Consider the following 475,347-nt stretch of genomic DNA (forward strand, 5'->3'; position numbering starts at 1 on the left):
TTCCCAAGTCCATAATTAATTGTTACTAGAGAGGCCTAAGCCTTGTGGGGAGTCTGTTTACTTGCTGCTTCCTGAGACAGGTCAGCTTTCAGGAAACAGCAATCTGTAGGAATATGCAGAAAGAGGACAAGACTCACAGAAACAAGGTGAGGTGGGTTGTTTTTCCCCAAAAAATTTTTATTTGAGAAAGCTGACAAAAAGTCCCCCAATCAGTCATTACAGGTAAATCCACACCAGTCCCCTGCACCTGCTCCCCAGTAACTACACCAGTACAGTGAAGATCAAAACATAACACCAGAACAATGAGAGTGTAACAGTCACCTGGGGAATGTAAGGCCTCATCATCATTTTAAGATAACTTTGTCCTCAGATAAGGATGGGGAGAGGATATCAGACAAGACTGGAAAAGCCTCTTTCTTGTACTATCTTTTCAAGTTATATAAAAACAAAAGCAAAACCTTAACAGATCTACAGGCTTCAAACTGTAGGACCTAAAACTACCTTCAAATGACTTCTGTAATTCAGTCCTGTGGTACTGCTGCTGTTCTGCACTGTAACTTTCAAAAACATACAAGGATAAAATGGATGCAAGGGCAGAGGAGTGGACTTAGGATCCTAATATGGCTTTATCAAAAACCAAACAAATTAAAAGCAATCAAAGTACTTGCAGCGGAACTAACAACTCCAGGAACCTGGGAATGGCAAAGAACTAATACATTTACATGTCAGGAGACCATCTTTACATCGTCTTTTCCACTGCCTCACCATGGACAACTGTTTCCTTCCTAGTAATAGATCCAACTCAGGTCACAAACTATAAAACTGTGTTTTTCTGAAACTGTTAGGCTGGGTCCAGGGCCATGACAACCCCATCCCTACCCAGAAGTATCTAGACACAGGACACCAGAAAGCTGTGCTGCTGAACCACTTGCTCTGAAGGAATGCAGAGATGATGAAAGAATTGTAATCACTGCCTAAAAACTGCAGCAAGTCCAGGAAGTTAACCTGTCTGTTTTTTCCCAGCTTGGTTTATTTAACAGTGCCATTGGACATCTGAGAAGTGGCAAAAATAACAGTTCTGTTGAGGGCAGACTGCCCCCTCAGATGTAGACTTAGCCTGTTCCCACCCTGTATTGCCTTTTTTCATTCCATCCACATTCTTCCAACTCCTCTGCTAACCTGCACAGTACTATTGTACTGAGACCTCAATGCAGGGTACAGGCCCTCATGCCTCATGTGAGCATCAGCTCACCTTGCTTTGAGGTCTCATAAAATGACATTCAGCCAGCTGCTTGGGTAGATGAGAAGTCTTCTGCCCAATGTAAGACCAAGTTTCCTAGCATGACCTGCTCCCATCTGCTCTGTGACTGTATCTAACCAAGGCCTCCTGCACAAAAGGCTGTTCCCAACCAAGGTTTTCAGGAAAGCTGCTGCGCCATTTCAAAACAAGAGAGGCAAATCCAAGACAAACATGTGGGGGAAGGGTGGGACCAAGGCTGGATAGTTTATTTGAGCAAAGCAGGCTTCTTTCCAAGCTCAAATACACTTCCAAGCCTGCCTTAGAAGGCTCCCCTTCCTCCAGGCTGAATCACCATATGCTCAAGCGCTCTGACCTGTCAGCACAAAGACACCAGCTCCCACAGGGAGAAACACAGAGGTCCACGACAGGGACCAAACCTTGGAAGACTCTCTATTCTCAGGCCCTGCTGGAATGATGAATCCTATTGCTTTGCACTCATCTCCATTTGCTTAGATCCCAGCTGGTGAGGACAGGGAATCTCCCTGCTCTGCCCCAGTGTGACCTGCATGCCACCTAAAGAGTGCAGCAGGGTCAGGTGGCTCTGAGTAACAAACACTGCAGTCACAGACAGATGGGAGACATCATCAAGCCATGATTATAAAAGGAGAATAGACAGCGCAAAAAACTTGCTGCAGCTGTCATGGAAACATCTTTTTTTTATTTAATCGCTGCCCCAGGAATATCCAAACCCATCATGACCTCCCCCACCCTCAACATCCAACAGAATTTCACAAGTCCCCCATTGCCTCTGATGTTCAGGCTCCCCTCCCCCTTTAGGGTCCAGGTTCCTCCAGAAAAGCTCCAGTCAGTGGGTATCATCTGTAAGATGGCTCCAGGAGGCCATGGCTAGGTCCCAGAGGTGTCCAGCTGGGTCTGAGAGAAGGGGGAAGAAGATTTGCTCCTTTACTCAATCAGCTTCTTGGCCTTGAAGAAGCGGCGCAGGTAGAAAACCTGCCAGGTGGCCAGTCCGATGAGGCAGCACATGGAGAAAATGCTGAAGTACAGAACCCGGGTGTTTGTTGACTCTGAAACAGACAACAAACCATCGCACCTGAGTCTGGCATCACAGGATGCACCCCAAGATGGCAAAGTTCCCAGGACTACTTCTTCTCTCCCATGCAAAAGCAGGACAGTATGACAGCAAGGGCACCTGAGAATCAGCAGCACTTGAGAATAAAAGCAGAGGGAATAACCAGAAGGATAATAAGAGGGAACAAGGTGAAGCTGTGGTTAATGGGCAACATTGAATGGAACAGAGTAACTCACATTAGGAATAGAGACAGAAAGAAATGATTTCTAGAGACAGAACAAGACTCAGTGACTGCTTCAGGTTTCCCTTACTAGGAACAGAACAGGCAGAGACTACTAAAATTGCTAGATCTCCAAATGCTGCCCTAATAACACATTTAGCAGAAATGAGGGGTTTTAGAGTTCCATCCCTCTGAAAAGACACACAGTCTCTCACCATTTGTGTCCCTCATCTCCTCTTCTCGTTTCTTCATATAGGCAAAGTCGTTAACAATGGACTCTGAGAGATCTTCCAAACGCCTCAATTCTACTTCCAGGGGTTTCAACTTCTCCACTTTAGCAATCTAGAAAACAGAAGAGTCAAATCACTGAACCAAAACCAAAAGCTCCCACGTGGGATTTTACTGCCAGTTTGAACCGCTCCTCCTCACACATTATAGATCTGGGGCATCCTTCCCCTCGGGAAATACCTCTGCAAGCCAGAAACTATCATTGCATAAAACATTATCACTTCTCCCACCTGTTTTCTGAAACACACTTTCCTACTACTCCTCCTACACAACGGAGGAGCACAGCATGCGTATGAGCACACTTCTTCCTTATTGGGCTTAATGTTAGCTTATCACAGTTGGCTTCTGAGGAGTGGGTAGAAGATGTCGCCGCATGACTAACCCACCAGCGAGTGTAAGTCACAGACTGAGATACAGGTGACTAACTTACATACGTGTGCGATACAGTGCCATAGGCACACGGGCTATTGACACTGAGACTCCCTTCACTAATGCCCCAGAAAGCCCAGGCAGCCGGTTCCCAGTAGCAGCGGCTCGATTATCCCAGGAGAGCTCGGGGCTTTTATCCCTCAGGCGGAAGCCCCAGGGCAGGGCAGCAGAGGCTCCCGGCAGGGACCGGCACCACCGGGTGTCGCTGTGGGGCCGCAGCCGGCCCGGCTCCGTGGGGAGCGCCGCTTCCCGCAGGAACACGGCACATCGCCCAGCCCGCGGCCCGCAGCCGGGTATCCAAAAACAAAATCCCACTGCAAAATTCAATTAGAAAGCACAGCACACAACAGCAACTACTTAAGTTGAATGTGTAGACGTGTCTCTGCCCCAGCTGTGGCTACAACCTGACACAGGCGTTACTGTTACATAAAACCTGTGACACAAGGACACTCAAAGGATTCCTGACACTTCTCCAGCGTGGTAACTGTGGGTCTTGCATAGAATTTGTCACTATTACCAAGAAGTGACAGCCCCTGCCATGAAGGTCAGATGCTGAGTTCCCAGGTAATGCAGCAGAAGAAGGATGAGCTAGAGAAAACACACAAAGCACCTGCAGTTCACCAGCAGTTTCAGCTTCACAGGATTATTCAGATACAAGCTGCATGATGGCCATCTCTCAGCGATCCATGCTGATAGGCAGGCAACAGGGCACCCAGTATGAAGGTATCCCCAAAATGCAACTTCCAGAGGCAGCTGCCTGGGCATCAGAGCCAGAGCTGAAGAGATGCTCGTGACTGAGCCAGTGCCAGCTAATCAGCCGCTCCACTGAAGGGTCTCCACATGACACGCACATCCTGGCAAGCAGCAAGCCATCCAACAATCATCTGAGGATTTTTATGCTGAGGCAAGCTGTATATTATAGCTCTGCCAGCACAGCAGTGTCAGTTTGAAGTGTGTTTGAGAGGAGGGGTAGGAAGGAGTGGTTAACCCCCTCCTGCTTTCTAGCTAATAGTTTGTAATAACAAAACCATGGCCTGCCCACGTATCTGCCAGCAGAGAGCTTTGCTGGAAAACTGGCACCAGTGTCTGCATGCCTACAGCCCAAACTCTGCTGACACTGCTAGAGCAGCAGGTCTGTAACACACACAAGGTCTTGGGCAGCTGTACTGACAAGCTAGCCTTACACTTACCAGCTCCATTATCTTCCTTGAGGACTCATTTCCTCATTCACAGAAGGCTACAAAGATTCCACAGGGAAAAACCAAAGTTCATCTGCTCTATCTGCATCCCTTCAGCTGCTCTTAATAAATATAGCTACTTCTAGTCCTGTATGTATTCCAAGATGTGTATCCTGAATCACAGAATCAATTAGAGTGGAAAAGACCTCTGAGATTGAGTCCAACCTAAGTCCTAACACCACCAAGACCATGGCACTAAGTACCATGTCCAGTCTTTCTTTAAAGACCACAACCTCCCTGGGCAGACCTGGAACCTTTTACCCCCAAATAATGCAATATGCACAGCTGCTTCAAGATATTTTGTAAAAAAGCCCACCAGCATTTGTGATGGTGGAACATCATCATCCTAGAATGAACACCAGCACCAGAATAACAACTCCAATGAGCTTCTCAGTGATCACTTAAAGATTAGTCAAAGCCTAACTCTTCATAGCATAGAAAGAGATATACCATAGCCAAAAATTGACAAGGAGTAATTGATGTGGAAAAAAACCTAGATTATCAAGCATTCTTAGTGCCATCAGCAATCTTTTCACTTTTCTCTACCTTCATTTATACTTCTTAAATGGATAAACAAACCCAGATAACTAAGGTATGACAATGCAGCTAGATCTTCTAATACAGCTCACTATTCCAGCTGCTTTGCTCCAAGAATGTCTGAATCTATAAAAGTTCATGAATCCAGACTTAGATTGTATCAGTGACCCTCATTAAACTCCCTGAATCAAGTCTCCTTGCAGTAATCCAATAAGAAGAACTAGGGCTGTACAATAGGTCAGTGGTACCCAACAACAGATGAACAAAGGCTCAAAAAGGCTGCAATTCCATGAGAGAAACCCAAGCAATACTCCTGCCCTCTGAGGCCTTAGAGCAACCTGTCAAGTTAAAACTCACAACTACCACAGCAAACTGAGAAGAGAGATGGTGAAAAAAGAGAACACACACTGCAAAGCTGGGTGGTCAAACATCTATAGCAGCTGTACAAATAATAAATCAGTTTCAGTTCTTCGTAGACATGCTGCTCAACAAGGCTCAATACAGTCTACCACTCTAAGAGGTCCTCACAAGCCAAGGATCCTTGCCACAGCTGCCAAGATCTGGTATTTGGTATCAAGTGAGACAGCAAGTCTAAATTCTTCTTTTCTTGCATTTGTCCATGGATCTTTTCCCTCCACGAGCATAAGAGATGCATTTATTCCAAGACTGTTCTATCACTACAACCAGTGAGTCTGTAGATACACAGGCGTAAGAGAACCTTTCTGCACAGCAACAGTGCTTCTAGGTAGCACTACAGTAATGTAACTCTAGAGCTTGCTGTGGGGAGGTATTTAAAGGGATTCTGTAAATATAGCAAACATAATCCTCCCAGTTACGCTCTCAGGGATTCAGCCCATAAAATTTCAACAGCTTGCAATCCCTCAGTAGCAGGTTGACAGACAGCTGACCCTGTGATTGCTCTGCTCTTCCCTGACCCCAAGCACCTCCTTACAGTCCACAAAGGAAGTGCTCCCAACCAACTTAAATCATGGAAGACCAAACAGCCCAAAGTTTGAAAGGATATAAAAACACCAGCATGACCACCTCATAAATGTGTTAGTTTTCTACCTGAAAACACACAGAGCCTCCTCTGCTACCCACTCTCCTCTCTATGGCATCCCCCATGCTCTTATGCACAGTGAACACAGTAATCATTTGCAGGACTCTTCCTCCATCAGTAATTCTCATTTTCTCAGGCACAGGCTCTGTACTGGGGGGTGACTGATCCCAAATTCTAGTGAGCCAAAAGCACAACAGATGCCATAAAAATTCAGCATCCAAACCAGTCAGGACTGTCGCAGCTACAAAGTAATTGCTACTCTACACAGTTTGCTCTTGCAAGCTGTAAGCAAGCTATGTCATCCTAAGATGGAAATGTTTAGGCTTTTATGCCTATTTCCAATGTCACACCTTCAAACCAAACATCCATTCCACAGCAGCTACTACTCTGCCAAACACCTTTAAGTTGACACACTGCCAGATCTTAGAAACACATAAGTGCCATTTCAGGCCTGCTGAGCCAGTACATCTTAAAGGCTGGAAGGTAAGAACAGTAACATTGAAACTTGACCTTTAAGAGGGGGTCTGATATTAACTTAAAATGACCTCTGCTGCTGGGGAAACTTCACCTCTCAGTGTCTTGCTGCCTCAAATGTCTATGCCCAGAAGCTGGGTCATGCTGTCCTAGTGAAGAAATTCACACATTAGGCTCCAGTTCCCAGCGTACAATCAATTCTAGTTGATGTTTATCTTTTTTTTTTTTTTCTCCCGTAACACACAAAGCCTCACTGCAATTGTAGTTTGCAGACAGGCTTTCATCACCACTGGGAAAACAGCTTCCCATCACGAGCCCAGATCTACAAAAGGCATCACGTGAGTGCTGGGAAAGGGGAGCCTGCAGAGCAGGCAGCCAGGGGACATACCTCCTCGTAGTTCTTTGCTTCAACGCCATGCTTCATATCCAGAGTCACGAGCTGGTCCGGCATCCTCCCTGTTCCTGGAAGCATAATGAAAGGATTCCTTGTGTGAAACATTCAGCCTGCCAGGAAATCACCAGCTCTTCCCACCAGTGAGAAAGAACTCAAATCCCTCCCCTCCCTCCATGTCTGCAGCTAACTGCGGAGGCAGCACAGTCCAGCCTAAAAATACAGACTTCACAATAAATCCTGGCTGAAGGAGAGCCTCCCAAAGATAATGAGAACAAGCTGTAACTAAAAGCACTGACTGTCTACAGGATGCAAATCACTGTAAAAACTGCAGAGGATTAGAACAGAACACCAGCTGCTATGAGACAGCCTAGTGAAAGACAAGTCCCTGGAGGGACAAATATTCAACTGGGAAGCCCACGTTCACAGGAAGTGATCCAGCAACTTGTCAAGGTTACTGGGGCTGTAAATGGCTTTACATTCAAAGGAGCAAATGATAAACTGCTCCAACTGAGGAACATGGCATATGAGGACTACTGACCCTCAAATTCTGGAATGTCTGCAGAAACCAAGGCAACCCCTTTATCAACCATCTCAGATAGCCAAGAACCACACTGCTGATGCAAACCCCAAGAGAGCAAGAGGCGTCTGAAGCTGGGAAAACACTGCCTCAGCTGCCAGCTGGAGCTGCACAAACAGCACATAAGGCTGCAGTCACCAGCAGAGTAGGTATTTTTCAAGGCTGTAACCCCCAGGCTACGGAAACCTGTGGCTTTATAGCTGGTTTCAACTGCTACAAACTGTCACATCTGAGAACATTCACAAGAGGAAAAAAATATTATCTAATATAGACATATCAGATACTCTCAAAAATGCTGCACATCAGCTTATCTGAGTATCATTGTCTACTATACAACCCACTAAGAAAATGTCTGTACATAAGATATTTCCAAATTCCAGCATGTTGGGACACACAGCTGTCCTCAACTGGCCACCAGCAAAACACAAAGTCTGAATTTACTTAAACTATGAATTTCAGAGTCTGTATTCAGGAGCACGTCCAATATTCACATTTTGTCTCAGAAAGCTGCCAGGTGGGCATTCCCTCAGTCCACAAACAAATTCAATGTAAGGTTATGCTGGGCCACTCCAGCTGGAGCTAGGAAGATATTCCAGATCTCTAATACAATATCCCCAAATTTTTTCTCTACCCACTCACTGAACATCTCTTCAAGACCAGGGTAGAATCACCTTCTACTGCTAGCAGGACAACGAATAATCCACTGGTAAGATAGTGCATATCAACTACAAACTGCTTCTTAAGTTTCTTTATGGGAATGCACTATATAAGAGTCCAACATATAAATTATTATTAGGGTGGAATTTTGTTATTTTCTTATAAAAGACTGGTTACTGTAATAAACCCCTGAAGTCTCAGCACTGTTCTTTAACAGACAGGCTGTATACAATCCCCAGAACTCCTTTGCCCAACCACAAGTTTTGACTGCTTATGCCACACACGTTACTGGCATGCAGGGAGACAGGTAAGTAGGACAGACTACAGCAGCTGTAAAAAAAAAAAAAAAAAAATCACAGCACACAGTTCAGTGAGAGGTTTTTTTAATGGTGCTCAAATTATAGCAACTTGAGTTGAGAGCTGAAGTTTGCAGGAAGATATGAGAAAGATGAAAAGGCCAGTGAACAGAAGAACAGAACTAGAAGAATTAATTTGCTAGACTGGAAGGGAGAGCTGCCAAGAGGCAGGAAGAAACCAGAAATCTTAAAGCTGCCAGGTGCAAAGGGTCAGAGAGCAGACATCTTGCAAGAGGTTAACATTGTCAGAATCTGGTAGGAAAAAACTCAAGCTGCTCTTCTATAAGTTTACTAAGCCCAAGGCAGCTCCCCTCACACTTATCAGATCCTCAGAAACCCCTTGCTTCTCCTGCAGCCAAGGCTCACCACAGCAGGCTGGATCAGCAGCAAAGAGAAAAACAGTAGAGATTCAGAGATCATGAATTAAACCGATACCTACATTCCTCAGGTCTTCAAGAGGTCATCTCACATGAGCACTGACCTGCTTCCTGGGAAATCAGGGGAGCTCTTAATTTGCAAAGTCAGTGGAAAAGCAGGATGGTTGAACTGAACATCAAAAAGTTTTCCCACAGGAATTACCGAAAAAAGAGAAAAAGGAGTCCAAATACTCTTAAGAATGCTTGGGAAGAGAAGGATTACAGAAGGAGCATACAGTTAAAGATTAGCACACAAAGAGCCCTAGAGGGAGAATGCAGTGAGGCCAGGCTGTTCACCTGAGATTAGCATATCATGAGAGTAAACATGCCTGGGAGCACAGCACTGGTCAGGAAGACAGCACTATTCCACCTGGAAGAGAGTAAAAAGCCCATCATGCAAACACCCACAGCTCCAAGAAGCACCCTAAGAACTCATCCACACTGATAAGGTGAACCTTCAATATAGGATCTCCTTCTTACTTCCTCTTCCTCATTTCTGTGGTTAGGGATTGAGAAATCCCAGTTGCTTGGACTCCTCAGATCTAACAGCTCCGGGTTTCCTCTACCAACAGTTTCCCTCTTTCAATACTCCACAAACATTCTCCTAGGCTGCTGTCATAAGTCTTGATTACTTACTTGGTGAGACTGGGGAAAAGACCCTAACCTTGAAAGAGAAACATGGGAATTAAACAGACTTGTTAAATTGGCCCACTCCCATGCTGACCTTACAGAGGAAACAAGGTACTTCCTTATGATGTGGTTATTTCTTTCCAAGTACCTTAACCAAGTGCTGCAGATGATCAAGGCTCACAGTGTCATGTCCCTTACTTTAATACTTCCTTGACTTCCAGCACCAATACGGGAAGTTAGGTGGAATCTGGGGACCTGGGTCTAAAAAGAAAGCCCTAAAAAGAAAGCCTCCAGAAGATGATCCGAATGCTCAGTTGATGAGCTCTAGATTTTGTCAGTTCTGTGTCCCACAGGTAATCAAGGTAGAAACTGCATTAAGAAATACTTAATCCTCAACCATATTGAAAGCTATAAAACAAACTTGCAATGAGGGAGTCAGGGAACAAACATTTGCTACAACCAAAACAGTTGTAAGGGGCTCAGTCTAGGCAAGAAACCTCTGCTCAAAAGCACTGAATTAAGAGTCTAGACACAACTAAAGAAAGAAACTTTTCCCACTTCAGTGTGTGATCACATGGAAGCTATGAAAAGATCTGCAGGACTGTCTGGAGACTTCTCAAATACCCAGGTGTTGGAAAGTAAATAGAATGAGTGACTCCCAGATGAGTCACCAGTGCCTGCATGTCTCAATGTGTTAGGGAACATCTGGAAGTCCTACCTTTGGAGTAAAACAAAAACATAATCCTGAGCATTCAGAGTCACTACTTTATCTGTAAAACACCAGAAGAGGTGTTACAAGCCAGACCCATCCCAATCCCAGCAAAGAATACAGCCTTCTTGTTCTGTAAAGTTTGCTTCAACTTGCAAACTATTTGTATCTTATACATGGAGCAGAAACAGCAAAACAGCAGCTGTCTTTCAACTAATTTGAGGAATGCTGTTAGTGAATGCTCTGTGAAACACTCCGGGATCTTTTAGGATAAGACCTAAGAAAAACTGGGCCTGAGGACCAGAACTCTGATGGTGACCATGAAAAGATCTAGCACCTACAAACTTGCATGTTGGCCACTTGCAGCACGTTTGTCCTGAAGTTGAGCTCAGGCATTCAAAGCAGTACATGCGTCACACTCACAGGAAACAAGCCTCAGCATTCGTTAGGCAACCATCCTTGTAGCACAAATGCAGAGCTGACATCCTGCTCATTTCCCCTTCCCTTTATTGACCACTTCAAGTTGTGGGTGCAAATCAAGGACACATTCCCTACACACACACAATCCAATCTCACTAAACAGTTGCCAACCTATCGCAGGATTGTTGCCAAGAACACATTGTGCATAGATCACATTCTACCAAATGAGGAAGAAATGGCCTGCTGGGGTGAAAGAGAGGTCCTGGAGATCATGGCACCCAGCTCTGCCCTGGCTCAACTGCAAGATTGGGAGAAGCATGAAACTGGCAAAAGAAATGTGGTTTGCTCACTGGTACTGCCACTCATTGCAACTGTGGTGACCTCTCTAAGAGAAATGCTCAGTTCCCCTTTCAGAGGAAACCCAAGTGCTCTACCCAATAGCCACAGAGGATTACTTCAAATACAACACACAGAGCAGATGTTCTGCAGTGAGACTGGCCACAACCTCCTGAAGATCAGCTTTAAAAATCAAAAAGTGTTCTGTGGACCACATTTGGAGGATGACTTTATTCGTATTCCTAATCCACATAGCTACACAAACTTGATCAGAAGTTATAAACAGCCAGCACACCTTTAATTTCACTTACCCACAGGAAGCTTGCTCTCAAAGCAGGCCTCAAACATATCATAGTCTTCAGTGGTGAAGGCAAACTTGCCCTTGGTGGCATCCTCCTTGGCATACAGGATGTGCCCAGCCGAGTCAGTTATCTGGAAGAGGGACAATGAAGGTAAGAAACACGATACTTTGCTTCCATGAGCTCATGCTGCCTGTGCAGCAAGAGTTATCCTAGCCTCCCCTTTGGATCTGCTGCTTTTTCCTTTCAACAGCTTCCCTCCTTCTTTGTGACTACATCAATTGCTCCCCTCCTCATCTACACACCAGGAGTACAGAGTGACTACAAATTATTGACTCTTAGATCCAAGAAATTACCAACCAACCAACAACACCACCACCAAAAAACACCATCAAAAAGCAACTGACTAATGAATAAAAAAAAAAAATCGAAACTGAAACCCACACTAATTTCTCTTCCTCCTATGAATCCCAAATACAGAATACATGTAAGAACTATAGCTGAATGAAATTGTCATTCATTGCCTTTATTTTGCAAGCAAAACTCTTGAATTCCCACAGCAACAGAGACAGGGAGAAGACTTATAGGATAAAAGAGTCACATTCCCCAGAAGATGAAATGGAGAAGGGTACATCTATTCCTCTAGAAATGAACCATGAGTGTGGCCCTGAGTTACACACGGTTTGGATGCCAAGATCCATGAAAGTGGCCACTTCAGAGGACAATTCAGACTACACAGACAGAATAATAACTGCTTTGCGCTCACTCTGAATAGGCAAAAACTGTGGAAGGTCCACAAAAATGCTCCAACAAGGAGTATAAAAAGAAAGGACACGCATTTCGTGACGCAGACTTGGGAATAATTGTGCTCAATTAAAGGCTCCATCCAGCTGAAACACTTACTGGAGAAGGGGGTGAAAAAAACCAAAGGTGTTACAACACTGCATGAAAATGAACAGTGTGTATTCCACCGGAATGCTTCCCATTTCCCCTCGATGCTAATTTTTAACTGTATGTCTGAAACAGCACAGACACTAAAGTTGGTAGGGGTCTTTGAAAGTCTCAGAGATGAAGAAAGTAAAAAAGCTTAGGAATAACTTTAAAGGTACGTAAGACCAAAGTACACAAAATAATTTGTGGCATGGAAAAGGTAAGTCAGACATTCTACTTTACTTCAGTCTCTTCTCCTGTACAAAGGCTGTGCTAAAAGGTTATGTACCCAGAACTATTCTAAGGAAACATTCTTTACTCTTATTAGAGCACCTAATTAACTCTCTGCACTGGATTTGAAACAAGTGTGGACCTACTTATGGATAAGAGTTGCTGCATTAGGAAGGAAAAACAAGTGCATAAATTATCAGACTTTATGGTATAAACCATGGCAGTCAAGACTTTAGGAACAAGCTTCCTCTATATACAATTATCCCACCATGGCCTTTTAGAGGATTTGTTGTAGCTGCCCCTGCACCATGTGCTGTCAGTGTCTGAGAACAATGAGGAGCACTGTTCATGCAGCAGCTCAGAGCTGTACCTGTTTCCAAGTGGCAAGCAGATGAAAACATGCCTGTGCAGTCAGGTGCAGGCAGCTGTGCTGCCATCCCCTTGCCACAAGCCATCAGGCACTGGGAAGCACTGGGCCCAAGTGAGCAGGCCCATCTGCAGTAGAAGACTCTGCATGTTTGACCATGCCAACATAAAGCAAAAGCCTGTGATCTGGCCACCACATGGCATGTGCTGTTTAGTGGAGCTGTCATGATTAACCAAGCTGCCTTATCAGCATGACACCATACATTCTGCTCACTGGGTTGTCCATCACTAAAAGTAATCAGAACATAGCTCTCAGATGCCCCTATTATTTTGAGCACTATTTTCCTATGCCTTTGTAGGCACCAGAGCTAATCTTTATGCAGCTTGATCTATTTTTGCCCTTTGCAGCTCATGAACAGCATTCTGGACAGTAAAAGCTCTGCTATCTGCTTTCATCAGAACTGAATAGCATTACCCAAATCAGCCAAATACACTGCCCATTGAGCCGGGTGTGCGAGGGCGGAGAAGCTGCGAATAGCCCAGCCAGAGCGCTTGTGGGGGAGTCGGTCTGAAAGGGATTTTTCATGCTATTCTAACGTTATTTACGGTAAAGCAATCCCCTACAGACAGGGCATTGTTTGCCCTTGACAAACAGCCCGATAAGTCTCTGGACAATGGGGCAGAGGCATGCGGCTGCCAAAGGAGAGCCCAGGCGCCCGACGCCCCCCCTCCCCGAGCAGCCAGCTGGCAGAGCCCGCGGATTGCTCCAAAACAGAGGGTGCCACTGTTAGCGCTGGGCTATCACACACACAAATCTCAGCTCACCGGCAGGAACCGAACTGAGCCTGGACTGAATTAACCACCAACCTCTTCCCCACTCTGTTCCGTGGCCCAATCCGAGGGGCCAAAGCAGAACATCCAGTGCAGAACAAGAGAGCACCTGCAGACATGTCCTGAACTGACCTTTCCCACACAGACCACAGAGAAAGCAGGCACCTATCAGAGAGGTTTCAGCACTTACAACAAGCCCAGCATATTGGGAGAACACAGCATACCTCAACAGTAAGAAGGAAAGCAAGAATTGCATACATTATTTTTTCTCCTTTGTAGCTTTTCAAACTAGAACTACAGAGTTTTTAAAAATTACTTCATTTTATGGTCCGAATAAAAAAGAACTTCTATAAGCAGTACCACCCAGATGTCAGCTTCAACAGCAAAGCCAACCAAGACTCAAACATGGGATTCACTGGTTCACCATCACCTCCCTAGATAAGTTCTGTGTCATAAAAGTGAGTTTTGGAAGAGACCCTGATGTCAACTGACCTAAGAGTGGGCAACCTGAGAACCAGGAGGCCTGGATACCAAGCAGGAAGAGACAGATGGGAACATGGCACTCCATCTGAAGTACATGTGCCTTACCAGGGAAATACTACATCAACATTTTAAAGCCTTAGTGCTGCTTGACTCTGCCTATACAAAGACAAGTTTCCTTTTACAAATGATGCAAGAACAGAAGAATGCGATTTTTTTAAAAGTAAGACTCCAGAAGGAAGCCTTCTCTAGTAATAACCAAGTACAACTGCCAAAAATGCCACAGTCTCAGGCATTGATATGGAGATGTTATAAAGGCAATCTGATCTCAGGACATCTAAAATAGTCAAGAACACAAAGTTCAGAAACTTCTAAGCAGACCATTCTGTCTCTGTGTGCTTACTATTGAAACCTTTGGGAATGCAGACAGAAATAAAAAAGGAGACAGAAGGCTGTTATGAACCGACTATGTAGAAACAGACCTTATGCAGCTAGGTTGGAATTTTAAAGAAAGCCTAGAAAAGGCAGATTGTGGGCAGAATTAAAGTGAAGCTGTTGAAGTATTATAGCTGTATGTCACACAGGAGTATTAGTCAGGTATATTCTGCAAACACTGTACTTCCTGAAGATCCTTCAGGACCATTTTTTCCCCTGCAGCAAACATCTGCCTACTAAAATCCATGCAAGCCACGGCAGAGCAAGATGAGAATAGCCATTCTGTGCACCAGCACCTGGTTTCTCAGTCCCCATTCCACAGTGCCAGGATCCCGCTGTGCCAGGCCCTAGGCGTGGAGGAAGCCCTCGGAAAGCCACGTCACCATAACCCTGCAGCTCACACGCTGTCAGCAGCCTTGGAACAGCGTTATTGTAGCGGCCCATCTCGCCAGCCGCCGGATAATCTGCATCGAGTGCGGATTAAATGCCGGACTGCGGGATGGGCCGCCGGAACTCGGTCTTTGGGGAGAAAAAGCTCCTATTTGGCTCAAGCTAAAGCGCTGCCCTGGTCCCTGGCTGCCCAGCACGCGGAGATGCCGGCCGGGCTGGTGGCCCCCGCACAGGGCGAGTCCCGCGGCGCAGGGCCGGGGCCGGGCGGTGCCGGCTCACGCGTGGGCCGCTGTCACGCGTGGAACACGTCACCCCATCCTTCCTTCCTTTCTTCCTTCCTTCCTTCCTTCCCCGCCCCGCACGGCCGGCGAGGGGAGGCGGGGCCGCGCCGCCCGCCCCGGCCACCCCCGCCCCCCCGGCCGGCCGGGGCCGCACCTTGAGGTTGGCGGAGGGTCCGCTGGACGAGCCCGGCGGGGCGCTGATGTCGTACTCGCCCGTGACCAGCGTGTCGCGGTGGATCTCCTCCCGCAGGCACTTGCGCGCCTTGCCCGGCAGCTGGAAGGAGATGGGGCGCGCCGGGCCCAGCAGCAGGAGCAGCAGGAGCAGCGGCGGGAGCGGGGCCCGCCCGAGGCGGGGGCGGCCGGGCAGCGGCGGCAGCGGCATGGCGGCGGCTCCGAGTGCGGCGGGCCGGGCCTGCCTCCGCCGCACGTGACCGCCGCCGCCGTGCGTCACCGCGGGGCGGGGCCGCGCCGTGAGGGAGCGCGGGGCGCGGGCCCGGCCGGACCCCTCGGGAGGGTGTTTCCTTGTGAAACAAATGAGTAACGAACTTAAACCCCTAATAACGGAGGGAAACAGTAATGATGCTTTCGCTCGTTAAAGAATTGGAAAATTGGAACAAAACCAACCGTGCTCTTAGGCAGAGGAGCATCCCGGGGATGTACAAGCAGTCAGAATTTCTGTGAGACTGCCTCGCGGCCGAAGTCCTTCAGTGGGAGACGCTGTTTATTGTATAGCTTTCTTCATTCTTGAGGAGTAACTTCCCTCTTGACTTCTTCACTCCAGAAAATTCCATTTTGTCAGATGTCTCTCTTCTTTGCATCAATGCCTTGTGAATACAATGAAATAGGAGCATGCAAGTGTTTTTAACAGCAAATAAAACTGTGAGGATTTTTGAAGAAAGAGCACTACTTTTTTCTCTCCTTTCCCAGCATATACTCAAATCTACTTATTTATTTTTTTCCCCCTCTTAATATATTTTACTCTTTAGGAAGATGGCATCAAGTCGGCGCTGCCCTGCTTTGTGCCGCTGCTTCCCCTGGCAGCGATCCCCTCCATTCCCGGCTCCTGCCCTGGCGCTGGAGCTGCCTGGAACAACACGCGCTGTGGGAGCAGCGGCTCCTTCTGCAGCCCAACCTGCGAAAAGGGAGGAGGAAAACTGCACAGCTCTGTGGTTAAGGTCACCACAGTTGTAGCCAGCTCCTGGATCAGCTGCAAATATTTGGTGTGCTGAGATGTAAGGAAAAGCAGGAAGAAAGAGGTGGATAGTAACTTTGCTAGAAAGCAAAATATCTTTTTCTTTTTTATTTCTGTTAGTTTGAGTAAAAAAAAAATATACCACTGTTCCACTTTTATTTCTTAAACATCACCGGCTGTGTTCTTTCTCTGGTCCAAACATCTTTAATGACAAGCAATAACAAGGAGTCGGCACAAAGTTCAATCTAAAGAGGCTTTAAGCAGCAAATTCCATGCCTGGATATTCACCTGCAGAGCATTTTAAAGAACAGTTCAGCGCTTTTGCCTGCTTGTGCTCATACTTACTGAGAAAATATGCTGAAGCTCTCCTGCAGGAACAGGCCTTTGAGCTAAGCCCAAATGCACAGGGGTGAAGTGATCTCATTGCTTGGAGGGAAATAAAAAGAACCTTCACAAAAAAAAAAAACCTTCACAAAAAACCTTCCAAAACCAACAAAAATCTCCCAGCACTAGCCCTTTGCCCTCACTTTAAGCTCCAGTTTATTGCTTGAAGTGGGATTTACAGTCACATGATGGACATTTCAATACATTTTTATTTCTCTTACCAGTTCATAAACCTTCCTTTACTTGGACAATTAAACTATTTGGAAACGTAACCATAATAAAATAAATATTTTGCTCTTTCTGCAATATGTCAAAGTATATTTGCAAACGAAAACATTCTTTCCATTGCAGCACTTAAGGCATAAATAGCTACTATTTCATAAACTTTAAGAAACACAGATTACTAGAATATGAAGATATGAAATATTGTACCATAAAATCCATGATGAAACAGGCACAGCATGACAAATTTCTTCGTGCACAACATTCCTTAAACCAATTATATATATCCAGCCTTCTGTTTAAAAAATTCAATAATGCCTTATTTTCCAGAGAAAGTGGCTCATTCATGTTAAAGTAGCCCTGTTTTCTAAAATCATTGTGAACTCAGCCATCAAAAAGCAAATACGTGACTGACTACAATCCCTTTCTATTGTCATGGTACATTTTTAGATGAGTTACATTTATTACCAACAAATTTATCCCCTGCTTTCTGTTGTAGTCTCCTCCTGTGGATGCATTATTCTAGAAACTGCCACACAGGCAAGTTCAGATCTAATTATAAAACCCCCTCAGAGATCCTTCAGTGTGCTATGAAATAAAGTAGTACAGAGCTGCTGTGAGTGTCTTCACAATCCCCAGCTTCTGGCTCTTTAAAGCGCTTAAACATGCAATGGGGCAATCTCCCTTGAGTGTGCAAAGTAACTTACAGCAGAGGGAAAGCATTTGGAGATCCTTTCAGCTGCAGGTTAGGAAATAACACTCTTGCAGGGACATGCCTTAATGTTTCCACATAGTGGAGGCTAACAAAATGAAATGCTTCCTGTAATTCAAAAACCCTGAGCAGAGGTGAAGGGGAGATTGATAACTTGTTACACAACTTTCCAGATGAAGCAATGACCCATTTTAGCTTAATCTGCTGCTTTAAGCGTTGTGGGAGCTCAGCAGTCAGCTGGAAGCAGGTATTTGTTCTCACTGCCACCAATCCATAGACAAATGGTATTTGTTCTCACTGCACCAATCCATAGACAAATGGGTGTATCCCCAAAGTAAACATTGATATCAGCTGCCAATCACAACACAAACCATTTTGTTTGTGTGCTAAAACATACCTTTTGTCTTTCCAAATATCCCTCATGCAGTTCTATTGCTGTCTTGAAAATGATGAAGAGAGCAATGAATTATTCAGCTTTCAGTTCTGTTTTAGCAGAAGAGCAATGGATGCCTATGGATGTCTCTATAGTCTAAGACAGCAAAGCCATTGAAGAAAACATGCCATTTCCCACCAAATTTCTAATTTTTTTCCCAACTGACAAAGTTTACAGAGTGTTAGCAGTAGTCAATTCCTGCCACACCAGAATGTATCTTCTATCTATGGTAAATGGCAGAAAATACTAATTTACTCTCTCTGTGAAACAATGGGTATGGATGTGTATGAATTATGTAATTAGACGGGTTTTTTTACTACTTCTGCGTCAGCTGTGGCATTGTTTCATTTTCTTCTTTTGGACAATAAAAAGTTGAAACAATGTTCCTCTTATACACTATTCTAGACTTACTTTTATGCTCTAATCCTTTTGCATTCTGCCTCGCACCTGGCAATCCACTACAAGCTGCTGAGAAAATTCTATAAAAATTACATATGCTAATCAGTGTTTTTACTAACCATTCAAAATTATCCATCCATTGCTTCTTGAAAGTGCAAGGCCACTACTTTTAAGGGGCTATATTTGAACTCATTGCTGGAATATCACTCTCACAGTCATCATCGTGATCACAATCCAGATAGAGATGTCATTCAATCAACTAAAAATAAATCAGTGGCTAAACAGCCATAAAACAGCATTGCACTGCTTTGTCTCTCCTGTAATCTGTCCCAGAGATCACGTGTACTGTGTGCTGGCCATATACCTAAAATACATAGCATTTGGATAAGAGGCATGGAACAAAACAACTTTAGATATCAAGAAACATTTAAATTTAATCCTTTGAGGAGACAAACTATTGTTACAGTATATGTATATGTATCTGCTTCCATTTCACCAAGTGACTAAAGTTATTCCTACAAAGTACTTCAAAATCCTGCATGGATGTGAATTGCTTGAAATCAAATGTATGGGGCTTAATCTAAGTTATGAGTTCATTTAGGGAAACAAAACATCCTTTGTCAAAGACAGCCCAGATTCAATCACAAACCACTTTAAGGAAGTGAGCATTCATGATTCTTCTCTCATCTGTCCCCAGAGTTTTTCCAGCTGCCAGGCAGGTTTTCAGCTTTTAAGTAGTAGTCTGACAGCCCTCCCATCTTTTAGAAGAAATGTCCCAGTTCTCTTCCCAGCAACTTCCACCTACTGCCCTCCTGGAGCTCAAGGGAAGCCCATATCCCTTTCCATTCCCAACGGATGGCTCCAGGCAAAGCCCTGCTTCTCCCACAGCCCCAGCAGCATGAACCATGCCAGCTCCCTGTTCAGCAGAGGTCTGTGGCCTTTCCTGCTCACCAGCAACAGTGTTGGGATTAACTTTTCCAGTAAACACCAATGCAGAGTTCACCTAGAAACCCCCAGCCTCTGCAGGAAGCAGCTGGCTTTTTGCCTCCTCTCAAGCCCCAGCCCTGTCCTCCCATGACCTTTGTGATAAACATGGCTCTGCTCAGGGAGGGTAACAAATTGCTGTTTACACAGGCTTTCAAGAATCTCTACAAAAGATGTTTTGTTACCTAAGCCTCAACTCTAAAAAAATAGAAGCTCGGGGTATTGTCTTGTCTCAACAGGCGAACTCACCAGTCTTATATCATACCATTATTTTTCTTTCAGTTGTGAATCACAGTGCAGGCTCAAAACAACACACAAGAGAGTTAATTTGGTATTTGGGACATAACTTTATAATTACTTTTTTTTTTAAACCCCTAACTGAGATCCATCTGATTGCATTCATATCTCTGCATCTCATAGGCCATGGGCCTGTGTCCCCTTTCCAAGCAATGGAGAGAAAGAAGTTATTCTAGAGAGGTCTTCTCATCCTGAACCAGACATCAAACTCTGGTGAGATACATATTCTCTGGTGAGAACTTATGCTGAAATCAAGGTCCTATCAGAATTTACATTGTGTGTTGATGCTTTGCACAAGTCTTACTGAGCTGTGTCCTTACCTGGTGTACAGCATCTTAAATAAGCATCTTAAATAAGAGGTGGTTGGCCAGGTCCACTCCCTGCAGCTTGGCTCGAGTCCTCACTCACTTCATCCCTAGCCACTGATGGGGACTCCCAGGGCAGCTTCCAGACCACTCAGACCAGCTCCTCCACTGTCCTGTCTCTGCTAAAGGCTGGAGATGGCATAGGACAATGGAGAAGTCCACAGCAAAAAGACAGGACATATTTACTCCAGCATCAAACAACTGTGAGTTAGACCCAACCAGAGGCTCTCAGAAGACTCACTATCCTTTTTAAAACATATGCTCACTTTTAAAAATTTATATATTTCTGCCATACATATAAATTTCAATGCTTTTTAATATCTCTTTTGAATTCTTTAAACAGATGCTTTCCAGAGCTGCTGTCCAATGCCTGTAAAGGTATTCCTTAAAATCAATTTCAAATTTTGGTAACTGCAAGCCTGTCACAGAACCTGTCCTCCATTTGCACCTGATGGAACATAGTTGATTTCACTCTCAAGGAAGGTGGCTGCCTAAGCTGTGAAGAGACAGCAACTGAGGGAAATAGATGAGGAAAAGTATAGGTTAGGTACCAGGGGAGGCTTGAGTGTAAGTGTGTCTAACAGCAGCTCTTCCAAATGATTCTCAGTTAAGATAAGCTGTGACTTCAGTGGCAGTTTTGAAAGAAAAATTCTGAACTGAATTCTTAATTTAACCATCCAGAGAGACTTTCGCATGTCAAAAGTAATGTGAAAAATACTCAGGAATTAAAAAAGTAAATACTCTTGTGTAGGCTTTGCACATGACAGCAAGAAGCTTTTATTGTGTAGGAAGCCTGAAGTCTTTTTATTATTCTATGACAGTGATGATTAAATGTTGAAACGTTTTGTTACTAGAGGCTGTACTTCTTCAAGGCTAATTTTAATTATTTTTAACTTTTCAGATATTTAGCATTTTCATCTGCCTGTTCTTAGACCTTTCCCTCTTATACAGAGAGAGTAAGTGCAAGAACACTGGGGAGGAAATATCAACACAATAGAGAGCTTGTATTTCTAATTTGAAACACGAAACTAATCTCAGCTGTAGCTATGGAGCCATGATTTCTGAATTATATTATCCTCATATCACCTGGAAAGAATAAAAAGAGGACATCTATGCACAGCAATGCTATCTATTTCAAAGATATCTTCATGCTAGATTTAATGGAAAGTACCAAGCCGGGTTCCCCACTGAAAAGAACACTTAATGAATTCTTCCAGACTGACACATTTTTTTTTCAACTCAGAACAACCTTGCTGATTATTTGAAGATTAACATGAAGAAATTCCTTCCTGCAGCTCATCAGAATGACCAGCACCTAACAAATGGCATAATGAATCTTAGCTCTTGTAAATCAATGAGAGCACAGCTGAATGCTGCTCAAGTCACCAGTTCTTGGGAGGAGGTTTGGCAGCAAAAGCAGCAGTTAGATGGGATGTTTATTGGATGTCTTCCACCAGCTGCACTGCGTGGTGGCTTGACTGTTAGATTATAAATATTTCCCCTTGTGAAAAAGGGAAGTTGGCTGGATGAACACTGATTCAGCAGGACATATTCATAGCCTCGACAGAGATTGGTGTGTAAGAAAGTAGGAATGGGAAGCATTGAATTAGGCATGGGAAGTCCCCTCTCTCCACAGGCACATGAGCAGAGCACTTATCTCTGGAAGATAGTCAGCATGGCACGTGGGCAATAGGAATATTAATAACTCCTCTACAGCAAGATTTCTGGGGGCAGGATGGCTCACCCAAACCACAGCCTCCGTGGCCACTCAGTGCAGATGGGCAACTTCTGCATTGAGGAGTTCCTTCTGCAAAGGCAAACTGATCTGCTGGGCTGGGTGGGGGTTCAGGAGGCACCCCAAAAAACAGGGAAGAGGTACTTTGGTGGTACTGCTTTACTCACCATTGGCCATAGGCAACAAGCACCTAAGTCACTCCTAAGCATCGTACCCAAGGCCAGAGGGCCATGTGAGCATTGCCAGTGTGCCTGTCTCAGTGAGCACCAAAGACCTGGCTGGCCATTGCAATGTCTGATATGGAGAGTATCAGTAGACAGGCCTTTTGGAGAGCTGCACAAGGAATGCATTCAGCTGGAGGGAATGGAAAAACACCCAATGAAGATGGATAGGATGTGCAATCACAGGTTCTCATCCATCCTGCAGCATGGCCATGAAGACTGATGAGGATGAAGTGATAAGAGCAAAGTGGAAATTTCCTTTGCCCTGCAGAAGCTTTCCCCAGAGGTATCAGAGTGGTGGGATAGCTCTGAAGTTTGTCTCGGTACTGGCTTTGTGCAAGTGGCTCTGACTCACCAGAGCAATTCTGGACCAGGGGGTTTTCCAGGAGTCAGGGGCTGAAATCCCCAGGGATGTTGGTCTAGACAGGGTGCTCTTCCCTTTGACCTCATAGAGGGCCTCAGCTTCCTCTTTATGCAAGTAACACCGACTGCCAGGACAGGTTATTTTGAGCTACAGAACAGTTACGAAAGAGGAATATGCTGAGAGTTTGAGGAAAAAGATGCTCCTGTTGTAAGTATCCTTTTCAGACCACAGTTGTGCCAGGACACTCATTGCTGCTGCTCACAGGAAACAATTTTTATTCCTGACATTTAAAGAGCCTCAAACAGCCTGAGAATGGCTCTTTGCCTGACACTGGGCGAGAGCTCCTAGAATGATGTCCATTTCCCCCAGGATAATCAGAGGGAAATCCCAGTCATTAAGTCTTCTGTCAAGTGTTGACGTAAGAGGGATTGCAAATTAATCCTGCTTCCCATTCATCTCATCCCAGCAGAGAGCCCGCTGGTAAAACCAGTCCTCCAACAGCCTCAGGGAAATCCCAGACTGTATCACAATGCTCTCCTGCCCTTTTCTGCAGCAAATATATCCTGATATTTCATGTGCATGTGTTACATCTTCCAGTCCTCAAGAGCTGTTTGTAGGAGAAAGCACAGGCAAGGTGTGAGTGCATCAGAAACACAAAAGGCTTCCAAATTTTTGGAATTCTGGGCTGTGGAGATGTGTGACCCTGTCTCCATTTTCCCAGCAGCTGGACCCTGGCTGCCTTACCTGCCTTTGGTGTCTCATAACTCTTCAGCAACAGCCAGCCTGGCTTGAGCAGGGCTGACTTGTGGCTTGTGGGGAAAGGACATGCTTTGTGGACCCTCCTGGCCTGTGCCATCCTTGCTGGCCCTTTCCACTTCTGTGTTCTCTGCTCTCTCAGAGGCTTTCTGCTACAAATTTCAATGGAATGAAAAGCAACCTCAGTGGAATGAAAGAACCTGAAAATGTGGGCAGCCAGAAGATGAATGCTCCCTGCCTAGTAGAAGGAAGCACCGGGAGCTCTGCTTGCATATGGGGTCATTGTCATGAGCAGCACTGGGCAGGACCCACTGGGATTATCATCCCAGGGACATGAGGCTGCACTGAGTTGTGCACTGAGGAGTTTGTGACTGGGGGGTCACACAGACCTTGGTACCAAACCAGGGAAGATAGATTTTGCTATACAGTCCTTTGATTCCCAAACACATTTTCTGAACTGCCTCACTGAATACACAACACCAGTCTGAGGCACCCCATATGGAATTGTCATGGGCCAAAGGAGAAGAAGATAACAGAAGACACGGGACACACCAGGTTCTGCACAGTACAGCTGACATTTGGATTGCAGCAGGGCAATTCCTCAGAAACTGGGGAGGCAACAGCCATCAATGGATACTCAGCAATGTCTTCAGGGACACAAAAGCAACTTCCAGCCGGCCTTGCCAGGCTGAGGGCAGGACTGAGGAGAGACCTCACTGTGTGACACAGATATTTCTCCTCTCATCCAGCCACTTCACTCCTGTTGAGCTTTCACCTCCAGGAACTCATGGGGAAGATGAACAGACTTCATTTGTTCTGAGTGGTTTGAGGTTTGGGGTTTTCTGAGTCCAGCATGAGGAACTGCTCCTGCAGCTGCCTCACTCACCTCTTGCCATGCTGCTATATATATCAGTGATTCCTGTCTCCAGGATTTGTCTGGGATCCGAGCCACCTCTCCAAAAAGAGATGTATTCGGCACTGTCATATGACAGAGGTGGAGGAAAAAGGTGGCAGAGGTCCAGGGGACACTGCCTACATATATTACCTTCAGAAGTGGGGACATACCCCTCAGGGTAGGAAAAACAGTTTTAAATGTTTTGTCCCTTTTTTTTTTTTAGATTGGGTTTTTTGGGGTTTTTTTTTCCATAAATAAGGAAAACCACAGCAATTTTCTTCAGGGTTCTTGTTTTCTTTAGTGTCTGACATTATATAAGCTTGCTCCCCTTCAAAAGTCTTCCACCTGTGAGCTGAATGAGAATGGAGAACACTAGAATTCAGGATGGGACACCAAAGCACCCATACAGACACACTGACACCAGGGAAGGCTGTGCCCAAAGTTACAGAGCACAGCAATGTCACTGAAAACAGAATAACTACATTCCTGGCCTCTCTTCTCTGTTCAGATTAGTAAACCAGGCAAAAAAATATCAAAGCAAACACATCCAAAAGAGAACTTAGACACCTTCATCTGTGTGTGCTCTGACAATGACTCTATTAGTTTTACCTAGTAATCAGGATCTTTGAGCAATTGAGATTTCTCACATCAGCAGGAAAAGTCTCAGACCTAATCTATGTGTCTATACAGGAGTGTGAGTGACTGTTTCCCAGCTTCTTTCTAGGCTTTTCTCCTGGCTTTATTTTCCTGGTTTTTATTGGTTTTTTGTTGGTTCGTTGTTTTTTTGTTTTTTGGTTTTTTTTTTTTTCCTTCTTAACACAGTCTGAGTCTCCAAACAGTGTTTTCTGACTCAGCTTCTCAGCTCCTTTCAGTACTACACAGCCTATGGCTCTACCAGGTTGCAAATTCAGCTGACAAGGGGAGCTGGCCAGCTCTGCAGGTCACCTCCCAGGGGACGGCAGCAGCTCTCTGTTCCAGCCCACAGAAGCAAATTTGCTAGAAAGCTCTGGCAGAAGTATTCCTCTGCTCGGGAGTTTGGCCTCAGACGTTGTGAATCCAGAGCCCTGCCCACGGTGGTGTCCGTGCTGGAAAGGCGAGGATCAGCACAGCTCTGAAGCCCAGCTTGCGTGTGAGCGCTGAGCCTGCGCTCCCAAAAGGCAGCGATGAGGCATGGAGCCGTCCCCGCGAGCCTTCGGCAGCCGTGCTCCCCCCCGCCGCCTCCTCTTCCACACATCTCTCCCCTGCGGCCACACACCAGACTTGCTGACAGATCTTACTTGAAAGCTCTGGCAGGCTGTGCCACTAATGGCAGAGCCCTGAGCCGGCTCCCTCCGTCTCCCTGGAGTCCCTGCGCAGACGTAGGTGCACGTCACGGCCTGCTCTAATTTTATCCGTGTTTGATGGAAGAGACGAACTGAGCAGCAGGGAGGCAGCTATTTTGGTTTTCTCTGTGGCGGTGGGTTATATAAAGCATCTTGCCATGACCCGCGTCGCTTGGGAGCTGCTTCTCTTTCAGCCGCTACAAACCAGAGGCTCGGACGCTCGGTGCGGCAGCGTGGGCCAGGGTGTGCCGTGTGTGTGCCGGGCGTGCCGTGTGTGTGCCAGCGTATGGAGAGGGACAGCGTGCCAGCGACACTCAGGGGCGACCATCTATAGGGACAGACCGACTCTCCTTGCCGTGCGGTGTGACACACTCTCAGGGGTTTCACCCGTTCCAGAGCCAGCACACCACAGGCGCTCCCCCAGCAGCGCAGCGGGCTCGGGCACAAGCGGGCAGCGGGCTGCCCGGGCTGTGCGGGCTTCGGCCGGCAGGGCACTGCTCTCGTCTCACCCGGGCAACGGGAGCGGCTCCATTAGGTGGCAGCAGCAGCAGCAGCCACAGCAGGAGGAGGCTGCTCTCCCGATGGGACCTGGGCGGGTGTGCAGGAGGCCCATGGGGCCGCAGAGGTGCCTGGCAGAGCCAGAAAAGCACTGGCACTGGGTGCTGGGCAGCTTACTGCTCTGGCTCTTGCCCTAGCTACCTGTGGTTCCTGGTACTCTGCGACACCTCTGTCTGACGCTGGCCGAGCCGCTGTGACACCCCAGGGGCCGCTCCCTAGGCTGCCCTCCGCACGTAGGGCACTCTGCGGTGAGCAGCCGGTGCGGATCCTGTCCCCTGGTGCTGACGGCAGCGCCCAGCCTCCGCGCAATGGCCATTTCCCAACACGGGCAGCGGAGGCATTACGCAGGGCTTCTCGCCCATGTGGGCTGTGGCTCCTCCACGCCTGGCCCTCACAAGTGGTGTGTTCGTCAGCGATGCTCTGGTGCTTGCCCCCAGGCTAGCGAGGCAGGGCAGCAAGCTTTGGGCTTGCCGGCTTGGGAATTTTTGGCAAGAGGCGGCGTGACCAGGACTCCTTTCTGTGTTTAACATAGGAAGAGTCTGCCAGCATCTGGGTAAAGTGCTAGAGCCCACTGCCTGGAGGAAATTTTGGGGAATGCCTCTTGCTTTTGTTTCTTGCACAAGCAAGCACATTCAATAGCACAAACTAAAGTAATTAGGACGTGTCACGATGTTGCTTGGCACCTCATTTCTTCTTCCAGTCTCTGGGTACTGCTTACCCTGTGCTCAGCTCTCCTGCTGAGTCATGTCAAAGCCGCCTTCTCCCTAATGACCAGGGGTCAGGCTAGGACCCAGCCTGCTCCGCGGCTCTCCTCGCTCCCACGCAGTTCCCGCTGGGCCTCCCGCCGTGGCACCGGCAGGACGCACCCACTTCCTAAAGAGTCACCTCCTGGGAACACCGCCGAGCCTCTGCGGTGGCCACGGCATCCGACTCCCTCCCCCTCCGGGCATGTGCCTGCCTGAATGCCCATTCCTTCTGTCTAGCTGCTCCCGAGGAGGCACTGCCGGGTGAGGGATAACCCGCAGGATAAGGGGGCTGTGTTCCATGCGCAACCACCACCCACCCACCCAATCTGCAGATGGCTGGGGTGGGAGAACTACATCCTTGGGGTGTTCCCAACAGGACCCATATCTGTCTTCCTCATACATCCCCCACAGGCGCCAGGAGCCCCACCCCCCCAGCACAGCACCGCATCCCCTGTGCTGGCACGGTCCCCGGGGAAAGCGGCGGGCGCAAAAGGCATGCCGGAGGAGGGCCGCGTGTGCGTGCAGGAGCGTGCATGTGTGCACGTCAGGGAGAAGGAAGCGGGGCTGTGAGTGCTGGAGGCGTTCTGAGCGCCAGGCACAGGCTGACAGGCAAGGGCTGCCGCTCCCGTAGGAAGATAAACTGTTTCACAACAGTCACGATCGCAGTGAGTAGCTCACTCCAGAGCGCTCCTTCTTGCTGAAGAGGAAAAGGATAATCAGAGCCGAGAGGAGGAGTGTAGGATACGGGGGAGCATCCCAAAGAGTATGCGTGTGTGTGGAGGGAGAGTATTTGCGTGGAGAGTGCAGCAACTCTGTAAACCCCGACAGATGGGGTGTGGACACAGGAGAGGAGCAATGCACAGTAATGCAGTAACACAGCCCCCTCCAATACTGATGTGGAATGCTGCCCGGGGGCAGAGGTCACTAAACCTGCCAGAACTGGCACCTGAGCAAACACGAAATGCACGAAGAAACTAAAATACTTCAGGAACCGAAAATGTTGAAGACTTGGAATATACTGGAGTGGGAGAGCAGCCAACTAGCCTCCTCTCAGTTCTACAGAGAAGTGCAAATATATTCAAACATTGTGTGAAAGGACAAGCCCTGCTGCAGGAGCTCAGCTCCAGTTCTCCTCTCCTAGTGCAGCAATTCTTGTAAAGATGTGTCCTAGGCTTGGACTCAGAGACTCTGCTGATAACTGGAGCCCAGTTATCTTGAAGTCAGCTCTGTGGCCATGCTTACATTTTTTTGGTGCTGAGGCTGTTTGAAGTGGTGTAAGCAATGCCAACTCCACAGAGCTTGCTCAGATCCTCCCTGTTGTGCCAGCGCAACACTATACACAACCAAATCCAGGAGCTGTTCTGGCAAAGAAGCCACCAGCTTTTGTCTTTGTGAGGTTAGTTGTCTTCCAGCACAGCTCATTGCAAGGCTCCAGAGCAGCACTGTGCACCCCAGCTTGGCTCCCAGGTTTGAATCAGCTGATACAGAGAGAGCTGGGTAGCTGCCAGCACCACACCCTGTGTCATGCCAGCACAGGTGAGTGCCCATCCACCCAAGTTGCAGCTCTGCAGCAATGCAAGCTGAACTGCCACAGTCTGGCTTTTCTCACTCCTGGCATGGGACCTAACCTTCTCCATGCACTGGCTGACTCTGCTCTCAATTAGTTCACCATGACAAAATGGCAGAGGACAGATTGGCAAAAGACAGCGAAGAGTTTTCTCTTGGGGTAGCACAAGAGGGCAATCCCCTACCCCACAGCTGAGAACTGGACCTGGCAAGGAGTGTGTATGGGGTCCCCACAGCAGTTCAGCCCATGGCAAACCTGAGCAGCAAGAGGCCTGAGCTGACCTTCAACCTGCTGAAATTAAGTGTTTTGTTTCCATACAGGTCAGCTCTCTTAGCTGGTTTGCCACATGCCTACATGCTTCTATGTCTAGTGCAAAGAAATTAAATACATGACTCGAGCAGGAGGGGACTAGCACCAGAGGGCTACATTGCCACCCTCTTCATATCTCAGGTGTCCAGCTGCTTGCTCTTGTCCCACAGCATCACTCAGCCAGGCCTGTATGATACAGGGCAGGACAGATTTGGGATGGAGCAGCAGGGGCAGGGTTGGGCAGCCGTACTTCTGGGCATTGAACTCTGTCCTCTGCTCTTCTGGTCCTTCCCTGTCCTCTGCCCCACTGCTCCCTCCCTTCCTGCAGGTGAGGTCCTGTAGTAGACAGGGTGGCAACCCAGTGGCAGCCCTGTCTGGCAGGATAGGACACTGAAAATATCCAGTTGACTGCGACGAGGCATGAGCAAATGAGGAGGACACTGGGCTATTGTGGCTCCTTGCAGCCCAGGAGCTGTGAGCACCTGTGCGAGCAGCACTGTTGTCTATGCCCTCAGGTGGGCTGAGATGCAGAGGGCTGACAGCCTGTATTGGGACAAGAGCAGCAGGAAGAATAATTGGAGTAATGAGTGACATTTTTCCTTTCTCATGTCAACGTGAAACATGGAGGAGAAGCCCTCATACCACGGGCACCAGCTGCCTGGATACATCAGCAGCATCCGCCCCGTTTGGGTGTCAGTAGCAGGCACTGTCCGGGGTGGAGGCTGTGAGAGGGTATGTATCCTGGTGGGACATCCCTCCAGCCCGGGCAGGTGACTTTGGACACGCTCTGCATTGCAGCCCCAAACTCCAGGCGCGATCCCTGCTTGGACCACCTACCCACGCTTTTCCACACGGCCAGCGGTCCCCGGGAGCAGGTGACCGCGTACCCGCGGAATGCGGGGAGCTGCCGTGACCGTGCGGAAAGCCTTTTCTCACGCCCGCTGATTACCTTCCCGAACACCGGCACTTCAGGCTTGCCCTTGAGAAGCAAACACTAATTTCAGCCGCACCCTTTCCTGCCCTGGGGCTGCAGGGCGAGGGTATCCTCAATGTACGCCGTGTTCCCCACCGAGGGGTGTGGGACAGGAACCAGCCCTCGTAAAATCGCCCGGGTTGAACCTGCTGCCCTCAGCCTGCCAAACTAAACAGAGCTGATGTAAAGCAAATAGCAATGACAACGGCCTGGCTGCTGGCGAGGGTTGGGCAAGCAGCTGGTTTCCAGTTTGCTGGCCTCAGCAGATGGCGGCGGCGGGAGCAGTCGCTGGGAGTTCCCACCCCGCAGGCACCCGGCTCAGCGGCCGAGGCCGGGGCGGGCCCGAGGTTCCCTCCTCTCCCGTCTGCCAGCAGTGCCTGCGCAACTCCCAGGGCAAAGACAGCTTTTGGGATTTCAGGGAGCCACCCAGCCGGCCCTGGCACGGGGAAACCGGGGATGCCGCTGGGTGGGTCCCTCCTCCAGCCGCTCTCTTCGGCGGGTGTTTCACCGAGAAGGGCTCTGGCCGCCACGCATTGTAAGGGAGGAAGCTGATGTCAGACAGAAAGACGCCCGAAGGAATACCCAAAGGCCGGCTGCAGGGGAGGAAACAGGGCACCAGGAGCATGGCTCTTTGGAGCAGCCCCAATGCAGGGAGGAGCATTTGGTCTGTCTGGGTGAGGTGTCACCAGCCTCTGCTGGGCGCCCCCGCTGCTGGTGACAGGGGCATGGATGGCACTGGGTGATCTGCCGGCCAATTTTGGCAGAGCAGGCTTTTCAGAGGATGCTGCTGGCAAAGGACTCTGAGGGATCAAGCCGTGGATCAGTAAATACTGTAATATCTCTGGCTCGCTTCATAATTACTTTCCACTTGTTTCAAGTCTAGATTTATCAGGTTTGCTGGACATGCGCTTTACATCCACACTCCACTCAGCAGGCTGGATGATGGGCACAGCAGACCTGTGGCACATGTGCTGGGGGTGCTCAGTCAGTACCTGCAGCAGGGCAAAGGCTCATGTGCACTTCTCTCAGACCAGTGCCCACATAGCGGCCTCTATGGCCCGCCCCACCATCCATCCATCCATCCATCCATCCATCCATCCATCCATCCATCCATCCATCCATCCATCCATCCATCCATCCATCCATCCATCCATCCATCCATCCATCCATCCATCCATCCATCCATCCGACCCTCCCAGCTCTGGGCTCTTCCCGGAGCTGGGCTGTTCGCACTGCTGGTCAGGCTTCTCAGTGCAGAGGGCTGCACCGCTGACCCCAGTCAAAAATAAACCTTCCTTCTCAGCGTCATTATTTTTAGCCCTGGGCCCATCTCCCCGCTCAGGTTACCAGCGGGCGCCCAGCGGCCACAGGCCGCCCGTGGGGCAGCCGGCCGGCGGGGCCTGTGCTAACCCACACCGCGGGAATCCCGGGCCCGGCCAGGCCGAGGTGTCCCGCCGGCAGCCGCGTGGGCAGGAGGCCGGCGGGGGTTCGGGGCCGCCGCAGGCCCCGCGCGCCCCGGGCCGCCGCCTCCCAAACAAACAACAGCCGCTCCCGCTGCCGTGGCGACCGCGCCCCGCCCGCCGCCGTGCCGACGGGGCCCCGCCCCTCGCGCGCGGCTGACGCGCGCTGCGCCGGGGGGAGGCGGGAGGGGGAGGCGATGACGTCGCCGCCCCGTTTCCACGGGAACCACGCGCCGACGTCACGGGTTTGTGTGTTGTCAACGTCCCGCCGTCTCCCGGGCAACGTCAGGCGCCAGGCGCGGCCCCGGCAACAGCGCCGCGATTGGCCGAGGGGCCGCGGGGCGGGGCCAGCGCGCGCCGACACCGCCCCTGCCCGGGCCGCGCCGGGGACCGGGACCGGGACCGGGACCGGGACCCAGATGTGTCCCTGGTGCCCCCGGGCCTGAGAGGCCCGGCGGCAAAAAAAAGGAATGTCGGGGCTTAAGCCCGGCTGGAAATCAAGCACCACGCAGCCTCTCGCTTAACTCCCCTCTCCCCGGCATCCCGGTGAAATGGGGAGGAGGTAAAACTTGGGGAGGAGGTAAAACTTGTAGGTTGAGATGCGAACAGAATAATAATTGAAAAAAAAGTAAAATGCAATTTTACTTTACTCTATAACGGAAAATAATAGTAATAATAATGATAATAAAAGGGAAAGGAGACAAAACCAAACAAGTAATGCATAATACAAATGCTCACCATTCGCCAGCCAGAGCCAGACCCCAGCACGTGGCAGTGATTTGTCTCTCTGGGGTTGCCAGGTTGACAGCACAGATTTTTACAATATTTTACTGGTTTTTTTTCTGTATTCTGCACTTGTCTGGGTGTAAGGTGCAAACACATTGAATGTGTCCATTGCCCTATGTACTTATTCATGCAATCCCAAACACACTACCTGCCACTCTGAACCTGCAGGCTGCCAGGGTGGGGAGATCTAGAAGCCTGGCTGGAATTAACAAGGGTTCCAAAACTCCAGTGTCTCGTCCAGGTAGGTCTGGGAACCCGGAGGGGTCCTGCACAGCTGTGCCACAGGGCAGGAGGGAGACACGGGCCCTGAGAGGGTGGTGTGTGCTGGGTGGGGCCAAGTGCCTGGTGCCCCATTTCAGCTGCATGAGCTCAAACGCGCAGCTCCACACTCCAGTTCCTCACCAGCACCAGGTGAACACAATTCTCTCCAAGCTATCTCCAGATCCCTGGGAGATGCTGGGTTTGCCTGGAGAAGGCAGGAGGGAGCCCCTGTTTAGAGGAGCCGGGGATGGGGACACCTCCAGGCTCTCTTACTGGGGCTCTGTGCTGAGGCACAGGATGCCTTTCTCTCCAGGCTGGTGCCTGCCCACATCTGCACTGGCACTCAGTACCCAGGGAGGCCAGCACCTTCAAGTAGTGTCTCATATGGGTGTGTGGTGCCAGTTTTGCAGCCCACTGAGCTCTGTTGAGATCCTAAAGCAAACAGTGACAAAGCAAGTTAACCTGACCCCACTGGTTTGTCAGTTGTGCCCCTGGCAGCCAGGCTCCCGGGAGGAGAGTACAGAGGACATGTCCTCTGTGTACAACCACCAAGTCAAACAGTCCCAAACTGGACTGCTGTGCCTCCTCTCTGAAAGGTCCTTGAGTTTCCAGCCCTAGACTCTCTGACATGTTTATTGTCTACTTGTTTCACATATGACCTTGACAGAGAAGAAAATGGACAATCTCTTCAGAGACTGGTATGGACCTGGATGATAGCAAGAGCTTTTCTTGACTTGGGACAAGCTGTGAGCTGCTAGCAGTGAGCAAGAGACATTCTCCTCCAGACTCTGTTCACTGTGCTGAGGTGGAGCAGAGCACACAGATGATCTGTATATGTCCTGTTCCAGGGTCTCTCTGCACAGGCATATACTTAACTCTGGTTGTGCAGATACTTAGGAATGGGTTAATACAAAAGATGTTTCCTCTTCCAGCAGCTGCTCCCTGCCAAACCAAGTTGCTTGGCAGATCTGGATGCATGGGGAGGATCAAAGCCTCGGGGCTGGGCTGGCAGTGCTCCTCACTGTTTACATGTTTATATATTCATGACACTGTTAACCCCAGACAATTTAATAATATTGAATTTTGTATTTGTTACATTTCTTAAATACCATCTAAGGAACCTCAGCTTCCTGGGATATTCCCAATGTTTGTTCCTAAGGCAGAAAAGAGCAACTCACTGCGTAGATATGCCTTATTTATTTTCTTTCTCTGTTACTGGGGTCTCTATTCCTGCAGTGGCAGCATCTTTGCATTGAGCTGACTCGTCCCTTTGACTCTGCCTTGAGTGCAGCCTGGCTGTCCATCCAGAGGCACAGCTGAGTTGGAGAAGGGTACAAACACCTTGCTTTCAAGTCTTGCCATTCCTTTCAGCAGCAGCAACTGAATGTGACTCACCCATGGGCCAGGGTGGACTGAGTCTCTGTGAGTCCCTGTGACAGCCCCGTTACTACAAGAGTCAAGGATTCAAAAAGGAAGACCTTACTTGTGTTCATGAGTGTCCTCCAGGGCAGCCAGCCCACCTAGCATGCTGCTCTATGACATTGAATGGCACAGGAGAAAGGTGACCTGGAGACTGTCACCAGTGAACAGGGCTGTTGCTCCAGGCAAAGACAAAGGCTCAGAGTATCCTTTTTGCTCCCAGATGATCCTTTGTGATCCCTTGTTTGTTCTGAGTCCCCTTCAGCCTTTCTTTCCCCACAGCACTTCCCAGTCACAACAATTAGAAAGTTTCTTTCTGTCCCGTGCTAAATAATCTTCAACATCCTGTCCCTTCACTTCAACTGCTTTGTTCTGCATCTGTAACAAAATCTCCTTAGCTAAGCACAGTGGCATTTTCCTCCTTCTTCACAGCACTTCCTTCTTTGCTACCTTTGACCCATTTTACTCAACAGCCACTGCACCAGCAGAGCAGTGGTTTTTGAGTAAAATGATAGAGGAGCGGAATCCCCTTACTCAGCCCCCAGCACAAGCATCACTGTCACTGCCCAGCCACACAGAGGTAGTTCGTGCAATGTGACCACCCAGCTCCCACCTCCAGAAAGCTCTTGGACACAACAGGAAGCCCAAGCTTTCTCTTGATTGTGTGGGTTTTTATTGCAGGCATCTATCTCCCAGGGTTCCATCAAGGAAATAAATCACAGCCGTGCTCACCTCGTATGGCTCTTGTCTGATAATCAGAAAAGTCCTGCATCATCCTGTCTGTCACTGGCTTTGAACATGCTGCTTTTCGCTGAGCACATTTTCCTGTCCTCCCAGCTGATCAGTGCCCTGCAACTATAACTGTGAGCATGCACAACGCCCTGGGATGGGCCTGTGGTGCTAGAGCTGGTGGAGAGATAAGAGGCCAGCTCGGGCCGTGGTGTTCCGGCTTTGTCACGATGCCATGGCATACATGGCACCTTGGTGACAGCAGCAGCAGGAGTTTAGGAGTTTTATCTGGAGAACTTTGTGCTTGAATTACTCTAGGTTATGAACCCAGGGTCATGGACTGATGGCTGCCAGCCTGGCCTTAGGGAAACAGAGTGCAGAAGAAGGGCTTCAATGAGCGAAGCTCTTTCACACCTGCTGGCTGTGAGCAGTGCAGGGGTTCCTCAGAGTGTGCATCAAGGTCCAGCCCTGCCTGGTGAGTTAGCATCCAGCATGGTGCAGGCAAAGAGTGGTGAAAATAAGTGGGATGGCTTGACAGCATCATCTGCAGTAATTGGCAGCCCATGACACGCGGCTGTGCGACCACGAGATGCCAGGATGTCTCTGCTCGTGGTGTTTATTCTTTAGGATGTCCCCATCACACGCCCAGCTGCTGTGATTATTAATTATTATTTATACTTTGCTTTGGGTATACAGTGTACCTTTAAGACCAGCAGAGGTGGGAACCCTGCCCTCCTGGAGGCTCCCCGGCTAGGTGAGAGTGTGACAGCTGCAGCATGCCTTGGGGGAGATCAGGCCACTCAGATAACATACTGTGAGCTCTTCCTCCACCCTTTGCTCCCCAGCCACATCAACAGAGGGGGCAGGCTCCCACCATCAGTTTTTCAGCCCCCTTTTCTGTTCTTCCATCCTGTTTCTTCTGAGCTCTGCAGCCTCTGCCTGGCGTTTTTGGCCTCTCTGGGGCCAAGGAGAGGGATGGGATCCCTTTTGCTATACTGGGAATGAATGCATTGAGGGGACACCTGGAGCAGTGGGTGTTCAGGTGTGTGCAGGAAGAATTTCACAAATGCCCCTGGATCCTACCCATAAAGTCTGTACCACAACATGTTGTGCAGATCCTCTGACAGTGTGGGCAGGATGCTTGGTCAGGCAGTGATGACTTCTCAGTGCAGGGGAGCTATTTCTTGGTGTCTATAACAGTGCCCCCTGCATGCCAGCCCTGCTGCTGGACTCTGGCTGTCTGGTCTCCTTCCCAATGAGTCCCTGGTTAGCTGGAGACAGGTCCATCATGCTGTGTGCCTAGAGAGAGAACATGGAACCATGTCAATGCTGCTGACAGAGAGTGAGTTGACACAGTCATGAGACTACCAAAGGGCCATGTTGCTGGCATGAACTTTCCCCTGGTGCATGGCAAAATTTAGGCACAGCAATCTCTTGCCCCTGAAGTGGGTTTTGGCTGTGCAGTTGCGCTGGCCCACATGCCTCAGGTGCTTTTCTGCTGCGGTTTTTCAAGGCCAGCCTGAGTCGCAAGCTCAGATAAGGAGGGTTGTGAAAATAGGCCCAAGTTGTGGTGCTGCCCTCTGAGGCCTAGGAACTCGCTGTTCTGTTGTAAGCCTCAGAGCTGCAAGATTTCCCATCTCCCTGCTTGATAGGAGAAAAAGTGGAGGCCATGAAGGTGAACGGGTTCTGTTGTATGCAGGACAAAATCCTCATTGGATAGATGCTGATGGATGCTGTCCTTCTGCCCTGCTGGCACCATTGTGACGTCCGAGACGTGCAGTGAGCATGGCCTCTGCTGTCTGGCCAATCATCTGGGAAGAGCCATGTTTCTGCTGGTGATAGTGAGCAGCCACCTCCACCTCACCAGCATGGGATCCAGAGGTGCAGTGGGCTTGTCTGAAGCAAGGGAATAGTCCCTAGAGGAATGTGTCCCTGCAGATGAGGCTCAGCAAGCACCACCAGAGCCTGGCAGAACCCTGCTGACCCTGGTTGTACAGGTTTAATAATATTGTAGTGTTTACTGAACTCATGGTCTGCTCTATAGATTGCACTAATTTGTGAGGGTCTAATGCCTCTTCCCATTCCCAGCTGGCAAGGGAGGTGAGGAACTTCCATCAGCCTGGCATGTTGGTTGAGGGCAACCCTCTCACCCAGGCACGAGGGTTCATGCTCTGACTCTGTTTTGTCCCTGCGGTACCGCTGCTTCCTTTTTTTGTTCTCACACATACTGTGGTAAAACGTGTGCACCCTGTGTTTGGAGCAAACAACAAACCCACGTCATGTGTTTTCGCTTTCTCTGTTTCATTGCCTCCACGTGTTAGAAATGTGTGGCATCCGTGCACTTTCCGTTTGGCACAAACAGATCATGCTTGGTCACCAGTGGAGATGGCAACCGATGGTTTGCATGGGCACCACAAAAATACTGTGGGCTTTGGTGAAGTGGATTCCCTCCCTCATTTCCAGGGAAGGTACTTTGGGTAGAAGAGCCCTGGGGCAGTTTCTAGACAGCAAGGTTAAACAGCGTTTTTCTGAAATGTGCAGATGTCTGAGACTGGAAACTGTGTCAGAGGCTCTTGCCCATGCTGGGCACCAATGTGTCGACCTAGGCCCTGCTGGGGCGGTGGCTGCAGAGGTTTGGCCTGTTACTCAGCACTGGCAGGGATGGCAGTGTTGTGGCTTTGCTGATTTGCTGGCACATCCCTCCTCTGGGCAGTGCTGAGGGCCTCCTCACCTGCAGCCTGAGGCTGCCAAAGGGACCATGCTTGCCCCACTATTTCAGTAGCTGGCAGGAGGGGAATGCTGGCCGGGGCAAAGAACCCCTGGCAGCACAGGAACCCGGGGTCACTGATGCCTGCCCCGAGATGGAGTAGCCCACAGGCCAGCAGTGAGTGGATGAGAGCAGCACGGGCCCCCGCAGGTCCTTTCCCAGGGAGCGGTACAGGCCCTGAGCTGCGGCAGTCCTTGGCTGTCCCCTCTGCTCTGACGGGCAGTTCAGAAATAGCAGCTGGCCCAGTTCTCCCGCCCCCGTGGCCCAGATCTCTAAGAACGGAGGTTGCTCGCGCAGCAACAGCAACAGCAGCAGCATCAAGCGCTGCATTTAGCCCATGAGCTCAAACAGAGGGAGAGGCTGCCAGCAGGATCCCAGCCTGGCTGGGTGACGCTCCTGCCTAGAGACTGCGCTGCAGGCTCTGTTTGTTGCTGTAAACACGCTCCCTGCTGCAGCTTCCCTGTTACTATCTATAGCCGCGATCTCTTGGCTCCCGTGCAAGGCGAGTCTGCGGTCTGGCTCCCACCTTAGCCTGACCTGAGCCAGGGCTGCCTGACATCCCCGTCGTGGGTGGGTGTCTCCGGGCTTCGCTGCAACAAGGATCAAAACAAAACCCAAACTGGAGGAAAGGACGAGCCTCGCCCCTCTTTCTCCTCGTCGGTGGTTTCCCGGTGGCCTCTTGCCCATGCTCTTGGCAGCTATCCCAACCCCCCCCGAGCATTGCTCCCAAGCTCTCCCAACCTTCCCGGAGGGCTGCGGCCCCTCAGGCTTCCCTGGCAGGGCTTCCCACCGCCCTGTGCCATTATCCTCATTCTCAATTCAACAATTACAAACATACATTATAGACAAGTCAATAGTGATACACGAGCGTAACGCGCTCCTTGCTGCAGGGAGGGGTGTAAATTGAGCTTTCTGTGTGTAGGGCCCGCAGAGTACCTGCGCCCAGCTACGGGCAGACCCCGCTCGGTGCTGGCGATGGGGCCTGGCTTGCAGCGCAAAGCGCACCTCTGGCCGGCCGGGCCCCTTCTTCGCCTCCGATCCTTGGAGCAGCTTGCCCCGCGGCAAGGCTGTGCGGGGTCCCGCTGAGGGGAGGGGGTCACTTGCGGCGGCACGGCTTGCCCGGGGAGGGGTCACCTGCTGCGGGACGGCAGCCCACGGGCAGTGCCGGTCCCCAGAGTCCCCGCAGGGTCTCGCCAGGACGGGGGGGGAGGGGCCGTCACGTCCCGAACCGTCCCGTCCCGTCCCGCGCGCCGCCCGCCCGCCCGCCGCACTTGGCTGCAGCCTGGAGCGCTTCCCGTCAGTCACGCCCCCTCGCACAGGATGTATCCCATATAAGGATATCTGCGTCAGTGGGTTCCCGAGCCCGGCCGTACCACTCCGCGCGGGTGGGAAGCTCCGTGGCCGCTCCCTCCTGCTCTGCCCTGGGGCCCCCCCGCCCCTGCGGCCGCTCCCCGCCCCGTGCCGTGAGTCTGTGCCGGGGGGGAGGCGGTGGCAGACGGCGCGCGGGGCGGCCCCGGGGAGGCGCGGGGCGGGCGCGGGGCGGGCGGCCCCCCCCGTGGGCGCGGGTGGCGTGTCCCCGCTGACGTCGGCGGGAGGTATAAATAGGAGGCACGGCGCGGTACTCCAGCAGCTCAGGCAGCTTCGGCGGTGGAGCGGAGAGACGCGCGGCGCGGACCGGGCACAGGGACGCACGTAGCCGACCCCTCCTCGCTTCGTCCCCAAGGACGCTTCGCCACCGGCGCATCACCTCTCACCTCCGGCTTGCGCACATCGAGCCGACATGATGTACCAGGGCTTCGCCGGGGAGTACGAGGCGCCGTCCTCCCGCTGCAGCAGCGCTTCCCCGGCCGGGGACAGCCTCACCTATTACCCCTCCCCAGCGGACTCATTCTCGAGCATGGGCTCGCCTGTTAACCCGCAGGTGAGTCGCCGATCGTGCCGGCTGTGCTCTTGTCCGGGGCAGGAGCACTTAGGAGGGGACGGGACGGGAGCGGGTGGCGCGGGGCTGGCCGTGTCCGCGGAGGAGGTCAGGTCGGGGGCTGGCATGGGGAGCGGCCCCGGTGCCGAGGCGGGGCGGTCGGGTGGTGCCGTAACCCGGGCCGCGGTCTGCGGCGGGTGTGTAAAGCGGCTTCATTGATAAAACGCGAGTTCATTGAGGAGACTCCGGAGCAGCGTCTGCGTCAGCGCGGACGTCAGAGATATTTATAACAGGCCGCTCTCGTGTGGAGCCGGCGCTGGCAGCGCGGCGCCGCGGCCCCGGGGACGGCGGGGAGCGGCCCGGGCGCTCCGCTGACGGCAGCCCCCCCCTTCCTCTGACCTACAGGACTTCTGCACCGACCTGGCCGCCTCCAGCGCCAGCTTCGTGCCTACGGTGACGGCCATCTCCACCAGCCCTGACCTGCAGTGGCTGGTGCAGCCCACTCTCATCTCTTCGGTGGCCCCCTCCCAGAGCCGCGGGCACCCCTACGGCGTCTCGGCGCCCGCCCCCACCACCTACTCCCGCCCCGCAGTGCTGAAGACGCCGGGCGGCCGCGGGCAGAGCATCGGCCGCCGGGGCAAAGTCGAACAGGTGAGCGCGGATTGGAGTTGCTGGGGGGACGCGCCGCCGGCCGGTTGCCCTGGTCGGGGGAAACCGGGCTGGCAGCGGGACTGATCGGCCCCTCTCTGCCCACAGCTGTCCCCGGAGGAGGAGGAAAAGAGAAGGATCCGCCGGGAACGGAACAAGATGGCAGCGGCCAAGTGCCGCAACCGGCGGCGGGAGCTCACCGACACGCTGCAGGCGGTAAGTGCTGCCCGGGAGGTGGCGGGGAAGAGGGAGTACCCGGGGCGGGGATGACAGGAGGAAGGGGACTCCAGCTGGGAGTGATGCCGGCCCTGGCTAACAGCCCGCTCTCTCTGCAGGAGACCGACCAGCTGGAGGAGGAGAAGTCCGCGCTGCAGGCGGAGATTGCTAACCTGCTGAAGGAGAAGGAGAAGCTGGAGTTTATCCTAGCGGCCCACCGGCCCGCCTGCAAGATGCCCGAGGAGTTGTGCTTCTCCGAGGAGCTGGCAGCTGCCAGTGCCGCTACCGCGCTGGACCTGGGCACCCCCAGCCCCCCCATGACCGAGGAGGCTGCCTTTGCTCTGCCGCTGATGCCTGAGGCGCCGCCGGCCGTGCCGCCCAAGGAGACAGGCAGCAGCGGGCTGGAGCTCAAGGCTGAGCCCTTCGACGAGCTGCTCTTCTCCACGGGGCCGCGGGAGGCCTCCCGCTCTGTGCCCGACATGGACCTGCCTGGGGCCTCCTCCTTCTACCCGTCGGACTGGGAGTCGCTGACTGCCGGGACCAGCGGTGAGCTGGAGCCCCTCTGCACCCCTGTGGTGACCTGCACCCCGTGTCCCAGCACCTACACCTCCACCTTCGTCTTCACCTACCCCGAGGCAGACGCCTTCCCCAGCTGCGCTGCCGCGCACCGGAAGGGCAGCAGCAGCAACGAGCCCTCGTCTGACTCGCTCAGCTCCCCCACCCTCCTGGCCTTGTGAAGGGCTCCAGCACTGACTGACCTGCTGGGCCCCCTCCCCTGCCCACGCACCCCCACGGACTTGCAGCTGTGCCCATGGGGCTCCCCAGGCCTGGGGAGGGCCCTGCCACCGCCACCCCCTGTCTGGCCTGAGGCCCCGGGGCCTGGCAGAGCGTCATGCACCGAGGTCTCTTACCTCTTCCAGAGATGTAGCAAATCGCATGGAGTTTGTCTTGTCCCCAGTGGCCCATCCATGAGAGCTGGTAGTCTGTAGCATGTCCCACATGGCTGGGTAGGTGACTCCCTCCCCTCCTTAGTATCACTAGCATTATCTAATTAATCTCTTGGTTTTAAATGATTGGAATTTAACCTGGTGCTGGGTATCTCCAACTCGTATCTAGTGCAGCTGATTAACAATAACTACTGTGTTCCTGGCAATATCGTGTTCTGATGACTTAGCAATGACCCATCTTACGTGGGGGGAAAGAGACTCTATTTTATTTTCTAGTAGGTAGATAAATAGCTATATCCATGTACTGTAGTTCTACATTGATGTTCATTGTAACTTTACTGATCATGCATTGTTGAGGTGGTCTGAATGTTCTGACATAAGTTTTCCATGAAAACGTTTTTATTGTGTTTTTAATTTATTTATTAAGACGGATTCTCAGATATTTATATTTTTATTTTATTTTTTTCTACCTTGAGGTCTTTTTTGACATGTGGAAAGTGAATTTGGATGAAACTTAAGCATTGTTTGCTTATTATTGTTCAGAGACATTGTCAATAAAAGCATTTAAGTTGACTGCTGGAGCTGTCCTTGTGTTGCCTTTTGCACTTGTTTTCCTGCGACCTCAAAGGGGTTCCCTAGCCTCTAATTTTGTCTGGGCTTTATAAACTGTATATATAAACTGCTATACCAACTTCAGATGACTGCAATGTGCCTGAGGCTTAGGGTGCATCAGGGTAAGAATACCTTTTAGGCCAGCCCTGTCCTTGTCCTGGTGCTAGTCAGGGCTGGCTGTGGTTACACCCATCCTGGTAGGCAGCAGGGTCACTCCCTATGGACTTTCCCAGCTGATCTATCTGGGTCTGATCCCCTCCTGTGTCTGTGTGTTACCTGCTGTGGCCTTTCACCAGCTAGCTGGAGGTTGTGCTGGAAAGGAGGTGAAAGGGCACCTCTGGGCTGGGGCCCACATGACCATTTCCACGTGCCTAACAGCCCAACTTCCTTCTCCTGGGTTCTGGGTGCCCTGGATGTGGTCTGGTTCCTCTAGGAGTAGCTACAGCCTATCCTCTTTGGACATGAGGGAAAGAGGAAGGCTTGTACACCCCTCAGTTTGGGCTGAGTGGTACAAGGTAAACCACTCATTCTTCAGTTTCTACTAAAGCCAGCCCAGTCCTTGAATGAATGAGTTATTGTAAATGGCACACACATTCTAGGAATGCACTGCCTCCTTTTGGGGTCTCTGAAAATATCTCTCCTGCTTAGTTAGTTGTGAGGGGCTGGTGGAAAAAACCCACTGTGACAGAGAGACCCCCAGAGATACCCTCTGTCACCCCTGCTGCTTGTGCAGTGAATGCACTCTGCTGAAACAGCAGCTGGGCCAGGTTATCCCTGCATGCAGAGCAGTGCTCTGCTCCCTCCCCAATGGCTACACGTGAAGGCAAGGCCTCCCTGACAGCCTCCAGCCCTGTGAGCCCAATTTGAGAACTCCTCTCCCAAGGTGAAAGCAAAGAAGTCTCCTGTGATGGCATGTGTGTCCAGCTGAAGACCATCCTGACACCATGGTCTCAGAGAGTCTCTGTAGGCTGCTGTTCAGGGTTGGGTTTCTCTAAATCCACATTTCCTGGTCACTGCAGCAGGCTCTGCTTTTTCCAACTTCTTCCCTAATCAGAACACACAGAGGATGTATCTCATCTCAGCAGTGAGTATTGCAGCTCCATGACTTGCTCAACAAGGCCTGCCCTGTATAAAAGCAAATATTACAAGTGCAGTTTCCCATCTTTCAACATTAATCTGTAGGCAGAGCTGACAAGTGATGAAGACTAATCCCACTTGCTACTGAGAAGCAGCTACTTTCACGTTGTCACTTGAGTTTACACGGGCAACACCTGGGTGCAGCAAAGGCACGGTAGCACTGAACCATGAAGCAGTCATGTAGGTGGTAGGTGACACTCCAAGAGAGTCAGATTTATGTGACAGGTAACCCTGTGAAGTCAGTAAATCTGGAATCACAATGAGCTGTCTTGCTGAAAGACCACTGAGTTCAGAGCTGAACAATTCAGGTCCCTGGGAGTCCGTGCATGCTGCTGAAATCACCAGGCATTCAGCAGAGGCAGAAATGAACAGGGATCCACCAAGTCTGAAAATACCACACAGTTCCCTCAAAGTAGGTGGAGTGATCCTGGCCTCATAATCTCTCATGAGCATTGGACAGACTAAAGCAAAATCTAGAGCTAAATTCAGAGAGACAGCAGTCCTGCAGCCTAACCAAGGCTTCTTTTTAACAGAAGTGTCAGTTTTTACATTTGTTTCACGAAGATGTCAAATTCAGGGGTGGCACTACATGAGATAAATTATGTCTAACTCCAGGTTCCAGCCTTACTCCTTGCCTTCAGCCACAAACAACCCAGAATTCATAAAATTCATGCTGTGCTATGAACGTGATTTATCTGCTTCCTAGCATTTGGGAATTACATAGTTAAGTTACACTTAAAATAGGGGGAACCTTGCCACTATCTTCGACTGAGGAATAATGCAACAGCCTCTGCCTGCAATGTGTTATAAGCATGTGCTTCAATTACAAGCTGTATCTGATACATCACACAGATACCAGCACAAAGCTTTGTGAAACACAACAATGGAACGAGATAAGACACGTAGGGAACGCTGGTGTTATTTCTGACGCCTCCTGCGCTCCTGATCCCTCTGAGGGCAGCAGTGTAATTAATTCTTAGAAGTGCAACTGCAACACAACGCGAGGCACGGTGGAATTGTCGTTACGAATTACAGAAAGCAGAGCTGTAAAACAACGTGAAGATCCTCAGACGCGTTTATGGTAGACTAAAGCAGACTGCCCAGCCCAGCAGTACCCGGGTACGGGAGGGTGTTGCGGTACTCGGTGCTGAAGCAGCCGCAGTCCCGACACGCTCCTGTGCACACCGTCCCCCCGGGCCGCGGCGGGGCGGCCGGTGCCGGTACCTGCGACCAGCGCGGGGCTCCCGGGCCGGGCTCGTCCCCGCGGGCCCCTCACGGCGGGCAGCGCGCGCCCCGCGCCGCCCCGCCCCGCCCCGCGCCGCCGCGCCTGCGCGCGCCCGTGTTTACTGTTTGGTTGCCGGGGCGCCGCGCGCGGGCGCGCCGGGGACGTGACGTGACGTCGCGCTCCCCGCGGGGACGCCGCGAGCCAGCGCCGTGACGCGCGCGCTTCCGGCCGTGCCCATATATGGCGAGGCGGCGGCGGGGGGCGCGCGCGGTGGGAAGGATCCCGAAGGAGGGCGGGACAGGCCCCGGGACGGGCGGCAGCGGTCCCCGCCGCCCGGAGCACCGCTCCCTGCCTTGCCCCACAGGGCTGCTCGCAGGTGGTGCCCCGGTGGGCTGGCAAGGCGGCCTGGCCTCCGTTCCGCCTCCTCGGCGCTCTCGGGGCGAGGTGTCGGGACAGGGAATGGGGATTTCACGCCGCCGGGTGTTGAGGCCCGGGCGAGCTCACACGTAACGGTTTGCAGCTCTCGCCGTCCCTAACTGCGCTTCCGTGGCATCACCCCTCCCCCTGGAAATCTCCGCAGTCAGCTCTGAGCTGGCAGAATTGATCCGTGATGGTGGGAAAACAAAACAAAACAAACCGCCCCTCTCTCCCCCCCCCCCCCCCTCAGTTAACAACTCGCTTTTATCTCCAGTAGGTGGAAGAAAATAAGAAAATAATTAGCCCTGCCTTTTTTTTTTTTTTTTTTTTTTTTTTCCCTTTTCCTCCCTGCAGGTGCAGCACAAGTTCTGCACTATGAGCGTGGCTGCAGTGTAGCGGCTGACCAGGCACCTACACCCTTAAACACTCGCTCTGCCAGTTCTGGTGCCGTTTGTCTTTTTGTTATATTTTTGTTACCGTTTTGTTACATAAATCCGACTCTTCTGCTTTCTGTCAAAATAGAACAGGAAGCCTAACCGAAAAAGTTATCAGAACAAGTGGACAGTCCAAAAATTTTGATTATTCAGAGGGGATAAGGTTTTGGTGAAATATTAAATCAATATTTTGCTCTGTGCTCATTGTAAAGTGACCTAAGAATATTCCTATATTATACTTGATTTTGTGAAAGATTTATCAGAGGATGTTTCAGGCTGAAGGTCTGCAGAAAGGGTAGTGAAATAAATGGCTAAAATGAAAGGCATTGAACAATTAGACTGCATTATGTTCATCCAGGAGTTCTAAGAGAAGTCAAGACTTAAATAGCTGAGCTGCTTACTAATGTTTTTTGTGTCGCATTGCATTTAGAAGGGCTTTGATAGCAGAGAATGGGAAGACTAATGAAAAAAACAGCCTGAAAAGTACTGTAGAGCTGCTTAGCAATGAGCCTGTTCTCTGTACCAGCCAAGTTCGTGAAAACTTTAAAAAGATCAATAGAGGGGCAGAGAGAAAATGGGCTACCATGAGAGCTGGCAGAGCCTTTCTCATGAGAACTCCTGGCCTCACAAATTGTTTGGAGTCCTGTGAGGACTCAGTAAAACATGTGGACTAGAGACATTCAGCTGACATTTCCTACTTGGGTTTCTAAAAAGTATTCAACTTTTGAATCAACATAGATTCAAAATCTATGAGCAAAATCTTCTGAACAAATGACAGAATAAGATAAGTTTTCATGCCAATAGATGACACTGCATTAAAGACAGGTCTCTGGAACATGGAGTAAAAATATTTCTCAGTAGAATGAGTCAGTATGTAAAGTTTCACAAGGATCTAAATTGGAGCCTGTGGACTGAGAGCAAAGGTAGTAAAATGTCACATTACAAAGTGAGTGGGTGGTACAATTTGATGTACATACATGTAAAGTGTTTTAAATGGGAGATAAAGAATCCATTTCAATCATGCAGAAACAGCCTAGAAGCTGATTTATCACTTGGGAACAAGATCTTGGCATAATAATCGTTCTGTGAAAACCTCAGTTCCAGGCGTGGTAAATGAGCAAAGCGAGTGTTAGGAGATAAGGAATAAGAGCAAGAGGATAAAAGCAGAGAGTGCCACTGTGGCACAGGATAAATCCATGGTGTGCCAGTGCTTTGAATGTTGTGTACAGTTCTGATCTTTAGAAGGACATAGAGCACCTTAAGAGGTTCAGACAAGCAGATGTTAGGAAGTGTGGGACAGCTTCTAGGTCAGAAGCAGGTAAGTTAACTAGGGCTCTTCAGCCTCACAAACACAAATTAGGGGAGGTTTCTTCAGTATAAGAATTATGAATAACAAGCAAAATTTGGGGAAATGTGGAATAAAACCAGACTTGACAAGGCTGCTCTTTTTTGTTTGTTTGTTTGTGTTTTTTTTAGATGAAAAGTCCAGAAAATGAACAGAAAAGCTATTGAGGACTGTTAAGTACACATATATCCCCCTTTGTCTGTGCAAGTTCTGATTTGAGATTTCTGGGCCCTTAGGGAATATTGTGGTAAGACAGCACTACTCACTGACCACTGACATTGTGTGGTCACTTACTACTTTCTTACTACTTTCTTCAAGTGGTTGCTACCATGTCAGAATACTGTGTCTGATAACAGAGAGGAGTAAAAGCTGTGCTTGATTTAATCAAACATGACCATTTATATGTGGGTTTGTAGGGATTGAGCTGAACTTTCGCTCTTTCCTGTGCTTCCACATTATAATGGTGTTTGAAATTTGTTCAAATTACCAGAAGATGTGATCTCATATGTCCGTGCACCTTATCTGTTCAGATCTTTTGCTGATAAGTTTGTTCTTTGGAGCTGCATCCGGCAGCCTTTCCAGGCAGGGATAGGCTGGTGACCCAGCGAGGTGCTGAAGTGAAACCAACAACACCCATTCTTCTCATTTGGAAACAGCGGATGTCCACAAGGGACCTGGATATTGTATCAACAGGATGTCATGGGAAAACAAAAGAAGGCTGTAACTAGCATGTGGACAATGTATCTTTATTATTTCCAGTTAAGGAGTTCTTGTTCTGTGGTGTGGTGTCCTGGCCCCTGCCACCCTCCTGGCTTCTTTAGTCTGTACAACAACAGATTTTCAGCTCTTCTTCACTGATTTGATTTGAGCTCTGGTTTTGTACAAATGTTTTGTAACTTGTTGGCCACGGACAACCAGCTGCAACGTGAAAGGAGTGATTTTAATTCTGATTGCATCGCATCTTCCACTTGATAAGGATTGAGTGCTTTTTAAATAGCCCATCTTGAATCTTCTCATGTTTGGGAAGAAGGGAAGAAAAACCAACTCATTAAATAGTTTTTATCAGGTTTTGTTTGCAAATTAAATATTTCCCCTGAATAGGTAATGGTATTCCAAAGGCCATGAAATATAGTAGCAGTGTTAGTCTTAAAGCATATAAACTGAAAATACATGGCATTCAGATATTGCAAGGGTATTTGGGCTTTTAAATAAAACGTTATTTTGACATGTTTTGAAGTATATTGGGTGCTTCAGCATGAGAGAGATGAAATTCCTGCTATGAAGCATTTGAATTCTAATTGTAGGAAAAATAACAGTTGCCAGTAGCACATGTTAGAGAAAGACAAGCTCTGTTGCAGCATTTAGACATGTGGTATGGCAGTTGAATTAAAATAGTAACGTAACCCAATGGTGATGTGTCACTAACCTCGAGGACACCAGGGAAGATAAAACAAAGTAATTTGCCGTCATTACATAAGAACTGAGTACAAAGCCAAGAATGGGGTTTGGGCACAGATAAGGATTTCACTCCAAGATTTTCAAAGAATTCAGCTCTTCAAAGCTTTAACTATCCACGGGCCTCTCAGATCCTCCCATCCTCTTCATTCTCTTCCCTCCACCCTCTCCACTCCCCACCCTTTTCCCCTGGCTGTGGTTTTTTGCTGCTATTTGTCAGCAATTTCCAGGTGCCACAAGCTTGAGTCCCTTGGCCATGCCTGTACTGCTGTATCAAAGAGGGTAGGGCTTTTGACTCCTGCTTTTCCAGTAGGCTCTACTACACAGTAATATTTCTGGTTTCTGGAAACAGTTTTGGCATGTGTCAACCAGCAGTCTCCAAGATGATGGCTGGGTGTAATTCAGAGGGTTGCAGGTGTCCAATGAGCAGTGAACTCTGAGACTGGACCCCCTCCACTCTTCTGGGTGATCTAGCAACATCCCAGCAGGTTTCCTACTGTCAAACACACCTCTATGCTGTGGAATAAGTCCTTTAGCTCATGCTGTAAATCATCCCTCTGGGCTATGGCACAAGCTCTCTTTTATTAAAATCTGCCTGTTTGGAATAACACTCCTGAAATAATATTTATTTAAGACCACGTGTAGTTCAGAGGTGACCACCAGCCAGGTGCTGTGCACTGTGAAAATGGTGAGTGACCATCCAGCCCTTCCACCACAGAACAGCTCCTGCCTCAGCTTCACTTGGCATTGCAGATGCTGCCTGTGTCAGGCTATAAAAAGGCTCTGGCAGGTTAGGGGATTTACTTTGTTGTAAGGGTTGTGTGACATGTTCAGCACTCCAAAAGGAATCTCGATGACTACAATGTTTGATAAATTATCTCCAAATAATCCTAAATATGGGGTGGGATTTAAGGGAAACATGAACTGATGTTTTTCACTGAAAGGCAGATATGTAGCTGTAATTGGTGGGAACCATGGTGAAATAACACACATGGAAGGAAACACGTTATTCTACCTGGATGTGTATTTTCAAGATCTTTGTTTCTGTCTGGGAGCTAAGTCAAGGGACATGGTGAGCTGATGGGATGGTTCCTGCACTTCAAGAACCACAAAATAATAGTCTCATGAGCTACCTATGCCTCATCCCTCAGAACGGATGATCCTGATTAGGAGCACTTACTTGAGAAAATTTTATCCATGTATATTCTACACACCTTTATGTTCCAAGGGCAAATGCTTCACTGAATCTTAGTCCCAACATTTTGTCAAGACCTAATGAAATTCTTTTTGTTGTTTTAGTCCTTGTTGCAGAAAGTTGCTGCAGGAATGCAAGACTCTTTCTCATTACACCAGAATAATATTAACATGATTTCTTCATAAACCTGTCATATAGTCATATGTCATTAACGTAAGTCAAGATTTGCCAAGAAAACTTTAGCACTTTAAGAAAAATTTAGAAATGAGGGGATTTTTTCATATCTTTTAGAACCTATAATTGGAGAAAGATTTACTGTGCAAGTATTTTCATTGCCTATTTGTTATAGAGTAGGTAAGGATGGTTCTGGAGCCAATGAGATGGTTCTGGAATGGTGATACTTCTGTGTTTTTGGTAAAAGTGCCAACCTGTTCCATTTGCTGGATATATGGAATAGAGTTTAACTCCATGCAGTCAAACCAAGCAAAATATCTTTTTTTCAAATCACTTTATGACCAGAGTTGGCACTGTTTTTCCACTCTCTGCCACTTTGTCACTTGTTCTTGTATCATGGCAAAGTAACTGTGGCTGAAGGCCTGAGCATTGTTTGGGTGCATGTGACAATGATTATCATAGCTAACTTAAGGCACGTGTGGTAGCACAGGGAATGATCTCACAGCTTCCAATCTTGTAATAAATATAGCTTAATTACTGGATATTGCATGACAGCTTGTGCCCTGCAGGTGATTGGGCACAGAATGTGATAAAGACCAGCTCTGACTCTTAAGCAAAGGTTTGTATTTCCTTTTAAGATACATTATGCAATGAAATAATAATCTGTCTATAAGAGAATGAAGTATTTATTATATAATGATTTCCATCTGAGGATCTTGGAGCTCCTTATGGGCACTAATGATTGAAGTGTTCTGTTCTAATTTTCAGCTTACCATGAACCATTCAAAGCAGTATCCGAGCACTTTCCTATTAGCCTCAAAAGTGACTAATACAGATGTGTGGCTTGTTCCCTTCTCCTCTTTCCAGTGGATTTTGTGTTGTGATGTGATTATGCTACAGGTGTAAGCAGCATAGCTTGCAGTCTGAACAGGCAGGTACCAAAGGGTCCTTAGATCTGAGGGAGCTCATTCTCCAAATTTTGGACAATTGCATCCTTTGCAAAGGCCAATATTATATTGTTGCAGAGAAACTAGTGTTTCAGGAGATCTTAAGTCAATCCTCATGTGGGGTCCTGCTGTCTTATCTGCTCCCATTCATGTCATTCTGTTTTAATCCTGGCTTGTACAGAGTTACTTACCTGACCTCTCAATTAAATGGTTCAGGAAGTTACAGTGGCACAATGAATGTATTTATGTGGGAGAGTTAAGCTGCTCTGAATTCCTGACCAAAGTTACTGCAGAACCAGTCAAGTGCTGCAGCTGACAGAACTGTATAAACTCCTGTGGAACTGCATATCTAGGATCTCAGTGATTTGCCTAAGCTCATTTTGGGGTGTTCACTCTTCAGACCATGCCCTAAAATCCTTATGTTTTACCATGAAAGTGGTCAAACACTGGAGCATGTTGGCTGGAGAGGCTGTAGAACCTCCAGCCTTGGAGGTAATCAAAACTTGGCTGGCTGAGGCCCTGAGCCTCCTGCTCCAACTGACCCTGCTTCAAGCAGAGATGGGAAGGGTGCCTTCAGAGACCCCTTCCAACTTCTGTTGATGCACTGAGTGCATGAATGTCTGGATCAGTTGCATCATGGAGAGCCAAGTAAAGCCCTGGTGGTGTGTGTGAAAGCAGCTGAGTGCTAACACCCAGGGTTTGTGGCAAGGAGATACTCCAGATGTATGAAATGTCTCTATGTGTATGTATATCTCTAAGATCTGGATGTCATGTTCTGACAGATCTAACTAGCAATTTAAAATACTATCTTTGCTGTCTACAGTGTGTTGCTAGCTCTCCTGGGTGACAGCCTGCACTGTACCCTTGCCCATGCCCAGAGCTATTAGCTAACCAAGTGACTGAGGAAAGGGGCTTGTGCAGAGCTCTCTGGCGCCCAGTGACAAGGACTGATATTCCCATTCTTCCTCTGCCTCCCCTAGAACGAGTGTGTTAGCCTGGGACAGGAGAGCAGGGTGGAGAGACTTAGATGGGAATACCAGCAACCACCCCAGTCTTAGTCTTCCATCCCAGAGTTAGACTCCTGAGGCAGCACTTCTGAGCTCAGCCACCTCTAAACCCAGATTTTTGGGGTCCCAAGACATCCATTTGCCGGGGTTTCTTTCTGTCCTGTGCCTGATTTTCTGTAGGCATCATTTGTGGATAAAGTTCTACAGCTTAAATCAACATGCTATAATTTCTACTGGAACTGACAGCAGCATGCAAATGTCTCCGTGGCCTTGGTGCTCATTTACACAACGGAGGTGAGCACTATCCTGAGCTGTAGCAAAGCTGACCAGATAAATGGCCCGTGTCTCCTGGGTTTTGGCAGGTCTGTTGTCAGTGGAAGAGTATTGATGCTTCTTGGGATTTCATCATCCCAGTGCCTGGAGTCATGTGGTTATGTAGGAATTTAAATTTCGGTTTTTGTTAAGCATGTGTTTATATCTCGAGATCAAGGAGGACAGTTGGGCAATCCGAACTTTGTAGCCCCAGACGCTTGAAGCAACATGCAACGTCCAAGGCTGACAGCAGCAATATCGGAAGATCTCGGGAGCTCTGGGATCAGAGCTGGCACCCGCGGGTGCGGCCAGCTGGGCAGCCCCTCCGCCCGACTCCCCGGCTACAGAAACGCCCCCGGCCTCTGTGTCCCTTGGCCGGGTCCCCGAGAGCCGCCACCCGCGCTCCCCGTGCTCTGCCCGGCTCTCGCTCCCGGCCGTGCTCCGTGCCCGGGGGCACATCCCACGATGTCCTTTCCCGGGCTGGCCGGAGCCCTTTCCCGCTCCCCTGGGCTGGGCGGGCCCGGCATGTGTCTGCAGCCAGGAATGCTGCTGGTCTGGTGGGTAAGTCTTCATTCCTCGCCTTTCACTGCTCCCTGCTGGTCTCCGGGAAGCTGAGCACCGGGGGATAAAAGCAGAGGCGACTAGTCCCAGCTGAGGAGTATTGAATCAGGGTGCTCTGACCTTACTGCGGGCACGGGCTGAAAGCAGATCCGGCAGGAGTGTGTTGCTCACCGTGCTGTCCGGGTGGATTTTGGATATCCCTGGGAATGGGGTTTCTACAACATTTCTAGGTGACTTTGATCTAGTGTTTGATCAGTCTTATGGTAAACTATAAGGATCTTGGGCGCAGGTTCTGAAGAGTTAGTATTTCCTTGATGCTTTCCCAAACTTTTTGCAAATGCCAAACAACTTTTCAGCAAAGCAGCTCCTCAGTCAGGTGGCACCCAGCACTGTTTTATGGAGTTATTCTCTCCCAGGCAAGGGAGTTGCATTTGATTATTTTTCTCATGAAATTATTATCAGCCATTCCTCCAGCCTTCCTCCAAGTGGTAGCACTGCTCTCTAAGCATGTCAGACACTACCCCTGACCTGGTGTTGTGCATCAGTTTGCTGTTTGTAAGCTTTGTGACACCATTCAAGATGTTACTAAGGGCATCAGAGAACTCACCCTTAAGAGATGCCACCAGAATCCACTAGTTGACACTTGGGCTTCATACTGCTGACTGACTTTTAGTGTGGTGATCCAGACAATTTCCAACCCACCTCATTATTCATGAGGCAAATATGTGCCTTTCTCACTAATCTGTCTCTAAGCTTAGTTGATGGGATAGATGGCATTGCGAGCTTAACTGAAGTCAATTACTGGCTCAATCAGAACCAAAGAGCTGATGCTCCATCCCCAGTGCAGCAGTCTGCTTTGCAAGGACCCTCTAGTCCTCTCCACAAACCCCCTTTCCTAGTCCCTCACCTGATCCCATCTCCCATCTACACTGACCCTGCTCTCAGGCTGCCTCTTCCTCTCACCAATCTGCTTTCCCATGACTGTCAAGCCTTACAATGGTGCTTCCTGGGGCAGGACCAAGTAGGCAGGCAGACTTTTCATGGGATGCACAGGTTGTTGATACATGGCCAGACTTGCTTTCAGAGTCCTTTGCCTTGCTGTGTATCTGTTGTGGAGTCTGGTAATTGAAATACCTTTTGATGAAATCTTGTTCTTAATCCTCTCAAATATGTACATGTGCCGATATTGAGTCTAGTTTGTCTAATGAAGCTTTGGATAGAGTGGCCGGTTCCTGTAAACACCATACAGACCAGGGACCTGGAAACTTCTTATCAGATTTTGCCCTAGGAAATAGTAAGAAGTCAGAGAGACAGTAAAGTGGGATCTGGCACTTGTAATAAGTGCTTGAGACTCAAGCACACCACACAAGGATCTTGGACTACCACAGGTTGTGCTAGCCAGGGGAAGAGTCTTGCTTTTGTTTATTTTACTGTTTTCTGACTCTTTGAGCTGTGTTCTGCAGGAAGAACTTAGATTATGAATTAAGCTTGTCTTGGGCCAGTGAGAGAGCCCAATACTGAATAGCTGATAGAGACTAGATCCTGAAGGGGTGTCTTGCTGTAATTACTGTGCTGGATATTCAGGTGGCACTGAGGCAGAAGGGTTCACAGGAGGCTGTTGGGTCTGCAATTTCTAAGATTGTTCCAGAAATAGTCTAGAAATGCTTCTAGTTGTTTTTCTTTTCTTGCTCTCATCTAGGAAACATGTATAGGTTTAAGCTAATCTGATCTCTTGACTTCCCTTGTACCTAACAATCTGCTATGTCCAGCTGCTCACCATTCCAGATCAGAGAACTAACCCTGAGCATTTTGAGATACAATCCCTTTGTTGCACTTGCTTGGATTGATTGGCCATTTGTGTCCTGTATCCAGAGAGGCCCATAGAGGTCTCTCTTCAAAAACATGACCACTTTCATTGCTTTATTTTCTTGCTGAAAACTATCTTTCTTCACTCCTGCTTTCTGGCATTCTACATGTTGATGGCAGAACAGTGTAAAGTCTGATCATTGCAGTAAGACAACCACTGCAGTCCTTGCAGACAGAAAACCATTGCAGCAGTTGCAGCTGTGCAATAAAAATTGCCCCTTTTACGACTGTAGTGGGGAGTAATTACCTGAGCACTTAGCTACAGAGTTTCACCTGTCTTACACTCTGCTCTGTTCTCAAGTCCTTCAGAATAAAAATGGAGGCATAGTGAAAAGTACAGGCAGTAAATCTGCCTCTTGTTTTGTTGATGCTGGGAGCAGGGCCATTTTGTTGTGCTGAGTGTCCTTGTGAGGGTGATAGGCATTTAGAAATTGTCTTCCTCTCCTGAGGAATGTCAGGCATATTCCTGACCTTCCCTTTGGGAACCCTGTCATTGGAATTGCTGGGCTATGTATGCAGAATTATCCCAGTGACTGTGAAGGAGCTGGCTTTGCTGAGCAGGTTTAATAGCTGCAGTACCTAAGGAGCCTCCTCTGTTTGCTGAGCCTGACAGGAAGGTCCTTCTGCCTTTCCTAATGGTCTCTGCCCAAATCTCTTGGTACATGAGCCAGCTCCTGCCAGACCTGGAGAGGCTGGATGAGTCCAGCCAGGTGTTTGGCTGATGCTTTACATGGAGCAAGCTTTTCCTTTGCTTCCCTCTACCCCACAAACCTTCTGCTGACAGGCAAGGTATTAAAATAAAGACTGTGTGGCCCCTATCGATTCTACACGAGGCTTTTTTTTTCCCCCCTGTGGAAGTTTGACACGCAAAATCTTGCACTGTGCCTTTCAAATCAGGCTCTGGATCAAGTCTTGCAAAGATTGTGTGCAGCTGCAAGATTGCTGTAGGGGTTTTTATCCTCACATCATATGTAGCTGGGGCAAAAAAAAAAGCCAAACCAAAACAAGGGTAAATCACAGAGCCAGCAACTTTCTTGGCATCTCTGGGATTGTGGCTCCTCCTGCCCCTCCGGCCTTCAGAAATGTACTTGGCAGAGCTGCCCACATAGAAAAACAAATGTTTCCCAAACCAAAACAGAGTTGGGTGTTGGTGGAGAATGGGCCAACACTGCGTGCTGGCGTCATCTCTGCCCACTGCCAGCATGTTGTCATAGGAACAGCTGGATTATTTTACAATCCAGCTGTGGAGCCAATTTCTCCAAAGGAGTAGCCTGGAGGGAGGAGAGAGGGGCAGGCAGAAGGCAGCACTGCTGTATTTTCTGGTAACTGGAGGGAGGAGGATTATTAATGGAGAGAGGGAGGGAAGGGTTACCAGTGAGTGCCATCTATCATAGCTTGAAACCGCAACTAGTAATTTCCAGCTAGCTGACTGCTGTTAGGTGCATCTGGGAATTACAGGCTGCCCTGTGGGAGAGGGGTGGTGAGGAAAATGGTAAATCTTTTTGTGTTGAGGCTGATAATGTGTCTCACAGCTTGCCGTCTTGCAGAGACCATGACTTGTCAGCTGTGGGGAGTGCTGTGCACCTGTACAGGTTCTCATCACCCCAGAAATTTGTAGCTGACCAATTAATGGGTATTAGCTTGCCACAAAAATCATTCATCACTGTTTCCCTTGCCCTCTTTGCAATGTTTGTTGCCCTGTTTCCTTTCTGGAAGCTCCTTTGAGCTGTTTTGAGGCTGCAGAGCACTGAGGGCATTGTAGATGCCTAAGAAGAGGTTTAGTCTTTGTGCTGGCAGGGGCTGTCATATCAAGGTGAACACACTTGGTCCGATGGCAGAATGTTTGCACTTCAAGTGAACTCCAGGCCTTGCGGTTTAGCAAATCACACTGGTTTGGGGCTTGATGAGTACCCACAATGAAGATTTGATGACAAAAGCCAGGAACCTGCAGCGGCTGAGAGAACAAAGCCCTTTGCTCTGATACAGCTGGAGCTGCTGTTCTTCTGAAAGGGGAGCGCAGGCAGAAGGAATTTGGCTGCAGAGCGCTCCTGGCCCAGGGAGAAGCGAGAGGAGGCAGGGAGGCTTGGCTGGAGGCGTTATCATGCCGTTCGCACGCTGTGCCGTGTCCGGGGGTGGGTATCGTGCCGCCCGGAGTGAGGCCGCCCCATCCCGCTGTGTCCCGCTCCAGCGCCCCGGGACGCGGGCGGAGAGCGGCCGGCGGCGCCTGCGAGCGTGGCCGGCAGAGGGCGCCGGGCCCGGCCCGGGCTGGCCTGCGAGGGGCCGGAGCTGCGGCTGCCGGGCACGGCCGGGACACGGCTGGGACACGGACAGGGGCAGCCGCCCCAGCCGCTGCACTCCCATAGCCCGGGGAAGCCCGGGGCGCTCAGCTGTCCTTCAGATCCAACACACTCTGCAGCCTGGCTTGGCTCGAGTTCTCCTCCCGTCAGTCACAAGGAGGGATGCTCGAAGCAAGAGCTGACCATGAGTCATTGCCAGGACAGGTGAATTAACCTGACTTTCGCCTTGCCAAACCATCTGGCTGCTCTGATAGGTCTGACTGGCTCTGGAAATCCCTTGCCTCTGTTTGCAGAGGTTGGGAGGAGTGTTGGTTTGCTGCAGGTTAGGAAGGTGCTGCAAGGGGGATTGAACAGGCTGGATCCATGGGCTGAGGCCAGTGGTAGGAGGTTTGACAAGGTCAGGTGCCAGGTGCTGCACTTGGCCCACAACAACCCCAGGCAGTGCTACAGGCTGGGGACAGAATGGCTGGAAAGCTGCCCAGCAGAAAAGGACTTGGATGTGCTGGTCAACAGCAGCTGAGCATGAGCCAGTGTGTGCCAGGTGACCAAGAAGGCCAGTGGAGTCCTTTTCCAAATTTGGACCCTTCACAGCAGCAAAGACATTGATTGAGGTGCTGGAGCATTTCCAGAGAAAGGCAATGGAGCTGGTGAAGGGTCTGGAGCACAAGTCCTATGAGGAGCATCTGAGAGATCTGGGGTTGTTTGGGGTGGAGAAAAGGAGGCTCAAGGGAAACCTTTTTGCTCTCTGCAACCACCTGAAAGAAGATCATAGTGAGATGGGAGTCAGTCTCCTCTCCCAAGTAACAAGTGACAGGACAAGAGGAAACAACCTCAAGTTATACCATGGGAGGTTTAGATTGGGTATTAGGAAAATTTCTTCATGGAAAAGGTTGTCAAGCATTGAACAGGCTGCTTAGGGAAGTGTTAGAGTCAGCATCCCTGGAGGTATTTATAAGACAGGTAGATGTGGATTTTAGGGACAGAGTTTAGTGGTGGACTTGGCAGTGCTGGGTAAATAGTCAGACTCTTAAGGGTCTTTTCCAGCCTGAGCAATTCTGATTCTCACATGCAGTTTTTGCCAGAGCTGGAAGGGCAGGTCCAATTTTATTTCTTGATTTTGAAGTGCAAACTGTGTGACAGATAAGAACCACAGAATGCCAGGGAGCTTAGAAGACTCACATAGTGATTTTGCCCTTTGTCAGAACTCAGAAAAAATACTGAGCCTTTTTCCATACTTCACTTGGCTTTTTTTTTTTTTTTTTTTTTTTTAATCCCTTGTATGGGTTGATGCTGTACATATGGATTAGGGTCTAGGAGAGATTTGAAAGGGCAATACCTGTCCTGTACCTTATTGATTCTTAACATTTTAATTAAATACAAGTTAGATTTGCAAATAAATACTTTAGGCAGTGCAGTACCTTCTTCCATCCCTCTTTTCTTCATTCTTCTGGCTCCTCCCAGTGGTCTCTGTTGACCCTGCCAGTGAAGATTTGAGGGGCACAGTTGATAGGACCTTGAGTACTTACATCCAACACACAGCTTTCAGCATGTGTGCCTCTTTACCAACACATCTTCAGACTTGAGAGAAGCTCCAGTGGGAACTGGCAGCTTTAAATTATTTTCAGAATTTGGATGTACTAGTGAAGACACCTGTTTGTAGAAAACTACTTCTGGGCCTTTTTAGTAGTGCAGTTCTGGACCTGGCTCCCATTCTAAAGGAGTTATTTGCAGATTAAAATATTGTAAAATATACATGTAAAAATGCATGGTATCTAAACTGCCATTCCAGTTAATTCAATATTTTTGAGGAGATAGAGAGATTCCTCTTTTCTCATTTTATTTTTGGTCTCTGCTGCTTTGGGGACATGTTTAAGGAGTCAAATTGCAGGCAGTGACTAATGAAGTCTCAGATGTCTTTCCATGATAAGACAGTCACCAGTGTGGAAAATACTGTACTTCTTCTGAGGGGAATTTTGTCTCTTCCTTTCTGCTATAAGGAACCCACTTTCCTGTTGTTCTTTATTTTAGGCTTCAGCAGAGAAGGAAGGTTTAGGGGGTTTTAGGCAAGTCAGAATGACCTTTTTTTTTCTAGAGCTTCAGCAGCTTCTCATCTCTGTGGTGCTGAGGTAGACTTTCTTTCCAAGTTATCCCCAGTCTCAGCTGTCACATATTTACCTGCTTCATCTCCCATGCAGCCTGTCACCCTGGCACTGTGCCCTCACTTGGTAAGGCTTGCCAGCTGTGTGGCTGTTGTGGCTAATCTGTTGAGCTGAGTGGTTTGGCCAGAGCAGTAGCACAGGTCAGTGCTGTGCAACAATAGCAGCTCAGCCCCAAGCCTGCTGATATGCAGAAAGGCAGCTGCTTCCAGTGCATGGATCAGCTTCTGTGATGTGTGTAATGCCAGCAACAACTGCTGCTCCCTAAGTTTTGCATGGATGCAATGTAGGATCTCTGGTTGCTTGTGATATAGCTGTATGGAGATTTTACTTTTCAAAAGCTTGGTTATGATAGGTAACAGGACTGTCCACCAGTAATTACTGAAGAGGAAATATGGAAGCTGGGCAGAATATGGGAAGGAAGCAGAAAGAAGAAAATTAAATTGATAGAGGGTAATTGTGGGAGGGAAGGGGAGGTGGGACATTGGTTGTTACAGGGAGTTATTAGTGTGGATCTGGAGAGGAGTAGCTGAGAATTATCCTGTGGAATTACTTGATCCGTGTTGGCACTTTGAGGGTGCTATGTGGTGGCTGGAATCCAGCTCTGCTCTAGAAGCTCCCCTGCAATTATAGGTCCCTGGTAAGGTGAACTGAGACCTTTAAATGAGGCAATATTCAGCACCCAGGCTGCTGTGCCTCTGCTCCTGCCAGTGGTGATGCCAGTGTGGGAAACATGCAGCACTTAGAGTGTGCTGCTGCCCAGCTCCTTCTGTCTTTCAGGTTCTTTCTCTTCTTAAATGGTCCTGTGGGGTGCACTCATGGCCAATGATGGATCCTATGCTTAATGCTACATTCCCAGAAAATAAGCAGTTCAGCACTGAACCAGTGCTTAGCTGCATTCTCAGACAGAACTGCCCTTGCAAAAATGAGCTTCAGGCACTTGAGTGCATTGTTTGACTAGGGGTTTCCCAGACTCCTTTGTTTGAGACTCTCTTGTAAGGAGTCCAAATGGTATTTTTTTTTTAAGGGTCATTAACAGGCAGTCCTGCAGAACCCCTGTGTGCTTGCTGCAAACACAGATAGGTGTGATGTTGCTGGGTCTTGGTATTTGGTACCTGTCCAAGCATCAAGTATACCACTGACTTTTGAGCAGTAAGGCATTAAAAAATAATAATGTGTCATGTCAGAGTTGATTCTTCTTCCTCTTACTCCAAGAGTTTTTCTGCTTGTAAGTATTTCAGTTTCCTAAGCTAGGCCTCAGGCTTTTGGTTTTAGTGGGTTTTGTTTTGTTTTGTTGATTGTTTGTTTGCTTGTTTTAAAAGGAAACATCATCAGGTCCGTTTTGACCCTCTAGCGTAGTCATTAGCTAGTAGCAAACTTATTGGAATCACTTGATGATAAAAAAAAAGTGATCAAGTAAAGACTTTTAAACTTTTCCCCAAAAAATCAAACATGCTTTTGCTTCTCATACTTATTTGGTATTGCAGTCATGAAATCCTGTAAAGGAGAAAGGCTTAAAAGTATGGACAAATATGAAACTAATTAGCTTGCTGTCATTGTCCAAGCTGAATGAAGTGCTGAAAGAGAATAAACATTCATAGTGAAACACAGCATGGATCTAAACAAATTCTTTTAGCTTTAGTAATAACCTCTACTAATAATCTAAGGACTTCCTTACTAAACTAATGACTGGAGAATTTTTTATTGTAAAGCTGGGTTTGTGCTCTGACACCATCACCGCTGAAGTTGCACAGTTCAGCATGGACCTGCATTCACCACAGAGGTCCAGCCAGAATCTCTTTGTCCTGTCAAAGTGTTTCTTTTTGCAGACAATCATTGTAGCTGCATGTATCTGCTAGGCATGCAGCTGCACACATGGTTTTTGATTTGGACTCCTGCCTCTTAAAGATCAGGCCATGAATAATTATGGTTTTAAAATTTTCTTTGGAACTAGTACAGTCCCTGAGAGTACCTTCATTTCCAGAAGTAGCTGGTCAATGGATTTGTCTTTAGATAAAGAAATTTCTATGCTCTGGCCTAAGGAGAACTTGTCAGCTACAGGAAGGATTGTAGCTGCAGTTATGTGTGCTGTGAAGTTCCCAAGATTCCCATTGCCACCCTCCTTTAAACATCCCCCAGCCCTGCTATAAACAAGGGAGAGACACTCACACTGCACCCTGGCTGTGAGCCAGCAATATCAGAGCTCTGGCTGGAGACAGAAGGGGAGAACAGAAAATAGTGTCAACCCATGAATCATCTCAGTGAGAATCGACACCCACCATTAGTAAAACCAGACAAACCTGGGGTTGCTGCTTAATAAGCAGTTCATTTCTTGTCCCCGTTACAATGTGCAAGTGAGCTGGAAAGGCAGCAAAGCACCAGTGGCAGACAGCTGCTGTGCTTCATGCACAAAGGGCACCTTGGTCTGCCCTGTTACTGCAGGGCTGCAACCTGTAGGGCTGTGGATGTAGCGTATGAGGTTCTTGGCTGGTTTTGGATGATTTCCTAAGGTGACAAAGTTTATGTAATCATGCTGTTTACCATGAGACCCTTCTGGCAACTTTTGAACATGTGCAACAGTTTCAACCAAATCTGAGAGAAGAGCAGAAATTTCCAGGATTGTTACATTTCACTGGTCTTATGTGAGATTCTACAGAAGAATCGAGTCTGGTTCAGTGCCATGCCATGCAAGAGAGTGCAGCTGGTTTGGACCCTGGTCTGGCAGCTGTGTCCAGGGATGTACAGACAACCTGTATATGCAGGGAGTGTGTGTTGGTACCACAGCCAGCACACACATGCACCAGAACTAGCCAGAACCAGGGATGGGAGAGGGGGGAAGAGGAAGCCAGGATTTACATTGTGTGGGAGAGGTGTTCAAAAGCAGGGCACAGCAGTGTGAAAATTGGCTCACCTGCTGTTTCCTTCTGTTCCAAGATCTAGACTGGCTTGTGCTTCTTAATGCTGGAAAGAAATCTTGAGAGTCTGTGCTCATGAGTTAAGATTTACATACACCTCTCTGTAGCTTCATGCACTTCAGTAGAAGACTCACTTGGCTGCATTTTGTAAGCTCTTCTTTAAGCAGTCTTGAAGCTTGAAAGCAGTGCCTGCATCCTGAGGGACTTTGCAGGGATTTAGGTGCAACTCATCAGCTCTTGGCAGGTTTTCTAGGTGACATGGCTTCTTTTTGTGGGAAGACTTCACTGCCTGGTCTATGTATGCTGTCCCCTTGCATCAGGCATATGGGTCAACAAAGACTAGGAGGGGGGTGCTATGTAGCAGCCAAAGTTTCTTTTTCTGCTTTTGCAGAAACTTCATGGACCCACAGCTTTATATCTGCCTTTTTATTTTTATTTTTATTTTTGTTTTTATTTTTATTTTTATTTTTGGGCAGGGTGCATAAACAGCCTCATACCCAACCAGGAACCATAGTTTTTGCCTTATGGTGCAACTTATTACATTCCTCTGGGAAGGCTGTAGCTCAGCTTTGCAAGGTGATCTGCTGTACAACTGTTGGATCCTTGAGATTATTTGCATGCCTTGGGAGTTCCTCCTTCATCTGTGCCACACTGCAGTGCGTGTTATCTGAGCTGATTTGCTGAGCTGGCCGTGTGCTCTGTGACTCTGGGGTCACCTTGACTGTCCACCCTCCTCTCTGGATCTGGAGCTCGGGGCCTCCAGTCTGTGGTTTGAGGGTGTAGCCAGCCCTCTCTGGTTGCCATGCTCCCTGCTTCTGCAAGGTTATACAAGGAAAGCTGAAACTTTCTTGCCAGAGGCAGGGGAGCAAATTCAGTCTCTGGCAAACCTGAACAATGAACAGCTTGGAGAAGGTGTGCTTCCAGGACACATGCCAGCACTGAACCAGCACCAGTGGCAGGTTTACAGAAATGCCACAGGCAAAACGAGAGCTCTGGCAATTCACAAGCTCCCCAGGTTTGACAGGCAATCATCCAGCCTCACCTCTTGTGTAAGACTGGCCCCTTCATTTCAAGCAGTTACCTCTGTCCCACACCCAATAATATGGGCTTGCTAGCAATGCTTTTGGGAGGTTAACCAGTCTCAGTGCAAAATCCAATGGAGACAGAGAATCTACCCTGTGCATGGATTGAACAGCCACACTCTACAAAACAGTGTTTTATTTCTAATCAGAGGTTGCCTGGTAATGGCATCCGGCTGTGGTTCCCATTCTTCCTTTCTTCAGGAGATTAAGGACTTTTTGAGTGCTCCATGTTTACTCCCTGGGATTACATTGGCATAATGACACTTTCTTCTGGTGTTCAGGATGCTAAACAGGCTGAGTTTACCATGTGGCAAAAAGTGCACTCTCAGCCACTGCAGTCTCTCTTCCTTCTCCATTCCCCAGTGGTCAACATCCCTTTTAAAGTAGGGAAGTGATGCTTTTGCCAGTGCTGTACACTGGCATTCATGTACTTTCCCTTACCCCTACCCACTATGTTCTTCTCTGACTGTCTGCTGTGAGGACTCAGGCTGGATTTTAACTGATATTCCAATGGGAAGTGCTTGGAGCTGTTTTATATGATGCAAGGTGCATGTTGAATCAGAGAAAGACAAAACCAGCAGTAACAGAAAATCTCTATTGAGTTGTAAAGGCCAAAATAAATTAATCACTGCAGGGAAATGGGCCCTCTCATCTACACAGAGGGTGGGAGAGAGAGAAAAGGAAGTGCCTTAGAATGGAGAAAGGAAAGAAAGGTCCTTGCAGTGTCCCTGTCAGTACTAAAATAAATCTCTGAAGAGAGAGAGGGGTGAAACAATAGCAGCAGAAAGCTGCCAGAGCGATGGGAGAGCAGAGTCTTAGGAGCAGATCTTTTCCTGGTGAAAGACTGCCAGCCTTTGTGGTTAGTTTGCTTTGGTGAACCCAGTAACTTCTGGCATGCACTTGTCTTTTTCATCCGTGGACTGCTTGTAAATAGGCAGAGTGGTGATACTGAGGGCAATATCCTAGCAGGAATGTAACTGAGCCATTGAATCAAATACTGGATTTGAACTAACCCAGTCAGTCTTGTTTTGGAGCAACTAAACTGTCTGGTGGGCTGGAAAAAACTCTGGGGAACCTTGACTAAGGTTGCTAGAGAGCACTGTAGCAGAGAATTTCCATCCAAAAAGGATCCAGGCAACATGTCCTTACAGTAAACAGAAGAAAGCCTTGCAATTCTGTGATCCTTCAGCGTAAGGGGGAGTAGATGAGGCTGCTGGGAGCAGGCTGACAGCCCTGGGATGTTTTACACTGACAGAGCACATCTGTAGAGCAGAGCTGCCAGGCTGTCATGCAAACCCACTGGGGGACACTTCAAGCACATGCTGTCTGCAACTCTGGGGCTCCTCACACCTTCCTGGGCGTGACTGCAGGCAGGGAAACAGGTCAAACCATGGGCATTATTCACAGCAAATCTGACATCTGTGCTGGCCAGTGGAACAGCCCAGGCATTTGGTTTGTTTATTTTTCTTCTGCCTTTGGCACTTTTTCTCTCTCCAGAAGGCACCCTGAGTGCGTTGCTAACACACTACTTGGGGTAAGCACTAAACGAAACTTACACTATTTTGAGGAACCCAGCTCAGGCATTTTTTTAAATGACTGCTGCTTTTTTGTGATTCTTGGACAAATTGAAACTAAAACTTCTTCGCTGACATGCTGTTTTTGTCTGTTGTGCTGGTAGGCTGCTCTCTGGCTGAAAATCTCCACCATATCCAGATTCTGCTCTCACTTGGCCTAATTTGACATTCTGAGCTAATTTCACGAATGTCAGTGGAGACATTTCCTCTTTATGCTGGTGGAGAGCTAATTTGTACATGAGCCCCACCATACCTAGAGGAGAATTTCAACTATCAAAATACGTGCAACAGAGGTTCTGTAGTGCAGAATGTGAGCACACAACTTTTGGGGACAGCTCTCCTTCCTCCAGCTTGCAAGTAGCTTTGCCAAGAGCAGGTTTTCAACTGGGAAACTTTAATTTGCCCAAGTCTTGCTCTGCAACACTAGGGAAATGGACTTTTGCATTGACCTTGGCCTGGTTGGAGATGCCCTTCAGAGGCACTTGCTCTCCTTGCTTTTCCTACTTCCAAACCTACCTGTCAGCATCCTGGTGCCTGGCATCATGACCTACTTGCTTTCTTGGTCTTAAAAACAGTGGGACTCAGAATGTTAGGCTCTTTAGAGCAATTGGAGTCTATTTTTAGCCAAGCTGCTTTTGAGGGCATTGGTGTAGGTATAGGCACAGTGTCCAGGGATGAGAGGCTTGTGACTGCTAAGATGCAGAACAGAGGTCTGGTGAGTCTGCAAATGGGGGTTCACTGGTCCCTCTGGGGGTGTTGCAGGGAGGGGGCTGGGGTGGGTGTAGCTGGTCAAAAGTATCAGCAGCCAAAACCTAGTGTTGTAATGTCTGAGACACTCTGAGTTTGGAAAAGGCCTCGATGATATCACCCTGCAGAACTGTTAATAATGCAGGAAAGGAAATGTTCACAAGGCTTTTCCAGATCTTTAATGGAGAGGAATTAATACTCTCTCTTCCTATGCCCATTGCTCTGTTTGGAAATGACTTTCTCTCACTACCAGCCATCAAAAGGGATGGTTCTTTCCCTTTTTTTGCTTCTCTCTGCTGTTGCAATCTCCCTACCACATGTAGTAGAGAGTGTTGAGGGCAAAGAGTATGAGAGCAGTAGCTGTTCTGCACAAGCTCCCTGTGAGGACGCTGAACTCTGCATACCATCCTTCACTTTTGCTTAATCCACTTCCACAAGAGATAAACAAGCAATGGTGCTTTTAGTGCTGCCATAGATTATGCAAAAAAAGAGATTTAGTTCTGCAGGAGCTCTCCCATGCTACTTCTCCTTTATGGCTCCTCTGTTTCTGCAGTTCTCCATATCCCACAGCAACCCAACATGACCACCAGCCCTCATCAGAGCTTATTCCAAATTCTGCAGTGGAGACCTGCTTTACTGCAAGACATTCCTTGCTCATCGTGGATGTAGCCTGCTGTTTAAGAAAGGATCTCTTTCCTGGAAGTGGGGAGTGATACCATGCACATTGCTTAGTTGCTCTCAGCTCTGCTTTTTTATCATGATCCACACACTGTCACAAGATCCTTGGGAGAGTGGGAAGTGGAAATCCAAAGCTGGAGCCAGTTAATGTGAATTCAGTGAGCAGTACTCCACATGGCACAAGGAGTATGAAGAATGATGTCAGCCAGTGACTGCATGAACTAGGCAGTTATCTCTGTGATTTTTCTCAACCAAAATGTGAAGAAGAACTTAATGCAATAAGTCTTACAGACTGACTGGGCTGGTGTGTCGTACTGAGAACAAGTGAAGAAAAGGCCTGTTAATTTGCTTTGCTAGGGGAACTTTCTCTTGTAACCAGCTGCTCATTGCCAATGCAGAGACTTGCTTTCCCCCTTCCCTAGTGCATGGGCTGGTCTTCCTTCTGCCATCTGTGATGGATGAGATCAATGTGGAGCTCCCGCCCTTCTGCATGCAAGAGACCAAGTCGTGGGCAATTTGAGAAAGGGGCAAAGCAGGTAACAACTGTGGCTTTCACAAAACTTCATGTCCTGGACTCATAGATTCCAGCGTGGACTTGCCTGCCAACTGGCTGAAAAAGGACTGTGATAATTTGTTTATTCTTGTGAGCAGCAAGAAAGGTCCTACCCTTATGGAAACAGAAAGATAAGAGATGGAATCGATTTTCTAGTAACTTTCAATAATTTTTGGAGTGCAGCCCAAAGGACAGCAGTGGGAAGCAAGTCAGGCAAGGGGTCTGTGTTACGGTGATGAGAAAGGCCAGTGTGATTTTCCTCTTGAGGAGGGGAGTGAGGATCTCTCTTGAACAGTTTACCAAATATTGTGATCTGAACTGGGGGCAATTGGAGGTGTTGACAGACAGGGGAGACAGATTGAGCACAATGCTAACCAGTTTAGCCAAAAGATGACATAGGTGGGGGAAGCATTGCTGTCTCCAAACATCTGTGAGGAGATAGGGATTGCGTTAGCGAAAGGGAAAAATTTAGACTTAGCATCAGGAAAGTACTTCCTAGAACTGAACTGTGTCTCCACAGGGAGGGGGTGGGAGTCCCATATCTGGCAAGATGGAAACAGCAATAATAACGAATCTGATTACTGGCTATGTAATGATAACAAATAATGTAAAATGAGTCTTGATAAAGAGCTAGATTTCTCGATAGCAACCAAATGCACAAGTCAGGGATGAGCAGGGTGGGACTTGGCAGGTGTCTGGCACTGACAAGGGTGCACCTTTGAGTTCTCTTGACTCCCTTGAACCACAAAGCCTGTATTTACATTTTTGTTCACTGAATACTTCAGACCAGAGATAAGTTGAATTCCTGGCCCTTTCTCTGAGGTTTTTCATTTGAATGAGAAGTCTGGTATAGCTGTGATCAGTTTGTGATTTATTTGCTGGAAGTGGGATCCCAGAGACCTGCCCCCATCAGCTTGATTAATTCACATGCTGTTTGGAGTGCAAGGATCTCCCAGCAAAGGATGCAGAAAGGCAAATGCACATTTTGATTGGGGGCTATTCTATGAGATGAGCCAGGGGCTGGAGTGGGGTCTTAAATGGATAATCACATCCAGAAATATGTGAGAATCTTCTTCTCTGATATGTGGCCAAGATCCTAGATACCCTGGCAAAGGGAGCTGCCCCTATGGAGCAGGCAGAGTTGTAGGTGGGGAGAGCAACTTGGTTTATGGACCCAAGAGCCTCAAACACCCAGACTAGAGAGCCAAGCCCTGGGGTTTCTCTGCAGCTAGTTTTTGGGAAACAGACTATCAACAATCTCCTGTTAATGCACCAGTTGAAAAGGTGGGGTTAAGGCCAGTGTTTGGAGGCTTTTTTTTGGTGACTGATGAGCCCTTGATTTGTTTTGGTAATCCAGGAGCAAGATGGCAGCATTTAATTTGCTTCCGAGTTACCCTGATGTGCAAACCATTCCTCCTCTTCCTCTATGGCCTTTCCTCAGTTAAAGGGTCTCTTCCTTGTGCTGTGAAGGGTTCAGCTCCCTGTGTCCTTGAAGCTGAGATGATGGAAGTAGTACTCAATGCTCTCAGGTCTGTTTTCCATCATAAGAAGCCATGTGGCTTACCCAGAGCCAGCTCAGTATGTGGAAATGGATTGAGTGGCCAGCCATGGGACAGAGCCAGCCTGCAATGGCAGCATACCTCCAGTGCAAAATTTGGTGATCAGCTTTTCTCTCAATAGTGACATATAGATAAAGGGAGGCTTGGTGGCAACATGCACACCATGTGCAGTATGAAAGGAACCTCAGAGCTGTGTGAAATTCATTAGCAATGTCACCTGTCACTTTTGTCTGGCTCGTGGGACTGGCTGAGAGCTGGCCAATTGTCACATCAGGTCCAGCCCTTTCCTGTGATAGAGGTATCTAAACCAGGCAAGCCCTGAGCTCACTTGTATTGAAAGGGCTCCCACATTTGTCTCCTGAGCTGGTGTGGCACTGCTCAGGAATGTTGCACAGTGGGAGGCCAAACTGATCCTGTTATGAGGAGCAGCCAGCACAGGCAGCCTGGTTTTGCACAGCACTCATGAGGACAAGCACTTGGGTCATCCCTCCACCCTCCTCCAAGTCTGCTGCTACAGCCTGGCCTGGTTAAAACCTAGATACTAAAATGTCTAAGGAATGAATGGAGAGTCCCATGAGGCCAATACTGGGAATGGTCTGGAGTGCAAATTTCCCTCATTCCCTCCCTAAAACAGACTTGCCCTGGGCTCCATGAGGGCCATGGAGAAGTTAAGTCTGCAGCTGGGGAGACATCTGCAATTCGGTGAGGATAGGTTCTTTCCACAGAGGCTGCTAATTCTGCATGACCTAATCTGGGTTTGCTGCTTCTCTGCACTGTGAGTCACAGTGTGCACAGTCCTTTGGTCACTGTGGCAGGCTGCAGGACTTCACAGTGGCCTTTTGCTCTTCCTACAGACGATGACTGTCTTTGACTTGGCTGTCATGTGCTGTTTGATGCTTTCCATTTATATCTAATAAGAGCACCATGATCTGCAGCAAGTGTAGGTTTTCATACTAAGATCTTCTCAACATATTCTCTGGTCAGGAGTCACACTGGTCCAGAACAAAGCATGCATGAAAAAAAATCCCCAAAGAAGCCACTGATAACTGTTAGGAATTGCAAGCCTTAATGTGGCTGCATAGTGAAGGTAAAGCTTTACAGAGCTGGGTGGACGCGAAAAAACTTTTGATTTTTTGGTATTTAAAATAAAGCAGAAGTTGATCATTCACTGAAAGGTGTTATGTTCCTCACCAGCCTGCCCAGCACCCATGGGAAAGCTGATGCCATCAGTTTCTTTGACTGGAGTACCCTCTACCCTGCCCTATACCTACTGGGACAGCTGAGCCCTGAGACTCTGCAGATTCCCAAGCTGCAAGCACTGGGATGTGGGTACCAGATTAGCTCTTTTTATTTCCTTTCATTTAGCAGGATCCTGCAGAGCTGGGTAGCTGCCAGTCAGTCTGTCAAGACGTGAACTATTTTGGGAGTTTTTATGATGGAACAATATTTTTTTGGTAAACAAACGGAAAGCTGTTAAACAGGGACCTTCACCTCACAGCTCCCGGTTCAGATCCCTCACTGCTGCCATGCCACAGTGACTGTACTGTCCACTCTGCAGAGCTCCTTCATGGCTCCTGCAGGGGCAAAACAAATAGCAGCTCTTTTTTATTTTATTTTATTTTTTTTCTTTTCAAAACTCCTAACTCCTCAAAAAAAAAAAAAAAAAAAAAAAATCCAAAAAACCCAAAAAAACCCACACCACAAAACAACAACAACAACAACAACAACAAAAACCCACAAAAATCAACCCCCCCCAAAAAACCCAACCAAAACCAACAAAAACAAAAAACTCCAAACTACCCCAAAAATACAAAAAAAAAAAGAAAAAAAAAAAGAAAAAAAAAATTAAAAAAAAATTCAGAGAGAGAAGAAAAAATGCAAATTTGGTTTAAGCAGCAAAAGCACTTTCTTGGTGGACTTAACCCCTAACACACCTGAGGGCAAGCTGTATATTGTCTCTGTGTCATGGTATATGACCATGTAGCAACTAGCTACATTCCAGGCTGGATTTCCTCAGGGTTACTGGTGACACATGAATCCAACCAGCAGTGACACAGGGCCCACTGTGTACAATAGGAAGACTTCCTTTTTCACAATGTCTGTTAATAGGAAGCCCTGATGGAGTCATAGAGTGCACAGAGGAAGATGTTTGTCTGGAAGAACTGAGCAGGAAAAGAAAGGGCAGAAACATTCCCCACTCTAAAATGAATGTAAAGTGTTGCTCAGGGGAAAAACCCATAAGTGGCCAGTGAGTACTTCTTGCTGCCATAAGCTAAAATTAGTTTCACTATTCCTAGGTACTGGTGGCAGTGGAGAATCTAGTCTTACATGGGCTATACGTGCCCCAGCCTTTGGGGCAACTGATTGATGGCTATCAGTTGGAATGAGCCAAGCCATTTGTCTGTTCCACACATTTTGTCCATGTCACAAAGGAAGCTTGTGGTTTTTCTTGGTTCCTGGAAAGTCCAGTCCAGTTTGTACAACAGTGCTGGCTCAGAGTCCCTGCTGGCAGCCATTAATTCCAGAGCATGCAGATCGCTGAAGAATCTCCAGGGATGCCATTCTTCTTCTCTCTCTGCCCCTTGATCTACTCTCAGACTTACCAAGGAGTTGTAGTTTGCCTCACTGACAACATGCACGATGGGATCTTTTTCTTTCACCATGCTGATTCTGCCTTGGGATCTCCTGTAACTCATTAACTATTCTTACTCTCAGACTCTGCTACTAATGATTTTTCTGGAGGAGCCTTCAGTAAAGATGACTGTGGGCAAGTGCACCTCCTCCCTGGCCAGCTGTCCTCCCTTCTCAGTGGGCAGTTGCAACCCCTGCACTTCCCTCTCTCATTCTCCAGTTTCTAGGGTTTTTTCTTTGCTTTTTCAGCCTCAGCAGATCAGCTTTGGCCCTCAGCCTTCTCCATTTCGTTCTGATGCTTCCTGGGATTCTTCCTATGTCCATGTGTGTGCATGAACCTCTTCTCACCTGTAGGTCTTCACCAGCCTCCCAGGGCAGCTTCTCCAACCTGCAGTTCCTGCTCTTCCTGTCCTCTGCACAGAGTGCCTTCCTTGGCTCTGTGGTTTGCTCTCTGCCATGTAGGAGCTCACCTCGTCCCACTATGAGAGTGCTGTGCTGTACATGAGGACTGAGAGTCTCAGGACTGCTGGGGGAACATGGGTTGAACATCTTTGGGAACTGCAGCAGTGATGCACACCAGTCCTCAACCTCTTTGGCATTTAAGGTACCCCCATTCTGCAGCTGAATGTACAGAGATGGATTTACTCAGGCCTTTTGTATCCAAAGTCTGCATTTTAAACAGATATCTAAGCTGTCAGGAGTCCTGCAGCTCATGTCTTCTGTGACTAAAGCTTCTGCCATCAGCTATTGTAATCTCGCTCCTATTTCCTCTTCAACTGGCTCCTCTGTCTTTACCCACTAACATCCCCTCTCTTCTTTGCACCCCACATTTAGCCCCATTATGTGAACTTCAGTGTGCTCAGTTGGTCCATCTGCCCCACAGAGAACATACTTCATCATCATTAAATAGCTCAGCTCTCTTCCTTTTGATTTCTTTTCTCCCGAACTGTGTATGCTCTTTTGTGGGGCTTTATCTTTTAGCACTCAATGGCTTACCTATGTCTGTCACTCCTGTTCCTCCTGCTCAGCCTCATTCCTTCCTTAAAGAAGGTTTATATTTCTGTTGCAGCTTTATTTCTCAAGCTTTTCCCCATCTTGGTCTCCCCCAGGTTCAAGTGCACTTAGTTTTCTATGTAAGTCAGGGAGTTATGTTCCAGAAGGATCACCACACGGGAAAGGGGACAGTCCTACAAGTCATGGCAATCTAATGTGTTTCACTTATGTTTATATTGTGCCTCTTTGGGCCTTAGCCTATAGTTGTCCAGCTCTGTCTTCTTTGTATGAGACCACCAGAGCCAACTTTAAGATCCTCTGCTTGGGTCTGAGCACTTGTCTCATGGATGTGAAGCAGAAGGCACGGGTTTTGTCTCAGCAATGCCTCTGCTGTGGTTTGTGTCCTAGACCTGGGGCACCAGAAGGATGCTCTGCATCTCTGGTTTTTATCTGGTTTTTTTTCTTCAGTCAGGTTGTAGGTAAATATACCCACAAAGCTGGAAGGCAACCTAGCCCCTCTGCAGCTGTGACAACATCCAGCTGTACTACTGGATGGTCAGGGTGCCTTTTACTTGGGAGGAGCAGGGAAGATGTTTCAGAGTCTCACTGGCAAAAACAGCCCCCTGGGCAAGAGCTTGGAGTCCTGCCTCATCAGACCACCTATGCCTTCGTGAAGGATGTTCTTTCTCTCAGCTTCCAACCTGCAGGCATCTCCTGGTCCTCTGTTGTTTATGATACTGCAATTTGTTGCCTTGGAAATAAGTGCTGGTTTATCCCAAACAGAGCTTACAGTTTCACAGTGCAATCAAGCGAGAGGAGCAGATGGCTACCCCATCTCTTCTGTTGTGTTTCCCATTATCCTCATCCACAGTTGGATGACAGGAATCTATGATTCAGTGCAAGTATCTGTGGCCCGGCTGCATCTACCCATGCTGTGAACTGGGGAGCCATGTTTCTGCTGGGATATGACATGCCTTTGTGTCTAGCATCACTGCTTTGGCTTCCCGCAAATGAAACTTGACCAAAAAGCAAAAAAACCCAACCTTCTTCCTTACTTCAGTGGGGCCAGGGGGCAGAAGGAAAGATCAATACCTGCTGCAATTTCTGTTTCCCAGGGCTTCGTAGTATCTATCCTTAAGCTTTCAACCTTCTGCAACCTCATTTTACTGTTTTATCTGTTGAACTTTGGACAATATACACCTTGTACTCTCTGTAGACACTGGCATTCTCCTTTCCTGCAGCTTTCCTGGGCTGAAGCTGCTGTCTGGCAGCAAAGTGCTAGGTAGGACTCAGAGAATTGCATGGAGGCTAGATCTTCATGCAAAAGGCAAAATGCCTTTGCTTGGAAGCAGTTTTCAAAAGAGCTGGTGGTCCAGAGACACAGTGGTGTCATGGCCCTAATATGCACTTGGAGAATGGAAGGGATGTGGGGATTCTACAGGGCTGAAAAGTTTTCAGGATCTCAAATGGCTGGGGCAATCAAGCCCAAGATTAATTGCTTTGCAGACAGTTCTGCTTTCATTCCTCAGTGCTATTCTTTGCAATTTCATCTGATGTGTTTGAATTCTGTTCTGAGGCTTATGTCCTACTCAGCGTTTTGCTGCATGAGTGCTGTCTTTCCTTGCCTGAGCAAATTTAGGCTGGAGATTAACAGAATGTTTTTTCCTTTCCAAGCAATAAGATCCTTGGGCAGCTTTCTAGTGAGAACAGGGAGAGCAAAATTCCAATTGGTTTCGAGATTGAGCCTGGTTAGTTTGTGAAGGGAATTACATAAGTAACGCTGTTAGTGCTTATGGCTGAATTTAGTGATTTGGTGTCTCTTCTAGTTCTACCTTTCTGGGAGACAGCTATGTTTAAAATTCATTTGAAGAAGGGAAAATTATCCTCCAGGTTCAAATATTCTGCATTAAAAATGGAAAATGGAACAGAGGAGATTGAAAACTGGTTCTTGCCTAGCAGCAGGCAGGCTGCAGAGCCAGGTCAAGAAAGGAGGTTGGATTGTGGAAAGAAACAATATTGCTCTAGTTCAGTGTAGAGATGTGGCTTGGGTGCTGGGGTGGGCAGTGGTGGGTGATGAGGCCAGGAAGGAGGGCCAAGTGCAGCACTGCAGTGTGGGTGCAGGCCTGTGAGATACTGGAGGAGGAGAGGGAAGAGAGTTGCTTCTGTTCTTTCCTGCACATGCCATATCTGGCTCTTTTGCTTATCACTGAACTTACCCTTTCTGCAATGAGTAACTGACTAAGGCTCCTTGTGCTGCTCCATTAATCTGTGGCTTTCCATTAACAGGCAGGTGCTTGTACCCAGGGGACCACCATGCTGACTGCCAGAGATTCCTGGCACTGGGTACTACAGAGTTAAGCAGCCAGGCTGGAGTGTGCAAACAAACAGTGAGACCTGTACTAACAACCCTGCTTTGTGTTAGTGGGAAGCACAGGCTCCAACTTCTTCCGATTTCTCACCTGTCCAGACTGGTACAGAAAGAAAATGCCTCTTGGAGTTTCAGAGAAAACCACACCTATTTACAGTGGATTCCCCAGGGCCCTCCTGTGGGGTATTAACCCTTCAGCCCCAGGCCCACAGTCTGCCTTTGGCAAGAAGAATTCCCCAACATCCCTGGGGAAGTTAGTCCTTTTACTTCCACTGCAGGGATTGTCCCCAGGGCATTGGCCCATTCACTCCCTAGAGCAAGTCACTCATTTCTCCCATCTGTACAGCTATCTCTGTCCTTAATACATCTGTATGCTGAGCTCTCTCTGTGTGAACTGGGCTTCCTGACCCAGCTCTTTCCCTCAAAAAGCAGAACTTGCTCTTCTGTGTTTGGGTTGGACTTGTGATCGTGTCTCTGTGTTTGTCTCAAACCCCACCAAGTTTCCCTGAGATACCAGCTCATCCCTCCCCCTTGAAATATCCATGTTTTATTCAGATTTCTTCCTGGTCTCAGTGTTTGCTTTCCCTCCTTTCCCTGGTTTCTGAGTTTTCTCGGAAGGAATCCCGTGCTCTGGCCTCCTCAGGCTGGAGTGTTGTGTTGTTGTTTTGCCTTTCGTCGCTATGGGCAGGGATTTTGAATACTGAGCCAAGGAGAGGGAGGGAAGAAGAGAGGCAGTGAAAGAAGGAGGGAGTACAAGAAGGGGGGGGAACTAAGACAGAAAAGTGAGAAAGTAAAGTGTTCAGGGGAGCAGGGTAAGGAAGAGATGGTGGAAAAATAAAATGGGGAAGGAGGATAGGGGGCACTGAGGAGAGAAAGAGTTTTGGATAAATATCAGGAGATCTTTTTCATTGGCTCTTTTAATAGTACTATTGCTGTAGACAAAGAGAGCCAGAGGAAGGCAAGGAGTCCCCACCTCCCCCTGCCCCAAACTCCTCTAGGACACAAGGCATGAGAGATCCTTAAGAAAATGAACACTTAAGTCTAAAGCAGCCGGTAGGTGCATAGGGCTGCAGTTGGGAATATAATAGATGTGAATCTGGCAGGTAGGGAGAGAATGCAAAGCACAAAGACCTAGTAAAAATTATAGGACCTTCATTCAGCCTGTTGAAAGGAGGAAGCCTGGGAGAGGACTGACATGGTTTGGGAACAGGGAAGAAAGTAGAGTAGCTAAGGAAGGTTAAGACACAGCAGAGAAGCTAAGTAATTCCTACCTTAAAGAAAAAGAGACAAACCCTCCTAATAATGCTTCTCAATTGCTGCAGAGAAGGCACCTTTAGGCAGCTTCTGGTCTGGGCACCAGCACCTGAGGAGCAGAGTGCTAGAGAATGGCAGCTGTGTGCAGCCATAGGGGAGGGCAGGCAGAGCTAAGGAATTGCACTTAAGTCTTATTTCCATCCCTGGTAAATTGCTGGATGCTCATTATGGATCTGCAGGCCCCCATCTACCTGATTGGCCACACTGCAGCAAGAAATCTACAGTTCACTCTCTCTGTTAAAGAAAATCATATTCCTGGAGCTGCTAGAAGTTGTGGAGTGTTTCCTGCTGTAGGAAATAACAGCAGGACGTGGATTTTTAAAAAGCTAGGGAGCACTGACTTTCACAGGAACTTCTTGAGCAGGCTAAGTGGCCACAAGGTGATTTGTGCTGGCACTGCTGAAATACTGCAAAGCAGAAACTGTGGGCCCTGAAGGCTCAGAGCAGTCTGCCTCTGGGAGCCATGCAGGGGTGGCTTTATAGTAGAATGGAAACTAATTCAAACTATAGTAAGTCTGGGGTAGACCTTTAGCTGGAATAAACCTCCATCTGGAATACACTGTATGCTTCTCATCATCCATTTTAGGGAAAATAAGGCAGATAAAGAAAGTTACTACAAAGATTAAACTCCTTCTACATGGACAGGGACTGCAAGGAACACATCAGTTTACAGAGAAGATACATGGGGAAGCATATGAATTAGATAGAACTGTAACTTTTTAAGGAGACATATATATTTCAAAGTTTAGGCCAGCATCTAACTGACAAAGATAAGAAGGAAATTCCTTTTTGAAGAGATTTTTCCACAACTGTCCAACATAAAGACTATTTAAGGATCTGACACTGTAAGAGACAAGCTCTTGCACAGCATTTTCTAGCTCTGGTGTTATTTTATCTAATCTAATCTAATCTAATCTAATCTAATCTAATCTAATCTAATCTAATCTAATCTAATCTAATCTAATCTAATCTATCCTATTTTTATAAATAAGCAATGTGGGGATCAATCAGCCCATCAGCCTCTGTGGCACTGTCTGACCATTGGTAGTGACCACTCAGACTTCAATACTGCTACCAGCCCAGACACAGCTGCTTTCCCTCAGTGACTTAGGGGCAATTTACCATCCTCTCACTCCTACTGCTTGTGTGATTTTTCTTTTCTCATTCCATTTCTGGAAAATGACTGGAAGTAATGGGTTTTTTTAGTAAGACTAGAAATGAGTTAGGGATTAATGAAGGAAGCAGTTAAATCAGAACTGAGTTGTGGCCAAGGGGACAGTGTAACATGTAGCCAGAGGTGGCCAAATGGCAGCCACATCTTGTCTTGTATCAGCACTGTTGCCTCCTGCAGGGCAAAGCTCTTTCTTGCTGCAGGTAGATATTGTACTGTGGCTTACAGGAGTTTGAATATACAGCTCCTAGGTCACATCCTTCAGTGAATGCTTTTCAGAGTTGGCATCAGGATTGCATACTATTACTGAAGACAAAGATCAATAAAAAGGGAAGCAGTTTCATGAGGATTTGGGTGATTAAAGTGGATGGGTAACAGATGTAATGCACTGTTTCATATGGCAAATATTGGATGGCAGGTGTGAGAGCAAACGACAGGTCTGAGGTATCCCAGTTAGGCAGAGACACAGCACGGCTCTGTCAGCCTCAGTGGGTGGGAGGGCACCATTAACTCTGTCAGCCTGCACTGAAAGGCAATGCCAGAGAGAATTTTACATGTAGGACATCAATGTGGCTTTATATATGCCAGGCATGTCCCATGTGCATGTTGTGCTAGTCAGCCCTGAAGAGATTGCAGAAAGGAGGTCAACTGGAATGGCTAACATCCTGATTAGACTTAGGGTATTGATTAATTTCAAGCACATAAAACTGTGCTTGGTCATGCAATAGAGATGTTTAGGTCTATGTGTATCATAGGCTTTCTTGGTCAAGAATGGTCACGGGTGGTCACTGTGAGCTCATCACTGCTAACGGTGGCATCAGGAGGGTGCAGAGGGCAAGTGAAGGACTACATTGCTGGGGTACCACATGTGCTCTCAGTGCATTTGGACAGGGCACATTAAATATCAAGGATGCTCAGGAGCTTTGTCCATGCTGTGGCTCTTGTCACTGTGCCACAGGCAGGGCTGTAACAGGTTTCAGAGACAAACCTGGCAAGAGGGACCAGTACTGGCTCTGCCTCCCCTGCCCGCCTCAGGAACACACAGGTCTGCCCCAGGGCAGCGTCTGCTCCTGCTGTGAGAGAGCCACCAGACAATCCAGAAGAGGGGTGAAGGAACAAGGGTGGTTGTGGAGCTGTTCTGTGGTGTCCTGGCCTAGGCCTAAATCCAGCTGATGAGCTGCACAGTTCATCCATGTAGAGAGGGCAGAGGAATGCATGCTGGCAGGAGAAAAGCAAAGACTTTCCTGAGGATTGAGAGAAACTCCTTTGCAGTCAAACTTCTGTGCTGGTGCAGCTCTGTTTTACTCTAGAGTTCTGTCTGTTCCTGATAACTTTCTAGCCCTATGTTGTGTTGCAGGGGCTGTGTTTCCACATCCATGAGCCTTCACCTTCCACACACTTTATTTTGGACAAAAATATGCAAATCATCCCTTTCATCTGAAGAGAAAGCCATCTGCCAGGCAGCAAGGTACTGACAGCTTTTTATGTTCTGTGCAGTGGAAGTTTTGCTTTTTTTTCTCAACAGCTCCTGTCTCCTTTGCAAATGCTACCATTCACATTTGATTAATTTGACTTTGTCAGCACATGTTTCCACCGCAGTGGCAAGACTGACCAGCCCTGGTAGGGCCAGACATGTTTATCTGCATCATTCAGCAAACAGCCTGTTGTAGGTGACTTTTTTGTTCACTTTTACCCACTGAATCCACACATTCTCAATTAATTGTTATGCCTTTTCTAGCCAAAATGAAATGATCTGAAAAGTAAACATATTTGGTGTTTACATGAGGCAAAACCCAGCTTGGGTAAAGAGCAGTTCAAGCACAGGCGGCTGCAAGAGCAAGGAAAATTCCCCTGTGAGACAAGAGTTCCCAAGTCAAGGCAGAATGATGCAAGTTTGTCCCTTTAAACATGTGCGTAAGCACTGTCCCAGACAAGGATTGTTTCCCTGGAACTAGCTCTTCAATAGTTAAGTTAAATAAGCCCCAGTTAGGACTAACTTGCATTATAATAATGGGGGCTCAGCTGCCTCCAGAACCTGCAGTGGGGAAGCAGGGAAGGAAAAAAATTGTAGGCTGGTGGGCTCTCCTTCCCACTTCCCAACCATCTTCAGCACAGTCTTGAAATCAGTGCACTGCAAACATGCTGCAAGTGCTGGTATTTTACAGAACAGAGGATGTTGGATCCCTGCTCCCATCCTGTGGAAGCTATCTGGGACAGAAAGAGCAGGTACTCAAGGCTGGGGCAATAGATGTTTGTGTTGCAATGAGATCCCCAGCTCTATCCACCAGTGAAAGGGAAATAAAAAAGGCAAAAAATGTGGAAGACAGAGCAAGCAGAGCTCTCTTTCTTCCAATCCCCCGCAAAGAAGGGGAAATGGCACTTTCCCACCTTCCCCAGCATAGGGAAAGGCTGCAGGAGAAACCATGTGCTGGACTGAACCTTGCTCAACCAGGTCATCAGCCTCTTCTGAAATCCCTCCTGTTTGTCCTCTTCCCTTCCCTCAGGATGCAGCAGTTCTGAGAAAGCTGCCATGCCCTGAAGGCAACGTGTCTGATTTGCTAGAGAGGCAAACTGTTTGTCAATCCCATTGGGATACCAGCAGCTTAAGGCAATATAAAAGTCTGTCCTATCTGATGCGGAAAGGAATGCATATGGAAAAAAGTACATCTTGGCTGACATTTCTCCTCTCCCCCCAAGATGAGGTGCCAAGATTAAGGAAATATTGGGGTTGTATGCAAAAGTGTATAAAAAGTATTCTGCCTCTCTGAGAACAAAACAAACAACCAAAAAAACAGTATGAGAAGATTAGTAATGAAGATACATATGCAGTGTACAGCCAAGCCAAGATGTCACCTATTTCTGTAGGACAACTTGGGCAGGTTGTATCCTATATTTCTGATCTCATGCTCCTGCTCGGTCCCAGACCTCTCCAACCGAATTTTCTTTCTCATGCTGAGGTACAGATGAAGAGGACAAGGCTGGAAATGCTGATTGCAAAACCTTGTAGATGATTAATAGTGCAAATCCTCAGCTGTAAAGCAATTAAATTGGTGAATGCTGCAAAGAAACGACTGACAAGTCAGGGGAAGGAAAACAAGGTAGGGTGGGTGGTGCCTCTCTGTGGAGCTAGGTGGGTCAGAGGGTTGGCTGTCACTTAGCTGGGTAGTGCCGCTGCGCCCTATGGTTTTGCTAACTACTCTTAGGATGTTGTCTTTCCAGAGGAAAAGGAGACTTTCTGTCCTGAAATGCTTTAGGACCAACAGCTCTGGAGCATCCACTATCTGTGGCAGGTCCAGCATGGTCCCAGTTGTTCAAAGCTTTGCTTTCCCAGAACAGTTTGGCTGTTGCAGCTGGGAAGAGGCCAATTTAGAGAGAAAGAGGAAAGAAACAAACACAAATCAGTTATCAGGAAGGACCCAGTCTGTCACCTGTTCCACGATCCCCACCTGACATCAAAATGCTAGAACGCTGGGCACCAGGAGTGTGCCTGTGCTTCAGGCAATGTCCCTCCCTGATGTCCCATTGACCATAAGAAAACAAAACAGCTGGGAAGAGGAGCCTTGGCTGACAGCCCTTGGCCCTTGTATGAAGGAGACAGCGTTGTGTGGGCATGAGGAGGCCGGACTGCAGGAGGGATGGGATGAGAAGGTTCTTGCCTCCCACGGGACAGTGGAGTGACCCCGCAGCTCTCCTTGCCCTCGTGCCTTTGCTGCCCCGGGGTGAGGCGGGCTTGATGGTGGGGAGCGCCGGATACTCTCTCAGGTCCTTTTCTCCTTCTTCCCAGCTCAGGACTGAGGAGCGGAGGCTCCGCACTAATCGGGCTAGCACGGGCACGGCTGTGGCGGCTGCCGGGACGGTGTCCTGGCGTGCGCCGGGGAACGAGAGCGATGCGAAGGGAAGCAGAGAGTGGAGGGGCGCAAACAGGAGCGCGGGGAGGACGCGCACCCGGTGGAGGGTTGCGAGGTGCCGGGGAGCCGTGGTGCGGAGGGGTCAAGAGGTGCCGGAGATGCCGGCTGCTAGGGCAGAGGGTTGCTGAGGGGTGGCCGGTGCGGAGATGCCGGGCCGTGAGGTGCGGGATGCCGGGCGGGGGGGTGCGGGATGCCGAGGTGCGGGATGTCGGGGTGCCCCGGCTGGTCCCACCCCTGCGCGGCGCTCCCCGCCCCGCGGCCCCGCTCCTCCGCCCTCCCTGACGTGTGGCGCTGGCAGCCCGGCCGGTTCCGCATTCCCGACCCCTCCCCGCAGCCCAGGGGCCGCTATATAACCGGGGCTGATGCAACCCACCCCGCCGCCTGCCACAGCCTGCGGGAGGCGCGCACCGGGGCGGCGAGCGGCGGCGGGCCGAGGCGCCCCGGCGGCGGCCGGCACCGACATCGGCACCCGGCGGGGCCCGGGGGTCGGGGCAGCGGCGGAGGCGGCGGGGCTGAGCCTGCAGCCCGCGCCCGGCCCCTACGGCCGGGCCCCGCGGTCACCCCGGCATCCCGGGCGCCCTGCACGGTGGGTTGGGTGCGGGCGGGGGACGCGCCGGGCGGGCCGGGACTGCGGCAGGGGGCGGGCGGCGCGGGGCTCCGCGGGGGTGGCGGACAGCGGGGCTGGGCTGGGGGCGCCCGGAGCAGCATCCCGTGCGGGCGGCAGCGGGCAGGGCGCTGCTGTGCGGGCGCTCCGCGGAGATGCGGGCAGACCCTCCGCGGGGGCGGGCACAGCCGCGTGGGAGGCTCGGAGCGGGGCTGCTACCCCCGCACCCGGCGGCGTGCGGGGGCTGGGGCTGCCTCTGGGGCTGCCCGGCTCCGGGCTCTGCCGCTCTGCGGGGCGGCGGGGGCGGCCTCCCCCCCTTTCGGCGCTCGCTGCCTCCGCTTCACCTGCCGGCCGGGCGCGCAGGTGAGGGGCGCGGGCTCCCTGCCGGCCGGGCTGCTTGTCGCCAGCCGTGCCTCCAGCCCGGGAGGCCCGGGGAAGGAAAGGGGCCCTGGAGGTGCCCCCACCGCTCGGTCCCAAGTCCGCTTTAGCAGTCAGGCATGGAGTTGAATGGAAGTTGCATTCTTTTGCACGCTCTGCTCCAGGAGGTACTTTTCTTTTTTCCGTGGAAGGGAAATAGGTTTGAGAGCAAATTGGGGGAAAGGGAGAAATACCAGGGGAGCAAGAGCCACATTATGTTTCCATTTTCCTTTAATGAAGGCCCTGTGGAGGTGTATTTGAAAACACAGGGTCTCCTATGCCTTCAAGGAGGGTGAGAACACTGTGCTGGCTGGTTCCAGGGCCATATGCAGCGTATGGTGGCCAATGAAACGGGGCCTGGCTCGTTCTCTTGCTTGTCTTGGCAGCCTGCTCCATGGCTTGCATTACCAGCCCTGGAACACAACCACTGCCAAACTGTGTGTGTGTGTGTGCTTGGACTCCAAGAGCTCAGCAGAAGCAAATGCTTCTGCAGCTCAGACCAGGATTTTAAAGTTAGTTTTGAGAAAACTTGCATAAAAAACTCCGTCTGGAGGCTCTTGACAGAGTCTGCCCTGGGAATTTGTTGGTAAAAGCTTGTGTGAGTGCATCTGTGAATGCCAGTCTTTGGAGTTCAGATTCTTAGTGTGATTCCTAGTGACGTAAAAATGCGAAAACCTGCCCATCTAAGGGGTGAGTGTGTGGGTGCAGAAGCTGCCATCCACACCATTACTGGGTCTTGCAGCAATTGGTTGCTCCTGGTGTCTGGGGAATCAACAAAATCTGCTGAGTTAGTGTGCAGGTTATTGCCTCTGCTTCCTCACTGAGACACCTATGGATGCTTTCCCTGCATCTTCACAGTTGAGTATTTCTCTCCTTACAGGATGCAAAGGTCTCTGTGCTACATTCCTTGTCAAGGAAGAGTAAATACTCCCTCAGACCTCCTGCCTCCTCCTTTCCTGTCCCTCTGAGCATTGTGTCCAACTGCTCAAGCAGCACTGAGCATCTGCTCTGTGGTCTCCTTCCCTGTGCTAGCATTTGCTACTTCAGCTGCATTGCCTGGGCCAGGTACTTGGCAGCATGCAATGCCTTGAATGTGAAGCTGTGAGAGGCTCTTTTCACTGCAGTGGCTGTTCATAGTGGGCCTGGCCCCAAGTGCAAGGGAGGCAGAGCTGTGGTGAGGCATGGGACCCCTTGCCAGCATGTGTGTGTGTCCTGCAGTGCCAGTGCAGCTAGGAGGGGGCACTGCAAACCTGATGCCATCTGTCTTTGGCTGCATTTCTCAGTTGCTTGGACTGTCCAGACTATCAATCCAAACATTGCAGGCTATTTTAGCATGCAGCCAGGGAGCTGAAGGCACATATGGGCCTCTCAGCTGAGCAGTGCTGTTGCAGAGTAGCCAGAGCTGGTCTTTATATGGATTAGAGGTCTTTGTGGATGACCCTGGTATTCAGGGCATAATTTTGAGGAGTTTGTAGAGGGGGGTAGGGCTGTCATCTCTGAGGCTATCCTTGGCCCCCGAGGGCAGAGCTTTCTGCTGGAGCAGGATTGTCTTCTTGAAGAAGATTCTAGCCTTGACCACATGTGGTTATGGAAGGTCCTGGGTAATTTCAACAAGCCAGATTTTAGGCTGCAGCTCAGACATTGTGGTTTTTTCAGACCAGGATATTCCTTCCTTCTCGAATCCCTTTGAGCTGCTTCAGGTACAAATAGGATAGCTTTTACCTTCCTGCTCTGTACTGCCATCCTGGTGGATGGCAACCACTGGATGGTACAACCTCAAATAATTAATTGCAATATTAATACTGTGATAATTAATAGCTTTTTCTTGCAGTTATTGCAATTAACTACTGCAGTGAGGGAGCCTCGCTGTGGTAAGTGCTGTACAAAACCCTGCTGTCACAGGTTGCTTGGAAGTCAATCTCTGCATTGCAGTGGTGGGAGCAGCTAAACTAGAGCTTTTTGCTGCCCTGTGAGGGTACAGAGGGAAATGCTTAGGGAAGAAGGGCTGTGAGGTGACTGCTTTGCTAATGCCAAATGGAGATTATTTCTAAAGCTGAGCACTAGAGAACCAGTATTCCCCCCTCTCCTAAAAGGGACAAGAAGTTGAAGCATTAGACAGGCAGGTGTGGAGGCCTGATGGTGAGACTCAGTTGAACAAGGAGCTGCAAAATGGCTTTTCTGCCAAGGAGATACTGCTCTGGGCTGTCCTATTTGCACAGTGTAGGAAGCTTTGAGCTTGCCTGTTGGAGAAGAGGAGGGAGGGCAGCAGGGCTCTTTACATTCCTGTTTTTAGAAAGCTTTTCATAGCCCTCTGTCTGTCAATGACTCGGATGTTCCTTCTGCCAGCTAGATGTGCAGGACTGAGCCAGAATGTTCCCACTCATGAAGTAGGTTTAGAATTCCACCTTCTGAGAAGCAGCTCTTCATAGCTCCTTCCTCTGTTCAGCACTGTGGCCCCCCACTCACTTTGTGAACTGGGGGTGAAAGGTTACATGTATGCGTGTTCACATACCCTGCAAGTCTTCTTCCCACACATGGGGCTGCCTGTGGGAGGAAAGGAACAGCAGGAATGGCAGCTCAGAGTGTCTGTGGAAAGGGCACAGATGTGTCTTTGGACCTGCAAACCTAGAACCCAGTTATAGGAGCTCTCTCCCTCCTGGGATGGAAATGGAGTGTGGAGGTGTTAGTGTCCTGCATTCTGAGGTGATGTGCTCCACCTCAGTGCACTCGATAGGCCACGCTGTGACCATGCCTTTAACTGGTCTTTAAACAAGGGGGGATTTCTGTGATGCCATAAAACAGTAAGTAATATTAGGTGTTCAGTAAAGAGAGAGCATGCACATTTTTATCCCAATTGGTGTCACTGCAGCTTTTCAATATGCTGTAGGTGGTGGGTTCCTTGGCATCTACAGGTGCAGCAACTGAATGAATGAATACACCATGGCTGTTGTTAAAGATGGTTGCTCCATGTTCAGAGCTACTGCATAGGCATCTGAAAAGACTGGTTACCCTCAAAGGGCTTGTCTGCTGCTGTGTTCTGATGTTTGGTAGGTAACTTTGACACTGATCGCTGTGGTGTTTGGCACTGGCCCTGCAAAGTACTGCTTTTAGCAGCAGAGCAGAAATAACTTGCCAGAAGATATGACTAAAAGGTGCTACTCAAAATGAAATACATCTAGAGCAGATAGAATTGTGTGGCAATGGGAGAGTATCTTGTTTTGGACAGCAGAAGAAAGCTCTAATTGCACAGTAAGGTACTTGTGGCACTAGCAATATGGAGTAGTGTCCTGCCTCCATCTGTTCCCACTGGGGCCTGAAAGTGGAAGTGGAAGAAGGTCTGTAGACTCCAGACCATCAGCACTCTGCAGTCTTCTCAAAAGATGGAAGAAAAGCAAGTGGCTCAGAGCTTGAGAGGAGTGATAGCCAACTGCCCTGCCTTTGTTTAGGAAGATACATTCTTGGGGCATGAGAAGTTGGGTATGTCAGGAAAAGGCTTTCATATAAATCATCCTTCTGCTCACAGAAGGAACTAGATAGATTCAATGTATGACCTACAGACTGAGGTAGCTTGAGAGCCAGGAGCTAAAAAAATTTTTAAAATGGCAATAAAACCAGAGCAGAATCTTAAAGAACTAGAAATTGGTAGCACTGCTTCTGATGTCCAAAGCAGAATTATTATTCCCTGTTATCCAGGAGGACATGAAAGGCCAGTTACTGCAACTTGGGTGCTCCAAGACAGTATGTACAAATGGCAATATTGTGCTAGGTGCTAACACACTGATAAAGAGATCAGATTGCTTGTATGGTGGCTTAGAGACGAGCAGTGCTCTGATGTGTGGCAGCTGACAAGTAATGGCAGGCACCCAGGCTGAGTCTGGTGAGAGAATACCAGGCAAGCATGGCCTTTATTCTGCAGGCAGCATGGACAAGGGCTGGTAGGACAGACTATGCTCTAGTGCAGTGCTTAATATAGGCAAAATAGAAACATGCTGGTAGGTACAGAGTGTCAGAATCTGCTGGCTGGCAATATTAGATGCTAGACTGGCTCTCTGAGCATCTGAAGGCTACTTGGATCAAGCATTATAGATGTCAGCACATGTGAAACAGCTTGTGTTGTAAGAAACTGTGATTGTATTATAGACAGCAAGATTGAAAATAAGGCTGCAAATAGCCCTTACTCTCACCAAGGAAGCTGACACTGGAGATAAGGCAGTAATAGCAAGTTAAATGGAAGTGTGACTGTCAGAGCCTGCTTTGGGATGTCATGGTTGTCTCTGCAGAATGATGCTCTTGATGCAGCAGTAGCAATCACACTGGGTTTATAAAGAAACAAACAAGACATCTAGATAAGTGGGGATGCATAGGATAATGGATACAAATTGGGGCAGTCTATGTGCAGAGAATTGAATATGATTTCAGTGAAGGTAGGCATTCCTGTGCCAGTTTTAGTCTGTGGGTAAGAATAGCAGTGAAGAGGTGGCAGGAGGGGTGTGAATACAGACTAGCAACTGGAGTACAAGCCCCCAGGGATACTGGGTTATATGAATTATGCCTGCACACATTAGATTTATGCTGTAACTGCTGAGAAAACACCAGCTTCTTAAAAAAAATAAACCCAAAGCCAAACACAGAGTACCCTGAAAAAGCAGCAACCAAATCAGTATATGAAGAGAAAACCCAACCCATTAAAAAAAAAAAAAAAAAAAAAAAGCCTGAGAACATAAAGATTAGAACTGCAAGAGAAAGAATAGAAGAATATGTGGGAACAGTGTCACTGAGGAAGCTGAGCAAATGTATGGGACAGAAACAACTTGGTAAACCTTCTTCCCTCTAGGTTGTGGTTTCCAGAAGATAACAGACTCTGGCAATAGAGAGCAAAACTAAGGGTAATGGGTGCTGCCATTAAGAAATGCTAAATCAACCAGTGTCACAGACTGCTGACCATAAGGATAGAATTGGGGAACAAAGCACACAAACACTTGAAACTGGTGGGAAAGATGCAGCAAAACCAAGGTGAGCAGAGAAAGCTACTGCTGTCAGCTTTTGGGGTATGAGATGCTGATAAAACAACTGAGTTGATTGAAGCCACTGGAAGAGTAGTGTCAAAGGAAGGATGCAAAAGTTTCTGCAATTATCAGGAGGGTTTACAGACATTTTGGCAAGAGGTCAAGTCTTGTGTTACAGCATTTTAGCCAGAATAAGGGAGTGTAGAGGCAAAGCTAAGGAAACTTGAATCTTGACCTGTGAAATCATGTGTTGACCAGATTTGTGCTGCAAAGATAGTTGCTGAACAGAGCAATGAATGGCATAAGCTACTCACTCATCATTGAACTGGAGTTGTAAGGAAGCCTTTTCTGTTTCATAATTCACTCTGGAGCATCTTGATGTCATGGCACAAAATTATGAATAATATTGCTGCAGAAGGCAGAGTTATGGTGAATGTAAACTCAATAAGTTGTGTCATACTGATCCAATGTTCATATGAAAGACTGTATCCCTTACTGTGTTGCTGTTGGTTTCATTTTGTGGAAAAGCACAGCTGATACATGCACATACAAAGGAATTGTATGATACAAATGTAGGACACCAGAAAATTGGGTTTTACTGAAGACATGACTTTTCCAAGCTTGAGTAAAGAGATGTTGAAAGACCACCTGGCTTTGAGGAAAAAAAGTCTGTGTTATTAATCAGTTCTGAAAAGAAAAAAAACACTAATAAGAATCCCAACTAAAGCACTGTATGAGAAAGTGAAGGAATACAGAGGTGAGTTGGTTCATGTGCCTTAGAAATAGCAAATGCTGCAAGGGAATATCCAGAAAGGAAATAAGAATTGGCAAGGCACCAGCTGTATTCACCCCATCCAGCAAGATGGGACTGTTGAAGAGCTGCAACTTCAAGGTCATGCTCAGATCCTGAATTTTAAGTTCTTCCCTACTCTGTGAATGCAGTACAAATGTGCTGGAGCTGTAGGTAAGCATGTCTGTGTCTGCCAGGGTAACAGCTTTGGGAGGAAGATTGAAGTATTAAATAGAATTCCATAGTCTGGCATTTTTTACATGATCCAAGTACAACTTACCTCTGGCACTCACCAGAAAAGAATGGGAAAGTATCTGGGACTTGAGATGAAAAGAAAGTTGTGCTTATATTAGGAAGAAGCAAGTTTGAGTTCCTCCAGCCAGTGGGAGTGGCAGTGCCCGGGGCTGAGGGCCCTCAGGTACAGGGGAGGTGATCTGTTACTGCACCCCTGCTCTGCAGAGAGGGATGGCACCTTTCCTTTTCATTTCCATGGTTATAGCCCTGATGGGAATGGTGTAATGTGCCCCTCCAAGGCCTAATTCAGCTTGTCTCTTGACAGTTCTCAATGTGCTCCTGACCCTTCTGACCCCTGAGCAAACTCTCATTTGTAGAAGACACTTTTCCCCCTTTCCACCTAGTTTTCAGCAGGTTTATGGTTTTTCCAGAAGGCTTCTGGCACTTTGGTTTGATCAGCTTAAGAAACTGTTTACACTGATGCAGCTGTCACGTGGGCTTTGGCACTGTGCTTCCTGGATCCAGGATAAATTTTTAGAGCATATTGGATACTGGGCCAGCCCCTTCACTCTGACCTGTTGTGTGTTACACTGTTATAGAGGCTATTTCAAGGTGCACTAAGCTACCAGAGCAAAGATGCAGAAGGAGACGTGCTGGAGAAAACACAGCATTTTCTCAAATCTTCAGCCACTTGTCCCCAGGGAGCAGTTCCAGGCTCAGGACTGCATGGGGGAGGGTGATGAATGGTCAGGCTGTCCCACAGTCTGAAGAATGGATTTCTCCTTGCTCCTTATTTCATAAACTGCAGTGACCCTATACTCAGTCTGCCTGAGCACCTGGACTGTCTAGTCTGGGTGCTGTCAACTGCATGTCATGATGAAATTAAGCACAGCATAGCCAGCCAGTCAAGGGAGGGGATTGTCATGCTCTGCTCCACACGTGTGGCCTCACCTTGGATACTGTGAGCAGTTTGGGGCACCTCAATAGAGAAAAGAGATGAAGCCATTAAAGACCATCCAAAGGAGGACCATGAGAATGGTGAAGGGCTGGAAGGGAAACCACATGAGGAGTGGCTGAGGTCCCTTGGTGTGTTCAGCCTGGGGAAGAGGAGGCTGAGGGAAGACCTCACTGCATCTACAACTTCCTTGTGAGGGGAAGAGAAGGGGCAGGCACTCTTGTGACCAGTGACAGGATTCAAGGAAATGGCATGAAGCTGAGCCAAGGGAGATTTAGGTTGGATATCAGAAAAAGGTTTTTCATCCAGAAGGTGGTTGGATGCTGGAATAGGCTCCCCAGGGAAGTGGTCACAGAACCAAGCCTGACAGAGTTCAGTAAGTGTCTGGACAACAGTCTAAGGCATATGGTTTGACTCTTGGGCTGTCTTGTGCAGGGTCAGAAGCTGGGATTGATGATACTGATGGGCTTCTCCAACTCGGCATATTCATGAATAAATTAAAACCAAGTCCTCCAAGTCCAGAATGGATTTTGGCATCCAGTACTGGATCCAGAGTCAATTCTCATCTTGAAGCCTGTGAAAGTGTGAGTCAGGGCTCCAAATCAAGTCTGTAAGAGACTTCAAGTGGATGCTCATATACTTTTGCTACTGATTGTTTTTCTATTGGGGATGGACATCTGTGGGATTGCTGGTGAGGGGTGTGCAGCAGCTGGCCTGGGCTGTGCTACTGTTGGCAGATATGTTCCCCAGTGCCACAGCATGTCACCTTGGTGGCAGTGTCAGGGAAATGGCCAGCTCTGCAGTGTATACATCTCTCCCAAAAATGTGGACTGAATTTAACTCCATACAGCTCTGTCTTGTGGCAGGGGGTGCTGGGAAGAATCTCTAGATTCCCTCTCCTTTGTCATGTTACCTCATTGACCCAGTGCCTTGCTGCTGGAGAGGGACATCTCTGAGGAAGGTGATAGGGATTTAGCCCCACTCCCTAAACAATTCATGTTTTCCTGTCTGGAGCACAGTCTAAGGGTGTGATGGTGGTTGTTTCTGGAGGGATGAAGCATCTTAGCCATGTGTAGGCCTGAAAGGAAGGTGAGGGAGGTGGTTGCAGCTTCAGAGCCCAGCTGCATTGGGCATCTCTGGACATCTTACAAGATGTTGGTGCAGATTGCTGTACAAGATGTCAGTATGAGATTCCATTGCAGATGTGGAATTACAGTTTTCTAGTTTAGAGATCTCTGTGGAAGAATGAATACTTTGCATCAGTTTAGGTCCTTGCAATCTCAAGGAGTTGGCCTGTAGTCTTTTCTGAGGTCAAGTATCATTACCAAGTATCTTCTCTTTCTTTTCTGTCACCAAATGGGAAGGTGTCCATTTAGTATCATTTCTCTTGAGAAGTTACTTGTCTGTCTTCTCTGTCTTCTCTTCAGGCTTTAATGACCTTGTGCAGCTTACCTCCTCCCTGCCCAGCTTCCTCTCCCCACAGCAGTGCTCTCAGCACTGCTGAGCACTGGCTTGCTTTCCTTTCTGGTCTCCTAAAGGATGACTGGAACAGGGGACTTGATTCCTGCTTGCCACCTCTTTATGGTTTCTCTATTCTTTCTCAAGTCTTTTTGGTCACAGCTGAGCAAATCCTGCCAGGGGACATCTCGTGCTGACACCTGTACCTCTTCATTGGCTGAGGAGACTGTATGACAGCTCACAGCTCATTGCAGCTTGTAGGCACTCTCTGCTGCAAACCATTCTGTCTGTCACACCAACAGAGCTTGCACAGCACCCGTGCTGGACGCTGTGGAGCTTGCATTAGCCTCTCTGCCCTTGACTAGCCCTCTATGCTTGTTTTTCCTTCCCTTCTGCTGCTTATCTCTGGTTCCTTCACATTAACAAATATATTAAATAATCTCTTGGGGAAAGAGATGTGCCAGCGCCAAGAAATCCTTAACTTCACTGTTTGTCATGATTAACCCTGTTCAGCCTGCTCCCACTGATTCCACCAGAGCAGGGCAGCTGGACCAGGCAATCTCCAGCCTCAACTCTCCTGTGACTCTGTGATCCAGCAGATCTATCTCACATGCAGCTTTACTCAAGTTTTCAGCCTGGTACTGGCATAGATTTGTCACCCTGGGATGGCAAGTGCTGAGCAGTTGTGGCAGCTGGCTTGGCTCTGTGTGTGTGTGGGTTTGCACTAGTTGTACTCCCTGGGCCAAAAGTCTGTATTGCCTGTTACCTGGTCTCTCAGCAGATGAGAGTGGATGCTTTGGAAAGTGCAGGGCAAATGCATGTTATCCCTCATTTAATGCTCCTCCTTTCTCCAACACTTGGTGCTGTGAGAGCCTCCTTGGGTTTCTCCAACTGTTGAATCCTGCTTTTTGACTGGCTCTTGAGGTTGGAGGAAACTGCACAGTGATGTTTTTGTCCATTCCTTTAGTCTATTTCTCTCTTGGCATTGCTACTCTTTGTCCCTTCTGTATTGGTGCCCCCTGTGTAGGGGCAGAATGGGGTGGATGCCTGGAGACTCCTACAGTGTGCTAGGACTTCTCTGGATGGGCAGGGCAAGGAGAGCAGAGGCAAATGGCTGCTGTGTGGACAGAATTTGACTCTGAATGTTGTAAACAGGTAACTTGTGATTGTCCCAGGCCAGTTACACAGCAGGGATGCATCTGCATTGCAGCCAACAACCATCTGCTCCCATGACTTTTGGACTAATGTAACAGCTCCAGCTCTATAGACTTACCATTTTAGGTTTAATTTTATTATCTCATTGCTGCTTGTTCTTCATGCTTATTGATAACTCCCTTTCTCCTCCCTGTAAGTGACTTGCTGAAGTTTGCCCTGACCCTATTCTCACTTTTTTTTCATGATAGAAGAGGACTTTTGACCCTTGCACCATTTCCCTTCCCTTCCAGCCTTTGTTTCCTCATGTCTGAAAGATGTTTATACAGTGGCAGGTTTTTTTCTTGCAGTTTTATCCATGGTCTTTGAGTGTGCTGTGTCCTGGTCCTGATCAGTGGCTTAGCCTGCCCAGAGGAAATCCAGCCTAGGGCATTTTATGGTTCTCTTTGTGCCACTTTCTCCTTGTACTAATAATCCACACATTAATTAATCAAAACTCAGTTAAAAGCAAACCTTGATCTGCTGTATTCCAGAGAAGGGTGTCCGTGGCATCACTATCATTGCAGGCAGCTCCTGTTCTGGTGCTTTGCCTCTCGGGTCTCTTCCCTTCCTGACCTACACCCCAGTAGCCTATTCTTCCTGACAGGATTAATATAATTTGGTTTCTGTCATACACATTGTGCTTATTCTCTGCCTTTGCCTTTCCTGGGGGAGAACATCTGCCTTCCTCGATTCATGCCCCTGTAGGTGACGGCGCTGTAGCACGAGTTTGTCCTGTGCTGTGTCAGGGTTGTGATGGGCTGTCTCTGTCCCCTGCAGCCTAGGAAGCTGTTTGCCCTGCTATGATGCCAGGGCAGATCCCCGACCCGTCGCTGACGGCCGGCGCGCTGCCGGGGCTGGGCCCCCTGACGGGGCTGCCTGGCTCGGCCCTGAGCGCCGAGGAGCTCAAGTGCGCCGACATCCGCAACATCGGGGCCATGATCTCGCCGCTCCAGTTCCTGGAGGTGAAGCTCGGGAAGAGACCCCAGCCTGTCAAGAGCGAGGTGAGTATTGGGGCCGCTGGCTGCAGCGGCCCTGCAGCGCTCTTGTCTGCACTTGCTGGGTTTGCGTGCTGCCTCACTGCCCTCCAGCCCTCACAGCAGGGTGGCCAGCAGTGGGTTTTATAAGCTCCCTGTTTGGTGTTGTGCATGCATACTGCCAGCCGCTCCACTAGCTGCCTCTTCTCCCAGCCTGATTTTGTCTCTGTGTGTCAGTGGTATCCTCAGCATGCCAGACCTGGCTGGTCCAGTGCAGCAATTGGCAGCCATCTGAACTCAAACCCTGCGTGTGGAGTGGGGTCTGCTGCAGCCAACGTGTCCCTAGGCTGGGGTGTGCACCCGGAGTAGCAGTCACACAGCATTGTTGCTTCTGGTATTGCTGTTGCCTCTCCAGCAGGGATGGGGTGTGAGGACAAGCAGTGTGGAGCAGTGACTCAGCCTGTGCCACAGGTGCTGCTGCCTGGGGGCTGCCCCTGCCCCATTGCTTGGGGTGGGCCCTGGCTTCACCTCAAGTTTCCTGGGATGGGGAAGGTGGGTAGTTTCTGCTTGGTACCACAGGCTGTCAGAATCAGGCTGAAAGGGCTAGGGAGGTGTTTGGGCAGTGTTTTGCTCTCATGGCTGTCCCATGTGTTGGTTGTCTAGTGTCTGGCTGAGCTGGTGGTGGGTGTTTGCACCTCTACTGCCTGCAGATGGAGCTGGGAACCCACCATTTGTGAGGTCCCACATTGGTGAGGGTGCTGGCTGCTGTTAGAAGGTCCCATGAGCAGCCTTTTGAGCAGAGCATTTGCTCTGGGTGGGTTACCACAGATGATGCCATATGAGGATGAGGTGATGTGTCTCTCTGGAAGTGTGAACAATGAGATGCTAGATGATGTGAAAAGCTGCCTGTGATGAGCTGTGAGCTGAAGGGAGGAAGATAAGAGTTCCAGGGAGCAACCTGCTCTCCAAATGGTACTGACACTTGATTTAGCCCAATTTTTTGGCAGAAGCTTAGCAGCAGCCAGGCCCACCTGTGCAGAGCAGGTTCTTTCCCCCCAGCTGTTTGAGGTGGACTCCTGTGGGTAGAACTGGTATGATGTAGTCAATCTGATCTCCTTGCAGAGGAGCTCTGTGCCCAAGAGAGTGTCCAGTCTGCTTGTGCAGCCAGCCTGGAGGCTGGGCAGCTCTGCAATGGGAAGAGCTGAGGCTAGGATACTGTGAGAGCAATCATAAGGCCTTGGGGGATGGTAATGGCTTTCATTCCTCTGTGGGCAAAACAGTCATGGATTTGCAGCTGAAGCCAAATTCTCTTCTAAGCTCTTGGCCTGGTTATTAATGCAGCAAATGACCTGCATTGCCTGCCTTCCTGCATGGGTTGGGGAAGGAGGGTGAGTCTGTGGCCATGCTGTCTTCCTGGGCCCAGCTCCTTTCCTGGGGCATCTCAGGCACCTCTGGGCTGGCCCTGCAACTGCTTTTGCTTTTTGTGGGCATGGGTTTGTGATCTCACTGGTGTCTGTGTAACAGGGACAGGGCAGTTCTGCCCCATAGGAGGTGCTGGAATTGCTGAGTGTCCTCTGAGTCAGCTGTTGAGGCACCATGTGGAGGAAGAATAAGAGAACCCACTGATAGCCCCTGCACTGCTACCTTCCATGCAGGTGGTTCCTCCCGTGCATGGCCTGTGAAGCTGAGGAGCTGAAGACAGCAAATGGAGCTGCCCTTGGCAAGGCTTTGCAGCAAAAGCCTGAGGGAGCTGAAGCAGTAGCTGCTTTTCCCATGAGTAGCCAAGAAGCTGCCCACGCACCGTTTTGCAATGCAGCCTGCAGCTGCTTTCCTCTTGCAGGGCGCTGGAGCCCAGGAATGTTGGGTGCTGGCATGCCACTCTGTGCTGCCTGGGAGCACAGGCTGCTTGCCATGAGCCTGGCCAAGGCAGCTGGCTCTGCTCTGCTGGGGGCACCAGCATCTCCTGGCATTGGGGTGTTTGTGCACACACAAAACCCAGCCAGTAGGTGTTGGACCCTGGCCTATCTGCAGGGTGATGGAGCCCACTGGGAAAGCTGCTCTCCTCTTGGACAAATGTAGGCAGATGCTGCTGGGATCCTCCACCACTAAATCCCACCTGGGGTGCTCCCTCTGGGATTGAGCCCTGCTGCTGAGGCAGAGGATCACCTCAGTCTCAGGCTGCTGGCTGAAGCAGTTCAGGAGGCATCCCCCAGAGTTCAACCCACAGGGATCCCCTGGAGATCAGCTGCTGGGACATGCTATTGGGTGATACATTATCATGGTCCCATGTGCCTTTGAATAACATCCTAATCCTGAGCACCAGGGCTGTGTTACCTTTTTGAACTGAAATCCAGCAGAAGCAGATGGGGAAAACTTGCTTTCTTGAAGAAAACTTCTCTGCCCAGTGAATAGGTGAATTCTTCATAGCTGAAAGTGTTCAAGACCAGGCTGGATGGGGCTTTCAGCAACTGCTGTACTGGAAGGTGTCCCTGCCTGTGGCCCCTGCCTGTGGCAGGAGGGTTGGAACTAGGTGGTCTTTTAGATATCTTCCAAACATTTCTATATTTTTATGAAGGTACAGGAGCTGTGGTCAAAAAGCAGAGCCAAGCTTTCAAGCTGCTTCTGTCTGTGTTGAACCACCTTCCTTGGGCATCTGTTGTCCATCTAAAGGACAAAGACCTTTGCTGGGCTTTTCTATGGTAAAGGCAGGGTCAGAGACAGGCCATTTATTCTGTAATTCTAGTTGAATGGACCAACAGGGCATGGAAATGTCAGGTGGTTCCCAGGGCTGGTGCAGTTGCTGATTGCTCTTCCAGTTGCTGTTAGACCCTAAGATGGACTTTTGAAGCCAAATTTGGGGGTGGTTTTTGAGCTTTGGAGCTGTCTCTCCACATCCTCCTAGTAATCCTTGAACTAAAAGGCCAAGAAGCTGTCTTATGGTTAGATTAGTAGTTGGTGAATATGCAGAGGGGAATTGTATCTACCTTGATGTCCACCTCTTAATTTCTGTCAGGAAATTTTGTAAGACCTGGCAGTGGAGTGTAAAGTTAGTGCCTTGCAGATTACTTCTGCTAACCTGCCACATCTAAGTTACATGGGTGCAGTGCAAGCTGTCCATTTCTGACTGGATTTGGGGGTATCAGTGCAGTTCCCATTCTAGTTGTCCCAAGTGTGATGCATCATGAACACTGTCTTGGCAAAGGAATGGAGGCAGCCTGGCACTATGGAAATCTGTGCATAGCTTGTGCTGATTTTGCTTAATATTTTAGCGCCAGCTAAAATAGCAATTTTGGTATAATGCTTGCAAAGTAAGGTAGAAAAGATGCAGAACTCTTAGTGCTATAAAGCTTGGATGTTGCCTTCTACAGCATGCTATGTGCTGTGTATTGGACATGCAGCTTATTTAAGCTACCCCTTCACCCTACCTTTGCTAAGTCCACTTTTCATCCAGTCCTTGTGCATCACACTGGGATATTTTGATTAGTGAGTTTTGGACTTGGTGACTGTTAGCAGTGTGCACAGTCTACTGTGGATGATGGCACCTGCAACCTTCATTGCCATCAGGCACTACTGGTGTGTCTACATGTGGAATGATCTTGTGGCCACTGGATATCAGTCAGTAGGAATCAGGCAGCTCAGTCTGACACCTCAAATTTCAGAGACCCAGGCCAAATGTAAATGAAGGTGCTGGGGACCTTTTCTTCTCTATTCATGCTACAAAGTAACTTCACAGGGCTTTCCAGCACCCAGATTTTTCTTGAAGGAGTTGGCTTGTATTCTTGGATGTGGGCATGCCATAGGCTATTTACACAGGCTTTGCAACATATATCCACACATAATTTGATTATGGGTTTCTAACCCATAGGGTTACAGGTTATAGGGTGTAGGTCTCCCTCTCTGTGCTCCCACAAGGTGGAGGTAGAGGCTGTAGCAGCAGCACACATGGTTCCAGTGAGGTCATGGTGCTGGTGGCCTGTGACCAGGTGGCTGCCACATTGCCCTGCCAGGGGTGGGGCTGCAATGTGCTCACCCCTACCTCTGCCCCAGCCCACACCTGATGGCTCTGATCTGGGTTTCTCTGTCTTCTTGTAGCTGGATGAGGAAGAAGAGAGGAGGAAAAGGCGCCGAGAGAAAAACAAAGTAGCAGCAGCACGATGTCGTAACAAGAAGAAGGAGAGGACGGAGTTCCTGCAGCGGGTGGGTGCCCCAATCTGTCCCAAGGCACAGCAGGGACCTCCCTAGAACAGTGCTCCAGCTGAGGGCAACATTACCTCTTGAACTGTCCCTCTGCTACCCCTTGCTCCAGTGCCTTTCTCTGGGAACATACAGCCCCTGCTTTTCGTGAGGCTGTGAAGGTGGTGGCCGTGTCCATACTCAGGCAGAGCTTACGCCTGGTACCATGGCTGAGTGGGCTGTAGGCTGGCTCTGGGCTTGTGGTGAGAGAGGGATGGTAATGTCTCTGCCTCAGTGCTGGAGCAGAAATACCTATATGAGTGTTGCACAGGACAGGCTGGCAGTGTGCTGGCCCCTTGACTGAAGTCCTAAAGATTTTCTCACTCAGAGGCTAAATGCCCATTCCACCCCTAACCCCAAGGCAGAAAAACTGTCACAGCTGTTTTTCTGCAAGCAGTGGGGAGACATGGGTAGATGACACAGCATGAGACAAGGAGTCATTTCACAAGGACGTGTCCTTACAGATGGGCTGGGTGAAGACACATGTGGGTTTGTTCACAAAAAACAGCCAGGCAGAGGTTTTGCTGAGTGCAGCAGAGACTTGCCCCAGGTGGTGGCTGTGTATTTCTGTGTGATGGCACTAAGTAGCACAAGGCATCAGGGCTGGGGATGAGCTGCCTGGAGGGAGGTGATGCCTTGGCAGGTCTTCAGTCTGCTCCCCTGCTGCAGGGGCTGAGGGACAGCACTGAGCAGAGGTGGCATGTTGGCCAAATTGTGTCTTGTATCTTGTCCTGCTAGATAAAGTCACATGCGGTTGTGTTCCTGTCCTGCTAGGAGTCTGAGCGTCTAGAGCTCATGAATGCTGAGCTGAAGGCCCAGATAGAGGAGCTGAAACAGGAGAGGCAGCAGCTCATCCTGATGCTGAACCGGCACCGTCCCACCTGCATCGTGCGGACAGACAGCATCAAGACACCTGAGAGCGAAGCCAACCCCCTGCTGGAGCAGCTGGAGAAGAAGTGAAGGTGGCACAGCGCCAGGAGGAGGAGACAGTGGCACAGGGTCTTCCAGGGTTTCTAATGTATGTACTGTATGAAGAACTGTGCACCCAGGCCTGGTGCAGCCAGGACCCAGTGGGCTTCCTTGGGAGCTATGGACCAAACATGGGAATGGAGAAGATCAGGAACCTGCCAACCATGTACTCTGAGGCTGGACCTGTGAGCAGAGCTGGTGGTGCAGTGAGGACAACCTCCCTGTGATACCTCATGACAGCCCTTCAGCCTGCTCTGAGCCCTGGGACCCACAAAGCCACAGCGTGTCCTGCAAGGACCACACAGCCTGTGGGTAGCGGGGTCTGCAGGCTGAGGTGTGGCAGCTGTGCAGTGCCCACCAGCACCCTACCAAAAGGCTGCCACTGCTCCTGGCACAGGCTCCAGAGGGAAACCCAAACCTAAGAACCACAAACACTTGATGCAGCCCCATCTGGTGGGCAGGCCTGTCGGGGCTCGGTGGCGCAGGCGCCCCCCACAAGCACACTCAGTATAATGTTTACAGCCCAGCTGTCCTTGTCGGCCGTGCTTTTGAATGCACATTTTTACACTTTTTTAAAGTATTTTTTACAAAGTTTTTATACAGTGATCTCTATATGGATTTATATAATCACTAGATGTGATCCCATAGAAATGTATGTTATAATGGTCTGTTTGTTACAAACACATATGCCACAGTTATCTCCATTGTGTTACTTGTCTGGTAGCATCCCGCTCCTTTCCTGGCCTGCTGGGAAGGGGGTCCAAGCTGCTCTCTGCAGTGGTGTTGCTACCCTCTCCATCCATGTATGTCCTTCATAATACTCAGTTCTGTATCTCTCAGTAAATGTTACCTTTGCGTATGCTCTCCTCCTGTAGCTCTGTTTGGGTCAGCACTGTGGCAGGGCTGGACAGACCAGGTGCTCCTGGCTGAATGGCACAGTGGAGCAGATCCCAGAGCTGGTTTTGGTGCTTGTGTTAGCAGCTGTGGGCCAGGAGAATTCACCCTAGAAAACTGGGAACTGTGGAGGCAGCCCTGACTATTGTCAAGCAAGAAGTAGATCAATACTGCACCAAACACAATAGGCAGGCATAGCTTGCCCCTTGGAAAGGCAGAGGGAGACCATGTCATCCTTAACTGGTCCTTTGTGTTTCAATCCCAAATACATCAGTTTGAACTAATTTCAGGGATGAGAAAGAGACGGGAACTATCACAATGTCCTTGTGCTGGTGATCCATTCATGTGCCTTTGTGCTTCCTTTTGCCCAGACTGTGGAGTTCATGGCTCAGATCTGACCTATTCCTCAGCTGCTGTACGGAGCCAATCTCTGTTCTTTGGAAAACATGTTACCTCTGCCTCTCCTTAAGCTCTGCTGAAAGGGTGCAGAGCTCATGCTAGGCCTCCTTATCTTTTCTCTTATTTTCCTCTCTACAAAGTGTATATGGTAATAAATTCCCTCTTTCAGGGTCAGTGGGAGCTCCCTGTGGATACCAATGATTCAGGCATCTTATCCACAGGCATCTAGTACTTTTTGCTCACCTGGAGAGCCTGTGTGCCCATCTCCTCTCAGGAGGCACTCACTCATCTGCTACACAGCTTCCAGCAGCACTGGCAGTGCTGTGGGTGCAGGTGCTGGCCTTTCTCTGCCAAATAGACACATTGCAGTAAAAATTTCTTCTATGAAAACAGCTGGCTTGGAAGAGAAATAAAAGGTGCCCTTTGAAATCCAGCATGCTAGAAGCAGCTAGCAAAGGTAGTGGCAGTAGAGTGATGTATCTATATCAGTTTAATGCTCAGCTATGCCAGCCAAGGCTTGGGCAGGAGCTGAATCCTAGTACTGCCCAGGGGTTGCAATGAGATTATCTTTAAGGGCCTTCCTAATCCAATCCACTCCCTGATTTTGTCACTCAAACAACCTTCTGCTATATTCCAGATGGTACCAAGGTGTTTGACACTTGAAGTTTAGGGCATTTCTTTTTCAGGTGACTTGGTTAGGCTGTAGCACAGTAAAGTTAAAGCAGAGGGTTTGGGCCTCTTCCCCTTTATTCCACAGCCTATGAGTGCTGAAGGGGAAAGGTTCCAATCTCTGTGCAGTGTGCTATACTGCAAACCCCTCCTGGGTCCTGTAGGAGACAGGTTATTTAATATTCTTGACTCCGGTGGCACCTGTCCTCTCAACCCCCAGCTCCCACCTCCTCAGAATTAAAAATTTTGCTGTAGGACAGCAGCTCCAGTGGACACGCTTGTACATTACAGTGACACGGCATGGGCAGGAGCAGAGGGCACATGCCAGGCACAGCCTGTGTTGCCACATGCCAGAACATGCTCCCAAACCTACAATGCCATGGTTCTACCTGTGGCAGTGTCCTTATGCTTAGATCTGCTTCATGCACAGACTGCTAATGTGGAGTTGTTGGAAAAGTCAACTGACACTTCTCAAAGGCCAGGCACCCACCCCAGCCTGAGTTAGGAGCACTGTGGACCACTACTGGAGCAGAGCTGAAGGGATCTCATATTTCTGGGACAGGGCCCGGTGCCGCTGGTGCTGGAGCTGGTAGCCTGCTATTTGTGGGGCTGTTGCAGCTCCACGTCCCGGTCCAGCCAGCCGGGCTGCATCCCTCATCCTGGGGACACACGCACACGGATCCCTCCCGTGCACAGCTGCAGCTGGCTGTAGCCGCAGTGGCTGGCCCTGGGTGCAGGAGCCTGAGGACGGCAGTCGCTGCTGGCACCAGCTCTAGTGTCGCTCCCCGCTCCAGCCCGAGGCCCTCCCGTGCTCACCCAAACCCGCACACGAGGCGTCGGGAGACAGGCGCGCAGCGGCCCGCCGGCGGGCGGGATGCGGCAGTGCCCGAACACCGGGCAGCTGCGGTCCCTCTGCCGTTCTGAGGCCTCGCACCGCCCGCAGGCGCTGCCGCCGCCGGCCCCGCCGCTCCTCGGGCGCAGACAGAGCCAGGACCGTGCGCGGACAGGGCTGCCGTGCGCTCGGCGGGGCGGGCGGAGGCGGCGGGGCCGGGGCTGCCGGCAGGAGGCGCCGCGAGGCCGCGGGAGCGGCGGGGCCGGGCCGGGTCGTGCTGCCGGACCGTGCCGACACCGCTCCCGGACCGTGCCGACACCGCTCCCACTCGGCCGCGGCCCCGGCTCGGGAGAGCGCCCCGAGCCCAGACCGCCCCCGGCAGCTCTCGGAGCAGCGGGCAGCGGGCTGGAGCATCTCTCCTGCGAGGAAAGGTATTGAGAGCTGGGGCTCTTCAACCGGGAGAAGAGGAGGCTCTGCGGGGACCTCAGGGCACCTTTCCAGTACCTAAGGATCTCTGGAAAAGCTGGAGAGGGACATTTCATCAGGGCTTGTGGTGACAGGACAAGGAGCAACAGTTTTAAACTGAAAGAGGATTTGGATTTAAGAACCTTATAAGAACCTTTTAAAATTAGGTGTTGAACGCCCCATCCGTGGAAGTCTTCATGGCCAGGTTGGATAGGACTCTGAGCAACCTGGCCTAGTGGAAGGAGTCCCTGCACATGACAGGAGGTTGAAATTAGATGACCTTTAAAGATCCCATTCAATTCAAACCTTTCTGTCATTCTATGGTTCATAGTGCCAACCCACACTTCCATCAGATGGTTCTTGTTAAGCATGTGAGCCCAATTGACAACACTGCTGCTTCTTGGCCATTTCACCTGCAGCCTCTCTGCTTCTGAGACACCTGAGGTAGCTTAACAACCAGGACCACCTGCAGGAATTTCCAGGGTGCCAGCGAGCCTCCTCCAGGACACGCCCATCTTCTGTTCTGTGAGACCATTCAGGTCATAACTCTAGTGCTCCTTCTCACACCCACTAGTAGTTGAGGCCAGAGCTCTCCCCAGAGTGATGTGATACCATATTTTTCCTGAATCATAGGCAGGTGAGCCGCATCACTGTTTCATTGTTTAGATGCTTGCAATAGCTCTCTGGTGCCCTCCACATGCTAGCCCTGTTCCCTCTGCAAAGCCACCCTTTCCTCTTCACACCTAAGGAAAGGCAGGTACCACTTTGCCCAAAATCACCAGGCCTGAGTCAGTGGGGAATAAACTGCCTGGGACTCCAGCTACAGTCGTTTGGTGTGAGTGCGGTGTACAGCATGCCCAACTCTCCTTCTTGCTGACAAGAGTGAGGGCCCATGGACAGCTAGAACTCAGTTTACCCAGTTGTGTCTTGCCAGCTCCTTGCCCTCTCTCCTGCAATCAGCTCGTCCCAAACAGGTTGAGCAGGCCATCATGCTCCTAAAGCTTCATTGTGGCCCTCTTCCTTTCCTCCTCATCCTCACCCAGCCCACTGCCCCACCCCCTTGTAGACAAGGTATGTGTGCAGTCCTGGGGACAGGGACATCCAGCCCCTCCCTCCCTTGGCTTGCAGCAGAGGATGCTTAGGGGTCATTACTTTGCAGATTTCACAGTATTGTTCTCACTTTGTCTATGAAAAATTACCTCCTCTGCCCTTCTTGTCAGTTGGCTGAGGGTGACTCCATAACACTGTGGGAAGTGGTATTAACTAACCTTTGCCAGTGACCTGTCTCTCTTGTTTCATTTTGAGCCAAGGGCAACAGGTATTCATTTGTCTTTGTCTTTATTGGTTCTTCTGCTCAACTTGCTGGAAAACAAGCCCCAGAAATCCCCAGCCTTGATATTTACCAAGAGTCACGGAAACTGCTTTGATTACCATGGGTGCTGGACTCTGCTGAGCACTACTGGCACCAGTATGGCCCATGGCTGGGCACAGGAACAGAGTTAGGGAAAACTGTGCTGCCAGGATGCTCACAGAGAAAAGAGAAAAACCAACTTCTGCTTTCCTGAGCCTGGAAGCATCACCTGGCTCCCCATGGCTTTGCACGCTTTTTGCTTATTTGTGATCAGTGGTTGCTGGTGATTGAAATGGGGAGAATGGTGGGAGACAGGCAAGGGAAGCAAAGGGTCCGTGTGCATCCCATGCTTGCATGGAGGCATCATGCTCCTGCTGGGCTTAGGAAATTGCTCTGTGCACAAAGATGGATGGCTTACCTCTCCCTGGTTAGGGGCATGAATCTCCACACACCATGCAGCTGGTGGGGTAGCCAGGGTCATTTCCTAGGTGGGTGATGGAGGCAGGCAGGGCAGCTGCTGTCAGCAGTATAGCCAGCCCCATGGGCAGGGAGCTTGCTGCCAGCAGCTCAGTCACCAACATGTTCTATATCAGGAAAAGATCCTTCCCTGCAGCCAGGAGGTTCTTGCTGGTCAGGGCCACCAGGAAGGGCTGGCACGCATGACATCGTGGCTGGAGTTTGCCTTTTGTCTGCATCTGAATCCCCAGGAGCAGAAGTCTTGGGAGCACTTGTCAGCTCAGGCTGACTCCTCCACTGCAACCGAGTTGTAATTCCAGGCACAGCCTGTGATGCTGTGATGCTTCCCCAAGCCTCAGCACCTCTGACAGCCTCAGTGGCTCTACCTGCATGTAGCTGTGTTGCCTGCCCAGCACACACATTTCAGCTCCTCAGCACACACCTGGGGGGAAGGTGGTGAAGGAGCTGGTGCTGAGCCTGGCAGGGAGACAGAGCAGCTCAGAAAGGCCAGAACCAGCCTTTGCAGCCCATGCATCATCTGGGGCTCACTTTGGGCTGAAGATGCAGTGTGTGGTGTGTGGGATGAGAGAGCTTAATGACGCTGAGCCTTTGATTTGTCTGTCAGGGTCAGCAGGAGGTTATTCCCAATTAGCTAAAGTTATGGGCTAATTGGGTGGTGAAAAACCCTCCTCCAGATGCCTTACTGCAGAGTTTTTTTGCCGCAGGGTTTCCTTTGGTTTGGCTTTTTTAAGTGGAGTGATCAATTCAAGCAGACTTCGGCCCAGGGATATATTTGGTAGAGCAGTCAGTGGTATGACTGCCTGTGCTGATAATTTCTTTGTGAGCAAAGCCTACCCAGGGAGTAGGGAGGGAGCCCAGTTGTACTAGGATGACTTCAATGCTGATTAAGAACACCTGCCAAAGGGTTTATTGAACTTCATTCTCTTCCAAGAAGGAAGGAAGGAAGGACTTTCCTCTCTCCAGTCCTGTGTCCTGCTGTGCTTGCACAAACTGTAAGTGGGGTGCTATGGGGACTGGAGAAAGGTTAAACCCCATGCAGAAGGAAAAGCTTTTGCTGCTCAAGGCAGGAGGTGGGTAACTGTGGGTAAGACTGACAGCTCTGCATCCCTGTCTAGTTCAAGGGACTCTGCTAAACAAAAAGGCCCTGTGTTAGCAAGGTGATGGACTTTTCCAGCCTGGCTCCCGGCATTGCAACCTGGAGCTCCCAGGAAATACCAGCATGAAACTACTTCCAGAAGCCCACGTGGGTTTTCAGCAAATGCAGTTTGAGTCTGTTTGACAAAAGGGTTTCTCTGCAGCCTGTCACGTCTCAGATGAAGCTTCAGGAACAGGATTGTTTGCCAGTAACCACCACCTTGTGTTGATGTTATCTAGTTTCTGCAGAATGAACTTGCTGAGTTGTCATCTGTGACACCGTCAGGGGAAGTCCTGACTCCTGACACTGCAGTTCCTGCCTCTGCTTTGCCATGGCCCCAATTCCAGCAGCATCATCTGGGCTGGCTGGATTTGCTGGATACCTGCTTGTGCTGAAATGTCACGGGGTTGTCAGAAAGAGCTGGGCAGCAAGACTGTGCTGCAGGCCTGTGGGATCCCAAATCCAATGGAGCCACTAGCAGGATAACGTGATTTCTGGCAGAGGATAAAATGGCTACTGACAGCTTATCTCAAGGTGGTGCTGAATGCTTGGTGACCAGACAAGCAGCAAGAGGGGGTTTGCTCTACAGCTAACCTGTGGGTATTGGCAAGTGCCTCTCAGTACGTGGGCTACTGACTTCTGTGACAGAGGCAAACTCCGTGGGTGCCAAGCAGAGGCACTGCTGCATTTTGCAGGTGTTTGCCAAGTGAGGCATCCCTTTTCTTCTGTGCAGACCTTCCCTGGAGGCAGTGACCTAATTCACTGTCTAGCTCCAGACAGCAGGTAATGGATGAGTGTCTAAGGCAGTCAGGTGCTGGTGTATGCTGGCACTGCTGTATGACTGGGCAGCATGATGGCACCCCATGCAGCCAGTGTAACAGGCTGGCAAAGCCAAACTCACTGCTGCAAACAACCCCCTCAGCTGCAGGTGCTAGGTGTTCTCTGTGTCTGCAAAGTGGCTGCAGGCACCTGTTCTGCTGTCTGTTGAATACCTGCAGGTTGCAGCATTACATGCACAAGTTTTAGGAGCAATGCAAGCAGTCAGTGTACCCTGTGTGCCATGGAGCCTCATTCAGGCAGGGCTTTGGAGCAGCACATTTCTTCACCTGACACCAACCATCTGCTGTAGCTGCAAGGTCTCACTCTGCTTGGCAGCTGAATTATCATACTGGGGTAGCAGCACCTCTGCCTTTCTCCCAGCCATGCTCTGGTGTGTGCCTAAGTGCCAGCTGACACCTGGGTGGTTTAGATGTGGGTGCCAAAGGGTTCAAGGCTGTGCTCCAAATTCAAGATAGAGATACCATGTGGATCCCTCTCACTGTGCAGCAGTGGGAAAGGAGGAAGGCTGCATGAGGAATGGGATGAAGAAGAGTGCATCCATTCTTTATAGCTGTGATGTCATGGTAGGTGCAGGCAAGCTTCCCTGGGCTGCTGTGTTTGCTTCTGTTTCCCTGCTGTGAAATCAGTAGACATCCAAAGATGGTGCTGACCTAAATTAGGGTTGCAGGAAAATTTCCCTACGTAGGGACTAAAAGTCCCACTAGTTTAGAGTGGAAACTAGTGAAATGCCGCGTGATAGAGATGTGCAGAGCAATTCCTGGCTTAGAGATAAGTCTGTTCCTCTGCTCACCCCCTCACAAGATGTTCAAAGAAATGGAAAGACAAGTCATTTCACACTGGTAAACTGACACACTTCTCAGAGAGCCAGAAAACTGGTTTGTGCAGGTGGGCAAGATGTCCTGCTGGCCAACAGTTTCAGATGGCTCATAAAGGATCAGGTATTGATATAAAAAACAAGGATATCCAAAACTGAAGTAAAAAATTTGGCTTAAATAGGATAAAAGATGGCATAATTCTTAGACATCTACTTTGGGATTCAGGTAAAGAATGGTGGCAAGGAGTTTCTATTTTCCTGTCCCTCCTTTCAAACCAAATTTGGCATTATTAGTGACACCAGGAGGACCAAGTCTCCAAGTCAGGGCCTTGCACCATCACTGCTGGCATGGCTTAGGGTGTAGCACCTCTCCCTCATCCTGCCTCCAAAGCACTATGAGGGTTGAGCTGCCATGGGAAGCTGCAGGTCTAGGCACTGGTGTTGGCAGCCACATACAAAGCTGTAGGAAAAGTAGCCATGTCCCAAGGTTACAGAGCACCTCTCTCTTGCCAGGGTACCAAAAGGCAAGGATGAAAAGCACAGGATTGATGATCATTTGAAATTGCTCCCTCTCCCTTCCTCCATCTGCTGCTCCAAGCCCCCTGGGGACACCTGTGGGACTTCACAAGCCCTCTGAAAGAGCCAGCACTGAGCAAATCCTCCCGTGGTGTTTGGGTTTTTCACCATGGATCTCCTTCCTTGTGTTTCTCTAAAAAAGGCATTGAAGAGCCCTGGCTGGGGGTTCTGGGGGATGGACCAGGTTTGGGTCAGGGGCTCAGCCCTGCCTCCCCAGCAGCCTGCTCTGGGACTCTGGGTTGTGCCCCAGAGAGCTGGCATCAGGCAGAGCTGTATGTGCCAGGTGTGACAGCACGTGCCAGTGCAGTCCAGGCTGATGGGGCTCATACCCATTTGTGTGTTTGGTTACTCTGCCAGTATGGTTCTGCCACTCAGCACTGCTTGAACAGGCACCATGTGCACCTTCTGCACAGCTCCCTGTCCCTCCTTCACAGCCACCCTGTCCTCCCCCACGCTGCCTCTGACTTGCTGAGCTCCAGCACTGCTTGTTCAAGCCCCACACATGCCTGGGCACAAGCTCACTGCATGCGAGCCTGTTGGCACAGCTTGTGCTGAACACCTCCTCCAATCATGCTGTGTGAGCTGGAGGATTTGGGAAGCTCCTGCTCTTACCAAATGGGGTGGAGAGAAGGGAAAATCAGTGCACACACCCCCGTAATCCAAAAATGAAGCGGATCCCATTGGAGTGAAAGTACAGTACTAGCATGAGTGTTGTTCACAGCCATCTCCTGCCAAGGTGGGTGTCTCAGAGTCTGTCTGCAAGAGCATACCCTAAATAAGCTGTACTCAATCTCTGGGTGTCTTAAACATGTTTTGTGGTGATGGGTGGTGTTGAAGGACATTTTCCTCTGAATGGAGTAATGAAGCAGCAATGTAATGTTAACTCAAGAGTCATATATTAATTTGAGACACCATCCACTCCCATGCCATGGATCATGGCTTCAACCAAAGCCCTGTGAACATCAGACCCTCCATCAGGCATTGCTCATCCCCTGGGAGCACAATTTTTGCTCCTTGGTTGTTGCAGTTGGATTCACTGCAGTAGTAGCAGATTCCCAAGGTTGAGTCCTGCCAGACTGAACAGCCACCTGTACCTGTCCTGCTCTTGTACTGCCTGGAAATGCACATGCTGGGAAGCACAAAGGAAGCTGGGGGCATGGCCCCTTACCATCAGCAGCAAGTCTACCCCTGGGTGGATCAGCCCTTCTGGTTAAACGGGTCACTGCCCTTCCTCTCTGGGCCTTCCCCATCCTCTCCGAACGAGACTGCCACCGAGATGAGTCAAACTGTCAGACAACATCTGCAGCCTCTGCTCCATGCGCTTGGATAGTTCAAGGTGGGCTCAGCCCAGCAGCGGAAGCACAGAAACCCTGCCTGACTGGGGGGCATCTGGCAGCTGAACCTTTTCAGTGTCCCCAGCACAGCTGGGTAATCTGGTTCATTTTTGACTGATCCCAGAAGGTAGACAAGGCCTGTGAAGACAGCAGTGAGAGGAAGTTTGGCCTTGAATGGATGTACTCTACCAGGGTTTGAGATCTGCTGACCTGGAGACTCTTGTAAGTGTACATCTGAGTGCTTGCTCATGAGCTGCTGAGTCCTTGCCAGGAACAGATCAGAGGTTGCTCAACTAAATACACAACCCGTAGATCTGTACAGGACAGGAGAAGGAGAATGTGGTTCATCCCTTCAAAATAGCTTGGGGTGAACTCTAATAATTGGTGTCTTGAGACTGAAACTCCAGGATGTGCAGGAGGTCTGACCCTGCCAACCTCCTGTCAACCTTTCAGCTCTAGCCAGGCTTGCTCTTCCTCTCCAGTGGAATCAGAGGGAGCTTGGTGTCCTTATCTGGAAAGCTAGGATATTTGGCATTTCCTTCTACAGTTTCCTTCTTTTAAAATATGGACCATCTCCCCCCCCCCCCCCCCCCCCCCCCAAAAAAAAAAAAGCATTACTAATGACATTCAAAAAAACCCACATAAATGACAAAGCCAAGTACTGAAGACCTAGAAATTGCCGGAAATGGGTTTGCCTGGGCAGCCTAGCTTCAGCTGCCTTGTGCATATGATCACTTCATGCATTTTGCCCTGGATTGCCACCTCTTCAGCACCCAGACTGGACCTTGGGTGGAGGCAGCTAAAAGCTAGACAGCTAGGCTGCCTCATTTCTTAGCAGGGCTGGGAAACTCCTATCAAGTTGGTGAAGCAAAAGACTGCAGAAAGAAAAGTGATTCTCCTGGGCAGACAGCTGATGCCTCCCTGGAGAGCTGGGTCTGTGTCTACCCCTACCTTGAAGTTACTCTGTGAGTTGATGAGCCACATAAGCAAGAGATTCATAGGAGCAGCTGCATCTTCCTCATTTCCCAAGCTGCTTTAGAGAAGTGCTAAAGATTTGCAGATGCAGTCACAGACATCAGGATCTGGGGTTTGACTAAACTAAGTGCTATATAGTTCTAAAACCATTCAAAAATTAGATCCTAGTTGGTTCAAAATGTATATCCAAAATGAATGAGTACTTATGACCTAATTCTCTTTTGTCTCTTATTTTATTCCTGTAAAATAGGTATAACTCCATCCCCTCATCCCCAGCTCCAGACCTGAAAAGATGGCTTAAAAAACAGCTTCATTTATTACCCTGAAGCACTCAATGCTGAAGTGATGAGCATTAGAAAGAGTCTTTGAAGAAATGGAAAAGCAGGATGTTGGAGCACTCTGACTGCAGGACAAGATGAAGGTAACTCAGCCATCCCAGGGAATAAACCCTTGTGGATCATGCAGCTACAGAGCACAGCATGTTACACAGCATGAGGGCATAAATGCAGTGTCCTTTAGGGGTTAATTATGGGATTTCCACAATTTTGAGTGCTTGACTTACAGCCCTTGTAATTTATCAGACTTTCCGGGTGTAAAGTACCTGTTTCCTGTGCATTGGCTGGTTGCACCCAGTAAGGACTGAAAGTGTTGGTGTTTGCTCTGTGCCAAGTGGGATGAATTTGGTGGGACTGTGCTTTGGTTCTCCTGGCACAACCTCACTCCCAGACTCAGCTCAGTCAAGGTGAAATATCACTGGTGACAGAGACTGGGGAAGCTGCCCACGTTACAGACAGGACAACGTGCTGGCAGAGCAGGACATGGCAGAAGCACCTGCTGGAGAGCAGGGACTTTGTTCAACACAGCCATTCACTTAACATCTCAGCACTGATTTCTATGCAGGAGTCTTCAAACTCATGAGAAATTACAAACAAGTTGTTGCAATTGTCCAAATATTGTAGGAAATTATTTGCATAAAATGCTGCATGTGAAGCAGAAACAACCTCGGTGGTTTATAGGAGGCTGAAGTTGGTAACTGGTCTAGGCTGGATTTTTAAATAGCACTGAATGGCTGTGCAAATGAGATGAGTGAGGTGGACGGGCTGAGATGCTGTTTTGAATGTTGCTGTCATAAGCCTGCTGCAGGCAAGAGCTCTGGAGCAGCAGGTTTGCAAGAAAACTCCAGCACCCACCTGTGCTGAAGGAAGCTGGTTGCACAGGTGGGGCATAGGGAAAGAGGCTTTGAAGCAAAATTCTGGTTGAAAAATACCTCATGTGCTCTCTTGGTTCTGAGGGACCCATCCCAGTAGTGTTTTTTTTCTCCCCCTTTTTATTTTTTTTCCTAATTTAAACCCTGGGAACATAACTCATAATATAATCCATCCAACAGAAGCAGGATTCAACCTGGACTTCTTTTGAGAGAGGTTTTTACCCAGCCACTTCATAAAAAAGGGCTTGAATTATGTTCCTGAATTGCCTATCCCAAGGTCTTCCTAACCTCATCTTGCTTTGAACATCAGACCTCCACCTTTCCTGCTGCAGTTGGAGCCTGTTGCTTCTTACCCTGCTTTGGCAGCCACAGGAACCAGCTGACCACCCTTTCCATTACAACATATGAAAGACTGTTCCTTCCTCACCCACTTCCCACCCCCAAGACTTCTCTTTTCTAGGCTGAATGGGCTCAACTTCTTTACCCCTTTCTCTTAGGGCAATATTTCTGTGTGTTTATCCTTTGTTTTCTTCCAGACTACACTTGTTGGCTGGGACTCTGAACGTGTCCTGCACAGGCAGCACAAGGCAGTCATGTGCTCTGCCTTGCCCCAGAACCCCAAGTCAATACCTGACACCTTTGTTGCTGGCTAAGCTTTGGTTTTCAGTGCTCTGTAACCCCTGGATTTTTCCCTGCTATTCTGCTGCCCCATCAGTTATTCTCCAGATCTGCTACCTATCAATCACTTTGCTTTACATTTGCATTTGTTCTTGCTGAACTGCCTCTTGCTGCTTTCAAATCATTTCCCCACAGTTGAGATCACACTAAGTCCAGGCTCCAGAGTCCCTGCAGCCACTCTGTCCTGGACAAGACTCACTTCAGCATTGCCTGCTGTAATTTGCAAGGGACAAGTACAAGACTGCTTGGTCCTGTCCTTCCCCTAAAAACATCTGGACCCATCCTTTCTCCATCAAGCTGCTGGTATGGCAGTAGCCTAGTGAGTTTTTCAAGTGCCACTGACAGTGATTTCACAGCTCCTGTGATCAAGATCAAAGAAAATTACCCCAGAGAGAAAGTCAGGGAATGTTATTCACAGTGTAAATTTAGTCACCTAAGCGAAGCACAGAGATTAGGAGACTGACTCCTGAAGCTCCCTCTCATAGAGGGGAGGAGACTGGGCAGAGGCAGAAGGAAATCAGTTCCCCATGTTGTGCCTGCAGCAGGTGCCCAGGTCAGTCCTCACTAAGCTTTGAGCAGATGCTGGTGGAGCCACATTAGTGGTTTCTGCTGTTCTGGGTTGGAGGATCTCTGACCAGGGAAATGAGAGGGGGCTCTCACTGCCCATGAGGAGACAACATGAGTCCTCCCAGCCCAGAGAAGCATTGTGAAGGCTCTGCCCATCTTCCCAGCAGACACTTGTCTCACTTACAGATGCTTATTTGTTCATAAGTGGCAGGAATTCATTAACAACATGGTCAGTTCAAGGGAAAGGAATGTGTTTGCACAAAGCAGGAAAAGGGATGCTCTCCTAGTCCTGCTCAGAAAGACCAAGTGTCCAAACCCCCTGCCATGCTGTTGCTCTCTCCTGAGGTATCTTCATCAGCTGCTAATAAAAGCCCAGCTCTGAGCAAACCAAGGTGCACTCAAAACCTTCCTTCAGTGGATCAAAGAACAGCCTTTGCCATAGCCACATTCCAGTTTTGCACTGACCATCCAGCTCCTGCCAGGACACTCAGCTTCCCTCACCACCTTCTGCCAACAGCCTCACCACCCTCCCAGCTGCCTCCCAGACACTGGCCCTGCTGGGTACAAAAGGAAGACGTTCAGCTAATCTGTCCAATAATGGAACAAGGATGTTTTTCTCTGGGGAAGGAACTCCCTCCATCCAGCAGCCTGCAGAGAAGGCAGAGAGACTTGCTCAGCACCAGAGGAGTGTGGTTTTCTCAGGAAAGTGGGAATCCAGCAGAGTGCTTACTGGAAAGAAGGAGCCACACTGGGCTGCACAGTTCAGAGGAAGGGTAGCAGTGCAGTGAGCTGATGGATCCTTCAAGGGCTGTGCTGCCAGCCAGTGCCTTGGGACACCTGAATTCAGCACCTCTCACCTCACCAATGCCTTTGGCTACTCTGTTTCTGGAGCCAGCTGCACCAGAAGAGCCCTGTGTGCTATAGGGGGTTGCAATTCCAGGAAACTGGGTCCCTCGGTGTGGGTTGTACCAAGCAAACCCATGTTAAAGAGTGTGGTGGATCCTAGCATTTCCATATAGCACACCAGGAGGAAAAACACATTCAATGCTGTGAAATGTTCAGATAAAAGGGCTAAGAGTGGAACACCAGTGCCACAGGATGTTTCTAAAGAGGGAAATGGGTCAAAGTGGAATAGTTTCACTAGCGCAGCTAAGTCAGATTTCCCTGAGCCACCCAGCCTGCAGCCAGCCCCATGCAGATCTTGGTTTTGGCCATGTTTTACTCCTGTGTTGGCTCCATGAGTGGTGAGGAAGAAATGTTAGCAGAGCCCATGCAGTCTGCACTGTGTTCCAAGCACGTGCGCTCTGCAAGTGCATTTTCTGTGCTGCAATACAGAAATTATTTCCAATACTCTTTGCCAAATGATAACTGTGTCTCAAGTGCCCTTACCTATGTCCTGCTGCTGAGACTTGATAGCTATTCCTGCCTGAGGCAGGAGAAATTCAACCAAAGGACCCACAGACAACAAAAAACAGTAAGTTGGGAACTGGGAATTGCTGTGTTCTTCCACAGGAGTGGGTTACTGTGCATGGGTTCATGCCTGTTTCTGGGTTTGCTCCTTATTGCACATGCAAGAACTTAGCAACTCCAAAGTCTTGTGCTCCTGTCTGTAGATGGAGAGCCTGTTGGCATGTGGCCCTGGTTCACCCTGCTGGATCTGGTGACTTGAGCAGATCAGAAAGCGAATGGTCCTTGCTTTGGCCCTTTGTGCTCCTGCATTGACACCTCCAGAGCCACCAGCATTGGGTACTCTGAGGATATCCCAAAGCACTGCTGTCCTAGAGGCTGATTGCAAATCTTTAGTCTTCTAAAGCAGTCCCAGAGAGCACAGACTGGAGGATGAAGAAGGGGATCCAAAGTAGATTCTCCTTGTTGCTGTCTGCATGGGCTGACCCATAGATTCTCATATTTACAGCACTTTGTCTACCAGGGCTGATATTCCTTTATGGCCAAATGGTGACATAGTAATGAATGCTTTAAAGTGCTATATATCTTTGCTTTATAGAAAATACTAGTCCTACCCAAGCCAGTCCAAATGTTCTGTGGTGCTGAGCCTTTCTTCTCCCCCAGGACTGGTGCTAATGGAGCCCTCGTGAGGCCCCTGCACAGGCAGTGTTTCTCTGGCACCTGCTGAGGGCACCCGCCCGCTCCCCGGGACCCACGTCAGCGCTGTCGGGGGCGGCAGCAGCGGGTGGGAGGCTCGTGGGGAGATATGTGGCTGCTTGGGAATTTCCTCACTGCTTTGGGGTGACTGAGGTTGCCTGGGGCTGGACTCACCTCCTGCCTGCATAGGGCTAGCATGGGACGCAGTGCCCCTGGAATTTCTGGGGCTCCCGGTGTCACCTCCTCCGCAGTGCCCCCTTTAAGGGTCCAAGTTTCACAGGCAGAGCTGGGGCTTTTCTTCCTTTCCATCTCTGCTGCTTGTCTCAGAGAAAACCCATCGCGTTGTTTTTCAACTGCCTGAAGGTGTTTTTTGGGGGTTTTTCAGGCTATTTTGAAGCTCATTTTTCCCAGATGTGCTTTTTTTTCTTCTTCTTTTTTTTTTTTTTTTTAATTGGTTTTAAAAATTTTTTTTCTTCTCTAGGTTTTCTTCTTTGCCTAAGTTTCCGGCCACGTGACTTTCAGCTTACATCCCTGAGGTTCTGAGAAACCACAGGAGGCTGAGCCCTAAAGGGAAGGTGCAGAGGCTTTGAGAGGAGAGGCAGCGAAAGTGTCGGAGTGCTGGGCAGGAGGACAGAGTGCTTCTGGCACAGGTGAGAGCAGGGAGCCAAGGGCCACATCAGAGGTGACAGAGGAGGACAGAGGAGAGGCAGAGAAGCAAGACAGAAAGCAGGCACACCAAGAGCACAAAGGAAGCTGAAGAGACCCTGGGAGGCAGAAACAGCAGCCATGCCCCACAGCTCCGACAGCAGTGATTCCAGCAGCTTCAGCCAGTCTCCCCCTCCCAGCAAGCAGGTAAAGCAGGGGCCCTTCCCCAGCTCTCCCCAGCTATTTCAGGGTGGGCCAGGGCTGAGGAGGAAGTCGGGTGGCACCCACTGTCGATGTTCTCACAGTGCAATATGGCAGAGCTTTCTAAGAATGGCTATGGGGACAGAGATGCAGGGCTCAGCCAAGGGCCCTGGCAGAAGCTCCAGCCACTGAGCTGGGTATGGGCAGAGAGAGATGACCTGATTACCTGGGGCTATCCCAGGGGCAGCTGGGGGCCCAGGACCCCCGGGCATTGTGGATCCTGTGATGCATTCCAGACAGGCAGGAAACTTTGGCATGACTTGGTGCTCTGGTGAGGAGCCTGAGCAGGCAACTCCTGGCCATGGACCAGGGCAGCTCAGGGACAACCTGCCTGCTTCCTGCTTCTGTGGACAGCACTCAGGACCCAGAAAAACCCTGCTACTTTGGATCTGCTTTCTTTACTGTTCAGCATCAGCAGTTTTTAATGTCAGTGATGTTCACAGTGGGATTTCATTTTGTTGTGTGGTGTACCTTAATGGTAGGTCTTTTGCTGGCAGATAGAGACACAAGTTGAGGTATTCTCACTGCTTTTCTGGCTAAACTTTATTTTAGCTGTCATTTGCCACTTTTCTAGGGCTGGCAACAAGAACAAGTGCCCGAAATTTGCTCAGAAATCTTGGGGTTCATCTAGGCAGATGATTTTTGGATTCCAAACAAGGATGGGAATGCATCCTGGCTTGCATCCTGGTAAAGACAGAGATATAGCACAAGGTTTTCCAAAGGATAGAGGCTGGACTTGATGCAGGACATGGGAGCTGCTGTATCTGAGACATTTTCAGGGTATTGAAGGCAGGGATAGAACGGTTAAGTTCAAAGAAAAATATCTTGGGCTGGGGGAGGAGGGGAGAGGATGTGGACAGATATATGGGCTGGGAAGATAACTTTTGTGGCTGAGTTTTGTAGTCCTGTGGAGAAGCGGTGGTGTGAATGTTAAGAGTCCACAAGAGGGGCAGTGCAATATGAAAACAGAAGACGAAAGTCTGTGTGACAGTTTCAACTGTCACAAGGCTGCAGAAGGACCAGATCTCAGCAGAGAATGGCTGATGCATGAACCTCTCTACCTGAAACCTAGAGACCTCTGTTCTCCCCTGCCTTAAGGGGCTTGGGGGTGTTGCAGTCAGCACTGCAGGCATTGCTAATGGGGGACTCCAGAAAAGAATAGGATAGAGATCAGAGAGGTGAAGCAGATAAGATCCCTGTTAAAAACAAAAGCTCTGACTCTGTCTAGTTAAACAAAGCAGGGGCCAGATTGTGTTGTGAGGGTCTGCAACAAATAAAGCCTGAGGCAGAAGGGTGATGGAGAAGGGAGGGCCCTACAGGGGTGAAAAGAGGAAAAAAAGGCTGAATATCTGAAAAAATGGTTTATCCAAAAAGTTGGAATGTCTGCAGTGCCATTACCCTACAGAGTGACAGGGAAGGAAAAGGTTTTCTGTACAAGAATTCAAATTGTCTATTTTTCCAGAGGGAAGTCTTTACTCTGGTCCATCAAACTATATCCCTGGCCAGTGTGTTGGTGAAGGGGAAGTGGTTATTTCCCAGCTGTGGTGGGATCCCTAAAGATATCAGATGTGTCCTTCCTGGCAGCAGGGGTACTAAAGCCATCACACATCCCCTGGGCTACAGCTTTATCCTGGTGTGGAGGGTGTGTCCTGTGCTTCAATGTTATCTGCTGCATACCTTTCCCAGCTACTGCCCTGCAGGGGAAGCGTGAGGGAGAGAATTACCCAGTCATTTCCATGCCTTGTTTCCCTAGGACTCTTCTGATGACATGAGGAAAGTCCAAAGGAGGGAGAAGAATCGAATTGCTGCCCAGAAGAGCCGCCTAAGGCAGACCCAGAAAGCAGACACACTGCACTTGGTGAGCACTCCCACCCTTTCTCATCCCTGGTGTTGAGGACTCGTAGGAGACAACATTGCCTGGGACTTGGAGCAGAGATGCTCAGTGGAGGCAGGATAGGAGAAGTGAGGCCAGGGCAGGATGTAGAAATCAGCTCTTGCAGTGAGAGTACACAGCCCGGGATGACTACCACTGAAGTGTTTAGTTTTACACCTAGTTTTGAGTTAATCTTTATCTCTCACTCTGTCATTACTGATTTTCTTTCCCAACCTCTTCTGACTGAGCTCTTTGATAGCACAGTCTCACATGGGTTGGCTCTCCCCAGGTTTGACATTCATTGACAGCAAGCTAAGATACTTTTCTGTGGTACTGTGGGCACTCCAGCAGCTCTTCCTGCTGCAAAGAATTAGATATCTGCCTTTCAGGAGGGATGGTCACTTCTGGCTGCGTGTATTTGGGCATATGTAGTCAGTGTTGGAGCATAAGGGCTGGGGTGCTCTGCATTTTTCACATTGATAGGTGCCATCCCATGTATTTTGAGCCACTGGTGGGAAGCATGAAAAACATGCAGCCTGCCGTGGCCAGAAACCATCATTATCCCTGTGCTGGGCTTGGCTGGCCTTTGAAAAGTGGTAGTTGAGCTCATATTAAAAAAAAAAAAAAAAACAAACATCCTTTGATTTAGCAGTTTCCATATTCCCATTATTGAAAATAATTCTTGAGAATCCATTTCTGAATCTTCCTCCTTACACAGTGTCCTTAGTTCATGGTTGGAGCTAGGTTTAAGACAGAGATTTCATTCTTTTCTCAGTAGCTGATGAACCTTCTAGAGCTGACATGGCTCTAGGCTGATTGCATTACATCAGCCAGCAGCAATGGCTCTGGGCAACTGTATCTCGGAGAGGTGTGAAAATATCCTTTCCCTGGGGTCAGTGCTCTCTCCACAGTAATCCTGGAGGTAGGTATGGGCTCTGAGCTTCCCCAAGGAAAACCCTGCCTGGCTGTGCACCAAGCAGGATTGGACTGCTTTTCTTAGGGCAGAGAACAACCATTTGCTTGTGAGATTACTACAGCTCAGATAGCAGTGGGGCTAAGTCCAGTTTGGATCCTGATAGGCAGATGAAAAAGTGCAGGGAAGCAAGTAGATGATGGATGGTAAATTTCTGTTTGTTGTTTGTTTTTGTTTTTTTTTCCCAGTGGGCAGTGACCCCCTGCTGCTCTTGGGTCAATTCCCTGAGCACTCTTTGCCTTTGGTCAATTCTGCATCAGGGACTTTGTTTTTCTGACGTGGTTCTTCACAGAAAAGCATGGCTCGTTTTGAGCTATGGTGGTATGAAAGGAGCCACCAGCTCCATCTGCCCCAGGGTTTTCTAGCTTTAGTTTTGAGGGGAATGAGTCATGGGAAAGCTGGGACTCCTGGCCCCGGGGTGATTCCCATCAGTTCCTGAGTTCAACAACAGTCATGATTTCAAACCATTTGGTCATGCCTGAGAGATGCTGTTTGCTGTGTGAGCTCCTTCTGTGACAGCAGCTGTAACTGCTGGGTGCATTTCAACCCGTGCACAGACTGGGCACCACCAGGAATCAGCGTGGCAGCAAAAGGTTTGCTTTGCCAAGGTGGTGGTGCAGCTTTCCAGAGCCTCCAAGTGCTGAGTTTTGCTTTAGCTCTCTCAGCTGAGTTTGCAATCCTCTGGTCCTGCCCAGGCTGCTGGCTCCACGGTCAGTTGATGCCTGCAATGCTTCAGCCTGGAGCTGGCTGCACTTCAGCAGAAGCAGAGGTAGCAAAGGCTTTGATGCTCTCAGTATTGAGATGCTCTCAGTTGAGACAAGGCTGAGCATCATTACGAACCCCTTTGTTGTTATTCTCATTAATACCAGTATTAATTCAGTTCTTCTGAGGCCTTAGTTTCTCTTTTCTTCTGACTCACGCGTCTCCCCTTCCTCGCCGCGGTGCTGCTGCTTTCCTCGGCTGCTAGCAGGAAGCAGTGAGTCTCTTCTTTCCAGGGCCATGACAGGTTTCCTGTGGCAGGTGGTTTTCTGGTTAAAGACGGCGGTTATTCAACGTGCTCTCCCCGGGGGCTGGGCTGCCCGGGAAGCGCCCGGAGCTGTGTGTGTGCATGAGAGGGAGCGAGAAAGCCTGGGCGGGAGCAAGCCACAGCCAATTCTCGTAAGCCGGAGCCGGGGAGCGGGGCTGGGGCTGCCGGCATCGCACCCACACCCGGCCCGGCCAGCTGGGGGAGGAGGGTTTGCCCAGGAGTGGCTCTGTGATGAATTTACCAGAAATACATCATTCTGGAAATTCTGTGGGGCAGAGAGGTGAAGGACCACAGCCCTCATATCTCTAGCTCATCCCTGTGGGTGCCGTCCTGAGGAAGCCCCTGTGGTTTTGTCTCCTCAGGAGAGTGAAGACTTGGAGAGACAGAATGCTGCCCTGCGCCGGGAGATCAAGCAGCTGACAGAGGAAATGAAGCACTTCACCTCCATGCTGAACTCCCATGAACCACTCTGCTCCATCCTGACATCCCCTCCACCACCTCCAGAAGTGCTTTATGCCACACACTCTTTTCACCAGCCCCACATTAGCTCCCCACGCTTCCAGCACTGAGCCAGCCAGCAGGACAGCAACCTGCCAGCTCCACTGATGGCAAGAAGTAACTTCGTGGGGCTTGCTTTTCCATCCAAGGGAAGGAGTTGGACAGATGGACATTCCTTCTTAAAGTATGTATTCTGACTGATTTGCCTAGGACTTGCTCCCTGTGCAAAAATGGCAGTCACCATGAGGCATCTTTGGACAGATTCCAACTTGGATTCTGGGAGGAGGAGGCAGTCACAAAAGGTCACCAACCCCTTTCTCTGGTCCTTGTTTGGGGAGACTCACAGGAGTGCAGCACCAGCAGCCTCCATAAGAGCAGCTGGCTGTGGCACACAACAGCCAGACCTCCAGGAAGAGGAAAGGTAGCAGGGTGGAGGGGAAGGTTGGGGGCCACAGATTGTCAGGGCAAAACTGGTTTATTTTTGTAAAATAAAGATTGAAAATGCTTAACTCTTGGTTTCGAAAATAGGATTTGAGTCACTCCTAAGGCCTGGCATGATACAAAGAAGACACAGGCAGCAGGAGGGGAGAACTTGGAGCCCAGAAAACAGCCCTGCATGCACAGCAATCTAATCCAGGGCCAGCAAACAGAGCCCCACAATTAGAAGGGGGAGATATGCACGTAGGCTGGTCAGGCTGAGGAACAATGGTCTGTGGGGTGATGGGGTCCCTGGGGAGGATCTGTCCCTCCTTGCTGCAGGGCTGTACCTGGCTAATGAGTGTGACATGTCATAGGATCACAGGTCTCTTCTCTGCTGACCCTCTCAGTTCCCTGCTGCTGGTGGCTATGCCTCCACGTGCTCCCCTTGCATGTGCCCAGGTGCACTGCCATGTTGTGTCAGCTCACAGGCAGCTCTTGGTGGGCTGGTGGACCCTTCAGTCTGGCCAGCAGCATAGCTGGGAAGGAGCATCATGGCATGGAGGGAGCTGGTGGTGTTTTCCTGGAGTGCACAGGAGAGGAGCAGGACATGGTAGGACTCTTGGTGCAAGGCATCCTGCTGAGGCATGTAGCTGCAGCCTACATTCTTCTCCCTTGCCCATCAGTCACCGCTCCACAATAGGCTGCTGCACTACCTTATGCATTGAAACAGATGAAACCTGAAAATCAGAGAGCAGTAGATCAGTACTTCTGATTTATTGGAAACACAAGCCAGTCCATGCAGGCAGTCTCTGCACCTTACACACTGCACCACACCAGCCCAGTTATCAGCCCCACTCTATACACAAGGCTGAAGCCCACCTGCCAGTGGTTCTGTTGCTAACAGTGGCTCATGACTGCTGCCATCTTCAAGGAGCATCCGCTGCAATCTTTTCAGCATAGAGTACCATAAGCAGTACTGCTGATGTAGGGTTTTAAATGAGGGAAATAGACCACATTTGTAGATATCCTTCTTGCAGGCACAGAGAAGCAGCCTATTTCCAGATGGGTTTTGGCCCATCATCATAGCCCTCAAGAGTGACTGGGTAAAGTCTGTAAAGTGCCATGCCATGTGCATTTTCTCTCTCTGGTTTGCACCAGCAAAATGGTAACCAAACACTGCCATGTCCCAGCAAGCTGTCCTCAGGATAGGTGAGATAGCACTGTGATTGCTCCTGCCATAGTCTGTTCAGAGGTTGGTGAGCCTCCTGCCTCCAGTTTCTGTGCCAGCATGGGAAACACCCTGGTCAGAGATGCCTGGTGTCAGCACATCAGCCTGGGAGACACCATCCTACAAAAGCAGTGCTGAGGCAATGGGTGATTGCACTGGCCCTCCCTGTCTGTGTGACTCTGGGATGAAGGATGAGCACATTTAGGGAAGGACAGTAATTATTCCAGCCACAGAGCTGGATTTCTGCATATTTGACAGGCAGGATACATCTACAGGAACAATTTCAGTGTGCCTTACACCACCCCTCTATGCTAGATCTCTCACCAATAGGCTTCACTCTAACCATTGGTTCAACAAACAGCTGCTGACTCCTTGCACAAGCCATGTTTTGAGCCACTCAAGCTACACAGGCTTTTCCCAAGGTGCCTTTCTCTGGAATTTGTCCCTTTAAGCCTGAGAGAGAAAACTGACTCCAGCTCTAGATGAGCTTGTCTTTACAGGCTCTATTTCTGCTCCTTGAGTTTCTGGTGGATTTTCTCCCAGATTTTTCACTTTCGATTTTTCTGCTCCTTAGGGTTCTGATGTTCCTATGCCTCCTGGTTTGCAGCCAGAGAAAAAAGCTATTCTACTTTGATTGGGGTTTGCTGTGGAGAGCACTGGAGGCTCACACTCTTCACTGGCGGATGCAACAGAGTCCTACTGAAGTTTGCACTGTTGCATACAGTGAGAGATCTCAATCCTTGCTGAGACCTTTGTATTTTCTCATGGTTTTAAAATGCCAAGCTTGGTCTTAGCTGCTGATGGAGAAGGTCCTACCATGATGTGTATGTCACCTATGCTCACACAGACACAGAGCCAATATTTTTGCTGCAAAGCTGTCACAGTCTAGATCCTTCAGGCTGGGTGGGGTTCTATGTAATTGGTAAACCCAGTCACTGGTAACATCTCAGACATATTACTGCAACTCAGAATGAAAATAGGCAGCAAGTGATGAGACTGGGACATGGGTTTGCAACAACATCCTCTGCAAAACCTAAACAATACTCTTGGCATCATCAGTCACTGTGTCCTCCCTCTGCTGGCTGTGAGCTGGAAGCCTGCTAGCAGTGCTGTGCTCAGCCGTTCTTGCCATTCTGCTGTTCGCTGGTGCTAGCAGACACATCTTGCAATCCGACTGGGCTTTGCCCCGGCCTGGTCTTGCCTGCAAAAACCTGATCACAGAACATGATCTGAATGGATCAAGCTGGTTTTGATCTCTGCTTTCTTCTGTAATTGTGAGGTATCTGGGAGGCAGCCTCTCCTGGTGTGAAGAACGATTCTCCTGGGAGGATGTCCTTATCACCCAAGCATCAGGGGACAACATATTTTTTCTGCTCTTTCAAATATAGTGTAGGAAAAAAAGATCTTTTCCTAAGGCTATTTGCAGAGCGGCACAAACTGCTTGTTCCAGCTGTGTGAGGAGATTCCTTCACTTCTGTACTGGTGCTGTCTCTTGCTTCTCTTTCCCGGGGTCCCGGCCTCTCCCCACGACTCCTCACACAACTGCTTTTGATTTCTAAGTAGCCAAGTGTCTGTCCTCCGGTGTGGCACTCACTGTTGTCCGTAAATGAGCTGCAAATGAGCCTAACGAGGAGCAAGGTGCAGGGAAGCTGCCAGGGCAATCACTGCCGATTGTTTTCGATTGCCTGCTCCTCCCAACAACGCGATTCCTGTAGTTTTCATTCCCTTGGCATTTCTCAAGTGTTGTGTGAGGTATCTGGCCATGCCCAGCTCTCAGGAGCACTGAGTTACTGGTTGCTCAAGGGAAGGGATAAACAGTTCGAGCCTGTGGAAGTCCGTCCCTGTCCCAATAGGATGTCAGCACCTTTCTGCTACGCTATACAGTTCCTCACTGAAAACCTCTCTCCAAGCAGTACATAAACGAGGGCTCGCAGGAAGCTGAGAGACTTTTCCAGCCGGGGAAGTCCAGAGAGGAGAGAAGCAGCTCTGCGCTGCCAGCACAGCCTGCCGAACACTGCGTGTGTGCTGGCCTCTGCTGGGCGAAGGCTGAGCATCCCTCCTGGCAGGGCAAGGCACAGGCTGAGCAGCTCCGCTGCCCATTCCGCTGCTGCTCCAAAGCGTTTATGCACCTGTTTCACAAATCCCATCTCAGAATTCGCTTCTGTTACTTTGCTGAAGCAAGGCAGCAGCCCACGAAAGCGACCCTCTCTCTGCTTCCTGCAAGTGTACATATCATAGTTTACAAAGCAGTACTAGTAATACAAAAGTGCTGCCTGGATGCTAATACTTCAGCACACAGAGATCAAAGAAGATCAAGAATCACTGCTAAGAGACAGAGTATTTTTATAAATCACAAGCTGTAAAGAAGAGAAAAACCAAAGCATGGCCTGAAATGATAAGACTTTCTCTGAGTGAACAGCCCCGTGCTCACTTTGGCTGTGTTCTGCTGTGTTTTTGCCACCTTATTGAGTGCTGATCTGGAGGAGATTTGAGCAGTGAGGCAGAGTTATATGTATCCATTAAGTTTGTTTAGGTTACTCAAAATCCCTACCCAACTAAATGTTAGGGAGCATATGTTCATTGCTTGTCAGGGCAGAGAGAACACACCTTCCCTCCAACTCTTGAACCATTCTGTCCTTTTTGCTAAGATACTACCAATTTTTCTCCCCTCACAACAGCTGTGGTTTGGTGCTGTGGTACTCAGAACGCTTCCCGTGTTACTCAGAACTCTTCCCATGTTTCTTTCTTTTTCTGCAGTGTGAATGGGATAAAGAGGAGGGACATGCCTGAGTCCAGCAGTGAGGCTATGCCCTTTTCCAGCACTCTTTTATTATTAATTAATGTCTGCTGCTAGCAATAGAAGATTAAAATATTTTTCTCATGTCATAGCCATGAACTGGTATGACTCACTGAGATGGAGGCTGGAAGATGCTGAGTAAGAAGGGCTTATATACTTCAGGCTTTGGTATTTGGGGGTAACCTGTGACCCCGATCTGATCTGGACTGAGCATGGAAATCTAGACTGTGGCCAAGTTTTGAGGCTAACTCAAACTTTTTTCACTTTTATTCTGAGCTGAACAAAGAGATCTTCGTATCTCATGTGCATGTCTGATGCACAGCAGAGGAGTGAAGCGAGTCTGCTCCAATAACTGAGCTTATGCACAGCTTTCCTCACAGCTTTTCACAAGCAAAGGTTGAGAGCTGGGCTTAGATACTCAAGCAGCACAGCAGGCTAACCACAGTTACACAGTTTTTGGATTAGAGCCGGTTCTCATCCGGCCTGATCAGAGAATGGGGCAGAACAAGTTGGTATGTTTGCAGAAGGCCATGCAGAGGTAGCATAAACACCCTGTGTCTGGAGGGGTGTGCACTAACCAGAAACTGGCACCTTTGAGGTACCTGGCATGCAAGTGCTCTTCCACTCCTTTTACATCTTTTTCTTGCTGCAAGGAGGCAGCTGTGAATATTAGCACTTCAGCCATGCCCTCCCATCCACTCTGCACAGTTCAGACTTACATGATTCATCCACACAAATGACACATCTGAACTGGAGAGGGTTAAACTAAAGCCATTGCTCTGTTCAAGCCACGCTTTGAAAATGGAGATTGGATTTGCAAAGACATGGCAAGTTCAAGCCTCTCTTGGGCAGCCAGGCTGGAAGGTGTCAAACTGGAAAAAAATCCTGCCCCTGGCAGGGCCACAAAAACCACCATAATTCTTTGTGCCCCTGTAAAATAGGCAGAGATGATGCATCCTCAGTGGAGTTCCCAGAGAGTGACAGCTACACATGAAATGTACTGAAGTGGAGCAAAACATTATTTCCCTTCCCCAAATGTATTTTTGAAAGGCCTAAAGCTTTGGGCAGTACAGGTTTGGTGTTCAAAGATAGCCTCTGCACAGCTTTGGTGGTGCTAAGGTCTGCAGGTTTTTCTAAATGAGATTTTAGACTGCGCTACTAAGCCTTTGTGTTTTCTGTATAGGAAGATAATTTTTGCAAAATTTTGAGTGCTGCAGAGGTTGTCTGCTGCACTGTTATGAATGGAGTTCTCCACCACTGTTTATGTACCCAGATCTTCACACTGAAAATGTAACAGGAAAGATTCTTAAGGGTTTAGGGCATCAAAATAATTGTGTATCTAAACTATAGTAATAAAGTAATCCATTGCCTTTGTGAGCTGTATTCTGGGTGGCTCTTGGGATGCAGAAATCTCTGGGTGCCAGCAGAGGGCTTGCAGGGTTCCCTGGTCCATCGGGGAACACCACTGGCTTTGTCAGAGCAGCAGCCCTGCCAGCCCACGCTTCACTGTGGGTCTCCAGCTCAGCACTGCATTCAGGTGTGACCCTGAAATGAGTGGTTCTGCCAGCTATTCGAGTCTTGTCATTTGGTCTTATGATAGAACTACCTGACCTCTGAAGAATTTCATTAAAACAGTTTAGGTACTGAACCCAAAATAAAACCTTCTACCTCCACTAACAAAGATCCAGCAATCTTTCCTGCAATGTCTATTGTGAAAAGCTGTGTGGGATATCTGCTGACAGTTCTTCTAGACCTAAATGCTATCAGTCAAAATGTGATAGAGCCACCTAACAGGTGAGCTAGTTAGGCTTTGTAAGTGCAATGATGAAATTTAGAGGCACAAATAACAAGGCTGAGAGTGTGAAAACAAGGGACATCCTGTGATCTTTTGAGGTTACTTTCCATTTAAAGGGAACCTAAAAGGATGTAAGATCTGGTAGATGCTTGAGTACTTGCTTTTCCTTGTCAGCTTTCTTCTTTTGTTCACCTACTCCTTGAATCTCTGAACCAATGTGGAGAGAAAAGACACTAAAGAATTATACTTTTCACAATAATGTTCTACAATACCTTTTGCACACTCTCCAAGCCAATTTTCCTCACCCATTCCTATTGCCTTGCTTGTCATTGAGGTCAGTTGCCATCTGGATTATCATTGCTGTCACCATCCCTGGCATTTACATTTATTGGGTGGACTTTGAGAATAGCAAGCTAGCTGCAAGGCTTTATGAAACATAAAGGAACTGGATGTACTAATTGGTTGTAAAGCCAGCACATATTCCAAGACTGTCAGTGCTGGATTTCTTGAGATCAGCAGGGAAGATTACAGAGGTTAGGCTCTACCTGAATGTCTGTACTTCTACACTTAATTTGGGTCCTGCTTCTTCCTCTGATTAAGGAAGCATTCCAATCTTCACACATACTTTTGGCTCTAGGATCCTATAAGCTTTTTAGCACTTCTGTTAATCTCCATGTAAAGGAGATTTCCCTCTTGCTTCAAAATCCACTTCAAGGGGTTGTCCTGAAATATAAATAATTTTTCATGGCTAAGAATTTTTTTAAATAAATATGCTGTGATGAGGGAAATCCAAAAGCAGCTGCTCTGTTGCTTCAAGAAGGGAAAGAGGCATGTGAGTAGAAGCAGATGCATCAGTAGAAGAGGAAATGCAAAGCACAGGGGTTTTATTTTAGCATTTTATAATTAGAAATTGGCAAATTATATAAATGGGTGATTGAATAGTTCACAGAGTTAGTAGCAAAACAGCCCTGAAATCCAAGGACAGGAGTTCAAGGAAGTATGGGCCTATAGGTATGAAAAACCCTTGTCTGAGTTGGCTTTGAGGAGTCAGTGTTGCTTCCCTGCCTGCCTCATGTTCCCTTGACAGGCTGCAGTCATCAGAGGCTGGACACTGCTTTCATGCATCTGATTCCAGCTGTTATTTTCAGCAGAGTCTGTGTTTTAGTAATTCTTGACTTACCATTTGGCTTTTCTGACAGGACTAAGACATTGGAACAAATGGCTCCTTGCTTGTTCAGACTTGCTACAGATCTTATGTTGATGTTGAGTAAACCTGAGGATTTTTGAGAAAAATTTAGAAGCTGAAGTTGGGACAAAAACAAAACTTTGGATGACAGACTGTTTTTGATGCCAGTGTGGAGTAGAGCTGGCATGTCTTCCTGATGTGACAGTATTTCCTCAACTCCTAATTTGTTTTCTTTATATTTTTCTGCTTGTTCTTTTTCTGAAAACACAGTCACTGATATCTTCCTCTTTGCTGCCCCGAGACCTTATGACAGCAGATGGTACCTAATTCCATTATCCTGCATTTATCTGAGTTTACAAATTAAAGATGCCATGGACTGTGATAATACTTTCAGTTACAGACAGCTAAAGCTACAGTCCTAAAGGAATTTCAATCTTAATACAACATATAGGTGACATATTTAAGTTAGGCTTGACTAGCTCAGTGATATTTTAACCATCTGCAAATTTTATTCCTTACACTGCTAAAGGGATAATAAATGATGGTCCTCTGAACAAACTCAGATTGTCATCCTAAAAATGCATTTCTTTGCCTGACTTCATTTTTCTGCTCTTTAATCAATGCTAGTGATTACATCTGGGTAACTCTGATTTCTGTATATTGTGGAGAATTTTATAAAGATATTTTTAAATCTTATCAGCCTAGAAGTTAATCTTCTGTACTATCTCACTTTTTATCTCTGGAGTTCTCAGACTAAGCAGTTTTTGAATCATGATAGTCTTTTTCCTGCTCCATTTCACCTCTGCCCTATCTGCACTGCTGTCACTCATTGCATTCCTGATAACATTTAGATTACAAATTTGTAACAACAAATTCCTCTGTTCCTTCTGTTGTCTCAGTGCAGAGCTTCCTGTTAACTTTACTTGCCTAATTTAATAATAAATGGGACTGAAAACCTCTTTTCTGGCTTTTGTTTCTGAATTTGCCTTTCTTATTTATTATGTAAAAAGGCTACATTATGACCATGTTGTCCCATTGTGAGAAGCATCCCAGGTGAGGCTGGAGGTTCATTGGCAAAGCTGTGGGCTGAGGAGGGACAGAGTAGAAGGGTTTGCAGCTCTGCCCTGTGGAACTTTCAGCAGAGTACATAGGGAAGAGTGCTGTCTCCAGCTCTGCTTCTGGCCACTGCTGGGAGTAAGAAATCCAAGCAGGTGACAAGAAACAAGCTCTGTGAGGATACACAGCAAGAACCACTTCAACTGGCATTGATGCTCCTTGGAATAATTTGTGGAAAGCTTTTTTGTTTGGGTTTTTTTTTTTGGTTTTTGTTTGTTTTCTTTCATGGCAAATAAGAACTTAAAGGCATCAAAGCTGTCTGTCTTTGCTCCTGACAGTAGGTAGATAACTCAGAGAACAGCAGCATCAACTTCTGACAGTGTTCCAAGTATGTAAAAGGGCTATGTAATGATGCAGCTCTCAAGTAAATACATGCCAGAGAAATTTCACCTTTTCATACGCTGTATTCCTTTGTTTCAGGAATGTAACATCCAAAAGACACCGCTCCCATTTTTCCAAATGAATTTTGACCTGTGTGTTGAATGCTGGAAAAGAGCTGAACACCACCAGCAAACTTGCATCCTTGTGCTGAGGAATGTTTATGCAATTCAGGTAACATGATGCTAATTAAAAGAACTGTAGATCATAAATGATCTCCAGGCAGGAATCTGCCAGTGGAGTGTTGCACAAGTAATGGCAAAACAAGCGCTGACTCATTAACTCCCAATTCCCCATGAGAATGGAAACAAACATCACTTTTGGCTCTTTTACTTCAGTGACGCTGAGATGTTTTAATTTTTATTTCACTGGATATTTTCACTCTCTAGTGTGCCATGTTGTGAAAAAAACCATCAGAGGCCAACCCAAACGAAACCCAAACCGGTTCCTCCTCCAGGACTCCACCCTGGCATCTCTGGCGGCGCTGGGCATTGCCCGCTCGCCCCCAGCCTCCCGCAGGTCACAGTTCCGTGGGGCTCAGCCCACGTCCCGTTCACACCGCGGCCGAGCCCATCCCGCCCCCGGCCCCGGTAACGCCGGGGGCTCTCGGCGGGGCCGGGCAGTGCCGGGGCGGCCGTGTGGAGGGGTGGCGGCCCCTCTGCTGGGGGCGGGCAGAGTTCTGCGGGACGCGCCAGGCCAGGCCAGGCCAGGCCCGCCGCCCCTCAGCGCCCCCGCGGAGGGCCCGCCGTCCCCCAGCGCGGCCCGGCCTGCCCGGCTCGGGGCGGGGCGGAGGGCGGGCAGGGCCGGGCCCGGGGCACCTCCCCGCTCGGCGCCGTCAGTGAGCCCCGTGGGGACGGCCGGAGGGGCGCTTGGGCAGGTGGTGCCGGCGGGGAGCCGAGCCGGGCAGGGCAGGGTGCGTCCCGCGGTGCCGGCATGGTGCTGCAGGAGCCCGCTGGGGCACCGGCTCTGTCGGCTGCGGCGGGAGGGGTCGGTGATGCCGCCGCCGAGGTGCAGCTGTCCCGGCTTCGCTGGGCCGTGCTGCTGCTCTTCAGCAGCTACTCCCTGTGCAACGCCTTCCAGTGGATCCAGTACGGCAGCATCAACAACATCTTCATGCGCTTCTACGACGTGAGCCCCTTCGCCATCGACTGGCTTTCCATGAGCTACATGCTCATCTACATCCCCCTGCTCTTCCCTGTCGCCTGGCTGCTGGACAAGAGGGGCCTGCGCCTCATCGCCCTGACTGGCTCGGCCCTCAATGCCGTGGGTGCCTGGGTGAAGCTGGGCAGCCTGAAGCCGCACCTCTTCCCCGTCACTGTCCTGGGACAGGTCATCTGTGGCCTGGCTCAGGTCTTCATCCTGGGCATGCCCTCGCGCATCGCCTCCGTCTGGTTTGGCTCCCACGAGGTCTCCACCGCCTGCTCCATTGCGGTCTTTGGGAATCAGGTAATGGCAGCTGCACCCGGCTGGCCACGCGTGTGGGGCGGGCGGCCACCCGCCGGCCGGAGACTGGGAGGGGTAAAAGGTGCACATGGCCTGAAGGGCAGCCGCAGGGATAACACGAACTTACTTGAAATTCCCTCTGGAAAACGCAGCTGGTATCTGGAAGAATGCCACTGGAGGGCTGATGGTGGTGGCAGAGGCAAGTGGGACCTCCATCTACAAAGTTTGGGGCATGGGGGTTAAGTATGATTCTGACTTTGAGAGGTCTTTGGCTTAGGCTCTCCTCCAGTGCCCTGCACTTCTTGTGTGTGTGAATCTCCAGTCCAGGGTTGTGATTCTGTAGAACTATGATTGGCCCAGGAGGGAAACCCCAGTGCTGAGAAACTGCTTCAGGTAGAATGTTCTTCAAATCTTGTATCTGCAGTTGCATCTGGACTTGACACTGCAATATCCTCTTCCTGCTGACAACTTGATGGGACAAAGGAGATTAGCTGTCTGCTAAAAACATTGTCATTGGCCCCTGGAGGAAAAGGACTTTAGCACTTTCATACCTCTTAAAAGTAGCTACATAGTTTCCACAAGTAATTAATTGCTTTGAAAAATAGAGAAGTTCCATCAGGCCAGTGTCAGGTCAGCTCCCCGAGCACTCTTCCATCAATGCAGGTGCCGGAGGCCAGTGACCCACATTTGCTCAAGCTGTGACTGTCTTTTCTTGTAGCGAGAGGAGATAAAGTTTTACACAGCTTTGAATGGATCGGGGAAATAGCTTCTTGACCCTTGCACCGGAACACCAGCTCATACCAATTGAATGAAGTGAGTAAGCCAATACTAGTGCAATGGGACATAAGTGAAGTGAGCCTGGCTCTGCAGCCCTGACACAAAGAAGAGGAAAGTGGAATGTGACATTAGCTGCTAGGCTAGGCCTGTGCCCCTTGCTTTAAGATGCAATTTACTCCCCTGCATATGATTGTGCTGCACCCTGGACCGTGCAGCCTGTGAGTGACTGCTATTCTGATTTCAATGGTTTTCAATTCAGGTAGCTTCCAATGCAGGCTGCTCCTCCATGTGTTTATTTATTTAGATACTGCTGAGGCAAAAAGAGGTGAATGCTTGGAGATGGTATTTGAGGAACAGAAGTTTGCAGAACATCACTAGGGAATTAAGGGAACAATTTTACATCTTTTGGAAGGAGAAAACCTCTTTTCTTGAGTGCATCTAAGCTTTCCTTTTTGCTCTTATAATCCCTTCTAGTGAGCTGTTTTTTACGTGTTTTTAAATGAATCTTTAGAGTGGAAGGTATCTAACTTGGCATGAGCAAATAAGGAACAGAGCATTTTGCTGTCAGATTTTTAAAATATTATTCAGGTGGAGTTACTCAGCAGAGTGCATTAGAAATCCAAACAATGAGGCTGTCAGCCTATGCTATATGGCTGTGTGGAGTCACCATCATCCCAAAAGGAGTGGCTTACCATAACGGTTGTGAAAAGCAAACTTTGGCTACCCTTTTGGTGTTCCACACTGCTCTGGCAGTTGAACTGACATGACAATGAGACCTCAGTTCAGTACATAGTCTTTGCTTTGTAAGCCCAGACTTTCCTTTTAGAGAATTGGAGAAATCAGAAATGGTAGTGGCTAAAGACAGAGCATACTTCATAGGGAAGACCTATTTATTCTCATAGTCAGGCATAATCACAGTGAATGAAAACTAGCTATTTTGTTCACTGGTGAGGTTGGGCAGGGGGAAGAAATAGAGGCATACATTTTTCTTGACTGCAGTTAAAGACTGTCTTAGGGAGTGTTAGCAAAGGGTATAATGCAGTGGTTTTGTAATTGCAGTATGGTAAATTATTTCCTATGCTTGTTTCTCTACAACTGTATGGTTTTCTTTCCTTTGCCATGTCACTTAGTTTAATTATTATTATTGAATACCAAGCACTTGCACAAGAAATGCAAGCAGCTGCATGAAGAAGCAGGGAAGTGTCACTGCTTCTTTATTTCTTATACCTGCCCTCCTTCTGCTCTTGCTCTCTTGGCCTCAGGCTGCACTTAGCAATGCTGTCCTGAGAAAAGCCCTGTCTGCTGGTTCATCTTGGTCTGCCAGGGCTGTGTTTGCTCAGGACACCGCCTCTGCTTGCTGACTGATGGTAACCTTCAAGTTCAAAGTTAGCCCTGAAGAGTAAATCATTGAATCAATCAGACCAGGTATTAAACACCCTTTAAAAAAAGCAAACAATCCCTAGTAAGGCATTAGAATCACCTCACTTGTTTCTAGCCATATGTTGGCTGTGGTATCTGAAGTGCAAAAAGAGGTTAGATCAAGCACCAGTGTAGAAAAGTGCTGGAGAGCTTCTAGAAGAGTATGAATACCTGTGGATGTGAACACATTCTCTTGTTTACTCACTGCTACTTTTCATGACATTTTACTTTTCTGTGTTTTAACAGGAAGGTACATTGGTGTTTTTCCATTCTTTTTTCCTTGTCATGGAAGTTCGTGTGTGGGGAGGTATAGAATGAAGTTTGCATGTTGGATGCTTTGGCATTAATATATTAGTATTATCGAAATACTACTGGCTTCTCATTGCTTGAAAGACTAGGAAAAATCTATGTAGGGACTCTTCCTCATACTGAAGATCTGTTTTGTTTTGTTTTAAGCAGGGCTTGGAAAAAAGTCATGTGATTTGAGAGGAAAGAATTTTAGCCTCATATTTAGCTCTGCTTTAGGGGAAAAATCATGCAGCACCTTACTGATCTTAGAATCTGTCTCTGTTCTGATGTAGCTTCAATGTGATTTCAGAGATTTGGGGTTTCCATAACAGAAACAGCCTAAGGCAGAGATTTTTAGGTGGCATCTGCAGCCTGTTGGCAGTGCCAGTGCTGAAGTGATTAGGTGATGGTTTTTGAAACCTGGTGATAAGCTGTGAATGAAATTCAGGGAAATGTTCTCTCTCTCACTCCTGGAGAGTCCTTTTCTCTGTTTTGAATTGGGGGAAAGAGTCTGCCTGAGTAATGGGAGAGGTGAGTTTTGCCATGTAAATGGATCTGCAGCATCTGACTAGCAATTGCTTTTGACCTGGTGATCCTACAGTGCTGTTTGTGCTAAGCATGTGCCATTGTTTCATGCCCTACTGATAGCTCTGTTCTGTACCTTTTGCCCTTCAGGGAAGGCAGCATCTTAAAGTCTAAGAAGTATTGTGGAAATGTATCATGTCCTGTGGAATCCTTGTCTTCCAGTCTTTGAGTGGAATTCTAGATATTCTTTGGCTGCTCTGTCTCTGCTGAAGGATTCCTATCCCTTCAAGTGATTCCCTGTTAGAAATATGGACAGGTGGTGGGTGATCTGTCACACAGTCCTATAGCCTGGCCCTGTACCTCTGAGTTTTAGCTATCAGAATAGAGAAGATTTTAGTAGCAGTGGCTAATGGTTGACAGTAGTTAATGGATGACATTCTCCAGCCCTGTCTCCTTTCTCTCCCTGAAAAAAACCAGCAGGGTGGATTAGAGCACTTGGATCTCAAGGAGTGTTATGTGGCCAATTCTCCAAGATCCTGGCTCAGTGTGGCTCAGTGTGGGAGGGTGTGCTGACCAAATAGCAATGTGGCTTTTGCAGGAATGCCTCTCTTTCTATAAATGGACATGAGAGCCTGAAATGAACTTTTTCTCCTCATTTCATCTGGTGCTTCCTTCCCAGGCATACACCCAAGGCAGCTCCCCTTCCTCTCTCACAGAAGGTGGCTTTTTGGGTTAAGTTCTGCATGGGAGTTTCAATTAATGTCTGCAGTGTTTCTGATGGGAGACCCTATTCTACAGCAAGCACCCTTGGCACTTGTCCTGCAGGATAGCCAGGATTGTATTAGGTAACTGGAGTAGGTCCTTGACCAAAGCATTTCCTCACTGAGGATTCCAGTAGCAGCTGAGGTAGCTGTCAGAGCTGAAACTCCTCTGTTTTATTCTCTCTCTTGTCTACTGCTGCTGTTTTGCTGTGTTGCATTTCTTTCCCAGCAGGCTGGGGCAAGGTGCATTCAAGGCTGACAGGCCCCAAATGACACACAGGGGAATAGTCTTCACTGTGCAGCATTGCATCATATTAAGCATTGTGGAATGATGCCACAGAAGCAGAAGTGTTATGTGCAAAGGAGTTTCCTTTATTTACAGATGAGCTTTGGTTGTGCAAGTGCAGTTAAGAAAAACAAAAAGTCTCCCACATTACTGGGAAAGTGAAATAGAGATTAAGCCTGTCTTTTCTGATCACAATTGTTCCTTTCACAACTTGTGTACTTACTTGTTTTTTCTTAAAACACTGCAAGAAAGTTATGTTAACTGTTAACTGTTGTCTTCCTTACTATCTGGATTTCAATAGGCTCCTCTAATTTTACTGTCAGTGGTATGGAAAAGGCATATTTTGGATACCAGTTAGTACAAAAGTTTACTGTGTAGGAACTGGCAGCTTCTGCTTAAACAGCACCTTGGTTGGTAATTTTCAATTTTCCTGCAGCCTTTTATATGGAAAGACAGCTGGGATCCGTGCTGATAGCAAGGGATTGGGAAGCCAATGTGCAGTTGGAAGGCACAGGGTGTGAGAAGGGGGTAGCTGTCTGCTCTCTGCAGATTGTGATATATGAATTACAGGGATCAGAAGGTTCAGCTGCTCTTGTGAAATGTCATGGTTGCAGTTGTAGTTAGAAAAGGAGGGAGGGTCTAGAAGAGAGCTTTGATACCCAGAGAAGAATAGAAGAGGATGTTGAGTTGCCCAGAGCTCTGGAAAACGCATCTCCTCAAAGGAGTTCCCTGGGTGAATCCAGAGGGAATCTGAAGTGTGTGCTCCTCACTCTCCAAATTCTTGGCTTGGGAACTTGCTAAGACCATGTTGAAATCATGGTGTCTGAAAAACCAATTGCATTGGTGTTTATCAAAGATCTTGTGATTGCTACAAATTCTGTCACTTGGCCAAACCAGCAGACTGCTGGTCTCGTGATTTCCTGGGACTTCTGCTTATGATGAGCCTCCTAAGAACTAGCATCACTTTTCCCTTCCTCCATTCCAAATTGAGTATTTGGTAATAGACCATTTAGTATGTTGGTGTACAAGTAGTGTGAATTTTCTGTTGACTTGTTCTTTTGGGCTCCTGCATGAATACCAGATGGTTCTGATGCTTCATAGAAGAAATTAGTTTAAATAAATTGAGTACTATCTTCCTCTTGTAATGCATCATATAATGAACAATGGTCCAAGACCTCTTTCTTGAATGTTCTCCTTCCACACTGATCATCTTTTGACCCTTCCTACAGGTTTCCTGATTTTGTTGTATTTGAAGAGTTTTTACTTATTTTGTAAAGCTGTTCTGGAGCCTCTTTTGGCATATTTATGGTTTTACTTTAGCTTCGTCCAGCTTGCTGTCGTTTTTGTTTGCATGAGAAAAAAGAATAATGTCCAGTTTTAGAGCTAGGTGGTTTATATTATTGTTGGTGGGGTTTGGTTTGCTTTTTGTTTGTTTTTTTTTCTTTCATTTTTGTTTGTCGTTTGTTTGGTTTTTTGTTTGTTTAGGATTTTTTGTGTTTTTCTTTTTTACTTAACTGTGATTTCTTTACTGTATTTGAAAATATATTGCTAATATTCTCTAGGCTTACAGTGAGCCTCTGACTCAGTGTCTTTCCATAATTTCAATGCCACTTGCAAGCCTTAATTTCTTAGGCTTTTCTTCTTCATTTCCATTTAACACACTTCTTTTCTTTTAGGCAGCTTCCTCTTGTGAGTTATATATTGCTGTAATGTTTTGGAGGGTGTTTCCTTTTTTTTTTTTTTTGTCAGCTGCAAGGAAGCTGAATTTCAGTCCAGTGCAAAACCATTCTGTAATATTGGTCATAGTCACACCATGCTGTTCTGGGTTGAAATCATAAATTACGCTGTCTCTTATAAGTTTTCCTCAGAAAAGAGTATTTATGGAATCTAAAAATGCAGTCTCTGCATCATCACTGTCATGACACTTACTTATCTTGCAAGGGCATTGTCAGAATTTCTTACTGTTGTGTATTTTTGCTTTTGCAGCATCTCTCTCTCTCTGTCTTTTAACATTATGATTGACCTTCTGGATTTGGTGGTTCCCTCTGTCAACATTTATACCTACTTATAGAATTTTACAGGGCTTCTGTATTGCTGTTGCTGACTCGTAGTTTCCTTTGAGGTGAAGGTCTACTCCTGCACCCTCCATTGATCATTCATTTACGTTTTTTATGCTGATACACCACTGCTTATATTCCTTCAGGAGACTCTTAGCAGCTAACCTTAGGCATGTCATTTTCTATTTCAAAACTTTGTGTACATTTATACCATCTTCTTAGCTACTTGCTCTTGGTTTTGTCGCTTGTTCTTTGTGCACACTTGAATGTTGAATATGATGTTGTTGTTGTGACTGGTCCTTGGCAAAATTCAGGTAGGAAACTGTGCTGTAGTTGTTGACTTTCCTGGTGTTGTGTTTAAAAATTACCCCAAAGCCTTTTCAAAATAAAGCACCAGCAGACTGATGTCCTGGAAAGATACTCAGAGATCAGCACAATGCTGGGTGTTTTGGTGAGATGATTCTGAGTGATGTACCAAATTTTGAGAACAAGCTTATCTATATAAGTATTGGACTCCTATTTGCCTGTATAACATTTGGAGATGCAAATTAAATAAGAGGGTCCATTGTGATCCATTATGACTGATGGTGTCTGTAAGGAGGGTAGCACAGACTTTTGCAGAACTAATTTTATTTTTACAGTTGTTTTATTTTCTCTGATGTGCCAGGTGTGGAGAAGAGAAAGAAGTTTTTTTTCCCTTTCTAAGGCATCTTTTAAATTTTCTGGTTAATTGGTTACTGTGTTTCTGTGGGCTTATGGTAATTTGCGTACTGACCTGCTGAGAACCAGGTTAAAAATCTCCTTGTGAGAGGTAAAGTATATGCAGTGTAATAGTCATAATGTTGTTGAGAGCTCGTCTTCATTACTAAAAATGGTATGAATAATCCAGGGTCTGTGAGTGTCATTCAGGAAATCTTCAGTTCTAGTCAAGCCAAGGGGCCTCATCTTCACAGAATTAATAGAATAAGTTGCTCTGAAATATAAAATGTAGCTCCTATTGCTATGATTTTTTTTTTTTTGTCCATTCTGCTACCTGGTTCTTATCAAAGGTATAATTAACTCCTAATGGATAAGAGTTGCTTCTTTTTGGGGGAGGAGAAGAGAAAGGACAAAACATCCATTTATGTTTAGAAAAGTTGTTCAGGAAAATTCTTCTGAAGAGGCAACAAGTCATTCAAGAAAGCTGAGTGAGTCTGTGACCCATTGGGTAAGTGATGACTGTAGGACTGCCCAGTAAAAGATTTCTAAACAATTTGCAATACAGACTTTCAGTATCTTCTTTGCTAGGTATATCAGATAGATCCTTTTTCAGGGAGGAGCAGCTGGAAAGAGACAGGTAAAGATTGAATCTCAACTGTGGTCCTGGAGAAACTTATGTCAGAAGTCAGAATAAAGCTTGGATCTCTCCTCTCCTGTTGTTTTGCTGCTGTTCAGCAGCTCATGTGGCTAGCATGTGATTGCAGAGAAAAGGAAGCTGAGAAGTACCTACCTAGCACAGAAATCCAGCTTAGTTCTTCCAAGAATGAAGCAATGGTAAGACAAAGAGTCAGTTTCCAGTAAGGTGTTTGTAAACCTTCCTTGGGAAAGGGTGGAGGGCACATGGAAGATCTGATATATGAGACTCAACAGGACTCTTCTCTCAGATGGAAAGGAGCAATGTTGAGGGTCTCTTTCTCAGACGTTAAATTTTCTAAATTTTTAGAAATGCTGTGGAGATAGGAGTGAAGCCCAGACTGGCCTGGGCTGATTAGGTACACCAGAAGCACAGGCCTGCACTTAGCCACAAGGAGGGTAAAATAAATGTGTTGCAGAAACAAGCAGGCTTCTGCTCTCTACCAGAAATCTCTGTGAGCTGTGTTTGATGCCATTATCTTTCCTGTGCAGCTGCATGCTTGTGTAGGGAAGGGGAGGCATGCAATTTGATGGAGATTAGAGCTTGAAGCCTCTAAACCTCACTGTAGTGAGTGGGCAGTGCAGAGGAGGACAGTCAGCTAACTTGCTGTGATGAGAGGCTGGGCATAGGCCATATCTGAATAAAACTGAGCTCTGGCAAGTTTAGTCCTGTGTCAGAGTCTGTCTGTGCCATGTGGGTGGGAGGGAGGTTTATCCTCCCTAATGGTCTTTCAAGTTTCCTGCTAAACTCTTTCAGTCCTTGACTTGCTATCTGGGATGGCATAGCTTCGGTTTGTCTTCAGTGTATGTAACCAAACCTCAAATATTCTTATTCTTGACAGTGCCTTGAACTGATGGGGCACATGTGTAATCTCTTGGTAGCTCTTCTCACTAGCTCCCTGTGATGTCTGAGCACCAAGAATGAATTTAGTGTATATATCTGTTGCTGACCCAGGATATGCCAGGTCCCTGTGGAGGCCACTGTTTGACACAGAAGTTTGGCCAGACATGATGGAAAGTCACTTGTTTGTAAGCTAAATAGGGCACCTGAGGATAGCAGATAGCTCTGTTTGAATTCTAAGCATTCTTCCTGTCTCAAAAATACACCAGCTGGATGGAGGAATAGGGATTTTGTGGACAGTTTTCTGGGGCTGGAGGGCACAAGCTGATTTTTAGCCTAACTACCAGATATGGCAACTGGAGTATATTTGTTCTGAGATCTTTGTCTTCACCAGTAAGTCAGTCTTCCAGAATGAGTCTATCAGCAACCCAGCACCATTGAGAAATGTCAGAGAAAGCATGCAGAAAGCACAGGGAGATTTTGCTAGAAGACAGCCCAGGAAAGTTGTCCAAGCTGATGCCTGGGCTACAGGGCTCTTGGGTCTTCTGCTCTGTGCTGACATGCTTAGAGGTTTATGAGCTGCACATAACTTGTCTTCCTTAGTCCTTGCTTTCTGTACACTTCAGAGCAGTTTATCCAGGGACAGTTGCAAAGCTCCATTACAAAAACAACATTGACATTTAGATATGTGCCCTCAACACTTCGCTTTCAACTTGGTGCCCTTCTAGATTCTCCTGGTGGTCATAGGGTGTGCCTTGTCTTGGGAGGCTGCTCATTTGAAACTGTGTCAAAGTTGGCTGAGCCAGATTACTATCTGAGTTAGGTGGAGTGGTCAGGTGTCTCTGCCCTTGAGTGGCTGGAAAATAAATTGGTTCAACTCATTAACCTAGCAGATATTGTGGTTGGTTTTGATGGTCTTGTTTTCTGCCATTTTTAATGAGCAAAATTGGATTGCCAGGTGACCAGGCCAGTTCTAGGGCAGGGGCAAGGTAAGGAGTGGGATGTGTGTGTGAACAGGAACATATATTTGTGGGGGAGGTCATGGCAGGCAAGACCTCAACTTTGACAGAGCCAGTTGTAAAACCTTGCCTTGAATATCCTGACAGTTGTAAATGCATTGGGGAAACTTCTCTTATGGCCTAATTGCAATGCTTATCTGACTTTTAATTTTTGGGTGGTAAAGAAGATTTTCATTTTGGTTGAAATTTGGGTAGGCTCAGTTGAGCCTGTACTGAGGTGTAGGGTGGTGGCATTGTTGTGGTTTCATGTCATGCCTCTGTTTATCACCTCTCTCCTCAGCTTGGCATTGCTGCAGGCTTTGTGGTTCCTCCAGTTCTGGTCCCTAATGTGGAGGATGTGGAGAAGCTGGCCTACCACATCAGCATCATGTTCTTCATGACTGCAGGTGTGGCATCAGCCCTGTTCATCCTGGTCATCATAGGTAAGGAGGTGGGAGTGTGCACACAAAACCAGATGGGACTGAGATCAGCTGATATGTGATGGGGGCCCATGTGCCAGGAAATGGGCTGGGCAGGCCCTACCATGCAGCTGACAGGGTCATGCTATACTATATTTTATACTATATCTCACTGCTTCAAACCCTTGATGAGCAGCACATGTAGAAGGGAGGTTGTCAGTGAGCTTGCCAAATTTTTAGTTTTGTCCATTGCCTGAATAATAAATTCCAGATATGAATAAATCCTTTAAAAAACAACAGAAATCTTGCAAGTTTCATAATCATCTTTTCTGCGAACAGGGTGCTGGGCCTTGGATTATGTCTGGGGCCTGACTACCCCTTAAGAGTAAAAAGAGGCAGATTATATGGCATCACAGTTATGAGTGGAGAGAATAAAGCATGAAGGACAGTAGCAGGACACAAGAGATGCAGTTCCCCTGCTTAACACATGAAGTTGAAGCCAGATCTTTAGCATAAAAGACTGGCATGCTCACTGGAGAGCTGAGTTTTAGTTGCTGAATTCCATGCAATTTTTTGATAGGCTCCTCTTGCCAGTTTGTTCATGATGCTGGTGTCTGAATCAGATGTAGACTTCAAATAATGTGGGGCAGGGAATAGACAAGTACAAAAATGCCTGTCTAGCACCTGGTAGAGCAGTATCACCTGTGACTGGGATTCTGGGTGCTACTTTAATGCTAGTAAGGGGTAGCAGATGGCTTGGCCTGAAATAAAAGATGGCAAAGATTATTGTTCCCTGGGCACTGGCCACGGCAGAGCACTAGGCTGTCTTTGTCAACTGACTTGTCCCATTCTGCTTTGTCACTTGTAAAGCCACATAACACTTTTGCACCTGGCTGGTCATCCTTCTAGAGACAAAGGCATTATTATTAGTCCTGAGAACTCTTGGTGCTGCAGGACACTGCCTACACAAAAAGCTAATTGAAGGCAAGATGTTTCTCTTGGGAAGGTGACAGGAGTTATTGTTGAAAGAGAGCTGTTCTTTCCTGTTCCTGGCTAAGTTCAAACATGGAGATCAAAGCTTAAGGAAAATGGTGTGTTTTGTACAGTTGGTTATACCAGCCCCTCTGCCATCCCTCAAATGGTGCAGTGTGTGCTCAGGCTCCTCAATTGCCCCATTACAAACAGATGTACTTTGTGTCTGGTTTCAGTCTTCAAGGAGAAGCCCCCGAACCCTCCAAGCCGAGCTCAGGCCTCGATCCAGTCCAGACCGACTGCAGAGTATTCCTACCTGCGATCAATCCTGCGCCTGCTCCGCAATACCAACTTTTTACTCCTTATGATCACTTATGGTAAAGTCTGGCCTTTCCTCTTGTGCAGTTATCACAGTTTCTCCCTCCCTCTCTATGCTCTGCTGGGGCAGTAAGTTGCTTGAGTTGTTTTAGGGGAACATAAAAATAGCTCTCTTGTGCTGCCAGACTAGGAATCCTTATAGCCCAGTACTCTTCAGCAGTGGTTATCAGTGAATGCAGTGGGAAAGAGCAAAAGTAAGGCAAGCACACAAAGGTTAATATGCCCCTACAACTGTTCTTCAAGTCCTTGACTGTTTGCTGTTCAGGGGATTTCCTTATCTGTTCTTTTTTCCAGTCATTGGGTTAATTGCAGCAAACCGGCCTGAATGCTTACATAAGAATTACATGGAAATGCCCGAGTGCAAGTCACAGAACTGAGGGAAAGTCATTTCCAAAGGCGAGGATATGAACATGACTGTCAGGGATCTCTGTAGAGGTAATGTGGAATATGCAGATGTGAAAACCTTTATCAGCTTTCTAGGCAGTCCCTGTGAAGCAATCGGAAGGAAGGACTGGAGAACAACTTATGCCATCTGTCCTGGCATGCTGAATTTGCTGCTTGCTTCTCTTCAGCAGTCTTGATCTGTTTGTTTGAGGGCACTGTGATGTGTTGAATCTATTCCCTGATGCTGAATTGGCATATGGAAAAGTGTTTTTCTTATTAGCAGAAAGGCCATTTTGTGGTCTGTGACTGGCTGCAAAACAGGGTATGCTGTAGCCAGCTAGTCTGTGGGTAGTTTTGTCCTCACTCTTCCTACCAGCTTGCTATGGAAGCTTCTCAGGGGGACAGTTAAATATTGCTGAAAATTCTGCACGTTCTGCCAGCAATTGTATCCGAAAGACCTTGTGGATGAGTAGGCAGATTGGAGAGAGTCAGATGGTGGCTTTGTACTTGCTGAGGATGTTGTTGGAATCTCTGCTCCCTTCCTTCTCAGTGCAGTAGACTTCTAGAAATGCCCCTCTCAGATTGCTCTTAAACTCTCCTGGTTTGCATTGCAGCTACTGGGTTTGGCTTTTTTTTTTTTTTTTCATAGTACATAGTGTCCTCTCAGAAAGTGAAGACAGAAGAATCTGCCAGGCAGACTGTGTCTGAAGTTGGATTTTTTTCATCTGCTCAGTTCACACTTACCCTTCAGGAAAAATTAAGGGGAAAGCACTTGCTCTAATAGGTGCAAACAAGTCCTAGAGGAGAGCTGAGGGCTCTCAGTACAAAGAACATGTTTAGAATCTTACCTTCCTGGCGTTATTCTTTTCTGGCAGTCAAGTGTGGAAAATCCATTCAGTGGCTCATAATTAATTTTCTCTTGCTGCTGGTCTGTGCGTTTATTCTCTTCCTCTCTCTGTCAGCCTCATGCCAATCTCCAGCTTTACTTGAGATGGTGACTGTTACTCAGAGAGGGAACTGTACTGTGAAACTTTTTTTTTTTTTTTCAGTTTGTCTGGGTTTAAAATGGTGACAGTTTTTCCTACTCAAGTCAAAAGTTACACTGGCCAAGATTTAAGACATCTGGAGCCACATGGGTGCAACTGAGTCATCCTGCCTACCTAACACAAAGATATGTGCAGCTTGTCAGCTTTTGTGTTAGCATAGCATGTGTCAGGGGAGAGAGGGGCAAACCTGCTGTTTGTCCATCTCTCTTGTTTATAGAAAGAATGGGGATCTTTCCACAATGCCAGATCAGAACAGGTCTGCAGACCTCTAAGGTCTTGGTGTTACCAGGAGCCAATGATTCCTTCTTGTGGCAAGACTTGCAGTGCTGGAAACAGTGGTGTCACTGCTGCTATATCAGTGCTGGTGAACTGTTTTTCAGGAAAGCCCTCAGAGAACCTTTTCCCCAAGGCTGCTGACATTCCTTCAATAAAACTGACGCATAACATGGAATGGACATTAAGGAATTCCAAGTCTGTGGGGTTGGGCTTTGCACTGGAGAGCATGTTGCTAGTGGGGGGAGGGGGCAGTGGGCAGGAAAAGGGTGGGAAATTCTGGGAAAAGCTGATAGAATGTGACAGTCTTAAGAATCAGCATTTGGAATGGTGATGAGGCAGTGAAGAGAAGGCAGGGCAGTGAGAACTGCATAAGGAGCCATTGTTGGGGAGAGTTACAAGGGTGAACGAGAGAGACCAAAAGTCTGGCATGTAGGCAATAGGCTGCCTACCTGTGGGAGATGTGGGTTGTAGTCTGAGGCTTAATAAGGGCTCCTTTTAGAGCTGTAGACAATAAACTTCCCTGTTCTGGCCTCTATAAAATAGAGGAGACACTGAGGTATCAAAAATGTTATTCTACATTACAAGCAAACCATGGTAAGTAGCTAAAGAATCAGGTGGTGCTGGACCTTCAGATGTTCTGCTCCCAGCTACTAGTTCTGGTTTCCCTCTTCTGGGTGGGCAAATGGCCACTTTCCCATTGGAAACTACCATTACCTCTTTTATGGACATTCAAACATCTGTAATTGTCAGAAAAGCTTCACTGAGCAACTGTGATATATGAAGTGCCTACAGCTTTTCTCAGCCCTCACATATGCTAATTTGACACATTGTCTTGATTCTTAGAATGTTTTGCCTGACTTTGGTGCCAAGTATTGCTGCCAGCTCTTACTATCTGCCCAGCTTGAGAGCAGGGGCCCTTCTCTGTCTTGGAAATCACATGGATCAGAGAGCTCCTGTAAAGCTCGTTTACAGGCAGCATTAGGTACCAGAGCAGCATCTGGTTGTCTTCACAGGGCTGCTGTCCTCTTGGCTGTGTGAGAAAGAGAAGTGCACAAATGAGTGGATAATGTTTATGCCCAGCTTTGAAGTGAAGAAGCAGAAGGACTGATCTGTGCTGATCTGCCATACTCCCGTGTCCTTGCACTGCAGCTTGTGGTGTCACCTAGTGAGCGGGGTGCTCCAGAGGTGGACATAGGATGAAGCTGATTTAGGGTATGTTAGCTATTCTGCCATAGCCAAGTGTTGCAAAAAGACATCTTTCAAAGCTGGAGGGCGCCTCCTTGCTGTGACATCTCCAGTTGTTCTCCCCTATCCTTGGCTACTGGCCCTGCTGGAATTTCCAGCCTTCCTGAGTAACTTGGTGAGGACTGAGTAGATTCTTCTGTCTAATGAACATGTCACTCAACTTACTACCCTCTCCTGTAACCTTCTGACACATGATTTTGAAGTGAGAAGCATTATCACTGACAATATTTGGGATCACTTGCATAAGAGTGTTTCCTGGGCCACACAGCTGTGGAGTGAGCTTTGCTTGATCGTAGAATGGTTTGGGTTAGAAGGGCTCTTAAAGATCATCTAGTTCTAACCCCAATGCCATGTGCAGGGACACCTTCCACTTGACCTGGTCACTCAGAGGCCAGTTCAGCCTGGCCTTAAACACTTACATGTATGCTTTTGGGCAACCTGTTCCAGTGCCTTACCACCCTCACAGTAAATTGTCATGCTGTCAGAGATGCTGTGTGAAGGAAGTGTGATGCACCCTCTAGCTGCCAATTTTGTGGCTCCTTATAGTGCTGTGTACTTCAACAGGTATCCAGTCTTCAGTGGAAGACTGGGCTAGGTACAGGATTGCTGAGTACTTAAGGGGAGCTGGGAGACTTCAGGATTAGGAGAGCTCAGGGCTTTGTTTCCTCTGTCAAAGCTCTGCCTGCTAGACTGCACTTCTGTATCCTGTGCTAAGCAGGCAGCAGGTGTTGTAGTTTCTGCTTTTAACTGAGGCTTAGAGAGGAAAAGTAGGAAGGGGGAACTTGACATGTATCTGTTTTGTCAGGATTTCAGGCATCTGTGCCAGACTTTTTAAACCCATGGCTCCTTTTGGAGCCTATAGATGGGTGAGCTGCAGTGGTGAAATCTGTCTGCTTCCTTTCACCCATCAGAATCACTGAAGCCTTGAAGAGAAACCAACTGCAAATGTAAATGACTTTCTGAGAAGAAAGTTATGTTGACTGTTACAGACCTCATCCACCTGGGGAAGGTTTCTCAGTATCACCCAAGGTGAGAGTGTAGCCGTTGCAGTACTGCTGGTCCAGTGCACATGTGTATGTTCTTGCCTGCTGAACAAAGCTGTTGGGTTTTCTGCTCCTTTGGGAAGGTATTTAACCAATGAGAATTGCATGTAAGATGGAGCAGTGTCTGAATAGCGCTTGACCAGTATCACCTCAGCAGTTTCATTCTCACCTTGGGTGATACTGAGAAACCTTGTTACAGTTAATATAAGTTGTAACAGTTAATATAAGTTCTCTTTCAGAAACACAATTACTTTCATAGTTTTTTTTTCAGGCCTCAGTGATAGCTTTTAAAATGTAAAACTTTTCCCATGCAGGTACATACTCCAGGTGCCTGAGGATAATGCTGTCTGTGCTTCACCAATCAGCTCTGCTCTTACTTGTCTTCTGGCATTTCTTGGATTGGAGAGAATGTTATTTACTGCCAGCAGGGAGAATGCTGACAGGCTCTTCTTTGGGAGGGTAACGAACAGGTCAATGACACTGTTGTTAATTGAATCTCAGGTCCTTGTTCAAGGTCTGATGCTGAGGCAGATGCTTTTCTAGTGTTCTGACTTGGCCGGGGGCAGAGGAGAAAATTGGAGTGCTAAAGATGGATCTGGCTGTGAGAGAGGGTTGAGACCCTGTGAAGGAGTTGCAAGACATTTCAGTACCAGAAATGTGCACAGTCCTTCCTCTAGCTGCTTAGGTAAGAGCCATCCTGAAACTGCAGGGTTCCTCCTCCTATATGCCAAGGCCTGGATGTTGATCTGCATTTCTTTCAGTAATCTATGTCTAGCCAGTCTGACACACTCTCCTGAGGCTCTGCAGCCTTGTTCTGGACTGATGGTCCCAAAGATTTCTCTCTGCATTTCTACTCTTTCACAACCCAGCAGGAGAGTACCAGGCTCTGAAAGTGCTGCATTTTTATCCCCTTCTCAGGTCTGAATGTAGGTTGTTTCTACGCCTTGTCCACTCTGCTGAACCGCATGGTCATCTACCACTATCCAGTAAGTGCATCCAACCCTCATGGCCCTCTCTGATGCTTGCTGTTGTCCAGCACTGGCTGCAAAAGGAGAGTCTGTGAGAAAGGCAATGTCACAGCAGTCCTGGCTGGCTCTAGCACAGGTTGGCTGTTCCTTTTTTTCCTTTACCATCTCATGCAAAAGCTGGTGTACTCTAGAAAAGATGGCTCCTTTGCATCTTAAATGAAATAATTTACTTCTGAGAAAATCTTCTAGCAATTTTCCTCTTCTTATTTCTGACTATGGTTTCTACTGGGACATCTGTTCCAAGAGGCTGTCCATGCTCATGCTCTGGTGGCAGAAAGATGGGGTGCCTCAGTACTTGTACAGCTTACTGCTGGTGCATGTCACAGAGCTCCTTTCTGTGCTGCTTTACACTGAGTCCCAATATTTCCTAGTCAATCTGGCCCAAATCCTAACAGTAAGCTTGATAGTATGCTAACTCCTCTGAGAGTATCTGCTCACACTGGCCAGTGCACAGTTTTTTCTCAGGGCTGGCTCAGACACAATTGCCAGACCATTTTTTTTTTTAATGGACCAGAAAGCACTGGCTTATGTGGGCCCAAAAGTGTTCCTGCAAAGGCTAGTTCTGGTTAGTGTGTTACCAGCAGTAAACATGTATGAAGACTAACTTTGGTGTCTCTTCCTCTCTGGGTTTTCTGCACTTTGTTTTTTGTTGGATATGAGTTAGCTCCTGCATTTGTGTGAGTGTGTATGTGTCTCACCACAGGGGGAGGAGGTGAATGCTGGCAGGATTGGACTCACCATTATACTGTCGGGGATGGCTGGGGCTCTGATCTCCGGCATCTGGTTGGACAAAACCAAAACCTACAAGTAAGTCTCTTGTTTGCCTCTGTGCCCTGGTGACTGTGCTCTTCCTCCATGCTGTGCAAGGAGCAACCCTGTGCAGTTGCAAGTTGGCAGTCTAGAGACTGAATCATAAGGAGGATTTGCGGGGAGAAAAATGGGATTCTTCAAAACTTGATTAGTCTAAAGTGAAGTTTGGAGCTGCACATTAGCTGGCATGGGCGCATACAAGATCTGGTGTCAGTGGTCCCTGGGAAGGCTTACAGAGGAGATGGCCCAGTAACTGCTTTGTCAGGGATGAGAGAGTTCTTGGCACGAGCAGAATCAAGACTGTACCAGACCATTTCTCAGCCCTTACAAACCAGCCTCTGTGAATTTTTGTCCGGCGTAATGAAAGGCACATTGAATTCAGTGCCCAGAAGCATTGTGTTGATAGCGTGTTGCTGTATTTAGGGCAGGCATAAGGGTTATTGGGGTTATGGGTGGGTGATTCTGTTTGTTGCCCACTGAGTTGGGAAGGCAGATCTGGCCAGCATACCTGGCCATCTGCAAAGGGACAGCTAAGAGTCTTTGCTTGTCCTATAGTTCCTGGTCCTCAGAAATTTGGATCTCACTGAAACACCTCTGTAGGATATCCCAGGGGATACAGAGAGACTCTTGTGTCTTGTATTGGAGTTCAGCCAGCTTTTGGGTTTCTCTACTGGCTTTGAGAACTGTACTATAACCTATTGTCTGAGCAGGTTGAGTGAGAGAGGGCTTTATTGGTGATGTGCTGGTAATGACTTGAAAGTAATTTCAGAGTTTTGTTCCTTGCAGCAGCTTTCCATATGGGGGAGTCCTTCCGTCATTATCCTACATCATATATTGGGCCAGAAATGCACATTCTCATTGCAGACAGCTTAGATTAATCTGGCTAGCTGTGAGCTTGCAACTTCTGAAATGGCCTCTAGCCCTAGCTCCCTATAAAGTACATGGATCAGAAATATAAAATTAGCTTCTCTAGTAAGAAAGAATGGTAGGTGAGGACTCCTGGGACTGGCAGGTCATTTGCTCTGTGTTTATGTGGTTGTGTGGCACTGAGTAGTTTCTCATACGGGAGTCCTGGGAAATAGAAATAAGACTGTTAGAACTGCACTGCTAACAATGCAATGTGATTTGTATCTCTTTCCAGCCCATGGCTAGTGATAAGGTAGCTACAGCTGGCACTGCTAGACTGGATGATCTTCCTGGTTCTCCATAAGTGGGGTTAGGTTGCAGCATGAAGGCTTGAAGAGATTTGTGACTCACCATGCAGAGCTGGGGCTTGAAATCCAGTAGAAGGGGAGAGCAAGAAAAACCACAAATCCTGTATTTGTTCCATGTCGCCTCCTTCTTTGGAGGAATCACATAGGTAGGCAGGGCTGGCTAACAGTGCAGAAAAAGAGGGACTTATGTCATCCATGGAGTTTATCCTACAGACCCCAGGGACTGTTGGGAGATAGTTTTAGCCTTAGGTGATGGAAAAACCCTGCTAAGAATTTGTTCTCCGTTGCAGCCTACAAAATGGATTTCTGTGAAACTAGCACTTTTTTTTTTTTTTTTTTTTTTTTTTTTTCCTGAGTGCTACATAGTCTTTATTTAGCCCCATTTAAAAGTCTATTTAAAAAAAAACCTGCCAAGATGCCAGATGTTCTAGGTGGGTATCCTCCCCCTTCCCTCTGTTGCTGAGATAGTGTCAAGAATAAAATGGTAAGCACATGAAAATCAGGAAGGAAAGATATCAAGTCCTTTTTTTAGTCAGCTTGGAGAGAGAGGAAAGCAAATGAATGGGATCCAGCTGTGAATGAGGGGAGAAGGGGAAGGCTAATAACAGAAGGAATTGCAGAGCTCTACATGCATGTTTGATCTTTACTGTACCATCAGCAGTTCCTTGAAAGGGTGAGACTGTGCTAAGTCAGGCTTTCCCCATCTGTCATGCTTGGGCACCAAATGGCCTTGCACTCTTGCTTTTATTTGGCAGGCAAGTCCCTGCAGCAGCTCCTGCACTCTTCTTGTTTTTGGAATAGCAGGTGCAAATTAGGTCCATTCAAATAAATACATGAGTTGTGTAGTGACGAGCAAGCAGTGCAATAACTGGGGTTGTCTTTGATGGTATGACTTGTTGGGAACAGCCCATCTCTTTGAATCATAGAATCAGGAGAAGATCCTTAAACTTTTGACATCACGCTCCTGGCTCAGAGGACAGATGAGGCCTAGAGACTGCTGGGTGTATTGGTAATTGTAAGGTAGTCTGGCTCAGAAGGAGGGGACCAAATAAATCATCACTTCTTTTTGGCTGTGCTTTTCTTTTAAGTGCAGTGTTCACATGGCCTCAGGTCAAGCTGGTTGCAGTCAGCATCCTCTACTTTCATTGCTGCATTTCTATAAGGCAAGATGTCAGAAACATTTATCTCTCTCCTTTGACTAGGCAGAGGACCCCAAGTGGTGTTTTAGGTCTGTACAGATGTAAAGTACAAAAATTTGGGGGAGGGAGAAAAGATAGTGAAGGATGGGGCACTTGGGTCTCTTCCACTGAAAGGTGAGTACTCTCTCAGCCTAGCCTTACCTGCAATATGAGCCTTCTTATTGTAGCCCTTTTTACACAAGGTTAGTCCTTGTGTAGTGAATGTCTTCACCTTGTCCTGCCATATGTCTTATATAAATAATTTACCAAGACTGTCCTTTCTTCTGACCTTCATACAGGAAGAAAGTGGCATAAAACTGAATGCCAAAGAATAAGGGTGTGGTGAAAGCCAAAGCAGTCTTCTCTAATTCATCCATTTCTCCAGCATCTGACACCTCTGTGTCTTCAGCGATGAAATCTTCTGGGAGCATAGGAACAAGGCCTTTGTTTAGGCTTGTGTGCTGTCCTCATGGCAAAACCTGTGGAGGTCATCTGTCATCACTGTCCGTACAGCAGAGCATGCTGGAGCTGCACACAACATCCCTGTGAGCAGCTAAAACTGTTTTATGTGGCTGTTCCCCTCATCCCACCTCCTGCTCCCAGCTTGTTCATTTGTTGCCTCAGATGTTGCTTGACTCTAGTGTTTTTGCAGCTGCAATCCCCTCTGAGTCGTCCTGTCACTTTTGCCTTCCTCATCCAAGTGACCTTGTGAGACAAGGCTGGGTGGGCCATACCCATTCCTTACTCTGAAGCTTCTTCTGGAGCTGACTGAACAGCAGGAGATGTGTTCTTCATTTCAGCCCTGTTCCCTGCTGTGCTGGCCCTGTCTGGCTTTTTTCCCCAAGGTCTCTTTTTTTTTTTCTCACAGTCTCTTGTGTGAGCTCTTTAATCTGCCTCTTCAGAAGGTTTGGGAATGTGCCTGTGAGGGCAGATGAATGTCAGGGCTGGTTAGGTTCATCTAAGTGACCAGCGTGTCAGGTGCTTCACAGATCTGCCTCTCCCTCTGCCGCAGAGATTTGGCAGTGGTGCCTTTGTAGCAATGCTTCCACATGGATGCAGTGGGCTTCCTTCCCACACCCCAGAGCACAGGTCTGGCTCAACCTGAGTTTTTCTAAGGTGATGTGGCAGGATGCCTAACTTCCAGCCTGCACTCACTGCACTAATCACCCTGTTAAGTAGATGGTCTCTGTTCTCTGTTCCAGACAGTGAAAATTGTCAGTCCCTGTAGAGCCTTCATGGGAGTAGGTTGCTAAAAACACCAGAATGCTGTCCTAATGTGCTCTGTGAATCTGCTTCTCCTGCTTTGTGCTTTTATTGCTCCCATGAGATTTATGGCTATGATAAGAGGCTTATTAAGCTAAAACTGGGCATTTTTCCATGCCCGGGTGCCCCTAGGGACACAGAGTGTTCTTGTCCCCTGGTGAACAGGGTGTCAAAGGCCACTTCCTGAGAACACCCTGCCTCTGTGTGTTTCCCCAGGGGTTTTGTTTCCCTATGCAGCAGTGTCTACCAGTATTTCAGTTAAACCTTCTTCAAAATTTTGTGTCTTTATTCTTTTTTGTGACTGCTGAGTGCTAAATCTCCTTTCCTTGTCATCAGGGGGAGCAGGGTTTTGCTGAAGTCTGGTTTAGAAGTCTGCTTGTGTGCTTAAGGCTGTTTCCTGCAGCAAGATTTGCATTCACTGCAGCCTGTTCAGATCCTGTGAGGGTCTGTGGTGAGCAGGCAGCAGTTCATGGCTTCAGGGCACTTCTTGGTCTGTGATTCCCACAACACTCAAGCCTGTGGTCTTGTTCTTTCACAAAGGTCTGTTGATTAATTTTGTTCTTCTGCAGCCTAATGATTCAGGGAGGTCAGTGCTAGATGAGGTACCCATAGCAGGATCAGTTTTCTCCATTTTGTCCTCTACATAGTTCTGCAGTTTCAGTGAAGAACACCTTCAAGAGTTTGCCTGCAGCTGTGAGTCTGTCTGCTCTAGTTCTCAGTGGGACACAACATGTTCTGGGAACTCCTCTCTTGCAGCTTGACAAATGACACAGCATCAGTGTGAAACAAGAACTTAACCGCATCTGGTCACTATCTCATTCTTCACCTTTGTCAGGAGATGAGAGGTGAAGTGCAACACTTAGCAACTGTCATGACACTGAATAAAATACAAATCACTTGGAATACTTGAACGGTAAGCCTGGAAAACTGAGTGAGATTTTGTGTGATTATTCTGAGACCACTGCACTGAGCCTGAAATTGGCTGTGGTGAGAAAAAAATTATAAAACTCTCCATGGGCTCAGTGTCTCTGCTGGCAGTGACTAAACTTCCAAGGGCTGCAGCCACCTCTTGGAGGCCTGCACAGTCTTTTAGGACTGACTGCTATGTAGTTTTGTGTCTGCTAAATGATAGAAGGGGTACCTAGTTCAAACTTGATTAATGTAGCCCAAGTACAGAACTGTAATTCTAGCTTTGAGCTCCTTTTCTAATTATCTCTTTCCTCCATGGCTGCTTGTCAAGGCATGGGAGGCATAAGAACTATGGGACATATCTGTATTGAGCAGAGAAAGGATTTTACTTGAATCTCTTTCACTCTCTAGGACTGCTCTCTGTTCAGCCAGTCTTTCAGCTCTTCTTCTGCAGCCTCCAGGCTCTGTGCAACCATGTGGCAGCTCTCTGCAATGGATTATAACAGAAGTAAGCAGTCCCTTTATGCTGCCTTCACATATCAACTTTGCTCTCAGGGAAAACTTTGGAAAGAACATACTCAAGAAATGATACAGCATTGGAGGTTAAGGGATTTAACTATTTCTTTATTACACAACAAAATTACTTGCCATAGCATGTTGTTTAGCCTTTCAATGAGCCTGGTGAACCTTGTAAGTATGCCTCAATAGCTGAAGCCTGAAATTAGCTTCTCAGGCCTATAGTTGGATAAGAATTGACATGTGGGCATGAGCCCCAGTGACTGCAGTCATTGCAGAAGTAAGGGAGGACAGAACCTTAGCTGGAATAGTAATTCAGTGTACTGGAAACATTTTCTTACACATTATAATACTTATTGCTTACTTGGGTTGGATTTTTGATGGTGATCATTTGCATTAAAAAGGAAAAGTGAAAATAGTTTGAGGTTTAGTTTCTTCAGTAGAATTCTAGGAGCTGATATCAAACACATTCTTTAATGGATTAAGGCTTAAGTTTTGGAGAAAGTACACAAGAAGCTTGTAGTAATACATGTAACTTCTTCCTAAAATACAATGATCAATGATCAAAAGTTTTTATAACTCTGGTAACTGTTCTGCTTTCAAAATCCTGGTGGGAGTTCAGTCAGGTAAAGTATTTACCTTTTCCTCCTTTCCCTCCTCAAAACTCTGTACTGTCAAAACTCACTGCTGCCTTTTGTACTAGAAAGAGTCTTTTCTTTTTTTTTTTTTTTTTTTAAGTGGGAAGGGTTTTCTTGGTGTGTAGTCAAGGATGACAATTGCTAAATGTTGCGGTAAAATCTGGCCTGGGCTGCTGCCTGTGTCTCACAGTACTGAGTCCACTGATGATCCTTGTGTGGCCTGGCTGCAGGTTTGGCTGTTCCCAGGATCTGACTGGCATACTTCCTGAGCATGGGATGTCTTTGTCTCCTCTGCACAGAGACTAGAGTTTGTGGCTCAGCTGCTGTTGGCTGTGGAACTAACTCTGTCCCTGCTAAATGCTGACATGGCTTAAGGGTGAGGCTGTGGGAGCAACCTGGCTTGCATGTCACCTCTCCAAATACAGCAGGTAGTTTAAACAACAGAAAGGGGCAGCAATGAAAGCTGTTTCAGAGACTGAAAAATATAGGCCCATAATACTCTAGCAGTGTTGACACCTTTTTCCTTTTCATTCCTACTTGAGAATGCTGGATCTCCTTGGCTCCTGCTTGTAAGCAAGCATCTTCAACTCACTATAGTACAGAGGATGCCCAAGGAAGGTTAATGATCTCTTTAATTGGCTCTTGTTCTCCTACTCAAGTGGCATATATTGTATATGACCAGGCACCTGTCAACCTGTGATGGGATCTTTCTTCTGCTGCTCTGCTCTGTGTGCAGGCACTCCCATACTATCTGTCAGTCCACATCCTCTGTCTGACTAGGGTTGTCAAGAGACTGTGTAACTTTTAATTTTTTTTTATTTTTTTTTTTATTTTTTTTTTACCCATGTGCTCCAAGCTATACTAAGATCTTTGGGCAAAAAGGAGGGCTGGATTAAATAAAACCCTGATTCCTTTTTCTTGCAGGCAAACAACGCTAGTTGTCTATATCATGTCTCTGGTGGGAATGATAGTCTATACCTTCACTCTGAGCCTGAACCACCTCTGGGTGGTCTTTGTGACTGCTGGGTTGCTGGGGTAAGTTCGTGTGCAGGCTGCTTGCCTTAGCATGTGAGACTGGGGAGACCCATAGCATCTGGATGGCTCCTGCATGGTTTAAGGACAAAATTATGTGCCCTTCCCATCTCTCACTTGTGTTTCATTAGAGTCAGGGACATTGTTGTGACCCTGCTCAGCTGCAGCCACCTTAATTGTTCCAGGCAATCAAGTGGAAGCTTTTGGAAAGCAAGTGGTACCCACAGCCCTATAGATGACCAGTGGACAAGAGTGAAAAGCATGTGGGCTGGCATGACTGTTTGACTGTGTGGAGGTGATGCCCCTTAGAGTTATGGTCTATACCTCTTCAGTCTTCCTTCTGGCAGTTGCTGAGTCTTCCTTTCTGTGTACTTCATTATAGGTTTTTCATGACAGGATACATTCCCCTGGGCTTTGAGTTTGCTGCAGAGTTGACATACCCAGAATCAGAAGGAACATCATCAGGGCTCCTTAATGTCTCAGCACAGGTAGGTGTGCTGTTTTCCCTTTGCTTGCCTCTTTTTAGGCAAAGAGATTAAATTGTAGTTCCAAGCCTTGAGTCCTATTTGTTGTCCATTTCTGGTGTAATGTACTGCATAGTTCCAGTCATCGTTGCCTTTTCCAACATAGCTTCTAATAGTCCTGGCTCATGTCCAGTGAGAGATGAGATTCCAGCTGTTAGGGTCATCTGTCATTCCATTAGCTGCAAGGAGATGTCTCTGGACGTGTTTATAACCAAACTTTAGCCTCTCTAGGCCAACTGTTTGACTGGCCTATATGCTCTGATACTTTGTTAAACACTGGAAAGAATTTGGGCTGCTTTATAATAACAGTACAGGTTGACATTACCTTTGTTTCTTTGTAGATTTTTGGTGTTGCCTTTACCATTGGCCAAGGGCAAATCATGGATCGCTTTGGGACAAAGGCAGGAAACCTCTTGCTTTGTTCTGTCCTGTTCCTGGGGACCGTTATTACAGGTAATTAAAATTTTCAGTGTTCTTCTGCTCTGACTTTGCCTTGGGCTTGGCATATTAATTGAAGGCTTTTGTGTGCAGTGCCTGCAGAAAAGGGCAGAACCTACACAGCAGTTCCATAGCAATGCTGTTCCTCTTTAAGCATCTGGTCTGCATTACAAAGCTGAGGCTTTTTGCTCTGGCTGGGGTCTCAAAGTTGCACCTGCAATAAAGAATTTATATCCTGCCTGTTTCAGGAGTGTTCTCAACCTCATCCAGGAGAGTGGTTTTGCTTGCTCATTGTAATGTGTTTCTGTCTCTTCTGGGGCTTCTGCTGCTCCTTTGAGTTCTGGGTAAATTGTCTTGGCACTGCATGGTGACTTGACTGCCTTCACACCTTTTTTTCTCCCTCTGTTCCAGCATTCATTAAGGCTGATCTCCGAAGACAGCAGGCCAATTTGGAAAATGAACAGACAGTGAGTAAACCTCCTTCAATCCCTACTGTGCCCCTGCTATTGGCTCAGGACAGTACCCAGCCTCTCTCCCCTTTCTAGGAAAGGGGGTGGCTTGTGGGGAAGCTCCTTGTTGACGTTTTTAAACTGGATGTAATCCCAGCTCTGCCAGCTGCTGGGGCCTCTGTTTGCTCAGTGTTAGTGTCATGCAGAATCTATAGGCACTGGTCCTCAGGGGTTCTGCAGGGCTTCACACATCTTTATACTGGCTAGAGCCAGATGTAGGGCAGTGCTTGCTTGCTTCTCTCACTTGACAATGTGTTGAAGCCTTCAGTGCTTTGTTCATTTTTAAAGCTGAGTAACTATTATTCTAGGCCCCTAGGCTGGCAGGTTATTCCTCTTATTCCTTGACATCAGCAGCCAGGCAGGACTCAGTGCATGTGACTGAGGGAAGCTAAGGTGACAAAGCCTAAGTGAGGGCTTGAGCAACCTGGCTGCTCACACTTTGCACAAGTGCTGCTGACAAGGCTGCTAGCTCATACTTGCACACCAGTGCTTGAGGGGTGATATCCCTGTGGTATAGTGTGCAAAAAATGCTGCTGTTTGCACCTGGGAGAAGGCCTCTGGTGAACTAATTGCAGTGGATACTGTCAGAAGCCCTTTCTGCAGAGAAAGGGAGAGGGGACTGGTTGCTTGGGGCTATTTTCCATATTGCTCTGGGCTCCTCTTCTAGGATGTTAGCAGAAATATCCACTCAACATTCAGGCAACCAGTGGCAACCATGACTAGCAGAGTGTGAAAATCTCAGTTCTCTGCTGTCTTGAGTCAGCTCTATTCAGAAGACAGTGCTGCCCTCTTCCAGTGCTGGTGGCACTGTGAGTTAAATTCATAACATGTATGTGGAAGGCCCAGAAAAGGGCCTTTGGCAGTGAAGGTGATGCCTTCTAGTAGTACGATCCTTTCCCTTTTTCAGACACTTCTCTCATCAGATGAACTGTACATTTTTGCCTGTCATTTTTACTATAAGTCTTTTTCAGTCTAAATACTATTGTAAGAACTTGCTGGTGCATGGGGAAGAGCATTGCAACCAGAGCAAAGGTGGTGCAATGTCATTTTTGTAATCCTGAAACTCTTCAGAATTGACTGTAGTAAGAACCAGAGGGATATGTGTGTGAGATAATAGGTCTCAGCCAGTCAAAAACTTCACTGACAGCTCCTTCCCCCTGAGGACACATGCTCTGAGGAAGTCATATTGCACACCCCACCACAGCCCCAAAGGTGTCCTCCTCATGGCTGAGCTCACCTGAGTATTCTCAAACTTAACAACCAACCGCAGGTGCTCGACTGACTGAAGGTAGGCTGAGTCTGGTGTTCTGCACTAAGATGGATGCCTCGGCCAGGGGATCAGCCATCTGGGCTTGGGCATTGTGTGCTGCCTTTGTGGAGAGCTCTGATGAAGTCAGGTACTGGAGCTTTTCTATGTGACACAGCTGCCTTACACATGCTTGGGTGATTTTACTGCTCTCTTCCATTGCCTGTTTCCCTTTCTTATTTTCATCCGCATTCATTTCTCTTCCTACTTGCCTCCATGTTTTCTGGAATGGTGACTTGTGACTATCATTACAGAGACTCCAAGGCAGCAATCAGATCATGGATTATGGGACTGTAGCTTGTAACTCTAACCCCATCAATTCCCACTCCTGCTCACTAGCTTAAACATACCAAGGTAGGAGAATTGTACTAATCTACTTCTCTGAACACTCACAGGGTGGCACAGGCACCAAGCCAATGGCATTTCTGGGATGACTGCAATGGCTGTAGAGTATTAAGAATCCTTCTGGTCTTTTCAGGTACTCAGCTGAGAGGAAAGACAAGACAGCCTCCAAGAAGAGAGTGGAGATCCCCCCCTAGACTCATGCCAGATAGAGATGTAGGGATTCATCTAGGTGCAGCAAAGCAAAACCTGGTGCTGGAGCAGATGGAGAGCTGGACTGTCAGTCATTTGTTAGGGAGAGGAGGTGCAGACTTTTGGAGCCACTTCTCTGGCCTTATTTTTACAGTCCAGATTCTTGGCTGGAAGGGATACCAGGAACCCTTTGGCTTTGATCACAGCCAAGGTGTATGGCCAACTTCAAGGAGGAAATTTAAAAATGTCTTGCAAGAGCAGAGTCATTGGGTTGGTGCCTTGTGGTATAAGAATGCCTGAAAATTGTAAAGCTATGTGCATGTTGATCTGTGAATTTTCACATTTTCTCAGCTGTTGCTTGGGGTGGTATGATTTACTATGCACTGTCCTCTGCTTCACACTGACAGGCTGGTCTACTAAGTTATCCATGCTACTCTTTGCTTTTCAAAGTGTGAAAACTGTGTGCATCATTTAGTGCCAGAGCCAGCAGGATTAACAGGCAAAAGCAGAGTGAGTCAATTGGGAAAACCAACCTTAACCCTGCCAGGATTAGGGCATGTTCTACAGGGACCATGAAGCTGCTATGCTTTGATGGAAGTATGAGGAAGTGTCTCATGGGAAAGGAAAGACTGATGGTATGTGGAGTTATATCTAGCTGGCATCAGGTCACCAGTGGTGTGCCCCAAGGCTCAGTACTGGGAACAGTCCTGTTTAATATCTTTGTGAATGCTCTGCATGAGGGTGTAGATACAACACTTATTCAATTCACAGACCAAACACCAAGTTGGGCAGGAGTATTGTTAGAAGGTTGGAAGGCCCTGCAGAGGGATCTGGATAGGCTGGATCCATGGGCTGAGGCCAGTGGTAGGAGGTTTGACAAGGTCAGGTGCCAGGTCCTGCACTTGGCCCACAACAACCCCAGGCAGTGCTACAGGCTGGGGACAGAATGGCTGGAAAGCTGCCCAGCAGAAAAGGACTTGGATGTGCTGGTCAACAGCAGCTGAGCATGAGCCAGTGTGTGCCAGGTGACCAAGAAGGCCAGTGGTGTCTTGGCTTGTGTCAGAAATAGTGTGCCCAGCAGGACCAAGGCAGGGATTGTCTCCCTGTACTTGGCACTGGTAAGGCCACACCTCGAGTCCTTTTTCAAATTTGGACCCCTCACAGCAGCAAAGACATTGATTGAGGTGCTGGAGCATTTCCAGAGAAAGGCAATGGAGCTGGTGAAGGGTCTGGAGCACAAGTCCTATGAGGAGCATCTGAGAGATCTGGGGTTGTTTGGGGTGGAGAAAAGGAGGCTCAAGGGAAACCTTTTTGCTCTCTGCAACCACCTGAAAGAAGATCATAGTGAGATGGGAGTCAGTCTCCTCTCCCAAGTAACAAGTGACAGGACAAGAGGAAACAACCCCAAGTTATACCATGGGAGGTTTCTATTGGGTATTAGGAAAATTTCTTCATGGAAAAGGTTGTCAAGCATTGAACAGGCTGCTTAGGGAAGTGTTAGAGTCAGCATCCCTGGAGGTATTTATAAGACAGGTAGATGTGGATTTTAGAGGCAGAGTTTAGTGGTGGACTTGGCAGTGCTGGGTAAATGGTTGGACTCGATGATCTTAAGCCTCTTTTTCAGCCTGAACAATTCTGTGGTTGTTGCAAGGGGAAGACTCAGAGTCAGCTGTGAGCTTCCAGAGCATGCAGATTTCCACTTTCCATTGAAGTACTATACCACTGGCTGTGTAGCAGTTTGTCTTCTATTGGTGCTCTCATCTGCTATGATTATAATTAGGCAAATGTTGCAGTTAGTAGATTAAATTAGGCAAATGGCATTGTGTACACCTTGTCTCTATTAATTAAGCTGTAGTAGTGTGGTCCCAACAATCCTTCCCACTTTTATATGCCTCAGTTGCCTGAGCTCTAGCTGGTTTAGCTTTCTGTATCTCAGGACACTTGGATCAAATGCCTGTTTTACATGATAATGAGGCTCTTTGTGTGCTGCCTTTGTTGTAAATGCATCTGAAGCCATTCCAGTGTTGTGCCTTAAGATTTCATAGTAGTGTCAGTTGATCTAGCACACACATTATACTCACAAATATGCTGTGTAGTGTTTGTGCTCATTTGCTTTTGGTCTTCAGCATCCACGCAAACCTTTTTGTATTGTTATTTTGCATTAAGAAAAAGCATCTTTGCTCCTCTTCCATAGTTCATTTAGGACAAGCACCCACCCTCAGTAACTTACTGGATTCTGTTGGAAGCTGCACCATGCTTAGCCTCTAGTGAACTACTGCTAGTAAAAAAATGCTGGAATTTTGTGTAGTAGGCACAAAAAATGTGTCTTTGCTTCCCAAACTTCCCTACTCAATTTTTGTGTTTACTGCGTGGCAAGCAGCCTTTTCCTGTCCCAAAGCCATAGGCAGGCCATCTGTGTGCCCTTTTCCAGTACTGTGACTCAAACCTGTGAGAGCAGCCTTCCTATCCAAGGTGGTGGAGTCCTGCAGACTGTCTGATCTAAATCTCTGTTCCTGTAGCTCCACGGCAGGTGACTGGTGCTGAGACCCCAGAGATGCTTGGAGAGCCAGTTCTGAGTTGCATGAATGCTCCCATGGTGCATTCTGGTGGAGTTTCCAAAGTCTAAATGCAGATTTCCCCTTATTCCTACCTGTAGCACTACTTCATGCACTCCACTACCCTTTCTGCTTGTTCAAGTTCCCTCTTTGCACTTCTTGGCTTTTGCTTCCAGGCATCTCTTTGAAGCTTTCCTTATCTCATTCCTCTGCTTTGGGATATTGCTGTTGACTTCTGTAAAACCTTTTCACCTACAGATTGTGTAAGAGCCTGCTCAAAATGAGACTGTTTCATATCTCTTGCTTCCATGCTGCCTGAATTTCTCTTGAGCTGCACAGGGGATGTGAACCTCTTTCATGTGCACCTCTGATTTCTGCCTCAGATGTCAGTCTTGCCCTACAGTGAGTAAACTCAGAGCCCAGGCTGCAGAAAACTCCACATTCACCCTTACAAGTCTGTGTCCTGTCTTCTGAATTTGTGACAGCTGGGCTGTCTCACTGTAAGCAGAATCAGAATTTGAGAGATATCAGAATTCCACTAGGGGAAGAAGTCTCAAGCTTAATCCTAACACACCCCAGAGCTTGTCAAACTTCACCCAGGAAAGCTGAACTGGAATTGCTACAGTTTGGTTGTTTCATGAAGCTGAGGATAGGGTGGTAATTGGGCAGCAGTTTCCATATTACTTGCTTCCTCTGGGAAAAGCTCCCTCCATTTTAAGGTTTCCAGAAATTAGGCTAGTTCTTCTACAGGATTTATGGTGGAAAAAAAAAAAAAAAAAAAAAAAAAAAAAAAAAGTATGTTTGCCTCTTATTTCTTACATCTCTTTAAGATACAAGTAGTGAATTTTGAAGAAGGCACTGCTCTGTGGAATTATCTCAGCCATAAATCCAAGTTGAGGAAAGGGAAGAAGCAGCACTTCAATGGGCAGTGGGGGTGGGGGTGAAAAGACTTGAAGATGGGCAAAATAAGCAATGTGTCTGGGAGCTGAAAAGGCCTCTGACATGCTGGAGTAAGTGCACAGGGGAACTAGCAGTTCCTGAGCCTCCTGATGATGTAAACAAAGCAAATTTTCTCTGGTATTTGCACAGACACAGTGTTGTCTCATGGCATGAAGGTGTTCCCAGCACCTTCCCTTGCCCAAGAAACTGGCCCAGCAGCTTCATGCTTTGAGGCTGAACTTGAGTCACAGTGAAATGTTGGTGAGCTGGCTGTGGGTCTGCTACCTCCTGTGTATCAGCCCCACCATGAATTAGAAATGGTGTGAGGACTACAGCACGTAGCTTAAACAGTTGGATGTTGCACTGCCCTGCTGCCCCAGTGTCCCTTGCTCAGGCAGTGGCTAGAGACGGAAGAGGGAGCCAGCAGCACTCTCTGAGGATGGCAGTTCTTCTTTGTGGATTTCTGCACTAGCAGGGAGCTACAAAGTACCCAGGGTCTGACCAGCCAGCATCCTAACCATATTATTTTTCTCTGACTTGCAGAAAGCGTTTCCAGAAGCCTACGCTAATCCTATAGTCCTTGAGGAATCACGGCTGTGAAATGAAGGGGTGGCAAAGCTGGGAGATACAGCCCCCCTCATTCCCATCTTTTTTATGTGCACTATCCTCCTGTGACATGCACCCCATGGGAGGGGGCAGCCTCAGGACAGGAGCCCTGTGAACTGCTTGAGGAGTATGAAAGAGCAAAACAAGAAGTGGGGTTGCTTTCCTCAGTTTTATCTTTGCATCTGGCTGTTTTGGTGTTTGGGAGGAAAAATTGGGAAAATCTGCTGTGTCCCCCCACTCTTACCATGTATGCTTGGAAAAAGCACATGTGCTGAGAGAAAAGCCACAGTACCAGGCTGACCCTGAGCATGATGGTGGCAGCTTGCATGTGGCTGTGACATGAAAGGCAGAAGCTGGACCACACTTACTCTATGAGCAACCCTGGAAGAGCTAGCTCTAGGGAAAAGGGATTGCTCTGCCTTGGTTCCCATTATGCTCTGTGTTGCACAGGTAGTAGTAGAGGCCTCAGTACATTACCAGCAAGTGCAAAGCAGTGCACCAGCTACTGCCAGCTCTTATTTTATTATTTGGCTTTCCCAGATGAAGCACTCTTTATCTGGATAAACCTCTGCTCAGAATTCACTGGGGTTGCCCTGATGTTCCTACATAGTAGGAGATACTTTTAGCTTGAGGCAGGGACTGGTTCTGCAGCCTAAATCTAGCTCATCACTACATTAGCAGTAAAAGTGAGTCAAACTATAATTTACCTGGGTTGAAGACTCTGTCTTCCTCCTTAACAATAAAGTGCCTTTTTCATGTTTCAACACTACATAAAAACTTGTGTTGTTATATTGAGAAAACCAGCCAAGGCTGTGTTGCTCTTCACAGCCACAGAGAGTGCTATGATGGGAATCCAGCTTTGCACCAGTGTGGAAGCTTCCCACTTCATAATAGAGAACAGGAGAAGGTGCCCACTTACCAGCATTTGTGTCTTAGAGACACTGCCCATCTATCTGTTGTTTATTTTGTAAACACAATCACAGATCTTTTTATCACTTCTCCATCCTTTCCAGCATCCCACCTCTGCTGGAACCAGCAAGTGTCCTTCCATGCCTTAAATCAAGCAGTTACTGATGTGTTATTTGAGGCAGGGGACAAAGCCTGTACTGAGGTGGAATGGTTAAAAATACTCCTCTCTGACAAACTATTTTTGATAAAACTTTTTTTTTTTTTTGGGTGAAATTTGAACTTATTTTGGATACACTACATTTTGATACAGCCTGAGTTCAGTAAATGCTTAGAGAATGCTCTTAAGCACATGGTATGATTCTTAGGGGTCCTGTGCAGGGCCAGGAGTTGAACTGTGATTCTGATTAATTCCTTCCACTTCAGCATATTCTATGATTGAAGTCCTACCTTTGATAGCCTGGGATTGAGCATAGGGGTTTAGAATGATATTCAATAGAAATTTCAATGTAAAATAGAAACATTTGAAGTATAAAATAAAAATTTGACACATTCATATTAAACGATTTAAAACAGTCTACATGTAGCTCATTTAATAGCCTGAAATCTTCTGAAGAATGGAAAAAAAGATCTTTCTGCCCAATGCTACTGCTGTGTTTTGTGCTGCTTTGTTCCCTCTTTCTTCTGCATATGAATTGTCTTCCCAGCTAGGAGTTCCTGCTGGTTTTTTTCTGCATTCTGTGTGCTGCCCACTGCTTTGGGCATTATTTTCTCTAGGTCTAAGGAACCTGCTCCTGTTTTCTCCATCTTCTATAGTTATAACTTGCTACACAGGAAGCTCAGTGCTTGTTCACAGATTCATAGTTTAAGTTTGCTGTCACCAGCATGCTACAGAAGAGAGGGCATCAACAACCCTCTTCATGTGTGTTACCTGAGCAGTCAGACTGGAACTCTGTGGCAAGGAGTCAGGGAAAGGTATGTTTGCTGCAAAGAGAGATGAGGTATTCTGCAACATACAGTGGAAGGTGCTGTTGGTTCTGATCTTCTACCTGCTGCTGTGTAGCAGAAAGACAAACATAGCCCACTGCAGATTTTGTCATTTATTAGAAATGGTCCCTGGGGAACACACACATGCAAGTTACACAGTAGTGCCAGGGGTAGCACCCATTCTCTCTTTCTGGTCCAAAGTGTTCAGCAAATCCTGGATAGTTCTGCACCTTGTCCCCACAAGTACCCTGGGAGATAAGTCCTTAGTGCTCCTTCATGCCAGGGGCTTTGCCTGCTACCCAGGGAGTCAGTCACCAACTGCCGCCCATAAGCTTTGACACAAACTCCTCTGGGACTTGGTCTTTGACATCAGTCAGTTGAAATGTTGCCTGGACAAGACAAAAACAACTTGGTAATGACAGTGATTGACAGAGTCCAACATTGACCCACCAGCAGGACTGGTGTCCTGGAGAAGTTCAGCTGAGCTTCCGTGGAAGTCTGGCAGTGAAGGTAGAAGATGACACTGTCCTATGGAAAGCCCTCAACTTCAGTTTTTCTTCTTATTTTGTGAAAGTGCTTCTACCTCCAGGTACTGCAGCCCAATTAACATCCCCAAAATGGAGAAACCTGTGATAGAGATACAGGATGAGTTGTGTAGAAAAGGCTGGACAAGAGATGGGGTATGCCCTCCCACCATCCCCTCAGCCCATAGCTGTATGGGGAGTTTTTCTGGGATGTCATAGCTCCAAGGAGTATGCAGGGGGAAGATGTAGAGCTCTACTTACTTGCTACCATGAGGGGTGCCATGACTCCAATTGTCAAGGCTGCAGTGTGGTATATGAAGACCTCAGACAGGAAGTGAGCGAGGGCCAAAAAGAAGGTAAAGAGTGTGATGTGATAGAGGCTGTTGAAGAGCAGAAAAAAGAAGTTATCATATCATACTATGGGCTTGAATATGGCCGAGTGGAAAAAAGGCAAACCTGCATGCTGTCCCATCTGCTCTCACTGGCTGCATATAGAGGATTTTGTCCCTTCCCTAGTGAGGTGCAAATTCTCCCTGAGCAACAGCTGAGAGGAGAATGGGGCAGCATGTTCAATGGTGCATTGAAAGTCACAGCCATTATCTGGTCTGAAGGAAAATGAAGAGGGGAGGGCATGAGTAGGGCACCAGTGAAATGAGAAGTATGTGCACACACAAAAAGGTGAGAATTGGATGAGCAGAGATCTAGGGTGACAGGACTTGGCTGACTTCAGGCTGCATCACCCAATGTCTTCCCACCTGTGCTCTGCTACCCTCTATGGGCCACAGCTGTTGAAAAGGGAGCAGGTTCAAGAGATTCAAGATAAAATTCCTCAAAGAAACAACTAATTCTTGGTAACTGGCATTGCCACCACCCCCTAAAAACATACCTTTTAGTCCCTGCACCTCCCTACCTCAGATAAGCCTAGGCAATCCAAGCACATACTGCCAGGTGAACAGTGACTTCTGCTGCAGGGCTGAGGGAAGTAGGGACAAAAGCATTTTAGCTTTACCCCAATAAAGGCTTTGTCTAGCACAGACCTCAATTCAGCTTGCTTGGAAACCCCTCTCAGAAACACTTCTGTTAGCACAGGGAGAGATGGTGTGACTCCCACTTAACATCAGGCTGCCCCTCAGGACTTATTGTCAGGCCCAGGTAAGAAAGCAACTGGTTAAGATCACTGGGGCACCTAAAACCGACCAGTCTTTAGCTGAGCTGTCACAGTAAAAGAATTATTAAGCATCAGTCACACCGCAACATTAGCAATTGCTTAATTAACAGAGCAACAATGCCATTCAGAAAATGCTTTCCAAGCTGGAGCTCAGGAAATGGCGACAGTAAGAGGTTCCCACATCTACCAGCTTCTGACTGAGCTAAGAACAGAAATCAAATGCGCAGGCTGTCCCCACAGAGGAAGAAGGGGGCAGCAGCTATCTCACAAATCCCACACTGCTACTTGAGCTTCTTCAGGGGAATGCTGTCAATATTATAGAAAGTTCAGGAACAGCTCTTGATTCCCCACCTCCTCTGTGCCGCCCCCTAAACTCAGGCTGTGTCTAGCAAGCAAACCGATGGATTTCTCGGGTGCTGCTTTACATACGTCCTGTTACGGATGTCGATTGCGCAGAGGCAGCGGATCACTGACGACAACAGCGTCCAGACGCCGAAGGTCCGAGCCTGGAGCCCGTTCACTACGTAAAGAAGGAGGGAGCACATGGAGACCCCGCACGGCCCTGCCTGTCACCCCCCGTGCCGCCGTGGAGGGGCACGCCGGGGCAGCAGGCAGATTGAGCCCCAGAGGTGGGACCCCGAGGAGAGCCCAAGGCCCAGGCTAGAGGCGACCTCCAGGCGCCAGGGCGGCCGGCGCGGCCCTTACCGAGGCCGGGGCTGGCGGTATACAGCTTCTCTGAGAGGAAGCCGTGATCGCGGAAGCTCTGCAGGGTATTCCCGGCGGCGATGACCGACACCATCACCAGCCAGCTACGCAGCACGTTCAGGAACCGGCTCATCCTCCCGGCCGGCTCGAACCGCGCCCCCCAGGCCCAGGAGCAGTCCCCGCTCGTTACCTGCGGCGCTCCCGCGGCGGCACCGGAGCCCCGCCCGCGCCACCGCCCAGCGCTCCGATTGGTCACCGCGGGCCGCTCCATGCGCGCGCCACGTGACGTATGACTGTCTTCCGCCAATCGCATCCCTCGCCGTGAGGGAGGCGGGCCCGCCCCGTCCCCGCTCACCTCGCGGGAATAGTCGGGAGCGCCGGCAGGGGGCGGAGCGGAACGCGCCTGCGCAGTGAGGCGGCGGGGCCGCCTGCGCGCCGGGGCGGGGCCGGCGCCAGTCGGTTGTTGTAGTAACGGGGAAGCGGCGGGAGGGGCCGGGGCTGCCCGAAGCGCCCGGCCCGGCGCAGCCCGGCCGTGCGGGGGCAGGTACGGCTAGCGCGGGGTCCCGCTGCCTTAGGCGCTCCCCGCCGCTCTTGCTTCTTCTGGGGCCGCCGGCGGTCGCCGTGCTTGGCCTGGCGCGGGGTAGGCCGGGCCGTAGCCGCCCCTCCGGGCCTGAGGGCGTCGGTGGAGGCGTTACGGTGTCCGGCTGTCCCCGGGCGGCGGGGCGGGCTTGGCGGGCGTTTCCCGTTGGGGCCGGGCCTGGCGTGGGTCCGCGGGCCGAGGCGAGGCAGGGCGCGGCAGGGACGCGCGTTACCGGTAAGCGCCCGGGGGGCTCTCACGGGCGCTGCGGAATCATCTGCTGCAAGGTGGTGCTTCTTTCTGCGCTCCCGTGGCTCGGAGGTGGTGTTTGACAGATCGCAGATGTTTAACAGACTAGTTGATAGTCCTGTGAGAAATGCGTACTGAGAGGAAGTGGCAGTTACCTGATACCTCTAGCTGTCCTGCTCAGCTCTTTATTCCTGCTTTTAATCCTTGTTGCAGGTAACTGCTCTTGCAGCTAGGACTGGGCTGTATGAAAACTCCCAGAGGAAATGCCAGCTGGGATGGCTAAAGATCTGGAGGAAACTGGCTCGTCCTCGGAGGAGGAAGAAGATGCTATAGATGGATTGGAGTAAGTAGAAAAAATCCCTCTGAACTGATTCTATGTCCCTCTGCTTTCTGATGCATCTATGGTAGTTTGAAAAGACAGATGCATTTCTTACCCTCCTACCTGTGAAGTGGAAGATGGTTTGTTTGGGCCTCAAGCCTACGGGCAGGCTACCTATATTTGCAGCCTTAAACACCACCACATTCATCAGGGTTGGATGTGCAGCTTTTCTTTGCCTGCTCTGAAGTCCATAGTTTCATGGATTTCTTTCTGTCATGTTCCTATCTGTTCCTTTTTTTTTTTTTTCCCTGCATGTGTGGGTTTTTGGTTTTGTTTTGTGTATGTGTGTGTTTTTAGCTTTTATTTCTACAGAGATTAGAAATCTGCTGTACAATACATTCATATACAATGTTTTATGTCCTTTTTATAAAACTGTCTTTTGATAACTCAATTAGTAGTCTTGATATTTCTTACTTGTAACAAGTCATAATGCTTGTTCTGTCTTTGTTTAGTAAATTCTTTTAGCTTTGCTTGTAAAGGAATTGCTCCCTTTTTCTGTCCCATAGCAGTATTACTTTTGTTTCACCTGCACACACTTCACTGTGTCCACTTAGGGTTTCTTTGGGTGCACACCATCACTGAGTGGCCAGTTGCAGATGACAGGGACTTAAGACATTTAGAGGAATGTTTCTTCATAGCAAGTGGTTGGCTTGGATTTGCTCGATCCTCATAGATGGGAAGGTCCAGAACTAGCTTCACCTAGAATGTGGCTGTAACAGTGTGTCTGCATTAAGTGACCAGGGGTCATGCTAGGAATGACTGACTGTCACCTGGAGGATTGAGCCTTGCTGCAAATCCTCAGGACAGGCTTAGTATAAACTCCTGTCCTGTTGCCTCAGCTCATTTTCCACTTACATAAGGCTCTGGCCTGTAGTGTAAATTCTGGAAGCTTCTTGGGTCTCTTCCAATCTGAATAGCTAATTATACCCCAGATGTAGATTTAAAAAAAAATAAAAATTTAGAGGTAGCAGAATCAGGTGGGAGTGCTGTGAAGTTAATTTGTCTGGGTGATAACAATAGTAACTTTGTTAAGAGGACCAAGGCTACCCTTAAGAGCCCTTGTCCTAGCATCAGAAAGTTGCCTTTCTATCTCTGTTCCTTTGTTCTGAGTGTTGGAGGTGTTTTGTCTTGTGTAGCTTCTCCAAACTTTTGGCAGACAACGATCTTTCATATTTTATAGACAAATGATTTTGTATATCTGTCTTGTTACTGTAGATGGATCTCTCCAACCCCTCAATCTCTGTTTTCTGTTAACTTTTCCATGTTTTTAATTTCCTTGTACAATGGTAATTAACAGCCTGAGTTTTATTTGCCTAGGGAGGTTGACAGGTTTTGTGTGATTCTAGAATTTGATATAACAGGTCTTAACTTTTCTTGGTGTGTCCTTAGTTCCTCTGAGGAGATGATATTTTCCAGTGTACTCTTGTTTTTTTGTACAGAACTGATCACTGCATCTCAGAGCCTGTAGCTTAAGTGGTGTACTGTAAGACATTGTTCCTGAATTCTGGCCTTGCATTCCACTGTATCTGATAGGAATTAAAAGGGAAGAATACACAGCTTTTGTCATTGCATTGAGCCAAGTCTGTTCTAGTCTCTCAAACTCTGCAATAGTGCTTTTTTTGGGCACTTCAGACTCCAGTATTACAACCAGGCAGACTGCTCTGATCTGCAGTTCTAAAATTGGAGACTGAAACCTGCACTGCAAGGTCTTGTTGTGTGGATACCAGCAATTGTGGTTCATCATGAATTATAGATCTTGTTTTCAGGCTATAAGTTCAGAGAACTGTAGCAGTTAAAGCTCATGAGGCCTCTCCTAAATTATACCCACTAAAATAAATACAGAACTAAAGAGGATTAAACACAACTCAGACTGGCAAGAGCAACTCGAAAAGAGGGTGATCTGGAAGATTCCCTTTATGGCTGAGTACCAAGGGTGCTGTATTGCAGTTGTGTGACCAGGTTTGGGTAGTAGGAGAGCTACAGGGGTGGGTTCTGTGAGAAGTTCTAGAAGCTTCCTCCATGTCTGACAGAACCAATGCTCCAATATGCAGCCACCACTGGTGAAGATGTAGCCCAGGAATGATGGTAGAAATACCACTGTGATAACATATCTATGAAGAGAAAAAAGTTACTGCATGGGGGTAGTAGTGCTGAGAAGAAAGGAGTGAGAATATGTGACAGGAAGAGCTCTGCAGCCACTGAGGTCAGAGGTCAGGAGGTGCCCCAGGTACCAGAGATGAGATTCCCTGCAGCCTGTGGTGAAGACCATGGAGAGGTAGCGGTGCCCCTGTGGTCCATGAAAATCTGTGAGGATGCAGAGATGCACCTACAGCTTGTGGAGGAGCCTGCAATGAAGCAGGTGTATGCCCAAAAGAAGGTTTGGGATCCCAGGGAAAGCCTGTGCTGGAACTGGCTCCTGGAGGGGACCTCCAGATCCATGGAGAGAGGAGTCTACCCTGCAGCACATTTGCTGACAGGACTTGTAACTGTGTGGGGGACCCAGACTGCAGCCTTTTCTTTAAGTACTGCACCCTGTGGAAAGGGATGCATGCTGGAGCAGTTAATGAAGCCCATGGACAGGATTCACACTGGAGAAATTTGTGGAGAACTGTCTGCTGTGGGAGGGACCCCATGCTGCAACAGGGTATGGATTCCCCCTGAGGAGGAAGCAATGGCAGAAACAACATGTGATGAACTGGATGTAACCCCCATTCCACATCTTCCTGTGCTGCTGAGGGGAAGGAGGAAGAGATTCAGGAATAAAGTTAAGCCTGGGAAGGAGGGAGGGGTGGGGGGAAGGTGTTTTTAAGATTTGATTTACTTCTTATTATCCTGCTCTGATTTTGATTGGTAGTAAGTTCAGTTAATTTCCACAAGCAGAGTCTCTTTTGCCTGTGACTGTAATTGGTGAGCGATCCCTCCCTGCCCATAAGTCATGAGTCTTTTGGTAAATTTGGAATGAGGGGAGCAGCTTTGGTGGGTGCCTGGCATCTAGCCAGGGTGCAACCTGGAATCACCACAGATGCCTAGCATGTATGTATGTTGAGTCAGCATAGGCAGGGCTTAGATAAAAGCACAAAACTGTGTCTGAAATGCAAAGGATAAATTTCTTTTCTTTTCCTTGCTGGTGTTCTGTCCACAGGTGAGGTGGGTAACTATGTAGAATTCCTGTGTTGTTATTGTAACTAACTGCTTCATGTATGCGGTTCAGCAGTGGCTTGTACTGACTGTCTTGTCATTTCAGGGATCATCCATGTATCAAGTGGACTGGTGGTGGCTGCAGGCGGGTTCCTGTCTTGGTGTTTCATGCTGAAGCCATTCTGACTAAGGACAGCTACCTCCGTCTCATTGGAGGTGGGTGCTACTCCGTGCCAGCTTTTGGTTTGAAGGCATCAGGTAAAAGTCTCTTACCTGGTGTTCCCTTCACTTTGTCATGAGAAGAGGACATGGTAGGAAAGAGGTTAGAATCTTCTCTAGTTTCTAACCCCTGAGACATTCAGAAATGCTTAATCCATTGGTGAATGCTTATAATGTCTTTGGATTATGATAAGTGTCTGTCCCTCCCCTGGGCCCTGTTGTATTTTGAGTTGAAATTGCTTGTACATTGAACTTGGAGGACATGCTAGAACTTAGTACCAGAATACAAGTTCACCATAGCTAAGAACTTAAAATCAATCATTGGAGTGAGTTTGGAGAGCATTTCACTGGGTGATAGAGCAGATAGCCCCACAGCTGAACAATAATAAGCTGTAGTAACAAATCTGAATCTACAGCCTTACAACCCTGAGAAGACCATAAATAAAATGCTTCCTGGCAGTGCTTGAGTTGGGAGACCAAACCTGTCTATTGTCAAATAAGGGAGAGCCTCTAAAGAGGCTGGGTTTTTAAAGATAGTCACTTTGGATTTGAAAAGTTAGTACTTGTGGGTGTGTACAGCTGGGAGCTTGTTTTGGATGTGCTGATTTGGAAAAAAGCTACAATCTACTCAGCTGTTTTTTGTGAAGGTGCTGACACTTCTTTCTTCTCTTGCTTCTTCCTTTCTTAGGTAATTGGTGCTTTTGTTTCTAATATCCTATCCAAGCAGAAATGCTTCTGGCTCATTGGGGTAAGGGGTGGAGAAGGTAATTTATATGTGGAAACTTCTGATCCTTTTCATGTGAGTTAAAAACATACTTGGATGGTGCCAGAAGCTGATGGTAATTGTAACTCACATTTTTACTGGAGCATGAGTCTCTTCTGCTTTTTCTCACATGGTTTAACAAGTTTACTGCTGAATAGTGCAACTTGTTAAATTTCCTTTAGCTTTGTCTTGTTCCTGATTGTGATACTTCTTACTTTTTTGGCTTACTTTTGTTGATAGAACATATTTCCTGAAGTTTAATCCAATCTTCACCCTTTTATTTTCAGTTTGCATCAATTTGTAAATTGCCTTTTCTAGTCAGTTCTGTATTCTATCATTGCAATTTCTTTCTCTACTGTCTCTTGAACTCTTTTTTGGATTGCCACATCCTTTTATGTTGCAACTGATCTCTAGTCTTGCTACTTGCTTTTGGTTTATCTTATACCTCCAGGACTGCTTACTGCTTTTGTTTTTATGACTTTCTACTTGCATAGTGAGTTTATAGTTTTATTTCCTTGTACTGTTTACTTTATTTCTTACTCTATTTGTAGTTATTTGTTGGAAGATTGATACAGGTGAATAAGATGTAAACAAAAATTCAGTTCTTTATTTTGGGCTTTGAAGATCTGAAAAGTGATTACATAAGCTAACTATGTCAATGAGGGTCATTAGACATGAGTACTTTTTGCTGGGAATACCAAAATTGAATAGAGAAGAAAGCTGAAATAATGTTTGGGGTGTTATAAAGCAGTCTATATAATGGGATGTTTTTGAAAAAATAATCTGGGTGTTTGTTGGGCTGTCCTGTGCTTTATTTTTGTGATGGGGTTCTGTGATGCTACTATATTATAGCCAAGGATTGATGTAAGTCAGTTCAGCGATGCTGATGTTGGCATTTCCTATCTCCCTTTGCCTGTTATGTGCTGCTACTCTCTGTAAATTAATTGCAGCTGTAGCATTTGCATCCTTTTCTTTGGCATCATGAGTGGCTTTGGTTTATTCTTCCAGGTGCAGACTAATTGCATGTCTGTGCCTCTTCACAGAGCGCTTCCACATGTCCTATAAGATTGTGCGAACAGACAGCCGGCTGGTGCGGAACATTCTGACTGCCCATGGCTTCCATGAGGTGAGTGCAACAACCTGTGCTCTGGTTTTGTGCTGGGCTGGGAGGGGATTGTAATGTTTTTGGGGTTTTTTGGGTTTTTTTCTTTTTTTTTTTTTTTTTTCCCAACAGCAATGTTAGAACCAGGAAGTTGCTGTGGCCTCCCATTGAGGTTTTTGGTTTTGTCTTTTTATGTACTGTGCTAGTCAGGCTAAAAATAAGTCATTTTGCTCTCTCAAAGGAGAACCCATTAGTGTTAAGCCTTCAGAAATAGGGGGGAAAGGAGTGCTGAAGTTTGGTCATGTGCTTCTTCTGTTTTTGCTTTTAAAGCATCACATCCTTGAGAATAAATGAAAGATTTAATTTCTCAGCCTTTATAAGCTCTCAGAAGTATTGATGTATTTCACACTTCTAGTGCCTTCTTGCTCTAAAGAGTGTCCTGTATGCAGCTAATGACAATTTGAGAGATGTATAGTGTTGATTTTTTTTTCATAGTAACAGCACCTTAGGGAATTGATTTTGACAAGTTTTCTGAAGATATTTAAAATGCTTTGCAAACTGTGTTTAAACCGTCTATGAAAATAAGTCTCACAACTTAGTTTAGAAAATTTGACATGGTTTTTTTTCCCAGCATGGGAATACCTTAGGGCAGCAGTTTGGCTGGAGTTGCCCTTATATTAGAGGCAATAGAGGAGCCTGTCTTAAACTAGAATTGCTTTGGCCTACTAGATCTAGGGACAGAGTGGTGTTGCGTTTCATTAGTTTTGGGTGTGGTGTTTTTTATGTTGCTTTTTAGGTTCACCCCAATAGCAGTGATTATAATCTCATGTGGACAGGATCACACTTGAAGCCCTGCTTGCTGCGTACCCTTACAGATGTTCAGAAAGTCAATCATTTCCCTAGGTAAGGCCTTGACACCATGTTTTGTTGAACATCTCTGTGATGATTTGCAAAAATCTGAACATAGATACCCCCCAAAAAATAGAGTACACATGATGCTGTAAAATCCCAACAGACTGGGCCAGTGCCATGTGCTGTCTTCATCTTAATGGCCTTTGGGGTTTCTGGGAAATAGCATATAAATTAAAATGCTTGTCTGTAGCCCAAATACTGGATTTTTAATTTTATTTTATAATTTGATGATAAATTATTTATGACTGAGTTTTTAGTTAGAGAGATAGTCCTATGTCCCCAGCTAGAGTTTGTAATCACCATTGTAACAGATTGCTGTGCTTGGGAATTGCAGGAACTGCCACAAACAATATTAATACAGCCATAAAGTAGAGGCAGTAAAGCTTGAGAGTAGTTGCAGGTTAAGGTTTAGATATCTGACAAAGCTGCAGATACTTCAGTAGCTATGACAAAGGGTTGCTGTAATGTCAGGGAAAAAACAGATACAGTTTCTTGTTTTGGGACCCAGGTCGTATGAACTGACACGAAAGGACAGACTGTACAAGAATGTCTGTCGAATGCAGCTGGCCCACGGGTTCAAGACATTCCATATCTTACCTCAGACTTTCATCCTCCCAACAGAGTACCAGGACTTCTGCAGTAAGTGAATGGCTGGTGATGCCCAGACATAAAACAAAATAATGGGATGTGGGGGGAAGGGAATTATTTTTAATACCCTAGCCTTTTGATCATGCCAGTGGTCAAGGCAGCAAAATTAGAGGAAGCTGGGAAGACGGTACAAAAAGTCCACATGATTTCTTAATGTAATTTCTACTCTGCTATTTACTACATGCCTGTGTAAGTTTTCAAAAAGCTGATGTGGGCTTAAGATTCCAAAATGGAGGAGTTTTTATGTGCACAGTGTTGTTGATGATCAGCTTCACAATATCCCTGCCTAATGCCTGGGAGTACTGAAGTGAGAGGTGCCAAAAGCAGGCATAGAGCAGAAGAATGAATCTATTGGAGCAGCAGGGGGGCTTCAGGGAGGGACTGTTATAATTGCAGTGATTCCAAGGGATGAAATAGCACACTGAAGAAGCAGACTTTGATCTCCTTGTGAAGTTCTCTAAAACCTTTACTGTAGGCAACGTTCTTGATTCTTGTTTCCCTGTTAATAAGCAAAAGGGAAAATGTTGCAGACTTGTGCTGTTTTCTTTTAACAGATACCTATTCTAAGGACAGAGGCCCCTGGATAGTGAAGCCTGTGGCCTCTTCCAGAGGTCGAGGTGTCTACCTGGTAAATAATGTAAGTGTTCACTAAAAGGACTGTTCTTCAGTAACACTGTGAAACTATGACAGATTCCAGGCAAGAGGCATGGAGACATCAAACTGGACACTGACCTTATTCAATTTCATACATATATGAGCAGTTCAACAGTCCTGAGCAGCTTGGAAGACCTGCCTGGGCCTGTGCTGTGTAACCGAAAGCAGCCTGTCTCTTTGTGTGCTGTGCTCATCTTGCAATCTGCCTTCAAGCTTATTAGGAGCAAGTTTATACTCCCTAAGACAGTTTGGAAAGCTGTGCTGATTCATGGCCTCTTTGTGGCTGACAGTAGGCTGACCTTGTGGAAATTTCCAGAGCTCTCCTTAGTTGTTTCCCTATGTGACCTAAACAGTCCTCAAACAGACCCTTCCTCTCCCACTTCCCCATGGAAAAGACCAGTTTAAATGAATCTTGATAGAGTAGGAAGTGTATCAATCTTAAAGCTATGTTACCTAAAGCCAGTGTGTCCTTCCTGAGATGTAGTGGGGGTAGTTTTTGAAATCAATGTGCAGGCTTTAGTGTCGTTTGCTCTCTGTGGGCTTTGCAGGGAGTTAGGTTGTCATAGGTAACAAATACATCTGAGCTGGAGCCAAACACATGAGGGGATTCCAATAAATATGCTCAGCAGCAAAATGACTGTTGAGTCATTTTGTTTTCACTAATTCAAACCCCTTTAGCCTTCCCTGCACTGAAGGGGTCATGCTGCCTCATCTGTTCTCTACTTGGATCATTTCCCATAAAATAAGGGAGCAATTCGCCAAGTGCATGAGGTAAGTATTTCCAGAGCTACACTCGGTTTTTTCTTAGCTTGAAAGGGAGGAATGAGCTCAGGCTCACATGGCAGTTGGCCATGACCTGGGGAAAATACCCTTCTGGGACCAATATCCCTTTGTGTATTTCTGTTCAAGAAACACTGCAGCTAGTTTGGCCCACAGGCCAGTTTTCTTCAGTGTGATGCCATTAAAAGAGTGTCTTTAGAATCTCATGACAAAAGGTTTTGAAAACAACAATAACCCCTCCAAAAATAACAAACCTTTGCATTTCCCTGATGCATATAGAACAGCGTGTCACTTTTGTGTGATATTCTGAGGGAAGTTGAGCTTGTGCTCTCATATTCTATATAAGCATTTTATATGCTTAGGTTTTCTGCTTGTTATGCTGGTGTTGTGGCTGAATAAATGCAAAATTCAATAAAGGCAGAATCTTGTGATTCTCTTGCCTCTTTTGAAACTGGAGGCAAGAAAGTGTTGTGCAAGAAACTGGTTACAAAAGAGCCTTGCATACAGCTAAAAGTCAAAGCTTTTTCAACAGATCTCATAACTTTGCAGTGTGTGTTTGTCATAGTTGGAGCTTTCTGTTCTTACCTGCATGTGTAGCTTATTTTGGGTACAGGAGCTCCTGCTATGAACTGAGAGTCAGTAGAAGGTAGGCAAAAATATTGGATACCAGCCCAGGATGTAATTATAAAGATCACAAGTTGAGTCATTTTCTTCACTTGTGACTTCCCCACCAAATGTAACTACATACTCCATCCTGGGTCTTCTAAACCCTTTCTCCATGTGTTTGGTTAAACCCCTGAGAAGCAAACAGAGTAACAGTTACTACTTAGATATGGGCGCTTTTTTCTCTGCCTATTTTACATCTTTACCCTGTGGCTGTTAAATCTGTATGCTACTCTGAGTATTTTACTGGAAAATTGAATGAGCAGGTGTTTTTGGCAATGTAATCATTCCTAGACTTTTCTTTAGGATCTAATTACCTTTAATGTGTTGTGATCGACAGTTATGTTTTTTCATTTTGGTTTTATTTCTTCCTTCCCTGACTGTACTTATTTGGTACAGGGTGGCTTTAGGAGGGAAAGGCATGATAAAATGGTGGATTTGATCTAATTTCTTCTTATTCCTTACATCTTCTGTTTTTTCACTTGTAAATTCTCTGTTCTTCTGCAGCCAAACCAAATAGTAGTTGAAGACAACATCTTGGTGTCTCGTTACATCAGCAATCCCTTGCTCATAGATGGTGAGTGTGCTGAGGAATTGCTTTTCTCTCTTCCCCCAACCCTGCATCTGAGGATCTCTGCAACCTTTGCAGGAGTTCAGTTGAATAATTGAGTGGTCTAACTTGGTCTAGCATCAGACAGATGTAACTAGAGAATTCATTAAAACCTGGAAGCTTTTCAACTGGGATAGCTTCAGGCACTTGTGTTAGCAGCAGATAATGGTTTATTGCTCTCAGAGTCTGTTGAAATTCCTCAGCTGGTTATGATGTCTGAAAGAACTCGCAGTCACTGTCTCTTGACAACTGTATTTCAGATTTCAAGTTCGACGTGCGTCTCTATGTTCTGGTCACATCCTATGATCCCCTTGTCGTCTATCTCTACGAGGAAGGATTGGCCAGGTATGGGAGAAGTCTTTGTTTTTCAGTGGACCTGCCCTTGGTGATCCAGACATTTCTTGGCTTGCCTCTCTACTCCTGAAACAATAGTAAAATGAGGAAAGTACAAGTTAGGGAATTCTGCTGAATTTAAATAGGTGATACTTCATCATGCTGCGTCCCATCAGGTTTCTTCATATAGATTATAGGATCTTGAGTGAGGGATTTTATTGTTTTTATATATAATTAATAAAGCAAGTTTTCAACTCTCAAGGGTTAAATGGCACAACAGATCATCATGTTCATTCTCACAGTTGAATTTCTTCTCAGAACTTGGGATTGTTGATACCTTTGTGCCCCTTCTCCATTCTCCAAGGGGAAGGGAATCCAAACTTTCTCAAATTTATCCTAAGAAAAATGTAGTTGGAGACTTGTTGATAAATGAGATCAGTGACTCATTCATTTCAATGACTCTTCTAAATTTTAGGTCAGCATTTGTATTTTTCTGCAGTCTCTACTAAGTTTTTTTAGGCTATTTCACTGTTTTTGCCCTGCAAGATAACAAATTTCCTTTGCATGTAAGTCATGAAAGACTTAAAATTCCCTAGAATCAATACTCATCTACCAAAAATACCAGTTTTTCTTTGTCCCAGAAATTTAGCAAAATATTTTGTCTATAGTAACTAATGGATTTGGAGCAATCACCCCTCTGAATTTCCAACAGATCAGAATTTTAACTGTAGTGATTTATGTTTGAGGGAAAAAACACCACATGACTGTCTTCAGCACAGTTTTAAGCAATGCTGTATCTTTCTTACAAGCACATCTGATGTATTCAGAATATCTCTAGGGTTCATGCCTGACATGGCTCTGACTTGGGTAGCTACTGAATCCAAATTATCTTTATCCCAAGAAGATAATGAATCCTGAAGAATACATAAATAATGATCCCACAAGAAATATCTATTAAATCAATGAACACCCTTCAGGTGTGTTGTGATGTGCCTCTACCTGCAAAGATAATGTGAACACATTTTTTTCCTAAAAGGAGGCAGAAAGGGGAAGCTTGTCTTTGTAAGTGGAGAGCTTAAAGACCATATTCACTTTAGAAAGGGAGCCTTAAACATGCCAGTCATGCAAGACTTTTCTCTTGGGAACTGGCAGCTAAGTTGTTAGCTGCTAATATTGCATGCTTTGGAAAGTGAAGAGGGAAACAAGATAGCATAGTATTCCAGCATATTCTTAGAATGGGCACTGCATAGCAGGCCTTCAAAGATAGGAGTTGCACCAGCATTGATATCTTAAAGGTGAGTAATATATTTTGCTTGAGGGTAAGAGTGTGGAAGAACATACCAAGGTATTCATTCAGAAACATCAGTCTCAACAGTTCTGTACTCTCAGTCTTCCACACCCATCTTCTCAATGCCCATCTGTATCAATACTTACAAATCACTTTTCAGTTTTCTGAAATCCTTGGCAGTTTACACACTAGAAGTGTGTTTAGATTCCATTTGTGTAAACTATAATCAAATCTGATACACATGGTGTTGACACACATGACAAGTGGAGCATATATCTACAGGACACCACAGTATCACTAGTTAAACTTTTCCTTTCTTTCAAATTGCATCCCATCCCTCAGCTTTCTGTGAGAGACTAAATGTGGCACTAGGTATCTTAATGCTGCTTTGGGTATAGTCCACTCTACCAGAATAGCTATGGAAGAGGTGTTGAGGAAATAAAAATAATGAGCTGTTATCTTTCTTCCAAGAGAGATAGCTCTGGGCTCTGGAGAGTAGCTCTGGTTGTGTTACTAAACTTCAGCTGCCCACTGAGCAGTTTCAGCTGAAGTGTCAGCTGTGGCTAAAGACTTGAATGGTTTCACATGATAGCTGTAAATTTATTGCTTAATTACACTTAAGCTTTTCCTGTCTGCTGTGGCTATAGAGCTGATATGTTCATGCTGCAAGTGCTGGCAAGCTCTCTGGAGGACAGTGCTCAAGGTGAGCAGAGGCTGATAAAACTTTAGGTGGGCTGTTCTGTGTGGCCTCCAGATGGCACTAGTGGTCTTTAGTTGTAGCAATTTGCATTTTCTCCATACCCTGCATTTGCAGATTCAGTTGGTGAGAGGTAAAGAATCTGGAGTTAGTGGATTATGGCTTCCTATTTAGCTGTTTTGCCATTCAATTTACAGTGTGAGTTTTGTGCTGGGAAGAGAGCATTGTATTGCTTCACATAGTGTAATGCTTTGGTTTAAAGCTGGGACAAAAGTTTAGCTTTGCAAGGGAAGGGAAGTGTTTTAACCTTGGGGAGTAGAAGTCGTTTTTAATACTTTGTTTAAGGAAGAAAACCTCATGCTGCTTAAGGATAGAAAATATTTCTAGCAGATAACTGGGTGGTAGGTCAGGGTCTGGAATCAAAGGTGTTATAGAAGCAATCTAAGGTGAAAAATACCATCAGAACAAAGCAATTTGGTTTTGGAACCTCAGCTAGTGCTGTGGTGCACTGTGGTGACTTCCATGTTTTGAATTTGCTTTCTGAAGGCAGATTGTCTCTGAAGTGTGGTAAGGATGACCTAGCTTGGTGTTTTAATCTTTTTTTCCATTTTCTGAGTCTATTTGAAAGGTCGTGTTCCTCTCTGTTATGCTTTGCATATTCCAAGAGGAACCTGACTGTTAAGTAAACTTGGTGGCCTCTACCAGAAAAGGAGTGCTATGAGGAAACCATAAAATGTAATGATCTTTACAAGGAACAGACTTGGTATAAAAAACATTTGTGATGTTTGACTAGATATTTCCTTAGGCCTTGTTTTTTCTGGCACAGTTAGGCTTGTCATGACATGATCTAGAGTGGAATTTGAGGCTTCAGAGCTGAGAAGATGTAAGAGATTGTGGATCCAACACTTTTGTACCTTCCATTTCAGTTTCCAAGTTTCATCTGAAGGAGATAGGAAGGCTGTGTACCCAGATGTGTGTAACAAAGCCTTCAGCTGTTGTGCTGGAAGTACTAAATAACCAGGTTTGCCCTGGCCAAAGTTCTCTCTCTCTTTTTTTTGTTAATTTTTTAAAATTTTTTTTCAGGAAGAGAATTCTTCAAAATGTTTGTGTCAGGTTTTTGTTTTGTTTTGGTTTTTTTTTTCCCTGAGTTTTTGTTTGTTTGGTTGGTTTTTTGATTTTGTTTTGATTTTGGGGTATTTCTGTTTTGTTTTTAATTTATTTTCTATTTATCCTTTAATACCAGGTAAAACTTAGGGAGCACTGATGTTGAGTAGGTTCATTTTCTAGCTATTTCCATCCCACTCCATATGGAATAAGCTGTATAAAGGGACAGAACCTCAAGTGAACAGAGTCAATTATCAGACTTCTGGAGAGTTATTAAGAGTGGTATCAGTGAATGTGCTCTGCTTTTCTTTTGTTACAGTATAGCTTTTCTAGTCATGCCCCCCTTGAACTCTGTCAAAACTGCTTGCATGTTTTGTGCCTGGTGGATGTCTCGAAGGAGCACTGCTAATAGATTAATTTGGAGATACTCAGTGATCTGTTTGGAGGGAGTGGAGTGTGGTAGGGATTTTTTTCCTCTTTCTTGAGGCTTGAAACAAGACAGAAGCTGTGCATTAGACATAAAGCAGCACTGGGTGACTTAAGATCCTCCTGTTGGATTGAGGAGTGTGTTGAGTGTGTTCTAGTACATATTAAAAAAAAGTAGACACAGTGTGCTGCCATACATCTGTTAAATTGGCAGATATTTAGTAACTTTGTACTGGAAAGGACAATTATAATCTAGATTGGTTGTCTGTGATCACAGCCTGGAGAATTGTAGCTGAGACCTTTGCACTGAAGATATAGTTTTGGAAAATTAGGTGGTCATGGCAAGCTTGGTCCAAGTTTGCCTGGGGGTTTAACTCTGTCATCTGATCATACATTAAAAATCTTGGTAGTTTTATTCATCTGAGGTTTCTAAAACAGGCAATGTAATATATTTATTGATATATCTTTTATGTCTGAGTTTGAGTAAGAGGTATATTGTTAATAAACTACAGTCCTAATTATAAACTTTAACACTCTTTTGAAGGTGACTCACCAAGTGCAGTTATATGGGAGTCCCAAGGCTTCATTTAGAGCCAACTGCTGAATTGGTGGATTATGCTGGTTTTTGTAGGGGCGTTCATGCAGGTAGAGAATAACAAGCCTGACTTGTGCCTGAAGTGCAGCTGAAGAGAACATAGGGCTGGGAATAGCTCATGCTGTTTGTGAGCCTTCCCTGTTTCCCTAGTTCTCTCTCCTAACTTCCCCTCCTTCTGTGTGGGACAGAAAGGAGCCTGGTGGACCTCTCTAGCTTGGTGCCTACGATATGATGAGGGCTTGACACACACAGTGTAGGGAATCCATAGTGAAATGGCCCCTTCTTTTTGGGGAGACTTCTCAATAGAGTACTTTTTCTCTTAAACCATGTTTAGACAGCCCTATTTATGAACTTGAATAGCTGGAAGGGTCAGGAACTTGTCCTTCAGATGTACACTGAATTTGAAATATAGATTAGAGTAAAAGAAGAAGCAAAACTGAGCTGAAACTCAGACATTTGTGCAAAAGGCCCAAGGAACAGCAGCTTGGGGAGACTTTCCAGTGGGACACAAGGGGTTGCTCTGGGGTTAGACTGCTGAGCTTTGCAGCATTGCCACTAGCTGCCATGCTGCCACCTGAGCTCATTCCACTCAGCCTTGTGACACCCTTCCTTCAGTAGCTTGGCTTCCTAATTGACATTGGCTCCTCTGGGATATTCACCATTTCTGTGCTGGATTCCTGTGGTTTCCAAAGAATTCAGGTATTTGCTTTGAGCCAAGGAATTCACATTAGCTCACAGGCTGTGCTCAGGCCAGAGCTGGCTGAGCCAGCTGCAGCAGCCTCATCCCACTTGCAGTAACCCCTGCCCAGCAGGCTCTGCTGCTTAGGGAGTGCAACTAATTTATTTCTGCATGGACACCTGGGATCTGGCTGCAGCCACTTCAGTAGATGTTGCTCCATGCAGAAGCTGTGGAGCAGTGTTATTTACTTGATGCACCTGCTGGGCTTCAGGCCAGTGAATAGACCATCAAGCCAGAAGGCTTTATGTTGCTTCCTTACTTTTTAATGAAGATAATTGGATTCAGATCACTGAGGTGAATAACTACTGAGTCACTGAGGTGTATAACTACATGACCCTACTGTTATTCTTAACAGGCAGGCTACTAAGCAGTTGTTAAAGGTGGTCAGCTCAGTTGTTAAAGCTGCTGACAGTCTGTGCAATGAGAAACTAGAGAATGTGAGAAACAGAAAATGAGAGTTTGACCAAATCACAAACTAGCTGAGATTGGAAGGGATCTTGTCCAACCCCCTATTCAAGTGAGACTATCTAGGTCAGGTTGCCCAGGATCATGTCCAGATGGCTTTTGACTATCTCCAAGGAAAGAGATTCCACAACCTCTCTGGGCAACCTGTGCCAGTGCTTGGTTATCCTCATGGTGTTTTCTTGTACTCCAAAGGTTCAAAATCATGCAATGTGTAAATTGAAATGCATAAATTGAAAATATTTAAATTTATTGTGAAAAGACTTTAAAAAGTCTTTATTTTCCCCCCTGTTCCTGCAGACATCTGGTAAAACTGCTCCTGGATCTTGTTGTTTAACATAGAACTGTTTGAGTAATTTTATTCGGCTTTGATTAGAGAAACTGCCATCATAGAGATGTCATCAAAACTCCTTTCTATGTTTAGTAATTCCCTTACAAGCTTTAGCTCCTGTTCATGCTTGATTGCTAACTGACATATCAGGTGGATGCTGTGAAACATATTAATGTGGGAGGTAGGGGGATTGTGATGATCTTTAGAGTTTTGTTTTCTGTCCTGTACTGTAAGGGAACTATGTTCTCTAAACAAAGTGGCAGCTTATAGACTAACAGGGAAGCTAAAGTCTCATGCATAGGGAGGAATGAGGGAGTGACTCCAAGCATAAAACGTGAGGAGCATGCTTGTAAAAGCATTTCACTATTTCCAGGACATTTATGCAGGAACTCTCTGTGCAGTCATGGAAAAGTCTATCATAATATGTGGGTTTTTTGTAGAGCTCATTTGAGAGAAGAGGGATTAACTATTCTTTCCTTCTTCCCACTCCATAGTCTTTTCCCTTCTCTTCCTTTCCCAGGCTCTGACTAGATGCCTCAAATAAGCATTCCGGAGCTGTCAAGTTTCATGCAAAACCATGTAACATCTTCTGTAAATATTTAATGATCCAGTTTACATGTTTCTGGAATGGCTTGCAAACTTTACCTTGTGGTTAATGCATTTCCTGAAGTAGTTCTGGAGATAAGGCAAAGAACGTTGTACAGTCCCTTGGGTACTGTCCTGCCTGGAACTGTGACAGTACAAGGGTAGTTGTTTGGGTTGAGGTGGTGTAGGGATGTGGGTAAAGGGCCAAAGTTTAATGTAGTGGATTTTGGGGATTTTTCAGTGTGAGCTCTGACATGTTTTGCAGACTGCTAGGTGAGCAGGGGAAAAACTTGCATGGCTCTTGAGAAGATGGTGATCTATTGCAGGTGGAGCTTAAATGTGGTTATTAGGCTTTAATAAACTTTTGCAAGAAAGGGAAGGAAGTCTGGAATCTGTTGGTATCTGAATACCAAAGGTGAAGCTGAAGCATGACAGGGAGGCAGAGAGTTGGGACCTCTCTAGATGTTATACTCTTAGTCTAGAGATGGAGAGTAGTTTTGGAGTCTGAAGGAATTAGTGGGGATTCTTCCCTTAAATTTCTTTTTGTGCTGCCCAGGCTAGTTGTTGCTGCTACTGCCACCCTCTTGCTTGCTTTTGATTGCTCTTTCTTCCTCTCTGATCCGAGACAAAGTGCAGGCAGAAGGAAGGGAAATGTGCTGTTGAGGAAGGTGAGCTGTGTAGCAGTGTGCAGTTGCTGGCATAGAGAATGGACTGTTGGCTTTGTCCAAGCTGGAGTACAGCCCTGTGACTTGGCTGTGACCAGCTGAGACATGAGCAGGTGTGTCAGAACAGTGCAATGTGTGAGTATCACTTCTGTGTTCTAAGCTTTGAATTCAGAAATGAAGGGCATCTCCTCTGTCCTGCTGGGGAAAGAGAAGCTGCAGTGAAAGGGAGGGAGGCTGCCAGGGCTGTTCCCAATATGATTCTGCCCGGGAGCTGTATTACAGGCAGCAGTTAGTGTGGAAACTGAACAATGCACAGTCAACCTCAGGTTAACCTTTGCTATTTCCAGCTGTAGTTTTGGGGTAGAAGCTCTCCTATAATATTTCTGCTTAGAGACTTGTAATCTAATATCTTGTATACCATATTAGAATGTGTCTTTTAATTTTCTTAACTTAGCCCTTTTCTCAGACTTAAAAGGAAAAGATTCATTAGAAGGGAAGGATTCTGAGAGAGCAGAACTGCAGTAAGGCCAGATAAACAAGTTACTGAAAGGGAATGCCTTTAGTATTGCTTGCAGTTCATTTTCAACAATGAATACAAGCAGTACATAACATCAGGACATGGGAAGGTGCTTCCTATATTCTTGCTGCTGTGAACTGTATTACCCCTGTGTAGTACATATCTCAGAGATGACCCAGGTTGATGATGTCAGAGAGGCCTACTCCTCGTGCATCTTCTACTCCTGCACTCTGTCCAAGTACATTGGCAGGTGGAAGAAAGTTCAGTCATTCAACTTTGAAAGCTGGTGGTTAGAACTTGTGTTGTTGAGAAAGCAATCTGTATTCAGGCCACAGAAGAGCTGATAGTCTTCTGATGGTGGATACAGAACAGACATCCATTCCTTTCTTGGCTACCTGCATAATAAACCAGTTTATGGTTTAGATGAAGTGGGGACAGAAGAATGTACTGAAGTGGCAGAAAACCTTCCTGTCTGACTAATAGTGGAAAATTTTACCTTTTCCTAGTTTTGTTTTGTTTTTTTTTTTTCCCACTTGACAACTCCTACAGGAAAATTCTATGTAAGAATTAAAAGCAGTGTGACTCTAGTTGTTGAACCACTTAGCCCACACACACTTTAACAGCAATGCCTGTTAAGTGTGTTGGATCTCTGCATTGCAAGGCCTATGGAGTAGTCCAGAACTTGGACAGGAACAGATCAGTGGGGGAAAATGAAGTTGCTTGAAGCAGAGTAAGAAGAGGTGATGTTAGTAAGCAGAAGATAGTGTTTAGATGAGTTTCCCTTGATAAATTTTTTTTTTTTTTTTGGCTGAAGGTAGGCCTCCACGTGTGGACAGTCCAGCCTCTGGTTTAGGAGTAATCTTGGATTCCTGTCTGATTGCAGTCTCCCACATAGCAGCATCCACGAGTAATGCTTTGGCTCAGGAACAGTCCTGTCCTGGCAGATGGTGATCTGGGCTCACAAACTTGTGCCTTCATCACTCTTTGGCTGGATTATAGCAATGTGAGACACCTGGGCATGAAGCCTTTAGTGTTTAGAAAAATAGTTCATGCAGAATATTGCAGCATATGATTGTGGTAAATTCTGTTACTGGGAAAACACGAGGGTTGCCCTTTATTTTCTCTCCCTGCCTAGCATCTAGTTTTTGATTTGCTTTTCTGGTCTTGGACCTTATCTTTTAAGTAACACGTATTCTATTCTTAGTAGTGGCCCAGAATGAAATTGGAAAAGAATGTTGCCCTTAAATAAAGTAATCTTCTGAAAGATTGGAAGATTCCTCAAGAGTATATTCTAATTTCAGGTTAACACCTAGAACATTTTACAATCATTGTTTTTCTATTTTTAATTATTACTGTAAGGCCTTTTCCTGTGACCCTGGTTTCTCTAAAAGAGTGTTAAATTTCTGTTGGAGCAAAACATTCTGTAGCCTGCAAGTCTCTTGTCCTTCCTGAAGAGAGCAAATGTGGTGGATGAGCAGCACAGTTATTTACTACAGTGAAAGAAGGATACAGTAAAGTCTGAAAAGCTGTGGAACTGTAGAGTACTGAAGGTAATTGTGGCTGGTGTTTCAGAGGTAGTAACAATTACCTTCAGTACTCTACAATACTCTCAAGCAAGCTCAAAATACAGAAGTATAAGGAGTGTGGATTGTTTGCTAGTATTGTGCTTCTGGTCTGTTACTATTCTGACATCCAGAGGCTATTGATAGAAGCTCTACAAATAGCTTGCATTTTCCATTTGCAGGCTTGCACTTAGCATGAGACTGGTCAAACCAGCTCTGGGTGAATGTATTAAGCATGGGATTGTGTTATTTAAAGCTTGGACTTTTTTGGTAGTAGATATGAGTAATTTAATGTTTTGGAGGTTTTGGTGCATTGCTGAAGTTGCCCATAGGTCCTTCAAGATGATAGCATCCAAGTAAGAGAGAAAGCTTAGATACTGGGAGCTCTGGAACACAGTGAAGTATCTTTTGAATAGACAATCCCCACAGAAATATAAAATTCTGAGCATGGAACTCGGACCACCTAATAATTAAGTATGGTTTCTGTAGAAGGAAACTAATGCAAGCATTTAAAGGCACAGAAATACTGTTGATTTGAGTGTTGTCTGTGTCTGCCAGGGGTTCCTGTTCTCATATTTAAGGATGGAAAAAATAAAAGCATAAGATGAAAAGCATGGTGAATCTCATTGCCCTCTGCTTGGAAGTACCAAGGGAGACTTGAAATGTCTCTCTGATTGTACTCAGTATCTTTCAGGATCTGGCTGAAAGTACATTTCAACAAATACTTCTAGTATGCTGCCAGTAAATGATTGTTAAGATGAAGATGATGAAATCATAAATAAGAACAAAATATATGACAGGACTTTTGTCACTATTTTCAAAACTGAAGTTCTAAACCCAGGAAACTTACAGTTAAACTGAAAAAATTCAAATACTTTAAGCTGTGGAAGTATGTGGAAAGGGGATCCAAACTTCCAAATGCTTTAGTTGCCAGCTGTTCTGACTTCATATGTAGTTAAAGCTGAGAAAAATGCAGTGCAAAATGTTTTTCACTCTTTTAACCTTGCCACTTAAAATTAGTTATATCATGGGGGATTTGTTTTCCCCCCTGCTTCCACATGTGTGTTTAAGGATAAGTTTAAGCATTTTCATGGATTTGCTGATATTGTTCTTAGGGCAACAGGTATTTCTCAAAATGGCTACCAAGTGAGGGCAGTAGTAGCATTTTCACTGAGAAGTAAGGTCTTTGTTTTGGCAATTCTTTACAAGGGAAGGAAAGGATTGTGTCTTTTTTTTTTTTTTGGGGGGTTTTTTTTTGGGGGGGTTTTTTTTTTGGTTTTTTTTTTTGGTTTTTTTTTGTTGTGTGTTTGTTACTTGTTAACTCTCTTTGTATAGTTCAGCTGCTTCTGAACTGTGGGAAATAATGAGGGAAGGATGAAGAGAGATGACTATTAATGAAAAAAAAATGGAGATGCATTCTTTTTTGAACATTATTTTCATTGCATAACCAGATGATCCAGCTTTCTCTCCCTATTCCATTTTTCCTGAATCCTGTCTCCTTTTTCCTGCATTGAGGCTTCTCCCATATCTGTTCCCCGTTTTTATGCAGCTAATTCTGTTCTCCTTGGTATATACTTTTCTTCTTGCTGGGCTTTATTTGGATAGCATGTGTTTGACTCTTCCCTTATCCTTTCTTACTCCTCTTACATTTTTTGAGACTTTGGCATCTTAAGTTCTTGTGGTACAGGAGGATTGTCAGAGTGAAGGTGTTTTTTCCCTCGCTGATTTTTTTTTTTTTTTTTTCTTCTTGTTTGGGGGTTTTTTGAACTGGAGCATACTTATTGTTGCAAGCTGTGGTGATTACCAGTGGCTCATACTGGTCATTTTACCTACCAGATGCTCTGGATTCTGCTCTCATTTTTTTAAAATTAACTTTTCTCCAAAGTCTGAGGCCTAAAATATGTATTGAATCAGGATTACATGTAGTGTAATAAAATTATTGCAGTTGGGCTAGATTACTGTTGTAGGTCCTTTCCAGCTGCAACTATTCTATTACATTGTATTCATATTCTATTACATTATTTTTTGCTTGATGTGTCCTTTGAGGATAAACTGTATTTTGCATTTGATTAAGTCTCATAACATGCATTCTCTCCCTGGGTGTTGCTGTTGAGTGGTCTGTGTGGTAGTTGTGATTTGTAGTGACATGCATGCTGTATTTAGCAAGATGGCACTTGTTCAAGAAATACTATGAGTTTTTATTCCTCTTTACAGATTTGCAACAGTGAGGTATGACCAGGCATCCAAGAACATTAAAAACCAGTTTATGCATCTGACCAACTACAGTGTCAACAAGAAGAGTGGAGATTATGTCAGGTACTTGGATGGCAAATGGAACTTGTTCTTTAGAGGTTGGGTCAATTTACCTAAGTTGGTCTAATTCTGATCCATAGAGGTAGGCCAGTGGTGTCAATCTCCTCCTTTTATTTGTTTTCAGCTGTGATGATCCTGAAGTAGAGGATTATGGAAACAAGTGGAGCATGAGTGCAATGCTGAGGTACTTAAAACAAGAGGGGAGAGACACTGCAGGTCAGTAAAAATCTTGTTCTTTCATTTCTTTGTTGGATTTTGATCATCTCACTAGTGTGAATTCTAAGAAGTCAGGGAAGAGCCCCAGTGAGTCCCATTTAGCACCAGAGCAGGGTGGAGGGAAGCATTGTTCCTTACTAGAGTTGTGCATTTATTCCCTATCCCCAGAGACAAGGTCTTACCCCTTCCTTTTTGCAACTAGTATTCTGAGACTTTCTCAGTTTGTGTTTCTTAATATTTTACCTACATTTCCCATTTCTTAAGGTCATTCCATTCCTTCTAAAAGCTTCCCTCCCTCTACTGCTCCCATGGCCTGTTGAGTGACCAACCTCTGGACAACTGTGCCAGTTTGAATGACTCTTGGATGTGGTGTCATCTTTCCATGGCTCAGGTTTTTGCTGAGTGTTTTCATTTAGTCTGTGTTTCATATAAAATAGCTCCCTCTTCCACACCTTTGCCGGGTCTGCTGGGAGTAACTGCATCTGCAGAGCAGAATCCGGGTATATCCTTTAAGGGATAATTTACCTGTGATACTGATACATCAGTAAAATTGCTGACAGCAGCTATGGCCCATGTTGAAAATGTTGCCAAGGAGCACTTAAATGGTGGAGAAAGGGGTTTGAATCTGGTTTTCAGATGGAAGTAGACTTATTTTCCATCATGTGTGTGCATGGTTGTCCAATCCCTTGCACCACATGTGTTCAGCAAGTTGTGAATGTAGTTATTAATATTGATACTTCTCTATGCCTCACCCCAATCTCAAATATAAAATATACACTCTTAATAATTAAGTAAACTACTGAGCAATACAAGCAGACTTCTTTAACTGTCCATTCCAAGACTTCTTGCACCTTTCTCTGATGCATCTGGTTCTGGTCATAGGAAGTCAGAATGCTGGCTGAAAAGTGCTGGCCTTGTCTGGGCTGGCAGGCTTTTTGTGCTCTGGGTTGTTTATGTGTGCTGGGATGTTTCCATGCTGTGTTGGTTTCACTTAGTTGTTTTCTGGTACAGAAGTTCACATCTGAATTTGCTTGCATGCTCTTTCTGTAATTGTTCAGGTCCCTGCATGTCATCATCTGAGCATGAGAAATAGTAATTGTAGACCTAAAGTAAACTCTCTAGTCAAGTGGTTTCTAGAAGATACTCTTTGAAGCAGGGATTGCCAGATGCCTGTGTGGATTTGCTTGTGCTCCTTTTGAAGGGTGGGGAAGGCTGTCCTTTCATCCTTACTAACTTCTGAGACAATGACTCCAGTATTTGTTCATTTCTCCCTTCTCTCACTCTCTATTGCTTGTCCTTGAAAACAAAACTAGTGTGGTGTTCTTTCTATCGCATGACTCATCCCAAGTCCAGTGTAGAATCCAGGTCTGTCTAATATGCATCTTTTCTTGCCTTCTTCTGTCTGTTTAGACTCTTGTTCCTGAGCTGTTCACAGGATCATGCAGGAGGTGGAGAGTGCTTTCTTGCTGTGGGTTATCTGTAGGTCAGCAGGAGCAGTCAGTCATCAGTAATACAATTTTAAAAAGATTTATGACTTTGGTATGGGAACAGCTGCTTTAGAGGAAGGTGCAGTGTCACAGAACAGTTCTCTCATAAAAGTTTACAAAAAAAGATTTTATATCTTGATACTATGACTTATTCTCTGTAGTTTGAGGGCTTATCTCACTAACCCACCCTTTTTAAACTCTTGTTTAATCCTTCCTAATATTCTTGAGTGGGCAGTGGTCAGACTCCAGCTGACTTGTGCTGATGTGTTTGCCATATGTTTCTGCTTACTTGCACTGTACATACACTCACATTTATCATTCTCACATACTCATTTGTAAGTATTTTTGCACTAGGATACTTATGCATGTCTCTATATACTTAGGCTTGCATGGATTTTCAAGCATCACTGCTTTGCCATCCGTAGGGTCTCATGTGCTTTGATTCACAAAGCTGTATCTCCATATGCATATTCTCACGCTGTTCTGGGTATTATGTGTTACCTCACAATCTGCTTTCTTCCTTTTTCCTCCTCCCCCTCCTCCCTTCCTTGCAGCACTGATGGCCAGCGTGGAGGACCTGATTATCAAGACTCTGGTTTCTGCTGAGCTGTCTATTGCCTCAGCTTGTAAAAGTTTTCTTTCACATCGTGGCAGCTGCTTCGGTAAGATGCTGGGGACATCTTTGATTGCCTGTTGAGTACTGTTTGGAACTTCCAGCTTTGTCATGCTACAGAGATATGAGCTGGACACTATTTTGGTGGTTTTAGTTTATTTTTCTTTTTTCCTCAGCATAAACATCAGTGAGGGCAGGGGGCATCGAATCTTAGTTCACCCTGTGCTACTGGTCAGAGTCTCGTGCAAGAAAATGAAAATAGGATGATGAAAAGGGGCTTGAAAGAGAACTTGGGGAAGTGCTGGAAAGTTGGTGATTTCCTTGCACCCTTGCGGAGAATAGCTGTAGGTGATGAAGCAGGTTTTTAGCGCGTTTGCTGTTTTCTCCGGAGCCATGCAGCAGTGCAGTTCTGCAGGGTGGTCGGTGCGGCAGGGCCCCGAGCGGCGGGTGGATAGATGGATGGATGGTGTGTGCTGCGGTGGATGGGTGGATGGATGGCTGGTGTGTGCTGTGATGGATGGATGGTGTGTGTTTCAGCGGGTGGATGGATGGATGGTGTGTGTTTCAGCGGGTGGATGGATGGATGGTGTGTGTTTCGGCGGGTGGATGGATGGATGGTGTGTGTTTATGGATGGTGTGTGTTTCGGCGGATGGGTGGATGGATGGATGGTGTGTGTTTATGGATGGTGTGTGTTTCGGCGGATGGGTGGATGGTGTGTGTTTATGGATGGTGTGTGTTTCGGCGGATGGGTGGATGGATGGATGGTGTGTGTTTATGGATGGTGTGTGTTTCGGTGGATGGGTGGATGGATGGATGGTGTGTGTTTATGGATGGTGTGTGTTTCGGCGGATGGGTGGATGGATGGATGGTGTGTGTTTCGGCGGGTGGATGGATGGTGTGTGTTTGGGTGGATGGGTGGATGGTGTGTGCTGTGATGGATGGATGGATGGTGTGTGTTTCGGCGGATGGGTGGATGGATGGCTGGTGTGTGCTGTGATGGATGGATGGTGTGTGTTTCGGCGGGTGGATGGATGGTGTGTGTTTCGGCGGATGGGTGGATGGATGGATGGTGTGTGTTTATGGATGGTGTGTGTTTCGGCGGATGGGTGGATGGATGGATGGATGGTGTGTGTGCCGTGCGGCGGTGGCCGAGGCCGCTCCTGGCAGCAGCCGTGCTCAGCTATGCGCTGGCAGGGGAACTGTGGAGCTCGCTGCCAGCACATGCTGGGACCGTCTCCAGAAAGCAGCGGCTGGTACCACAGTGTGCCTTCTCCCACTTTCCAGTGGCTGCTTCCCAACCTTCCCTGAAGAGGCCTCTTCCTGCTCCTAGCCGTCCTTCACTCATGTGGATGTGTGCCCCAAGGTGAAATCTCAGTCAGTGTTTGAACCTAAGCTTGGCTTAGGCCATCCCATGTTTAGATATTGGAACTTATATTTAAAGTAGTTGTGACAGGTCAAATCCATTTAGGTGATCCTTGAGTTGCACTTAGATATTGACAATTCTGCAGCTTTTGATACTCCAGCATAAATTGATATGTGGGGTTCAGGAATCAAGGAGCCATGACTGATAGGTTGTTTAGTTACCTCCCAAAATTAGCTGCCTCTCCCACCATAGTTTCTCCTGACTGACTCTGCCTTTGTTAGAAATTGAAGGACCTACTTCTACACGGGGATTTATGAGTTAGGTAATAGTCTCAGTGAAATGCCACTTTATTGGCTAGTTGAAAAAAAGACAAATCAAAACCACTTTAGCTGCCTCTGTTTTTTGGCTTCTCCCTTTTCCTTCCTCAGTTGTGTTTCTGGAGTTGTGTATATGGAAACTAATGTTCCTCATGTACTTTCTGCTGGGCCTGGCTCTGAGGTTATCCCACTTCCTGCTGCCTCCCCAGGGCTGCACTAACCACCCTCTCAGATGCTCCCCCACAAATAAACTGTTTTGTTCCGTTTATTTCAGTGTAAACATAAATTAAGAGCTTCCCAGGAAAGAGAGCTTAAGTAGGAGCCATACTGCTTCCCTAGGGAGACTTAGGCATTTCCAGATCTCAGTACTCTCTGCCACCTTCCCCCACAATTAAGTGGTGGTCCTTGTCTCAAGGATTTGAACTTCCAATCATGCTGTGTGGTTCATTTGTCATCTGTATGTCTTGTTCTGACACTTTCTGCTTGTACAACTTTTAGCTTTGTTGTAAATATTCAGTTTTTTCTAGCTGGAAATGTTCATAAGGGTTCAGTTCATAGCTGTTAGTATGAAGGAGAAAACTGGGAATGAACATTTCAAGGCAGCATGTAGAGTCTCAGACAAGAGCTTTTTTTTTTTTTTTCCCCTGTTGTTCTGAGTTGTGAACAATGAAACTGAGTGTGTGTCCTGGGAGGGCTGATCATGTGAAAAGTGTCTCAAATTTCAGAAACTTTTATCTGAAATTCAGATGCAGAGATGGGTATTGTTTGGAAAACTTCTAAAAAAATATAATGAAGTTATATTCTACTCTAGTACTTGTAATGCTGTTATAGGGAATAGGAGTCCTGTACAATTGCCATTTTGTTCCTAAAAATTAAATCACAAGTACTTATTTGTCCAAATGAGGTTGCCCACTTTATTTCTGTAATAGTTTCGTGCTGCAGTGCTCCTTCAGTTCTTTCACAAGTAAGTGTTTTTATATATAATATACTTGTTTCCTGGATTTAAAGGAGGAAAATTTGTTCATGGCTTCTTAATTTTCTAAGACTGATGAGACAGGCTGATTCCTGCTGCCAATGCATGCCTAGAGAGCGCTAGGTCAGGATAGTCCTTTTTCTAATGTCAAAACAGAGTGCTGGTGACAGTTTATGTGAGGAGTGTAGTGAGTTCCATTTTGGCCATGTAATGGGGGCTGTTTACTGCATTTGAGTAGTAATCAGTTTTCAAAGGACTTGGGATGCTCAGTTTTGTTCCTCTGAAGTGCATCACAGAACCACTGGAAGTACTTCATGATTTTGTTGCCTTGCTCATGCAGTGTTGTTAACGAAGTGATCCCACACCTCTGTTTTGTTCTTTGTGATTAGCTAATTCCTTATGTAAAATTAAGCTCCTAGTAAAAAGTAAGCTAGTTGTAAACAAAAAAAAAAAAAAAGCTCCTAGTTGTAACCAGTAAGTAACTCCATAGGAGGGCATGCTGCAACTCTCCAAATCACTGCACTGTTCTGAAGCTGGTCACCAGCTGAGTCCATGGTTACCTCTGGAGCCTTCTTTTTAAGAGGATGACTGATTTTGCACTTATTTGAGGGATATGACATCTCAGTGTGGGAGCAGGAGGTACAATAGGGCTGCATATGCCCAAGCTGATTACAGACTGCATTTTTCTCCCTCCTGAAGTAAGCACTTCTGGGTAGGGTACAAAAGGCAGTAAGGCCTGCTTTCAGGCACGGTGAAAAATCTCCCTGTGGGATGGTTTAGTAGGGTATGAAGTGAAGGCAGCTGGGTGCAGCATGTATTTTTGCCAGCAGCCAGTGTTAGCAACATTTTCTGTGCTCATTGAAATGTGAACTTAAAGAAGCAACAGATTGAAGTCCTCTTCAGAGGAGGCCCTATGGAAACCTGGTATGTCAGTTTCTTATGCTCTTCCTTAGTAACAATAGTGCACTAGGTGGCTTGTCCTGAACCTACCATTGTCACAGTGTGAGGCATGCTTTGCTCTTTCAGTTGTTCTCTTTGCTCTCTCTGCAGAGGGGAATGGCAGCCTTGCTGAAGTTGGTAATTGCAGAGGATATGTTTTTGATTATCCTATGCTTGTATGACTCCACATCTTTGTCCTGCCTGTGTATTTATTTTTTCAAGTGGTAGTGAAGTTTCACAGTGGAAAGGATACTACTACTACTACTGTGTTTTATCTAGCAAGTACATTTTATAAATGTGAAAGAAGGCCAGCAAGATATTTCTGGGTAAACTTCTGACTGTTCAGTAGATCTTTTTGCTTAGTCCTGTGTGGAGTCTGTGAGGCTTGATTCAATTTCCAGAACGTGGATATTTCATAGCTCCTGATGCCCTGAGGTAGCAGAGACATCTGTCTAGGGCTTGTAGATATGGCTCACAATATGTGAAACTTGGGGCTTTATGGAGCAGCAGTGGAGACTTCCTAGGAGATTCTGTCATTGCAAGTGGCTTTAGAATCTGTGTTTAACAATGGGATTGAGTTAGCAGGGATACCATGAAGAACTTATTGTCCTAATAAACAAGGCAGACACAAGGGAAAGGATTGTGAAGCTCCAGCAGCATGGTTAGAGGTCAAAAGGTCTCCCATGTGTATTTGAAGAGGTGGACAGAATGAATAACTGGACGGGAAAGATGGAGCTTTAAAGAGCAAGCAATTTGCAAGAGAATTGTGTGGGAGAGGAGGACAAAGTCAGAGGAGCCAAAAAACTAGAAAAGGGCCTCTGAGGGGCCAAGCAAGGGAATGACCAGCAGCAAAAGAAGCAGGAGCTAGTCAAAACAAAATGTGCTGCTTCCTGACTGTGACTGGGAGGTTGTAGACCAGCAGCTGCTGCAGGCCCACTCATTGCTTCTCTGCCTTGGGCATGAGCTGCTGAGTTTTCTGTGCTGTTAATAGTCATGGGTCTTCACCAAATCTGAGATTGTGTTTTGAAATAATGTATTAAAGTCATCAGAAGTTTCTCCTGGTCAAAATGCTTTGCTAATGTTTACACTTACAATCCCCACCTTCTCCTTTTCCCTCAACTGCAGCCATTCCTGTCTGGGGAGCAAGAGAGCAAAATGTCTCATTTCTTTAGAGAGAACCAATTCTTTAACTCTCTGCTGTTTTGTTTCCCATTCAATGTCTGGCTACACACTCTAGAAGAGTGAGCAGGCAGTGCTTGCTCTTCTGCCATTTCCCCCCTTCCAAGCCTTCCCCCTGCCTCAGCTCATTAACTTCCCATTATAAGCTGGATGAGCTTTTGCACAGCTGTCTGCATAGGAGGATCTTGTCAGTCCAGCTCCCCAGAGCCAGCATCAGTGTCAGGCAGGCAACAAAAGGCCAAGGCCAGAATTCAAGGAAAGAAACATGGCAAAGTTCTCCTGCTCTTATTTCAGGCACTAGGGAACTGGTTAATTCCATGAAAATCCTTCTCTGCCAGTACCCTGTTTAGTGGTGGTTTTTAAAAAAATTGCTTAAGTTACCCTGATGATTAAGTCTATTTCTTAATGCTGGAAGAAGAAGTTGCATTAATGCCAACTTCTGATTTACAGTCATCTCTGTGTAGCATCCTTCTTGCAACTCTTTCCAAACTAGAGAAAACATGTATCGAGAGTGAAATGGTAAAATCAGATTTGGAATGGGAAGCTGGCTTCAATCTGACCTGTGTAGAGCAGAACACATCTAGCAGATGTAATATGTTATGAATGTTTTAGAAACTAAGGAAAAAATATTTCTGTTGTGGTTTGCTGCAAAGTGGCAAGCTGTCAATAAGCTAAAAAGTTATGGAAGGTTGTCCATGTAGAAGGAGTTGCTGAGGAGAAGTCTGTTGTAACCCCATGGGGATATTGCAGAAAACATACAGAAATAATTGAAAAGAAGCTGATGCTTGTAGGAGGCAAGATTTTCTCTAGCAGACTCAAGCAATGAGTAAAGGAATTAAAAAGTGGAATGGAAGAAGTAAATTGAACCTGCTGTGCTTGTGTCAATTCTATGTAGAAAGTAGTAGGGTTCTGTGTGAAATACAACTTGTGGGCAGTAAAGAGGTTTTTATTTTTCTATATAATACTTTCCTAATATTTTTGTTCCCCTCTTTCCCCCACAGGCAGAATATATTTAAGTTTGATTCTAAGGAAGTGAAAATTGCCACTTGAATGTTGTTATTTGTTCATCCCTAGAGAGTTTACTGGATTTAAAATATATAATTTAGATAGAAATGACCTAGCAGAGACTAATGTTAAACCTTGCCTGAATGCTTAAAGATCCAGTAGGTGAACTTAGTGTCTGCTGTGTTTTCAGAGCTATATGGTTTTGATGTCCTTATTGATGACACTCTGAAACCCTGGCTGTTGGAAGTGAATCTGTCCCCATCACTGGCCTGGTAAGTGATTCCCAGTTTAATATGAGGCAGTGCCTATTGCTGGAGATGGCTGTCCTTGAAACTTGTGGTCCTAGGAGGACGTGATGCCTGCAGATTTTGTTCCACAGCTGATTGGCAGAGAGGATACTAATTTGCTTTTTTGCTTTGGATAAACAAACTTATTGCAGCAATAGGTTTTGAAAGAGCCCTGTTAGGATTCCATTTACTTTTTAATTATTTCTCTTCTGTCATCATTGTTAACTCATCATAATCTCTCATCATAGATAAATTTTGGAGCTCTGTCAGACTATATTGTGTTGGATTTCAATCTTCTTGGTTGATAGAAGCTTTAAGATTTTGGAGTCCAAGCAGAGTTACCCTTTATTTGAGTACATGGAGGAGGTCTTGGGCTCAGTCTAGTACTCTTAATCAGAAAAATTCTGAAGAGTAAGTGTTGCCTTTGCCCTTATGCTGACCCTCATGCTCTAATGGAAATTGTGGATTTATTTTTGTATGTCTCTCACCTATGATTTTATGTGGAAGAGACATAGTTAAGTGTGGTTTTTAAGAATTCTACAACATCAACTTGTATCTACTTCATGAAATGTAGCATACATACTTTCAAAGAAAATGTTTCTAGTACTAAGGAGAGTTTAAACAAAGCTGTATCTGTCTGCATTAGGACACTGAAAGATGTGGAAAAAGGATAAACAGATTAATCCATTGCTCTCTGTTCTTTGCATATAAATGTGAAAATCAACTAATTTTCTTCTTGTTTTTTGCCTGTTTTAAGAAGGCAGAGAAATTATATTGGGAGATATATTGAATACTGATGCATTCCTCTAATTTAATGCCAGACAAATAATTCCTATTATCCTCTGTTGCATGTGGGGACAGTGATGCTCCTTTGGATCTGAAGATCAAAGCTAGCATGCTCTCAGATATGTTCACTCTTGTAGGTGAGTGAAACAAAAAAAAAATCTTTCTATCTTTCCCTCATTTAAAACCAGGAAAAGGTAGATTTATGAACTGCATATTACTAGATGAGTATAATAGAGGTAAACTCTAGTTTAAGGAGAGCAGCTGTATTTAGCATTGAAAAGTGATATGTGGACATTGCAACTTTAGAATAATTGTTTGTGGTGCTTAGGTGGTTTTAAGGGTCTCTAATTTGGTATTTGAAGACACTGCTCTCTGTTTAGCTTTCAGGGTTAGTATTCATGCATTTTTCTTGGGTTGACTGTGGGTTTTGGTTGGGTTATTAGAATTGCAGTACTGTTGAGAGCACAGTGTACCTTGCATCTCGATTTAGTTGCTTGATGTGATTTTCCTCAATAGTGAAATAAATAGAATTGTCATCAGGTACACTGCTCAGCTCTTTAAAAAACCAAGTCTATCTCTGTGCTATTTATAGCCCATTTATTGATTTAAGAACTTGGTCTTGAAGCAAGTTTTTATTCAAAAAATGTAATGCAATTACGGTTTAGGAATTAACAAAACAAGGTATAAAAAAGAAAAGAATCCTTATTGGTCTTTGGGCAGGGACAAGAAGGTCATGTATAGTCTAAGAGTATAAACAGGAATGCTAGATTTATATTTCAGGGTTTGTCTGTCCTAAAGTTGTCATGTGGCTCTTGGTGTCTGTAGGCTTTGTATGCCAGGATCCAGGCCAACGGTCAAGCCGGGCTATTTATCATTCATCTGAATCTGTCAGAAGAAATTCATACCAGAAGCTGCAGGTAAGTGACTTTTACAGGCCCTGGCTGAGGAGCATAGGAGAAAGTCATTCTCATTGAATTTGACTCACAGGGGTGAGAGGCAGTGAGCAAGATTATCTGTATTTCTAACATAAGTACAGAAGATGAAATTTGGAACTGTGGGAGTGGTGAGGCACTGAAACATGTCCAAAGAGTTTGTGGACTCTGTATCCCTGGAGGTGTTCAAGACCAGGCTGGATGAGGCTTTGAGCACCCTTGTCTAGTGGAAGCTTCCTTGCCCATCATGGCAGGGGAGTTGGATCTAGATGACCTTTAAGGTCTTTTCGATCCAAACCATTCTATGGTTCTCAGAGACTCAGGATACACCTGAGTTCTGGGCTGTTCAGCCAGTTTGATTTTGTTGTGGACAACAAGATTCCAGAAACCTAGAGCTTTATGAAGTCTCCAAGGGCTCCTTCTAGGTGAACAACTTATTGAACTTGGAGTTTAAGGCTTCTTTACCATTCTCTTTTGGAATCTCACTTTCTTTCCTGTAGATCACTGTTTTGAGGCCTCATGTGGCTTGCTGTGGCTGCCCCTTGCCTTTTCTATTGAGGTAGTGCTTTCTCAGCACTGTAGTGTTGAAGGGCAGTTGTTCTCTGTCTTTTTGTCTATGTAACAGATTCCATAAATATCTGTGGAAATGGAGTGTTCACAAAAGGCAGGGAGATCTATTATGTCACTTGGACTGTCAACTCATTTCTCCTCAGGCAAATAGGCAGACAGTGTTCTCTGACATCTCTGCAGCTGATGGTGCTCTGATGGACATGCAACATGACTGTGTAGCTCAAATTAGGAAATGAAAACATTAGGAACATTTTTGTTCAGTGGCAGTGTATCAAGACACTATCCATTTTGGTGTAGGGAAAACTCACAGAAATTGCAGTATTGTCTCTTGTAAGACTTGGTCTTTAGTCACTGTGAGAGAGGTGAATAGCTGGTAAAATGGGATTTGAGTATCTTTAGGATGCACATCTGAGTCTGAAACTTCTAAGACAAATAGAATAGTGCTTTAAATATGGATTTCTCTGACTGTATAGGTGCTGTTTGTAGCAGACAGAAGGTACATGAGACAAATTAGGAACCATTCCAAAAAAGTACCCTTCTTTCTTAGAGTAATGTGATCAGATCCTGATGATTGGACAAAATTATACCAGGCAGTCTCAGAAAACGATGCTGTTGTAAAATATTGAATTTTAAGGAGGCTTTCAACTTCATTTTGCTTAACAGATACCCACAAAGAGATGCAAGGCTGGCAGTTGAAAAGTGCAAAGATTTGTATGACAGTGCATTGGTTATGAACTGAGATTAGGGTGTTTCCCCTAAACTGTGTTTAACAGGAACAGGTTTCTAATCCAGTGATAAAGTTTTACAGCATTTTTTTCTGATGTACCTTAGTAGAAGTCCCCATAGCTAAATATGGGGAAATAAATATGACCTTTCCATGGTCTCAGAATGTTTTAACTTGTTCTTTGCTGAATACATTTTATCTCAGTTTTTTTGATTTTTGTGTACCTGTTCCAATTTTCTGTTGCAGAGGGTATACGTAATCTCTTTTGCTTTTTCCTACCTCCTTCATGATGTCTTAAGATTTGATCGTTCACATAGGCCATTTTAAATAATTTTAAAAGTTGCTGCTTGGAAAAGAACTGTTGGTACCACTGCTTTTGAGAGTTCTCTTGAATAACTGCCTTGAGATGGTTGCTTTTTTTTCTGAGATTTGCCAGATTGTACTGCAGGTTTCTTGTGCAATTTCTTGGTTTGACTCTTTGAGCATTTCACCCTCTAGGGAAATGGACAATTTAGCTGCTTCCTTTGTAACTTCTTGTTGATTTGGGTTGGAGCTCTTTCAGTTAAGCAATGAAGGGACCTTGATCTGTTTTGAATAGACCAACTGTAGAGAAGAACTTGTCAATAGTACAGCTAGAAATGATAGATAAGTTTCCTGAGAATCCTTTCTTACACCATTTGGTCCTCATGGGTGTTGGAGAGGAGGAAGACAGCCTGAATACTACTGAAGGCAAGAAAAAAATGTAAATTCCAATGATCATTGTTTTTTTGGTTTTTTTTTGAACCTGTCCCTGTCCTTAAACTGGTTTTACTTGTAGGCCTGATAACAGATAAGTAATACAGGGTACTTCTTGACATTTTGATGTTTCTACACCTGTGTTAGAATGTTAGATAGTATCTTGTTTTGTCACAAGAACTGGAATACTGTTGAGATATTTCAATGAAATTACTTGCAAAACTACTGGATTTTTACTCCCCCTCTGTTCTATGAACCATTTTACTTGACAGTGTCTGTTTCTTCTTGATGCATAGCTATTAAATATTTTTATATGGGTGACTTTATTTTACAAAAATATAAATTTTGGTTATCACAGTTGAGTTCAGTGTGCTTTTGAAAATCATATGTCCAGATGCATTCTGCACAGTTGAGCACATCTGAGGTTAGAATAAGTGCTGTGTTTGGAATGGGAACAGGGTATGAGGAAGATCAGAACTGAGATGATATAAGAGGTTAGCTTAATCTCTGAACTTCAGTTATCATAGAATGGTTTAGACTGGATAGTACCTTAAAGATTCTCAAATTCCAACCCTACTGCAATGGACAGGGACACCCCCCACTAGAGCAGGTTGTTCCAAGCCCAGTCCAGCTGTCTTTGAACAGTTCCAGGGTTGGGGCATCCACAGCTTCTTTGACTAACATGTTCCAGTGCCTCACCACTCTTTGCTTATACTGCTTTGTTTAAGGTACTTGCCAGTCCTCATCAGCTTGGGCAGGGATTATAGTGTCTTAGAGAACACAAGATTTTTATTCTCTTTGTGTCTCTTGCAGCGTTCTGTGTCTGCACAGTCACAAACAGCAAACAGCAGATCGGTAAGTACCCTGCAGCTCCCATCACCCGTGTAAGGGATACAGATGTTACTGTGTACAATGGTTTTGGCATAATTAGTCCATAAATATATTTTCCAGTTAGAGTAGCTTGGGGCAAGGGCAGGGGAGTGAGAGGGAAGTCAACATGAAGAGATGGTACCAGCATGTTTCCATGTGGCAAAAGCAAATGGTGAAAAAATATTTACATCACTTCTAGCTTAAAAAAAAAAAAGTAGGTGAAGCGTTCTGGTTGGCTGGATCAAATCTCTCAAAGTTTTTAAGGCTACAAGTCTGAATGGTAAGGTAAGCACAGGAGAATTTATGCTGACAAAATTCAGGTGGCCCTACAAGAGAAGTAATTGTTTTCTGTGCGACAGTCCTCTGCAAAAATTTGAGTGTGAACTGTGTCAAAATAGATGCAGAGAAAAGAAGGATTTCTTAAAGGTAATGGAAAAATGTGGGACTACTGTTAGTTTGAGACTGATCCACCTTTTTAAATGTTCTGTTTGTCACTCTTCTTGCAAGCCATATAGAGAAATTTATATTAGTTTACAATTCTAAGCACCTGGCCATATGGGGACATGTTAGGCATTATTTTGCTGCTGGGCTTCCTGCACAAATGTAGTGGGATATATATATCTATATTTTAATGGGGTTTCCCCATTGGGAAGGGAACATAAAACAGATGGAATTATCTTGAGAACCTGATTCAGTCTATTCACTACTTTTTGTCATTCTGAGTAAGTTTAGCTGAGGCTCAGAGGAAAGTCTTACTGAATAACAACGTTTTGTAGAGAAGGATCTTTGTGCCAGCTGCTGTCAGTGCTTATTAAATTAGAATAATAATTTGAGAACTAAGGATACTTGCAGAACTTGGAGATATACCAGAGTGGTTGGATTTATCTATACTTTTATAGATAAGCTGCGTCAAAGAGGAAACAAGATCTTAGTGAAGCTGGAGATATTTCTGTGCTACAGCCAGATATTCTGTAGTGAAATATAGAAAAAAAATGTTTGTGCAGGAATTCCAGCAAAGACAGAGTTTTCTCTAGTATTTTGGCAGCAATGTAGTTTTGTTCTCAGGGAGGAGTCAGATATGTCAGATATACCTTGACATACATTTACTGTTTGTAATCAATGAAATCATGTATACTGTTTTGATACAATGGAGATGATTTCATAGAAGTGTTTCCTTAGTAAAGCAGATAATTTAATAGCATGAAGAATTTCCTGTAATAATCTCTTTGGGCAGCAGTTCTCACGTGATGATGGATTGTTATGGTAGTGGCAGGAAATGGTTTTTAAAAGGAGGTTACCTGTCAGATTTTAGAGAAAGTTGTTAAGCAAAGTTTTTGAGCAGTGGATTTGAAATGGAAGAAAGCTTAGAAAGGAAGACTATAAGTCTTTCAGCTAATTGCCATTTACAGCATCAATCAAACCTGTTTTATTGCTGGCATTTTTATTTCTTCTGCAGATGTTTGTGTCTCCTGCCTTCTCATCCAGATTGTCTTTTCTCTTTTTAATCAGTTTTAGTTAGGCTTAAAAATGTTTCAGCTGGCACCTGCTATGTCTGTTTTATCTTTGGATTTTTCTGTGCCAATCATTGCAGTATAACCTATTCTAGAGCAATGCCTGTTGCTTTTGCTGTTGCTTCATCTACAGATCTGAATAGCTGCTTGCCATTTCTAATGAAACGGAGAGAATGGAATTCCATTCCTATAGTCTTTACAAATAAAGATGCATCCTGATCTTACCATGGATTTTTTTTTTTTTGTATCTGAGCAGTATGGGATATTCTCCTGGACTTATCCACCTTAAGGTTTCTGTCATGTTTTTCTCTTCTTTCTAGATTAAGGCTCTCTGTGCATTCTTTGCTCAGTATAGAGCTAAAAGAAACTTTGAATTTAGCATAAATGATTTAGACCTTCTCAGTAGACTCTTTTAGTGCTGTTTTTACAGAGGTAGTTTATCTAAACTGAGCCTAAGACCATCTTAAATGTACTTGAGAGCAAGTTCAAAGATTTCTGTCTTGCTTGGATTTTAAAATTTTATAATCCCAGTGATTTGAAGACATTTTGAATTCCTGCCCTTTTGTTAGAATTGGCCAGGACTGCCTATCAGGTTAAAAATAATGTTACTGACACTGTCTGCAAATTACTGCTTTTCTTATTTTAAAAATTTGCATATTTATGCAAATTTGCAGGATGCAACTGTGTACATCTGCAGGATGTGTCTGTTAAGCGTGAGAAGTAGCAAGTTGATGTTCAGCAGTATATTAAAAAAAGAATAACAGGTGGTGAACATTTCTCTGCAACATTTATTTCACCAGGGAATTGCAGTTCTGTTGTTTTAGTGTAGCAACACAGCTAGAGCAGAGAATCATAGTTCTGTTACCATTGATGTGTAAATCCAAGTCTGTTTGGGTCCTGTGATTTCTGGCTCTAATGCCCCTTGGGTGAGGATTTTCCTGTATGGCATTCTGACTTTGCTGCTTTTGGTATGTCTTCTGTTTTTCTGGAAGGGGCCAGGGGTGTAAATACTGGGAGTATGCATGCCTGAATTGTGCCTCCTGTGCTAAAACCTAAGAATCTGAATACTCACACTTAGTGACATCTGGAGTGTGCACTCTTCAACAGCTGGGGTGTGGAATTGTGAATTCTGGCTGTAGTACTCTGGAGTATAGATCCTGGTGGGAATGGTGTCCTAGAATTTGAATGTAATTTTTTTTAATATATAAATTGAGAGAGGAAAAAAAAATCGGATTCACACTGTCTCTACAGCGTTCCCGTCCTCTGTCTGCCAGTGATGCTGAAGTTAAAAACTCGGTGCCCTTAGGCAGGGAAAAAGCAACAGGAAGGCACAGCAGCTCTGTGCTAGGCCTCACCATGGAGGAGGTAAGGAGGCTTTTATTTATTTTATTAAATAACTTTTATTTACCTTGGCTTTCATGAAGTGTGTGGGGTTATTTTCTCAACAAAGAGCAAGTGCACATAAATTAAAAATGCGACAGAAGAAGTATAATATTTGAAACAGGATCTGAGTTTTACTGCTGGTATTGCCCTTGCCCTCAATCATGCCAAGCAGAGATGTGCTTGAGGCAGTGATAGACTCAGAATTTAAATGCAAGGCAAAATTCGTTAAGGATGTCATTATCTACCCAGACCATTTGCAGGACTGAATTGTTTTGTCTTGTTTTCTGGAATTCAGAGATTTTTGGAAGGTTCATTTTTCATTGTTATCTATTTTACTGGCTATTCTATATATTTTTTTAAATCAGATCAAAGTTCTTCGGCGAGTGAAAGAGGAATATGAACGGAGAGGAGGCTTCATCCGGATATTCCCTACCCCATTAACATGGGACCTTTATGGGTAAGAATAGAAATCTGATAGGGTGCCACTGATGCTCCATGTTGAGGGATATTCTGTGTTAGATATGAGCAGATCAGCTATCTTGGCATTCAGAAGATGTATTGAAAGTTTTGGCAGAGTTTATTTTAGTGTTGAATATTCTTTTTTCTGATCCCTTGTTTTCTATCAGCTGCTGCTTTGCATAACTGCACCCCATGGAAAGCTGCTGGACATTATTTTTGGTATTTCTTTTCTGTTAGAATACAAGTGTCTTCCTTTCTGTTTTTTTGCTAGCTACTTTTACATCGTTGAGCTGCATATGGTGTGTTTTTGTCATTAGGCCATAAACACCATATAGGACTCACCCATTCTGAAAGTTACACCATGTTACACTTTCCTACATTTGTTTTTCTGGTCTGTAATGTTTTCTCCATCTCTTGCATCACTAGGAGCTTCAGCTGAGAAATAATAGCTCTCTTTGTCTTTTCTGTTGTGGTGCAGCATGTTGTCTGAATCCCCTTCTGGGATGTTGTTTTAGAGGTCATTTATTCCTGTATTATGCTGCCTTTCATTGGATTGAGTTCTGTCTTGATAATCCTGTTTTGTTTTGTTTTAAACCTAGATCTTTTCTAGAGCACAAGACAACAATGAACTATATGCTGGCTACACGTCTGTTTAAAGACAGGTAGAAAAAGTTTCTGTGTTTGGGGACACAAACAGTACAAAAAGAGTTGATTCCTCACTTACCCAATGTTATAAACACAAATCTGGGACTTATAGGGGTGGTGATAAGTGTCTATCTCTTCTCTAGTGTGCCAGTGACTGTTCCTCATATGTTTGTATTGCTCTTCTGAAACCAAGGGCAAAAAGGATAACACTCAAAAGACATGGGAATTGTTGGAGTACTAATATTACTGTAGACATGAAAAAACTTCAAGCACTTAGGTTTATCTAAGAAGAGATTATAGGTGGTCCTGGCTTACCTTTTGTTTCAAATTTCAAATCCCATTGAAGCTTGTCTTCATGTAAAGTATGCCCTGAAATTGATTCTCCAGCATTTTAGTATCCCTATGTCTTGACCCATGCAATCATGGTTTGATTATTCTTTTTCTGGGTTGTGGTTGGGTGGAAATGACAGTTCATGCCACTAGCTAAGCTTCCACTGAAAGTTGTATGCAGTGTCTTTGCATGTTTAATGCCCTTCCTTCTCAAAATTCTGCTTGTGCAAATTTGAGATCCTTTATGAAGTAACTACCAAGTAAAGACAAGGTGGCTGAGGAAGGAGCCTATATTTACAGAAGCTCTTCCTGCATCAGCACTGTATGTGTTTTTTTTTTTTTTTTTTTTTCTCTGTGTACATTCAGGGATGTGTCTAAAGAGTAGTTCTAAATGATGCCTTCTCCAGCTTAAGTCAGACAAATGCAAGCATCAGTTGTCATTCAGCTGCTCAGGGCTTCTCTTTTGGAGCCCTATTTTTTCTCCTTAAAGATAGAACTCACAAATAATTCTGTGAATATGGTCTTTCCATTGTACATGTGAAAGACTAGGGAGGCTTTTTAATCAAGGCTGATCCACTATGGAGAGTAATTTTTGACCTTTTTCTCTTTGTAGGGGCAAGATGAAAAGAGAGTTCATCACTGGGAGATCCCGGTAAATAGCTTCTTAATTAAATAATTTGTGCTTTATAGGATTTATTCTAAATTTAGTTTTCCTTAGCTTCATCTTTCAAGTTGAGTCAACATCTTTTCTACCTGAAACCCATGAAAATAATTTTAGAAAAATAAATACTGTAGGAAAAGAATATACCCATGTGTGGAGAATTCATGTTCTCATTGGACTTTAAAATTTCTCCTCATAGGCTTCTCACTTTGGTATTCCTGCCATATTGATAAGCCTTGAGCTTTCTCAAAGGATCTTGTAATGCACAAGGGTTTTGTTCTTCATATACTAATATATTCACTTTGTTAGATCTAAAAGAGAAATGAAAAAATTAGCTTTTTCTGTACTTGTTTCCACTTGTATCATAGGAACCAGTTTTCTGGATCTTTGTGCTATGGCAGAGTGTTGCTACTTTTGTATGTTTCCCTTAAGGAATCTGGCTCCTCATCCCTTGGCTCGGGTAGAACTTGTAGAAAGTTTGGCATTTTTCATTTTTATGATGTTAAAATTCTTATATCTGTGAAGAACAAGCTGTCTCCATAAATGGTTCAGACAACTGGACATGTGTCAATGGGCTCTCTTTCCATTCCTCTTTGTTGTTTTGTACTCTTGCAATTTCCTCTGTGAATTGTGCCCTGAGCTGTTGCATGATGGGCAGATGTTGCTCAGTCATGAAAGTGTGACACTAGGTGAGTGAGTCGTGGGGCTTTGAAAGATGATGTCCTGTGAAGTACGTGCAAGACTCTCTTCAAATATCTACAGGCTTAAGTAGAGCAGAGTTAGACTGATGGTAAATATTTCTTCCCTGTATCAGGAAGAATGTTTCTTGAAAAAGTTGGATCTGTTAGTTGTCTTATATCATCAGGGAGAGAAAGACAAAGGGAGACTGAGGGATGTCTGTACTGTGCTTCCCAGAGCAGGTGCCAATGGAAGGCCGGATACGGCGCTGGAAGCTGTGGACTCTCATGCTCTCTTCTATGAGAGGAAGCTCGTTTCACTGGAGCTGCGCAACCGCCGGCGCTGTCATGGCAAGGCTAGAGCAGCACAGACAAGAGCATCAGGTATGCGTGGCTGGAATAGTCACAAACAAGCAAGCAAAGGACTTTTTCCTTGGAATTGTGTGTGAATGGTGGTTGTTCAGTTTCAAATGTTAATAGTTTTCGCTTCACTCTAGTTCTGAGCTTCTTGTTTGTTTAGTGCCTTGAATTTCATTCCCACCTTTCCACGCCCCCGTGTGTATGAGTAAAGGTGATCAGTATTTGCTTGGAGGTGAGCTTGTTGCATTTTGGGTAAAGAATTCAACAGTATGTGTGCCTCTGTATTTCTTCAGCTTTTCAGAGAAGGATGGGAGTTCTCAAATTGGTTCTCCTAGACAGCTATGACTCTTAAGCTGTTGGGAAGAGAAATTTTTATCCAAGCTAATGTTGGAAAAACTTTAAAGGGTACATGGGTGGATGATCCCCCCCCAAGTGACTGCTCCTGCCTTTGTCTAAACTCTTTCTAATAGCTGTATAGCACTGACTGTACTAGGAGAGATGGGATGTTATAAGATAATTTTTTGCTGCTGTGTTAAGGTATATGATCTTTTTTGACACATGTGGAAGTTTAGATTTTGTAGCTTGGTTTTATTTGACACACAACATACAAAGATGTGTATATATATATCAAGTATGGGTGTATATATGTCAGTATATATGTAAGAATCAGGATAAAACATAGGAACATGTCTTTGCCTATTTCATTTTGTGGGCATTCTTATTTTCATTTGTAAGGTTAAAACAAGAATCTTGGTCTGTATCCTGTAATATTGGGAAAATAGGCTTTTTAACAGTTTGATGCACAACCACAAAGACAGAATATATAGAACAGTCATACTTAAGATGCTTTTCTGAAATGGTGGTGTTCTGTCCTAGCAGAAAAGAGTTTAGGGGTAAACCAAAGGGTAGAAATAGTAGAAGAGTCCTCTCCGCTTTTTTTTTCTTAACCACCATAAGTATTTTCTCCTCTACTGCAGACACATCAGAACCAACAAAGCTGTCCCTCAAGTCAGACACAGAAGGTGAGGAGGAAGTGGAGGTGGATGAAGATGAAAATGAAGAGATAGATAGAAGTGTTGGCTCTCTTTCGGACACCCAGGTGAAAAACAAGTCAAAGCTCTCTGACTCAGTGAAAACTCCTTCTAAGGAGAGGTTACCAAAAAAATGTGACAAGAAAACTGGAGATGGAGAAGAGCTGTTCCTGCAAAAATCAGACTCAGAATCTCAGTTTAACTTGCTTCAGATTCTTCAAAAGCAAGGAAACTTGAGGTGAGGGTTTTCTGCATATTGCCTCTAGTTTTGACTTGAAGCTAATACAAGTTAAAATAAGGAGGATGCACCTTATGGGTGCAAAGAGATAAGAAGACCCTAGAAAAGAGGTGTGGATTTTTGTCTAACTGTGAGCTGCCTTAACATCTTGTTGGCAGAGAAAGGAGACCATTACAAAGTCTGACAGTTTACCTAAATGCCTGACCTGTTGGATCAGTGTAAAGCATGACCCTATAGTTTCCATTGCTGTTCTTTAATCTGATGATGTAAGCTGCACTTTGTCAGCTCAGACTTCTGAAATGCCTCTTTGCCTTAATGCAGGATACCTGCTACTGAATTCTAAATCTTCTCATTTTTTTGCATTTGCCAAGAAATGGTTATAAACATATGTTAAATTACCCAGGAAGGAGAGGAATATCTCAGTGCTGTCTTTCCATAAAATGAGTTTTCTCATTTTTTTACTTTTATTTTTGATGACACAATTTTTTTCTTCTGGTAGTTATCTTTGCTCAAGTTCATTTCCTTCTGAGAGCAGGATTAGGAGGTAATTTGAGAGTAACAAATTATTGAAACATCTCATTGCATGTTGTTGAGTATGATGGTGTGGAATAATGTATGTTCTGATGCATGACTGTCCCTTTGAAAGGAGTTGTGTTGGAGGAGATTCCATAGCAAAACACCAAGCAAGGTCTTAACCAGATGTTTTGAAATGTGATCCTTTGAAATATGAATGTGAGTAGCAAAACTGTCTACCTGCAGATGGACAGAAAGTGCAAAAAGAAAGGATGATCATATATATCTGTGTAGGAAGACTTTACATCTTCTAGATACGAAGCAACAGTATGTTTTCTGTGAAAAATGTCCAAAGGTTGAAAAAATGTTTCTTATTGTTGCTTTCTTAGTTTAGTTTCTGGGAAAATTATGGATTATTCAATGGCTTTGGGGTTTGTTCTGATGTCTAATTGTGGCAAGGACATTTGCTGCTGTGTCAGGGAAGATTCTGAAGCCTCTTTTGAGGATAGGCATAGCAATGCTGTGTCTATATCTACATATATATAGAACTGACTCCTGCCAAGAACATAAGCTCTGTCTGCTGTTCCTGGCAGAATCTTGCTCAGCACCCAGCACTGTTGGGATTCCCCACAGAAGGATGTAAGGCTTGTGGTGACCTCATGTTCCAAGATTGTGCTGGGCTTGACCCAATCTGATCTGTCATTAATGTAAGCTTTACTTGTGAACTCAACAGACAGAGGAGCTGAAGTAAGAAAATTTTCAAGCACAAGTCTTGAACTGGTCATGAGATGTTTGAGTTGTACCTAAACCAAACGTGACAGCTCTAGAGAGCTGAGGTGAGAGGCTTTTCTGATACATGGTGGTCTGATGTAGAGAGTATCAGTCCTCAGCTAGGATTGAAGAGAGTTCTCCCAATGTTCCACACATGTAGAAAATAAAAAAGAAAAGGTAGATGTAATGAGTAGTAGCATACGGAGCCCAGAGGTGTTACAAGGCCTGCTGTGCATTGTGGAGTTCACTGAAGTTCCTGGAAGACAGAAATTGTAACCAGGTATTTTCATCATGTTTTAGTTGCAGCAGTACAGCAATTAACAGAGGATGTTAGCTTGAGACTCTTGTGCACTTGTCATTGGCTTAGCTCCTCTTTGACCCTGTGTGACCTTCCAGAAGCATCAAAAGTTGATGATTAAGCTGACACATGATACTTTCAATGTATTTTAACTTCAATTTTTACCTAAAATGATCCATTGATTTCCATAAGTGTTGCTGTGGTTTGATTTCTGTGGAACACTGTAAAACAGTGTTCCTGAAATTTACAGACCTATCAACCAGAAAGGCTTAATTGTTGCACAGAGTTTTTAATAGCATTTCAGGGACTCATGTCCCTGGAGTCATAAGAACCATATGAGTATCTGAGAATATTTGTAAGAAGCAGAGAAAAAGTAGAAAAAAATATGGTGAGGTTCTTCAGGAATTGGTCTGAGGCTGATATTAATAGTCAATTCAAGAATGACACAAAATGTACAAATGTGCTAATGAAATTTGCTGATGGAAAATATTTGGGAGTTATTGCCATGAGAAAAAAGGTAGTGGACTAAATATGAGAAACTGGATGACTTTGAGGATATAAATAATATAACTGGGATGAAATTCTGTAGCACAAAGTGCAATGGGATGCTTATAAAAAACTAATAATTTACAGCAGAAGTTCTGTCAGCTGGTGTTCATCACCTAGAAATCAACTGTAAGGAAAAATATCTTACATGCTGGTTGATCAGAGGAAGTTTGTGAAGCCCTAGCTCATGCATGCATGAAAACACCAAATGTGTTCCAGCATTTATCCCTTGACATACTTGTCAGACTTCATGTGGGGTATTTTATCACCCATATTCATGGAAGGCAAATTGTGAGTGGAACACAGGTGGAGGTGGGCTGCTGGTCTCATCATTTCATCATTGTGGGTACTTTGTTAGAAAACAATGGCAGATGTGGGTATATGCACTAATAAAATGAAAACTATGAAAGGATGTAACTCTGTTAATAAAGACATTCAAGGTGGAGACCCATCAGGGATTATATTTAAGATACAGGACAGTGTTGGAGAAAGGAAAAAAAAAACAGTTATAAAGTACTCATAAGTGAAGCTGGGCTGGGTAGTAAGAGGGGGTTCCTGTTTATTAGAACAGTAACTTCTGGAATAATATTTCAGGAAAGTAATGGATTAAAAACTCTAGTTTGTTTAACATGAAATGTAAAATTCTACAGAAAATATTAGGATACTTCCTGTGATAGAAAGGGAAATCTGTTGCTGACACTGAAGCCAATCTGGTGCTGTATCCTTATGAAAAGCTTCTAGCAAATGTGAGGAAAACTATAAGGAAGAGCCAGAGGCTGGAAGAGCAGAATATTTGAGGATGGGATTTAGACCAGGAGGACAATGAACAGAATTAGGCAGAGCTTTCAGCAATTTCTCTCACAACAGATGCCTATACTAAAGTGGCTACTATTGTGAGGGAATGAGAAGCTGTGTGTCCCTCCCAGCTTTCTCCTCAGCTCATGCTTACAGCTTCCCAACATGCTCAGCCAGCTGCACAGCAGATTTTGCTGATGTTTCTTCATTCCTCAGTGGTGCCTTGCTCAATGAAATTTGGCTTGCATCCCTGAGCCAGCAGGGGAAGAGCTCACTTTCACAGATTTAATTCTTTCATTTCCAATAGGAATTACAGAGCTTTTGTTATAACTCTGGCACCAGTACCAAGCCCTTTGTTTATTTTATGGTCTGTTGTTGTGGTGTTCAAAATGTTTGTGAAAACAGAGGCCCAGTAGAGCCTTGAATTTGTTTTAAAAATACACAGTTTTGCTGATGTCCATGTTACTGGCTTTTAGAAGAGAGTAACCAAGGCTGTAAAAAGCAGGGAGAACATTCCATTTTTAGAAATTATCTTAGTGTCTGCTATCTTTTGTACCTCCTGCAATACCTACCCCATCTTGGTGAAGAAATTTTTCTTGAAAATGCTGATGGTGTGAAGGGGTCCACTTTTCTTTGAGTTTCAGCGTTAGTGCACTTAGGAGGTCCTTGCTGGCTGTACTTTGGTCCATAAGCTGTGCCTGACTGCTGTAGCTCTCCCCAGTCCTGTTCTGAAGATAGCTGATGGATTCTTTTTGTCCACAGCAAAGTACAAGCTCGTACAGCTTTCTCTGCCTATCTACAGCATGTTCAGCTCCGACTGATGAAGGAGGCTGGTGAACAGATCCAGAATCCTGCCTGGGCTGCCAAAGAGAATGAGCAAATGGTAAGAAGCTTTGTGTTGGCCAGACTGAGAAGCCAAGTTGAAATCTACCTTGAGAGTTTTGAGGTCAGTTCCCTTTCTTGCAAGTACAGAAGTCCAACTGAGATGATGGTTGTTCATCTTTGTCTAGCTGCCAGTGCTGTATTTTTGATATATAGATGAGGTAGGACTGCTGACTGACGTCAGAGCAATGATAGACAGCTCTTAATGACTGGACTCTTGTTGACATTCAGGCTGCTCAGTTCTCTTGTTGGTTCTCCTTAGCTGATTTCTGAGCTTACCTGCTCTTGAATTCTTCTCTAAAATATTCTTTTAAATTACTTGTCAGGATCTGGTTTCTGCTGCATTAACATAAGTATTAATTTACTCAAATAGATCAGGTACCCAGTTAAGCTTTTTCTCTGATGTACTGTTGTAATATATCCAGACGTTTGTGTTTGTGAATCTTACTTGCATTCTAGATAGAGGAAATTAAAGTAAAAGCCATTGAGAAGAGAAAGTAAAAGTGATTGATTTTTCTAGGCAGTATTTTCAAGTCCTGTGTTTGCCATGTATGCATGTTAAAAAGTGCAGCAAGCCTAGATCCCTTCATAAACTTTCCTAAAAGAGCTTTGTACAGTAGGCTCTTGAGCTTTCTGCATATATTCTCACTGAGTGCGTGTTGCAGGGAAACAGCCAATGTAGTTCAGAGATAAAATTGTGTGTCAAGAATAATCATTCAACTCAGTGGAAAATGTTACCTCTGCTCTTTCCAAGTGGAAATTAAAATGGGCTTTTTGAGAGTCACTTTGTCTGCTTTACTGTGAAGAATAACGTTTAAAATAACAGATCAAACCAGCCTGCAGTAATGGCAGTGAGAGGCGAGCTGTGAAATCCAATCATTTGGCTGTGAGGCTGCTCATTTATGTATTAGCAGAGCTCCTGAGCAAAAGCAAATCCAGAGGCGAGACAGAAAGGGTTCAAAACACCCACAGGATGCATCTTGCCTTAGCATCTGCCTTGCCATCTGTTTACCCCACCAAAGGTCAAACAGACATAGTTGAGGGACTGGAATTACATGGCTGTAGATATAGACGTCTATTCATCTATTGCTGTGTAGAGGATGTGTGTGTGTGTGTATATATATGTGTGAAAAATGATGAAATGGGGCTACCCACTGTAGTGGAGATATCTGACCAAGATCCTCTGTCCCGTGGTACTGCTGAGAGTTTTATGTCAGTGCACTTTTTCACAGACCTTCTTTAACAAATTTCAGGTGAGTTTTTGGAAGCATTCTCCTAAGATACTGGACTTCACAAGTTATTATATGTCACTGCTTTTTGCTGTCTGGTTATTTTTTCCCTTTTATCTGCCATGCTTTGAGACAAACACTTTAAGTGTTCAAAATTCTGATCCACCTCAGGCAGGATACACCATTGTTTTTCTCCCCCACATTGGATTTTTAGGACTGTATTAAAAGTGCATATTGCAGAGTGCTTTTGCCTGCCAGCTTCAGCTTATTTTCTCAGGACAATGTGTTTAGTTCCTGCCAGTTCTTAGCTGCTGTAGTATCTCTATTCTCCCCACATCTTGCAGATAGCACGTTGTTAACTGCATCTCTTGCTTGCAGGAGCTCATCATCCGCTTTCTGAAGCGAGCAGCCAGCAACCTCCGTCAGTCCCTGCGGCTGCTGCTGCCCAGCCGTCACTTGGGACTGACCGACCGTCGTCGTGTCCTGGCCCGCCAGCTGGGCGACTTCATACTCTGTTATAAGAAGGTGACTTATTCTTTTTTTTAATTATTTTTTTTTTGGTTTCACCTCTTTTTCTTGCAAAGTGTCTCGTGCAGGCTGTGTTGAAGTCATTCTTCTGTTATTTACATGATCTGCTTGCAGCTGCGCATCCGGTAATGGTACTTTGAAATTGTCAGACAACAATATTATTACATAATATGTGTAGGTCAGTTAATTATGTGCATAAAAAGAAGTGCTGAAATGAAGGGGAATTTACCTGGCAGTGTGCTTTTTCTTTGCCTTGTCTTTGATTCTAGTGCTTTTTAATGCCTCTTTCCCCTTCTTATTTTTGGGAGGCTTCTTTAAATAAACTTCATTTTATACTCAACAGCGTGAAATATGTATTTAATTATTTACTTGGTATACTGAGGAACTGCTACATATCTGTAGTAAGATACTCTGCATGCTCAGTGTTAAGGAGATGTAGGTCCTAATTTAAATAATTTTCACATCTTCACATGTAGGAGGTGTTGCTCTTAGCATAGTGGTTTCAAGCTAATCTTGATTCTGCAAGGAAAGCTTCCCCTTTCCTTTTCCCCCTTGCATTTGTTCAGTGTTAGAACAAGGGTAGTTGAAATTCAGCTTTCAGAGGCTGCTGCACAGAGGCCTCCAAGCTTCTGCTCCTTAGGAGAGGATGTTCACTTACATTACCTTGTCAGAACTGACATCTGGTAACTTGATCTGTCTAATCAAGGTTGGTGTTGAACCAAATCTGTTCCAGGGAGTGCCTTGTATGCCTAATGCTCACTGAAGTAATCTGTTAGGAGGAACCACAAAACACTTGGGTGGCTCTGTGGTGAGTGAAGAATGCAGCTGTTTTGGATATAATTTCCAGTCAAATTGTATTCAAACATTAGGATTTTCTGCTAACTCCTGAGTAAATTCACAAAATAAAGCTGTGTAACTGGTAATAAATCATAATCATAAACATATTTTCTCAGTTAAAACAAGTGAGAACATATCACTTGAGGTTTCGGGGTGTATGTATTTAAGCCCTTGAGAGACTGTTAGGCTGTGAGGTTTTTTGATTTCTGATTCCAACATACAGACTTCTTTCATTGGCTTGTAACTTCAGATTTAATAGGGACTCCTACTTGCCATTATATATCATCTATAATGACACAGAAGAAAAAAATGCAGCTCCAGCAAATTAAGTAAAACAGATCACATATAATCCAGACATTTACTTAAGTAGTAAAGATGTCCCTAACAGGCTTTTTCTTCCCCTGTCTTGAATTATGTTTCAAAAGATATATCTGAACCTTTTTCCTGGGAATGCTCACAAGAACAGCAGGAAGAAATGAAGTGGAGGTCAAGTCTGGTCAGATAAAGCTTTTAAGCTGGTAGTGGTATTTCAGACAGGTCTGAAGTTTTTTTTAAATGACATATGTTTGTATCAATCCAACCTCTAGTGCCAATGAGTTCTACTGGTGTAAAATAGACCATTTGTATCTGCAAACTTGCTCTCATTTTCACCCACAAAGGCTTACCATTTATTCCAGTATATTTCAGGGTATAAACATGTTTGCCATAGGCTGTACTGTTTTACTTTCTTAGTCTTTGCTAAAGCAGTGGGGTTTTGGTATGTATTTAAGCCCTCAACAATTTGCTTCTTGACAAAAGAAATTAACTCAAGAGAACTATTAGTTTGTAGCAGAAAATCTGTTGATTTTCTACAGACATCCATCAGTTTCTCCAAGATTAATTTTACACTTTTTCCCTCCTATCTGTCTACTTCTGGGACAAATACACAGATAAAAGCTGTTTGGAGGAACTCTGTGGCAGAAACAATGAAGTGGAGAGGGGACCTAATATCTGTAATGAACAATTTAATTTTTTTTCCCCTTTCATACTTCTTTATGTTCTAGCAAAGAGAGTAGTTGAAGGAACAGCACACATTTCTGAAGACTTGACCTTTTCTCAGCAAATCAGTTTTGTAAGGTGGAGGAATGGACTTTAGTGTATGCTTAGGATGCTGTCTCTGGGGCTCTTCATGTTTGTTCATGTTGCACATTGTGATGTTCTTTTTTTCTTAGATCCTATGGAATTGTTTTTTGTATTCTGGGAGTTGTAGCTATGCCATGGAACATAGAGACACTTACTGATACTGATACTGCTTATTAACAGGAAACAGAGCAGATGATTCAGAAACAATTAAAGAAGAAACAGGAAGAGGAGGAGGGAGTGAATCCTAAAGATTTTGAGAACTTCATTGCCAGAGCAAGGTAGGAATAGATTTTATTCCCTTTGATAATTTCTCTCTCAGCCTTGAAGCATTGTTCTAAAGATGAGTTGGTTGATCTAGAGCCTCCAGGTACCTTTATTGACTGCAGGACCTGTTCCTGCTGAGGGACAGAGGGCTTGTCTTCTCTTGTCTCTCTTCAGCACCCAAAGTCTTGTAATATCAGCATCTGATACATAGAGAAGAACATACAATAAATGTTTTGACCATTAAGTAACTTCCCAAAGGATAGAAGTGGTTGCCTTGGCCTGTGTGAATTTCAAACTGCTGTTGGTTAATGGTTTCCTTTCCTGTGATGCTGGACCAAATAAGGCTGTACTTCAGAAGGAGAATGAAACTGGAACTGCTGCTCAGATGATCTTGAGCTGCTGCAGTTGAACAGGTGTTACAGCTCTGACTCAAGTTTCTGCTCTCACAAGCAAGTCTCGTGCTTGCTGCCTCTCTTCAGGAATTTTCCAGGTCTGGATTTCCTAAGATCAACAAGGAAGGGAGTTAGGCCTCTTATTTGGCCTGCAAAGGCAGTTTGGTGTAAGCAGTTAATTTCACAGTGGAAAAGCAAAATCTTCTATCACTGCACTTTATCTGCTTTAAACTTAAGAGTCTGGTAAGAAACATACTTTGAAAATAGTTAAGTATTCCTTAGGGTCTGTAGCATTGTATGAAAAACAATGGTATTATAAGTATCTGACTATGGAGAGGTCTGAAATTATTCAGTGAACCACAGTTATGTTTTCAGTTTCTGATTCTTGAGCAAAAAAGGCAATTCCTCTGGACTCAATTATTTGGTCAATATATGACATGCCTATATGGGCAAGAACCCCTGTCAATATCTGAACAGAGTTTACCTGCCTTTTTAAAGCCTATCTTCTTTTTTCTGTGAAGATTGATGGTCACTTCTTCTTTTTTCTCTTTTTGGATAGCATATTAGGAATGATGAGAAGTGAGTGGTAGCTGAGGCATCCTAAGTAAGTTCAGGTGGTTTCACAGTCTGTCTTAATACATTCTTATGAAAACAGGTATTTTACCTTTTGCTAATATAATTAATGGAGTCATTACTGCAACAGATTTACAGGATTGCAGAAAAATCCTCAGATAAAGATGCCTGACTACCATGCACCATAGATCTACTGCTCTTGCTAGAATCTAATGCATGTTACGTGGGCCTATAGGATGCTTTTGGTTCTCTGATCATTCTGGCTACTGAAATGTCTGTTGTGTCCTAGGCAAGTCCTTTTCCTTTTTGCTAGAAATGTTAAGAGATAGCTGCATGGAACAGAGCTGCAAGTTCTTCTGTTTTCATGTTAAGGCTACCATGCCATCATGGCCTGATGCACAGTCTAGGCTGGGGCTGGAGATTTTTGCTGGGCTGTCTGAGTGATATAGAATAGTTTGTCAATGATCAGGCAATTTCTAGCAATGATCTTTCTGCTTCTTAGGAAGTATGAGGTGTGTTTGAAAACTGATATCTGACACTACTTGGCACTGTGCTTCAAGCTTAAATCAGTGAGAAAGTTATTTGGAACCAAGTAAAGGGGATAAATTTCCACTGTGAGTGTTGATTCTGCAGTACAGTGAATGCAGCAGTGGAGAAAATGGGTAATAAATGCTGCTTCTTAGTTAAGATCCTCATTGACTTTCTAACTTTGGTATCACATGGATATAATTGTGTTTACCTGTATATATGCTATGACCACTGATTATGAATGTCCTCAGTGCATTGTAAAAGCACTTATATACTGGTAAATTCATGTAAAAGCTTAAAGTACCTTTCCATCAACAACTTCTTATTCTTATATTTCTCTTCACTTCTATTCTGGGAGAAAAAATGAAGTTTGGATCTTCAGGGCATGTTGCAAACTTCAGTGTATCAGCTTTAGACTGGCTTTTTTCAGAGCTTAGGCTAGCTAATACTAGTTACAATTGCGATATTCACAGGATATTTTGAAAGATTCTAACTTTTGCTCTGCTGATTCATTTGTGTGTTACATTTTCTTGTGATGTTGTTGGCACTGTACTACTTGCTTTGGTGTTTGCCATGCCATATAGCCACTCACTGGTGCTGAGGGAACACTATGAAGCAAGAGGAGAGCATGTTAGATGCCAAACAACTGGAACAGCAGCTTGCACAAGATCTAATAAGAATGGCCAATGATTTGGGACTAATAGATGTTTAGAATATTGGGGCTGTTCCATTTCATTCTTGTAAAGAAAATGAGAAACATACACAAGTTCTGTGAATTTAACAAAAATATTGACTGTCCTGGTTGTCCTGCAGTTTTGACTAATTAACAAGCTTTTGCCTTCTTTACTCTTCTCCCTGGTGCTGCTGAATAGAAGCTACTAATGGTGACTGCTAAACAGAGGCTGAGCTGAGTTGTCTCATGAGAAAATAGCTTCTCATTGTAAAGAGCACCTGCAGAAGATTCACAAATTTAGCTGTGAATGGAATCTCTCATGTTGAGCTAATCTCCCCAGATGTGTTTGGAGTATTCACTTGCTCTTTATTTATCCTGGGAAGGCTCCTGAATGCTTTGTATTTTCTACTACATAAGAAGATAGTATTTTAGTGGGAATCTCAGGTTTAGCTAGGGAATGTTGCCTTCCTTCTGCTCTTATCCAGTAGAACTGAGAAAATCATTAACTTTTCTAATGTCACCTTTTTTTTTCCCACTCCACTCTTCAGTTTCCTTAATGTTTATTGTCTTTGATTGTTACATGAATGTAGAAAAGCTTAGTGTCCTCACTCTACATCCATTTTTCTCTCCTTATTGCAGTGAAAGTGACCTGGAGGAAGTACTGACATTTTACACACACAAAAACAAATCAGCAAGTGTCTTCCTAGGAACAAAATCCCCAAACACAAAATACAGAAACAGCAGTTACCAGTCAGAGAAACAGCCCCAAGGTGGTAAGTTTTGCAGACAGTTGCAAATCTAGTTTAACTTAAGTCTCTGAAAAGAGAGCCAGCTCTCCACCATGTTGCTCAGGCTTTTTGAGGTTGCATACATTTTTCTCTTTTTTTCCTTTTTAAACTCAGTTTTATGTGAAGACTAACTTCTCTCCTGCCTGAAGTGAAATAGGTTGAATTTAGTGGCATTTATAAGGAGCTAGATATGGTAGTTCATGACTGAAATGAGAATGTGCAAACTGAAGGCAGTAAGAATTGAACTGAACAGAGAATCTTGAAATCAAAATAAAGGATGAAAGAAATCATGGTCCTGAATTTTGCTGCCTGCAGCAAGTGTATTCATTGGAGGTCAGAGACTGTATATTTGAGCCTAATTAGGCATTCCATGGAAGGAAGAATGTGCCAACCATGTGTATCTAGTAGTCCATGCTACTTTACATAACAGCATAATTGTCATTGATGAAGTTGTGTGGTCTACAGGAAATATTAATAAGGTCAGTTACAACAAGGGTAAATTCTGCATCTTTGTTCTAGTAATTTGCAATGTTCTACTTCCTAACTCCTTGATTTTGTTATAGAGCATCCTGAGATGTTGAAAAAAATGAAAGGTGATCATCCCAAAAGTTCAGTTGCAGATTTGTCTGCAGAAGGAGCACTATCAGACTGTAAACCCAAAGAAGCTGAACCAATCTGTAAGTGAACTGACTTCAGTAATCATTTAAAAAAAAAAAACAATACCCAAAACTGACTGCATATACTGTTTTTAATACTATATTAAACAAAGGTTGGACCCTTTGGGTTCACATCCAAATGCCCAATTTTACTTTTAAACACAAGAGAAGATACTGTAAAGTAGGCAGTGGGAAAGAGTTAGCTGCCCCTCCCTGAGGGGGATGATCTAGATATGGCAGGCTTTGAAACAGGATATTTATCATATGGAGCTTCTTCTTGTCTCTGCTGGTAGATGAGGTCATTTTGGCTTTTTTCAGTGTTTCTGAATACAGGCATTTTGGTGTATTGCTGTTATAAAAGGACCTAAAAGCAGATATTTTCTCATACAGTATGTTTATTATCTTTGTATAGCTCCAGAAGGATTCACCTTCTCCTTAAATGCCGAAGTGAAATTACCTCAGTGCAGCTCTCTTGGTGCTTCTTCCTCTGTTCCTGGTGCCACGTTCCAGAGAAGTACAAGTTCTGGGATGCCACCTCAGCCTGCAGCCTCTGAAAATTCAAAGGTGGCTGGTCACCTTTCATTGCCAGCTCCTCTAGCTGGTCCCAGACTGATTCAATCCTCACCCCCACTACCCTCCTTGCAGAGCACAGCTTCTGACAGTTCTTCTGTGCTCACAAACCCAGCGTCCAGTGAGACTTGTAGCCTTGCAGGGTTACATCGTCGTTCTGTTACCTACACTGTTAGCCCATTCTCATCTTTTCAGAGAGCTGCTCAGATCTACAGCCAAAGATTGTCCTCTGCAAAAGTAGGTAAGTGTTCTGGGATTCATAATACCCTGCTAGTTCAGTACAGGGATTGTGTAATTTCTGTTGTGGAGTAGGGAGAAATTTTGCGTTTTCAGAGTTGAGTCTTGTTGGATGGTGCTAAATTTCTCACAGAACACAGAAGTGCAGGATGCAGCCCTTGTTAGGCAAATGCCCTTTTATTGACCAAATGGACAATCATAGAATCATTTGGGTTGGAAAAAACCTTTCAGATTACTAGGTCCAACAATTAACCCTACCAAGTCCAGCATTAGCCAGGTTCCGAAGAGCTGCATTTACATGTCTTTTAAATGAAAGTGAAATGAAAAATGAAAATCTTCATGAAAGGTGACTTGACCACTTCCTAGCAGCCTGTTCCAGTGCTTGACAACTCTTTTGATGGAGAAACTTTTCCTAATATCCAATTCAAACCTTCCCTGGTGCAACTTGAGACCATTTCCTCTTGTCCTGTTTGTTTTGAGAGAGGAGGCTGACAAGACCTTGCTTCACAAAACCTCACAAAAACCTCTTTTCTGGTAGTTATAGTGATAAGGTCTCCCCTCAGCCTTGTGCTTTGAACTCAGCCTTTGAACTTGTTCAAAAAGAGCTGTGAAACTGAGTATTGTATACTTTCTTTATGTTACTGATCTCATCTCTCTTTAGTGGGTTTAATGTTTGCATTAGCAGAAGTCCTGTTTCAGTCTACGTGCTGTTCTTAGTTCTCTAGTTGCCTATTAAGCTAGAGGTCTTGTAATGAAAACACATAAGTGTTGAATACTTAAAGGTGTGTCAAGATCTCCAAAAAAGAGGTATCTGAATGAATTATTACAATATATCATTTTCTAGGCTGTTTCAGCACTGCCATGTCCAAAAAACAAGATTTAGAGACATCTCATCTATCATGCTGTGGTAGAACACAGTTAAGCAATGCAGCTTTAGATTGCAAAGACTCCAAAGGGTAGGAGAAACTGTAGGAATTTGCATGCAGACTGTAATCTATTTGGAAACTTTTGGGAAGCACACACAGGCTAACAGCTGTGATCCTGATAATACCAATTTTTTTTTTTTTTTTTGCTATTTTGATGGTATTTATTTGTTCTAGGTTGTGTGTCAGGGTCAGCACATGTTTACTAGGGTTGCTGTATGTATATTGACAACCCCTCTAGCATTAAAATGCATCTTACTTCCCAGCTGAGTAGCTTACTTCAAGACATTAATTTGTTTTTAAGGAAAATCTTTGCAGATTTCACTTGGGTAACAGCTGCCAATGTCTCTGGAATTGGGTGCCATTAGATACATTGTAATACAGAGAATTGCAATTGCTGATTGTTCTTATGGGCAATACCCACATCCTTGGTATCCTCCTGCTTTTGTGTGTCTGTGATCAGCAGGCTGAGGGTGTGCCATGGCTCACTGAGCACAGGGAATGTTTGTTTGGCAGGTCTCCAAGGCAGTTCCAGCTCAGCCAGTACGCGCAGGGATGCCGAGCACGCTTCTCCCCAGGGCAAACGTCACGGCCCCGCTGTGCCAACTGCACAACTGCAGCAGCTGGCAGAAAAGCAAGCAGCCTGCCACTACTCCCCACCAAGCCATGTCAGTCTACTTACACAGCAGGTATGTAAGCACTGAAATAGGCCTTGTGCAAGGGAGAAGTTTGTTCCAGGCTGAGCTGGGCTGAGATGTGCTGCAAGCAGTAAATCTCATGAGAATTCATCTGTCCTGTTGTTTCAAAGTGTTTACAGTCACCAAAATTTTGATTTTTCTGTGAGCTGACAAGAGTGTCTTGAAGTCATTTTATAGGAGAAAAGGCAGAGGATTAGAAAATATGTTATGAAAAATGGAATCCATGCTTTGTCTTACTAAACAATAAATCCAAGTCTCCTCAGATTTTTGCTTCCATGCAATTTGCTTCCTCATTCCTCCAGTGCATTATCACAGTGCTGGCAATGAAAGAGTGAAGAATGGATTCTGATGTAAATTCTGTATTCCAATAACACTGTAAAAACATAATGAAGTACTTATTAGCATGGGGAATGATAATTCTTTTGTCAAACATGGTGAAACACATGAAATGTGCATTGAATTCTGTTAGAATTCCACTTAGTTTCATATTTCTTGTTGAATTATGTCCTAAATGTCCACACACAATTTTTATTTGCTTTGTTATATGCTGTAGTTGAACTCATCAAAGGTGTTTGAGTTGAGCACTTCTCAGTTAATTAAGCTGCCATCTGCTGATTTTCTAGGGTAGGCACTTTGCCTTAGACAGTAATTTTTTCCATTTACTTGCTGGGGACAAATGATTTGAATGTCTTAGTCTGATTCTTGTATTTTGGAATTACTGTTTTAACAGTTATGTTTTGCTACATTTTCTGAGACATGATTAATAGTTGCAACAGCTGCTGGTATTTGCTTCTCTTTGCTTCTTTCAATTCTATTTTTATATGTTTGGATTTTAAATATCTGGTTATGCTATTGGCAGTATATTTTTTTCAAAATGTAGGGTACATTTATAATTTTAGGAAGATTAAAAGATTTTTCTTTGCAGATAGGCCTACAATTTTTAAAGGATATGTAAAAAAATAAAGTCCTTTCTTGTTGTTGGATTCAAGAGAGACTCCTGAGAGAATCAGTGAACACTGGCTATACTAGTGATGCTGAGGCCTGGTCTTGCCTAAGGCCAGATCCTATTTAGATAATTTGTTCTGTTTGCTTGTCTAGTAATACTCAGAGCTGTCAGTCTGGTTCTCTGCTTTTAAGACAAGTGAAGACACTGATTCTAAGTGAAATCATGTTAGTAAAACTGTTCAACAACTTTGACAGCAAAACATTTTCATTCAGGAAATGCTAATTTGTTGAAAGCTAAATATATGGTGGGAACTGCCTCCTTGGGTAGAAGTTCAGATACAATCTGAACAAATACTTGGGAAAAAATTTGAAATTTTTCATTGCTATTTCATGTTTCATTTCAGTCTTTCCAGAAAAGAACTTTGAAAATAAGTTGATAGATTTTTTTTTTTTTTTTTCCTTAAAATCATTCATTGCCCATTCTGCTTCAACTGCTGTGGTTTGCTAGGTTTGTCTAGAGAACCCAGTGTGTCTTCTTGCAGCCATTTGTGGAGCTATTTAATGATTTTTAAACTCCTGTATTCCTACCATAGCTAGTTATGCCTAGATAAATTAGGAAGTATCGAATGGGGAATTAAGAGAGGAATTCAGAAAGATCTGCATGGGAAGGGCAGTGCAGTTTTCTGAGCAGAGCTGTGTTGGGTGGCAAAGGAACAGAGTCTGGTGGCAGCTGAAAGCTGTTTAGCCATCAGTCAGTCAGTGTAGGCATACTGAAGAGTGAAAGTGGCTGTGAAGTGTGTGAGTAGTGTGGAAGATGTGTTGGCTGTAGTAAATGTGTCTGCATTGCTTTTGCTTCTGGGTTCTACCATGATACTTTCCAACAGAAGAGGTTGGAATTGCATAGTAGGAAAAATATGGTGCTAATTTGCTTTGCAACAAGCAAACAAAAGACACCTCAGCTTCTAGCAGACACTGCCACTTTCTGACTCTGCTGTATTTTGTATTCAAATATGCATTGTTTGCACAGGCTCTGTTTCAGTAGTGAAATATAGAAACGTGTTGGGTTATATCTTGTTATCTTCTGTCATCATGAAAAAGATCCATGTAGAAAGGAATTCACAAGTCAATGAGAAGTTTAGAGCTGGAGTTCTGTCTGACAATGAGTTTCCTTTCTGAGCCTGTGTCCTTCTAGTTCTAGATATCTTCTCTCTACTGTGTTTTTTTTTTCTGGCCATGTCTTTTAAATAATGCCTTTGGAGAGATGAAATCTGAATCTGAAGCTTGCTTAGTATGAAAATTTGGATTTAGTTGAGAACAGTTTTTAAGGCAATCCATTTCTTCAGAACTGAATTTATGGCACATAGCAATTTCTAAGATGAGACCATTATTTTAAGCACACTTGAAACAGTGATGTTTTGGAAGGTTCAGATGTAGCTGCAAAGCCCAATGTATCATAACTAAAGCATGCAGTTACTGCTTATGCTTTTTTTTTTTCCCTTCACATGGACACATTCTACTCTTCTGTCAGTCATTAAAGAATCATTCTGACTATTTATTTGATCCAGCTTGTATTTTAAAGCCAGTCTTTCAAGAAGGACCCAAGGATTTAGTACAAAGACAGGGCTGCCATGACACCAAGGGCAGTAAGAGGTATCAATATACTATAAAACATAATAGTAGGGCAGCAAGGCTTGGGCTTGTTGTTGAGGGCCCTGGAACCAGGATATCTGACTTTGAACTGCTAAGCATGGATGTGGATTTGAGACAGGGGCACTGAATAAATAGAAGTGCAGGAATTGCAGAGTATGCTGGCAGTTTGGAAAGGGATCTGCAGAAGATAGGTACTGCTGAAGCTACCTGGGAGTGCTGCATGATTTTATATTTGGGCAGACCAGGATTTGGCCTGAACCAGAAGAGGGAAGCCAATGGCAGATGAGACAGAGAAATATGTGGGAGAGGATTTGGTAAACACCTGTAGAGAGATGGGAAGTCAAAGACTATTGGTATGAGATGAAAGGGGGAAAGGCTTGAGATGGGAGTGTTTGGGGGTTATCAAACTCAAGGGTTTTAGTGGCTTTAGGACAGGAGAATTAAGGGATGGAAAACTGAGAGGAGAGTAGAGAAAGGGCTTGTATCAGGGACATTTAATTAAACTACTTTCTTAAACATTTCTAGACAGGAAACTCTGAACTGTTGTTTTCCCCCCTTTCACTTCTCTATTTAAACCACTTGAAATATGATAGTATTTTTTGAAAAGCTTTCTAAAATAAATTGGCTTGAAGATTAGAACATTACTTACATAATAATAAAAATAGTACAATTGTTTAAAGCCATTCCAGAAACTTGGAATTAGTCTACCTTGTTGGAAAGTACCTGGCTGATATGAAAAGGACTTGATATATGGATTTAATTATGTTTCATGATAAGATTAGGACCATTGATTTGGAGGGGGTATATGAAAGAGTGACTTTTGAAAATACTGGCATTACTATGGACTGTATTTTTGTGGGGGTTTTTGGTTTGTGGGGTTTTTTTCCCCCAAGGGCAAGAACTTTTATGTCAGAGTTCAATGTCTTTGTGCATGGGCTCCCTGTGTTGTGCCAAGCTGTGTCTTGAAGGCTGGGATGCTCTAAATACATATCTCCTTTCAAAGGAGCTGGGAAGCTTATTTTTCATTCCCATTTTTGTGAGAATTGCTTCTGGTATCCATACAGTATTGTGGGGTTCCCAGGAATGTAGCCTCAGCAGCTGTGCTTAAAATTATATTGTCATTCTGGTTGGGAGTCCACCTCTGTCCCTCTCCAATCCCTGCCTTTCTTCACTGCTTTCTACCCATGCCCAAAGTACCTGTTTCATGTTTCCTCTTTTACACTCTTGTTTTCTAGCCTCTGTATTAAATTAGTTTATTATTGAGTTATTTTTTATAATATAATTTTATTGATATTAGTGATACTACTTTCTTATTTACTACTAAAATACTAATATCCAGTGGGAAAAATTTAAGTATCTGATGATCTTTGAAAAAAGTGTTTAAGATCTCTTCTTGTGAGAAAACAAGTTTTTTGTGTTTACATCAGCTTTTGGTCTTGTCAGTCCTCTCCGTTCACTTCTGAAACATCAGATAAAAACTTCACACTGATAATTATAGAAAATACAATTCTTAGTATATGAGCAATGGAGATGTAGGAGGGTGAAGCTTTACTGATGTGCAGTTTTGTTCTGTTGTACTCAGTTTTCAGCCCTTGCAGACTGTCACACAGTGTGTGGGAATATTTTGCCTTTCATTAAGTTGTGTTTTTCTACTATTTCTATTTTTCCTCTGATAATAGAGCTCATTTGAGATTATGACAGCAGTGGGAGTACAGGGGTACCCCTGTCCATACTATACATTTAAGACACTGCCTGATTTTTGCAATATGTGCAATCTAACTATAGAACTCCACAGCATCCAAAAGTAGAAAGGTGTGCCTCTTGTTAACTACCCCATGTGCCTGGGAGCAAGCAACAGAGATCTCTGTGGTTAATGTGCCTTTTGAGGGCCCAGCATTAACCTGGCAAGGCAGTGTCTGAGTAGGTTAATAGGGAGGTATCTGATCTCAAATGGCAGTAAGAAAATTAATAACCTATTATGTCCTATCTATTGGAGTTCTTTGAACTGAGAAAAATAGCACTCAGTGTAACTTATTCATATTCAAACTTCCAAAAAAGTTTTTCACAAGCTTTCAGCAAGTGTTGTTAGGATGGACAGGTGTGTGTAGGATGATAAAGTTTTATAACAGGTCAAATAAAGACAATAAGTGAACAAAAAATAACTAGTCAGTTTGCTGTATAGAAAGTGCATAACTGAATATGTGTAATACAGAATGTACTTGATCTAATGTAAAATTAAAGGTTTGAAAGGAGGATGTTCATAAGGACATAATTAAGGCATTTTATTACTGAAAGGATGATTATAAAAGCAAGTTGTTGCCAAGTAAATTATTTTTACAAAGTGATGATGTCTTTGTCAATGTGTGTAGTGTAGTGGTTGATGGTGCATGTTAACAATACAGTTTTTCAATTTCCCAAAACTTTCCTGTTCAGTTTACCCATTGCCTTGCATGAGCCTGAGATGGCAACAGTACCCTTAGGGAAACAAGGAAGATATATTGGTGGTGAGTTGAGGACTGAGGCCTGAAGATACAGTTCAGCAAGCCCATTTCATTGGAGAGGAACTGAATTACCTTTCTTGCCTTGATTTGTGATGTAGACATCTTACTGACTGCTTGGTGACTTCTGGACAGCTGAACTAAGAGAGGTTTTTCTACCAGAAAGGCCATTGGCCTTTCCTGATGGACAGATAGATGCAGACTTACCTAGTCTACTTTCCCTTCTGTACCAAGCTTTAGTCCTAAAGTTTTTATTTCATGTGTGTTTAGCATAAAACATTTCCATGTGTTTGCATTGCAAGACTTTCTGCAGGGAGGACATGAAATATAAAGTATGTGTGTATATCCAGAGACAGATGACTGGATCCTGGATGCATATGGGTGGTTTTCTCTGTGAATAACATGATACTTCTTACTGAAGCATGCTGGAAGGTAAAAAATATTCTGCAATGCTGTATCTGTGTGAGGTCCCTATCACTGCCTGGTGGGGGGGGAGCTGCAGTTGATATCTAGCAGGCTGTATGGTTATTAATTGTTAGGGAGCTGAAGAATGTGTTGAATTGGCCAGTTTGACCAAGAAGAGGAGGAAGAGAAGGAGGGGAAACGTGGTGGGAGCTCTGACTCTCTGTATGTGTGGGAGAGTGAGAGATTTCAGGTCCCAGCTATCATCAGGAATAGCTCCAATTCGTGCAGCCGGGGAGTTTAATCACAGGGATAACATCAGACCACCCAGGCAAGGGCTATACAGAGCTGCCTCCTGTGCTATGCAGCCAGTCAGTGCCCAAGATCCAGCACCAGGATTCCTGCAAACATACTGACAGGTCCAGTGGAGGATAGGACACTTTTCTTATTCTACATTTTTCATTTAGACAGAAAGTAGAAATAAGCAAGAAGCACATGAGTTTATTAAACCTTAGGGCCAGGGAGAGGGAGTGAGAAAGAATCGAATGAAGTGTTTTGCAGTTTCCCAGAGAGAACCTGTATATGCTATGGGAATCCCAAAATAGAGGGCTTCATCTTAACATCAGCTACAACAATATTGGAGGCTACACCACTCCTCATTTAGCTGTCTTAGTTACACAGTGTGGTACCCTCACCTGCCTTATCCTCTGTAGAGCAAACTGCCAGTCTGCCAAATGCAGGTCCCAGTGGGCACCAGCTCTTTCCTGTCTAGACCTGAAAAGCACAACAAGAACATTAAATTTAGGGTGCAGCAAATACTTAGAGAAATTTGGTGAGGCTGTTTTACCCATTGAGGAGTTTTGGGTTTTTTTCAGTGAAGATCCCTTGGTTTGACTGAACCCTTTTTATCCAAGTCTTAATTGTAGTTTCTTTATGTGACCGTTTCTTTGGTTTTTACTCTTCTACTAATGGAGAGAATGAGAAGTATAAAGAAAAAAGGCATCTTAGTGTAGTTAGTAAGAGGAGCAAGAAGCAGGTGATCACCTCTGAAGGACATTTTTCCTCTTTCACACACCTCTGCACTGCTGCAGGTCCCCATCTTCTCCTCACTCAAGCTGTTTACACAGAAGCTGGAATTACTTTCATTGCTACTGGTTTGTAGCAGCAGCAGTAATGTAACCAGTTGGTCTCAGCTGAGGTTGTAAGAAGTGAAAATATCACTGTAGTTTCTGCTCATGTTGAACTCCTGCTCTGAGGCTCTGCAGGGAATAGAAGCAGAGGGTTTTGTTATGATGCAGCAACATCTGCAGATAGTCACTAAACAGGCCAGGCGGAGTGGCTAGGTCTCATATTATGGGAAAGATTACACCCTGATCATCAAACTTTTGGCAGGATTATGCCTTGTAAAAATCACTCCCACTGGAAGTTTTGAGGCAGAGTGTGTCTAATTGAAAGCCTGATTTTTTTCAGGAGAAGGAAGAGGGGGAGTTCAACCATCCACAGCAGCAGCATTTACTTGGGTTTTCTTTTTTCATTGTTAAATGGATGCATATGCTGGAGATACTACAAAGGAATTTGCAAGTTTGTCAGGTTTCCCAGGAATGTCTTTGGCAGGTCTTTGTCTGGAACTTCTTCTGGAGACTTGGAACACTTGTGCTCTGTATGCATATGTATATCCTGTAAGCTGGTAAGCTCAGAGAGCAAAGAAGGAATGTCACAGGCCTTTGGCCAGATCAGCCTTGGTACACACACAGATTTCACACTTCCCTGCCTGTTAGCCCTGGCTCTTCCCTCCTGGCTAGTTGTTACTGCAAATCCAAATCAGGACATAAAAAGAAGGTGCTTAAGTATGGGGTGAGGTCAGCAAGATGGCCTGGGTAACAGAAAGGTGGTTCTAGAAAAAAATCTGTTTGTATTACACGATTTGCTTATGGAATTTGTGATGCTACATTTTGTTACTCTGTTCAGATAGTGGTTTTGTATGTGTGTGTATTTGGGATTTGGGGTTTCCTTTCCTTCTTAAGAGGCAGATTAAGATCTTTTTTTTTTTTTAAGATTTTTTTCCTTTTTTTCCCCTCCATACTGGCATAGCCTATTGGATTCCAGTATCTCAGTGCATTAAGGAAGGCAAGGCAGCTGGACTATTTCCAGTATTACTGACAGACCTATCAGACAGGAAGCTGTGTTAGGCCAAGTCATGGTAGCCTGTGCTGCTGGATCCCAGATGTACCTGGGAGCTCTGTGTTAAAGCCAGGTAAATGCAACACAGGCTAGGGAGAGGGCAGGTTAACAGTGAGTATTTATGTTATAATATCTAGTCAGTCATCGCTGAAGGAAGAAAAATAACTGAAAGAATACAGCAAAATTTCTTTCTTTTTTCCCCTTCCACATGGCAAATTCTTAGCTCTTCCCTTGTGTTAAAGATTTTACAGCTCTTGAAAGCCTTAGGGGGGTATCTGTGTTTGACAAGTGAAAATACTTGATTATGAAAGCCAGATAATGAAAGAAAAAGCACATTTCATTTGTAAGCTATTGGATAATGCTGGCATTGCTGGATGAGCACTAAGTTATAAAATAGAGAATTAGGGATTGAGTGAAGGGTGTTGAAGGAGTCAAACTGGATAAACTTATGGATACATATGCTTACAGAGCATATGGGTAAAAATAGATTGAAAGGCAAAGGAGAATGCACTACAAATAATTAAACATTTTGCACATTTTCAGTTTTTGGCTGGAATGAACCCTCTTTGAGCTGGTGATACAGTATCATCATGTTCTGTCTGACTCATCAAAATTTAAGGATTCTGGTCTGATCCTAAGGCAGAGGAGTAGTGATCTTACATGTATCTTATCATGATCCTTGTCCAATCCTTCTTTAAACAAAAAGGTTTCTCAGTAAACAGCTTATTCATATATGCCTTTGTGACCTTTAATAGGGTGCATTGTGCTGAAAACCTTGTCTCCTCCTGTTTCTGACTGTGAAAATTTTATCATTTGGAAGTTTCTTTTGGAAGAGACAAGTAGGCCTATGGTTACTGCATTTTTTTGGCATATCTTTTAGGATTGACATGTGAAATATAGCTTGAACTCTGGACCCCTTTGCCTCCTCAGCAGTCAGAAAGATCCAAATGGAAATGTGAGATGTGTGAACTGTGGAGGATGTAGTGTGGCTCCAAGAGAAATGATCTTTGTATATCTCCAATCTCTACCACTTTTTGGGCAACAAGATATGACTGGCTTCTGCCATAAAAGGGCTAAAACTGCCAACTGAAATGGATCAAGTAGGCAATTTGTAGTGTATTTCTTGTTGTAGCATGTTGATGATTGAAATTTTGGATCTGCTGTTCAGGATGCTGGTAATGAAAATTTCAGTCATTTTTTCACTGCCTGCCAAGAGGGGCAGAGTAACAATTTCTAGTGGTGATGTGCCCCTGTTCACCCTGGTTTACTCCTGCAAGCTAGGAAGAGAAGCACTCGGGCTTTCATGAGGCTTTTTCTGAATCCATGGAGGCTGATCTTCAGCACTCATTATTATTTTCTTTTTCTGATTGTTAAAATTGGTGGCTCTAGTTTATGCCAACCATTAGAGAAGATAAAAAAGAAAATGTTAACTTTATTACAGAAAAAAGATTATTGAATATGATAGTGGGAAACTCTTGAAGGACTAGTATAATGTAGATCAGAAAAGTGAAAGATATTAAGCTCTTTTTCTCACTTTTGCTTGTAATTTCTTAGAAGTACTATACAATGGATCTTTGTCTGTAGGCTGCTATTAATTGGAAGCAAATTCTATCCTGAAGTTTATTCCTATCTGTACTTGCAGAATTCGTATTTCTTATTGAATCTTTAAAGCATATTAACAAAAACAAACCCCTCAACTCCTATATTCAGCACTTTGGGTATATTCTGTGTTGTGGCCTTGCTTTCAGTCATAAAGTTTCTTCAAAAATAACTTTCTCTGACTAAGGTGTGACCACAGAAATCAGTTCTTTTAAGCTTCTGTCTCTGTTGGCAAGGCAAGTGTATTGCAGTCATAAACTACCTTGTAACATTTTAAAGTAAAAATAAATGTATTGTGCAATAATTTGTCTTTTTGCGTATTAGCCTTATATTGAACTAAATATACAAGTATATATATGTACTGTTTCTAACACAGGTCTCTATTGATATGGCTGTGACAACCCACATTTTCTTCTCCCCTTCCCCCATTTTTTCATGTTATATCATAAATAGGAGTACATCAAGTGGGTTCTTTTCCTTCTCTGAGAGTTTGTGGGGATTCACTGTGTCTGGTCTTCAGTCAGCATGTTGCTTGCAGCTTCTGACATCTTTGCTGTTATAGTCAGTTTAAAAATTGTAGCAAAACTTTATGAATCTTTCTATCATGAGATATATTAGCTGTGTATTGTCTTGCCTTTTACATGGTCCACAAACACTGTGTAGAGGTGACAGGAGATGTTTGAAAATTAGGATGTTTGAAGTGTTCAGTGCAGCCCATACAGGTCTCCTGCTAGTGTCAGGAAAAGTACTCCATCACTGCTAATGAAAAACAGGAAATGTACCAAGCAGGAGAGTTTGAACCCATCTTGTTGCAATTCAGTTTGAAAACTAACTTAATTCTTACAGATCTACACCTATAACCACCTTCTCTGTTGAGCCCCACTAGCCTTTCTTGGCTTTGGACAGATTTTTTTATTTGTTTGGTTTTGCTCCATTAGTACTATTTTTGAAACTACAAGCTCTTCTATATGGATATTTTGGTCCAGGTGCTTTACCTTTTACCCCAAAGTACCAACTGATTTGCTGCTGATTTGCCTCTGTAAAGAGAAGAATGCAGTTCCATCAGATACACAGGAAGACTAGAAAATGAAGCCACTGCTGAGCCCAGATGTGTTGGGGGTGCCTCAGTAATCCTCCCAAGCAACATCCTGGCCAGCTAATTATAGCTGCTGAAATGTCTCAAAACATGGCACAGTAACAAGCAGTAACACCTGTCTGGGTGGGCTGGGTGCAGCTAAACCTTGTATTCTGGGTGGTGTTCTCTCTCTCTTTCTGAATCCTTTGCCTGTTTTTGATCCTGCTGTAGTTTTAACACCTGTCTATCTGGAATGTGTGAAATGTTGCTATTACCCATGCTAAGCTGTTTTCTCACCTGCTTAAAAAGACAGCTTTCAAGTAAGTAATGATACATTGATACAATGATAATTAAAGAGGAAAGCATGTCACAGTAACAGAGTAGGATTGAGGTGGTCATTTGTCAGACTAAATGGTTCTTGGCATCAAGATGATGATAGAAAATTGGATGAAGTCATCTTCATATCACACGTTGGATGTGTTAGCAAAGTTGTGATCACTGTTGCTGACAAGCTAAGAATTGCATATAACCTATTTTATTTACCATGTTGCCTTCTGTGTTTGCATAATTTACCATTCTTCCTTCTTTTCAGACAATAAATTCTTTGTGACCAGCAGCTGTCATTGTTAGGTATTTGTATAGTGCCTGGCACAATCAGAACTAAATCTGATTTGAAGCTTTCTGTTACTGCAATGAAGATGCTTAAAATTTTAATTAAATTCTACAGAACACAGCAATAGTAAGGGTGAGGTAGAGGCACCAAAATGACACCTAATACTGTTTTCTGTTTAAGGTGGATAACACTACCTATTAGTAAGCTTGCCTGATAATGTCTCACTGTAAGATTTTGAATTGCTTATAGGGTTCTGAAACTTTGTTCATTTGGATTAATGTTTTCTGTGCTTATTGTTAATTTTTCATAACGCTTCAGGCAAGGTAAAGGCTGCATTAAAAAAATATTTTGTGCATTTTAATACTTACAGAACTTTTCTTTTAAATCTTTTAATCTCCCATGCTTTGAAATAGCAACTTGGAATTCAGAATTTTTTTGAAGCTGAGTTGCAGAGTAACTGTTTAAAAAACTTCAGATGTAATATACTCAGCAAGATCTGGTAGACCTTCTCAGCTTCCTGAAGGTTCCTTCCACACTGAGGATGCTAAACCAAATTTCTCTGTATTTGCATCTCTGATGTATTTCTGCTAGAGCTTCTGTTCTCTTGTGTTTTCAGTAACCTGTTCCATGTTATGTTGGGGATCTGTCTGACTTGACTGCAGAATTAGTAGGAGTTCTGCCATGGTGTGGAGAACAACTGGGATATGGAGGCTGTGGAATTTGTATCTGGACATAATTTAGGAGAGGACACTGAGAACCATTCAGATGGAAGAACAGAAATGAATGGAGTGGTAGTGTGGTAAATGTGGTCCAGTGAGCAGCCCACATTCAAGGACTGGATGAACAAAGAGGTTGGCAGAAGGAGTGGACTGGGGAGAGGAGTAAAACCAGAGCTGCTAGGATATAGGATATGTGAGAAACCAAGAATGGGAGTGTGGAAAGACAGGTCAAATAACTACTCCTATGGAAAGTTCCAGAACTGAGATAGTGTGGGTCAGGGTCCAGGAGTAGTGGGGAAGCTAGTGATGGAAGTCTGTAAGAATGAAACTGTAACTGAGGAGACAAGGAGGATGACACCTGAAATGCAGAATCTGAGACTGTGTGAGAATAATGACACACAGATGAGGAGCAAGAATGGCAAAGGATATAGATCTGAGAAGGGATGAAATAAAATTGGCTACTTTTGGAGAAGTGGGCAGAAACCTAGGGGTAGAGACAGGAGAGGTGGAGATGATTGGCTTGCTGACACAGCTCATGATGGCTGGAGAGATACTCTGGTTTCTGCTCGATGTAATACAAGCTTCTGGCTTTTGATGATTGCATGTGAAGTTCATTTTTCACATGGTAGGAACTTGTTTACTTTGGAATTTTTTTCCCCATCTTTGTCCTTTTCCTCCTCTGTTCTTTGAATTGAAGGGTTGTAATTTTCATGCTGTCCCCTGAATTAATTTAAGGCACGGTAGGTGTTGGTGTCATCTCTCACTGCTTTATGCAACTAGCACAATGTTTTTTCATTTGAGTATTTCCATTTTCTAGCAGTTTCATTTCTCTTAGTACATAGTCAGTCCCATTTACTTAGTGATACCTTTTTCTCTTTTCTTGGCTTTTAATTGTTTCTGATGGTTTGGGTTTGTTTTTGTCTTGTTTCTTTTTTTTTTTTTTTTTTTTCTTCTTTTTCTTGCCTCTTTAGTTAACAAGCCTGGACTTGGCAAGTGGAGCTATAAGCAAGGGGAATGCAGGTGCCCTACAGAGCCACTGGTCACCACTCATCAAAAGAGGGTCGCTGTTGCCTGTTCAGTCAGACATTCATAGAGATGACAAAAGACCTCTCTCTTCAGTGGTCAGGTAAGTTAAAATTGCTGCTCTAGCTTTTTGGAAGAAGAATGTAATGCACTCAGGAGCTCATTTGTAATTTGTGTTTGGCTTCTTGCTCAGATGCAGGAGCGAGAGAAGGGCAACAAAGCTGGTGAAGGGTCTGGAGTACAAGTCTTATGTGAAGCAGCTAAGGGAGCTGAGGTTGTTTATCCTGGAGCAAAGGAGTCTTTGGGGGAGGGAGGTGGGTGGGGAGGGCACAATATTGCTCTTTACAACTCCTTCCAAGGAGGTTGTAGCAAGGTGTGTGTTGAAGTTTTGTCAGAGGAAGTTTAGATATTAAGAAAAATTTATTCACCAAAAGGTGAATGGTATTGGAACAGGCCACCAGGGAGGTGGTGGAGTCACTGGAGGGTTTTTAAAACGTGTAGATGTGGTACTTAGGGACATGTTTTAATGGTGGACTTGGTAATTTTAAGATTAACAGCTGGATTTGAGGATCTTAAAAGGAGGATCTTTTCCAGCATAAACAATTCTTTGATTCTAAGGTCTTAGTAATGGTTCCTCTCAGGCTTAGAAACTAGCCTGATGAAAATAGCTATGTTTCCAGAGCTGTCAGATTTCTGGTGCAAAGGGCACAGGTGAACATTGTAAATGAGAGGGAAATGTCTGTTTTTTCTTTATCATTTCCCATCCCTGCATCTGTAAGTTTAGGTTTACTGGCATTGAGACATATATGCAGAATGCAAGCTTAGACCTGATGCTGCAAAAATTTCCACTAAATCCTCATATTCATGCTTTTTTTCTAGAATATCAAGTTTAGATTGTTGAAAGATAGAGAAGTGTTTATCAGAGTTTCTTTTCCAGATATCTTCTTTATTATTCTATATTAATTTTGGGCATTGGAATTTATATTTGCAGCTTATACACTCTTGGGAATCAGGGCAAGGGACTGATTCTGCAGTAAAACCATTCTTTCTGTGATTCAAAGAGCAGCAAGATTTACTTGCAGGAGTCTGAATCTTGGAAGCTAAGAACAAGGAAAACTTGCTGCAGTAAGCAGGCTGGAATACAAGGCCAAGTCTGCTGGTGATTTGAGTTTCTTCCTTTGCCACTCCAGTAAAGAATATTGATTTCTTTGCCAAGGTGTTCATTTTTGTCTTTTAAAATAGAATAATAAAGTAGAGCTTCTCCAAGACATGAGTCCAGGTCTGGAAAGCACTGTGTACATGAAAATATTGATTTTTATCACTGGTGCCTGAATGCTACTGGAAAATGGAGGGAAGTGAGAGAGGGAGAAACACAGTGTAGAAGGCATGTGATCTGAATGGTGATCCTTTCCCAAATGGGTCCTTCAATAGAAAGATTGTGGTGGGTTTTGGAAAGCTCAAGTAAAATTGCTCTTATTTCATCAGTCACTACTTTTCATGCCTAAAGAAGAGGAATGTGAGAAATGAATTCCTGGCCTGTTTCTGTTCCAGCACAATGTTTGCCTCAGGGGTTTAAAGTTATTGAGAGAAGTGGTGGTGATTGTGCTCTTGGACCCCATCCAGGCAAGCTATTACCTAGTCTAAATAAAGAACCTATCCAACAGGTGTAAACTGCTTTCCCCTCCTACATGCCTGGGAGAGCAGCATGCAGGCTGTCCTAGAACTTCCATTCCCTTTCCAGCTCTGTTTGCACCTTTGCATGGGCTCACAGACAGAGCTGTAAACCCCACCATTAATGCCCAGAACACTCTGAATGACTTCCAGGGCAGTGCCTCATCTAGCATTGTGTGCATAGTTTAATGCCTTTAGTTAAAGCTTCTGTTTTATTTTGTACAGCAATCTGAAAATAGTTCAGACTTTTCTAGTAACAACTGATAGAAGATTCCATCTTCCAACCTTTTATGAATCATTTAGTCTTTCATTACTTCAGTTGCTCTGTTTTTATCCTCAGAACAAGAGTCAGGAAGATGCCTTAAGACTCCCTATTGAATTATTTTACCTTCATGGATGCTTTTATTGAATAGGCAAAATACTGGGCGTTAAGAGTTTTGTGTATATCTGAAAATGAAAAAAAAAATCTTGAGGCAGTGCTGGTTTACTTCATCTGTGAATTTGCGTTTAAGGAGAGAATTCCAAAAGGAATATCAAGGTCGTGATCTATGGAGATGGCTATCTTGTATTGTAAATGCCTTTTTTGCTACTTGATTTGTTACATTGGTGCAAGCAATTCATAGAGGGTCATCTGATGGGTGTCAGCCTGTGCTCAGTGCTGGATGACTGAAGAAAAGCTTCCTTTTTTTTGTTCCACTGAGATTCTTGTCTATCAGTTGCAGAATTCAGCAAGGATGGAAATATTCTGTGAATGGGTCTCTTATCTGGCTTGCACTTAGCTCCAGTTCAGATATCTGTCTCTGAAGTGCAATCCTCACAGTTTTTGTATGGCTCTGTGGTAAATGTAAGCCATTTTAATGCTGCTTTAAGTTAATTTGAGTTCTAAGTTCATTAGAAAATTTTGTTTGATGCTTGCAAAGCTGTAGGATTCAGGCTATTCTTTTAGACAAATCACCTTGCCCCTTTAATTCCTACACTCTCACTACTGATTTATCCAAATGTATCTCAAATGTATCTTTATTTTGTTGATTCCTTTTCTTTGCATGAGATAAGGTGCCAAATTAGTAGTCTGCTTGCCAAAAGGCAAAGGAGGTCTTGGGTTTGGAATACTGAGACAGAGGACTATTCTAGATCTGTTAAAATGCTCTTATATAAATCTACACTGCTGTGCATTTTGAGATTTTTTTTTTTTGCCACTTTCTATAAGCATTGCCACTGTTTCCACTCAAATGGTGGCCTAGCCTGTTGCTGCACCTCAGACAAGCCTACAGAGCTGCACAAGAGGTGAAATGTTCCAAGTTGTATGTGGCATTACTTCTGACTACTGTGACATGACTCAACCTCTAACACATTTGCTGCAGACCTGCCTTTGTTGTCCTCTGTATATCAGTGAAGTTATGCCAAATCTGTTCTCTCCTTCTTTAATCCTAACCCTGTCTCAGTGCCCTGTCTCAGCTTCTCACTCAGTCCATTGGGCAGGATTGTTACTCCTTCACATTCTGCTGTAAAGGCAGAATGTTTTGTAGTAGAGTTATTAAAGATTACCATATGTAATTTTTGTCACAGTTTTAGTAATGTAATCCAAGGACCACAACCATGAAAGTGATTCCTCATTATCCAGTGAAATTACTAGTCAACTGAAGCTAACACCATATTAGAGCTGCTCTTGAAGAAGCATTCTCCTGAAAAAATTATTGGTTTCTTAATAAAGTAAAAAATCAAGTGTTTAACAGAATGAAACTTGTTCATTCAGAACATAAACTAGCTCTGAAGTACCTGTTGGCAAATAGCTGCATAATCCCTGGCTGCAAGGACAGTAGATGGAGGTTACTAGACATTTCTGGCACTGGAATTTGCAGCTTCTATGCCACTATGTGTTGAAAAGGACAGTGGATTTCATCCTCTTGGGCTCCACAGGTCACTGAATCTCTAAGACCTGGACCAAAACTAGCAAGAAAGATTCCTTCTAGTTGGTTTCTTGCAAAGGGGAGGCTACCTGGCTGCTCTCCTGTGCTGCATTTGCCAAGTGTTCAGAGCTATTTGTTTGCACAGCATCTGGGTGTAAGGTAACTTGGAGGCTCTTCTACACTGATGCCTGTGGGGGAAATGAAGGAAGAAAGCAGCAAGCACTGAGTGTTACACAGTAGGCCCTCAGTTCAGTTTGAGCAAACTGCAATGACCTTAACATCTCCCTGGCTGAGCACTACAGAAGTGCCAGAGCAGCAGCAGCCCAACAGCACTGAGTCCAACCCTCTGCTAGCACAACTGCATCTGTTCCTCGTTCCCCAGAGTGCCTCTTTCTTCTCTTTTCTCTTTACCTTAATGCCTGAATTAATTCCATTTCTTTTTTGAGTGTGGGTTCAGTGATTTTTCTGTGACCTCTGTCTGCTTTGCCTCAGTAGCTTTGTCATGGTGATTCAACCTGTGGTCCTTGAGAGGCAGCATTTCTGAGAGCCCTGAATTTGGGGTTTATTAATTCCAGCTCAGAGGAGGTTTGAGGAGGGCAGGTTAAAATTAGGACTACTACCTGGATAGCTGTACGTTTTTGCAAGCCACCCTGTTTCCAGTTTGTGCATGTTCTTCTTCTCCCTATGTGTATTTGTGCCTGTAACTGTTGCCTCAACAGCCTCTTACCTTTTGTTCTTTTTTTTTTTTTTCCCACACGTCTCCCAGGGTCACCAGTGACAACTTGTTAAGTGTGGAAGCGAATTGGCTGACTTAAACTTCAGAAATACATGGCTAGTCTTGTATTTTTTTTCTATATATATATTGGTCGCATTAAGGAAACTTGTGTTGTCAGGGCCAATTGCTCTCCATCCTGCTTGGAAATCACTCTGGGCCTCAGCACCATGGATTGGCACAGTCCTCAAGGATCCCTGCTTCCCACAGCTAGGCCTTGGCTCTGTCTGGCTGCAGGAGAGGAAAGGCAGAAAGCTCGTGACTTGCCCAGACAGTCTGAGCCTGGCCCTGCAGCCTCGGCTCCCCAGACGCTGTTGAGTCGGACTTGGCTGGCAGCCCCCGCGCTGTTACTTTGCCGAGGTAATAAGTGAGATTAATCACAGGACCCTTTCCAGAGGCAAAGGAGGTTTGTGCTGCATGCAGGGAGACCATAGGAGCCAGTGCTGTAGCTGGAGGCGAGAGCTGGGGCCTCCCAGCGGGGCAGAGCAGGGCAGCAGGGGAGCTGCGCCAGTGTGGCCGCTGCACTCAGCTGCTGCTGGAGCCATTGCTGGAGCTGCAGCCTGCTGCCTCCCCTGGATGGGCCCTGGCTGAGCTCAGGGGCACAGTGCCTGCATTGCCTCTGTCTGCTGGCCTTGGGCAAATACATTTTCTGCAAATAACTCTCAAAATTGGAGCGGGACCAGGCTTCTTTTGCATTGCATGACTTCCAGAGGAGAAATGAGGGTCTTTATTCCCTAGAGCATACTGTGGAGAGCAAGCAGCCCATTGTTGATAGGTGGAGTGGAGCAACAGGGGTCTCCTGCCTTCTCCCAAACCAATACTGCATAATGATTTTGGGTTTCCTCTTTTCAGCTGCCTTCACAAACTGACCTTACCCTAATGTAAACAGGATTTGCTATCCTGGACTGGGCTGCTCATCTCTTCAATTCTTTCATCCTCAGCTTCAGAGCAACTATCTCTACCACCATCAGTACAGAAAATGTTCTGATGGGCAGCAGGGAAATTCCCTTTCTGAGAGGGAGATAGATTTTGCCCTGTGTGCTAACTCCTGGCATGTTGTTCTTGCAATACTTTGTTCTGCATAGTGTAGTGTGTGGATATTGTTATTATCATCTATTTTATCTTCTGCAAAGAATGTAGTCCCATTGTTGTAGTGTTGTGTTCCACAGGTGGTGCATATTATGCTAAAGTTTCTTTTTTAATTTTTTCCCAAATTTTGCCAAAAGTTTCTGTACCTTACCTCTGTACCTCTGTAACAAGATCAAATGAAGGCAAACAGAAATGCTTAATTTGTTTTTCTGCACTATTTATTCTCTATCATCATGTCCCTTCTTGTTTGTCTCTCCTAAGCTAAACAGTTCCATTCTTTTCAAATTCTAAATGGAAATCTTCCTGGCCCTCTAATAATCGTCTGGCTGTCTTTATGGAGATGACAAGAAATTAAAAGAGTACATCAAGAAGGGGTAAAGCATTAGTTTCATGTAAATAACACTAAGGTATCTCTAATTTCTATCTCAACTTACATATAGCAATATCTTGTTGGCTTCTGACCATGCTAAACACTGAGTTTTTTATTAATATGCAGTTGTTTTTCTTTTATAGTAAATGTCGAACTGAGCAACAGGTATAAGAAGTTCATTTTTTCAGGAATTTTTTTTTTTCCTTTCCCCATTCCTTGCTAGGCAAGTCTTCCTGCACTGGTGGATTTTGTTGTCTGTAATGGAAGTTGCTTGATCTTTTCTGTTCTATCAGACACCTCATTCAATATGGAACAAGTTGAAATCTTCTAGTGTCTTGCACTACTTGACTCATACTGTTCCCCCAGTTATCCCTGATCTCGGAGGTCTTTGAAGTACACTGTATCAGTTCTAGACATTTCATGTTGCAAAATGACCATCTTATCTCCCTTTCCTCTGCATTTATTTAAACCTCCCATTCACCATTAAAATAGTTGTTTTCCAGAGTGGTTTTCAGAGGGTTAATGTGCTTGTTGTTCTCCTGGGGGAGATCTACTCTGCTCTTACATTCTTGTAGGAATGAGGGTACTCTATATTCTGGTGCTGTGTAGGAGTGGCTCTGGCTCCAGCAGCCTTCCTCTCTAAAGGAGTTCTGAAAGGGTTACAGGGGAGCCTTGGCTGTTTCTTTGAGCTATTTGGAAAGGACGGGCCTCAGACAGCTTGGCAGGAACCTGAGGCCCTGTTTTTTCCAGCCCAGCCCTTCCTTCTGCACAGAGCTGTCAGGGAATCCCACGAATGTCTGGTTTTTCCCCTTTCCTGATTCCTTTAACAATATTTTTATCCATCTGTGACTCTTCCTCACACAAGGATCTCAAATTTTATCCATTGATTTACCTTGCACGTAGTGGAGTATAAATGAAAGCTGTGCTACCATGCCATAACTTTTGGAATTAGTTCACAGTTGTGCAGCTGAGAAGGGCATTGGGAAGTTTCCCAGAAGAATGTCCTTTTTGGCATTGATCTTAGGGCAGGTCCATCTGGCCTAAGAACAGAGGGATTGAGTGGGCCCATCTTTGAACTGTGCTATTCTTGTGTGTTACAGTGAGGCACTCTGAATTCTTGGGGCTGCATGTTCTGTATCCTCCCTATCAGACATACAGAATGCTGCTTTGTAGAAATGGAAATCCCCTTTGTAAGCCAGGCTTATGAAAGACAATATATGGTTAGTGACTTTTCCTTCATTTGCCTCACGCTCTCTTGGACTGTCCTGAAGTTGAAGTCATTGTGAATATTTTGGAGATTTCCAAGTTTTGCCATGTACATTTTCACTTCAATAAAATGGAGGTGTAGTGGGTAGTGTGAGAAGGGAAGTTTGGTTACTCATGAGAGCAAAGGTCTTGAACAGCTGTGTTGAAGACATTGGTGTTGTACAGCTGAGGAAGAGAAATTGAATTGGGATTGTACTGCTATCCCAGTGAGCCTGCCCAATGCTGGGAGTAGGGTGTGATCTGAGTTCCATGTAGAAAGACTTCCAGAAGGCAGCCCTCCTGTGGGGCAGTCCCTGGACAGCCCTACAAAGTCAGCAGCCAAAGGGCCTGGAATCAAGCTCAGTTGAGTTAAGGGTTTCAGTGACCAAGTACAAACGCCAGAGCAGGAGGTAGCAAAAGGGGCCAAAGAGTTTTCCTCCCTACTAGGCTTTGTTTTGGAGCTATCTTCCATTGTGCAGGGAACTTTCCACCAGCAATGCACATTCATATTTTCCATCCAGACCAAGGTCATGCTTTAGCTTGGCTTCCTCAGGATGAGCAATCTTCTTTTTGGTGTTTTGTACTCTGATATAAATGGGAAATCCCTGTGAAAGCATGGAGAAACCCCTTTCCTGCCCCTGGAAATGTTAGTTGGCATTTCCTGTGAAGATTCTGATTTCACCTAATTTCCCCAAGGTCTCTGACTGGTAAAGTTTTGTAGCTGACACCAGAGTTTGCAAATTGCATGCTGTTGGCTCTATGTCAGTCTGTTATTCTCTGGGGTTTTCTGGGCTGCAGGTATCAAGCAGCAGCTGTTTGTGAACCATGCAGGGATCCATCTTTAACAAGAATGTCTTTTAAAAAAAGGGGAAGGGAAAAAAAATGTGAACAAGTCAGTATGATTTCAGTTCCCCTGTGTATGTGGTGGCAGCCTTGCTTGGTGATCCTGTTCAGTAGGTCCTAGGGGTAGGTATATTGTATAATATGAAGAAGATGCAGCAACTAGAACTCCACTGTGGAGCACCAACCTTTTGTTTAGGGAATAGTGTGGCTTATAATAATGAGGAACATTTTTGTTTACTAGTACTTTTTTAGTCTCTACCCAACACTGGATACTATAAGCCATTGAGTAGTTTGACCAAACTCTGGGGAAGAGGACTTTGGTTGGTAATGAGCAAGAAAGCTCACCCACAAAAGCTTGTTACTGGATTGTCCAGAACCAGTGCAAATTATAAGAATTTTTAAATGCACTGTTAAGGTTGGACTGTACAGTGTCAGGATGGAAATGTCAAGAATAATTTGTTACAAGCAGTTATTTCTAGGATTTAATTTTGTAACAGTAGTTGAAAGATACGTTCTTACCAAAAAAAAAAAAAAAAAAGAAAAGGCTGGGGAGAGTAAGCAAAAAAGCTAGGTAGTTTTAAAAGATATCAGTTTCCAGACACTCTCCTATTGCACACATGGCATTTTTATGAATATTTCTTATCCAAGAATTGTTCACAGCAAACCAGGTGGGGAGATGCCAGGCCAGCCAGGCTGATTCAAATCTATTTAAAACTGGCATTGAGACAACAACCTTTAGTAAAAGGAATTTAAAACTAAGAGAGCTCTGTTGGATGGTTGAACATGTGAACAGGCTCCCCAGGGAAGTGAGGAGCCTGCCAGTGTTTGAACTGTACTCTTGGGCACACAGTGTGACTCTTGGGGTGTCCTGTGCACAGCCAGGAGCTGGATGTCAGTGATCCTTGTGAGTCCCTTCCAACTCAGAACATTCTATGATTCTGTGTTGCTTGGCTTCCTTGCTTGACTTTCAGATTGCATCTGGCTCAGTACATGTCTTCTACTCCCCTTTCTATCTTTCTGCTCTCTGGCACATGGGACTTAACTGAAAAGTTAGTCAGAGAAGATCTGGCAGTGCTGCACATACTGTTGGCAGTTGTCTGTCAGGGATACTTTGCCTGGGCAAGATTCATCCTTTAAAGCAAAAGAGCTGTGGCATTCTTGGTCCAAACCTTTTGTATGCATAAAGATTTCTTTATTTGCTTGCTTCTGGAAAAAAAACCAGAATCTTCTCTGTGAAGAATGTAGCCAAGTTGGGGCATGAATGTCTTCAGTGCTGAAAATTTGAATCCTCTCAAAATTCAGCTGAGAAAATGTTCATGTTTGGTAGACTGTCTGAAAAGGAGGAGGAAATCTCAAGTATGGACCATCTGTTTCTTTTTTTTCTATTTGGATAAAGATGCTGGTGGGTAAAGAGGTGTCAGCTTATCTTCATTTAACATTTTGAAAACTTGAAGATGCGGAGATTTGAAATGGAGTAAGTTTAGGAATTCTGTTTCTTGCTAGTGGTACTTAGTTCAGAAAAACTTTTCACAGTCTAATTCTCAATTTTAAATGAGAATTTTTCATTACTTATTAAAGACCATATACCCCTTAGTGGAGTGACTTACACTTCCCATTGCAGTTTCCTGAAACTTCTCAAGCTGTGGTGTTAGAAAAAGCTTGAAATAACTTGTTAGAATGTTCTGTTCAATAAATTTCTGATCTTAGCTCTGCTAGACACTTGGGTGTGATTCTTTGACAGTCTCATGATGCTAAAGATTCTGGCTTCTGTAATTATCTTTGGATGGATCATAATTTGAGCAACAATTAAAGGCTTTCTGATTCAGGCAGTCAACATGACAAAGAGAACAGTCTCATCTTTTGTGAAGGAAGCAGTAAATTGAACAGTTTGTGAGAGATTTAAGCACAGGCCCAAAAACTCAGCCCCAAAAGTGATTCTTCATAGACTTTGCTGTTGTTAAGGTGCTTTGATGAACACATCCCTTTCCAGTAAGAAACTGCATATAATATGTCCAAGATATTCTCCAGAAGAGTGAGATTTAGGTTTCTACTGTCAGTGATCCCCCAACCTTCTGTTTTCAAAATTCCTTACCAGAAAGTCAAGGAAGTTTAGACTTATCCCTTAGGAAATTCCAACAAAGGCTGCCAGTTAAGATTTTTTGGAACAGCTATCTTTCATAGAGTTTGGTTTTGCATATTGACAATTTGCTTATCTTTCTTCAAAGCTGAAAAACCTCAAGGAGGAGATGTGTTTTAATGTGGAATTAATTTTGCTAAAAAAATCAATGGGAATAATAACTTGTCTCTTATCAAAGTTCACAAATATTTTAATTTTTTATTTTAATTTCTATAAGTAAGCACATATAATACATTTAAAAGTATTAGGTAAAATAATAGATACTGATAAAATAATTTCGAAAACCCAGTTTTAGTAGTTGGATTATTCTGGTATATTTCAAGAAACTTGGATCAAATCCATCTTTAGTCATTTAAATATTTTGTTTTTCTGTTTAGTACATTGTTTGCATAACTGATTTTGTCTTTTTCAAAGGTCAGAGTCATGTTTTTATTTGTTTCTGAAATCCTACTTTTCTGCTGCTGATAATAACGTTAATGATTTAAATATGAAAGTATCCTCCATTATAAAGAGAACAAAAATTATACATCAATTTCTAGGTTATTTTGAGGTGTAGGGGACAAACTATGGTTCATGTAGTACAGAGGTTTTGTCTATTGATATTTTCTAAATATAAAAGAACCAAAAATTAACGTTCTATGTTCTCTAAACCATTTGCAAGTCCTGAATATGAGGGTAGACATTACTGAGAAGCATTTCTGTGAAAGGGAAAAGAACTATGGAGCTGGGTATTTTGCTGTTTACATATTTTGCTCTGAAATTACCTGTACTCCTGATATCATGTAACACTATGAATTGTGAATTTTTGTACTTGTTGCTATGCAAGGCATAGTTGTTTGTGTATTGTTTGTCAAAATCTCACTTATGTGAGTGTTCATGATATATATTGTTCAGTAGCAAAACCAGGTACCAACTGCTTGTGTCATTTACTTTCAGATTTTTTTCTAACACTGTTACCTTTATGTGAGGTCTTGCTTACTGTCTTATTCTTCAGCTGGTCTATAGAGCCTTAAACAAAGTACACAACATGAAGGTTAACCTTTTTGCAAATGTTTCAGTATTCACCTCAAGCGTCCTGGAGGCCTGTTTGGACTCTTATCTGCCTGTACTGCAGATTAATTTTCTCTGAAATGTACCAGTTGTGGCTCTTGAATCTGCTCTATTTAGAACATTTACTGAAACATCATCAAAGGCATCAAATACAGAGAAGCAGCATATAACAGAGATTTCTTGATAGACACTGTTTTTATTTTCCTTTCTTGTGTCTTATCTATGGTAGGAGGGAAGTATTGAAAGGACATTTTTCCACGAGTGGCTGGGGTATTTTAGTCTGCCCTTTTAAGGAGTTAGCATCTGCATCTTTGATGTGTTCATGCTCAGAATTACATCAAATCACTTGGTGGAATTCCTGGGGCAGAGATTCCATGGTTCCCATCTGTGTTCCTGAGTCTGGGAGCTTCTGACTAATTATACAATTTTCTCTGTACTTGTAGGAAACAATTTCATTTTGGCCCTAGAAAAAGGGATTGGGTTGGAATGGAATATGGGATTGCATAACTTTTTTCATGTTTAACCACAAATTCCACAAATGAAAGCTATTGCACTTCCTCTGAAGATACCTTCTCTTGCCTTTTGGTTCTCAGAGTAAGTAGAAATATTCAACCCCCATATACAGTCCAAAAAGACCTATCAATTGAAAGGCTTTCCCAAAATCTGTCATTAATGAATCCAGCAAAATTTCATCTCTAAGGAAGCAGCACCATCCCTAGATACCTATACTCAAACCCCAAGGGGAAAAGATGGGTATAGTATGCAGTTGGGATGGGCAGCAGAGCTGGCACATCATCATAGACTTTTCTGTCCATGCTGGGGGAGAAAACATCACAAATATAGGTGCGTGGTCACATGGAGGTAATTTAAAAGCTTTTTTCCTAGGTGTTGCAAACAAAACTAGTGCTTACAGTCTCTACCTTGTATCCTAGAGTTGTGAGTAGACAGAAATCTCATGAAAAGTATTTCAGGCAATGGGTGATCAAGTTTTGTGCAACTTTTGAACATCTTCCTCAGACAGGATCTGACAGAGAGGGATCTTTCAATGAGTACTGGACAAGTCTGGGAACTGTGTTTTAAAATATGCTGTCTCATCTCTTGCTACTGTACAATATAATTATCTTAACATCCTTTTACTCATCTTCCTCTAATGACAGACTTTGTCTGTCATCACATGTATCAGTTTCCTGGAGAAAGATTTTTTGTTGACCCAGTTTACCAAGATAGGCCTGAGCCTTTTCAGTAGTTTCAGAGTTTAATTGCATATTTCTTGTTCTCAATGCTTAATTGTTTTCTGCCAGCTGGCCTTCTTGGTCAGCACGTGTGTTGCTGCCTGCTGAGGAAGAGGAGGCAACTGAATGATTTGGGGCTCTCCCATGATTTTCCACTGCACCACCTGTTTTGGAAATGGTTGTAGAATTGCCAAACACGCTGAAGTGGTTACATGTACCAGCTCCTAAAGAAGCTGAAGGGGAGGAGTGGCTCTTGCTTGCTGGGTTTTCAAAGGGAGCTGAGACTTTGATGTTCTGTTTTAGCAGCTGTTAGATAGAGTGCCTCAGCCCTATGCAGCACTTGTGGCCCAGCCTTCGTGCATTGTATTCTTCTTTACACTGCCAGAATGGAGAGAAGAAAAATAAAATAAAATAAATTAAACCAAGAGTATGGGCATTAGCAATACTGTTGCTTTGTTTTATTTTACAATTTGAGATATAGTGCCTTGTGTCTCATACCAGTGAAGTACCTTGCACTTAATTGGGTCTATTTAGAGGAAGAAATATATTTCACTTCAGCTTTCTTTGCCTTTCTAATTGCTTCTTCCTCACCTCTTCATTTTTATGACTGCTTCCAAAATAACTGTAGTCATTTTACTCTTTTGTTCTGTAATGGCCACATAAAATAGGCAGAGATTTACATGTATGGTGCACCAGAATTCCTTGCTTAGTCTAGAGGGACTGGGTCATCTTTCCAGTAAGGATTGAGGGAGACAGAGAAATGTGGTGGTTAAACCAAGGCTTCAAAGCCTTAAAGCAGGAGCAGACAACACTCTGCTGTATCTGCTGAAGGCAGTTCACTGGGAATTTCCCCTTTACTCTCTTAACTCCTCGCTGCCGGAAATAAGATGCTGTAACTCAATTTATTCTATTAATATTGAACTTCTTTGTGGTAATACGAACTCCTCTCTGATTTTGTGTGTTGAGATATTGGTTTACTGAAAATGCTGGAGGCTAAGCTCTGTTTTCAGGTGAAGAGGCAGATAGATTCTAATAGTAGTAGTGAAAGGGGAACTGGATTCTGTGTAATTTAAAAATTAAGAGACCAAAATTATGATAAACTGGAATGGTGTCTTTTGGCAAGGCAGTACACTTCTGTGGTATTGATCTCTGGAAGACAAAGTCCAAAAAAATGGGAAGATTCTCGCTCTGCAGTACTAGCTTTTCCAGATAAGGCTATATAAATAAATACAAACCTTTCTAGTCTTTTTTTTGCAGTTCTTTATGATACAATTCTGGTATGTCATCACCCAGGCAATAAAGGGGGACAGATGCATAGAAATTTTTGTGAGGGAAATGCTTCTATTAGTTCTTTTTTCTTTGTTTTAGTGTTAGCTATAGAATTTCTAAATTTTTTTCTCTTCCCATATTAAAAATCACTAACACCTAAATCAAAATTGAACCTGCCATTCTGTTCTGAAGTTTTTTCTTAGGTTACATTTTAGCTCTCAACAAAACACATTGTATTTGCTCTTTTCTGAAGAGTAGTTTCCCCCAAGTGGGGGGTGTCTCTGAGGATTCTTAGGAGGAATGCTACAGACCTGGAAAACTTCTGTCATTTTTAGCCTGAGAAAATTATTGCTAGGAATTCGTGCTATCTTGGTTGAAATAATAAGCACTTTTATAAAGTGTCTTCCATTACCTCTAAGGAAGTCGAGTGGAGAAAAATAACACTTACTTTTTACAATACAAATACAGTGTTTTGTGGCCATCAATGGGGCCTGCAGTGATTAAAAAAAAAACCAAAAAAAAACCCAAAAAAAACCACAAAAGTTGTAAAACAACAAGCACCACACCCCTGGTGTTGCCTTGGTGTCAGTGTGCCATGCTGCTCTTTGGAGGCTGAAAGTCTATAACATGATAGTATCAATCTGTGGTCTTTGTATAAGAAACAAAACTCTCTTTGCTTATATTTTTAAATTTCCTGCAATGTGTGGGAGAGGATGGTATCACCTGTGCAGCATATACAGTCACTGCCTAGCTTCTTCCATAGGTAACAACCCGTGCTGGACTCTCACTGTGTATTTGAGCTTATTCCACCAACATCCCCTGATTATATTTTACATGACTACTTTGTTACAGACTTTAGGAAGTGTGTGCTGTCACAGACAGTCACTTCTTCCCCTAGTCCATTGCTACATGTTCAGGGAGCCACAGCAGGTGAATTGATCTTTGCACAGGAGGTGGAGGTAAAAGAATTCTCCCTTAGCTCCAGCATAAACAAGCTGCAGAGGGAACATGAGGAGAAAAAAAATAGTTAACAGGTGGGATCACTCCTGGGTACAGTCAATTTTGTGTTATACCTCGTTACCTTATGGAAATCCACTTGAGGGACTAGGAAAGCAGAAACTATGTATACATACAGAATCTGAGCTTCTAACATAGGGCAGATCAAAATGCTAGAGGCACCACTTTGGCCAGCATGCATTGTCAGGCTTAGAGGACTGTGCAAGTCTATCTTTTTATTGGGAAATTAACTCAGCTTCATTACATTGGATGTAAGTTGATAAAATTCAGTTGTTTAAGGGTAGAGGTCTTTTTAGGACCTTTACTTTGCCCTTGTCTCAGTGCTTGGAGAATTGGTCAAACAAGAGACTATTAACCACAAGCCTCCAGCCTCACAGCAAATACTCAGAGAAGTGACAAAGAACAGAGAAGACTCTGTTCTTATTATGTATTTTTTTTTGTCTTCTTTTACTTTATTTCAGCAGCTTGCTATTATACAGCTTCAGTTGTGTTACTGAATGGTAGCACAGCAGATGCATCTTACTGGGTCTCTACCTCTTTTACCTGGAACATTTTTTCTAATATAACTGTGGCCAGCTGACTTTCAGTGACACTTGCCACAATCCCTGATTAAGTGAATTTGTAGATGTTTGCTCAGGAAGTGCAAATTCTAGCCTTCCCTTTAGGTATGTAGATTATAAAGGTAGAGATTTTGCTTCTTTTGTGAAGTTCTCTTATCTGGCTATAAATCTTGAAATGTATAATCGTGATGTCAGGCAACTGTATGCTTCAGCTCCTTTGTCCCCATAGACAGACCATCTAAGCTGCCAGATTTATCAAATCTTCTCTGAGAGACTCTCATTAAGAGAGTCTTCATCTACCACATAATGAGGTGATAGTTGTACTGGATGTCAAGCCAAGTTAGTTACTTTATTAATTTTAGTGCAAATATTGTGGAACCCAGGGGCTTGATATGCTCTTTAGAGGTTCCAGTGTACTAGATATTTAATATTTAGACAGCAAAATAGCCAAAGTAAAGTTTAGAGAGATGTCTTTACTACTTGGTCATATAGCACTAAATTTTGTTTGGGCCTCAAGTGGTATGAGATCTGGACAGCACAACTCTAAGGAGTTGTTAAGGTCCTCTAGTGTAAGACCAACCTGTGCTATGTTTTTTGGGATGCTGATGGTGACAAGGGCTGTAGCTCTGGATAGGGACAGGGCTTTGAGTACTCTTCCCCCATCTCATTAATCCTAACCCTGCAAAACTCAACAGCCTTGTTTTTATTTGTTTGTTTTTTTCTTCTCAAGTGCTCTAGATTTCACCAGTTTAGCCCAATTGGAACTTTTCACTTGCCTCTTGGGATTTAAAGAGGAGCCTGAGCTGCTTTCTGCATTCCCTGTTTTCTTACTCATTGGGATCTTGCAGCTGCTGATTGAGCACATATAGCAAAGAGCACCATGTTCCAGGAAAGCTTATGCAGGAGGAAGCTTAATGGAAAATATGAAAGGGAAAAAATGTGTTTGATGGACTTTTAATATAAAAAGGGGGTAAGAAAAGAAAAGGAGGAGGGGGAGATTTATTCACTGTAATAGGAACCAAATGTTGGCTGGGACAGCAGCTAGAGTCTCACTCTTTCCCTGTAAACTCTATGAGCGGCTTTTCAAAGGCATTACAGGGTGCAGGGCTAATTTAGTGGTCCTGACTTAACCCCTGCCTCTCTAGAGAGAAGTAAGGAGTATGGGTTTTCAGGGGAGATTAGTGACTTTAATTACAGACTCAGTCAAAAGCATATTCTAGACAGATAACAGTGCCCATTTACTGTTTTCATCCTTGTGTGCTGCTGCTGCTATCCACCAGTAAAAAGCAAAATCTGCTTGCATAAAGCACTAAAAAAGGCTTTATGTCTAGAAATAGAGCCTATAAGTTTTTTTTCAGTTTGATTTTCAATAAACTTGTCAACAGTGGAAGAGAAAAAGTAGAAGAATGTAATTATGACTCATGTTCATGAAGTTGGTCCACTTGATTCATGCTAGGCTTTTACAGTGGAACCTCCTCAGTGAGGATTACCTTTCTCATCTATAAGTGGTACAATACTGCATCTAATTTTCTGGTACCTTGATTCTGTGAAGTGTGTATATTCACACCAGAAACTCTGCCTGGTCTAGGATAAGTAATCAAATTTAAGATGGCACTTAACACATGTTCTTAGTCTGAATGATTTACCTTAAAAAAAACAGATCCAGAAAGTACAATGAGTTTAATTAATTGGGTCCACCCTGCTCTGTTTGAACTTCCTTAATGAATTCTTTAAAACTTGAGGGTAGGGTGTGTGGGACCATCCAACACAGTTCAGGCAGTTGCATGTCAGAGTCAAGCAGGTAATCCTCCCCAAAACTTCCCTGTGACAGCAAAATGGTAACCAGGTTTCTGTTTTAGTATTACTGTATATATGTGTTGCTGTTAAAATATTTTTGCAGACTCTGTGTTTGCAGGTGTGGAAATATGTGCGAGAAACATGAAGCCAGAAGAGCCTTCCACTCAGTAAAGCTCAACCCTGTGTTTGCACTAATTGAGGGTAGAAAGGCTGTATGATTTTGTTAGTCTAGATCACTTGGAGGAGATATGCTCAGTTACCTTCATTGCCTTTCCAGTGATCTGGTGAGCCACAAATAGGATGAAGACACTGAACTTTGCAGTCAGTTGGCTGCTGGTTATCTTCTTGGTTCAGTCTTTCTGCTAGTGAATCTCTGAGCTGCCATGTGTAAAGAGAAAAAAAAAAAAAAAAAAGTTGTTTCTTTACCTACCAAATATTCCCCAGGTCAGAGAGACTGACAGTATTTTGCAACGGGCATGAAGCCAAGGATGCTACTAGGGGCCCAACAAAAATTATCTCCACTGAAGGGTAAATATTTAATTTGATTTGCTGAGACTGACACGTTTAGTGCCTCTCATTGATAGTGCCAGCTAAATCCAGGAGTATCTGAGATAGGTTAGGCCTTTCCTGAAGAGGTTTTCCAGTGCTCCATAATCTCATTCTGCCCTTCCTCTCCTAGACTGTCAGAAGGCTGTTTTGGTGCACTTCATTTCTAGCGTAGATTAGACACTTAGCACTCATGACCTTGCCTGTATATGGAGACCTAGGATGTAAAAGGCAATTCCTGATCTGCATTGCCTTTGTTGTAAGAAAATACTTACATTCCAAAACCCAGGTTTATCAATGACAAGAAAACAACAAGAATGATTTTCAGAAGCTGGGGTGCAGGAAATAAATTATCCAGCTACATATACCAGAATAGAAGGAAGCCTGTGGACTATGATAGTAGTTGGAGAAAAAGTGAAGGAGCAGGAAGGCATTGGGCTTTCCTTGTATAGCTATTGTGTATGCACATCTGGAATAATAAAGTGGAAAAAGTTCACAGAAAAGCAATGTGCAATCAAGGCCAGAAGGGACTGAGTTGAGGAAAAAGAAGAGTGTTAAGTGTGCCAAGGCTGGCTGAGCTCAGAGGAGGCATAGTTCTAGAAGTGAAGGTTTAGTCCTGAAATAAGAGAAATGTCATATAATAGAACAGTGAAATTTTAAGTTTAATTGGGAATGTTGAGTTAATTTCTTGGTGCTGAATGCATACCTGGTTGTGGACTTGTGCAGATGAGTGTGACACATGGACTCCTACAGGTCCTGCACCACAAGGAGATCAGCTGAATGCTTTTGCTCATATATTTGTTCCTGAGTAAAATTCTTATAACAGTTCTCTCAGCTGAAAGAGGGAATTATGAGAATAGCAGAGGGGACTCCTGACATTTGCTAGATATTATGCACATTAAAATGTTATGAAATGCTTGAATTGTGCCTCTAGTAGTTCTTAGGGTTAATCTGTGAATGGATTTAAAAATTGTAGCTAGAAGCACAAAACTTTTCATGTTTTTTGCCTAAATCAAATCAGTCCTAAGGTTTTGCACATGGATATTATACATCTTCTGGTTTTTTGTGATACAAATATACTGATGGTAAGAGCCCCTACCTTTGTAGGTAAAAGTAGCTTTAGCTGCAGGGAAAAGGGGGAGCTCAAGAACTGAGGCTGAAACTATTTCATGGTGCTCATCAATAATGGAGGAAAGTTTGATTGATGGTCTGTGACAGAAACTTTCCTGCATTTCTATACCACCTCTACCATGGGAGACTGTACTTTTCACGTTGAACTGGATTTGAACCCAAAAATGCAGTTCTGGAAGTTTATTGTGCCAATGCAGCCTTAACAAACTGCTCATTAATTTTAAGAGCTTTTCCTTAGCTTCTCTTGAAGAGTACAAAAGTAGATTGCAGGTCAGGTGATGGCATCCTCATTTTATACAGGCCACCTGCTTCCTGCCCTTTCCCTGTTTCCAAGTACCTGTACCATGGTGTGTTCTGGACAGCTCCAAGTACCTCAGATCTCTAAAATCCCAGGCTTAGCTCTTTTAGGAATATTCAGGAGCAAACAAAACATTTTGGTGTTTCTGAAACTGTTTTTTCTTTACCTTTGTAGCACAGCTTATGCTATGTTGCAAAGCAGGAGGTTTTTAGAGGCTTGTGTGTTCCAGCAATCAGAGCTACAGTCCTTGCTAAAATGTAGCCTCTTGCTGAATAAACTACACTGAAGTCACTCTTTCATAGACTGATAACAGCAGAGGCCAGGAGCGAACCATTCTCAAAGACTTGTTGCTCTGTTTTTCAGTTTTTAATTTATTGCTTTTGAAGCTGAGGGGAAGGAAAGAGGAGGAAAGACAAAGAAAGGCCTCAAGGCAAGTGAGAGGCCCAAAACTCCTGCATCCCAGCCAGGACCCCAGCGTCCTGGGCTTCATCCCACTCTGTTTATCATTGCTCTGTAGCCAGCCCCAATCTAGGACCTATTGTTAGGGATGGAAGAAGCACATAGTATGCCAAAGAAAATGTTCTGTGTTTTTCTGAGTGCCTGAACATAAGTCAGCAGGATGCTGGGAGCTGCCACACTACACAAAATCATTAGTTACTATGCCAACTACTTTCTAGCAGCTGGTGCTCACCAAGGATTTGTACTGAAAACTTCCTAGACTTGTCACACCATCTGAATGCCCTGTGGGAAAGAAACTGCTGCCCAAGATTGTCTTACATTCTATGGCAAGGTGGGAACACTCATTATAAATGCACTGGGTTCCCTTATTGCCAGCAATGGCTCTTTTTCCTCCTTAGCTTCATCCTTTACAGGGAAGGATGCAAAGTACTTCATTGTTAGCTTGTTTCCCTGTTTGGTAGGAAAATAATTATTTTCTCAGTTTGCTAGACCTCCAAACATACTGATTTCTGCTGTGATTCCTATCAGTTCTCACAAACTAAGCAGGGTTAAGCAGAGGAATATTCTTCATGAATGCTGAAACTTCATTTACACAATAATTTGAGCCTAGTTTGCACTGCCTTTCAATGGGATGTAGACACTTTTCATGTATTTCTAAACTGCCTGCTTAGTGAGTGATATATGGAGAGCACTAGTGTACTTCATGAATTGGTTATTGTTGCCTGCCACTGAGGAATTGCTATCAAGTAAGTGCCCAGCTGTGCCATTGGAAGAAGGCTTCAGTTAAAATATAAATGTAAGCCTGACATGTCATTCTTTTAGTACAGACTTGCTGTTTGTCCTATAGTTCTTTGTAACTATGAGATCCTCAGTGACTTGTGTTCTGGGGTCTGGTCTTGTCTACAGCTGCAGTCCTTGGAATTCCCTTCAAATTGTTTTGAAATGGAAACAGAAGCCATCTATGGAGACTGGGTTTCATAGAGACTTGTTTTTTCTGTAATCAATGAAAAATGCATTAACATTTTATTAATATTTAGTATTTTAGCAGACTGACATTAGTTTCTAGTACAGGTGTAAGTAGCTGATTGCATAAAGGTTGCTTACATCAGAAAAGAGCTAATGAATTGGAAAAGGGAACTTGAGTAGAAAGGTAGTTGGGAACCAGAAAACCTGCAGATTTATCTATGGTATTCTAGTCCTTTTGGACTGGATCCCAATCATAATTGCATGCTGATTTGTTACAAATGGTCTCACAAGCAAACCTGTATCTTCCATGGTACAAAAACTGCAGCAGAGAGGTTTTATGCTGTCAGTGATTTGGAAGAGAGAATTCTGGCCCAGCCTTTGTGAAAACTGCAGTTGAAAGAAAGGAACACAGTGGGTTTCTTGCCAAAAGCACTGAGCAGCCTGAAGAGCCGCTGGAAGGACAGAATCTTGCTTACAAAGGATGGGCCATAATGCCAAAGGCTGAGATTTCCTGTGCATAGTGAAGGCCTGAATCCTGGCCAGGTGTCTAAACTAAGCAACTCGTAAATAATTCTGAGCAAGCTGTGAGAAGATTGCTCACAACCAGCCTGGCTGACAGAATGAAACCAAATCTTTTTTGGTGGCATAAGCAGGAATTTCTTTTTCCCATTTGCATGCGTGTGCATCTGTGCCTAAATCTGTTGTCTATACATGAGAAGAAATGAATATTCAATCATTAGTGTTCAGGCAATAATCCTGAATTGAAAACAGGGAGGTCTGTGAGTACTGACTTTACAATCCTCTCTTCCATTAGGTGTGGGGAGGCTTTTTGTGGTTATTTTTGGCTTTGCCTAAAACACTGTAGGTTTTGAGAAAGTTATTAATTGAGTTTGGGGTATTTATACAGTCTTCCTAACAAGTGAACTCTTTAATACCCATTAAATTTGTGAGGTCCTCTACAGCTATTTTGCAGCCTTCTTTATGGTACTGAACCTGTTGTAATTTCCTTAGGTAGAACTAATTTCTGCTTCAGGGTGCAAAAGTGTTGTCATTCTTTCAATCATCCAACAGGCAGAGACTGACAATAGGATATGCTCTGTGACACAATCCCATGAGCATGGCAAATAGGCTAAGAGCTGGAGCATGTTTCTGGCAGCAGTGTATTGAGTCTCAGATCCTAAGCCTGTTCTGTACCAGGGCAAACATTGCCATAGATGTAATATCAGCACTTGATAACATGGGGTGTGGGGACTTTACAAAACTGCAGATGACATATTTCTTTATGAAAGTGACCCCAAGACTGGCAAATACATGGGATTTCTGTTGTCAAGTATTGTATGTTTATATTCTAGAAGGTTGAAGTTATGTTTTGCTACATAATGCATAAATGCAGAATAATGCATTTACTTTGATTTCTGTCAGTAAATAAAGGAAACTCGTAGAAGCCAACAGAAACATACTCAATCCAGAAGGATTCTGCAGGCCATGAGGATAAAAATCTACTTAGGCAAGCAACAGGGTTTTCAATATAGTGTCTAGAATATAAGCAAGTTTGTTTTGCTGTGTTGTGGAGGGGGAAGGTATTGGAACTGCAGGGAGTTGTGTACAAGGCTGTGCTGGAAGAAAATCTTAGCCAAAGTTTTGTGATTTTGTTTGGTATTTTTAAATTTAGTTCTTCCTAAAGGTTTAATAATCTAGTTTCAACAGTGCTTTCCTGGGTAACTTAACCCAAGTTTACCTGGGCAATGTTATGTCCAGTATATTGGTTGAAACTGAAAAAGTGAATTAAAGCAAGTTAGAAACTCGGGGAGAGAATTTGAGAGTTCATTGAATTGGACAAAGGCCGGAGAAAGGCAGCAATCTTAGTACTTTTTAAAAGGTCAGACTTAAGTATTTGTAATTCCATAACAGTTAATCCTTTGCTAAATATCTCAAAAAAAAAAAAAAAAAGAAAAAGAAATGAGAAACAGGGAAATGTTACTAAAATGTTGCCATTTAGATAGTGGCCCACAAAGTACAGCAGCCTGCAGTCATTGCACATTATCTCTGTGGCACAAAATCTGGCTATTGGCAGGTCCAGTTTTAGTGGAGTTTTTGTTTATATCAGTTTTGTCTCTTCCATTTTGTCTTGACTGGTTACATTTTAGAAGTAATCACTCAATCCTCAGCTTCATAAGCATTCTTTTGGATCAAATGATGAATTTAATGTATTCCAGGTTCTGAACTGGAGGTGGGTATGGGAGGAGTTGGAACAGATCTTAGCTTCTAGAATTAGTAATATAACTTGAGTGAATAGCTTAAAGAGTGCTTGAGTGAATTCTCTGATTTCTGAATATTTTGAGGGTTTGCAATGACAAAGCTTTTGGAGGAAGGAGCAACACGTTCAAGGCAAGCTGTGATATATTTAAAGAATCAAGGTTATAAGTTCTGGTGGGTTCCTGAAGCAAGGAGATTGCAGTTAACTCCCTTGCCAAAATTGTGACCTATACTCCAAATCATGGCATGAAAGACACCAATCATCTTTTACATCCCAGTTATGTATGATGTGTGATGTAGATAGGAAATAAAGGGAAGTCTGCCCTGGGAAGCCAAAGGAAGTATTTGGAAGGAGTGACTGAGAGAAGCATGTCAGAGATCAACAGACACTTGGGAAGCTCAGGCATTGGGGCTGAAGGTTATATTAGCCATAGTGTCAGGATTCAGTGGGTCATACAACATCTGTTGCCTGGGCACAGAATGTGTGAATTGCTGGGCCTTTGTAGCCTCTGCAGGGCACCTCGTGGTCCTGTCTATCTGCCACCTGCTCTCTGCAAAGCCCCTCAGCCTTGTGTAGAAGTGTGTTGGTGCTGCCTTCTCTCCAAGGCTTACAAACTTCAAAGCAAGCTAGTGAGCTCCTGTTGGTACTTATCATGTTGCAGGCCACAGCTGAACTCCTACCATGTAAGCCTGGGCTGTAAGAGCTCCTGTCTCTTTGCAGGAAGCCTTTTTATCCTCTGAGAAAAGCTTGCATTTCTCTGAGGATGAAAGAAACGAGTCTGTCTCGTTCCCCCCAGGCCTTTGGGTTGTAACTGTATGGAGTCAGTATGTATTCTAGTTTCCAACCTCACCCAGCCAATCCTTTATCCTCTCTGGATGTTGTACTGTGTGTCTGTTTCTATTCTGTTGTCACTGCAGCATGTATGTGTTTAGTGTAAGCCCTGTGTTACTGTATTAAAGCCTCTACAAATCCAAATAAATAATTATATCATTAGTGATGGGAATCAGCTTTTTTCCTGCTGCTATTCTGCTTGTCTTCAATGCTAATCAGCCACAGAAATATTCCAGTTTAGAGTTTTTATTCTCCTATCCTTTTTTCTCCTCAAGAGAATGTCTAGCAATATAAGTCCCAGTCTATATTCAAGAAAGTGCTTAGCAGGAAGCAGTTGGCACATGACACCTCTAGCAGGTGTTGTGCTTGCTAAAGTCTCTTAATACAAATTCCTACCTGTCTAAATATTAAGAGACTTTTTGGAAGCAGCAGTGCCTTGTAGGCAGGAGTCCTTATATGCAGAGTGGTGAAAATGTGATGGCTCTGCTTTCCTCAGGGCTCCAGAGAATCATTTTGCCATGGAAGGAGAGATGGAGAACAGTCTCTACAAGGTGACACGGGGTCCTCTGGCACATCCCAGCTATCAGCTTCAGTTTGCTGTGCAGCAACTTCAGCAGCAGAAACTTCAGTCAAGACAGCTGTTGGAACAAAACCAAGCACGGCAACAGGTAACTAAAAAAAATTCCTGCTTGGGATGTAGCAGTGCTGAATGAGTCTTAGATGTGCAGAACAAAACCAGAGATATATGGTGGAGGTTTTGTGAAGGAAGTAGCTCTTAAAGTCAGTTGCAACAAAACCGATATTACCTGCAGTGATTTTGATGGTATTTTGATACTGTGGTTCCCAATAGCTTCTTCCATTCCATTGGCATCTTAAGAGCTAGAGGAAACATGGAAAAGAGCTTGTAATATTAATATTGTGAATGACTTCTAGATGCCAGAGGTGGACCACTGTGTATGGAATAGTATTTCCATTCTGCTGGGAGAATCTTTTGAGGTCATAGTGACTTAATTGATAGACTTGTTATCTTACTTTGTTGTTATGGAGAGAGAGATGTATTCTGAGTGATGTTCAAAATGCTTCCCTGCTAAAAGGAAGGAAGCCTTTGGGTGAACAAACCTTCATTCAAAACAGCTTGGTCTCCAGTAGCAAAGAGCTGCTTGGAGCAGTCTGGCATGACTGGACTCCCATGAGCAAACCTAACACATGGAGGTCTGGACACCCACTCTCCCTCCTGTGGAGCAGGTGAGTCATTAGTCAGGGTCTTTGAGAACAGGTTATAGGCAAATCACCCTCATCCTTTTCTAGGAACATCTTGAAGGAGAGGCCCTTCTGCTTTTTGCTTCTTGCTCTCCTTCTTTTAAGGCCCTTACTTAGCCATGTAGTTTGCATCCTCAACTTCTCTCACCTACAGTCTTCTCACTCCTGCTCCACACAGGAGGTTTTCCTTTCATCTCTGTCCTCTGGGTGGGCATATGTGGCTACTTAGGGCTCAGGAAAGGACCATAAACTGGCTTGTGCCTGTGAGGAGGCTGGAGCTGGCCATGCTGAGGGGCTTGGCTGAGCCCTCTTCTAACTGCTGACATTGAGCTGATGTTATTCTTGGCCTGGGGCAGAGCCATTACTCAGGAGTTTCTGTTAAAATGATTCTTTGTTAAACCTCCTCTCACCCCCACAACACCCCCCTCCTTTTTCTCCCTCCTTTCTCCTTCCGAGCCAAGCATTTTGGAGTTGCTGTATTGAGGCTATTGCCATGCTGCAAGAGTCAGGCTGCACTGATTTTGGTGTTAATGAAGAAAAATTCTTGCTGAACAGGGGGGCTTTCAAACTTTCTGTCATGAATAAAATGTCATCTTAATAAAATGATTGTCTCTTGGACACTTCCTGTGTAAGACATTGTATGAGGCCAGCCATCTCTCCTCTTCCAATCACAGTTGCATCAATCCTCTGATGCCACTCATGGCACTACCCTTGTCTTCCCCTGCACCCTCTCTAGCTTTCTATCACTTACCTCTTCCTTCTGTTAGTTAACTTTCCAGACTTCAAACCTTTAACTTGGCATTTCTAAGAACTGCTTCTCTTTTCTGCAGCTTATGCATTCTCTGACCTACATCTTCCCACTCACTTCTTTGACTTCTGCACCACCCTTTCATGCTGGCCCTCATTTGTCCTCCCTTTTTAGCTACAGTTCATGTAGCTCATCCTATCCTGTGTGGCTTTACCACATTTGCTTGTCAATGTCACCTATGCTACCTATCTCCCATTGTCTGCTGTTTTGTTTCTCTTCCTTCCCATGTATTGAGATCTACTCCATGCTTTGTTCTTTTGCCTGCTACATTCAAATTTGTCAGTCTCCCCACAGCAGAAGAAATATATCCCCAAGACTGAAGGCCTATGGCTTGAAAGAGTGTCATCATCTCTCTACTTTGGAGAATGCAGGCAGGATATCTCTGAGACTATTTAATCTGATTATTCAAGTTCTTGTTATGGTTAGAAGGCAGACTAGCCATTTGTCAATAGCTGATGTACATCTACTAATTCATGTACACCCTGAGTGCGTGGCCATGTAACATGACTAGATGTCAGTCTTTCCTTCTGTCTCTGGCAAAGGGACTAGCTACATGTATGACTATATATATGTGATCAGGTAAATGAGCACCATGATTAATAGCATAGCAAATTTTTGTCCTGTACATTAACCAGCTCAGTATGTTGGAGATGAGATGGATGCACTGGAAAGCATGGGCTTTTCTAGTCAAGTATTTGTATCGTAAGAATCCCTCCATCTACCGTGCAGTAGATTTATCTCACAATGTGTGTTAACATGAAGGTTTCTTGTGTACTTTGTTGCAGCACCCACTCTAGGTTGAGCACTTTCCAGACACATAAGAATGATGATGATTTCTCCAGGCATTTAACAATCTGTGGAGTATCAAATACTGTGTGGGTGGAGGAAGAGGAATAATAACCAACAGTTTTCACTCATTGTATGCAGAAGCTAGTTCACACAGTGTAGTATGGTAGAAATAGACCTTTGATGCCAGAATAGGTACTTGATTACTTGGACAAAAAGAAAAACACCAAACTGACTGGGTGAGAATCTAACAAGCAAATAGGTGGAGTGATAAGAGCCAGGAACATAGTACGGACCTTGAGAAAAGTGAACAAAAATATAAAGGGGAAGAATTTGAAAGCAGAGACAAAAAGCTGAAATCTGATATCAGTAAAATCAAGGAACAAGAATTACAAAATCAAACCAAAAGACAACAAAAACAGGCTTACAGCAGTATTTTTAATGTTTAAAAAAGACTTCATGTGACATGTTATGACCTAGATGTTATTATCACTGCTGCAGTTGGCAAGACAGTTAATATACCATCATTGTTTATTCTCTAATTGTTTCCTGTACTGGAAAGATGCCATTAGCTGTTAGGGAGGTTCCTTCTTTGTGTGGCTATGTTCTGTCTGCTTAGCCTAGCATCTACTGGGTTTAAAATTTTATGCCAAACATTTCACATGGGAAAAAAGCTAAATTAAAACATGGGAAGTACAATTGTATGGTGGAACGATCCCCATCAGTCCTGCTTACATCAAAAAGGCCCATGTTAAATAAGACATGAATCATGTTAATGAGTTGTGTGGGCAGTTATGTGATCACATTTTCAAGCACAAGTTTAAGTAGATTTTATGCTGTAGAAGATTAGGCTAAATTAATCTTAAATAATTCTCCTCTCAGTCATTTGAAAATTGTATGTCCCCTGAAATATTCCTCACTTTATGAAGTTCAGCAAATTTTTCTCTTTTAATATTTGTGATTCTCTTCTGACATCCTTGCCATTTATTTAGATTTGACTGGAAATGCTGAGTACTGTGAATAATATTCCTAGAACTATATTATTGCTGCCTGAGGATACAGGATGTCTTTGAATTCAGCCTCAAATTTCACTAAACTGTTTTCTAAACTGTTATATAGGGAACTGCTGTCAGATTTGCAGTATCTCTTTTCCTTCAGTTTCTTGTTCATTCTTGTTTTGCAGCTTTCTCCCTCAGATTGTTTTCCCACTAAATGTGCTAACTGCCATTTTTCCTATTTGAGTCTTGTGATACTGATGAGTCAAAGTCTCAGTGTAAGTAAAACAGAACAACCATTCTGAAAGCAGTAGTCTGAGCTGATTTATACCAGCTGAATTTTTGTCCCCATGTTTCTGATCCTGTCACTATTATTAGAATTATGGTAACGCCCAGATGTATTAACGTCTTTCCAATACAATGATACAGCCCAATCCTTGCCCCAGAGAGCTAGCAGTACCAAGAGAAATAAAACAGAAGGTACCAAATCAGCTGAATAGAGTATATTTTTTCTTGCTCTGAAGAATTTACCAAAGAGGACATTTGATAAATTTGGTAAAGGACAGTCTGTGCATACCATGAGCTTTTTCTTCCTTAAGACCCCAAAATACTCTTCATAGTGCAGTTTAACACTGTGGTAGTTACTAGTACATTTTGAGCCTGCTCTTTATCTCCAGTTTGTGAATTTTCAATTCAACCAATCAATGTATCCAAACTGATTTAACTGAATGCATTAGTATATATTCAAAACAATTTCTACTAAACAATTTATATGAGTGGAAAGGTCTCCCAAGCTTATTAATTCTCTGTATTCTTGTGATTTTATCTAAAACACAATTGCTTCTCTAAAAGTGGTGGTTGTGTTTTGTTGGGTTAGATTTTTTTCTCTTTTTTTTTTTTTTTAAACTTCAAACTATGTTATTGTTTATTGCTTAAAAACATCTCAGTTTACAGTGCCAGGGATTTGGAACTAGCTGCACACATCTTTATGCAATACATGTGTTTATGCATCTGTCTGTCCGTTTTCAAACACTGCTGAGTCTCATCTTTTTCAGATTTGATGATCCAACTGAATGTGAATGACTGTGGGATAGAAATCTCACAACTATGTTTCATACAAATTTCATTAAAATTAAGAGCCATATATCTGGGAAGGGGGTTCAACTACTGTTCCCACTAAGGCAAAGGCTGTAGTATGAGACCACTCCTAATTAGACAGCACAAAATCAACACAAGAATACCCAGACCCATGAAGGGAGGCAAAACTTGGGGTATGCTTTGTATTAGATAGTGTAAGAAAGATTCACAGGAAATGAGCTTCATTACCTCCTCTGGTCACACAATGAACATGTTTTTGCTTGCAACATTTGTTCCATTTCTGTGCTAGGGATGGGTGTTAGATACAAGGATGGTAAGTGCCAGGAACATTCTTTCTGTTTTTGAAGATCATTAATATATCTGCTTTTCTTCAAAGTACTACACTACTTTTCTGTTTTCAATCACTAACAGCCCAAACTTAGCTGCTACTGACCAATACTCTTAGATGTTCATTATCCTACTGACAAGGTGTACACATTGAGATTTTCTAATTAAAATTTTTCTTCTTTTTTTTTGGTACAGGCAATACTTTGTGTATGATGTTGTTGTAGGTGTTGAAGCAAGGAGATATTGCTTCAGTTTGTGATGTAGGGAAAAACACTTTCTCTGTCAGTGCTAATTTTCTTAATGGGCAAGACAGAATTAATGCTGTTTCCCCTCCCCAGAAAATTTTGCACAATAATTAACTCACTAATAATTTGTAGAAATTTTAGCTAAAACGTCTTTCAGCTTTTTTAGTACTTTTCAGATTTGTAGCCCTAGAGACTTGTTAGGGTAGCAAATGTCTCCTCAACATCAAGTTAAATCTGCCAGCCTGGGAACTGTAATTGAAAGTTTTTCTCTTGAAGCAGCAGTAGCTGTAGGGTGCTACCTGCTTCAGGACTGCATCTGTCAGGGTTTGTCTAGGCTTCTCCCTAGACACTTAGTCTTCAGAATCCTGAGTGATAAGGTCTGTCTCCTATGTTTTGGACATGCTGAAAACTTCCCAACCCTTCCTTTGTGTGTTCAGGCTGTGCTCTCCCCAGCTGTCCTCTTTATTTGCACAGAAGTTTCTCCTGGTTTCCTGTCCTGTCCCCATGGAGTTCCCAGCAGGGCAGAGCTGGGATGCTTTGTAGCTGAATCCAGAAGCCGTGGTCCTTGTCAGATTCCAGTCTCTCCATCCTTGCCTGGAAGACAGCCAGAATCTCAGCACAGTGTGGAGACAAAGGCGTTTTCAGAAGTCTGTAAACCCCCAAGAAAAACATTCATGACCTTTCTTTAGGCAGGTTTCAACACAGTTTTTGCCAGTCAAACTTTGTTTGAGCATCCATGCTTGCTGTTTCTTCAGAGTCATGGACCTCCTTGCCAGTGCATATTAACAGAGGAAAGGGTTATGACTGTATGCATTGTGGAGTCCAGGATCTTAGTGATTTTACTTACAAGAAAAAGAACTTAAAGGAAAAATGCAGAATATCAAAAGAACTTATAGGAAAGATGGAAAATATAATTTCACATTGAAATGTCACTACTGAATAAGAAGTGAGTGCAGTGACTTGAGGGTCTCCATCCCAACCCTACTATATGTCAGGCCCTGAGATGCAAGAGACTAAACTGAGTTTCTTTTTAGTTTGTTTTTCTGGGGAGAGGTGGGGTGTGACTGCTATTTTCCAGACTTCTGCACTTGTGCTAGCTTCCTTATTGAGCTCTGGAAGCTGCAATCAAGATAGAGCTTCAGGGAAGGGAGAGGTTAAGGAGGATTGGTAGCTCAAGGGTGTCTTGTCAGTGAGCTCTAGTTAGGAAACAGGCCTGTTTTGGCTCCTGCACTTCCTTCTCTCCCTAGAGCTCTGCCTGTCAGGAGCGCCTTCCCACACAGCACTGCACTGCCATTTGCCAGAGAATTGCGGGGGAGAGGGGCTTTTCCTGTCTGTGTGCTGAGACTCAGCCAGCTCTCAGACTGTGGTTTTCTCTGGAGCCTGCAGCCCATTTGCTTTGGCTTTGTGTATTTTCCACCCGAGGAGAAACTGAGGACAAACTCTGTGAGGGGCACTGCTCCCAGGGTCACACTGAGGGCTCAGCTCTTCCCCTTATCTCCTATCACTGACCTCTAGATGGCAAATTAAAAGGTTACAGCATTGCCTCTGTGCTGGGAATCTGACTGACTTCGAGGAAAGACAAAGCAGAACTCCCAGCAGGTTGCTCTTTCCTGAGGAGAGTTTAGCAGTCTGCAGAGCTCCCGTAGAGGGAATATTCTCCACTGCCTGCTTTGCCAGGCATTGCTCAGTTCTCCAGTGTCTCATAACATGCAGGTCCTTTTGTTCCCTGTGTCATATCTCCAACATGCTTACTCTCCCACATACTATAGGAATAGAAATATTTTCTGTTCCCTGATATTACTGGGGATTTCGTTTTTGTCAGTGGTGAACTTAAAGTTCCTTTTTCAGAAATAGGTACCCTACAGCTTTTCTGCTATTCCAAGCACCTACACAGTTAGACCAAATAAATAGCATTGTATCATCTTCCCCATAATCTTACTCTTCCTAGAGCTATGTCTCAATCCTACGTCCCACATAAAGAATAATTTAGCAAGATAATGCAGAAAAGCAATGTAATGAAATCTTTACTTCTTTGTGGATGGAAGCCCACTGCAAGATTAGATTGAGGATTGGGCCTCTTGTTTTTCAATCCAGAATAGTAGAATTCTGTGGCAGTAGTGAGGTTGTTTGCCTTCCTAGAAGCTAGTCCTGGCTTCCAAGGCCATAAAATTCACTGACTTAACTCTTTATGTCTGGAACTTACCCTGGAGCCCTTGGTTTGCTTTTTCCAGGCAGATACTATCCCTCACAAAAATGTTACCCATCTCCATCAGCATTCTCAGAAATGTTCACAGAGGTAATCACCAATTACTATGGGATTTTTTTTTTTTTTTTTTTTTTTTTTTTTTTTTTTTTTTTTTTATCCAGGCTGTCTTTGCCAACTACTCACAATCCAGCACCAGTCATATATCTTTGCCAGCTGGCTCTGATGCCCACAAGACATCAAGTGCCACTTCTAGTATTCAGAAGGCAGCCAGTTTGCACAAAGTGATGCCATCCCAGATTACAGCTCCTCAGTTGGTTCCAAAACCTCCAAGAAACCACAGACAGGCAGTGATCAGAAAGGCTGCAGCCCAGAGGATTTCCAAGTAAGTTTTATCTCTTCCATCCACAATAGGGAGTTGGCACTGGTTCCCTTGAAAATGAATATTGGAGAAGAAACTGTCTACATCTGACTCTGACAGACCCTTTGGCTGTGCTGCCCAGGATAAATCTCAGAATAACCTGAGGTGTGCATACTGAAATAAGCATTGCACTGTGTTGCAGTTGTGTTCTTCACAAGGCTATGGAAGGTAACTGTAACATCATACAAAGGTAAGAACTGTCAGATTGATCCCACAGTGGGATTCAGTAACCTAGGTACAGATTGCTAGTGGCATTTTGGATGCCTAGGGCTATTCTACCTGACTTCCAGATGAGTACAGGTCTTCTGTAGATCTTGTGTTGTATCATGTGCAGTCCCATGCAGAAGTCTCAAATAGCTTGAAAGTACTAATTATGGTACATCTACATTTAGGCACTTAAGTCACTCCCTCTGTCTAATCTTTGGTGGCTAGAATCTGGTGGGTCAGGAGAGGGTGCCAAAACAAAGCACCAAAGCAATTCAATACCTTTAACAACATAATCTGCCCCTGAGCCAAGTTTTCCTGTAAATTTAACACACCATGTTGGATTTAGGCCTCCAAGCACAAGTGTTTATTTCATTTGGAATGTTTATATTGTGCCTGGTGTAATGATAGCTTTTCTCATTAACTGTAGAGATCCTTCTTTTAGTAAGCTTTTAGTTAAATAATGCTTGCTATTCTAAGGTAAATTAATGGATTTGACAGTTATCTTTAAAAACAAATGCTATCTTTAAAAACAAAAATACTCACCATGAAATTTTGCTTACTGATTATAAGTTTCCTTCCTTTCCATTTCTTGGTATGTATTCTGTTCTGTGCATTATGAGAAAATGTGGGCAAGATTTCTGTGTTTTCAGCTTCCTCAACTCTCTGTTTATCTCCTCTTAAATGGCAGAACTGCTTTAATCCAAATCCTTCATCAGGTTTTTCCTCATATATCCTCAGACTTGTTTCATCCTGAAAAATTGATTTCATAACTTCCTTCCTTGTACTTACTCTCCAGCCAGAAGAGTTGTAAAGCTTTCAGAGCAAGCTCCTGTGAGGTTTCCTGATTCTGTTTTCACTTCCTATTTAAATAGAGAAGTTTTAGTTTTAGATTACTGATGAAAGACACCTTATGAAGATACAGTCACTGTGTGAATCAAATCTGGAATTGCAAGGCCTATTTAAGGAACTTGGACAGAACTGCTTTGGGGAAGTTTGTGTATTTGCTGCCTGTACTCTTGCTATCTTAAGAGATAGCACACAGAGTTAATCCCCCAAAACTATTTAAAAAGAAAACAAGATGTTAGTAAATTTTCTCAGCTCAGCAAATGCAGATGTGAGCATCAGGTCTGGCAGGTATGCTCTGGTAGCTTTGCTATCTGATTTCTTTCATGTTGGGTGGCTCTTGTTAGTACAGGTGACAGGCTGTGTCAGTGGGTTCTCTGCTGGGCAGCAGGGATGTGTATTTGAAGATGCCGGTGTGCTGTGCTCACTTCTTGGCAAAGGAAATGTTTATCCTTGTGAGATGGAATTGCAGCTCCTTGGACAGACTTTACTTTGCTGCATTTTTGTGGTTTCTGCTCTGTGACAGGCAGGAGTGTGGGAAAACCGGAAAAAGTTCAGCACCAAAAATGCACAGAAGGGGGAAAAAAAGCAAAAGATTCCTTCAGAATTTCAGAAAACTAATCCAAGTATTGAAGGCTGCAGGGAGCCGCTCCGGAAATATTTTCCAAGTTGCCTTTCAGTCTCCAGCATAAGGCTCCAAACCCATTCTTGCCATTCATGGGATCTTGCAGTAACATTTTTTCACTTACATGGAAAACAACAGTTTTGTGCCTAGCTATATTTCCAGCACACTGAGAGCTGATAGTTTAAAAAGTGATATGTCTCAGACTAATTTGATCCATTCATTGTTGTCAGGAAAAGACCAGATACACATCTACAGAGGGGAGTGAATGGAGAAAGGTCTCTGTGTCAAAGGAATATAGGCTAGCGAGGAAAAAGATGTCTTGCATGCTCTAGCCTGTTTTATACAATCCCTGATAATTTGTACAGAGTATTTTCAGACACATTGTGTAGTCTGCTTTCAAAAAAGTCCAGTGGTAGAAACTCTACTGTGTGCTATGAAAATCTATTTAAGAATCTAGACAACCTTTTAATCAGCTAGTATCTCCTTATGTGCTATCTGGATTTTTCTTTTGTTCCTGCCTGTTGTACCTTGTTCCTCCTTCCTGAACCCTAAATACTTTCTCATGTAAATACTTTCCATCTTTTGAATATCCTTTTGCTTCATGGAGTAACCTAGTTTTGCTTAGACTTGTTGAGGTTTTGTTAACCTCAGATAGTAGTTCTACCTGCCAAGTCCTTAGTTGTCTTGAATTTGCTTATTTTCTTCAGTTTGTCAGAGTGCTTGGACTATGGCACCCAAAATTGTACTTTTCTGGTGAGACTACCATGTCCTTAGGTTATGACATGGCAAATATCCTTCTCCATAATATCTTTTTGGCTGCTTCATTTGTCTGTCAGGTTACTTTTGATTTGCTGCCTTCTCTCACTCCCTAATACTTCTTGGCTGTTTTTCTGATTTCTTTCCTCAGAGGATCTCAGGGCTATGTATTATTTCTACAAGATTCACTGAAACTAATCCCATTCTGTTGTTAAAGTTCTCGTCTCTTTTTCCTCACATATATTTCAGTAAGCCAGACCTTACTTCTGTTTGCTCTTGCACTGCCTGACTTCTGTTTCACACCTTAATAAAGATCATCTTTTTAAAGTTGTTTCTAGAATTTCTCCAGAGACAGGACTGTGATGACAAAACTAAAATCAACTTTGTCTCTTTGACCCATCTCCTCCTTTCATGCATTATCAATTCTCTCCCAGCCAGAACATGTGGCTTCCAGAAAAGGAAGAAACAGGAAGTAGAAAACTCAACTACAAACAGAATGAGATGCTCAAGATGGACATTATTGACTAATTAAAAAACTGTTTAGTAACTTGGTCAGCTTTCTGGTTGAAACATAAAGGAAAAAAGTAATGGAACAGTCAGATAACTCAGTCTTGTATTTTCAGTTCCTGGCTTCTCTTGTTTTTGTTAAAGGTGGTAGGTTGGCTTTATAATGGATTGTGCCCAAAGCAGACTCCTTGCTTAAACTAACAGAGTGGAAAACTGGGGCTTATATTGAGATGTGGAAAAAGACTGACTGGGAGAAATGGTTTAGTATGCAGTTCTGTGCTGAAATATGGTGCCATAAAATGGTCTCACAGAGCTCCATAGTTTTGATTAAATGTGCAATAATAGTTTTTTAATAGCTAACACAATAAGCTCTTTTTTCTTTCCCAGAGTCAGGCTGAGTCTTTCCCACTGCTCATGTTGCCACTACTATTGACAGGTCTGTGAACCGTGAAGAGACCTGATGATATTTTGAGATAGAGATCACAGATACAGTATTTATAAGCTGTAGAATGAAGCAGGTGTTCCCTGGAAGCAGCATTTGGTGTATGGAATCTTCACACTACAAATGACAGCATGCAAAGTAGAAAAATACATTAGCTCAACTGTTCACCAGAGTGGACTGGTGGTAAATGAAAAATCTTTCTGCTTTTAGAAATGACTAAGTCGTAATAAAAACACATTTCTGTGCTATCATTCATGTAGTAACTTTTCAGAGATGTTCTCTGTGACAGTGTCAAGAAGAGTAAGGCTTTGAACAATCTCTGACCATCAGTCAAAGAAAACATCTCAGAAAAATTGTTCTGTCAATATTAGACCACTGTATAATAGGAGAGGAAATTCTAGGTAGGGAAAAGGAGCATATTGTTCAAGATGTTATCAGAGACCAAGAAGATCACCAAGTTTGCCAGTAGTAGACTGGAACATTACAAGTTGTTGGGGATATTGATTGGTATGACATAATTTCTTGTACTGATCATCTCTGTAAATGTCATAACAATTCTATTCAGGAAGCCTTTTGAAATAAATCTTCCTTTCAAGTCCCACCACTGCAGCACAGAAATCTTGCTGCCATGTTCTCTTTTGTTTTACACAGTGCCAGCCAAAGCAAAAGAAGTAGTAGAAGAGCCAAAGTTCTTCTCTCTTGTAAAGGGGATCCACTTCTCCTGGGTTCAGGAAATCTATCCCAGAGTGGGGAGGAGTCCTGACTGCAGCTGGACACAGAAGTAGCCAGATTTTCTAGGATATACTGGCCAAGCTTATCAAATGTGCCAAAAGCAGATGCTTATCAGAGAGCAAGCCCTATAAAACACTATGGCTCTGTTTTGTATCCTGTCTCACCCATGTGTGAAGTGTCTTTACTGAGCTGGGCACATCACACACATAAACTGAGTGCCCACTGAAAAGAGGCAGCAGAACACACATCTAACAGTTACTGGAACCCCTTGGACTGTTTTGCTGCTGCTGTACTGCAGCACACTTGTTTTTTCAGCTCCTGAATATTTGGGTTAATCAGGCTGCCTGACCCTTAGACATTTTTGGCAGTAAAAGCAGTGCATCTGAGAGACATGCCTTGATTTAACACCCTGACACAGCTGGGCTCACTAGACCTGTAGCTCGTAGCCCTTGGCTAGCCTCAGATCATACACACAGATATGCATGCAGGGTGCCCTGTCCAAGAGCAACAAAGAGGAGCAAGCCTCCCTGGCTCTGGGTCTTTACATCTGTTGCTGTCCTCTTGTCAAACCTGGGCTTTTTGTAATGTGAATATATTAGTGTCAGATCTGTCTGGTTCCACTGACCTTTAAATGCATCTGTAGCATCCCAGAGATTATTAAAACAAATGTGTTCAAAATTCAGTCTAAGAAGTATTTCTCTTTCACCTATTGAACAAAATTTGCAATCCAAGGCTGGGCAGCTTAGTGCTAGTCAAGTACCTAAATTAAGGAAGCCAGTATCAGTTCTGAGGAGGAGTTAGCTGTGTAGGAGATAGAAAAGAGCAATGACAGATATTCAAATGGAGGGACAGCTGGGAGTTTTTTATTAGTATTGAAGAAGAAATGGAGAACATAACAATGGATTGTACTAGAGAAGCGGAAGCAAAACCAACACAGACATTAAAAGTAGGGAACTGAGTAAAGGCAGTAGGATTTCAGCCAGCCCAAGGAGGAAGAAAGTAGAGAGAGATTACCTCAGTTTAAGCAGTGAATATATTCTGGCACTGAAGCTTCCATCAGGACAGCACAGAGAGTATGAGGAAGTAAGCTTAGCATGGTGGGAGATCCCAGGAGCAGAGCTGAGAATGAGCTGTCAGAATTAGGTGCCTGTTGAAACTGCAAGAATCAAGGTACCCAACATTGTGGGTAGGCAGAGAAGAAGGGCAAGTCTGTAGAGATAAAGAAATTCTCTGAAGAATAAGGTAGAAGAGTGACTGTTCCCTGTTTTGCTTTTTTATTGTTGTTGTACTTTCTGGCATTCTTGATTACTTTTTCAACTACTAGTCTTGCATTCTGCTTGCAGAAGGGTGAGCTGAATATGGCTCTCAGTTGTGCTGTGTTAAGAAAGTAGACCAGCTAATTATGAGCATTGAAACTCTGTGTAAGAGGCATAAAGATCCATCTCAACTCAGGGATTCTCAGCTCCCAGAAGGACTATGCAATATCAGCACAAAAAAACATCATAAGTACAGATCCCAAATTCTCTCCAAGAGACAATAAACACAGAAACAGGCACCTCATTTGACAATAACATTTCCAGTTAAGGCTGACTGAAGTAAGGGGTTGTGCTTTGCAGATGTATCTGCATCCCCCTCCCTTCATGTATGGACTCTAATTCATTTCACTGAAGTAACTTTTAGCTGTTGGAAGCACCTGGGTTACTGGTAACTTGCTGACCTTGAAATCTGGAAGCAAAAGGTTTCAGATAAAACCATAGAAACTGCATGTGTTTAAACAGTGAATTACAATTTAAACAGTAAATAACAGTCTGTTAGTTGTCAGAGCATCCCATGGGGACTGGAGATTATGATGCTCTTCAGGGGAAGAGCTGACAGCAGCTGTAACACTGCAGAGCTGAGAGTGAAGGACTCTGGCAGAGATGAGTACACACAGAAGTCTGTAGTGATCAGAAATGAGTTTAGCTGGAAGGAAGAAAAGCAAGGAAGAATGAGGGAAGAGAGGCCAAACCAGGAATAGATGGATAATTGTGTAGATTTTTGAGTATAGAATAGATTCTTGCAGCTCTATAGCTTGCCCTTCTCTTGTGAGTAGACCAAGTGTGTTTTCTGTAGGAGAACATGGTCTCAGTTTCTCAGATTCTCAGAATCTTTGTGAGATAAAGTAATCTACAGATATAGTTTTACTGTAAGTCAGGAGCTGAGATCAATGCAGAAGGATTTGAGTAAGGTATCTGCTTGAGGAATGGCACCAGGTTACTGAAATTTAGATGCATCCCATGTGTCTCAGTTGGCAAGATAAGTGGGAAATCTTTGCTAAATGAGCTCTCTCTGCTGAGGCAATATGCAAACACTTAACTCTTGAATTTAGCATGTTTTGACAGCATGTGCATTTCTGTGCAACAGTTGCTTAATCACATTAATTCAAATCATTGGACTAAGATGACCACAGCATTGCTAGTTGCAATGTATGTTGGTGGTCCAATACAATTTACTGTCTTCTTCATTCTCCATAATCATCTTCCAAGGCACATGAGACAATTAAGTGTTTTAGTTGCACCAAAGTTTTCCTGGTGGCTTGATTGTTCATTTGTGTTGCTCTGCTTTTTTTAGAGTCAGTTGCTGTCACTGCCTTTTCTCTATCACGTTCAGGCACAGCTTCATGGTTACAGTCACAGTGAGATATGGAAACTTGGGGAATTCTCTGAGAGTTTTATCTTTCCTTGATCAATTATCTCTGTTTAATTTTATGGTTTTACCTCTTAGGATCACCTCCACTGAAAAGCAACTGGATGGATTCCAGATCAGCCTTCACAGTTCTGCATCCTGTGAGCCAGGGACATATTCCACAGGTGAGTGACAGTGCCAGAGACTGTGAAAGCTGGGATGGGCATGCTGGGGTGCTTTCATTTTTTTCAAGAACTGGCAGGAAAAAAAAACCATCAGCAAGAAGAAACACAGCTGCCTCCTGTACATGTAGTGGTTCCTAGGTAACAGGGTTCAGCTGTGCAGGGAATTTTTACTCCCTGGGATTAAAAAGACTAAACAGAAGGGAGCAAAGGCTGAGTTTCATAGAGTTGGAAGACCCTTTAAAATACGGCTGGAGAGGAAAAAAAAACACCTTGGCTCAAATGGTTCCTTTTTGCTTTAGACTTTGGCTCAAGATGCTCTCTTGTTTAAGCTTGGCCTGTAATAAAGGGCCAGGACATTCTTTACATTTTTCTTTGGTCTTAAAGAAAAATGTCTTAGTGCAGAAAGACATAGCTGAGACTTGTGAATCAGCTGCACAGCAAAGTCAGTCAGTAGAGGTGAAATTACCCGATAGACAATCACTGAGAGTTACACAATCAAATCTTCATCATTCCCTAGTGGCTAATTAATTCAAACAGGTTCATCTGCTGATAAGTTCTCAGCAAATGAGGACCCAACCAGTTTCTCATTTATGCAGACCTATTGGCAGGTGGAGCATAATCTTGTATATCCATACTACCCCTGGCTCACAGTAATTTGTGACAGTGGTGTAATGGAATATATGGACACTTTATATTCCAGAATGCTTTCAAAAATTATGTTTCTGATCTTTTGTTTTGCAGTGGTACTGTGAAAACATGACTTAAATGTCACTAATGCAGTGACCTCTGTGTTTTCAGAGGCTGAAAGAAAGTTTGTGGAGGGGTGAACTGCACAGTTTATTTCTTGGATATTTCTCTCTGAAACGTAAAATATGACATTTTCATTATTTATATCAGTGATTTTTTTGCTGGTCCTCTAGCACAAACATTCAGCTTTACAGTTCCAAACTGCCTCCCACAGTTTACCACCTGCCAAAAACTCCAGTTACCCTACCAGAAATTTTATAGAGTGAATGGCCACAGTCAATATAAAACACCCCAGAGTACATTAGAACATGGCAGTGTACTCTGGCATATAATGGGATTATCAAAATAAAGAAAATTATATCAGCCCTGTGTTATATGTGTTACATATCAAACCCCTGTGTTATATATCAACTCTGTTATATATCAAAAGTTTTGGTCTAGTGTACAGTGCAATTTTACTTTTTAGTATAGTGTGTAAAGCAAGGTTACAGCTAAACTTAAAAGTAAATGTAAAAATTGAGTTCTCAATATATTGACAAAACTGTTTTGTTGAGTGGACTTACATGAAGGTGTTTGTATGGTAAATTCTGCCTTCTTTTTCACATTTTCAAGAGTACTGTTAGAGTTGCCACCTTGTAGTTTTAACCTTTCCAAGAGAATCTCTCCATCTCCACTGGATGCTGTTATGTGTGTCCATGAAAACTGTAGGTAGCATTTTGCTATCCTTCCCCCTTTCTGTGAATACCTACAGAGTGCATGCATGAAGAGGGATGATAATATTAATGATGGCATGCAACAGCCAGAGCTGGGGGAATAATCCAGGCTAGATAACAACTGTAAAGTTCAGAGTAGTCTGTGAATACTTATAATCCAGTGAGAATTGAGAACTTCAGCTCATGTTTCCTTCTGTAGAACTGGTCTAGCTGCATTGTGCTAAACTGCCCTCTCTGAAGCTGAAACAGAGGGTTAGCATGCTGTTTAATTAAGAGTGTCAGGGCTTGGGTAAAGCCCAGGTTTGGCTAGTAGAACATGATGGGTGGGTCACTCAAAGCTCCCTTGCTGCTAAAAGGGGTACATAGCTCCAAGAACAGTGCTAAATATTGCCGTGATTATACTAACCAGAGCAAAATGTTTGTTCTTGGAAACTGGGGAATAATATTTTCTTCAGCTTTGCACCAAGCCACTGGTATGTGTCAGAGGCTGTTGTGCCCAGTTTCTGTGTCTCAGAAACTCTTCTGCAGTAGTAGTCCTTGCTGCAGGAACAGCTGTTTCTCTTCTTCACTCTCTCCATTGATTGCTTACACTAGGGCCCCGATTTCCCCTCAGCAGCAGTTTACTTGGGGTTACTGTTTCACATGTATTTAGTAACTTAGATACCAACTAGAGAGGTTGGACACACAAGTCATAAAGCAAATCACAGAATAAACTGCAAGCATTTAAAGACAGAAGGTTGTGAAAAACTGCAGATATAAAAGAGGAACCAGGCAGAACCTCTATAAAAACATATAGACACAGATGTTCAAAAATGTCTGAGAAGCTTGAATAGGCTTTCTCCTCTAACAGCCTATCTGAGAATAGTTATGGGGCTCTGTGTAGAAGCATAAAGGTGTCATGAGTTATCTTACCTCTAGCCAGGATGATGTTCAATAGAAGAGAGAGTCAGGCAGTATGGAAACTTCTAACTAGACTGTGAGTGCTGTAACTAAAAAATAGCTGTAAAATAGCAGTTGTAGACACTGTTGTGCAGTGGGCTCAAGCTCTCAAGAGCAGATCCTTTGAAATAAAAGGGAAAATAAAAGTCAACATTTCTGCAAAGTAGCTCAAGATTCTCAAACAAGCCACCATTAAAATAAAAAAACCTCGTCCTCATTGCATAGAGAGGCAGAAGTTATGGGAGCTGTCTGTCACTGGTGCAATGAGAGAGAAGGGAGAAAGCCTCATGACTGTAGAGACAGGAAGCTAAATTTGCAAAATAGCAAATGGGGGGTTATTTGTAGTGTCTGAAGAGACAGGTTCTTAGCAAAATTTGTGGAAGTTTAGCAGGACTTATTATAATAGAGAAATACTAAGAATTATATATCTGGGGAACATTTAGATTGCTTGTGACCTGATTTTTCACTGAACACCCAGCACTAGTGGGTTTCTGAAAATACAGCTGTTATCACATTGCTTTTTTTATTCTGTTTTACTTTGAGGGTCCCTCAGCATTATGTGGATTGTTTCATGGAGTTTAGCAATTCAGTCAGTGTTATTGAAACAGGGTGATTTTGAGTTAAGGAACCAGTTCTCTTTTCAAAGTCTTCTTCAGAGTATAGTTTGCTGAATAACAGCTAAGGACTGTGGTTGGTTGTTCAGGTCCAGGTTGTCTTTGGGAGGCTGTGCTTGATATATGGAGGCTGGGTTTGAGTTCAGATGATGGTCAGAGTGGTCATTTATGTTTTACTGTATGTTTTAAGAATGCAAGGTGTATGGTGTTATTTTGCCAGGTTTTGCTAGTTTATTTTCCTTTCCTCTCTAGTGTCATTAGGTAAATCATGTGTGAATTTCTTTTCTCAAGTAAATGAAGGTCTAGAAAAAAAAAAAAGATGTCATTTTTCCACCAGAATGTAGCTTTTGAACAAGCTGGCAAGAGATATCAAGTAATTGTGGTAGTTATATGTCAGTCTCAAAGTTAGAAAATAATTTCATTTATTATTTTTCATTTTTGAAAATGATAAAACAAAAGAGGTTTTGGGTAGACAGAGGATGAAGAGCACTTGATGAAAGCATAACAGCATAGTCACAAGTGCCTTCTTTGTTCCTGAACTGGACTCTTGTCTGTAGGGGCCTGGAGATAGGAACAGTTTAAAAGTATAGTTCACCCCTCAGTGCAGCTTAGAGTAGATGCTCAAGTTGATTTTATTTGGTTTGGTTTGATTTCCAAAGGGTAACAGCAACTGTTGAGATGCTGTGTGAATGACACCCGTGCTCTGTAGGCTTTTCTCCTTCATTTGCTTACAGCTTCATGAGAGATTTTGACATTTTTATTTTAAAAGCTTCAGAAGACAGAACACCTCTGGGGTTCTGTTTTGCTATGACAAAAACATAATGTACTAATAAACTATATAATTACAAACAAATATGAATCATGATTAAAACTGGGCAAGACTGGTGGCTGGCTCCAAACACAGGACCTTCATCTTTCCATAATCAGACTGATTGAAAGTAATGCAGTTTTATTGTGCTGATGTTTATATTACTAGTGTCCACATAACTTTTCCACTGTGTCTGCTGAGAGGAGGAAAACAAATACAAGAATTAGGGGAGGTAAAAATTAATAATACGCATTTCAAGTTTGGCAGTAAGACTGCTTATTCCTGCAAAGTCTTGGATATCTACCTAGTCTGGTTGAAACCATGAGTCCAAAACTAATTTATTTGTATTTTAGTTCTCTGGACAATAGTTGATGCAGAAAGTGAGTGTCAAACTGGAATGAAGCTTCTTGAGCTAGTTGGTATAGACTTGATTTTATTTCCCATGATTCTCAGTTCTGTAGCTGTGCTTAATTGCAGGGTGATGAACAGTTGTCTGTTTATTTTAGACATTCACCTGCCCCCATATCTCCATGAATGCCAAGTCCAGAAAGTATGCAACTCTTTGAAATAAAGTGTGTTATCATCTGTAAGGGCTTAAAACTGCATCTTGAACTGCAAAGAGTCTAGAATAATATGGGGATTAATAAAATGGTTTGGATCTAATCCATGTAGAAGGCAGACTGCTGTTCTTCATTTTCTAGTGATACCCTTCTTTAGGCTAAGGTGGAGAGCAGTGTCTGAATGCTGTGTGTAAGCAGTGTGCTCCAGTATGAAGCAGTGAATGGAGCCTGCTTGTCAACTAGGGACAGTAACAAGCACTTTTGTACTTGCTCTTCTCACCATCTAGCATCCAGATTTTTTTTTCATTTTACAGAAAATATACAAGTAGACTGTGTATTTCTGAAGTTTTTCACATCAAGGTTATTGTGTGGACTTTCAACACAAGGTCATGTTACTATATGTCTTGTTATTGGAGACTCAAAGTTAGAGTTAGCATTGGAAGTGCTAAGTCTTGACTGGCTATTGTCTACTCAATGCTTGAACATTATTCTGGAAATGCAGCATCTTTAGATTCATTTAGCAGGTATGCAAATGTACAAGCTTCTACATTGTCCTAGTCCAGGGAAAAAAGGTGAATAGAAACAGCAGGCATATAAAAAAGACACCATCACTTCATATTTTTTGCCATATCTAAACAAACAAAAAAAAGGTTGCAATTTGGAGATTCTTTTATCAATGAGAATCTCTCAGCTCTCTTGGAGCATAAAGGGTGGTGATTGGATATAATATGTACTGTTACCACTGTGCATGGCCTGTGTTAGACTTCCAGCCATTTGTTACAGTGGGATGGAATTCCCAGCTGCCCAGCCTTGTCCAGGCTTCCTCAGCTTCTGCCAGGTTCCCTGCAGCCTTGGAAAGCAGTAGATTGTTGAACACCAATGTATTTATTTTTATGTTGTTACCACATTCCCAGGAGGAACCTTGACTATGATTTCAGCTGGTCTCACCGCACTGTCCAAATCCTTCATCAGGAGCAGCTGGGAAAAGAAATCCCTCAGGTTTCTACACAGCACATTGCTGGTACCCTGCCTCCCTCTCACTAATCCTGTTAATTCCAGTCTTCATTTGCCACCCTCCTGGTTCTCTGTGTTGTTGCTGTGACTGATTGCACAAATGGTCTTCACTTTAAAAGATGACCTTGAATTGAGCACCTCGAGTGACCTCTACCTCAGACTGCTTTGACTACTCAGGCACAAAGTATCTTATGACACAAAGGAGCAACCTTTGATGTCACATCATTACTTATCCTAGTCCAATGGAGTCAGGATGAGCTCTTCCACATAAATCTTTTCAGAACCACCTGTGTGGCTGAGAAGCTCTGGGTGGATCATAGAAGAGGGAGCTCCTGTGTGATATCCAAACTTTTCTGGTGTGGTCTCTTGCCCTGCATACAGCCTTTGTTAACAGCAGTTCTGTCACTATCTCTCTGTAATGCTGTCTCCATGCAGAGAAAGGATCATTGAGAAACAGAATCATACTTTTATCATATTTTGGAAAGCAGTGGAGCTGGAGTTGAATCCTGCTATTGTGCCTCTATTTTTGGGAGGTCAAAGAATCAGTTACAATGGAAGATATTTAGTTGCACATTTGTTCTTAGAGTTATCTTTCTAAAGCCATTGTTTTTTTATGGATCACAAAAACATCCTGAATAATTTCTCTCTTACCCCTACTGACTTCCACAGTGTTATAAGGAGGGCACACAGGAAGGGGGTGAAAATAATTTCACTCCCTGCTTTAGTTGATGAATCAGTCCAAGGTCAGATAATGACACACAAGCCTGTGTGGGCCAGAAGGGAAAGGAGAAGGGTAAAGAGGCTTTCTTTTTACCCCATTTCTTAGTACTCTTTGGAGGGGCAGGGAACCATTATCTCATGACTAACAATGAGCAAATATTGGTGTTTCGAATCAGTACCTTTAAAATAGACACAAGTTATGAACAGGACATGACTATGTTTGAGTTTACCCAGTTCTGAAAAAAGTGTATGTAAGTCTCATTAAGTCTCAGCAGAGTGTAAAGTGCTGCCAGAAGCAGCATTCCAGGCCCTTCTCAGATGATAAGAAGATAATATCCAGCTCAGCCATCACCTCTCAGATAGAACTGAGGGTCGGTGTTCCTTCTAATCATCAAAAATTATGTTTATTTCTTAACTTGTGAGAGCAACCTGCCTCTCACATCTTTATTCAACCTTTTGCCTTTCTTTTATGAAAGGAAGGAGCTTTTTCCTGTTGCAGCTGATCTCATGCCACTGGAAGGACATTCCACATCTCAGGACTCTTCCTGAGAAAGCAGGAGAAAATGGAAAGAACAGTCTTTAGAATCAGCTTCCCTGTCTAAGAGCTAGAACTCAGTTTTAATTTTGGGAGTCTTCACTTCTGACAAACTCTGAAGCAGGAAATGTGATGATTGCAGGCAGTTGACATTTTTGCCTGATGGGGAATTGGGCATTGCTTGTTCTCAGTAGTGAGGTGATGGTAAACTGTCTGTTTTCCTTACTGTGTTGGAAATGTCATTCAAGATCAGGTGTGCAAAGACTGGGGAGAGGTTATATAATATTTTGGCTGCTTCTGTCTCACATCTGGTCCTTTGGCATTAAGCTACCTATAGAGAGGATGCCTCTGCCCATGCAAATTGGATTTTGTTTTAATCTGGCACTGTTTTATTGAGGCTAAAAATAGAAGCCAAAATGTGTGTGAATAGGCTAAAATGTGTGTCTGAAGTTATGAAATGAAGTGTGGGGAAGAGCCAGAGAAGAGAGAGCCACACTGAACCAGGGAGTAAAGAGGTAAATAAGAGAAGTCAGAAGGAAGGCTGTCAAGTATAGAAGGGCATTAGCAGTTGGGATGAGTATGTGGTGTTTTTAACATGGGGAGCAGGAAGGTTTATGCTGACTTCCACTGGTATTTCTCTACTTGTCAGTGAGTCTCCTTGCTGCTTTTTTATGCAGGAAGACTTCTCTGGAATACAGTTGTATGTACTGTTCATGACATACATTCCTCCCCACCCGCCAGGAAAAATTTCATGACTTGGAACTGCTGCTTTCCCTTGCCTTCCTGGTCCAGCAAGTCAGGTCAAAATTGTGCCCAAAATAAGGGGGAGGGAAGGCTGGCTTTCTGTTGTCAGCTGTCCTGGCTTGCTAGTGTCAGTCACCCATAGATATAAATAAACCCCATTTATTTATTGCCTTTCTTAGTTATACTATATGCTATCAAGAGAATGCTGGGCATCATTCTAAGATCAGAAATTCACTCTGGGATAAAAAAAAAAATCTGAATTTCTAGAATAATCTTAGCTTTTCAGGGAGAAAAGAGGTGCTTGTTTTCAACACTAGATTCAGAAGACTTCAATATGCTGCTCAGTTCTCCCACAAACTTTCTATGGGCAAGATGAAACAGTCCAAACTAGCTGTAAAAAATATTAGCATGAGTTCCTGACCCAGTATGGTCATCCAGCCTTGTGCTCATCTCTGTCTTACTCCTGCAGCTTGGAAGCACAGTAGATTATGTGCTGGTTTGTGAGCAAGGCTATGTACATCTGTGCTGGGAAAGTCTATGTGGCACTGAATTTTAGTGTGCAGATATCTCTTAAATGACTTCATGCAACTCCTTTGATTTTCTTGTGACTCAGAATCATATCCATAAAAGAGAGGTAATCCTTTTCTTCCCACTGTGACTGTTCTGAGTTTTTGAGGTGCAGTCATAGATGACATAATAGTGTGTAAACATGTGGACAGACATATGGCAGATGCTTTGGCACCTCCTGGCAGGCAGAGAATAAAGGAGGCTCATGCTGTTGTATGTGGTGATTCACTGCAATGACTCTTTATCACTGGAGAGAATCACCCCTAAATGTTGGCTTCTGTCAGCAATGAGCTCTTTTTCTGTTCCCCCTACTCTACCAGAACCTCCATCTACTCAACTACAAGGAGGTGGAATGCTCACCAGTAGCTTTGAAATTATAATACTTCAGAGAATTATATGCATTAATAATTATGAAATTTCTGGATTAGCAGCTCTGCACTCTTGTTAGGGACTTACATGTTTACTTGTAGGTATAGGAATGCCCCTCTCTGTGACAAGTCCTCAAGGTAATCATGCAAGAATTCAAAGAAAGTGATTTTAACTCAGTTTGTGAGAAAAGACCAACTGTGCTATGCATTTCTGTATAAATAGGAAGGCTCAAACATCTTCAGAACAGGAAAATGAGGTTGAAGTTGGCTGCCTTCTCTCATGTATCTTTGTTTCCTTAAGTTCAGCATATTGTCAAGGGATAAGTTTCTGGACTGGTATCCTATCTTAATGCACATGGTTGACAGTTTGGTTACTAAATCAGTTTTCAGACTTTCTGTGCAGTGACATAGCTGGCAATTCCACTTTCTAAACATCTTTCCAGATCCTCTGTGATCTGTGATGTTTGGCTCTATGCTGGACTTTCAAGGAGAGGGTATTTTCTGTAAATATAGCAATGTTTTTAATAAACAGCTCTCAACAAATGTCACTCATGTTTAGGAGCAAGCTGATGTGCCAAATACACAGGACAAGCTTTACCTTCTAGATTTGCTGTAAAATGCCAGCTGTCCAAAATAAGCTTGGTACATTTCTAAGTGTTTTGACTTTTTCTTTTTGAAAGGCTATCTAAGGATGTTTAAGTAAAAGAAGTAAAGATTTGACATTTGACAAAAGACATTGACATTTTCCCATAATCTGCCTAAGTAGTTAAATGCTGTAGTGATGTAGAAGTCAAAATTGTATTTTTATAATAGTGGGGGGGGGAGGGGGCAAAATTCCATATTCCCATTTTGTTTCTTTTTAAAGATCAACCTTTTCACACCCCTAGCTCTCCTGCACCAAGGTTCTCAGCATGTGTTGGGGTGGAGAAGTAGACTCCCATGCAAGCAAATGAGTAAAAGACCCAAAGAAAGAGAGAAAGCATACTGATATGGAAGAAAGATTTAGAGATGAGTCACATGAGTCAGAGGCAAGAGTGAAGAAAGTATTCTGGTGCTTGGAAAAAATACCAAAAGTACTTTTCCACACACTAGCTTACTAAGTTAGGTTTTGTTATACTGGTCTGTGGTCTCGTCTATTGTGGCAGAGTGGTTGTGTGATAGGGACACCCATGTTTCTGGTGATGGCTGAGATTTGCAAAGCAGTACAGCAGTTTTCCCCCAAAAATAGTCCTCCATGATTACTCAAAATCTGTGAGTTAAAAAACCTATGTTGTTTTTTTCCCCAGCTTCTGCTCACAGAGAAGGATTAACACAGAACGCCAGGTGAGGAATCCCAAGAGTTGTTTCAAGTGTGGGACAAAAGAAGAAGCAGCAGCAGTGGCTTCACACCATCACGTTCTCATATCAGCCAAAAAAGAGAGAGAAAAGAGAGAAGAGGAGGCTTTGGTGAGAGAACAACCCACTGAAAAGAGTATCTGAACATCTGTGAAAGCAGATTGCGGTGATACACCTGCAAGTGGAGGTGAATAAGTTCTTCTGAGAGCTTCTGCTGCTGAGTCTTTGTCCCTTCCTTCATTTCTTCCTGATCACTAGTGTGAGATCTTTCTGTAAGATGAGAGATCTCTCCTGCAGCTGTTCTTCCTAAAGTCCAGGTTTGAACATAAAGTTTCTTTTGCTCAGCCATTTCAATCTGTTCTAGTCTGGTAATAGCCAAGATTCCATGTTTTCATCACATGGCAACCATCAGCAGAGAAAAATATTAGAGCATGTGACTGGAGATGTCTGTGGTGGTTGCCATCTTGGATTTTGGCACAGAGCCATAGAAATTAAAACTTTATTTAAAGTAATTTCATTTGTTTGTTTTGGTTATAATTTCAGTCATTAATTCACACGCCCAAAATATTTGCTGCTGTTATACTGGACAGGATTTTAAATCTGTCTTTGTTTCACTGAGGTATATTTGTATTCTCTGTGGCTTATTTTGTATTTTGATTTCTGTTTGTTTAGACTCTAAATGTTTTTAATTGGCTGATGTTTTCAGACCCAGGCTTGAACCCTAAGGTCCAGGTGGCTCTTATCAGTTGCAATGGTGTCTTGGTGAAGCACTCCAGTCAAAATTTGACTAGTGTTATGAAAATTAGTTTGCTTGTGTTAGAAAACAATGTCAGCAGCTGGAAATTGTATTGGAGAGAAGATCCATCCATCCTTAAAAATGAAAAGGAAGCAGCTTCAGTTCTGACTCTTCGTTGGTGCCAAGTTAAACTCAGTATTTTGCAACTTCTGCCTTGTCCAACAGTAAGGGGTGTGACTGATAGTTCTCAAAGGTAAAAATTTTTCTCTATCTTATATCAGAGTCTTCAGAGATTGGATTCAACATCCTGTTCGATCTCTTTTCTTACTCCATTTTCCTTTGTCTCTTCTAGTTTGTATAGTCAGTGTTAAGAGATCATTCAAATGTGTTGACAAGTAGATAGTGATCAAGGGACTGACAGAAGAAACTGTATCAGAGGGGGAAGGTGTTTTCTCTTCAAATCATTATGTTTGTGTTCACTCTTGGATTCCACATGTTTTCTGTCACTCAAGACCAGATAAATTCTGAGAAGGTTAAATAATTATGTTCATACCTTATTAGTTTCACCATCACTTGCTTCAGGCATGAATTCATAGGACAGAACATGCATTTTTCTGTTTCTGATGCACTCACACACGTGACACACTGAATACTTAACTTGTCCAAAATGCAGCTCTCTGATGCAGCTGTTCCCTTCATTAGCTTATCTTTCATTTCCATAAGACAGTCACGATCAAGTTCACTTCTTCACGTTTTTGTTGGCTCGTGATGAGTGAAAGTTTAGTTGCAGAATTTGTTATTTCAGACTTATGCACATTCTCAGCAGCTGTGGGCTTCAAGACCACAGACTTTATGTCTGTCTGGTCACAGCCTCCTCTGCTGTGCATGGTGTTGGCTGTCACCTCCAGCTCGGTCAAGGGGGCTGTTGCCATATAAGATTTACCTTCAGTAACTAACAGTTCCAGTCCTTCCTTTCTTCCTCCCAAAGGATCTGAGTTATCTTTATTCCACTGGGTTTTCAGATTGAGTAGCTGGAGGATATACATCTCTGCTTTTGTTCTCTACTTTGTTCAGGTTATCACAGCCACTGCTGAAAACTGTAGAGAGGTTTGTAGAATAGAGATTTGGCTAGCTCAGGTAAGGTGACTGTCTTATATGAATCATTGTCAGAAGCAACATTCTTACATCTTTGTAAGAAAATTACCAATTCGTGCTGGCTTATTATGAACACAGGTGAATTATTTTGTCACCTTTGCCAGTATCACACCCACTCGTTTTGGGATAATAATTTGAACTTGGTTACAGACAGTTTTTCTGAACTTCTTTGCATTGCTTTTTAATTGTAGCCAACCCCCACAACTGTAACTGTGTTGACTTAGTAGCAGTATATTAAATATCCTGTCTCTAAGATTTTTTTAAAGATTCGGGAAAATGCACAGTGTAGAGTAAGACCCTTATTTTGAAGGGATGAATTTTGTCAGGAACAGTGAAGACTTGCATCCTTTTACCTGAGAAAATTTTTCTCCTGCTTCCAACAAATAAAAAAAAGCAACCCAGGAGTATCAAGACTGATCCTTTACCTGAAGCCAGACACCTAGACCTTGAATTCCTATTTATTCTCAGGATGTGCTCAGCAAGAGCATCAAATGACATAGCAAGATTCCTTTGTCTTGAGCATCTGCTGATGCCATCTCTGAACATAAATGCTGATACTGGGAACATGTGCAATAGAGAATCAGGAATAAATTCTATGATTCCAGCCTCTTATTTTTTCCATCCCCCTGTCCTTTGCAGCCTGGAGTCTGTATGCCTTTGTGCATGATGGGTACTGTGTACTGGAGTAACATGTATTTTGTCTCTCTGCAACTCTGCTACCTGTGTGTCTGTCCCTTTCCATAAGCTCTCAGTGCTGCAGTTAAGAGATTCAATGGGGAAGCACAGAACTGTTTCCCACCCATCTCGGGAGAGAAGGCATTTTACAGGAAGTATTTTCTACTACAAGGGAGGGAAGTAGAATAGCAAACCATTTTGGATATATAATAGTTGCACAATGGGAGTACAGTTATATGTGTTCCTCAAGTGTGGTTTATTTTTTCTCTGTATCCATCAATGGTTCCATCAGAAGCATCCTTCTTCACTGCAATAAAATAATCAATAGAAAAACCCAGCAATCATTCAGCATCTGTTTCATTGGTGACAGTGAATAATGTAATCAAAGGATCCCCATCTTCTGTGATGTTTGTATCACTTCTAAATTACAGAGCCTGTTCTAGTGACAGAGGATCAGGCTTATTAATCTTGAAAGCAGTAATGTGCACATCAGAGTCCTGGAGGCTGAGCTAATGAAGAGTTCATACAGCATTTTGTGCTTTGTTTTAGGTTATGAGCACACCATGACATAAAAATGAAGGGGAGGGATATTAGATTCTCTCCTTTCCAGAAGAGCTGGCTTGTGCTCAATACATGAAGTATCAAGTTTCTTTTTAACGTGTTTTATCTTGACCTTTAAAACAGACTCACAAGGCATGTGAGTGCCATCAGTGGGAGATCATGTTGTGACCCTAGACAAACCACTTAGTCTTGGATGCCAACAAGATGGACTGAAATTTCTGTTCTCAAGACTAGGTATGTTTTTGGACAATCATGATTTGTTGGAAATGCTCCTCACTATGATACCTGCAAGGTCAACAGATGTATCTCTGATATGGGTTACACATTGTGGAAGGAAGTTCTTGTAAAAGTTTTGGTATCAAGACCTTAGTTTACTAGTAGGAATCTAGTAAACTAGTAGCAAAGTGCTGTGCCTTTTTGTCATAATAGATACTCTCCACATGCATGGAGTTGAGTGGCTGGCAGTGCTAGACCATTCTTTTTTACCTGAGGAGCTCACTGATGCACAGATGACTTTACAGAACAGTGTGGATTCTCAGCATGCATTCTCTAAGGCCTATACCTTGTACTAATGCAACACTTCCAGTACTTTTGGATTATTTGCTGGAAACAGTCTGGCTTCTGTTTTATTTTTTAAGATTTACTTGAAAAACTCCCAAGGACTTTTTTCCATAGTCAGTCCTACATTTGCTGATAATCCTAGGCTCAGTGTTTGAATCAGAATGAGTTATTTGCTGGTGTATAAGTAATTGGATTTTTTTGGTTGCAGTAAATGGCTGATTGATCATCTTCAAATTATTTTCTTTCTGACCATATCTGTCATAAGCTTCTTCCAAAAGACGCTTCTGAATTTCACTTAAATCTGCAAGTGAGCTTTTTTTTTCCTCCTAGAACCTCATGTTTCTAGAGCTGAGACATCCTTGTTTACACCAAACATCAGGAGAACTTTATTTAGCTTTACGGAATTGAGATTGCTTATGCCAACAGCTTAGCATTCATAATTTTTTTTAATATTTTGTGCAGAAAGTTGTTAATTGGAAAAGAGAAGAGCAAGGAGGGATATAAGGGAGAAGGTGAAAAAGGAGTAATTATTCACAGTCATGCCTACTAGAAGTAGGAACATCAAATGAAACTAACAGATACAAATTTAAAAGAAAAAAATTAAGAGAGTAAGGGGAGATGGCAACCTTTTTCCACAATATGTCCTTGACTTATGGAATTTCTTGTTACAAAATGTAAATACAAAAAAGAGTATGTGATTTAAAAAGACAAGTGGACAAATCCATGAAAAAGTCATCCAGGTGTATTAAAGTCATAGGGTGTATTAAATATTAAAACTGAAAAACAGGAAGTTTCTAAGACTTCTCAAATTACTGTTCTGGGGAAGTCTCACAACGGGCTGTTCTAATTTCTAAGTTATGCATCAGGCATGGGCTGTTGACCTCTGTCCAACAAGAGCTGGCCTAGGTGGTCTTGTAGTCTGACTTTGTATGGGTTTTTTATTTTGAGAGTTGCAATACAGACTATTAGAACAGCCAAGACAAAGCTGCTTTCATGGCAATGGCATGTTCCACCAGAATTCGTCCTGTGGTGTTGAGTTTTCTGAAGGAAAATGTTGCTGACATATGCCAAGTTGTCACATGCAACTATGCTTTCACCTAGGTGGGTATTATAAATTGCAGAGCCTTTCAGAATGACAAAACTTTTAAAAGAACATAAGGGACACCAAGATCCACCTCTAGACAAATTGGGATTTTGGAGAAAAGTAGGCTGCCATGTGGAAGTCACTCATAATATGATCCTTGTAAATGGTTAATGGCATAGATATGGAAAAAAAAGCTTTCCACTTACTGAAGCTTTTAAGTTGTCTTGCTCATACACATTTCACTTCTTGCCATCTTTGTCTTCCAAAGAGTTTGAGTGCAGAGCACCTTCAAGGTGAATGTGCACAAGCACAGCATGTCTAAATGAGCCTGGTAATTTGTTCCTTCCCACTTTAGAACACTGCTGTCTTTTTCTAAGGAATGAAGGTTCCCTGCTGACTTGGAGATGAGTCGTTAGGAAATGCAGACTGATCTCAAAATTGTGGATTCTGAGTCTTCCTTTGCAGTTGTAATGCAAGAGACAACTCCACTGAACTGAAGGTGACAACACCAAGTTTGCCCTGAGGAGTCTGCTCTACTACCTTACCAAAAAAGGATTTTATTGGCTCTCATTGAAAAGGAGTTTTCACTGCTGTTTTGAATTAAAAGCAAAGAATCACTGATCACTGTGGAGACCCTGGTATGAAGCCTTTGTGAGTGGTATTCAGTGAATCATAGTGGTTCCCAAGGGAAAAGACTATACTTAACAAGGCCTCTTCTCTACAGTCCACGCCTACAGCACAGACAGTGAGCTTGAGAAATCTTCTGTTCTTTGAAAAGAGGTGGCTTCCTTATCTGACCTCTCAGACAAATCAAATTTGCCTTGAAAAGACCAAATTTGATGCAGTTGTTAAGGATTTAGGGGCTGTTAAAAATGCATCTTTAATTAACAAAATTTTTATCATTTGATTGGGGCATGTGAGAGAGGTGCTGTTATCTCTAAAAGCAATTTCAACACTGCATTTGACATTTTGCCTTCTGCTGGTCTGGGGTATGCAACAAAAAACATTAGTTCAGTTTGGTGCCCCTGCAAGAATATTTTAGAAAATCTTATTTCACCATAGTTGTAGCAATGGTATAGTGTAGTCTCCTTTCCCCACACAAAGGGGAGACAAGTTACAATACTCAATGTAATTACCTTCCAAAGTAATAAAATCTCCCCCAGAAATATTTTGATGTTATTGAGCTGATCCCTTATCTTGAGTATTATCATGTCAAAGGTCAGGAAGGAGTCTTTGAAAAGTTCCTGTACTGACAAGACAAAATGCTTGACTCATTCTACTATAAAACTCTTTTTTTCTGAGTTTTTTCTTCTTAGGGAGGAAAAACAACAAGGGATTTTGTTCCATGCTGTTTCCAGTAATTATTGTATAGGATTTACCTCATGGTTTTCATGTGGTTTTGCCTTATTTATATGGTCTTCTGAAAAAGTTATGCTGTGCCAGATATATTTAATACACTTAGGATGTTTTAATACATCATTCTTCAAGGTGCAGATAGAAAGCTGTGAATCTGCTGGGAAGTTTTAGGCAACCCATTGGTGTCACTACTTACATTATTAATGCTTCCAGTTGCATGATGCTTCCCCCATTCAATCTGGGGTTATCTTCCCTCTTGAAAGTGTTTTATCCACTACTGCTAATTCCAGAAATTCAGTGTGGAATACATTTTGTCTGTGATACCAGCCTGGATTTTTTTTTTTTTCCTTATCCACATATCTACAAAACTCATGTCTCCATATGTGTAGTAAAACTTTATTTTGAAAATTATCTAGGAATAAGGATTGGTGGCTCCCTCTGCTAAATTGTGGCCCAGGTATTTTAAATGAAGGCAGGTAAAACTGCCAAAAGTGAAGACAATTTAAAATGTTCATTCAGCACAATATAACTGCTGCCACACTATAATCCCCTGAGATTTTATTGCTGTCTCTTTTCTTTTTTTTCTCTTTGTTTGTTCTGTTTGTTTTTTTCCAGTTCTTCAGATTAGCATGACAGAGCACTTAGCATGGTAGTATCTAAATGAGATCTTCAGATCCTGAAGCATACTTAGAGATTATTGTAGCAAGTCTCCTCTGAGGGGGCAGACATCAAATTGTGTCATGCAAAGCAGCTTGTTGCAAGCTGGATGTCTTTCAGAGACTCTTGTTGTGAGTCAGTCTGTCTCCTACTGCTTTCTTCTGCAAGTGGAGTTTCTTACAAATGCTTGAAAATAGTGGTTTTCTTCCAAGCATCTAGTCAACCTGCAGGAGGATTTTAGCACTTCAAAAGGCCAAAATTTTGTTTCAAGAAAGGGCCAGAACATGGTTACCATGACATTCCCTAGTCATTACACTACATGCATTGCACAAATCCTGTAAGATTTGCCCCTGGCTGCACAGCAAATCTTTGTTTTGTCTGCTTCCTGGAGAGGATAATAACTTCAGGAGAAAAAAGAAATCCTTCCTGAAAAATGTCAGGAAATCTGGTTTGATATGACCCAGCTGGTTTCTTTCATCAAGTGGTATATATGCAGTGGCCATGATATATTATTATAATGCCTCATTTTTGAATCTGGTGAGTGAATATCTAAAAAGCCAGTGAGAAATGGCTGAGTGTTGGCAGACCAGGAAACGAAGTCTGCTTTGCTTTCTGCAACACACCTAATGCCTCCATGTTAATTTTTTCCTGTATTGTCCCCATGTGGACAGCAATGAGGTATCTTCTTCCCTTTCTCTGTCACACCTGAAAGGATGGGACCTGGACAAACTCAAGAAACGGGGTGAACTAACTGGGGCCTTCCAGTATCTGGAGAGCCTTCAAGACAAAAAGAGACTTTTTACAACATCATGTAGTGACAGGACAAGAAGGAATGGATTTAAACTGAAGGAGTAATTTTAGATTAGATATTAGAAATAAATTCTTTATTGTGAGGTTTGTGAGGCACTGGAACGGGCTGCCCAGGGAAAATGTGGACACTGGAACTCTGGGGATGTTCAAGGCCGGGCTGGATGAAGCTCTGAGCAATGTGGTCTAGTGGAAAGTGTCCCTGTCCATGGTAGGGGGATGGAACTACATTATTTTTAAGGTTCCTTCCAACCCAAATCATTCTATGATCTTTCCTAGTCAGCTAAGTGGAATGAGAGGCAAAGAATATCACCCTGCACAAAGGTCACAACCTTCCTGGAAATGGGAGAAATAAGTCTTTGTCTTCAGAAGGTACCACTTGGTATTGCTTGGTTTAAGTTAACAGTAGCAGCATAAATCAGCATAGGGGACAGAGTTTCTGCCTGGAAGCTGTTCATCAAGTTTGCAGGATGTGGGAAACCAGTAATGGTGGGGGGAAAGGGAAGGAGTGGAGGAGTGGTTTGCCATAAACCACAGCTGTAAAGAAACCATTATTCATCACTACATAGAAAGGTCCTTATCCCTAAGTGTATTTTTCAATAAATCATAGACCAGTAGTGGAAAGGGCCCAGCTGCTTGGTTGAATGCCTTCAGACCATCTCTGCATCCTTCTTAGAAACCTAGCCCTACATAAGGGTGTTATAAAGCAGCCAAGTGACTGTGATCTTTAATCTTGGAAACTGATCTTTCCCAGAAACACATTGTGGCATCCAAAGTGCTGTACCATATTCTTTCTGTAATTATGGGCATAAGTGGCATCTCAGATGCATTACTGTCATTTAGAGAAGGGCAAGCATTAATTAACAGTTTTCATTTGCTGTGGTTTTTTGTTGTTAAACTAGAATTCATTTCTAAGACAATCTATTTCATAATGTGTAAACTGTCTCCTCTCTTCTGTGATGACTTGTTGCATGATAAAGGATCTTGCATTTGTATCTGAATCCTCTCTTCAAGAGAGGACAAGAGACACTGAGCTTTGTTGTTTCCATCTGTCAATTCTGGAACCGCATAAGAAATTAACCAGGATTTAAATTAATTCCCTGTATGCAAAAGAAAATACTGGTAAAGCAGAGATCTGAAAGTTCAGGTGTTCTTTTACTAAACATAGTAATTTTCTACAGCTTTTGGCCAATCTTTCTACTGATTTTGAATGCAACAAATAATAGATGTTATTTTAAAATAATTAGAAGACATATTTGCATCCTTGCACTATATCCAAATTGCTGCTGTTATTCTAAACCACAGTTAATGTGCTTTAGAATCACATTTAATTAAGCCAATTAGAGTAGTATAGTTTTGCAAGTGTGTAGATACCACACTGTTGACTCCATATGTATTGAAAACTGTATTTTCGTTATTGGCTTCATTGCCTTTCAATTGCCTATTAGAGAAGACAAACCAGTACTACAGAGATGCCACTAGAAACATTTGTAGTGGGCATAAAACCTTTTCTGCATAGTGGAGCTGGCTCTAGAGCTGCATTCTGGTCACTGTGATACTCAACCTGCCCTGCACTGGACTTGAGATGATATTGAAGACTGCCTCCTAAGATGTTCCAATGGATACTCTTCATGGGATGGATGTAGTGATTGCCTTTACAAAGAAACCTGAGCCAGACCTCCTGTACATTTGTTCTGGTGAGGACATCAAGTCACAGATAAGGAAAGCTTCAGAGCAGCACAGAAAGATAAGAAAAGGATCTGTGAAGTGAGAAAATGAAAATTTGATAGCTACCACAAAGAGATACAAGACATCCCAACACCCAGCAGAACAGAACTATAATGTTGCCAGAGGAGTGGACAGGTATGTCTGTCTTTTATTACTTTTGGGCAGAGTCCATCTTTCTGACTGACTGTATTGATGTCTGTTGGTTATGTGGAATGGTGAAATACCAAGCAGCATATCCCAGTTCACAAAGTGGTAACAGGAATGGGCTTTATGTAAGTGCAGTGGGATTGCTAGAGACCATCCAACTCAATGCCCAGGGAACAAAGACTCATTTAGTCTGCAAAGACCATTCTTTGCTGTACCCACTGAAGCAGTGTTCCTCTCAGGGCTCTACAGTGCATTACAGCCTGAAAAATAAGGTGTTTTCCAGGTTCAGGATCTAGATCAAATTCAGGTTTATGCCTTTTGCCTACTATAATAGTTTGCCACAGAGAAACAGGGACTGCACAGATGGTTGTTTGATCATCTGTGTAGGATCTGCTTTATGGTACTGCAGAATAGTTTTTTTTCACTGTAATCATTTATCTTTGTTAAAGAGAAACTGAGCTGGGATTGTTTTCATCAGCTTTTGTTTGTTTCTGAAACAACAAAAGGGAACTGTTGAGAGCTGTATTCGGTGCTGGCAATGAAGATCCCACTTTTTTTTCCCATTGTCTTCTTCAATTTGCTAGCTAGTAACAGCACAGTAATTGCCTCTGCCTTCTCACACAAGTGTCCTGAAACATTTTGGTACACTTGCACCCAGGAGTGTATTCAATCTGTTACTATTCTGTTACTGAATTAGAGCTAAAACACCCCTAGAAAAGTTACTTTAGTTTTAAGAAAAAGAAATTTAATCTTACAAATATATTTCTCAAACGTTGCTGCTGAAATGGAAGGATGAACAGAAAAGCAGTAACTGAAATATGTTTGATTTCAAAAAATACTGTTCCCATGGGTGTACCTGTGTCTATAATGGTTGGACACTCCAGGACTCTTCACCCCTGATTTTCCATTGCCGTTTTGTCTCCTTTGCCAAGAGGCAAAAGGCTTGGTCTTTCTGCTGGCCCTTGCTGTCAGTGAGGAGCAGCAGGGAACAAGGGCTGGTACCAGTCCCATCTCGGGCTGCCAGGGTTAGTGCACGGGTGGTTCCAACGTGCCCCAAGTGCCACGCAGAACTTGGAGTGTGCAAGTGTTCTAGCTGAACCCTTTGCAGCTCCCCCTCCTTGATTCCCTGTTTAGTAGCAAGGAAGCCCTTCAGCTGCATGGGGAGCAAAGCCAGCCCAGGGCTGGGGAGGAACAATGACCAAAGAACAGACTGCAGCTCGTAAACCAAAACCTCCCTTGAGGCTGCTACTAAAAGGAGATCAGAGAGAATTCCTTTGCCAATAGGCATCTCGATTTCTCCCACATACAATCTCTGGTAACTAGCAAATTTCTGGCCTATCAACATGGTGGTGTAGTCATAATGCATTTATTTGCTCCCTCCCTGGGCAGGTGGCAGAGAAGCCTGGGCACAGAGAGGCAGAGGGCACAGCCATACTGTACTGCTGCAGGACTGATCAGAGCTTTCATCATCACACAGGTCAGGGAGCCCCAGTGACTAAGAGGATAAAGCACTGGGGCTTGCACATGTGCCTTGGCCTGAATGGCACACAGGCTGCCAGGCTGCCTCCACTGGACCCACCCTTGCTAACCTCCATCCAGTTGGTGATGGTTCAGGAAGGCTGTTTATGGTTTATTAAGACATTTGAGTTTACAAAGTTTGGCAGCTTCACATGAGCTATATAGAAGCAGCCACTATTGTAAAGGGCTTGATGGAAGAGCTGGATTCTGAACTGACATGGAGAGCCCTGGCCACAAGTAATTAACCAACTAGTTATCATTTTACACTCAGTTGCTGGTGACCAGGAACTGGGAGAAGATAGGGAGGAACCTCTGTGGTCTCTAGAACATGGCTTTTAAGTAGCTGTGTTTTGGCAAGTCATAGACAGCCTCTGAGTCTCGTGGCATTCAGCACCAGAAATTTTTACCTCTGGGAGGATTTATGGCTGCAAAAGCTCATTTAAAGGACTACATTGATTTCTTGCCCAGGCAGCATCTGTAATCTTTTTTATGAGCATCAAATCAGTACATGAGAGGAAGGGTGTGTTATTTACCTGGATGTACAGTCTGTACTGGCAGACCATATGTATCTTCAAATGGACATATGATACTTGTCAGCTGTGGCAACTGCATTGCCTTGGATATTTAAACAGTATTGTTGAAAGTGCTTTATGTTTGAGGGGAGCTTTATATGAATCTATCAAAAGCAGATGCCAGTAGCAATGTAAATGTCTGAAGGACTAGGCTAGAACAGGGCACATTTACACCAGGTACACTTTGAGGGTAATAAGAAATTTCCATTTTGGGATTTTCTTGCTCACCTAAATTCTATCTGTTCTTTTGAAGAAACATTTTGGAAAGGGTAAAAATTTTAGACTGAGAATGCCACAGCAGTAGCAGTTTAAAACCAGCAAATCATCCAACCCTCCAACAAAAAACTTGCTTGTGAAAAAAATTAGCATCTCCCCCCACCCCCCAAATATTTATTTTTTTACAAAGTTTTTGAGATTACTATTTTTTAAGTCTTGGCAGGTGAGACCAAATTCAGGTCATCATGCAGAACAGGTGCAGAACACCCCAAAGCACCTCACAAACCACAACAGACAAGAGGTCCTCAGGGTGCATCAGATCACAGATGAATAGGCCCAGTATTCAGGTACCCACAGATGCTCCTGCCCTGACCCCAAAACCATCTCTTAGAAATTCCAGGAAGGTAAAAGAGCTGAATGGAGACGTCAGTCCCTCTGAAAATGGCCTCTGCACCCTCTTTCCTTGTATTTGCCCACCCTTGGTAGGCTGACTGGGAGCCTTGCAGTTTGCATTTGGAACCCAATAGCCAGGATCTGTAAACTGAACTAAGAGGTTTTGGCAGACAGTTTCAGTTGCAGGACTCCTGGAACACAGCTCTGAGGAATATGAAGTGTATCTCTGAGCACTTATTTTCTGAGCAGCTTCCCTGCTTGGTGCATTTTCCTTCTCCAAGGAAATTGCCTTCAAAAATTCCTCCTACAAGGAAAACCTTTAATACTTCAGGCTAATGGGGAGGGCTGAGGTCTTAAGATAGCTAAAGCAAGAATAGAAAACATCTGCCCTTTTCCATTCTCCCTTTCACCTGCTTTCTCATTCTCTTGCTTTCCCATCTCAACCACCCAGCATTCAAATACACAGCAGTTCTTCCATATTATCCTTTTCTTCTGCACCAACTGTCCAGCCATTTTGGAGAGTGTGGCCTTTTTGTCACCAAAGTACTTCCTAGAAGGAACATTACACTGCCAAGATGACCAAGGAGTGTTCCAGAAGAAATCCCCAAGGGCTGCCAGACTCTCAAGGTTTGGCACTTGGCCCTCAGCATGCGTAGTCTCTGACCCCCAGTTCTCTTTGTGTTAGCCTGGGAGCAGGAGAGTGAGTGCTGACAGTTTTTTCCTTGGCTTTGGGTGGGCCAGGGGGCCTTTCAGCTGCACTTGCAGGATTTCACCACCATATTGGAGAGCTGCTCCACTTTGGGGGTCCTCCCAACATAGTACAAGATAGTGAGTGGCTCCAGGTCCTGGGGAACACAGCAGGGCGAAGCAGATGCCTCAGGGTTCAGTGTGTTATATAAACCCAGCACCTGCAGGAACAAAGTAAATGTTGTGACAAGGTCAGGAATACATTTAACTTGGTTGAGGAACACGAGGGGGCTGCCAAGTCAACAAGTCTCTAGGTGTTTGCACTATGCTCATCAGAGGGTATTTCCCTGAGATGACTAATATCTCCCTGTCACTTCTTCATCATGGCCTGCTTTTAAAGGGTCTCACCTACCCTGACCTGACTCTTAAGAGTTTTTTGTTGGGTTGTTTTTTGGTTTGGTTTTTTTTTTTTTTTTTTTTCTTTTCTAATTTTAATACCCTTGGCTCTTTGTGACTGATGCCTAAGGGTTGAAGGAGTGCAAGTAGTTGTCTCCTTTCATCTCTAATTTGGTACAGCAGTGTGTCACAATTTTTGCTTTTAACAAGGTTGGGTGTAACCAGCCTGAGGCCATGTTGTCTTGGATTCTATTAAAGAAACCAGAATAAAGAATATCAGTGCTGCTTATTTCAACCAACATCTCCAGATAGCACTGGATGGATGCCAGTCCTCTCAAGTATCCACAATTCCCTCCCAGCTTTGAACTGTCTGAAGCCTTCTCCCTCCACTTCATTCTCCAAGTCATTACACTATAATACTGGAGCCAGGACAGTGTCCTGTGGGACTCCACTGGGTTCTTCCTCCCAGCTGGCCCCAGCCCACAGATGACTGTACACTACAGCCATGTAACCACTACAGAACAGTTGCCACATTGCTTGCTAGAGGTGACCACTTCTCAGCAGTGAGCATGACCTCACCTGTGCTAGTGTGCTCTCTTCAGTGCTTATCTGCTATAAACGACAGGGTCTGGCACATTGTATTTTAACTACTTTACAGCTTTTGGGGATGAGAGGTGCTAAGGATACATCCTGTTCTGTCAGATCCAGATAATCACTGCTGTTGTGGTAGAAACTCTCTGGGATCCTAAGCAAAGAACCCCTGGCTGTACCACAGGGTATCATGTGCTCTGGGGCCACTACTCAGCAGCAAGTTAAATGCCTGGTAAGAAGTTTTCTTTTCATCCTGTCTTTCCTAAGTGGTGCTGGCAAGCTGTCAGCAGCTATATTGTTCTAAAGTTTTCTTTGATCACTTAACTGATCTTAATGCTTGCTCATTTCCTTTCTTGCTTAAGATCATTACGAGTCATTCTAAAGTCTCCTTTCCCTCACACTGATTCAGTCCAGTTACCTTCTAGAGAGCTTGTCAGGACAACCAGATGGTAAAGCTACATGCCCATTACCCTTGCTTTGTCTTGTGCTTGCTGCCCAGCATCTGTTCACTTCTTCATTCCCACAGATCAGCTGTTCCCACTGATATTAGTCCTTGAGCTTCAGTGAACCTTACTGCTCTGCAGACTGTCAAGAAAATGTTAGCATCTTTTCTGAAATACCATCTTTACCTAGTTATTGTTCTTCAGCTGAATCTGCTTTTTCCAGTAACTTTTTGATTGAAATCTGAAGTTAATTTGCTAGTGAGCTGTTGCATTATCTGCATTGCTGCCTTTTGTCTTTTGTGGGCAGAAGCACAAGATTTTCCCTCGGCTTTTCCTGCTTCGGCAGTGGACTGTCTGATTCTTAATCTGTCTTTTCCTCTTGATACTTTTCCCACGCCTGTGTTATTCTATTACTTTTCCTTGCTCTAGCCAGGCTCAGACTGTAATTTTCCCAAAGTCCGACTAGAGGTTTTGCCTAAGTTAACTAAAGACATTTGCTTTCTGCTGTTTTCACTCAAAAATCTCACTGCCTAGTAGCTTCCTCCCTGCTGTAGGTCAGGTAGGATTTATGCAGCTGGAAAGGATACCTGTGAGAAAGGAGATCTTACTGAATAGCTGTCCTTACTTTTGGAAATGGACATGGATTTCCCTGCACTTTTGAGCTACAGCCGCCCCTTTAGGAGCAGATGGCAGGCACGTGCCATTACACAACAGTTTTTCATGACAACCTGGCACAGAGTATAGAAAAATCCTCTGTCCAGTGTAAACTGCAGAAATTTAGGAAGAAGATAATTACCAGAACCGATGTTTGATGTGAACAATTCAGTTAATACTATGGCCACTGCCAAGTAAGTACCCTAAAATCATCAATCCTTCTGTTTCACATCTTATCCAAGAGACAACAGCATCTTTCTCCTCAAGATTTGCCTGAAAGCAGACTCAGTACTGATTCAAAAGCAAGCACATTTTCCCGGCTGAACCACCTAGGCTTTTTTCTGCAGTTTCCTCAGCACATTTTTCACAAATATTGATCTGAACTGCTTATGCTGCTTTGAAGAGACTGGACATTGGTCAGACCTGGGGAGGAAGGGGCAAGCCACGAGGCCTGGCAGGATAATATACAGGATGTACCGTGCTGTGGGTGGTGTCTGCGCTGCGAAGGTACGGACAAGGGCCCGAACAGAAGTTAGCAAAGTAGCCCTTGGGCTCATGGACCCATTTCCAGCCAAGGTCCTGTCGGAAGTCAATGTACAGAGGACGCACGCAGCAGTTCTCCTCCACCTTCCTGAAACACAGCAGTGAAACACAGTGAATCTAAAGGGAGCCCTTACACGCAGTAGTGAGATGCATCTTCCTAAGCAGAAGGACTCGTGCCAGCAGTGCTGGTGGGACATAGTGGCCGCATGTGCCAAGTGCCAGGAGCACAGCCAGGCACTGGTGGCAGCTCAGCAGCTGGCACTGCTCGTGCTGCTGGCAGGTAGCTGCAGCTTCCTCACACCCCTGCGAGCAGCACTTGCTGCTCCAGCAGCTGTGCTCTGGAAGGTGCTCGTGGGTCTCTTTGAACCAGTGGCTCTGCCAGAAGCATGCAGCAACTCTGCTGAACTGGCCAGTGGCCCTTCTGGCACCACGGTGACCCACAGCCTCCTTGGAGGGCTCTGCCTTTTTCAGTAGCATGGATTCTCACCAGGCTGCCCACCCCAGGCACAGGATCTGAGCAGGTTTCTCACTTACTGGAAACAGTAGCTGGTATCCAGGGCCCGTTTCTTTCTCTGGCTTCCCAGCACAGGGCTCTCCAGTCGATGTGGGGGCAACATCATCAAGATGAGGTGGGGATTATGCAAGTCTTTCTGCTTCTTCAGGCGTCCCAGGTCCCCACGTCCATAGTCATCTTCACTGTCAATGCCTTCAGAAAAAGAGGATCCACAAAGAAGAATTCAGCATGGAAGTGGAGGATGCAACAGGACCTTTCAATGCATTTGCCACTCTCATGCTTGTTGTTGAACCAGGTTTAGGCACCATGTCTACTTACTTGTTCCCTCACAGAGACCCCTTTATTTCTGGTGAATTTGAGTGTTGCAGGCCTGAAATAGAGGCTTATGGGCCACCTGTTTTACCATTTGCAAACTGCTGGTGGGGCCATTAATCCATCCCACTCACTCCTGGCTTGAGTCCCAGGATAGGCAGGAAGATGAATGGTTTAAAGAAGATGTCAGATAATTGGCACTCTGCAGAACAGCCTCAGAAATGGAGCCTGTGGGGGCCAGTGGCTGCTGCCCAGGGCTGCAAGCCAGGAGGTTCCTAGTTCTTAGGCCAGCCAAGCCACTGACTTTCTGAGCCACCTCACACTGGATGCCTAACTTCCTTGTGTTTCAGTCACCCTAACTGGAAAGTAGAGCCTCTGTGGAAATCTGAGAAGGCATCAAGTTGAACTTCCCAAAGAGACACTGAAATACAAAAGCACTCCTTTCTGCAGATACTCATGCAAACCCACCCAGCCTGCCCTTACTTCCTTTTGTAACCTGTGTATATAGTGGATATACCCATATAATGAACACACAAACCCAGATGTGCGTGTTTTAAGACAAATGTTACACAGTGTAAAGTTCTTGAATACACAAAGCAAGACCTCATTTTTTTTTTATAAGCTTCAGGCTTTCCCTTCCCCAACAGCCTCCCACAATCCAGGTCTTTATCACCTTTGAACTTGATCTCCAGGACTTCATGCAAATTCTCCAAGATGTCCCCATTGGGCTGAAAAGTATGGCAAGGACAGTGTATGCTAATTTCCAGGCCAAGGTTGGACTCTGCAAAGAAGATGACTCTGTGAGAAACAGTCTTTCTTCAGCTGGGACAGCTCCTGGCAAAAGGAATTTTAAGGAAGTTTTACACATGCTGTGCTAACTCCTAGACAATGGGTTCGTCTCAAAGTCAGGCATATTATCAGAGTTGAGGAACAGACACTGCCTTGGAAAGGATAGGAAGAAAAATCCCACCAGTTTCACCTTTGCCAAAAGCCTTGCTCTTGCTAAAGGGAACTTTCTGAAGAGGTAAGAATGGTGATTGTTAGTTTTTTTTAGGCTATTCAGCACCCAAAAATGTTTGTGAGCTTCAAGGAGCTTTCCTGGAAAAACTAGTATTTTGAAGAGCTGGCTTTTGGTCTCTTAAATCAGTTTTGCCATCTTCAGTACCTATTGTCTGACTTCTGCTTAATGTCTGAAGGAGAAATCTGAAAATAAGCAAGTTGGATATGGACAAGTAATTTTACTGGAAGCATTTGTCTCGGCAGCTGCAACCTCCTGTTTTGATGAACTTCTAGCAGTCTAAGTCACATAGTCTTTCCAGAGGCAAATCTACTTTCATAATAACTTCCTGGACCAGTCATGCTGTGTGGGCCTGACTACAAGAACATAAGACTCTTATGAAAGCTCCTTTTTTATGTTGTGCCATGAATTAAAACATCTGGCTTCCTGGGGGCATTGACAAGGTGCCTAGCACCTTTTTTCCTCAGCACTATATATACTCTGTGATGTCTTGTCAGCTAGTGTGCCTGCCCAGAACTTGCTGCAGTTCCAGCTCTGAACTTGAGCCATCAGGACACAACTTAGATTGCTTGAAATAGGAGGAGCCTGCAAGCTCACAGCTTACTCTTCCAGGGAGCAGCTTCTTGCCAGTACCTGCATTCCAGTCTTCAGTGGCACCTAGCTTCTATCTGTGAGGCCAGTCCAGCTGTGAGTCACGATGCCTTACGCTCCAGCTGTGAATGGGGTCAGTGTTCTTGCTGGGAACTGCCCCATAACTATCTGTTGGGCTGTGCAGTGGTGGCAGAGGTATGTTCTCTGCAGTGTTAAAGCTTCCATCTGTCTAGGTGTGTCAGCCTCTGGTATTTCCTCACCTTTATATCTGAGAAGCTGTACACAGCTAAATAAACCAGGATCCTTGCTGCTTTTCCCATACTACATTTGCTTTAATTCACATGAAAATTTAAGTTAAGCATTTGTCATTTTCTATGATCATTTAGACAAGCAGAGGGATCCCCTCTGGGCTTAGTTGTAAAGAATTTCTTCAGGGGAATGAATCCTCGTTCTGACTCAGCCCAGAGAGCTACACGGTGGGGCCTCCAGGAAAAGAGCCAGGAATCTAGTCACACATTGGGGAAGCTCTCTGGAGGAAGGCTTTTTCTCAGACAAAAAAGAACCTGTCCTCTCTGTGAACCAAGCTCCTGCAAGGGGACCAGAAAGATAGTTCTGTGAACGTTGATCCCTGTTTCTGTGGATGCCTTTGACGCCCAGTCCAGCCAGACCCCTACCTCTGTGCAGAAGCCACTCGCGCACGGTCTCGGTGACATCGAAGGACAGCCACTCAGGGGAGCCCCGTGTCTGCACATTCCTGCCACTGAGGTACCGCTGTTTCGCTATGTGCTCATCTGGCCGCAGGATCTGTGTCACAAGGAGTGGTAGAAAAAGTCAGCCAGTGCCATGCAGAAGGAAGGGATAGCTTTCAGTCTTTTTTTTTTTTCCCCATAGCTTGCTAAAATCTAATTTAGAAGGTAGGTCTTGGCAAGTGAGATACCTGGGTCAGGTGAGAAGGACATGCTTCACAACCAACTTGAATTCCAGAGATCTACACAATGCTTATTTCTGTGTTCTAAACAACCCACCTCTCTCAGTTCAGAATTGTTTCAGGGCACACATATAGAGGCAGAATTTAATGGATGGGTTTGGTTTTGTATACACCCGTGGAATATAGACTTGGATTTCAGAGTAGAACCACCAGTGGTAAATACAACATCTTGCCACAAGTCACCTGCCCAGGAAGCCAATTTATTGAGTTCTCACTGTGGTGTCCTACATTCTTCAACTTTCGTCAAAACACACCAGGGCTGTTCAAGTTTGGAGACTTCTGCTCTGACATCTCTTCCCACTTCCAGACAAACAACCACAGCACATTCAAGGTGTTCTTTCCTGCAGACCCCAGGCTGACTCCACAGACCACTGAAACTTCTGGAGAAGCTCTGAGATCACCTCCTTGTCAGTTGTGTTATCTGGTGGAGAATTGCTCTGACCTTTGATGCTGGATTCCAGGAAGTCCTCAAGAGCTACCACCCAAAGACAATTTTAGCTGCACTCTTACGGAAATGTAGACAGACATGAGCCTGTGGGAGTGTGCTGTCTGGATGATAAGCTGTATCATTAGGTGGTCCAGTTCAGCCTATTACCACTTCCAAGCCTGAACCAGACCTTATTCTGTCAGGCCCTTGGTTCAAAGAAAACTCCAGGTAAGTATCTGGATTAACAGGTGGCCTGAATTGTGCTGCTGGGGAGCTGCTGCTGAAGGGAACATTGAAAGCGAGCACTGTTTTTCTAGTAAATCAGTGACAAGACAGGGAGCTCCATCCATTGGATTAATACCAAGTGTACTGCAACAGCCAAGAGAATAAAACTGCCAAAGGTCCTACACATGATGTGATAGAAGGGTCAGACATGCTTCACTGATGAGGGGCCCCCCCTTCCAAGGAAAAGGGCAGCACCACATTGTTAAAGGAAAGGAAGGTGACTGTATCACCGCATATGGTGGAAGAAGCCTGGATTACAGCATGCACTATCATCTCTCCTCCATGGTTCTGCACTTATCAGTTGGGACAGCTCTTAAGAAGTCAAGCTGTTCTGGGCTCAGCCAGTGAGGAAGGTGATGAGAATTCTCACCTGGAAGAGCTCAATGCGCTGCTCACTGCGTTTGGAGCTTGGGTTGGGCACACGCAGCACCCGAAACTCAGCCCGGAATAGGTTGGTGCTGTTCTTCTCTGCTGACGACACATTAAAGCGGAACACGTTGGAGGTGACACCTTTTGGACAAATGCCCAACTCATCTAGGAAAAAGAAATACAGAAACACTGAGAACCACATCTCTGAGGGGCAGGATCTCAAATAAACATTGAGAAAGAGCTTTCCAATAGAGACTTCTCATTCAAACATCTTGCCCTGTGAGGCACGGCTATCTAGCTCAAGGTAACACAGGATGAATTCACTCAAATTTGGTCTACATTGCAACATTTTGCAAACATGCCTGCTACTGCCACCATTATTTCAATGCCATAAGACAAAGAATCAGTAGAGATCAGCCACAGTATGTTTATTACCATGCCTTCTAACTCTGCTCATCAAATGTTCCTAATACTCAAGAGTTGGCTGCATCCAAAATGACAACCCCAGCCCAGGCAATGGGACAACCTCACTTGCAGTTAGTGGGGCCTATTCCCAACAGCTAGGATGCTGTTATTCTGTTCATGATGGAGACATGGAGCCACATACAAAGTGATTCCATTGCTGCTGAACCTTAGTTTTTAAAATCTTGACATTGCCTCCTAGAATGGAAGCCACCCAGTGTCAAAAAACACTAAGCATGAGGTGTCAAAGACTCTTTAGGGCAGTGATTTTCCAATTTGTAATGAAAGAACTGGGGTTTAAAATTGGTTCTCACTCATGAACTGGAGAAGGAATTCATGAATAGCACTGGGCCTGTGGAGATCAGGGACATGGGCAGGAAATAATGCAGCAATTTTCTGCTTCCATGTGTGCCTGCTGAACAGAAATACCTGTTTCACAGATGCCTCAAAAGAGAGGAGGTAAAACCTTTCAGGTCTAAAACAGAGTCCTCAAGAGCAAGTAACATTCTCTTCAAAGGGACCATTTTTGTCTCAAGTCTTTGTTGTTGCTGTTGTTTCTCTCCTATTGACCTTGCTAACTTTCAAGGCTCTAGCATCATGAAAGCTTCCTGCAGACAAGACATAGCAGCTCCTGCTCTATGTCCACATGCAGGTTTGTTTGCAGCCCTGCTGAGCCTCTTAAATGACCTCTGACTGTTGTCCAGTGCAGCAGGAAGCTCTTACATCAGCTGATATTTAAGTTGCTTCTAAACAAACAAATATAAAGAAACAGAAGGAAAAACTATCACCTGTTCCCAGACATGGTTCCAGCCTGTGACAAATAGGCTAGAAGCCCCAGGTGAAACAACCTTCAAATTACATTCCTACAGGCCCCTCTTTTGATCCTACAACCACAGTCTCCTCTGAGAACCAGCTTCTGAAAATGGGATAATATGAAACAGCACCTGAGCGCAGAGGTTCACCTCCCATGCCAAATTCTGATTTCAGCAACACTGATGTACACTCATATCAATGGAGATCAAGGTCTTCCTCTTGTGCTACACACAAATTCAGCAAGCAGGACCCTGCCAGTTTTCAAGGATGTGTTTTTAGGGGGCTGAAATTTTACTCAATAAGCTAAGGACCAGATGCTGACATTGGGCTTTAATTGGAGGAGTTTTTGTCATTAGTACTACTGAACAGAACAATATTCCCATACAGGAAAGTCTAGCTGTTATTGAAGAGGTGGCTCCAGGAATCCCAGGAGACCAGACCTCACTGTCAGCATGAGCTGGCCTGCTCAGCCCAAAAACCCTGCAACACAAAGAGTACCCCAGCCACACACAAACACCTACTGTGGGAACTCCATCCCTGAAACCAATTCAAGGTTTGATGCTGCAGAAAAGCCCAGCAAAAACCCAAGTTCTCATTAAGTGCCCAGACATCTGCCTAGCTTAAGTCTAACACTGATTACTGTTCTGTATCCTAGACCTAGGCAGGTAGTGCTTCAATAGCCCCTGAAGCTGCTTTGCAGACTGAGCCCTATTAATAGTGGTGGTAACAGCCTGCCCTTTCATTTCAGACCTGACTGTCTGGCCGTAAGGGGTGTCCCAATTGTCATCAAAAATGCCTTTTTGCATCAGACCACTGGTCCATCTAGCTCAATATGTTTCCAACAGCAGTGCTTTATCTGAAAATCTATTTAGAGGCTGCAAATATGGACCTACAGCACAGAGCTGACAAGAGACAACTAATGTGTTATCATCTCCTTAATGTTTTTGGCTAAATTAGACAGCCATAGTGGTAAGACATTACATCTATTGTATTTCACCTGCTGTGAAAGAAAGCCACATTGCTTTCTACCTACTTCACCATCAAGGTGCTGGTCTTGGGAGACCTTCACAGTGAAAACAGTAGTAGCTCTGTTCCCTTCCCTAAAAGCTTCATGTTCCATTTATACCCTGGGAACAAGCCCATTGTGATGCAGAAATTTAGCTGTGTTCTGTATTTCACTGTAAGCCCTGGGAGGCTGGAGATTGTTTCTCATAGCACAAGGTTCAGGGTAGTGGTCTTACTCCCAGGAAACTTGACAGCTTTGGGGAAAAGTACTTTTTTGCATGAGGTCACAGGCACAGGGAGCAAGGGGATTTTTCAGGGAATTTGGTCCAGACCCAGCTGAGATGTGTTAATCACACTGGAATCCAGACCTGTTCACCACCAGCACAGAACAAAGCCTGGAGGTGTTATTCCTGCAAGCTCTCCCAGTCCACAACTCTCAGTGACAGTAACCAAGCCTGGAGACCAGGAATCTGTGACACCATGTGCATCCATGCCAGGCTATGTCTGGTATGACACATCCTCACAACTGGACCCTGCTATTACTGTGGAGTCAACAGCCCAGAGCTGTTCACTGCACCAGTGATGAAACCAGTGGCCTCTTTTTGTGGATAATGTGATATAGAGAGCAGGTTCTTTTGGGAGCTTCCACCTTCATGCTACTGCTCTAAGTGAGGTGCAGGCTTGCTGCATGGGGCTGGATCCAGCAGAAACAGCTGTTGTTTCTGGCAAGCCCCAGGAAGGCTGATGGCTGTGCAGTTTGAGTTTGATGAGAAGGAAGGGTAGGCTGTCTGTGGGCAGGTATTGCCTCACTCTTTGTTATACCCCTGAATCACCAAGGTGTTTCATGCCACAGCTGCATTAACTTTACAGAAAAAAGTTGATCCATCTGGAACTCCACAGGTGGCAGTTTGGAGGGAGTAGATGTTTTGCCCTAGTGACCCATGACTTTAATTGCCTTGTCTCTCAAGCTGCCTTGGAAAATGGCATCTGTTCCTCCCTCAGGAAGGTAAGCAGAAAGCTATTTGCAGAACTGCTGCAGATGCTTCCCAAGCTTGAACATAACCAAGTCAGTGTTTAAGGGGGTCTGATCCACCTGAGTTTTATGAGATCCCTGAAGTGAATGGCTGGTCAAAAGTAAGTTATTCTCTGAAAAAAAAAAATCACTTTCTATTCAGGCAGTGTACCTGAGAGGCACAGGGGAAAAGACCATTCCGTGAGTCACCAAGCAGCTCAGAGAAGTGATGGAGAACTTGGCTCTCCCCTCCTGCTATTTTTGCTCCTTAGCTCTCCTCACTTTTGGGCCTTGCATCTTTGAAAAGGATGGGTTCTTTGAGCCAATATGGCACTTGACTAATAGTCTGGAGCTAGAATAGTTTGTGTGAGTGTGCACACATTTCAAACTTGTCTGTATCATCACTGCAGTTCCTTCAATGGAGTAGTCCTCCCCTTCCCCCCCCAGAGACTGGCTTTGGCTCAGAGCATGCTCTTAGATCACCACCTGGCACAGTGACAGAGTCATGGGAAAGTTGAACACCAGCCACTTCTGAAAGATGCGGGGCCAAATTCAGCCATGGTGTAAGCGATGAAACTCCCCAGGTTTCAAAAAGAGTGTCTCTTGCCACCACAATCTGTCTGGAATTAGTCTCCCCTAGTGTGACCAAATTACAAAGTTCCCTCTTTCTCTGGGTGGTGGCATCTACACTGCCCACTCTCAGAAATTTAATCTCAGCACTATTTGGTCTTTTGAACCCACTGTTCCAGTGTCCTATGGGGACATGGGACAGGATTATTCATTCCTAAAGGAATTTTCCCAAAGCCACAATCCCTGCTCATCACTCCTTTTCATGCACTGTTTCTTCATTCCACTTTCCCCTCAATTTCAGTCATATCCACACTCCTAACTTAATTTGCCACTGTTGTGCTTTGTGTTTTCCCCATTTCCTTCTCCCCAAAATGCTAGTGTGGCTGTACTATTTTGCAGACACTTGTTTTCCCATATATGTTTATAATTTCACAAATTACACTTCAGTAGGTCAAAAACGCTGAAATACAGGTAACCTATGCCCTTTCTGTTCCTTGAATCTGTCTCCCGAGCTAAGAGCTAATCATATAACCATATGGAATGCAGTCTGCTAGAGATTAAGTAAAATTTGTTACATTACCACATTGTAGCTTATTCCAGCTCATCATATGTCAAGATTAACATAAACCTGGCACAGTAACTGCATTCTGAGACTGCCTGCACCAAGTCACAGCTCCTCCCCAGAACTGCTGGTGTTCAAATCTTGTCCCCAGGACACCACAACATCACAGGAAAACACCCTGCATAGTGGTATGACTGCATCTTCCAATTCCAAGGAATCCTAAACAAACCAAAATTACTGCTTGTGCCTACATGTGCTCAGCATCTGCAATCTGCTTTGGGTTCATGTCTGCTCAGTCTCTGTATCTGCTCAGCTTCTGTGCCTGAATCTGTTTAGTGTCTACATCTGGACCTGTTCATCATCTGCTCCACACCTGCTCAACATCTGTCATGTTTCCTCAATGCTTGTGTTCCCTTGGGGGTCCCTTTGGCATCACTGTTTGCTTTACACCTGCTCAGCATCCTTGTTGTCTTCTGCTTGCTCTCTGAACACACACTATCTGAATAACACCTTCATCAGTGTCCTCAGAGCAGCAGTCTCTTCAGCAAGTGCCTCTCCCCCTTCTCTACTGGCGGCGCGGGTGCTGCACGGGCCGGACAGTTGCCGGTACCTCTGCGGCAGGCGCTGGAGCTCCAGCAGGGAGGAGGCCATCTACCTGCTGTCACCCAAACACCGGACCTGCGCCGTCTCCCAGCCCGGTGCGCATCATTCACCCCGCCACCCGCACCGCTTCTCCGTCCCTGCCTTGTCCTGATATCAAGGCTCTAGGCACGGGTTTCTTGGCCGATGCCGCGCCCGGACCCGCCACCCACCGTCCCCAGTGCCGGCCGAGCCCCGCGCCGTCCCGCCGCCGATCCGAGCGCTCCCGCCCCGCGGCTCCCGCTCACCTGCGCAGCCGGGCGGAGACGCGCCCCCCGCCCGCTCCGCCCCGCCGGGGAAGCGGCCCCTTCCGCGGGGCCCGGCGCCCCTCGGCCCGGCCCCTCCCCGCGCCCGGGATCCCGGGCACTCTGCCCCGCGGGCGCGGCACCCCGGCCGCGCGGGGGGAGCCCCGCACTTACTGTGCTCGGGGAGGCCCTGGATCATGTCAAATTTATGAATCTCTTTGGCATAGTATTCGGACTCGGTGTTGTCCTGAGAGCAGCTCTCTTCCTTCTCTTCCTCCATCTCCTCCAGCAGCTCCCGAGTGCTGTTATAGAGGGCTAGGATCTGGTAGGGCACATGGGCCGGCCCCACGGTCTCCGGGGGGCTGGTGAGCCGCAGCTTGCTCAGGATCTGCCCTCGGATGGCCTCTACCCTCTTCTTCTTTATATGGTCCAGGTCCAAGGTGGTGCAGGAGGACAGCGAGAGGCTCACGGTAGCGAAGCTCAGCAGGGAGAGCAGTACCAGAGCCCTTTGCACGTACATCTTCATGTGTGAGGAGGCGACGGCGGGGGCCTCCGGGAGAGACCCCCGAGCAGCGGCGAGAGGGCGCGGGGGACCGGGCGGTGTGCTGGCGGCAGCCTCCCCAGAACCCGCAGGCTGAGGCTTGGCGAGGAGGTGCATGAACTCACTGCGCCGTGCGCGACTCAGGACTTCCAGGAAGAGCTGGCAGCGTTCTGCAAGGAGAAGCGGCAGGCGCCGTGCCTCGCTGCGCCGCGCTCCTTCCCCATGCGCCGCCCCGCGCCCCGCGGAGCCGGGGGCGCCCCGCCGCGCCGCGCCGCCGCACGTGTCAGCGGCCCGCGCCGCCCCGCCGCCGCGGGGGAGCGCCGCGCCCGCCCCTCTCGCTGCACCATTCATGCCCCCGCCGGGCCCCGCGCCCTACATCGCCCGGTGCCCGGCCCTCGGCGCCCGGCAGCGTGGCACCGCGCCGCTTCTCGCCCGTGCGGGAGCGCTGGCGCCGGGCCGTCCGCTGCGCCCGCGGGTTCCGCCGACCGCCGCGCCCCGGTCAGCGCACCGACACCGCTGCACACCGGCCCGCCCGCGCACACTGCCGCTCCCCCGGTCCGACGCTGAAATTTTATACCTCCCTCCCATGACGTCCCCGGGACGGGGCTCGGGCGGGGGAGGGAGCTCCAAGCCCGGCCTTCGGCCGCGCCAACCCCGCGCTAATGACTCCAGCAGCCGCGCAGCCCCCGGCGCTCCCCCCTCCCCGCCCCCGCCGCCCCCCGCGCTCGCCCGGGGCCGCCTCGCCCCGCGCCCCCCGGGCCCCTCGGCGCGGGCCGGCCCCGCGCGCCCTCCGACGTGGCCGCCGCACCGCACCGCCCGGCGGCAGCGCGCGGGCGCCCCCTGCTGGCACCGCTCGCGCGGCGGCGGGCGGGCCCTTCGCGGTGGTCCGGGCGGCGCGGGGAGGCCCCTCCCGCTTCCAGCTGCGAAATCGCATTAAAAGCCGCTAAAAATACCCCGAATACTTTCCTGATGTGGTTTCTTTCCGAGGGAGGGAGGGGCCGAGCGGCGGGGTTCGGCCGCCGCGCTGCGGACGGGGGGCTGCGGCGGGACTGGCGGCCCCGCGGCCGTGGCGCGGTGGCGGCAGGATCAGGGCCGTGCCCCTGAGCCCTGAGGGCAGGTGGCAGCCACAGCTCTGGGGGTGCCCGGTCACGGCAGCCCTCGTGCGGTGAAGGAGCTGCCATCGGGCATTCGCTGCCCTCGGAGAGGGCCAGGACCACAGGCGGGAGACACAGCACGGGCCGTGGATGGGGTTTTAATTCATTACCCGGGCCTGTTCGGGTCTCTCCCGGGCCGTGTCCTCACTGCGGCTGTCCTCCCACCGGCCTCCCGCCTCCTGCTGCGGGCTGGGCCTGCAGCCCACAGACCAGAGAGGGGTTCCCGGCCCATGGAGCCAGCGAGAGTCCTTCTCTCGGCATCACCTGAGCCCTGCCCCAGCACCCGGCCCTTCCCCGGGGCCAGCAGAGGGACAGCCCCTGAGCCAGAGCCTCTGTGCCTTCCCAACCCGTGGCAGCCTGGCTCTTCCTGCTCCGGGAGAGGTGGGCCCCAGGGGCATGTGGCCCCTTGGAGCGGTGATGTTCATCAACAGCAGGCGACAGTGCAGCTGGAGGCATCTGCCAACACCGGGCACAGCCTTCTCTTGCCTGCATGTTCGGGGGCCTTGGGCTGGGAGAGCACTGCAAGCTCGCAGGACAGGGGCTCACCCAACACATGGAGTGTGGAACAGGCTGACAAGAAATCCAGGCTGGGGCAGCTGGGGGTGCTGGATGCCCTGTGAGCCATTTTATGCAGCTCTGTGGAGACGTAAGTGTGAGCTGCTCACTGTTTGCTTGTTCTTTGCTTGGGGAAGAGGAATTAAGAGTTTTTTGATGGAGCAGACAAAGATGTAACAAGATCTAGTGGCTCCAAGATGATGTCAGGAAAATTTTCACTTGAAGTAAGATTCAGTACAGTAAGAAATTCTGACTGTTGATGTTAACTATCCATGGAAAATTATTTTGTAGATTGGGATGGATGTTTCTAGACCTTCTCAGGCACTTCTGAAATGAATTTTGGATGCTTTTCCCCACTGGGATCTCTACCCTGCTGCCAGGTTGGAGGTCACACAAAAAGTAGCAAATTATTGCTTTGGACTCCAGTAATCCATTTGCTACAGTGCCGCATGGTGAGATATTGGTTAATATGGAGATAAATACAGAAATGATAAGAAATTACAAGAGTTTCCCAGAGGCTGGTCCTGGGCCCAGGTTTTATTAATGATATTGGCACGCCAATTGGATCTGCTGATGCAATTGGCTATTTATCCAAAACTGGAGGCAATGTCCATACAGGGGAGGACTTGGATATCCTAGAGGAGGGTGTAGGCAATTTTGAAGGCTAATACAGGAAAAATTGGATGAAATGCAATAGTACAAAATGCAAGGTTATGTTGCTAATGGCTGAGAACAGACTTTTTTGTTACAAGCTGACAGCAGGATTTACTGCTTGGAAGTAATAGTGAAGAAGGATGTAGGTGTCCTGCTGGTTCCAGTATTAGGCCACTCACTTTCTGCTCCAGGTGTTGCTGTGTGGGTTGAAAAGAGGTGGAGAAGCCCCGTGGTCTGACAGACACTGGAAAAATGCTGGTGGCTGTGAGCAGCAGTCATTAATAGGTTGCACATCTTGTTCATGCTGGAATTCAGCTAGGCTGAGGCAGAGTCTGACAGGCTACTGAACATGTGAGTATCATAGGAAATATTTCACAATTGGCAACTCTGGCTGGGGTTTGACAGTCTGAGCTGGGGCTGGTGTAACATGAACAGCATCTGTTCTCATGGAGATCAAGACAGGCAAGTGTATGGGCCTTTGCTGCCTGTCAAAGCCCCTTCCACCTTCCAGAGGGAGGAACATCTTGTTTGAAGCTTTGCAATTGTTAGGGAATTTTGTTCTGGAGCCTACAGAAATAAAAATACTTGCAGTTGTTTCCCTCATCCAAAACCCCTTAGAGATGGGGTAGATACTTGAGAGATGCATGGAGGAAAAAAAAATCTGCAGAAAAATTAAACTGAGATGCTTGGAGCTGGCAGCATGCTGCTAGTGTGGAGTAGGATGCACCAGCACTCTTAGCTGAGTGATTTGCTTCCCAGTGGAAGCTTAATGTTTTAATGAATTGGCCCATATCAAAATCAGGGCTCTGGCTGGCTGCATGATGTGAAGATTGGGTGAAGAAGGACATGAAGTGCTGTGTCACTTGTTGCTACTGGAATTGTCCCGCATCTCACAAATCCTACTGCTGTCAAAGGGCTGCTTTAGAAAACCTTTGGCCACTCTGAATAAGGTGGTCATTGTTCTACCACGTGGGCTTTCCACCATAGCTGTACCTTTCTCTACGTGTCTGCCCTTGCTTTAAAGGAGGTCTGGGACCAGGTGCATATGGGAGAGTTCAAGTGTGATTGCTTGCCCAGACTTTCTCATGGATAGGAGGAATAGACACAAGCTCTATTCATATGTCTGCCAGTCTAGGAGAAATCAACAGTAGACAGCACTAATGGGGGACTCTGTTAGTCCTATTCTGTGTGATCAGGTTTGTGTTGAAACCAGATGGAGACTCCATGCTCAGATGTGAGAACTTGTCCCTGAAAGGAATGCTTGTGTCATTCTTTCTTGCTGTTTGGCTGAGAGGGGGTGGCAGCAGTGTGATTTACAGTGAGGGCAAAACCAACCAGGTAAGGCCGACTGAGAGCTGAGAACACACCTGACACTGTACATTGGGAAAGAGAAACCCTGGCACCACAGACCTGAACTGGACAGAAAGCAAGCATTGAAAACAGCTTTGGACAACCACAGCAGCACCAGACATTTGTCCTGGTACCTGGCTCCTTGATTGGTTGAGTGGAGCCAATCTAGGCCCGAGGTCAAATGCTGCCTGTGTCATCAGTAAGACAGAGGAGAATTAAACTGTTCAGAAAATGTAACCCCAATTCTTAAGGCAAGCAAAATTCACTTTAGTCACAACATGAAATGATAGATGAAAACTCTTTTCCTCCTGTTGCCTTCCCTAAGCAGGCAAAACTTTCAGGGGTAGGTGACAAACCCCATCCCAGGGACTTGAGGTAGGACAGATTTTAGGTTTCTTTCTTTCTGCATACCTGCTCTTCTCTTTCATTGACACTCTCTAAAGTCAGGAGTCGAAATTCCAAGGCAAGGCTCAGTTCCCCAAGTCCTTACATGTTTTGTTTCCTGCACATGGACTACACCCTCCCTCAACTGGCCTGAGACTTCTCTCCCTGGGATAGGCAGCAAACAGCACAGAGTGTCTTGAGGGGAGATGGCAAGTACAGGTGAACTGTCTGGGATGGGGACCCAGGGGAATTGTGAGGAGAAGCAGTTCCAAACAAGGGAATGCACTGGTCATATTGCTTCTGTATGTCCAGGGTGGCACCCTGTATGGCTCTACCCTGGCTCTGGGAGAATCACCCTGCCAGCCACCTGTGTGGGAGCACAGCTGGCAATGTACTCCTACCCAAAGATTCCTGCCCCAGGGATACCTTCCTCATTTAGCAGACATTGCTCTGGATGTTATCATGCTCCTCTTAGGATGCTCTTTTTCTCATCAAGAAGGTCAGCTGTAAGTGTATTGTAAGCCCAGAGCTACAGTCCCTCTGTCTCCTGGCATCTGTGTAGCTGTGATTGCAGCAGCTATTTGGAGGAGTTGGGGAGAATTGGGAAATGCAGAGCCACGTTCCCATTGTGGCAAAGCATGGGGCTAGGTACAAACTGCCCTCTCTACCTCATGAATGCTTGAATCTGTAATGAAAAGAAAAGAACAAAGTATATGGAAGATCATAATTTCTTAAAAGCCAGTAAGCCTGGCTTCAGAAAAGGAAAATCATGTCTCACTCACTGAATTCTTTGAACATGTCAAGGTTTGTAAAGGGAGATCATATCTTTTATTAGGCCAATTGATATAGCTGGAAAAAACACACAAGCTTTCAGGCACAGAAACCCTTATTTTATGTTTTTTTTCCAGCTATATCAGTTGGTCTAATAAAAAGTTATTACCTCTGCCCACAAATCTTATTTCACTTAATCCTTAGATCATCACAGCACAACTACTTGAACATGTCAGTAGGAATGGAAAAAGGAGAATGATTTGATACATTTTATTTAGATGACTTGAAGTTCCTCGGCCAAACCATGAGCTTCTACAAAAGCTAAGCAGGTATGGAGTGAAATCTGGTACCTTTAGTAAAAGGTATTCCTGGAAGGCTTAAAAGCTTAGACTTCCAGAGTCAATTTTCATCACGGCAAAGTGTTAGCAGTGTAGTTTGTGGTGTGGTATAGTTCTTTATTGTAGCAGCAGAAGAAATTACTTAGGCTAATGAGGATGGGTGAAAAATGTGAGGAATGTGAGATAGCAGAAAAAAATATAGGCAAAGGGACAAAGTATTGGAAAACTGAACATTTGTTGAACGTGTGGAGCTAAAAACAGATCTATTTACAATTAATCTGTACATCTGTCCAGCCAAGAAACAGACCGGGGTCGTTTTATACAGCTCAGTGGAAATCTCTGCACAGCTCACAGTTGAGAAGCATGTGTGCTTACATTTGATCCTTGGCACTGCCTGCACCGTGGGCTCTGGGGACCGCCTGCCCCATCTGGAAAGCTGTGTTAGAGAGCCAGGGAGAATTGGGAAGAGCATCAGAAGCCATCAGGAGACTTTGGCAAAAGCCTCTATCAGGAGACAGATCTGTAAGGCTAGGATTCTCTGCCTTAGGGGGAACTTAAAGTGTCTTCAGCAAAAAGCTGGAGAAGGCAGAGCTCCGACTGTTCCTGGCCTCTCACACCACAAGGGCCATGAGAACGGGCTATCAGCACCCGCCGAGGTGTTGCAGCCCTGGTGTCCCCCTCGGTCAGGCCAAGGATTTAGGGCTGCTGCGCGGGTGGCTGTTTCTGTGGCGGCGGGCGGTGTCCGGGCGGTGCGGGGCTCCCGGCCGAGCCCGCGGCGCCGTGCCCGCGTTGCCGGGGCGGCGGGGCGGGCTGTCCGCCGGAAGCACCGGCGGCCGCGGCGGCGGATGGAGCCTGATCCCGAGCGAGCGGAGGCGCCGCGGAGGAGCGGCGTCGCCGGGGTGAGCGGGCCCGGGCCCGGGGCGGGCCCAGCCTCTCCGAGCGGGAGGCGCCGGGGCCTCGCACCGCGGGCCGGAGCGGGCGCGGGGTCAGTGGCCCGGCTGCCGTGGGGCGCCGAGCGGCGGAAGGGCCGGGCCGAGCCCGTGGGGCCGGGCAGCGCGGCCGGGGCGGGCCGGGAGGCGGCTGCGGGGCTCACACCTGCGGCGAGTGATGCCCGTGCCCCGTGAGGGCACCGCGCCTCGCTGCGGGGCGGGGCGGCCCTGCCTGCGCCCCGCTCCCTGCCGAGAGACGGCTTTTGTCAGTAACTGGTGTCCTCTGCTCCCTCGTGTTCCCCCCTGCACTACAGGTACTAAAGATGGGCCGTCGAGCCCGCCAAGACCTCTTTGCAGATGAAAAACTCAACAGGAAGAATTCCCTGTCTGCTTCTCTTGGAGAGGTGGGTGTCCTGTCAGGAGGACTTGTGTGTTGTCCTGCTGTTGTCTCCAGTGGAGAGTTATGAATTTTTGCATGGTGTGCTTCGGCCTTTGAATTTATCCTTAGATTTGGGACTCATGTGACTGCCCTGTCCCTTTCCTGGAGTTGCCCTTTGTATAATAGTTTCCACACAGGGTCCTATCTAGGGCTATGGTTTCTCACATGTTACGTATGGAGAGTAGTATTGTAAAGGACTTGGGACCTCTCCCTCCTGTTCATGCCTATCTTCCTGATATTTTAATTTCTAGAATTCTTTCCTCCAAAGCCAGAGTACATCTGACATGGTCTCTATCAAGTTTGTGTAGAGATGCTCTTTTTCATTTTCTCTGTGCATGGCTGCAAAGGTCATGTTAGGAGCCAGCTTTGCAGCATCTGAGAGTTTTCCTTGTGGGTAATAATGTGCAAACTCAGCACCCACTTATCTTTGGAGGAAAACTTTGGTTCAGAAACTGTTCTGTCAGTACATTTTCAAATGGTAGAAGGGGGTCAGGAACCCCTCTTTCTCAGGAGAGTGAGGCAACATCCTCAAGCATCCAGTAATAGATCTGAACTGTTTCAATTAATTTTTTTGCTTAGTGTTGCAAAATGTTAAAATTCTTCCTGGAAGCTTGCTGATGGATGTTAGCATGGCTTCTCCACAGGCATCTCCTGCTAGAAAGAGCAGCTCTCAAGGAATGATATACCTGTTTTGCTCCCTGGACAAAAGTGTCATCTGACTTCCACCTTGTTACAGTGATGTTTGTTTGAATGAGGGGATGCTTACCTTTTTGCAGTGCCAGACAATGGTCTCCAGCATACCATATTCTTGACTTCTTTAAACTGGAAACCTATTTTGCCCTGCTGGCCACCCTGGCACCAACTCTGCTTCAAGCTACTTTGCTCAGAGACCTGGGAACTTTTGTCTTGGAGTGACTACTCTTTGATTCCCTCTGCAGTGACAAAACTTTGCTATTACACCGAGTAGCTGTGTCCCAGACATCTGTTCCAAAATGGTTGTGGGGGGATTTTTTCTTTTGAAGCCCTATGGTGCTCTTGAAAATAGCATTGTTACAACTTAGCTTACAATAACACCTCATAGAGCAGGCTTTTTTTTTTATTTTTTTTATTTTTTTTTATTTTTTTTTTCTGGATAAAGTATGGTCTTTTGTTTTGATAGGCATAATGGAAAATCATCTTCCACTTAGGGATTCTCCCCTTGAATATGCTGTAGGCATTCAGGATGGATTGTGTGAGGGAATGTGCAGAAGATGCAATTTAAGACATAGAAGTAACCATCAGCCTCATAGGAAAAGAAAGTCTTAAAGAAACCCGTTGGTGGTTTAAGCAGCTGTAATCATTAGTTGGCCCCCACATTAGGGTGGCTCACTGTCAGATTTTCTCTTGATGGAGCTGGCCATCCTAGTTCATGGGCTGATTCCCTGCTTTTAAACAGACCAGGACACTATGTAGAGGTACAGCTGATGGGCTGCAACTTACTGCAGTTTGCTTGTGCTTACTGCTCACATCACAGCCATTTCAATAGCTGGGAAGAGATCATAGAGACTCCAGCTGTGGGCAACCCTGGAGAAGACTAAGAAATCTTTACAGTGTTCTGTTTGAAAGCAGTCAGCTTTTCAGCAGCAGGAGGGTGAGGACTTCCACGCCTTGTAACATTCAAATATGTTAGTACTGGATCTTAACCACCAGGAAGAATCGTTTGTGTCAATAGTCTCCCTTCAGACAGGTCTTTGTTGCTAAATGTTTGTGTTAATTGAAAACCTTGGAGCTACTGGAAGAAAGACAAAATCCACTGTAAATAATCCTCAGCCTTTTCCTTTTCTCCAAAATTGGAGGCTTTTTATACATGAGCATATTTGTTACTGAAGTGAGTATTTAACAGAACTAATATTGTTTTTTCCTTCACCCTAGATTGTCAATCACCTTTTACTCTTTGGTACCTTTGCTTTGGCTTGCTGTTAAGTGGTGAGGTTGAATGGATGTCTTATTCAACCATCTGGTCATCTTGAAACCTTTATAAGAAGTATTCCCAAAAGAAATGCAAGATTGAAAAAACCAGTCTTTTTTTTTTCCCCCTGGAACTGGCAGTAGTGGAGTAGGCCCTGTGTAATTAATTTCAACATAGAAGGTTTTATTCTTATTACTGATTTTGAAGACAAAGGGGTTTGTCTTAAACCTTTGCTGTATTCACACCCTCATATGCAGTTTCACATTCAACTTAGTGATTTGGCCTTCAGAGGCTCCTCAGAGTTTTAAAACTGGTTTAATTCACTTTGACTCTTTTTTCAAATTTTTTTTTAATTCCATGCCCATCCACCCAGTTTCCACCCATCTCAAATTTCTGGTATGAATGAATTTGTGCTATGGTTTGGGTCTTTTCATGACCCTGAGAAGCATCCAGGAAGTGTTTTCCAGTCAAAGCAGCTTGTTTGAAGGAAGCAAAAGTACCTGTCTATCCATGTTTCAACATCTGGGCTTATTACAAGGAAATTCACTTAGGGGGTGAACAATTATTGTAATTAAAAAGATCTTTGTTTTGAAGTCAATAGGCAAATCATCTGACTTGGAGCATAGATTTTATCAGGTTGCTGCTGATCTCTGTTTGGCCTGGACTAATTCTTCCAAGAGAGACTCCAAACTGTGTATTGCTCTATACAAAAGATGTGTTGTTAAAACCCCCTTCCCCAGGGCATAGTTGCAGTGTCTTGTAGCCTAATACACTTCCTCCAAGCTCTATGAAAACATTATGATATCTTAGTATTTTTTCAGCTCCTGTTGTGTGTATGTATCTCCCACAAGAATATCCTTAACTGCAGCAGCAAATCTGTAATTCCTCTGCCCAAATCTCTACTTCATTATCTTCAAACGTAGACCTCGTCAAGGGGCTCATGAAAGGTCACAAAGCTCACGCTCTGCCCATGTGACATGCAGAGCATTCCTGCCTTTTCAGAAGTACAAGTACTAACAAACAACACTGCAGCTATGTGTTATTTCACCAGGCAAGATGGAACATGATTATTTGCTGTAATTGGTGCAGTTGGCACCCTCCTGCACAAAGGCTGTGCATGTTCCTGGCCTTCAGGGCTCCTTGGCAGTTCAGCACACACTCCTTGGGCACCCAGGGGAGTATGCTCTAAGTGGGAATTCCTAGAGATAAATCTGCTTGCTGCATGCCAGAACTCTACATTTCAAACATTCATTTTCAGAGGGGTAATGTATCCCTTTTTCCATGGAGAGGCCTTTCCTATTCCCTGGCTTGATGTGGTACATTTACTCATCTTGATGCTATCAAGTTTCTGACAGAATGGGAGAAACTCAAACTAGTCATGTTATTTGTATAATGGGAGGGACAGATCCTATAATGAGATCTGTTGAAGATCTTTGCTATCCCATCCTAAGAGGACTTCTGGACACTTTTACAGGATAAAAGTCAAACCTTTTTCTTGGCTCTAACATCACTACACCCAATAGTCTGAATGCTGGCTTGATGACATGCATCAGAAGAAGCTGTTTGGCCTGGTTTGGAGCTCTTGATGAGATTGGTTTGGAAAGCTGAGTGGAAAAGCCTTTTTAAAAAATGTATCAGCAGATTTTTCCTTTCCTCTTTCTTCTATCAACAAGAGGGAACTATCTGCTGTTCTGTAAGAAATCTGTATGCTAAAATATTTTCATGTTATCCTACTTCCATGGTCTATTTTCTCTTTATCCTACAGTGAAGTGATTCCCTTGGGACCTTGTTCAAGAGTTCCCTGGTTTCTGCCTCTTAGAGTCTCAGTATGATTTTGCCAGTGTGTCTCTGGCAGCACTCTGCAGATCTGCAGTAGAGATTGCTTTACTAGGCAATAGTCAGCCTAAAGGATGAAGGTTTTCCCTATTTTGAGAATATTTCCACACAGATAGGACAAAATGACTTTATATCAGGGCTTGCCCAAAATTCAAACTGGTTCTCTCTGCCACATTTCACCACTGCCTGGGGAAAGGCTCTATGCTTTCACTTCTGAAAGTATCTTCTCTTGTTCTAGCTGGTATTTGCAAGCTTACTTATGTAGTTGTGGTCTTTGGGTGGTAGTTAAAAAGCATTTCTTGCTGTAAAAAAATACCTTATTCAGCATAGATCCAGATAGACAAAAACTTGGGCCACCTCTGCTGCATATTGGAAGGATGCTTCCACAGGTGAATTTTGCAAAGCAGCTAACTGGACTTCCACCAGCCAGTTTACAAACACTCCTGGCAGTGATTTCTTTAGGCTGGCATCCAGGCATCATTTTAATGGGACTCCATTATTTAACCCAAATGAGTAAATAATAGTAATAGTAATAATAATAATAATAATAACAACAATTATAATAAAGAATTGCTGAGGGTGAAACCCATGTGGAAGATTGCTCCAAGAAGTAGTTAATTAAATGCTTTTCCAACATGTGTTGCCCAGCTGGATTTTCTTCCATGCTAGTGCAAGTCTTGTATCATTTGGGCTCTGTACATCCAGAGAAGCTTAGGTCATGTTGGACCTCACAGAAGCTTTTCTGCTTTTGGCTGTGGGAACAAGTAGGCCCCTGGCTGACAGATACATGCTTCCAACAGATTTTTACCAGTTGGACAAATCTGATTTCATTTGTGCTCATTGTACCCCAGCTGCCCTAACGTGCATGTAGCCCTCCTCTGCTCTTGTCATAGTAAGATCATAAGAGCAGATGACAGCAAAGACAGAAAATGAACTGAGGTACCAAACCACTTATATCAGAGACGTATGCAATTTGTGAATCACATAGCTTCCATGTCCCACAGGAGAGATGATTTAATCCAGAAGAAAAGTCAGGTGGGTTAGTGGAGTGTTTCCAGCCATCCTGTGCATACTCCTGGTGTAGGGTCATAGTTCAATCTAGGGTGCTCTAGATTCTCCTTCTGAGTGGTTCTGAACACTGTGAATAGCATAGAGGATGTTGGCTTCTTAATTACCTCCTTGCATTTGGTACCTAACAGCACTGGTTGTTGCAACAGCTGGTGCTGACAGTCTGCTCATCTAAAAGGTTCTCAACCAGTTTGCAACTTTCACAGTGATTAACAGGCTGATTTTCTTGAGTTATTTATCTACCCTACAATCAAGTTGCTCCCTTACTGTGTTAGCTAAAGATCATCTACTGAAGCTAACACTGATGTCAGCTATGCTTATCTTACAGTAACTGCTACAGCTTGTGCTCTCAGGGGAGAATCTGAGGCTGCCTTGAGAAACAGTAGCTTCTGGAAAAAGGGCTGTGTCCTGCTACAATGTATAACCTCTAGTATGGCTGGTCCAGCATAAATTCTGGTCTCTGGCATGGCTGCAGTGACTCTCCATATGAATCTTTTTAGGATCCTACATACCTGGATAATTTGAGTTTTATCATGCTATAGGGAAAATGAACTAAGTCTATGCTCTTCTTGTCACGTTTTTTGGTTTAGTTTTTTTTTTTGTTGTTGTTGTTTTTGTTTGGGGTTGTTTTTTTTTTTTTCTTTAGGTATCACAGTTGGCATCTGCATAAATGACTGGATATAAAATGTTATAATGGTGGGATCAACTTTGTGCTGCAGGACAGCCATAAGTGTCAATCTTCAAGCTGTTTTGTGCTGGCATCCATAGTGCTTCCATTTAATTTCTTTCTCTCTTTTTTCCTGCTGACCCTTCTAGGATGAAGACTCTCAGGAAAAGGTTGACCATGTAAGACTAGAGGCTTTCTAGGTAGATGCTGGCTCCTCTGAAGGGGACTAGTAGGATTAACCTATTATGTGTCTGAAGACTACCTTAAGAGGGTACTCTAGTATTGGAGAATAATATAAAGTTTGCTTTGGATGCAGTGGCTTTTCTGCATCCTCTGTTTCTGTTGCTGACAGATTTTTAATTAACTTTGAAATAGCTGCTCTTATCAGCTGCTGCATCTTGTTTTGAGGTCACAAATGTATATGTGGCCACTAAAAAGAAGCTTTATTTTTATTTAAAAGTCAATTAGCTAAGAGAGTACAAAACCTGGCTGAACCTAGATTGCTGTCCAGTATGGTTAGTTTGCTATTTTAACATGAAAATGTGTCTTCAAAGATGATGAAGTCTTTCTGGTGCCCCAGAGGAGAAAGCCAGGCAGTAGTAACAAGGACATGTACCTTTATATTTGCTACTGAGTCTTTTCTTTTTATTGCACCAGCACTGAATGTCAGAATCTGTAGTTCTTGCCAGGCTCCTATTACACACAGAGAAGGAATACACATATCCTTTCTTATTTTGCACCAAAGCTAAAATATGCATTAGCATTAATTCAGCATTAGAAGCCAGGATGATGCTGTTCAGAACAACCTGAGAAGTTCTACCTATTCCTGTTGAAGTCTTTGGGCTAATTGTCTTGCAATCTTCCTAACCATGGAATTGGTGTTGCCCAGTTTTTCCTGCCTAGAATTGCTCCCTGTTAGATAATTAAAACACCCTCTCCTGTGCTCTTAATTCCTTCTGCTGAAGGACCACTCCAGTACTGGTAGCACAGTAGATTCATCTGTGAAATTTAAAGCCCAGAAAAGAAACCCCTATCACCCATCTCATTAATTGTGGCCTCAGAAGGGTATGCTCATTACCAGGAGTCAAGACTATTCTGATTCACTCAGTTTTCTCTTGGTAGTGCAAGAGATGATATTATAGAAAAGATCCACTGGGTTTATTTGGCAGTGATGGATGGTTCAGGACTATGCCCAGAGCACTTTTCCATTTATCATGCAGAGACCTCCCACTGATGGGTATAGTTTTGGGGACTGGTTGCCTAATAGAAATTTTTACTGATAATTGATCTAATATTCACCCCCCCCCCCCACCTCGCTGGAACCAGTCCTTACAGTCATTTCACTGGAACTAATTCCACCTCCATACAGTGCCCTAAATCATTGATTCCCAAGGTCTGCTGTTGAGTGCTGACTGGTCACATGCCACAGACGTCTTCTTGCTTCTGGCTGCTAAATTTCATTAAAATAACTTTACTGATGAGACTCTTCCACATGAGCAATTGTTGATTCAGGGATGTTATGTAATGGTACCTGGGAAGGAGATTTTACTTAGTATAAGGGGATCCCTGCTTTGAAAACCCTTTGGGTAATTCCTGTGTCCTTTATTCAGGCTTATGCTTTTAAGCATGACAGTCACACTTTATAATATTTTTTCATTTGTAAAAGTCTGTAAGTGTATAAAATGGTCAACTGAGTGTTCAGAAATCTGACTAATCAGTAAGCTGCTTGTAAATTATACTGCTGTATGCTTACAAACTTCTGTTAATTGTATCATAAGCCTCTTCCAAATCACCTGTTAGTGGAACTTTATGTTATAAAGTGTGATTCAAATCTTGCTGCAGTATATCCCTCCTTTAGTCATTGCCTGGCCAATCTGAAATACTTGGCTTCTTGAATCATTTGTCCGAAGTTGGCCCCTACATCCCCCTGATTGCTCATATAACCCTTCTCTGAACTCCCTTTGGGCTTTGCTGAGTGTTACAATCTGAACTCTTCCTGGATTTGGTCCCTTTCCTCTTGCTATGCTGAAGATAACTTTGTAGCTGCTTGCATACTAACAAACGGCCCCATCTGGGTTGTCGATGTGAACGTACCTGCTGAAGTCCTGCCCTCCAGCCATCTGCCTGCTCTGAAACTTGTTTTGCATCCTTTGGCAAACCACTCATCTTGCATCTGAATTTTTGCCAGTTGAATCACTCATTTGGCTGCACCTTCCAAGACTGCCTGGGATATTTACCCAAAGGCTGTAAGACTAATCAATGGTATAATAAAGGGTGTATCCTAATATTTCAGTTAATTTGCAGAGGCAGAATAAGCAGGAGTATGCATGTGGCTGTGAGCCAAGATTTTGCTGGGTTCTTTCAGTGGCTTTGCTTTAGGGCCTTGGAGAAGTCCCTCCACTAGTTTTCTTTAGTAGTCCCCATCTAAAAGGAAAGCTAGAGCTTTATGCAGAAGCACTGTGGTATTCCCTAAATAGACCACAGGGGGATTTAGATGCCTTATCCTTGTAACAAAATCCATATTCTGCACTGGGTGCCTGTGTAGTATGGAGATAATCTCAGGATGGGCTGGTGGATCTATTTGGATGGTAAAGAGTGGCTGGGAATGGCAGTGTGTCTGAAACCCTGTCCTCTGTGGAGCTCTGGCCCCATTCTGCAAGCTCTGGGAGTGCATGTCCTTGCATTACCAGTGAGACACTGATCCTCACCCTGTGTTTTCTAGTCTTCAGAGGTGGAGCAGGGCTTTTCTTTGCCTTCAGGGACCTCCAGGTCCTAAATAAGCAGATGTTCATTTCAGTGTTGGAAGCTCATGCTGTAAATGTAGGGATTAAACTGACCACCTCCTTTCTAAGCTGGAAAACACTGATTTTATTGTCCTTTTCCTTCTCTGAGAAAGATGTAGCAAGTATTATTTGCCACCTCCATAGGGAATATTATATATAATGAGAGACCTATAAGCTGTTCTGAGTCTGAAAGGCTCTTAGTCCTTCCTTTTGAAACTGCTCTGCTTTGCAAATGGAACTAAAAGAATTTTGATACCATGGGGAAAGACTTTCTAACTGAAGTCAACAACATTTGAGTAGGAAGACATTGGTTCCAATGATCAGTTGAGACCTCATCCTCTAGTTATGCTTTGGTAGACATGCCATGGGTAGTCTCAAGGTCCTTCATGGACTAAAAACAGGAACAACACTTGATTTCTGACCCTCATATAGGTGGATGGGTGGCCTCTGTGGCTCTATATCACTCAGTGTTTGAGCAACAACTTGCTTTAAGGCAACAACTGCAAAGAGGATTTGAAGATCTGACCTTTCCAGAGGGGGCATCAAAGTCCTTTTGTAGTTCTAGTTGCCAGTGCTTCTAAAATATTTGGGTGGAAAAATGGACTGTTGCTTTTTAGGTTGTCAGCATGTCAGGAAGAATTGTTTTCATTGAATCTTTGTTGGAAGAATAACTATAAAAAAATGTAAATATCTGAAATATAAAGCCAGTTGTGTTCTTACATTGTCAGGTTACTCAGCTGGGTGGGGATGAGTGAGCATCTTTGCCTTCTAAAATACAGTGCAGAATGATGTGGAGATCCCCTGCTAAGAAACAGCCTGCACTCTACCTGGGGAGGTACCAGTACCAGCTTCATTACCACAAGTACCTAAAACAAGACAATTTCCAGGCTTGAGCTGACTCACATGGGTCCTGCTTGCAGGTGTGTCTACTCCTGTGGTATAGACATGGCCTGGGGCTTGATATGATCAGGGCCTTTAATCAGAGCGGTATTTTCCTGACCCACTTCTTACCCTTGCACAGTGGTTGGCACCCAGCTCCAAACTCTCATTCCATTGTCTGGTCTGGATCTGTGCAGCAGCCACCCCCTAAGTGCTCTCCCCTACACTCTCTGAAACTTAGAAACATGCAAGTGAGGAACTCAGCACCAGCTCAGTGTTGATAATGGGACCTTATTTGTGTAAAAATAATCACAATGGTTTGGGCACTGTTCTTCTACTCTGGTTTAGAGAGTTAATGACCTAAGAAGTCATAATTGTAATGCAGTCACTTACAGTCATTTATGTGTCTACAATTTGCACTGCAGTAAGATCTAGAGAGTGTTGGTGTGTGGCTGGAACAAAAATTTCCTATTCCCAAAGACCTTAGTCTAACTGCAATGTTTTTCTCTAGCATCCTGTTCTCCCCTGTGATCTTCAGCTTGTGGAGGAGCCTTCACCAGGGGTAGCTGCATTTCTATATGGCACATTGCCACAGTTTTGCCTTCTTAGGCATGCAGTTGGGAGTAGGGTGGACTGGCAGTAGATAGCTCTTGAAGCAATTGGCATTTCTGAGAATTTGGGAAGGTTCTCTGAGGCAGAATTTCCTGTAGCTATTGCACACAGTGAATGCCCTCCCATTTATGTGGTCATCCTGGGCTGAGCTGCATTTGTCCCTCCATGTCCCAGAGTGTCTGTCATCTGTTTTGATTCTTGCATTATTCTAGTAAATACCATCCACCAAAAGGATCCAGCATCCAAGGAAGCACTGGGGTTTTTACCTGCTTCCATTTTACAGGGTTTGCATCTTTTTTTTTTTTTTTTTTTTTTCAGAGGTCTTCTGGTTGCTTGTAGAAATGCTGGACTCCCAGCCTGTTCCTGGGGACCTCTCATCTGGAAGTTGGCCAAATTCTCCAGGAGGAATCTCAAAAATGCAGCTGAACTTTTGTTCCCTAATTAGGCCAACTTCCCCAGTGTGAGCCCCAGCACTGCATGGCCTGGATCTCCCCAAGGCCTTGTGCAGCCTCTCTCCCGTGCACCCCGACTGGCTGACCAGCAGGGCAGTTATTTTCAGCTTTCTGAGCTTATCTCCTTGCCTTTTGATGACATCTGAAATAGCTTTTATAGTCAGCCATGTTTCCCAGCCTTTCTAGTAGCATACTGCCTACTTGTCTACCTTAATGTGAATTAGGGACAATCTCATTGAAAGTAATTTTATTAAAAGGTTTTCCTTTTCCACACATTTATTTCATGCTTTGAGTGCTTCTGGATCCACCTCAAGGCAACAAAAGAACTGTAGGAGGTGGGAAGGTGAATGGGAAAATATGTAGCATAAAGGGGTAGCAAACTGTTTGTGAAATGCTCATACCTAGGAGGGCTGGAGAGGCACTTCCTTATAACTATGGGTTGTGAGGCAATTCAGCCTGGTGACCCCTTGTTCAGAGAATCAGATTGTTGTGTGCTGAGTCACTGTTTTCCTGCAGGGGAGAGCAGTCACTCCTCAGGTTAAGGTGCCAAATGCTGCAAAGGTGACAGCCTTCCTCATGGGTGCATGTCAGCTGACAAATAGCTGGCCACTGTTTTAGGAGAGCAATTCTTGATAGCAATATGGACTGTTCCTTTACCTGTGATAGATGGGAGAGAATATTTGAAGGCCCCCAAGAACTTCTATCTCAATAACATTTTTCTAAGTAAAGGAAACTCAGTGACTGTGAAAAGAAGGACAGTTTGTGGATGAAATGCAGATCCAGTGTTTTCTGCTTGGTATTTAACTGACATGCAGAAGTCCTTGGAGGGTATTCATTAAAATGATATGCACTATTTGAGCCATCTATGGACATGGTAAAGAGAGCCAGCAGAGATGGGTTATTCTTTGCAAAAGCCCAGGCTTGCATGGATATTGGAATTGATGTGTTTTTGATATCATACATGCTCATATAATCAGTATAGATTATTTTATGTGGCTGTTCAGGAGCAGTGGGGCTATTTAACTTACAGTTCCTTAAATGGCAGCAATCAAAACTAATTCATCAGTCCTGGTTGTGGAGATTTGCTTTTCTTCAGTCAAGGGTGCCTCTGACATCTTGCTGGAGAAGAGAATCTTTGAGATTGCCTATACTTCTTTCTTTCCACTTCATGGTCAATATTGGTTAAAAACAAGATACCTACATACTGTGTAAAATCTCACAGTGTTTGTATATTGCAAAAACATAGATTCTACATATTTTAGGAGAAATATAACATGATAGAAGAATTGTGTGTCCTCTGTTGCACACTGTCAATGTCATTTGAGTCCCTGCATCCCTGCACAGAGTGCTTAGTGTTTCAAAGGAGTTGTCATGTTGATGAAGGTAAATTAATCCATATTTCCAGACCCACCTGAGAATCGGAGGGATTTAACATGCCCATAATCTGCCTCTTTTGTGGTAGGTCCTAAAAGAAACTTTGCTGGACCTTCAGGATTCAGAGACACACAGGGTAGTTGCTTTCATTAGGGAAGCAGCATCCAGCTGGCACCTTCAGAACTGTAGACGTGATCTGACAAGTAGCCTGGAAATTTCTGCTTTAATGGGGAAGCCAGATTAGAATTCTGCATCTGTCTGATAAGAAAGGGCCTGAAAAACAATAAAGAAGAAGGTAGAGTTTCTACTTTAATGCAGGAGAGATGGAATTCAGGCCAGTCATTTTTCCAAGGGAGAGATAAAGTACTGATTATGGATGCAGTATCAAAGTCTAGGTGTGGAAGGTGGCCTGAAAAATACTGGAAAAGTGCCATCATAAAAATGGTGAATTGAATTTCTGAGGAAAAAACTCAACAAAGCAAAAAAACTCAGACCATGGCAGTTTTCCTTGGAAAAGGGACAAACTGCAGAAACTCAAGTAGAGATCTTCTGGAGATAAATAATGAACAAAACTGAAGTGGAAAGGCAAATGCCAGCACTAAGTGATTAGTTGATGCTGTGAAAGAGTCTGAGCAGCAAGGACTGAGAGACAGCACTGCTGTCAGGAGCTGGTGGAATCCCAGTGTTTTAAACACTAAACTGTTTGGATGTATAGCTTTGCATTTGGGAACATACCAATCTTGCCTAAGGTATAACAGTAGGTACCAACAACTTCTGTTCTTTTAAATCCCCCAGTCTTTTTCACCAAAAAGGTATGTTTAGGAGTACATTTGCTGCATTACAAAAGAACAGTGTACTCTGTTTCTACTCTGATCCCTCTGGGGTTGACATTTGTCCCACTTTCTGCCTTGAGCTCTTGCTTGCAGCTACAAAGTCCCTACCTGTCACCATATTATGGCAAAGCACGACATTGCATTCTCAATTGTAAATTATGCTGAGGTTTTGGAACTGTGAAAGTATATGAAGGTAAGTTTATTTACTTGACAAAAGTGTATGTGGCATGTGACCTTATTGCAGCACTTTCCAGGCAGCTAACAAAGAAAAGCTATTTCTCCTCAGCTGACAGTTAACATTGCCTTTCCTGTTGCTAGTGCTTCTGTAGGCAATTCAGAAGAATTACCTGATTTATTGCAAGAGGAATAAAAGACTTTTAGGTGTATGTGAGGTGTTTTTCAGGATCTGACAGACATTCAGGGTTATCTGGGGTGTATGATCAATGGGAACACATTATAACATTGGCAAGACATTGGCATCAAACCCTTAGATGCCCTGGAGTCATGCCTTGTGCAAAGACTGGACCAGACATTGCTATCTGATCTGGTGTGCCTCACTTGAGTTATCTTTGAGCTGAAGTTTTGCTGATGAGTAAATTAAATTGCAGATGCATTGAGATGCCCTGGAGATGCTGCATTTTCCCTCAGCCTTATAGCCCAGGTTCTTTGGTGTCATCTTTGTATCCCCATGCACCTTTGTGAGGAATTGTGAGGCTGTGTGTTGGAAATATGTCTTGCTGGCTATCAGAGGGATAGTGTGAGGGGAAAGGGGGCTGTTTGCATGGGAAGCATCTGTGTGGGAAGGAGTGTGTTTTTGAGTTAGGGGTGTGTGTAATGGGAATAGGGATGTTTATGTGGGCATGCACACCCATATGTGGTGTGTGTTCCCGCTTTTTCCTGGGCTCTGGGTGTGTCCAGATCAACTGAATTCAAAATGCTCCTTTTTTGGCACTGTAGCCTCTTCTCTGGTTTGGCATCTTAAGAATCTGGGGGAATCATTTAAAGATCAGAAAACTCCATTCACTTGGGCCCCTGAAGGTTTCACATTCTGTGACATGGTCATTCCAGTCGACTGAGCTCTGTCCCCTACGGATGAGCCCATATAAGGAGGCTGTTTCCTGTGTTTCACGCTCCCTGCCTGTCCCTCTGCCCTCCTGTGCTCCCTTTGCCGAAGAAAGTTGGTATTTTGGGACTGCAGCTCCTGCCTCATTCCTGCTCCCTGTTTATTTTTGGAGGATGACTATTTTTGCTCCTATCAGGGAGCTATGCAGGGTCATACCCCCTCCCTGCAGCAGGCAGAGGCTGCCCCTGGCAGGGTCTCCTAATTTCCCACACTCACAAACAATGCTTCTACTTCAAGAAATAAACATGTGAGGCCCCTACCATCAGGGGTTAGCTCGACCTTGTCCTTATCTGTGACAAGCGGCAATTTGGCTTTGGCTTAGGGTTGACCTCACCACACAGGCAAAATCCTTTCTGAAGTCAAAATTCCTCAGGATTTCACTTTCTTAATAAAAGCTGTGGAAGCCACTTGTTCCCCCACCATTCCTTTGCAGGTAGCATTTTTTTCTCTGTTTTGGGACATCTTTTACCCAATCATTCTTTCTCTTGGTGGTCCATTTACAGGTCCCTGTAATCCATCTTCCCTCACTGGGCACTGTGAGGACAACTGGGAGCTATGTGAGCTGGGTTCACCTTGCCTCTCCTTTCATCGCTGCCTGCCATGCAGAACACTCAAATCAGTGCTGTACGAAGTGTCTCAGGCTGGGGGATCCAAGCCCAAAACTGTAAACAGCATTGGGCAGCTTCCAAATGGTGGGAATTCATGGCCCCATTTGAAAATTCCCATCATAAGCTCCAAGCTGAATTCCCACTTTTCTCTTGCCATGTGGCAGAGTGCCACACAAGACAATGCAAGAAAATAGCAGGGGATGTCTTTAAGCTCCAGATGATCTTCCCCTTTGGATTTCGGTGGTGGCAGTTGTGGGATTCATCCCAACTAACTTTGGAAGAGCTTGTGTATGGATCAGTGTGTCTGAACTTGGCAGCTATCCTCCTATTCTAAGCAGTGGACAAAAGCAGACTTTTTAGGAACAATTCCTCATCTAAAACAAGATGTCTAAAACATGCTGTCTTGTACCCTGGGAAAGGCATAATGTGATATCTCCCACTGATATGTAGGCAACAGTGATGAACAAGTTCCCAGTGAGCCCTTTTTTGCTGGGAGAGGACATCCTCTGTGGATAAGTCAGCTACTGTATTGTGTGTCCTCAAAAGGTCAAAGGCACACTGATCTGAAACTTGTCAACATACTGATTAGGGTGATGCATCTTTGTTTACAGGCAAGCTTAAAAACCTGTCCTCTAGTTTATGTCTTCCTTTTATTTTATGATTAAAGAGCATTTTAAACACTATCTCTCCATTATTTGGTAAAGTGTTATATTAGTGTGTGTGGATCTGGTGTCTCAATTGGGTTGACTTTTCCTTGACCAGAGCTGTCTGTAACTTGTCTCTTCTCTTTATTAAAGGTTCCACCACCTAAACCCCCACGGCGGCAAGGAGGCTGGGCAGATGATCCTGTGCTGGCACCTACTAAGTGAGTCCTCACCTCTTTCCTTATTATGAGGGATTTCAGTGTGGAATAAAGGAACATCACTAGTTGGACCTTGCTGTCACACACATTGGAACAGTTTTCCTTGGTCTGTTAGATGGCCTTTCTTTCCAATATCAATGTAACTTGTTCAAGCCATTTGAAGTGTTGCTCTTGCTTGGTTCAGTTGGCTAATTGACTTGGTGAGGCTTAGAACTGTGTACATGTCCCTATTTGCCCAAAGCAGTGTGTTCCTTACCTGGTACAGTGCCTGGAAGAAGTCAAGAGCATAAGCATGTTAAATGCAGGAGCTGGGATGGGGGGATTTGACTGGTTCTGTCCTTTCCAGGAGAGTGACACATGACAGCACCACACTGACAAGAGTGCAATGAACACATCAGGATTTAGTGATCAGCCTTGACAGTAAAGGTGAAATTTGTCAATGTTTATGTGTGTATAAGGTTATGGTATAATGGAGATGGATGGAGATGGTCAGCAAGAAGAGATGGGAGGAAAAAGTATACAAACTGTAGAATGTCTGTTGAGAAGCCTGATGCTTACATGAAGGACACATAAAACAAAGGAAATATGTGGACATGGTAATAGAATAGGTGTGAAAACTAAGGAACAGTTCAGACTAGGAGGAGGTTACTTGCTTTCAAGCAGTTGTGACTTTACAAGCTGAGAAGTTATGCTGATGTTGTATTTTGTATTCACAGAGCTGAAGGGCTCAGCTGTGGAGTGGTGTGAGATTGCTTGTGTAGTTAAAGGCCTATTATAAAAGTATGTATATCTTAATATATACTTTGGAGGCACTCTGATTTATGAAAAGCTATGTATTTTCTTTTCTGAAACTGAGAATGGGTGAGGACATCCAGAGACCTGTTAATATAGTGAGTATTTCTTGGGAGCAGAGAAAGGTGGTCTGTATTCTGGGATAGCCTTTCCAAAAAACATCTGGGAAAAATATCACTCTATTTGTCTCTGAAAAAGAAATAGTCTAGAAATCTGAAGACTAGAATAAAACAAGGGAATAAACTGAACTCCTGTTGCTCTCCAGTTTAAATCTGATAATAGTTATTTTTCATAGGCTGGCTTCAGTTAGAAGTTGCCATTGCAAAGATGCATCCACCTCAGACTATTAAAATAGTACCACCAATGATACTGGACCAAGTAGAAGCTTTATCGAAATGTGACAGCAGACAATTCCTAACAATTTCATTGTTTAGGAAAAATAAGTTATGTAATTGTTGGTTAGGTGAAGGACTGGATTGGAGGTAATACATATGCAGGGCTGTGCCTAATGTGCCCTGAAGGGCAGTGAAAAGGTTCCTAATGTAACAGCACTGAGCCACGTGCTGTTTTACCATGTTTTCCATTGTTTGACATTAGCTTTATCCTATAGATTTGCAGCAGTAGCTGCAGGTAATGTTCCCCTAGCATCTCAACTGTATGGCTTAAAGACATTGTAGGTGTCTGGAGTAAAGGCTTCTATGATATTGAATGTAGTTCAGTTGGAGAAGCAGATAAGAACACAGGGTTGCAGAACTTTCTGCCTCTGAGAATCTGCACACTGGGACATGAGAACAAGATGTGTTCCTTGCTCAGTCATGCCTGTGGTATGTCATATCTGACAGTGTTCATTTGCAATAAGGATTTTTATTGAATACATTTTATGAGGAAATTTGTTCTTTCTCCAGTCCTATGAGGTACAAGGGTTTTGTACAACTAATTCCCCTGTCTTTCCTTTCCTGTGTATTCTCCCCAAGCTGATCTTTCTTCCTCTCTCCCTTAAAAAAGTCTGAGGTGCTGGCCTGTAGGGCTTGCTTTGTGACATATCCCAGGGTAAAGCCTTCATGTGAAAAGTCTGACTCATGGGCTGATGTCATACCAATATTGCTGTAGCTTTGTTGTTTCTGTTTTCTCAGGCTCTATCTCCCCACAGCTTTTCAACTGATTTGACTCAGTTTGGAAGCCCATCAAGTTAACTTGCTCCAAGTTCACTGGTGTAGATGTAGTTAGAATAACATGCTTCTGTTGATATATCTGATTTAGGTTTAAGCCCTTTTTTGCCAGTGTAACTCAAACCTACACTTGGGAATTGTCTGTTAGAAGTAATTTGATTTTCAGAACTGACAATGTTAAAATCTGGGGTTTTTTTTCTTTCACTTAGGAAGGATGAGCACAGTAGCTACAGTTAGATATTCTGTGTTGTGTAAATATATTGTGGCTCAGATAGGATACTGCAGCCACTTGTGCAATGATCTTGTAGCTATTTATGTTATTCTTTCTCCATTTGAAGTCTTAGTTTTTAGTTCTGTTTGTGACAGATTCAGTCAGTTACAACTGCATATGTGTTGCTTTTCCTGCAGGGATGCTTTTCTGCTGTATTTCTAATTCAGAGTCTTTTCAGTCATTTTCATGAAATGATCACCTGAAATTGTTCTTTTTATTTCCATTCGGCACACATTAGAGTAGAATTTAGTTTGTAAACTGTTTTTCTACCTTTGTGCTCTCTTCTAGTCCCTCACCTGACCAGCTCATGCCATGCTTTTGTAAACTTAAAATATTCAGACCATCTTGTTGATTATTTCCATCAGACTGCTGCTCCCCCTGACTGTTGCAAGATAGGAAGAGGAGGAGGACTCTTAAAGTTTTCCAACCTAAATGAATTTTTAAACTAATTAGTACAGTTGTATGTGAGATATGGTATTTTATTATGAGTTCCTATAGCATTTGCAAGTGTCAGATATTTAAATTGCTGAGAACTATCAAAATGATCTATTTAAGTCATTTTCAAAAGCCAGACATGGGAAGATTACTTTGAATTCCTAGTACTCTTACAGAAGAGTTGTCATGTCTAGGAGTCCCATTTTGCAAACCTGGGTAACGATGAGGATCACTGATAAGTGTCTGAGCAAACCCCCAGATTGGTCCTTTGCAAACAGCAACTAAATGGTTCAAAGTAGTGACAGAAAATTCATTTTTCCATAGTACCAGGGCCATCTGTACCTGAATCTGCTGTATCTAGTTAAACCTGTACTCAGAAGAATCATTCTCTGTGAGGTGATCTCATTGCTGCCCCAGCAACATTCTAGCCCCAGTATTAGCAGAAAGGGGACCAGCCAAGAACTTGGGCAGCCACCTGGGGGCTAGTAGCCTGCTGAGATAAATAACAGTAATTACAGCTGGGTTTTCCTACAGAAGTAGCTCTCTAACCACTGGATGGAGCCCAAGTGCCATTCTGAAAGCTGTGCTGATGTCCCTAATGACATCAGTGCTGACACTCATGACAGGCAAAGCAGAGCTTTACTGTCAGGTTATCTCAGTCATCAAAAGAAAGAAATACAAAGTGCCTGCCAGTGGGGAAAGGAAAAGGGAATTCAGTTTTGCATACTAGTGAGGATTTGATAAAGGAGGGGTACTTCCATGATTTATTTAATTCCAATTTTTGATCTCATCTCTCTGACTTTCCTCCTATAATTTCTTCCAGTTTCCTCTCTAGCAGTATCTTAATTTCTTTGCTTCTTGGGTCTTCTTTAACTTACTTAGGTGCTTGATCCCTTTGGTCTTGCAATGAGCCCCATAAAATTCCTACAGCTCTGCGGGCAGCAGCTAGGGTTGTTGAGGAATTTACACAGCTTGTTTCAGGTAGCCCTGCAAATAAACACAAGTTTACTTTCAGTAGAAAGTCCCTTCCAGTGCCTACATGTGTACCTCATTTCTTCTACATGGATCATAGCAGTTTAGCAATAGGTGCTTCAGCTACAACTGAAATTTCCCCTTTCTGACTGATAAGCCACACAGAGTTGGAAAAATCAAGGTTTGTTTAAGAAAATGACCATGCTGAAGTATTTTGGAACAGAAGTGGCACAGTGTCCAGGAATGCATTTGTCACAAAGGTGAATATTAAGTGCCTGTAGGATGAAAAAGGACGCAGTCGGGGTGACCTCTAGAGAAGGGTAATCCAGCTCCTGTGTACATATCATTTAAGGCTCTGAAGGGTGGGCAGTGGTAAGATTGCACCCTGGAGCTGGAGGAAAGTTATTTAAGAGATTAAGGGGTTTTATGATTCAAGGTCTCTAGAGATAAGTAAAGTTAAAAACCTCCTGTTTAAAAATATGGGCTTAAACTATCCTGTATTCTCTCTATAAGAAATGACCCCTGAGAGTGCCTGGTTTTAGAACCTCTAGCAATCCCTGTCTTGCAGCTGTGAGTAATAAAGTGCTCGTAAGTTAGTCTGGAACAGTGGGGGAAACTTGTGTCATTGCTTCTGTTCTCTGCTCCCAGTCCAGCAGCGCTGAGGTGAGTCTCAGTCTGGACTTCTCTGTGACACTGCCATGGTAGGAGCACAGCCAGACTCCTGGCTGCATGGGAGACATCAGCCTCACTCTGCAGCTTGCAGCCATCTGTGGATGTCCTCAGTGAAATGAGGAGTATAGGCAGAGAGGATCAAAGCTGCCAAGTGAGGAGGCACAACTTAGAAGGAGAAGAAAGAAAAGGAAGTCTGATTAAGTTTTGTCTTGAAGTGTCTGTTTTTGGGTTTGTCCCTGCATTGATCTGCAAGGGAATGAGGCAAGTAATGGCCCCTTGGGGACCTTCAGGACTTTCCTCTCAATGTCAGCCGTCATTTTCAATCACCCTCTCCCTCCCAGCCATTAATTTTGGCCCAGGATCATGGGGACTTGTCCATCTATCACTCCTAATTGACACTAAATGATCTGTCAGTTTATTGATGAACGGCAGGAGTGGAATTGTCACAATATATTTTACTTTCTAACAACTCCTCCTGACAATTTTACCTTGTCCATCTCACTCTCCTCACATAAATCTCCATTGGCCTCTCATTCCTTCTCTTGGGCTGATCTGGTGCCAGCCACCTCCATGCCATCAGCACGCATCAAGGACATCAAGATGGCGGTAAGCTGCAATGTGCAGGCCCAGGGTGGGTTTTTTCCTCTCTCCCTGCCCCCTCCTCTTTTTATTTTTTTTTCTTTTTTTTTTTTTTTTTTTAATAGGCTGGATGTTTGAGGAATGCTAACAAGCTCCTGTCCTCTTGTCCCTTCATGTCATTGCTAGGGTGAGCTCTCCTTGGTGTTTCTGTTTAGGCTCAGTAAAGATAACTGGCAGAAAAAGAAAAGCCCCTAAAAGACAGAAGAGTCACCTGAGAATCTTTCAGTGCCGTGGCTGTCACAGGGGAATTTTATTCCTTTTAGACCTGCTTAGTGTGACTTGCAAGAGTTTCCTGCAAGACTTGTGTTCACTTATGTCTTTGCAGTGCTCAGAGGAGCCTGGAAAAAGAGTTTCGCTTCTTCTTTTTCCTTGTTTTCCCCTTTCATTCTTTTAATTTTTTTTTTTTTTTAACCATTTCTTCTTTTTCCTTTTTTTCCCCCCTCTCTTATTTTTAACCTATTTCTGGTTTTTTTCTCATTTTTCTTTGACTTCTTTTTCTGGAAAAGTACTGTGCAATGGAAGGTCTAGTAGGCTTGCAGCCTCTTGCACCCCTAGAAATGAAGCTTGCATGACAAAAACAGAACAGAAGGGGTGTATTTTGGGTAACGGTCCATGTGAGCTGCTGAAGTGGCAGAATATTCTCAGAATTAAGTCTTTTGGATTTTGGGGGTTTTTTATGATTGAGGACAAAGCATCTTCCTTCCTTATTTCTCTTCATCTCCAAGAAATTTCCCAGCAAATTTAGGGGATGCCATTATTGCTGTCCCAAATATTTCTATTTTAAAATAGCAAAACCATCTTGAAGAACACATGCAACTCCCAACCCTTTTGTATCTGTCATAGCCAAAGTTAAAAGCTTGTCTGGCCATTGTAGGTCACCTGTATATTGGCTGTGAAGTCAAGCTTAATGCAGTTTACCTGTTGATAGGACCTGAGATGACTTGATCTACTTGCTTGGCCCTATTTCTTCCTCCCCCAGCCCCCTTCCCCATAAAATCCCTCTACTATTCTCAAATTCTTAATCCAAGTTCTTCATTCAGAAGCTGTTGCTCCCAGATGACAGAACAAGATACCATTCAGGAATAAACACCTAATTCTTTCTAATATTTTTCATATAAATGTTTTCAGTGAGGCCGGTCACTAGTGAAAGGTCCTTGAACCTCGTAATCATGGGTTTGTTCTCAATTGTGAGATTTGGAAAAAACCCAAACAACTTTAAATACATTTTCTATCTCCTTTAGCAGTCAATTCTTTCCTGTAACCATGAGGATCCAGAAGTGTGTTTTTTTTCTTTAAAAGGAAGCTGAAATGCTCCTGTAACCTCAAGAGTAATTTTTTTGTGAGAGTTGGGCTTTGTGCTTACTGAAGGCCAAGATCGTGATCACTTGGATAGGAGCCTGTGTTCTCAGGGACTAAAGTTATGTGGTGAATACCTCTAGAAACTGCAGCAGTGCTTTCTGTTTTCCCACACAGCAGGAATTTGTATTGAGTGTTGTTGTTTTTCTGTTGCTCAGTGGGAGCTCTGAACAGCTCTGCCGGTCAGCTCTCTACCAGTGAGCGAGAGGGGGAGCCCTGGGAACATCTGCTTCGGGGATGCTGCAGTGAGTAGGCTGAGCTTCAGTGATCCTCGGGAGCACTCTGTCAGCTTGTTCTTCTGTGCCAGTTCCTAAACTCCTGCTTGCCAGAGCTTTCCTCCTTTGTTTGTTAAATAAGCCCACATATTAGGACGTGAGGAGAAACAAAACCACTTCAGCTGGAGATTAAGTGCCTCACTAGTCCATTTCAGCGGGAGCTGGCAAGCAGCAGTGTCTGTCAGATCCCATCTCACAGAGCACGCCTGCTCATTGCTGCAACCATCCTCTTCCAGAGCCATGCTCTGGGGCAGTGTGTTCAGCATGCAGTCTGACCAGCACAGGCAGCTTGTGAGGGGCCAGAAGGTGGATGGTAGGGCCATTACAGTTTAAAAAATGTGTTGCCCAAAACCGCATTGTAGTGACACAGATAGCCATGCATTCCAGGGCTAGGAAGTGGAGGGCTGTGAGGTGACATCCTATGATGAAAATAAATCTCATAGCATGCTGAAATCAATGGCAAAACTTGCCTCCATTGTAGGATACGTAAAGATTAAACTCTTTAATTTAGTAAAGGAAAACCTGGCTTTTCCAGGCTGCCACAGGCCAGGAAGAGAGGGTGGAAACTTAAAACAACAGATCAGAGCCGCAGGGAAAGCACAGTGGAATAGCTGAGAAGGCACCTTGTGGTGCTTTCCAGTATGGCAACGGTTCTAATTTACAGACAGCCTTGGTGAATGTCTTTTCCTGTGCCACAGCAAACAAGTAGTGGCCAGACCCTCACTTGGAGAGCCCGGAGAACTATCAGTTAGCGCTTGTGTGTCATAATCGGAATTGTGACTTTGTTGTGCCTTAGGCTATTGAACAAGCTGCAACTCCTAGCTCACCGCCCACTCACTGTGGTGATGGGCACTTAAGGAACACTTGAGCAAGAGAATACAACGTCTTTTAAAATATTTTTCCGCTCCTCCCTCAGGCCTAGACCTGAATTACAGTATTTGCCCGAGAGGCGAAAGGCTTCGTGCCTCCCTGTGGGCTGAGCCAAGCCTTCGGTGTGCAGGTGGGTGATGGTTTTGGGTGGAAGCACTGAGGCAGAACGCCGCCTGCTGACTTGCTTCCTGCGCACCCAGCCTGTCTCTGCCCGCCTTTAGATCGCCCTACTGTCTCCTAACAAAATGCATCTCTGATCATCGCGACCTTCTTTTTCCCCGTTTCATTCTTTCAGCAAGAGGGATGCTTGGAGCTGCTCTCTGGTTCCACGTGATTCGTAGAAGTGGTTGAGGCATGTCAGGAAATACGCCAGCACACACAGGGGCAGGCGGGTTTCTCGCCGGCTGCCCCGTGAAACGGGAGCAGCCCTCGGTGCGGCCTGGCGTTGCAGCCGGCCCGGGCCCGCAGCCCCCGCTGTGCCCGGCAGGGGGCGGCCGCGGCCCGGCCGTGCTGCGGCTGTGGCGGCGGCGCGGCCCCGGCCCGGGCGGAGCGGAGCGGGCAGAGCCGCCAGCCCGACCGGGCAGAGCGCAGCCGGGCCGGCGAGCGGGCTGCCCGCCATCCCAAAGCTCTCTGCTCCTCCGCCGCGCCGTACCGGCCGTTCCCGTCCCGCCGCCGCCCTGTGCGTTTTAGCGAGCGGCGGTGACTCCCTGCCGTTTCCTTGCCTGTGCCCGCCCTCACATCTGCCCGGACCGCCCGAGGGAGTCTCCGGCCTGCACAGCGAGCCCCTGCAGCCTGGCTGTGCCGGTGCAGGACCAAAGCGTGGCCGGAGCTCTCATGAGCTGTGGACATTAAAAGATTTCAAGGACGTTTTCCCCCATTCATCCCAGTTATGTCCTCTGTTAAAATAGGTTAACGGTGTCTAATTAACCACTGCACATTGTCATGCTGCATAAAGATAGCATCCTGGCTGTTCTCTGAGCCCTGCCACTTTATCTCCATTTAGATCTCCGTGGTAGTCCATTAAATGAGAAAGAAACAGTTTAACAGAGATGATGTCTGCGTTGGAACTGCCTTTCACCCTTCAGCACAGAAGTTACAGGCGGCTGAGCTGTACATCAGGGGGCTGTGTGGGAGTAAAGTCTCGGGTTTGAGGTTTAACCCGTTCTCCATAATGTGAGCTAAGGATTCCTCCTGAACAGAACTGAGCAAAGACAACACTCAAGAGAGAGATCAGATCTATATCCTCTGCCCCAGGGCAGAGCTCGGAGAGAAATAGGTATTCTGTACTAGGAGTGACATACCACGGGGTTGGTTACACAAGGACTGTCAGGGTCTTTCACCCAGGTTCACAGCTATTTTATACCTCAAAATAGAGAGGGTGTAAGCAGCTGTCCAAAGCCATAGGGAATATTCTGGGGTTGTGGTTATGTTTGGGAGTGCTGATGGCCTTTCAGGGAAAGGGAGTTGAAAGGGAGCTCTCCAGGTGATGGAGTGAGTCCATGTTCTTTGCCCCTCCAGATGCAATGGACTTGGGAGCATAAGTGAAAAAAACCAGATGTATCTGTGTCTCACAAAAATGGGGAGTGGCTGGTGTATAATACAGCAGACTGGATGTATTTCTGAGCACTGCTCCTGGGATTGGATTGTTTTGTTTATGCTTACTTGAATGACTTTATCTGTAGTTCATATTCAGTTGCTTATTTTGTAGGTCCTTATTGCTGCCCTCCCTGGCCTGTGGCTGCTGCTGCAGCAGATAAAGCAGGGCAGTACACTTTGTGTTGCTGAGAACATGAGAAAAGAGTAGGAAAGCTGTGCATGCTGGCTTGAGTTTAGTCGGGTTCATTCCATGTCTGCTTTCACTCACCACTAGAATGCTCACAAGATGAATGAAGAGGGTGCTGTTTACCCAGACCAGATATTCCTGAAGGAGGAAATGCTGGTCTCAATGTGTGGCAATTGGTGTTGGAATGGGTAAGATGAAACTATTCTTAGGAGTACTCCACAATCCTTAAAGCAATGTGATAGCATCATGAAGAAACCCTGTGAGGCTTCCCACAGTACTTGGAGAGCAAAGAGACAAGCAGTTGATTGATTCTGCAGGAATACAATCTCCAGGTATAGCTTAGCCCTCAGCTAAGTTTATGGAATGGACAGAATTGAAGGTGGGGCACCTCTTGAAGGTCTATTAATGATTTCTCTTGCTGCCTTGAAGGTTTTTAACCTTAGAACACAAAATGAAGCTTGTCTTTCTTCTCAGAGTCACTGTTGTGTAGATTTAGGTACTGCAATTTCACCAAAAAAGCAAAAGATTCTTCCCCAGTCTGAAACAAGAACTCAAAAAGTAATTTGGCGCCAAACAAGATGAAAGAAAGCCTTATAAGAAAAATAGAGGAAATAGTAGGTTGCTTGATATTTTCTTTGCTTGATCATTAAGCCACAGAGAGTGTAAAACATACAATTCCTTCCAGTGCTATAGAAGCTTCATACTGTGTTTTTGGGATAGTTTTCTGCGTGTGAGTTCATGAGCTGACGTTAAATGCTAGTTTCATTAAATGATGCTGTACCAAATCATATATTAACAAACATATGTGGTACAGGTGAGTGGAAGCACAGGGGCTGAAGGTGTTCTCCTAGAAGCACTGACTATGGGGCTGTAACTTGCTCTGGAAAGGGGAAGGAGAATGGTCTTGTTTGATGAGAAAATTCTAACAGCTGGACTCTGAGATTAAAGGGGCCAATGCCATACTCTCCCTCCCTGCTGATGAGTTTGTTCTCCAAATTACTGTTTTTTCCAATGTATGGGGCTGCTTTTTCATAATGAGGTATCTGAATTGTCCTGAATAAGTCTTTTCCTAGCAACATGGAAAAGTTGAGAAAGCTTAAGCCTCAGAACATAAGCAAAGCAGTCTCTGCCTCTAAGACAAACGTGACTGCTTTCCCTGTGGGCCACCTGGATATCACTCACGACAGAGAGCTTAGGAAAAAGAAACAGAAATTGCTTACAGGGATAGTAGTAGTGACCTTTTCTCCTGGGAAGTATGAATGTGTGGAGTGCTTCATTCCTGCCTGGAGACAGGAGCAAAGATGTAAGGAGTGTGAGTACTGAGGAAGAGATTGTTACTTGGGGTTGGACAACCATCAAGAGTAATGGGATCATGCCAAGAAAATGTTAAATTGAACCCCCAGGAAATCATTTCACTGTGCATGGCTGTGCAATGCCATCATGTGGGATGTTTCAGCTTGGAGAGGATAAGGCCATGTGGGAACCAGTTCTGTGAAGGCATAAAGGAGGAATAAAATAGGAAAAATCTTGCATCATGTTTCTACCTCTATCTTCTCAGAGTCTATATGCCACTGAGCACTCATGGAGGTCTCTCTGAAGCCATCCATTTCTTTCTCCATACTATCAGGAGGTTCACAAAAAGTGCTTTGTACTACCACTGGGGAGAAGGATGGAGCTGGACAGTTCATCCTCACTGGAAGAGCTCTTCTCCCAGTTACATTGCAGTTTTGCTTCTGAACAGAGGACGCAGATATAGCTGAAAGTGCAGCTGCTGATGTCACCACACAGCTGCAGTTCTGATTATAGCAGTTGATTTTACTGGGGTCAGATCACTGATTCAGTGTAAACTTTGGCTTTTCACAGACTACAAACTCCAGAGAGAGCAGTAGAGACAAATTACTTTCTTCTCCTTATACCTCTTCTCCATAAAGCTAGGCATCCTCTGCCCTATTCCTTGCTCTTGGAAGAATAGATTATTCACAGAAGACTGTGACTTGCTAGAACAGAGAACAGATGAGGAGAGGTCTGTGCCCTGTCATGAAGTGCTTCGAAAAAAGCAGTGCAAGGCAGTGAAGCAACTTTTTTTATGTTTTGGTCTGTCCTGGGACAGTGCACATGATAGGGGAGAGCCCCATGTATTCTTCATCATGGCACCCTGACTTCAGCTTAAGGGTGGGTGAATATTTATTCCCAACACATAGACATGAAACTTCACTCTGCAAAATGGCCAAAGCAATCAGCGAGTGATGGAGTATCTGCTAAAAAGAAACCTGGCATTTAATTAACTTTTCAAAGTGCTGGTTCAGCAATCTCCATGTTTTACATTTTGAATATTGAACAAGCGTCTCTAATCGGGTCTGAATTGCTTCTGGGCTTGCTGGGGTGGAGAGCAAGAGAGCTGCCATTTGCCAGCACCTCCCTGCCATGTTATTATTATGGACTTCTGTTAACTCAGTCAGATACTGAATGTCTGACCTGAGTTTGGCCAGTTCAGTTGGGACCCCTAACCCAAAAGACAACCAGAAAATCTTTATGCACAACCATGGGGAGGAAAAAACTGTTGATTTCTCAGGAATAGGTAGACAAAGTATAGCACCTTCTTCTCTCCTTAGTGCACCAACCTCTCTACTCAGGTATGGCCAGCTTTACCTGCAGCTGATGGCAAAGGGGATAAAAAAAGTATCTGAGAAACTAAAGAACCAGAGAGTATGGTGCTTGCCATATCTGGGCATGGCTGTCTTTTGGGACCCAAGTGGTTTTGTTTCAGTCTGTTGCACTCAGGAACTTTTTGATAGCTTGCTTAATAGTCACTCAGAACTCTTTAAGGTGTGATGCACTATATCAGACCTGATGCAGGAACTGTTTTGCACAATAGCAATCATATGGGGAAAGGTAAAGTTTTAAATTTTCTCTAGCCTTTTCTAAAAATACGCCTTCCTTGTCTTGCAGATCAGGAAGAAAGCATGCAGAAGAAGTAGAAGAGTAAGTTTCCATTGTTGCTGAGACTTCTTCCACAATTTTTACATCTGATCTGATCATCTGACCAGTACACCAAGATCTGAAAGTTGGGAAGGATGCATTCCTGCAGATATGTCAGGAATTCATATCATGTGTCCTGGGATGGGGCAGGGCTGGGCATTCTGTAGTTCCCTGAATATGGAGTAATTATAGCTCTGTCACTCCCATAAAACAGAAAGAAAGAAAATTAGAAAGCCACTGCTTTCCTCCCAGACCCTACTGTCTGCAGCCTAGGGGTTTGTTTTAGGTGCATCTTGCTTAAACTGAGATTTCTGCTGAGCCCAGGCATGAGGGGTACGGAAGATCAGTCTTCTATGAGGGCTAAGCATACCTGGAAACTCTCTCCTTGACAGGTGGTGAAGTTTGTGGGAAGGGGACACAACAAGGTGCTTTTCTGGGCTTGCAATTAAAATTCTTTCTTCTGTTTTGCTGCAGCCATCGTCTCAGACAGCAGAGTGTGGAGGCATCAGATGATGGAGGAGGTAAGGTATCACCTACTTGACTGCAAGAAGTGCCTTCATGCACGTCTACGTGCTGTCCAGTAAAGTAAGCATAGGCATCTTGTAAGAAATTGCAAGGGAATTAACCACTCTGAAGGTAAACAAATGTAGGAGCTGCTTAGGTCTCCCCAGATGAATGAGGGAGAAAGGGTAAAGGAGATGGAGAGGGAGGGTGAGGAAATGAACTTATAGTCTAACTCTGGCTCTTCAACACAGATTTATAGAGAACCATTGGAAAGTAGGAAAGTGGCAAGGACACACTTTTCTCTGTAATTACCTCCATGGAGAATAGTGGACTGGGCAAAATGAGAACTAAAAGCACAATAAAAGGTTAATAGTGGGGAGAGAAGTCCCTGCTCTCCCCGGTTTAGGTTGCAGTAGTCTCTGCTTAAAGCATCTGCTGTCGTTTATAGCAATATACATGTTGCCTGGGGTTTCTGTTGTGATGGAATTTTTAATTTAAAAAATCTGCTTGCCCTAACCCAAGATCATAGATCACAAGCTAAACATAAACACTGGTGGGTAATCCCATGTCATCTCTATACAGGCTGCTATGAAATCTGCTGGACTCCTGATTCAGCACTGGTTTTCTTTATAGTGTATATTACCTGCTCTTCTAGGACTGGGCGAGTCAAGAGAAATCTCAGGAAAAATCTACAGTATGAATTTCAAGCTCTAGACAACTGTGGGAAGCATAGAAATTCATTAGAGCCTCTAGGAGGTACCTCAGATTTCAAGGGCTAAGGTTTTTATACAGTGTATAAAAACATGCATCTGTAAAATATCACCAAATATCAGAAGAATTATCTGGAGTCACAAAGGATCAGACATCAGTATGGTTAATAAGATTAAATGAAGACTTATTTGGGTCTTCCAGACAGATTAAGCATTGCAACATATGACTGCCAGAAGTGGCACCTTTATAGCATTGGCATCTTCAGAACTGATGAAATTTTCCCCCTGGGAAGTTCCTCAGGCTTCCTAAATTTCAGCGTATGTCACTGAGGCTGGTAGTCTGTTCTGAACAGCTCTGGCTGTGTGCATACGTGCTGTCCTTTTTGTTGAACCCTGGTCATGTACTTGGAGTATGACTATCTTTGCTAGCTGGGCATAAAAATGCTTGCCACATGTTTGTTTGTAATATGTGACTTTCAGTACTCCAAGACCTTGGGTAATAAATATAGAACAGAATTGATGCAGAGTGGGGTATGAAGACATGTTGAATCCTAACAGACTTCACTTATTTATCTGTGCCTGATCTGTGGATAGCAGTTGAATTTGGATTGTTTGCAAACTGGCATTTATCTTTGGATTAAATCTATGCATTAGAAGAAGGATATAGTATAGTTCCTTCCCAGGGAGTTTCTGGTACAAATACGCTGGGTTGTGGATTTAATTTGCATTTAGAAAATCTCTAAATGGATGATGCATTGCATGGATGTGGTCTTATTTCAACAGGGAGATTGGGCAAACTGTTCTGGGAGAGGAATTTTCTATGTGGGCTCAGCAACTGGAGTGAAGAAAAGTGTTACATAAACAAACTCCAGAGCATTAATAAAATTACTCTTTTGAATACGCCGAGAGATACAAATAATTGCCTAGTGCAATAGGCAGGGAGCAGAATGCAGTGGCTGTGGCTGTGCAGTAAATTGAGCTGTATCAGCCTCCCTTTGCATAGAACTGCACTTGGGTTTGTGTCCTTAACTGTAACAGTAAAGCTCACATTCTAAACATACAAAAATCAAGGCATTGGTGTATGGATCCCCAAGGATGGGTCACGGTTATTTTGTGCTGCATAATGTCTTAGCTTGTACACCTTAATATGAACAGGCGCGGTTGCGTAATGATTGCTGCTGTCAACCAATATATTTGGATCGCCTTCCTTTAACCTATTAGAAAGCTGAGCTGTACCATTCCATTAACATTGTTTGTCCCTCATCCAACCTTTTCATTAGAAGAATGAAGGACAAAACTATATGCCCTTAAAAAGGTGTTCTTGTGAATTTGAAATGTGCTCACTTGTGAACGTTTGTACATCACTAATAACCAGAGTTTGGAGTTCATTTGAGAGTGTGTTAAAAAAGTATAGGGGCTGTAGAGAACTCAGTTTGGCAGGTGGAGAGTGGAGGGAAGTTTGCAAAGCCAAGTGGAGACTTTTGGGCTTGATAGGCCTTGTAGTTTCAGAAATAAAAGTAAAATTATTTTACTGCTCCTGGCTAGTGTATGAAATAGCATTGAATTCCTTATCTCTGTGGGAGTCTGGGGAAGAAGGATGGACACTTTGCAGGCTGTGTGGAATGACTGAAGTAGTAGGGGAGGTGGTAAGTGGCTGGACCAGACAGGGACATGCATGGAATGATCTGCAGTTTAAGCCATTTGTTACAGTTGCACAGGAAAATCCAGAAGATGGAACACAGTTTTGAAAAAGTGCAGTGTCTTTCCAAAAGTAGCTCTGGATTATCTAATTGATAGCTAGGTTGATTTTCCACAGCACCCACTGTGATCTTAGTGCTCACCCTCCTGAACATGCTGGTACTTGTGAGAACTCAGGCACAGCAGATGGGTGATGCCTCTGTTAGTGGATATGTGCCCAGTGGACCTTGTCATGGGGGACCAGGTCCTCTGCATGGTGAGAAACCTGCTTTAGCAGGATTTAATGCATCACACTTGAGGAATAATAAATGCTTCACAAGCACCACAAAAGTGTTTAATTCCTAAAGGACAGGTCTAGTTAAGTCACTTTTGGCCAGGGGCAATTGGGGGCTTAATGCTTTGTATGTAGCAATCTGTGCAATCTGAGAGAGAGGAGTTTGAGGGTAATTGCTCAATTTTCTGTCCATGTCAACAGGGAAAATGAGCAGCAGTGACTGAGCTCTGTATGGCAGGGAAACTGCATGATATGGGAGACGTGAGACTCTGTGGAATTTAAAAGGTGCTATCTGCAGCACACTGCTTCCTTTTCTGTAGGAGCCAGGAGCTTCTGCCACGTGCAGAATATCCTTTGTTGTGAGGTGGGAGAGAAGATGGGAAAACCAAGCTGAAGGTCTTTATCCTCCCTTTGCTCCTTTGTCCATCAGGGCATAGGGGGCTTTACTCTGCTCGTGTGTCTCTTCCTGGCACACAGCTAGATAGGGCTGTTTCCTGTCAGGGTGAGAAATGCTAACATTCATCCCCCACCTCAGCAATCTGATTTGTCATTTGGCTAGAAGTTTCTTTGTTCTTCCTTTCTTTTCCACCAGTTCTGTGCTGCTGCGTTGTATTCCCCCGATGTCTTTCTCCTTACTATGTTGCCCTTGGATTTTTCTCCACAGCACTTTATGGGAACTTATTAGCTAAGGTTGTAATCCCTCTCCCAGCTATTCCCACATAGACTATTGCCCCATCATCAGAAGTACTTTTCTTCTGTTACTCTTGGGATGTATAGCTCCTAGAGAACAGCTTCTCTTGGAAAACTGGGATGTGATGTGTGATTTTCTGTCTACAGGAACAGCAGCTTGTTATTTTAAAGCAGATAGTGTGTGTGCATGAGACAGGTGATTGAAATGAAAGCCTTACTGTGCTATATAGACAACTGGAACCTGACCTGCAGGTGAGGAAAGCTGCCAGGAGACAGTCACTAGATATGTGCCCTCAAGGCAAAATCCCTTTCTGCCTGCTGGGGAGCCTCCACAAGGAGGCAGAGCTGATGATTAGACCTCTCTATGCAATGTCAAATCTCTAGAAGGACTTCTTACCCTTCTGGCATGTGCCAGCAGCTCCTTTGCATTTGAACAGGATGAGAGTCTGGACTTTGAACAACAGAGGGGAAGTGAGCAGATGCCATGGTCCCCAGTCCTTCTGGGTAGTGATATCTGTCATGTGGGAGATCTGTAATTCACAGCCATATTTTTTTTATCCAATACTTCCCGAGCTGCTTGCAGATATACACCAGTGGCGATATTGCTCCAGACAGAGCTGAGAATGGACACAGTGAGGGTTATTGTTGGCTCTACCATTCCTGATCAATTTTGCCAGTTGCTTCCCTGGCGTGCTGCTGTTTCTACAGAGCACACCATGTGCTGGTGGATTCCAGAGGCCATGAGCTGCAAGGGCAGCTGCTGTGTCTGAGCATTAGGGTAAGAGAGGGCAGAATTTGCAGCAACAGTCAGGGCTGTGGCCAGTGGGTACTTCATAGGCTCAGAAGGCAGTGTTGGAGTGATTTGGGGAGAGCTAAATGGCTGAAAAAGTTCTGAGAATCGGTGAAATGGACACAGAGTGAAAGACATATTGTTTTCGAGGTGGTATGAATGGGCTGAGTAGAAGTGTTTGGGGCAGAGAGTGTAAATGGTTTGTTGGGTCTCAAGGACTCTGCGTTGTGACTTCATGTGTGGCTCTGTCAGCATACCACAGCTCTCCTCTTTGCTGCTCCCCCACCCAATGCACTACTCTGAGTCTCTGTGCAAGGTCACCGAAGGGCAGACTCTGCCAAGCCTGATGGTTTCCACTGAACTGTTGGTCCAGGCCAGTTTGAACTCCTCCAATATAACTGCTGGCGTTGTGATCTAGAGCCTCTGGTGCTGGAGGAAAGCTCTCTCTTGAGAACCACAGTGGGCAAGGGTGAGCAGAGAGTATGTCCCAAGAGACTGTCTGAAGTTCTATTTGAAGCAGCAGAGCCCTGGCCAAGGGGCAGTGGGCTCCTTAATTACAAGGGAGAACATACAGCTTGTTGAGGCCTGAAAATGGCAGTCTGGGGAAGCATCTTCTGTTGCTAAATTCTGCGATATGGTTGATACACAGTCATATTGGGTCTGTGATTGCTGAGTCCATAAATGTAGTTGACGGACTGAGTTTACCTAAAATACCCTTTAAGAAAAAGCTCTTGAAAGATGATTACAGAATTGAGACACCATCATTTAAAAGTGCCTGAGGCAAACTCCTTTGAAAATTGCAGCAGTGGAGGGACAGAGAGAGAACCACGTAGCCCTTGATTGTAGTGTTGTTCCCTCAGGACCCGTCCCCCCTCCTCCTCAGTTTCTCATCTGATATGAGAGAGAGCAGCAGTAAGATTCCTCATCTGTCTTATGAAAATCCGATTCTGAGTGGCTCTGATCAAACCCGGCTGGCTGTCAGCAGCGGTGGCCTTGTGTGGAGGGAGGGAGGCTTCTGAGGAGTCGCTGGATGTGGAGGTGTCATGGGTGCTGCCGATCAAAGAGGCATTTTTTAATAAATATATATAAGAAAAAATAAAAAAACCTAAGGATTTAGCATAAAAGAAATGTAGTTTGTCTTGTTTTTCCCATGTAACATGAAGAGGATGAAATAGAATCAGGCATGCCTGCTCCTGAACATACTTCCAAGGAGCATCCTGAGATACTGCTTTCCCTGCCCCAGTAATGCTCTAATGCAAAGTCCCTCATCTCCAGCGTTGTTGAAGAGAGTTTTGTGTTTCTGAGTTCACTAGACCCTCTCAGGACACCTCACACACTATCTTCTGAGTATGTTTTAGCAGGGGAATATTGCAAAGAAACAGGGAGCAGCCTTTGAGAAGAGGAAAACACATGTTACTGGAAAGGAGGGCTGGTGTAGCACTCTGTCATGGGGGTGTTGGTAAGACTAGGAGCTGTGTTACCACTCTAAATGCTGATAACTTCAGGAGCATGGTGGACTCCAGGTCCTGGGGCTGGCCTCCAGTCTCTCCTGTCTTCTGCTGCTGAACAAACCTATGAATTAAGAGATTTCTCACCTTTAAAGGTGTCAGGCTCTTCTCCTACGTCTTGCATAAGTACAAGCCATGCACTACAGCTTGTGAAGCCCTGCACTGAGCCCACCGACTCATATGACAGGGCTGCTCTGTGCCTCTCCTCACACTTCAGAGGACTGAAACTGGGCAGAGCCTTTGTGGCAGCAGCAGCCTTGGGAAGCAGCAGAAATGCCAACCTGTCAGATGCAGAGGCCGTGCCACACCAAGCAGTCTGTGAAAGCACTACACTATTGAAGCAGGTAGAATGTCTCCCAGACCAGCTGACCGCCTAGCCAGTCATCTATCTAGCTGAGATACAATATTATGCAAGACAAATGTATAACCTTTTAACACGAGGCTGTTAATGCAAAGGTCTGAACTGAATCTGCGGTGTGACCTTTGCTAGATCCCGTGACTCCTCTGGCACTCGCTCACAGGGTGACTTTTCCCATCAGCTTGACCAGGTTGTGCTGTTATCCTCTTATCAGAAGGGGGCTTTGAGACATGGGGCACTCAGGTTATCTTCTGCTTATCTCAGCTTTTGAGACGGTGCCCTGGTAGCTGTGGTACTGTCTGCTTTTCACTCTACTGTTTTCATCTCCCTTCTGGTTGATCAGGCAGGTACGCTGCTCCATGTTGGTCTACTAGTAGGGCAGTTTCAGTCAGGGGAATAACATCCCTATGAAATTAATGTCCAAGCAGCCAAAGAAGCATTCTTTATTCTCTCCATTTGCCTGCTGCTCTCCTGAGAAAGCTTCTAAGAGGCTTCAAGCTTGTTTGTGTGTTCAGCAGAAGCTGTCTATGTCCCTTGTTCTTTATGGTTTTCTGACGATTTTTTTGCCTGTTGCTTTCTCCTTTTTTAACTTCCTTTTTTTTTTTTTTTTTTTTAATTTTCCATTTTTCCACTTAGAGAGAAAAATTATTTATTGCATTGAGATGCGCTAATTAAAGCCATTTTCTGGTATTTGGTTACTGAAGTGTTTGATGTCTCTCTGACAAGACCATGAAATGCACAGAGTGTCCACAGGGACAGAATTTGCTGAACACGGTGCTTTGTAAATGAGGGGACACAGTGTCGCAGCAGCTCATGAATATGAAACGCCCATGATGCTACCTCAGTGGACTTGGGAACACAGATGAATCCTGTCATGTGCTAAATGAGACCAATTTCTTTCACTTAACTTCATCTTCAATCAGACCTTCCATTTGCCTGTTTAAAATTCCCCAAACGTGATGCAGAAGGTAACAGCATTCAGTAAAACAAAGTTTTGCAGCAGCAGAGATATTGTAATTATTTCAGTTTTACATTTTATGAGCAAGCAACATAAAATAAAGTTAGTTTCATTTTTATACCTGCTTGGTGGTGGAGACTGTCAGTTCCAGAAGCCACTACCTTCTTTGTGTTCTCTGGATATGGTGGTGTGAGCACAGGGAGGGCAGCACAGTACTCACCACAAGAGTGTCCATTCTGAACTGGCCTTTGAAACACTGACCCAGTTGGGGAAAGTGGATCAGACTGTGTGAGATGGAGTCTTCTTTGTTTATGGGGCCAGGATGGGTGCTTATGGTACTCTTAAAGCAGCTTAGGGAATAAGCAGCAACTACACTCTGACTAACTGCAGGCCTGAACTGGGACATGGTTTCTAGAGGCAGCTTTGATAGTGATTTATTTCTTGACCTGGAAGAGGTTCTGTCTGTCCCTGTTTATGTGCCATCTTGTTTCCAGCAGACAACTTAGTTCTTTGGGGCAAGGACCAGATATTACTGGGAGTTTACAGGATTTTAATACACCCGGCCTGAAGGTGTTGCTACTAAACCAAAAATCAGCCCTGCTTGGGAGGGAAAGTGCAATTTTCCAACTTTCAGGAGCAGCTGGGTATTGAATTGGTAGAGGTTCTCCCATCTCCTGCTTATTGCTTTCTGTGGTTGTCTTCTTTGCCTGTCAGTAAGTTACTTGCTACGAGGTAAAAAAAGTGATGGTTAGAACATGTACTTTTATATCAACACCTAAAGCCTTTCTTTCTGTATGACTTGAAAAGCTGCTGTTCCTTGCTTATTGTTTGACTGTCTGCATGTAGCATGGGTTGCCTTCACTCTTTCCCTTCCATCTTCTCCTCCTCCCATTCACACCTTCTATCTTATGTCATTGGTGTCTTCCCATAACTTAGTCACAAAGCTGTTTGTGTGTAAGACCTAGCTAAAGTTCAGCTGTTGAAATTAAATAATATGCTTAATTTTATGCTGGGACTTAGATGTTCTGGGACAATCAGTTTTGTGCAGTGACTTAACTCCCCAGATTGCCAACATTTGGTACTGGTATCTCCTGCCCCACCAAAACTTCCATATGAGTACACTCATTTTGATCTCATTCTTTGTTCACTTGTTCATAACCATCTGGGAGGTGGAGGGGAGTTTGCATTTGTCATCTAGTGTTTGGTGCTCACTCATCTAGGCACAAGGCATTTGTTCACTTCATTGCTCACTAGTGACCTGGTATCTGTGAAGGTGTGTCCTTTTTTGCAGTAATTTCTGAGGTTTGCCTACAAGGACATGAGAACCTGGCCAGTAAAGTATGTGTCAAGGTTCTACACCAAAAATACAGATTTATTCAAAATTGCCTGAAACTCCCACACTAAGCAGAAGAGGAAAAATGTGGGTCACAGAGCAAAGCACACAGAGTGAGGGTTTGTCATGCAACTTTGTTGTTGGAAAGAGATGCAGTGTGAGATTGGGAGGACATGGTCCTGTGAACATGTACTTATGTTCTATGTTTCTGCATGTACTAATGTTATATGTAAAGCTTCCCTGCAGCTAGTGGGAATATTAAAACTAGAGCATATGCCTACTCTCCTGCAGCACAATAGCCTGTGCTCTGCTATTCCCCCTGCAGCTGACACTGTGCCACAACTTAGCTGTATTACCAGAGCTTATATGAAAAAAAATAGGAGTCTCAACGACAGCAACAAAAATAAGTGGCTGGAGAATGAGTGGGGGTAAGGTTCGATACTTGGTGATAAGTGAGAACTGAGACACTTTGCAAACTGTACAGAGAGAATGGAGAGGGATTGTGCAGAAGTGGCACTGTGGGAATTGGCAGAGGGAAGAGGCTACTATGAGTAACGAGTGAAATAAAGACCCAACTATTTCAGGAATTATTTGCCCCTGATAGCAGTTATCCCAGGGACCTGATATTTTCTTAAAATTTGAGACATTTCTGTACTGTTTCCCATCAGTCTCACAGTCATAAAGGGCATTGCTTCTGCCTAGAAATGGGCAAGGCATCTGCACTTTGCAGTAAGAACAAGCGGGCACTGGCCTTTGTTGGAGGGGCTGGCAGGGGCCCCCAGAGTTTTTCCAGCTCTTCTGTCTGAAATATTTTCAAAGTGTCCATAAAATATTGGAGCCTTGAATTTCTTTTGGAAAGAATTTCTAAGTGATCGCCTGAATTTTGCTAATACAGAGTGGAGGTCATGCTCTGCAAGGATTTTAGAAATGTCTCTATGGAATTTAATGACAGTGATATAAAATCAGCTCTAGAGAACCCAGGAGTCTTTGTGAACATGGAAAATGGGAGGGACATCTCTGATCAGGGCCCTAAGTTTACCACTTTTTCTAGTGTAAAAAGAGATCAACAAAACAAAAGAGAACTGGGCAGAGTGGACTCCTGAAATAGCTGTGAAAATGAACACTGAGTGAAGAAATTCAGTTTCCTTGAAACACCTTTTTACATTTCTGCTGTCAAAAGTGGATAATAATCTGATCTTCTCGTTCTCTGTGGGTGAAGACAGCTCTGTTCCCAGGTAATTTTTAATTTACTTGTGTTTACTGAGAAACATTCATAGTCTTGTCATAAAGGATAAATTAGGAGGGGTTAAATGGTTTCTCATTCCCATGCTCATTTTCCTGGACTTAACAGGGCATCTCTGCACAGAGCTTCATTCCCTGCCTTGGACCAGTCTCACCAGTCTGTTCCCTCCTTGGTCCTTGTTGCTTGTATACAGGGATCTTCTCCCACATTATCCCTGAGCAGACTCTACCAGCTGCCTCCACATGTCGGTCTGTCTGTCCCTGGAGGTGCTTATGTCCCATAAGTGCATTTTGCTCCAAGTTTCACCAAGAGCTGGGAGCCTCTGCAGGGCAGAGCCAGTGGGACAGCAGCTTCTACCAGATATTGTCCTCACAAGCAGAAGTGGGAAGATCTGCCCAAAATTCCCAGTGATGCACACTCAAGACATTCCTCATCTTGCCTCCTCTGTTTTACGGACAGCCTAGGGGCTGCTGCTGCAGTTTCCCTTTAAATGTCTTTGGGAATTTTGCTGCGATTGGAGAACCACTTTGCAGGCACCTGCTCCTTGGGTGGCTGGGGAGCTGGAAGGCACAGCTCTGCTGAAGCCGGCCAAGCTGTCACTCCTCTTGCCGTGGCTGCGCTCATGACAGCCCCTGTCCCGCTCAGCCTTTCTCCAAGCAACCAATTAGTGAGAAATCCCACTGTGTGGCCAGCTCTGGCTGGCCCCCACGCCAGGCCCAGCTGAGCCGTGCCCTGCTGCAGCTGGGCCAGGGCTGCCCGCTGGCCAGTGAGAGGGGCACTCAGTGAGGTGCAGCAGGGAGGGCAGCTGAGAACCGGCGCAGCTCTGACAGGCCGGACCAGGGGCTGCTCGGGAACACCCTGCCCACAGCCCTCGGCACCACGGGTGGCAATGTCTCTCCAGCTCCTGAATATTCATCTCAGCCTGGGCTGCAAAACGGGGTAAAGCCAGGCTCAGCTGCTCAGTATTAGCCTTGCTGTGCTGCAGGCAGAGCTGGGAGCAGGCTGCTCATTCCAGTGCTGAAGGGCTTTTCCTTGGGCCAAACCAGCTTCTCCATGGTTTGAGGGCTCAGGAGAGCTTCTGTGGCCTTGAATCTTTAAAGGAGCTCTGTATTGGTGTAGTGTGTTCTTGCTTTGTGCTTCTGGTTACTTTGCCTTCTCTTTCTCCTTTTTTTGCACTAACTTTTTGCAGTGCTTTGTCAAATGACAGACTGCAATGCTTTCGGGGCCCTGCTTCTTTAGCAGGATGCAAAACACACTCACTTCTTTCTCCTATCCTCAATTGTTTTGTTTCCAGCATCTGTTTTAGTTGGAGTAGCCATCGTCCTTGTGCTGGGAATACCCAGTGACCTTCAGCCATTCCAGGATGACACTGGAAATCATGAAAAGGTTTATGACAATACACCTAGACGTGTTCCCTGGTGTTTATATCTGCTAGACCACCAACACTTCCTTCCTGAGGCAGGTCACGGGCTTCTGCACAGCCTGAGACTCCAACAGCAGATCCTTTAACATGTAGTTTTATGTGGATTCTCTCAGTTTCTGTCCCACATTTAATTTTTAACAGAGTCTTGGTGACTGGTGTCTGAATAAATGATAACACATAACAAGCAAATCCTTGTCATTATGGCAACGTAGGCAGCAAGGTTTAGCACAAATGGCTTCTTTCAGCTTCAAGGTTGTGTTCAGATACATAGTCCATGGCTATAGAGCTCTGCCTGGATTAATCTGTTCCTCTTGCAAGATTTCTTGTGACCTCAGACATCAAAGTTTTATTGCCTTGTTTTAATATTAAACAATGTATTTTTAATTACTGCTAAAGAGCTCTTTTGTTTTCCTCTAACAAGAAGCAGGGTGCTTCCCAGTGAAGCAAGGAAACCTTTGTCTTCAGTGAGAGGAGAGCACAACACTCCCCACTTACTGCTGCTGCTTTCTCTTGTTGCAGACATTCCTGTGATCCCTGACTTGGAGGAAGTCCAGGAGGAAGATCTTGCCATGCAAGTGGCAGCTCCCCCCAGGTAAGAGCACTGCCAGGTGCTCTTGAGGCTCTCATCAGCAGGGCAAACTGGCTAGTGAAATTAAACCCATCTTACTCATGCTCTTTGGATGTCAGCTGCAGTGCTGTTCAGCAGGATTTGGTGTGGTGTTTTGTGACAGTAGTGCTCCAAGATGAACAATGCAAAATTCTTATTTCCTATTACACGGAGAAAGCAATTACTGCATATTCTCTGTCTATATAAAAAACCTACATTAGAATAACGTATTTGATGTTGCAAAATCAAACTCTCAAAAGTAGGGAATTTCTTGATTTAGGGTTGCCTTCATAATTGCACATGCATTGTCACACACACTTTAATTTTGATGGTCATAGGCTGCTTTGCCCTCCACAGAATATCCTTCTTACTCAAGCACGTAGTTAATTTGCAAAGTACAATCCTGATGTTTGAAGGTGCCATCACAGGAGCCTTGGAGTCAGCTCAAGGGAGACCAGGAAGTTTTAAGACATGGAAGTTTTTGGAGTTTTGTCTTAAACATACCAGGAAAGTCTTTTTTCCTCTACTGGGCCTATTGCCAAGGTCACAGACTGGGATTTCTGATGATCCTTATTTGGAGGAGTGGGATATCCTAGTCCTGGCCACAGATGCCTTTCTCATAAGTGTGGAGTAATTATTGTAATTATATAGCTGTTAACAAAAATAATTGACAGTTTATAGCAGTAAATTTAAAATTACTGTGTCTCTCACTGGGTTTCATTTATTTTTCTCTTTTTTTTAATAAAGCAATATGATCCTTCTGTATTCATAGTTTTCTTGTAGTAGAAAAGTCAAGTTTTCATGGACAAACACAAGCAAATTAAATTAATATAGGTCTTTTCTATAGTGTTGGATCACCTATGAAGGCAGGTATGATGCAACACACCCCCCTACACCATGTTTTTCTTGGAAGGCTACATTTTAGAAAGTCATATTTAACAGCTCTGATGAAGCTCAAACGTGAAAAGCCAGAAATCCCTACTATTCTGTAGCTTGTATTGTGCATCTCTCAGAGGCTCCTTTGCTAAAGCACTGGGGCTGTTTGAATGCTCACTATAGTCTTCTTTTCTTTCTAGCCCTTGCAGCTAGTATGGATCTTCTTTTAGCATGCTGGTATATCTGAGGGAGTCCATGGTTGTTCTATATCCTATTTTTTTATGCAACCTGGTACACAGATTTGTCAGTGACTGTTCATTTGCTGACTGAGCTGTGCTTCTGTCTGGGCACATCCATCCCAATAGTCTGCATGGGGGATGTGGAAGCTCAAGATGTCAGCAGACTGCTGTTCGTGCCACCCCTCTCCTCACATGTGCTTCCACACTGACACAGGCTTGCTCTCTGACTCTTTCTGGCTGCAGTGTGCAGGTGAACCGAGTGCTGACCTACCATGACCTTGACAAAGATCTTATGAAATATGCTGCCTTCCAGACTCTGGTAAGTGGATGTTACTATAGGCTGGCCAATGTAAATCCCTTTCATGTCATTCTCCACTCCAGCTGAGTGATACTCAGCTGCACAAAATACACAGCCTTATCATCCTGAGAACTTACAGTCTCCCTGTAAGTCTGTTCCTCTCTGCAGCATGAGTTATCCACTTTTTTTGGTTGTAAATAATGTGGATATGGTATCTGTTGCTCAGATGAGGTTCGTGTTGTTGTCCTGGACAAAGTGACCCTTTATGATGCAAATGTGGCAATGTCTAACAAATGTATCTGGTGAAATGATGGTGTTCAGTTTCTCAGTGTCTGTAAGACTGTGACTCTGTATGTTCATAGGATGGGGAGGTAGACCTGAAGCTCCTCACCAAAGTTTTGGCTCCAGAGCATGAACTACGAGAGGTAAGTCTTTATTTTGTAGAAATACCAAAAAGGTAAAAGCTTCTTGTGTATCTCAGACTATACTAGGAAAGGAAACTTTGTCAGTGGGGTGAGAAGAGATGTGAGAAGGAGCTTATCCAAGCTGTTGGAGGTTTGATTTCCCCAGCAGGTAATTTTCAAGATAGATGGTGCTTTCTTGGTGTGAGGTTATGGCATCACTATGATTGGCCCCCTTCAGTATGAAGGAGCTGGTCAGGAAAATGTGAAAGGCCTAGTGGTGTCAAAGATCCCTGCAGAAACAGTGCTTTGTCTTTTGGTACTACAGGTTCTACAGAAAAGTACAGAGGGACAAAGGCAGAAAGCATTTTGGGATTTTGCAGGGGCGTTTTAAAGCAGGATAGAACAACCTCTGTACAACTGGGTGGGCAGGAGCTCAGGACTTGCAGCAAAGGATTTCTGCAGCTTTCAACTGCACATGCTTCAGCAGAAGCACAGGGGAGTGGAAGGGCTCCTCTATACTCTGCCTGGAAGAAGTATCAACAAATATATCCTTTTTAGAAGATGAATAATTTTGTCCATATTTTACAATTGTAGCAGATATTCACATTTCATTCTGGCTAGTATTCCTACTCTAGCCAGCTGAATCTGAGACTTCCCTGGTCAGGGCAGTTACCTTTTGGTTTCTCTCTTTGCTGTTCTAGCATTATTCAGAGAACTTTGGATGACACCAGTAACATTTCAGCATTTTTGTCTTTTTTCCTCTTGGTAGGATGATGTCATCTGGGATTGGGACCATCTCTTCACAGAGGTGTCATCAGAACTAGTGACTGAGTGGGAGCTGGGACAGTCAGAGAGGGAGGACCACCTCAGTGTCCCATAGAGCTCTGACACACCAGATGTCTCATACATCCATCTCCTGTAAATAGTTAAGCATTTTAATTTTCTATTCAGTTGTTTGTATTTGAGAATTTATTTCAGACATGAAAATAAATAGGACCTTGCTTCATAGAAAAATTGTCTTGGGAAAAGTTTTGGTTATTTTCTAATAAGAATTTTCATTCTTCAAAGAAATTAAGAATTCTGAACACAATAAAACATTTACTTATAAAGAGTCATTCCACCTCAATAGCACCTCTACAGATAACTGCAATGGTTGATCTTTTCTCTGTGGAAACGCAGCCTCTCTGGAGCAGATCATCATACAATGGAGTGTGGTTTGCACTGATGGCTATCAGAGAATCTTAGGCTGATATGTCTTGTTTTCATAGGACATCCAGGTTACCATCTTCCTCACAGCAGACACCTCAGGTTGTCAGGATATCTGATTTACATTTCATCCACCAACATCCAGCCTTGTTAGTTTTACTTCTCTCTTGGAACATTACCTCTGTATTGACTCAGGAAGCAGCATCACCTATTAAACTACCACTTCTTACAGCCCTTCTTTATACCTTGAGGTTTCCCAGGTAAATTCTGACCAGGCATAACCTCACTTAGCTTTTGCAATCACATGAAACCACAGCCTGAATGGAGATTGGTTCAGGCATAGGTACTTTGCAAGGAAAATGTTCTTTCCATGTGTGTGAAAGAATGGAGCCTGATGATCTCAAACAAGGTAACTCCCTGGTGGATGTTTCCTTGGAATCAAGTAACTCACTCTTATTGTCATCTAAAGAAAAACTTATTTAGGTGTTAATACCTTGTCCCTGTAGAACCATGGTCATTATTTGAAATAATGGAAACAGTAACATTACTTCTAAACCAAATGTCCTTCAAAGCCTTGCCCTGTTGGAGAATCTTGCTATAAACTTCTGGGGAGAGCAGGTGCTGGGAGGAAGCTTGCTGTGCTGCTTTTCTTTGCTTGTTTGATTGGTCTAAGAGAGCACTGCATTCCCACTTTTGTGACAGCAGGACAGGTCAAATAACTCACTGTGAATTCAGTACTCTGCAGAATTTCAGGTGAGAGCTAACATGCCAAACATCTTTACCACCAAAAATGAGGAGTTGGGCCCCAGTCTGGGGCCACAAAAATAATGGGAGACTTATCTGTCTAAAGGAAACATTAGGCTTTTTACAACTAAGACATCTCTCCTATAACTAGAAAACTAAGTGAGGCATAAGCTTGGGAGGCCATTGTATGGAAGATAATCCAAAAGTCATTCTCTGAGCAGGGAAACCTGTTTTGTTAGGAGCAGAAATTTTCCAGCTGAGCTAGCATCTACTTTTCTGTGACAGGATTCCTGGCCAAATAGAATTTATCATGCTTTGTACATCCCAGGAAAAAAATTAAATTCAGCAAACTAAAATAGTTAGTAAATCAGACAACAAACTAGTCTGAAAGGGAAAAAAATGAGTGCTTTTGAATACCTGCCTCAGCTGGGGACCCTGGGCAGGGATACTCTGGAGTGGGAAGCAGGTGTGTGGGGGCCAGGCCTGTGCCCAGTCTGGGACCTTGGTAACCCAGCAATCACCTGGGCAGAACTGGAGAGAAGGGCTTGAAGAAATGCTAGCCTCATCTATTTTATGGCAGGAGGAGGTATCTTTGATTATTTAGTTTGACCTGCTATAATATAGGCCATAGCAGAGTCCATGGAGATGAGGCTGAGTTTTGCCTGTGTTGAAAAGGCTGACAATGTATTTAAAACTCTTTCCAAGTTACTTTCTAATAGATTATTGCCCTTATAGTTTAAAATCTGCTTTATTTGTAGACTCAGTTTTTGAGTTTCATCTTTTGTTTCTTGAGCCTGCTTGCTTTCACCTTTCCACAGCCATGCTGTCAGATATTTTCTCCTTGTTTCAGTATTTATGTGCACTGGGATCAAAGTGTCTCTTTAATTTCCTTCAATAAACTTAATAGACTGAGACTTTTTCCATGTCTCTTCAATTCTTTGCACAGCTGGAGGAGGGGCGGTGGGTGTCGGGCTCTTCTCCACTAAGCTGTTTCCACCCACCTTCCTTCCACAGTTCTGTTTTGGTTGCCGTGTTGGGAAGATGAATAAGACCTGTTGCTTCTTTCTTTCTCAAGTCCTGGTGCTATCCTTACCAAAGAGGAACAATGAGCTGCTCTTTCATGCCCAGGCTTGTGGTGATGCATCAGTGTGTATTGGCTGTGACAAAGCTGCCTCAGGAACCCACATTTCTGCCAAGTCCTGTGGAAAGAGCATGCAGGAAAGGAAATAGCCAGTGTAACTTTTTCTTGTGGACTGCAAAGCAGTTGCTCTGGTGGAGCCTCACGTGAGATAAAAAGAAGAAGCAGTTTTCAAAACAGTGCCCTCAGTTCCTAGGAACTCAGATCAGCCCTCTGGGCTGTGCCTGGCCAAGGCATCGAGCAGTATTCCCTTGCTGATCTCCACAGACCCTGTATTGCAGAAGGGTAATGCAAGGTACAGTGGTGTGCTTAGGGCCACACAATGAATCTTTGGCAGAACCAGGGTTAGAAATTGTTCTAGGTTACAATGTAAAGATATGCCTAAAAGTATGTATTCTATCTTCATCTGCTGATGGTGGGACAGTGATTCTTATCTCTGGGAGATATCCTCTGCTAATGGGCCATCTGTTAAAAACCGGGTGGGGCAATGTTCTTTATCTTTCCCATGACCCATCCTTCCTCCAGGAAGATATCTTCTGTTAATGGGCCATTGTGTCTCACTGCATGACTGATAAAATTACCCATTGTGAGATGCTCCACCCAGGGGGAGGAGCCAAACATTTCCTACCTAGATAAAAACTGAGATTTGGAGCACCAAAGCAGCCTTTACCCACTGGTTTCCAGATGATCAGAGCTACCAGACCTTTCTACAGAATCACTGCTCCAAGAAGACCACTGCATCTGGACTGCTACCACCACCCTAAATAGTGGGGGTGTCAGGTTGTATTCTGATTCTGTCTGTGTTTTTTGTTTTTGTACTATTGCATGTATTTTATTTTTCTCCTTTTTTTTCCTATTAAGTTGTTTTTCTGCTTTGAAGTCTCCCACTGGTTTTGCTTTCAAAGCCATTACATAAATTAAGAACCGCAAGTTCCTAATTCAAACATGGCTGTCATATACCTGGCAAGTGTTTTCTATCTTCAATTCGAACATGGCAATTCAATGTAGAGCAGTCTTGCTTAGTCTTTGTTCTGCTCTGTACTTACATTGGTGAGGAAGAGCTGTAAACCTGTCAAAGTGTGTGTGTGGACAGAATGTTTAGCTCAGTGAGCTGGCATGAGGTGTCTGCCCAGGGACTTACTGGGATTCTGGATGGGTGTAAATATCTACCTGCAGATAGCTTCTGGTAGCCTCAGTGCTCAGTAGAACAATACTGAGCAAATGGTGAGCCTCATCACAAATAAAGTAAAAGAAGTGCATAAAGGAAGAATTAGAAATCTCTGGTTTTGCTTGTAATAATACATATGATACTTATAGGCTTCCTGGTGGAGATGCTTTAGTAGAGTGCAGTTTGTCAGTGATGGGGGAATACTGGGGCTGAGACAGCCTAGGAAACACTGGAAAAAATGGAGGTAATAGAAGCTGGAAAAAAAGCCAGATCCAGCAACTCTCCATTATAGAACCTCTTAGAGGGACTCTGGCTGGCCGTTTTATTAAGTGTGATAAAGTGAGTGGAGGTGGGGGGAGCTCCTATGTTAATAAGTTGGAAAGGCATTGCTGTTGCTCTCTCCAAAGCATCTCAGGGAAAGTGGAATTAATTCATGGCATATGCTCCCAGCATCTGCTGGGGTGACCCGGAGTGGCGGGAGCCGAGTGCCAGGCAGTGCGAGCCAGAGCCTGCATTCCAGCTCCTCTCCCGGGCCTTGTGCAGTGCTGCTGCCTCTGCCTGGCCGTGGGGCTGCTCCCGTGGAACACACCCAGCTGCCAGCCTGGCTGGCCTGTCACAGCCCAGCACACCCAGTATTTCTGCCTCTGAAGAAGGAGAGGTGCTCTAGGCTTGGGGAGGGAGAAGGGGATGTTTGGGTATGAAAAAGACCAGTTTTAATGAAAGCTAATCCAGTTTGTCCCAAACAGCCTAAATTCCTCCCACAGCATTCCCTGACCAAGACCAGTCATCTGACTTACTCTGTCTTGCTGTGAGGTTCTGAGTCCTCAGATTTCCTCTTCCTTCTTTCCCACCATGTCTTTACAGATGATTTGATCCTCTCCTTGAGAGAGAGGACTGACATATTTGGTGTTAGATGGAATTTCATTCTCTGTTTAGTGGCTTCTGGGAAATTACTTTTCACACCTTATTTGCCCTTGACTGACCCAGACCACTAGTACAGAGTGCTGTGGTAATCTTTGCCTGTGCTTCATGATCTGCCCATGAGCTTTCCCTCAGGAAAGGGCACCCAGAGCCAACCCTCTAGGCTGCTCTTCCTGCAGCCACATTCTTCCAGCTTTTTGGAGAACTGCCTGACATATGGGACACTTTCATAGCTTGGAGAGCTGGCAGAGCCAGGAGAAACTGGAATGATGAGTGATCCCCAGGCAGGGCAGAGATGCCCCACGCTGCTTCTGTGCTTTCCCAGCAGCTGCTTCTTGCAGCTTCTCCACTTGTGCTCCATTTTGAAATGTGATGCCCCAGTCCTGGGCTGTGCAGGGATGGTACTGTGCTGAGTGAGGGCCAAGGCAGGGGAACATGGGAGGTCACAACTGGCTGCTCTGGTGAGATCAGTCCTCTCAGGGCTGTGCTTTATCCAGGGGAATGACCTGCACTCCTGGCAATCACAGCCTAGAAAGGACTCTTAGTTTAGGTCATGAATGCTGTGGTATGGATGTCCAGAGTTCCTGAGCACACTAATCTCTCTGCCATGATTCCTGGGGAGATGAAACATTTCCTCCTAGTGCCCTGTTACTTGTGTCTACCCCAGCAGGCTGCTCTGCACAGACCTCACTGGGGCCAGAACAGCTCTGTGCCATGGGCCCTCTTATCAGGCTCCATCTCCTGTCACTTTCAGGACCACTTCATTATCCTTTTATTAGCCCTCTTCTCCTGCTTATCGTTATTAATAATCACACTGGATCAGCTGGAGTGCTGACAGCTGCCCCCTGTCTATTCTTTCTGTCTATTTTAATCCTGCCTGCTTATCTGAAATAAACCTGATCCTTTTTCTTTTAATTAAAGAAATTTGGTGAGCCAGCCCTTCCTCCATGCAGAGATAGGACTGATCACACCAGTGATATGGAGGGAGCAGGAAAAGGGGCAGATTACTGAGTGACAGTGTTTTCCACAGCCCAAAGATATGGGATGTCAGAGTAGAGGCTGGAAGAGATTGAGGCACATATGTTGTGGGAATAAACACAGCACTTGGTCACTATGAGGTGCTTATTTTGGGGTCTCTGTGTCTGGTCCAATGTGTTGATGCAGGGCTGTGTGACTACACTGCACCAGTGCAATACAAACAAGGGAGGTTTATTCACCTGTCTCTGTTTAGCATGGGTGGCAATAGCAATGCCAGGCTCAGAGCAGGTGTGAGTGGCCAGGGCTACTGGGATCACTGCAGTTCCTACAGGGGCTAAAGGAGTTTGTTTCTCAGTGCTTTATAGTGCTGCCAGAAGATGCAAGTGCTGGTCTTCACAGTGATGCTCCTGCTTTGTGCTCCCACAGGCATTGCTTCCTGGGGCCACCATTCTGGTGTCTTAAAAATGCTTCGCTGGGCAGTTTGCTTGAGCTGAAATATTTGTGTTGTCTGTAGGGACAGGTCATTCAAGGAAGGGCTGTGCAAATATGCTGGGAGAAAATTGTTGTGCTAATTCACACTTTTATGAACCCATAAACTCAAATCTGCATTCATTGCAATCTGCAAAGTGACTGGTGTGTGGGCTGAAATGCTTAGAAAGTGTTAATCAGGGGTGCATAACAAAGCAAAACGCTCTGAAGTGCAGCAGCAGGAGCTTGGCCATAAGCAGCAGGAGTGTTCAACCTTAGTGCTAAACAGGCTGATTCGTTGGCTCTCAAACGCTTCGTTTCAGATGCACAAGTTGCAGGTGACTGAATGCGTATGTACCCTCTGCTACAGAATATGGCAGCTGGCTCAGATTTATAGGGCTGTTTCACCTGAGAGGCTGTGGGCCCAGGAAGGGTATAGGGCACAACTTCCTGATGCTCAAGTGAGAGTGTAGCTTTGAAATCCTGTCAAGCAGAGCCATGCTGGCTTCTGTCCCTGTGCTTCTGTTGCTTGTAAGTATTGCAGCTGACTGGGATGAATGTTAACCTGAAGTTCAGATGCTGGTGATGGAGATACCACAGTACAAACCCACATATGTGGTTTCAAAGATCCTTTAAAAATATGTGATTCTCTAGCAATCACAGGCAAGAATTGTGTATGGCGACATTTATGCTGTTGCTTCTATGTGAAATGTCCTGCTGCTTACAGAAAATTTCTTCATCACTACTTAATGTTGAACAAAATGTTTGAAAGATGAGAACATACAGAATTTATTTGCCTAAAATGATATACTATTAACTGATCAGCTTTTCTTATCTGACCCTGCTCCTTCAGCAAAAGTCATTCCTTTTTTGGACTCAAGTAAGGAAATTCTCAGGATGGTTTTTGGCCCTGAAATTATGAGGGACACTGTATTTGGTGTTGTGGGACATCTTGAATAAGCCAAACAAAATGGGCTTGCAGTCTATGTGATAGACTGAAGTCTTGCTTTGATCATTATCCTGATCAACAAAGCTACTCACAAAGCCAGGAAAATGCCTTGTGAAATTGCCAAAGAATTTGATCCAATTCAAGCAGCCTCAGTGCCTGGAGCTCCAAAGCCAAATTGGAGCTAAGCTTGTGGCTCCCTGTGTCCTGCAAGGTTGTATATATAGGTGGCTGTAGGCTTGGTGAATCAACCTCATAAATAAATGGGCAATAATAGTTCAGGCTATGATAGCTGTACCTGAGCTCACACACAGCTAGTCCAGGTAGCAAACCCTGTCTATCCCAGAGGGAGAAGAAACAGCCTGGACTTGCCTTGCTAAGTGCTGTGAGTCCTCTTCTTTAGGATCTGACCTGGTTCCTTTAAAGCCTCTCTATTGGCCTCTGTATTGCTCCACAGAGATACTCTTACTCACTTCTATGACTGTCAAACCCGTAGTCCTCAAGGCTTAAGATCCTGTGTGTCCCTGTGCATAGGGGATTGGATGCTCTTCATTTCATACAGAGGGACCAGAATTGTAGGCTGATCATTCAGATTCTCTAGGGTCCCACAGTGAGACTGTGACACAGCTAGGAACTGAATCCAGCACCTCTGAGCATCTGTCCAGTTTCACAGCCACATTGCTTTGCTAACTGAAATTATGCACAAGGCAAATATATTTGTTTATTTTGATTTTCAGCCAAGAGCTGGTTTCAGGCTACAGATCTCCTTCCAGATGTTCATAAACACAAAGTAAATCTTTATAGTCTCTGTACAAAACATCTTCCCCAGGAACAGCACCAGCACATTGCCTATCTGGTAGTATGCCTGCTGAGATAGGAAACTGTAATCGTGTCCTGCAAAAACTGCTTTCTACCACAAGGCTGCTCTGCTTATCCCAGAAATAGCCAGGGAAAGGGATGAGTTGTGAATGAGTTCAACTGTTTTCCAGTGCAAACTCTGGAAGTCTGAAGCCACTAGGGTTCTTCAGCCTGCAGAGAGAGTTCTTCTGCTGAGTTCAGCAGAAGATGACCATAAAGTAGGGATAGAAAATCTCCATGCTGAGAAATGCATAGGCCATTCAGAAAGGCTTTGCTAAGTTATATAGTAGCACATTGCCTTAAGATTAATCAAGCAAATGTGGTGGCATTTTTTGTTTGGTTGTTCATTTGTTTGGTAGGTTTAAGTCACGTTGGTCAAGAACCTTCAGCAAACCTGTGGGCCCTGACTGTTCCTGGTTGTGGCACTGTCTGTTACAGCTTCTTGTGACACAAAACAGGCAAAGAGAGAAGAGCTCTGTAAGATAGCTATGACTTGCATGACATGCATATGAGAATGGAGTTTGGAGACTATTTGTTCAGTAAAGGCACATTACACTAATGTACCTGGCATTAGTTGTATGGGTATAAAACATCCATCCTTAACTTGTCAGATAAAACAGGTGTTTTGTTTTCATAAAGTGGACATATTTCTGTGTCATACTGGATGCAGGCCTTTCCTTGGATGGAGGATGTCCCTGTGCCATACAGAGCATGCCTATAGCTCACCAGCAGAGCACTGTTCTGTCTTGTTGGGCCCAGGGATCTGTTTATCAGTATAACGTGCACATGCACCAGTGATGGCTGGGGTTGGAAGTATTTATGGCAATTAAAATGTTTTGCCTGGAAGCTGTTTTGGGGCTTTTTTGAAGTGAGGATTTTCAGACTTCAAGGTGTTAACAGCCCCTCTAAACGGTTTTGTTTTTTAATTGCAGCAAATGACTGTGGAGCCATTAAACATTCGCCTCTCTGCAGTTGTTTCTAAGCCCTTTCAGTCCTTCTTCTATTTATTCTGTTTAATTCAGTCAGGTAGCTTCAGGGCAGTGAAGATCAATACTTTACTTTGATAGAAAAGAGTCAGGTTTGAAACATAGAGATAAAACTGACACATTTTGTATAAATTTAATTAAAAATGCACCTTTAGTGGCTTGTTGCAAGCACAAAGCCAGCCCTCCATCTAGCTATCGCTCTGTCTCACACTCTCTCTTCCCTTTCTTGTTCCTAACAGGAAGATCTCTGAATCTGCCTCACCAACAAAGCGCCTCGTTTTATGATTTTTGTCTTGAAAGTTTAGCACTGAGGGAGCAGAATAGAAGGGATGTGAAATTCTAAACAGACCTTCTGCTCTGTCCCCAGTCCCATTCCTTTGGTGGTGGTGGCTGGGGGGACAGGGAAGGAGCCAGCTCCCCAGTGGAGAAAGGAGGGGGAAGAATCAAAATGTTGGTGGGGCTTCTGGGTATTTTTTATTTTATTGGGTTTTTTTTTTTTTTTTTTTTTTTTTTTTTTTGGTTGGTTTGGGGTTGGGGTTTTTTTTGTTTTGGTTTTTTGTTTTCCAAATTTGTTTTTTTTTTTTTTTGTTTCCATTGTGTTTTTTTAAACCCAGCAGATTGGACACCCTGGGGCACTTTCTGTTTGGATCTGTAGCTTTCCTCCATTCCCTCCCCCTCTTCTTGCTTTGTTAAACTGAGAATTATTTTTCTGACTACATGTGCATTCCCTGATCCCACTAGGACAGTACTGGCCACAAGGCAGTGTCTTCATTTTCTCTTTCTTTTTCCTCCCTGCTTCCCCTAATTTCTTCCTTCTCCCTCTCTCCCTAACCCTGCTGCCAGTGGGCACATTTGTCTTGTGTTTTATAATATGGCCCCTTTCACCCCCTTCCCCTGCATCTCTCTCTCTTTCTCTCTCTCTCAATCCTGTTTGGCTCAGTTCATTTTTCACTTGAGTGCCTTTCCTCCCAGACTTCCCTCTGCTCCAGCCTCCCTCTGCTCAACACCAATAAAACACACACAACACAGGTAGAACAAGGTGCCAGGGCTCAGTGTGACAAACGACTCACACACCACTCAATAACCAGGGCTGTAAATTGCCCTCTCTTCACCCTCTGCCGCCTTCAGGGGACAGCAGCTTGGCTGGGCCCTTGCAAAATGGGCTGCCCTGATACAACGTGGGATGAGGAAGCCCAGTGGGATTTGAATACTGCCACCACTGGGGCAGAGACTTTTCCAGTGCTGTCTTTTGGGGTTGTGGGATCTAGTGTCTTTTATTCACTCCCCATAGGGCCGTGCAGCCTAAGGGGTTCCAGGGACTTGTTGGAAGATGGGGGTTGTGCCGATGAGGGGTGTGAATGACCTGACCTACACACCACCTATTAAAGTCATATTTTGTGGCTGAGAATTATAAGATTTGTTCCATCTGTACAAGATTTGGAAGGGTTTTGGAGGGAGGGATGATCTCTGAGGGTCTCTCTGTTCCTGGGCTGGCAGTTCAGGCTGAGCACCATGTCAGCTCTGAGAGTAGGGCCTCCATGGCTGGTGTTCCCTGTGTCTGCACAACCCAGCTTAAGCACCTCAGATATCTACTCCCTACTGTTGATCCATGGCCTGGCCTTCCCTGGGAAACAGAATTGCCCTGGTTGTGCACATTGCACATTGTGCTGCTGCAGTGCTCACATGGGCTTGGAGATAATGCACTTGTGTTCCAACAAACTTACAGCAGAGAGAAGTAAACCACCACCTGAGAAAAAGAGATCACCTGCCAAGGAACAGGAGAGGGCAAACAAAGGGTAACAGAATAAATGTGAACAGCACCTCTCACGAGACATCAGCAATTGACTTCATCCTGTGTCTTTGAAAGCCCTGTATGTTTGGTATGTTATGGATGGTGTGGAGAAGGGAGTGAGGGGACACTAAGCAGATGTCATTGGGAGAGGCTGGACAGAAAGAAAGGAAAGTATCTAGAAGATAAGCTTGACCCTCATACGTGGGCCAGGTGAGCTTGTGAAGAAGGCTGAAGGACAAAGAGGCACAGCTGCATATACTGAAGAGGCAGCAGCAAAAATTAACCTGGATGATGGGACAAAGGAGAGGGAGTATCTGCCTGCTTCTCCATGGCCCAGGTGATCTGGAGGGGTGTGTGGCTGTCTATGGGTCAGCATGCAGGCAGTGCCCAGCTTGAGACAGAGCAGGGGCTTTCAGATCCAGTGGCAGGGAGCAACGTGCAGCTGCTGCACAGAAATGTACTCTTTGAATTCCATTGTCTGCCTTCAGCTGTCAAACCGCAGTTGTGAATTTTGCTTGAGAATCAGAAGATACTGTACAGGTGGTGCTGAGCTGTTCAACAAGATGCAAAGGGGGGGTCCGTGCCCAATGGATTTCAGGTGCCAGCCCCTCTTGTGTTAGATAATTGCCAACTCTGGCAGATGTGCATGTTTCCTGTTACTGGTTTCATTTGGCTCTGGGATTCCTCACCATCTCTCCCTGAGTTAATTTGTGGCAGTAATATATGTAGAACATCCAGCCTCATACTTGCAGGAGGCTGCATTTCAGCTGGGAGTGAGGAACGTATTTTGTAATCTTTTTGCTACTTCTTTAGCTTGTCAGTGTAAAAGGAAAATACTCATCTTGGTATCACTCTGTGCCTGTCTTACTGGTGTCTCTGCTCTGCAGCTCAGGCTGCTCAGTTTTACTAGCAGTAAAAGCATTTAACAGCAGTAAAAACAGCGAGTTTCCTTGCTGAGCTAAAGCGTGATGGGTTAACTGTCAGTTTGTCTACATAATATCGGCTGGAATACCAGCTCTGGTTCTCCTGAGTGATTCGTGGAGGTGAGTGCTGAGGGCTGGTTTCTCAGGGAGTGCGCCGGGAAGGAGCGTGCCGCACAGTGCGCGTCTGCAGACGGACAACTCTCGCGTCTGCTGCCTTTAATCACGGCAAATGAAAGTTTCTAAACAGCGGAAGATGCCAGGCTTTGTGTTCTGCCACCGGAGCTGCCTCTGCGCCGCCGTCAGTGCCGGTAATTGCAGACAGAAGCTGCTTTGTGTTAAAATGGCATCGGTAATTGAAACGGAATTCAGAATCAGGACCCTGCAGGCAGCGCTCGGTGAAAGAAGAAATAAAGATCGTTTGGGTCACATCTTTTGTAATTTGCGTTTAATAATCGTACCAGGAGGTACATACAAAGGAAGAGGAGAGATAAGACAGCCCACTCCCCCTCCTCGCTCTGCCTTGCAGCCTTCCCACGGAATGGGGAGCCTGGTGGGAGCCCGGGCTGGGTGGTGGGAGGGCTGCCGCTCCCTCCCACCGCGGCTCGGGGCTGCCTGCCGAGGCCGAGGCAGGACTGCTCACTGGCAGCCGGCAGGAAAGAGCGGCTCCTGCCTTCCTGCTAAACTGATGCTCGAGTTCTGCTCTTATGGTTAGGCTGAGGATTTATGGGCCCAGGTGCTGGCTTTTGCCCAGTGGGTCTGGCTCAGCTCTGAGCATCAGAGGGCACTCCACTGGTTTGCAGTCTCTGAGTTTCCCATCAAAATGGGATCCTTTCGGTATCCTTCAATGAGCTTCTGCAGTTATGCCTATATGAGTATATTCAAGCAAATGCAAGCTGTAGGACACGGCTCATGCTGAAATGTCCCAAAGTTCTCCCACCACAGCACAATAAGGTCTTCTCTGTTCTACTTCTGAGAAATGGAATATTGCCTGTGCTCCCCACAAATTTCAGCTAGGCTGTGCCTGAGAAGGCACAAACTGGTGGGCACCAACACTGTGCCAGGAGCCTGCCCATGCTCAAAAAGCTCCAGTACTAGAGCCTGTGACCTGGTATATTCCTGAATTGAGTGGATGCAGCCTTGTGATTTCCTTCTTGACCTGTTTGGTGAGTGACTTTTGATCTCAGGATATTGGAGAAACCAGGGAGAAGCCATCTAGCAATAAAAATATTGCAGAGATGCTCAGGAGAGGACTGTGGCACAAGACACAAAGATCCTTTCAAAGACTGTGAGGAAAATGTAGGTGCATGCTGAGTGCAGCTAACTTCTGTTCTTTTTGGCTTCATGCTGTGCTTAGCTCATGCTTGTTTGGCCCTAGAAGAAGTCTCTTTTTCCTTCATATTAAAATGCCCAACAGTGCTTGTGCTGTGGCCGGTGTTGTTCCCGGTGTGCCTTTTAGAGCAGGATAGTGGGTTGAATGGCCCTTTGGCCTAAACTGGTACAGCCTATTTCTCTCATGTTCCTGGCAGCTTGCCTTGGTCTGCTTCTGCTGTGCTTACCATGGAGGTTGGGTTGAAGGCCCCAGAGTAGCCACAGCAGGGTGGTGATACAGACCTTCTCTTTCAGTTTCAAACTGTCCACAGACATTCAGCTGGTCTTAGAGTGCCCAAAGTGTGCACTCATAAGTCTCTGCTCTGAAGATTGCACCATCCAATACAGGGTTGCCTTGTTCCCCTTAACCTAAGCCTCTGTTCCTGAAGGAGCTAAACCTGTCAGATACCTCGACCATAACCTTTGTAGTGGTCAAGACCTATGACATGTCATCTAGAATGTGAGAACCAAGATCTGGTTCTATGATCATACAGTCTAATGATCTGCCCTGTGATTTCCTTTTGCTTTGGCTCTGTTGAGCCTTGCTGTAGAGCAAGTATAACTCAAATTTTTTCTTCAGTAAAAAACCCAACACCACATTTATTTCTTGTGCCAAACCCAACCACAGGAAACACACACCTAAGAAATGGCAGTTTCCATTCACATACATTCCACTTTGATGTTTTTAAAATCCAGTGACAACCTAGGAGCTACTCTAAATCCAGAGGAGATGAACACAGATGCAAGAGGAAACAGTCCATTCCATCCTTTAATAGTTGGTCTCTTTACCCAAGATTTCTAGTTCTTTATGGGGAACAAGCTCGGCTCTGTTTATCTATGTTAGTGTCCTGTTAATTTCAGTGAACAGAAACACATGTTACTGCCTGGGTTTATTTCATGCAGTGTACATTTTCTCTGCCATTAGGCTTGGCTCAGCAACAGGTTTCATTGTCACTGTTGAGGATACAGAGGAGATATGTCCAATGTCCAGCAACTCCCCTATGCTCTGAATTGGTGCTGTAACCTCATGGTTTCCCTTGCACACAAACTCTGCATTTCTTCTTTAAGCTGCTTCTGGCAGCTCCCCATTTCACAGTTCTTGCCTATGGCCAGGAGGAGCATCATCTGTCAGCTACATCTGGAGCTGCCATCCTGCCTTCTCCCACGGAGCCCAAGGGGTTCTTTTCCGAGGGCCAGAGCAGCAGTTGTGACAGGAGAAATTTAGGCTGGGGAGATGTACCTTGACTTCTGCTAGTTGTAATGGCAAGGAAGATTTTTCTTAAATTTTAAGAGCCAATATCCTGATTTTTATTTAGCCTACAGAAGGCTAAACATGACTTGGTGCCCCCTGCTCAAATGTTATCAGCAAGTACTCAGAGAAAAATACCCAGACACCTGGAATTAGATGGGGAGAGTATCTGAAAGAGGTTAAGGTTTTTCATCGATGGAGAGAATGTCCAAGCTCTGTGTAACTACATGCAGCCACCCAACCTTTCCTTGTGCCTGAGAAACTAAGTGTGAATTAGCCTTTAGGTGCAGCAGCAGAACTGCTGGGGATGTCCCTAATTGGCTGAGGTGATCCATACAAGGAACTGTTGATGCTTTGGCCTTTTCTCTCCAAGCCTTCTTCTCATGTTATACATGGCAAGGATTTAGCAAGCACCACCACATTAATCCTGCTCCTTGCCAGCATTTCAGGAAATGACAGTGTCACAGCCCTTCAGAGATATCCAGGTGAGCTGCACTGTTGCTGCACATAGCCTTCTGGCTGAGCACGTGTGTCCCACAGTGTCATCCGCTGTGGTGAGGTGCTGTGGCAATACTCACCTACTACTCTCTTTCCTCATTGGTTCAGTCTCAAATCCTCAGGTTTTGGTATCTCCACACTCTTTATCAATGGAGAACTAGAGATCTCAGATGGGTGGTCACATGTTAAGTGATAGAGAGAAGACAGATCCTGAAAAAGAAATGAGCCCTTCAGGCCTTGCCTTGCTTTAGTAATACTCTTGGAAGGCAGTTTTCCTGGACCTGCTGTTTGGCCCTCTGTCAGCTGTGTCTCCTTTATGCCATTCTGTTAGAGCTCCTTTTGTGTTGTTGCAGAAGATGTTGTTAGCAGGAGGAGGCCACAAAACTGCTGAAAGCATCTTTCCTGTACATCTTTCTCACACACCCCTTCCATCACTACCCATCCCCACACTGGGATTACATCTGCACTTCCTATACACTCATCTGGGAGCCCTATACACACACACCTACACACACTGACACAAATGCACCAGAGTCCTATTTTCTGTGTTCCTTGACCTTCCCTTCCTCCTCCCATCTGTTTGTTGAATAATTCCTGGCTAAGTAACTTTCTCTGGGCAGCCCCTGGGCTGGGGCACAGGGACTTGCCCCCTCTCCCGCCTGGCTGTCCAGGGGGCCTTTGAACATGTGTTTCTGGGAGGCAGACACCAGCTGGCTGGGTGACATTTGCATAGTCAGCTAAAAGCCCATGAGCTGAGCTGGGAACGTCTGGAGGAGCCCGTGGCAGGATGGAGGGAATAGGGAAGCGCTGGTCAGCTCGAGGTCAGCTGGAACAGATTTCTCAACAAACAGACAGATGGTGAAAGGAGATGAGGGGTGGGGGGAGCATGCAAAGGCTCCTACATCAAATATATAAGTCACCACATGCAGTATAAGTGACCAATGTGCCCGTGGGCATGGCAGTCACTGCGCTATTTCCTTCCAATCCCACGGGATGGATGCATGAGGCGAGCACAGGCTCCCATTGCTCTTCGTGCCAGGAAAGGGAACAGGGTGGACCACACAGCAGGGAAGGCAGGGAGAGGCATGGGACTCCAAGGGGTCCCAATGCTGTGAAGCAGCAGCAGGAGCTGGAGGCTCCATGCAGCCTCCTGCAGTGAGCCAAAGGGGCTGTGTTGCCAGAGCTCTATGCAGGCACCAGCAGGGCTGTGTGACTGTGAGGACTGACCCACAGTTTGTCTGGCCACACCGAGCTCTCACAGCATCACCCAGCTCGGCAGGTTTGAGACTGGGGTTTGTACTGTCCCAAGGCACAAGGTACCCTCATTGTACAGATCCCCCCATCCCTGTAGTTCCTGCCTTCTGTTTGCCCCAATTCTCCCCCTACTCCAGCTAATTTCATTGGACTGAAAATAATAAAGCAATTGGTATGGTTTTGCTCCTACAAGGACGTGTCTTTGCCATTCCAAAATAACAGCAAAACATATTTACGAGCCCCTGTGCTGCCTTTGCCCTCTCTGCTGATCACTGTTCCCAGCTGCCTGCCTGCTTTCATGCTCTTCTCCGCCTGCACAGCCCATTCCTCAGGACAGAAAATACACTTTATTTTTTCATCCCACAGCACCTTTTGGAGCACTGGAGAAAAAAAGCACTCCCTTAGCATGGAAATTGCTCAGGAAAAGAGAACTGACTTTTGCCCCCATTGCTTAAAGTGGCCACAATTAAATACTTCAGGATAAAAAGGACAGGAAATGCTATAATGGACAATTAGGGGCTAAGCTGCCCAGAGATTATTGTTTTTCTCCTTCCAAGGTGTTTAGCAGTTGCTACATGTCCTTGACCAGGAATGTTCACAAATTACATGTTGTCTTTAAAATCCTGGGCTTACGTCTTCCATGTACCATTGGTTACTGCTAGAGGCTAGTTATGTGCTATAGTATGAGGTATTCCCATTGCATACCCTGTTTTGTTTTATTCTTAGGGAGAAGTGGAAATGCAATGCATTTATGTAATTTTTTTATGCACATCGGGTTTTACTTTTTTTCCCTAATGCTGGTGCCTAGATGGTGCTAAATCCTCTCCTGATGGATGCAAATACATGTTACACATGTTCCCCATGATGACTGCAGGCAGACAGATGTTACAGGAATGTGTAAGGACGGCTGTCCCTCAGGCCAGCTGAGCAGGGAAATTGCACATGAAGTCCTTGTGTGTATGATCCCATCCCATGTAAAGGGGGTCTGCACAAACTAACAAGGTCCTGATGGCACCAACAGGCCTTAATTGCCCTGCTCTCACCTGGGACCCACACCCAGGAGCTTCATTTAAGCTCAGCCTGGGCCACTCATCACCCTCCTGAGCTGTGCTGTAGTTTTGGCTCTCTCTAACTTGGCCTCATTTCCGGACCTCAGACCTATGCTGCAGCAGTCCTCAGCCCCAGCTCTTGCTGCTTCTGATGGGACTCCCTGGATGAATCCTGGACTATGGGTGAGCCCTGCTCCAGTTCTGCAGGGCTATGCCTTGATTGGTGAGGACACTGTCTGGGCTGGGATCATCTTTGGCTGTGATGTTATGCCAGAATTTCATTGTCACTTTTACCTTGTCCTGGCTTAGCTTCATCAGCAGCCTCTTCATCGTGGTGTTTGGTTTTTTTTTGGTTTTTTTTTTTTTTTTTTTTTTAGTCCAAGTAATGATGTCTCTTTTCTCACAATTATATTCAGAGATTTCTAGTAGGCTAAGGGTGGCTGGTCTTCTTTTAGAAAAGCATTTCTGACTTGTCCTCAGTTTCCATTCCTTTTTTGATCTTCCAGTCTGGTTTGTTCCCTGTAGCGTGTAGATGCTGAAGGGCAGAAGCCACTTACAGTCTAGACTATTGTGGGCATTGGCCAATGATATAATCCTCTGCACTCTGAGCAGTAGACACAGAAATTCCCCCTGACTGCTCAGATACTGCCTTCAGCTTCCCCAGTTAGTTAACTCAGCTTTTTATTTTAAGAACACTTATCTGGAAGAAATGGATCTTATCTTTCAACAACATTGCCTGAATTTGTAACCTATTGAGTACTTTTTTTAACTCATAGTTTATTAAAAAATTGACTCCTCCAAAATACCAGGTTGCATTTGATGTAGATGTCTCTGTTCTGTAATACTGGAAATGAGCAAGAGAGATGTCCTTTGCAGTCAGGAAAGTGTCATGTGTGCCTGTTACAAGATAGAAATAGTAATCATTATTAGAGCTCATGATATATGAAGCAAAAGAAAATGTACTGCCATTGTTTTTCTCAAGAAGTCTTGAATTTGGTCCTCAGGGCCTTATTTATCACTTGGAAATATTTGCATGCCTGTTGGGATTTCATCAGAACACTTGCAAATCCCCCAAGTTTTCTGAATTCTCGCAGAGGAGGCTCTTCTGTCTTAGGTGTAAGCTGTTCTGTGCCTCGTGTTTGTCCTCTAAACAGGAAAGAGAAATGAGAAGTGTTCAGTGCAAGTGTCCCATGCAACTGTCAGAAAGCTGCATTTGTGTGGTGGGATACAGCAGGGCAGGGTGGGGCTCACCACACAGGCTGTTCTCACCTGATACTTGTTGTTGTTTAGGTCAGACGTGCTGCTCAGTCTGAATGCACCTCTGCACTATCTGAATTGCCACCAATGAAGTATGCAGGGAAAGAGAAAGCGGGCTTGTGCCAGCTCTCTCTGCATACACACATGCACACCTTATCACAAACCCTGCCAGCTCCTGGAAATCTGAGTGCTTTTGTACCTCTGAACTTAAATGTGTGCTTCCCACTCCATGGGCAGCTGCTGCCAAATGCCCAGCTCATGTTTTGTTTTATGAATCCCTTGCTTCTATGAGGCTTTATTATTATTATTCTTTGAGCTAAAATGGATCCATGACCTTGTAGGACAAGGACATCGGCCTGGCTGGCAGTGTACATGCTTTCTTGTGCTTGCACTCTCCCTCCCCTCCACAATTACTCTTCATGCAGCACAGAAAATAAAGCATTCCAGCAAAATATGACTGCCCCTCTCTCAACAGGAGGTCACCAAGGCTTGGGCTAGCACAAGAAAAAGCCCAGGGAAAGAACTGCTGTTTTTTGATTTACGTGCTGGCTGGGCAAAAGGAGAGACTGCTGAGCGAAAGGAAGGTACTATGGGAGCTGCTAATTGAGTAATCACAGCTCAGAGCTGCAGAGAACGTGACAGGAGCAGGCAAGAGAGACCTTCTGTCCTGGCTAGGAGGAGCCCTTGATTTCTTTTCTTGCCATGGGTTTGAGAGCAACAGGACAGGTCTATATATCTGGTCTGTGACACTGCATGGCACAATTGCTGTGCCTCTACCATAGTCAGGTCCGCCCCTGAATTTGCCTCTCTTCTTCCTGTTTCCTTTCAAGCCTTTCTCATACCTGGAAAGCTTTATGCACTAGTTGTATATTTGAATAAACAAACACTTTTCTTGGCTCTGTGTCCAGCCCTAGGTGCATAGAGTTGGGAAGTTAAACAGTTTGCCTTCTCCCTGTGCTGGGCATGGGATGCTCATCATGAGCATGCCCTTATGCACACTCCGCCATCCTTTCTGTTCACATCTGGACACTGGGGCTTTGAGGCTGAATTCAGCAAGAGCCAAAATCATTCCTCCTTCCTGCAGCTGAGTGCAAGATGCTGCAGTTGCCAGGGTGGCACAAGGGGGATATGACATCTCTTGGTGTGGCTGGGCTGCCTCTGTGCACACTGAGTTGGCAGCCACTGAGATCCCTTCCTGAATGGCACATCTTCCACATTGCCACCGAGATGAACATCATTTCCCAGCAATAATCCACTCCCCACATGTTGAATCATATGCTTCATCCCAGGACCATGCTGGAGCTCATGTAGCTGCAACTGGAGGGGCAGGGTGTGGGCAAGACCTGAGCCCATGCCGCTTGCCTTTGCCAGTTTTTCTGACCTCTGCAAGTCTGGCATAATCATTACCCTGAATCTGAATAGCACTTCTCCACCTCCTCCATGGATGAGCAGATATTATTGTGATAAGCCTGTGTTTTTCTCCTACTCAGGAGGAAGGCTATTACTGCACTAGTCAGAGCAATCAAGACATTTGTTTCTGGCTGTGAGGGATGCTCAGAGAGGGAGGACAGGCAGAGTACCTCCAGCATCACTAGAGGTCTCTCTTTATCTGTATGTGCTTCTCTGCAGGCCAATGGGAGAAAAATACACTTGCTCAGAATAATTTCTTTATCTGCTTCTTGACATGTCACAGCCCTGAAGTGCTTGCAAGCTCAGGAAGACTTAGGGCTGCGTTCTCCTTTGCTCAGTTTCTCTGGAGAGTGTCTCTGTCTGGGATCAGTCTTCTGCTGCTCAGCTCTCCTAAGCCGTCCTCCCAGCACCCTTCTCAGCACTCAGGGCTCTTCAGCTGGGTGGCATTGATAGCCCTTTACCCTCTGTCAGCCCACTCAGGCTCAAGAAGTGATTTGCCAGAACTATGGTCTGAGCTTTCCCGGATCTAGCGAAAAGCTGGTCCTCTCCAGACTCTGATTCCTCTGGACAGGTGATCAGCAGTGTCTCAGCTTGACCTTCTGTTCCCATGCCTCTGCAACTCCTGTGTGCTTAATAGGTGCTGCAAAGTCCTCCAGCATCCCAGCAAAAAGCACCAGCAGCAAAATATTCATGTTGTTTGGAGTTGACAGCAGTGGAAGGAGAGAAGTTGTGTGACTGGTGCTAAGATTTTTGGATCATTGGTTGTCCGCTTTCCCGTGTCTCACTTCATTGTAAACCACCATGGTGAACCACATCTTCAAACAAAATTTTGCTTTGCAAGCTACCTGGAGCACAAGACCTTCTCAAGGAGCTAGAGTATCCACTTTTATGAGAAACACTTTGGTCTGAACACTGTGGCTTGTTTTCCATGGACTGTTTGGTAGCAGGCAATGAGCCACAGTGCAGTGACTTCAGACACAAGCACTTCACTTTGATATGAGGGCCTAGGCCCAGCACTATGATGAATGAAGCTTCAACTGCTTTCTCAACATAGGATGAAAGTTTGCTTCTGTACTGTGTTTCCTTTTCCATATGGAGAGATATGCAGCAGCCATCACTGTGGTGCAGACAATGCCACAGCATCAGGACCCCTGCAGCAGTTCTGCAGGGTGATTTTGTCAAGGGCAGGAGTTACTCAGCCTGTAACCAGGCTCCTAACAGGCAGTAGCTAGCCAGCTTTGCAGGCACTGGACATTCCAAAAGCAGCCTTAGAGTGTGCATGTAGTCTTCATGTGGCTTCCACTTCAACCATCCTGCATGTTAAGCTTGTGTGTCCCCTAAATAAAATTACTAGTACCAGGGATGAAAGATGTGCTGCAACTTTTCCTAGCTCTGTCCATCTCTTGTGCTCAGCTTGTTGTGCAAGGTTCTCCTTTGTTTTCCTCCTTCTTTTTTTCTTTTAATTTTTAAGGTGAGAAATGGATGAAATGTTTGTGCTTAAGACATTTATGCATGAGGTAGACTGTAAAGCCAGGCTGTTCCTCAGAGTTCTCTCAGTACTCCCACAGTATTCTCTGAGCTGCTTACTGCTAGTTCAGCCCTCTTCAGTGACACAGGCTTGCAGCTCTGAAAGCCCAGACTAGCAGCCTTGCTGCCACCCCCCAGATGACCTGTAGCCCCTGGTGGCAGTGATTTAGCAAGACAAGCCATGTGGATCTGGAAGTCTAGGCCTGGTGATGGAAGTGAACTTTAGAGAATTCCTGCCACGGCCTAGAAAGCTGAAAGTAGTGTAGACACAGGTGGTGCAGTCTGTTTGCATGTAGCTAGAGATACTGATTCTGGGATACTACTGGCTTTTTGGGAGTCCTTTAGATTAGATCTTTGTCTTGTTTTGCATTTATCAGCTGCTCTCCCTGATATATCCTTGCTAAACTTCCACTGAGCAGAAAGATGGACAATTCATGACATGGCATATGAGTGGCTTGGGAAACATGAAGAAACAGTATAATCTGCAGCTTTCTTGTGATGCATTTGACTTCTGAGCCCAGCAAGACAATGGCTGAAATGGACTGGTTTGTTTAATTTTTTACTATCTGCTCCTTTGCTCTTGTGCTGTGCTAAATACCAGCAAAACCAATGAGATTGTAATATCCCATACATAATTTTTTTTCTAAGAGCTGATAAATACCTGTTATCTCTCATAGATAATAAAAGCAGACATACCTGAGTCATGTTCCTCATGGTGAGGTCCTGCCATCTTCTTCTCCTAGCTGCACATGAATTGATTATTTTTATTCTACCCTTTGGCAAATATGCTAAATTGCCCACCACTACCTTTGCATCCTGCTGTGGGCTCTTCTTCAGGAGCACTGCAAGGTGAGATGGAGTTAGGTGTTCTGAATGCTGGAATCCTAGAAGTGTGTGAGGCCTGATGGTGACAGCAATGTGGAAACCTGTCTTAATGCACTGAAGAGGGAGAGAAATAATGCAATAGCTGTTCACTGCTCCTCTGTGCTAGTTCCTGAAAGGGTGAGATGTAGTGGACCAGATTTGGTCTTGCTGGTTCTGCAGCCCAGAGAACTGCTCTGAGTTGGCAGCAGAGTGGATGGTAGAATGTGCTACTGTAATTTGTCTTTCTGATAGATTTTTCCCTTGGATAATCTCTGTTTGAAAGAGCTCAAAAGGAGGAAAATGGTTCCTAGGGAAACTTTTCTTCTGCATACATGTAGCCTCACTCAGGTCAACTCAGAATCAACCAGCTTAGTAAAGGCTAAGAACATAAACTAGATCTGCAGGGGAAGAGAGTGCTTTGCTTTCCCAGTTAAGATTTCTCCCACAGAGGCCATTGTGTAATAGCTAGGTCAAACATACCTCCAAAAGAACCTCTGGCAAAACATCATGTCAGATGGTGTCCTTCACCTGTGGATTTCAAACTTGGTGTTTTGCTACAATATGCAGGGTGAAAGAGAGTCAGTGCTTGAGATACAAAGATCATATGAATTTGTTGCTTGGGAAATGGACAGTTTCCCAAAGAGGGAGAAACCAGTGCATCAACTGAGAGCCAAGACCCAAGAAGGGTGGACACAAGGGATATGCCACATCAGTTCTTTTTAATGTGGTGCCCTCGTACGTAAAACCTGAATGTATTTATCCTGTGACTTCTCATCCACCAGGGAACTGGAAAACTTGAGCGGATATATTGTGAGCTGGGGAAAGAGAGGATTGTCACCCACAGACCAGGCACTTGCCTTTCTTTACCTGCTTTCAGTGCAGTGTGGTTTATGCACAGCTGTATAAATGTGCCTGTTATGTATGAGAGAAGCATAAAGAGTGACACCAGCTTCTGCTGCTGGATTCAGTGGGGTTTAGGAAGCCTAAAATTCTAGTTGTAGATATATTTAACCCTACTCTGCTGTGTCCTTGCATCTCAGAGATGGCTGTACAAGTTTGCAGGCACACAGGCAATTATCTGCTGCATTTCTCTTTGTGCTCATGTGTTGGTAGCATCTCCATGCACCCCAGTCTCTGCCTGGGGGTACAGTACAGTGCTGTAACCAGGAATGTCCTGGAGCCAAAGCTGCTATAGTAATTACAGCAGATAAACTGCTCTGCTTGAGGGTTGCTGTCCACACCAGACTGCAAGGCAGGCAGCCTGGCTTTAGCACTGAAGTCTATTCATTTTAATAAGAGGGACACCCTGTGTTATTAAGAAGAGTGTTTATTACTGTCGCAGCACGCTGACAGCAGCTTCCATCATCGTTAAAAGGCAGATGTGGGGGAGGAGGGTAGGGAGCAATGTGCTCCTGTCTCAGAGGGTAGGACCCAGCTGGTGAGGAGGCTGAGGGCTTCAGGGCTTTCTCCTCTGCCCAAAAGAAAGTTGCCATTGGAGAAGAAGCCTTCAGGAAGGATGGAGAGGGAAGTGTGGGGCCCTGTTCAGTCTAATCCTTAAGTTCCAGCTTAAAGTCTGTTCTGTGTGAGAGAGTGTTACCTGCCTCATGCAGGGACTGGGAGGCTGCAGGTAGTGGTAGGGAAACTGAGGAGGGCAGCAGCACAGGTACTTGCTGGGAGAGGAGGGTATAGGATATGTGTAGGATGCTGATGTGGCTTCTTAGTCCAGGAGAAAAATTTCAGCACCTTTCTTCATTCTCTCATTTAGTGGCGACACTAGTGCTGAGCTGTTTTTACAGCCCTGTCTAGGGCCCCTCACCTGTGACAAGTGAGAGGACATCTCAGTGTACAAAAGCGGGCTCTGACTTAGGGAATAGCACAGACCTTCACCCATCCCTGTCTGGATACACCTCTCATTTTAGCATTTGTCTTATGAATGAGATATTTGTCATAATGCTGGAGTTTGTAGGTCTCAGGGAAGAGTAGGACTAGCTGGTCAAGAAGTGGTGCTTATGCACAAAGTGAACAGCCAGCATTAGTAGGTGGCTTTGTTGATGTTTTCACTATGCAGATGAGACATGAAGTTTTAGAGGAGCCACTGCCAGTGCAGGACAGGAGACATGGCACCAGTGTAAAAGGTCTGCACATTACATTACCACTCTGCCTGCAATGCTTTCACATTTCTGAACATCCAAGGTAGTTCTCAGATACAGATGTTTATGGAGCCAAATCCCTCCTGGTTACTGGAATTCACCTTTCTTATATTCAGTCAGAAACAACTGCACCCAAAACTGGGAAGGGACCTCATTACTCTGTTCCATGATGCACAAAAGAAAGTCATCAAAGTTTTTGGCTTTCAGCTGAAGAGCTATAATTTCAGATACTACTTTCAGTTTTCAAACAAAAGAAAGAAAACGTTCTTAAAATTTCCCTGTCTCCCTCCCACATGTTACCCTCTCCATAATTCCTTCTCCAGTATAATCAAAACTGCCCCAGTCCTTCTCTCTGGGCTTCCTTCTCATTTCTACTCCTTCTGCATTCAAATTACTGACTTCTCTGAAGATTAAGTACTAGAGGGATTACTGCACTACTGGGAACATAAGCTCTCCCTTGTCACTTTCCCTCCTGAGGAGTACCTGGATGAGAGGAACAAGATGACCTGAGTAGTTACAGGATGGAGTTGATGATCCAGATGGATCTTCCTGGTGCCCTTTTTCTGCTGCAGCACCTGTCATAGCAGGTGTCAGTGGAAAAACACACTTCCTCCAGTGCTCCATATAAAAGTTAAAGGCCTCTATGGTCCCAAGAGGAGCAATTCTGTCCCAGCAGAGGTGTGCTGGGGGACCAGTCCTTGGTGGAAACTCCAGATGTCCTGAAACTTCATAATGGAAGCAGCTGATTGATGTACCAGTGATTTCATCCTACCAAGTAACAAGTGAGTGTGAGGGAGTAGATGGACAAGAGATATATGGCAGGGCAGTCTGCAGGTGAGCAGAGGGCTGGTGGGAAGCTTGGAGGAATGTGCCAATTAGGGAGAAGCCTGCATCCTGAGCCAATGGTGTGTGCTGTGATGTGCAGCTCCTGCTGCAACTGTGGTCAGTAGAGATAAAGAAGGGTCCTTGATGTGTGTGACTTAGAGCCTTGCTGACTGCAGAAGCTTTTGCTGCTCAGGTGCCTCTGGTGGGTGGGGACAGCTCTGGCTGTTCCCCTGGCCCTCGCCCACCTTGTTGAGGCTCTCCAGCCATGTGTGACATTAATGCTCCTCTAGGTCTCGGCAGGTTTCGCAAGGTTGATTGGGACCAGCGCGTGTCACTCTCGGCCACTTCCTCATCACCATAACTCTGGGCTGAATAACAAGAGGCCGAGAATCTGCTAACGCAGGCCCCGGCAGAATGCCCCATCACTCTCTTTTATTCGTACTGGAGATTTATGCTGCCTATCTCCCTTCCCTTTGTCCACCAGCCAGGCCCTATAAGTCATGTCCCTGGGCTGACAGGTCACGTGTCCAGTGCTGCTGCCCTGTCACAGTGACTGATGCCAGGGGGTGATTAAAAGAGAGGAGGGGTGAGAGGTCAGCAGCAGGCGGCATGATGCGAGCAGGGGGATGTAATTATCACTCCTGTGACATACTGCTGGGGGCTTTCATGGATCGCCACCCGGGCTGGAGGTGGGGAGGGTGGTGCTGGAGAAGGGAGGGGGAATGGATGGACATGAGGCAAGAGTGGGCAGTAGGGTTATGGAAGGCAGGGGCTTTCTGGAAGGTAAATATCTCTGTCCTAGAAAAGAGGAGTTTAGATGGAACTGGAGAAAAACTATCATAAGGCCATATAAATGAGAGAAATAATTTAGATTCTGACAATGGGAAGATTAAGAATGCTGGCTGGCAGATACAGGTTAGAGAGTCTAAGATGATGTTGAGAACTGTCTTAGCAGTGAGCATAGTTCTGAGTATGGTTAGACTCCAGCACTGCGGAGCTTTGGGGAAAGTAGTGAAAAGAGGGTTCACTGTTTCTGTCTCTAGTCTGGCTCGGGTAATTCCAGGGTATTAAAATTTTGCATGGATTCTGTTTCTGTCTTCAAAGGTTCCACTGCTTAAACTTGAATTTCTTGTTTGGTCTCATAACTGGGAACTACTTCACCAAGGTGTTTCCTAAGCTATGACTTAGATACTCTCAGCCTCCAAGAGTGTACATGAGATTACTTTTGGTTCCCATGGTTTCAATGACTCAAAGTGTCTTGGTGAGCCATAGAATAGCATGGGTATCTCACTATAAACCTGAAGTTTAGCATTAGGCTCTTGGACTGTGCCTGGGAAGGTGGTGAAGAACATATGGTGCTGTCATGCCCTCAGAATTGTGAGACACAGCAATGCCCCCAAAGGATAGGTAAGTGTGGTTCATTTAGACCCATAGCCATCCTCTAACAGGAGCTGTGAGTCACCGCAAGATTCATGAGACAGACACATGTGCCCCATCACTAAGATGTCCCCCTAAACTTTTGTAGTTGGATGATGGTGACATGGACAGCTGTACCTGGTGCCATTTTGAGCCTTTGATTACTATTTTCAACAGTACAGGGTATAACATCTCTTTACTCAGGGGTGAATATGTACATCAGTACAGCTCTAGTTGTCACTTGGAGGCAGAGATGGAACTTCTTTGTAAAACTCCATTGGCCAGAAATAATTTATGTTTAGAGGAAAAATATCACTGAGTAAGCTAAGGTAAATATTATTCATGCAGTCTGAATTAAAAGATAAGTGCATTTGAAACATTGTCTTTCTGGACAGAATTACTGTCACACCTCATTGAAACTCAGAACTTAATTTATCATTAAATTACCCAAACTTAGAAAGAAACTCAGCAATATTTGCAGTAGGTAATCTTCAGGCTCCAAATTGCCATGCATCTTTGTCTTTCATGCAGAGAAATTAACATTTCCTTTAGACACATTCCTTCAGATTCTCAGCAGTATCATGGTACATGTATAGTGTCTCTTCTCTCTACTTTGTTTCATCATGGCCACGCTGGGAGGCATAGACAGGACTTAGTCAATGCCTCATATTATTATCATCATTCATGTGCTATTGTGGCTCCACTTTAGGTTTTCAGATTGGTGTTTATTTCTGGAAGGGACTATGGTAATAGCTAGTCTCTGTCACATTAACAGAATGTTGTCAATGTATTTACAGGTAAAGAGAAAATATAGAAGAAAGAAATGCTAAAAATTCATCTAATTCAGCCAAAATATTCTTACATGATTCCTTCCAAATTCTTTGCTACCTTGGTCTTTTAAGAAAAATTACACATTTTCTAAACAAATTATTTCTAGACTTTACTACATATGCAGCTAAAAAGATCTTTGAGCCTTCTGAATCTCCCTTGATGAAGTTTAGGCTGCAGTTTTTCCTACCTTCCAAAGACCCTGCCTCTTCAAAGCAGATTTGAAAATTGCCACCATGTTTCCTCCAGTCTTCTTTTTCTCTAGACTAAACAAACCTGGTTACAGCCTTTTCCCTGTAGGCCAGGTTTTCTAGATCTCCAACCATTATTTCTTAACTTCCCTGTAGTCTTTTGGACTGTCTCCTTTTCTATTTGAAACTCAGTGAAGAGTGAGGAACAAGGAAGGGCCAAGAAGTCCAACAAAGACCTTAGTAACACTAAGGAGATCACAAGGATTAGAGGAAAATAGTGGAAATCAGCTCAAAAGATATTGAAAATGTGAAGGGTGGGAACTGGGAAATGAAAAGGATGAACCTAATGTTGTCCACTGAGTCATCTCCTACTTGGCGATGCTGGAATAGATGCCTTTTTTAATGTGGCTTAAAGAAATCTTGCCATTTAAAGTGGTAGGGACTGAAACTGAATGGGCTTGGGAAATATGAGACCAAAAGTGAAAGAGTAGAAAGTTACTTGAATTTAAAAAACCTGCGTGAATAGATCTTTTGCAGATCTTAACTCTAATAAAAAGTGTGATTCTTCGTGTTCCTTTTCCTAAAGAATTCTAGGCAGTGACATTGGCAGGAAATGTTTGATAAGCTGAAAATTTTAAATCAAGGAGGAGTTCCAGATGAGAAATCTGAGTATTTGTGTTGGAAACCTGGGTTGTAGGGCTGATCTAGGTTATTACAGCATGTGGACTAGAAAGACCTCTTCCACACCAAACAAATCAGTTGTAATCTTGCATGGTAAGTGCAAAATCCCTTTTTTTTCTTTAGTCTTCAAACCCAGATTCATTCCTCAAACACGTTTGGTGAATTTCAAACAGTGAATGCACTTGAGAGAATTCAACTGCAACAAACTGTCAGTGAAGAAATGGGCTAAATTTGGCAAATAGAGTATTTGCTGGATATTGCTCACTTAGGTTTACAGGGGACTGGAAAGGACAGCCAAAACAGCTGTTCCTGGTCTTTGCACAAAAGTTGTTTCCCTGAAGAAGGCATTAGAAGTCTCTTATTCTAGGGGAGAATAGACGAGTGAAAGGGAAAATCTACTGACGATGAGCTCTGGCAATAGTGATGGGAGGCAAAAGGATGTGGTAGTTTACAGAGGGACTGGATGATGATAGGCAGGGAGAATGAGAGCAACAGATAGGAGTGGGAGACACAAGAGGGGTGAGAAGCATGGGGGAGGAGGTGAGGAAGTGAGCCAGGAGAAGACAGCGTGACTGTGTCTGATCTACACTGACGAGTACCAATGTTAACTGTCACCTCTCATCTCCAAACTAAATCACGCCTGGAATTGGAGGCAGCAAGGAGCTGATAGAGTCAGCCTTAGAGAGCCGGGGAGTCAATCAGAGCGGAGATGCGTGGAGAGACACCAGCTTTATAGGGCTCGGTGCCTTCATTCATCGCAGGATTTACACCTGTCAGGCTCCCGCGGGGGGAGCGCGCCGGGACTCACTTTGGCACCGCTTAAAACGGGACAACAGACACATTACTGCAATCACCCTCTGCTTTCCTATCCTCTGGAGGGTGTGTTTTATATTACAGGGAGCTCAGCTGCCTCTGGGAGTTGAATTTGAAGCTGAACACACCTCCTGCTATGCAGGAAGGGACTGTCTGCATTTCAGCACCTGGAGGGCTATTCCCCAGGCAAACCTGCAATGCCTCAGACCAAAGAGGGAAGGAGGGCTTTTCAGAGCAGGGGTAGATGATGGGGTAACTGTTCACTCAGTAAAATACTTCAGGAGCTATGTAGGCTGTGCAAACCTCATTACCTGAGTCTGACATAATATCTATTAGAAGAGGTCGACAGAGGCCAGAACAAGAGATCAGCCTTCTTGTCTTCTTCCCAGCTCTCCTCAAATACCTGCAGTGCTCCATAAAGATTCTCCTCTCCTTTCAAAAGAGTGCCCAGATCAGAACTCTTCCCTGCTGGCTAAATCCTGGGTACCAAGGCTTGTGATACAGGCTTTGAGCTGCCTGATCTCTTAATCCAGCTGTGTGTATTCATTTGAAACTGAAAGCAGCTCCTTTTTGTCGTCTGCTTCTCAGCATTAACTTCTCTTTGATGTAATTCTTGCTTCCGATGCTCTCTCCCTTCATGGGGAAGATTAGTGTGAAATTGGCCTGCTTCTCCAGAGACTGCAGTGTTAAGCCTTCAACACTTGGTCCTTATTGGAAATCCTTAACCCACATCGAGAAGAGGGGGAGGGAAGGAAAGTGTAAGAGTTCCAGATTTGACTCCACCAGAGCTCTGATTCCTCCTTTCCCTTCAATGTTTTGGGAGCAGGGAGGTTGAAGGACTTAGGGATATTCTCTGCATGATCCATGTATTTTAAAGCAGAGACTAAGGTGCCATCCTAGCTGCTAGGTGTATATCCTCTCAGGTTGAGACGTGAGGATGGCAATGCAGGGGTAATCAGAGAGAACTGTGACCATGCAAACAGTATGCCCAGGTTGGTCAGAGTGACATGTTTTGGGAATTAAGCCACAAAATTGTTGCTAATCTGCTTTGAGGAAGTACACTTGGAGATGGATTTCCTATGTCCATGTGGTGGGGATGGAGTGCAAGAGAGCGAATTTCTCTCTTCTTGGACAGATGTGGCTGCAGGGCTGCCTTAAACTTCATGTGGAGCTTTTTCCTCATGAGAAGACTGATGGGCTCAGTGTGGAAAGACTTTAGTGAGCTCCAGTATTGCCTTTCCTGAATATCTATGCCTTAGACAAGTTGCTTGTGAGGTTTTCCCTTCCCCACAGTGACAGGACAACATTCCTTGCTTTCCCTTTCACCCTGCTTCTTGCTCCTGCCTCCTCTTATACGTCTGCTTTCTGCTTGTCTTCTATCATCCCACCATTACATGAACTTCTACTTTAGTTCACCAACCACTTCCATCAGCCCTTGGACCTGTGCCTGCTCCTTCCTCCTCCATCAGTCTCTTCTGCACCCACTGTTCCTCCCCACACTCTCAGGTTCTGACTTTTGCTGCATTCTGGCTCCACTATCCCCTCCTGCTTGGTCCTGCTCCATTGCCCTCCCCACAAACACATGGTGCCATTATCTGAGGAAGGGCCTTGAGCACCCCCCTTGGTTTAGCCTTGTGCTTCCTCTTGCTTGGTCGACCCCCTCCCCTACCCAGGTCTGCAAATCACTCCTTCCCATGTCAGCCAGCAAATTGGTTTATCCTCCCCCCATCCCAGCTTTCATTACCTTGCCGAAATGAAGCGATATCTCCTCGGCGGAGGCTTCCCGTCGCTGCAGCCAGTACCCAAATCATGAGAGCTGGCATAATAAATGAAGACAAAGTGCCGGCGGCCTGGGCCATCTCTCCCTCTGCGCCACTAGCCGCTGCCAGCTTCATTATTCGCTTAAGTTGCCGGAGAAAATTACTTAACCCTGACCCGTGTATTAGGGCCCTGTATTAATGCTGCGACAGGCGTCTCTTACAGCAAAGAACAATTTATTAGAGCCGAAACAGGCTGCTTTTCTCTGTCATTTTTCCAATCTGAGCTTTGAACACACATCATTAAACTTGTCTGACTCTCTCCCCTTCTCCATCATTCCTTTTTTATTTTTTTAAACAGAAAGTGCTGTAGAGAATAGAGATTGTTCTGAACTTGCTGAGTGCCTCAGACTTTGCCCCCTCCTTTCTCGCATTATGCTCTTTCCTCCAAATGCAGTCCATGTCTCTATCTCTCTCTGTCTATTTCACCCTTACTGTTCTACTGTTGTACTCACACATCTTATTTTTCAAACTCTTCTTCCTGAAGTTCTCTCACATTCTCTGCTTGCTTACCTGTCCCTCTTTGTATGGGTGTCATACCTTCTTTCACTCCATAACCTTGGCTGATCTCATTTCTTTCTATGTGCCAAACTGGAAGAAATATGCTGGGAAATGCACATTCCCAATGTCAGAATAGTGTCTGTCCCACTTTGCCCTGCTCTGAGATTTCCTGGAACAGCAGAGATCATCAGAGTATGGAGTTGTCTTATGAACTCATTTTCAGTACTAGCACCTTTACCCCTTCTCTCCAAGGGCTCGCCTAACCATTGTTGGGGCCTCTACAGCACCCAGCCGTCCCCAAGCAGTGTGAGGACCAGGAAGGGTTTCAGAGAATGGGGTGTGTGGGGGGGTGCTTTCTTCCTGCTTGCTAAAATATATCCAAATGCTTTGGTGGCATTCAGTTATGCTCTCTTTTTTAAAGCTGACTCTAGTCATTGAATTGACAGAGCACAGCCTTCAATTGGGATAGATTTAGCTCGAGGCTAACCATGCAATCTCTCCCCTTCTCTGTTTTCTGATGGGCTACAGAGGGAGAGAGACAAACAGAGAGGGAGAGATGGGAAGCAGCTGTACAAGCTGTTTGTCAGACCTCATTGCAGAAGCCTTGCAAAGCTGGTGACAGAATACTAAGGAAGAAAACAGACAGTAGCAGAGGGTTTTTTAAATACTCGATCACTTTTTGTTTGAGAGGCAAGGCCTAGACTTATTTACTTGAAGAGAATCTGGACAATATGAGCACAGAATGATAGCTCAGACTGGGTATCCAAAGCTGGAGGCTACCAATTTATAGCAGTCTCAATTGAGTCTCAGCTGTTTAAGGCTTGGTGAGAGGGCATTTAGGTTCAACTGCCAGGACCGAGTGCTTAGCCCCTGGGTCAGATTGCCTATTGTGGTGTTGTAGTTTGTCTCCAGAACCCCTCTGGCCAGAGGTCAGATTAGCTGAGGGGCTGGCATGAAGCCTATGTTGGCCTTATTATCAATTTTATCAGGCCAGAGCTGATGCTTCAGCATCATTGAAGACAACAAGAGTAACCCAGAATTTCAACATGCAAGCTTTTTATGACAAACACTTTTCTCCATTTCCATTTTACTGGTTATGTGCATGAGAAAACAGCAAGAAATATACACTTTGTTAAAAAACCCTAAATGTATGGACTTTCATAAATCATTCTGGCTTCAAAGATTTCTAACTCTGGTTCTGGACTTACTCTTAACGGTCTGTTAATGATTTGCTCATTGCCAACAATTTTCTCATGAGAATAAGTGCATGAAGAGAACCTGTGAAGGATTGAATGGATCTTGTTGATTACCATGCCCTCCAGCTTGCTTTCTAAGAGGCCAAGTATTCCTGAACCTGTCCTCTATTTGTCAGCAATGAAACTTGATGCTAAATGGGAGGCCTTGCCTTATGTGGGGGGTCTGCATCTCTCTGCTTCTGCCTGGATCGCCCTGAGGAGCTGGTGATTACTAGAACTCAGCATATGGTCACACACAGATGGGATTAAGCTAAGAAGGGGTAGCAGATCTGCCTGGTTCGGGAGTTGGGAGAGATTAATTGTGCTACTGTGTGCAGAACTTTATACACTGTGACAGTGAGCACTTCTGTCTGCCTTCATGGTCTCCTGTGTGATCTAGTGAGAAGTTTTTTTTTATTTTGCATCAATGTATTCTAAGTCTTAAACTGGATTGGTTTTCCTGCAGCCTATAGAGTGGGATAATCCGCCCCTCATCTTGAATCTAGAGGAATGGCTTTTGTCAAAGGAAGAGGAGAGTTCAGACCCCATCATTTTTTTCAATCTACAGCTGCTCAGTCAACATTCTGACTTCTCTGTTGCAGCTTTTCTCTCCCATATGGACCTTGCCAAAGATCCTTTGTCATCTCAAAACCAGATTTTTGGCAGTCTGAAGTACATTATTGGCAATAGACTAAAAATAAAAAAATCATAATAACTAAAGCATTAACTAATATTAACTGTGGTAGTAATGGGTTGTATTACTCTAATTTAGCAGAAACATTATTATCTTCCTGTCCACTCAAAATTTGTCTGGGATACCAAAGTTTTATATTGAAAAAGGAATGAAAATTAAAGTGATGGGTTTTTTTCATAGAATTGTTCACATTCAAGGTGAGAGTTCAACTCTTTATCCTAGTCTCATCCCTTAGTGTTTATGTGGGCTGGATGAATTTTCAAGGCTGCTTACCTTCACAAAGAGGGAGAAAGTTATTTCTAGCAATGTCAGGAATCAAGGGGATTCTGTAGCTATTTGTCAGGGGAGTGATTGTGAGCTGAAGGACAGGAAATTCATGAAGACAGAAACATGGTACATGAGATGGCTTGGGGGGCTGGTGGGCTGTGTTATAGCAGTGATACCTCTAGAATAGAGGAAATATCTCAAGAGGCACACAGTCATCCAAAAGCTGGATCACAGTACAGTTTGGGGTAGTTTTCCTCCCCTAGTACATTATTTCTGTGAATGATTCAGTCAGAGGTCCTAGTTTTTAGCCACCTGTTGAGGGATCAACTAATGCGAGACACTCTGAATAGCCATGCATGACCTCCTCATGAAGCTGGGAGGGAGACCAACACTTGTCCCATCTTCTTCTTTGGCCAAGACATTTAAGATGAGCTGTCAGATGGCCCTTCTGGAGCTGAAGAGCTCCAGGGGGCTTTTGTTTAGAGTGTGCAGGCTCTGCCACCACGTAAAGCATCTCTTCAGCCACTAAAGCTGCTGATCTCTGGTACTTTTTCATTGCTTTTTCCTCAGATGCGAGTACGGGGTGACTGGTGGTGACTTGGAGAACGGGTGGAGGAGATGGCAGTGAGGGTGAGAGTGGATGGTTGGTTGGTGCAGCTGCCCTTCTGCTGGGAGTCCCTCCCGAATTCCCTGCCACTCTCCTGCTTAGCCTGATAGCTCCTCCAAGTTCTCTAATCACCTTCCTGCTGTAATGAGCCTCTCATCTCACTGATGGAAATCAGGGTATTTGGTTATGAAAGGGACACTGTTAATAACACGATCTCTCTCTTCCCCACTCCATCCCCCACTCCCCCGTCAACCCCCCTTCCAGTTCTCCACACAATTCTCTCAATTAACGATAGGCAGAAATTAATTTTTCCCCTGGACTGAAACAATTGCTTGGCGGAGGATTGCCAGCTCGGTTCCAGATAGGGACCTTTCCCAGCAGAGCCCAGAGAAAGGAGGAGAGACCGAGGCGATAAGCAGGGCCCTATCAGCAGCCACAGGACGCAGTAATACAAATGTTATCCTTAGAAATGTATTTAAAGAGGATATGTTTATAATTCGAAGGGGATTGTCAGGACTGCTCCCCTCCCCCTCCCCACAGATCCATGCTGCTGCGTTCTTCCTTACCATGAAGTACTCTCAATCCTCCAAAAGGCTTGGCAATGTCAGCACCCCAGGCTCCCCCAGCCACAGTATGAGGTAGAAGAAGGGGTTGCCTGGGTGCAGTGCTGGGAATGGCTGTGGAAGGCCAGAGCATCCAGCAGGCAAAAGACAGGAAAGACAGCGAGTAGGATCTTCTCCAGAGGCAGGGACTTGCAGCAGTTCTATTTGGGTTTTGAGCAGCAAGAGGCAAGAAGTTGACAATACAAATAGGCTGTGCTGAAAGAAAGCAGTGGTAGAGGAATGAACAAATACATGGAGTTAAGGGAGGCCAGCCCTAGCTACAGGCTGGTCTGGAGGGCAGGGAGAGGTTAAGTACAGCCTGGGGCAGGGATGCAGTCGCTGCTGCATGTGACTGAGAAAACGCTGTCCTATGATTGCTTTCTAAAACTACACATTGATGGGTCCCATATGTAAAATAGCTCCATGCTCTAAAAAAAGCCATCTGGCTCAGCCCAACCAACAGGTGTGCTCCTGCCTGAAACACCCAGCCCAATTCACACACATGGAACAGGGCACCTTCAGCTTCCCTCAAATAAGGGATGACAAGAAGGCCTTCTGGCAACCCCTGCATGCCCACTTCATGCGGACTGGTAGCATGCCCCACAGCTCTATATAAGACCTGCAGTTCTTTGTACCAGTTGATCTCACTGAAACAAACAGGCAGACAATGACAAGACATGAGGACAACAGGAGAGGAACGAAGCAAAACCTGCAATCATTATAACTGCAAAAGACATAATTCTAGCTTCCTCGAGGCTTTACCTGTCCTTGCAGGTGATCCCTGCACTTGGCTGTGCTGGGTTGCTTTGTGGCCTATAGATTTTGAAACATTGCTTGTTCTTGCTCTGGGCAAGCTAACCCTCAGTTCCTGCCCAGCTGCATTAACATTCACAATGCTCCAGCCCTCACCAACATCACTGGCACCACTGCCTGCTCTCTGCTGCCATGGCAAATGTACTTATTTTCTCAACTTCCTCAGGGGATTTAGTCAGGCCTCTGGCTGGCTGGTAGACTGCTAAGTGCCCCTCTGGGTGTCTCTGAGGCCACTGTTTTTACACCAGCAGTGGCAGGTAGACAGGCACTCCAGTAAGAATCCAGATCATTCCAGTCCTCCAGAAGTCCTTGATCAACTGCCTAATAAAGCAAAATTATAAAATACAACATGCTAGATAAGAGATGAGTAACTTCATGACCAGACTTTCTGTCACAAGATTAAGGGGAATCCTGCAATTTATTTAGTGGTTCTTTAGTTACTGCCTTGCTTACCCTCTGTTTCTCTTTTTATTTAGTTCTTGCTTTCAAGTTACAGCATTTATATCCTTCTTGCTGTCCTTTCTATGGAGGAATCCAAGTAAAGCTAATTTCATTTTATTAATTTATTTCTGGAGGAACTCTGCATCTGTGACACATTGTCTCTCACCTGTCACAGTAATAATCACGTTTGTTTTATGTTGCCTCACACCTATATTTAGTGTGCTCTTTGCAGTAATCAGGAGTTTGACTTGGCCATATCAGCAGGAGTGGCACCTTGTCACAAGTCCCAGCACTGTATCCTGCACATGGTAATTGCTCAGCCAACTGCTAGCAGTGATGGAGTCTCTGTGAATCCTCACTGAGGTAGGATCTGCATCGCTATTCATGCTCAGCACACAATAGTGGAAGGATACAAACCAGGTCCCACAAACCTTCTGGCTCCCCTCACCTCGTGTCACTCTGTCTCCACCATGCAGACTTTGTCCATCCCCTGCCATGTGTGTGAAGGCAGGCATGAGTCCCAGAAGGTCCAAAGCACCTACTGGGCCAGAAAGGGTGGAGGAGAATTTGGTAGACCCTACTGGCCTTCCAGTGCAGGGGAGCAATGTTAGACCAGAGAAGATCTGATTCAGTGAGTTTGAAGAAAAGATATATGTTTTAAAACACAAAATCAATTTGTTGCTGTACAGTGTGAAAACATTTTTCTTTTGCCAAGCACAAGTGAAGTATTTTGGCTTCATGTAGAGCTGCTGTGGGAAAAAAAAATAACCTGAAATCCAGACCACACTTAATGGGACTAGACTGACTCACTGCAAGATTAAAATACAACTTTTGCAGATGAGCCAGTCCCACTTTCTGTATGACTTCAAGTTCATAACTAGGAAGTTCTTTCAGATATCTCCATGGAGTCTGTTGAGGACGCTGGAAATTAAGCACAGGCCTGTCAAAGGATGTTGAAATGATCATCCCTAATCATTTGGACTATCAGGAATCCTTAAAGTCCACATGCTGGCAGCAGATTACATAAATGTAGGCCTGGGTTTCACTGCACCCTTAAAGATGCTTGGGAACCAGAGCATATTAGGAAAACACCATCTGGTGCTTGTAGAGCAGTTACCAGAAATAAACTGACCCTGTCTGTTCCACAACTTTTGGCAAGAATCCTGATGTTGGGCCAAAAGCAAGAGCTTTGACTGTAGAGAAAAAAGTATATACTTCCATGGTCTGTAAAAGAATGCAGGTTGGATATTTGCCCTGTAAATGACACCAAAGAAGAGAAAACACCACATTTCTTTTTTTTTTTCCATAGTGTCTCTCTCCACTCCTGCCCTGACTCCCTCAGCAGCTTTTCTCCATCCATTCCCAGTGCTGCCAAACAACTGCCTCAGATCAGCACACAGTGATATTGGTGGTGTTGGGGTAACATGTGTCACAGGAGCATGTGGTGACTCATTTTTCCAGGCCCATTGGAGTCACTAATTTGAACTGTTACTGGCTTCTTTGGCAACACCCATGGAATTATATGGGAGTGTGAAACTAGGATATGACCCACTCTGTAAGGGAAGGACACAGAGCTGTCTCTGCAATTGACTGATTTGCTTGAGCTTCTTCATTGAATTTCAGGGTTCTCCACATGTTATTTGTTCTCAATCAGCATTTCTCACTGTTGGCAAACTGATAATCCCCAGTGATGTTGTGAAGCCACCTATCCTGGTAAGAGTGAAATTCTTCCCCTTTTTCTTCATATTTGGTAGTTCTAAAATATTCTTAATTTTTAGTGGCATGACCAGTTACTCAGAAAGGGTTACTGTGAGGTTCACTACTAAAGCTATTAGTAGATCTGTTTGCATGGCCTTTCCTCGCAGAGGTTTGCACGAACCCAATGGTACAAAACATCAAAAAAGAAGCTGAGCTCTGTGTGTTTGGATTGTTCTCCCTAGCTATGTTTTTGGGGCTGATATTCACTGACTGTTGCCTTACACACATAGTCAGAGCCTCTATGAAAGCCTTCTCCTTTCCTTGCCATTTTCACCCAGCTTTTGTCACTGGGCTGTGCATGCTGAGCCAGTGTCCACGTTGGTGGACTGGCATCTCCAGATGGGAGCAATCCAAGGCAGACTGTACCAGCTGAAGTTCCTAGAAGGGTCTTGACATGTGCAGAGCCTCCCAGATGCCATTTACTTTCAGGTGCTGTTTCAACTTGGACTTGGGAAACTGGGCTTTGAAGGCATCTGAAGGAGCGTTCTTCCAAGACAAGTAGACACAGCTGATCAGTCACACCAAGATGCTGGCGAGTGTTTGGCAAACATGCACAGAGAAGGTCTCTCCCTCTGGCTGATGTACACCTATTTCTGGTAAGGAGTGGATCTCTGAGAGAAGGTACATCCCACCACACCCACACAGCTGGACCAGATTGACAGCCCAAGATCTTCCAGTGGGCAGCTTGCAACTTGACAGCCAAAGTCTGGAGAAGCTCCTTCCAGGTGGTGGGGCAGGATGGAAGCGTGGCAGTACAGCCTTGTCCACCGTGCACTTCTCCCTCCCTCGCTCCCTCCCTCCCTCCCTCCCTCCCTTTCAGCCCTGTCCTTTCTCAATACCCAGGAAAGATTAACTCCTCTTCGCACACCAGAGAAAGTTATTATCATTAATGAAGAATTAAAAGAGAGTGATTAATAAAGGGCCCTTATCTGGCCATGAGGAGGAAGCTGGACAATGGAAGGAAGATGGAGAAAATGAAAAACAATAAATATGAAGCGTAAAAGGAGGCGAGCACTGCTCCCACTTGTTAGATCGCAGCTGCATCTCCTGAGGGGGGAAGACTCCAAATTGCTAATTACTGCCTCTGAAAAGACCTCGCTCTGATATGTTTTCTGCTGAAAGGTTCCCATTAATGAAGCAGCGATGATGCCGTTTCCCTTTGACTTGCCTTCAATTCCCTCCCTGAGCTTCCTCCCAAGCCGGGAACAATGAGGCCCTGGGAGCTGGCGGCTCCCACAGGCCTCTCGGAGACTAGGCCGGGGGCAGCCGAGTGAGGGGAGCCGAGCCGGCTGTGAAATATGGAGGGGGGAGATAAGGCAAAGACAGAGGAAAGAGGCTCACTCCCAGGAGCCCAGGGAAAATTTGCAGTTATTATGAAGGAGATGAGACAGATTAAAAGCCCTTGTGTTCTGCGCTGCCCTTTTATTTAGTGGCTTCATCTCTGAGATGAAAGAAGTTGGAAATGACTTTCTCCGCATTTTGCTGCAAGAAGCTTCACGGCACATTTTTTGACTTTATTCCTCCCTTTGTCTCTTGTCCCCTTTCTGTCTCTCTTTTTCCTTTTAACCCCTGGAAGGTTTTTCTGCGGAGTGCCATGGGACCAGGCAGAGCATTTGCTGGGGTAGAGCAATGACCCTGCTGCTCTCCCCATGCTGCTGGGCTGAATGGCTCCCGCTGCCCACCGGGGAGGGAGCTGAGCCAAGGCACTGCCACGACACGAGCAGAGCATCCAGCCAAGCTTCCTCTCCTGCTTGCCTCAGAAATGTCCCTCACCACTAACACACCCTCTCCTGCCTCCAGGCCCAGCAGCAGTTCAGCACGGGTGACCACAGTCTCTGGGCAGGAAAAAAGCCCATCCTTACAACACCCAGTGGTGGATAACAATCCATGTGGGATGAGAGTGATGAATATTTTGTATCCCTGGAGCACTTAATGAGCAAAATTACTGCTGAAAAGTAGTTCCCATTCAGGCAACCTACAAAGTGCATAGAAACAATTTGCCAGGGATGTGGGATGAAGTTGAATGTGGATTCAAAATTTACTTTTGCTGACCCATGTCAGGATGAACCTTGTAAGACTGGACAGAAATACCATAAACTGCTCAAAACCAGATTATCCTAACTGCCTCATTACATTTCTTGAACTCCTATTCCAAATTTTCTGATTTTTCCCCTTACACATCAGTGCTCCTTTTTGGTACCCTTTTAGTTCTTGGGACTCTTGCAACTGCAAGAGCACTTTCACCCTGTCTCTTGCTTTTGTCCTATATCTCTCACAGAAAACTGACCTGCATACCACTATGTTGTATTTACACAAGCCAAAGGCTGACAACATCTGCAGAAATTTGGGTTTGAGTGTTGAATGTGGAAAAAAATAACGGACAGGTGAAGTAAAATTTATAGCAGTTGCAAAACATTTTGTTGACCTACAGAAACAGCACAAAACTAGTTGGGAAATGAGGGGAAAATAAGAGAAATCAGAGTGGGCATCTGCTTCCATCTCCCCAGGACATCTGAATACAGGATTTATTGTACACAATTGTTTGTCTGGTTTGTTATCCTGCCTGGAACAGCAGTCAGTATAGAGTGCTTGAAATGAAGGGGTAAGAAGCTCTGAAGTGATGTTTACAGAATAACCTTCCCATCAGGGGAGTTTCTCTCTAACCCAGACATTTTGTAGCTGTTTTATATCCTGAAGCATGAAAAAGGATTGCAGCGGTGAAACAGGATTAGATTTTAGGAGGGATTTTCTCTCAGATCTGAGAGTAAAAAGAAAACCCCTGTATTGGAAATAGGAAACTGGCAGGGAAAACAAAATGTTGCTAGCAAGTGAGGTGAGTTACTGCCCCAGAAAGGGTTAAAACCCCAAATGGACAGAATTTTACAGGCAAATTGGTACACATAAAGTAACTTTAATCAAGTCAGCTACTGGAAATGGGATAAAATAAAAAAAATCTACCTAATGTCTGCTTTTCTTCTTTTAATAGTTTATTTCCAAGAAAATAATTGAGAACTACAAGGAAATGAAAATTTTAACATGACAGCTCAGACTGGCATAAAGGACTGGTTAGATAAACAGCATGAAGAAAGTTCAGCCAAGCTAAATGAAGCTTGTCCTATTGGAGTGTAGGAATCAATGGCAAACTCAAGGATTCAGTTATTTTTGAAGTATCTTGACAAACTAGGGAGGGTGCCAGAGTGAACACAGTGCCACTCTTTTGTGGTGGTAGCAGGGAGGCAGCAGTGGTCTTGGCAAATATCACCCTTTCAGAGGAACTTCTCTTCCTAGCAATGTGAAGAATAAACAGAAATGGGGGAAAAAAGCAAGAAGACAAAAGACGAGAGATCTGTGAGCAATAGGCAGCAGTATGTATTTATAGAGAATCACATTGAAGTAAGTCTGATTACTTTCTTTTGATTTGATTTACAAAATTAGTGAAGAGAATACCTTGAACATAATATAGATATGGACTCTGGCAAAACTTTATATGCTGCATTGTAAAACAGTACATGAAAAACAAGCTAGTAGTGGCTTGAATATGAGTGCAACTATGTTTGTTAAGAAAACCCCAACCCCCTTCTGAAAAAAAAATCCAAAAAACAAACCCAAACAAAAAAAACCCTTCCAACCCCCACCCAAAACAAACAAACAAAAATCCCCCGAACATAACCCACAAACAAACAACAAAAAGCCCAAAAAACACCCAGACAAAAAATCCCAGCAAAACACCCCCGAAAACAAAACAAAACGAAAAAAAAAAAAAACCCAAAAAGAAAAAAAGAAAAAAATTCCATTCAAAACCGCCTGAAGACGCATCGTCTAAGCTGAGAAATAAAACGGAATGTTACGAAAAGTGGATGATGGCAGGTTCACACCTAGCTTTATTCTGATGGTTGCTGCTGTGTAAATTGGCATGATAGGAAAAGACATGCAAGCCTTAAGGAGAGGGGAGTAGCACTGTGAAGTTTAGTTTGGGATGCACACAACTGGAGTGGCAGTAACGAAACGGAGGCGTTCGGGTACCAAGTTTATTTGTTGTCCATTAAAAACAAGATACGATAACCAAGCAGCCAAAGATTACGTATATGGCGAGAGCTGCCCCGCTGGCAGGTGAGGGATCCGGAATGGCTCCACTGCCGGCACCAAGCACAGTGCAAGCACACAGAGGAGCACGGAACCGGGGGCCGGAGGCGGGTCGGAGCCGGGCGGGCCGTGCCCGGAGGCGGGTCGGAGCTGGGCGGGCCGGCAGGGCTCGGCGGCCCCGCCCGCAGGCGGGGCGGGCGGAGGAAGTGGCCCGCGGAGGCCGGAAGCGGCGCTGAGGAGGGGCTGGCGGAGCGGGGCGCTGGCCGGTGAGCGGGGTCGGGGGAGGCCCGCAGGAGGCTGCGCGTCCGGGGCGGCGAGGGCAGTTTTCCCGGCTTCACCTGGTGAAGCTGGCGGGTGTCGGGCAGAAGCAGCGGCGTCTCCCCAGAAGAGGGAGTTAGTGCGGCCGGGTCGCTGAGGACTAAGGGAGGCGGCCTGCGGCAGCGGGTGGTTCACCGGGCTGGGGGCGCGGGTGTTTCTGAGGCCGGTGGGGAGAGAAATCGCACGCCTGCAAGGCACGGGTAAGGAAAGAGGTATTGTGATGTGAGGGATTTGGCCGGTACTTCGGGATTGGCGCACTGACAGCCGTGAGGGGCAGGGGTGGTGGTTTTTGGCAGCAGGAGTTGGGACTTGTTCTCCTACGCCCCGTTGTAAGGAGCCCAGGGTCCCGCGCGCCTTGCTTTGCTGCTGAAATGATGCTGGCTTGCAGACTACCTGTTTAACATATGTTTTACTCCCAGCTTTGCTGCTTGTCTACTTTCTGGAAGACTCAATCTGTTTGTCAAGCAGGCTGACCGTTCTCTGTGGCTTTACTGACGCCAGGTAGCAAAAACTAGTTGCAGGCTTCCATGCCGTTTGGGATGTGTAATTGAGCATGCTGCTTCAACACAAAAGATGAACCTTAAGGCCTTTTCAGGCACAGAGCACTCAACCCAGCTGCTGCAGGAGAGAGAGATCTGTGCCACCATGGCTAGAAGAGGGATTTAATTCTTGCAAAAAGAAGAAGCAAGTGGTAGCCCAGGAAGTGGCAGTTGTCCTGCTTTGGGTCCTCCCAGGTAACTTCAAAGTAAGTGTCTAACTCTGTTAATGTTACAAAGGCTATATCATACTACAGTCCAGTGATGTGTTGGCAGCAGTATTTATGTCTAGTGCTGATTGTTTGTTGTCATTTTTAGTAGGGATTGCCAATGGATGAGCTGGTGCATGACTTGGCCTCAGCTTTAGAGCAGACTTCAGAGCAAAACAAGCTGGATGAGCTATGGGAAGAGATGGCCCTGAGCCCACGGCAGCAGCGGCGTCAGTTTCGCAAGAGACGGGGTCGTAAACGGCGCTCAGACTTCACACATCAGGCAGAACATGCCTGCTGCTACAGCGAGGCCTCGGAGTCGAGCTTGGACGAAGCTGTCAAGGATTGCCGTGAGGTGCTGACAGCTAATTTCAGTGACTCTGATGACATGGCAGTGGTCAAACGACATCCAGCTCTTAGTGCCACCCTGAGGAGCAAGCAACACTTGTGGCATGAGTCAGACTCCTTTACAGAGAATGCACCCTGTCGACCTCTCAGGCGCCGACGGAAAGTCAAACGTGTGACATCAGAGGTGGCTGCCAGTCTCCAGCAAAAGCTCAGGGTGTCAGAGTGGAACTATGAGAGGGGCTGCAGGTTCAAGTCAGCCAAGAAACAGCGACTTTCACGGTGGAAAGAAAATGCCCCTTGGACATCATCCAGTCATGGCCTTTGTGAATCAGGAGAGAGCAGGCCCTTCCTCAGCAGCGGGGGAAGGAAGGAGCGGATGGAGTGTGAAGCTGATGATCAGAAGCAGGGCTCAGATGAGAACATGTCGGAATGGTGAGATCTCAGTTTCTTCCCTGTGCTGGTCAGATGGCCGCCTTGCTTGCAGCTGCTTGTAAATGCTGTGCCTTGCTTTTTGAAGTTCTTAAAATTATTCAGTGCTGCTCTCTTTTTGAAGATGAGAAATATCTCAGCTGCTTCTAAAATGTAGATTTTTTCCAAGTCTTTCCTGTCAGTACTGTATGATGACCCAGAATGCTCCATTGAAAAGTTGGCAAGCTGGTAGGTTTCTGGCTCCTGTTACACAAGGAGTCCTCTGAAATGTCTGTGGCCTTGCAGCTAAAGCATGGCATGCTTGTGGCCTATGGTTTGGGGAGTAAACCCACAGCTGGCCCTTGTGTTGCCTGATTGATATGAACTGATCTCAGTTTCTTGTTTTCAGCATTTACTATAAGTAGTAGTAGATAATGGGTTGGCTCTCCCATCATTACTGCTCACCCTCTGTGCAGGTACTGTGTGAACCTGTCTAACCTTGCTTGCAGTTCTACATTTCTACTCCTGATGTGATCATCAAAGCCTAGTTATGGGGAGAATGTGGTGAGATGATGAAGAAGTTGAGGGGAACTTATTTTCCTTACAGGATAAACCTGTGCAAGCAGTGGAGTCTGATGTCTTGATGTCCAGTTATGAAGAATTTTGATGAATCTGTGGCAGAATCACATACAAGGGATTAAAATGAGACATGTAAATGTCATGCTCTAAATTTGTATTGCCCTTGGGAATTTTATTTTCCACAAGTGTGACCTTTATTTTCTCTGTCAAAGGTTTGGGATCAAAGCTGCTTCTGTCCAAAGAGATTTTTTTAGGTTAGAAAAGAGGCAACTACTAAGAATCAAATGGAGGAAATTTCTTAATGAATGGCATACATAAAACAAACGTGATTGCTGGTTTTCTAATTATCATTGTGTAAGAACAGCAGACATTGAGGAGACACTTAAACAAACAAAAAGTATTCATTTTCACAAAACATGAGATTTGTAACTCTACTACAGGACATTTTAGAGGTCAAAACTGAAATACATTCAAAAGGGAGATGTGGAGCATAGATATATTAGGGGCTGTTAAACATTACAGCCCAGATGAAAAATCTCAGAAAGTCCTTAGATTGCTGAGTTCTAGAGTAACATACAGATAAGTCTGCATTTGTCATGTTCTCATGTTCTTTTCTCAAGCACTGTAATAGTCACTACAAGAGGGGAGTGGATTTGGGAAGTCTAACTCTTTGATACAGTATGATTGTTCATATGTTGAGGTTCAGTTAAGTGTTGTGACATTCTAGCTCCTGCAGTTTGTCAGAGTGGACATGTGGCACTTCATTATTACTGCTTTGTGGATAATAGCTGGAATTGCAAACTTCTCAGTGGTGTTTTCTGGGCCCCTGTGAAAAACTTAGGTTATAGTAAGTCCTCCCTGTGATCCAGGGAGCCACTATTGCATTTTTATTGGGTCAGTTGTGATTTGTAGCATGTAACTTTTAAGTGTGGTTGCTTTTTTCTTTTTTGAGTGGCTGTTGCTAAAAAGTGGGTGTGAAGAGGGATTTTACAAGAAAATTGTAGATGGAAACTTTGTTACTAGTTGTTTAAGTAGTTTTATCTCTTCAAAGCTGTTTGCTAATAATCCAGGAAAAGAAGTGTGCTAAGTAGCTCCTGAGTAGTGCAGTCAGTGGTGATGGACTGAGAGATACCCTTACTAGATGTGGCAGAGATGGACCTTCCTCCTTGAGTTTTTTTGTCAGAGTCTGCTCCATCATGTTAAACTTGAACTTAAACCAGCAGGCTTTCATCCAGCCTTTATTTGTGCCAGCCTTGGAAAGAGTAAATAAAGAGCTGTGTCCAGACTGCTACTTGAGGACCATGCTGGGAGATGGCTTTGTTCTGTCTCAGTTGTCCCTTGCTCTCAGACTAATTATTGTGCAATTGTATGCATCAAATGACACTTACCATCTGCTGCCAAATCTTTGGGATTCTCTCTGGAAAACTAGTGCTTGGAATATTTGACTTCTCCAACACCACATGTGTGATCTGTGCTGTGACTCACTGGGGAGGGCCACAGTTGGAGGGAGGAACACATACAGCTCTCTTCACTGCAGAGTATCCCTCACAGCAGTTCAGGATCATGCTTTGGTCTCTGCTGCTCTAAATATAGCACTGTGCTGGCAGCACAGTGAAACTGGCTGTGGTTGCCTCACTCCCACTGTGCTCTAGCTGTTTTTTCTGGTACAGTAAGAGAAGTACTTTTCACAGATGTGTGACAAGGGCAAATCCTGACGAAGGGAGAAGAAAATTGGATGCCTAGGAGAGCAAATGGTGTGGTTGTCATCACAAGCTGATGGGACGAAAGGTGACTGATGCTACTTGTGGGACTTGGAAGCAATCTGTGGTGATCTGGTGATTTACAAAACTTTCATACTGAAGTGGTTCCACTACTGTTCACTCCTCTGACAGTAGGGAATGTGACAAAATGAAATGGGTTTTCAGGCAAACTAAGTTGTGTATTCAGAATGGATTTTTTTTTAACCTTATTTTTCCTCCCCTACACTGACAATTTTTTTGGTTTGTTATGCAGGAATGAATCTGTAAACGCGGGAATATTCAGAATTTTATCTGCTTTTGAGAAGGCTTCTTATCCTAAGTCAGGTCAAAGACCTGTTTATTTAGTTGATAAACTCTCATTAACTGAGAAAGTCTTGGATACGGGTTCTTAATGAGGAAATGTTTTTTTTTCTAGCTTGCTCTGGGACTGTGTCCAGTCCTTTGCTGGAGGAAGATGAGCTGCAGTATTGTGATTCAAGTGTGCATGTAATGAAAACTTTGAAATTGTTTACCAAACATAGCAAAAGGTGAACACAAATTGAGTGAAGGATGGATGTGCAGGAGCATGATAAGGAAATTATGATGGTTCCGAATTGGGTAATGACATGACTCAGTGCCTGATCTATAAATAATTGTGGAAAGAACAAAGGAAAGAAGTGGTTTTAGTTTAAGCAGTCATTTGTATATTTGTACAAAGGTGACAATTAGCTGCTAAGACTGTTAGAAGTAACATGCCTTTCTGTTCCTGAATGTTTTGAGATTCCCTGCAGCCATAAATAAACAAAGGCAAATTATATATTGAGTGGTGAAGTTTTTTCTCTTGTTGGTCTAAGCTGAGTACTTCCAGAATGATCTGGGTTTGGGCAGAACAAACTATAGTACAAGAGCTGTCTAAAAATCCCTTGGAGTACTGTATTTACTTGTGAAAGATATGCAGTTGGTCTCATGTGTTTTCAGGTAGCAAAACTCTTAACTGTGACTTTTTCAAACCTGGGATTCTACTTCCCAATGCTGTGAGATTTCATTGGCTTAATGCTGATGTATTTGTTGTGCTTCAACCTGAATACGCAGCTCGGCTCTGTAAAGCCACCTGCTCACTCCCCTGCAGGGATGAGGGAGGAAAATGGAATAGTAAAAGTGAGAAAACTCTCAGTTTCAGGTAAAGTTGGTTTAGTAGCTAAAGCAAAAGCTGTGTGTGCAAGCAAAGCAAAATAAGGAATTCACTACTTCCTATTGGCAGGCAAGTGTTCAGCCAGGAATGCAGAAGTCCATCATTTGTAACATTATTTGGGAGCACAGACACCACTTTCCCAGCTTTTATTGCTAAGCATGACATTATATGACGTAGGATATCACTGTTCGCTGGCAGGGCAGAGTGAGACAGCCTTGGCACTGTGTAAGTGCTGCTCAGCAATAACTAAAACATCCCTGTGTTATCAACACTGGTCACAAATTCAAAAGATAGAACCAAAGTGGTACTATGAGAAAAATTTAACTCTGTGCCAGCCAAAACCAGTACAATGTTGTGGCTCGAGAATGTGACCATTGCTCATCCTGAATGTGCAGTCAAGTTCCTTTACCCTTTGGAAGGGAGCTACTTTGATGACAGTCTGCAGTTGTATTCATGAGTCTGGCTAAGCTGATGAATTGGAGGCCAGTCTCTCCATAAAAGAAAAAAAATTCCTCTCTCTTGGAAGGCAAGTGACAAAGACAGAGTGTTCAGCTTCCCCTCCTTCTCCAGCCCAGCCTGACCTTCTGCAGCCCCTCGGTGCCTCTTGTTTTCTTATTTTTATAGAAAATCAATATCCCTCCTGACACAAACAATAGCTCAGGCAAAAGAATAAATGGGGGAAACCTGAGATCTCTGTCCATCACCTCTCAGTTTAACTCCCCCAAACTATTTAATTATAAGCATGCTTTGCTCCAGGTGTTTGCGACAGTGAAATTGCTAAATGAGGACCATTTTAACCAAAGATTGGGTGATCAATAACACTCTATAGCAGTAGCTTGTCGGATCAATAGCATTCATTATTTCATGGTTAAGGTAAGTAGCCTCCTTTGCAAGTGGAGGTCATTAATCAGTGCTTACTGGACCTGCAGAAAGGCCTGCATAGGAGTCTAGTTTGTGTTCAGCCCTGCAGTGTAGAAGGGGTAGTGAGGAGGGTGAAATACCTGAAAGTTTTTTCCTGTAAAGCACTGGCAGCGATGCTTACCTATGAGGAACTGAAGAGCTCTCAGTGCAGCAGGATGCTTAAAGGTCTGTTCATATGACCTGGATTATTGTCAATGCTTTTTCCTTTCTCAGGCACTTTTCCTCCGAGGATGCTAAAACCCTTATGAAGCAATCACTTGATCCTTGCATCTGCACCTTGTAAGGATTATTTATCCAAACTATCAAAAGGGAAAGCAGGCACGCTAAGAGATTGGCCTGGGGTCATACAGTGACTTGGTAGGAGAGCTTGGGATGAAACAATTACTTGGTGATTCTCAGTCCATGGCCTTAATTGCTGTGGTGTATATGTGGGAGGATGAATGCATGGCCAAGCTTTGTAATGGATTAATCTGGAATTTGATATTAACTTACATGCTGGAAAGTGAGAATGCTGTACAGATGGTTCATCCTTTAAGTATAAATGGCCTTTATTCAATGATGAAGATGTAGAGTTTTAGATATCCAGCATAATGAGTTAACTTGGCTATACTTTAAGAGTGCATTTTCTAAGAACAATATTCTCACAAAATAGAGTTTTATTCTGGGTCACTCTTTGAAGTGAGATATTTTGTGGTCCCTCATAATTCAGCCTTGTAAATCAAAGAGGTTCCAGTTGATGCTGGTCTCTAATGTGATCCAGTTTCCCTGGAGAAGAGGCATCCAGAGATAATTTCAAACAGCCTTCCCTGACTGGAGACTTCTAGTGCTGACTTACACCTGCTGCTCACATCTAAGGTCTTAGTGCTCAGGGAGTAGGCAGTAAGGAGTTTCTGCTTGTCCTAATATCTCTCAGCTAAATAGGAAAAAGTATTTCCTGTATGTCCAAGGAATGATTTCAAGTCAGCATTAAAGCTTTCAGATGCTTGGGACTGACATGAGCATGTATTTCTGCTACAAATATTCATCTAGCTTTGCAGTTAATTAATAGCTTTCTACACATAATTTCTAGCTTTATTCTTTTGTTCAAGAATGGAATCTCTAACAACTTCAGCAAATGCTAAGCATGCTGTGACAAGGCTGTGTTCAGCAGCAGCAAGTCTGTGCTAAGCTATTTAGCTGGAGAGGTGTAGATATCGCAGCTGCTTTTTACCCCTTATAAAATAAAAGTTGTGGGTGTGGGGAGGCTGTTTGTGTGACAGTGTAACATCTTTGAGGAAAAGGAATCTGAAGTAGAAAACTGGAGAGGGTTTTCAGTAGCTGTTAAGTGACCCAAGGACAGAGTTTTTTAACTGTGCTTGATTTCCTGGTGAGTATTCCAGATGATGCCATAGGTAGGTTATTAATTCTAGTGCCCCAGGCAAATACCATTTTATTAATTACTTCTTGATAACTTAGAACTAGACTAGATACAGGATTCTACTCTTTTTCAAGTGATGCAGCATTGTGAAGTTTTAATGGAAAGCAGTTATGTTCTGTTCTAGAGCCAGTCATGTATCTGAAATTCAATTTTTGTGAGACATGTAAAGCATTTTGATCTTGGAGAAGCTAGTAAAATGTAGCAGAGTGGTTTTTATATTGTGCCTGTTGCAATTGTAACCATGTTTTTTTTCTCTGTTTTTGTTCCAGTGAAACCAGCAGTGTTTGCAGCAGCAGTGATACTGGCCTGTTCACCAATGATGAAGGCCGCCAAGGTAACAAGTGTCCTGTGATTTTTCTCATGTGCTGCTAGGGAGTTTCTTACTTTCTTTACAAATGCAAAGAAAGATCTGTGTTTGAAGAGAGACGGAGAGGGATTTGTGAGGAAAAACCAGTGGGAGTGAGTGGCTAGTAGTTAAGAAATGAGGTGAAGGCTACAAGTACATGATTTTCATAACACTACATTTTTCCTGTTGAAGTACTTTGTATATCAGATCCATAACATTTGTTGTATAAGAAGCTATTTTTGTAGAAAGGCACAGACATACAAGAGGAATTTGAGAGCTCTACATAATGAAAAAGCACAGCTTATGATTGTTTCAGTAGGTTTTAAGTGTTGTCTACACACCATTAGTGCCTGAATCTGTTAGTTGTTTTCTCTATGAGCAGGAAGAGAAGATGGGGAAAAAATGACTTAATACTAACAAGTCACCTAATAGACTGTGCTAAGAAGATGATGGTAACACGTGATAGGTTTTATTTATTTAAATATGTGTTCCTCCCTTGCTCTTGTGTGCATTAGTTGAACATAGTATTTTCAATGTCTGTTGTAGATATGGTATCTTAGGAATTTTGAGTGTGAAGTGCAATCTGGTTTTATTTATCAGTCACATCACAGTGTTCAGTTGGTGGGGGATGTGGCAGAAGTAAGTGTGAAATAAGTTGTAGTAGGCACGTGGGCATTGAGCACTATTACATTTGGAGCATGTGGAATGTGACCCTAGAGACCTGCAATTCTGTGCACTCTGATTCTGTCACATTTCACAAGCTAAGATTTGGATGAGGTCTCTTCTGGGAATATATGAGTGCTAAAGGAAGTAACACCAGTAGCTTAATAGGATATGCTGCTTCCACTAGCTTGTTAATAGCCCAGGTACCTGTGTGAAGCAGCACAATGATAGCAAACATGCTTATGTGTTTTCTGATGGTATTTTAGGCTGTAGGACCAATCTGTGATCTTAGGGGAGTATAAAACTTTCCTTAAGAGGAGGGATTTCAAATATCAGCTTTGACCAGTGCTGTTTCCAGACTCTGGTTCTTCAAAGGCAACAGAAAAGTAGAATCTTTTGCCCTTTCTTTTTACTGATGATTGTTCAGGGGGAGCTGAAGTTAGTGAGCAAATTCATATCAGATGATGAAGTGGAGTGGTGACTGAAGTGTTTTACTTCATCATCTGAAACAAGATTGATGGAGGCTAGGTAGTGTATATACATACTTTCCTATATGCTTGCCCTATATACTTGCCCTGATTTTTTACCCTGTTTTAGACATTAATTTTTGGCTACTACTAGAAGTAGGATGCTCAATATACAGGAACATGTAGAAATATGACTTAGATAAATTAATAAAGTCCAACAGCCTTCCCTGTCTAGGTAAGAGAAGTGGTTTGACATCCTTGTCATCAGGTCTCTCTGTGTTCAAACAATTTATACTGTGGTAGCTTTCAGGCTAAGATGATTTAGCTTACAGTTATATTAAAATGGTTAAAAATATTGTTGCACTTTCAGACTAAATAAAAAATATCTCATTTCTCTTTTTTTTCTTGACAATTCTTAGTCATAAAGTAAATAAAAAAAACAACAGCTTTCCATGGCAGTGAGATGGAGAGAGCACAAAAAGAGTGCTTTTGGTCACAGATCACCTTATAAATAGTTTTCCAGCACAATTCCAGGCTGAATAATGGGAAATTTAAGCTAGCAGCATTCTTAAAGAAATGCAATTTTTTCCCCCTTGCTAATTAAATAAATCATCTTTGCAACTGCACATACCAGCACACTTCTATGAGTGGAGAATGATCCTAGTTCATAATTTTATTGTAAGGTGAGGGTGTTTTGGTTTTATATTTGTTAAATGCATTGGGATTTCTCACAGTGAAAATTACTGAGTATTAGCTTGATGCTGATCGTAAAAGTTATTCTTGTGAAAATAGTGATTTGAGGTATAACAGGGGGCTATGCTCATAGACCCGAATTTATAGGAGTAGTTTTGCACAAATTACGAGCCCTTAGAAGGACTATGCAATGTTACTTAGTTTTAATGAAGTGGAGATGGGATTTTTATATTTTAAGATATAGCTGGTAGGTCAGCTTGATACATGACAAAAAAAAACAATGTCAGAGCTTTAGGATAAAGTGTTCTGGCTGTCCTACTTGTTGCTGATTAGAGTTGGTTTTGTGCATTGCTGCTTCTGCTATGTACAAGATTGCAGCATTCTTACTAGGGTGAGTTTTTTTACTTTCTTGTATTCTTTTCTTTGTTTTGCTTTGTTTTGTTTTCTTTTTTCTTTTTTTCTTTTTTTCTTTTTTTTTTTTTTTTTTTTCTTTTTCCCAGCAAGATGTGTGAGTAGGCATAATGGGCTTTGGTCAGGAATAATGTAGCTCAGTAAGGAAAGGAGAGTAAGTGGGGATGCTTGAGTTGAGACTTAATGGTAGGCAAATGAGAATTTTCCCTAAGGTAGGCGTTTTTTAAGGCAAGATGAAGCACCTTGCAATTACATGGACTGTTTGTGAGTTGGGCTACTGTAATGCTATGTGTGCCAGGTTCTTTTTTTTTTCATATGCTTTTTTCCATATGCTGCTCATGTGCTACTGCTCTCAGGAATTTCTGGCCAGGCAGATTTACATGAGCAGTGTCTGATGCAGTTCAGTTTTAGACTACAGCTGCATTAACTGCAGCGACCCAGATCCATGGAGACTTTGGTCATGACTTCTGTTGCTGCTGCTTTAGTTTTGCAGAGGGTTTGTAGTTCTTAGAGATTCTAAGAAATTTTGATTGAGAGTAACTCACAGCATGGTTAGTACTTACACTCAGAGTGACCATTTCTGATAGTTATGTGTTTTTGTCTTAAGCTGCTGTCTTAGGAGACTAGGGGTCTTTCTCATCAGTATGTTTCTTTTGCTTACTCTGTGAGCCTGGTCTTCCCCTCTTGTGAAGTCTCTCCTGTGACAGCCTATAACATGTGCCAAATGATTGGCCTCTACCGGTGTCACAGTAATTACTTCAGAGAAAGAGTTCTGCATAAGACATCACACAACATTGAACTAAGGTTGATGAGATGCAGTAGCAACAGAGTGCTAAACCTGCCTTAGGCAGGTCTATAAAGAGGCTTTGTTCTATAGGGAAATTGTGGAGACTGATGAGTTGGATAGTTTAAAGCATTTAGTGAGGCCCCATAGTTACTGAGGATCATTGAAACAGAATACAAATATAAGGCTCTTCAAGAACGAATTCCTAATGAGACTTCAGCTGTTTCACATTCAGGTGTGCCTGCTTGTATTTTGAGGGACTTTCACAGGCTACCTTGATGTTATTTGTGTCTAATTCCATCCTATTTCTTTAGGAGATGATGAGCAAAGTGATTGGTTTTATGAAGGAGAATGTGTTCCAGGATTCACTGTCCCCAACATTCTTCCCAAGTGGGGAGCTGATCACCGATCTGAAGTGGAGAGGATTGACTCAGGCCTGGACAAACTCTCTGTTTCCACCTTCCTTTTGCCCTCACGGCCAGCTCAGAGAGGTGAGGTCCATAAGGAATAGTGTTTGAGAACTTTTGATATAATGGCAAGAATAAATGCTGTTCATAGGTGTTGCATTTAAACTGGTATTGGTGATGTGTTTTGGTAATTTTTTTTAAGATCAAGTTAAGAAAAAGCTGCACTATTGGTGAGTTTACTGAAACAGTCATACCAGCTGCCCACTGGCAGTCTTCCTGTTTTTTAAAACTAAGGATTTTATTTGATTTGTGAATAAACTGGCATATCTACATCTTTGAGACTGAAAACCAAGAGACAGAGGATGTGATTTGATTACTGAACTAAGGAGTTTTCCTGGTGACTTTGTCAGGAAGAACATTTTGTGTGCTTTGCTCAGTTTTTCTGCATTTGGTTTTCAGGATTTCATGCTCGCCTGAATCGCCTTCCAGGAGCTGCTGCCCGTTGTCTCCGTAAAGGTCGGAGGAGGCTGGTTAGCAAGGTATGCCCTTTTGAAAGATGGTAATTTTATATTTCAAGTTCTGTTCAGTCCTGGTGTACTATTCTAAGATACTAAGTAAATTGTTTTCTGCAGAAACTGGTTCTGTGTATTTTTTGTTTCGTGTATTGATTTGTTTAACTGCTTTGACTGTCAGAAGATGATTGAGTAACTAAGTGGATTTTAAGGCACATTTGGAGTGGCCCAGACAGATGATCAGCACTGAAAGCGGTAGGAAAGGAGGCCTGAAAAAGAATGACAGGGAGCATAAATATCAAGAAGATTTTGACAGAATGTAGGAGAAAATGATGATGGCATGAGACCTGTGCATGCTCATCTGAGACTACAAGGCAGAGAGGTGCCTCAAAGGTGAAGGAAGGCCAAATTTTGTATAGGGAAGAAGACTGATAGGAATGGCAGCAAAGGAAGGTGTTTTTATCACTTGCATTTTTAGCGGGAAACAGGAGAGTATAAAGGTATATGCAGTAAATGCAGACAAACCTGCCCAAAGTTATTGATTAGTTTTATTTTATGTAGGGCAAACACCAAGCAAAATATTTTTTTCTTTTTCTGATAGAACAAACAATACTTTGCAGAAGTCTGTCTAAAAGAGAGGGCTACACTTGGTTTGGTCTGCATCATGGCGTATTAAGTGCTACTGTTTGGTGTAAAAGATGATTCTGAGAAGGAAGGTCTTGGCTGTGTTTGGCTTTTCATTGTAATGTGCTCTGTGCTTTTGAAAACATTGACATAAGTTCTGAACTGGCTGGCTGTAGTCTGTTAACAAGGTGTGTTAGGGGGGCCTGGAGTCTAGAGGAGTGTGACAGCTGCCTTCTGTTCAGTCATACTTGAAAGATCCTTGTCTGCCCCTTCTTTCTTCCACTCACCTTGCTTAATTGTAACCAGCATTCAAAATATGAATCCTCAGCTGGCAAGAAACTGACTATGTAGGGTTCCCGAGGCCACCTGCAAGTGACTGGGCCTGGCGGCACACCTCTAATGATCCAAATGAGAAGGATAATATTTACTTGTTTAATTCATCTTCATCACCTTAAAGGGATCTTTGTCATTTGCAGCGGAGGTCACTGCTCCCCCTTCCCCATCTCTCTGGAAATTGTAATCATAAATAATGAGTTTCATTCAGAGCTCCCCGCCAGCGAGCTGCTAATTACCAAAAGTACGGCTTGTAATTTACACAGTAATAAACCGTAAATTTAAACATTATGGCACTTTAAGTTAATAATTTTCCTGCTGTAACAAATAGCCCATCTTTCACCCCTGCTGCTACAGCTGCCCCCAAATTTTAAGTGTGTTTTGCCTATATACCTTGCACAAACTAACCTTACCTGTGAAAGACTTTTGCCCTCATCTTCAGCTCCTTGCTGAAAAGTATGCTTCTTTCTTGGAGGCAGTTGCTGTGCAGATGTGAACAGCTGGTGCTTCAGGCTGTGTGTGTATGTGTGTGCCAGCATCGAGCACATACACAGGGCAGTGTCTTGCAGGAAGCAACATGCTCCCAGAGCAAGTCCTTCCTCCTAGGACCTACCTGTTCTTTAGTTGCTAGAGGTCCTGCTGCTAAGTTGCTGTTTTCAGAAAGGGCAAAAGCATCATGCTTTCACTCCTTAATTTATTCATTGGTGGTTGGTGAATCCCCACTGTTAATGGAAGAGTGTAGTGTTCTATCTCAGCCCAGTAACACGGAAAAAAATACTTCCCAGCCATCTCCCCTGCCCTCATGCATCCTTGTGCTGCATACTTTGTTCTAGTCCAGTTTATGGTGTGCTCCTCTGCAAACAAATATCATAGCTAAAAATAATAAACAAGCCTCGTAAATAAAATAGAATGATTTTTTGCCATTCTAATTAGTTAAATCATCTCAGGTAAAGTTCTAAAAGAAAGGAGTGAACTTGTTTAGCTGAGAGTGGCTGGTAAGGAAAGGATGTGACCCAGGGGAGTAAGATTTATTCTTACTGGCAGCAGCAAGCTATTCTCTGCTCACTGTCTGAGAGTTTGCAACCTTTTGCCTGTCTTTGTGTTTCAGGAGACCTCCATGAGCACTCTGGGCACCGAGAGGCTGGGTCATATTGTTAATGATCCGCGCCAGAAAGAGTAAGGCCCTGAAGAGCTGTTGTGTAGAGCTTTGGGAGGGAAAGAAGAGCTATAGGATCCTCTTCCCTTCTGGGGGTGAAGAGCTGGGTGGACACTTAAACATAACCTGTGGAATGGGAGACAGTATTCTACTGATGACTTCTCTGTTTTCTTACTTGTAGTTGCTGACTTCCCCTTTGTTATGTATATATGTTCATATAAAGCTGCCCCAGTGTGTAGGTGCTACTCAAATGCCCTTTTTTAACAGTCAGCTTTTTTTTTCATCCTCCCTTGTAATGTGCCATTGCAGTAACTGCAGATCATTTGGACATTAAGAGAAGACTGAGCCCCATGTGTTCATTTTTTTAAAATGCTTCTTTGTGGAGTTTACTATGGGCGCATACCCAGACTGCAGAAGTGATGCTGACAATGCAGCTGTGAAATTCCTTTTTCTTTCTTTGGTGTTATGTCTCCTTCCCCAATTAGTGTATTTAAATTGTAGTCAGCACTGAAAATAGTTATGGTGCTTATCCTTTGGCATCTCCCTAATGCTGTTCTGGGGAGTGGGTAGGTGAGGATGGCATGTCTTGACTGTAGTGCAGTGGGTCCATCCTTCACCAGCTGTTGATAGCTAATTTTCTTCCTTGGATCTGAAATTTGTTGTTTTTAATATGACTCCGGGTAATATTTAACCTTTTTCCTTCTCCCTCCATCTTTGTTCTTCCCATCCCCAACCCTCCCTTTTTTCCCCCCATGTTCATTCCTTGGCATTGCTCCCGCCTGTCCTTTCGACTCTGCCTCCTTCCAGTTTTTGGTTACCATCCATGGGGAAGAGAGATCGCAACCAGGTAAGGTCACTCTGCTTTTCTTTTGTTTTATTTTCTTGGTTTCCTTCTCTCTAGAAAGAGCACAATGCTGGCTTCTGATTTCCCACACACTGTTGCCTGTGCACTTGAGGTAAGGTAGTCCTGTCCCTTCTCATTTTGTTAACTGATGTCTTCTGGGCTTTGAACACAACCCATTTCTCAGGCGTTGTATTGTCTATTTAAACTGAATAGCTCAGGAGCTCCTTTTATTTATCTCCCTGTTTCAGGTTAGTGTAGGCCATCCTTTCTGACAGTGAGTGGGAGGTAAAATGCCTCTTGACAGGAGGAGCTTTGGCCTCTCAAAATTCCATAGGAATTGGAACATTTTTCTCTTTTTAAATGCTTTGTTTTGCCTTGTTTGGCTGAGGATTCTACCTGAGAGTCTCATTCACAGAGAAGGGAAAAAATTGTGTGCTTAAATTATGTAGTTAAATAGCAGCTGTAACAGGAAAATATAAGAGGTGATAAGCAAGAGAAACAGGTATTCTTGTAACTGAAACTCTTGCATGTGCACTTTTATATTCTCCAGTAAGTCTTAGCTTGAGTGCTAGGAGTTTTTTTTTACTTTAAGATATAGAAGCTCAGGTTTTTAATAGCAAATATCAAAAAAAATACTATTCCATTTGAGCAGTCATATTGTAACAGTGCTCCTGGCCATGCACACTCCTTTCTGTTCCTATGCGAGTTGTTTTATGGTTGGTGAGCAGTAGGACTGAAATTCCTTTTACCTTTCAGGTGACTAAAAATGTGTATATGGCAAGAAATAATTTTCAAGCCTTTGTGCAATTGTGTATTTTCCATTAGTGACAACATTTTACAGATTGCTTTTATATTGCTAAAGATAAGAGTAGCCTACATAAGATTTAAAATGACCAAAAGTAAGTTACTTTTGTTTGTCTTAAATGAACTTGAATCAGCCATTCCAGTAAGAGATGGCTCCTGGTGATTCTCTGTACTGTGCAGTTGCAGTGTTACTTCACTGACAGTAAATGGGCAGTCCCACTTGAGGAGGAGCTCCCTGATAGCAGCAGTTTTGTGGTGCATCTTCTTTCTCAGAAAGGTGGAGAGAAAACTCCTAGTACTGAGATGAGTCCTGCTACAGGTGTGGATTGTTCCTTTGTCCTTATTTAAAAATGCATCAGTGATCCTAGTAATACAAGAAAAGTGTTCTGGAGACTGGTGTAGCACGTTGCAAAGCAGATTGAAATTAATTTCCTGCTTGAGGTGTGAATTATAAATAAAGAGGAAATGCCAAATGGAACTATAAAGCAGGTACCCCAGAGAAACTACCAGTCTAAAGTTTCTATTTACATATTGAACAAACCTTGTTCCATGCATTGATTGACCAGATTATACCATTTCTGTGCTGACCATTAGAAATCCTAACCATTTCATCTTCTACAACAATCTGTCTTGTGCAGGCTTGATGCCTTCAAGATTTGTCTAATATATGTCTAATGGAATATCTTAGCTTAGCCTGCCCATGCACTGTTTCAAAAACTTGTTTTAAGCAGCTTGCAAAGACAGCTTATGAGGTTGGAGGAGTGTGGAAGGAACAACTCACTTGCCAGGGAATGAAATGGGTGCTCATTGTGAACTTAATCTGATGGATCTGAGTCTTCTAGAGGTCTATTTCAGTGATATACACAACCCTTGGGAATACAGGAACTGCTCCTTGGAAACTTCTGTGCTTGCACAATTCATAACAGTGGTTTTTTTTTCTCTGCAATGTGAAAGTAGACATGAGGCTTTCTGTAAGAGAAGCAGACCTTTTTCTCATGGCATGTAGCAACAGAACACTTATGCTGTTAGTCAACCAGCATTTTTAATAATGCAGGTTGGAAGAGGAGTATGCTGAGGCTGTCTGTTGTGAGAAGGTGGTTGAGATTTGCTTTTTCTGCTAGCCATTTGTCTGAAGTGATAGTCTGTTCTCATCTAGTCTTACCCCTTGAGGTGCCAGAAAGGTCTCCTTACACTGTGTGAACAGAACAGATCTGAGAAGCTTTATCTGGACACTATTTCTTTTAATGCTTTGCTTAAATAATATCTCTTGACTTTCCAGTTCAATCCATTATCTCCTCTGTACTCTCTGGATGTGCTTGCTGATGCTTCCCACCGAAGATGCTCACCAGCACACTGCACTGCCAGGTAACTTCCTTGCTCTGCTCTCTTGGGGGTGTCTCACTTCCCTCTCCTGGATGTCTTCAGTAGTACTTTGTGATCTGAGCAGTCCTTATGGACCTGGAACTTAACACACTTTTCCCTGGGAAGTCCATGTCCAAACTTAGCACAAAACGTAGCAATGCAACTTATTGGAAAGTTTGAATGAACTAAGTGCTTACAGTATATGAAACAGTGTATGACAGACAGGCAGAACATACTGTTCCTCTAGAAATAACTGCAATGTATTTTGAAGTGTAAAATGAGTTGCTGCAAGTCTGTTTTATAGGTACAAATGGACATAGTATCATTACCCATTATTAAAATTGGAACAAGATGAGAAGGAAAATGCTGACAAACTGGTTTGGGTGACATGCTGAAGCATTTTGCTCTCCTGGGTGTCTTAAATAGACCCTCTGAGCAGATGAAGAACTCACCTGAGGTGACCTCTAATGGCTTGATATCTCTCTATAGCAATAGCTGAAATTTAGATCTGGTTTGACCAGATGTTAGGTGTATTTGAGTCTGCATAGTTCAGGTTAATATACTATTCAGGCACCTTCTGCTGACTAAGCCTAAATGAAATTCAAGTGTTGGCCTTAGAGGTGACTCCTGTTTTTGTGCTGCAGGTGACTATCTAAAGGTAATGTGCCCTTGAGCTCTTTCTCTGTGCAAGCAGACAAAGCTTTGCTTTGGACACAATTCTGCTTATGTGCTTGTACCAGGGACCCAATCTGAAGGAAATGTCTGGACTTTCAGCTTCATGGCTTTCTTTCCCTTGTTAATTAGCAAATAGAGCATGAAAAATGTGCTAAGGTTGTATGTGTCTGAACAGAAGCTTGGCACCCACCCAGCAAAGCCTCTCTTCCCACTGGCTTCTGCAGGGAATTTTGCGATGTCGCACCATGACCTCATGCTGCTGTAGCCAGCATGTTAAAGCTGGAAAAGGGGAGGGAAGAAGAAATCAGCTCTTAAATGTTCAACTGGATGAGAATGAAAAGAATTCAGAAGATTGTGCATCAGCAAATTGATTGCCCCACTCTGGGGATGTTTTCTGCCTGTGAAGCAAGAAGATTGAACGGTTTCTTCCTTTTCAGCTAGGATAACCTCTCTTTTGCCTCTAGTGTTTTACTTGGTTCTTTATAGAAGTTTGTCTTCCAGAAAGGTGAGCTGGACAAACCCTGCTTGCAAATTCAAACTGGGCAAGATCACTACCTTTATGATGGCCAGTAAAGGCCCTTCCCAAAGCCAAGCTCTTTGCAAGGGATTTCTAAACCTGGAGAAATTGTGTTTGCTAGGTTTTTCTGGGTGTATGGTCTAGTTAACCTGTTAATATATATATTTGGTTCCCTCCTCTAATGGACAGGTGGCTGGTGTCCTGACAAACATAATCACTGATTAATTGTTACTGAGTTGACAGAGAAATTGTACCATTCCAGATGCAGTTGTCATTTTAAATGCCTGAAATTTGAGGAAATAGTTTCTGTTTTAGTCTGAAATGTGCTCAAAAACCTTTATAGGAGAAAGAAATATGAAAAGATTGAATGTGTTTTGTGGCCCCATGTATGTGGCAAGGGTTGAACTCTTTGGAGCAAGGAGCTTGCTTTATGTAAAGATGCTGCTAAGAGCACAGGAGGATGTTCCTTCAGAAAAACATTTTCTTGATAGTAGTTCTTTAGCTTTACATGCAAAGCATATTTGTTAGTAGTCCATTTTCTTACAGGAGGTTCAGCTGATCTCTGTAAGCTCAGATGAGCTGTTGCCCCAGTTAACATCTCCTGCTTTTGCCATGTATGGAATCAATTTTAGTAGTCTGTGCTTTAGGAAGCTTCTAACAGCTTGCACCTCATCCTGGAGAAAATTCTGCTCAAATTTGTCGAGCAGAAATTTGCCGAAATAATGGGATGTCTGTGTGTGGGAAGCAAATCCTCTGAAATAACATGAAACATATTAGAAAAGAAATGGTCTTGATGTGACCATCCAGTTTCTTCAACCTGATGTCTGCTGTGCCATGCAAAATCTCCTTTCTCTGCTTTGTTTCTGCTATCACAGAGTGTGCCCAGTGGAGTATATTTACCAAGTGGAGTCTTTTCTCTGGTATGGAACTGTTTTCTTTGTCTCAATGGTGGATTTTGGTGCAGTTTATCTGGAAAACTAACCCAGTACTTTAGTAAGTACTAAGTAAGTAAGTACTACTGGTAATCCAGTACTTTAGTTTAGGTAGAGCTGAAGGCCAGAATACTGAGCACAGCTGAGGACTGAGAAAGAACCTCCTCCTTGACACTGACAAGCCTATGTGGAAGGTTTCTTGGGAAGTCTTATTTGAAAGGCAGTATAAGTCGTACACTACCTTTCTTGATTTATGTCTGTGATGAGAAGAGCTTTCATTCAAAGTGTATACACAGCACTGGGAATTTCACACCCATCATTAGAAGCAGTTTTGTGTGTGTGGTGACTGTTATCATTAGTGGTATAATTTTATTTTGTGAAGCAAGGAGAGTTTTCTGCTTTCTTGCAGTCCTCCCAAGGGATGGCTGGTGTATTAATTTGCTGTATTGCCTCCTGGCTGTTCCCAGACTGTTTTTCCTCTTCATCATGGAATTTTTAATGGCCCTGCTGCCTCTCGGGAGGCATGCAAGGAAGAGTACCTCAGGGATCTCTTCTTTTTTCACATGCCTATAATTACTCTCCTTTAAGAGCACAAAACGTTTGCTAATCATGTCTTGTCTGTTAAGGTTTTGACTTCATGATGCAGACTGCTAAAAGCAAGTAAGTAGAGACTTACATGGGCAACTCAAGGGATCCTTCCCTCTTTCCCCTCTGTCTGTTTGCCTCCCTGGGAGGAGTGGTCTGAGCAGAATTTTGTTGTTGAGCTCCTTCTATTTAAGAGGATTTTGTATAGGCTGAAGTGAACTATCTTACTAGGTGTTGGTTTTTTAATATTCTGTAACTGAGAAGATGATGTAAGTTGTTGGTAGATGGAACGCTATTCCCTTGAGGCAGGGGAAGAGTTTGAGAAGAGCCTAGAACCAATGTTCCCTTTAGTTTGAATAGCAGGCAGAATAATGCCATTTATTATTTGCCTAGCCTTGAAAATAGGATTATGAGTGAAAAAAAGCAATTAAATGTTCCCACTGGAGGTCATAGGAAAAATGGACCTTGTACGACAGGTAGATGTTGAAGGTGGAGACTTGAAAAATTGTGTTAGACTTTTGAACAACACAAGAAAATTGCTTTGCATATGCTGTGTTAATATTATCTGTAATCTAGAGTTTAATCTGATTTAGAAGCAAGTCTGTCATCTTGCCTGGAACATGGGATAAAGATGTAGAGGGGTGAGTGATCTCCTCATTTACTGCGAGTTGCCCCATACTCTGGATTTGGTGATGCTGTTAAATGAAACAAACTTAAATGTCTCAAATTCTAGTTTCAGCTCTAGAAATACTCATGTGAAAATAAATATTATTCTGTCACTTCTGTATCTGTGCACAGAGATCTTGATATTTGTGCCTCTTACCCAAGCATGTGGAGATACAGGGATTGCCTGCAATGTCAGCTCTTTTGTGAGGCAACTGAAGGAGTGAACAGATGTCTGCAATTTCATACTTCCCTGCTTGAGCAGGACAGTATCCAGTTCATTCTAGGCAACCTTTCTCCCTATTTTTTTTACTCTATTTCCATTTAACTGGAGGATTTTCATGTCTTCCTTTGCTAAAGCCTGGCTAATATTCCAGTTGGGAATATAACTGAATTCTTCTGACAGGCATGCAGTGAACAACAGCTATCAGTGTAGTGTCACATGCAGTTGACTGGGGCCTAATATTCCCATTTTGATGAAACCTAATTCTCTGGAGTGAAAAATGAATTTTCCTTGGCTTCAGAATTTTTTTTTTTTTTTTTTTTTACTTCCTATTTCAAATCTATGTACTCAGGAAATCTGGCAAACAGTGTAGTCTTTCTGGCACAGATACAGTCTGATTCAGTGTGAAAATAGGGAATATAATATATGGGATTACATCTCTGCTTAGAGTGCTTACATGGAAAACAAGAAGAAAACACATTCACTTACATTTGCCACATGCAGACTTTTAGGAATGGAATTGCCACATTATTATAATGCTTACTTGGTGAACAGACTGCTGCTATTGAAGATCTGTGGGTGTTGGATGATTGAAGAAGTGAGCTGACCTATTAGAGATTTTGGAATCTGAAAATGTGCTCTACAAGCCTTCCCAAGAGGCTCTGCAGGGCATAGGAGACTGCTGTGCATCGGGAATATCTACACTGGGATGTGATAGCAAGAACCACTTGTGCGTGTGGGAGCTTTGCATGCAGATGGGATGAGTAACTTGTATTGATTTACACATGTTATGTGCAGATTAGACTGGTGCCCAGCTGGCTCTATAGTCAAAGAGAAGGAAGAATTCTGCTTTTACTATTAATTTTGTGAAGCCACCATTAACAGCCTCAGGTAACACCTCAGGGCTTAGAGAAAGAGCCTTTCATTTGGTTTGTGTTTGCTCTGAATAGAGCATCACAACAGCAACAGCTGGGCTGTGTGGAGTTCTGGTAGCAGTATCTTTGTTAAAAGGCAGTCTCTATTAACATTCACTTTAACATGAAGATAATAACATCCCTTGTTTTTATAGTATAGACTAATGACTGCCTCTCACTTTCACTGTATAATCCACATGCTTTGCTTCTTCTGGGGATAGGGTTAAAATAAAGAGTGTAAGCAGACAAGCTGGATGATGTGAGATGGCAGCAAGAGGCATGCACACCACAAGTGTGCAATGTGCCTCTTGCCTCCAAGAAGGCCACAGGCTGTCACATGATATGGTCTTCTCAGAGACCTTTGTTGGGAGACTGAGCTGGTGTTTACCCTGAATTTTAAAAGAGTGGACTTCATACTACAATTTAGACTTCATAGATAGTGAAGTTTTCAGGGTCCTGATGCTGTTCAGTAAGGTTCTTGGTGGACTGGTGTCTGCTTGTGCTCTGTATTGTCTCCCACAGATATTGGCAATCCTAATTTTCTGTTGAAATACCATTGTAGATGTAAAATAGTGGCAAGCTCCAGTGCATGGTCATCTCAAAGTATAGAAGTGCAATGAGAGTCCTGTATATGCAAGTACTGGTCATTAAAAAACATGTAAACAAGTCATAGAATATATATGTGGAAAATAAATGAAAGGAAGCATCACTTCTGACACATTAGAGACTACCATGAATTTCATCTTGCTGCATAACAAAGCCTGTTTTTTCTCCAGCATGACCTGCATGCAGAACTGGGTACCATAAGTACTGTGTTAAAACAAAAACAAAAGACAAAAAGTATTTCCTGAATAATTCCTTTAGTTTGTGATTACAAAAAATATTATCACTGTCAAAAAGACAGTATAGACTTTTCATATTGTTGAAAGCCATTTTTCCTATACATGTGTAATTTTTCATTCACTAACTCCTGGCAGTGACTGCTGTGTGAGTTGGATATATTGCAGCCAACAAAACAGCCACATTTTTGATCCTGATATGTTTCTCTCAGTATGTTCTCCTTTTTCTCTTCCAGGTTAGAATTTCAGTCATTTCTAGATTATAAACTACATTTTCTTCTTAGTCTCTGGTCACCTGGATGATCCACCTGTAACTAAACACTGTGACTTTTTTTTTTTCTTATGATACACTTGTCATAGTCCAGAAGAAACCAGGGAATTATTTTCTCATTACATGTTTAGGCAACGTTGGAGAAAGCATGGAGGCCTAGCAGAAGACATTGAAGGCTAGTAAGGACAGTGTAAATTCTATTCTAGTTTGTAAGTTTAGCCCAGATCTTTCATCTCACAAAGTTCTGGTCTCATACTTCTTCACAGGAGGGCTGTGACAATGCACAAATATGCATTTTCTGCCAGCCTTTCCTGTTCTAGTCTACTTTAGAGTAATTTTTAATTCTTCAGAAGAGACTTTAACATTCAGCTTTGGAAGGAGACCTAATTCATCATTGCAACTTTTGATATTTTCACATTTTTTAATTCAGCCTATCCACTGCTATTTTGGGTGCTGTACATATCCATGACTTGGTTTTCCTAATGGTGGTACTGTTTGTAGGAGTCTGTAGGAGTCTGCTGTTACACTGGGATTTACTAATTCTATTATCTCACTGATATCTCACCTTCATGCAAACTAATGATTAGAAATTTTCATTGAAAAGTGTCATATCTACCAAAAATCTGCATATTTAATAAGTTATACCTCAGACATCCTTTCTGTCCAGGTCTTAATGAGGACTGTCATCCCTGAATGCAGCCTTCTGCTCTTCTCTCTCCCAAGGTACTTACCACCTGGAGATTCCCTGCATGCAGATTTATGGTGCCTTTAAAGTGCACCAGCCACTTGAAATGACACTTTTACCACTGGGTCAGTCAGAGCCAGTGAGTAATCAATAGGCTCCTGATTTACTAACTGAAGTGAGGGTGATCAATAAGGGATAAACCTGAATGAAAAACATGTTACAGAGACAATTTATGACCACTGAGCCTTTGTATCTGTGGCAGGGATACTAGATACAGCATTCTTGCTAGCAGTCTTCAACTGAAGTATGATTTGCCTTTACTTTCACTAAAAGAAGGGAGTTTGAGATTATTTTGTTTTCATTTTTCTTTTTTTTGCCTCTTGTGTAATCATCAGGTAAGGGTATGTGTTTGAGTATGTAGCTGAGAACCAGGAGCTCTTATACAAAATCTAGCTGTAGCATTTGTGATATGGGAAACTGCATATAGCCTCTTGGAAATGATAGTACATACTTCTTTCCTAGTCCATAGTGATTCTCTACCAAGGATGAGCTGGTTAGTGTTTGTATAAGTTTATAAAATTAAAAAGGGTACATTTAAAAATTATTTCTATTGTTATTGCTATATTATTTAAAATTAATTGGATTATTATATACAATTATGCAGGCTTGCAGTTAGTAATCTAATACTGTATCAGTGATGCAAAATAAAAATAGTTTCATTTCTTCAGGTTATGTATGTTTAGGTGTTTCAGGATACTTGGCTACAGCTATGTTAAACAGTGTATAGCCACTACTATAGTACTGTATAAAAGCAGTTTTCAGCATCTGCAGAGTTACTTAGAGGTGAGTCAATTCAGTCTACAAAAATGGGATTTGAATGGGCATTCTGTAGGTGTGCCGGTATTTTGAAAGCTTTTCACTTCCAGGGATGGTTTGTCTAACCACCTTCCTGGGCAGTTCATTTCAATGTTTGACAGCCCTTTCCTTGAAGAAAGTTCTTCTGATACCTGACCTGAACCTCCCCTGGCACAGCACAAGACTGTGTCTTCTCATTCTTCCACCAGCTCAGTGGGAGAAGAGACTGACCCTCAGCTGGCTACACCCTCCTTTCAGGTCCTTGTAGAGAGCAATAGCATCTTTCCTGAGCTTCCTTTCCCCCAGGCTAAACAGCCCCAGCTCCCTAAGCTGCTCTTCATAGGGCTTGTGCTCCGGAGCCTTCAGCAGCTCCATTGCCCTTCTCTGGACACACTCCAGCACCTCAGGGTTCTTGTAGTGAAGGGCCCAAAAGAGAACACGGAACTCAGGTGCAGCTTCACTGAGTACAGGGGAATGATCCCTTCCCAGGTCGAGCTGGCCACAATATTCTTGATCCAAGCCATGCTTGTGTAAGCCCTTAAAGGAAATGGGAGCATAATTTATGTTGACAAAGAATTTGAGCAAAACTCCCTCAGAAACTTTTGGGTTGTGCTACTTACTAATTAAGAAGCTGATGGGAAGGTAGGAGCTGGAGGTGGGTGGTCAGTCTTGCAGAAATGGGAGATTGGAACGGAGTTTAATTTATTTTATTTCTCCATAGGCAAGCAAATGTGCACCTGGGACCTCCGTGTTCAAGGGACATCAAGAGGAAACGAAAGCCAGCTGCAGCCTCCATGTCTAGCCCAACATCAGGTAACCTGCCAGCAGTTTTATAGTCATGTCCCTTTTGAGCTAAAGCACCATAGGCAAAAGTAGTGTTACTTTGGTTTGAAACTAATGAAAGGTGTGAGAGAGCATATCATGAGTTTTTGCATAGCATCAAAAGCTGCCTACCAAAAAAATTTTTGGCAGTGTAGCAATGTTAAGTTAATATAATTTGCAGTGCTTCACCTTACTGTGAATAGTAATCTGCTTCTTCATGAAGTGTTATTTCCACTGTCCTAAATTACATAGTTCATGGTAATAGGCAGTTGATCAGTATGCACAGTGTGTTCCTTCAGTGTTGGGCTGGCATTAGCTGGTGGTTGTGATGCCCTTTATCAGGGTATTTGTAGACAATTTTACAGGAGCAAAAATCTAGCAATTTTTGTATCATCTTTGGGTGAAACCACTTATTCCCTGGGAGTTGTCTTATTCTTCTGGATAAAAATAGTGTTTTCTTGTTATGGGGATGTAGTATTATAATGCTGGTCAATTTTCACATGGCTGTTTTCTGAAAAGTCACTGATTAGTCACCAGAATATGAAAAAGCTTTAGTCTGGTGAACACAGTGGGTTTTCTGTCCTTTCACATTACCCTGTCTTGTGGCTATCCACTGGCATACGTTCTTTTAACTAGTTTATTAAATAGCTATTCTTGTAATCCAGTAACAAGGTAGTGGGTAAGATGGTGGGGAAAAAGGGAGATGTGAAAACAGTGGGGAAGACAAATAAAGTGATGATTAAGAGGAGGAAGTTTGTGTTTCTTCCTTGGGCTGGTAGCTAGACAATAATGAACTAGAGGAGAAAGCTGAACTTCCTCTCCAGGCCACTGATCTGGATTGCAAACTGTCAGAAAGGTTCTGTATTAAAAAAGAAGAGAAAAGAACATTAATAATCTGATGTTCAGCAGAAGTCTCTTCTATTATTGATTATTTATTTAGGTTATTCTTTCCTGGCTTCTGAGTATTCCATTTTGGGATGTTTGAACTTCTGTAGTAAAAGGGATAGTATCTGAAACCACAGAATCTTAGCACTAGAATACTAGATTTTCTTGGTATGAGTGCTAATGTCTCACTGTCCCCTGTTACCTGTCCATTTATTTATTATTCAGAATGTATTCTGTACTGCATTGCTGGTCACTTTCTATAAGGAGAGCTTCTGTTTCCATGCCTACATTTTTAAAAATGCTATTTAAGTTTTACTTACTTCATTAGGCAAATTGTACAGTGAACACTTCTTGAAGAGCTGAGAGTGCATCTGAAGTGGAACTTAGTTCTAGAAAATAGCACAGGGCTTTGGAAAGCTTTCTTATTATGGATGTGGGAGAGAGGATTATTATGTATTACAAAACAAGGAAGAAGTATAGTTAGTAAAGTACAGGCAGTGTTCTTATGCTGATCATCAAGAGACAAGGTCTTCTAAGTCTTTAATGGTAAGAAATGGTAAAGATCTTTTGCTCAGACCCTGTTTAGAAATATGCTCAGCCAAGTGAACATCCATGGGCAGGGTTTGCTGCATTTGTGGAGAGAAGTTTTCCATTGGCTTGTGGAAAGAAACTTTTATGATTGGGTGACTGAAGCTGTGTCCTAAATAGTGTTCTACTACTGACTCCCAATTACAGCTGAAGCAAAACCTGGACATGTAACTTGGAAACTTCTGGAATCTGATGTAATTTCTGTCAAAGGAGATTTTGCTATGGAATTACCAATGCCTAAAATGATACGTAGTATTATTCTGCAATAATGTAGAATTAATTGGACACTCTTACATTTGTTGGATATTGATGAGCTAAAGATTTTTCTCCTTTGGCATGCACCTACTCACCCCCATATAAATGCCACGTACTGGGGTTCCCATGTGCCTGAGGAGTCATGGCAGCCTCGTATTTTTCACTTCTGGGGCTTTTCATGTTTGTGGTGTTTTACTTCTGCAAAAGGTGAAGCACATGTAAATCAGAATGCAGGCCTGTGCCTGTCATGCAGGCACAGAGTGCTGGATTTCTTCACCTTTAAATAGCTTCTTCGCTGCGTCCAACCGCTCTCGTCTCACTTGTTGACCAGGTCCTGCTTCAGTGATCTCCTTTTTTGCAACCTGAGTGCCCCGTGGAGGTGAAGGACACAGCCTGAGCTGGCTTCATCAGTCAGCAGAACAAATGGGCTTGCTCTGCCGAACATCGGGCCATCTCGGATTCCACCTCTTTTATAGAGATGAGTGATGAAGAGGGGCTCGTTCCGCTTTGCCGCTGTATTAATACACATCAGGGGCCAGCTCCCGGCACTAAATCACGCTGCTGCATACATCTGTTATCGGACTCCTCACCAGTGTGATGAACAAGACTGCAGATAGAGGCTTCCTCGTGTCATTCTTTATAGGATTTTCCTAAAAGAATAAATAGCTCAAATCTCTGCCAACACTATCCCCTGTCATGGTGATGAATTTAGCTTCTTTCTTAAACATGCAGCTACAAATCTTCCCCTGTCGCCTCACCCCCCCCCCCCCTACCATCCACAGAAAGTTTTGAGTTGAATTTGGCTGAAATCAGAAGATGCTAATAAAAGGCAGATGAGATGTGGGTGCTATTTCACTCCTCAGTGCAGGAATGAGAAAAGGCAGCTAGAGATAATGTTTATTTGGGAACCAAGCAACTAAATTTACTCCATGTCTTCTCACATACTTTCATGAATGTGAGTATTTATAAGTTCTGGTAAAGTATCTTTTCCCAGAGATCCTTGCATGAACATCAAAAAACTGCATTACTGTAGAAGTGCCTTGGGTCTCTATTGTATTGCTATAATATTAAAGTTGTGGTATTTATCCTGCTCTTTGAGGCTAACTGGCCTAAATACTGTAACTGAGCTGTTGAGAACAACAGAAAGTGAGTAGAAAATTCAGAATTGATTTGCACTTCAGGAAGTGACTTTTATCAAAATTAAATTGGTCAAACTTTCGCAAATATTCAGAGAGACTGAAAATTAATGTTGTCCACACAATCAAACAGTGTGAGTCCTGAAGCATGAGGCCTTCATCAGATAAGAACGAAATTCTGGCTAGTGTAGTTAGGCAGTAGAGTAAGGAAATCTGGAGGAAGTTAAGGCTGACTGTACTGGATTAGACCACAGATTTGTCCACCTCAGTGACCAACAGCCAGTGCCTAGGGAGGAAGAAGGTCTGTGGTGGTAGAAGTTCTTTGATCTTCCATTCATCTGAGACTTCCAAGGCATGGATAGTGTCCTTGTGTTTAGTTACTTTCCATTGCAGTACAGTAGATTTGGAATAATATTCACAGTGGCACAGTAGAGCTTGTCTGAGAAATACCACATAAAATGTTATTCTTATAGAAGTTATGCTCTGGTTTGAAAGGAATCTGATGAAGACTGTCATGTCTGTCTTCATTTTGTCAGAATAGGCCACAAGTACAGATGGTTGTACAATAAATGGTGAACAACTATCAGTCTCTCCACTGATGTTTTTAATGTTTGTGTGGTTCAATACTCTATGTATGTAGCAGTGCACGTGGTAACTGGCATCCTAATCAGCTATTACAGTGAGTCTGGGGTAAAAATCTGTATAAATACATTTTTGTTTGCCTTGGCATATATTCACACTTAGCTTAAAAAAGGTGACAGTTGGCAGCCTGTGAAACTGCTTATTGGTGAACAGTCTGATGTGTAGTAGCAATTTGGTGAATTTTCCCTCTCCTTTTTCTTGCTAATTATTTTGTCATACCCAGAAACAAGAAGCCAGTTTCAGTCCTTTTCTTTTTATGAGGAAAGATGGAGAGCCTGAGTGGGGAGGCTGTTAACAAAGAGCACATCGTTTAGTATTGGTGGTGATTGTGAGTTTAAAGACCGACTTAGCTGTTGGGGTTTATTTCATGTTTCATATGATCTTATGATAGAAGATGATGATGGGCTGGATGTAAAATTGCAAGGTACTTTTATCAGCTGTGTTGTAGGTATATGGGAATGACTCACTGTTTTGGATGTACAGAAGCAGCATTGTTGGGGTTCCAGATCTTCTGAATGTGGAACCTCAAATGAACCAACTTTTTATTTAAACTTCAAAGCAATCTGTTCTCTAGTTGAGGCTTGCTGTGGCCTCTTTATCCTTCATCCACTACAGAACAGCAGATGCACCTTGTAATTAAAACACACAAACAACTATTATCTGTTGTGGGACTACAATAAAGAAATATGTTTTATATTGAAGTAGTTGTTAAAAAAATTCTGCTTCCCCAAAGACTCCTATTACTCTCATTTACCCAGCCCTGTTCTGCTTGTGAGAATTGAGTGATTCAGGATACTGGGAATTGGAGTAAATCTCCTATCTCTAGGTTTTTGACAATCCTTCTGGAAATTTGGGTGACTGTGGGTTGAGCTATAGGTCTGCAAATATCTCTTGCTATTATAGTCTGTCTCATTTTGAAGCAGTGGCTGTGTTGTTAAAATGAGAATGGATGTCAACCTAGTTTGGCAAGTAGTTTCTTGTCATAATATGCTGATGTACCTTTTTGGATATATGTAGAATTTCATGGTACTGCCCTTACTGGGTGAGGAGAGGTGTGTTTTCCTCTTTAGGTGAGCTTAGAAACCTGAAATTTGCCACACCTTCAGAGACTTTGAAAGTCTCAAGTAGAGAGTTGAGTCTTTGCAAGGAGTCCAAGTTATTTTAAGACGAGTGATTGTGAATTGATTCACTTTAAACATGGGACAGCTAAAACTTTTGATTTTCAACAGGAACTCTGACTAAGGGAACTAGTTAGTGGACTGGGAATTTGGAGTTTTGAATGTGTGATTCATTGGAGAAAAGTTGTTAATGCTATAGAGAGCCTCTATTTCAAAGGAATTTGGATGGAGAATTTTTGGATATTCCATAAATAATATCTTCATAAATGAAATTATATATATGAGGGGTTTGCCATGAAGTCAGTTGTTCTAATTTTTTTTATTGCCCTTTCTTACTATCTTCCTCTGTTCCCCCTTTCCTGCAATTTTATATTCCAGCAACTTTATCTGTCCACATGGATGCAGCAGAATCAGAGCTACCAGCAACACCATCCTTGAGATCCCACAACTCTGAGTGGACTGGGAAAACACCAGCTGAGAAATCTACTATTGCTGCCTCCAGTAACTTTTTTAAAATGCCACCAGAGAAGAGCCTTGGATACAGCTAAAAGGAAGCATTTCAACTCTAAAAGCTTGCTGGATTTTGAAAGTGTTTGATTCTGGTGTTTGTCTGCACCAAACATCTTGTTTGGCAGTAGTGCTATCTCCAGTATTGGTGTGTGATGCCTGCCATCATCCAGGCTGGTCTGTGTGCCTCATACACCTAAGTCATGTTTGTATATCTATGCTTAAGAAAAGGTAATCAGTGTTGGGACTGCAGTGGCTTTTAGAAATTTCCCTGCTATCACTGTATTTATTATGAATTTATCTCTTTCTCTGATTACAGCTCATATGTAATGGGTCATGTACAGGTTCTTCTGGGTTTTCAGATATTTTTTTCACCCACTGTACATGTTGCTTGTTTGTGTATTTGGCATTTGCAGGGTGAAAGTCCCACTGCTATTCAGGGAGGCAGGAGTCTCCCTTTGCTTGCTTCCAGGCCAAAGGGATTTCTTGGGTGGGGAATGAGGAGGGAATACTAACACACTGAAACATGGAACCTGAATCCTGTATTAGCAGAATGTTTTCTGGCCATGTGCTAATGGACTCAAATCACGTTGCTTCTGGCAAATATGGTGCTTGTCCATGTAGAAATTGCCATTAGCTCACTGGCAGCATTGTCCATTAGACCTTTTCCTTCTCCCTTGTTCTGAATGTCTTCAGTCTTTCTTGTGTATTGCATGTTAATTTCTAAAGCTCCTACTGGATAAGGATTTGGGAGAACTACTTGGACATAAATATGCAAGCTGGTGTCCTGGATAGAAACCTCGACCTTTGAATGTTGTTGCAGTATGGTAGATGATACAAAACATCCATATCTTAGTATATAAATTTAAAAATGTCTGTTAGTGTTTTTAAAGGATGCTTGTTGAAGTTAACATGCCATTGAACAAAAAAGCCATTTGAAGTGTCACCTGAGTTCAGAGCATTATGGGTATAGATCAGGCTCCTTCTGTACTATGCTTTCTCTCCCTTCAAAAGTATTGTCTGCTATACCTACTGGAGGTGTCTCCACGTGCTGATGATTGCACATTACACTGCAGTGTACACTAAAGAGATTCTCTTCATAGAACTTCCACTTGGTCTGCTGTTACCTTCTGTATTGTAGAATATATGGACAGGGATTTCTTCCTTCTCTTTAATAACTCTGGAGCTGGACTGTGTTTTCAGAATATGTACCTGTATAGCATGTGCCAAGGAACAGGTGGCCTCACAACTTCTTGAGCCCTTTAAAAATGGGATCTATTTTTATGAATGGAACCTTTTGCTTTCCTCATGTGGAGCTTTCAGACAGGAGCATTTGAACTTCTAAAAACGAATTTGATTGTGGCGGTGCATCTAACACTCTTAAACACCTAAAATTTGTGTGATTTTACTGATTTTTGCAGTGTTCTGCTCTCTTATGAGTCAAATGACTGAGGGTCAGATTTGAGTGGGGGACTAGGAAGCAGTGATTTATGTGTATTAAAATGGGAAATGGTCATAATATACACAAAACAGAAACTGAATGACTTGCTAAATCATGATTGACAAATATAGTTAGCTATACTACATGCACACTGTGGCTGATCCCCTAATACCTACTTATTCTTGGGGAGACATCCAAATTGGATTTATATTTTACAGCACAAGCAAACTGTCAGATCTGTCACTATAAATCCTTCTCAAAACTATTTTTTTCTTTCTTTTTTTTTTTTTTTAATTTATTTGGGTAGTATATTTTAAAAGTAGTAAGAACAGAATTCCTTAATGAAGGAATACAGAAGTCCCATTTAGGATACAGGACAAGCTGTAAAAGTTTGTGAAGGAAGAAGTATTCCTGTTGTAAAGTTGTCATGGCTTTGTCTTACTTGTAGCTATTTTCAACAATGGTGCCTAAGGGGTAACACAGCAAGTTTCAGCACTGGAGGGCCTGTAATCTAAAACATCTGAAGAGAAGGTAAACCTGAAGAGTGGTAGCTTGTCTAGTGCTCATGAATACAGTGAATGGGAAAGATGGCCACGTTCTCCTGACAACTTGCAGATAAAATTTAGGGTTTGAAGCCTTGTAATCTAAACTGCATGCTGCTCTGATTATACAGAGGGTTTCCTAAAAGAGCATTTGTGAAATTCAGTGATTTTGATCTCCTGGAGTATCCCCCACAACCTCTGTTAGTCTGAGTCCATCAAGAGAGTTACTCAGATTACTGATCATTCAGCTAAAATTTTGTATTTTAGCCATTGTATTCTCTTTAAAAATTAATTGTGATATATCTTGCTACACTCTGAGTATTGTCTACAGTAGTTTTTTCCTCTTCTGTGATGTCAGGATGCTTTAAAAACTTTTCCAAGAAAGATGTTAAGGAATCAAGAGCCTCCATCTCATGAAGCAGTGCTTCATGTGATTTTTCTCTGGGGGCAGGCAAAGAGAATTGATCAGATTATCCTATTGAGGTCAGCAGCAGTGTTACCTGGTTAAGCCCTTATTTAGGTTGTAAGCTCCTAGGAGGTATTTCTTGCCTTTAAAGGCTGATTGTACCTGTGGCAGTACTGAAGAGCAGCTGTGTCAGGTCTTGTCTTGACAAACCATACTTCCTGCCAGGGCAATTTTCTGGAAGTTCCAGGAGACTCCAATTATTGCAGCTGCCCTGTCTTTCCTATTTCTAGGTTAGAATCCATTTACAAGTCAGATTCTCAACCAAATTTGATTCTCCTGAGTGGTAGGCAAGCTAAATGGATCATGTATCTTGTTACTCCAGGATATTTAACAAAATATATCTACAGACTTCAGTAACTTGATACTTAATATCTACAGCATTCTTAGATGAATAAAATAAGCCCATTTTTTGCCTCTTTTTTTTCATCTAAGGCAGATTTCTTAGAACAAACTCTGCTTGCACAGCACTCAGTGTGAAGGATACTGCTTCCCATGTAGATTACTTGAGTAGAAAGGAGTAATAACATGGCTTGATTTGGTAGCTGTGCTTCTGCAAAGGTGGTCCAGTATGTGATTATTGTTTCAAAGATACACAGCTCACTCATTTTCCACTTTTTGTTCATCAGGACTCCCCAGTCTTGTTTCAGTTTTGTCTTCTCTCCAGTTGTGTTTCTCTTTGTCCTTATGGGAGATTTCAACTTTGCAGACAGGAACAGGGAACACCATACTGCTGTGACAAGCAAGTCTGGGAAGATCCTGAGGTAAATTGAAGATAACTTGTAGTCACAAGTACTCAGTGAGCCAACTAGGAATGATTCCCTCCTAAACTTGTTATTAATGAAGAAGGACTTTTGAGAAATATGATGGTAGGTGCCTGCCTTTGACACAGAATCATGGAATGGGTAATTTTAAAATTTTTGATGTAATGAAGAAAACAGTTAGCAAACTTGCTACCCTGAATTTCAACAGAGTTAATTTTAGGTGACTCAGCAAGCTCATTACTAGCATGCTGTTCCTTGAGTGCTGGTCAGTTTTTAGGAATCACCTTTTAAAAGCACAAGAGCACGTGATCTCTCTGTGTTGAAAGTCAAACAAGCCATGCAGAACACCATCTTAACTGAACAAGGAACTCCTCTTGAATCTCAGGAAGAGAAGGAGATTGTGTGACCTCTGGAAGCAAGGTCAAGTTTCACAGAAAAATTACAGAGCTGTAGTTCACATATGCAGGGAGAAGATATGAAGGACCAAACCTTAATTAGAGTTGAAACTGGCCAGTGTTATGTCAGATAAGCAAGGCTTTTTGAAATACATAAATAGCAAGAGGAGGTCTAAGGAAAATATTGGAATGGTATTTGTTGTAGATGATCACCTGACAAACTGGATTGAAGAAAAAGCAGGGGCATTCAGTACTTTTTTTTTGCCTTGGTCTCTTATAATACTGACAGACCTTGGGCTGCCCTGTCTTCTGATTTGGAGGGCTGTTACTGTGGGAATAGTGACTTTCTGTTTGTGTGCATGAAGACCCTAAGGGACCAGTTGAATGTAAGTCTGTGAGACCCAGTAGGATTCGTCCCAGAGTACTGAAGGAGCTGGTGGTTGTTGTAGCAGGACCTCTCTCACTCCCTACCAAAGGTTTGGGAGTCTGGGAAAAGTCCACGCTTACCAGAAGCTATTCATCATTATACTAGTTTACAAGAAGTTCATGAAGCAAGACCCAAGAAATACAGACATGCTAGTCTAGCCCCAGGACCTGGAAAAATTATAGAGGAGATCATACTGGGGGCTGCTGAAGGCACTTTAAGTCCTTTAAATCATAGAATCATAGAATATTCTGAGTTGGAAGGGACCCAGGAGGATCATCAAGTCCAACAAAAAAGGTCTAGTGGGTGATGTGGTGGTTGGCAGCTGTCTTAGGCATAGTGACCATGTTAGTTTTCAATATGAGTGAATTAAGGAAGGGCAGCAGCAGAACTTCCACCATGGACATACAGTGGGCAGACCTTGACCTGTTCAGGAGATTGACAAAATCCCTTGGGAGTCAGACCTGAAGGGCAGAGGAATCTGGGAAGGCTGGATATGCTTTAAAAGGGAATTCTTAAATATATTCAGTAGCAGCACCATCTTAGTTCTGCTCTGGATGCTCTCTAATAGCTTTACATTCTTCCTATATTGTGACATCCCAAATGACACATGGGACTCGGAGGTGAGATTGTGCCAGTTCAGGACAGAGCAGGATAATCCTCTCCTCTACTAGATCATGATGGAATTTTAAATCAGAGCAAATAATAAAGGGTAAGTTGGTGAAAGAGCTGGAAGGCATCATGTGGGAAGTGGTGAAGGAATTTGGTTTTGTCTGGTTTTGAGAAAAGAGACTGCTCCCTACAGTTTCCTGAGGAGTGAAGTGGAGAGAGAGGCACTGGTCTCTTTTCCCTGGTATCTAATCACAGGCCATATGAGAAAGGTTAAGAGCTGTGCCAAGGGACATTCAGACTTGGCATTAGGAAGCACTTCTATACCAAGAGGGTGGTTAAACACTGGAACAGGCTTCCTAGAGAGATGGTTGATGCCTCAAGCCTGCTGGGGTTTGAGACACATTTGGACAATGCCCTTACTTTAATTTCTGTTTAGTCCTGAAATGATCAGTCAGTTGCACTAGTTATTAATTTTAGGTCCCTTCCAATTGAACTATTGTGTTTTAATCATAACTTCATGATGTTAGTGTCATTCCATTCCTCCAATCTGTCCAAGTCCCTCTTGGTAGTATCCCACCCTCCGGCATATCAGTGGCTCTCTTTCTCCACGTGCCATTACTTCTGATCTGGTTGAGAGTATGTTCTGTCTTTTTCCACCAGGTCACTAATGATGTCTGAACACTATCAATCCCAGTATTTTCTAAGGCATGCTTTTCATAAATGGCTGTCATGCAGATTTCAAACCAGTGATTGTTTAACCTGGCCAGCTTCTCTCTGATCTTTCTTATCGGATGCTATCCAGTCCTCATCTGACTCTAAGGGTGCTATGAGAGGCTGCATCAAGAGGCTTACTGAAGTCAGTGGAGAGATCATTCACTGCCCTCTATGCATCCCCAGAGCCTGTTGTTCCATCACAGAAGACAGGTTCATAGGCTTGATTTTCCATTATTTAATCTGTCCGTTCCTAGTCACCTCTTTGTCCTTTGGGTGCCTAGAAATGTTTTCCAAAACTTGCTTCATAATGCTACAGGGGACTGAGGTAGGGCTGACTAGCTTGTCACTCCACCAATACTCATTCCTGTCTTTTTAGAAAGGTGATGTATATATACATACACCTCTTCTTGTCTCTGGGGGCCTCATGCAATTGCAACAGTTTTTCATATATGGCAGTGACCAATCTCAAAATTATATACTTCTGTGTATAGGGAGAAGATGGACATTCTGTGAAAGAGAAGAGCTGAGAGAAGTGCATTTTCTAGTTGTTCTTTGCACATTTCCAGTAGTTCCAGTGAGCTCTAGACCTCTTAATGCCTAGTTTGGTAGGTACTGGAGAAGACTGAATTAAAAGAGTGTAGTTTCTGTCCTGATGGATTTATGATTTTAAGGTACAATAATGGGTGAAGAAAGCAGCAAAACAGAAGCTGGAGAGAAGCTTGTTAGAGGCTGGGACTAGTGCTACTGAATGATAGATTAGCTTTGTGATTGTGGTATGCAGAGGTGTGTCTTGCCAGCTTCATTCTTGAATAATGACATTGAATAGGTTAGTGCTGTCCTTCAAACTGCAGATGCTCTTGCTATTATTTTGTGGATGTTGCAGAGACTTGCTTAGTGGGCAGAGGATGAGAAGGGAAATTGTAAGAAGGGCAGCAAGAGGCATGATGGAATGCCTCTTTTATTGTAACCCCTTCTGCACTGAAGAAGGAATATGCTACAAACAACAGTATGTGTGCCTAGATATTGAAATTATATGAAATGGATAAGAACTTTGCTTTATTGTCTTGAGGAACAGTTTGTAATCAGAGAACTTTTCAGCAAAGCAAAAGTGAAGGATACTACATTTGTTCAGAATATGTATTTTAATAGTCTCTTAGGAGGCTATCAAAGGAAGATGAACTTCTGTTCTCATTGTGGTACTTCATTTCTGTGTCTTTGTTTCCTGTATTCTGTTCCAGTTTGTGTTTTGTGACTGTAACATCCTTTTATACCATCAAATGCAGGAAAAATACTTTACAGTAATACTTTTTAAGGCATAAAGCATAAGGGGACACTTGCTATACAGGAGGTAAAACAAGATTATTTTAGGCCATTAACTTTACCCAGTACAAGGCTTGAACTCAGCACAGAGAACATAATGTCTTAATTATACCATAGCATCTCTTTTTTAAGAAAGTAAATAGTGCCACAGGCAAGTGCAGGGAGACTGAACTGGCAGCAGTGCCTGGAGACCCATGTGTGGCTGGGCCTCAGTCATATGACATCCAATACAGATTTACATTGTAGAAACAGAAGGAACTTTCAACGTCCTTCTCAACTTTAATGTGGCAAGAATGCCTTCCCAGCTGCCAGTTGTCTGTCTGTGAGTCTGGTGAGTTGAAAAGATGTTCTCACTGGCATGCTGTGTGAAAAGAATTCTCATACCAACTTAAAAAGTTGGTAAAAGTGGAAAATGGACTGGTACAGCCTGTTATATCAGAGAAAGATGCAAAATATATATACTTGCAGACAATAATCAAGAAAAGTATTGTTGAGCCCTGTGTGTTATGAGCTAGAGCATTCGATGGGCTAAAGCAGAGATGCCAATACTACAAGGATGATCAGGGCTGTGCAAAGCTGCCTTCTTGTCCTTGTAACCCCTGAAGGAAATGGGATGGACAGCATGAGAATGGTCTGCCACAGTACAGCCTAAGGTCTGGATAATCTGTCTCTCACAGTGACCTGGTTTGGATACCTGAGAGGTACTGTAAAGATGAAGCAGTAATATAGTGATATTTTTTTTAGTGTTCTTTTGGCCCAGTGTTCTGCCTCAAAAAGATGTACAAACTTTCTTCAAGGCTGGGGAAAACATTTTTGAACTTCTGGTTATAGTATTTATCCTACAACTGGATTTAAATATATTTTTACAAGGACACATCCTGATGATGAAAGCATCAAGTAAGGATTAGCATATATTTGTTTGTAATGAGTTTTCTTATTAATTACCCTCTTTATAAGTAAATAACATCTTCTCTTGGAATTTTTTTTTCCCTAATAGCAACATCCTGACATTGTCTCTTACAATGCTTTTTTTTTCCCCAGCAAGGTAGAAAAGTTTTGTTCTTTCTTTACAGTGAGGCTTCTTTGACATGTATTTGTATGCCCAGTCAACAACTAACCCATATAAATCATTTTTCGTAAGCTTCATACTGTAAAACTTGTCATTTAACCTTTAATTGTGCTCCTGCATGAAAATCCCCTATTCCACATCTGTATGCATTCAGTCCTAGTGTCTACACTTAAAGTATTCTTACTTTATATTAATATTCAGAGTTACAGAGTAACTGTAAGAGTCACTTATGGTACTCCTTATAGAGTGTTCTAATATTGCTATTCAGGCTTCATATATTCATATATCCAAATATGCTGCTAGTCTTTGCTGCCCAAACGCTGCTGTAACACTACCATAGGAGGTGATATTCGGGCAGTTGAGTCTGAACCTAAAGTTCTTACCACTGCTTTTCAATGTACAAAGTCCTAGAAAGTAAGAAATTTTCTTTAAACTCAACAATTTCTTGCATTTCCTTTAGCACTTTTATAACACAGTTTTGTACCAATCATATTTATAATTTGAAATACTTAAGAGCTCAGTCTGTTTAGTTTTATCAGAAGAGCATCAGAGATGTCATGCCTGTGTGGTAGAAAACCCTTTATGACATTGGAAATACTGAGTAATAAACCATCTTTTGTCTTGCAGATGGGCATAAAAATGAACTTGGAGCTAAAGCCTAGGTTGCCTAGATTTGTGCATGTGAGATTTCATTGCTGGAGGCATTTCTAAGAGGGCCATGATCAGAGACTGGTCTGGCTTGACCAGAGCCCTTGGGCACTACTGAAGTCCTTGAATTTTCCCTCAGGTGTTGACAGCACCAGACAGTGAGCCAAAGGTACCATCAGTTGCATTTTAACTTCCTCCTGCTGTCAAAGAGGGTTCTTCTAGAGATAGCCCACAAGCAGCTCTACTCGAAGTCTGTGAAGAGCTAAGTTGTGCATGTCCCAAATATTTTATGAGGTCATAAGATTTGCCTGTTTGATAGGGGTTGGACTGTGGGTTCTTGGGACTCTATTTTAAGGATAACATGTAAGTAAGAAAGTTTCCTGCTTGTATCCCTCTGTTTTAAATAAGATGTATATTCTCTGAATGAGAATCTGTGTTCTGATTATAGAAACTGGAAATAAATCAATATATGAAAGAAGTGTTTTATCTGATATGAAGCGAACTGAGTTGACAGTGGGGAAGAAAGGTTTCACTGACATCTGACTAGATTTACAGTATTGGGCTCTCCATTAGTCTGCAAGCTTCCTTGACCGTTTCTGTAAGTAGAAAGTATAAACTGTAATCTGAAGGTCTGTAGGGAGTTACTGTGCTTTTCTTGCTTTGAATTGCAAACTTGAGTGAAGGACTTGAGGTAATTTATCATGTCTGTTCCATGGAGGTTTTTTTGTAATGATTTTGTTTCCCAGTTTGTCAGGACATTGTCTCTAGACAAGTGAGATGCTCCCTGTTTGGAATTTGAAACAATTCCAGAGTTTCTTAAATAGTCTTTCATTTCTAAACCACTGCTTCAGATCTGCCCAGTCCCAAATGGGATGTCATTTAAATGAGCAGGCCAGTTTCAATTGATAGTTTAATGGATATCAATTCATTTTGCCAACACTAACATCCTTTTAAGATAGACTGGCATCATTCTTTTTCACCATGACAACAATGACTTCAAAGATCAAATGAACAGAGGACTTATAATTTTCTTTGCCTATGCTTGTGTCCCAGTATTAATAGCTATGCATATTTGTGGTAGGAACAACAGAGGAATCCCTTTACCTTAACTGTTCCAATTAATAAACTGTAAAAATTAGATTCCAAGTGGACTGAATGTTTTTAAACAAAAAAATCAAGAGCCTTTGGAAATGGCTTCAAGTTTTTAACACCATATTGGGAGAAGAGAGCTATCCAATTTTTAAAAGTGATTATTTTCCTTTCTCATCTACAGGCTGCAACTGTGAGTATTGGGAAGTGTTCCCAGTGAAATATGCTGATTTTTGTTAGGGATAAGGAGTTGGAACAAGGAGCAATAGGTTTTTTTATGGGAAGGGCTCAGATTTGGCAAACTATTGGTAATGTCAAAAATTGCAGGTGTCTAAAAATTAGCTGTTTTGGTCTTACACCTACTTGCAATTTTGTAATTTTAAAATTTTGAGTGATGAAGCATTTCATCTGCTAATTGGATTAATTTCTATTTAAAAAGGAAAAGCTGAATGGTGGTTTTTTTTTACATGTCCTTAATTTTATGTCCCAGGGCTGAGAATTTTCTCAGTTCAGCTTGAGTAACTGGTGGCAAGTTTGATAACAGTGCTGACTGTGATGGTATTTTTCAATTTTGATATTTTTCAAACCATTGCTTCATGCTTTTCCAGCTCAAAATATCAACTGGAACTACAGATAAATACAAGTAGACTTCCTATGTATTAATGGAGAACTTCTCACATATTAATAAAAGACTTTCAAATCTGGGATACAAATTTTGTTCTCAACTGGCATAGAGCAATTTGCCAGTAATAACAGATATTAGTTTTGCAATGAAATATAGTATACGGTTTCAAAGTGGTAAACTACATTAATTTAATTCATTTTTAGTGAGGGAGTATTTAGGGACAGGGAGGTATTTAGATGTGAGAATGTGAGCAGATCTTAGGAGTTGCTGCAATAGGGCAAATGTAGCAAACAGAGTTTTCAAAACACACTTTAAAAATTGTACTTGGAGATTGCAGAATTTTACCTAAAGATTGGAGAAATCTTCATCTGAGAAGTGTTATAACTCACAGACTGCCTGCAGATGCAGTGATAGCAGACTAGTGGTTATGATAATCTAATGCCAGCACTGACACCAATGTTTCCCTGGTAATTTGGACACCAGCTTCCTGAGATGTTCACCAGTGTTGCCTTAGGGATCTTCTTCATCCTGCTTCACAACATAATTTTTTAGTGCTTGGACTCACCTAGCCCTCCTCCATGGGGAAACACGTTTGAGCCAGTCACTCCTGCTGAAGGTTGCATGGAGAGTGAAAGAAGTCCTGTGTTTTCTTTCTTGGCTGTCCAGTGAAACAGCAAGGGGAGCTTTTGTCAATCTTTTATCCCTTGCTGGTCCTGGACGTGCAGGGTTTGATTGCTGGGTGGGGAGAAGGGGCTGTGAGGTGTGGCTGTTGTCCTGCACTCAAACAGTGCAGGGGCTGCCTGGGCAAGGTGACATTTCACCCTCCTCCTTACTCTGATAGGCTGCATGACTCTAAACCATGGGCTTCCTCTGCTTACATATATATTTAGACATTTAAACAAGCATCATCTTCAGCACCTCCACCCACCCCTCAAGTAACAAAACAAACCAGAACATTTGTGCTCTGATGACAAGGCTGCAATTTGAGTGGCCCATGTTGCTGTGATCAGTGCCCTCCTGCATGGACAGTGCAATGCAATAAAGCACTTGCATGATTTGTTGTTGGGTTTGAGGGCTGTGTTTCTGAATGTACCAGCTGCTGCTTGGATTTTTTTTCTCCCCCTTACTTAGGCTGATTTCAAGCTTTATTTACTGCACAGCATCCAGCCTCCACTCTGAAGAGGAAAGAAGTAATTTCCTTGTTAGAGTCATCAGGGTACCTCCTGGTATGACAGCTTAGAATGTTAATGATCTGTGCTGAGCATTTGGATGTTATTGTCACTCTTGTTGCATAAGTGAGGAATTTGGGACTGAAGGAAAACCCAGGAGTTATCTCTGAATTTGAGAAGCATAAGATGAGATATACAGACACTGGCAGTTTTCAGGGACTGACTTTTGTAGGTTCAAATCATATTTCCTACAAACTTCCTTAGCAGCTGTGCTCAGAGCTTCTGCACATCCAGCCCCATTTACTGATGAGGTGAGGAGCACTGTCCTTATTGCTGAAGTCTTTCCATGGCTCCTCAGCTGAGAGAGAGACGGCAGCAGGCAGGATCTCTCCAGGGCTGGTGGTCAGTCACTTTGATTAGGAGAACCTGGACAGCCCCCTGCTTTGTCCTTTCTGTCATTGGGTCTGACCTCTTTGTGCTCAACTCCTTCAGTTCCTGCCCTTCACCTCTCTGGAGGCATGCCTTCTGTGCTCTGTGTAAAGTTACAGTCTCAAAAATAAACTGTGTAATAGTTTGGTTTAGCATTATTCTTAAGTGTATGGACCAAGGGACAACTTAGGATGTCAGGAAAGAGATTTCTTCCCTTTTGAGTATTTTTATCTGTAACCAGATATATGTATATCTGTGTGTACATATATTATTTATTTTTGAGCTAGGGCTTCTTGATATGTATTCACTTTGTATTGGAGTTTCCTTATAAAGGTATTTTAATTTCCCCAAATATGTTTTGTCTCTGGAAATACTATGATTCCTGGACTTGAAAGGAATTGAAAGAGCAGCCCAAATGCACAATATCATTGAGAATCTGCTGTGCTGCTTTGTCTACTACACCTCAAGAAAGAGGAATAGGTAGGTGAAAACTTGCTATGTAACAATCACACTTGCTATATTTTTACCTGAACGTCATAGGATGAATGTCTTGCAGTGATACTTCAAGTATTGTCCTCTTGATTCTTTTCTCTAAACTACAAAGTAATGATTGTCTAATTAAGTAAACCTAACTGTTGTTTAGCAAATGATAGACTGCCTTCTAATGCCCAATTCAGCAAAGTTTTAAAGTATCAGAAGTCTTAATCTTTAGTTTGGGAAGAATGCCCTTAGAACCAGAATCAATCATCTGACTGTGTGGTATAGGAAAAAAAAAGAGAAAGATTCAAAGAGAAAATGGTACTATTGTCTTTATTATCCTCAGTCTTGTTCTGTTCTCTCCATGGACTCTTGGTTTACATCTTCTAGAGAAATTAGCACATGTTTAAAAAAAAAAAAACAAAAAGACAAACACAACCTCCCTCTACAGGCTTTTTTGTGTTCATTTGTTAGATGTGGGTTGGCAGGCTCTGTTTGCAGCTGAATACCCATTTTCTCATGTAAACAGATTCTATTAAGCTGAAAGATGAAAATCAGAATGTTTGAAATTCCATTAATACCATTTTGGGGCTGGACAGATAGCTGCAATTGTGATTTTCTTATCCTTGCAGAAAAGTACTGCAGTCCACATAATTCCTTGCTCACACATTACACCTCACACCTGTGCTAAGTGGGCATTTTCTGAGCAAAGTGCATTGTTTGCTCAACAGAAGCATAAAAGATGACACAGGTATGTTACTGTATACCTTACCTTCTCTCTGCTAATGGCTGTGGATAAAGTGATGATGATGCATGGTACCATGTGACTCAGAAACAATTTTGCTGAAAACCACAAATTTATTTCAGGTAAGTTTCATCCCACGTGTATGTATACTTAAATGTGTCTATTTGTTTCTAGGAAGAACCCAAATTCTTGTCACAAATAACTGGCAACTGAAAGCATCAGAACTGGTCTATTTAGAATATGTCTACTCTCTGTCATTCTGCAAGCACCTCAAGTGTTTAGGATATGGATGAGTACAACTTCTACTGCTTGTCACTGAACTACTGCTGGTAACTGAAAATTGGAATACAGTGTTCCCTGGAGAGTTCATCATGGAGCTCAAGAGGTTAATATGTAGTTATGTGATGATACTATAATTTTATATGCATCTGCAGATACTGCTAATAGACATTAAAGTGGGCATTTACATCCTTATTATGGGTCAGTACTTGATGTCATAATAAAAAAGTCACATCAGAAAAGTACAGGATAAAAATCTGATTATGCACATTTTGGAATGTAAATGGCTTTAAAATTCAAATTGTCACCTGGTGGGAGGATCAGGAAGGAGTCAGAACAAGGGCAAAGGGGCAAAGCTGTGAGACACAAGGGGCAAGATAAAGGAGGAAGAAAAGACAGTCAGGAGTAGGCTTTTGCTTGGCTAGTTTATATCCATATGAATACTATACCCCATTACTTAAGCCCTTCATATCATCTCATTAAACATAAGCTTGAGTGAAAGGTGGACTTTGTAATAGGGTGTGAAGGTCAGTAAACTCCAGATCTTCTGTCTTTCCAGAGTTCAAATCTGCTCAGTGTTGTAAAGGCTAAAACATTATGTGAGTTAATGCAGGGTGTTAGTTTGGAAAGCAATATCAAAGCTAGTAAAGTTTTCAAGGCAAGACAACAGCTGAAACTCTTTCATAAGCCTGCCCTAAGTACATATACAAGATACGCTGCAACTACTGGCTCCAGAATGTGAGGAGACAGACTGAATTCTGTAGCTCAAAATCCATGGAGGACCATGAGGACTAGAGCAGGGTGTATGATGCATGGGCAGCTGGATACATCAGGATGCAGTGAGTTCAGGTGCAGATGCACTCAAAGGGTTTCCAACATCACCTTGAGTGTCTGAGCTGAGTGAGCTGAAACCCTACAGCATGTAGAAATTTGGAAGGGTGTTGACTTTTAACTTCTGTACTGGTGTTTAATCCAAGCACATCCTAAAACATCCTAAAAAGTCTGCAGTTGACTGAAATTTTAGGGATTTTGTTTTTGTCAGGGTGCAAGGCCATGAAGTGAACAGTTTATGACTGATGGAAGAAAAAGCCTTATCCTTCCATCTCCACTGCATTGTTTCTTCATGCTTGGCTGTAAGCTCCCACTGCTTACCTTTCCCTCCTTTGACTCCTCTGAGTCACTTCAACCACTTAAAGTGCAAAAAATGACTTGCTTTCTGCTGGTTTTGTCAATTGGTTTGGCTTGATTGATGTGCACGAGGAGTGCTGGGGCAGCCCAAGGCATGATAGCAGAACTGGGACTGGGGAGTTGGGTGGGCTGGGAGAAGGTCCTGGGAATAATGATGTGAGTGAGGGAGACTCACACAACTGGCAAGCACCAAGGTTTTACCTTTGACTCAACTATTTACAGGTCTGTGCCCATCACCCCATGGTCTCCAGGGATCCAGCAGCTCATAGAAAATCCACACAGTGCAAGGCTGCAAGAGGGGCTTTGAGGGGGTGCTAAAGTCACGTGGCCAAGAACTGCATATGCCTCTTATCCCAGATGCTCCTTAAGGGTTTTGACAGTCTTTAGCTGAGGAGAGAAGGGACATTTCCTGTGACATAACTGCAGATGCTTCCTAAATAGGGATTATGGCTGAAAGGGACTTGCCTGCTCTAGAGAACCCAAAGCATCATTTACATGGATGTCTTCTCATTTGGGGTCTGATTTGTTTATCTGTGAAGCACAATGAATGATGGGGCAAAATTATTGAAAATACTTGCTCTCTCTTACATCATGTTGCATGTGATGAGAACCAGCTTTTCTGATAAATGAGAATATTATTAAAAACACCATCTATCTTTTGCAAAAGCTTTCAGTAAAAGTACTGAAATGTTGAGGCCCACAGCCTGCTCTGCAGGTTTTTGGGATCTGATACAAGGTAATTTTCTCAGGAAAAACAGGAGGCACAGACAGAAGTTAAAATTTTGCAAGGATTATAGGGCAGATCTGTCGCAGACCTGAAAGGCTTTTGTAATTTCATCACTAGAGGCCTTATATTTCTGTGTCACTACACTAATGAGGTGCAAATAAAACTCCAAGATCCCCTCCATTCAGTAGATCAGTGAGACACTGAGCAGGCTGGTGGCAATCAGTCAGCTACTGAGTCATTTAGTGATTAATGGATCCTTGTTTGTGAATGGGCACGTCCCTTGGCTCAGATCACTTTAGGCTGCTGAGAGAACAGGAATGGAGAAGTCCATCCCCCTGTTTGCAATTAGTGTTTGTTATTAAATGCTGACAGTGTGTTCTCTCCTCTCATGTATCTCATCTTTGTTTATGCACTGGATGTTGGCACAGGCTTCTGTGCTGTAATGTCTTGAATTAGCTGCTGTTGAAAGGAGTCCAAGGAGCAGTGTGCTCTGAGGAGGACAGGAGGGTGGGAGAGTGGCTTGGCACCAAAAGAGCAGGAGCAATTCTGAGGGAAGGATGAAAATGGGTTTAGTTAAGTGGGAGGCTGGCAAGGAGCAAGCAGCAATGAGTCTGTGCACATCTCTGCTCTCATATGTAATGCCAAACACTTTGATGGGAATAAAGAGCTGGATAGGAAGTGTAATCAATGGCAGGAAGGGGAGATAGCCTTGGAAATGGTTTGGTAGAAGGTGATTTTGGCAGGCATGATATCTTCAGGCAGGTAGGTAGGATGGTGCTTGAATTAGGAAGCATGGGACCTAAGAGAAGGAGACTGGAATTAGTGGACATCACCATATGGATAGAAATATATAGAGAAGTGATAATAGAACTCAAGCTGTCTGTGGATGATGAGAAAGAGACTAAAAGCAGAAAGAATGGAGAAAAAAACCCTGTAATCTCTGAACCCCCAGCTGATTTGAAGGGCATCAGTAGGTGTGTAGGACAAGAGAGTGGCATCAGCCCTCTGACTGGGAGAGCAGAGTTATTCCAATATGTGGGTTTTACACACCACTTAGGAGGTTTAAGATGCAATATCTGGGCTAAATACTAAGGCAAGTGCAATGGCTGGAGCTCTCTGCCCTTCTCTGTGATGCTGCAGGAGTGTGTGGCACAACAAGCAGTCTGAGTAGGCCATTTTGTAGTCAGGTCTTTCATCTGTTTGTGTGATGAGATAAAATGTGCCAGGATCTACAAGAAACAGGTATAGTTTGGTTGTAAGAGCCCAGGACTTTGAGCTCTGTCTCCTGAAGCCCATCTGCTCAGAATGGCTACAACAGGTTTTTCTAAGATGAGAAGTAAACCCAAAGTGAGTTGGTTTTTCTTTCTCTAGGAGCTAGGTACCATCTCTGTCACTCCTCTCCTGTTTTCTTCAATAGGGGGATGAAATTTTAAATAGGAGTAAACAGCTGATCTTGTTGGAGTGCTACTTGATTATAATCAACACTTAGCATGTTTCTTCACAGTGGGAATAGAGGGGGAAAGGTAGCAGGAGGCCAGGTTTGCCTCCATTGGATGCATTCACTCACTATGTCAACCTGACTGGTTACAGATTTGTTTGGTCCGAGACACATTCCTAAAACACAGGTATCTTTGGCAGTTGTGCCAACTAGACCCTTGGTGTTCACTGGTCACCTGGATTGAAGTGGGACAAACAGCTTTATCAGGTACTGTTTATTGATCACCAGGTGATCTGTGTGTAACTGCCTCTCAGTGTTTTGTGGTTTTGTCCTGCACATATTTTGCTTTAGTCTCTGCAAACTTTGTTCCAGAGTATCTTTGACAGCACAGCTGACTGCTTCTGATTACTTCAGGTGTTTTGGATGCACAGCTCTGTTAATCCACAGCTCATTTGTTGCAGCAAATTGAGGTCCAAATCACCAGAAGGACACCTTGCTATGGTCAGTACTCACCTAGCCTAATTGGAGTGAGCATTTTTATCTTTTCCCATCTCTTACTTAGTCTTTCCTGGTCTTCCCATCCCTCTGATGCTGCTCTGCCACTGCTTCACCCCACAGCCCACATTCAGGTGTGGCTCTTTAAAAGCAATCTCTGTCAATATTTGTCATTAATCTGTTTCCATTTTTATTTATAAAAGAAAGAGAGAGTGAGAACAGAACAGCAGCAGGAGCAGGGCAATTGCAGATGAATAATGAAAGGATTCATCACAGCCATACCAGGATATATATATTTTTTGCAGCCAAGCGAGACGGATTCCCATCACAGCTCGGGGACTCGTTCCACACAACCACTCATCTTTCATGCAGGGGGGAAGGGAAAGGTGGAGACAGTATCATTATGGATGTAACGGGGCTCTGAAGTGACTGGTCAAGGTTGCTGCTTCAGTCACAAGGAATCTGCTTACAGGAATTTTCTTTCCAGCAGGTGTTATTGCCTGGTAAAGTGGCCTTCTGCAGCAGTCTGCCACTTGTGAAAGGGAGGCTTAGGGCTTGCTAGCAGGGAGATTGCTAAGTGTTTGAGTCACCAAGGAAGGACAGAATGTCCAAGGGAGGATTTCACAGGAGTGACAAACTTGTCTGAGACAGAATGAGGGACACATTGGGCAATGCAGGTATCACTCTTTCTCACATTTTTGTCACTTGAGCCCACTCTCAAGTTCTCTGTCATCAACAAACACCTCTCAGCGTGCCCTGCACCATCTAACTTTGCAAATCCATCTGTCCTGTTGGACACAAATGTTTTGTTCTTCTTGTTCCCTTTGAGTAGGTTAGATAGATGGAAATTTGTCAGATGGGACAAAGCATTCTGGGTGAATGGATGAAGCTTCATTCTGGATGAAGCATTCTGGGGTCTGGAACAGAAGCCAGAGGGAAAAGAACTGCCATTTATAAAGGATGAAAAAACCCCAACAACCAACCAACCAACCAACCAAACCCAAAAAACTACCCCACAAACAAACACAAACAAGAAATGTCTGAAATATATCTGATTGATTGGGGTGTGCACTCCAATCCAGAAAGGTCTCTGTTTTCTCCTGTCTCCCAGGTCCAGGGTAGCAGTGCCAGTGCTTCAGTGCTGTTTGACCTCGGTGTGCCTGGGTGCACCCAGATGTAGTGGTTGCATTCCTTCACAGCTGCAGAGAGAGTCTGGCTCTCCAGCCCTCTTGTGCTCGTAGTGAGGCAATCCAGGCGATGCAATTGCCATTCTGAGGCAGAGATGAGCTGTACTGAGTAATTCTTGGATGCAGAAGTGCAGGTACTGTCCACTCCTGGGGCTTGGAGGGTTTGTGTTTCAGGAAAGATGTGACTATATTTTTCCATCTAGGAAAGGATAAAGCAGGTTGATTTAAAGGGCAGGATGGTCTTATTTTCAGCTGCTGTAATAACCTGTATTGCTGGTTATCAGTTCCACTTCCATCTCTGGAGACTGCATCAGCCCATAAAGAGGAAAAAAAGACTTTGTCCCAAGGGACTGTATATTTGTCAGGCCTCTTTGCATCCTGGAGTACTTCATGCATCTCTGGCAAGACATAAACATCAGAGTATTCCTGTATTAAATGCTTTTTCCTCTCAATTAAAGCTATTGAAGGCAGTCCCAGTTGGATGGGAGGGTCCAATGCAATGCTATGGCTGAAGTGATCCTTGAAAGAGTAAAAAAGCAAATATGTTGCTTTGGTGAACCCTTAGGACTGTCATCTTGGCAGGGAGAAAAGAGTTCCCAGGGAATCAGGGAAAAGTGACCTTTTTCTCAAGCAGCCACTCCATTTTCCTTCTGTACCCATTGAAAGCCAATGCAGTGCTTAGAAATTTAGACTCAGTCTGTATTTTTTACCATTCCAGCTCTAACACATGTCTCCCGTTGCAAACTATATGGTCCATTTCCTATATTTTGGCACAGGTTTACGCCATGTCATTATGACCTGGATGTCAGTTTGGCTACATGATCTAGCTCCATTTACACATCCTGCTAGGCTTTCATTTCCATCCCTAAATAAGGACTCTTAGTTGCTCAGCATTGAGAAGGATTTTCTATTGAATATGGAAATTCTCAAGATATACAAAAGGAGGAAGATTCTAGATGGCGTGTTTGCTTATTAAAAAAAAAAAAAAAAAAAGCAAAAAAGTGCATCAGCCATGATAGGTCTCACTGTTGCACAGCTGCAGAAGTTGATTCTTATAAAGCCTGTGGTTAGTGGCTTCTTACTATTTTTCCTGAAGCTACTATTTTAATTTTTTTATTTTAATCACCATAGGATCAGGTCCCTGCAAGTGTTATTATTCATGGTTGCCTCCTGACCTTGACTGGATATAGCCAAGTGTTTGGACATTAAGAGAAAACAAAAAACTTGGCAGCTTACTTGTATTTACAAAACTGGGTTTCATGGGCAGGTGAGAATCTTGAGTAGTTCTAAAAACGCTGTGCTCCTTCTGTTTTGCTTGGTGGCATTACAGATTATTAATGGAAAACTTGCTTTGTCACAGCTTGGGAGATTGCCTTGCCTCTAGCTGGTGCTTTCCAGACAGATATAAACTTGCTGTGTAACAGCAATTGGAGGAGAAGGTTCTCTTCTGATTCCTGCCAGTGCATGGTTTAAGAGATCTCATCTCTCTGGTCACCTTTGTCCTGCTGATACTCTGACTGAATTCTTTTCTTTCAAGCTTTTAGTGGCTCCATGCAGTGACTAACTTAGGGCATTTATTATTTGGTCTCCATGTCTATTCTGTCTAGACCCCTCCTCTTCCTCCAAACACTCCCAACCAATCCAGGAGCTAGTGACTGCACTCTGTGGAAAGTCCCAGTTTCTAGGGCTTATTGCTGTATACCCACTGACACAGGCAGTAGCACCATGGCACGAGGTGATGACCAGTTCTCTATGTTAGGGTATCGAGATATTTTTAATTTAAGTAGTGCAGATAGATTTTCTTTACCCTTGAATAATCTGTAACATATTGCACATAAGAAAATTATTTGTCTTGCCAAAGGCTTGTGATGCACCAGCATACAGTTTTTTACTGGAGATGGCTCCTCCCAGACATGCAGGCTCTTCTCAATTGGAAATATTTAACACTCTATTAGTTTCTGATGTGTGCTTTAATATATTGGTGATCTTGATGTTCCCTGAGAGGCTTCGAATTATGAGGATATAACAGGTGCAGGTTTGCATAACCTTCTTTGAAATGCTTCACTCCATCTAATCCAAACTTAGGTTATTTTAGTGCAGGTGTGCTGAAAAATCTGCACAGTATCAAGTGAGTGGTGGATGAAGAGCTCTAAACTCCTCCAACAAAGATTATCTGAGGAAAACTGGCCTTCTGGAAAAGCAGTACTTCAAATAATCTGAGGATCAAGGTGCCCTGACTACTGCTGTATTCTGTGGGATCAGTGTAAACTCAGTCTTTCCTTTCTTTCCCTGCTCATATAGTCCCTAGAAGGTTTTGGTCAATATTGAAGTCCATCTGCCCTTAAGCCTTTACAGACTTTGAATAGCAGCATTTACTGTTCAGAGAACATCCTGTTCAAGGAGAGAAGGATATGGGTGTAGGTAGTACTAAAGGTGAGGAAGGGCAGGATGATACATGATCTGTTATGACATCAATGTGAAATGAAATGGCACAAAAGAGATACTGCTAAATTGTTGATTGCTGAATTAATTGTTCTTAACCTTCAGGACCTGAGCCAGAGCATCTAATGATGCTAGCTAAAGCACACTGAAAGTCATCAGGGAAAATACATATATGAAGGTATGTGCACACAGGAAAAAGAACCAAGATAAGAGAGAGATATGTTTGGAATAGAGATCTAGCTGGAGAACAGAGCTCACATTGTGGAGATGTTAACAGAGAAATATGCTTTGGGTTGAAAGATGAATAATTTTTTGTTCTTTATATCTTAACCTATTGTCTTATTCTTTGGGTTTTTTAATTGTGAAAACCAGACTGCCCTGCTGACTGTGTGCGTGCATTTCATTCTGTGTATGCCCTACCAAAGCAGTGGGAGCCACTAGAGAATAGTGTTTGCCTGTCCCCAAGCTTCTTCCCTTGTGTTCTTTCTTTCTGGTGAAGGGGGCACAAGAGGAGACCCAGGCTCTGTATAGATCCTACTCAGATTTGAGGCATGAGTTGGGGAGGTGCTTTGTGGTGACAGTGGCATGGTGATAAGTGTTTTTCTGTTTTCTGTAGTCTCCATTATTTTCATTTCAAAATTGTTTTCAATTAAAAGGTCCCTCTTTCTAAGAGCAGTGTAAGGGGCCAAACTATGACCTGTAGAATAGTATTTTCTGCCATACTATTGAGTGGCAGCAGTTCAGCAGGGTCTTCCCTGAAGAGTTCAGTCACCTCAGTTGTTGCTTTGCCAGGGCTGCTCTCAGGTGATCCCTTCCCATGCCTCATGGCAGGAAAGCAAAATGAAACTTCCCTTGCTGATTCCTGCAGCTCTGAGAAGAATTGAGGAGTTGTAATGATTTCTGCCAGTTTCTGCTGTACATTTCTGGTGAAAGACCTAAAGGCAGTGGCTCCATCAGAGGCATGGAGCTCTTGAATCCTACTCTGCCTGGGTCTGGAAAGTTGTAAACAGTGAAAAAGAATGTTTCAGCTGTTCTTGTCTGCAACAGCTATAGTGGCTGATGGGCTCAACTTAGCTAGGACAGAGACTTTAGGTTCTATCTGAGGAAGCACTTGAACTCAAGAAGCTTTATACAGACTGAAAGTCTGGCAAATGGGACAGGCCCTCCACTGTTTTATATCTTGTTCAAGAGCAAATATCCCAGATACAGAGACAGTTTTTTCAAACAATTACTGAGAGAAAACAGACAACTTTTCTAATACTTTAAAATACACAACATCAAACCAATATTAGCACCTCAACGCAGAAAGTGAAGAAGAGATCAAAAGCTATTTCCCCCCAGTTGCTATTAATGGAAGTTACCCTCCTTCATTACTCCTTTCGTCTTGCAAATCACTGGAGTGAAGATGATTCAGTGGCAGGGTTCTGGATGTCTTATCAAAAGCCAAGGCATGACTGGGACAGTGAGACTGGATCATCCTAGCAAAAGATGAAGAGCTATTTGAAGGTGTCTGATCTGTGTCCCTTCTGAGGATAGGCAGAGTTTCACCCTTGGTATTTGTATTTTTTCAGAGGTGCTGAATTTCCATTGAAATTGCAGGGAATACAGGTGCCTTCTGTAGGCTGAACCGAGTCTTACAAAATACTCCAGCTCTCCTAAATAAGCTGCTGTCTTGCTGATCTGTACCCATAACCAAAGGCTGCAAGGAGCATGTGTAAACAAGATGTCCCAATGTGTTATCTGTCAGTCCCTGAATTTCTGTTTCTGGACTGCTCAGTTTGACCTTGCTTTTTAGCTTTTCCCCTATTTTTTTATTTGTGTGTGTGTGTGGTTGTGTTTTTTGTTTGTTTTTCTCTTTGCACGTGCCTCTAATTGATGTTGAAAAGAAGGGACAGTTAAAGAAGACGTTAAGGTAAAATGAAGCCATAACTGTGACTGGAGACTTTTATTAAGTGTGGCAAAATTCCCTGGGCTGCGTATAAATTGTTTATTGATTTTGGTATGGCTGGATGCTCTGGAGTAATCGCCTGCAGAGCCACTAGAGAGCGAGCAGAGTGGAGAGGGCTTTGCCAGGCCTCTGCTGCTTCCTGCCCTGTCTGCTCTGCTCCTGCTTGTGCTGGCCCTCTGCTCTTTCACCTGTAAATGAGCAGCCCCAGCAGGATGACTCCTGTGGCCAGCTCCTGCAGCCCAGAGTGGGGCTCTGCCCTGCTGTTCCAGAAATGGCTGGTGAAAGAACATAGTAAGGGAAGGGATAGCTTTGGAGCATGTATCATACAAGTAATAGTATTGCTGAGACTTAAACTGCCCTTTGGCTCTTCCACCTGTTGGTTGTTACAGAGAGAAACCTGTCTGTGACAGCAAGGTTAGTCATCTCTGAGCCTGCCTAATTATGGGGCAGGTCAGTTTTGTGACAGGGCAGAGATGAACATGCTCACATTTCTCAATAGTGCCTGTGCTCTGAGATTTTGCCTCAGTATCCCCTGCTTGCTCTCACATGCCCCTCTCCTCTGCCAAATCTGCAGGATGCTGTGTGCAGTGTGCCAGCCTGCCTCCCCTGTGCCAGTCTGTAAGCCCAGAAAAACTTCAGACCCTCCTGACTTTCCTTTGGTTTTTGATACAACATTAGGGTGGTTTTACTGCTCAATTTCAGTAAACTACTTTATACAGAGATTTTTCTCATCCCATAAGGGGAGCTGTCCTGACAGAACTGGAAGTCTCTGTTTTATTCACTTCCCATGGAGGTGCCACATACTTTCCATGCTACTTTTGCACAAGGGCAATGAAATCCTTAATTGCTCCTTAATCTGTAATCCTTAATGACTAATGTATATTCCTAAAATATACTGTCTCTTCAGCTCCAGGGATGATATAGAAAAGGAAGCAATATTTTTTTGACATTTGCTTGGGAAAGTGAGTGAATTTTCTGGCACCTGTAGCACAGTTGATGCCCCCTCTTCTTCCACAGGTGAGGAGCTGGTAGTTGGTGGGAGGTTTTATTCTCTGTCATTCAGAGTCCGTATTTTTATCACCTGGTAGCATGGATTGGTTTAATTTTCTTTCTTCTATGGAGGACTTCCAAGGCCTGTAGTAGTGTGGCCATTCAGTTAATGATACTCAAATGTAAATCTCTCTGTGGAGAGAAGAAAAGGATTTGTCCACCTGTCAGGCCCCTTAAGGTCAGCTGAGCTTTAGTAAAAGTGTCAGAAATTATTTTTTTAGAGAATGCAATAACAAACTCTGTTCCTTTCTTAATCATCTAATCTATATATGAGAGGGAATATGAAGCCAGAGTAAAGGTAAGATCCTCTTTTGCATCACTTGGCAAAATTTTTAGGAGATCATATAGATTCAATAAAGAAATGTTTTTTGCTTTGCATGTACCTAATGTTTCTTTAATGAAAAAGAAGGGTAAATGTGTATTAGTCTAAATTTTCATTTTCTGGAGGGCATAATGTTAATGGAAGGGAAAATATCTCTAAAGTGTTGGCAATTTTACTCCAAGGTTTGAAAATGGGATAAAATAATCTAAATAAAAATTTGCATCTACCTAGGGAGTTCTCTGACAAAAATGGCACGTGAACATTAGTCCTAGGAACAGCAGTAATTGCTTCAACTCTGATATTTTTGATTTTTTTTACCCCTGTAATAAAGGTCAAAATTTTAACTTACTGTCAAATAAGGACAGTGAATTATGCTGATGTTGGTCAGTGTACTTTGGCTAGGAGATGTGAATGCTGTAACAGCATCTGCATTAATCTACACTGGTATTTTAAAGCATTTACTGTGTATGTACATCACGTAAACTTTTGTAATGCTTAGTTGCTTGAATGAACTAAGATGACTGATTTATTCCCTCTCACAACAAAAAAGAATAAAAATTTCATAGTTAAAGCTGCAAAACTTTTTGCCATGGCTTGATTTCCCTGACTACAAGGTCTTGCTCACAACTGCTGTAGATTTCTGATTCTGTTGCTTTTCTTGGAGATTTTTGAACCCCCCACCTTGGGAAGAACAGCCTGGCTTTAAATTCCTCAGTCCTGCATTTCAGACTGAAGGAGTTATTTTTAACCTGTGTTGACCTCTGCCTGAGCAAGAATAAAATAGGGATTGGGCAGAATATGACACAAATCAATAGGTTATCCCAACAGATATGATCTTTGGCACCATTTTGCCTTGGATACTTGCTGCAGTAACAAAGATAAATGGTGATTTGTTAACACTGTGATCTAGGGACTGGGTGGCTCAGTGGATCGTGTGGTGGCCTCTGACCTCTGGGTCTCCAAGCTCTGAACATCAAGATGAAATCTCATTGTGATAGTAGGAAGGGAAAAAAGGTCCACAAGGGTTGGGCAATTTTGGTTCAGTGCTGATCAGTGCTCCAAAAAAACATCCCAACAAGGATTGAATAGACAATACCTCCTGACAAAAGGCAGTAGGGGAAATTGGATGGGAACTGTTGCAATAGAGAGCTAGTGATAGTTACTGCAGGCTAAGACTTCAGTGCTTTTATGGAGTGATGCTAGGGCACTCAGAGCTACTTTGTCTCTTTGCCTACCTATCAAAGAGTACTTGCATCGCAGACAATTTGTGGTGGCTTCAAGTAAAAATGAAATTTGTTTTAGGAAACAGCTTTTATTTCATTTTCTGGGACAGTGTCTGCATGTCCTTTGATTACTGAAAGCTGATGATGAGGGAACTTTTGGGGAGCTGAAGTACAGAAACTTCAGATACAGCTGTGATTCAGCCATGTCTCTCCTAACCTTGTGTGATCTGATCCACATCTCTAGAGTCCTCTAGAATTGCAGGTCCTCTGTAGATAGATGACTTTTAATGTGCACTCAAATGCACACGATTTGGCTTTCAGCAGTCCAAGATGGTGTATTCTCATCAGGTGAAAATAGAGTCCTGCAACAGAATTTTTTCCAGGACATCTGCAAGGATTGGTAAGCAGTATTTGAAGACAATTCTATGTTGTAACTTATCTCATTAAAAAAAACAACTTATCTCATGCCAGCCACAGAAAGTGAGTTCTCCTCTCCCTTGGCTGTTGTATAATTCCCCCTGCCATTAGGAGGCAGTATGGCAGTATTTCATTCTGAACTGAATCCTTCAGCTTTTTGTCTCTGTATCTCTTTACAGTTCTTTCTACAGGACTGGCACTGTGCTCTCAGCTGCTTTACCATGGCAAGCACATTCTCTCAGTCTTGACTAGTCAAGGGGATAAAAAGCTTGCACCTATGGGGGACAAGGGCTCTAGCAACTGCCTCATTGATGTAAGCAAGATATTTACATAGTACTTTTAATCTTGCCCATGTTGTAGATCCTAGGGTTACATGAGAGCTCATGCTGTGCTTGGGAGCCCCAAATTTATCTCTGTGATAGTCCCCTGCACCATCTGTCCCTCCAACTATGTATTTTGCATTGGACTGTGCATTGCTGGGTTATAGAGAATGATGTGAGTCTTGTCATGGAGAGCAGCTTCTTTTCCATGTTTTAACTCATCCCATCCATCTGTAGGTTGTACCAAATGAACTGGAATTGCAATGGGTCAGTGCAGACTTCTGCTTGTGTCTGTGTGTAATGTCATCTTACTGTTGACAGTTGCTCTTGAGTCTCAAATGGGGAGCCTGTTTTTAAACTCAGCACAGTGTCTTCCTTGTCCCAGACCAAGGCACATTTTTGTATCCTGCCTGTGTCACATTGCTCCAAGTTTGTTGTGACACTTGTTTCTCCAGAGACAGGGGCTGCAGCCTGCCCATAACCAGAAACCTCCAGCTCCATCCCTTTGCTTCCATGGGAACATGGATTGCCTTGCCATTCTTGTGTGTCAGTCCTCTGACAGAGGGCTGTGTTCCTGTCTCCTGCAGCCCAGAGCTTGTTGTGGCTCTGGGATATGCAGAGTGAAGTGCACTGGGCAGACTGAGTGAAAGCAGCACATCCAGTGCTTTCCCCCTGCAGCCAGCATGCCACTGTCATCAGACTGCCACTGCTGCCTTCCTGTGCAGAGCACAGCTGGGCCTGACCTTGGTGCATGCACTGAACAGGGTGGTTTCTGGGCCAGGACTATGTTAGGACCTGCACAATGCATGTGAAATGACACCTGAAGTGGTCATGGCTGTAGCCTTGCTGTAGATGTCCAGGTGTGCTGCATTAGCACAGCTGTCTTTGCCTAACAGGCCTGAATTAATGTTAAAAAAAAAAAAAAAAAAAGAGTGGAAAAAAAGCCCCAATCAACAAAAAAAGAAAGAACTGGAGAGAGAGGCTAGCAGCCTAGCAAGACCTACTTTTCACTATATTTTTAGCCTCTGATTTTATTTTTCCCCTGTATAAATCTGTATTAACTGTTTCATTGTTTGTTCAGTTGAGATCAAGTTTAACTGATCTAGAATTCTCTGCCAATATCCCCTTTGTTCTCCTCAAGCTACAGGATTTTCTCTATCATTACTTCAGTCTTGTTTCATATTGGGTGGGTTTTTTGTTTTTAAAAAGGTGTTAAGTGATATCACTGGTAAGTTCTTTGGAATTCTTTGAGTTGTTCCACTTGCAAGATTTTACTTTTGAAAGATACTTCCTCATGTCTTGAATATAAAAATCAAAGGATTTCCTTCATTGTAAGATATATGGCATGAGCCATCTCGTGTTCTTTGGGTTTTAGAGAGAATTAGTAACTGCATATTTCTGCCAACTCTCCAACTACCTAGGCCTAGAAAAGGATTTTCTTTCTACCACAATATCTAGTTTTATTAGAAGGCAGGTCAATGTGTGTGATGCTGGGAAATATTTTTTTTAAAAGATGTGAAGATAAGAAATAAACTGCTCAAACTTTCTTGTCATGCAGTTCTGCCCAAGGCCCAGTTTACTTTGCTCTCATGGAAATAGCTTTGCCTATTTCTTGGTACAAATAGCCTTTTAGGTGTTTTTCTCCTGAAGGATTTGTGTTCTTATGGAGAGACATAGTGAAGAAGTTGATATTTGTAGAGCATGCTGCATTCAGAATGCTGCTGGCAGAGTGGTCAGTGGTACCTCTGACAAGGCAAGAGCCATTCCCTCACTGCTACTAGAAAAAATGGCAGTAGTTTGATGGCTTTGGGATGGCCAGGGTTGCACCATAATCTCAGAGCAGCTCTTTTTCTCTCTGATCCTGGACCATCTATTCATGGGTGCCATGGGAAGAGCTGTTCCAGACGCAGTAACTGCAGAGCTGGTGGGAAGTAGCAGGCAGGTCATGTCACTTCCTCACCTGCTCCTACTCCAGAAATACCTCTGCAACAAATTAATGTCTTCTGCAATCTGTTTGTAGAATCACTGAATTACAAAATAATTTGTGCTAGAAGGGATTTCAGGAGGTTTCTGATACAATCCCTTGCTTAAGGCAGCATCAACGCTGAATTCAGACTTTGTTGCTCAGATCTTTATTTGAGTCTACAAAAACTAAGGTTGTACAACCTTTCTGTGCAGCTCATTTCAATGCTTCATTGACCTCATGCTGGAAAAGCTTTTCCTCTGCCCAGTTCGAACCTCTCTTGTTTCCATTTGTATTTGTTGTGTACTGCCTGTGCAGGACCCAATGTAAAGAGCCTGTCTCCATGTTCTTCATAAGGTTCTTATTGAAAACCTGATGTTAGGTCCCTCTAAAACCTTCTCCAGGCTCAACAAGCCTGGGTCCCTCAGTCTCTCATCACAGGGAAAATGCTTCAAACTGCTGATCACTGATCCCCTCACTCACCCTTCATTTACTTGGAGCAGTTTATCAATTTTTCTCTTGTAATGGGACATCTAATCTAGATAACATATTCTAGATGGAGTTTGGCAAGTGCCAGGTGAAGTGAAACAACTACATCCCTTGAGCCTGTGTGGCTATGGTCCCCTGAGCACCATGCAGGGCACTGTTGGCTGTTCCTGCTGCCAGGGTGCACTGATGGCTCATATTCAGATTAAGACCCATCAGGCCCCCAGGTCCTTTCAGCAGAGCTGCTACCCAGGCAGGCAGACCCTAGTATGTACTGTCACACTGGATTATTTTGTCCAAAGTATAGGGCATTGCATTTGTCCTTGCTGAATTTTGTAAGGTTCACGTTAGGCCTGCAGCCTCTCTAGGGCATTTTGGATGGCAGCCCCTGCCTTAAGCATTTAAACTGGTTTCCCCAGTTTGGTGTCAAGTGCAAGTTTGATAAGAGTGTGCTTTGTTGCATCCTCTAGGTCATGGATATAGATGTTAAACAGGACAGGTCCCCTGCATGTATCTTGTTGCTGGCCTACAGGCAGGGTATAAACATGGCCCTCTGAGCTTCATCATCCAATGTTTTTAACTCATCTGATAGTCCACTCATAATGGTTTACTATCAGTCTTGAGGCATTCTGGGAAACAGTGCTGAATGTTTTGCTGAAATCAAGGTAAATACCTTCCATACCTCTCCCCTTGTCCACAAGTGCTATCATTTTATCATAGAAGAGAATCAGGTTGATCAGGCATTATTTATTTTTGGAATATCCACACTGACTGTTCCTAATCACCTTCTTCACCTTTTTTTGTGTCCCCAAAATACATTCTAAGGGGGCCAACTGCATGGTTTTCCCAAGGACACAGGTGAGGGTGATTGACCCTAATTTATTGGATTTTGGACTTCTTGAAAATTTCCATAATTTTCAAGTCTCTTTGCAGAGCCTCTCTGCCTTCAAGGGAGTCAACAGCTCCTCCTAGTCCTGTTCCTTCAGCATCCTGAAGATGTCAAAGAACTGGACCAAGGATGGAACTCTGTGAAACACTGCTAGTGGCCAGTCACCAGTCTGATGTCATCTAATTTGCTATAACCCTTTATGGTTCATCCATGAACAGGTTGTTTACCCATCTCATCACTTGTTTATCCAGCTGTATGCTGGACATTTTTTCCAGAAAGATCCTGTGAGAGACAGTATCTAAAACTTTACTGAAATCCAACAAGATTACATGGGGTGGCTTTCCTTGATCAACTAGGTAGGTTGCCTCTTCATAAAAGGAAATCAGATTTGACAAACAGGACTTTCCTCTTGTGAAGCCTCTGTAACCAATGAATGCATTGTATTTCAGGTATTTTTCAGCACCTTCCAGAATAATCTTGTCCATTATTTTACCAGTCACTGCAGAAAGTCTGATAGAGCTGTAGTTTCCAGCATCATCCTCTTTGCCCTACTTAAAAATTGCTATAGTGTTAGCAGCTTCCAGTCAACTGGAAGATTCCCAAGACCATTCAAAAATCACTGAGAGAGGCTTTGCAATGACATCAAGCTGCTGTTTGAGTATTCTCAGTGAATCCTGTCAGGCCCTATAGACTTATAGGGATACAGCTGGCACAGCAGATCACACACAAGTTCAAGGTCAGCTTGAAGTTGGTTGTTCTCACAGTCATGGTTCTCCAGCTCAGGGCACTGTGTCTCTCTTAGCCCATCATCAGTGCTGATGACAGAAGCAAAAAAAGCCTTGAACACCTCTGTCTTGTCTCTGTCCCTTTATGTGAGGTGACTGTCCTCATTCTGTAGTTGTCCAGTTATTTCTGCTCTGCTTTCTGTAATTAACATATTTTGAAAACCTTTTTTATTTTCACCCACAGTAAGAGAACATCCACAATAGAAATGTGCTCAAGAGAGGATAGATAGGGGATAGGGATCACTGGTAGGAGTGGTGAAAGAATTTGGGTTCTTGCAGTGGAGGTGTCTCCTTGGAAACTGAAGAGTAGAAGAAATAGGAATAATGTAGAACACCTTGGGGGCAGGTAATGGCATCTGCAAAGATTGCATGGAGAGCAAACTGTGTTGGGAAAGTGCTCTTGGCTTTCAGGTGTTATTGCTTATTCACTCATGTTTTCATTGACTAATATTTTTCAGGAATCTGACCACTAGTGAAGCATTTGATTCAACTATATGAAACCCCACTAGCAATATGTGGTTGTACTCCAGATAGGAGGAGGAACGAATGGGGACTTAAAACTTATCAAAGTATGATGATGATTGTAAAAGAATTATATAAGCTTGAGATAGAAAGGTCTGGTCTTTGCCATTGAACAGCTGGTTGTTTAATAGCCTGAATAGCCAGTGAGGTGGGACAGGAATCACCATTTGGAATCACCAAATCACCATGATTAATCCTTTTGATTGGATATATGGAAGAGGTGGTAAAGTGACCATTAATTAAATGTGCAAAGGATACTAAATTTGGAGCACTGTAACCAATGCCTGCAGTGTGGAGAAGCTAAGGGATTTGAAAATAGAAGCAAAAGTAAGAAAGGTCACTGATGCCAGAACATGTGGAAATAAAAGAAAACTGCATTGAACATGGTGTGTGATGAGAAACCTAAAAAACTATGGTGCCAGAGGAAGATGCTGCCATGTCAGAGTATATATTTGGTGTCTGGAAGCTGGTAAGTTGCTGTCCATTGGAGGAAATCTGAGACTGTGCTCCATGGAGAGAGAAAAGAGGGAAGCCTATCAATTTTCCTTTAATGGCTCTTTCTGCCCAGCAGTTCTTTCCAGTCTGACCTCTGCAACTGGTTCTGTGGCCAGTACAGTTGTCCTGCTTCTGGGTAACACAGCACACCTTTCCACACCTTACCTTACCACACCTTTCTCCTCATCTAGAGACAAAGGAGGGTGGTGTAGATATAAGGAGATGCAGGGGAGTTACACAGAAAGGAGCCATCCAGCACTTGGCATAAAGCTAGGTGGAGTGACATGTACAAGCACAGAAGTTATCATGCCAGTTTGCACCAATTATCTCCCTGCTCCTGAGTCCTGTTTCTCAGTCTGGCTGATGCTTCAGAAGAGTCCAGTTTGGGGGAAAGGTGTTTTTCTCTGTCTGATGGTCTGAGGTTGACTTCAGCCTCCAATTTTGGATATTCTTTGGCTTTTCTCCAAGAAGGTGGGTCCAGCTGGTGGCACATTGGCAAGCTCAGGGCACAGCTTTGTATGTTCACATTTCTTTTTGTAAGAACTTGGATATAGAAACAGCTATTGTCAGTACACAAGCCCTAAAGACAAATCACCACTTAAGTCAAAGAGCTGCCACCCAATTTATCTGTAGAGATTGTGGAATATTCCCTCAGGTGATGTCTAGTCACTGGTGTGGGCTTGGGTGCACTGTTACTCACCGATGTTCAGAGTTTTACCAGCTTATGAGTTTTAACTGAATCTCTGACTGTCCTGATGATGATTTTATGTGAGGAGGCAGGTTGTTCTAAACGACTATGTTATTCTTGCAGCAAGTTTTGGCTGCTGTCAGTGAGGAAGACTGAAGAACCTATATGGATCACACCATAATTCAAATGTCCATCTGATACCATTTTTAATCCTGCTTAAGTTGTGTTACTTAACTCAGTGCTACTTGGTGGGGCAAGTCCCATGAGTTAATGTGGTTTAATGCATTCTATATTCTCTGGAAACTTTTCTCTCTCAGCTTTGCATTCCTGTTTCTGCTCTCTTCCAGAAGATATTTAGTGCTAACCAGCTATTATGGGTCTCTCTGAGGGCATGGTTCCCTTTTGCTCTTTATGGTGGTGTGTAAGGAAGGAAAAAGATGGAGAACAGCAACGTTTCTCCTGAGACATTCCTCTGGATACTACTGAATACAGTGCTACTGTAGTGCACAGAACACAGGGACAAAAATTCCTGTCTATTAACACTTAGTATTTCCTTCCTGGTGTATCTGAATAAGTGCTGGGGTTTTTTCCTGCTTTTTTTTCCCCCTTGCCACCACTGTGAAGTGAAAGGTCATTTCCATTTTACTGCCTATGTTTCCTGTATTAATTTTTAACTTCCAGGCATATTGAAGTGCTCTCTGAGGGCAGTCAGCATTGCCTGGCTTTGATTGATGCAGAATTTCACCAACAGTTTTCTGCTTTTCTATCCAGCTTTGTCACTCTGAGGTTCTTCTGGGTTCACTTCTATCTTGATTAATTTAAATGAAACTGTCATCTGCATTTTTCTACCCCCCATTCTTTTCAGTTTCCAGGTCACTCACAATATTGCTCAGTAGCCCTAGCTCAGACCCTGGTGTGACTAAGTTTTTGAGCTGTACGTGTTCTGAAGAGAAGGTGTTCATTCTAAACTAACATTTTCAGTTTAATCCACTTTCTCATTTGTGGCACAACTTTCACTCCACAGATGTCTGTTTTCCAAGAATGTCTCTGAAAAAAGTGTTACCTGAAGTTCTAGATTGTCAACTCTCCAAGCTGTTGCAGAGGTGCTTTTAAAGAAGTCAACTAAGCAAAAGACCAACTCTTTTCCAGGAGTGAGAGCACTGACTAAATTAGCACTGTAAGTTAATTATTTGTATATTATTGTGTATAGTCTGTACAGTTCTAATTCTTTAAGCTCATAATTCTAACTCAAATTTCCATGGACATAGGGATCAGACCATTGAGTCAGGGAACTAAGAAGCTTCTCTTCAGTGTGGATTGACTCTTCCCTCACATCCTTCATGGGTTAGCTCAGTCATAGAGAGCAATCCAGGAACCCACTGGGAAAGGTGTGACATACAGAGAAATGGCAAATTCTTCTTGAGCATTAGGTCACGTTTAGATGCTCTGACACCAGCCACAGAGAAGTCAGAGGCTGATATAATCCTCACCCATGGGATGTGAAAAATAACACTGGGTGGTTGTTGAAGAGATTTACCTTTGCAGTCTTTCCCCTTGTAGAGTCTTCCTTAGGCTAATTTCTGAGGGAAATGAGCACCCAGGAGTTAGTAGGAGGCTAGTTTAGTGGGACACTTCACCCCTGAGAAGTCATTTTGGAAGTGAGGTTTTCAGGACTTATGGATGGATGCCCTAGGTCTATTTCATGATCCAGTGCTTGACTCTCCCTTCATTCTGGTGTTCCTGGTTCCCTGCAGTACTGAACCTTACAATACTGCTGCTATTCTCTGCTCACTGGCATGTGCTTCCCAGGTGCTCATACCCTCCTGCTTCTGAGGCTCACCCTGTGCTGACAGCTGCCTGGCTGCCTCTCAAAGGCTCCATTTAGAGCTAGCCCAAGAGCAGACAGAAGGCTGCAGTGTTACACCCCGAAATCTGACACAGTGTGGCTTGCCTGCTTTTCAGTGGGTCCTTGACAGCCTTTCAGCTCATGTCTGTCAGAGCCCTGCCAGGCACACAGGTTCACTTCCATCTTGGAAGAAGGGGAGAGAGAAGTGACATTTCACCGGGCGGTGGGCACGCCGGGGATGTGGGGAGATAAGGCAGGATCACAGAAGCAACTGAAATCCCAGCGGATATTGCCTTGCTGGCCGGATTGACAGGTTAAACGTGTTGCTGGGACAGGTATCCCTGCTGCCTCTGTCCCAGAGGACTGCAGTGAGAACAGCATCAATCCTAATGGACCTTGTCCTACGCTGGGACCAGTTCTGTTGAAGCCTGGCAGGAGGATGTTCATGGAGAATTTGTTTCCAAATTTCAACAGGAGCTACCAATAGAATGGCTTTTTAAATAAATAAATTCACTTAGCAAACAGCAGCAGTAAATGAACAGAAACACTGATGTGGCCAAGGATGAAATATTAGCATTTTTCAAATCCGTTGAGTGAAGACAGCCCCTGGGCACTGGTTCAGGTCCTTGTGTTAGGGGGCTGTTTGCAAAGCACTCAGCTAACTTACAGCCAAAATCTGTCAGCTTCTTCCTGAAGCTCAGGAGGGCAAAACTTGTCTGACTTGTTGATAAACTAAGTCTGGTCTAAAAACTTAATAGCTTTGCATTTCTTTCATCTCAAGGTACTTAGGATACGCCAGTCAAGAGCACAAGCTTCAGGTAGTGTTTTGGCTGCTCCAAACTACAGACAAGGAAAAGGGGAGAGTTTTGTTCAAGAGCAAAGTGAGGTGACTTGTTTGAAGAGCACACTTCAGTGACCTCAGATGACCATGATGTACTGAAAGGCCTCCCTGTTGCATCACAGCAGTGAGCAGCAGGTTCAAACAGTCCTGGCTCGGAGAACCCTCCTGCACACTTATCAACTGCTCCTGCCCATGGCTGAATGTTCTGGGGAAGTTATTTGTTCAAATGCTAATCTTGACCAGTTCACCAGTTCTGGTGGATTGGAGCAAAGCATGGCATGGATGGAGGCTAATGTCAAGAAGAAGTTGTCTAGTCTTGGAAAGATATTACTATATCCTTGGGTAAGGTAAAAGTTGTATGGGGAGCCTTTTCTTTGAGGTTATTTGTTCCTACCTGATCTCTACCTGTAAAACTGTGCCAGCTGTGTCATATGGGTGGTAGTTTCAGCACAGCATCCATTACAGAAAGTCTCTTGTACAGAAGCTAAATCTAGGGCTCCTGACCTGGAGAAAGTAGTGTCAGCCCTCAGGAAATGGATGTCAGAATGGAATGAGGGTCTTCTCAAAGAATTTTCAATACAGTCAGTGGGGAAACACTGGTGACTGACCAGTATGTGACCCAAGCTCTTACCTGTAGGTCCCAGACCAGAGCACTGTCCCAGGCAAGTGAGTGTGTTTCAGGAGAGGGGGAGAGTGCTGGGGGTGCAGGGGAGAGTCAGTCCTGCTGGGTCAGCAGTAATGAACTAAGCCAATATGGTAGAGCCAGGGGACCAAAGGGCTGTGAGAAAGATGCCTAAGGCCAGGTGGTTTGCAAGGGCAGGGAGGGGAGGTACACGATGCCTGAGGACGAAATATCAGGCAGACAGGTTGATACAACAGTGGACAGTGACTTGCTGTCATCCTGCAGACAGTGTGGCAAAATTGTGCCCTGCTAGCTAACCTCTCCACTCTCCATTCCCTGCCCACTCCTATACTTGGCAATGGAGGCACTGCCTTTGTTTTGTGCTGTGATCTTGTCCTTTCTTCCAGGTACCATAATTCTGCAGTACCTCCTGCCTGTTGTTAATGCCCAGACTATTCAGCCCCATATCTAGGGTGCATTGTCCACTTCCTTCCCTCCCTTGTTTCACAACCACAGTCCCATTTTGCATCCCTATTGCTCAGTTCTGTGTGCAGCAGTATCTACCAAGAGTTTAATAAAGATCTACTGCCTGAGTTACCTTTAGCTTTTATAAACCAAAAAATGCAAACAGCTTGTAAGCAGCATTCATTACCTTGCACGCCTTCAGCTGCTTATTGGATACACATCCCCCTCCCTCCAGCACCTCTCTCTTTTTTTAATATGTTTTTTTTTAATTTGTTTTGATGAATGAGTGACAACCCTGACACCCGATTCGCTGAGATTAATAGAAACGACACAATATTTACGTCGCGCCGACGAGCAATTATCCTGCCATCTATCTTTGAGATTATCTTTCTGATTGAAAACTACTCATCCGTGTAATCGGAATTATTTGGAATTAGAAGGGAATTTATGGCCCCTCTCACTCTCCCTCCTATTTGCCTCCATCTCCATCCTTCTTCCCCCTTCTTTAAGAGGGATCCTTTCTTCCTTCATTCCTTCTATCCTTCCTTCTTTCAGCCTTGTGGATGGACACATGTGCTTTGCCGTACAAGGGTGGCTCTTTCTGGAGATGGGGAGACTGGGCCCCACACTGTGGCCAAGCAGGCAGTGGGGACAGTGAGAAGGCACTGAGGCTAGGACAGCAGCTGAGGGATGAAAGGCTCTTCAGGAGAAGGCTGGCATGGGAACTGGATATGTGACGATGTGATGCTGTGAAGGCTGAGCAGGCAGCACTGCTGGGACAGAATTACTGGGTGCACCTCACTTACCTTGGTTTTCTCTGTCTTGAAGATGCCTTTCATTGGCCCACTGCTTCTTGGTAAATGTTCTTGTACATTTCTTTTATCTAAGTATTTTTCTGGAAGTATTTTTCCAGGTCACACTGTACAGGAGAAGGACCTATTCTTGTGGGTACCTTCCTGCATACTGTGAACCTTTCTGTAGCTGCTGCTGGTGTTTCTGCTTCTTCAACAGCTCCTGGAGACAACCTCCAGTGTATGTGATGGGGAATGGCTGTCTTGCTTCAATACTGTATCCCCTAACACAAAGCTGTCTGTACAGGGCTTCTAGGAAATATATTTGTCATAGCTTTAAGGAGCTGATACATGGTAAAGCACTTGCATAGTTTTTTCTTACTGGGAAGAGTTCTATCTTTTGCTTTTTTTCAGAAGCACTAGTGTTTCTCACACTTTATTTGATTTTCTTTTCTTTTTTCTTCTGGCCTGTGATGCAGAAGCAAGTAGTCATGTTGTGTCAGGTCACCTCTAGAGGCAGACACAACTCCCTCTTGTTGGTGATTCCAAGACAGGACAGCAAAATTCTCATATGCTTCTTCTCTTCCCAGGAAGCCCATCTCTGAGCACAGTCCTTAATGAAGCATGTACTGCCTTTCTGGAGAAAAAAAAATCTGCACTGTAGCTCAGTCAGCACTGAGAACTACTCTTTCTCTGTAGAATACTTCAGAAACACTGCTTGATTTTTAATTTTTTTTTTTTTTTTTTTTTTTTTTTTTTTTTTTTTTTTTTTTTTTTTTTTTTTTTTTTTTTTTTTTCTTTGCAAACGGTTGTGGCAGAAACCGAGACATAGAAGTGGATGTCAGGGGAAGTCAAGCAGCAAAGCCATTTTAAAAAGATACAGGGGCATCTGTGTCCTTTGAGAACCACAGCATACAAAGGTGCTTGGCTCGTGTGAATCCTGATGGAGAAGAGAGAAGGGAAGCACTGTAGGTTTCTGAGCAAGTACCATGTGCTAAAGGAGAGACACAGTCTGAGTGCTGAAGGAATTCAGCCTGAACTCAGTACCAGCTAACACAGAAGCCAGGCTGCAAAGATGTTTGATACTGAGAACAGTGTAAACAGTTAATAACAAGGATTTGGAAAAGGAAATGCTCTGAGGTACAGTTGCTCCATCAGCTCGAGAGATCTAGGCCCAGATGGGAATCCCAGATCCTTCCACCCAGAAATACCCAATGTTGTTATTAATTAGTATGGAAATGTTTTCCTTTCTTGAGAGAGGGCTGTTGAATTGCCAGTGGGATACTGGGGGGATGGGTCTGTGCATGTGTGGGGTAGCCTATCAAGAAACTATTAATTAGGTTACTTCCCACTGCTGTTGACATGCAGGGGGAGGGGGTTGTTTGTGGGCCAAAATAAAAAGGAAACTGAAAGACTGGGATCGAGAATGGAAAGCATGAGGAAAAAAAAATGAGATGGGTAGGACAAAGCACACAGGCTGAAGGAGGTATGTGTAAAAAGACATTCCTAAGATTCCCAAAGCAGAAGATGAGAAAAATGAAAAACCAGGATATGGTTAGAATCAAAGGAGGAACTCCTTTGAGACAGCAGCAGCATGGGTTGGACACAGCCACAAAAAGACTGACTGATCCTCTCCTGCCTTGTTACTGGTTTTGTTGTTCATGCTTCCACAAACTTGGCACCAAGGTTTCCTCATGTCAGAGCAGTGATATTTTATGCCAAATGTCACTATGAAACGAGAGAATTTAGATGAGAAACTTCTTTGGCTGTAGATTACTTTCCTTTGCTGGCTGGGTCTTTTACCCCCCTTCCTTTGGAATGGGATCTTTATCAGCTTTGATGAATAATCATAATATTCATTGGAATTTTTGCTTGGATTTCTATATAATATCCAACCACTTACTACTTTTATTGAGATCTTTCTGCAGTCTCTAGCTCTGTACTTCTGATCATGTACTTCTGATTCTGTCCTGAGAGAGGGCTGAATGCAAGAAAACCCCAGCAGAAAGCAATAGTATAGCTCCTGTAAGCACGAGGTGCTGCATTTGCAGTTCTGAGAGAGTGCCAGAACAAGAAAGAGACAAGAAATGTATGTGAGATTATGGGTTAGAATAAGTGAAGGATCTATTCACAGAGGGGCAGAAAATGGAGCAAGTGGGTTACCTAAAAATATCAGTGCAGGCTCCTGGGTCCCTTGCAGAGGGAAGAGATCAGTGCAGTTGTGATTATTAGAGAAAGTGTTTTGGGTTTACAAAGCAGGAGGAATGGAGTGATAAGACAAAGACATTGAATTGATACCTCATATGGGACCAACACAATCCAGATCTATTTATCCTGTGATCTGCCTCTAGAGAATGTAGCTGTCTACTGCATTTTCTTCCAAGAAACCTGTCTAGAAACATGTCCAAGAAACATGCAGGGGATCTACCCACCCTCCTTGGACTAATAGAGCACAGAAGGAAAACAGCTCTCCAGATTACAGCTACCATCACCACTTCAAATCCTCAAGAGATCTAGACTGAACAGGGGTGGTTTGAAACACAGCAACTGGTAAAAAGAAGCAATAAATCTGGAAGAATAATTTGGCTTTCAGTTTCAGAGGTTTGTGCACAGTAGTGACAATTTATCAGCACGTGAAAGATTGTTGTTAGTCCATGCTCATCTCAAGGGCCAAGGAAACTGTTAGCCCTAAATCTGCCACCAATTACAGAATCCAGGAGTGCTCGTGAAGCCCTTGCCTACTCTCTTCCTGTGCTCCATGTAAGGCAGATTAGGGTTGAGGTGGGATGATGCTCATCATCAAGGAGGGATATGGCAGCACAAGAAGAGTGAAGCAGGAAGAAGCTGAGCACTGCACAGGTGAGGGCTCCTGATTCCACATCCAGCTCTTTTTGGCCTTGGTTCTTTATGGGTGTCACTTGTCTGTCTGGATTTGTTTTGTTTTGTTTTCAAAGAAAATTAAATACAGATAATTGTGCTCCTTAGAAAAATGGCCTCTCACTTTACTTTGAATTTATTGTTAGGCCTGCTTTTCTAAGGGAATACTTAGTATGTGATTGCACTGGTTAAGTCTGTGTAGTTTTTTAATCTGTTATCTAATTTCAAATGCATTTTTCTCCCAGTCAGACTCTGAAAGGTTTTAAGTGCAGACAAGTTTCATGAAACAGGTGACAGGTAGAGACCTTATTATTATACCTTAGGGAAAGACTGCAGGATGAGCTCATGCTTATTAGAGTTCAGGAAATCCTCATGGGACAGGGACTGTCCAAATGCCCCAGTTTCAGAAGAGTTCAGTTGAGGCTCACATCTTACTGTGGGTGCATCAGAGGATCTAGTGTTTGGTCAGTGTCTTTCAGATTCTCTACTGAATAGTAAGGTATGAGCTTCCTTCTCTTTGGGCATTCATAATCCTGCTAATTCATGTGGATTCCTTGGAATTTAGTACAAGGTGAGTAACAGTGCAGCCTCAGTATAGTAGAGTTAAAAAGCCAGTCAAACACAACAGAGAAAACTCTTGCAAACAAGACAGCTTTGTTTCAGATAGAAGATTCTTAAAGAAGTTGAAGTGCAGATATAAAATTGCTGATGTCTGTAGTGATTGTATCTTCTGCCCCCAACTTTTGTGTGCCCCAGTTTTCACCAGACTCTTTGAATACTGGTTTCACTGTGATTTTGGATCCCAGTATAGTCAACCTGGTCCAGTTCTGGCATGAATATTACTTTGGTATGGCATATTTAGTTCAGCATAGGTTCTTTGGAGAAGTAAGCTAGGCTAACATAAATGTGGTTATAGTTACATAACTTTTTCCAGTGAAATATTCTTGTAAAATCATTCCTGTGAAGTGAGATAGTTACACTTGCACAAAAATGATGCAGACCAGGCCTCAAATTGCAAAGTGTTTGCAGTAAAGACCATGTTTGCATACTTACATATGCGTGGTGCTAAGTGTCAAAGGACTACAAGTTCTGAATGCTGCTTGTAATAATAATAATAAGACCAATAACCTAAAAGTCTGTCTGGGGAGTCACCACAGCGTGTCTGTAATTAGCTGAAGTAAAAATTACCATTTATGAGGCATCTGGAAACATTGTCTCATAGAAGAACAGTACCTATGTAGTCATCTCTGTCCTGGCACAGCCTCAATGACATTTTTGTCCATGAGCTTCCTTACTTTTGCCTGCTCTGAAGACCAAATAAAGGTAATGGCTGAAGAGCTTTTGTTTGCAATCGTGGCATTACGTAGAGCACCGAGGCTGCCCGTGACTCACTCACCAATGTTTGCAAGGGTAACAGGTAGCATTTTGCAAACGTGATGTAGCAATGCAGAAGCAGTTTCTCTGCAGTCTCATACATCCTGAAAAAGGTCCTGAGTAAGAGTTTGCATTTATGGAGAACCTGGCTGAAGAAATCGCCTTTGAAGGAGGAATCAGTGAACAGTTCAGGGCAAGGAGCTGCTTCCCTGTGGCTTTGGACATCAAGTCATCTTTGCTTGTTTGCTCTTTGATTAAGATTTTCTAGAATGAGTAACAACTTCTCCAAGTTGCTCCCACCACTCAGAACAATAGTAGCTAACAGAAGACTCGCAAATAATTCTTTAAAAATTGAATGTTTTGTTAAATTTAGTGAGAGAACCACAGAGATTTAGTAAAATATTTTCTTGAGGAATTTGCTAATACCATCAAGAAACAAGAAATGCCTCATATTAGAGTCTCATTTTCTGCGTAATGACCAGTGAGAAAATGGAAAATAAATTACCTTTTTTTCTTTCCCAAACAGGAACTGTTTTCTTTGAAAGCTTAGGGAGGGAGACATGAGAACATTTCAGCAGGCTATATGTTTTCTAACATCCCATTATTAAAAATTTTAAAATGTAAATTGTGTCATCTGATAAAGTGGCAAAAAGAAAAATTTTTGGGAGAATGACACATATGTATCTCAACAGCTTTGAAGAACAGGATTCCAAAGAGAAGAAGGTAGTCTGTCCTTCAAGTTTCCATGGGATTTCACCAGGCAAATGAATCCCAGGATCTCATGGCAAGGCACACAATACATTCAAGAAAGAGAGGTCCTGTTCTTGTCTATATTACTTAAGTTGTATTAACTCAGTCATAACTCAGCCTAGATACAATCTCATGGTGCTTTGCATTTGAAATAATATAGCCTGGATCTCATCTGGATAAAAAATCCAGATGAATGAGGCTGACTTTCTGCTGAAATCCAAACCAGCTTGTTAGAAGTGTGCTCATATAGCCCTAAACAGCTTTGTTTTGCTAAAGTACCTGTATTTGCTGTGTGGCATAAAACAGGACTTCTGGAGTTCCTGTAACCTAGCTGCAAGGTGATTCTGCTGCTCAGCCTTGAAAACATGCATGGGGCAGAATCCAACAATTCTGGCACAGAATTTATTGCTGCACAGAGGTGATAAAGGAAGGTTGTGATTTCACGGTGGGTTTTTTCCCCCAAGCTTGTAAGCACAGGACAGTTGTGTGGCACAGGATGTGTCAGGGAAGCAGCTCCTGTGGGTGCTTTAGATCTTCCTGCCCGTGCTCAGTGGGCAGTCACAGCAGGGCAGTGTGTGAGTGTGTGAGGCATCCCCATGACACATTCCTTAAGGGAGGGAACAGAAGAGCAGCTGGGCCTCACCTCCCAACAGCAGCAGGGCCCTAGGCAGAAGTGATGGAAGGGACTGGTTATTCCAGGTGAGGACATGTCCAGGTGTGGCAAGAGCACAGACTAAAGCAACAGCAAGGGACCGAGCAACCAAATGTCTGCATTGGAACACAGGCTCGACAGAAACCTTCCTCAAGCAGCTGTTTCCAAGGGGCTTTGGGTAAATCCACTTGCAGTTAAGAATTTGACAGATGTTTTTTCCCCCTTTCTCACTGTTAAGCCTTGGTGAATGTAACATCTTTTTACAGGGGGTAGGTGGGGTGGGGAGGAGGAGTGGGGTATGGAGGGCAGTACAGCTTGCTATGGGCTGTGCTATACCTGATCTCCAGCTCAGGTTCCAGCAGCTTTGAGTAGTTAGTGATGAGCTGCAGGGCAGCTTTGTGCCCAGAAGTGACCCACAGCACTTGCAGGGGCACAGAAGGGGAGGAGGAGGGGGAAGAAGGCCACAGAGGCATTACAAGGGGGGTGCTCTCTGTGGCACATGCCAGGCTTGTCTGCATAGAAAGTGTTGGTGTTTTGGCTCTTTCTCAGCCACATTCTGTTGGCTCTTTTGGGCTGTGGGGACAGCTGTGTGCACTTGTCTGAGCACCTGGCACCTTGTCCTGGCACCCCCTGGCACTGCCACCTCTCTGCTAGGTCCATGTGTGTGTCCCTTCCTTCCCATTCTTAGCTCAAAGCATCCTCAGGCCAAATCCTGAGTGACTGAAGAAGCAGTGAAGCTCTGCAGTGCACAGGTTCCCCTGCAACTTGTCCCCTCTGTGTGCTGTGGCCTTGCTATTCATGTGGGATGAGCTCCATGCTGAGTAGCTGAGTTTCTGGCTGCCTGGAGAGTAGAGGAAAGGAATGCTAATTCTTTCTGTGGAACTATTCCTTCTTGCACACTTAAAAAAAGGCTTTTTCCATTTTCCCTTTCCTCTCTCCACTCTCTTAAAGAGGAAATGCTCTGAGTTTTGAGGTGTTCCAGGCTGCAGAGCAGGAAGGGTCCAGGCTGGGAGAGTTTTCAGAGGTGACTGGTAACACTGAGATGAAAAATGACCTGAGGTGATGGAATGAGGGGGCAAAGGAGATTGCAACAGACTTGCAGTGAAGAGGAAGAAACCACCTCACTTACTGCTAAGAGGAAGCTGAGCCAAAGTTCAGCAGAACTTGCTACAGTTAGCCTAAAGAAAGAAAGAGAGACAAGGGAGGGAAGGATTCTACCTGGGTCTGTACCTGTTCAACATTTTAAAAGGGCTTGGAGCTCTCTGCCAAAGGCCTGGCAGCCAGACACTGGGCTCAGAAGTGGTTTTAGATGGCACAGAGCTGAGAGGCTTTAGTTAGAAATGCAGATTCCTGTTCCCCTAGAGGTGCACAGGAACCTTGTAATAGCTTTATGTGCTAGAGAGATTTCTGTGGGGGTAATGCTTAGCCAGCCATTTTGTGTTTGATTTACCCAGAGTGAGGGAGTGTTTTATGGTGGCAGAACTTCACTGCCAGCAAGGGAATTGAGGCAGGCACCTGCATACACTTTTCTGTGTCTGTGGAAGTCATGTGTGCCCTCAAGTGCCTCCCAAACAATTGTTTCATGTCCTCATCAGTCAGGAGTTGTAGTTAGGGGTTTGGTGTGATCTGTGTGAGAGAACAGTCTCTCCCATAATATCAAGACAGTTTCTCATACTGTTCAGGGTTATTTTTGGTTGCCTATCTTCTCCTACCTGTCCCTGTGGCATATCCAGCCTGGCACAAAAGCCCTGGGAACATCACCCAGAGATCACCTGGCCAGGAGCACTTGCTGCCATGTCTTGGGTACAGAGGGAGAGCTACTGAATGAGGATTTTTCCTTCTGTGTATTGTGACACACTGTGGTGGGCTGGCCTTGGGCAGCTGTGAGCTCCAGCTCCTTCAGGAAATATCCACCTGCTGCACCATGCCCTCAGCAGGGGCATGGGGGGACTGTCTGCAGCACCCTGAGTGCCTCCTCCTCTCCTGCTCTGACCTCAGTGCCAGTGGGGCTGTTTCTCACCCCTCACTGCCTGTGCAGTGTTTTCTGCCCTTTCTTAAACATGTTTTCCCCTGGGCACCACCACCTTGTCCAAGGTGCCCTGTGGTGGGTGGGTTGGAGCCATTTAGAAGAGGCTGTATCATGCATGGGATAGCCCCAGCCTCTCCTCACCCCTCAGCCAACACCTGGCCACAGACACCTGCTGTGGAGATGCTGAATTACACTTGGCTGATAGTATTCGACAGGGGTGAGAGCTGCACCTTCTCCTTAGACTGGTGAGAGTCCCTCTCTTGGGGCAGAGATGAGGGCTCTTTCTGACCACAATTAGTGTGACTGGGAGGTCAGGCAGGACTGAGATCAATGGTGTTGCTTTGGAATGAACTCACGTAGAACCCACTGCAGAACTAGTCTTTCCTCACTTTAGAAGCTGCAGAATTTGCACAGCACCTCACTTGCTTTTGAGAGCTCTGCTGAGATGTTCCAGCCTGCTGGCATGTCCTCAGTGGGAATAGGGACACGTAAAACCCCTTCTTGCAGGCTTCTGGAAAAGCTTATTCCTCCTCTGGGGGTCTGCAGGCAGAGTATCCTCTTCCTCTGAGGAACTTCCTAAGTTATTTCTCATTTTTATTTTTAAAAATTTACCTTTTAATCAAGCAAGATGCACAAAGTGTATGGAGCCTTTCCCTGGAGAGGTGAAGAGAGAGCACCAACAGCTCCCCTGACACACTAATTTGGAAAATGGTGATGCTTTTACAAGGAAGCTGAGCTAACAGTCTGGCTGTAAAGAGTTTAGATCTGGAGCCAGACATCATGGTTAGGCTGTCTGTGGTTATAATGTAGTTGTTTGGGTTTTGTAGAAGTTGTCTGATGGAATCTGAACTAAGAACAAAACAAAAGCCCAAGGGGGAGCTGTTTCTGCCAGTCCTGGTCTCTATTTGATCTGGCACCAGAGCTGGTTTAAATCTCACTTTGTCCTCCTTGTCCTGACATCAGAATTGGTACCAGCCCTGTTGTGACATTTACCATGCTTCCTCTCCCTCCCCACCACGCCAAGGTCACTGAGAACATGAAACAGAATCTCCTGCCTGAAGCCGACCCTGGGCTGCCAGGCTGCTTTGAGATTTGTCTGAGAGCACAGCTAATGCCCTGCCAGCACAGGTGTGGACTTGCTGGTGCTAAACAAGGTCCTGAGCAAGTGGTACTACAACCATGATGAGTTTCTGCAAAGCATCTGCAGCGAATGCAAAGTGCAGAAGGTGCTTGCCCCAAATGATGCAATTGAGAGCCCAGCGCTGCAGGAATGCATTGCAGCATGCTGCTGGAAGAGGATGGTGCTGGTTTCCCGTGACTGAATATTGTGGTTGCATAATTTAGGCAGGAGTACATCCAAGAATTCTTATTCTGGTTTTCTGATTTTTTTTTTTTTTTCATGGGTGTAAAAGCAGAAGGCCTTTCAGGGATAGGCTGTGCAGTAAGAGTGAAATTTTAGAATGGATCTAAGTGAGGTAAGGGTAGAGGAGACTGTATTTTCATACTGTATGTGATAGACTGACAAAGGCTGTGTATTTAAATGTAATGCAGCATATGATTGTCCTAGTGCTTGCAGGCTTTAGTTAAATTCCTACAGATTTTATTTCTGTATATGTAAAACTGAATGCTTGCTCTGGGTAGTTTCTGAACACACTCTGGTATGTGTTTTGTTGCTCAGACCAAGCTATTTTTCATGAATGCATTGTTGTTACTGGTGGTCTCAGAAAAACAAGGGAGAGGAGCATTCTTCTCTGCTTGCTCTTGTTCTTCAAGCCAATGGCATAACCTCTGCTTGAGCAGCCACAGATGGTGCCTCTCCACAGTCTAATTCTACAAATAGCTGTGCCATGTGAAGTCTTTTCTCTGCCCACAGGTCTGAAAATGAAAGAATTGATTTGGGTGCTGCCTAATCCAGGGAAGTTCCTTAGTCCTAGCCTGAAGTGTTTTACTTGTATCTATTCAGAAAGTTTGCATATTCCCTCCTGCCACAGAACTGTTAGAGTTTTAATCACCAGCTGGCCAGCAGCTAGAGAGTGCTAACACCTTTAGTTGGAATGGTTAAATCTGGTAGGGGGCCTGGTTAAAATCTTAGTCATTTTTATATTCCTGAAACATAGGAACTAAAGAAGGAGCAAAATTTGCAAGAGTATTAACAGAACAGAGTGACTTACCCTGCTGATGACAGAGACTTGACATGGCAACATGGCAAGAATCATCCTGGAAGGTACATGAAAAAACTGGATGCAAACATATGAACTTTGTGTTCAATGTGTGCAAGAAAAATGCCCTGCTATGCTATTGGTTTCACAGAAAAAGAATATTGAAGCACTATCAAGTTTATGGCATTAAAATCAAATAAGGAATTAAAATACACTAATCTTGCAATAATATCAGCATTTCCCTCCTGAGTAATTGCTGTTTTTTAGACTACTTTGTATCAAAATGCACAGTATATTTAATATCCTATTAGATCTAAGAGTCATACTATATGTGCCAAGAAGAGAGTTACTACTCAAACTTTTCCATTCTTTTATCTTTTATTTCTCATCTTGTAATTTTCACAGTCCTGGAAAAGGTTGTTGGTTTGGGGTTTTTTACATTAATTTCCACTATGAATAAACAAACAAACAAACATTTTTAAGACTTATTTTTTGTGTGTAAGTAGTCCCTGTTTGAAATCTGTGCAATTCACACCTCCCTAAATCCAGCAGGGCACTAAAGCAGCTGTTTAGAAATTTTGGGTTTGTGAGGCTCTTTCAAAGTAGCATGACTCTGATGAAGAAACTTTGTATTGTGTGTTATAATTATTCTTCCTAGTTTGTGGCTAGCCTTGGAAACTGCAGAGCTGACTTTCAGTTTATCTTTTAATACTTGTATTCATACCTGCATTTCCTGATGTAAAAGCAGCAGTGACTCTGAGCTCTAAACTTATAACATGTAAATGAGATTTGCACTAAGGCATCTTGAGGCACACAGGAGAAGGGACAAAGATTACCTGTATGGTTTAATGTAGGGGTGGAGGCAATTGGAAGATTACATTGATTGGACCAGTATTTTCAAGCTTCAACTGTTTTGCTTTGGCCCTATCTAAAAAAGGTGAATTTTTGTTTGTTTTTTGTCTGTAAAAGCGAAGTATATTTTGCATTCCTCTGTAATACCTTGTACTTGGGTTCCTCAAGGAAAGGGGTGAACCTTTCTAGAGTCTACAAATCACTGATTATCTTTGTAAAATTTTTAGTATCTGAATGTGCTTTTGAAATGTTCTGGATTTCTTTTTGCAGTGTTTTGAGTGGGCATTCAGTCTCATGGCCTCCTCTCTTGGATTCTTTCCCTGCCTCGCCCTGAGTCTGGAATTAAGTGGTGTTTGTGCCCAGTGGTGCTGGCAGTGGGGGTGGGGAACTTGTGTTTGAAGTTTTATCTAAAGCAGATCTTCTCTGCATTGCTGGGTACCCCACTGGGGCAATTAAGAGTCATACATCCTGCTGTCTAAAGGCAGAGAGGAAGGATGGAGGAATGCTGACTCCTTTCAAAGTTCATTCATGCTAGTTGACTGTGGTATGCTGTCAAGAGCTCCTCCCTTCACCCTGCAAGCAGAAAGTGGAAGAAAGGGGTGCTAGTGTATGCCCAGGACTTCTTCTGCTGTGTAGGTACAAGATGGTAGTGAAAACTACCATCAGTTTTCCCACCAGAGCATCAGTTTAGCCCATGACAATGTTAGGGGGCAGGGAATGCTTTTCCACTCAACACAACGCTTGACAGAGTAGTATTTGAAGAACTTTAGATATCAGCAATGTATAACAGCAAAGAGCAGTCTGACAGTTAAAGCTGAGTTTTTCAAAAGTGACTTTTGGATTTAGGTTTTGGGACCTTGATCTGCCTTCATCTGCCATGCCTCAGCCTGATTATTCTGTGTACTGAGTGTCTAAAATTCCTTCAGATGGCAATGGGTAGTGTGAAAGGTTTTACAGCTCTTAGTATTAAAGCCCAAAATATCTTGTACTAGCCAGCCCAAATGAGAGGGCAAAAATAAATTTTTTCTTTGTTTATCAGGTAATTTTTGATCTGAGATCTCATTCAACTAGGTGAAGAACCAGAATCCAGCAGATAATTGAGGGTGTGTTTCCATGCTGGAGCTCAGCCTGTCAGGTACTTTTTTCACCCTCTTCATTTGTAGGTCTTCATCTGTAGATATCAAAGTGCTTTAAAGCACAGTGTTAAGCATTGCTATCTCTGTTTTTTAAAGCTGAGGGATATGCAGCTGTGGTAAAGTGACAAGCCAGACTTCAGACAGGATAGTAGCTCAACTGAGAAAAATGACTAATCATCATGAGTCTTTGCTCAGTGCTCCATCAGATCCCTCTCCAATGAAAACAGCATTTTTTTGTAAAACTCCTTGACTAAATCCTACCAGCTTAGACACAAAGGACACTGACATGAGGTGAATTAAGCATGAGTAGGATTTGGCCAAAAAAGAGGAAATCACTATATTTTTCTATATAATCAGTAGCTGAAATTGAAAGAGACCGTGGCTCTGATGTGGTGGGTCCTTGCCTTGATTTGGGATAGCTGCTCTTGTTGAACTAACTTTCTTTACTCCAGTAAGAGCAGCAGCTGCAGTGTGGTGCAGGCATGCCTAAACTAGCTTAAATAGTTCAGGTACTGCTAGCCACTGAGCCAAAGAGCCATGGAGCTCAGCATGGGCTTGGTGCCTGAGGATTTTATCCTGTTCTTTATGAGTTTAGCTTTTCTTTACCATCTCAGCTCCAGCAAGCCTAGCAATATTCTGAAAAGAAGCCTGGTGGGTTTGGTACCCTGTCTGCACTAGAACAACTTCTGGCAGAAATGAGTGTGGTGCTTGGGTTGATTGTAGGAGATGTTGCCAAAGACACAGCAATGTCATGGAAGCTGTTTTGCCCCTCCCTGCCTTTTGTTGTCCCTCTTCTTCCTCACTCTTCCTGTGGTCTTCATCATTTGCTGCCTTGCCTTTGATTCCATTTGCTGTGAAGCTCCCTAATCACTAAGGTTCTAATGGAGATCATGAATTCCAGAAGCTGGTGAAGGCTTGGAGAAACAGCTGCCTGCAGAAAGGTTGGCTTTGCCTGACTGTGGCTCCAACAGGAGAATCTGTAGGGACTAAATATGGGAAAATCCGGGGCC

General features: G+C 44.4%; 10 protein-coding genes across 31 annotated transcripts; 7 read left to right on the top strand and 3 right to left on the bottom strand.

Annotated features, from left to right (window-relative positions):
• Positions 1–156: 156 nt before the first annotated feature.
• Positions 157–15,750, bottom strand: TMED10 (transmembrane p24 trafficking protein 10). The gene is made up of 5 exons (XM_079308861.1): positions 15,469–15,750; positions 11,383–11,503; positions 6,965–7,038; positions 2,766–2,892; positions 157–2,325 (listed from the first exon to the last, which is right to left on the bottom strand). The coding sequence occupies exons 1-5, from the start codon at positions 15,694–15,696 to the stop codon at positions 2,204–2,206; spliced, it is 672 nt and encodes a 223-aa protein (XP_079164987.1). The 5' UTR covers positions 15,697–15,750; the 3' UTR covers positions 157–2,203.
• A 23,044-nt stretch (positions 15,751–38,794) lies between these two features.
• Positions 38,795–41,477, top strand: FOS (Fos proto-oncogene, AP-1 transcription factor subunit). Its single transcript, XM_079308337.1, has 4 exons — positions 38,795–39,091; positions 39,494–39,739; positions 39,845–39,952; positions 40,072–41,477. Exons 1-4 carry the CDS (start codon positions 38,951–38,953, stop codon positions 40,687–40,689), a joined length of 1,113 nt encoding a protein of 370 aa, XP_079164463.1. The 5' UTR covers positions 38,795–38,950; the 3' UTR covers positions 40,690–41,477.
• A 38,354-nt stretch (positions 41,478–79,831) lies between these two features.
• JDP2 (Jun dimerization protein 2) lies at positions 79,832–98,309 on the top strand. Of its 2 annotated transcripts, none has more exons than XM_079309556.1 (4): positions 79,832–80,118; positions 90,977–91,191; positions 95,257–95,361; positions 96,172–98,309. In XM_079309556.1, the coding sequence occupies exons 2-4, from the start codon at positions 90,991–90,993 to the stop codon at positions 96,355–96,357; spliced, it is 492 nt and encodes a 163-aa protein (XP_079165682.1). In that variant the 5' UTR covers positions 79,832–80,118; positions 90,977–90,990; the 3' UTR covers positions 96,358–98,309. The 2 variants fall into 2 exon arrangements, with proteins under 2 accessions (XP_079165682.1, XP_079165681.1); XM_079309555.1 differs by having other exon boundaries at positions 79,833–80,118; positions 90,968–91,191.
• A 1,508-nt stretch (positions 98,310–99,817) lies between these two features.
• Positions 99,818–117,468, top strand: BATF (basic leucine zipper ATF-like transcription factor). 5 transcript variants are annotated; one of them, XM_079309557.1, is made up of 5 exons: positions 99,823–106,374; positions 107,378–107,548; positions 112,183–112,534; positions 114,342–114,446; positions 116,824–117,468. In XM_079309557.1, the coding sequence occupies exons 3-5, from the start codon at positions 112,469–112,471 to the stop codon at positions 117,028–117,030; spliced, it is 378 nt and encodes a 125-aa protein (XP_079165683.1). In that variant the 5' UTR covers positions 99,823–106,374; positions 107,378–107,548; positions 112,183–112,468; the 3' UTR covers positions 117,031–117,468. The 5 variants fall into 5 exon arrangements, with proteins under 5 accessions (XP_079165687.1, XP_079165683.1, XP_079165684.1 ...); XM_079309558.1 differs by having other exon boundaries at positions 112,205–112,534; XM_079309559.1 differs by having other exon boundaries at positions 99,823–102,445.
• A 9,221-nt stretch (positions 117,469–126,689) lies between these two features.
• On the top strand, positions 126,690–159,519 carry FLVCR2 (FLVCR choline and putative heme transporter 2). Of its 7 annotated transcripts, none has more exons than XM_079309550.1 (11): positions 126,691–127,325; positions 136,968–137,109; positions 138,294–138,434; positions 143,348–143,415; positions 144,161–144,264; positions 150,910–151,020; positions 151,400–151,505; positions 151,883–151,994; positions 152,391–152,446; positions 154,049–154,148; positions 158,366–159,519. In XM_079309550.1, the coding sequence occupies exons 1-10, from the start codon at positions 126,813–126,815 to the stop codon at positions 154,136–154,138; spliced, it is 1,443 nt and encodes a 480-aa protein (XP_079165676.1). In that variant the 5' UTR covers positions 126,691–126,812; the 3' UTR covers positions 154,139–154,148; positions 158,366–159,519. The 7 variants fall into 7 exon arrangements, 3 of the variants coding, with proteins under 3 accessions (XP_079165677.1, XP_079165676.1, XP_079165678.1); XR_013774685.1 differs by having other exon boundaries at positions 126,777–127,325; positions 153,759–154,148; positions 158,366–158,414; XR_013774687.1 differs by lacking the exon at positions 158,366–159,519 and adding an exon at positions 153,759–153,885 and having other exon boundaries at positions 126,777–127,325.
• A 900-nt stretch (positions 159,520–160,419) lies between these two features.
• Positions 160,420–162,973, bottom strand: ERG28 (ergosterol biosynthesis 28 homolog). The gene is made up of 4 exons (XM_079309554.1): positions 162,719–162,973; positions 162,443–162,533; positions 161,107–161,225; positions 160,420–160,948 (listed from the first exon to the last, which is right to left on the bottom strand). The coding sequence occupies exons 1-4, from the start codon at positions 162,849–162,851 to the stop codon at positions 160,869–160,871; spliced, it is 423 nt and encodes a 140-aa protein (XP_079165680.1). The 5' UTR covers positions 162,852–162,973; the 3' UTR covers positions 160,420–160,868.
• Positions 162,974–163,070: 97 nt separating this feature from the next.
• Positions 163,071–280,587, top strand: TTLL5 (tubulin tyrosine ligase like 5). Of its 2 annotated transcripts, none has more exons than XM_079309549.1 (34): positions 163,071–163,262; positions 163,758–163,887; positions 167,168–167,277; positions 169,087–169,169; positions 169,942–170,048; positions 170,566–170,696; positions 171,260–171,342; positions 173,310–173,379; positions 173,673–173,757; positions 184,931–185,032; positions 185,154–185,245; positions 187,287–187,394; positions 193,313–193,394; positions 194,271–194,332; positions 195,021–195,112; positions 197,970–198,011; positions 200,789–200,902; positions 201,286–201,377; positions 201,979–202,041; positions 202,968–203,006; positions 203,931–204,076; positions 205,030–205,321; positions 209,007–209,127; positions 210,734–210,880; positions 213,023–213,120; positions 215,912–216,045; positions 216,624–216,737; positions 217,129–217,527; positions 218,963–219,135; positions 231,798–231,952; positions 255,793–255,964; positions 263,183–263,403; positions 270,315–270,400; positions 280,016–280,587. In XM_079309549.1, the coding sequence occupies exons 2-34, from the start codon at positions 163,808–163,810 to the stop codon at positions 280,054–280,056; spliced, it is 3,936 nt and encodes a 1,311-aa protein (XP_079165675.1). In that variant the 5' UTR covers positions 163,071–163,262; positions 163,758–163,807; the 3' UTR covers positions 280,057–280,587. The 2 variants fall into 2 exon arrangements, with proteins under 2 accessions (XP_079165675.1, XP_079165674.1); XM_079309548.1 differs by lacking the exon at positions 163,071–163,262 and adding an exon at positions 163,323–163,532.
• Positions 280,588–291,134: 10,547 nt separating this feature from the next.
• On the bottom strand, positions 291,135–306,386 carry TGFB3 (transforming growth factor beta 3). Its single transcript, XM_079309897.1, is given in 8 exon segments — positions 291,135–293,138; positions 295,479–295,632; positions 296,079–296,250; positions 297,044–297,151; positions 298,654–298,783; positions 300,050–300,213; positions 305,531–306,223; positions 306,226–306,386. Coding segments are annotated over 8 exon segments (1,599 nt in total). The 5' UTR covers positions 306,245–306,386; the 3' UTR covers positions 291,135–292,979.
• A 5,461-nt stretch (positions 306,387–311,847) lies between these two features.
• On the top strand, positions 311,848–356,504 carry IFT43 (intraflagellar transport 43). 3 transcript variants are annotated; one of them, XM_079308584.1, is made up of 9 exons: positions 311,848–312,002; positions 312,347–312,436; positions 327,452–327,519; positions 339,700–339,732; positions 340,204–340,250; positions 351,738–351,810; positions 353,184–353,259; positions 353,601–353,663; positions 354,412–356,504. In XM_079308584.1, exons 1-9 carry the CDS (start codon positions 311,949–311,951, stop codon positions 354,520–354,522), a joined length of 615 nt encoding a protein of 204 aa, XP_079164710.1. In that variant the 5' UTR covers positions 311,848–311,948; the 3' UTR covers positions 354,523–356,504. The 3 variants fall into 3 exon arrangements, with proteins under 3 accessions (XP_079164710.1, XP_079164711.1, XP_079164712.1); XM_079308585.1 differs by having other exon boundaries at positions 354,385–354,498; XM_079308586.1 differs by lacking the exon at positions 354,412–356,504 and adding an exon at positions 354,023–354,369.
• A 39,616-nt stretch (positions 356,505–396,120) lies between these two features.
• Positions 396,121–427,331, top strand: GPATCH2L (G-patch domain containing 2 like). Of its 8 annotated transcripts, none has more exons than XM_079308563.1 (11): positions 396,121–396,234; positions 396,882–397,031; positions 397,141–397,811; positions 403,905–403,969; positions 407,314–407,490; positions 407,866–407,945; positions 409,984–410,051; positions 410,839–410,878; positions 412,959–413,044; positions 420,922–421,013; positions 426,025–427,331. In XM_079308563.1, exons 3-11 carry the CDS (start codon positions 397,153–397,155, stop codon positions 426,192–426,194), a joined length of 1,437 nt encoding a protein of 478 aa, XP_079164689.1. In that variant the 5' UTR covers positions 396,121–396,234; positions 396,882–397,031; positions 397,141–397,152; the 3' UTR covers positions 426,195–427,331. The 8 variants fall into 8 exon arrangements, with proteins under 8 accessions (XP_079164689.1, XP_079164688.1, XP_079164695.1 ...); XM_079308562.1 differs by having other exon boundaries at positions 396,137–396,234; positions 396,706–397,031; XM_079308569.1 differs by lacking the exon at positions 410,839–410,878 and adding an exon at positions 410,933–410,987 and having other exon boundaries at positions 396,137–396,234; positions 396,706–397,031.
• The last annotated feature ends 48,016 nt before the right edge of the window (positions 427,332–475,347 follow it).

This window comes from Erithacus rubecula (genome assembly GCF_903797595.1).
Source record: "Erithacus rubecula genome assembly, chromosome: 6".
NCBI lineage: Eukaryota > Metazoa > Chordata > Aves > Passeriformes > Muscicapidae > Erithacus > Erithacus rubecula.

Excerpts from the sequence above, each read along its gene's own strand:
- IFT43 (XM_079308584.1), top strand. The coding sequence starts at position 311,949 with ATGGAGCCTGATCCCGAGCGAGCGGAGGCGCCGCGGAGGAGCGGCGTC. Across the intron at positions 327,520-339,699 it reads CCTGTGCTGGCACCTACTAA|ATCAGGAAGAAAGCATGCAG; the intron begins GTGAGTCCTCAC and ends CTTGTCTTGCAG. Across the intron at positions 339,733-340,203 it reads CATGCAGAAGAAGTAGAAGA|CCATCGTCTCAGACAGCAGA; the intron begins GTAAGTTTCCAT and ends GTTTTGCTGCAG.
- GPATCH2L (XM_079308569.1), top strand. The coding sequence starts at position 397,153 with ATGGATGAGCTGGTGCATGACTTGGCCTCAGCTTTAGAGCAGACTTCA. Across the intron at positions 403,970-407,313 it reads CAATGATGAAGGCCGCCAAG|GAGATGATGAGCAAAGTGAT; the intron begins GTAACAAGTGTC and ends CTATTTCTTTAG. Across the intron at positions 407,946-409,983 it reads GGAGGAGGCTGGTTAGCAAG|GAGACCTCCATGAGCACTCT; the intron begins GTATGCCCTTTT and ends TTTGTGTTTCAG.
- TTLL5 (XM_079309549.1), top strand. The coding sequence starts at position 163,808 with ATGCCAGCTGGGATGGCTAAAGATCTGGAGGAAACTGGCTCGTCCTCG. Across the intron at positions 163,888-167,167 it reads GATGCTATAGATGGATTGGA|GGATCATCCATGTATCAAGT; the intron begins GTAAGTAGAAAA and ends TTGTCATTTCAG. Across the intron at positions 263,404-270,314 it reads GCAGCCCAGAGGATTTCCAA|GATCACCTCCACTGAAAAGC; the intron begins GTAAGTTTTATC and ends TTTACCTCTTAG.
- BATF (XM_079309557.1), top strand. The coding sequence starts at position 112,469 with ATGCCCCACAGCTCCGACAGCAGTGATTCCAGCAGCTTCAGCCAGTCT. Across the intron at positions 112,535-114,341 it reads CTCCCCCTCCCAGCAAGCAG|GACTCTTCTGATGACATGAG; the intron begins GTAAAGCAGGGG and ends TTGTTTCCCTAG. Across the intron at positions 114,447-116,823 it reads AAGCAGACACACTGCACTTG|GAGAGTGAAGACTTGGAGAG; the intron begins GTGAGCACTCCC and ends TTGTCTCCTCAG.
- FLVCR2 (XM_079309550.1), top strand. The coding sequence starts at position 126,813 with ATGGTGCTGCAGGAGCCCGCTGGGGCACCGGCTCTGTCGGCTGCGGCG. Across the intron at positions 137,110-138,293 it reads GTTCATCCTGGTCATCATAG|TCTTCAAGGAGAAGCCCCCG; the intron begins GTAAGGAGGTGG and ends GTCTGGTTTCAG. Across the intron at positions 151,506-151,882 it reads TCCTTAATGTCTCAGCACAG|ATTTTTGGTGTTGCCTTTAC; the intron begins GTAGGTGTGCTG and ends GTTTCTTTGTAG.
- FOS (XM_079308337.1), top strand. The coding sequence starts at position 38,951 with ATGATGTACCAGGGCTTCGCCGGGGAGTACGAGGCGCCGTCCTCCCGC. Across the intron at positions 39,092-39,493 it reads GCTCGCCTGTTAACCCGCAG|GACTTCTGCACCGACCTGGC; the intron begins GTGAGTCGCCGA and ends TCTGACCTACAG. Across the intron at positions 39,740-39,844 it reads GCCGGGGCAAAGTCGAACAG|CTGTCCCCGGAGGAGGAGGA; the intron begins GTGAGCGCGGAT and ends CTCTGCCCACAG.
- ERG28 (XM_079309554.1), bottom strand. The coding sequence starts at position 162,851 with ATGAGCCGGTTCCTGAACGTGCTGCGTAGCTGGCTGGTGATGGTGTCG. Across the intron at positions 162,534-162,718 it reads TACCGCCAGCCCCGGCCTCG|TGAACGGGCTCCAGGCTCGG; the intron begins GTAAGGGCCGCG and ends TTCTTTACGTAG. Across the intron at positions 161,226-162,442 it reads ATCGACATCCGTAACAGGAC|CCTCTATCACATCACACTCT; the intron begins GTATGTAAAGCA and ends GCTCTTCAACAG.
- TMED10 (XM_079308861.1), bottom strand. The coding sequence starts at position 15,696 with ATGCCGCTGCCGCCGCTGCCCGGCCGCCCCCGCCTCGGGCGGGCCCCG. Across the intron at positions 11,504-15,468 it reads GACCCTCCGCCAACCTCAAG|ATAACTGACTCGGCTGGGCA; the intron begins GTGCGGCCCCGG and ends TCCCTCTTCCAG. Across the intron at positions 7,039-11,382 it reads TGAGAGCAAGCTTCCTGTGG|GAACAGGGAGGATGCCGGAC; the intron begins GTAAGTGAAATT and ends TTATGCTTCCAG.
- JDP2 (XM_079309556.1), top strand. The coding sequence starts at position 90,991 with ATGATGCCAGGGCAGATCCCCGACCCGTCGCTGACGGCCGGCGCGCTG. Across the intron at positions 91,192-95,256 it reads CCCAGCCTGTCAAGAGCGAG|CTGGATGAGGAAGAAGAGAG; the intron begins GTGAGTATTGGG and ends GTCTTCTTGTAG. Across the intron at positions 95,362-96,171 it reads GGACGGAGTTCCTGCAGCGG|GAGTCTGAGCGTCTAGAGCT; the intron begins GTGGGTGCCCCA and ends CTGTCCTGCTAG.